This window comes from Lagenorhynchus albirostris, chromosome 12 (assembly GCF_949774975.1).
Source record: "Lagenorhynchus albirostris chromosome 12, mLagAlb1.1, whole genome shotgun sequence".
In the NCBI taxonomy this organism is placed as follows: domain Eukaryota; kingdom Metazoa; phylum Chordata; class Mammalia; order Artiodactyla; family Delphinidae; genus Lagenorhynchus; species Lagenorhynchus albirostris.
In genome coordinates, this window is record NC_083106.1 from 41,686,791 (window position 1) to 42,241,508 (window position 554,718).

A 554,718-nucleotide genomic window follows, 5' to 3' on the forward strand; every position below is an offset into this window, starting at 1 on the left:
GCCACAACAGTCAGAAGCCCGCGTACCGCAAAAAAAAAAGTTAAGTTCACATCTATCCTATTACCCAACAATTCTTCCCCTAGGTATTTATCCAAGAAAAATGAACACTTATGTCCACTTAAATCCTTGTATAGGAATGTTCTTAGCAGCTTTATTTATAATAGACAAAACCTGGAAACAGCCCAGATGTCCTCCCAGAGAAAAATGGATAAGCAAATAGTGGTGCATTCATGCCATGGAATACAGCTTAGCAATAAAAAGAGATGAACTACTCTTACAGGCAAAAACATAGACAGATCCCCCCCAGTATTATGCTGAGTAAAAGAGAAAATATTATGTTGTGTTGTGCATGCTGCATGCACAGAAAGAGTGCAGAGGTCCATTTAAATGAAATTCTAGGCAAAATGAACTCATGATAATAAGAATCAGATCAGCAGTTGTTTGTGGTGGGAGTGAGAGGTGACCGGGAAAGGGCACAGAGGAACTCTCTAGGGTGCTAGAAATGTTCTGTGTCTCCATATGGATTAGTTAAAACTGTTTCAGTGGTACACTTAAGATCTGAGCGTTTCAGATCTTATAGCATTTCAGATTTATATAAATAAAAAGAAAATGTGGATTTAAAGATTACAGGGATATTACTCCCAGGTATTGCTCAAAATTGGCTTTCTCTTTCCCTTTGTTTTTCAGTTTCTATGACTTACCTTCAAGCTCACTGATTCTTTGCTCAGTTATTTCCACTCTATTGATGAGCCCATAGAAGGCATTTTTCATTTTTGTTACATCAGGTTTCTTTTTTTTTTCCTTGTGGCAAAATATAACATAAAATTTACCATTTTAACCATTTTTAAGTGTGCATTACAGTGGCATTAGTATATTCATAATGTTGTACAACCATCACTACTATACATTTCCAGAATTTTTCATTTTTGGAACGGAAACTTTGTACCCATTAAATAATAATTCTTCATACCCCCTCCTCCCCAGCCCCTGGTAAACTCTGACCAATTTTCTATCTCTATGAATTTGCCTATTCCAGGTTCCTCATGTAAGTAGAATCATCCAATTTTTGTCCTTTTGTGCCTGAGTAACTTTGGATTCCGTCCTGGGTATTGTGAATGTCATATTGTGCAGACTCTGAATTCTATCATAGTCTTCTAAAGAATGTTAACAATTTTGTTTTAACTGCTAATTAAGTGTATTGGCCTTAAACTTCAAACTCTGACTGTTGGCTGCCACTCAAATCTCCATTCAGTCCTTTTATCTTTAGCTGGTTTGCTTGCAGGCTGTCCTACCCATGCGTCCTGGTTCAGGGAGATTTGGACAAAAGTTTGTACACAGAATTTGTGGCTCTTCCCCTCTGGGTCTCTACTTTCTATCATTATCTCCCTTCACATTTTAGTGGCAGTGATTGCCCTGAACTCTGTCCTCTGAACAGTGGTCCCCAGCCCCCAGGATCTAATGCCTAATGACCTGAGGTGGAGCTGATGTAATAATAATAGAAATAAAATGCACAATAAATGTAATGCGTTGGAATTATCCCAAACCATCCCTCTACCCGCCCTGGTCCATGGAAAAATTGTCTTCCACGAAACTGGTCCCCGCTGCCAAAAATGTTGGGGACTGCTCCCTTCGAGGTCAAGAAAGGCCTCATTTAGTCTGAGACCTGAAGGATTAACAAGTATCTAAGGACTCCAGAGAACAGCATTCCTGGAGGTAGGATCAGCATATACATGAGTCCTGAGGAAGGAATAAGCTTGATGTATTCAAGGAACTAAACGGAGGCCAGTGTGGATCTAGTATAATGAGTAAAAATGAGAAAGGCATAAAGCTGAGCGAGAGCCAGACTGGAGGTCTGCATCTATAGGCCATTTAGTGGGTGTTTGTTACACATGAGATTATCAATTTTAGGTGTGTTAAAAAATTGTCACAAGTGTTTTAAGAATTTTACATTAATAATTTTTGCAATGGGTGACATAGTATACTGACTTTCATCTAAGATTTCTGTATCTAGCTCGGTGAGAGATTGTCTAAGCTGGGGTTTCCATATATAGCTAGTTTCTTTTCTTATACTCAATTTTTGCTTAATTAAAAAATCTCAGCTTGTCATCAGGAATGGCAGCAAGGGTTTGATGGCTCAGATAGATGCTTTTGGATATTCCAGTGGAACATAGGCAGAGAGATTATAGGATGATTGCCCAATAAAGATCACTTTTAAAATTCCATTAGACTAAGTCAAACCTTTCAAGGCTTTAGGGCTTTGTCTATATCCAATGCTATTCTGACAACTGGCCTTTCTTTCTTGTTGCAGATAATTCCCAGTTGTTAATAAGCAACTATTCAAAGTTCAGATTTTGTTACGTCTACTGTTCAAATTTACACAGATATACACCAGGCAGAAACTTTCACAACTTTTACTTTGCAAGCTGCCTGCAATGCTTATAAAGACATGGAGTGTAGAATACCCAGAGACAGTGCCCCTGGGCACCAGCCATCCATTCCTTTGGCACAAGTGGGGCTCACCAGCCACGTCTGGGCCTCAGCAGGCATTCACCTCCCCTTCCACTTCTTCTTACACAGATAGTTCCTGAATTCCACAGGAGGTGTCTCACTTTTGCTCCAGCAGCTGACTCTTGTGGCTGCCTCACATTACCCTTGATTTTTCTTCTCTCACGCTGGAGTCTAGCTTATTATTGTTGAGTCTATTTAAAAAAAAAAAAATTTCCTGAGTAAATAGTATTAGTACTAAAATTATTTCGTTAAAGGGAGTGAATTTGATTTGAAGATTCAAATCAAATTGCTGAATTTCTTTAACAAAGTTTTTGCGAATTTTCACTCACTGAAGGTATATAAATCTCTGTTTCATTCATTAACAAATATTTTGCCAATTTAACAGAAGAAAATGGCATTCATTTTGCTATATTAATTTTCCGTTCTTTATGTTTTAGTAAGGTTAATCTTTTTTCGTATATTTTTATACATGTATATATTTTTTCTTGTCCTTTGCCAATTTTCTCTTCAGTTATTGCTTGATTTATCAGAACTATTTCTGCTGAAAATATCAATGAGCCATCACATGAGTTACGAATGTTTTCTTTTTTTGCTATTGTATTTAATATTTGTTTATGGCATTTTGGGTGTTTAAAAACATTTATATAGTAAACTGTATTACTCCTTTCCCTTATGGCTATTTGTTTTTGTTTATAAAGGAAAATTCCGCTTTTTCCCCCTAATTTTTAATGTCATATTTGTCTTTAAATTTTTTCATGTAGGGAATAGATTTGTTTTATAGTGAAATGTTTTATAGTTCTTTTCATACAGGACCTGTACATGTATAATTAAGGTGCATTTCTAGTATTTTTTAGTTACAGTTATTGTGAATGGAGTCTTTTTTCCATGTATATATATAATATTTCATTTTTACCATTATAAAGGAAAGCTATTTTTTTATATTTAGCTGTTTTACTGAACTCTTTACTTAGTTGAAATAGTTGAATAGCCTAAGATAAATTAATCAAAACAACTATGTTTTATCATATTTCACTTATTGAAATAATATATTAATACATTTCTTAAACACTTATCCTTTCTGGGATAAAGACTACTTGATTTTAGATTGTTATCCCTTGAATATATATTTGAACTTGTTTTCCTAGTGGTTTGTTAAAAAAGTTTTTACACCTAGTTTAAAAATGTGAAGGATCATACACTAAAAAAGAAAACTCTACATCAATCCCAGGTTTTAATATTCAGGATATGCTAGTTTTATAATATGTTCTCGGTAGGTTTTCATCATTTTGTTTACCCTCTACAGATACAGCATGGGAGTTGATGACTCTGAAAGTTTGAAAGAAGTTGCCTGTAAACTGTGCTCCACAGCACGGAGCCTTTGAGGAGAAATTCCTTGAGTGCCTTTTCTCTCTTTCTTTGTCATTGGCCAGTTCAAGTTTCCTATTTACTGAATCAATATTGGGTAACTTATATTTTCCATGAAATACTCTGTTTCATCAAAATATTAAAACGTTTAGCATTAGATCGTGCATAGGGTGTACCTATAATTGCAAAATACCCACACTTGTTGTTGCACTGTCATTAACCTTCTTAATTTTGTTCATGTGCTTTCTCTTTTGTAAGCCAAAGGGTTCACTGTATACCTCTCTATCTTGTTACTTAAAATTCAAGTCATATTTATATATCAACTATATTATTTCTGATTTTACTCTTTATCGATATATGCTATTATCTTTATCTTTCTACCCTAGCAGAATTAGTGTCCCACCTCCTCCCCCCTCCCCAGGCCATAACTCTTCATTTTAGAAATTTCCTAGGATATTCTGGCCTGTGAAATTTCCTTTTCTGGTTAAAAAAAATCCTGGTAGTATTTTCACTGTTATCACTTTAAATATGTGGATGCCAAGAGCAGGGCATGATTTTCATTTGCCCAAGCCTTCCTTTGGGTTTTTCAGGAGTGTTTTAAATTTTCCTTCTTAAAGATTTTATACATAACCTTTAAATTTATTCCTTTTAGCTTTAAAAAAAATTCCCATTATCTCTTTTGTTGCTACTGTAAATGAAGGTTTTTTTCCCTGTGATAGCTCCTAATCAGTTTTCTTGTGTATGTCAAAACCGTTGATTTATTAGTCTTCTATCTGGTCATATTAGTGCATTCCCTTGTTAATAGCAAGTTGATACTTCTCTTGGGTTTTTTGGAGATATAATCACATCATCAGCAAATGCTGATTCCACTTTTTATATCTATCTTTCATCTATCTATCCATCCATCCATCTACCTATCCATCTATCTATCTATCATCTATATTTTTACCTGATTCCATTAGACCTCAACTTCCAAAACAGTGTCAAGTAGCAGTGGTGACAGTAGAGTTAATTTCCTCATTCTTTTTTTTTTTTTTTTTTTTTGCGGTACTCGGGCCTCTCACTGTTGTGGCCTCTCCCGTTGCGGAGCACAGGCTCCGGACGCGTAGGCTCAGCAGCCATGGCTCACGGGCCCAGCCGCTCCGCGGCGTGTGGGATCTTCCTGGACCGGGGCACGAACCCGTGTCCCCTGAATCGGCAGGCGGACTCTCAACCACTGCACCACCAGGGAAGCCCAATTTCCTCATTCTTGATGATAATGCAAATACTTCTAGTGTTTTCCTATTTAGCTTAATGACGGCTTGTGGGTTGAGGAAGCTATATTTTAATTCATGGGCATTTTCATGGGATGGTGGGAGGTGATTCAGTTATACTTCATTCACTGCTAGTTTAATCCAGAAACCTGATGAATTTAAATGTATACAAGGACTTTTTCCTTGATTTATAGACCTGCCTGATTTCTGAGCACAATTTTGAAAACCATGTTTTTCAGAGGAAATAAAAAGGACATAAATGAAGCAGATGTTCATGAAATACAAAGTACTAGGCAGAGGAAGAAGCTTTTTGTTTTACCTGGTGTAAAGAATGTCTCATCGAATGTAGCCAGGTGAATAATGACTCAGGCTAATGGAGAAGTTAAATAACTTCTGTTTTAAGCTGCTTATTTAACAGCCGTGTACAAACCACATCGACTGATCCATTTGGGGCAGGCTATTAGGAAAATGATTGTTAATGACACGTGTGTTATTTGAATTCAGAATTCATGCTGTAATCATAAATCAATTCAAACCCAGCAGATACCTTGCTATATTTATCCTAATGAAGTTTGATCTTGTTATGGACCAAGTGTTCTTCAAGAAACGTAAAGCAGAAAGTATACTTTAGAGTGTTGTGGATACACATGTCATATTTCAACTGACCATTGCCTTTTGAATAGTCCTTCTATATTTGGAGACATTCCACTTGAGTCCTGCTTCCGTAACAGAGGAATCAGAATGCTGTTTCTCTGCCTTTCTTGAACTAGGGCAGTGGTGTGTGACCCAGCCTCTGCCAACGAACCTACCATACAAGCCTTCCTTTTAGAGCAGCTGACGTGTGGAATTGCTTCCCCTCAAGGCTGGCTGAGTGGGATGAATAAGCAGCAGCTTTTAGGGGCATCAGTGGCAGTGATTCTAACAGTGAGGTCCTTCACCCAGGACTGTGCCTGCAATCCATCCACAGTTCCCGGAGTTCTTTAGGAATTCTGGAACGTTACCTGATATCCTCTAAGAAATTGCTTCTCTGCTCAAGCTAGCTAAGGTGGACTCTGTGCTTTGTAGCCAAGAACCCTTGTCAGCAGCAGCTGGCCCAGAAGGGAAAAGACCACTGAGATTACAGTCCATCAAAAGCATAGTGGGGGGCTTCCCTGGTGGCGCAGTGGTTGAGAGTCCGCCTGCCGATGCAGGGGACACGGGTTCGTGCCCCGGTCTGGGAAGATCCCACATGCCGCGGAGCAGCTAGCCCCGTGAGCCATGGCCACTGAGCCTGAGCGTCCGGAGCCTGTGCTCTGCAATGGGAGAGGCCACAACAGTGAGAGGCCCGCATAATGCAAGAAAAAAATAAAAAAGCATAGTGGGAAGCTGAATTTCAAACCCTGAATATTTTTGCTCGTTAGGTAGAAACTCTAGGAGCATGTCTGAACAAGTTAAAAAAAGGAAACCTAAGTTGGCCAGCTCTACCTTTGTCGGAACATGGTCTATGTATAATTTTGTATGATGTCAAACAGTAAGTTTAGTTGATTTGTTTACGGTCATTAAATCTGCCCTTTGTTTGGTACCCAGGCAATAAGCTTGTAACTTAGAGCACACTGTAGATTCCTAATTCATTTTGAATCAGGGCCAGAATAAATTTATAAATGCAGATAAACAAAACTCATGTACTTATAACTTGCCAAGTAAATATGCTAGTCTGCCGGTTCTTGAAATTTAGTGTCTGGGATGTGCCTTTTATGCTTCTTCATCTTGGATGGTGACTGGAGAGAAACACGTGACCACATTTCTGATACAGCGTATAGTTTCCAAATGTAACCCTCTCAGCATCTCCCTGTGGTTAGACTTCTTCCTTTACTTCCTTACATTAAACAGGATACACCCATGGCTTTTCCAACTTACTTAGTGACATTTTGACATGAGAACAGAGAGCAGATCAACTAGGATTAGAATTCCTAAAGGCCTCCTACTTTGTTGGAAAAGAAAAATCTTCTCTGTGGTAGAATTTGTTACATAAAATGCTGTCTGTAAAGTGGAAGATATAACTAACCAAACTGCCTCTAACCTGAAAGAGGGTAGCATGCATATCACTCGGGTGGGGTGGGCTTGTAGGGGAAAGGGATCAGGCCTTTTTCCAATAAGCAAGTATTGGCTCTGTTTGGACCAGATCAAGAGTAGTTCCATTGAAGCTTAGTGAGATTGAGGAATATGGCCAAGCTGACAGCCTAGCAGGTGGCAGAAGCAGGTGTCAAACCTAAGTCTGGCTGACTGCAGAGCCTGTGCTCTTTTCTGAGCACCCTCTCTCCCCCCTCCACCTCTCCCCCCAAACCTCCACCCCTAGGTCTCTGCCTCGTGCTGGCCTGGACGTGGCACTGCCTTTGCAAGGCCATTGTCTATTCATTCTACCCGTGGCATGCTGGCTGGGGGCAGATACAGCTCTCTGTCCGCTGAATAGGAACTTGACTCTTAACACCTTTAAGGTTTTCTCTGAATTTCCAGGAAACAGATTTCTGTAGGATGGAGGCGTTCCCAGGACAAGCTTCTTAGAGAAATACATCCTCCGGGTTTTGAATAACCACAAATGACAAATTAAATTCTCTAATTCAACTTCTTTCTCAAATTTCTACTGCAAACCACTCCCTCATAATTTTCTGAACGTTAGGGAAATGAAAAGGTGGCAATTCCAGCATCAAGGAAGGCAAGCTCTAAAGACACAGCAAACTTCTTTTTTTTTCCTTTTTAGTTAAATGCATTCTTTCCAGTTTTTTATTTTAACCTCCACAGTTATAAACAGGCAGAGATGTTGTAAAATTTTGACAAGAAACAGTTTCAAACGCATTGGCCTCTGAAGGCTAAAGGACTCCAAATTAAATCAACTACCTTTTAAATTACTTAATCAAATCATAGCTTAACGAGAACATGGCTATTAACCAGAACGGGGTCTGTGTATCTGGGTGAATCAGAGCCATTTTATCTTTTTTTTCCCACAAGCTTTTGAGTTAGGGGTTGAGCTGTGCAACCTTTCCTTCCACGAGGATTTTCACCCCCAGTAGATTTCAGGAGAAGCTGCCACCCCCTCTGAGGTCACCCAGGACCTGTCTGTAGCCCTGACGACAGGATGTCACTCTAAGTCTTCACAGCTTTAGACAGAGGCCGTTTCCACTGGCATTTCCATCTAACTCTGCCCTTTGATGTCTGTGCCTTGCTGTTTACCGTCTGCTTCCCTGGATAGCCTGCGCCCCTTGTCTCAGAAGTTTCAGTCAGCACACCCCCCAGACGCAAACAGGCCCAGCTCCTGTCAATTCTGCCTTCACATCTGTCACCTCCTCTGCTCCTCTGTCACCACCTTGGTTCAGGCCTTTGTCACTTCCCGCCTGGATGATCTCAAGAGTCTTGAAATGGTCTACCTCCTTCCTCTCTCACCCCTGTTCCTCACGGCTGCCAGGATGCTCCTTCAGTCCAGACCCCTGCTGACATGCCTTTCACCGCTTTTTATAACTTTCAGGATGAGGTGCAAACTCCTTACCATGCCCCCCCACCCCCGGAAAAAAATTTAAAAGCTCTTTCCTTGTTCTGGCGCCTGTGTTCTCATCCGAGCGCCATCCCTCGCACCTTCCTCACCCTGACTCCCCCTCCAGCCCTGTCCTCAATTTCCCTCTCATTTCCAGCCCCTCCTCTCTCTCCTCCACCCGGCCAACACATAGGCTTCAGCATCAGGCTTGGGAAGCCTTCCCGAGCTGCATCGCTCTGCACCCGGTGCCCCTCCCACGTGCCTCGCTCCGCTCAGACGCCGTCACTGGGTTTGGCGTCACACACTTATCTACTGCTTTGCCGGACTATGAAGAACCAGGGGCCAGTGTCTTACTCACCCTTGAATCCCAGAGGATGCCGAAGGCCTAGCACAGAGCAGGTATTGAATACATGCTTGGATGCTTGCTGACCAAGCGTCTCGCACCTCCTATTGCTCCGAGGATTCCTCCCATTTTGGACTCTGCTCCCCGGCTCTTCAGTCCATACATCCAGCACCCTGGCAAAGGCCTTTACTCCCTGCTCTCACGGACAAGTATAAAGCGAGGACTTAAATCTCCCCCCTCGAGGCCTTTTCCTTTCCCCTTGCTTTGGTCCCTGGTGACACTCCATTTTTCAGACATTTCTAGCCTGTTGTCTATTTAGGAGACTTTTCCGTACTTATCTTTGAATCTCCAGGATCTGGCCCAGGACTGCCTTGTAGAAGATGCTTGATCAGAAGGTAAAACACATCTTCACATCCAACATGAAGAGCCTAAGGTCAGGGAGGTTACTGACTCACCACCGTCACATAGCTGCTATCTAATGCAGCTGGTGTGAATTATATATATTCTGACTCCAGTCCCCTGCTCTGTGCCCTAGAACACCCTGTGATATTGGCGTGTGTGTTCTATTTCATACTAATAATACTAACTTCTGAGAGAAGATTTGGGAATTTGCCGTGGTTGACGTGAGCCGGCTTTACAATATATGAGGTCAGCCTCTTTGTCCTCCTTCATTTCCTCTCATTGCTCCTGAAATTCCATTCTCCCTATTAATACTTTCCCAGAAAGTTAGCATATGTATTTTAAATGTGCTTGCTTTAGTGCTACACTAGTTTGTAAGGTCTTTATTTTAACTCAGTTTGTAGGCTCCCTGTGTATTAGTCAGGATAAGCTGAAGTGCTATGAAAATAGACCCAACAAGTAATGCGTGAAACACAATAGAAGCGTCTTTTTCACTCATGTAAAGTCCACGGTAGATGTTTCAGATCAGTGGGGTGACAGTCAGATGGCTTCCTCTCCTTGTCATTATTCAGGCTGACATTTGGCTCTGCTGTCTTTAAATCATAGCTTCCAAGCTTGCTGTGTTTGTGATATCCCTTTATCCGAGAAACTGGAAGGAGAAGAAACACGGGAGAGGTGTGCAAGAGGTTTTATGGTCTAGGTCAGGACGTAAGGTGATGAACTTGACCTGATTTTCCCTGAGCTGTACTGGTTTTAAAACAGAAAGCTTCATATCCAGGGAAACCCCTCAGTCCTAGGACAGCAAGGACAGCTGGTCACCCTCCATGGAAGTGGTACACTAACCTCTACTCAGATCCCATTGGCTAGAGCTCGTCCGATGGTCACACCAGGCTGCAGAGGATGCTGGAAATGTAGTCCACCCATGTGTCCAGGAAGCAGTCTTATAAATATTTCTGCATAGACAGTTGGGGAGTATTTCTAATAGCTATAAGCACTGAAACAAGGAGCCTAAAAAGTGGCTTATAAGAAGAAATAGACACAGAGGGGTGGGAAAAGGACCCAAAATCTAGCTCAGGAGGGGATGGTTGAATAAAGCCTTTGTTGGTGATTATTCAACACATGGGGACCAGTTCCTGCATTTTCTACCATGCCCTTAGCCAGGGTTTGTTTAGAGTGGAGGTTTTCATAATTAAGATGAAATACAATCTTGTTTCAAAATCTTACCTCTTTTCACGCACTTGTAGGTTATCAAGGATTCATTTGTGATGGTAGACCAGAACGACCTTCACTGGTCTTCATCTACATGCAGCTTTCAGGAATACATCTGCTACTTTTGTTCTTGGAGAACCTTGCTTGATCATTGTCTTATAGCAGACATGATTTGACCCATTGGTATTTAAATCCATCCTCTATTAATCATAGCGTCCTTTGTTGTAAGCTTTCTATATGCCAGCAATCTTGCCAAATGCTTCACTTACATTATTTCATTTTGTTCTCTCAACAACACTTAGGTACTTTAATTTTCCCTCTATTATAGATAAAGAAACTGAGGCTGATAGACGTTAAGTGACTGGTGCGTCACTACACACCTCTATGCTGCGGAATGAGAACTTAACTGCTTCCTGCCTCACTCCAACGCCTGATTGCATGTACTGCACTAGAGAGACTCCTAAGGGGATTATGTTGTTCATTTGGGGATAAACTAAAATCTGCTCCAAGGATATTATATTTCTCTAGGATGGGATGCAAGGACAGATAAGAAATGCATGCTCCAATAATATGCTCGTTAGGTACGTCCTGTGTTACAATATATTATCTTATTTCTAGGAACACACTCATATTATCAAAACGTGTGTGTATGGTCAAGGCCAGAATCAGTCTGCAAATATTTATCATAAATATCATTTATGTACTCAAGCATGTATATATATATAGGGGACACAGAGTTGTGATATCCTGACACTCCTCCCTACCGCCCCTTCCAAGAACTCAGGTATTAGTCCCCCCAGGTTCTGGGAATGTTGGCAGCTGACAGCTCTTTGCTTAGCTCCTCTCTGGGACTTTCCTCAGGTAGAGAGAGACAGCTTGCTCAAGGTCTTGCCCCCTTCCCGAGGGTAGCCCATACCCAATATGACTAGTTGATGCAAGAGTACAAATGCCCTGTGTCCTTCGCCCAGTTTAGGACAACTTTGAAGACCATCTGTGATGGTTAATTCTGTGTTAACTTGACTGGGCCAAAGGATGCCCAGATAGCTGGTTAAACTTTATTTTTGGGTCTGCCTGTGGGTGTTTCCGGAAAAGATTAACATTTGAATTGGTGGACTGAGGAAAACAGATGGCCCTCCCCAATGTGGGTGGGCATCATTCAATCTGCTGAAGATCTGAATAGAACAAAAAGGCAGAGGAGGGGAGAATTTGCAATATATATATATATGTAATTGGTTCTTTCTCTTTGGAGAACCCTGACTTATACACAATGCAAGCTCCAGACTTCTGTGTAGGACTGGCTGAGGCCCCTGTTGCTATTGCACTGCAGATCAGCTTCTCCCTGTGACCCACTATGCTGCCTACATGCCTCGACAGGTGATGACTCAGAGCAATCCCCCCAAATAAACTTTCCTGTGCGCCAGTCTCCATCTCAGAGTTGGCTTCTTGGGAAACCTCATTTGCATTTTATGCCATGTGCAGTCTCCGTAATCTATATAATCTTTATGATAAAGACTAGAACACAGATCCTTTCACACACCCCCACACACAAATATGTCCCTTAAATAAGCATAGATTATTCACAAATAAATTATTTGCTGCTCACCACTCCCTCTGCAGTGGGACTACGGAGAGGGCAATTCTGGGTCTGCAGTGCGTCTCTGTGAGAGTGTGTGAATCTGCATAAAAGTGTTCATTTTGAGTTTTCTTTTTTTATATTTGCTATATCTCTTCCCTCCTGCCTCCTCTAACATTTATTATTAGACTGTGAAAATAAAACCAGGAATAGCAGTAGGGACAGGGTCAAAAAAGGCCAGCAAACACGTGGTTGGGTAAGAGCATGGATGTACTTTAGCAGAGACAGCATCCTGTAGATTTCACCTTCTGAAAAGTTCCTGATTTTGTCTACTTCCCGCCTTCTTCATTGTTTTCTCTTGGCTGCTTTATTCCACCAGACTTACCTAGATTACTACAGCACATCCCTGGCTTATTTCCTGTTTGCTGTCTTATTCCCTCCAAACAAATGTCCATACTGTTTGGATGATATGGACAAATATGTCCAATACATCCAGTGATCTGCACTGTCAATCTAACTTGTTATCCTGCTTGTTTAAATCTCTGAGTGGCTCTGTGGCACAGAGTGCTAGCTGTGCTCCAAGGTTTATGCTCCCTTCCTCAGGATGAAGTTATAATTAGGAAACGGTGGGTACGTTTGACAGGCTCCTTTGTTTCTTGGTGTGACTACGTGATTAGCTCTTGCCAATGGAATGTTAGCAAACATGGTGCCAGTCACCTCTAGGCCACGGATTTTAAGAAATAAACGTGGTTTGCCATGTTCTCTTCTCATCTCTTCTGGCTGGAAGCAGATAAGACCCTAGGGAGCCACAAGATGGAAGGAGTCTTAGTTTCCGAATCACCATGTGGAACAGAGCTGCCCACTGACCAGACTCTTCTGCTTCAAACTATTACATGAGCAAGAAATCATTTTCTGTTGAGTTTGAGCCAAAATGCATATTGACATCTACCGGTTACAGCAGCTAACCCACCCAAACTAATAGACTGCTTGTTACTCTTGTGAGCTATTTAAGCCCTGTAGTGTGGCTCACAAGCTCCTGCAGATGCAGCTCCTTCTTGCCTCTTCAACCTCAGTGGGTAAGGCCTCAGGCTCTGGAGCTGGTCCACATGGGGTCCATGTTTTAGCTCCCTCATCGGCTTTGTGACCTTGGATAAAGTACTTGAGTTCTTTCTGTTTCCCCTCCAGAAGAAGATAACATTTGTCAAGAACTCTGAGAACTTACCCTGCTCCAGGGCTAGCTTGCCTTGCTTTCATGGATGCTGGCAGAAGACGCGAGACTCCTAGGTCAGAGGAAAAGGGCTTTATCATTCACAGCACGGCGGGTGACATGAACTTCATGTTTGTATTGGTTCCCCTCGTCCTCCAAGATCCCCAGTGCGATCCGATGCAACGCCAGGTCGATGCTGCACACGCAGTGCGTTCGCATCACAGCTAAAAACCCTGAGCTTAGGAATCCCAACTCTTTTTAAATGGCTGTGAGCAAATCTTCCTGAACTTTGCTCCAGCAGGAAACATTATCCTTATTATAATAGACAAATACAATAAACAAACCTGCTTCTGCTCTGGAGGAGATAAAATCTCTATCTGCCCAGGGAGCAGTGTCTCCCAACAATATTGCCTTCTCTTTGGATTATTACAAGGACTAAATCAGTTAGCACCTAGAGCTGTTTAGAATCATGCCTGGTGCATAATAAACCTTCAATAATCGAGCTGTTGTTATCATGTCTCTCTATTCCACCTGCTTTTTTTCTTTTTAATTTATTTTTTATTGCGGTAACATTGGTTTATAACATTATGTAAGATTCATGTGTACTTTATATTTCTACTTCTATATACACTACACCATGCTCACCACCAAAAACTTAGTTTCCATTTGTTACCGTACAGTGGATTCCCTTTACCCTTCCCCTGTGGTAACCACTAATCTCTGTATGTGTGTTTCTGTTTTGGTTTAAAAATAATGGTTAGATGCCATGAAGTAGGTGGCAATGCTTTGACCGTATGCGTGTTGTCAGGTCCAAGGGCCACTTCCATCCTTGTCCCTGGGTCAACGGGAGTGCTAACCTGCTCTCCTTTCATACAACACTCCACCTACTTCTCTACGTGAACCAATCTGAGCTGCTTTTACTCACTCAAACATGCCGCACTTTCTTTTGCCTCTGGGCCTTCAAACTGATTCCTGTGTCTGGAGTATTCAACCCCGCCACTCACCCCATTCCTGCTTTTTCCTCACTTCTGTCCCCACCCATGAGCTTAGATGCCCCTGCTCTGTGCTCACACCTCCGCTTACTCTCTTTCCCTCTCCTAGAACACTTGGCAACCCTCAGTGTTGATGTTGTTTACATTTCTTAAACTCCCCTGGAATGTAAGCTCTGGGAGGCTAGAGAAAATATGAAGCAGCAGAAAGGGCTCTGGCTAGCTTAAGGAAAAGGGAGAATTTATTGCAAGTTTTCTGAGTTAGCTCATGCAATCAGAGCTGGAGTTGAACAACCAAGAACATGGGAAGGGAAGGGCCAGGTGATCTCCAACAACCTCAGCAGGGGCTGTCCGCAGATCCATTTACTTAACTCAGCTTTGATGATTCCCAGAGTTGAGGTGTATCTTTTCCAAATTTCAAACATTAGAAACAGAATCTGAATTCAGCTTGTGTTAGGTGATCACCCTGGATAAGTCAGCTATGGTCAGTGGATGGAGTTACATAATACTGATGTGGCCATTGGAGACCGTTCCCAATGTAAACACATTAAACTGGACCAGTCACTCCCAAGGATTGTCTACCACTGGGAATATGCCCAACATGCCCTTTATTCCTGACGCCAGGCTTGCTGCCTCCAATTGTTTCCCGCATTGCAGTAGGACTATTCTGGTATTAAGTTATTCTCTCTCAGCTTTAAACCCACTCTCTTTACTCTCTCTTTAGTGACACTGGGGCTGGGTCTCTGCAAACCACATTTCTGCCCTGCTAGATGGATCCCTGCCAGGCTCCGGCAATGGGCGCATGAGAAGCAGCCTGCAAGGCTGGAGGTGGGAGAAGGGACTTGCTCCTTCCTGGCGGCTTCCTGTTTTTGTTGGTGTGACTCACCCATCTTGCTTCTTCACCCAGCTGTGCCAGTTCGTTCCAGCAGCAGCACTTGAATCCAGTTTGCACTCTTCACAATACTCACAGAATTACTCTAATCAGCCTACTGATACCAGCACCGGCCAAGCAACGCCCCCTCCGAGTGTGGGAGCCACACAGGTCCTCTCCTCTGTGTGCGGAGACACCGACACCAGCTGAGCAGCACGCTTCCTCAATGTTTGGTGATCTCCCAAAGCTCAGAACCTGCCCCCCCGACACCCAGAGCTCAAAGATACCAATACCAGCTGAATAGGACTCTCTCCTCAAGGGCCTGAGTTTCAGCTCCAAGGGGCTCTTTCTCCAGGCTTCTGCATCTTGGCAACCTCTTCTCCCTGTATCCCCAACCCTAGGGATAGCAGCTGCTTTCTGTAGTTCCCACCCTGTGATACTGTTTTCATTTATCTGGCTAATAACTCTTTACATGAAACTCTATTAAAATAACTGGTATGATTTTTTCCTGGCTGGACCCTGACTGATATATGGGATGATTTTTCTAAAATAGAAATCTGATCTGATTTCCATTTTGCTTAAAATGCTTCAGTGATTACACCAGTGTTCATATCGGCACTATTCATAATAGCCAAAAGATAGAGACAACCCAAATGTCCATTGACAGACAAATTGCATAAACGAAATGTGGTATATCCGTCCATACCGGGATGTTGTTTAGCCTTAAAAGGAATGAAATTCTGATACAAGCTGCACCTTGGATAAACTTGGAAAACATGATGTACGTGAAATAAGCCAGACACAAAATGACACATATTGTATGAGTCCACCTGTATGAGATACTTAGACGAGGCAAATCCACAGAGACAAAGTAAAACGGAGGTTACCAGGGGCTGGGGGACTGGGGGAAGGGGCGTTGTTGTCTATCAGGTACAGAGTTTCTGTTTGGGATGTCATGGAAGATATTCTGGAAATGGATAGTGGTGATGGTTGCACAACATTGTGAATGTACTTCACGCCACTGAATTGTACACTTAAAAATGGTTAAAATAGTAAATCTTATGTTAGGTATTTTGCTACCATGAAACAATGACCCAAAGCGAAACCCGAATAACTCTTTAGTGGCTCTCATTGATGAAATTGGTTTGGGGAGGAAAAGGATGTGAAGGTGCGCTTCGGGCTTTTCCTGAGTGATAGCGGGCCGTGGTGCTGCCCTGACTTATGCACCTGCCGTCGTAATCGGCGGGATCCCCCCTTCCATCCCAATAGAGCCTAACATAGTCGGATGGGATCTACTACCACCATATGCAGCATTCTCGGCAGGGCTGCTTTTCTCTTTCCGTTTAAGCAGTGCTTTTAGGACCTTCTAAAATCATCTGCGCTTAATGCCTTCCGACCAGGCAGTGTATTTACTGGAATTGTTTCTCTCTTGGCCTCAACTGGACTTTCGCACGGACATTCTTATCAACTCACTTTTTTTTTTTTTCTATTTTTTGGCTGCGCCTCGAGGCACACAGGATCTTACTTCCCCGATCAGGGATTGAATCTGTACCCCCAGTAGTGGAAGCGTGGTTTCTTAACCACTGGACAGTCAGGGAAGTCCCTCACTCTTTGATTCAAGATGACCACCCATTTAGTGTTTCTCTTTTTGTCACAGTGTTGAAATTCTAAGTTTCAATGGTCAGAAAACTCCTCACCATTATATGAAGAAGCAGGAAGCACAAGAACCATGTAAGTGAAGTATCTCTGACCTAGTGCTTTGTTTGCCTTATAAGAGTTCATTTTATCCTAGAAGATTTGGGACCATAGATTGTCCTAACATCCTCAAGGATGGAAGATAATGGGATGATATTAGACAGTTTCAGGCCCAGAAGGTTTTTGTTTTCCCCGTTATCAATTCTCTTCTTAACGTCCTGTTTCAGCGAAGGAAGTTTCAGTGGTACTAATAAGATTTCCTCTCTCTCTTTCTCTGTCAAGGAATGAGTACAATTTAGATATTTTGCCTGAGCAAAATAATATCCACAAATGTGAAACCAGCCTGATACTTTCATTTTCTTGCGGAGGCATATCAAGGTCTGCGAGCTAGCTGTCAGAGACTATGAGTCTAAGTAATCTTCCTCGAAGCTCTGTCTAATCTCTCTCTCCCCAGCTCGTCGAAGGCCCATTTCCCCTGCTAAATTCAATGTTAGGTTAATTGGATTGGTTGTGTAATATGCAACTGAGATTATCTCCATAAAATGTATTTATAAGTTTTATTGCCTACATAGTGACAGAGTGAGATAATACGGTTTTTAGATGACTACCGTAGTTAATATTCCCTAAAGAAGAAAATGTGTTTCGGGTATTTGGATTTATTAAGGAAAGGAAAATAGAGTCACAAGACAGAAAAAGAAAAGAGAGAGACAGATAGAGGGAGGGAGAGGCAACACCATTTAACTCCTAAAACAAGGGTTGGATTTTGGACGACCTCTGAGGAGACTATTTCCTGGACCTTTTTGCCACAGTGCTTCAAGGCATGCTGAGTGACATGAATGATACAGAGAAGGGACGAAGTGCATTTTCAACATCATATCTGCGGCCATTGTCCAGACTCCCCTTACGTTCTGTTACCCATGCAGTGGATGCTCGCAGAAGGCAATCAGAGGGATGTGTGAGTCTAGGGGAGGAGTGGTACATTCTTCTCCAGCCCTGGGACACAGGGGCGGACACCGCGGGACAGGTCTGATGTGGCAGGGGGTTGCGCGACTCCCCAGTAGGCCAGTGGCAATGCCTGGTGGCCATGGACTGCAGCTCTTCCGTTCACTCGCTGTAAGAGCTCTGACAAGTCACAGGGTCTTTGTGTGTCTCTGTTTTCCTCTCTGTACAGTGGGGATGAAAAATACCTGCCTCGTAATGCTATTTTGCGAATTCAAGGAGATAATACACAAAGATCTTAGACCAATGCCTAGCACATACTAAACATTTAATCATTGTTAACTACTCTTATTAGCCCTCTTCTCTCAAACTCAGAGCCTCAGGGAACTGGTGCTGAAGATGGCCACAAATAGCTGCATGAGAAAGGAACAGAGAGGGACTGTCGGGGCCTTGGAGAGAAGGAGGAAAGCACCACAGTCCTGCCTCGGGATGGGCCTGGTACCAGTCGTTCAACCTGCACAGAGCGCAGCTCATCTGCAGACTCTTACTTTCTAAGTCCTCAAGGCAATGGAGTCTAATGTCAAAAATGTGGTTAGAGCTGGTGTAGCTGGGCAAGAAGAGGCATCATTTTCACCCAGCCTGTGTAGTTGTGGAGATGGCAGAGGGTAGGGGGTAACAGAACGGAGTTTGGAACCAAAGTGTGTAGGTTTCTATCCAGCACCACCAGCTACTAGCTGAGTTCATTGGCGAGTTGCTTAACATCTCTTCTGAAAAAATGGGGATAATGATACTATCTACCTTGTACAGTTGTTATGAGGATTAAATGAGTTAATAATTGAAAACCATTGAAGGTATTTCCTGGAACACAGTAAGTGCCATGTAAACATCTATAGCTGGAGAAGTTTATAGTACTTGTCACTTCCACGTGAGTTCAATGCTATTATGTATCTGCAGCCTCAGCTCTTGCATGGAATTTAGGGTGGAAACATTCACCAGTGCAACCATGTTTCTGATCACCTGGGATGCGGTTTTCAGATTCTGTAAACATGGTGAATCAAGCACACAGAGTGTACATGGTTCACTGGTAAACATTTAAGGTGTTTCCCAAACATGGCAACAGAAAGAAAAGGGCGAAGGGACAACACTGCCTAGTGATAATGAACCAGATGGTTATAAAAAGCATAGAGTGCCTTCAGGGGGCAGAAAAGGAGAAAGCACAGAGGAGGCTCAATGAGAGGGAAGGTAGTCACTGTAGCCGGGAGAAGGAGTTGTTGGGCAAAATGGCTTAAACCTCTTTTCGACGCGGCAAGACGGAGTAGCTCTAATGAGATGGTTGCATACACAGCGAGGCGTACGCTTGCCCCCTTTCCCTTCTTCTCCCTCCCACGATGCCTTTATATTTTTAGCCTGTGGGGTTGGAAGGATGAATGCCCGAGTGGAAATAGTGTTGGAAGGAGATTTTTCTTGGCAAAATGGCCGCAAGGGCTGCCAAGTATTTTCTAAGATGTAAACAAATCATCCACCTTCATCAGGGAAAGCTTAACACTGTTCCCGAGTTACTGTAGGCTTTTCACCTGCTGTCGTTTGCAATGCGAATTCCCCACCATCATCATAAAGTTTACAACCATGAAGCAATCCATGACTCAGAGAAATCGTTGGTGTCCCAGCTGCTAGAATCAAATAATTGGGCAGAAAATAGTAAATAAAAACCACCTACTATGAACAGTGGAAGGCTACCATGGAAGTGGCACTGGTTTGTGGGTTTGTATTTTCTCTTGGTTATGCCACCCACTGCCCTCGGTATATCTCTGTTTTCACAGTTATAAGAGAAAGGTGTGGGATTAAATGATGCTTGAGATTCCTTCTTGCTCTGAATCCTACAATCTGGTGTAAAGTGTGATTCTAGGCTACTTTGGCCAGAAAGCAGCTCTGTCTTTATATTTATGATAAAAACCTTCCAGAATTTCTGCACCTTTTGGAGGGTCCCTTTCCACCCGAGTCACACAGTTATTGCCCTTACCATGCCTCACAGCTTTCTCCTACAGTGTGTGGATTCTCCCTCTCCACAGACTTCACAGGCTTGCTATGCTCTGGAATGTATCCTGTTTGACATACTATCTCCATTTCTCTTAACTTCAGCTCAACCTAAACTCACCTGTCTTGCAGCTTCCTTCCCCGGAGCCATACTCTCAGCTAGATAGCTTTAAAAATTATGTATTCCGGGCTTCCCTGATGGCGCAGTGGTTGAGAGTCCGCCTGCCGATGCAGGGGACATGGGTTCCTGCCCCAGTCCGGGAAGATCCCACATGCGGCAGAGCGGCTGGGCCCGTGAGCCATGGCCGCTGAGCCTGTGCGTCCGGAGCCTGTGCTCCGCAACGGGAGAGGCCACAACAGTGAGAGGCCTGCATACAGCCAAAAAAAAAAAAAAAAAAAATTTAAAAAATTATGTATTCCATCTAAAAAAAATGGTTCTGAAGAACCAAAGTGCAGGACAGGAATAAAGACACAGACGTAGAAAATGGACTTGAGGACACAGGGAGGGGAAAGGTAAGCTAGGACAAAGTGAGAGAGTGGCATGGACATATATACACTACCAAATGTAAAATAGATAGCTAGTGGGAAGCAGCCGCATAGCACAGGGAGATCAGCTCCGTGCTTTATGACCACCTAGAGAGGGGGGATAGGGAGGGTGGGAGGGAGGCTCAAGAGGAAGGGGATATGGGGACATATGTGTATGTATAGCTGATTCACTTTGTTATAAAGCAGAAACTAACACAGCAATGTAAAGCAATTATACTCCAATAAAGATGTTAAAAAATATATGTATTCCAAAACATATTCCTCTTTTAGCAGAAGATATCTGCCTTTCCATATGGACTTAATCCAAAGGAATGGTAGGAATTTCAGTGACCACAAATGATGGGCAGATACTTACACCCAGAAACTTTGGGAGTCCCAACTCACACTCATAGCCAACTGCCTACATGTAAAGTCTACTTATATCTTCAGGAAATTCAATTCAAGGACCATATATCAGTCACCAGATATTTACATTTTATTGTTCTAGGCTCTGGTGCAGTGAAAGGTATATCACTAAGGTAAATAGGACAGTTCCTTCTTATAAGAAGCTTAAGCCTTTGTAGAGCTACAGAATTTTTTTTTTATCTTAAAGGATAGCTTTACAAATTTTTTATTGTGGAAAAATATACATAATATTCACAACATAAAATTTATTGTTTTACCCATTTTTAAGTGCACAATTCAGTAGCACTAGGTACAGTCACGTTGTTGTGATAATAGTTTTATCCACAATAACTTATTTATTTATTGGGAGCCATAAGTTTGAGTGTATAAAACTGAGTAAGTTATAGTTCACACCTTGTAGGTGTGACTTAGCTGAACAAATAAATGTGATATAAACTGGTCTAGAATTTTGTCAGTCTGCCTGCCTTCCTACTCTCCTTCCTTCCTTTCTTCTCTCTCTTCCTTCCATTCCCACTCTGTTCCTAAAATGGTCTAAAGTGGATTACAAAGCTACATACAATATAACAGGGTGAAATAAACGGAAATCTGTAGGGGAACATAAGGGTGGGAAAGTGAGATGGAGCCATGTGTGAGGTGAGTTCAGAAGACACATGACTTGGAGTCCTATAAACACATTATATACAGGCTTCAAATTTTATTCTATCCCTCCCAGAGCCAGTTTAGCAGAGAAATTTGATCCATTACAAGATTCACCGTATCCTGACCGGGACATCAAACAAAAACAGGTGCTCAAGAGCACACAGCTTTTCTTGATACCGAGATCAGAGGAAAGTTCTCCTGTGGGTTGTACTTGAGAGGATGTGTGTGGTATGATGAACCACATCCATCCGTCACTCTATACAGCAATGAATCACTATGGACTGTCTCTTATTAACAACCTCCAATGCAGCCTAATGGCATTGCCCAAATGGTCAGTTCAGTAAAAAAGTGTTCCAGTGCTCAGGTCTTTACTGGGCTGGCCTAATCCAGGGGTGGATTTTAGAGGGTCTATGGTGGACTCGGTATGCACAGTCTTTAAGGTGGTCTCAGCTGGGGCACCTGGGCACATCCCCAGGTTGAATGCCTGTACTTCAACAACCTCCTCTATTTACCTCAGTGTGCCTTGCCAATGTTATCATTGTCTGTGTGTCTGACATGAGAAGAGTGGGGAAGTATCATTTGGGGCTACTCTAGTTTGTGATGAGGAAGTCCCATCACCTACACTTAAGAGACTGCTGAGCTCTGAATATGTAAGTGGGAAGGTCTGGTGGTGTGACCTGCTGTTCCCAAAGTGGTATTAAACATATGCTAAAGGGAGGAGAACCAGATCACAGGGCTTTTTAGCTAAAAGGATTAATCTATTTCTTCTCAACTTGAGTCTCAATATAATTGCCATCGTGGTTTCAGTTCTAGTCAGACAGAAATGCCCAGGTTCTCCATAGAACCCATGAAGATTAGCCCAGTTGTCATGATTTTGGGCTGTTGAGCATTTCTAGTGTGGGGAAGTCCCTCACTGGAAGAGTCTTGGTGATGATGGGAACCACTGGAGAAACCACAAGCTGGGGGGCCCCCAACTCTTTCTTGCACATGACTTGGCCAAGTATACATTCAAACGTTAAATCTTAAGTGGTACAGAGATGAAGAGACTGTGAGATTTGTTTTTCAGTAGTTGTGGTGGTGGTTTAGCAGCATTGTCTACAACTGGTGACAGTGTCCAGTGGCGGCTGAGTCAAGTGGCCATAGAGGTATTCAGCAGTGACAGCAGTAGTTCCTATCTGACGAAGTCTTTACCTTGGGTTTACCCGTTTTGTGAGCCTAGTTCTCCAGCCTTCTTATTGGGCTTCTGAGTTGCCCAATATTTTTTCCAATAACTCCTTTATTGCTTAAGGTAGTCAGGTTGTAATAAAGACTCTTGATGATGTAGCCAACTGATTCCTTCTCATGCAACTAAAAGCTAAAGAAAAGGTGACTTTAGTCTGGATCAGTGTCTCCAGAAAGTGACACAGATGTCAGCCATGATCCAGGAGTTAGTACCAACTGACCCATGCCTGCCGTACCTACCCATAACACACAGGCCAGAGAAACCTAACCTTGTAATAGGGCAGGAAACATTGGAAATAGAACATTTGGTTAGCCCAATAGGTTTTTAATTTATGGACTTTAAAAAATGAGATCCTTCTACTCTGGATTTAACTTGAGAGGCCCACATCTATAGAGTTGATAAAGGCAAAACAAATAATCAAAATCAGGGTCCCACATTGACAGTGGTCTTTGAACACCTCTAGGGGGCTGAAACTCATCCTCCAGAAGATTACAGTCAGCCTGAGCTTACTAATCAAGTGGAAAATCCTGGCCCGGAGAACAAGCATCCTAAGAATCTGATGGCATTCAAGACATGCTACCCCCAAAATACAGCACCTTGGCGTGTTGAATGTTTCAAGTTGGAGGAATTTGAGAAACGGCAGGTGCAGGAAGGTCTTTCTGATCTTCTCCTGAAGCGGGTCATAAAAGCTTCCTGTGAGAGCTGCCCTTCACTCTTCAGCAAACCCAGCGTAGAAACACTCAGGTTGAGCCATTCTTTTGGGTCATCATTTCCTTACAAAGTCACCCGTGTCATGTAAAATTTACATTAAGTGAATTCGTCTATTTTTCTCTTTTTAATCTGTTTCTTGTAATAGGGGTCCCTGTAGAGAACTTAGAAGCGTAGAGCAAAAAGATATTTTTCTGCCCCTACAAATTATAACATCCAGATATTGGCTGTAATTTGGGAAGCTGGAAGAGCAATTCTCCCATATGTGAACTTAGGTCTGAACTTCTAGGAATTTTCCTACCATATTTATAAGTACGGCTGTGGCTGCATAACTCCAATCAATGGCTCCCTTTTCCCATGGTCTTCTCCTTTGTGTGTCTCTCTGTCTTCTCTTCTGACTCTTATAAGGACATTTGTCATTGAATTAAGGGCCTCCCCAGGTAATCCGAGATGATTTCCTCTCAAGATCTTTAATTACATCTGCAAAGACCTGTTTTCCAAATCAGGTCACTTTCACAGGTTCTGGGTGGATGTATCTTTTGGATGGACCACCATTTAACCCACTACAGCACCATTCCGTCCCCCAGACCTAGGCTTCCACGTAAATGCCAGGCAGTGTCTGTTGGTGCCTAAGATGACCTCTGAGCTGACTGGGGCTGGTGTGGCTGTTTGGGTTCAATGGCAGCTCCCAGGGGCTGTGCTGCCTTTCCCCGCAGTCCCCACCTCCTGGAAGAACCAGTGAGGTGAAGCTTGGGAGCAGCATAGCTCATCCTGTCTTCATGCCCAACAGAGGTTTTTCATGCTCAACTCCCCGCACTGCAAAATAGAAAGGAAAACTCGTTATGCCCCTATTTTCTAAAAACACTCATTCCTGCTTTTATTTACAGCCTTGAAAATTTCTCATTAGTTCTTATTTCTGTGGTTGTTTCTTTTAGAGGTTTTCCATGTTTATGCATGGGAAGAAATTCATTCGGTATCTCAGGCATTTTAGAATTTAATTCCAACCTGCCACTATTATTTTGTTTCACATTGTTTATGAGCCCAATCTCTTTTTGACTTTTAAGCACGATGATGATACCTGGCTGTCCTTCTCCTCCATGCCTGGGTCATATATATGTTTTTTATCTTGAAAGTAACTCCTGAAAAATGAGATTGACTGTAATTTGCACCCACATTCCTTTTTTTTCAGAGGAAGTTGCAATATCTGATGTCTTAATATGCAATATCAAGCGTTCCTTAAATTATTCTCTCAAGAGGTAGAAGAGGATGTGGAAATTATAGTCAGCTCTCGACTGCAGACTGTCCGCGTTTTCCTGTTCCCTAGAAACTGTCAGGGGTAGCTTGAAGAAGGGAGAGGAATCAAAACTCACATCAGCCAACTTTGCTACTTGTGAAGCTCTCTGGAAAAATATCTTTGGAGAAAAACCTGGAGTTATAGAGCAACATGAGGTGTGTAGTGTGTTCTATGAATTTCACTCTTCCTGAACCGTTCAGACCCATACATCAGATGACAGCAAGTCAGGCATCATTTTGATAATCTAATTTTGAAAATTCCTAATAGACTCTAAAGTCAGAATGTGGGGACATTATGAAGGACATTAGAAATTATGAAACGTTTGCCCATTATTTATTTCCACTCATTCCTGGTTCACATGAGATTTGTTACTTTTCTTTCTGGAAGATGATTATCTCCTAGCATGATGTCAGAGTGTCTGGGGCTAACATCGAGGAATCACAAAAGTAATGAAAATGCTTTATTAAGATTCACATTTTAGAATTCTTATTGAATTTTTTCAGAACCTTGTTTTTCAATTTGAGGGTGCATTTATTTCATAATGAAAGTCAAGCAGTCCAGCTCTCAACTGCTTTTCCTTAATACTGCTAAAAGGTAATCAAATTCAGTTCCTATAACTAGAAAATCTTTCTTCTTTGAGCTTTTTCCCCAGACTTGGTCACTTAGGGAAAAGATTCAATCCCAGTCTATTAGATCTCAGACTGCCTATGGCAGGACTGTAATCATTGGTTTTTAGCATGAAAGAACATGCATGTTTCAGACATTATTGTTTCCGGAAGGTACACTGTACTGTATCAGGAGAATCTGGAAAGATCTATTCCATAAGGACATTTCATATTGTGGTCAGGAAAAACCCTAATTATTTCAGTTAATTTTTACATTCCTTTTATTCAAAAATAAGTTGCAAGTTTGTTATTGACTAGGGTCAGAACATGCTACCCCAGAACACGACATGTTGATATATTGCATATTTTAAGCTGAAAGAGTTTGATAAAATGTCAGGAAGCAGGAAGGTCTGTGTGATCTTCCCCTGTGCTTCTCCATCATTGAGAAGTGTCCTCCTCACACCCTGGGAAAAGGGACATGCTCATCTCTAAGATAGAGAGAGGAGAGTCCAAATCAACAGGCCTAAGTTTCCCCAGTTTATTACAATTAGCTCATACTTTCTTCTTTTTAAGTCACAAACACTTTTTTTCTTTTACTTCTTATTTTTAAATAATTATGTATTCACCAGAAGTTGATGAGAAGTCCCATATACCCTTAACCTAGTTCTCTCCAATGGTTACATATTTAAAAAAATTTTTTTTCTTTAAATTTTATTTTTTTATTGAAGTATAGTTGATTTATAATGTGTTAGTTTCAGGAGTATAGCAAAGTGATTCAGTAATCACAGCAAAGTGATTCAGTGTATACATATGTATATATATTACTGAATCACTTTGCTGTATATATACATATACATATTCTATATATTTCTTTTTCAGATTCTTTTCCCTTATAGGTTATTACAAAATATTGATTAGAGTTCCCTATGCTATAGAGTAGGTCATTGTTGGTTATCTATTTTATATATAGTACTGTGTTGGTTATCTATTGTACATATAGTAGTGTGTATATGTTAATCCCAAACTCCTAATTTAGCCCTCAATCCCCCCCCCCACTTTCCCTTTGGTGACCATAAGTTTGTTTTCTATGTCTCTGGGTCTATTTCTGTTTTGTAGATAAGTTCATTTGTATCATAATTTTAGATTCCACATATAAGCCCTATCGTATGATATTTGTCTTTCTCTGTCTGGCTTGCTTCACTTGGTATAGCTCATGCCTCCTTTGTCTCATCATATTTCTCCACAGATATCCACTCTTCATCTGACCTAGCATGAAAACACTCAGGTTTTAACCACTTCTTCATTTCTTGAGGAAGGCTCCCGTGTCATGTAAAACATGTTAAATAAACTTGTATTCTTTTCTCCTGTTACTATGCCTTTGTCATGTTAACTTTCAGACCCAGCCAGTGACCCTAAGAGAGTCAAGGAAAACTTTTTCCTCCCCTACAACATCAAAGGTTAGTTCATGTTTTATTAAACAAGTGTTCAAGTCCATTGCCACCAGGCCCAAGATAAATGATTTTCTGGTTTTCCTTTTTTTGGAGTTAATGTTCTAGCTCAGTCATTTCTTTGAGAGACAGTGTTCATCGTCACTGTTGTCTAACTTCATATTTTCATCCAGGAATTTTTACCACTTCCCTAAAGATAGTTCTCTTTTTGCCCAGACTTAGATAAATAGCCATGGATCTATAGTCCAAAGTCACTCATTCACTTCCCTATATATTAATACTTGTGAAGGGGTTGCATATTTTTAACAGCTGTATTTCTGGCTTAATAAAAATGCTTCCTACTGATTGTGAGACAGGTTTTGTTTATTAGAGATGTCTAAGGTCATACCAGGAGCATAAATGCTATTAAAATCCTACCTCAGAGAGTCAGAATGTTCCCAGTGAATTTCTTCCTCCTTAATCTGCTCAGAGCCAGTTTATGTTGCTTCAAACAAAACAAGTACCTAATATTTTTTCTAGGCTTACAGAGTTTATACTCTAGTGGAGAATATAGTAATAAACACAACAAGATGTTATTTTAAATAGCAGGAGGTATTATGAAGAAACTAAGCCAGGGTAATTGAAAAGAGTGAGACTGGGGTTAGGGTGATCAAAGCAGGCCCTTTGGGGAGGCAGCACATGAGCTGCAACCTTAACGTGAAGCACCAGAACTGCAGTGAAGGGGGAGCATATCCTACGCAGAGGACGTGAGGGCCTCGCGGTAAGAACAGGCTTGGTCTGTTGGAGAAAGAGACACAGGTGTGGTGAGTGAGTGATGGGAGAGTAGAAACACATGCACTTGTAAAGCTTCTAGGCAGGATCCAGGTCTGGTGGGTCCTGAGAACCAGGCAAGGCGTTTGAATATTATTCTAAGAGCTATTGGGAGAGACTGGAGGGGTTCATACAGGGAAATAACAGGATGTAATTTACATTTTAAAAAGATCTCTCTAAGTAGAGTTGCAGGGGTAGAGAGGCGAGGGCACTTAGCTGGCAGTTTCCACAGCTCAGGACAGAGAGGAAGGAGGCTTGGACTGGGGCGGCAGAAGCAGCTGTGCTGAGTAATCATCTTCAGGGCATGAGCAATAGGATTTAACAAGACTTCCTGATGGATTGGATGCGAATGCTGATGAAAAGAACAACATCGAGGATGAATCTGAGGTGCTTGGCTCTAGTGACCAGGGAGATGATGGTGCTATTAAGTTAGATGGGGAAAACTGGAGGAGAAACAGATCTGGGGAGAATCACAAGTTCTGTTTTGGACCGGTTAGGTTGGAGAGTGTCGCCCAAGAAATGCAGAGGTCTGCAAATGAGAAAAAGAGCTTGTTTGCCATCTTAAGAATTGCAACGCAGGAGGCACCGGCTTGAGCAGCAACTCAAATGTGCTCTGAGGAAAGTAGAAAACGGCGGGTTCGTAAAGACAACTGACAAAGACGTTCCAGAGACATTCCGTAGGTTATTTTTACAGAACTACGATCGGGGCAGGCATTCGGTCACTTGGCAGCAATCGGTTGCTTAGCTGCGATTTCTAAAGGGTAAATAAAGAAAACAAGTTCTGGTGGTCTCAGGAAGCTGGCCAGGTCAGAAGTTTCTACTGCATCCGGTGTGGATGTAATTTCCACTTCCTTAATGGCCTACTGGCTTCATTTTAGAGCCTTTGACATAAGTGACCCCATGTTGCTGTTCATACTCCTCAGGAGGCCCAACGGACATCCACGTGGACACGTGGAACAGGCAGGGAACGGTCTGGGCTGGGGATGCAAAAGTGAGTCGTCAGCATGAAGCTGGTGTTTAAAGCAGTGCGAGTGAGTGCAGATAAAAAGGAGAAGCAAACTGAAGGCGGAGCTGTGGGAAGCTCCAACGTTCAGCGTTGTGCGTGAGTAGGAGGGGCCAGTAAGGGACACCAGGAAGGAGTGGCCTACGTGGACTGTGAGGTGCAGGGACGCCAGGCGAGCATGGTCCACAAACTTCAACGGAAAGAAGTGCTTCAAGAAGGAGGCTGCGCCAGTGCTACTGAAAGGTGGTACAGATAAGATGTCTCCCTGGGGGAGGGGGTGGGAGGGACCTGCTGCCTCGGCAGGCGGGATGGGGCCTTTGGAGGAGTCAAGAACTTCCCCGACTACGTCTTTCTACCTCCAGAGCAAGTTAGTACTTCTTCCGTTTTTGTTTTGTTTTTCTTTTCCTCAGACCAGTGTTACTGTTGGGACTACACAGGGGGAATCTGTCTGTCACGCATTTCCCGTACCAAAGGAGAGCCTTGAATGTGGTTAGCGTTGGTTTTCTAAGCTAGCTGACTTACTCGTTACAATGTAACCCATTCTATACTTGGATGCAGAGTCACTTCATTCCTCTCCCACATGCTTCTTTGCACTGGATTCTTGCAGGTGCCTCCTCAAAGGTTTGGTGAATTTGAACCGTTTTCTGAGATATCATAAGACATCTTGTTGATAGTGTATCTTCCGTCTTTGGAGTCAGGCACACCTGGGTTTGCAGCCTGGCCTCATCACTTGCTAATTGGGTAAACTTGGTGATATATCACCCATCCGTGCCTCTATTAACTAACTCATCAAAACAAGAAAAAAACTGGGATACACTTTACAACCCACCCATAGGGTTGTTTTGAGGACTCAATGGGACAATCGCTACAATGCCCATTGTCTAGCACACAGTAGAATAAATTATATCAGTTATAGCTTCAGCTACATAGAAATCTGTAACAGATTCAAAGAAAATGGCTCCCCTAAAACCTTGAGCCAGGATGCTCCAAGATTGGCAACGGGCAAAGGTCTCCTTAAAGGGAGAGCCCTTGAGATCTGACGCTTTTCACTGAGCTGCATCTTCCCCTTGAAGATCTGGTACTACTTACTGTAGCTCCACATTATCCCCCAAGTGATGGGAGAGTCTCTATCCGTTGTCAGTATCAGAGGACCAGGGCTTGATTTTATAAAGGGAGCAACTTGTTTCCATTATAGACGCAAATGGAAAACCTGGGTTTGGCCTGTTTGGGGGCTTTCATTTCTCTAACTTAAAAAGGCATTCATTGAAATCATATCCTAAGCACAGGTCTAGTTGCATCCAGGAAGGAGGAATGTAGTCTAATTGCTTTGTTCTCAAACATTATCTTGTTCTGAACCACATGTGGTATGGGATGCGGCAAAATTGATGTCTTTGGTCTTATTATTAGCTGCCCTTGAGCTTCTCAGAGAAATCTTGGAGGCCTGAGTTCACAGCTCTGCTGGAGATTGACAGCTGGAATAAGATGTTCAGATGAGGAACACATCCCATTAAGGTAAAAGTAGACACAGCTGCTAGGTCGAGCTGCAAAGGAATAGAGGAGGAAGGATTTTCAAATTTCCTTTCCTGGAGAAAACCATCATCTTGTGTTCATAATAGGACATAATCTTTAAGCAAGTGGCTGAAAGGTGGTCTCAAGTTCCACGTAGAGGTAGGTTTTGGAATCCCCTCTGGTGGGTCGAAATAATAGCATTATCTGGAGCAACTCTGGGCTAATAGAAGGAGACCTAGATCATTTCAGTTAACTTGGATTCCCTTACCGTGTCTTTTTTTTTTTTTAAACATCTTTATTGGAGTATAATTGCTTTACAATGGTGTGTTATCTGCTTTATAACAAAGTGAATCAGCTATACATATACATATATCCCCATATCTCCTCCCTCTTGCGTCTCTCTCCCATCCTCCGTATCCCACCCCTCTAGGTGGTCACAAAGCACCGAGCCGATATCCCTGTGCCATGCGGCTGCTTCCCACTAGCTAGCTACCTTACGTTTGTTAGTGTATATATGTCCATGCCTCTCTCTCGCCCTGTCACAGCTCACCCTTCCCCCTCCCCATATCCTCAAGTCCGTTCTCCAGTACGTCTGTGTCTTTATTCCTGTCTTACCTCTAGGTTCTTCATGACATTTTTTTCCCCTTAAATTCCATATATATGTGTTAGCATACGGTATTTGTCTTTCTCTTTCTGACTCACTTCACTCTGTAGGACAGACTCTAGGCCTCTCCACCTCATTACAAATAGCTCAATTTCATTTCTTTTTATGGCTGAGTAATATTCCATTGTATATATGTGCCACATCTTCTTTATCCATTTATCCGATGATGGGCACTTAGGTTGTTTCCATCTCCGGGCTATTGTAAATAGAGCTGCAATGAACATTTTGGTACATGACTCTTTTTGAATTATGGTATTCTCAGGGTATATGCCCAGTAGTGGGATTTCTGGGTCATATGGTAGTTCTATTTGTAGTTTTTTAAGGAACCTCCATACTGTTCTCCATAGTGGCTGAACCAATTCACATTCCCACCAGCAGTGCAAGAGTGTTCCCTTTTCTCCACACCCTCTCCAGCATTTATTGTTTCCAAATTTTTTGATGATGGCCATTCTGACTGGTGTGAAATGATATCTCATTGTAGTTTTGATTTGCATTTCTCTAATGATTAATGATGTTGAGCATTCTTTCATGTGTTTGTTGGCAGTCTGAATATCTTCTTTGGAGAAATGTTTATTTAGGTCTTCTGCCCACTTTTGGATTGGGTTGTTTGTTTTTTTGTTATTGAGCTGCATGAGCTGCTTGTAAATTTTGGAAATTAATCCATTGTCAGTTGCTTCATTTGCAAATATTTTCTCCCATTCTGAGGGTTGTCTTTTCGTCTTGTTTATGGTTTCCTTTGCTATGCAAAAGCTTTGAAGTTTCATTAGGTCCCATTTGTTTATTTTTGTTTTTATTTCCATTTCTCTAGGAAGTGGGTCAAAAAGGATCTTGCTGTGATGTATGTTATAGAGTGTTCTGCCTATATTTTCCTCTAAGAGTTTGATAGTTTCTGGCCTTACATTTAGGTCTTTAATCCATTTTGAGCTTATTTTTGTGTATGGTGTTAGGGAGTGATCTAATCTCATACTTTTACATGTACCTGTCCAGTTTTCCCAGCACCACTTATTGAAGAGGCTGTCCTTTCTCCACTGTATATTCCTGCCTCCTTTATCAAAGATAAGGTGACCATATGTGCGTGGGTTTATCTCTGGGCTTTCTATCCTGTTCCATTGATCTATCTTTCTGTTTTTGTGCCAGTACCATACTGTTTGATTACTGTAGCTTTGTAGTATAGTCTGAAGTCAGGGAGCCTGATTCCTCCAGATCCGTCTTTCATTCTCAAGATTGCTTTGGCTATTCGGGGTCTTTTGTGTTTCTATACAAGTTGTGAAATTTTTTGTTCTATTTCTGTGAAAAATGCCAGTGGTAGTTTGATAGGGATTGCACTGAATCTATAGATTGCTTTGGGTAGTAGAGTCATTTTCACAATGTTGATTCTTCCAATCCAAGAACATGGTATATCTCTCCATCTATTTGTATCATCTTTAATTTCTTTCATCAGTGTCTTATAATTTTCTGAATACACGTCTTGTCTCCTTAGGTAGGTTTATTTCGAGATATTTTATTCTTTTTGTTGCAATGGTAAATGGGAGTGTTTTCTTGATTTCACTTTCAGATTTTTCATCATTAGTGTATAGGAATGCCAGAGATTTCTGTGCATTAATTTTGTATCCTGCTACTTTACCAGATTCATTGATTAGCTCTAGTAGTTTTCTGGTAGCATCTTTAGGATTCTCTATGTACAGTATCATGTCATCTGCAAACAGTGACCGCTTTACTTCTTCTTTTCCGATTTGGGTTCCTTTTATTTCCTTTTCTTCTCTGATTGCTGTGACTAAAACTTCCAAAACTATGTTGAATAATAGTGGTGAGAGTGGGCAACCTTGTCTTGTTCCTGATCTTAGTGGAAATGGTTTCAGTTTTTCACCATTGAGGATGATGTTGGCTGTGGGCTTGTCATATATGGCCTTTATTATGTTGAGGAAAGTTCCCTCTATGCCTCCTTTCTGGAGGGTTTTTATCACAAATGGGTGTTGAATTTTGTCAAAAGCTTTCTCTGCATCTATTGAGATGATCATATGGTTTTTCTCCTTCAATTTGTTAATATGGTTTATCACATTGATAGATTTGCGTATATTGAAGAATCCTTGCATTCCTGGAATAAACCCCACTTGATCATGGTGTATGATCCTTTTAATGTGCTGTTGGATTCTGTTTGCTAGTATTTTGTTGAGGATTTTTGCATCTATGTTCATCAGTGATATTGGCCTGTAGTTTTCTTTCTTTGTGACATCCTTGTCTGGTTTTGGTATCAAGATGATGGTGGCTTCATAGAAGGAATTTGGGAGTGTTCCTCCCTCTGCTATATTTTGGAAGAGTTTGAGAAGGATGTGTGTTAGCTCTTCTCTAAATGTTTGATAGAATTCACCTGTGAAGCCATCTGGTCCTGGGCTTCTGTTTGTTGGAAGATTTTTAATCACAGTTTCAATTTCAGTGCTTGTGATTGGTCTGTTCATATTTTCTATTTCTTCCTGATTCAGTCTTGGCAGGTTGTGCATTTCTAAGAATTTGTCCATTTCTTCCTGGTTGTCCATTTTGTTGGCATAGAGTTGCTTGTCCTAATCTCTCATGATCTTTTATATTTCTGCAGTGTCAGTTGTTACTTCTCCTTTTCCTTTCTAATTCTATTGATTTGAGTCTTCTCCCTTTTTTTCTTGATGAGTCTGGCTAATGGTTTATCTATTTTGTTTATCTTCTCAAAGAACCAGCTTTTAGTTTTATTGATCTTTGCTATTGTTTCCTTCATTTCTTTTTTTATTTATTTCTGATCTGATTTTTATGATTTCTTTCCTTCTGCTAACTTTGGGGTGTTTTTGTTCTTCTTTCTCTAATTGCTTTAGATGTAAGGTTAGGTTGCTTATTCGAGATGTTTACTGCTTCTTCAGGTGGGCTTGTGTTGCTATAAACTTCCCTCTTAGAACTGCTATTGCTGCATCCCATAGGTTTTGGGTCGTTGTGTCTCCATTGTCATTTGTTTCTAGGTATTTTTTTATTTCCTCTTTGATTTCTTCAGTGATCACTTCGTTATTAAGTAGTGTACTGTTTAGCCTCCATGTGTTTGTATTTTTTACAGATGTTTTCCTGTAATTGATATCTAGTCTCATGGCGTTGTAGTCGGAAAAGATACTTGATACAATTTCAATTTTCTTAAATTTATCAAGGCTTGATTTTTGACCCAAAGTATGATCTATCCTGGAGAATGTTCCATGAGCACTTGAGAAAAATGTGTATTCTGTTGTTTTTGGATGGAGTGTCATATAAATATCAATTAAGTCCATCTTGTTTAACGTATCATTTAAAGCTTGTTTTTCTTTATTTTTTTTGTTTTGGATGATCTGTCCATTGGTGAAAGTGGGGTGTTAAAGTCCCCTACTATGAATGTGTTACTGTCAATTTCCCCTTTCATGGCTGTTAGTATTTGCATTATGTATTGAGGTGCTCCTATGATGGGTGCATAAATATTTACAATTTTTATATCTTCTTCTTGGATAGATTCCTTGATCATTATGTAGTGTCCTTCTTTGTCTCTTCTAATAGTCTTTGTTTTAAAGTCTATTTTGTCTGATATGAGAATTGCTACTCCAGCTTTCTTTTGGTTTCCATTTGCATGGAATATCTTTCTCCATCCCCTTACTTTCAGTCTGTATGTGTTTCTAGGTCTGAAGTGGGCCTCTTGTAGACAGCATATATATATGGGTCTTGTTTTTGTATCCATTCAGCCAATCTGATTCTTTTGGTGGGAGCATTTAATCCATTTACATTTAAGGTAATTATCATTATGTATGTTCTTATTCCCATTTTCAAAATTGTTTTGCATTCATTTTTATATGTCTTTTCCTTCTCTTGTGTTTCTTGCCTAGAGAAGTTCCTTTAGCATTTGTTGTAAAGCTGGTTTGGTGGTGCTGAACTCTCTCAGCTTTTGCTTGTCTGTAAAGGTTTTAATTTCTCCATCAAATCTGAATGAGATCCTTGCTGGGTAGAGTAATCTTGGTTGCTGGTTTTTCTCCTTCATCACTTTCAGTATGTCCTGCCACTCCCTTCTGGCTTGCAGAGTTTCTGCTGAAAGATCAGCTGTTAACCTTATGGGGATTCCCTTGTGTGTTATTTGTTGTTTTTCCCTTGCTGCTTTTAATATGCTTTCTTGGTATTTAATTTTTGACAGTTTGATTAATATGTGTTTTGGCGTATTTCTCCTTGTATTTATCCTGTATGGGACTCTCTGTGCTTCCTGGACTTGATTAACTATTTCCTTTCCCATATTAGGGAAGTTTTCAACTATAATCTCTTCAAATATTTTCTCAGTTCCTTACTTTTTCTCTTGTTCTTCTGGAACCCCTATAATTCGAATGTTGGTGCATGTAATGTTGTCCCAGAGGTCTCTGAGACTGTCCTCAGTTCTTTTCATTCTTTTTTCTTTATTCTGCTCTGCAGTAGTTATTTCCACTATTTTATCTTCCAGGTCACTTATCCATTCTTCTGCCTCAGCTATTCTGCTATTGATCCCATCTAGAGTCTTTTTCATTTCATTTATTGTGTTGTTCATCATTGTTTGTTTCATCTTTAGTTCTTCTAGGTCCTTGTTAAATATTTCTTGCATTTTGTCCATTCTATTTCCAAGATTTTGGATCATCTTTACTATCATTATTCTGAATTCTTTTTCAGGTAGACTGCCTATTTCCTCTTCATTTGTTAGGTCTGGTGCATTTTTATCTTGCTCCTTCATCTGTTGTGTGTTTTTCTGTCTTCTCATTTTGCTTATCTTACTGTGTTTTACGTCTCCTTTTTGCAGACTGCAGGTTCATACTTCCCGTTGTTTCTGATGTCTGTCCCCAGTGGCTAAGGTTGGTTCAGTGGGTTGTGTAGGCTTCCTGGTGGAGGGTCCTAATGCCTTTGTTCTGGTGGATGAGGCTGGATCTTGTCTCTCTAGTGGGCAGGTCCACATCTGGTGGTGTGCTTTGGGGTCTCTGTGGACTTATTATGATTTTAGGCAGCCTCTCTGCTAATGGGTGGGGTTGTGTTCCTGTTTTGCTAGTTGCTTGGCATAGGTTTTCCAGCACTGTAGCTTGCTGGTCGTTGAGTGAAACTGGGTGCTGGTGTTGAGATGGAGATCTCTGGGAGATTTTCACCGTTTGATATTACGTGGAGCTGGGAGGTCTCTTGTTGACCAGTGTCCTGAAGTTGGCTCTCCCACCTCAGAGGCACAGCACTGACTCCTGGCTGCAGCACCAAGAGCCTTTCATCCACACGGCTTTTCTTCTCATAACAGCTGCTAGGCGTCTGTGATTCTAACAGAGGATTAAAATGCTGGTGACTTCCTTTTAAAACACATCGTGACTTGGAGCCTGCTAGGAAAGAGATTTCTTTCTAGAAGAAACCCACTTGACTCTTCTTGAATTATGGTTTTCTCAGGGTATATGCCCAGTAGTGGGACTGCTGTATGGTAGTTCTATTTTTAGTTTTTTAAGGAACCTCCACACTGTTCTCCATAGTGGCTGCATCAATTTACATTCCCACCAACAGTGCAAGAGGTTTCCCTTTTCTTCACACCCTCTCCAGCATTTATTGTTTGTAGATTTTTTGATGATGCACATTCTGACTAGTGTGAGGTGATATCTCATTGTAGTTTTGATTTGCATTTCTCTAATGATTAGTGATGTTGAGCATTCTTTCATGTGTTTGTTGGCTGTCTGTATATCTTATTTGGAGAAATGTCTATTTAGGTCTTCTGCCCATTTTTTGGATTGGGTTGTTTGCTTTTTGATATTGAGTTGCATGAGCTGCTTGTAAATATTGGAGATTAGTCCTTTGTCAGTTGCTTCATTTGCAAATATTTTCTCCCATTCTGAGGGTTGTCTTTTGGTCTTGTTTATGGTTTCCTTTGATGTGCAAAAGCTTTTAAGTTTCATTAGGTCCCATTTGTTTATTTTTGTTTTTATTGCCATTTCTCTAGGAAGTGGGTCAAAAAGGATCTTGCTCTAATTTATATCATAGAGTGTTCTGCCTATGTTTTCCTCTAAGGGTTTTATAGTGTCTGGCCTTACATTTAGGTCTTTAATCTATTTTGAGTTTATTTTTGTGTATGGTATTAGGGAGTGTTCTAATTTCATTCTTTTACATGTAGCTGCCCAGTTTTCCCAGCACTGCTTATTGAAGAGGCTGTCTTTTCTCCATTGTATATTCTTGCCTCCTTTATCAAAAATAAGGTGAGCATATGTGCATGGGTTTATCTCTGGGCTTTCTATCCTGTTCCATTGATCTATATTTCTGTTTCTGTGCCAGTACCATACTGCCTTGATTACCATAGCTTTGTAGTATACTCTGAAGTTTGGGAGCCTGATTCCTCCAGCTCCGTTTTTCTTTCTCAATATTGCTTTGGCTATTTTGGGTCTTTTGTGTTTCCATACAAATTGTGAAATTTTTCGTTCCAGTTCTGTCAAAAATGCCATTGGTAGTTTGATAGGGGTTGCCTTGAATCTGTAGATTGCTTTGGGTAGTAGAGTCATTTTCACAATGTTGATTCTTCCAATCCAAGAACATGGTATATCTCTCTATCTGTTTGTATCATCTTTAATTTCTTTCATCAGTGGCTTATAGTTTTCTGCATATAGGTCTTTTGTCTCCTTAGGTAGGTTTATTCCTAGATATTTTATTCTTTTTGTTGCAATGGTAAATGGGAGTGTTTCCTAATTTCTCTTTCAGATTTTTCATCTTTGGGATATAGGAATGCAAGAGATTTCTGTGCATTAATTTTGTATCCTGCTACTTTACCAAATTCACTGATTAGCTCTAATAGTTTTCTGGTAGCGTTTTTAGGATTCTCTATATATAGTATCATGTCACCTGCAAACAGTGACAGCTTTACTTCTTCTTTTCCTATCTGGTTTCCTTTTATTTCTTTTTCATCTCTGATTGCTGTGGTTAAAACTTCCAAAACTATGTTGAATAATAGTGGTGAGAGTGGGCAACCTTGTCTTGTTCCTGATCTTAGAGGAAATGGTTTCAATTTTTCACCATTGAGAACAATGTTGGCTGTGGGTTTGTCACATAAGGCCTTTATTATGTTGATCTTACTGTGTCTTGACTTGGCCTCTTTGTAGGCACAAAGTTTTGCCGGCACCCGTTTTTTCTACCTTGGCTGAACATGTGAGATGAGCTAGGTCTGTCAGGAGTCCTGTTTACATCTGTCCATTTGCTGCAAATGGGCCAATTAAAGGCAGAACCTGGATTGGAGCAAAACATCTGACTTTCACCAAAACTTTTATTTAGTTTGATTTTGGGGGACCTACATTTATTGCCTTATTTTTTAGATTTTCAACTCCAGTATTAATACTTATTACTCTGTTCTTCTAAGGATAAAGTGTATAAGACAAGAAAACCTTTTAGTTCTTTGTCATAAGGATAACACTGAATTATTTGCTATATATTATTATCTCCACATTATCTTCTTGGTCACAACTTCCACTCAAGAACGTTTCATTGGATGAATAAAAGAATAGTGTAAAAAAAATTTTTTTTAAGTGTTGGAAGTGAAAATGCAAGAGAAAGAGAAATTGAGGAAAATAAGTTCATTCTGCAGGATGGATGGCATAAACCAACTCCACCAGCAGTAAAACATTTCACAGCGTTTTGCTAATATGGGAATATTGATGTATGGTGTTGACAGGTAAGGACATTAGAAAAATAATAATTTTAAATTAAAAATATGCAATTTTTAAATCATTGTAATTTAGGACCTAGACTATTTTCATTTAATGAACATGCAGTGTGATGTTAAAAAATCTAATTCTATTCTAATTTTTGAAGCAAATGTGCATATAGCCTAGGCACAGTATCTGAGATACAATCATTCATGCTCTGTAGAGTTTTGTCCTTTTCTTAAATGATTTTAAAGACAAAAGATCAAATACAGTTGAGTTCTAAAGTAAAGAAAACCATTTTCCTGAAATTCTCAAAGAAGCAGTGAGCAAGAATGAATTAATGAAGTAGAAAGACCAAGCTAAGAAGATGGCAGCAGACGTGGATGCTGCCGTGAAGCTAGGTCAGTCACTTCAGGAGGAGTAGACAGAAGTAGTGTGATGCCAAAACTCGGATGCTGGTACAGTCACATTAGAAACAGATGGGAATTACGTTGTACCCTAAAGAAGACTTTCTACTTTATCATGATAATGTAAATAATCAAAATTACATTAGTACATAAAAATCTATTCCTTTACAATGTCAAGAATCAAGGAAAGGAGATTGTATTATGAACAGAAGCAATCCATTCGACCAACCACAGGAGAAATAGTAAAAGGGTGTTTTCACCCCATTAACCCAGGAGTAGGGGGTGGTGATCCCACAGAGCCCTGAGGGCTCTAAAGAGACTCTGGTGCCTCCGGGCAGACAGGGGCAAATTTTGCTTAAAAAAATTGAAAGCTTCAGTTAACATGATCTCTTGTTCAATGACTTTTATTTCCCCCCATCCTTGCATTCTAGGGGCCACTGGACTGAGTGGTTTCTGTTGTGCCAATAAGGAGGAAAATAGAAGCTTCTTCACCTTTGAGTGCAGTCGGGTCTTCATTCAATGGCAGGTAACTTGTTTCCCAAGGGTGGTGGCCTCACTAGTGATGCTGACCTGCCAGGTCATTGGAGAATATAGGAGTGAGGGCTAGTGGGTGTCTGGGAGCTGGAAATCCCCCCAGGGATTTGGGAGTATCACAGGCAAAGCCAGTCCCAAGGACCCCTCTTACACTTGCATGTTGAATAGGAGTAGCAGAGGGAGAATTTCCCGTCTGTGTATTCGGCTGGATGGATTCAATCCAAAGGGCAAAGGCAGTCTAGCTTGGGCATGTACTGGGTGCTTTTCCTTTCTTTTCTTTTTGGGATTCCACTTCCGGAGTTGGTTGGAAATAGGGATCCTCCTAAGGACCATTTATCCAAGCTGCCTAACAAGCTGCCCCGCCCCTTAACGGGAAGCATCTGCATTAGCTCTCTGACACTGGTTTCTGGTGATCACAGAGCAGCCTCTTTTACAGAAGTACCACACACTATATTGTTATCTACCAAATTTTGCCAGTGATGAACAAGGCTATAGCTTCTCCAGGCTAAACATCTTTTCTTCAGCTAAACCGTCTCCACCCTTAGATGCCATGACATGACTTGAGATTTTGAACGGAATGGTCGCCAGTGTTCCCGCTAGCTCTCAAATTCTGTGTCTAAGCTTGTGACTGAAATGAAGATGAACTTCACAGTTGTTTGGAGGTCATAATTATGAATTGAAAACTGAATGTCAAGTGAAGTCTCAGTCTTCAACTACGACACCAAACTCCTCACATTAAGTTGTCCTCTATCCCTGACAACTTTCCTTTTAATTAAAATGCGGCCTGATAGGCAGAATCATGGGGCCCATAAAGCAGTTATGTGATTCACTCAACCATTTATGCATGAGTGACCTATTTAGCTTTTAAAATCCTATTTAATGCCCAAAACTGTATTAGAGAATTCAAACAAAAGCTCACAGGGAGTCCCATAATGAGACTGTTTTTTTTTTTTAAAATCTTTATTGGAGTATAAGTGCTTTACAATGGTGTGTTAGTTTCTGCTTTATAACAAAGTGAATCAGTTATACATACACATATATCCCCATATCCCCTCCCTCTTGAGCCTCTCTCCCACCCTCCCTATCCCACCCCTCTAGGTGGTCACAAAGCACCGAGCTGATCTCCCTGTGCTATGCGGCTGCTTCCCACTAACTATCTATTTTACATTTGGTAGTGTATATATGTCCATGTCACTGTCTCACTTTGTCCCAGCTTACCCTTCCCCTTTCCCGTGTCCTCAAGTCCATTCAATGAGACTGTTTTGATTATTCCAGTGATTAGCCCATTTCCTCCCTCTTTAATAATTTCATTTAGAAAAGTAGTCATTTTAAGAACAAGCAGATTTTCTTAACTGCTTTTCTAGTTTAGTGTGAAATTGGCAAGTGGCCAACCATCTGTGAAACTGCAATTATTACTACTACTTAAAATTTATCAAACCTCTTCAGGTACTATGGAAGTAATCCTCCTCACCTACCTACAAAGACAAGGGCAAGAAAGGCAGGAATAAGACCCAACATTGCACAAAAGTAGGTATCACCCCATGTTTCAACCTTTTAGCCCCAAATCCCAGAAATGGCATTTGTGGACACTGTTGGGGGAAATGTCAGGTGCAGAAGGCTTTTGACCCACCGCCATGAGGCATGTGCTCTTCAGCACCTGGGGATCTGCTTCTTCCTCCCATGAGGAATTCATGCATGCACACATTTATCTGTTACTCAGCATTTCTTGAAATGGATGGGTGTGCTGCCCTCGAGTGTAATTTACTTCTGAATAATTCCAGCAATACTGCTTCCTTTAGCCTCACATTTCTCTCTTGCTTTTACTTTTTTACACATTTAGCAATGACACAGTGGTGAAGATATTCGAGATGTTACCACTGGAACTTCTCTCACTTCACCACCCCTGACCTCAGACGTTTGGGAGGAGGAAGCCTGAACAGTAAGATGAGAACCTAGACCGGGGCTGCCCCCCAGGAGTGGAGAATCCAATAACAGCCTCACCACTGCAGGCAGGTGGTCATCCTGGTGTTTTAACCTCAGACAGCGACATCTAGCAGCCCAAAGACATAGCTATCCACAGTGCTGCCAAGTTCCCAGGGTCGGGGATGTACTGGTGTAATGCCTCTTAAAGCCAGTGTGACCACACAGCCAGGTTCGCCTGCAACAGACTGAGTCTATGGACCTGTTGTCCAGGCATAATTACTGAGTGCCTGCTTGACGGATTGGATAATGAATTACACAGCCTATTTACTGCCTGACTGCAGCATTCTCATCTATTTGGTGACATAACACATTCTCAGCCAGTGCGATCACTGTGGGGTAATGAGTTCAGGAAGATTACTCCCTGTGTGTAAAAAGTAATATTTATCTTTATCCATCCTGAAATTATCCTTCAAGCATTATGGGATGGTTCCCAGCTCTAACGCTGAGGCCTGGTGAACAAGCTCATTTGCATGCTTTTATAGATTTAGTCATATTACACCAGGCCTTTGTCTATCCAGATGGAAGCCCCTAATTTTAGTCTATTCCCAGGGACCTCCCCACTCTGATCATTAGTTTTCCCTGTTAATCAGGTTGTAGTGTCGTTTGGAGGCGACTTGCCTGGCTGTCTAAAAAGTGACACACAATGCCGTGTCCTTTCAGGCACTAATGAAAGGCCATCTGGTAGGTGTGGGGCTTTCCAGCTGTATTATAATTTTTTTTGAATTAAACATTTTTGACCACATAGAGAATAAAGGACAGAGACTGAGTAGGTGGCCCAGAATGAGTCCTCTGTTTATGTTCACAGAAGGAAAAAAGAAAAAGAAATTTTAAAAATCGAAGAAAAAAGGAAGAGAAGAAAGAAGAAAGAAAGATCAGTGTACATAATTAAGAAGCAATGTTATGCATTCAAAAACACCATTTGTAAGTGAAAAAAGAACTTCACTTTGTTGTTTTTTATCCCAGGGTCAACCTGAAGGAGTAGACTAACATTTTAAGGGTTTGTTAAAAAATTCAAGGGTGGTTTAATTGGACCTCGTGATGCCTTTCTTTCCAAGAACAGGAATTTTACAGAAAAAAGTACTTAGTTGTAGAAGGAAAAGGGGAATATTCTGTAATAGAATATCTTAGCCTTGTACTTTGTATTTCTGATTTAGAAGTTAGATTCCATTAAAAAAAAAAAGACGTGGGAGCCTTCTATGAGCAAGGTGTTTCGTGGGGCCTGAAAATAGATCAGCTGGATTTGATTTCAGTCCCTATTACTGCAGATATTCAATTTGTTTTCCTATGGAACATCAAGACAATACAGTACTTACAGCCCACTTGCTGAATTTTACCTGTTTCTCTTTTTCTTCATGCTAATAATCACAAAAACCATTCAAGTACTGCCTTAGCTTCCCTTTGCAAGAACTTCCAAGCATTTAGGAAACCCAATTCTTTCTCTTAAGAAAATGATAATTCACTGGGAAGGCAGGCTAAACAGGACATATATGTTTATTAGGTATACTATGTGGACCCCAATAATTTAGAATTGTTGGACACTTAGACACAGACTGAGTTGAAGTTCAACTGTATTTCATCTATGATCAAAGAGTTTACTAAAGAAAAATAAACAATACTTTAGAGAAAGAGTTACATTTCTCAAGGAAAAACTTTTTTAAAACTGAATCACGCTGTTTAAACAAATTATGTGACGTGCAGTACTGTTCTACTTATAAAAGCAGATCACAATGGATCTCTACTTAAGAGCCCTGTATAAAGGCTGTGTGCCACTCCTTGCTCCTTTTTTCCCTTGAAAAATGACTGTTTTTCTTTTAAGATTTTAAATATATAACTCGGACACCCAGTCTTTTCAGCTCATTTAATTTTTGAGGTCTGATTATGAACATAAATGACAAGAACATGTAAATTTATATACAATCGTTTCTCGGTACTTAAAATTACTGGGTGACTGCAGTTAGTGGAGAAGTGCCATGACAAGATGCTGTGTAAGTTCAGCGCAGAAACACAAACAGTCCTGCTTTATAAATGTTAATGCTCTTTCTTTGTGTCTGGCATTGTGCTGAGGGCAGCTTACACAAAACTTTCTTCTTTATGAGAAATTGTTTCTTGGGGGTAAATTTATAATTGTCCTACATGTGTTTTAAATGTGGGCTTGGAGATTGTAGCCCCAGAGCCTTCTTAAGTAAGTACCTAGATAAATAATTAATTTTGCAAATTACAAATGTGTTTAATTTGGCTTTTCGAAGCTACAGCTCTGAGACCAACTGTGCCCTTCCTAATTTGGAAATATTTTCTTTCTGGTTTTTATTTTGACATGTACCCTGCTATCTACTTTCGTTGCTATTTCTAGCATCCCACAGGAGCTGCTTCCCTGGTTGTCATAGTGCAGACAAACACTCAAGAAAACCAAGAACTCTGTGCTTTCATAAAGCATTTATTTTTATTTGAAAACATTATACAGGCATTACATTGCCACAGCCAGTCCATAGGGGAGCATGCAAATATCAAAAATGGAGAGTTTGTTCAACTTATCGGTGTCAATTTCCTTTTTGGTTCATATTTTCCATTTGCAGTGTCTGGATTAGTGTGCTTTGTTACGTGGCTTGACAGTAGAATCCTACCCATGGGGTAAAATCTGTATTGGTAGCTAGCTGGGGACTCCTAAATGGTTACAAATCAAAAACAAACCCCAAACAAACAATACTACACTGCTTGTCAAAAGGTTAATAGCACAAGTTAGCAATACCTAAACTAAACATTGAAACATTTTCATGGGACACAGTGGTGTAAATTTTTCCATTGCTTGTTCTACCTGGTTGTGTATTTCAGAGTTCGGAGCTGTGGGAAAGTGTGACCAAGGCGAGCAGTATCCCCAGTGCAAGTTGTCATTGAGTAAGTGAGGACCACCGCTTAGGAGAGCTAAGGTTTGCTTACCCAACCAAATTCTAGACAAATTGCTAAAGTCTCATTTGTGGAGGAGAGAGTGGTTGGTGGTGGATTGAAAAGCTGAAATTTTTGCTGGTGTCTACTGAGGTTATGAAATTTCAGAAACTCAAACAGCTAGAGTTTATGATGTCCTACCCCCATTTCCCACCCCACTCCCAAAGGATCGATGTTTTTACACGGAAAAAAAGTTTGTTTCTTGCTATTCTCTTTTTTCCCCGAAGGGTCAATCTGGAACTCCTGATCTCAGACAATTCAGTACGTTATCAGCCTTTCTAAATGGAGAAGAACCAACACAGTGAGCTACCCCAGTGACATGAAAATCTTGTGTACAAGGACATTGGATGGTAAAAGGTATACAGTGAATTCACCTTAACATTCACACTTGGTTTCCATACAGTGGAGTCAATTAAAATATCCTAGAAAATAATTCAGATGGCAACTTGTGGCCATCCACTGATTTGCAAACCCTTTTGAAATTTAAACTTGAAAAAAATTCCCAGTCCACCGAGTCGACTTGGAAATACTTTCATCCACTTATTTCTCATAAGACTTTACTAAGCGTCTACAAATTAGTGTCATAAAAATGAATAAAAAAGACTAAAACATTTGGCTTAAAATAAATACTAAGAATGCAATAAATCAAGCAAATTATGCAAACCAAAGGAATGTAAACACAAAAATAAAACCACAGTCTTTAAAGGTCTTCAGATCTGAATGGACAAAATATCAGAGAAAGGTATTTAATTGGTTTAAAAGGTAGCAGAGAGCAAACATTGGCAAAGCTCTTTTAACTTGATATAGCTTTAATGGTGATTTTTTTTTCACTGAAAATAAAACGTGTTTCTAAGGGGATTGAACAGAGATGAGCATAAAATCTGCATGTCAGAAAAGATAGTTTGTCTGCTCCAACTCCAAGGGCAGGACTACCTGTCCTGGGGTAGAGGGCAGGCAGAAGTGTCACATGGGTGCTGGCGGACAGCATGGGATGCTTCTGCCAGCCGTATTTAGGCCTTGTTCAGGCTACTACGGAAATCCTGACTAAGCTGCGATCTGTTCTCTACCTTACAGAGACCCCTCTGATGTTTTGCTTTGCTTGCTTAAGATGTATTGATTTGAATTGCCCCAAACATTTATTTTCCCTTTACAAACCCTGTAACTCTATCGAGGATCTTTTCGAATCGTATTGAAGCCAGCCAAAGGTAAAGACTATTGCACATACTGACATGTAGAATCTATTGTAAATCATAGAGGTTTGTGGTGTTTCTTGATTTTCTGTGTTTGAAGAAAGGGGTATTTTAAGGGCAACAAAATTAGACCGGTGACACACCCCTCAAAGCCTTATCAGGACCCTGTAATATTCTCTGTATCCGTAAGAATGTTGTGTGATATATTCCGCTATTGAATGGATGCCAAATATGACCACAGTGCCAGACTTTTTCATTGGTGGCATTTTTACCACTACAGAATGGCCAGTTCAATCAAACGATCATCAGAGACTGTTCCACACCAGCACCCCGACTTTGTTGGGAGGCCAAACAACCAATGACACTCCACAGTAAAGGTAATTTCCCATGCTGATGTATTTCAAAAAGGGTGTCATGCAAGAGGGCAGAGGACCATGGCTTTTTCCAATGCCTTGATTGATTTCCATATTATCACTAAAGGAATCTAGGGGGAAAAAGGAAAACCAATATCGTTTTTGAAGAGGGAACATAGGGAGGAACAGAAAGATTTAAAAAAATGTATTGCCCTAAGCACAAATAATATTATTTCTGGGGTTTCCCATAAGCCGCAGAAACGGAACTTTCCTTATCCTGTTATTACAGGGACTTGATTAGCAGAATCATGTGGCACAACAGAAAGGCAATGGCCTGGAGTAATCAGAGATTGAAATATAAAAAGGCTAAAATGTTTGTTTTATATCTATTCCTAGAATAGAGAATTATATGGTCTGTTGCCACTCCCCACAAGGGTCACAGCACAAAATACATATTGAGCAGGCAATCCAACAGGTAACAGAGGAAACCGCGAGCCCCCAGGTCCCAGGATAAGGAAGCGTCATAGGGTGGAGCTCCTGTGGCATGCAGCACTCAGAGACTGTGCACAAAAATAAAGTGTGATTCTTAAAAAGTGACTTGCCATAGAAAAGTGGGATTGATGTTAACTACATGTGAGTGGGTCTGGTGAGAGTTCCCATCAGGAGTACAAAAGCTCCTCCTGGAAGTCGGTGTAGTAACAGTAACCGTAATAATACAAACAATAATACTTGCTTTTGATTCAAACATTTTCACAGTAATTAATGCAGGGGGGTGGTGACCCGGATACACACTAGCTAGGCATCTCCCCAGGTCAGGTGGATCAGAGCCTGTGTCTCCAGGGATGTTTAGCTTATGCCTTTTACAGGCTTTCAGATTCGCTACCTTGCAGTCCACCTGTGTAAACCGCACCTAATAAATACCTTTCTCTATGTACAAAACAGAGATGACGGGCGGACACACGGCCGCGGAGGTGTCCTCAGTGGGCTGGGAGGGTGTCATCCTAGGCCACACGAACGTGGGGCTCGTCTTCAGTCTCCTGGCCCAGGCTGGTATAGGTGACTGAAGGCTCCACCTGAGCTGTGGCTGGTAAGTCCACGACGGGTCCTGAAGGATTGCGGAACTGCTTGTAAACGCGGGGGTCCTGGGCTATGTATGTGGAGGTGGAGGAGTAGAGCACCAGGCCGAGGAGGATGGTGAAGAAAGACAGGAGATAAAGTCCTGAAAACTAAACACAACAGCCAAGTCACTTAGCAGCCAGAGCAGAAGCACTTACCCATGAATGAGGCACAGAGACGGGAGCGGAGCCGTGACAGGCAGCTTGATGAGTCAGCCAAGGATCTTGATGGAAGGTGAATGTTCTCTTCTACCCTGTCTTGGTCTTACTGACTCTCCTTATCTTTTTTCTTGACTCTGTGGCTAACACAGAGGAACACTCAGCTAATTGTCCCTAAAGCACCCATCTGAGTACCTGATGTGAGAGAGAGTTAGTTAATCACGAATTAAAATACAAGTTAAAAGCAAATACTCTTCAATATCACTCAACAAAGAGTTGGTTGTTTGTGACTTCATTAAACACGGAAGAAATAAGAGATATTCCACTTAAGGTTGTAATGAAGCCATAAACACTGAGTCCCTCACTGACACAGCTGCATCAGGCACTTTTGTTTCACCTTAATCCAATTCAGACACTATTTGTCTTCTGAGTAGGAATTGTTATTGACTTTGGTAACTGTCTTTGCAAGATTAGATTATCCTTGGATAGAAAGAAATAGTATAACATTTCATTCTTGCTCCATTAATCTAAAAACAAAACCAAATAGGGATGGATATATAGTGTTCTGTTCCTAAACTACTGCTCGACAACTCATAGAGTTTTGTGGTGAAAAAATAGAAAATATTGGTGTATACAACTTCCCCGAGAATTTACATATGTTTTTGGAAAAAACTACACCTTCTGGGCCTTCTTGAGTAGTTATTCTGGAATTACTTGAGTAGTTAGTGGGGGAGAGGGAGTTAACAGTATGAGTGTTTCCATTTCTGTTTCATACATTCATTCACTCCTTCATTCAACCAATAGTTTTCTTCTATGTCTTCTCTGTATTAAACTTTGAACTATGTGCTGGGGAAAGAGAAATGAAAACATATGGTCCTTACCATCAAGGACTTAATAGTCTCAGTGGAGAAACAGAGGTACAGATAGATTAAAACAATGCAATGCACTTATGGCCTACCAACTCCCATTGTAGTTGACAGCTGTTGTCCCAGTCTTGACTACATCTTGCATCCATTGGGAAAAAAGGATCAATTTGATTTTCCTATTTTATTTTTTATGCTCATACTGTCAAAGAACTAAAAACTGGTAAAAAAAAAAAAAAAGACAAAAATTAATTGGAAGCTGGAAGAAAGGAAAACAGGAAAAGGATCCAGAGAGTCTATAAAGTTAAGTTGCAGTGTTATAATAAAGAGTTAAAAGGTGGCTATGATGCTCAATAATAGGAAAGGCGGTTTTGAAAATGGCACTTAGAAAAAATATTCCTGTGGTTAAAAGTTCCTGCTATGATGTTTTGTTTTGTTTTGTTTTTTACCTCTGTCTGTCTCTTTAGCAGTAGCAAGGTAGTTAAGACTAAAGATCACTTTCTGATTTTCTACAGCACTCCTCACCCTGTCCTATAAGTCCTTTATCCTTCACACTCATATGATAATACTTTCTCAGATGGATTTGTATACTAGACTCAGCTTTAACAGCTTCACTTAATTAGCTTGATTAATTCAGTTTTTCCCAGTGAAAATAATTTTTTTCTTTATGAATTTGTTTGTCAAACAAAATGGTAGCAAAAGAAAACCACTAACTCAGGACTGCTGTATATGATCTCAGAAAACTTGTTTACCCCCAAATTTGCTTCCTGAAGTTCTACATTCAAGAGCTTCATCCTTTACCTGGAACTTTGGCAAATGAAATGAGTTTGTTCCTAACATAAGCAACATTTCAAATATTTTGTTAATGACTCTCATTTTCAAAAATCCTCTCATGCACCTCCAGTTTCCAGTGAGAACTTTTCAGGTCTTGGGTGTGAGGCCGCCCCTGTTGCAGCAGATGAAGGTCGAGAGATTAAGAATGGGGCTCTGAGGTTAGAACTGCATTATAACCACAAACAGGTATTCAAATCTAGCCCCACTCCTCTCTGGCTGTCATTGTGGACAACTTTTCTCAAGGTCCAAGTTTCCTTATCAGTACAGTGGGGATAATAATTGTACCTACTCTATAGAGTTGTTATAAAGATAAAATTAGGTAAAGCACGTGAAGCACTCATCCTACCGCCTACCTTGCAGTGAGTGTTCAACCTACATTGGCTCCATTGTTATTATTATTACAGCACTATCTTATCATCAATGACCTTACATATAAGACTGTTACAATACTCTTATATGATCATTGATGAAATTGCCTTTCTCCTATAGTCCCTTGACTATGGGACTCTGTCTTTCTTGACCAGTGTCAAGTGCAGAGCCTGGCATAGTGTAGGCATCTACTAAGTGTTATTTGCTCTTTGTTTACATTTTGAATGAATTAATGAATTTAATTAAAGTTTCATACTAAAGAAAGAAACCATAAAAACATCAGCCTGTACCAATAGTGTATTTCAAATGTTTTAGCTTTCAACTCAATCCAACGTCATCTCTCATACATAAAATGCTAAACAAAGACTCCTTGAAAGGGAAGTCATAGCACTGATCCTTAATCATTGACTCCAAAAGTCATCTTCAAACCTGTGATCAGTTAGAGGAGAGTGATGATGAATTGGGAGGAGCAATGTAGAAGGCAAGAGTCTGGGTAGAAGAGTGTAGGCTGCTGACCAGAGGACTGGCAGAGGAAGTTTCATAAACTTGGGGTGGACAGATTTGGCAACTGAAATAATGTAGAGACAGGAAAGGATCGGATACAGGGTATGAGAAGGATTTGAATTCCTCTCAATTTCTAATTTTGGCTCCTATATTCTGACTTGATCAATATGACAAAGATTTTAATAGCCATTTTTTTGTAAAGCTAATGCCTTTGTCAGTGTAAAAAATAATACCTGAATCAATCATTTTTGGGGCATGGAACTATCAAGTTGAGTGATAAAACCACTACAAACTGTTTTCCTGGGACACAGCTTTAGAATGACAACACATACCTTACTTACAATGCATTTCCATTTAATCATACAGAATTCACTCTAAAATTGTTCAAAATACAGACAGAATGGAATTTTATGTGACAGAGGCATCTTGGAAGTCACCCAAGGGGTTTTATTAATAGTCGGTAGAGAAAGTTTTCATCTAACACACAAACCTAAAATGGGAGCAGTAACGCAAGCATTAGATTAATCTGAAGAAATACTGAATGTTGAAAATAATTACAGAAAGGCTTTGTATTTTAAAAAGTAAGAAAAAGTTTCATTTTTCTCCTCTTTATAGATTGACAAGAAAAAAGAAAATTTAACAGGGGTAACTAATTGGATGACCCTCAGCTCTGGAAGCTGCACTTATCCTGACAGGGCAATTATTTAAAAACATCAATCAATCAAACAAAAATTCTGTATATTCTAGGCTGCTTAATTTGTTTACTGCAAAGAAATACTCATGCCTAGTTCCTGGAAAGCCATCTCCCGGTGACAGATAAGGTGAGTCTCAGGTAGAGGTTTGCTGCCTCCCTTTAAGAATACGGGCTGCCCAGGACCAGATGGCTTCACAGGCAAATTCTATCAAACATTTAGAGAAGAGCTAACACCTATCCTTCTCAAACTCTTCCAAAATATAGCAGAGGGAGGAACACTCCCAAACTCCTTCTACGAGGCCACCATCACCTTGATACCAAAACCATCACCTTGGTACTCAGACAAGGATGTCACAAAGAAAGAAAACTACAGGCCAATATCACTGATGAACATAGATGCAAAAATCCTCAACAAAATACTAGCAAACAGAATCCAACAGCACATTAAAAGGATCATACACCATGATCAAGTGGGGTTTATTCCAGGAATGCAAGGATTCTTCAATATACGCAAATCTATCAATGTGATAAACCATATTAACAAATTGAAGGAGAAAAACCATATGATCATCTCAATAGATGCAGAGAAAGCTTTTGACAAAATTCAACACCCATTTATGATAAAAACCCTCCAGAAAGTAGGCATAGAGGGAACTTTCCTCAACATAATAAAGGCCATATATGACAAGCCCACAGCCAACATCATCCTCAATGGTGAAAAACTGAAAGCATTTCCACTAAGATCAGGAACAAGACAAGGTTGCCCACTCTCACCACTCTTATTCAACATAGTTTTGGAAGTTTTAGTCACAGCAATCAGAGAAGAAAAGGAAATAAAAGGAATCCAAATTGGAAAAGAAGAAGTAAAGCTGTCACTGTTTGCAGATGACATGATCCTATACATAGAGAACCCTAAAGATGCTACCAGAAAACTACTAGAGCTAATCAATGAATTTGGTAAAGTGGCAGGATACAAAATTAATGCACAGAAATCTCTGGCATTCCTATATACTAATGATGAAAAATCTGAAAGTGAAATCAAGAAAACACTCCCATTTACCATTGCAACAAAAAGAATAAAATACCTAGGAATAAACCTACCTAAGGAGACAAAAGACGTGTATTCAGAAAATCATAAGACACTGATGAAAGAAATTAAAGATGATACAAATAGATGGAGAGATATACCATGTTCTTGGATTGGAAGAATCAACATTGTGAAAATGACTCTACTACCCAAAGCAATCTATAGATTCAATGCAATCCCTATCAAACTACCACTGGCATTTTTCACAGAACTAGAACAAAAAATTTCGCAATTTGTATGGAAACACAAAAGACCCCGAATAGCCAAAGCAATCTTGAGAACGAAAGAAGGAACTGGAGGAATCAGGCTCCCTGACTTCAGACTACACTACAAAGCTACAGTTATCAAGACGGTATGGTACTGGCACAAAAACAGAAAGATAGATCAATGGAACAGGATAGAAAGCCCAGAGATAAACCCATGCACATATGGACACCTTATTTTGATAAAGGTGGCAGGAATGTACACTGGAGAAAGGACAGCCTATTCAATAAGTGGTGTTGGGAAAACTGGACAGCTACATGTAAAAGTATGAGATTAGATCACTCCCTAACACCATATACAAAAATAAGCTCAAAATGGATTAAAGACCTAAATGTAAGGCCAGAAACTATCAAACTCTTACAGGAAAACATAGGCAGAACACTCTATGACATAAATCACAGCAAGATCCTTTCTGACCCACCTCCTAGAGTAATGGAAATAAAAACAAAAATAAACAAATGGGACCTAATGAAACTTCAAAGCTTTTGCACAGCAAAGGAAACCATAAACAAGACCAAACGACAACCCTCAGAATGGGAGAAAATATTTGCAAATGAAGCAACCGACAAAGGATTAATCTCCAAAATTTACGAGCAGCTCATGCAGCTCAATAACAAGAAAACAAACAACCCAATCCAAAAATGGGCAGAAGACCTAAATAGACATTTCTCCAAAGAAGATATACAGACTGGCAACAAACACATGAAAGAATGCTCAACATCATTCATCATTAGAGAAATGCAAATCAAAACTACAATGAGATATCATCTCACACCAGTCAGAATGGCCATCATCAAAAAATCTAGAAACAATAAATGCTGGAGAGGGTGTGGAGAAAAGGGAACACTCTTGCACTGCTGGTGGGAATGTGAATTGGTTCAGCCACTATGGAGAACAGTATGGAGGTTCCTTAATAAACTACAAATAGAGCTACCATATGACCCAGCAATCCCACTACTGGGCATATACCCTGAGAAAACCAAAATTCAAAAAGAGTCATGTACCAAAATGTTCATTGCAGCTCTATTTACAATAGCCCGGAGATGGAAACAACCTAAGTGCCCATCATCGGATGAATGGATAAAGAAGATGTGGCACATATATACAATGGAATATTACTCAGCCATAAAAAGAAACGAAATTGAGCTATTTGTAATGAGGTGGATAGACCTAGAGTCTGTCATACAGAGTGAAGTAAGTCAGAAAGAAAAAGACAGATACCGTATGCTAACACATATATATGGAATTTAAGAAAAAAAATGTCATGAAGAACCTAGGGGTAAAGCAGGAATAAAGACGCAGACCTCCTAGAGAACGGACTTGAGGTTATGGGGAGGGGGAAGGGTGAGCTGTGACAGGGCGAGAGAGAGTCATGGGCATATACACACTAACAAACGTAGTAAGGTAGATAGCTAGTGGGAAGCAGCCGCATGGCACAGGGATATTGGCTCGGTGCTTTGTGACAGCCTGGAGGGGTGGGATAGGGAGGGTGGGAGGGAGGGAGATGCAAGAGGGAAGACATATGGGAACATATGTTTATGTATGACTGATTCACTTTGTTATAGAGCAGAAGCTAACACACCATTGTAAAGCAATTATACCCCAATAAAGATGTTAAAAAAAAAAAAAGAATACGGGCTGCTGTCTGAAGTGTACTCCGTGGTCCTCACCGCAGTCAACTGTAGCCCATCAGAAGATGCTGTGTGTTTGGTGCTGCACTTTTGCCTGCATTTTATCTGACTTGTAACTTTGAGAAGCTGAAAAAGGATGCACCCTTTCTCACTACCCCACTGTACACACTACTGACTTTTCTCCTGCCTTTTTCCATCTTGACGGGTCTCACTGCTAGCAAGGATCAGAAAGCAGTTGCTGTACAGAAGGAGAATGTCTGCGTGTTGCTTAAAGCAATCTGACTGGGACACGAGCCATCATTCAGAATGGGGTGGCTTGGAAGACTGATGATAAATCTGCACCAAGCTCTTTAACCTCCAACCAGGGATGAAACCTAGCTCTTAGCCAGCTGGCAGCTCAATATAATTACTAGTTAGCGAATGGGACATTCAGCACATCAGTTAGGGACAGACCAAATTTTCATTTTAGTTTTGGTATTAAACATCTAAGTCGAGTTTTAATAAACGAATGACTTGAATGGGCCTAAATCTATACAAGTAGAAAACCACATGGTTTGAAAGCCATTTCAAAGTATATTTATAAATATATCAACTATACTATGTGGGGAAGAGGGCAGTTTTTAAGGGAGGTATTCTTTTTTGGGTTGACTAAAAGATGGCAGGGGTAAGCAGAGGAGAACGTGGGCAACCGCAGAGAGGCGTGAGGTAGGGCATGAAGTGACTGTGGGTTAAAGCTCTACTTTCACTGAATGTGTGTACCAACTGCCTCTACATGGAGGGCCTGGTTTTTCCTTCTTTCCCGGACAGCACGTTAAAAGAGGCCTTTTATGGTGTGTGCCTCTGTGTAACATGGCTTTTACAAGGTTCCTGATGTTAGACCGGCTGCTTCTGCTCAGTGACTCCACTTGGGCCTATTAATGACCAGAACTAATTTTGATTTAATAGGTAATGAAAAGTTAAAAGATTCTCTTAGTTCTTAAAGAGAGATGTATGGCAGTTCTGTCACCAAAAAAACAAAGGTTCGTTGGAATCAGAAATGATGTCGCTTGTGAGAGGTGGAAGAAAGACATGGAAAAGAGCAGTTGGTGGGTTTGCTAGGAAAGTGGGGTTCAGGGGAATGAGACTTGGGTAAAGCTCCTGAAGTTATCTGAGAAGAAGGGCAGATTTAGATTTAAATCCAATTTAGGTCTAACTTGGAGAGCTAAGGAAGCTCAGAGAAAATACAATTGGAAGGAGGGAGAAAATAAGGTCAAATCAGAAAGAAGATACAGGCAAAGAAAATTTCTCAATAGCTAGGAGGAAACAGGACCGAAAAACTTGGAGAGCCCCTTTCTCCCATATAATTCTTTTCTAAATTTACCCAGCACGTATTTTTCTCTCTTTGTCTCTCTCTTTTAGTGTATACACACACACACACGCGCGCGCGTCTATGAGCCACTACTGCTGACCTGATAGGATCCGCCTTCTGAACTTTTCTTGAGAGAAGCTGCGTAGCCTGAAAGAACGCCACCCCTGAAGGCTTCTCATATATAGCAGGTGAGCAAAGGAGTTGAAACTGGTCTCTCAACTGCATAAGGAAGCTTCTCAGAAATGAATTCAAGGATATTTCTAATTTGCCTTAGACATGGCTTTTGACGTGGAAGGATTTCACGTATACAAAGGACATGTGGCCACAATAATGATTTCCTTTCTAGTTCTTATTCAAGTTTATTCTTTTAAACAGACACGGATGTAATCAAACCTTTCCACATTTTAAACTCTTTAGCAGAAAACATCCGAGAAGGTAGAGTCTGGGAGTCTACAAATGTAGCAGTTGCTTCAGAAGTCAATGCAATCATGGGTAAGAAGAACCATGAAAGCAGTGACTGGTCATTCCCAAGGTTATATGCACAGGCTGGTAAAGGTGAGGTTCAAGAGCCGCTGGGAAGAATTTCCATGTAGAGAGACTGGCCTGGCAATTTCAGCAGCAAGTTATGCCTGGGAAAAATTAGACTTTTAATTAAATTTGGGAAACTGTCCTGAATACTCTGCAGTGTAAAACAAAGTGTCTTCTCCCCTGTACTACCACACTCCATGATATAAAATGCACATATAAAGCCAAATCAACTGGTACATCTAACCAAGATTCCTAGACTAAAAGGAATAAATAAGCCCAATTCTGTTTCAGACAGAATCAGATTACACAGCTTGGAGATCTTAGGTACCAGGGTAATTTAAAGACACATCAGTGACAAAGTTAAGCAAAATACCAATTAAGAGAATGAATCATGGGACGTCCCTGGTGGCGCAGTGGTTAAGAATCCACCTGCCAATGCAGGCGACACGGGTTCAAGCCCTGGTCCAGGAAGATCCCACATGCCGCGGAGCAGCTAAGCCCGGGTGCCACAACTACTGAGCCTGAGCTCTAGAGCCCACATGCCACAAGTACTGAGCCCAGGAGCCACAACTACTGAAGTCCACATGCCTACAGCCCATGCTCCGCAACAAGAGAAGCCACAGCAATGAGAAGCCCTAGCACCGCAATGAAAAGTATCCCCTGCTCACCGCAACTGGAGAAAGCCCACGCGCAGCAATGAAGACCCAACACAGCCAAAAATAAATAAACTAATTAAAAAAAAGAATCAATCCATTAATTCTTCAAAAAAAAAGAATGAATCATAATTAAAGATAATGCTGCCATCGTGGAGTTTTTAAGTCCAAATATTATGGGTAGGTAAAATTGGATTTTGTAACTAAAAGGGGAGCCCAAGGTCTCTTGGGTCCCCACTTGATATGTGGGTTGAAAGGTGGACCCTGTGGATCACAGCCAGTCTGCTGAGTGTCCTGGGCCGGGAGGGAGAGGACAGCTCACCAATGAAAACACGTCTCTCAGAAGCCGTTTGAGTATAAGAGGGCTGTGGACCACACCTTGAACCTGGGAATGGAATGGTGGGGAGAAGAAGACCAGAGGAAGAAGACCAGAGGAAGCTGGTCCTTGCTGGGCAGGCTGTAAGCTATGGCCTGGGTGGGATCCTGTGACAAAAGGCTCTGCCTGGTCCTGATCTATTGCTGCTGAATCTGAGTCAATTGCTATTCAGGGCAAGGAAACGAGACAGACCTGACTCCACAGAAACATCAACATAAACAAGTTGGTACTTGACCTCCTAATTTTGGCTCTGCACTAACCTAACAAGACCATTTTTATCATTATTAAGGGCATTAAAAATGCAAAAGTTCTGCTTCTGAGTTTTCTGAACTGGAAATAAATTCCCCTCAGAGGCCCAAGCTTTTTCAAATTCTTTGGACCTGCCTCATTATTGCTTTGTCTCCTAGTCTTATCTCCTCTTATTTCTCTTCCTCCTCTTTTTTCTTCATTCTTTTTTGTTTTTAAGAAAATAAAAAGGGGCTAAATTTCTCTGGCTAAATATTGCAATATTTCTTTTTTCTAAGTCATAGCATGGAAAATACCAAATGTGGGCATGGCACACAATCTATCGACAGACACTGAAACTGGTTGTTTTTAGGGACTAAGAATACTGACCTCCACGCCTCCTTCCACATTCTTTCTCCAATTAGGAGAGAGGAAATAATCCCAAATTCATGCTAATCTAATTGAGACAGAAAATAAATCAATGAGTACCTTAGTCCAAATGCCAAATGGTCTCTCAATCCATATCAGAAAACCAAGATATCACTAAGATTTAAAAACTTGGGAAACAACTTATCCTCCAAATATCATATTGTTAAGGAGAGAAGCAGCAACCAGGGCCTTTGCCTCTCCGTGGCCTGACACTGTCACTCGGGGCAAGGCTACGTCCCCCTCGCCATCTGAGTTCAGTCTATGAGGCCTTCTGTTTGGTTTGCAAAACCAATTCCTCTGGCAGTGTATTCTGTGCAGCCAATCACATCTAAGGCCAATAAGGGTTCTTTTACAGGCAAGTATCTTCCCCTGTGGGTAATTTCACACATGAGTACAGCAACAAGGAGCTAAAAATGGATTCCTGCCACTATCTTTTATATGACAAACAGACCTTTTCACTTGTTTTGATGAATTGTTAGAAATCCTCGTTCATGCAGATTTCTATTCTCTGCCGTCCAGCAAAAGACCTTCATAGCCAAGCCGGAAGTGGAATAAAAGGGGGCTGATCTGTGGGAACGTTTAATTATAGGCTCACTTACAACAAAGGCCGTTCGATGGCTCATATATGTCTCCTTCCCACGACTGGTTCTTATTATCACTAGTCAAGGAAGGATAACATTTGTGTGTGAGGTACACCGAGCAGTGGCCTTCACTCTCATGTTTGGACTCTTGCATCACACGAGATCTATTTTCTCTCTACACAACACAGGGGTGCACACTGGGCTGGAGTGATTTTGCAAGGGACTGAATTTTAAAGCAGGTGAAGGATCTTAATTTATGGAAGTGATAGTATTGCAGCTCAGTACACCTCAAAGAACATCTGTTCCATTACAGTGGAATCAAGAGATGGAAACGGGAGTGGCACCATTCACTTTTTCCTAGTGATCCATTGGTAAAATTTTGCTTCCTGTCACTGCAACCTTATGCTCTGCTGATCTAAAAGTCTTAGTTCCAAAGGGAGGAACATTTTCACCAGGAGACACACAATGATTCCACTGAACTGAAGTTAAGATTGGCACCCAGCTACTTCGGGCTCTTCGTGCTTCTCAATGAACAAAGAAGGGAGCTCTTGTCACCGTGCTGGGGTGGTCAGCCTCGGTTACCAAGGGGAAATTGGCCTGCTACTTCATGATGGAGGTAAGAGTACATCTGGATTACAGATCTCCTAGGCATCTCTTTGTATTACTATGGCCTGTGACTGAAGTCAATGGAAACCTTCAACAACCCAATCCAGGCAGGACTACTAATGGCTCGGACTCTTTAGGAATGAAGGCTGGGTCACCCCACCAGGTAAAGAACCACGTGGTTGGCTGAGGTACTCGCTGACGACAAGTGGAGTAGAGAACGGGTACTGGAAGAAGGTAGTTATAAGTACCAGCTACAGCAGCATGACCCGTTACAGAAATGAGGACTGTAATTGTCACGAGTATTTACTCCTTACTTTGTTATTAATATGGTTGTCAGTGTGTGTGTATAAAATATCTTTGTTTTCTCCCTTCTCTTATCCCCTTATCAGATAAGATGTATTGATTTTACACCATAGTATTTAAGTTACAGGACATCAAGGAGAAGAGTGAACATCCCCCAAGATGTTTGCATCCTTTTCTAGGGAAAAGGTTGGTGTGTTTTCAGTTGTGTGCAGGCTGGTTGTATCATGTTGGGCAAAAGTACCATCTTGTTATTGTCTTTATTTTGAGATTAAGTATGATTTAAAGAGATGTGTGTATGGGTGCTGGGTTGAGAAGACGTAGACCTGTGACAGTTAATTTTATGTCTCAGCTTGGCTAAGTCATAGTGCCTAGGTATTTGGTCAGACATCAGTCTGGAGGTTGCTGTGAAGATATATTTTAGAGGAAATGAACATTTAACTCAGTGGACTCTGAGTAAAGCAGATTACCCTGCATAATGTGGATGGGCTTCATTCAATCAGTTGATGGTCTTAAGAGAAAAAGACTGAGGTCCCCGAGGAAGAAGGAATTCTGCCTTTGGACTCAAGCTGCAACACCAATTCTTCCCTGGGACTCCAGCCTGCCAGGCTGCCCTCCAGATTTCAAGCTTGCCAGCCTCTACAATCACATGTGACACTTCCTTAAAATAAATCCATCTCTCTAGCTCTAGATTGGAAGATGGATAGATAGGACTATGTAGTGATAGAGATAAAGATAGATAAACACACACACACACACACACACACACACACACACACACACACACACACACACACACACACACACACACACACACACACACACACACACACACACACACCCTATTGGTTCTATTTCTCTGGATAACCCTGACTATTAACAACACAAAAATCTGTTATATTAAAGGGCTAGATGCTGATATAAACTTTCATAACAATTTCTCTCCATGGCAAGTTTTAGAAATGGAGTGTTTAATGATATTTTCCAGGCAATATCAAGTGGTGGTTCACAGTACAAGCTCTAGAGTCAGAATGCTGGGGTTTGCATACCTGTTTGCCACCTCCTTGCTATGGTCTTGGACAAGTTCCTTACTTCTCTATACCTCTGGTCATGCATCAGTTAACAAAGGATAATAATAGTACCTGCCATATGGGACTTTTGTGAGCATTAAATGAAATGCATGTATAAAACTTTTGGTGCAGTTCTTGGCACATAGTAAATGTTCAATAAATGTCAGCTATATTGTTATCTTTATATCACAAGAAGTAAATGCTAAAGCAAAGATAGATATAAAAAACCTTCCTCAATAGCCCTCTCTGAAAACTTCAGCATAAATCAAGTTGAACTGAAAATGCATTTATAGAATTGGCAACTTAAGAGACAATCAATCCATCTGGAGAGGAAGGCTTTTTTGGCAATGCAAATAATAACCCCCTGGCTTATAGGCTCAGTGTCTGGACATATTTATCTTGAGTTTTCTTACAATGATAATTATATAAGTCCTCATAAATTCCTATTCTGCTTTACCTTGTTTATTAATTTTGAGCAACTGCTCCCCATTGACACAAATCACGTTTGAGCAGCCCTGAGTATATGTAAGTTTAGCAATTAATTTTGCTTCCTCATTGTGCTAAGCTTTAAAGTGGACCCCAAAGTACATTCACATCCTAATCCCTGGAACCTGTGAATGTTGGTTACCCTATTTGGAAAAAGGGTATTTGCAGATGTGATTAAGGAGTTTGAGATGACAGATTATCCTGGGTGCTATGGACTGAATTGTGTACCCCTCCCCAACAAATTTGTATATTGAAGCCATGACCCCCAATGTATCTGTATTTAGAGATGGGGCCTCCATTAAGGTAATTAAAGTTAAATGAGGTCATAAAGGTGGACTAGTGTCCTTATGAAAAGAGATCAGAGAGCTCTCTCTCCCACTGCCCTGCGCTCCCCCTCATGTGTACACACGGAGGAAAGGCCGTGTGAAGATGTGAGAAGGCAGTTGTCTGCAAGCCAGGAAGAGAGCCCTCACCAGAAACTGAACCCTGCTGGACTCTGATCTGGGACTTCCAGCCTTCAAATGTGTGACAAGTTTCTGTTGTCCAAGCCACCCAGCTTATGGTATTTTGTTATGGTGGCCAGAGCAGACTAATACATCTGGGTTATTCAGGTGGGCCTGAAATGCAGTCACATGTATCTTACAAGAGGGAGCAGAGGAAGGTTTTAGACTCACAGAGAAGAAGAGGATGTGAAGACAGAGAAGAGAGATTTGAAGATGCTGGCCTTAAAGACTGGAGCGATAGAGCCACAGGCCAAGGAATGCTGGCAGCAACAAAAGCTGGAAGAAAGAACAGATTCTCTAGAGCCTAGAGCCTCGAGTTGGAACATGGCTCTGCTGAACCTTAGCCTTGGCCCAGTGAAACTGATTTCGAACTTCTGACCCCAGAACTGTGAGAGAACAAATGTCTGTTTGTTTCAAGCCACCAAAGTTTGTGGTAATCTGTTACAGCAGCCCTATGAAACTAATAGACTCAGTAACTATTAGTAATAGACGCAGTAACTAATAGCTCAGTAATTATTCATTTAATAACTGAGCTTAACCATGATCTGAGACCCTATATATCACCCTAAATATCATATTCATCCCTTCAAGAAATGCTTACCGAGTTCCTATTATGCATCATGTGCTGGGGGTACGGTGACAAATAAAATGGATATAACTCTGTTCCCAGTTTCCAGTCTATCGTGGGAGACAGACTAAAACTAACTTGAAGAACTTAATCTGTAATATGACTTTGGGAAAGACTGCTGTGGTTGCAAAAACTCCTATATCTCCTATATCCCCCCTTCCTCTTTGGAACAGTTTTCTCAGCATTTATCTGAGATGCTGTCTCCCAGGCTTTAAGTCCTAAGAATGTCGAATAAAATATAACTCTCAACTTTTAGGGTGCATTTTTTCAGTCAATGAGCCATAGGACACAGGCACTCAGGAAAGTTGTCAGGCCCTTAGAGGTCAGCAGGGCATCTAAATTTTGCTCAAAATGCAGTGAGAAAGAAGTTAGTAAGGGTATTCAGAAGAAGAGAACATAATCTGATTGGTGTTTTAAAAGGATCACCCCGGCTGCTGGTGGGTGATTAACTGTAGAGACTGTCAACTAAAAAAAACCAAAACACACCACCTAAAAGTTGAGAATTATGTTTCTTTGGCGGACAAAACTGAGCACTTAAACCCAGGATGCAGCCTCTCAGACAGCTCTGAGGGACTGCTCTGAAGAGCTAAGGGAAGAGCCAGGATATATAGGAGTTTTTGCAACAAAGACCAGGTAGTTGGAACATCAAAAGATTACTATTAATTACAGAAAACAGACATCTCAAGTTAAGGAATTTAGCACTTTTCTGTGTATGGAAAGATGCAAGAGTCTGGGCTCACTGAAATCATTCCTTTGATATGCACCCCAGCTGTCTGGGGCCAGTGTCCTGTACTTTCTCACCCTGGGTCTCCTCAGAGTGCACCGTGGGGGGTGGCTGCAGTGGCTGACTTCTAGGTGCATCCTGTTTCTATCCTGAGTCCCGTGGCTGTAATGTGATGACTGTGATGTGATGCAACGTCCTTTGTTTTCGGATAGGGCAGGTAACATTGTTTCATTGACAAGAGGAATTAGTGGAAGCAGAAAGACCAAGAGACTATTGAAATGGTCTAAGTGAGAGATGGTTGTATTCTGAACCAAGAGGATGGCAGTAGAAACAGAAGGGGATCTATTTTGTCGGAGGATGGATAGAATTTGCTGATGGAGTACACGTGGGGAGTGAAGAAGAGAGAAATTAAGAATCTCAATTACTGAAGCTGACTGTTCTGAGAGTATGTGATTCTCTCCTAAGCATTTCTCATGGTGCGTTTATTGTCCTATTGTCACATATCATCTTTTTAATGGAGAGGATTTACTCTTAACACCTTCTATAGCACTAGCATACACCGCGTGGTGTCGTAGGTATAATTCCTGCCAATTGGTCTCCTTTCTCGCAACCTGAGAAGTGTTCTAAGATGAGAACCATATTTAGGAAGGTACATTTCATAACAATTCTAAATTAAGATTGATAATCTTAGATAGCAAACAAAGCTGTGGTCTACTTCCTCCAAAGTATTTTCACGTGTATCATCTCATTTCATTTTCAGAAAACCAGTCCCTCAGAGAAGTACAAAGCGCCGCGATGAACGACTTGGAATTGAGGACATGGGAGGTGTGGGCAGGTCTAACAGAGAACTTAGGGCTTGTCTTGTAGTGACAGCTGACACAGCACCCAGAGGTTCCACCCAATTCTCTTCCCGTCTCCTAAATGCTTGGTTAACTGCATTGCAGCGTAACTCTTTTTGTTTCTTCCATTCCCTATATTCAAGTTTCTAGGGCAATCCATATCTCTTATTGTACAGGGGTGGGTGGGGCTCAACTTTATTTAATTCCACATATCTTGGAACAACTTTAATGGATTGTTGATGAATTTGGAAGCTGTTCTTTCTCAATTCATAGAAATGCACAATCATCAAGAAATATTATCCCGGCTGCAGGAGGGGGAAACCCCTTGACAAAATGAAAAATGAACTCTCCTGCAACCATACTGGAATTCCTCATTTCCTTCTCTCACATGCACCTGCTGGTGGCAAGAGAGACAGAAAAATGAAATAAACGGATGAGTAATTTATTGTGAAGAATATCTTGATGTGGCAGCTGTCAAGGAAGCAATCATATTATGGTTGCAATGGCTAATAAATTTTTTTTCTAAATAAGAAGTCTGGTCCGTAGACTGAAAAAAAATGCACTACCTAAAAGTTAAGAATTATGTTTTATTTGGAGAATTTCCTGAGGACTTAAGCCCAGGAGACAAGTTCTCAGACAGCTATAAAAGGGAGTATTCCTAAGAGGTAAGGGAGGAGCCAGGATATATAGGAGTTTTGCAAAAACAAACTAGGTAGTTAAACATCAAAAGATTTCTGCTAATTAAAGAAAAACAAACATCTCAAGTTAATGAATTTAGTGCTTTTCTCTGTAGATGCGAGAATCTGGACTCATGGAAACCATTCCTTTGATATGCACCTTAACTATCTAGGGTCAGTATCCTGTTTTTCTCCATCCTGAATCCCCTCAGGGTGCACAGTCTGGGCTGAAGTGGCTGATGGCCTGATGGCTGCTACATCCTTTGTTTACTGGTAAGGCCAGCGACACTCTTGATCCACAGAACGCGATAAGTAGCTGCCACCTTCTTAAATAGTCCTCGACACTCACTTTTTAATTCCAGAATATCACTGAGAAGTATCGGCAGGAGGCCCAGAATATTTGGTTAGTCCATCATAAAATCTTACATCATTATTATTACTTTTTCCCAGAATTGTATAATACTTGAAATCCATGAAGTGCTATAAAAAATGTGACAGACATTCAACACTGTTCATTTCTTTTTCTTTGTACCTATTATTAAAAATTAAATTATCTAATGTCTTAGGAGTTGCAAAAAATGTGAATTTTGGGTTATGTTACTATTATACAAACACATTTTTTTAAAATAAAAATCTAGAGGTTTCCCCTAAATTTGACATCCATGAATTGATATACCCATCTATATGTCTCTATATGTCTCTCTCAGTATATTGTTTTGAGGGAGATGGTGAGAAGTCACTTAAGCTGTAAGGACATATGTCACTTGGAAACGACCTTCTTTATTGTCAAATTAACCTGTGCATATATACAATGGTTTTCTCCGGACACGTGATTCTGGGAAAGTTAATTGGATAATATTATTGTTATTATCTGATATTGTTGTTTCTCCTGGGGCACACAGTATGCAGAAAGTCAGTTTAGGATGTGCTCCCTGTCTCCAGATGGCTTTGCTTCCTCCTTCTCTGTAAGCTATGGCTTTAATATCCATCTTAGCTCAGGACTGTTGTTTTGCATTGGCACCCTACGCATTCCTTTACGTAAAACGAAAACAATTTAACCAATAAACTGAAGACGTTTCACTGTATTGTATGCATGCCACAGATATCCTTATAACAAAACTAACAGATGCGGCCTTAGATGCCACCAAGAACTCAAATAGGAGGCGGATACTCCACTTATTCTAAAGCTGCGTAGAAATGATTACAATTAGCTTTGAAAACAAGTCCACACACTTGAAGTGCAAAAAAATCTGTAGCATTCTGTGTAGAGCTTTGTTGATGCTGGAAGGCTGTAGCGTTCCAGCAGCTTTGTTAATGATACACTCTGCAGAGGAAATGGTTGTTTCCTGGTGCTGAAGATTAGGGAAAAGTTTGCAAGGACAATTACAGTCCACATCAGGGGTCAGTAAACTAACAAATCTGGCAGCTGCCTGGTTTTGTAAATAAAGTTTTATTGGAAGACAGCCATGTCCATGGCAGAGTTGAGTGGCTGTAAAGACTGTCTGGCCTGCAAAGCCTGAAATATCTCTAGTCTGAACTTTTACAGAACTGTTTGTGGACCCCTGTGGATGTAGACACATCAACAAATACAGATATAGATACAGAAATACAGTATATGATAACGACATTTCACAATTTTACCGTGGGATGACTTATGAACAATAAATCTGAATATTAGATATGATTTTTTCTGTAAATAGAATAAATGTCTTAGCCAATTTTCAACCTTGACGTGAGTTCCATGCTTCCTGTCTCCCACGACAATGTATACAGTTATTATGGCATTGAACTGGTTTCTAATACCCATGTTCCCTTGAGATGTTCCCTAAGCAATCCATCAATGCAAAGAGTGAATCAAAACAGTGACTTACTATTGTGGGATCTAAATTTTGAACTTTTCAGCAGGTTTCGTCAACTTGAGATGTAAAGAGTCCGTATCAATCAAAAGCTTTCTGCATCCTATGTGAAAATTTCTAGATAACATTCAGCTTAGAAAACTGAAGTTTAACCTTTAATGTTTCTTGTAGAAATAGGCCTTTCATTGAATAAATAATTGATGAACAACTACCATGCCAGGCCCTGTACCAGATATCAGGGATCCAGCAGAGAGGGAGACATGCATGGCCCCTGTCGTCTTGAGCTTAGAACTTACTTCTTACATAAGGTCTGTCCTTTCATTTAAAGCTGTGACTGGGTAGTGCACAAAGGCAACATCAACATAATCCCTAACTGCTGAGACTTCCAGAGCAACGGGAAATAGCTCCACTCCTGCACGAAAATGCCTGGTTCAATGGAGCATCAAGAAGGAACCAGATGTAATACTGGTAGCCAAAATTTACGTTCAAGTTGCATTGAGTGAGATTGCTAAATGTGAGGCCCCACAGAATGGTTTACAGTGTATTTATTTAAAAAATAGAACCACATCCCAAAATATATTTAAATGAGGAAGAAACTAAGCATATGACTAAGTTGGTGCTTAGCAATGCAATGAGTGAAGAGTTTTAGTTATGTAAAAAGAATGAGGAAAACAAACACAGAGAAACCCTTTAATTTTTTGTCCATGTTTGTCAATTAAAACCAAGAATAAACCACTTAGAAACTTCTAATCAGAGTCTCATTGCAATTTTGTCCCATTTTTCAATGGCAGAGATTCGTATTTAGATTTCCTTTTTATTTGAGGGGACTGCTAGCCTTATGTATTTCTGAACTGAAAATAAATTTTTTTATGATTATAAAAATAACAAATGTTCAGATAGTGTTTCAGCAATACATAATTTAGCCAATACTTTTAAGTGAAGAACATGAAATACAAGCACTCAAAATTCTACCATCCTTGATAATGGCGCTATTTATTGAGTGTTCACTGCGCCAGCTACAGTAGGTGATCTACACACACTATTTCATTACTATAAGGACCCCTAATGCCACCAGTTATACGGTATCCACTATTGTGACCCCCATTTTGCTGATGGGGAAACTAAGGTTGAGAGAAATTAAGTAACTTTGGCCCCTGGTAGCATCAGGGGTTCTTGTATAGAATTCAGAGGGTCTTCAAACCTGGACAAGAAACCCGGATTTTTAATTTCGTTGACCTCTAGCTGACGTTTAACATGTCTTTGTCATAAATGTAAGCAATGAGCTACATTAGTATTGTTGTACCATAGACTCTTTCGCAATAGAAATCACATGTATTTTTATATCACACTACAATTGCTGCACAGATGTCTCCAAATATTGCTTACACTCGTCACTGCTTTGAAATGATAATAGTTATTAGAGGTGCTTCCAGATCTTGTGGTTTGTATATTACTATAACATCACATTTAAAAATATTTTGATAACTTTATTTTAATACAACCAGCCTGCTTTGTAATGCTACGTATTTTATTTTAGACATTTAGAAACATTGAAAAAGGGGTCTTCAGGCTTCACCAAAGGGACTGCCAAAGGGACACATGGCACAGAAAAGGTAGGGGCCCCTTGGTAGGGAGTGAGCTGAAATGCACACAGGTGCTCTGACTCCAGAGCTTGGGCTCAGGCTTGTGACAACTCTGTCATTCTGCGTGCCCTTGGACGCGGGTTCACATTTTGGTGAAGATAGTTTCAGCTCTCTCTCCAATTTGGAGAGAATTGATTAAGTGGTGATTAGGCAAACTCAGGGAAAAGTCAACGAAACATTCTTAGGAAAAAAAACCTTTCCCTTCTTCCTCTTATTCTCAAGGAGGCAGGGGAATTGGGGCTTGCCATTATCTGGGCCTCTGGGGTGAACTGGGGGAGCAGTTTCAAGGCCACCAAGGAACTGTACCCCTGGGAGTGGGACAGGTCATAGACCAAGTTGACTTACAAGTGTAAAGACATCAGAGACATTCTCAACCAGAAGAAAACCCAGAGATACCACACTTGTGAACTCTTGGGGAAAAAATAAAACCAAATTCCTTAATGACAAAATCCAGTCACTCAAAAGATTGGAAAGGGGACTGGGTGCGGTGCCCAATTTTTAAAACAAAAAACCTCTCAATAGCTATAAAGCTCTGAGAAAAAGTGTTACCTAAAAAAAGTTCTCCTCTGAATACAAACATAAGACATATTTTCAAGGAAGCAAAGAATACTTCCTGACAGACCCACCACTAGCCCAGTGGCACTTTTGCAGTGACTATAAAGTCTCCCCTCTTCAAGGCACTTGACCATCTGCTGGAACATATTCCTTATAAATGGACAAACTGCACTGTGGACAGCCTGGACAACCATGCATGGCAGCCCTGCTTCCTGACGATACCAATAGTGATGAAATCCAGCCAAATAAGAGAAAAATCAAGATAAGGAATTCAGAAAAGAGCCTGGATTTCAGAGACTGGTGGTATAGCAAATGTAGTAAGTATGGAAATACAGGCTTTAAAACCATAGGGATTATATTGATAGAAATTAACTATTAAAATAATAGACAATATAAAAACAGTACAACACAACTGACAAAGGATTAATCTCCAAAATTTATAAGCAGCTCATGCAGCTCAATAACAAAAAAACAAACAACCCAATCCAAAAATGGGCAGAAGACCTAAATAGACATTTCTCCAAAGAAGATATACAGACTGCCAACAAACACATGAAAGAATGCTCAACATCATTCATCATTAGAGAAATGCAAATCAAAACTACAATGAGATATCATCTCACACCAGTCAGAATGGCCATCATCAAAAAATCTAGAAACAATAAATGCTGGAGAGGGTGTGGAGAAAAGGGAACACTCTTGCACTGCTGGTGGGAATGTGAATTGGTTCAGCCACTATGGAGAACAGTACGGAGGTTCCTTAATAAACTACAAATAGAACTACCATATGACCCAGCAATCCCACTACTGGGCATATACCCTGAGAAAACCAAAATTCAAAAAGAGTCATGTACCAAAATGTTCATTGCAGCTCTATTTACAATAGCCCGGAGATGGGAACAACCTAAGTGCCCATCATTGGATGAATGGATAAAGAAGATGTGGCACATATATACAATGGAATATTACTCAGCCATAAAAAGAAATGAAATTGAGCTATTTGTAATGAGGTGGATAGACCTAGAGTCTGTCATACAGAGTGAAGTAAGTCAGAAAGAAAAAGACAGATACCGTATGCTAACACATATATATGGAATTTAAGAAAAAAAAATGTCATGAAGAACCTAGGGGTAAGGCAGGAATAAAGACGCAGACCTCCTAGAGAACGGACTTGAGGTTATGGGGAGGGGGAAGGGTGAGCTGTGACAGGGCGAGAGAGAGTCATGGGCATATACACACTAACAAACGTAGTAAGGTAGATAGCTAGTGGGAAGCAGCCGCATGGCACAGGGATATTGGCTCGGTGCTTTGTGACAGCCTGGAGGGGTGGGATAGGGAGGATGGGAGGGAGGGAGACGCAAGAGGGAAGACATATGGGAACATATGTTTATGTATGACTGATTCACTTTGTTATAAAGCAGAAACTAACACACCATTGTAAAGCAATTATACCCCAATAAAGATGTTAAAAAAAAAAAAAATAAAATAAAAACAGTACAACAGAAGTCAGGAAATGAAGAAGGGATAATATCAATCATCTCTCATGGAAGGAAATAGATAAAAACTCTCAAAACTTTAAGTATAGAGTTTAAAAGAAATCTTCCATCTATAGTAGCCCCTGGAGATGTATAGAGTGATGTCTCAGCTTTAGGCAAGACAATGTTTGAGCTGATCTTTGTTCTTTATCTCAGCAAACTGATGCTCTGATTTCCGTGTGCTTGGGTCATCCATGGGAGATGGATCCATACAGGTCTGCTGACAAAATTAGGTGTCTGACTGTGCAGGAGGGGGCCAGGCTATGCACCCTGATGACAAACACATCCCACGCATTCTCCTGGAAGACAGCTAGCTGTTTTTTCCTGGCTGTGTTCCAGTCCAACCACAAGCCTTTCCATATGAAACTTCTGCAACACTTCTAGCTCATTCCATTTTTCCTTACAGCTTGTCCTGATGATATGAGTTCAAAATATCTGTTTGTGATGTGGAATTTATGAATAGATTCATGTAGAAGTAATTTTGACTTCCAGCTATAAGTCTGGACCTGCCGCACAATTTATCCCCAACTTCTCTAATCCTTTCAATATTTCTGGTAAATGGAAATTGCTAATATGGCAGATACTGGCTACTCATTCACTAAACAAACCTGTTTCCTTTTCTTCCCGCACAAACGGCTTGACTACATTTCCCAGCCTCCCTTGCAATAGAATGTGGCCTTGTGACTGAGTTCTGGCCAATAGAGTGAGGAGGAGGTTATATACATCACTCCAGACACAGCCATAGAAGTCTCTAGGCTGTCTTACAGCGAGCCCTGAAGAGGACTCCAAGAGCCTAGCCCAGGAGCAGGCAAACTTTTTCTTAAGGGGCTAGATAGTAAATATTTCTGGCTTGTAGGTCACACAGTCTCTGTCACAACTACTCAGTGCTGCTGTTGTAGGGCAAAAGCAGCCATGAATAACATACAAAGAAACGGATGTTGCTGTACTCTGAGAAAATTATATTTACCAAACCAGGAGGCTGGCTCACAGTTCATAGTTTGTTGATCCCTGCACCAGAGGATGGCAGAGCCACAAGATGGAAGGAGCCTGGGTTCCTGAATGGCTGCCTGGGAAGCACTCCCTTCCACCCACGAAAGCACTTACTCTAATTCTGCAAGATGGAAACTTCAAAAGACACTGTACTGAGTTTCCAGGCAGGGGGAAACCAAGTCTAAACATTCATTGCTCTCACACCTGGGTATTTCATGTGAAATGCTTTGGGGCCTCAGTGATGCTAGTTTCTCCAATTCTCTACTCACCAGTGACAGTTTAAAAAATATGAAGAGTCATAAAAGCTGTGTCAGTTTTAAAATCTCCCATTAATAATTGCATTAGGGAGTATTATACTTAAAATTCACAGCCTTTTAAGATGCTGTTCTTACAAAAAGAAATATAACTGGTTACTTATGCAGGTATTTTTGTAAATAAGATGTGAAGTATTGCTTTCTGGTCATCAGCCGCCACAGGCTGGAGCTGCCTGCCTTGGCTTTTCAAGTGCAGTTCCATTACTGAAATTGCTCACTGTCGCCAAGGATCAACAGGGTTGCTTGGCTGCAGATTCATATCTGTGGCTAATGAAAGATTCCGCTGTTGATGCAATCTCTACAAACTCTGGCATTGAAACTCAGATGTTAGGGATGCTTGAGATTGCTGGCCTATTCAAGTTTCAGTGGTTTGGAAGCTCATCCTTTGCATTAATCCGCCTGGTGATTTTTGCTGTTCTTGTCACCTTTATTTATAAATAGTGAAGAACCAAAACAGTGCTTGGAGCATAGCAGGCACAGAATACATAAACATTTGCTGAATGAAGTTCTTTTAAATTTAGTACACAACAACATATTATTAAATTAGCCCCACATCCAGAGTTATTAAACTTTTCTTGCCAAGTCTCCTGTAACAACAATAACAACAAAACTAGTACGAGAAACTGGCGCATGTTCGGAGGTAATTTTTAGTGGCTGACAGAGAGGGTCAGGGTGGATCATAGGATGTTATCTGGATTGCCTGAATAGGCAGTTGATGATGTAAGAAACTTTTCTGATTACTTGTTGAAAATAACTTGCAGCAATTATAAATATCTATCTGGTATAAAAATGCGACTAAAACATACAGATGAAGTTCTCAAAAATTCACGTGAATCACATTACCCAGAATACAGTGGCATTCTTAGACAAATGATTTTGAAATCTCTCTCTACCTTTTTTTTTAGTAGTGAATATTTGGATGGTAAAAACATCTTCCTGATGTAAGTGTGTAAGTTTTATGGTGCCCTTACCTTCCTGAAATATTACTCTTTCACTAGGATCACCTGTGGTTTCAGGCTGTTGGATATGGGGGGCCAGGTAAGCCAATGGCCTAAGTGGAGTGTTTAAAGGGGACTTGGAGAGAACTTACGTTGTTCATTTCTTTCTCTATCAATTTTTTATTTATTTTGATAAGGCTACAAAAATAATCACTTCTTATGAAATTACGCTCAACTTTATTACAGCAATTCTGTGGCAATATTAAGCCTTGAAAAGGTAATAGCAAAGTATGTGAAGTAAGCCATTTTCTATTTTAAATGTCAGGCAAAAGGGAATACCCTGCATATTCAACACTGGCAGCTTTTTTCCTGAAGAATGTTCAGCACATGATGGCATATCTTGAAAGAATGATTGATATTTTATTTTAACAACACTTGAAATTTTAAAATTTATGGCTATCACCTAAAAATTCTATCGTAAGCAATCTAATAATCAAGGAATTCAGCTAAAAATGACTGATACAATATTTTCTAAATTTTTATGCATGAAACCCCAGTTTTGCCTTTTCAAATAAGGAATAAAAGAAATCTCTAACAAAACTGTTAAAAGCTACACATCCAGTTACAAAATCTGAAAATAAGAGTAACATCTTAAAAATTGAATGAGATAGGGATTACTAATCCTGAACCATACATTCAATCAGAGAAATGCATCACCATTGGTCACCTTTCAAAAATTACATAATCCCTTGAAAAACTCCCTAAGGCAAGTCTAATCACCTTGAAGTTGGACGAGAATAAATAGCTGGTTCAAAGCCCTTAAACAGTAAACAGAAGCCACAAACTCAATCTAGGCTCCTTTGACTTTGCAGAACATGCTCTTTTTGCCACAGCAGACTGCTGAATTCATGCTTCACACAGCAGACACTGAAGTAGTCTTCTCACCCCAATTCATCTTCTCACCACCTGACTTAGTGTTTTCTTTGTTAAAGTGACAGATTAGCAGGTAACATAACTACTTTAAAAAGCAATTGGGAAATTCAACAGATCCCAGTGTGTGTAAGTGGAGAGTACCTTCATTGCCCAGATTTGGCTTCTGAAGAGCACATCCACATGTCCCAGTTGGTCCGGCTTGGAGACATTGTACCCTTATTTGTGTTGGTGTAAATTATTAATGGGTCTCCTGTAGTTGGCAGAATGATGGCCTCCTCAAAATGTTCACACCCTAATCCCTGGAAGCTGTGAATATGTTACCTTACATGGTAAGAGGAACTCTGCAGATGTGATTAAGTTACGCATTTTGAGATGGTGAGATTATCCTGGGTTATCTGGGTGGGCCCAATGTAATCACATGAGTCCTTACAAGGGAAGCAGGAATGGCAGTCAGATTTAAAGATGCTCTACTGCTGGCTTTGAAGATGGAAGAAGGGGCCACAAGCCAAGGAAGCAAGCAGCCTCCAGAAGCTGGAAAGGGCAAGGAAACAGTTTCTCCCCTAGAGCCTCCAGAAGCCACCCAGCTCTGCTAACACTTGATTTTAACCAAGTGAGACTTCTGATCTCCAATACCCTAAGGTAATAAATCTGTGTTGTTTTTAACTATTAAGTACATGGTAATTTGTTACAGTAGCCACAGGAAACCCATACCCTTTCAATTTCAGAAGTGTCCTTTTGTTCAATAAACAAGGGGATAGAGTTCATAACTGGTCAAGCTTTGACCCTGAAAAGCCAACACACCATCAACTTGAAAACTTCCTATGTGAATCTCTTCCTGGACTTGGTTTTAAGGGGTCTCTGAGGCCCAGTAAAGCTCATCTCCTGTAATTTCCATGGATTGCTATAGATTTACTGTTCTGGATTCAATAGTGTTGTTAGGTACTAAAGAACAGAAATATATGACCACTTCTCAAAAGTCTTGTAAAACTAGAGTTTGCAAGAGCACTATACCACGTAGATAGTCCACTTCAGAATTAGGTCTTTTGCTTCCCTGGGATGTGGGGCTTTATTGCTCAGTCAGCACAAGAGGTAGAGAAGCTGCAGACAGTGGACTGATGGGTGGGGAAAGGAATGGATTTTTTCCAAGGACGGAAGGTGAGAAAAAGCAAATAATCAATGTTGGGCAGGAGAGCTTCATTTAATCATTTAGTTCTGCCTGAGTAAGCAACATCTGTGAGCAAACAGCCCTTCTCTCTCAACTTGTAGATATTTATAACCAGACCAGAAGGTTGTTTAAAGACATCATGATTAGGTGAAAGGTAAACTCTGACTGCAGACTGTACTAAAACCAAATAAGATCAGGTCACGGGTTAATCGTCAGTACTGAAGTGTGAGTCCCCTCCCCATTATCCCTCTCACATTCTTGCCCAGCTTCCTCCAGTGAGGGGGACCCCCAAGACAGTCTAGTCCACTTTCGGATGACTAATTGCTAACAAGGTTTCTTTCTATTTCACTATAATCTTATAATCTTCACCCTTTGGTCCTAGTGCCACCTGCTTGCAGCCACATAAATTGTCTGAACCAATGACTCAATTCTGGCTGCACACTAGGGTCAACTGGGGAGTCTTTAAAAATCTAATGCCCAGGGCTTCCCTGGTGGTGCAGTGGTTGAGAGTCCACCTGCCGATGCAGGGGACACGGGTTTGTGCCCCGGTCCGGGAAGATCCCACATGCCGCGGAGTGGCTGGGCCCGTGAGCTATGGCCGCTGAGCCTGCGCGTCCGGAGCCTGTGCTCCGCAAAGACAAGGAAATATATACATGCTAAGTTTATTTATTTATTAATTTTTTAAAGATTTTTTTTTGATGTGGACCATTTTTAAAGTCTTCATTAAATTTGTTACAATATTGCTTCTGTTTTATGTTTTGGTTTTTCGGCTGTGAGGCATGTGGGATCTTAGCTTCCTGACCAGGGATCGAACCCACACCCCCTTCATTGGAAGGCGAAGTCTTAACCACTGGACAGCCAGGGAAGTCCCTACATGCTAAGTTTAAATAAAGCATGTAACAAAGCAGTATGCATGGTGTAATTAAATTTTAAAATACATATGAACTGCAAATATGTGTACTACAAAAGTAATATGCCCTGTAAATGGTACCAATGTATAACAATACTTATCTGTATTTTCTGACTTTCTCACAACTGATATGTATTTCTTTGTAACAAAAGATAACAGGTCACTCAAGAAAACATTTTGGAAGTTTCTTATAAAACTAAACATGCTACAACCATAAGCCCAGCAATTGTACTCTTGGTTGTTTGTTTCAGAGAAATGAAAAATCTGTTCACACAAGAACGTGTACACGAATGCTCATGACAGTTTTACATGTAATAGGCTCAAACAGAAACAACCCAGAGTCCTTCACTGAGTGCGTGGTTAAATAAATCGTGGTACATCCACACTGTGGAATAGTACTCAGCAATAAAAAAGGAGCTACTAATATATAAAACAATATGGATGAATCTCCAGAGGATTATGCTGAGAAGCTATGCTGTGAAAAATGTCGATCCCAAAAGGTTACATACTGTATAATTCCATTTACATGGAAGTGACAAATTTAGAGAAATGGACAATAAATTAGTGGTTTCAAGGGGTTAAGGAGGTGGGTGAGAGACAAGTAAGCATGGCTATAAAAAGGCAACAAGAACAACCCTTGTACGGATGGAAATATTCTGCATGTTAACTGTGTCGATGTTAATATCCTGATATTATACCACAGGTTTGCAAGACGTCACCAATGGGGAAAACTAGGTAAAGGGTAAATGGGAACTCTGTATATTTCTTAAAACTGCATATGTATCTACAATTATCTTGAAAGTTTGATTTAAAGAAAGACAATAGGAATCAATTTTAACTAGAGAAAACACCTATTGTGTTTTCTTACCTTAAGGAACAGTGAAATGTATAGTGAAAAGCATTGCTTTAAGAATTAAAAAACATCTATGACACCTCCAAATAGGTGAGTACAGGAATGTAATTTTCGGATAACACAGGTTCCCTTCTGATGGCACGATGACAGGGTACTACACGGTTTCCTCCTCCCCAAAGTTACTTATCCTAAGTTAGCAGTAACATACAAATGATGAGAGAAGAAGATGAATTTGGGAGAATTAGAATTTACCTGGTCATCAGCCTTCCCAGTTTCTGATGCTTGTTTATGTAGAGAGCCCCAGGTCTAACCAAAAGTCAGTGGAAGTATGAGGAGTGACAGACTCAAATACGAACAAGCACTGCTCAGGGACCCCTTTTCAGGTATTTGTTCTCAAATTCAGAGAACATCAGCCTCACGGAGGAGCAGACTCCCCCAGGTGCATCCCCAGATGCTGATTCTGTGGCTCAGGGGTGTGGCCCGGGAATCTGCATTTTTAGCAAGTACCCCTGGTGAAAGCAGACTTTCCAGAACACTGCTATGGAGGATGCCGAGAGCCGAACTGGATCCGGACTGCCCAAGAAGTGACCGTAGTCCTTCATCAAAACAATAGGTTTCAGTCATCTTTCCTCAAGGACGATTAAAGGGATTCTTCTAGTTGGACCTTATAAAGACAATTACAGGAGGAAGTGCTGAGAACAGAACCCATCCACAACAGATGCGGATGCTTAGCTGTAGAGGAGAGACAGAAAAATGCAGCTACTGTGCTATACGGATGGGACCCCGGCTGAGCAGTCCCCAGGGCTCTGGAAAAGAATCGGGTGTGTTTGGAGGGGGATTCTGAGGGAAGGTGGTCCTCCTAACACTGGTGGGGAGCAATGGGGGGAACATGCTGAGACTTTACTTTTCACCCTTATGAGGACCAGGGTGCACTCAGGAAACAGACTGTACCAACCAGACAAAACAAATTACCAACAATGTACACCTGCTGTCCAGCAATAGACCATTTCTTTCAGCTGCCATTTTGCCACCACACTTGGCAGAAGTTTCCACGTAAAACAGGGACTCAGCATTTTACCCTATCTGCTGCCACGGTTGCTTTCGTCACCTCTCATCTCCCAGGTCTGTTTCTGGTCCTCCCAGCTGCCAACCTCGTTGGCGACCTCTTTTCCGCCCGTGTCTGCTCTTCTCGGTCTGTTTCTTGGCTATGATTCTGGCTTAGCACAGTAATATTTCTGACCATTCACTTCTGCCGCTTGGCCTCTGCTCATCATCTCAAGTACTTACTCCCTCCAGCTCAGCAATTCTCCGGGAACCTCCAAACCCAGTGTGACCTGGTGGAACACGCCCTGCCCACCAAGATGCCCTACCAACTGGCCACATCCGTGAGATGATGACATTACCTGTAATACTGCTGGTGAAGCACTTGGCTAGAAGTGGCCCAGAGCAGCGTCTCTGTTCTTCTGTCTCTTCTTCTTTGGCCTGTCCTAATTCGGTCTTATCTGTTTGGGTATCCCTTACTTGTCCTTTTTCACACTGACCTTTTTCATAGTCCCCACTGACCCTTATCTTATAGGACTAGTTAAGGAATGGCAAGCGGGTCTCTTCTCACATAACAACTCTAGTCAATTGTTAATGAATCAGTGAGTGCAGTGTTTAAAAAATAGCCTCTCATAGCACACCTCAGTGGGCCATAACCAACGTCATGCCTGCCTTGGGTGAGGATGTGGGTAGAGTCTTACACTTGAAGAGATTGCCATCTTTGTACTGAATAGTTTCTTCTTTAGGGCTGATATAATAAAAACTATTTTGAATACATTAGCATTTTCCATTCACATTTGCTATAAAAATCCATGCAAAACAGAAACTGCAGGAACTGTGTCTTTTCTCCAATGAGAATACACTCTTCTGGTGCCTTTGGCAGAAACCATTCGGCAGTTATAGCTTGAGAATTGTACAAGTCTCCCTAGCTTTAGGCTGGAAAAAGAGTAGCTTCTGGGGTGAATGATGTCAGAAAAACTGTCCCCCATTATTTGAAAGCCTTTCCCTCTAGAGCTGTTTCTTATCTTTCACTATCAAATGTCTGCAGTGACTAGTCTCTTATGACAAAATGTTGCTTCAGTCTTCTAGTTGGAATGTGAATACCCAGGTCATGGGGGTTAGCACACAGAGGTACATTCCTGCTTCTCAATGCAAAATCACAAAATTGGGACAATTCCACAGCAGAGTATTCCTACCTATATGCATTCCTTCCTACAAAGTATCATCTTCAGAAAGGAGCGCTGACTCCACTTACCTTGTAGTGGAAGAGAAACAATCCACAGAACAAGCTGTATAGATCTGCGGTGAGCAGGGAGAGGTTGACCGAAGTGGCGCTGGTTTTCTTTATGACCACTGGCATGAAGCTGTAGAGACCAAACATGCAGGCACTAAAGCCAACGTACAGCAGTCCTGATGGGGAGAGGAAAGAGAGGCGACGTCACAGCCTCCTCCAGGGCCTCTGTGGATCCACAGTGGGTGAAGGAAGGGGAATGGTGCCCTTGACTTATCTTTCACTCTATTAACGGATGTTTATTATTGGGTAATACATAGCTAAAACATAAAATAAAAAGTGAAAATCTGCACGTGGAACAAAAACCACATGCTTCTCACACATATATGATGTTTTGCTTCTTCCGGGAAGGAGTACCTCTTAGTGGCTACAGTCAGAACATAGGGTCAGGTTTTCTAAATTCTATTTCTGGTTGTGCTGTAAGTAGTTTCTAGTACCCATGTCTTTTAAAACTTCTTTCATTTCTTTTTTATTTGCAACATAGGAACAAAACTACTTGGTGTCATGTATTGCTCACAACGGTGAATAACTACACAGTCCTTAAAATGGAAGGGCTTACATGACAAAGAGATGTGCACTAAGTCCGAGTACTGCACTGAAGTCCTAACTGTGTGACCTTGGGCAAATCACTTCATTGCTTTGACACAAGGTGATCTGTCAGTTTCTTCCAGATTTGTGAATCCTGCTCAGCCCTACCGCCAACACCAGAGTCCTATTCCACCATCACTCCTCCTAGCATACTGTGGGCTCTCACATGCAGGCTCTGCTGTTTTAGAAATAGATAGGTAAATGCTTTGTAGACCATCAAAGAACGAAGTTTTGCAAAACAGAAAGATAAAAAAGAAGAAAAAAATGCCCTTAAAATGCTATGTGATCAGTACCTCATCCTCTGAAATTCTCTCTCTCTCTCTCATTATAACGAGATACACAATTGTTAATACTAATTCCATAAGTACATAATTTTGTTGAGTCCCAAACAGAAGATTATGGCTAAATCTAGAGTTTGGTTCATCACTTCCTAGATGTTGATGCAACACAAATGTAGAAAAATTATGCTCATTTCTCTACCTTGAAAGAATAAGGCATAGAATAAGCATAAGTAACACGATTCAGTGGATCTCTGGGCATTTTTTTTTTTTTTTTTTTTTTTTGCGGTACGCGGGCCTCTCACTGTTGTGGCCTCTCCCGTTGCGGAGCACAGGCTCCAGACGCAGAGGCTCAGCGGCCATGGCTCACGGGCCCAGCCGCTCCGCGGCATGTGGGATCTTCCCGGACAGGGGCACGAACCTGTGTCCCCTGCATCGGCAGGCGGACTCTCAACCACTGCGCCACCAGGGAAGCCCTGGGCATTTTTATATAATAAAATATCCAACATTTCCAAAGGAACCTTGATTACATGTGTCTGCTTTAGGCTGTGGGCAGATTACTTCTCTTGAGTCCTATGAATTTTGGAGGATTTGGTAGGTACTAGACATCCAATCCCTGTGACTGAGAAGAATAGGGATCCCTCCATAGAGAAATTTGGTTTTTCCATATGAAAAGCATTTCAGGGCATGAATCATTATTCTATATGTTTCTGATATTTAAGGAAAGTTTAAGGAAAGCCATGCCAAGTCTATATAAGAATTTTATTTTGAACACTAAGTAAGCAAACTCAGTACAACAGCCCCCTCTAGTGTGGTGGAAATGCCCTAAGAGGAAACTGGAATAATCACTTTTCTCGTTCAGTAAATTATACAAGTCCTCTCGTGGATATTCTATCATAGTAATGTCAGATGGCTTTTGGCTCTCCATCAAAGTTTTAATTCTCTAAAAATGTTCAATTTTCCTGTACTTGGGTTTCATGCTACTTATAATTCATTTTCCTTTTAACCAAGTTACTAAAAATGCAATATTAAATAACCTATGATTAATACATGAAAAGACATAAAAATTCATTCAGTATTCCTGTACGGAATCTGAGATGAACAGACTAGGGATAAAATATATCCTAAATTAATCCACTAAAAGTAATCAAACTTGACCAGAACATAGTCCAGGAACCAGAGCCTTAAATTTTTTTTTTTTTTCAATTATACGTGACTGGGCTAGGAAGTTCCACAATCCTACCCTCCCATCACCTTACCTAGCACACTATGGACTCTCACATGTGAGAGCTGATGTTTTATATTCACTCAATTATTCACCCATGTATTCACTGAGCACCTACTATGCTCTAGGGACTCTGCTATGGGTTAGCAATACAATGGAAAACAGGACAGACAGGAAGCTTAGAGTTGGTATCAGTACTATGAAGGAAGAAAAGGGTTGCTATGAGGAATGACGGGGGGCTTGCTCTAGGGGGGGTGGAGGTGGCACTCACCTTGAATGCTGAAGGACTAAAGGAGGTTGCCAGGGGAAAAATAATTTAGGCAGGAGGACCTACAAAGGAAAAGACCCTGATGGGTTCCAGGAGCTGCCAGAGGCCAGAATTATCTGAGCAGGATGAACAGAGTGAGGCAGTGATAAGAGAGGAGGTTGGAAAATTAGGCAGGGGCTGGATTACATGGGGCTTTGTAGGTCTTAGAAAGAAATCGATCTTATTCTAGTTGTAATGGGAAGCCACTGAGGAGTTTATAGCAGGTGGCTACCGTCTGATCTACATTTCTAAAAGATGACTTTGGTTACTGTGAAGGAGAAAAGCACGGAGGAGACCAGTGAGGAGTGCAGGGTCTCAGTCCAGGCAAGAGATGCTGGTGGCTTTGCTGGGAGTGGCAGTGGAGATGAAGGGAAGTGGCTGGTCTGTGAAGACTCAACACGCCCTGCTGGTAGACTGGATGTGGGTAGTGAGGAAAAGGACAGCGTCAAAGACACCTATGGGTTCACATGGGCTCTGGCTAATTTAGAAACTGGGTGAATCAAGATGCCATTTACTGGGCTTCTTTGGTGGTGCAGTGACTGAGAGTCCGCCTGCCGATGCAGGGGACGCGGAAAAGCTCTATTTTGAACACGTTAGGTGTTAGATGCTTACGCATCATCCAAAAGAATCTGTCCAGTAGCGAGTGGATATACAACTGGCAGCTCAGAGAAGAGGTGTGACTTTACAAGCAAATTGGTGAGCCAAGGGGTGTAAGAAAATAGATACGCAGCAGAGTTTCACTCTACTCATCAGGCTACCTTGAGATGCTCCAAGTTTAACCACTCTAGACCTGTTCTTAAAAACTGCAGAAATTAAATTTAGAGGGATAGGAGTGAAATATATACACCATCATAGTTAATCACTTTGCTGGGTCAACCAATGTTCTGTGTGTGAATATCCTGTTTTGTGAGCAAAGCATGGTCAGCCAAATGAACACATGATGAAGTGGAGAGTGGGAATGCAGTATTGCTGCAATTTACTGATTTGTCGTTCTTAGATGGACATTAGCTAGTTAATGGACGTAAGTGATGCATCTGAAGGCCCAACTTGCTGTGCATGTGGGGTTTTCAAACAATCGACTAACATGATCAAACAAACGGACTGAACTACTTTTTGACTGACAACCACATGACGGGTGCAATAACTACATTTACAAAGTATATGTATAACCATTTCTTCTTTGAAATGATTTCCCTCTCACTAAAGACAGAATTTGGTAGCTCTTGTCCTCACGCACTAAAGAGATTTAAGCTAAAGAAATTGGAAAGAATACTACCAGCTAATACTGATGGAGCACTTGCTACGTGTCATGTACTTTATGTACATGAATTAATCTCCGTAACAGTGTAATGCCATTGCTGCCATTGCTATCCTCTTTACACACGTGAGGAAACAGGCTTATGGAGTGTATCAGTCAAAAAACACAGTCCATACTATGTTCAAAAGAGGAAATATAATATGGGGCACAAGTTCAAAAGGTGTTTGAACGGGTGATGGGGAAACAGGGATGGTGAGGCAACCCAGACATTAGCAATAGCGGTAAATTATTCACACCCCTGGAGCCAGAGGGATCCAGGGAGGAGGCCATGTTACCAGAGGTCAGAAGTCAGGGAAGCCCAGCAGAGGAATAATCAGAGGACACTCAGTCATTTCTAGAGACCTGACCTAAAAGAAGGAGACACACCGTGGTTTCTTTCTTCCTTCCACCCTCCAGTCCCCTTCTACTGCTTCCCATTGGCCAAATCTAACTGAAAGCCAGTTACCAAAGCAGCTGGGAAGCATTGTTTATTTTGCATGAGTCAGCTGTCAGCCTCTGCAATGCACAGCAGAGTAACGGTAAGAAACAGATCTGTGAGCAAACAGGCAGAAGACAAGCTTATAGAGGTTGAGTAGCTTGCCCTCAGATCACTCAGGCTGCCTGAATTTAAATTCTGAGCACATACTACTAACCTATGTTGTCTAATTATTATGAAGAGAAATGGGGCTTGGATGAGGCATCCTATTTGACGGTAATGAGCATCTCATGTTATATATGATATATACACAACACATCATATATACATGATACATCATGTGATATGTGCTATTTATGCTTATATATGATGGATGTATATAGTACATGTCTGTGTATGCTGCATATATTCTATCTCATCACTTTCTTTGGGATCCCACTGGTGTCACTGGTGGTCTTTTACTTCCCTTTGACTAGACTAGATTTTTAAAACATTATTTTTAATTCTTAAAAATAAAGGCAAGGTAAGATGGTTTCTCAGGACATATGCACTAAGGTACCAGGATGGGGGGATGACTCAGAGTGCAAACTAGTCCCACCGCAGGCAGCCGTGAGCCCAGAGAAGCAGCCTCCGTTCCCCAGGCCTCCAGTTCGGCATCGGTAAAAAGAAAGGCTGTATTCGTAATGATCTTTAAGGTCTTTCCTGCTCTGTGGTCTCATTACTGCATCTTCAGGGAAAGGTCAAATCTCTTGTTTTGGCCTCTAGGACAAAACCAAAATCAAAACCAAGGAAAGCATCACCCACGGCAAGAAAAGTGAAGCCCCAGCACACCACGGACTGGCGTTGGCTGACCCCACGCACACTTTTCCTTCCTCTGACACTGGACTTGCACGTCAGCTAACACTTGTTCACATGTCCTTCAACACAATACGGCAAAATTGGATAAAGGGAACGCTTAAGCTAGTTATTAGATTTCTGTCTGATCTGTCCACCTGCTCCACAGGAGGACATTTTAGCTCTGTCAGGTCCTACATTTCACTTGAGTGTCATGATTACATAACCAGACCCAGTCGTTCTGTTCAGTAGAGTAAAACAAAGATATAAAAACAAACAGCATCAATAAATGAATGTTATCTTCTTGCTTTTAACTACTCTTTGCATCTTGCAATTGGCCATTATTAGAAAATAACAGAATCTGTTAAAAAATGCTTTCCAAATCCAGAAAATATGAAACACGTTTATTACCCCACTTGCTCCATTGAAAAAAAATCTTTTTACTTTGATAAAATGGCAACCATAGGAGCTGTCCAAGAGACTATATGATGGGGATTACTGATGTGGAGAGAGGGAAGGGAGAGAAACGCATCGACAGATACTGGGAGATATAGTCTTGGATTTTGGTCTCTTAACTAAGACGCTGGGAGCGCTCCACCAGGACACAGTGATCAGAGCTTGGGTGATTTCCCATGGAGCATGAGGAGGCCTTGATGGGAGGCTGATCCCCTTGATGTCTCCTTGCCTCTAGGGTCCATGAGTTCCAGTAGCTGCTATACCATCTCCTGGTTTCCCAGAAAGAAAGGGCAATGCCAAGCCTAAGCCTCCTGCCCTGTCTCCACCGCTTCCCTTTTGTCTATATTTTTGTAAGATGAGAAAGGGCAGGATAGCCCGTCTCCTTTGCTTGTCATTCATCTGCTCACTTAATAAACATTTATTCACTGAATTTTATGTGCCTAGAACTGAACCAAGCAGTAGAACATTGTAGTAGGTCAGGATGAGGTAGGAGGACAAAGATGGCCATGGTGTAAAAACACTCAACCCGTACCCGTGCTTCAGAAAGAAAAGATGAAGATTTGGTTCCTTTTCTAGACCATCTGAGCCTCATTTCCAGTCAGAAATTAAACGAATGGTTTTATGATGCGTTCCCTTCATCATCTTGGACCACAGGAGATTGACATTTTAATGGCAATACGAGGGCTCAGAATAAAACTACCTTTTGATGACATATTCAACTAACGCTGAATTATAACAGAACCTTGGTGGACATGCACGTGACATCCACATAATTAGAGGACAAATTATTTTTTATTAGTGCTACTACTATTAATATAAAATTAATTTATACTCATGGACCACTGCATGTGAAGTGTTACCAAGCACAGGTAACATCCTGGCTCTGAGAATCACAAAGGCCAATGCAGTTGTAACCTGCAGCTGGCTTCCTTTCCCAGCCGCCTTCCTCTCCTCCCTACAATCCCTTCTTTCTATTGATTTCCATTTAATTGTATCAACTCGGGAGAAATTAAACGGCAGGACTCTGTGACAGACACAAGGGCTGGGGAGCCCTTGAAGTCACTAGAGATAACCCCAGGGGCAGTTGTGCATAATTCTGTAGCACCCGGTGTGCCTTCAGGGGCAATTCTGTCAGCAGCAAGTCAACCCTGGATGCTTCAGGGTCAAGGGTAGGTAAAGTGGTGCAGGGAGCTTTATGTCACTGTTGTCCTTGTTCGGAGAAGCAGAATTTGACTGAAGCTGTCAGTTCCATGAAAGCTCATATAAGCTGGAGATGGCCCAAACGGCCAGCTTCAGAGTGGGGAATCACCTGTATCTTCACCCGGGCACACACTTCCCAAGCATACCCATAAGCCAGGCTCTGTGCTCACTGCTGGGACCCAGGCATCTTGGTATAGACACTGAGGGGATTTCAGGGCTGAGGGTAGGTCAGTCCCATCTAGGGCCGGCTGAGTGATCATTATTAGAGCATCACCTGGGATCTTAAATCCTTGTCCTACATTTTTTTTTTTACAGAAAAGTGACTTTAGAAACAGGTGGCATCTAGATGCCCTGGCTGGCTATTAAGTAGCTCAAAGTCTGTCTGGTATTTTCCACCAAGTCCAGATCAATTAACCACGTCTTTTGTACAAACTGCTCCCTTCTGAAAAGGTTTTTATGGGTTCAGAATGCCCATTACCTTGTTTTCTTTTGTGCCTTTTTGTTAAGTTCAGTTTTTTTCCTTTACTAAAGTGCCACTTTTTAATGATCACGTCAGTTTGGTGTTTCTCAGCTGGAGCAAATTGCTGTCATTTGTGTCCCACCACTGCCTCGGGGCATTTTTTCTTTCCAGTTGGTCTTTAACTTAATAACATACTTCTGTGTCTACCCTAATGGCATCTTGGTGATGATAATGGGCAGAGGCTTAATTAAGAAACATTATGAATCATACAGTTCAGTCTCTTCTAGTGTGTACGAATCCCTAAAGTGACAAGGGGGTTTCCTTTTCTTTTGTCCCTTGCAGTCTAAGTCCTTCCCTTGTTTGTGCCTCACCGCCACCAACGTCACTCTCCATACGTTATTTCTCAGGTTTACTAAAAACAGCATCTTAGGTGAGCAAAGCCCTTACCTATTTGCCAATCCCAGGGCACCTTCAACAGCTCCTTGTGCTCCATTATAGCTCTGCGAATTGAAAGAAAGCACACCTGATAAGCAACGCGTCCTACTTCTTTTTTCACTTACCAGATTTATACAACTCATGAAGCAATCAATTGAATTTCAAAAATTACTCTGGATCATGCAGAGGCAAGTCTCATTAGGCAGCCCAGCCCAAGGTTTATCCCTGCAGGATCTTGTTTGGTGAGTGAGCCAGTGGGCATGGTGGAGCACAGACCCTCCGCAGTCCTTCTCACCCAGTCTGCCTCTAGCCTTTGCTGCTTCTTGTTTAGGTGCTTTCTCAAAAGTATATGGCGAGGTTGCAGGTTTAATCAGTTTTCTGATTGAGCACTCTTCAGGGCAGTGGTTCTTAAACTTAAATGTATAAAACCGCCACCTGGAGAGCACGTTAAAACAGTTTCCTGGTCTCCCCAGGTGGCGCAGTGGTTGAGAGTCCGCCTGCTGATGAAGGGGACGCGGGTTCGTGCCCCGGTCCGGGAAGATCCCACATGCCGCGGAGCGGCTGGGCCCGTGAGCCATGGCCGCTGAGCCTGCGCGTCCGGAGCCTGTGCTCCGCAACGGGAGAGGCCACAGCGGTGAGAGGCCTGCGTACCGCAAAAAAAAAAACCCCAAAAAACAAACAGTTTCCTGGGCCCCATCCCTTGAAAGTCTGATTCAGTAGATCTGGGTGGGGCTCACGGATGTGTGTTTCTGACAAGTTTTCATGCGGTGCCAGCGCTGTTGGTCAGAGAACTACACTCTGAGAACCCAGGAGGGGAGGGGGCACGGCTCCACCGGTGTCCCTCTGGTTTCAGTGTGCCCTCAATGTATCCCGTTGGCTAAACACACTCATATGCCACTTCCACTATTTTGGCAGCAGTGTTTCTGAAGGGCTCTGTCAGCTCTAATGGCCTACAGCTGAAGCGGATGAGTGCTAGATCTCTGAAGATAGTTTTTTGGATCCAAGAATAATAATCCATAAAATGAGCCATCCATCTACAAAACGCTGGTTAGGAACAGTTGAACTAGGCTATTTCTTTTCCTCTTACAAGCTGACGCACCAAACTTAGGAACTTTAAAATGCCAGCGTGCTTTCAAAATGAACCAAAAATAAATCTTTCTTAGAGAGTCTTCCCATGTCCTTGCCTTGTTTGCTACAGAGTTTTTCACCTGTATCTCAGGATACCGAAGTTTGGAGGATTCTTGGAAACAGCCTATTTGCAAAACCAGTTTAAAGTGATACCAAAATAGCTTCCATAAATAATTTCAGACACTGCCCCAGGACAAAGAACTTACTTTGTAGAAAGTGATTTGGTGAAATCAGAATTACTTGCTTTGCAGAGAGGGATTTGCTGAAATTAGACTGGAGGTTATACTATCCTTCTTTATCTCTTACGTGAAACTAAAATCCACGGCCTTTATTGATGGAAAATTATGCTTTGTTTGACATTTATTCTTGCAACAACTTCTGAGGCCTAGTCAGTGATGACTTATATGTTCCAATGCCAGAATTATTGCAAAATTGTTGTTTCTGACTTTTTGATGCTTAGTGAATGCCTGTGTTATATCTTCACTCATTTAAGGAAAATGGAAACACTAAATTTCTAAGAGATGAATTTGGTTTTTGTTTTTCGTTTTTGTTTGTTTTTTTTTTGGCCGTGTGCACTGCTTGTGGGATCTTAGTTCTCCTATCAGGGATTGAACCCGAGCCATGGCAGTGAAAGTGCTGAGTCCTAACCACTGGGATGCCAGGGAATTCCCTAAGAGATGAATTTGAAATATGGTTCACTTGTGCAAATCCATGGGCAATAAAAGAAAAAGATTTATAAAAGGAAAATTTAACCTATGAGTTTTCTAGTGGTGGTTACTAGTAAGACTAGTTTACTGGTTGTCAGTAGTAAACAGAATGCCCCTTTTTGGAAGTGCATCAAATCATGGCATTTACACTTAGTTTGTCTGTTTCTCTAAGTAAAACCTCCTTGGCTGGTTTGGGAGAATCAATGTACTTCTCGTGTATTCTTGTAAATTATCTTCAAAGTCCATTAAATACATCCATTAAAAATTCATTTAGTTTGGAAGAAATTTACTCATAAAGATATTGAGTTTTTCAGATGTCATGTGGGAGGTTGGTGACAGGTTTCTACCTTTGATTTCTGTAAAATAAAGCAAACAACCATACCCCAAATGAAAAAAAAAATTGTAAGAATAAGCTCTAAGAGTATCGACTGCCTGAATTTCTAATTTTTACTCACAACTGAATTCCACTGAAAAATGCCCCGAAGAGTCCAATCATTCCCAGGAATTCCACTCGGCTCAGGGTTCGGATGATGTATTCTTCCCAGACGTTAGAGATACCGTAGAGTGTGGCTCCCCCTAAGACCAGAAGGTCCCCTACCAGCTTATTTTCCCCTAGGAACCAAAAAAAAAAAAAAAAAAAAAGAGGAAGCTTTATTAAAATTTTCCTAACAAGAATTTGGCATCGGCAAAATCAGCTTCCTATGCCTATTCTTTTCTGACATTTTTATAGACGTTCTGTATTTTGCCAACTGAGATTTAGTAAAGTCCATTTGTGTGTGTTCCAGTTACGTTGTGATATAAAAAGGTTGCCTATGTCCGCAACAAGAAGTCTTCCCTAGCTAAGAAAGGGACCAGTTTCTTCTAGATTGTAACTTCTCCATGAAGCCCCATGTCTTCTGTCTGAGCGAAAGGGATTATGGGTTGAAAATTTCAACTCCCCTAAAGTAAGTAACATAAGGGTGAAAATATATGTAATTCATTATCACATTAGTAGTTTTCTTCTTTCATAAAAATATCTATTTGTTCTAAATTCAATTTTGGTTTCTGTCCAATCTCATAAATTCTGTACCTAGCTATTTCCTATACTTAGGCCAACTCTTTCCACTCCAGGAAGTGTGAAGCTAGGGAAGGACAGTGGGAATCAGCAGCCGGTGGCCTCACGGTGGGCTTGTACCCAAGGAGCCTCCAGCTGTGTCCTGTGTAGTTGGCTCATGGGAACTCAGCAGACATGCAGCTCTGGGGCGGAAGAAGGCGGGATTGGGAGGGCTCTCTCTCCAGCGTGATTCTAAGGAAGAGACCCACCTTAGAGTAGCCTTGGATTTCCAGATTAGCTGGAACAACCTAAAACTGCAGAGCCAGATGTTCACTGTACAGTTGGGAGCACTGCACATTCTCTAGGAAGAGGTTTCACATAAAAGAATCTGGGCTGGGCTTGGGGAGAGACCTCTTCACTCACGTCTTTGTGGTCGCCCCTGGAGACACATTTACTCTAATTAGTGTCACTTTTTCTAAGACAGCTTCCCACTGCTGGTAAGAATCAGAAAGAGAAAAGATACCCTGAAAGGCAGGAGAGCTTGCTGGAGTTCAAGGGAATGGAGCTGAGAGTCTGGAACTGCGAGGTCTGGGAACCCTCCCGGGGCTCATGGGGAGCGGGTGGCCCAAGAACATGAGGAGGCTCTGATAAGGAACCAGACCTCATGGCTGTGTCCCTGGGTGTGTCTTCCAGGGAAATGAAGGTTGCTGTTACACAGCAACCTGATGAATCTTTTTTTATGTGTCAGCTAGAAAATCATGACAAAGCTTCTAATTTTAAGGAGTTCATTTGTGGAATAACCCATAAAGTAAAAAGTATCCATTACTAAGACTATAAAATTAGAATGAACATGATTCAGTCACTTTTCAATAAGGACCCATTTCAGAATCTTGTGATGGCACGGGGTCATTATGATGAATATCAATTATTGTTGTATTAGTTAAGTGTGGAAGTGCTGCTCGATAGAATTCTTGGTTACATGAAATTAATTTTATATGAATGGATTCAGGAAAGTTAAATTACAATAAACTATTTTAATAGAACTTAGGGAAACATCAGTCCATCTTTTAAAAGTCCTAAGAGGCCACACTGTTTCAATGAATAGTCTCAACAATATTTTTCAAACTCCGCATTTATATCATTATGGTCTATTCTGTTAAGCCTTTGACTATATTTAATCTACTCCCGAGTACTTTGAATTTTCACCAATGCAGTGATGATTATTGTTAATAATGATACAATTTTGTGTAACTGCAAGTTTAGAAGTATTTCCTAAGTTATCGGTAACAAAGTGATTAAATATTACTTATTAAAGTTTTACTAGTAAGTGTATTTATCAGTTTTTAAATCATTTGAAAGTAGGTACCTATACATATAGCATGTATGAAATCTTAGATGATTAAATATAGTTAAATTAACTAGGACACGATTTTATCCAACCATATTGTATAATGCAGTGTTCGATATAATATTTTGTACCTACAATTTGTATCTAGTTGACTGGAAATTACAACATATTACTCTATGTTTCGTGCCCTATTAATGCTATAGATATCTGACATGGTAGAGTCAATTTCTCTGAAAGTTCACGGGGAAAATTATATCTAGCAAGTGTGTCATTTACATATGATTGAAACCACAGTGAGTGATAATGATTTGCAAATTTGGGGCAAATGTACACATTTGAAGTTATAAGAAGTTCATTCAACCCAGTGCCTTCTTTCCCTCCTCTGAATTTCACACCATTGTCACTGCGTATGGCCCCCACTGCACTTTGCTCCACGTCTATTATTTGTTAACTTGCCTGTCTTCCCCTTCCTGTTTTCTTATACAGTAGGGTTGAAGGGCCTACTGTGACTTACTTCGCTTTATATTCTCTGCGGTCCCTAGCACAGATCCTGGCACATTATAAGTTCTCAATAAGTGTTTAAATGAGTTGAGCCAATGGAACAGGTCTTAATACATCTCATGGTAAAGATTTTGAATGGTGACATCTTTCAATTTAGGTAGATATGGGTTCTAATCACATCTCTGTCACTTATTAGTTGTTAAACATTGGGCAAGCTATAGAGTCTTTCTGACTTGTGTTTTCTTAATTTAAAATGAGGTTATGGCGAGGATACCGTAAAATAGTGTTAATAGGATTTAAAAATGCAAAATAATGTAAAATGCTTAACATAGCATCTGGCACTTATTAAGTGTTCAGGAAATGGTGGTTAAAAAAGAGTGAATCAATCGTTCCCTTTGAATCACCACCTGTCTGTTTGGGTTGGCCATTTCTCATTTTGGATTGCTTCTTAGTTCTAAACAACCCAGTCATGACTGCTTTGCAAGAATTGGTTTTCCTTATTAGATTTTTGATGAAGTACTAGAAACACCATGTTTGGAGGGATACTTCTGTCTGTGTGGTTGTGGGAGGAGAAGAGGGAATATTATTTCAAATCATTACTTACCACTATTTCAAGAATAAATGGTGAATTATAGTATTCTAGAGTGTTGAAAGGCTGCTAATGCAATTTATGAAAATGAACCCAACTCACTGAATATTTTTGAGTTTTAAATACGACCAACTGCTTTGTTTTCCTGGGACTCTCTTGGTTTTAGCACAGAAAGTCCCACTTCTGGGGAAACCCTTCCATTCTGGCCTATCTGGGACAGTCATTCATCCTAATTTACTGCAATTGAACAATGGTACCTTTCTTACATGAGTCACAATTATGGAAGAATAAGTATTAAGTGGCGTAGCAGAAAGATTTCACATCTAGGCCACACCATTTAGTACTGGTGTGTACTTGCACATGTTTCTTATCTTCCCTGAGCCTTGATTTCTTCAGCTGTAACAATGAGAAAATACTTTCTTTGCATAATTAGGAGGATTAAATGAGATGATGTACAGGAATGTGCCTGGCACCAATAAGATTGTCACTTTTAAAAATTATGTTTAATTATCTAATTCTGTGAAAATGTTTTCTCTCTTTTGAAATAAATATAAAATTATGTCTGGTAGTAAAGAAAATGTCATTATGGTTATCTTATATCTTTGATAAGTGAACTATAAGATGCAATAAATGTATTATGGTAGAAAGAAGATACTTTGAAGAGCAAGAAATACATTTTATGATAAGGATCTATTTTAATTGAGTTTTATCTTAATCTTATTATTTTCTTATCTCCCCTTTTATATCTGTAAGTTTTCCAAGGAAAGTAGAAATGTCATGGAGAAATCTCGTTGGTCTTACTAAGTCATTTTTACACCCTCCAACCTCTATCATATTCTCAGGAGCCACTTTATTGCACGCCTTTCCCCCATGCATCAATAAATGCAGAGATGGTCTCTCAGAGGAGACTTATAATGCTGGAGGAAGGTGGCAAAGAGGGAATGCACATATTAGTCCCACCAATTTTCACTGAAAAACTTGGAAAAAGACATCTCCTTTCAGCTGAGCTCAAAGGCATGGGAGCGCCTATAGTGGATGATTCGTTGTTCCTGAGACAAGCATAGAATTGGAATGTAAGTGTTTTTGTGTCTGTCCCACTTTGTAGACCATTCCACAGGCTCCAAGGCAGAGTCTCCACGGCTGATATCAAAAGTGCTTGAGGACAGAATTTTCAAAATCCTAAGCTAAGGAGAACTGTGGACTAAGCAATATAAAAGGGACTAAGTCGGTCATCTTTTCCTGTTACAGTGATGACGATTTAAATCGGGCTGAATGCCTGATTAAAGTTCTGGTGAGTGCCTGAAGGATTTTAGAAAAGTTCCGTCCCTAGCGAATTAATGCAATTGAACCAACTCTACGGTAAGAGTGGTAACAAACGGAACATTTTTGATAGGGATGCACACAAAGATTATATTGTCCTCAAAATCAGTGTGTTATTTTCTTTTTTCAGGACATTTTATAAGATAGCTTAAATTGCTGCCTAATTTAATATTTTTGTAGATGTAAAGCAAGCCCAGTCATTATTTTGTAAAATGAACCCTTGGATCCTAAATCTGGGCTGCTGTCAGAGCATTATGCCGTGTAGTTAGGCACCATCAGATGAGCATGGAAGGTACTCAACAGTGATAAAACTGAATTCTGTTAACACTGGTACTTCATATGTTACAACAGGAAAGATGCTGCGGGCCTTAAACAGATTCACACGGACAGATAAAACACCACTCCAGCTTGTTTCAGCTGCCCTGCACTCTTTTTAAAAATGACCACTTTTGAAAGACTCCCAAATGGACTTACTTTCTTTTTCTTAAATAGTACTAGTACCCCTTTCCTGACATTTCAATTGAAATCAAAAAAACATTTTTTACAGGATTAGTGAATACAACCTAGTGAAATAAATTCAAATTTGTTTAACATTTTGGGTGTAAATATTTAGATTTATAATGACAATTGTCTTCCTTGACTATGGATACAAAATGATGGCCAGGGTGAATGGCTAGAGTTCAGCAAAGCAAAATTTTCATAAATAAGGGTACATGTTGCTTAGTCTGTATTTACACAGTTCAAGCAAAGCTGAGAAAGTGTAATTAAATTATGACTTTATAACAACTGGGCATGTGGTATCAGACAAAAATATTGTCTGATTGGTCCAAAGAGATGATCTATATTGGGATCATGATGGGTATAGAGCAAAAACTAGCCTTTTCATGTAATATATATCAATATCCCATGGAACGACTATTTCATAGAACAGGATTTGGGAAAAGCTGGCATAGGTATTTTTAGTCCATCTGTTGTGGTGGGGACTGATTACGTTGTGTAGGCAGCACATGGAGAGGACAGAGGCTGTCTCTCTTTTGCTGTGTTGTATCTTCAGCTCCCAGCAATGTGGGAGAGGGAAGGAAGCCTGCCCAGGAGGTCAGGAGACTTGGGTTCTAGTCTCAGCTCTGTGACCTTGGGCAGCTCACTTGGCTTCCCTGTGTCTTGGAGTTTCTGTGTGTCAAATACAAAGGAGCCGAACAAGGTCCCTTTCAGTCATAAAGTTCTGTGGTGCAACTTAAAAATATAAATAACTTTCATTTCAGGTATTTCTTATGACCTAGTCTCAAAGAGAAATGCCCCAATTTTAACTTTTTATCTCTAATTCCCCAGAAGAAAAGGCAATTCCAAAACTAAAGAAGAGTGGGTACTTTCTATCCTATTCCTGATGTTAACAAAGAACGTCATTTTTTTCTTGCCCCGAAACCTCTGTAACTCAAGGATTTTTGGTACATTTTAAAGAATTACAATGCTTTAAATGTGGTCCTCTGGAAAGCATTCTGGATTAGGGCTCCTCAGAAGATTCATAGCAATTTGATGAGTAAACCTTGAAGATTTGTAGGTCTACAAGATAATGACCTGTGACTGTTACCTAAAACTTCCCCACAAATACACCAACAAAAAACATGCATGAGGAGAACTGCACTTAGCTCTCCCTCATAAAATTATCGAGAATTCCTAATCCAGGCTCCAAAGTTTAAATATCCACTCTTAAGCCTGTATACCCTCTTCACCCAGTAGTCTGAAAGCTCAGTCTTTCTCTGACGCGGGAGAGAAGGCGTTGGCGGGTGGGGTGTGGGGAAGGTCCCTGTGGCTCGGGAGTGGCCTGACCCACTGACACCGTCTCTAACCAGCTGGTCTGGATCAGGCAGCTTTGACCCCCAACACATCCTCCAAGTGGGTCCTGACTCTCAGCTTTAAACACCATCTGAATGTTTCTGAGTTCCTGTAGAATGGGCATGAAAGCTGTATTTTGCTTCCTTTGTTCACTAAAGAAACATGTATGAACACCTCCTATGTGCCACTGTCCTAGGTGTAGGGGAACAAACACGAGTTAAGACACAGACAGTAGGAAGCCCAGGTTCCTTGTTTCCACCATGAACCGTGAACATTCCACGTCTTGCCTTGGTCTCACCCACAGAGACAAGTAACCCGGTGAACACGGAGACTCACCTGCTCCCTGATGCCTTCCCACAAGCACATCTGCGCCCGCCATGCATCCCATTCCCAGGATGCAGACGATGATGCCGAGGAAATGCACAGCCTTGTACCGGATCAGCAGGAAGAACCAGGAGAGCAAAATCACAACCGGGATCACAAAACAGTCCAGGAGCTACAGGGAGGGAAGGAGGGAAGCAACAATAGGGAGTTCAGAGGGAAACTTTCCATATAATGGAAACTGTCAGAAAAATAAGTTTGCTCTGTAGAAAGGGCATTTCCCCTGGATCTGTGTTTTTGGGTCAACCCAGAATTGATGCAATTAACGACTCTGAAACAAATGCACATGAACTTTACTTAAACATCCCCCAGCTGTGAAGAGAAGGGGAGAAGGCGAATCAATAAGACAGGCTGGTGGTGAAGCTTCTCCTGCCCCTGTGGTGTCAGGGCAGCTTGGCATCCACCTTCCTCAGCACCCTGGCCGACTCCACAGGGACACTCAGATGTGGGGAGAATAGACGGAGCCATTTTAGATGGTCCCAGCACTCTGGGAGTAGATCTGGGAATGGGAGGTGAGGGGGCAGAGGTCTTCTAATAGTTTATAAATTATTAGAATCTAGGCAAAAGTTGCACTTAATTTCTCCCAGAACTTTCTCCCCCCTACCAATAAAAGTTACTTTAATCTCTCTTTGAAATTTCACTCTTTATAGGAAAAAAACTGGTCTAAATGTAAATGCAAATATTAATCTCAAAAGTTTACAAATACTTTAAAAATACTGTATAAAAAAAGTTAAAAAAAAAGGAGGGAGAAAAAAGAATGAACAGAGTATTTAAAAAATCTTTGACTTCATTTCCTATATATTTTGTGCAAATAGTGAGATTCCACCTGAAATGGAAGCCCCAAGAGATGGTGGAAAGTTTGTCCCGGTCATGCAGCGAGACAACATAATGAAATGGGAAGACCTTGTGTGAGGAGCCAGGAGATCTGAATGTGAGTACTAGATCCTTACTTAGAGCAGTGTGACCTTGGGCAACCCACAAACTCAGGAAGCCTCAATTTCCTGTTAGTATAATGAAGATAATAATTCCTACTGACTTTTTCTAAAGATCATTGTGAAGCTCGAAGATAACACATGTGGAAGCATTTTGTAAATTACGAGGACCTCAAGGCCAGTCTAGACCCTGCTTCCAAACACATGCTCTGGACTCCACAGAACTGGTTGTTTCTACCACACCTAGGTAAGATGCAGTGACTTGTGGTTACTCCATGTGAAGCAGCGTCTCCACTAGACACACGGGTGGCCCCCAGGACTCCAGACTCCATGTACCAAATGAGAAACTGGTGATCTGGTCCTACTGCACAGTACAGCCCCTCTGCTAGAATCCTAAACAGGTGGCCCTACCAGCCAGTAGCCAGATGCAGGGCAGTGATCCCTAACACTCCTTCACTCTTACTGTCTATATCCTATGGGTCACTAAATCCTGCCAGTTCACCTTCTAAACACTTCTTAAATCTACTCACGCCACTTCCGCCACCTAGACAGAACTGGCATCATCTCCTACCTGGAGCAAGCCCTTCCTTCCTGCCTCGGGTCTTCATGCATCCCCCTCCTTCTGGAATGCTCCATCTAATTCTTGAAGTCCTGCCTCCTTCAGGCTCGCACCTATATTCTGCCTCCTTAAGAAAGCCTCTAGGGTCCCTAGGCTAGGTCAGGTCCTCTTCGATGATTTCCTTGTATCCTATACCTCTCCTTTATAGTGTCAATTATAATAATTCTCAATTAATATGGAATTATTGGCATAATGTCTGACTTCCCACTTGTCTGGAGTTCCATGAGAGCAGGACTATATTCCCAGCACCTAGAGTCCTGCTGGGCTTATGAGAAGTATCCAAGAATAGTTATTGAACAAATACATACAAGGATTTTTAATAATCAGTAACAGCAAAATAGAGTCACCAACATTCACTAAAGGCTGAAAAATGTTTGTATATTTGCAAAGCGTCCTGACCATCAGAATGGCTTTTGGTACTGTAAACAGCACTTAGGATCCTCACCATCCCAAAAGCTGTTGGTGACCTGGACAGACCCTCATGCTTCTCCGTGCCTCGGTCTTCCCTTTTGCAGAATGGAGCAAGCAATCAGAAGAGTAAGCTGTCCCCGAGGTTACTGGGAAATGATAACGCTGATAACACCGTTAACCCTAACACGGTGATGGGCTGGGGGCTAAGCCCACGTGTCACCGTGCTCCGGGAGGGGCTGAGCTCGGGGGTGACAGCTGGTAGGACTGCACTACAGCATATGTTCACTCACTGCACAGTTAATTAGCAAGTTAATGATCCTACTTGATGTGGTAAAACGCTCTAAAGCAGGTTTTACAGCTGGCCTCAAATGCCATTTAAGTATATTAGGAAATTGGTGTTTGCCAGTGAAAACTCTTCACTGGGCATAAGACAGTTGGTGTTTTGCTTTAAAAATTAGAAATGATTGAATCAACAGTTAGAATATTTACCTACATGCTCCACAATTGGGATTTCATTATCTGGCTGGAAGCCCTCGGTCAGTGAAGCTGAAGGCCTCTATGCCTGAATTACTGAAGGCAAACCAGGCCTTCATCCAATCTTTGAGGAGGGCTCAAGTGAGCTTTTGTGGTTCTCAGTGTCATTAGAAACCCCAGCACTTGATGAGTCCTGGGATCTGTTCTCTTAATAGATTGAGCTGAAAAATCCTTATTTGTGAGTGCCAGTTGGCCCTTTGGGTAGGGAGGGCTTTTAGAAAGAAAAGAAGGAGAAAGAAGGCTACGGTACAAACCAGGGTTTCTGGGACATTTCAGCTGGGAAGCGTGGCACCCAGCATACAGTAGGGAATCAACGATGGGTGACTAAATGAATCAAAGAATGGAGGGGCGCTTGGTATCACTGACTGTCAGAAGGGAAATTAGAGGTAATCTAGGCTGCTTCCGGCATTTGGTCTGGGATGATTCTTCATTTTGCAGGACTGCCCCAGGCTCTCTGCAGGGCACGTAGCACCACTGGGCCCTGACCACTAAAAAAAAAAAATGCTCCTACACATTTACAAGTGCCCCTCTGGGGCAGTATCTCCCCAATTTAGAATCACAGAGCCCTTTATTTAAAAACTGAGGATTCAGAAGTTTCAAGAGGTGAAGTGATGTGCTCCCCAACAGTTTGATGTCACTCAAACTGTTGCTATCAGCCACAGTCCTGTCCTGAATTTTTTTTTTTTTTTTTTGCGGTACGCGGGCCTCTCCCGTTGTGGAGCCCAGGCTCCGGACGCGCAGGCTCAGCGGCCATGGCTCACGGGCCCAGCCGCTCCGCGGCATGCGGTATCCTTCCGCACCAGGGCACGAACCCGTGTCCCCTGCATTGGCAGGCAGACTCTCAACCACTGCTCCACCAGGGAAGCCCCCTGATTTTTTAAAAATCATATTTTAATGAAGGTCAGTAACAGGAATTGCTACAGGTGAAGGTCTCACCACGATTTTTGTAATGAGAGACAAAAAAACTCAAAAAACAAAAAACATTTGGGAGTTGCTGTTAGTAAACAGGCTATTATTTTTTAGTGATTTTTGGCCCCAGCTTTTCCCCTGCAGTCATATAGTATAAAACATACTGACAAAATAATTTTCCAATAATTTTCTGGTAGCTTAACCCCTTAGCAAAGAGGCTGTTAGAGTAATAAAAGAGAGCAGCATTATAATAGATGCCCACGACTGGGGCTGTGAAAACAGAAAATGAACTGAAAAACCTTCGGGTTCTGTCATTAACTTTTAAGATATATTTACCTTTCTTTGCATACATTTCTATATCCAAAAGGAAATTATAAAATATCAATACCCAAAAACTAAACAAATGAATATTATTTCATAATCATCTTATACTCTGAAAAATCTCCAAGAACATGAAGAACATCAGTAAGTAAAGTTCATTACATCTTAGATTTACCTGGCATCATTCCCCTCTAAAGATATAAGCTAATTTTAGTCTTCTATATCATTCATCCTTAAGTAACACCTGCCAGTGAGGTCTACGACCCCAGGTTATCTGATGTGATTGATGGAGGTCCTGAGGCACACCGTGCTCAAAGACTGGGGGCAAAGCCTCTGAAGTCATCATGATAACACCAGGATAATGACCTGAACTTGGTAGTTTTAAATATTTCCTCAGGATAGATTCTTGGCCTGAAATTACAGAGTTAAACTCTTGAGGCATATTGCCATTTTTTCCAGGAAGTTAGTGGCTCTTTACTGGTCCACCATTAGCGGGCAAATACGAACTAAGATGAGAGAATTGCTTTGCAAATTAAAAATAGGTATTTCAGGTAAGGAACCTTCCAAGACAGTGGAGGAGTAAGATGTGGAGATCAACCTCCTCCCCATAAATACATCAGAAATACATGTGCCACATATATACAATGGAATATTACTCAGCCATAAAAAGAAACGAAATTGAGCTATTTGTAATGAGGTGGATAGACCTAGAGTCTGTCATACAGAGTGAAGTAAGTCAGAAAGAGAAAGACAAATACCGTATGCTAACACATATATATGGAACTTAAGAAAAATAAAAATGTCATGAAGAACCTAGGGGTAAGACAGGAATAAAGACACAAACCTACTAGAGAATGGACTTGAGGATATGGGGAGGGGGAAGGGTAAGCTGTGACAAAGTGAGAGAGAGGCATGGACATGCATACACTACCAAATGTAAGGTAGATAGCTAGTGGGAAGTAGCTGCATAGCACAGGGAGATAAGCTCCGTGCTTTGTGACCGCCTGGAGGGGTGGGATAAGGAGGGTGGGAGCGAGGGAGATGCAAGACGGAAGAGATATGGGAACATATGTATATGCATAACTGATTCACTTTGTTATAAAGCAGAAACTAACACACCATTGTAAAGCAATTATACTCCAATAAAGATGTTAAAAAAAAAAATCTACATTTGGAACAACTCCTACAGAACACCTACTGAACGCTGGCAAAAGACCTCAGACTTCCCAAAAGGCAAGAAACTCCCCACGTACCTGGGTAGGGCAAAAGAAAAAAGAAAAAACACAGACAAAAGAATAGGGACGGGACCTGCACCAGTGGGAGGGAGCTGTGAAGGAGGAAAGGTTTCCACACACTAGGAAGCCCCTTCACTGGCAGAGACGGGCGGGGGGGTGGCAGGGAGGAAGCTTCAGAGCCACGGAGGACAGCGCAGCAACAGGGGTGCGGAGGGCAAAGCAGAGAGATTCCTGCACAGAGGATCGGTGCCGACCAGCACTCACCAGCCTGAGAGGCTTGTCTGCTCACCCGCCGGGGCGAGCGGGTCTGGGAGCTGAGGCTTGGGCTTCGCAGGTCTGATGCCAGGGAGAGGACTGGGGTTGGCTGCGTGAACACAGCCTGAAGGGGACTAGTGCACCACAGCTAGCCGGGAGGGAGTCCGGGAAAAAGTCTTGAACTGCCTAAGAGGCAAGAGACCATTGTTATGGGGTGCATGAGGGGAGGGAATTCAGAGCACTGCCTAAATGAGCTCCAGAGACGGGCGTGAGTCATGGCTATCCGTGCGGACACCAGAAACAGGCATGAGACGCTAAGGCTGCTGCTGCCGCCACCAAGAAGCCTGTGTGCAAGCACAGGACACTGTCCACACCTCCCCCCCCAGGAGGCTGTGCAGCCCGCCACTGCCAGGATCCTGTGATCCAGGAACAACTTCCCTGGGAGAACACATGGCGCGCCTCAGGCTGTTGCATGTCATGCTGGCCTCTGCCACCGCAGGCTCGCCCCGCACTCCGTACCCCTCCCTCCCACTGGCCTGAGTGACGCAGAGCCCCCTAATCAGCCGCTGCTTTAACTCCGTCCTGTCTGGGCGAAGAACAGACGCCAGAGGGCGACCTACACGCAGAGGCGGGGCCAAATCCAAAGCTGAACCCCGGGAGCTGTGTGAACACAGAAGAGAAAGGGAAATCTCTCCCACCAGCCTCAGGAGCAGCGGATTAAATCTCCACAATGAACTTGATGTACCCTGCATCTGAGGAATACCTGAATGGACAATGAATCATCCCAAAATTGAGGAAGTAGATTTTGGGGGCAATTGTAGACTTGTGGTTGTCTGTGACTGACTAGTCTCTGATTTATATGTTTATCTTAGTTTAGTTTTCAGCGCTTGTTATCATTGGTGGATTGGTTTATTGGTTTGATTGCTCTCTTCTTTTCTTTTATTAGTTTTTCGAAAAATAATATATTAAATTTTTTTAAAAATTTAATAACTTTATTTATTTTTCATTCTTTCTTTTCTCCCTTTTCTTCTGAGCTGTGTGGCTGACAGGGTCCTGGTGCTCCGGCTGGGTGTCAGGCCTGTGCCTCTGAGGTGGGAGAGCCAAGTTCAGGACATTGGACCACCAGAGACCTCTTGGCCCCACATAATATCAATTGGCGAGAGCTCTCCCAGAGACCTCCGTCTCAACACTAAGACCCAACTCCACTAAATGACCAGCAAGCTCCAGTGCTGGACACCCCATGACAAACAGCTAGCAAGACAGGAAAACAAACCCACCCTTTAGCAGAGAGGCTGCCTAAAATCATACTAAGTTCACAGAGACCCCAAAACACACCACCAGACACAGTCCTGCACACCAGAAAGACAACATCCAGCTCCATCCACCAGAACACAGGCACCGTCCCCTCCACCAGGAAGCCTACAAAACCCATTGAACCAACCTTACCCACTGGGGGTAACACCCAAAACAATGGGAACTACAGCCTGTGAAAAGGAGACCCCAAACACAGTAAGGTAAGCAAAATGAGAAGACAGAGAAATACCCAGCAGATGAAGGAGCAAGGTAAAAATCCACCAGACCAAACAAATGAAGAGGAAATAGGCAGTTCACCTGAAAAAGAATTCAGAGTAATGATAGTAAAGATGATCCAAAATCTTGGAAATAGAATGGAGAAAATATAAGTAACATTTAACAAGGACCTAGAAGAACTAAACAGCAAACCAACAATGATGAACAACACAATAAATGAAATTAAAAATTCTCTAGAGCAGAATAATGAAAAAAGAATGAAAAGAATTGAACACAGTCTCAGAGACCTCTGGGACAACATTAAACGCACCAACATTCAAATTATAGGGATCCCAGAAGACGAATAGAAAAAGAAAGGGTCTGAGAAAATATTTGAAGAGATTACAGTCGAAAACTTCCCTAATATGGGAAAGGAAATAGTCAATCAAGTCCACGAAGCACAGAAAGTACCAAACAGGAAAAATCCAAGGAGAAACAGGCCAAGACACATATTAATCAAACTATCAAAAATTAAATACAAAGAAAACATATTAAAAGCAGCAAGGGAAAAACAACAAATAACATACAAGGGAATTCCCATAAGGTTAACAGCTGATCTTTCAGCAGAAACTCTGGAAGGCAGTACAGAGTAGCAGAACATATTTAAAGTGATGAAAGGGAAAAATCTACAACCAAGATTACTCTACTCAGCAAGGATCTCATTCAGATTTGATGGAGAAATTAAAACCTTTACTGACAAGCAAAAGCTAAGAGAATTCAGCTCCACCAAACCAGCTTTACAACAAATGCTAAAGGAACTTCTCTAGGCAGGAAACACAAGAGAAGGAAAAGACCTACAATAACATACCCAAATCAATTAAGAAAATGATAATAGGAACATACATAATGATAATTACCTTAAATGTAAATGGATTAAATGCTCCAACCAAAAGACATAGACTGGCTGAATGGATACAAAAACAAGATCTGTATATATGCTGTCTACAAGACACCCACTTCAGATCTAGGGACACCTACAGACTGAAAGTGAGGGGATAGAAAAAGATATTCCATGCAAATGGAAATCAAAAGAAAGCTGGAGTAGCAATTCTCGTATCAGACAAGATAGACTTTAAGATAAAGAGTATTGCAAGAGACAAAGAAGAACACTATAATGATCAAGGGTTCAATCCAAGAAGAAGATATAACAATTGTAAATATTTATGCACCCAACATAGGAACACCTCAATACATAAGGCAAATGCTAACAGCCATAAAAGGGAAAATCAACAGTAACACAATAATAGTAGGGGACTTTAACACCTCACTTTCACCAATGAACAGATCAACCACAATGCAAATAAATAAGGAAACACAAGCTTTAAATGACACATTAAACAAGATAGACTTAACTGATATTTATAGGACATTCCATCCAAAAACAACAGAATACACATTCTTCTCAAGTGCTCATGGAATATTCTCCAGGATAGATCATATCTTGGGTTACATAATCAAGCCTTGGTAAATTTAAGAAAATTGAAATCGTATCAGGTATCTTTTCTGACCACAACACTATGAGACTAGATATCAATTACAGGAAAAAAAACTGTAAAAAATACTAACACATGGAGGCTAAACACTACATTACGAACTAACCAAGAGATCGCTGAAGAAATCAAAGAGGAAATCAAAAAATACCTAGAAACTAATGACAACGAAAACATGATGGCCCAATACCTATGGGATGCAGCAAAAGCAGTTCTAAGAGGGAAGTTTACAGCAATACAATCCTACCTCAAGAAACAAGAAAATTCTCAAATAAACAACCTAACCTTAAACCTAAAGCAATTAGAGAAAGAAGAACCAAAAACCCCCAAAATTAGCAGAAGGAAAGAAATCATAAAGATCAGATCAGAAATAAATGAAAAAGAAGAGGGAAATGATAGCAAAGATCAATAAAACTAAAAGCTGGTTCTTTGAGAAGATAAGCAAAATTGATCAACCACTAGCCAGACTCATCAAGAAAAAAAGGGAGAAGACTCGAAACAACAGAATTAGAAATGAAAAAGGAGAAGTAACAACTGACACTCAGAAATACAAAGGATCATGAGAGATTATTACAAGCAACTATATGCCAATAAAATGGACACTCTGGAAGAAATGGAAAAATTCTTAGAAAAGCAAAACCTTCCAAGACTGAACAAGGAAAATAGAAAATATAAACAGACTAATCATAAGCATTGAAATTGAAACTGTGATTAAAAATCTTCCAAAAAACAAAAGCCCAGGACCAGATGGATTCACAGATGAATTCTATCAAACATTTAGAGAAGAGCTAACACCTATCCTTCTCAAACTCTTCCAAAATATAGCAGAGGGAGGAACATTCCCAAACTCATTCTACGAGGCCACCAACACCTTGATACCAAAACCAGACAAAGATGTCACAAAAAAAGAAAACTATAGGCCAATATCACTGATGAACATAGATGCAAAAATCCTCAACAAAATACTAGCAAACAGAATCCAGCACCACATTAAAAGGATCATACACCATAATCAAGTGGGGTTTATCCCAGGAATGCAAGGATTCTTCAATATCGCAAATCAATCAATGTGATACACCATATTAACAAATTAAAGGAGAAAAACCATATGATCAACTCAATAGCTGCAGAAAAATCTTTCAAGAGAATTCAACACCCATTTATGATAAAAACCCTCCAGAAAGTAGGCACAGAGGGAACTTACCTCAACATAATAAAGGCCATATATGACAAACCCACAGCCAACATCATTCTCAATGGTGGAAAACTGAAACCATTTCCACTAAGATCAGGAAGAAGATAAAGTTGCCCACTCTCACCACTATTATTCAATATAGTTTTGGAGGTTTTAGCCACAGCAATCAGAGAAGAAAAAGAAATAAAAGGAATCCAAATCACAAAAGGAGAAGTAAAACTGTCACTGTTTGCAGATGACATGATACTATACATAGAGAATCCTAAAGATGCTATCAGAAAACTACTAGAGCTAATCACTGAATTTGGTAAAGTAGCAGGATACAAAATTAATGCACAGAAATCTCTGGAATTCCTATACACTAATGATGAAAAATCTGAAAGGGAAATTAAGGAAACACTCCCATTTACCACTGCAGCAAAAAAAATAAAATACCTAGGAATAAACCTGCCTACGGAGACAAAAGACCTGTATGCAGAAAACTATAAGCCACTGATGAAAGAAATTAAAGATGATACAAACAGATGGAGAGATATACCATATTCTTGGATTGGAAGACTCAACATTGTGAAAATGATTATACTACCCAAAGCAATCTATAGATTCAACGCAATACCTATCAAACTACCACTGACATTTTTCACAGAACTAGAACTAAAAATTTCACAATTTTTATGGAAACACAAAAGATCCCGAAACGTTTCCAGTACTCCAGAAGGCTCCCTCATGTCACCCACTATACAATATCCCCCTGCCTCCCCCCCCCAAAAGATCCCGAATAGCCAAAGCAATCTTGAGAAAGAAAATGGAGCTGGAGGAATCAGGCTCCCTGACTTCAGACTATACTACAAAGCTATGGTAATCAAGGCAGTATGGTACTGGCACAAAAACAGAAATACAGATCAATGGAATAGGATAGAAAGCCCAGAGACAAACCCACACACATATGGTCACCTTATCTTTGACAAAGAAGGCAAGAATATACAATGGAGAAAAGACAGCCTCTTCAATAAGTGGTACTGTGAAAACTGGAGAGCTACATGTAAAAGAATGAAATCAGAACACTCCCTAATACCATACATAAAAATAAATTCAATATGAATTAAAGACCTAAATGTAAGGCCAGACATTATAAAACTCTTAGGGAAACATAGGCAGAACACTCTATGACATCAATCACAGCAAGATCCTTTTTGACCCACCCCCAGAGAAATAGAAATAAAAACAAAAATAAACAAATGTGACCTAATGAAACAAAGCTTTAGCACAGCAAAGGAAACCATAAACAAGACCAAAAGACAACCCTCAGAATGGGAGAAAATATTTGCAAATGAAGCAACTGACAAAGGATTAATCTGCAAAATTTACAAACAGCTCATGCAGCTCAATATCAGAAAAACAAACAACCCAATCCAAAAATGGGCAGAAGACGTAAACAGACATTTCTCCAAAGAAGATATACAGTTTGCCAACAAATACATGAAAGAATGCTCAACATCACTAATCATTAGAGAAATGCAAATCAAAACTACAATGAGATATCACCTCACACTGGTCAGAATGGCCATCATCAAAAAATCTATAACAATAAATGCTGGAGAGGATGTGGAGAAAAGGGAACCCTCTTGCACGGTTGGTGGGAATGTAAATTGATACAGCCACTATGGAGAACAGTATGGAGGTTCCTTAAAAAACTAAAAATTGAATTACCATATGACCCAGCAGTCCCACTCCTGGGCATATACCATGAGAAAACCATAATTCAAAAAGAGTCATGTACCACCATGTTCATTGCAGCACTATTTACAATAGCCAGGACATGGAAGCAACCTAAGTGTCCATCGACAGATGAATGGATAAAGAAGATATGGCACATATATACAATGAAATATTACTCAGCCATTAAAAGAAATGAAATTGAGTTATTTGTAGTGAGGTGGAGGTACTTGGTATCTGTCATACACTGTGAAGTAAGTCAGAAAGAGAAAAACAAATACCGTAAGCAAGCACATATATATGCAATCTAAAAAAAAAGGGAAAAAATGTTCTGAAGAACCTAGGGGTAGGACAGGAATACAGACGCAGACGTAGAGAATGGACTTGAGGACATGCGGAGGGGGAAGTGTAAGCTGGGATGAAGTGAGAGAGTGGCATGGACATATACACACTACCAAATGTAAAATAGATAGCTAGTGGGAAGCAGCTGCATAGCACAGGGAGATCAGCTCGGTGCTTTGTGACCACCTAGAGGGGTGGGATAGGGAGTGTGGGAGGGAGGGAGACGCAAGAGGGAGGGGATATGGGGATATATGTATATGTATAGCTGATTCACTTTGTTATACAGCAGCAACTAACACAACAATGTAAAGCAGTTATACTCCAATAAAGATGTTAAAAAAATTAAAATTAAAAGAAATAGAAATAACAATAGGTATTTCAGGAAATGTCCATGGTATTCCCATTTTGTACTTATAGACTTAAAAACCCAACATGTCTTATCCTTTATCTTCAAATTATGACCCTTAAATACCTTCAGAAAAGCTGAAAATAGCATTATGTTTTCACTCTGATAAAATGTCTAGATTTAGAGGCTGTCCTTTGGGTCTAAATTGCTACATGTACTGTTTCCTTCTTTAATGTTGGATGCTTGTGGTTACGTCTCCTCTCCTCTGGATTCTATCTGGCAGAAAATAATAGCTTGAGCCATTTGGAATGGCCATTTTTGTAGGTCAATTATGACAATTTCAATGTTGACAATTTCACATAGTTCACCTAACAGACCCAGGGAACCAAATGGAGATCCGACCCCCACTGTATTAACTTTAGACTTGGATTCCAGAAGCAGTGTTGCCTCCTATCTAGACTTGGATTCCAGAAGCAGTGTTGCCTCCTAACTCCCACTCTAATTTTAACTTAGCCTAAACTTTCTTAGGCAGATATACTGGGGTAAATGGTCCTCAAACCTTGGATCCTGTCTCAGGGATCCTTCCAGCAAGGAACAGTTCTTACCAGTCCATAAGGCAGAGAGAAATGAAACACTCTGAACACATCTTGTTTCCTCCTTTTCGTTTATTTTTAAGGCGTAACAACCCCACTGAGTGGTAAAGTCCCCTACTGGATACTTAATTAGATATTTCCCCTTTGGGTTGGAGCAAGAAGGAATGGAGAGAGAGGAAGAGTTTTCTTCCACTCTCCCAGTGTCAGAAGGGAATGGATGTCTCCCCTGCCCTGGGTGGTATCATGGGGAGAACAGAAAAGTCCCTTGACATTCCTTCCCTACCATAACTGGTTTGGATGACACGTATCTTCACGTGAAGGTTCATTTCTTCATTGAGAATCTACCTATCATAGTATTAGGCATAAATATCTCCGGAAGGAGAAAATCAGAATTTATAAAAATAAAATGTTAATAATGGTTATCTTTGAACGGGTTCACTGAGTCTTCACAACCCCACTCCCCAAATTCTCTGTGGTTTCCAAATTTCCTCTCTTGAGCATATACTACTTTCAAAATATATAAAACAACACCTGTTATGAGAGTGTAAAAAATCTGCAAGAGTCAGATCAGTCTTTCTCTAGGGAAGCGAACAGTTTGTAAAAAAAAAAGTAAAACACAACAAAAAACCTGCTACCCAACTGCTTCCATTCCAGGAGAGCATAATGAGGAGGTGACCTCATCCCTCTTTCTAATTCTCTGCCCAAAAGAGACTCCTCCGCCAGCCTTCAGCTCCTCATTAACGCTCCCCTCCGGCTATTCACAGGGCTCCGCTCCCCTCACGCAGCTCAGCTGTCAGAGGCTAAACCTGAGGCAACTGGTAGGTGATTCCAGGAAAGAGAACATTTCCCCCTCCATCCTTCCTCTGCTTCTAATTGGCAATTCTCCCGTGTTTCTAAAAGTGATATATATTACAAATTCATCTCCCGTGAGTAAAACTGAATCGTTAACAGGGAAGGATCTTAAAAAAGACAAACTTCACTAACACAGAGACAACAAAAGTCCTCTTTTAGCTGACAGTCCATATAATTTAGGAAAGGTACCTTCACATGCAATCATGAACCATTTAATGGAGTGGCCTCGACAAGCAGCCATCCCAGAGGCATTTGAAAACCCAACCAGGAGTATAATTTCAGGAGCAGTGTCTTTCACTTGGAACAGACTTTTCTGGTAGACACCCTGACCCCCTCCACCCCTCCAGATTTTTTCTTCTCAGGGCTACTGTATTCATAACACCTAGACCCCCACTAACCCCATATCTTAGGACTTAATGTGTAGGTTTTACTTTCTTAAAATGTTCATATTGGATGAAGCCATGTTTCCATCATGTTGCCCAGGAGATCCGAACTACTAAAATGTGTCATTATGATGACTATATGACAGCCATTTTCCAGAAAATGTCCTATGTTCAGAATTTAGAAAAAGATTTTCACCAGACAATCTTTCTTGTTTCTACTGATAAGGATTTAAATGTGTGAATTTTATATGTTCCCTCGTGCCAGTTCATCAGAACTTCCTAGTTGTTAAAGTATCTTCTCTTACTTTTTTGGCTTCAACTCTTAAAGACAGAAAGAAAGAAACAAAGACACCACCATGCACTAAAAATCTGGGACAAGCACCTAGAAATCTAGGTGACCGCCGGAAGATACAGGTAATTAGGAACACACACACTCTCTAGCTCTGCTGCAGGGAAATCTGCTTTGGGTGAGAGCAGAGCTGTCCCAGGGGACAAATCCCTACTGGGTGAGCATCAGTGGAGCTCTAATCACATTTAAAAACAAGCTCTGATTGTCAGCAAACTAGACTCAAAAAGTAGAAAGCAAGGAATTAACATTTACTGAGTGTCTACCATACACCAGGTGCAATGCCTGGTTCTTATTTTTCCCATTTTACAGATGAGTGCTAAAGATAACAGGGAATTTACTTGAAGTCACATAGTAGAGTCAGAGCCAGGATGTGGTCCCAGGCCTGCCATCCTCCTCACATAAGGTGAGCTTAAGCAGTCAAGGTCCAGGTGCAGTAGAAAGTGTAAGAATCCAGTTATAATAACAGTGGTCTAGGCAGGGTCAGCCTTAACTCAATCTAGCGGGATCGTGCACTCTCTTTTACATTGAGAGCACTCTTAGAGAGAGGCAGACTCTGAGAGAATTGAAAAAATAATTACTGGTTGTCTGCATTTTTCATATGAAAGAAGGTGAAAGGTAGAAAAAAAGTGTGTGAGAATTACAATTGTTTCTTTTTAGTGATGGGTCTCTGATACTGTGTAGCTATCTTGAATGCTTTTGGAGAAGTACTTGCCTTAAGTCATCCCAAGCACTACGAACTTGTATTTCTTATTTATAGAATTCATGAACATAATAAGAACATTAACAATAACATTAAAGAAAGTACATGTTTCAAAGCACATATTGAAGGAAATGAACATTTTCTGATAAAATATTAATTTTACATTAATTTTGCATTACTTGTGATTCCTCCCAACATTAAAACTGCAAGGAGAAACAATTTCAAAAGCTAGAGGAAAACATCATGTACCTTTTGGGGTCTATCTCTAGGTCTAATTCAACTATCCAGGTTTTATTAAAAAAGGTAAAGTCGGATTTTCATCACCTTATACTTGTTTATTTCTTCAGTCGCAGATGTTTACTGAATGCCTACTGCATGCTCAGCATTGCTACAGGCGCTGAGCATGACCCAAACACTCTACATCTAGGTTCAAGTGGACAGTTGTCAATGAACACACGTCTTTCCTCCAGTTCACAGCCAGTGTCTTCTCCTAAGGACTTGCCTGGCACTGAAGGAGATTCTGCCCTCTGTTCTTTGGGACCCTCTCCTCCTGCTCCCCGAGGGACCTTGCTCCAGCAGCCATCCTGTGTCCCTCCCGGATCTTCACCCCTCCCTCTTTGCTGGCTGTTTTCCTTCATCATGTAGACACGCCCTGATCTCACCCTTGATGCCCAATTGCTCTGTAGCTATTTATCTTTCCCTCTTCACAGCCAGGCTTCCTGAAAAATTCATCTACAGTCTGCTTCTCGTATCTTGGCCCCATTCACCCCTCAAGCTGCATTGATACTGACAGCTCCCTTTGCCATGATGACCAACGCTACATTGCACGGCCACTTTTGACTAAAGCTTTCTGCAGCATTTGGCATGATTAACCACTGTGTCCTTACATTCCCTTTCTTGTCTGTCTCTTTTTCCTCATACCTCTCTGGCACTCCCTTCTGTCTTTTCATGGGCTCATTTTGTTCTTTCTGTCCCTCACAGTTGGTGTGTTTGAGGTTCAGTCCTTAGCTCTCCCATTTCCACACTCGACATATGCACCCTTTGGTTCTCACCCAACTCTTACTTCCTTTCCTGCCAAACTTCTTGGGAAGAGTTGCATTCAGCCCCGCTCTCCATCTCTTCAACATCTGTTCACCCCTCAACTCAGTGCAATCTGGGTTCTGTTCTCCAAACACCATCAAAATCGCTCAAAAACACATCCCACTTCTGAACCGAGCAGAGCCACTGCAGTCCTTTCCTTAGCACAGCATCTGACATTCTCTCCTCCCATTGGCTCTTTCCTGCCAGGCCTGCCTCAGCCCCGCATTTCATCTCTCATGCCTCCTTCACAGACTGCTTTCTGGGTTCCTGGTCTGAGGGCCCCTAGATCTACTCTCATCTCCCAAACGCTGCGCTCTCAGGACTCTGCCACAGTGTCTCTTCTCAACTCTCCTCATTTACTCTGGAAGATTTCACCTACTGTTCTGGCTTGAAAAGTCATCTCTGTACTGGTGACTCCCAAATCTGCATCTCCAATCTGGATTCAGCTCTACACTCCAGAGCCACGCAGATCAGCCCCCTTCTGATCTGGCGTGGAGGTACCAAAAATGTCTACAGTTCAGCGTGGATCAATGTCCGCAGTTGCGCTCCCTCATGAAATTCTTCCCTCAGTGAATGGGACCACTAGTAACTTAGTTGCTCATGTCTGAACCCTGTGTGTCTGGCATCTAGGGGTCACTCCTTCTCTCTTGAAACAATTTCTTGACTTGCTTCCAGATTCTCCTCTTACCACATTGGCCCCTTCTCAGCCTACTTTCCTCCATTTATACTCTCCACTGGTGATTTCATTTGACCATGACTTTCAGCACCTTCTATAGGAAATGACTTCAGATTCACAATTCTAATCCCACCACTCTCCTGAACCAGAGACATATACCCAGGCGCCTTGACTGAGCTCTGCCTGGATGGCTCACAGGAAGCTTAGACCTACACAGCCAGACAGAACGCTTGATTTTCTGCTTCACATCTGCTCTTCCCCAGTTCTCCTCATCTCACCACATGACACAATCCAGCGGCTAAGGCCAATAACTAAGGAATCATTCTCGACTCTTCTTTTTCTCTCAAACTTCCTCAACCACCCCCATTCAAACACTCAGAAAATCCTGTTGGTTTCATCCTATAAATGTACCCAACCACCCCTAAACACCTCCACAGTTGGCACTTGGCTTCAAGTCCCCATCACCCTTTTTTTTCTTTTGGCCACACCATGTGACATGTGGGATCTTAGTTCCCCAACCAGGGATGGAACCCATGCCTCCTGCAGTGGAAGCTCGGAGTCCTAACCACTGGACCACCAGGGAAGTCCCCCCATCAGCTTTCAGCTGTGGCCTCCTGACTGTCTAAGCATGTCCACTCTTCCTCCTATGTAATCAATCCTCCATGAGCGGCCATAGCCACAGGGATCTCAAAATACAAACTAGGTCGCATCAATCCCCTGCTCTGAACATTCTAATGATTTTCCTCAGAACAAAGTCAAACTCCTTTCCTTGACTTACATAGTCTTCTAGCATCTGGCCCCTCCCTCCTTCTCAATGTCATCTCTAACTACTAGTGACTGCATTCACTTTTTCCATTTCTTAAACATGCATGCTCAGGGCTGTCCCCCTTGCACTGTTCCCTTTGCTTAGAACTCTCTTCCCCATATCTTTGCATCTCTCACTCCCTTGTGCCCTAGTGGGAGAGACAGAGAACAAAAACCAAGTGTCACTTGGAAGGGAGGCTTCATGAGGGCAAGAGCGCTATCTTCTTCATGCTATATGTCTAACACCATGGAAAAGTATATAAAATATAGGCTCAATAAACATTTGCAGAGCACGTGAGTGACTAAAACACAGATTGATCCTTCTTCTTCACTCGTCCATCAAATAAGTCACCAAGTCCTGTCTGTCTAGCCCCCTAAATATCTTTAGAATCTCTTCACTTGCCCCATCCTGTCTGTCCCGTCTTCATTAGATCACGTGACTCTTTCTAAACTGCAAATCTCATCATGGCATTCCTACACTAGCGACTCTCAGGATTAAACCCAAATTCACTAACGCGGCTTATAAGTCCCTTGGTGATCTGTCACCAGCTACCCCTTCATTCTCTTCTTTGACCATGTCCTTCTTCAAACTCCATGCTGAAGCATTTTTAGTTCCTTAATGTGCTATGGTCTTTCTTGGCTTTCTTTATGCATGCTGTTCCCCTGCCTGGAGTTCTCATGTCCATCTCTCCTTAGCCCACTCAGTCTTATCTTTCAGAGCTCAGTTTTGGACAATACTTCCTCCAGGAAGCCCTCTCTGATTTCCTAAGTAGGGATTAGGTGCCCTCCTCAGGGTCTCCCACTGGTCTCTGTATTATCGAACTGTACTTACCATGCTAAAACACAATACCTTCCATAAGGAGAGGACCTTTCCTCTCTTGCACTCAGTGTTACCTCCTGCCACTGGGATGGTGCTTGGTACACACCAGGGACCCTTAAGTATCTTGTTAATTCCTTCCAAAATATTTATGGGGCATCTACCAGATGCCAGCTACTATCCTAGGAAATAAAAAATCTAGGTAATAAAAAAAATTCCCCCCTTATGGGGGTTTGTAATCATGTGTAAGAAGAGACAGACAACGAATATATATAGTATGCCAAAGATAATAAGGACTATGTAGAAAAGGAAATCAGAGGAGAGGGTAGGGAGTGTTGACTGGGGTAGGAGATTGTGATTTTAAACTGAGTGGTCAGGGAAGAACTCACTGACACCTGAGCAAAGTCCAGAGGTGCTTATCTCACTTGAGACAGCAAATGTTGAATGAATGAATAAGTTGAATGAATAATTTTGAGTTCTCTGAGCCATTTGGGGGAGATTTGTTGTCTCTGAGGTAACTGGTACTGTCTAAAGCTGCGATTTGAGATGATTTCAGTCAAGAGGAGCTGAAGCTGAGTGTCCTGTGCAGTTGCTAGTTCCTGTCATCATTCTCTGGCTCAGATGGTGTCACAACTCCTAATCTGATCACGGAGCCTCTAACTTGATGGCCCCAGAAAATGCACAGGCACACTCTGTCTCCCGGTACAAGGGCTTTTGAATTGGAAATGGCCCCAACCCAGAAGATACAAACAAGAGGGAGGACATAAAGAAGAGGGACAAAAATAACTCCTGCTTTTTTCTCATATGTTGGTTTTTTTTTAATGAACTCTCATTATCTGAGTCTTAAAATGTCTCACAGCTTTAAGACTGTACTCTTCAGTCTGAAAGCAGCTCACATGCTTTTATTGACTAATGATTTACAAACAAACACATCTCTTCAAATGCACTGCCAAGGGAAGCAGGCTATGCATGCTTTTTCTTTAAGTGCAAGGTCACCCTCTCACTTTAACCATTTATTACAGGTAAATTTTGTACACTGATTGAGTCAAAATGAGCACTTCTCTAAAAGCAACCAGTCACAGCATGGGAATGCTTTCACGTGCATCTATCCATGGCAGACAGCACCAAAGTGCTCTTCCAAGGAGCCCATCTAGTTGGCATTGAGAGGATCCTTTTCTCAAAGAATGAAAACACCAACACAGCTGGGAAAAAGAAACCTGCTCTGGCATCCAAGCTTCTGGTTCTTTTGGGAGAAAGCCCTCCAAAGGTCAGTACCTTCAAATCCGCTTGGGAGTGGGAGTGGGGGGGGGGGAGAATTAAATATTGTCTCCAACTGTATTTGTTTCTTATTGTTGCTGGAACAAATGACCACAAACTTAGTGGCTTAAAACAATACAAATTCATTATCTTACAGTTTTGGAGGTCAAAAATCTTAAAATGAAGGTAATGCCTGCCCTGTGTTCCCTCTGGAGGGAAGGGAAGAATTCCTCTCCTTGCCTTTATTTGGCTTCTAGGAGCTGCCTGCAATCTGTGGTTTCTGGCTCCTTCCTCCACCTCTGACCCTTACCGTGCTTTTCAAAGGAATTTTGTGATTACACTGGGGCACCCAGATAACCTGTAATAATCACATCAATTCAATTTCATAATTTAATCACATCTGTAGAGTCCCTTTTGCCTTAAAACAATATGACAGAAGCAGAAGAACGGATAAGTGACCTGGAAGATAAAATAGTGGAAATAACTACTGCAGAGGAGAATAAAGAAAAAAGAATGAAGAGAACTGAGGACAGTCTCAGAGACCTCTGGGACAACATTACATGCACCAACATTCGAATTATAGGGGTTCCAGAAGAAGAAGAGAAAAAGTAAGGGACTGAGAAAATATTTGAAGAGATTATAGTTGAAAACTTCCCTAATATGGGAAAGAAAATAGGTAATCAAGTCCAGGAAGCACACAGAGTCCCATATAGGATAAATCCAAGGAGAAACAGGCAAAGACACATATTAATCAAACTATCAAAAATTAAATACAAAGAACAAATATTAAAAGCAGCAAGGGGATTTCCCTGGTGGCGCAGTGGTTGAGAGTCCACCTGCCGATGCAGGGGACATGGGATCGTGCCCCGGTCAGGGAAGATCCCACATGCTGTGGAGTGGCTGGGCCCGTGAGCCATGGCTGCTGAGCCTGTGCATCCGGAGCCTGTGCTCCACAACAGGAGAGGCCAAAACAGTGAGAGGCCCGTGTACCACAAAAAAAAAAAAAAAAAAAGCAGCAAGGGAAAAACAACAAGTAACACATAAGGGATTCCCCATAAGGTTAACAGCTGATCTTTCAGCAGAAACTCTGCAAGCCAAAAGGGAGTGGCAGGATATATTTGAAGTGATAAAGGAGAAAAACCTACAACCAAGATTATTCTACCCAGCAAGGATCTCACTCAGATGTGACAGAGAAATTAAAAGTTTTACAGACAAGCATAAGCTAAGAGAATTCAGCACCACCAAAACAACTTTACAACAAATGCTAAAGGAACTTTTCTAGGCAGGAAACACAAGAGAAGGAAAAGACCTACAATAACAAACCCAAAACAATTACGAAAATAGTAATAGGAACATACATAATGATAATTACCTTAAATGTAAATGGATTAAATGCTCCAACCAAAAGACATAGACTGGCTGAAGGGATACAAAAACAAGACCTGTATATACACTGTCTACAAGAGACCCACTTCAGACCTAGGGACACATACAGACTGAAAGGGAGAGTATGGAAAAAGATATTCCATGCAAATGGAAACCAAAAGAAAGCTGGAGTAGCAATTCTCATATCAGACAAAAGACACATTAAAACAAAGACCATTACCAGAGACAAAGAAGGACACTACATAGTGCTCAAGGGATCAATCCAGGAAGAAGATATAACAGTTGTAAATATTTATGCACCCAACATAGGAGCACCTCAATACATAAGGCAAATACTAACAGCCATAAAAGGGGAAATCGACAGTAACACAATCATAGTAGGGGACTTTAAACACCCCACTTTCACCAATGGACAGATAATCCAAAAGGAAAATAAATAAGGAAACACAAGCTTTAAAAGATACATTAAACAAGATGGACTTAATTGATATTTATAGGACATACCATCCAAAAACAACAGAAAACACATTCTTCTCAAGTGCTCATGGAACATTCTCCAGGATAGATCATATATTGGGTCACAAATCAAGCCTTGGTAAATTTAAGAAAACTGAAATCGTATAAAGTATCTTTTCCGTTATCTTCCACAACGCTATGAGACTAGATATCAATTACAGGAAAAAATCTGTAAGAAATACAAACACATGGAGGCTAAACAACACACTACTTAATAACCAAGAGATCACTGAATAAATCAAAGAGGAAATCAAGAAATACCTAGAGACAAATGACAATGAAAACACATTGACCCAAAACGTATGGGATGCAGCAAAAACAGTTCTAAGAGGGAAGTTTATAGCTATACAAGCCTACCTTAAGAAACATCTCAAATAAAAAACCTAACCTTACACCTAAAGCAATTAGAAAGAAAAACAAAAAAAAACCTCAGTTAGCAGAAGGAAAGAAATCATAAAGATCAGATCAGAAATAAATGAAAAAGAAATGAAGGAAATGATAGCAAAGATCAATAAAACTAAAAGCTGGTTCTTTGAGAAGATAAACAAAATTGATAAAACATTAGCCAGACTCATCAAGAAAAAAAGGGAAAAGACTCAAATCAACAGAATTAGAAATGAAAAGGAGAAGTAACAACTGACACTGCAGAAATACAAAGGATCATGAGAGATTACTACAAGCAACTCTATGCCAATAAAATGGACAATCTGGAAGAAATGGACAAATTTTTAGAAATGCACAACCTCTTGAGACTGAACCAGGAAGAAAGAGAAAATATAAACAGACCAATCACAAGCACTGAAATTGAAACTGTGATTAAAAATCTTCCAGAAAACAAAAGCCCAGGACCAGATGGCTTCACAGGTGAATTCTATCAAACATTTAGAGAACAGCTAACACCTATCGTTCTCAAACTCTTCCAAAATACAGCAGAGGGAGGAACACTCCCAAGCTCATTCTACAAGGCCACCATCACCTTGATACCAAAACCAGACAAAGATGTCACGAAGAAAGAAAACTACAGGCCAATATCACTGATGAACATAGATGCAAAAATCCTCAACAAAATACTAGCAAAAACAATCAAACAGCACATTAAAAGGATCATACATTATGACCAAGTGGGGTTTATCCCAGGAATGCAAAGATTCTTCAATATACGCAAATAAATCAATGTGATACACTATATTAACAAATTAAAGGAGAAAAACCATATGATCATCTCAATAGATGCAGAGAAAGCTTTCAACAAAATTCAACACCCATTTATAATAAAAACCATCCAGAAAGTAGGCACAGAGCAAACTTTCCTCAATATAGTAAAGGCCATATATGACAAACCCACAGCCAACATCGTCCTCAATGGTGAAAAACTGAAACCATTTCCACTAAGATCAGGAAGACAAGGTTGCCCACTCTCACCACTATTATTCAACATAGTTTTGGAAGTTTTAGCCACAGCAATCAGAGAAGAAAAAGATATAAAAGGAATCCAAATTGGAAAAGAAGAAGTAAAGCTGTCACTGTTTGCAGATGACATGGTACTATACATAGAGAATCCTAAAGATGCTACCAGAAAACTACTAGAGCTAATCAATGAATATGGTGAAGTAGCAGGATACAAAATTAATGCACAGAAATCTTGCATTCCTATACACTAATGATGAAAAATCTGAAAGTGAAATTAAGAAAACACTCCCATTTACCACTGCAACAAAAAGAATAAAATATCTAGGAATAAACCTACCTAAGGAGACAAAAGACCTGTATGCAGAAAATTATAAGACACTGAGGAAAGAAATTAAAGATGATACAAATAGATGGAGAGATATACCAAGCTCTTGGAGTGGAAGAATCAACATTGTGAAAATTACTACCCAAAACAATCTACAGATTCAATGCAATCCCTATCAAACTACCACTGGCATTTTTCACAGAGCTAAAGCAAAATATTTCCCAATTTGTATGGAAATGCAAAAGACCCCGAATAGCCAAAGCAATCTTGAGAAAGAAAAATGGAGCTGGAGGAATCAGGCTCCCTGACTTCAGACTATACTACAAAGCTACAGAAATCCAGACAATATGGTACTGGCACAAAAACAGAAAGATAGATCAATGGAACAGGACAGAAAGCCCAGAGATAAACCCACGCACGTATGGTCACCTTATGTTTGATAATGGAGGCAAGAATATACAATGGAGAAAAGACAGCCTCTTCAATAAGTGGTGCTGGGAAAACTGGATGGGTACATGTAAAAGTATGAGATTAGAACACTCCCTAACACCATACACAAAAATAAACTCAAAATGGATTAAAGACCTAAATGTAATGCCAGACACTATCAAACTCTTAGAGGAAAACATAGGCAGAAGACTCTATGACATAAATCACAGCAAGATCCTTTTTGACCCACCTCCTAGAGAAATGGAAATAAAAACAAAAATAAACAAATGGGACCTAATGAAACTTCAAAGCTTTTGCATAGCAAAGGAAACCATAAACAAGAAGAAAAGACAAGCCTCAGAATGGGAGAAAATATTTGCAAATGAAGCAACTGACAAAGGATTAATCTCCAAAATTTACAAGCAGCTCATGCAGCTCAATATCAAAAAAACAAACAACCCAATCCAAAAATGGGCAGAAGACCTAAATAGACATTTCTCCACAGAAGATATATAGGTTGCCAACAAACACATGAAAGAATGCTCATCATCATTAATCATTAGAGAAATGCAAATCAAAACTACAATGAGATATCATCTCACACCAGTCAGAATGGCCATCATCAAAAAATGTAGAAACAATAAATGCTGGAGAGGGTGTGGAGGAAAAGGAACCCTCTTGCATTGGTGGTGGGAATGTAAATTGATACAGCCACTATGGAGAACAGTATGGAGGTTCCTTAAGAAACTACAAATAGAACTACCATACCACCCAGCAATCCCACTACTGGGCATATACCCTGAGAAAACCATAACTCCAAAAGAGTCATGTACCACAATGTTCACTGCAGCACTATTTACAACAGCCAGGACATGGAAGCTACCTAAGCCATAAAGAAGATGTGGCACATATATACAATGGAATGTTACTCAGCCATAAAAATAAACAAAATTGAGTTATTTGTGGTGAGGTGGATCAACCTAGAGTCTGTCATACAGAGTGAAGTCAGAAAGAGAAAAACAAATATCGTATGCTAACACATATATATGGAATCTAAGAAAAAGAAAAACAAAGGTCATGAAGAACCTAGGGGCAAGATGGGAATAAAGACACAGACCTACTAGAGAATGGACTTGAGGATAGGGGTAGGGGGCAGGGTAAGCTGTGACAAAGTGAGAGAGTGGCATGGATATATATACACTACCAAACGTAAAATACATAGCTAGTGGGAAGCAGCCGCATAGCGCAGGGAGATTAGCTTGTTGCTTTGTGACCACCTAGAGGTGTGGGATAGGGAGCGTGGGAGCGAGGGAGACGCAAGAGAGAAGAGATATGGGAACATATGTATATGTATAATTGATTCACTTTGTTATAAAGCAGAAGCTAACACACCATTGTAACGCAATTATACTCCAATAAAGATGTTAAAAAAAAAAAGTAAGAAAATAAAAGGGGGGCTTCCCTGGTGGCGCAGTGGTTGAGAGTCCGCCTGCCGATGCAGGGGACACGGGTTTGTGCCCCGGTCCGGGAAGATCCCACATGCCGCGGAGTGGCTGGGCCCGTGAGCCATGGCCGCTGAGCCTGTGCATCTGGAGCCTGTGCTGCGCAACGGGAGAGGCCACAACAGTGAGAGGCCTGTGTACCACATAAAAATAAAATAAAATAAAATAAAAAATAAAATAAAATAAAAGGGAGCAAAAGGAAACAAAACAAAACAGAAAAAAAATAAAAATGGGCAGAAGACCTAAATAGACATTTCTCCACAGAAGATATACAGATTTCCAACAAACACATGAAAGAATGCTCAACATCATTAATGATTAGAGAAATGCAAATTGAAACTACAATGAGATATCATCTCACACTGGTCAGAATGGCCATCATCAAAAAATCTAGAAACAATAAATGCTAGAGAGGGTGTGGAGGAAAGGGAACCCTCTTGCACTGGTGGTGGGAATGTAAATTGATACAGCCACTATGGAGAACAGTATGGAGGTTCCTTAATAAACTACAAATAGAACTACCATACCACCCAGCAATCCCACTGCTGGGCATATACCCTGAGAAAACTATAATTCAAAAAGAGTCATATACCAAAATGTTCATTTCAGCTCTATTTACAATAGCCAGGACATGGAAGCAAGCTAAGTGTCCATCAAGAGATGAATGGATAAAGAAGATGTGGCACATATACACAATGGAATATTACTCAGCCATAAAAAGGAACGAACCTGAGTTATTTGTAGTGAGGTGGATGGACTTAGAGACTGTCATACAGAGTGAAGTAAGCAGAAAGATATAAATAAATACTGCATGCTAACACGTATATATGGAATCTAAAAAAAAGAAAAAAAATAGGAAATGGTCAGAAGAACTTAGGGGCAAGATGGGAATAAAGATGCAGACCTACTAGAGAATGGAGTTGAGGATACAGGGAGGGGGAAGGGTAAGCTGGGACAAAGTGAGAGAGAGGCATGGACACATATACACTACCAAATGTAAAATAGATAGCTAGTGGGAAGAAGCCGCATAGCTCAGGGAGATCAGCTCTGTGCTTTGTGACCACCTAGAGGGGTGGGATAGGGAGGTTGGGAGTGAGGGAAATGCAAGAAGGAAGAGATATCGGGACATATGTATATGTATAACTGATTCACTTTGTTATAAAGCAGAAACTGACAGACCATTGTAAAGCAATTATACTCTAATAAAGATGTTAAAAAGACCATAACAACAACAAAAGAATCCCAACAACAACAACAAAAACAATATGACATATTGTAAAATAAAGTAACAAATTTATGTACTACAGGGATTAGAACGTTGACATCTTTGTGGGGCCATTATTCTGCCACTGTAGCAGCTATGTTCATGCATAATGAAAAGTGTGCCTTGAAAATTTTTTTTAAGGGGAAAAAAATTGTTGCTTATTGAGCAGGGTGTGCAGGTGTTTACATACCTAGTCTTCTTTAACAAACTGGAATTCATTCATCTGAACATGGTTGTTTTTCAGTGTAGTCACTCTGAAGGTCATGGGCATACTTTAATGAAACTCTCATTGCTCAAGAACAGTTTGAACTCTGAAATTGTCTTCGGAGCACTCATTAGAATATCCTTAATGGAAGCAAATGCTCATTCTTTGAGAGTAAGATTTATTTTTTGGAAAGAAGCAAAATGCTGGATTAAGCTAGATAATACTTTCTGGATCCAAAAGAAGGATAAATTATAAAGAAACTTTCATGACTTAAAATTGGCTCTGAAGATTTAGAGAAATTCTAACAGATTTTGAACAATGATAGTCACGTCAGAATAAGTGTATAATAATAAAAGATAAGCACTTTGAATATTGATTTGAATGTATAAAGTTTGCTATTTATTTTACTAAGCTACTTTGTTTACATCATATATAGTAAAACATCATTATTACTTCAAGGATATTTTTATTTGTAAAGTAAAGAGAATTCTTATATAAAAAGATGTTTCTAATGAAACTATTTGCTTACTCTTAATTCTCATGTTATGTTGCCTAATTATGGAAGCGATTTGTTACAAACTAGCTCTTTTCAAGTCCATTATCTTTCATATTGTGTCCTCTAACTAAATCCTTTATAAGATGTAGTATTGTTTTTTAAAATGAGCCAAAACTAGATCATTGGTTTAAAAAAAATCCTCAAGTCCTGTATCCAACCCAGAAAATCATTGACTTTCTCTTTCATTTTATTAATGATCTTTAAAGTTTCAGGAACCAAGTAGTAATTATCTGGAGAAAACTATGAGAAATTTTCAGTGATGCTATTTATAGAATTTTGCTTCAAGAAAGTCAGGAAGGATGACTTGAAATAAAAACATGATTCTAAATTTCTATGAAAAAAGTTCTTATCTATAAAAATCACTTAAAAGGCCAAATGAACACTTTCAGCCAATGAGCATACCCTAATTGGCAAGATCGTAAAGCATGACTAATTGGAACACTCTGACTTTAGAAAATTTAAAATTAGTTTGTATCAAGGCTTATGTCATAAGTTTCTGAAGAAAAATTTGAGTTTTAAAATTTTATTTACTTTGCCATTAGAAAACTTTTGTTTTCAATGCTGTGCTTTCTTTCCTTCTGTCTCTGTCTTGGTTTCTCTTTGTCTCTCTCTCTCTTACACACACACACACACACACACACACACACACACACACACACACACACACACAGATTCCTTACCATTGACTAAAACTGTCCATTTGTACAATCATCTGCCCACAATTCCACTAACTGTATGCTGTAGAGACTGTTCATGTTCAGAAGGTCTAACACAGTCAATGGTTAACAGATTAATCTGAGTGAGCATAAAGTTTTCTTGGGGATAGCCAAGGCTGGGCTTCTTGTGTGTTCCCATCTGCCCTATTCACCCTTATCCACCAAAGATGCCAGGCGAGGCAATTTGGCCACTAACTCTGAAAAATATGAATCTTTGTGTGTGGTGTAATATTGGACTATAGGAGTGTTTCACTTTTCACAAACTCTGTATATGGAAAGAATACCTAAGGAAACAAATGTGAGTTATTATTCATAGTACAAAATGATTTTTCAATTTACAAGAAATACTCTGCGCATTTCCCAGTATTTTAAAAATATAAATTATTTATAAAAATTTGTTTGGAAGTATTATTTCAGGAACATGTTCACTGCAAAAAAGGTGGTACAGTTGTACCATAGGAGAAATTTTTCTTGATTTTACATGTCAAGCAACAGCATTCCAGGGCTTTAAGGTTTGTTTAGCCTCTGGTACTGTGAAAATATTCCAAATAGGATATTACCATATTTTCTTGTACAATTTCCCTTGATATTTTCACTCTCAAACAGAGTGGGTGGGAGAATTTTGTTCATACCTAGCAGCAATCTCATTAATTTTTATGAGATTTCACCTCTATTGACTGGCAAATGGTCCTACCTGAGGTAACACAGTAATCCATCAGTGGCAAAGCTAATTGGAATGTGGGTTTCCATAACCTTCTCCTTGTGTCTCAAGCAGATTCTTTCACCTAGATCGCTTTGCATGCAATTGTGAATTTTTTCAACACTCTTCTTAAATTTGCTGTTCAAGAGTGAGAGTGTATGAGAGGATGAAGTGGTTTAGGCAACATGTCTATTTTTAGGTTTTCTTCCCCTTAAATTGGATCAATGGAAAGAATATGTGAAGTGGAAAATATGTGAGTAAAAGGAGCTGGCATTTAATGAGCAGCTACTACATTAAGGAGACGTTGCTAAAGCAGTGTGCATCACAGGTTGGCTGACTGGTTGCCACGTGGATCTCAGACAAATCTGAGAATGTCAGAAGACCAGAGACAGGTCTGTTTGTAGGAAGAACAGAGGAACTTCACTGAGGAAGGTGCTAAAGTCTGCAATAGGAGATGGTGGCAGGATCAGAACAACATAAGGTGTTATTGTTTGCTGCATTATTTTTGCCTTAGACCTGGTGGAGGAACATGGACCATTGGATGCAGTGTTATATTTGCATATCCACAACCACAGCAGGAGGCAGGTTTTTATATTCTTACTTATAAGAGGGGAAACTGATGCTCACAGAGAGAGAAAACAAACACATAAAGCCATCTCACTTTTTCAGAACTTGTCTACATGAGCCAGTGGAGCTGATGATCACCAGGGAACCAAGCTGGCTAGTTTTACTGTCAGATTCATGTTGTCAGTATCCTCGAGAATCTTCCCTGTCATGGGTGGATCTGGTCACTCCACTTCTGTAATCCCATAGTATTTTGTGTATGGATACATTTCACTGCCTTTCATGCTGCACTGTAATTTGTTTACAGATCTTCCTTCCAGGAAAATAGGATAAAATTCTTGGAAATTTAATTTTCCCCCTTAAATCACATGCCATCCAGCCTTCTACCCATAAAACTGAGCCATGAGGAAAACAAGAGCAGGTTCTTTATAGAACAGAGAGGTCATTGATGAGCTTTCAAACATAAAGCTGAGTTTCCTGACTTCTTTTTAAGGAAGGGTCTAGAGGGTCATGTTTGTGGAAAGAGAAGAGATTCAAAGTTCTGTAATCTCCCTCCAACATATCAAGAATCGATATTGCCAACTCCAGCAGAATTTCCTCCAGAATGTGGAAGATTGCCTTTTCCTCCCTTAGGGCCAAGCCAGGAGGACTGGTGTCCCAAAAGGAGGATTTGAGATGAGGAAGTCCATGCTAGAGAGGATGAGGGAGGGAGCACTTTTCCCCCCCACTGTGGACATGGCCAGAGGGAAGGAAATTGACAGAGGAGAAAACCAGCTGTTGAATCATATGTGCCCAGAGGGGCCCTCTCCGAACTGAAGTCCCAAGGGGAGAAAGAAAGCTAGACAGTTTGAAAGGAAACTGAAAGCAAAGCATCTTTCCTTTTGGACAGCACCACACCAACCCGAGGAGGTCACATCAGACAACAAGCAGAGGTGAAGTGTTGTTAGTTAGAACACTCTCATTCCCCAGCATCCTTCTTAGCTCCTGTTTTGCCAGAAGTCAGGGTGCTCTGCAAAGGGGTGCAGGCTGGCTGACCTGGGGCAGGACAGGGGGTTCTATGTGCCACAGCCAGATACCTGGAGGTCCACATCATCAATGAGGATCGGGGGGCTCAGCAAGGGGGGAGGAGCAGCAGAGGCCAGCAGAGTGCCAGGCACAGAACTGAGCCACAGATCCACACCCAACCCAGTGAGTGCACGCTCAACAGCTGGCCGACTGCCCAATGGTGGACAGCAGCCAAAGGACCAACGTGAGGCCAAAGGTCATGCTAGAGACCCACGTGCCTTCTCGGAAACGCGTATGGGAGAGAGGAATTCAGAGAGGCTGGGCCTTTGTCCAAAAGCAACTGAACGATCCAAAGAAAGTTTTTAAACCAGAAGAAATTGGTAAGTTTTACATCTAACCAGACTTTTCCCTCCAGCCACTGCTATTTAGCTACCTTGGGGATATTTGGAGGAGGTTCACTATGAAGATTAGATCAATTGTAGGATATAAAGAAGGTACAATCGCTTTGGACATCTAAGCATAGCATGAGTGAATCTGCATCCAGGCTTTGCCTGCAACACTTGAGAGCTAGGACAATTTTTTCATCATCTTTATATCCCCAGAGCATAGTAGACTACTTAAAGGTGTTTAGAGTTCCATACTTGGGTCCTGCAGGAATAAATGCACTTACTGATGATAAAACTATTAAAGATCATTTGTGTTGCCTTGCCCAATAACTGGCCCTTAGAAATTCATCCTTTCATTCATTAACTTTTTTATTCAAATATTTCATATATGTTTGACATCTATATGTACCTGATCTTGTGAAGGAGACAAAGATGAATTGTTTCCACATTTATTCAAACATCAGACATTTTTTCGGTGCTTATTGTGTATCAGGTACACAGGTCTCACCTCAAAGACCTTACAGACTTAAAGGAGAGAGGAAATATGTAAACAGCTATCATATAAAGTAGAAAGTGACAGTTACAGCAAGGAAGGTGAAGAGGAAGAAACAGAGTCAAGACACGATCAAATGCATGTTTTCCTGGCTGCTGTGGAGTGTAGTGGGAGGAATGGAGAGAGACACTCCTCTTACTTTCCAATGGAATTACCTGATGGCATCAGGGCACCAGCCCGCAGGACCAGAGTCAATGGAGGTAGAGTATGAAAGCTCCCTTTTGTAGAAGGCAGTTTGACAGAACACATTTAAAAACAGGTTTAGGGATGGGCATCATCTGGAACTAAAGAAAGACTGAAGATAGTTTTAGTGTGTCCTTCGATGATATGCAAGGGTCTCTCCCCTACATCAGGACAAAAGGCTGACCAAAAACTGTGCTGCATCCAATCAAATATTTGGATTTAGACTGCTACACATTTAAGTTATTTTCACAATCATGAGAATAGGAAGTCCAGGTGTGAGAAATCTGAGAGTCAGAATATCATGTTCCCTTTAGGGGTAAGAACATTGCTTTTGAATACGTTGCCTTTAAATGCACTTTAAAATAGCTCTTGAATAGTCATTAAACTGCCACAGTCCTATACCAGGGACAGGTAAAAACAGTGAGGATAAAGAAGGAAATACAGTCTTAAAAGCTGAGCTCATAATCGTAAACTCAAGCCCACGGGACACGTTTCTAATGTGCACAGGTGTCCTTTTCTCTGCTCATCCATGGAGGTGGAAATTCAGGTTGGCTACAAATAAAAAGTCTGCTTAGTGACTTTCTCTCCTGTGTCACAACTGCTTGACTATAGGACCTCTGTTACATAAATCTTCAGGGTGAGAAGTACCTCTTCCCATGTCTCCACTGAGCTGAATGCATATTTTTCCCACACTGCCACACTGTATTCTAATTGTTAGGGTAGCTGTCTATCATCCCATGGTATGGCTCTGGTCTGATCAGTAGCTGTGTCTCCATGATCTAGCCACAGTGTTGGCATTTTTTAATCAATAAAGGAATCTGGATGCCAAGTCTATTCATATGACTTAAACTTTAGACTCCAGAGAGACATAAGAAGGTACAAATTACCCAGCCTTTCTCTGTATCTTATACAACTTAATTCCTAGCCTACTGAAAATTCAGAAAGAGTGGACGTAGAAAGTACTGAGAGTTACAAAAAGCCATCACTTTGGTAAAAAACTGTTGCATGTGTATGTTACACATGTACGTCGCATGTGTGTACCTTGTAGAATTAGTCTGTATGTCGCATGTGTGTACCTTGTAGAATTAGTCTCAGGGTCAGATATCACACTGCATATTAGGGAGGCTGGCTTTCATTCTGTATTAACCTCTGCTAACATACCCAAGGAGAGGAGTGGGCTGAAGGAAAACAATCAGGGCTAGGGGGTTTTCTTTCTCGTTCTTTGCTCCTGGGAAACTGCTTAGAAAATGGGAAGAGCTCGGACACATGCACTGTGTGAAGGAGGGGATGTGTTAAAGGTACAGTCTCCTCAGTATGGTTAGCAAGAGAACTGGAAATTGTTTCCCATGTGAGTTCATTTTAGTTACCAAACTATACTGTTTGAAGAGATCTGCTTTTTTCTTATTTCACAGATGTACTAGTTTCGCCTGTTTGCATTTTAGTACTACATGGCTGAAGAAAGATGAATAAACTTTGGGGGAGAAGTTGTGAAGCTGGTATTTCTACTGATATGGTTCATATAGCAGTTATAAAAATAGCACAACTTTTAGAATTTATCCAAATGTCATTGCTAATCTGTCTCAAAGTCACAGACACAATCTATTCATTCTCTACAAGTCAAGAGATACAAACCCACAAATGTGCCTATAAAATAAAATCCTTATAAATCCAACATGATGGTGTTACAATCTCTCCTTTGACTTTCTAATAAAAAAAACAGCTGGGTTTTTTCACTTCCATGTCTGTCTTTCATCATCTTTTTCCTGAATAAATGTTATCTTTTGCCTTTGTTAACTTTCTTTAGCTCCCTACTATAAAGGCAAAGTTAAAATTTTTTTTCCAAAAGATGTTTGACATTGTTAGCCATTAAGCAATTGCAAATTAAACCCACAATGAATTATCACTGCACACCTTTTAGAATGGCTAACATAAAAAATAGTGATAACACCAAATGCTGGTGAGGGCAGGGAGAACGGGACCTCTCATACATTGCTGGTGGGAATGTAAAGTTGTACAACCACTCTGGACAGTTGTTTGACTGTTTCTGAAATCAAATAGTCATTTTCCACATGATCCAGAAACTGTAGTTTTGAGCATTTATCTCAGAGAGATGAGGTCTTACGTTAATATAAAACCTCCACATGAATGTCATAGCAGTTTTGTTTTTTTTTTAATTTTTGAATTTAATTTATTTTTTTATACAGCAGGTTCTTTTTAGTCATCAATTTTATACACATCAGTGTATACATGTAAATCCCAACTGCCCAATTCATCACACCACCACCCCCATCCCCCCATGGCTTTCCCCACTTGGGGTCCATACATTTGTTGTTTACATCTGTGTCTCAATTTCTGCCCTGCAAACCAGTTCATCTGTACCATTTTTCTAGGTTCCACATATATGCGTTAATATACGATATTTGTCTTTCTCTTTCTGACTTACTTCACTCTGTATGACAGTCTCTAGATCCATCTACCTCTCTACAAATGACCCAATTTCGTTCCTTTTTATGGCTGAGTAATATTCCATTGTATATATGTACCACATCTTCTTTATCCATCTGTCTGTTGATAGGCATTTAGGTTGCTTCCATAACCTGGCTATTGTGAACAGTGCTGCAATGAACATTGGGGTGCATGTGTCTTTTTGAATTATGGTTTTCTCTGGGTATATGCCCAGTAGTGGGATTGCTGGATCATGTGGTAATTCTATTTTTAGTATTTTAAGGAAACTCCATACTGTTCTCCATAGTGGCTATATCAATTTACATTCCCACCAACAGAGCAAGAGGGTTCCCTCTTCTCCACACCCTCTCCAGCATTTGTTGCTTGTAGATTTTCTGATGATGCCCATTCTAACTGGTGTGAGGTGATACCTCATTGTAGTTTTGATTTGCATTTCTCTAAGAATTAGTGATGTTGAGCATCCTTGCATGTGTTTGTTGTCAATCTGTCTATCTTCTTTGGAGAAATGTCTATTTAGGTCTTCTGCCCATTTTTGGATTGGGTTGTTTGTTTTTTTGTTATTAAGCTGCATGAGCTGCTTATAAATTTTGGAGATCAATCCTTTGTCAGTTGCTTCATTTGCAAATATTTTCTCCCATTCTGAGGGTTGTCTATTGGTCTTCTTTATGGTTTCCTTTGCTATGCAAAAGCTTTGAAGTTTCATTAGGTCCCATCTGTTTATTTTTGTTTTTATTTCCATTTCTCTAGGAGATGGATCAAAAAAGATCTTGCTGTAATTTATGTCAAAGAGTGTTCTTCCTATGTTTTCCTCTAAGAGTTTTATAGTGTCCGGTCTTACATTTAGGTCTCAAATTCATTTTGAGTTTATTTTTGTGTATGGCGTTAGGGAGTGTTCTAATTTCATTCTTTTACATGTGGCTGTCCAGTTTTCCCAGCACCACTTATTGAAGGGACTGTCTTTTCTACATTGTATATCCTTGCCTCCTTTGTCATAGATTAGTTGACCATAGGTGCATGGGTTTATCTCTGGGCTTTCTATCTTGTTCCATTGATCTGTGTTTCTGTTTCTGTGCCAGTAACATACTGTCTTGATTACTGTAGCTTTGTAGTATAGTCTGAAGTCAGGGAGTCTGATTCCTCCAGCTCTGTTTTTTTCCCTCAAGACTGCTTTGGCTATTTGGGGTCTTTTGTGTCTCCATACAAATTTTAAGACTTTTTGCTCTAGTTCCGTAAAAATTCCATTGGAAACTTGATAGGAATTGCATTGAATCTGTAGATTGCTTTGGGTAGTATAGTCATTTCCACAGTATTAATTCTTCCAATCCAAGAACATGGTATATCTCTCCATCTGTTGGTATCATCTTTAATTTCTTTCAACAGTATCTTATAGTTTTCTGCATACAGGTCTTTTGTCTCCTTAGGTAGGTTTATTCCTAGGTATTCTGTTCTTTTAATTGCAATGGTAAATGGGAGTGTTTTCTTGATTTCATTTTCAGATTTTTCATCATTAGTGTATAGGAATGCCAGAGATTTCTGTGCATTAATTTTGTATCCTTCAACTTTACCAAATTCATTGATTAGCTCTAGTAGTTTTCTGCTGGCATCTTTAGGATGCTCTATGTATAGTATCATGTCATCTGCAAACAGTGACAGTTTTACTTCTTCTTTTCCAATTTGTATTCCTTTTATTTCTTTTTCTTCTCTGATTGCTGTGGCTAGGCCTTCCAAAAGTATGTTGAATAATAGTGGTGAGAGTGGACATCCTTATCTTGTTCCTGATCTTAGAGGAAATGCTTTCAGTTTTTCACCATTGAGAATGATGTTTGCTGTGGGTTTGTCGTATATGGCCTTTATTATGTTGAGGTAGGCTCCCTCTATGCCCACTTTCTGGAGAGTTTTTAACATAAATTGGTGTTGAACTTTTTCAAAAGCTTTTTCTGCATCTATTGAGATGATCATATGGTTTTTATTCTTCAATTTGTTAATATGGTTTATCACATTGATTGACTTGTATATACTGAAGAATCCTTGCATCCCTTAGATAAATCCCACTTGATCATGGTGTATGACCCTTTTAATGTGTTGTTGGATTCTGTTTGCTAGTATTTTGTTGAGGATTTTTGCATCTATATTCATCAGTGATATTGGTCCGTAATTTTCTTTTTTTGTAGTATCTTTGTCTGGTTTTGGCATCAGGGTGATGGTGGCCTCATAGAATGATTTTGGGAGTGTTCCTTCCTCTGCAATTTTTTGGAAGAGTTTGAGAAGGATGGTTGTTAGCTCTTCTCTAAATGTTTGATAGAATTCACCTGTGAAGCCATCTGGTCCTGGACTTTTGTTTGTTGGAAGATTTTTAATCACAGTTTCAATTTCATTACTTGTGATTGGTCTGTTCATATTCTCTATTTCTTCCTGGTTCAGTCTTGGAAGGTTATACCTTTCTAAAATTTGTCCACTTCTTCCAGGTTGTCCATTTTATTGGCATAGAGTTGCTTGTAGTAGTCTCTTAGGATGCTTTGTATTTCTGCGGTGTCTGTTGTAACTTCTCCTTTTTCATTTCTAATTTTATTGATGTGAGTCCTCTCCCTCTTTTTCTTGATGAGTCTGGCTAATGGTTTATCAATTTTGTTTATCTTCTCAAAGAACCAGCTTTTAGTTTTATTGATCTTTGCTACTGTTTTCTTTGTTTCTATTTCATTTATTTCTTCTCTGATCTTTATGATTTCTTTCCTTCTGCTAACTTTGGGTTTTGTTTGTTCTTCTTTCTCTAGTTCTTTTCAGTGTAAGGTTAGATTTTTTATTTGAGATTCTTCTTGTTTCTTGAGGTAGGCTTGTATAGCTATAAACTTCCCTCTTAGAACTGCTTTTGCTGCATCCCATAGGTTTTGGATCGTCGTGATTTCATTGTCTTTTGTCTCTACGTATTTTTTGATTTCCTCTTTGATTTCTTCAGTGATCTCTTGGTTATTTAGTAACGTATTGTTTAGCCTCCATGTGTTTATGTTTTTGACATTTTTTTCCCTGTAATTCATTTCTAATCTCATAGCGTTGTGGTCAGAAAAGACGCTTGATATGATTTCAATTTTCTTATATTTACTGTGGCTTGATTTATGACCCAAGATGTGATCTATCCTGGAAAATGTTCTGTGCACACCTGACAAGAAAGTGTAATCTGCTGTTTATGGATGGAATGTCCTATAAATATCAATTAAGTCTATCTGGTCTATTGTGTCATTTAAAGTTTCTGCTTCCTTATTTATTTTCATTATGGATGATCTGTCCATTGGTGTAAGTGACGTGTTAATGTCCCCTACTATTATTGTGTTAGTGTCAATTTCCTCTTTTATAGCTGTTAGCAGTTGCCTTATGTATTGAGGTGCTCCTATGTTGGGTGCATATATATTTATAATTGTTATATCTTCTTCTTGGATTGATCCCTTGATCATTATGTAGTGTCCTTCCTTGTCTCTTGTAACATTCTTTATTTTAAAGTCTATTTTATCTAATATGAGTATTCCTACTCCAGCTTGCTTTTGACTTCCATTTGCTTGGAATATATTTTTCCATCCCCTCACTTTCAGTCTGTATGTGTCCCTAGGTCTGAAGTAGACAGCATATAGATGGGTCTTGTTTTTGTATCCATTCAGCAAACCTGTGTCTTTTGGTTGGAATATTTAATCCATTCATGTTTAAGGTAATTTTCGATATGTATGTTCCTATGACCATTTTCTTAATTGCTTTGGGTTTGTTTTTGTAGGTCCTTTTCTTCTCTTGTGTTTCCCACTTAGAGAAGTTCCTTTAGCATTTGTTGTAGAGCTGGTTTGGTGGTGCTGAATTCTCTCAGCTTTTGCTTGTCTCTAAAGCTTTTGATTTCTCCAACGAATCTGAATGAGTTCCTTGCCGGGTAGAGTAATCTTGGCTGTAGGTTCTTCCCTTTCATCACTTTAAGTATATCATGCCACTGCCTTCTGGCTTGTAGAGTTTCTGCTGAGAAATCAGCTGTTAACCTTATTAGAGTTCCCTTGTATGTTATTTGTCCCTTGCTGCTCTCAATAATTTTTCTTTGTCTTTAATTTTTGCCAGTTTGATTATGTGTCTCGGCATGTTTCTCTTTGGGTTTATCCTGTATGGGACTCTCTGAGCTTCCTGGAGTTGGGTGGCTATTTCCTTTCCCATGTTAGGGAAGTTTTTGAGTATAATCTCTTCAAATATTTTCTCGGGTCCTTTCTCTCTCTCTTCTCCTTCTGGGACCCCCATAATGCAAATGTTGTTGCATGTAATGTTGTCCCAGAGGTCTCAGGTTGTCTTCATTTCTTTTCATTCTTTTTTCTTTATTCTGTTCTGCAGCAGTGAATTCCACCAATCTGTCTTCCAGGTCACTTATCCGTTCTTCTGCCTCAGTTATTCTGCTATTGATTCCTTCTAGTGTAGTTTTCATTTCAGTTATTGTATTGTTCATCTCTGTTTGTTTGTTCTTTAATTCTTCTAGGTCTTTGTTAAACATTTCTTGCATCTTCTCAATCTTTGCCTCCATTCTTTTGCCAAGGTCCTGGATCATCTTTGCTATCATTATTCTGAATTCTTTTTCTGGAACGTTGCCTATCTCCACTTCTTTAATTCTTTTGTGGGGGTTTATCTTGTTCCTTCATCTGGTACATAGCCCTCTGCCTTTTCCTCTTGTCTTTCTGTGAATGTGGTTTTTGTTCCACATGCTGCAGGATTGTAGTTCTTCTTGCTTCTGCTGTCTGCCCTCTGGTGGATGAGGCTATCTAAGAGGCTTGTGCAAGTTTCCTGATGGGAGGGACTGGTGGTGGGTAGAGCCGCCTGTTGCTCTGGTGGGCAGAGCTCAGTAAAACTTTAATCCGCTTGACTGCTGATGGGTGGGGCTGGGTTCCCTCCCTGTTGGTTGTTTGGCCTGAGGCAACCCAACACTGGAGCCTACCTGGGCTCTTTGGTGGGGCTAAATAGGGACTCTGGGAGGGCTCACACCAAGGAGTACTTCCCAGAACCTCTGCTGCCAGTGTCCTTGTCTCCACGGTGAGCCACAGCCACCCCCCCTCTCTGCAGGAGACCCTCCAACACTAGCAGGTAGGTCTGGTTCAGTCTCCCCCGGGGTCACTGCTCCTTCCCCTGGGTCCCGATGTGCACACTACTTTGTGTGTGCCTTCCAAGAGTGGAGTCTCTGTTTCCCCTACTCCTGTCTAAGTCCTGCAATCAAATCGCACTCACCCTCAATGTCTGATTCTCTAGGAATTCCTCCTCCCGTTGCCGGACCCCCAGGTTGGGAAGCTGACATGGGGCTAAGAATCTTCACTCCAGTGGGTGGACTTCTGTGGTATAAGTGTTCTCCAGTCTGTGAGTCACCCACCCAGCAGTTGTGGGATTTGATTTTACTGTGATTTCGCCCCTCCCACCGTCTCATTGTGGCTTCTCCTTTGTCTTTGGATGTGCCATATCATATTTGGTGAGTTCCAGTGTCTTCCTGTGGATGACTATCCAGCAGCTAGTTGTGATTCTGGTGTTCTTGCAAGAGGGAGTGAGAGCACATCCTTCTACTCTGCCATCTTGGTTCTTCTCAGAAGATCTCTCAGACAATCAACGAGATTGATTTCAAGTCTGTCTCATCTACATGGATGTTAGAGCTGATATAATTCTGTGGTCAGAACATCAAAAGAATAGACTCCTTTTCCACCTTCTACAGGCTACACACATACCTTGGCTTGTGGCCTCTTCCTCTTTCAAAGATAGCAATGATGGGTTGAGTCCTTACATCACAAAGACAATGACCTTCTCCTGTAGTCACACCTCCCTCTAACTCCTCATAGCAGTTTTATTTGTAAAAAACCAAAGCTGGAAATAATCCAAATGTCCTTTAGCAGGTGATGGCTAAACAAACCCTGATATGTTTATACTATGGAATACTACTCAGCAATAAAAAGACCAAACTATTGATACACGCAACAATTTGGGTGGACTTAAGGGTATTATGCTTAGTGAAAAAAGCCAATCTCAAAAGGTTAAACACTGTGTGATTCCATTTTATATAGCATTCTCCAGCTGACAAAATCATAGAGATGGAGAATAGAGTAGTCGTTGCTAGGGATAGGAATGAGGGTGGTGGAATGGGTGTGACTTCATAGGGGTTGTATGAGGGAGTTTCTTTGTGGTGATAGTATAGTTCTGTATCCTGACTGTGGTCATAATTACACAAACCTATACATGGATCAAATTGTGTAGAGCTACACACACACACCGACAAACGAGTGAAGGAAAAGGGATGAAAACTGAATCAGGTCTGTGGCTTAGTTAACAGTATTGTACCAATGTCAATATCCTAGTCATATAAAATGTCACCATTGGGGAAAAGCTGTGTGGACAGTTCATAGAATCCTATATAGTTTTGCAATTCCTTGTGAGTCTATAATCATTCCAGAAATATATATTTTCCTCTCACGCTTCATGCATTAATTGTTTGTGACATTTAACCATGAGTTTAAGGAATTAACTGAAAGGGCAAGAGGATAAAGCACAGAGAGCCTCTTCATGTCTTTTTGTTCTATATCACTGTTCTTAAGAGAATCAGAAGACAAAAGTACTTGGTCCTTTGCCAACTAGTAATGAGGACTGTCTTGTTAAAACAGAAGTGCCTTTGCAAAAGGGCTGTTGGGCTACATCCTATCATTCCTTTCCTCAGAAACCATCACAGCTCTCTTTTATTTACAAAATTAAGCCACACTTTTCATCCTGACCTTGAAGACCTCCTACGACATGACCCCAGCTTAACTTTTTGGCTCTATCTTACTTTATTCCATAATGAGCACCCATTGCTTCAATCTGTTCTCTGCACCACAGACTGCCTGCCTTTAAAACTCAAATGTGGCTTCCCACGGCACTTAGCCTAAAGACTCAAACTCTTGACCTGGCTGTCAAGACTTGTTGAGTCTAGCACTTGCCTCCTTCCCCAGCCCATCTTGCACCACTCTTTTCTTCACTCTCCTTGCCTAGTCACAAGCCCTTGCTCACAACCTCATCCTTGCCATGGTCCTTCCCACCACAGAGCCTTGAGCACGCTGTCTTCTTTGCTTGGACCTCTTTCCTTCTCAACTCATCTTCCACTTCTCTTATAGATCTCAGCTCTACCACTAGTCTTTTAGGAAAATCTTCCCCAACTTTCCAGTTTAGGCCAAGTTGTTTTGACAAATGTTCTCGCAGAACTGTGTTGCTTTCTTTTAGAATACTCATCTCTGACTATAATGATACAGCCATTCATTTGGTTATTTGGCTGCCTTTCCCATTTGCCTGGAAGTGCCAAAGAATATAGAAAGTATCTTTTTTTACTGTTTCCTCACTGTTCACTACCTAATACACTGACTTGAACAGAGAAGTATTCAATAGTTATTTTTGAAGTGACTGGATGAATCAAACTGGAATAATTGTTCTCCAATCATATTCCTCAGGTTTTCTGCCCCTAAGCTTTTGCCATGATTTTCTTTCTGGGTTCAAAGCTATACCTAAATTTTATTCAATCTTATAGACTCCTCTGAATGGGTACTTTCTTGCCTCTGCAAATAAACATCATCTCTGGCTCCTGTGAAAACTATAGCACTTTGGCATCCGTTCCCTTGCCGTACATGATGTTACTATCAATAGACTGTGCCTCTTGTCCCCTTTATAAGTTCAGAAGCTCCTGGAGGGTAAGGTTGATTCATTTCCTTCGTTCTTTTCTCTTTTTTAACTCTGTAGAAGCTTTATCATTCTTTTTTTTTTCTGTTAATGTTTTTATTCTTTAATTTTATTTTATTAAAAATTTTTTTATTTTATATTGGAGTATAGTTGATTAACAATGTTGTGTTAGTTTCAAGTGTACAGCAAAGGTTGATTCATTTCTGTTTACATCACTTGCAATAACTAGTACATTTCTTAGATGTAGAATTAGTGTATTTTCCTTATTGATTAATATATGAATAAAAGCTAAACACTTAGCACGTATTATGTTCTCAATTAATATTTATAAAAACAAGGGAAAATCATTATAGGTCCTTGTTAGTTCCACTGATTTGCAATGAGTAAACAGAACTGAATTACAAAACAGCAGTACAGACATGGTTCCCAGAGCAAATGCCTTCTATTCTGACCATTTATTATTATTTAAGAAGTTTATTTTTTGTAGGTAGCAAAATGGTTCTAGAATTGTTTGATTCAACATGCTTTTTTACTTCCCCCCATCCCTTGCTCAGTAAGTTATAATGAAGACAAACTGATATTTCAGTAGAATTACTTTTTGACTTTCGACAGAATTAAAATAAATTTTGCATAGAATGCAGCATTAAATGCAGTGTCAAACAGCTAATTTGAGAGAGGTGGCAGGATGGATTAATGGTGGTGCATAACATGGGTTGAACAAAACACCTGAGGACAAGGGGAAAGTTGTTAAAACCTTGTCACTGGGCTTCCCTGGTGGTGTAGTGGTTGAGAGTCCGCCTGCTGATGCAGGGGACACGGGTTTGTGCCCCGGTCCGGGAAGATTCCACATGCCGCAGAGCAGCTGGGCCTGTGAGCCATGGCTGCTGAGCCTGCGCGTCCTGAGCCTGTGCTCCGCAACGGGAGAGGCCACAACAGTGAGAGGCCCCGTACCGCAAAAAAAAAAAAAAGAAAAAAAAAAAAGAAAAAAAACCTTGCCACTGTCTACAAAAAGAAATTGAAAAACTGAAAAATTTTTTTAATAAATCCCCATAGAACTTAAGCAACCAGTAATTGGTTGTGACTTTTCAATGCTTAACAAAAGAAAACAAAAGTCAAATGGATTTCCAAAGGGGTAAGTTTCCTCTTCATGCTCCCCAGGAGGCCCATTTATAATTTTTGACTCTGCACTAATGGGCCCAGTTCTGCCATGAAGCCAGCATTCCTTTCTTCTCCCACATACCAGTATAGACATTCCAGGGGCCTCTGCATGTGGGTAGAGAACTGCTGGCAATTTCTGTGTCCCCAAATACTGGAAATCAATGCAATTTAATTAACCTCTTTAAACATTTTTGAGTGCCTATTATGTGCTGGGTTTCCTACCAGGTACTAGCGATTCAAAGGTGAACAAGAAATCCTCTTTGCTGTGAAAAGCTTACAGCTTGGTGGAGTAGGTGGAAATATTCAAACACCATTCTTAGGTAAGAGAGACTGTGAAGACAGAGCTATAAAACAAAGTGCCTGGGAGCACAGGAGAGAGAGAGCATGAGAGTGAGAGAGAGAGAGAGAGAGAGAGAGAGAGAAAGACAGAGAGAGAAATTTGTTGTCATTGTGGGGCTTGTGGAAGTGAATAGGAGCTAGGCTGAGTTTGGAGCACTGTGGTTTTTCTCCCAGCATCCATCCACCTCATCTCTCCCTTGATGGGTGACAGATATGTGATTGGGTGAGACTGATCCTGCCCTGACTCCAGGAGTGAGTGCTGATTGGTGAGCCCGTGATTCTCAACTAGAGATAGTACCTGCTAGAGGGCATTTGGAAATCCATGAGGACACTTCTAGTTGTTACAAAGGCTGAAAGACGCTATGGGCATTTGATGGGTGGGGACCAGAAATCTTAAATGACCTATAAAGTAGGAAAATGACTCACATCATGAAAAATTGTCCTACCCAAAATGCCAGTAGTACTCCTACTGAGAAACATTTGTCTAAACAACTCAGAGAAATCTCATCCTGTATTGGTTCAGAGAGTCCAGGTCTACGTCAGTTAGCTCACACTGGTCCCCTGCCATCAGTGTGGTCCAATCAAATAGACCTCTGGACTTTTCTTCAGTGGTTGTAGGGAAGCATCCTTTCTGCCCCTTATTGGGTATGCAGGAGGAAGCATGTAGACCCTACCTGATTCTGATTTAGATAGATTCCCATTCAATCTATATAAGCTGAATTTATTCAAGTGGTTTGTTTGCTTGTTTGTTTCTTCATTTTTGTTATTGTTTCTAAGCAGATTATTGGAATGGCAGCAATGTTGTTGAGGTATCAAATCTAAGTAAAATCTGATATGTGAACAATATTTTGTTTTCATCCTGGAGGCTTGGAATGACTATAAAATTCATAATATTGTCATAAAAAGAGAAATAAAGGTGAAACAAAAATAATCAAGATTATTATTTATGGTTTAATGAGGAATATAAGTGGTGCCTGGTAAAAATCGTGAAAATCTAAGTTAAATTTGCAATGGTGTGTGTGTGCGCGTGCACGCGTGTACACATAATTACATAAAAGAAAAAGAGAGAGAGGGAGGGAGGAAGGAAGGATGCAGTGGCTATCTTCATACCTAACACACTGTAGAAATTTAAATCTTGTCCCTTTAGGAAAAATTCTGTCTCTTCAGCTTACAAAATCTACACATTAAAGAAAGCTAAAAGAAAAGATTATTAAGCACTTTGATTACTTAATCAAAGTCCATTAGCATATTCTAAAACCTTATAAGTTGTGATTAAAATAGATTTATTTTTATGCTTATTAATAATTCTTCTGCTGACATAAGATTAGTATTCTTAGCTACAAATTATTTTCCTACATTGTCAATGGTTCTTGTGGTATACTAAAAACAAAGAAGAGATGTACTATTACATGTGAATTAAGAAAAATTAAAGGAACACAGAAATAAAGTTCCACTTAATTTTTATATAACCGATTTCCCTCTTGTTGCAAAACTTACAAACTAGTAATCAGAACTCCCAAGTGACTAAACTGAAAGTAAACTACATCTGGAAAATGAGGAAGATGAGAAGGGAAGAGAGCCTTGGTACCTGGATACTGGTCAGAGTCGTGTACTGGTAAGCCTTGACCACCAGATAGTTTGCTTCCAAGTCTATCAGTCCCAGGATCATATACTTCCACCATCTTCGTCGTAAAATTGCCAGGAGGTTTTCTTCTCCTGCGTTACAAAGTTAAGAAGAAATGGATTAAGCTCTGAACACGTTGAGAAACTGTATATTTAGAAGGATTCTAAAATATATATTACAGTACTATATTTTTTACCGTACCTTATCAAACGTTTAACTAAACAAATGAATCAATATGTCCAAGAATGACATGCTTGTGCTTAGTTTACTAGACTTCATCGTAGATTTCAGCCCTTCAAATTAGTTCCTATTCCAGAACAAGACTGGACAGGTTTTTAGTTCACTATGCAAAACATTTTCTCACAAACATTTGAACAAAAAATTTTGTCAAGTAAAAATAAAAGGAAAGGTGTTCAGAAAGGCTGTATAAACACGTGAAATCCAAATCATCCTGAACTTCAGGATTGTGGTAAAATAGACAAAAATGGAAAGAGGGTAGTCAAATGGTGCTTAGCCGCAGATCTGCAGTAAGGCTGCAGGGCGCCACCCTGAGGGCTCGCTCGCCTCTGAACCTTACACGCAGGTGGTGTGTGGGTGATGGGAAGAGAGAGGAAGTTGGGGGTCACTCATCGATGGGGAAGAGTGCCACAGGCCTTGGTCTTAATGCTACCAACTTCACCATCTTGCCTCTTACGCTGGTAGCCTCAGAACAGACTCTGAACTGCTTAGTTCTTCATCCTTATTTTTACATATTTCAGGCCTGAAATGTACCTTTTCTCAAAGTGGGGGAACATGATTATTAATAATAACAGCTTTCTGGGGCCAACCTGTGAGGAATCCTTAGAGGATGTGGAACATGCAGAAACCCTGAGTGAACGGTGATTCTTGATACCAAAGAAACAATCCAAACATTTGGCCCAAAGTATGCTTTCTCTTGCTCTTCAATGTGCTGATTCCCCTGCATGGACTATTCTTCCCCCAGCCTTCAAATGAAGGAGCAGCATAGACTCTACCACCAGGAAGCCTTCCTTGATCTCTCACTTTGATCTTCTCAGAATCGGTTGGGTTTCCGTGCTATGGGCTCCTTTAACACCCTTTCTTATTCCGCAGATACAGTACTCATCTCCCTGTGTTATAATGGCCAGTTTTCTTGACTCTGTTACTCATTAGATTATTAACAATTTGAAGAGAGTGGCACTGTCTCGGTCATCACTTTATCTCTAGGGCCCAACAGTGCATGGTGAGTAGTCAATAAGTAATACAGAATCTATGAACACATTTTGTGTTTAATAACCTCAGCAATGTTAAATAACATTGAAATTGAAATATTTAAAATATATCTACTATAAATATTCATGCACCAGACAATGAAAATTGTTTTCTAGTTAGAACATCTGACATAAATTCATTTGGTGACCGTTTTACACATAATACTCTATACATAGGACATAAAAAGGTCAACGGCACACTGAACCGCAAAGCTGAAATTCTAAGGTCACAAGTCATTGTTCCAGTTAATTTACATGATGAACAGAGAATTGCTAAACTTGGAGCACACCAGCCACATTTCAATATGTGACATTGAAAATCTGGATCATGGCGCTGTTTGTTCCGCCAATCAATACATATTCAAAGTTACACAGATTCAAAGGAATGATTTGTTGTCTTGCTGTTTGTTCTGCTGAAGAAGTTTGCAAGCGAAACACTCTAAACAAATACTCCCATATTGTTTCACTTGAGCACCTGAGAACGTACAACACACTTGCTTAGCAAAATTGTCCAGGAAGGCAAGAAAGCTCTCTTTTTTTTTCGGCTGAGCAAAAAATGCAACCTTTAAAAGGACTGCTTAGGGATTTATCTACATGACTCTCATTAACACTGATGTATAATAGGCCATTAAAATTCTAGAATAGTGAAGATGTATTCTTTAGAGCCCTTGTGCCAAAGTGCTTTCTAAACCTCACGAAACCGGGCCATCCATAAAAGCACCAGCACAACTGGTGGTACATTAACGTTTTGAAGCAAAAGAATTTTAAAAAAAATTAACTAAGAGGAGTAATAAAATCTATGGGTGCAAATTTTAGAATTATAATTTGGCATTTAAATTTGTTCTGTTATTATTCTTACTATCAACGTGTTCAAATATAAATAGAAAGCATAGAGAATAATGTGATAAGGTAATCTCCAACCTGATTTAATTAATGTTAAAATTTTGCCACGTTTGCTTCAGATTTTTTTCTGAGAAAGGAAATGTTGCAGATGAAATTGAAGCCCCCTTTCTGCCACTGCCAGATTCCATTCCCTTCCCTCCTTCCTCAAATCACCATCTTGATATTGTTATGTATCCTTCATGTTCATGTCTTTGCTATATGTTTTCTACATATGTATGTATTTAAATGAAAGTTTATTGTATATACTGTACCTGTCATTCTTCTAGGGTTCTTTATACTTAACATTGTTCTAGAAATAGATCCCTATTTTTTAATGTAGAGAATAAATGTAATATACTTTAAATGACATATAATCACATTTTATGAATATGCCACAATTTATCTCATCTCCCACTGACAGACATTTAAGTTGTTTCCAATTTTTCTTTAAAGAACATCCTTGTACATATGTATCTCTATAATTGGTTTAGAGTTTAATTCTGTTTTCATTCTCTTCTTAAAGAACTGTGGAGTATGCCAGTACTCACAAATGTGAAAAACATAATTAAAGAAAGTAACCCTAATTGAAAGTAACATAGCGTTCCAGCAACAATAACTATGGCAATAATTGAGAATAGAGAGGGAAATTATTGACAGTCTTGATCATGTGACTCATATCTCATTTTACTAAGCATCAACAGAACGACCAATCAATGTGTTTTTTCATTTTTGTAACAAATACTTATATGATACTATGTACCAGGCAGTGTCTATGTGCTTTACAAATATTAATTTACTTAATCCTTATAATATCCCTGTATGGAAGGTATTTCTTTTAACCGTATTTACAGATGACAAAACCGGGGCCTGGAGGAGTTAAGTAACTTGCCCAAAAGTTCACAAAGATGAGACAGGATTTGAATTCATGACAATCCAGCACTAGGCTTCATACTCACTGGTACTGCACTATTTTGCCTTATTGGTTTGTAATTACGGCACCGTCCTCAGGAGTCATTCATTTCTCATTAAAGGAGCTATCATGACCTGCTTGTCCCAACTCACATGCAGGGTGTCCCCTCTACCAGACTTCAGGGGGCGCCTGGCACATTGAAGCCGACGTGCACGGCGTCCCCTAGTGTTGCCGGTGCCCAGCTGCGCAGTCGTGTGTCCATTCCTGAATCAGCTTAGGGATGAGCATGTGTCCCATCACCCTCACTTCAGTATCAAAAGTTGATGTCTCCCTGCCTGATCTAAGTGCATGACAGAGTTTCCCTTGTGAAATGTAAAATAAGGCTTTCAATCAAATTTATGGCTTAACAAAGCCTAATGATAAGAATTACTGTTATATGCTGTACTACTAGTTGAAGCCTTGGGCGTAATAACAATGGTCACACATGGGGTGGGGCGAGCGTGGCAGTGGTCAATGAATGTTGAATGAAGGAAGCGGAAACACCTGTGCAAAGACTGAAACATGGTCCACATTCACGGCAGCGACTGGAAACCTGAAGAGCCTTGATTCATGGATAGGACTCTTGTTCACCCCCAGTGGTGGTCTGAGTAGAGAATAAAAGGATTGCGAGACAGCACCAGAGGTGAATTCAGCAAAGGGAACAAGAAGCTGCATTATTCTCGGGACTGCATTTTCATTAAGGGCTCTCATGGGTGGGGTGATCCTTCATGGTGTTTTTCTGCAAGGACAGAACTCAGCATGCATTTGCACAGAGGGTCTGCAGCAAGAGCGAAGCCCCTGCAAAGAGGGCAAGACCCTTGCTTGAATGGACGCCTCCTCGGCTCACAACTTGAAGCCATAATGCTATCCTCCTTTACCAGAACTCCAAGGGAAGAGGTTAAATATTCATCAGTGAATTTGAAGAAAGGTATGACTGAAGATGGAAGTTTTAATTACTCACCCTTAAAAGGTGAAATTTAGTATTAGGATGTAGAATTCAAAACAATTCTTTTGTCAGAAAAGTGAACAAAATAAATGTGCTAATAATAAGGAAATGAAAATGTAAGTGGTTCACAAAAAGAATTGCAATCAATTGCACTTCATAATGTGAATCTGAGGGTAAGGATGAAATATAAAAAGGACAAATAATGAAGATTACACTTTGTTTTGTATGGTTTCATTCACTGTCACTACTGGAGCCAGACAGTGAGATTAAGAAGAGCATAAAAGGCAGTCCTTTAATGTCTTGGCATAGTGGCAACAGACCTGGGTTTGGACACTGATGTACCTTAGTGGTCCTGAGTAACTTGGGTAATGGCTCTGAACCTTGATCCCTCTACTGTAAAATGGGGACTGGAGCAACTATTTCATAGGGCGTTGTAGATTAAAGGCAGTATGAATGTCGTATTTAAGCTAATATCTAATGCCAGGTATGTGCACAAGACATGTCAGCAAGTGGTGGGGTCCTGGAATCCTTGAATCCTGACCAGCCACCCACCACAGACTCGCTCACTGCAAGTGATGGATCCTGCATGGAGGAAGCCCAGGAAAATGAACTCTTTTAATTTCTCATTAGGGTTTAGCTGCACATCCTCTGTCTCTAACTCTTGAGATCGTGGATGGATCACACTGCAGCCAGCATATGACATTTGTCCAGACAGGAGGCAGCCTGAGGGCCGTGTCCTTGACCTTGACACCTCTCCCCTGGGCCAGATCCTTGTCTTGATTCTCCGGATCTCACTACTTGATCTGAGAGGGGAAGCCATGTGAACACACCCCTTCCCCCTAAGGCTTGAACTAGAAATAGCTTCGTTCTCTGGGACTCTAGTCCTACTGGGCCTTTCCAGGGTAGGGGCTTTGAGGAGGTGTTTCCAAGGTTACCACATAGGCTGCATGTGACAGGCAAAACGTAAAAGAGGAAACCACACAAAGGGTTCAAAGAAAGCCAAGAGGAGAAGAGACACGGCCTCAGTTCCCACTTTACACCCTTCACATCCCTCTCGCTCAAGTTCCCACTCACACTGCAAGATCCAGTTACCTGGATGTGAAGCTCCCATGGGAAGCTTTCCCAAAGTCTCTGCTTCCCCTCAGCACTTATTTCTTTTTTACGTATCCTGAACTATGCCTAGCATAGTGATTTAGACAGATAGTTACTCACGTAAATAAGATCCTGTTATCAAGGTAAGATAGCTGAATAACACCGTTAAAATCTACTTGGTCATCTGGCTGTCTTCCAGAGATGCCTAATAAGGGTTTGGAAAAATATCTAAAAGCAACTAAAAATGAATCATAATCATGTAAGTTTCTGGTAGCTGTGACTTTAAGAGAAAATCCATATATGTGTAAAAATGATTGTATATAGGATAGGTTTCTTAACAGTAAGTTTATTTTATTTTTTTCAAAGTTACTTTTTTGGCATTGATAAGTAAAACAAAATATTCTAGCCCTAATGACAAACTCAATCTATTACCTTTCTGACACAAAAACATATATACCTTATGATTCGAAAAATCTTTCAATGTATATTACCTTTTTAAACATGAAACGGATCACTTAAACCTCAGAAACCTTTTTTTTTCTGGATTTTTTAAGCTGTCATCTTTTATGAAGCTAAGATACATGATTTTATGTGGCACGCTTATACTCTACGCCTTTGAAATATGCAAAACTGCTCTTTTTAAAAAAATTTATTTATTTTATTTATTTATTTTTGGCTGCACTGGGTCTTTGTTGCTGTGCACAGGTTTTCTCTAGTTGCAGCAAGTGGGGACTACTCTTCGTTGTGGAGCGTGGGCTCCAGGCGTGCAGGCTTCAGTAGCTGCAGTACATGGGCTCAGTAGTTGTGGCTCGCGGGCTCTAGAGCACAGGCTCAGTAGTTGTGGCCCATGGGCTTAGTTGCTCTGCGGCATGCAGGATCTTCCCGGACCAGGGCTCGAACCCGTGTCCCCTGCATTGGCAGGCGGATTCTTAACCACTGCACCACCAGGGAAGCCCCAAAACCTGTGTTCTTGATGTATCTTAGGAGAGACACAATTGCTAACATTTTTTTCTTCATATTAATAGAAAAATTGATAGTAAGTCTGCCTAGATTTTACCATAAAGGCAATTACAACAAATAAACAAATAAAGAACTTTTCTGAAAGTTCAGGATGTCTAAAACCCCATATATGAAAACTGTGTACGGACTATTAAACTCTGTTGACCAAAATCTATGTGTTACAGGTTCCTCTACCTCTTAATGAAAATAGTGCATGAGAGCCAAACAACTCCCCTAAACAAAGTCCATTCAGAATTTAAAAACTAGATATACATTTAGAGCACCCATTTCATATTCTTGGAAAGAACACCCTATAAAGGGCTTCCCTGGTGGCGCAGTGGTTGAGAGTCTGCCTGCCGATGCAAGGGACACGGGTTCGTGCCCTGGTCTGGGAGGATCCCACATACCACGGAGCGGCTAGTCCCGTGAGCCATGGCCGCTGAGCCTGAGCGTCCGGAGCCTGTGCTCCGCAATGGGAGAGGCCATAACAGTGAGAGGCCCACGTACTGAAAAAAAAAAAAAAAAAAAAGAAGAATACACACGCTTGCATGCTAAACACTGTCACTATTGATCACTGAAAATCTTAAAGATGTTATGTTGTTGCATGATCAAACACAAACCAGTACTATTGTCCCATATTTCTAGCTGTGATAGACATATTTCTTTGTACTGATATATGTCATCCAACAACCAAAATTTAACCGATTAAAATGGAGCACATCTTCCTACTCCAAACTCCTGTCCAGTTTATGCTTTCTGTTGAGCAACCAGCCCTTGGGGCCCATTTTAACTTTGTTAGCTCTTTTGCAGTTATCTGTATGCACAGATCCTTGCCCTGAGAAGTCTCACCAAGAGTTCTTCCCTTTTGATTTAGATGGTGAGTCAGCCAGCCAGGCTGGCCTTTCCTTTCTGGCTCCAGGAGACAGCCTTCTCAGAGAAGACAAGAATGGTGCCCTGCGGAGCTGTGGATGGGGCAGCCACGCCTTCCGTTTGGCAGGGCAACATAGGGAGGGCACTGGAGCCATTCAGCAGCGGGCTCGAACTCAGCCTCTTCTGGGCACTGGGTGTATGATATTGTTACACAACTTAGTCTCTCTAAACCTCAATTTTCCTCATCTATACATCGGAATTACCAGGTGGACCTGCCTCCCTGAGTGTTGGTCAGGATTAAATGAGATATTTATAAAATGCTTAACATGGTGCCTCGAAAGGAGCTCTTATCGTTATCTTGACTTTTATCACAGCTGGTCTTTCCTCTTTCCGACATACGTGCAGTAAAGAATTTAACCTTGCCCCCAAAGAGGTCTGCAATTTGTCCTGGGGTAACGTTATGATTCCGGGCTGAGGATGGCCATGTCAGAAAGACCAACAATGTGATTTGGGGTGAAGGCTTTGGGTCATGCCCAGAGACTATAGAGAATCAATCAGGCTTACATAATGGAGCTTCAGTAAAAACCTGAACACAGAGGCTCTACCGACTTTCCCTGATTGGCAATATTTTGTCCATACTGTCACACACTGGTGCTGGGAAAGTAACATGTCTTGTCTCCTTTGGGAAAGGACAATGGAAGCGCTGGACTTGGTACTTCTTCAGGACTCTGCCCTATGGGCTTATTCCTTTGGTGGATTCTAATCTGTATCTTTTCCCTGTAACAACTCAAACCATGAATATAATAGCTTTCAGTGAGTTCTGTGAGGCTTAGTAGATTTCTGAAACGGACAGTGGTTTGGGGGATCCTCCCCCAACCCTGAACTTGCAACTGGCATCAGGAGAGAGGGTGGTCTTGTGTGGACTCTGAACTTTCCCATTTGGCTTAAACTCTCATAGTGTTATGAGGTAAGGGTAGTGTTGGGACTGTGCCCCTAAACTTTTGCACCTGGTTTTCCTCAAACACAACTAAATTTGTCCCTCTTTTGCTCAAGAACTCAAGTACGTGTTTGGTGCATCTCAGCAAAACCAGACCCCAGAACCCTCGAGGTCTGAATTCAAATTAAAACAAACAACTGGTGTCCTTTCCAGGTGATTTTAAACAATGTATGTGATTATTTGTGGTCTTGAAAGAATATAAAAACTTCGCACTTTAAACCTAAATGTTCCGTCATTATAGAGATACCACTTACCGTGGGAAATACTGTTCACTAGCTCAAAATGGTTAATGATAGGCTGGCTGTGTGTGGGGTGGATGCTTTGATCTGAAATTATTCAAAGCAGTCATAATGAAATGATGGACTCATATAAATCTCTCTACTTTCCTGTGGCGAGCCTGCTGAGAGGAAAATGTATTTGTCCTTTTTAATGACATGACTATTTTCCTTTTCTTCATCCCATTTTGTGAAAAGTGACCCTATTTGCCTTTTGAAGGCTTCCTGTAATTGGCTCTGATGCCCCCCGACGTTAGCAGATGAATCTGTCAGTTTTGTGAATTTTGTTTTGAACAAAGAGCTGTGTAGTAGCTAATGACACACGATGCAAGGGGAAGAGCCCAGAGCAGGCTTGCCTCCGGACTCCTGCCACCTGCTGAGCATATGCAAAAGACAACATGACAGAAGATGCTAGCCTGAACTTTTGAGGGCTGACCTTGAGCTTTGACATGAGAGCATCTGTCATGGTGGACACATAGGTTAGACCCAACATGGGAAATTAGCAAGAGGAGCGTCAATGGGCCAGAAGCCTGGCTAAGCAGAAAGCTGGCTGGCCTCCTCTCCCCTGTTCACGCTCCCATCTCCCACACCAAATGTCAAGTACAGATCTACCAAGGCCATTTCTGTTACCTGACATTTATTTTTCATTGAACACCATTTGTCAGGACAAGGCCAGAGGCAACATATATTTACTTTCACATTTAACTGCCACCCTATACTCTAGGTTAAAAGCGTGACATCAGAGAGACACAGCCACTTAACTGGCTGTGTCACCTTGGGAAAGTTTACTCCTTAACAAAAGGGGGCAAACACTACTTACTTGAAAATGTCGCTATACCAGTTACATGAGAAAATGTATGTAACATCTCTGGCTTCCAATAAATATTTGATAGCTTTGCTATTAACAGCCTTATGAAGAAACTATTTTTCAGATCATGAAATCAGGTTTTGAAGAATTTTAAGTAATCTGTCCAAGGTCTGTCCTGACTTTTTACTGCAAAGCATTCACTACTCTAAGAATGATGCTTTTTGTTTACACGGTACATTTAATAAAACAAATCAGAAATACTTTAATCTTTTTATCAAATCTTTCTGAAATTAAGTTCAGTAGAAACAAGGCAGCATTTTCTGAGCAATGCAATAATAGTATGCAATGTGTACTTCTAGAATACACACACATATATTCTAAAACATATTTCCATCTGAAAATATTGAAAATATATTCATGCAGTTAAAAAGTTTCCACTTTACTAACCTAGTGGTAATGAGCACCATAGCACACAGATTATTATGTTAAAATATCATTTTAAAATTTTCCACAAAAAAAAGATAATAATCTTGGAGAAATGGTTGACTGCAGTTCTGGATCAGGAAATGTAATACAAGTTAAACCTGGAACATTTTGTTATACAAAAGAGCAAGGAAACAATAAAAAAAAACTACTTGGGTTGTGTCAAAAGGACTCAGAGGCCAACTTGAAGTGTCTTTTGTATAAAACTAACACTGGGGCTTCCCTGGTGGCGCAGTGGTTGAGAGTCCGCCTGCTGATGCAGGGGACACAGGTTCGTGCCCTGGTCCGGGAGGATCCCACATGCCACGGAGCGGCTGGGCCCGTGAGCCATGGCCGCTGGGCCTGCGCGTCCGGAGCCTGTGCTCCGCAACGGGAGAGGCCACAGCAGTGAGAGGCCCGCGTACCACAAAAAAAAAAACCCAAAAAACAAAAAAAAAACCCCACTGAAATGGATTGAAATGCATCGGATATGTTTAAATCCATGAGTTCATAAAGAATCTAAAAGCAACAGCAATAAAAACAATCACAACCAAATTTAAAAAACTAATTGGTCACTATTGGATATTAGTAAACCAACTCAATATTTTGAAAATTGGTAAAAAAAGGAAAAGAATCAAATTTTCCCCCCTGGGATTCTCATATGAACTATACCACTAGGTAACTAAATTGTAGATGAGGGGATGTTGATCTTTATGGTAATACTCTAGCTAATAAAGAAGAAATGAGAGAATTAGAATATCCCCATTTTGCATCCCCTAATGAATATAGGCCTAGAAGGTCAAGCTACTAGCATTTCAAAGAAAGAGGCAACCAAGCATTATGTTTTACGTGCTTCCTGATGGATGAACAAAACACTACGTATGGAAAAAAAAAAAGAAAGACACCAAATCTCATCAAGTTTTAGGACTTAACTACACCAATTTAAGAAATACAGAGGTCACAAAAGTATATATTGAATTACTCTAGAAATATTCAATCAGCAAAAATCCAGATTGTGGGATATACTGTAGTCCAGCTACTCAGTTTGGCCTGTTGAATGGCAGTGACAGCAGCAACTGAGAATTTGTCAGAAATGCAGAATCTCAGGCAAACCCCAGACTACTGATTCCAAACCAGCATTTGATCAAGTGCCCAGGTTATTCCTATGCATTACAGTTTGAGAAGCAGTGATTGTATGGACCACCTGATAGATTCTTCAACAAAGAAATTGCAATAAAAATGAAAGAAGGGAGCTTCAAGATGGCAGAAGAGTAAGACTCGGAGATTACCTTCCTCCCCACAGATACATCAGAAACACATCTACACGTGGAACAACTCCTACAGAACACCTACTGAACGCTGGCAGAAGACCTCAGACCTCCCAAAAGGCAAGAAACACCCCACGTTCCTGGGTAGGGCAAAAGAAAAAAGAAAAAACAGAGACAAAAGGATAGGGACGGGACCTGCACCAGTGGGAGGGAGCTGTGAAGGAGGAAAGGTTTCCACACACTAGGAAGCCCCTTCGCTGGTGCAGACTGCGGGTGGCGGAGGGGGGAGCTTCGGTGCAGCGGAGGACAGACCAGCAATAGGGGTGCAGAGGGCAAAGTGGAGAGATACCCACACAGAGGATCGGTGTCGACCAGCACTCACCAGCCTGAGAGGCTTCTCTGCTCACCCGCCGGGGTGGGTGGGGGCTGGGAGCTGAGTGTCGGGCTTCGGAGGTCGGATCCCAGGGAGAGGACTGGGGTTGGCTGCGTGAACACAGCCTGAAGGGGCTAGTGTGACACAGCTAGCTGGGAGGGAGTCTGCGAAAAGTCTGGAGCTGCCGAAGAGGCAAGAGACCATTGTTTTGGGGTGCGTGAGGAGAGGGGATTCAGAGTACCGCTTAAACGAGCTCCGGAGATGGGCGTGAGCTGCGGCTATCAGCGCGGACCCCAGAAACGGGCATGAGATGCTAAGGCTGCTGCTGCCGCCACCAAGAAGCCTGTGTGCGAGCACAGGTCACTATCCACACCTCCCCTCCCGGGAGCCTGTGCAGCCCGCCACTGCCAGGGTCCCGTGATCCAGGGAAAATTTCCCTGGGAGAATGCGCGGCGTGCCTCAGGCTGGTGCAACGTCACGCTGCCTCTGCCGCCGCAGACTCGCACCGCATCCGTACCCCTCCCTCCCCCTGGCGTGAGTGAGCCAGAGCCCCCGAATCAGCGGCTCCTTTAACCCCGTCCTGTCTGAGCGAAGAACAGACGCCCTCAGGCAACCTACACGCAGAGGTGGGGCCAAATCCAAAGCTGAACCCCGGGAGCTGTGCAATCAAAGAAGAGAAAGAGAAATCTCTCCCAGCAGCCTCAGAAGCAGCGGATTAAATCTCCACAATCAGCTTGATGTACCCTGCATCTGTGGAATACCTGAATAGACAACGAATCACCCCAAATTGAGGAGGAGGACTTTGGGAACAAAGATATATTATTTTTTCCCCCTATTTCTCCTTATGTGAATGTGTATGTGTATTCTTCTGTGTGTGATTTTGTCTGTATAGCTTTGCTTTCACCATTTCTCCTAGGGGTCTGTCCATCTGTTATTTATTTATTTATTTTTACTTAAAATTTTTTTTCTTAATAATTATTTTTTATTTTAATAACTTTATTTTAATTTATTTTATCCTTTTTCTTTCTTTCTTTCTTTCTTTCTTTCTTTCTTTCTTTCTTTCTTTCTTTCTTTCTTCCTCCCTCCCTCCCTCCCTTCCTTCCTTTCTTCCTTTCTTTCTATTTTTCTCTCCCTTTTATTCTGAGCCATGTGGATGAAAGGCTCTTGGTGCTGCAGCCAGGAGTCAGTGCTGTGCCTCTGAGGTGGGAGAGCCAGCTTCTGGACACTGGTCCACAAGAGACCTACCAGCTCCACATAATATCAAACAGCGAAAATCTCCCAGAGATCTCCATCTCAACGCCAAGTCCCAGCTTCACTCAATGACCAGCAAGCTACAGTGCTAGACACCCTATGCCAAACAACTAGCAAGACAGGAACACAGCCCCATCCATTAGCAGAGAGGCTGCCTAAAATCATAATAAGGCCACAGACACCCCAAAACACACCACCAGACGTGGACCTGCCCACCAGAAAGACAAGATCCAGCCTCATCCACCAGAACACAGGCACAAGTGCCCTCCACCAGGAAGCCTACACAACCCACTGAACCAACCTTAGCCACTGGGGACAGACAGCAAAAACAACGGAAACTGCAAACCTGAAGCCTGTGAAGAGCAGACCCCAAACACAGTAAGTTAAGCAAAATGAGAAGACAGAAAAACACACAGAAGATGAAGGAGCAAGGTAAACTCCCACCAGACCTAACAAATGAAGAGGAAATAGGCAGTCTACCTGAAAAAGAATTCAGAATAATGATAGTAAAGATGATCCAAAATCTTGGAAATCGAATAGACAAAATACAAGAAACGTTTAACAAGGACCTAGAAGGTCTAAAGAGCAAACAAACAATGATGAACAACACAAGAAATGAAATTAAAAATTCTCTAGAAGGGATAAATAGCAGAATAACTGAGGCAGAAGAACGGATAAGTGACCTGGAAGATGAAATAGTGGAAATAACTACTGCAGAGCAGAATAAAGAAAAAAGAATGAAAAGAACTGAGGACAGTCTCAGAGACCTCTGGGACAACATTAAATGCACCAACATTCGAATTATAGGGGTCCAGAAGAAGAGGAGAAAAAGAAAGGGACTCAGAAAATATTTGAAGAGATTAGAGTTGAAAACTTCCCTAATATGAGAAAGGAAATAATCAAGTCCAGGAAGCACAGAGAGTCCCATACAGGATAAATCCAAGGAGAAACACACCAAGACACATATTAATCAAACTATCAAAATTATATACAAAGAAAAAATATTAAAAGCAGTAAGGGAAAAACAACAAATAACATACAAGGGAATCCCCATAAGGTTAACAGCTGATCTTTCAGCAGAAACACTGCAAGACAGAAGGAAGTGGCAGGACATATTCAAAGTGATGAAAGGGAAGAAAGTACCGCCAAGACTACTCTACCCAGCAAGGATCTCATTGAGATGTGACAGAGAAATTAAAACCTTTACTGACAAGCAAAAGCTAAGAGAATTCAGCACCACCAACCCAGCTTTACAGCAAATGCTAAAGGAACTTCTCCAGGCAGGAAATACAAGAGAAGGAAAAGACCTACAATAACAAACCCAAAACAATTAAGAAAATGGTAATAGGAAGATACATATCAATAACTAACTTAAATGTAAATGGACTAAATGCTCCCACCAAAAGACACAGACTGGCTGAATGGATACAAAAACAAGACCTGTAATATATGTTGTCTACAAGAGACCCACTTCAGACCTAGGGACACATACAGACTGAAAGTGAGGGGATGGAAAAAGATATTCCATGCAAATGGAAGTCAAAAGAAAACTGGACTAGCAATTCTCATATCAGAAAAAATAGACTTTAAAATAAAGATTATTACAGGAGACAAAGAAGGACACTACATAATGATCAAGGGATCAATCCAAGAGGAAGATATAACAATTGTAAATATTTATGCACCCAACATAGGAGCACCTCAGTACATAAGGCAAATACTAACAGCCATAAAAGGGGAAATCAACAGTAACACAATCATAGTAGGGGACTTTAATGCCCCACTTTCACCAATGGACAGATCATCCAAAATGAAAATAAATAAGGAAACACAAGCATTAAATGATACATTAAACAACGTGGACTTAATTGATATTTATAGGACATTCCATCCAAAAACAACAGAACACACATTCTTCTCAAGTGATCATGGAACATTCTCCAGGATAGATCATATCTTGGGTCACAAATCAAGCCTTGGTAAATTTAAGAAAATTGATATCATATCAAGTATCTTTTCTGACCACAATGGTATGAGTCTACATATCAATTACAGGAAAAGATCTGTAAAAAATACAAACACATAGAGGCTAAACAATACACTACTTAATAACGAAGTGATTACTGAAGAGATCAAAGAGGAAATCAAAAAATACCTAGAAACAAATGACAATGGAGACACGATGACCCAAAACCTATGGGATGCAGCAAAAGCAGTTCTAAGAGGGAAGTTTATAGCAATACAATCCTACCTTAAGAAACAGGAAACATCTCAAATAAAAAACCTAACCTTGCAACTAAAGCAATTAGAGAAAGAAGAACAAAAAAACTCCAAAGTTAGCAGAAGGAAAGAAATCATAAAGATCAGATCAGAAATAAATGAAAAAGAAATGAAGGAACCGAGAGCAAAGATCAATAAAACTAAAAGCTGGTTCTTTGGGAAGATAAACAACATTGATAAACCATTAGCCCGACTCATCAAGAAAAAAAGGGAGAAGACTCAAATCAATAGAATTAGAAATGAAAAAGGAGAAGTAACAACTGACAATGCAGAAATACAAAAGATCATGAGAGATTACTACAAACAACTCTATGCCAATAAAATGGACAACCTGGAAGAAGTGGACAAATTCTTAGAAATGCACAACCTCCTGAGACTGAACCAGGAAGAAATAAAAAATATGAACAGACCAAACACAAGCACTGAAGTTGAAACTGTGATTAAAATCCTTCCAACAAACAAAAGCCCAGGACCAGATGGCTTCACAGGCGAATTCTATCAAACATTTAGGGAAGAGCTAACACCTATCCTTCTCAAACTCTTCCAAAATATAGCAGAGGGAGGAACACCCCCAAGCTCATTCTACAAGGCCGCCATCACCCTGATACCAAAACCAGACAAAGACGTCACAAAGATAGGAAACTACAGGCCAATATCACTGATGAACATAGATGCAAAAATCCGCAACAAAATACTAGCAAACAGAATCCAATAGCACATTAAAAGTATCATACACCATGATCAAGTGGGGCTTATTCCAGGAATGCAAGGATTCTTTAATAAATGCAAATCAATCAATGTGATACACAATAGTAACAAACTGAAGGAGAAAAACCATATGATCATCTCAATCTATGTAGAGAAAGCTTTTGACAAAATTCAACACCCATTTATGATAAAAACCCTGCAGAAAGTAGGCATAGAGGGAACTTTCCTCAACATAATAAAGACTATATATGACAAACCCACAGCCAACATCGTCCTCAATGGTGAAAAACTGAAACCATTTCCACGAACATCAGGAACAAGACAAGGTTGCACACTCTCACCACTATTATTCTACTTAGTTTTGGAAATTTTAGCCACAGCAATCAAAGAAGAAAAAGAAATAAAAGGAATCCAAATCGGAAAAGAAGAAGTTAAACTGTCACTGTTTGCAGATGACATGATACTATACATAGAGAATCCTAAAGATGCTACCAGAACTACTACTAGAGCTAATCAATAAATTTGGTAAAGTAGCAGGATACAAAATTACTGCACAGAAATCTCTGGCATTCCTATACACTAATGATGAAAAATACAAAAGTGAAATTAAGAAAACACTCCCATTTACCATTGCAACAAAAAGAATAAAATATCTAGGAATAAACCTACCTAAGGAGACAAAAGACCTGTATGCAGAAAATTATAAGACACTGAGGAAAGATATTAAAGAAGATACAAATAGATGGAGAGATATACCATGTTCTTGGATTGGAAGAATCAACATTGTGAAAATGATTCTACTACCCAAAGCAATCTACAGATTTAATGCAATCCCTATCAAACTACCACTGGCATTTTCCACAGAACTAGAACTAAAAATTTCACAATTTGTATGGAAACACAAAAGACCCCGAATAGCCAAAGCAATCTTGAGAACGAAAAACGGAGCTGGAGGAATCAGGCTCCCTGATTTTAGATTATACTACAAAGCTACAGTAATCAAGACAGTATGGTACTGGCACAAAAACAGAAATATAGATCAATGGAACAGGATAGAAAGTCTGGAGATAAACCCACGCACATATGGTCACCTTATCTTTGATAAAGGAGGCAAGAATATACAATGGAGAAAAGACAGCCTCTTCAATAAGTGGTGCTGGGAAAACTGGACAGCTACATTTAAAAGTATGAAATTAGAACACTCCCTAACACCATACACAAAAATACGCTCAAAATGGATTAAAGACCTAAATGTAAGGCCAGACACTATCAAACTCTTAGAGGTAAACATAGGCAGAACACTCTATGACATAAATCACAGCAAGATCCTTTTTGACCCACCTCCTAGAGAAATGGAAATAAAAACAAAAATAAACACATGGGACCTAATGAAACTTCAAAGCTTTTGCACAGCGAAGGAAAACATAAACAAGACCAAAAGACAACCCTCAGAATGGGAGAAAATATTTGCAAATGAAGCAACTGACAAAGGATTAGTCTCCAAAATTTACAAGCAGCTCATGAAGGTCAATAACAAAAAAACAAACACCCAATCCAAAAATGGGCAGAAGACCTAAATAGACATTTCTCCAAAGAAGATATGCAGATTGCCAACAAACACATGAAAGAATGCTCAACATCGTTAATCACTGGAGAAATGCAAATCAAAACTACAATGAGATATCATCTCACACGGGTCAGAAAGGCCATCATCGAAAAATCTAGAAACAATAAATTGTGGAGAGGGTGTGGAGAAAAGGGAACCCTCTTGCACTGTTGGTGGGAATGTAAATTGATACAGCCACTATGGAGAACAGTATGGAGGTTCCTTAAAAAACTACAAATAGAACTACCATATGACCCAGCAATCCCACTACTGGGCATATACCCTGAGAAAACCAAAATTCAAAAAGAGTCATGTACCAAAATGTTCATTGCAGCTCTATTTACAATAGCCCGGAGATGGAAACAACCTAAGTGCCCATCATCGGATGAATGGATAAAGAAGATGTGGCACATAAATACAATGGAATAATACTCAGCCATAAAAAGAAACGAAATTGAGCTATTTGTAATGAGGTGGATAGACCTAGAGTCTGTCATACAGAGTGAAGTAAGTCAGAAAGAAAAAGACAAATACCGTATGCTGACACATATATATGGAATTTAAGAAAAAAAAAATGTCATGAAGAACCTAGGGGGTAAGGCAGGAATAAAGATGCAGACCTCCTAGAGAACGGACTTGATGTTATGGGGAGGGGGAAGGGTGAGCCGTGACAGGGCGAGAGAGAGTCATGGGCATATACACACTAACAAACGTAGTAAGGTAGATAGCTAGTGGGAAGCAGCCACATGGCACAGGGATATTGGCTCAGTGCTTTGTGACAGCCTGGAGGGGTGGGATAGGGAGGGTGGGAGGGAGGGAGACGCAAGAGGGAAGACATATGGGAGCATATGTTTATGTATGACTGATTCACTTTGTTATAGAGCAGAAGCTAACACACCATTGTAAAGCAATTATACCCCAATAAAGATGTTAAAAAAAAAAGAGTCATGTACGATAATGTTCATTGCAGCTCTATTTACAATAGCCAGGACATGGAAGCAACCTAAGTGTCCATCAACAAATGAATGGATAAAGAAGATGTGGCACATATATACAATGGAATTTTACTCAGCCATAAAAAGAAATGAAACTGAGTTATTTGTAGTGAGGTGGATAGACCTAGAGTCTGTCATACAGGGTGAAGTAAGTCAGAAGGAGAAAAACAAATACCGTATGCTAATACATATATATGGAATCTAAGGGAAAAAAAAAAGTCATGAAGAACCTAGGGGTAGGACGGGAATAAAGACACAGACCTACTAGAGCATGGACTTGAGGATATGGGGAGGGGGAAGGGTAAGCTGTGACAAAGTGAGAGAGTGGCATGGACATATATACACTACCAAAGGTAAAATAGATAGTTAGCGGGAAGCAGCCCCATAGCACAGGGAGATCAGCTAGGTGGTTTGTGACCACCTAGAGGGGTGGGATAGGGAGGATAGGAGGGAGGGAGACACAAAAGGGAGGAGATATGGGAACATATGTATATGTATAACTGATTCACTTTGTTATAAAGCAGAAACTAACACACCATTGTAAAGCAATTATACTCCAATAAAGTTGTAAAAAAAAAATGAAAGAAGAGAAATCTGTGGGTTAAAAGAACAGAAGAAAAATATGAACCACTTGTAATTTGCAGATCTTATTTGCATCCTGACTGAAACAACCTGCAAAAAATACATATCTATGATACCACTGGAAATTTGAACACTGACAGGATATTTGGAATTATTGTTAATTTTAAATGTGATTATGGATTCATGGTTATGCTATTTTTAAGCTCTTATATTTTAGAAATACACACTGCAATTCTTAGAGATGAACTGATATAATAGCTGAGATTTAATTTAAAATAATACAAGCTTGGGGAAGTAGTAAGGGTTAAGGATTAAATAAGCCTGACCATGAGTTGAAATTTGTTGAAGCTGATACATTGTCTTATAGGTGTTCATTATGCTATTCTGTCTACTTTCCTAAATTGAAATGTTTCATAATAAGAAAGTTATAAAGAGAAGAGGTTCCATTGTGTAGAGAAAGTTTAGCTGGTGGAGTAGCACTGGCCGGAACATCTGATTGTCAGTGGTGTCTATGTGTCTGTAGCCCTTTAAAGCATGTTACTGGTGCAGTCACATTCCCCTTACAGTGTCCTTGAGTTGCAGATGGTATTATCTTCTTTAGCAGCCAGAGAATGCAGAAGTTTGAATTCTATTTCTTCCATGTGCTCACTTCAGTCTTGGAGGTCAGGAAGAGCACTTGGGAACTCTTCCAAGCAGAGGTCTTGACAAGCGCTTAATAGCTAAGAACTTCTCTTGTTCATTTCCCTGTGTTCTGTGGTTGTGGCAGTGCCTTGCCCTTGTACTAACGGCCAAGATGTTCCCTCCCCTTGCTGCTTCCTTTACAGACAAAGTCTGTCTAGGTTTGAACCCCAAAAGCCCTCTTAGGGAATCTTTTGTTGGTGCAGTGTAGCATCTGTACCAACTACTGAGGCTTCGTAAAGCTGCTGATGGAGAAATCACGCCTCTCAGTGTTGGTGGCACTGTATTCATGTAGGTAGATATATAAAGGTAGAGCCAGCTGAGCGCAGTAATACCCGACCAATTGTAGGAGATGGTGTGATATGAATCGTGACTAACAAGAACCAGGAAAGGAGAAGATGGGGAAAGATAATCTAATGTCCATCCCAAGCAAAGCCTCCTGTGTCGTGTGGCAAACATATTTGGAGCCACAGATATCGATCAGGTATGGCAGGTCACAGAGCAAGGGAGGTTCCAGAGTATGTCACCAGCCTTAGCCATAGACATAAGCCTAGAATAAGTCATTCAACAAGGCTAAAATACTTGGGAAGCAAGAAAACAATCACTGAGCCAGTGATTCAGTTTTTTATAGATTATACAAATGTCTACTTCTTGATGAAATCAGATTTTTGCCATTTTCCCCCCAGCTTTGTCTAGTCTGGCTCTTCCTAACCTTGAGTGCACAGTAGAATTACTTAGGGAGCTTTTAAAATTGCTAATTTTGGGGCTCTACCTCAGACATTCTCCTCACTCAGCAGGTCTGGGCAGGGGCCCAGGAATCTGCATTTTAAAAAGCTTCCCAGGGACTTCAATGCTGCATGTCACGGATTCCATTACATTTTGGCAATCTTGATCTAAACTAATAAATAAATTGGCTTATCTTTCCGAGGCATTTATGCTCCAGGGCCAGCTACCTGCTTGGCTGGTGACTAGAACCAACTGACAAGGTCGCCCCTGTTGTAGGAATAAATCTGATATCTATTCTAACTCTGTCAGAGCCCAAGGGAGTGGAGGGGCTACTTATGGACAAATGGAGCCTTGTCCCAAATCCTGTCTTCTCAAAGAAACAGCCCCAGTTTGACCCACATTGACTTTTCCTCTGAATTCTTATAGTCCTTATGCATAGTTCTATTGATTTGGGAACTTATATTTTTCCTCACATTTTTAAAATGTTGCAAGTGTGTATTTTTTTCTGTCCTGAAATAGTAGCAAACTTAGGAAAAGCAAAGTCTCTGTTTTATACTCTTTTTCTGTTACGTACATTATTGTCTGCTTGACAAATATTTACTGACTTTCTTTTACAAACCAATCCTGAAACATATGTAGAGAGAGTTATTCCATAGGACCTAAGACCTCTATTTTTATTATCTTCTACTACATTTACATATTACATTTTAGGGTGATTTTAACTTTCCCCAAAAGTTATTCCTTTATTTATTGTGTGTCAGCTATGGCACTAGTGAGTCAGCTTGTGTGCACTGCCGATGTTGACAAAACCTAATAATCCAAGTTAAAATTCATAGACATGTATACCCCTGAGGAAAAGGTCAATTTTACCATATAATAACTTTTTAAAATCCACAACAAATACAAACCCTAATGACCCATACTAATTGTCTTGCTTGAAAAGTGTTTCTGTTCTTGGATCTGTGTCCATCCACTAAATGTAAATCTGAGAATTAAAAGGATAGTGTCTCTGAAGGGTGTCTCTCTATGAGACACAGCAGATGGCCTGTAAGATAACGACACGAGTACTATTGACTAACAGTCCACCAATACATTTCCAGAACTTGGGGTTAGTTACTGATGGGAAGTGAACTCTTAGGAAAGAAAATTGATCAGAATGTGTCCCAGAAATCACGGGCTATATAACAGCGTTTAATAGGGTGTTCCATTTGCCTGTGGATTTCTTAGGACACAGAGAAATAGTAGGAGCTTAAAAGTGAATAAAAGAAAACTCTTCAGATTTCCAATTAGTAGTCAAGATCAGAGGTAAGGAGGCATAGGCTAAAATTAGCATTCCTAATGTCAACCTGGAAGACAATTCAAGTTATTCGCCCAAGTAGCCCCACCAACCGTTTTTGCTCTCTTCACTTGGATCTAATTCAAAGACCAAACTTGGCGTAATCATTGCCCACATCCACCAAATCCGGTTTATTTTTAGATCTGACGTCAACTGAAGCAGAGAGCTCCTTTATAAAGGTTATGGATGAAATCTGAAGGGTGCCTGAAGGTTGTGGATATTCACCTGGCTGAGAAATGAAGATGCTATCACAGCTAACCCCTTAGGAGGTAACTTGACCTTGAAGTTATAGTGTCACTATAGTGACACTATAGGCATAGTGTCAAAGGATATTTAGAGTGTTTCTTCCCACTGGTCTTCTGGGGGCACCATGCCAGTAAGCACACTTCCTCCATTCTCTTTGCTTAACCATTTTCCTGAGAGGCCTCTGTCACTCTCATTTCTTTCTTAATAAGAGAAACTTAGACCCACCAATAGTCTGATATAATTGAACACAAATCCCAAGACTAGCATTCTACTTCAGAATAAAAATTGGGCCATCTGTCCAGTCTGTGAACCTGCTGCCATCCATACCCTGCCATCTGTCCTACAAGGTCCAGCCAGGGCAGGAAAAGCTAGGCTTTTCCCTTGTTGTCTCAGTGCTGCCCCAAGCATGAAGCTGGCCTTAGCAACTAAGCAGATAAATAAATAATGCTTAAAGGAAGCAAGAGAAAGAGAAATTTCCAGGAGAGGAAATGATTAAATTGACCTTGCTGTATCCTACTGGAGTTTAAATTAAGGCACATCGTTATGCCGCTGTTGTATTTTTGAACCTGGAGAGGAAAAAGCAGAAGGGCACAGTTTCAGCAAGGAATAATTCAATTGTTGAGTTAGGAAGAGATAATTTCTTTTTCAGTGATTGTTATTTTTTTCTCTGTGTGGTAAAATATACATAACATAAAGTTTACCATTTTAACTGTTTTAAGAGTAAAGTTCAGTGGCATTAAGTACATTCACATTGCTGTGTGGCCATCACCACTATCTACCTCCAGAACTTTTTCATCATCCCGTTCTGAAACTCTAACCCCATTAAACAGTGATTCCCCATCCCCCTCTTCCCCAGCCGATGGTAATCATTGTTCTATTTCCTGTCTCTATGAATTTGACTACTCTAGGTACATCATATAAGTAGAATCATACATTATTTGTTCTTGTGTGTCTAGCTTATTTCATTTAGCATAACATTTTAAGGTTCATCCATGTTGTAGCATGTATCTGAATTCCATTCCTTTTTAAGGCTGAGTAATATTTCATTATAGGTATATTCCACACTTTGTTTATCCATTCATCTATCAATGGACACTTGGGTTGTCTCCACCTTTCGGCTACTGTGAATAATGCTGCTGTGAACATTGGTTACAAGTATATGTTCAAGTCCCTGCTTTCAATTCTTTTTGCTATATACATAGAAGTGGAATTGTGATAATGATCTTTTATAAATTCTGGGGCTCATTAATAAAGTTATGTAATGAATGAAGCTACTACAGGGAACTCTTTTTTTCTGATTGTTTTGGCCCCTCTTTGTACTCATCCACAATGGCTCTTCCAAATCACTAGATCTTCAGGCCAGTTAGACGGTTTCTCAATTTTAATCACTTTGGAATCAAACTCAATTTAAGAGCAGTCTATGTGAATGAGGATGAGTATGAGAATGGGACTTACACATTATTACGTTCAAGTTCTATGGGAAACCTGGGTAGCTGCTATTTTTGGATTAAACCGAAGTTCATACATAAAACCATTTCACTCTTCATAGAATTTGAAATTTCACAGTCTTGTGACTGTGAACTCATGACTGTAATAAAGTGATACTCTGTGTTATTATTTTGAGCTCTCTTCAAATAAAGACAATAAGGAAATAATTCGTACACAGTAAGTATATTATTGATAATGAATAATCTTCATCAATTCTTATGATATGGACTTTCTTATAAATAAATTACTATAGAAGCCTCTGACTCAATTAATTTCAACCATTTCCTGATTGTTTTTATTCCTTCAACTTAAAATAATTAAAAAGTCCTCTGTTCCCTTTCTTCAACATTTTTTGGGGGTACTTACCTTCTTTACCTACCATACAACTTTTTAGTAGTAAGAATGACAAACTAAGACTACGGGATCTAGAACATGCATACCAAGTATCCAAAATCTTTAGATTCTTGAAATGAACAGTGTTCATAGTCTTATGGAAAAGAAAGAACTATGATATGAAACACCTTTTAACCTCTGTCATCATCTATCAAACACATTTCACTTTTAAGTGACAACCAAATTCCTTTGTTAGGTGAATGATGAATCAAAAGTCCTGTTTCCAATTCAGAATACCCCATATTCACACTGCTAAGATAATCAAGCTTTGCTGCTGCCCCTAACAGCTGTCTAATATACTCTGAAATCCTGCAGCCCCTTCCACTAACAGAGTCATCAGAAGCTGGAAAGTTAGAAAAATCTTCTACTAGAATAAACAGGCCATTCTGCATTACAAATGTTAACTGCATCACACAAAAATTTGGTATATTAGGCAAATAAATTAAGACACCTGACCTCTCTCAGTCTACCACATCTTCATTGCTGCCATCTCCCATTATGGGAGAAACTCGTCAGCCTGGTTTCTATTGTGACAAGAACTCACTAAAATCCTCATGAGTTCCTCTACTCTCCTGGCCCACCATTGTCTTGGTATCTCTGTTGCCTAGCAGCAAGACCATCTTATCTATGCAAGCAAATAACCTTTAATACATATTAGTTGAAAGCACTTCTTGGCCTTTCCTTTATTTTTGTAAACTTTCAAAAATACCCTTTTCTCACATGCATTTTAAATTACATCTTTTTTTTTTTTTTTTGGACATATAAGGCAGCAAGGGAAAATTCACTGTGCAGTTTTCTGATCTCTTCTGTTTCATCTACCTCAATACCTTGCAGTCTGGCCCAATACAGAAATCCCCAAGGAACAGAACACATCTGAATGCCAACGCACACTGTGGTCAACAGCTTTTTCCCCCAGCTTTGCAGTGACTCCTACCTCAAAGTCCACTTTGCTTGAGTAAAGGACACCAGTGACCAGACCCTGGAGGAAGGTTAGGGTTCTCCTTTGCCTCCTGATACCAGGGAAAATAGTATAACCAAGCTCCCTGGGGAAAGATCTTTGGACACATTTTGTTCACCAAAATACTGAGGAAGCACCTTTCACTTACCAGTTTCAAGAAAAGCGAGAGAGAAGGAACAAAAACTAAAGAACAAAAATCACACATTCATAAAAAGGAATAAGGATGTTATTGCTTCTCTGTGTTTCTGCTCCCTTCCCCCTTTATACTTCTGTCCCCTTTCTCTTTCTTTCACACACACACACACACACACACACACACACACACACACACACACACGCAGCCTGCCATTTTTTGTCTCTTTGCAATTGCTTAGGGGTTTTTCCACCACATTGAACCTGGTCGCTCAGGGAAAAGGGAGCACAGACAATGTGCAAGAGCACGTGGAAAGCCATTGTATTAGCTGAGGGAATAAATCTAGAACCATCCTTTAAGGGCAGGGCCCTTGTGAGCCCCGTGCTTCTACCTTTACCCTCAGAGTTATAAGCTGTATATGCTGTGGATTCAAATTCCTTATGATGCCCTAGAGGATCCATGAACCTACGATGTATTCAAAATTCAATTCAAGACCTCAATGAACACACATTGAGTTTCTATTGAAGGTACAGACCTCGCTGGATGGTCTGCCTTATCAGTACTCTTCACATTCCTCTAATCTCACCTACAGCCCATATCAATTCCTTTTGCTTTCACTGATGATTTTTCCCTTTCTAATTAGCTCTGTGAAAAACACACACTGTATTTTGTATTCTGCCCCTTCTTCCAAAACTCATCCACCATCCCCTTTCTAGTCAGGGCAGAGGTGTGATTCTTCGACTTCTGATAGACAGATCTCAGCTTACCATTCTTCACCTTCCTTCCCCCACTGCTGGCATCAGCAATAATTCCATTGTCCTGGTGTGGAATGAAAATCAAAATGGAGTTGGTTTTGCCAAGAGAGCTCTATAAAATAGAGCTGAGAGGCCACAGAGGAAGTGTGACTTACGCACATCTCATCCTGGATGGAATCTGACCTTTTGGTCACTTACTGTCCTAACGAAGGCATCCAAAACATCTGCCAGAAACTAACGATACGTATCAGACCCTTACCCTAAAATAACTTGTGACAGCCTATATATCCATCGGGTCCTTAACCTAAAATAACTCATGACAGTCTATCTACTCATCAGACCCTTATCTTAAAACAATTGTGACCGCCAGGCATTACAGGCAAATATTTCCTTTCTTATGTCAGAGTACAGTCTCACAGCTTTTGCCTTTTTAAGCCCCTGCTTCTTTCTCTTCCCCAGAACATTCTTTCAGTTTTACCCCGATCTATGTCTCCTGAAATACAATTTTCCCCAAATTAACTCCTTCCCTATTTTCAGCCTTGTGTTTCTTGGTTGACACCTGTGATTTCAGCCTAAAGCTCCTGTGGCAGCTGCAATGGAGAGGCACCCCAGACGATGACTGTCCACTGGATATCCGCTTGGAGCACTGATATTATGGAGAGATACTGGGAAAGCAGAAAAAAAAGATGCTGTATGGTCATGCAGAAATGGATAGAAGACATTCTGAGTATAATGAGTAATTTCTGGTTGGCCTTTTCCAGAATATAGTGCAGAGCCGGACATGGAGCTACTACGAAGGTCCCCACCTACATGTCTCCTGCAAGCTTGACTGACTTACTGTGTAGCAGTGAAACACTCTCCAGGTGAAAAGTCTCTGTCCTATACTGGTATTCCTTACTGTACATAATAGATGTGCTGCCCAAAAAAGTCAATGTAAAGGGATTTTTTTGGTAAACACCATCATATTTTGTATGTTCAAGAAAGAGACTTACAGTGAATCTTCTTAAAAAAGGAAAAATTCCTTTTTAAAGTGTCAATCACACCCTAATTTAATCTTTTGTAAGTGGTGATTTTCTTGTTATGTTTTCATAGAGTGAAGCCCACCCACATGTAATTTCATGACAACTGGAATAATTTCATATCACAAGCCTATTGAAAATATTTCCACATTGAGGCATGCCTAAGCCCACATGTACTTTTTCCAATAAGGACTTTTAAGTTCTAAGGCTTCAAGATCCTTTCGAATAGGAATATGCCTTTGTTATTTCCTGTTGTACCAAACATAGTGTCTTATACGTAGCAGGCAAGTAACATATATTTGTTGGAAAATGAAAGAATGAATCAAGCATCTTGTGTCATAGATAGTAGTGGACTTGAGAAGACCTTGAATTTTGACAAATAAAAATAGAGAAAAATAGCTGGTGACACCAACGTATCTATAATAGAGAAATGGTAATTTTTAATATTTTCCAAAATACCTTCAAAACCATTTTTAAGAACAAAGTCAAATAAAAAAGAATTCCATGTAAAGTCGAAGTCTTCCCTTTCCTTCACACCCAATTCTATTTCTCCCATCCTCAGAAGGAACAATAGGGAATTTATGAATTGTCTCCCAAACTATTTTTGTTTTTATACACATGTACATGCATATGTATGCATATCCATAAATATCATGGTTTTGTAAGAGTTTTATAAAATTTAGAATACTGGTATCATGCTCTAGTTACTCTATATATCATTTTGCAACTTGCTCTTTTTCTACTCAACATTGTGTTTGTGAATTAGCCATGTTACATACAAACAAACCTGGCCATTTAAAAAAATGTGCATGCTATATTTTATTTATTCATTCCCCTCATTCCTGGACTCACAGGTTATTTCCAATTTTTGCTATTATAAACAATGCTGCAATAAGCATGTTTCTCTGCCTGTGTCAAACGCTCCGGTCCCCAAACTTACTGGTTTGTGGAATATGTGTATTTTTTACATACCTAGCTACAACAAAATAACTCCCCAAATTGTTTGCACCAGTTTACACTCCACCAGCAGTGTATGAGAATTCCCTCTCTCCCCATCCTTGCTGATAAAAACTGCACACATCCTGCATGCTTATCTCTCAAGTGACAAGGAGGATAAGCTCTCATCAAATTTATGTTTTGTGATCAAGACAAATTCAACAGTCCTTAAATGATGGCTAGTACAGTTCGCATAATTATAACATGCTATTGACTTACTGATTTTAATACACTGGGTCTTTTATTTTTTAAAAAAACAGTGGGTTCTAATTGAGAGGTAAGTGAGAGAAAGTACTGAGAGCTGATAACTTGAGCAGAACTGGAGTGTATCTTTATGCATGGCTGAATTTTAAAAAGATGCCCAGGTGGTGGGGTACCCCACCTCTTAAGTCTTTTCTTCAATAGTATGGTTTTAACTTTTTACAGGTGAGATCTAGTTTAGATATGAATTACTTCTTAATATAAATGGTGTTTGAACATTAGGAGATTTCCCAAAGTCAGTTACAGTATCTGTTTTTATAAGAAAACTAGGTTAATTATTGCTCTAAATGGCTTAGAATACTGCTGATAAAAGAATTTGGATGACGGCAAGCTATATGATTATTTCTGTATAAAGATTTTTACAGTTGAAAGCAACAGACATCAGCTGTGATGGATGATAAGCAGAAAAGAAAATTGTTGGAAGGCTGGGGAACTGAGTTTGAAAAAGTCAGGAACCAGGACTTCTGGGACATCTATAAAGTAAAGACAGATAGTCTTTTTAGGATTCAATGGCTGCAACAAATTAAGACCAATTGTTTTTACAGTTTGCCACACTCCACTCAAGATTTAAAGACCTGTGAGAAAAAGAAACATTGGCTCTTGGTTAGAGGAAAAGTTAAGTTTACCTTAAGTAAAGTTACACAAAGAATGCATACATAGGAAAAAGAGCCTATTTCTCTGAAGAAAATAAGGGACAATCTAGCTAAAACAGAGGAGATTGGCACAAAATAGCAAATAGCTGCCCCACGCGGTGGGTTGAACAAATATACATGTTTAATGTCTACCATATGCCAAGAATGACCAACACAGACAGGGTCACCATGCTCCAGGAGACTCCCACAAAGCCTCTGAGCCTGCAGACCATAGCTTGAGTAGGTCTGTGTGATTCCACCAACTGCAATACCTCCCAACGCAGCCAGCTGCCCCCCAAGTATCCAAAAGGATGTGTTGTAAACAAGTGAATCTATTTCTTCAAAACTGAACTCAATTATGCCATGCTCAGCAATGCTTTCCTACCATTATACTCCCAATTCTTGCTAATGGTGCCAATCAAGTCTCAAACCTCAGAAGCATCTTTGACGTTTCCCTCTTGACATGTACACACTGCTATATTTTAAATGGATAACCAACAGGGAACTCTGCTCAATATTATGTAACAACCTAAATGGGAAAAGAATTTGAAAAAGAATAGATACATGTATATGTATAACTGAATCACTCTGCCGTACACCTGAAACTATCACAACATTGTTAATCAACTATACTCCAATATAAAATAAAAAGTTAAAAGAATTTTGAATCCTTGCCCATTCTCTTCCTGTTTTCTGCAATCACCACCTCTTAACTGTCCTGTTTTGATTCAAGTTAAGTCTTTTACTGCTTCTCACCTAAACTATTGTACTAGTCTCCTGGCAGAGACTCTCCTGGAGTCTCCTAGTCTCCTTAGCTCTCATTCCAAACCAACTGGCTCCACTATATACTAGCGCTAGATTACTTTTCCTGGATACGTTGAGAAAGGAGAAGGACAAATCCAGGTGAGAGGGTGGTTTGATGTTGGGACAGAAAACGTCACGTGTCTACTGTCATTTATCTTTTTAGCTGCTCAACATCCATACATCCTTACATATCCTCTTGGCTTCCTTACACTTACAGAAATGTCAGCGTCCAAATAAAATTCACTCACTCTCCTCTCATTAGAGAAACTACTAATGTCTCATCCAGTTATTAGGTTAAGGTCTTCTTTCAAGTGCTGAAATCACTGTTGCCAGTATTAAACTCAGAATACACATTTAGATCCAGCCAAAAATCCCAGAGTAACAAGCAATCTCTCAGTGAGCTCTTAAAGATCTGGTAACTTTCCTCCTAATGAAAGCTTAACCACCCCTAACGCACTGACTTGTGCAACGAGGGAGGGAGAGAAGAGGAAAACCACACTAGAGCTCTCATTTGAGAAAGTGGAGAACTTTCTGCCTTTGTATAGAAATACTTTTGTTCAGCCAATGTAGTTGACTGCACTTCTGCCCTGGGAGGGGTCTCTTGTCTCTTGCCTTCCATGGTCCTAGGTTCTTCTCTTGGGGAGAATGTTCTTGTCTATTTTGCTCCGTGGCCACATGCGGGATGGACACATTGGGGAGGATTCTTCTGTGGTCTGTGCATTGTGAATTACCCACTTCCTGGGACTGGTGGGTGGCTGGAGAATCAGACTGTCAAGAACCGGGGCAGCATGAAATACTTGCTCTTGTCGTCAGGGCTGCAAATGGAACGTGGCACCTCCACCTCTTCCTGTTCTGTTCTGGGTTGTGTCTTCTCATGACACAGCTCAAGGCCCAAGGTCCCAGGAGACAATGTCCCACTGGCTTCAGTTTGGTCATGCATCCACCCCTCGAGTAAGAACTGGGGCTTCCCGAGAGCCACGTGGCCTGGATAGGGGATGGGGGTAGATCCCCTGACAAAAGTTGGGCTTCTTCGAGAGTGAATGGTTGCTGGCTGGGTAAAAACAACAATATCCACCCCAGAAGGTTTTACTGTATATAGCTCTGATTCCTTTTTTACAATCTGTGGATGCCTCTGTATTACATTTATTGTGGGAAAATCAACAGTTAATATCCTCACCTGAGCAATCCAATTATTTAGGTAATGTATCAATTAAGTTCTCAAACTCCTTTCCACTTAGCTGTGCACAGTTCTGGCTAAGGTCAGACAAGGAAATTTATTATAATAATGACCTGTTAATACCATGTAAGCTCCTAGCCCTGCGGGGATAAGCAACAGGAAACTTAAAATGCTGTAGTCAGCATTACCGGATCTTGACACCACTTCTCCTCGAGGGTCCACATGTTCCAGGTTGCTGTTGATCATACTTTCTTTAAGAACTGACATTTCATAATGATTTATGCCAGTCACCTGCGTATTCATTCAGCAAATATTTATTGAGTGCCTAGTAAGACTGTGCTACACTCACGGTTTATCGTAGGCACACAATGACTATTTGATGAATTAATGACTGCAATGCAGGCAGTGTGAAATGAATTAGACTTAGGTCTTGCAAAAGATCTCACGGTCTGCAAAGAGAGATATGCAACACCAGCACATGCACAGTTGTGAGACAGGTAGAAAGAAGGACCAGAAATTCAGATGAAAAAGGGCTTACCTCTGACTAGGGTGGTGCGGTCGTTTGCTAGGGCTACCATAACAAACTGCGTGGCTTAAACAACAGAAATTTACTGTTGCGCAATTCTAGAGGCTAGAGGTCTGAGATCAAGGTGTCTGGCAGGGTTGTTTTCTTCTGAGGCCTGTCTCCTTGGCTGGTGGATGTTGTCCTGTCCCTGTGTTCTTACATGGTGTTTTCCTCTGGGTCCTAATCTCCTCTTCTTCCAAGGGCACCAGTCAAATTGGATTCGGACCCACCCAGATGACCTCATTTTCCCTTAATTACCTCTTTAAAGATTCTACTTCAAATACAGTCACATTCTGAAGTACTGGGGGTTAGGCCTTCAAAATATGAATCTTGGGAGGGGTATACAATTCATCCCATAACAAGTGGTTACGAGTGGATTCGTGAGGGAGGGAGGCAGCACTTGGGTGGGGACTCCCCTCTGACTCAGTTATGGAATAATCAGCGTGTAACTTTACCTTAGCTAAGATGGTTGAGTTAAGATTGGACACATAATCTAAACAGAGCTAAAGAAACATAATAGGTTACCACAGAGTGACCAGGAGAAAGCTTTGCTCTTCCTCTAAATGTCTGAACCTGAAAGTTTGGAGGCTAGAACTGAGGTAGATTTCTTATAATCACAAGGAGAGAAAAAGCTCATTTGAGAATGGACTGTACCCAGGGAAAGCCAGAGTGAAGACATGTAAAAATGGACAATTAGGTCCTAATGCATAATCTGAGCCCGGTCAAGCTGCATGAAGCCAGCACTACCCTTCAGTTTCTCCAGTCTTTTTGTTGGTGTTGTTTTGTTTTGTTTTGTTTGTATTCAAGCAACTTAGAATTTGATTTTTTTTTTGTCACTAGTTACCACAAGGCTCCCAACTGGTAGGCATTCCAAACAAGACTTTTCCTAGATCAGCTGGTAAAATCTTAACAGGGAAAAATGTCTTTAGAAGGGATTAGAAAATGAGGGACATGAAACATTTTAGTATATCAGGTGGATAATTTTTAATTGTTGAAAATTGTTAGGAGACTAATAGTAGTAATCATAAGTCGGTCTGATTTTAATTATAAGAAGCGTTAATAACTCAGGCAGAAAACTATATACCTGCCAGTTTCTCCCATTTTCAGCCAACCTCCTCAAGGTGGAAAAGCACATATTTGCATAATTGGTTCCTTTTGTTCTTTTATTTGCTCCAACTAAGTGTCTAGAATACCACTGCTATTGTTTCCACAGCTATATAGAATAGAGATAACATACTTTTTACAGGCCACTGAAATTATCATTGCCATTACTTGGTTTATTTAGAAAAGCAAAAGTGCAGATAGAAGCTTTGGAAAAAGTAGAATCAAAAATCACTTTTGTTCCTTTTTGTCATATGGAGCCAGAATACATTTTTTTCCTTTTTGGGGTAACCAAGACATTTCAGAAGTCTTGATAATTTTCAAAAAATACTGACCCCTTTTCAGCAGAGTAATAAAATTACCTGTAATAAATTTATAAACTCTTAAACTCGTACTGTCCCTGGTCCTATGAGAGCCCAGCAATGTCCTAAGGATATGGTAATTCTGGACATCTAAACACTTAATAATCCAACTATAAAGGTAAGATTCACTACATCTACTTGTTAGAATATTTAACAGTTATTTTAAAAAACACTTTTAGAAAGGCTTTGTAAAACAATATACAATGATGAAATATTAAATGTACAATAATCTGGTGTGAAAACTGTAAACCCAGTATGACTTCAATTATGTAAAATAAAAACACAAATACTTAAGTACGGAAAGGCTCTAAAAATGACATCAAAACACTAACAGAGGTGTTTGTGATTGGGTGTTGGCACCCAATTAAGTTCTCAAACTCCTTTCCACTTAGCTGTGCACAGTTCTGGCTAAGGTCAGACAAGGAAATTTATTATAATAATGACCTGTTAATACCATGTAAGCTCCTAGCCCTGCGGGGATAAGCAACAGGAAACTTAAAATGCTGTAGTCAGCATTACCGGATCTTGACACCACTTCTCCTCGAGGGTCCACATGTTTTTTCTATCTGGTTACATGTATTCTCCAATTTTTCTTTAATAAGCATGAATTGCTTTCATAATTAAAAAGCACTTATTAGTCATAAAAAAATCTGTGCACTCCAAATAATAAAAAGGTCATTTTAAAATAAATTCCTCTTTACAAGTTTGAGCTCTGATAATTTTAAAAAGATTTATAAAGAAATCCAAGAATGATTTAATCCACCAAACCATAAATGTCTTGCTCAAAGGAAATTGCAAAGTCATTTGTCATTTTTTTATGAGCATCGTTCACACTCTGTGGTAGGTTTTCATTTCATTACCAGGTGCTTCTGGATTAGAGAGAGAAAATTACTTCCCAGGGTCACGTATGAGTGGAACATAAAGAACTGGAGATCTCATCACAGCCTGGCTAAGTGGAGGGCACAAGCAGGTCATATAGGACGTGCTTTAACGCGCGCATGGGCATGCGTGTGTGTGGTGTGTGCACGGTGCGTATTCCTCTCTTGATGCTTCCATTTTCTTCTAAGGAATCCATTGCCCTTCTCTAGGGGCCCTGGACCTTCTACTCAGGGCAGAAATCATCACCCTGATTCAAAAAAGTAGAGATTTGCTATTATCCTTTAAACTGAATGGATTCCATTCATGCCAGGTGGGTAACTCTATTAAATATTTAAATGCCAATGGTATTTATGTCTAACAATGGGAAAAAGTCTTTATTTTCAATTAAGGGAATTCGAGGTGATGGTGAGCTGGTAGTTTAGACGCAGGGGGTGAGGGAGGCTGTCAGGAGAAATAGTTTCTTTCTTGTCCCTGAAATCAGACTAGGTCTCCAATTTGGAAAAAGAAAGAACAGCTTCAGTCTTCATTAGGTACCTAGGAAGGTATGCTGACGTTGTCTTTCAACTTCCTCCCTCTTATTTTGAACTTCACCTGTCCCTCCCCACGTATAGGCCATCATCCCAACCCAAGTTTCTACCCATATTGATGGCCACCACTTTGTCCTAAGTTGCCTTTGAGTAGAACAGTAAATTTCATGTGTGTAGGAAAACACAGCCTTTGTTTGTGGTTTGTTATACATGTATCTTAGGTGCTTAGAACTCCAGGAAAGTTCTATAAATCATATTCAACAGAAAATACCTCCTAGGTCTTATAATTTATTACATATGAATATTTTAAAAGAAATTACTTCTTAAAATCAATCAACTAACCAATCAATAAAACTTTGGCTCATTTACTGATTTATTTTAAATATGCCTTTTTATTCTAACATATAACTTAGGAATTTTAATTTTGAGTAATTGACCCAATCATTTTTTTCCTACAAAAGGAAGCAAATGTTTCCTAAGGTCCCCTCTGAGGTCTGTGCTTATAGTCCTTGGTCATATATTCTTCCTTCCTTTTACAACATGTTTTTGCCTAGGCTTATCGTTAATATAAACATAGACCCAAGTATTTTTCTTACCTTGACCATTTATTTTACCCAAAGGATACTCTCTCTTACGCCTCTCTCTTCATTTCTCAATTAAGAGATTCTTATTTATAAGTGAAGGTAAGCCTTTGACCAATTGCACATGTCAGAATTTGTTATATTAATCACTTAAAAGTATTTTTAACTTTTTAAAGAAAATAAGACAAATTGTTCAGAATATCAGCTTCTCAGCTGCAACAAGTGATTAAATCCTGAATCTTCTAAATGTTAAGAGCTTTGATAGGGAAAATAAACATTTGTGCACAAGTGCTGAGATCCTGCCAGACACGGTACAGCTAATTCAATTTGCTTCTTGGTCCCCTGAGAAGGATGGAGGATGTCTGGTTTGTTCACCAGACAGCCTCCGTGACACAAAAGGCAGGAATGTCCCACCTCTCAAGTGACCCAACTGCATGATTGATCACAAGATCCTCAAACCTTGCTGGAATTTTTTTCTGTTTTAAAAACATAGAAATACAAGGTTAGAGTAGTCACATCATTCTTTCTTGTGATATAAGAATCCAGAAATGTTTCCTATAGCTTTGCTTAGAATAAAGAGAATTCATAAATTCAAAATTTGATTTCATGTAAAAAGTTTTGTCTGCAGGTGGCTCTACATTAACCCATGTGCTGAGGTGATGCCCTCCCACTGGGATAAGCCACAGGGCGTGGAAGTGAGCTTAGAGAGGGATGGGTATGGTCCCTAAGTACTTTCTCCAAAACTGGCCCCTTACCAAAAATTTTTCTAAAGATAGCATGTTAACATGATGGCTAAGAAGATGACAAAAACAGAGGATATAGTGTGAAAGCCAAGCCATCAGATAGGTAGAGAAAGGAATCAAAGAGTAGTAGCTTTCTTTCTGCTTTTTTATTGTGGTAAAAAAAATATATATATATATATATATATATATATACACACATATAATATTAACAATTTTAACCATTTGTAATTGCACAATTCATTGCATTAAATATATTTACAGTGTTGTATCGCCATCACCATGCTCTATACTCCAAACTTTGTCATTGTCCCCAGCATAAACTCTGTATCCGTTAAACAGTAACTCCCAATTCTCCCCTCCCTCGAGCCCCTGGCAACTTCTGCTTTCTGCCTCTGTGAATTCGTCTATTCTAGGTACCTCATGTAAGTGGAATCATACAATAGGTGGCCTTTTGTGTCTGGTTTGTTTCACTTAGCATAATGTTTTCAAGGTCTATCCATGTTTTAAGATATAGCAGAATTTCCTTTCTTTTTATGACTGAATAATATTCTACTTTTGTTTACCCATTCATTTGTTGATGGACACTTGACTTGTTTCTACTTTTGGTTCTTGTGAATAATGCTACTATGAACATTGGCATACAAATGTCTGCTTGAATCCCCGCTTTCAATTCTCTTGGATATTTACCTTGGAAGTGGAATTACTGAGTCATATGGTAGTTCTATGTTTAACTTCTGCAGGAAGGGCTCAATTGTTTTCCACAGTGGCTGTACTATTTTACATTCCCATTAGCAATGTATGAGGGTTCCAATTTACCCACATCCTTGACAACACTTATTTTCTGCTTATTTTATTATAGTCATCCTAGTGGGTATAATGTGATAACTAATTGAGGTTTCGATTTGCATTTCCCTAACGACCGAGGACATTGATTTTTTTCATGTACTTACTGGCTATTTATTTTCTTTAGAGAAATATCTATTCAAGTTCTTTGCTCATTTTTGAATTGGATTTTGTTGTTGTTGTTGTGAGTGGCTGCTTTTTAAAGTGTTGCTTTACTTCCAACCAACAGCACAGGCACCCTCCTCTACCAGAAGCCGCCCACTATCTTATACCCTATTTTAGAACTGCACACAAGTTTGCAATGTCCTATGACCTTCCTTCCCAGCATTGTCCTGCCTTTATGGAAGATGGGGAGTGCAGGTGCAGCTGCAACAGGAAAGAAAGGGAACATCTTCTGGGGGCCCCCTGGATGTTGCAGGAGCCAAAGAAACTCTGACAAAAGAAGTAGAGGTGAGAGGTGAACCCCTTTTCTGCTCTACTGAGAATCTCCACTGTGGTTTTCTTGCAGCCGGGGTCACCTCACACTACTCATGGGATCCATTGCTTTTTGGGTCTTCTTGCCTTTTTTCCTTGGTTCTCAAGGAGCTTTATGTCTTAATGTACCTAATCAGCTGGTCAGTGGATGATGTAATGAAAAGTTCCTTCTAACTCTGCATTTTGAAAATAGACAAAGGGCTCTGTGGTAGATCTGGTAGAGTGTTACAGTGGTGGCCCCCAGAATCATGCCTTCCTAGCAGCACATCCTTGCACAGTCCCTTCCACATTAGCTCTGGACCAGCCAGGGGATCTGCCTTGGGTCACTAGCAAACATGACACAAGCAGAAGCTTGAACAGCGCTTGTGCATTAGGGTTTGCTCTTTTGGGGCTGTGGTTGGAACCGTGAATTTGCCCTGTGAGCAAGCCTGAGTCGGCCTACTGGAGAAACCATGCAGGAGCTCTAGCCAACTATCAGACATGTGAGTGGGACCAGCTTAGATGGTCCAGCTCTTGTGAAGCCTTCAGGTATATGCGGACACGTGATCAAGCACAGGTGAACCCAGCCCAAGTCACAAACCCACAGAATCACAAGCAACAGCAGAATCACTGTTTTAAGCCACTAAGTTTTGAGGTAGTTTCTTATTCAGGAATATGTACCTGACACAGTCTTGCACCCACTATATTTAAAGAACTACAAATCAATAAGGAATGGACAAAACCCAACAGAAAAATGGACAAAAGGCTTGAACAGGCATTTCACAAAAGAAGATAAACATAAATATACAAACAACCAATAAACATATGAAAACGTGCTCATCTTCATATGCATCAGGGAAATGCAAATTAAAATGATACGGAGAGGGGGCTTCCCTGGTGGCGCAGTGGTTGAGAGTCCACCTGCCGATGCAGGGGACACAGGTTCATGCCCCAGTCCGGGAAGTTCCCACATGCCGTGGAGCGGCTGGGCCCGTGAGCCATGGCCGCTGAGCCTGAACGTCTGGAGCCTGTGCTCCGCAACGGGAGAGGCCACAACAGTGAGAGGCCCGCGTACCGCAAAAAATATAAAAAAATAAAATGATACGGAGATCTTCAGCAGAATGGCTAAAGTTAAAAAGACAGAAGTTATTAAGTGTTGGTGAAGATATGGAGCTATAGGAATTCTCTTAGATTGCTGGTCTCCTGTGGGAGTGTAAGTTGGTACAATCACTTGGGAAAACTGTCTGTCTGTATCCACTAAAGATGAATGTATACATAGCTAAGGCTCTGGAATTTCTCCTGAGTACCCAGAGGTATACTAATATATGTTGAACAACTATCCTGCTGCGAACAACAACAAAAAAACCACAAGAAATAAAAGCCCTGATTTGTAGCATTTGTTGATTTCTGTGGTATAAATACTCCCACTATGTGACTTTAAGCTACAACCTGATATCACTGAGCACAAAGCGGGAACGAATGTAAACAACTGGCTTTGTGAGTTGGTACAAGCTCGTTCCGGCATACCAGTGTATATACTCAACAGAATTGTATATACACACCAAGCAATAGGTACAACAATGCCCATAGCAGCACTATTCGTAATAGCCCCAGACTGGAAAATACCCAAATGCCTATAGACAGTGGAATAAATCGTAGTGAACCCACACATTGGCACACCATTTAGCATTAAGAATGAATGAACTACAACTATATGCAATAAATATGGATGTATTTTATAAACATAACGTTGACTAAAAGCAGTCAGACAAAAGAGTATACAAATGTTAAGGATTCCATTTACACGAAGTTAAAAAACAGGTTAAGGCTAATTTATGTTGTTAGAAGTTAGGATCGTGGTTAACTTTGGGAAAAGGATGGAGACTAAAAGCAGTTATGACGGGGGGACTTCTGCTCTGGGGAGTGGGTAATAATACTCTGTTTCTTCATCTGGACTCTGGCTACAGAGGTAATTCACTCTGGAAACTTCTTATAATTTACTGACTATTCTCTATGTATGTTATACTTCAACGAAGGCTCGGAAGAGAAAAAAAGAGAGAGGAAAAAAAACTGCCCACTCAACAGATTCAGTAGCTTTGTGATATGTCTATTTAGTAAGTAAGTCACCTCTGAGAGCACACCTAGACTCAAACCTAAAAGCTCTTAAATAGTTTAGAAAATGAAAATAGGAATTTCCTAGTGGTCAAGAATCAAGAGAAGATGCTTTATTTGTCCAACCATTATTATAAGGCAGAGTAACATTTTTAAAAGGCAAATTTGATCATCTCTGTTTCTAGTGTAAAAAGCTTCCATGATGTCCCAGCGCAGTGACAGCAAAGACTGCACTCTTTACCCTCACCCAGGAGGCCTCACGGGATCTGGCACCTGCCTGCCTCTACATCTGCATCTTGTCCTGCTGATTCCCTGACTTTCGATACTGCAGTAACACAGGTCTCCCCTCTGTTCCTCAAGTCCACCTGCCCCTCTCCCTCCTCACGTTTGTGTCCACTGCTCCCTCTGCTGGGCTGTTCTTCCCTGCCTGTCCACATGACTTGCTTTCTCTCTCTCTCTCTCTTTCTCTCTCCCCCACACCCCCCCCCCCGTTGGGTCCCATCTCAAGCCGTACCTCCTCAACATCTTTTTAAACCGTCTTGTATAAAATAGGCCCTCCATCATTATTGTATTACTTTCTATATCATCTCCTACTTTATTTCTTTTATGGCATATGTTATTATTAGCAATTATCTTGCTGGCTGGTCTTCCTCACTAGCATATTATCCTCCATGAAGATAGAGACTTTGTCAATCTCGCTTGCTGCTATATGTCCTGAATGCTCGCACAGTTCAAAGCACGTAGTCTTGCAGAAATGCCTATTTGCTACATAAGTAAATGAAGCCATGAATGGTTCTAAATTAATTAGAAAGAAACCAGGTCAAAGTGGAACACAGCAAACATCATGTTCTCCTGTGGTATGGTTTCCAAAGGACAATTCAGATTAGATGGGTACTCAGCTAGGAGTAAGAGAGTTTGCAGTTATTTCTCCTCTAACGTCTCTCTGTGGACAGGCTTGCCTACAAGTCTTGGCAGGAAACAGACATATCCCTCCCAAAGGCATGGTTCCCTCCCCTTCACAGAGCAAGGTTTCCCTCCAATGGCCTTGGATGCTTGTCTAATACACACAGAGCCCACAGAGGGAGATGTATAGAGGGGCCCTCCTGAAAGGTGGGAAAATGGGATAAAGAAAAGAGACTATAGGGCAAGGCACTTACAGAAGAGGCTGTGAGAATCCTCAGTCTGTAAGCTCCTGCCTTGACTTCTGGAGAGGCAGCCCTGAGCACCGGCATCTCTCTTGCATTTGGGGTTCATTCATACAGATGACCTTTGATAGCAGAGTGCTGTCACAGGAGGACACTGCTGCTCAAAGGGGCTGTGCTTCACTTAAGGGAACCGCTGTCCTCAGAGTCCTGTGAATCTCGGGTGAGGGTTGAGATTCTGCGTAAATAGGGTGGAAGAGTGCATGGAGACATGGCCCAGCTTAGGAGTGAACAGCAGGAGTGAACATGAAATCTCCCAACGCTGCCATGAAATCTTGGCCACTGTGTGAGAGCAGCTGGGCTGACTTGTGTTGAACGCAGTTTGCCAGAAATCAATTAGCCACAGGTAGCAACGATGGCTTCCTCTCTTTCTTCAAGGAAGCTGGTTTGTTGGGTTGTCATGCTCAGTTTGTAATAAAAATGTAAATTGTTGGTGCCTCTCCACTAGTATTTTCTCTGCTCAGCACACTCCTCACCTATGCTTTTTTCATGGCTAAAATTTATCATTCAGGTCTCAGCTCAAATGTCCTCTCCTCACTGAGGACTTCCCTGATGACCCAACCTAAAGGAGCGTTTTTAGTCTCACATAAGCCGCTCTGTCACACAAGCCGATATAATGGCCTTTGTAACATTTGTTACTACATGAAATCCATCTATCTGATTTGTTTATGTGGTTGTTTGTCCCCCTCCACCAGGTTGTAAGTTCCACGAGAGCAGGAACTTTGGCACCATCATAACTTCAGTATTCAGACTATCCTAAGTTCTTGATACATTAATTTACTGAAGTACTGGAGATTTTAAAAGTCATTCAATAATGTAGAATGGTGCAGTCACTTTGGAAAAGTCTGACAGTTCTTTAAAAGATTACACACAGAGCTACCATATGACCCAGAAATTCCACTCCTAGGTATATACCAAAGAGAAAGGAAAAACTTGTATATAAACGTTTTTAGTGTAATTATTCATAACATACAGAAAGTAGAAACAATCCAAGCTTTTATCATCTGATGAATAGATAAATAATAGATAGATAAATAAAATATGATATAGCCATACAGTGGAATATCATTTGGCAATAAAAAGCCATACAGTGGAATATCATTTGGCAATAAAAAGGAATACATACATACTGATACATACTACAAAATGGATGAAACTTTAAAATATTATGATAAATGAAGAAGTCATTCACAAAGAACACATATTACATGGCTCCATTTCTATAAAGTGTCCAGAATAAGCACGTCTATAGAGACAGACACTAAATTAGCATGTGCCTAGGCCTGGAAAAGTTGGCTGGAAATGGGGAGCTACTGCCAATGGGTACAGGATTTCTTTTGGGGGTGATGAAAATGTTCTAAAATTGATTATGGTGATGGTTGTACAACTCTGAGTATATACTAAAAACTACTGAATTGTATACTTTAAGTGAGTGAATTAGATGATATATCAATTTTTATCTCAAAAAAGCTAGTATTAGAAGTCTGTTTAAGAACAAACTATTTAATAATAAAAAACTATCACAAAATCATTCAACGATGCACGATGCATGATACCTGAAATTATTCATTCATTCAGTCTTTCAACATGTATTCATCAGCTGCTTTGCAATAGGCTCATTGCTAAATGAGGGGGATACACAGATCAACAACTACAGTCTCTACCTTGAAGAACAAATAATCTACTGAAATGTTTGTAGTCTCTGCGCCAACTCCTCGCCTTATTTCTCATTCTGCAGGAAAAATCTGATTACAAGAAATGATGTGTGGTGGAGACCGCTATTTGTTGAGTAAAATCCTCATCCTCTTGGTCTTCTCAAGCACACAACTAGATCACATCTCCTAGCCTCACTTGCAGTTGGGTGGCCTTGTAACTGAGTGTTAGCTAACAGTTTGTGAGGGGAAGTAATATATCTTCCAAGTCTGGCACATAAAATCTTTCACTTGCTCCTCCTTGCATTTCCTCCCTTCCTCCAATGGAATGAAAATAAGCACGCTGATCTTGGAAGCCACGTGTTGAAAATGGCAAAGTTTTCATCAACTTGAGTCCCTGAATGACACTGTGGAGGCAAACTTCCCAAGTTGACCCCTAATTGCACTGTTATACTAGGAAGAAATACCCCACTAATACTAAAGCAAAACTTAGTGTTACCCTAACAAACACACTGGGGTATAATAAAAAGACAGAAATATTGTTGGCTGAGATTCCCCTTTCAACCCCTTAAAAATCTAGGCTTATAGGTGCTGTTTTCCTTTCCATACAAAGTGGTAATTTTATCAAGCTTTGATTAGACATGCGTTATTGCCTTTATTACTTAAACCTGGTTTGGTTTCTTCTATGCCTTGAAACTGCTGCTACTGCAGCAACCAGGTATCTGGAGTGATACTGGCAGGGGAAAGAGTAGTTGTGGTTAAATACAGTGGTCCAGGCAGGTGATGCTAAAATGTAAAAACAAACAAAACACCATGGTGTTCACATGTAAATTATCAAGAAAATATTGGGGTGATCCCCTAGCAGAAGTGTTGCCCCATCTAGCCTCCTCCATTTCCCTTCTTGATTTATTTTCCTATGCCTTTCATTTTTAACTGCTTTCTGACTAACCTTGATAGTAATTTAAACCCGATTCCATTCATTTTATCACATTAGATGGTGAAGGACACTCTTTGGGATGGATTCTAACTCAGGGATTGCAAACAAACTGAGATATTTGTTCAAATAAGCCCACTTTAGGAAGGCCAAGTTGCCATGAAGATATCATCAAACTTTTGAGAAAATAAGCAAACAAGGAAATGAACAAACAAAAACAACTGTCCTGCTGTCTATTCATTTGTGGGAAAAATTAAGTATCACTTCCTGTCATAATTCTTGCACTTACTGCCAAGCCCCAAATTCTTCCACCTGCACAGAAATAAGAGATTGTAAACTTAAGTAAAGAAGGGAAATTCTGTTACCCTTCCACAGGCCACCAGGTGTTTAGCTCTGTGTCCTAACCATCAGGGGCGAAGGGAAGAGGAGGAAGAACCTGGGAGAGAAAAGTATTTCCAAGGCAACTGGCACCAAGCTTCTAGCTATGGACAGAGTGACCAGAGTCCTTGTGCTTGAGACTTCCCCCAAATAGCTAAAGATTAAAAGGAGCAGCCAGGGACTGCTTTAAACTAACACCAAAGAAGATGCCCAGAAAACCATGGGGAGAAACTAAAATTGGTGCAGAAAATAGAGAGGATCATATCTAACACGCTCAAGGGCTTTGCTGCCACTCTATAGTTCTTACTGTCTGAGGGACTTTCAAAACAGAAGGCTGTCAAAGGTACAGTTCCAGAGTGCTCTGAAAGAGACATTAGATGAGAAAGAAAAAGGAATTTGAAGGGACGTGTTTTATGAGGTTTTCAAAAGCCATAGTTGCCATCACAAATTGAAGCAGTTTATAAACATGTAATAAGTTTTGGTGTGATTTCAGGGACCTAGCACTCTCAACTACACTGCTGGTGGAAGTACGAATGGTACAACAATCTTTCTAGAGGGCAATTTGGCACTGTGTACCAAAAGTCTTAAAATACTATTAATTAATTCTCCATCCCTCCAGTCACAAACTATGTGCTCTTTGATGGAGTTATTGCATTTCTAGCAACTTATCCTAAGTTTAAAAATCAAAGGAAACAAGGTGTCCATTGTCAGGATTTTTCACAGTACAATTTATTATTTGGAAAATTTGACACGGCGATGCGATTGTAAGGAAAAATTTGGAAAATTTTTGAAAGATTTTGAAATTTACTAGGTGTCCTGTCTAGCTGCCTCCATCATTATTTGTGTTTGTGTGCTATTTTACAACTCTGTAGAGAAGTTCACTTGTAGAAAACGAACAGTAATGCAAATAATTCCTGTCTGTAAGAATAAAAATTGTGTCTGGTAGAAAGCAATTGATTATGTCCCTGTGGATATTGACACGTTTTCAATCAGTTTTGCATCTATTTGTAAACTTATTTCAGTATTCTTTTTTTTAATTAATTAATTTGGTCGCACCAGGACTGAGTTGCGGCAGGCGGGCTCCTTAGCTGTGGCACGCGAACTCTTAGTTGCAGCATGCACGTGGGATCTAGTTCCCTGACAAGGGACCGAACCTGGGCCCCCTGCATTGGGAACTTGGAGTCTTATCCACTGCGCCACCAAGGAAGTCCCTATTTCAGCGTTCTCTATTTGACTCTAAACATCTGAGATAATTAGAGGTCTTTTAAAGCTGGTCGTAATATCTTACTAGCTCCTCATTAATTAATGAGATAAAATCTACGTTATATGTTTATTTTAAATTTGTATGGGAGTTATGATTTTATCCTCTTTAAAATTTACCCTTTAATATGGAGATTGGTTAAATAAATTATGGTACATTCATATAACAGGATGAATGCCTTAAAAGTTATTGCTGCAGGGCTTCCCTGGTGGCGCAGTTGTTGAGAGTCCGCCTGCCGATGCAGGGGACACGGGTTCCTGCCCCGGTCCGGGAAGATCCCACATGCCGCGGAGCGGCTGGGCCCGTGAGCCATGGCCGCTGAGCCTGCGCGTCCGGAGCCTGTGCTCCGCAACGGGAGAGGCCACAACAGTGAGAGGCCCGTGTACCGCAAAAAAAAAAGTCGTTGCTGCAGAAGAACATTTGACATAGAACAAGGCAAGCTGCAGAACGGTACGCACAGTATGAGTTCCTCTTGTATAAAAATGTAAATATAAATATGTGTGTGTGTGTGTGTGGCTCAGGACACTCTATCCCAAAATATGGCACCTTGGCATATTATGTACTTTAAGCTGACGGAGCTGAGAAAACAGCAGAAGCGAAAGATCTTTCTCAGCTTCCCCTGCCCTTCTCCCCAGAAGGAGGTCACAAGACCCGCCTGTGAGAGGTGCCCTAACACTACCCAGAGAAAAGGAGCATCCTTAGTTCAAAGATGGAAGGACACTGAGAAGACTATGAATAAACAGACCTTGCTAAATCTCCCCTACTTCACTACACTTAGCTCCTATTTTTGCCCTATTATATTTCTGCATGACCTTCCACTCTTCAACAAACCTAGCATAAAACCACTCAGTTTAGCTGTTTCTTCAGGTCTTTCTTCATTTCTTTATGAAGGCTCATGTAAAACTCATAATTAAATAAATTTGTATGCTTTTCTTCTGTTAATCTGTCTTTGTCAATTTAATTTCCAGACCCAACCAGGGACCCTAAGAGGACTGAGGAAGTTTTCCTCTCTTACTAAATATGTGTGTGTGTGTGTGTGTCTGTGTGTGTGTGTGCCTGTGTGTGTGTCTGTGTAAACATAAATGTGATATATATGCATATATTTCAGTTCTGGGATAATATACAGCAAGGTAATAATAAGGATTATCTCTGGAGATGAAAGTATAAGTATTTAATTCTTCTATATGCTTAAATGTATTTTCTTGCTTTTCTAAAATAAATTACACTTACACTAAAAACGTGCGTTTAAAAAATGCAGTGGGATGGGCAAGAACATTTTTATCTTGCAGTGATTTATTTTCAGATTTAAAAACTCAATCCCTCATGCATAAATTTGCTCAGGACAGTCCTGGTTTCTGCCTGATGTCCCCACATGAATAATAAATCTCTCTTTCATTCTTTAAACCGTCCCAGTTTGAAAGAAAAAAAATTATGGTCATTTTACTTCTGTGATATAAGATCACAAGATTTGAAACATGTCATGCCTGACTGCATGAAGTAAGCAGTATAAAGAGAAACTAGAATATCTGTGAGCAATTTCATAATTTACCAGTTCAAAATCTGAATTTTATCTAATCCAGAAAAATATTCTTGCAAAAACGTAGGATGCTTGCCTTCACAGATTGCACAATTGAATTCCAAGCTGATTTAATTGTCTGAATAAATGGGGGAAATGATCACAGCATTTCCTGCCATTTACATTTCCTAACATTTACACTGAAGCTGAGTCCTCAAGTCAGTTGAATATTTTAGTGAGAAAAGTGTTCCAGAAGGAAAGTATCTATGATATAAGAACTGCTCTTAATAAAAGAAAAATTTTTTCCTCTGTTTTACATAACTGCAAACAACTTACAGATTTTAGGACAGAGAAAAGTCTTCAGCTGTAAAGCAGCACTTATCTTGTCTGCAAGCTGATTAGAGCGATGCCTTTACAAATCCACCACCAGCCCCATCCAAGGCTCTCCCAGCGGGGAACCAGCCGTTTCAGAAAGTGAGCTTTTCAAATGTAAAGTAGGTTTTTTTTCTCCTGCCTTCTTCCCTCTGAAAGCAGACAACTTAAAAGTCTTAAAAATTCAACCCCGAATTGTTCCAAGGGCATTTGTAAGCGCGGAGTACAGTTTGTGCCTTAGGCTATGGTCTTCATTCTGGCCAAAGCCCCATGAGGCAGGAGATCAATTTCTATAAGCTCAGAGTTCTATATTTTCCTGAATCCTCTTTCAGCATATTAATATTATACTGGAATTAGATAGGGAAACTTATACTAATCCTAGAGGTAGTGGAGTTAGTCTGATCCTCTGTACTTTCTAAGCTAGATGTGGGAAAATAACTTCATAATAAAGTAATACCTCTTTATTCATGTATTTTGCTATAAAGGCAGCACAAAGATTCACCGAATTTTTAAAAAGAGAAATATTCTAACATTACTAATTTTTCACGTCATTCAGTTTCTAGACACTTGGAGACTCAAAGATACATCTTAGGTTATCTAACGAAAAAAAAAAGGAAGGAAGGAAGGAAGGAAAGCAAAGAGGGAAGGGAAAAAAAGGTTTAAAAAGGAAAAGATAAAAGAAAACAAGAAAGGGGCAAATAGCTGATTCAATTACTAAGCCAAATAACTAAGGCACGCTGAGAACTTTTGTTTACACGTCACTGAGTTACCGATGCTCCAATAAGCTTAAGGGATTTCAACCAGAAGTATAGTTTTTCTTGCACTGTGATTTTCTTTGGCTGGACTTCAGTGAATGAAGACAGCTCAAAAAACAGTGGAAGCGTAACCAATATAAAAGGAATTTTCTGCAAATCAGAAGTGCCATCTCCAAATAAAAGGAATCCAAATCGGAAAAGAAGAAGTAAAGCTGTCACTGTTTGCAGATGACATGATACTATACATAGAGCATCCTAGTGATGCTACTAGAAAACTACTAGACCTAATCAATGAATTTGGTAGAGTAGCAGGATACAAAATTAATGCACATAAATCTCTGGCATTCCTATACACTAATGATGAAAAATCTGAAAATGAAATCAAGAAAACACTCCCATTTACCACGGCAACAGAAAGAATAAAATATCTAGGAATAAACCTACCTAAGGAGACAAAAGACCTGTATGCAGAAAATTATAAGACACTGATGAAAGATATTAAAGATAATACAAATAGATGGAGAGATATACCATGTTCTTGGACTGGAAGAATCAACATTGTGAAAATGACTCTACTACCCAAAGCAATCTACAGATTCATTGCAATCCCTATCACTACCACTGGCATTTTTCACAGAACTAGAACAAAACATTTCACTATTTGTATGGAAACACAAAAGACCCCAAATAGCCAAAGCAATTTTGAGAACGAGAAATGGAGCTGGAGGAATCAGGCTCCCTAACTTTAGACTATACTACAAAGCTACAGTAATCAAGACAGTATGGCACTGGCACAAAAACAGAAAGATAGATCAATGGAACAGGATAGAAAGCCCATAGATAAACCCATGCACATATGGTCACCTTATCTTTGATAAAGGAGGCAGGAATATACAGTGGAGAAAGGACAGCCTCTTCAATAAGTGGTGCTGGGAAAACTGGACAGCTACATTTAAAAGTATGAAATTAGATCACTCCCTAACACCATACACAAAACTAAACTCAAAATGGATTAAAGACCTAAATGTAAGGCGAGAAACTATCAAACTCTTAGAGGAAAATAAAGGCAGAACACTCTATGACATAAATCACAGCAAGATCCTTTTTGACCCACCTCCTAGAGAAATGGAAATAAAAACAAAAATAAACAAATGGGACCTAATGAAACTTCAAAGCTTTTGCATAGCAAAGGCAACCATAAAGAAGACCAAAGGACAACCCTCAGAATGGGAGAAAATATTTGCAAATGAAGCAACTGACAAAGGATTAATCTCCAAAATTTATAAGCTGCTCATGCAGCTCAATAACAAAAAAACAAACACCCAATCCAAAAATGGGCAGAAGACCTAAATAGACATTTCTCCAAAGAAGATATACAGACTGCCAACAAACACATGAAAGAATGCTCAACATCATTAGTCATTAGAGAAATGCAAATCAAAACTACAATGAGATATCATCTCACACCAGTCAGAATGGCCATCATCAAAAAATCTAGAAACAATAAATGCTGGAGAGGGTGTGGAGAAAAGGGAACACTCTTGCACTGTTGATGGGAATGTAAATTGATACAGCCACTATGGCGAACAGTAGGGAGATTCCTTAAAAAACTACAAATAGAACTACCATATGACCCAGCAATTCCACTACTGGGCATATACCCTGAGAAAACCATAATTCAAAAAGAGTCATGTACCAAAATGTTCATTGCAACTCTATTTACAATAGCTTGGAGATGGAAACAACCTAAGTGTCCATCATCGGATGAATGGATAAAGAAGATGTGGCACATATATACAATGGAATTTTACTCAGCCATAAAAAGAAATGAAATTGGGCTATTTGCAATGAGGTGGATGGACCTAGAGTCTGTCATACAGAGTGAAGTAAGTCAGAAAGAGAAAGACAAATACTGTATGCTAACACATATATATGGAATTTAAGAAAAATAAAAATGTCATGAAGAACCTAGGGGTAAGACAGGAATAAAGACACAGACCTACTAGAGAATGAACTTGAGGATATGGGGAGGGGGAAGGGTAAGCTGTGACAAAGCGAGAGAATGTAATGGACATATATACGCTACCAAACGTAAAATAGATAGCTAGTGGGAAGCAGCCGCATAGCACAGGGAGATCAGCTCGGTACTTTGTGATCACCTAGAGGGGTGGGATAGGGAGAATGGGAGGGAGGGAGACGCAAGAGGAAAGAGATATGGGAACATATGTATATGTATAACTGATTCACTTTGTTATAAAGCAGAAACTAACACACCATTGTAAAGCAATTATACTCCAATAAAGAATTAAAAAAAAAAAAAGAAGTGCTATCTCCAGGAGAGATTTAATCATTTTGTGGACAGCCCAGCTGGTGTCCACAGCAGCAGATCTATCTCCCCTGAATCTGTGAGCCTGGGTCAAGTTCTAAGTGATACTGTAGCATCATGGCTTAAGTTAAGGACAGTTACACATAATGAAGCAACCCGCTACAGTATTAAATTCTTTGGTAAGAGCTGACCGCTCAGAGACTTGACAATATGAGTTAAATACACTATGTTGTGGTCTCAGAGGCGCTGGACAATAGGAATTTACGCCATTATTCTTGAAACAACTCTGTCTCCAGCAGAGGCCAGAGACAGTGGCCTGTGTCAGCGTCTTCCCCCCAATGTGGAGCTAGCGAATGATTTATATGCCATGAGGGAGAAGAGTTTCTCCCTTGCCTTTAACAAAGACTATTTTTAACTCTCTCATTGGAGAAAATTCTGTTTTCTGGCTCAGGCACCTTTAGATTAATAATGCTTCCTAAAATTGCAATGACTCATTAGGATCTGTGCTTGGAATGGGCTGCAAGCTTGGTTTGCACATCTCTCTCCGAAAGAGCTGTTTCATCTCACAGCCTCTGGAGAAGTCCCTCCAGCCACCTACACACAGACGACCAGGGGAAACCTGATTAAGGGGCTGTCAGGGAGAAAACCCCAAACAGAGCAAAGTGTAAACTCCTTTACGATTAAAGAAAGGCTTTCATGACCAAAAGGTGAAATAGCGCAGAAAAAATTCAATTTCTTTTTGTTGTTGTCTCTTTTCCACTTTACATGCTCAGAGAACTGCTTTCATGAGTTGGTTACAGGTCTTAGGCCTCTTTTTTTCCCCTTACATTTCCTTACATTTTGGTATTAATTGGAACACTCGTCAGTCTCAGCAAAGGTGGTAAAGAGAGAAAGACGTGGAAACAAAAACAGGCTCTCAGAATGTGAGTGCTCCATCTGACAGAAAAGCAATTTCAGCCTTGGCTCTTCAGGGATGAAGCGAGAAGAGAGGTAACATTCACGTGTCTGCCTTGTGCAGGGTGTTGGCACATAAATTATCTCACTTAAGAGATGTGACTCAGTGACAGAGAGCAGGGGCAGTGAAAAATCCCACCTTGTGCACATCAGGGGAAAATGAGATCTTTCCAAAAGGCAGCTGGTTGAGATAGAAAGAGAGAGACAGCCGGGCACAAATAATGGGACTGATATGAGAAAAAGGAGGGAATGTCGGGAGGGATATGGGAGTCTGGAGAAAATATCTCCCACGCCATGCCCAACTTTAGAAGGTAGCCCAAAGACCCGGGAACCTGGCTTTGGTTCAAGTCGTCTAGGAAACTCATCGTAAGTCCTTAGCGGTTCACCAGACAGCAAAAGTTGTACCTTTATTTGGGGTGTGGGGAGAACTCCTTGAGCTCACCATTTCTCTGGGGAAGGATCCCTGTGGCCTCATTTAGAGAATGTGGGCTGCCTGCCTCATTCACCTTTCTAGCCCTAGCACCTAGCTGGGCACCTAGCAAATAAGAGTAGCTCAATAAATGCTTACCGAATTAGTGCCAAGAACAGTTCAATGAAATCCTCATCTCTCATTTGAAAATTGGGCAAACTCTTTCACAGTAAATTTAGTCAATAGGAAGAGTTAGGAATAGTTACAAAAAGAGAAAACTGGAGACGGGGAAGAGGGAAAAAAGGCACAGTGACTTAGATGGTATGCTAGGAATAAATGTGTTTGCAAAGTAGTTTTTGTGCATTGGGTAAGATAAAGAAGGCTGAAGAAAGGTATATTTGGATGCCCTGGAATTGTGCTCCCGGGAACCATCCTGGATTTAAATAAGAGGAGCTGTTGGCCTTTTATTTCCATTCACAGGTATGGGGTGCCCTTTTCTGTGTTGGGCTTGGGGCTACAGTGGGAAAAGAACTCTTCTTTCTCTTCTCCTGGTGCTCACATTCTGGATGGGATGACTGACAAGAAACACGCATCAGAGGTAACTCCATATATAGCCAGGATATAAGGTGGTGATGGTGGTGTGTGTGATGTGTATGCGTGTTAGAGAAGGGAACTCTAGCTCTAGACAGGGTGGCTCGGAGAGGCCAAGGAGGCCATGTGACTACGTCCTCTGTTACAGTCCCCTCGAATGAGACCACTGAGAATAAAACTCACGCTCTTGATTTTGTACATGGCAGATAAATGGCAGAATAAAATTGTCATGTAAACACATCAAATCTTTTTTGGGGGAAAGAGAACAAAGCAGAGTTGAATAAAAATTAAAAAATTTTTTTCAGCTGGGAGAGGGATTTGAATCTATATATTTTAGACATATTGATATATGTCGAATCCTAATATACACCAGACACTGTGTCTGTTGTAATGAACAAGAGACCCTCCTTGACATCACAGAACTTAAAATGTACAAACTTAGACCAGGGCTCACAAACTCGAGTCCCTGCCGGCTAAGTAAAGGATGAGCTCGTGGCCACCTGGAGGGTGCCCGTCTTGTCAGGTGCAGCAGGTGAGCCACAGCTCACTTCCTGGGATTGCTGCTGTCAGCCATGCAGAACAACTGTTGCCAGTTTGTTACTTCTGTGTTAGACAATTTTAGTAAATCATTATGACAAAAAGAATAATCAGGGTACCACCTGAAACCCTAAAGGGGGTCCCTACACTAGTCAGAGAATGCTTCCCTGAAGCATCTACATCGAAGTTACCATATGAGGAAAGAACTGCTTACATTACTTGATTTTCTTTTCATATTGACTTTTGTGGCTAGAATCCGTTTTGTTTTCTCCCTTCCTCCCCGCTATTCCTTCCACTTATTCAAACTGATAGTCGAGTTTCTGTTTCATTGCCTCAGAGAAAATGTGGCAGGGCCAATGTAGGATTAGCTTGCAAACCTTTCTGGCTTTTATTTTCCCAAAGCTTAATACCTTAGGAGTAATTTGCAGATGAGGTAAAAGAAGAAAAGATTTTCCAGTATATGCAGAGTCTTGGATATCCAAAGGACAAAATACTACTTATTTCCTTCCCCAAGCAAGAAAGAAACTCCTCCCAGACTGGGAAGAGGTAGAGGAAGGAAAGAAGAAACAATAATGGGCTTCAGAGCAACAAGGATCCCAGCCTGGCCTCTTACTAATGCCACCGCTGGTGCGTCTAGACAGAGGGGTCTGTAAGCAGCTTAAAGCATATAGCTGTATCCCAAGCATGGCATCAGGAGCTTCTGGGCAAGAAGAGGCCATGCAGACAGGACGACAGGTAATTCAGTGGAGACTACATCTCCTGGTTACCCATGACCATGACCACAAAACCTCTGCACCATCCCTGACCGTGGAAAAGATCTTGTAACCATGGCGCAGCCCTAATGGGAGGGGAGAGCCCCAAATGCAACAGAGGTGAGGTTTTCTTCCTCCTCATCAGTGGTAGCTAAGGTAAAAATAGAGTGAGTCACAGAAAATATGAAGATGTTTTATGTCCTCCACATTTGGGGATGTGGCTTGAAATTCAAACCCACTATAATTTTTAGTTATAGGCATCACACACTAAAGTGTGCATGTTTTCATATTAAGTCCTTTGGAACCTTCTTTTTTTAAAATACTGATATGGCACAAATTTTTCTTTTTAGCCACTAATTCTATGTCCTGACCTTGAAAGACTGCAAAGACAGTTCCTGCTGCTCCCTCCCTAGAAATTCAGGTGCCGGGTACTCTTGTCCTTGGAGGGACTAATAGGCAGGAAGAGTGGAGTTGGGGTATGTGTTGTCTACTCAGAGCATAGTCTTTGGGTGCTGGTGAGAGAAGCTTTCGCATTGTATATTATTCACCTTTAACATAGTAGTTGAGAGTGATTCCATGCTGTGGTGAAGCTTGGAAACCCTTCGGATTGCATTTCCAGAAAACCTGATCCATGTGTGGTGGGGCCAGGTACCCCATCATCTAGAAACCCTTTTGAGAGTTGTGCTCTTAATAAGTATTCCAGGACACGGGCACAAAGGTACTGCCATAGGCGAACCAGGATACACAGTCATCTTACCCTCATGCGTGGAGACACTTTCATGGTATATGGTGTATGGTGTGTTGTGATTTGTTCTTTGTCAGGAACACATCACATCCTCAAAAATTACAAGCAGTTTGTCTTTTCTAAATCACCCAGTGGAATTTGAACCAATAATGAAGGTGAACTGTGTGCTGGTCCGCTAGCAATTCCACAAAGGTCTTTGCTAGGAGATCCACTGTTCCAAGATAGGTGGAGAGAGAAGCAAATGTTTCTCTGCTTCCTGATACTGAAAGATTAGGGAAAGGAATGAAAGCCAGAAGCATAGAGAATATTTTTACCTCTTGCTTATATGAAAAAATTCAAATAAATGATTTAAAAAATCACACAAGAGAAAAGAAACAGTAAAAGATCATGGTAGGAAGAAAGATGGATTCACAGTAATTTGCAAAATGCTTCTATTAATTTTCAATTAATTGCAGAGTAAGTTGTAGACCTTAGGCCTACTGAGCCCTATTCCAGGAAGGCATCTCTAGAAAGTCTGGCTCTTCTTGAATTAACTAGATTGGGATTTAGGTAACAAGAACTTATTGGGAAGCACATGCTTTGATTTCTAGGGACATACGTTGAAATGGGTGTTTTTTGATGGCCACAGTTGAGTACTGATCTCTACTCTTACTGTTGTCAGTTCACAGGATCCATCCAATTTTTCTCTGAAAAGCAATTTCCTCTTCCATGCCTGTCTTAGCACTAAGAAAAATTTTGCTCTGACACCTTCAACCTCTGTCATCAATAATGGCTCTCAACAATCCAGGTGGAATTCACCTCTAACCTTAACTTCAGAGAGTGAAATTTTAACTTAAATTGTGAACACAAAATACACAAACACATGCCATCCAATCATTTGCTATCTGTCACTATCTGTCATGGGCTTTAAAGCCACCTAATAAGCTTCAGAAAATAAGTCTTCACTGCTGGAGGTATTTCAAGACATCTGGTTATCATGATTAATTGTAGCAGCCTGAGCCATATAATTTCTCTTACTTTGAAACAGATTTTGAGAGAGGTGTTTAAAGTTTTAGAGTCAGACCAAAGAGAAATCCTTCCAGGGAAAGCGTTTCCAAAAAGCAGTAATATGCTTTAGGTCATTCATTTGAACAGAATAATCACAAGGATCACCTAAGTTTTAGGGTAAATGGTCTTTAAGGATTAAATTTGGTCATGAAAAAGCACCAATCAGGTTATTTCATATTATAGGGCTTTGATAAGTCTATAAAAGTATAATTTTGTTACAAATGTTTTTGTGCATGTATATATATATATACATATACATATATATGAAAACAACAATGTCATTTCATAATGATGAATAATATAGAATACCTACATCCATTTACCGCTTAATTGTTTTCAAATTGCTTTTTTATGCTAGGGTTTATTAATGCCTTGTGTTTATTCTGTACTCTATTGAGTTTCTTAATCTCAAAGAAAAAATAAGAAAGGAGATAGTAAAGTGTAAGTGGAGAAAATAATGAAATAGAAAACAAAGACATAGAAAGTATCATCCAAGTCAAAAGTTGTTTCTAAAAAAATTAGCAAACATACTTTACAATATTTCTTGATCTATCAGTTATTGGAAGTCACCTTAAAAATCTCCCACTTTGATGAATCAGTTTTTACTTTATCTATTTTGAATCTATTCCGTAAGATGTTACAGAAAAACCCAAACGGACATTTTGGCCAACCCAGTGTATTACTAGGTACTTACAAGCTTAAGATTGTTTAACATATTGATTAACTAAACCTTTAATCAATAGGTAGTGAGCCTTCTCATCACTAAATAATATTTTTGTCTTAAAGATTTTATCAAATATATCTACAGTAACTCTCAGTGTTTTTCCAGTTATTTTTTCCCATTCTTTTACTTTCAATATATTTTTTTTAAATCATTCCAGTTTTAGGTGTATTTTTTGTAATCATACAGCTAGAATTTTTTAAAAATTATCCTGATTTTTTTTTAAGTGGGAAGTTTTGGGCATTTACATTGATTGTAATTTCTCATATATTTCTACTCATTTTTGCCAAATTTTTGGACTTTTTATTTGTCTCAAGTATTGTTTCTTCTCCCTGCTGCACTTCTTCCCTTCTCTTGGATTTACTGAATTTTGCTCCCTCATTTCATTGTCTTCCTCTGTTAGATTTTAAGTTTTGTGTCCTAATTTTATTCTTGTAGTGATTACTTAAAAATGTAATATTCCAATGTTTAAAGTTAACTTCACCCTCCTCCAAATCAATACAGGAACTTGGAACGTTTTAATCCCAACCATTACTTCCTGACTTAAATGTTATTGTTGTTCATGATTCAAATAAACATTACCGTCATGTTTTACACAATTAAGGTTTGTATAGATGTGCCTTAATATCTATTATTTTCTTTATTTACCATTTCTTCTTTCACCTTACACCTTACTACAATCTTATTTATTTTCCTGAAGAACATCTTTCCCTTACTGAAGGTCTGTTAGTAGTAAACCTATTTTCACTTGTGAGAAAATAATCTTTAGTACACCCTCTTTTTTAAAGGATACTTTTATTATATGTAGGTTTTTTTCTCTGCACAGTTGAAAGGCATCATTACTATTTTCTAGATGTCATTGTTCATCTAATTGTTACTCTTTTTTTTGAAAAAAAATTTTTTAACATCTTTATTGGAGTATAATTGCTTTACAGTGGTGTGCTAATTTCTGCTGTATAACAAAGTGAATCAGATATACATACTCCTCTTTTGTTGTGTTTAAGATCTCTTTTCTTTGGTGTTCTGTAGTTTAATTATGGTGTCTCTAGATGTGGTTTTATTTTAATTACTTTGCTTGATATTCACTAAATTTTCAGAATTTAGGGGACTCGGGTTTTTAGTTAATTCTGGAAAAGTTGTTACCATTATCTCTTTAGTGCTGCTCTCTTTTTCTTACCATAATCTCCTTCCAGAGTCCGAGTTCACGTTGCATCTTCTCAGCACTCTCCATGTCAATTAATATCTGTTTCATGTCTTATTTTTATTTGTGCTGCATCCTGAATAAATTTTTAAGAACTTTCAGTGCACTAATTATCTCTTAATTGGAATTGATTCTGTTTAACCTCTACATTGAGTTTCTGATTTCAATTATTATGTTTTTCATTTCTAGAAATCCTATTTGGTTCTATTTTTTAGATCTACCTGATCAATTTCTGATAGTCTCTTTCTTTGTCATATTATAAAGTCTTCCTCTATTTCTTTAAGCATATTTACTTTAAATTTTTAATCTGGTAATTCCAATAGTTGTAATGGGGCAGGTCTGTTTCTGTATTGTTATGCTGGTTCTTATTCATGATGGTTTGTTTTCTTAATTTGTTTAACATTAAAAAAATGATTAGCTCATATTCCTTAGAACTTTATCTATGGAGATTTTTGAGATCATATTTTAAAGTTCATTCCTCCAGAGGATCTGTAATTGTTTATGTCTGGCACCTAGAGCAACTACTAATCTGAGACTACTTAAATTTTAGCCTCAGTGTTTTTTAATTCATAAAGATAATATGATTTCAGATATGCATGCATGTGGCCTTGTGGTCAGAAATTTGCTGGGGAGAATTTTTTTTTTTAGTTTAAATTGTTGAGGAAATTTATTGAATTAAGTCTGTAATCAGAGTTCAAATATTTATGAAAACTTGTTCTCTAAATGTGGTTTATTAAAATTGTGTTGTGTTTAATAAAGGCTGCATTCATTTCCATACAAGTGGTAGGAATTGTTCCTCTCTAATCATAAAAGCCCTTCTTCTTCTTTTTTTTTTTAAACTGTATTTAACATTTACTGCTTAAAAATTATTTCCTATATGGCATTGCTTGATTTGTGGCTTTGCACATTCTTTAGTTCTGGGAGCTTTCGGAGAAACGAAGTATTAATATAATGCAAAAACTCAGCTGAGAGCTGGTAATATTTGTTTTCTGCCCTGTGTTTTCTTTTCTTTTTTATTTTATTTATTTATTTTAACATCTTTATTGGAGTATAATTGCTTTACAATGGTGTGTTAGTTTCTGCCTTACAACAAAATGAATCAGTTATACATACACATATGTTTCCGTATCTCTTCCCTCTTGCATCTCCCTCCCTCCCACCCGCCCTATCCCACCCCTCTAGGCAGCCACAAAGCATTGAGCTGATCTCCCTGTGCTATGCGGCTGCTTCCCACTAGCTATCTACCTTACATTTGGTAGTGTATATATGTCCATGCCACTCTCTCACTTTGTCACAGCTTACCCTTCCCCCTCCCCATATCCTCAAGTCCATTCTCTAGTAGGTCTGTGTCTTTATTCTGCAGGGGAGAATTTATTTCTATTGATTCTGCTCTAATCAGATCAAAGCTCAGAGAGACACATATCCCTACTTCTTCTTTTTATGAGACAGAGTTCATCCACTGAGAGGCTTTCCCTTTGCTGGTCCTGAATTTATTCTAGGTCTCTGGTCCTACAGTCCATACTTATTGGGTTCTAGGCTTTTACTTTTGAATGCCATACAGGTGACCCATTAAAACCAGTACTCTGAAATCAGCCTCTGAACCATCCGGATTGAGGGTACATGGAGGTAACCCAGCACCAGTGTATGTCCATCCAGATGACCTTCTGGCTGACAGCCGTGTCTGGCTTCTACAAATTCCCATAAGTTTCCTGTAAGATCAATTATACTTTAAAAAAAAAAACTTAAAAAAAATTTTATCCCATAATCTTAGGGGTGCTGTACTGCCAAAAAAAAAAAAAAAAAAAGAAATCCTAATATGGTCATTCTAAAAAGTACTCATTGTCTGAATTCCAATAACATAAAATATACTGGAGGCCCACCTTGGCAAAATATGCTAAATAAAAAATAGAAGATAGAAGACTAGTTTATTTATAGGATATAGAATTCTTGAGGTTAACCCATTCAGCTATATCAGTAGTAAAACTACCTCCTCAACCCCCAAAAAGGCTAGAAGGAGAGGCTCTGGTTAGGGTTCTGAATGCTAGGTATCTATTTAGAGGGGAAGTAGAGAGGTGCCCTTGTCCTGAAAAGCTCTGAGATAAGCCTGGCTCCTGTCTGTTTTTCCTTAGTCCCCAGGTATGGAAGGGTATACATGAATTTAACAACAAAAAAAAATTAGGTTAATCTCTGTCTAGGAAAGAGATGAATCCATTGAGTCACATATATTCTGCACTAAAAAGTCTTCATTAAAATTTCTAGTAATGTGGACATTGTTTATTTATGGCTCCTCATAAAAATATTCTTAAGGGTTATGTTCAAAACTAGTTTGCTATTTACCTGAGCTTAGTTTTAAGACACTGAGTTGCAGAACTACCACGGGCAAATCTGATTCTGTGTCAGTCACAGACCTGGATTTTTAGAGCACCAATCTACTCACAGAGGTACTGAAAAATCCTAGGAACAAGACAAGAGAGTTATCTTTGGGATAAATCTTACATCTGTCTTGTGATTTTCTGGGTTTCTTTATGAGTCCTGTCAGTCTCTTCTAGTTGACCGAGGTTAGGATAGAGTCCTCAATGAGGCTCAGTGCAGGGAATTTTCTCCATTTCCCGGCATAGTGGACTAAAAAAGGCATCTGGTTTTACGTCATATGATTCTCCTTAAACTACTTGTGATCCTTCTTTTGTAAGCAAATGTTAGGTAATAGGTATCATGAGAAAAAATATGCCAAAATTCACTTTTAATGTTAAAAAATAATACTAAAAATAAATTCTTATAAATAAGATGGTCAGCTGAATTGAATACAAACAAAAGGACATGAAAACTTTTTTTAAAAGTAGCTGTAGAAACACAGGGTCCAAAGATATCCTTCCACACACAGGTGAGTGGCTGAGCCCTAAAACAGGATGCTCTGACAAGAGAGGTGTGGAGAAGGACATGAGGCAGAACATTCTAGGTGGAGAATGAGGGAAGGTATGAGGACAGAAGAGCTGGCATCCTCCAGAGAAGCGTCAAAAATCCAAATCACCAAGTCCTAGGAGGTGTTGTTGATATTCAGTGGTGAAGATATCCTAGGGGTCTGAACAGAATCGACAGGTAAGAGTGATGGGGATCTGAATTGCTGTGGTTTTCAGGTTTAGGGGGTTACTTGAGTTGCAACATTGGGAAAGTTACTGTCGTAGGAAGAGTAGTATCCACACCTTACAAAAGTGAGCATGAGAGAAGTCAACATCCACCCAACCCAGGACTGCAACAAAAGGAGGTTTAACAGTGTGACCTCAGGAAGAGGTCAAATAAGTAAAGAGGAATAGGGAATGGCTTGATAGGCAGCTCTTAACCAAGAAATTTTCTTCCTGCCAAAGGCCAGTGTGGTCTATGTACCCACTGCCCCTCACACTCATGCAATGTAAAACCATTCCTAAGCAGGCAGAGACCATTTTTTTCAGGGTTCATGGTAGATGCCAAAGGGACTTGGAAACTATAGTACCAAATTAAAGAGATCATTCTGTAGAACAATGGAACTATAAATGAGGAAGAAACTACTTAAAGTATGAATACTGATTATTAAAAAAAGACTAAGAAGTATCTGCAATTTGTAACCAATTTGTCATAGATCAGTGAGGAGCTTAGAGGACAATAAAAAGCAGAGACTGGAAGGGATCAGAACGGAGATCATTCCCTGACCAAGGTTCTGGCATTTTCCCTTTTAAACTCAAGAGGAAAATTCTTAAAGAATTTTAATCCATCCTTTTCATTCTGAGTTTTCACAATGAACCATACAACTATCCCATGCTCCATCTATAAGGGACACAGGAAGGCTTACCTCCTTTACTTTCTTAACCATTCCAGTAAGTTTTGATTTAATGGAAGAAATACAATGAAATAAAATTTGTCTAAGATAGTACAAGGATAGGGAGGCTTACTTAGAAAAGAGAAACTTCTGTCAGTTATATTTAACAGTATCTGATGTATAGCTTCCCATTTTTAGGGACCATGGAGAGATCAAAGAGAGTTTGAAGGTGTGCACTGAAAGCTATGATAAGCATAGAAAAAAGGACCTATGAAGACAGCTCTAAAAAGTGTGCAGTAGTCCTTAATCAAAGATGGAAAGGTTTGGTGATTTAATATGACTTAAGGTGACTTTGAGGGATACAAAAGATAATTAGAAAGAAGTGGGTTTATAAGACAGTGGCAGAAATTCTGGTCAGGTATCAGAAAAAATAACTTTTTAACAAGTTAAAAGTTATGGAAGTAGCTGCTTGGGAAAATTCTTTCCTACAATAAGGATATAGGAATATGTAAGAAAATAAATCACTTTTTCATTTGGCATTATGTAGGTGCTGTGAGCTTTGAGTGCAAAAAAAAAAAAGATCAACTTCAGATTAAAATTTTATAAAAAATGTGATACTTAGAAAGAGGGAAGTGATCACTCTCTTTCCACTCTGAACAGCAGAGCAGTGGGTTTTTCTCTCGCAAAGGGAAAAGGAATAAACGGAAGGTGCTAAGAAATCAGTATGGAGAGGGTCTGGAGAGGAGAAAAATGTACATGAGGTGTGTTTCAAATATTTCAGTGAGAAGAATTTAATATTCCATGGGGCCTCCCAAAATAGATTTAGGATACTGGCTATCAGTGAAAAAGGAAACAGGTTTTGAGTCATTGTGAGGAAGAAATTTAATGGTCAGAGTTGACCAAAGATGGGATGCATTTCCCTGGAATATAATGAGTTCAAAATAAGTATACTCTGAGTCCCTGGTTTGGATATTGTAGAGGTAGAGATTATAGAGTTGGAGTAGGTGACTCTTAAAGTCTCCATCGGTGCTTTTTTGTTCTTTAAACAGTCTCACTATAAACAACAAAAAATTATTTTCCTTATTTGACTCTGTCTAAAATCAGATTAGCCAACTATGAACAATGTAGTGACTACAGCTACTTTCTCAAGTTTGTTACAAAACAAGCCTTTTCTCCTACCCTTCAGGTATGACTTCTCACTTTCTGCCCCCAAATGCGGGTGTGAATACATTCTGAAAAATGTCAATTTTTAAAACTGCTGGCCGTATTAGTTGGTAATATACATGTGTATGACAAAGACAATGGTGATGTTTGTGAAGGTGAGGCTGCTTCATGTCACAAAACTGCAAAACATCTGAGTGATGACACGTGGAGTTACCAGAGTATCCTTGGCAGGAGGAAACCACATAAAACTTTTTGCTTTCTTTTATAACCCAAATAATTAGCTTAATGTCATTGTGTTAACTGATTGGAAAATTTTGCTCTTTCTGACGGTTTTCTTCAAGTTAGAAAGAAATAGATTATTCCAAATTTGCATATTTAAAGTATTGAATTTCTTATATTTATTGCCAGTGAGGATTTGCCTTAACAGAGAAGGGTTGACAAGGATTCTTGTTATGACTTTTCACATCTCAAGTCTAAGAAAGAGATCAAGGAAAGTGGGCCATGTTGAGCTACTCAGTGGAGCTTGTCTCTCATTTCTAATTTGTCAATTTGAGTCTATAGGAAGTAAAAAATGAGAACTTTTTTTCTGGCCATGCCACACAGCATGCATGTTCTTAGTTCCCCCACTAGGGGATTGAAGGATTGAACCCAGGTCCCAGCAGTGAAAGCACTGAGTCCTAACCACTGGACCTCCAGGGAATTCTCAACAGTCATTATTTTTATAATAAAAACAAACTGTAAAAATTAAACACTTAAAGCTGGCATTGCCCATATCATATCCCAAAACACCACAAACACAATGAGGTAAGGGCAGAGCTGACTGTGATGGGAAGCAGAATTCCCATTTATAGGGTTCTGGTTCAGTCTTGGCTCTGCTTCTTATTAGGTATATGCCTTTTATTTGCCTTCACTTAAAAAGATACTTTCATTATATATAGACTTGTAGGATGACAGGTTGTTGTTTTTTCCAGCACCTTAAAAAAGTTGTTCCATAGCCTTCCTGGCCCTATTGTTTCTAGCAAGTGGTGTTTCTCCCTCTTTGTAGTGTATCTTCTTTCTTTTGCTGCTTTCAAGATTTTCTCTTTGTCTTTAGTCTTTAGCAGTTTGACTATGATATAACCGGGTGTAGCCTTCTTTGCATTTATACTGCTTGGGATTTCCTGAGCTTCTTGGATCTATTTGATGTCCTTCAACAAATTTGAAAAGTTCTTAGCTAAGATTTCTTCAAATATTTATTCTTCCCCATTGTCTCTCTCTTCTTCTGGAGTCCAATCACATGCATAATGGATCATTTCATTTTGTCCCAGTTAGTCTATTGTTTTTCTTTTTGTTTTTCACTCATTTTTTTCCTGTTCCAACTGGATATTTTGTACTCACCTATCTTCAAGTGTACAGATTCTTTCCTCTGCTGAATCCTACATTCTTCATTTCTGATATTGTGTTTTTTATCTCTAGAATTCCTACTTGACTATTTTAAAAATAGTTTCCTGGGCTTCCCTGGTGGCACAGTGGTTGAGAGTCTGCCTGCCGACGCAGGGGACACGGGTTCGTGCCCCAGTCCGGGAAGATCCCACGTGCCGCGGAGCGGCTAGGTCCATGAGCCATGGCCGCTGAGCCTGCGCATCCGGAGCCTGTGCTCCGCAATGGGAGAGGCCACAACAGTGAGAGGGCCATGTACAGAAAAAAAAAAAAAAGTTTCCTGGTCTCTGATGAAATTCCCCATATCTTCAACCTCTTCCACTAGAACTTATGATTTTTATCATAGTTATTATTAAGTTCTTGTCTGATAATTCCAATATCTATGACATCACTGGGTCTGTTTCTATTGATTATTTTCTCTCTTGACCACGTGTCACATTTCTTGCTTCTTCACATGTCTAGTAATTTTTTATTGTATCTGGACATTTTGTATAAAATAACAGTAGAGGCTGAACTAAATAATATTTACTTTCCAAAAGAGGATGCCCTTTTTGTGTCAGTCTGCTTGGTTTTGGGGACTGAGTCAATCTGATCAGTGGGGCTGCACTTTCTTGTACCTTTAGTTTGACTTAGTTCACTGCTGACTTCAAATATTTGCAAGCAGGATCCGCACTACCTTTTTTCAAGACTTGAGGTTTGAGCACTGTTGAGGTTTTAGAGCTCTCTTTGCACTTTGCAACAAAGCAACCAACTGTCTGAACCACTAAAAAATATATCTTTGCATTGTAGCTCAGCTGACTACTGTTTGGGTTGCTGGGGAATTCTCTTTGCTCTCCAGTCATGTGACAGGCTTTCTGCACCATAGAAATCTCTCTCTGTCTGGAATGTCTCTGAAAGATTTCCCTCAGCAATCCTGCCACGCCTCCAACCCTTGGAAGGTTAAAGTCTATCGTGCCTCAAGTTCATTTCTCTCAGATCTCCTGCACTGTTCCCTCCACCTTCAAAGGAAGACTGGGGAGGCTCCACACAACTCAGGTGGAACCTCTTTTAGCTCTCCTGCTCCACACCTCAGGCTTTGGTATACTACACGCCCAGCACTAGACACAGATCCATGAAATATAGTTTGCAGGTATACGTAGACCTGCTCTGTGGCTGGGGTCCTTTAGAATTAAAATCTGCCATATCAGCTCACGTGGGGCCAGTAAAACCTAAAGTTCTGGCTGCCTTTTTTTTTTTTTTAACCTCTCTGTAGATTCCTTCTCTTGTCACTCTGCCATGAATGAGAGAAGCTGTGAATCTTTTCTGTCTCACAAAGGGAATTTTCTGTAGTTTTATACACTTAGGTCTCTTTCCTTCCTTAGCTTTCTGGTAGGTTCATAAAAACAATGATTTTATATGTTTTTTGTTGGTAGAGTGAGACTGATGGTCTTTTGTGATTTACTATATGCTAAATAGAAGCGGCTCTACACTTTCTGATAAGTCAGTATCTCAAAGCTTCAGTTTCCATATCCATAAAATGACCTAAATGACGGTTATAAGGCTTATAGATGATGTAGTTGTGTTGTACATTCTCACTTCCTTTCTCTTTCTCCTTTGGGGGGTACTTGAAATGGTGCATAGCGTGGTCATAAAATCAAACAAGCTCACTATGCACTATTTCTTTCTCTCTCCCTCATTTAAGTATGTTCTTCTCTGTCAATAATTATCCAAGTTGAATGGACTGGCTTTTCACCTGTTGCTTCAGAAAAATCTTACTCATCCTGGAATATACTACTTTTATTCAGAGCCAGAAGTAAATTAAAGGCCAACCCTAGAAAAGTCACATACAATTGAATACTGTCTCTCAAATATCAACTAGATTGGCATTTTAATGAAACCACATTGGAGCACATAAAATGATCAATATATATTAGTAAACAACTTTTATTTAATAGTCATCCTCATTTTTTTAGGGAGGAAATTTGAGTCACAGAGATATTAAGTTGACCCGCTTAAGGAAGGAACGTGACCATGGCAGAAACCATCCTTGAATGTAATTTGACTGTTCTGAATCCCACAGCAGTCATCTAAACCATGCTGCTAATTTAGACCGATTTGGGAATTCCTGGAACCTACTTCCATGCCACTTCCATTATTTTTTACAGAAGAGATAAAAAAACATATATACTAAACCGACTTCATTCTTTTTGTATTAAACGTTAATAAAAATGCCACAAGAGTGAAGAAAACCATATGTAAATGACACTGAGCTATAGAAAAAGACAGGATCTATTTGGCTGATGGGCATATTCCTGCACTGATATTGGCTAAAATGATCTCTATTTCCCTCTCCGATCCATTCTTCTCAGACATATTAACACCGGTAAACCTCCCCTGGAATCCAAAATCCAAATGCTGGAAAATGCCCCTGGGTTCCCCCTCATATTCTGCTTTCTAAGCAAAAATAATCTTTTTTTTTTGAATGGATAATTCTGGTTATACCACAGCTAAACTGACTCAAGTACTTTAGTTTACACGATGCCCTAAAGGATTATTACTGATGTCATTTATGTGATCACAAGCTGTGTTTACAGCATAAAGAAAGCTAGGCTTGGGTAGTATTAATAGCCCTACTAATTACACTACTATAAAAGGTTTATGGATGATATAAATTTCCACATTATTACTCCAATGTTTTGGCGGTGGCGTTCTTCCAGAGGAAGGTATCACAGGGCCCATTTGTTTTCCCTTCTTTGCACTAATTCATGAGGAGATGAAAACAAGAGACTGAGTTAAAGAAAGAAGGAAAGGCGTCCGCTGGGACTTATTCTTACACTGCAGAGGAATCATTATCATTTCATGTTTTTATTTTAGGGTTTAAAAGTTATTTCATCTTGCCCATAAACATGTGAAAGGATGCTCATTTCACTGGTAATTAAGGAAATGAAATTTAAAACAAGTATTTTTCACCTTTCAGATTGAAAAAAAGTTACTGATAATATCAAATGTCAATAAGTAAGTGGGAAAACAGATACTCTCAAATATTGTTAGTATGCTTTTGAACTGGTAATACCTTTGGAAAGAACAGATTCGGTGATATTTATCAATATTTAAAATGCCTCTTGACTCAGCATTTAAATTTTTAGAAATCTAAACTATGAGATACTCTCATGTATTTAAGGATATATCTACAAGGTTGTTTCTCGTAAATGGATGGAAATGCAAAATGGCAACAATCTGTATGACCAGTAATTGTGAGTTTATCAATACTATCGTAGCAATTAAAAATAATTAGGTAAATATACATGTACTGAGATAGAAAAATTTCCAGTATATATTAAGTGGAAAAAGCAAGTTTCAGAACAATATGTATAGCTCCTAGCATTTACATGAAAAACACATTATAACCATGTACATGATGCATATGCATAAAAAAATTCTGTGAATGGTGAATAACAAAATTTTAACAAAGATTTCCTTTGAAGAAGAGAGTGGCATTTATGCCATAGGTGAGAAGCACTATCTCTTTTTTTTTTTTGCGGTACGCGGGCCTCTCACTGTTGCGGTCTCTCCCGTTGCGGAGCACAGGCTCCGGATGCGCAGGCTCAGCGGCCATGGCTCACGGGCCCAGCCGCTCCGCGGCATGTGGGATCTTCCCGGACCGGGGCACGAACCCATGTCCCCTGCATCGGCAGGCGGACTCTCAACCACTGTGCCACCAGGGAAGCCCCAAAGTGAACTGATTTTAATTGGAAGTTCTATATTAAGAGATGAACTGATTTTTTTTTCTTCTTTTTTTTCTGCGCCACATGGCTTGCGGGATCTGGGCTCTTAGTTCCCAGCCAGGGATAGAACCCGGTCCACAGCAGTGAAAGTGCCAAGTCCTAACCACTGGACCGCCAGGGAATTCCAGAACTGAATTCTTTGAGTTTAGCGATAATGCTGTGTACAGAGCACAGTATGAACCAAAGTTACATCTTCTGAAACTAGTACCTAAAATATTAAGTTTATTTTTTTACATTAGGATCAACGTCTCCTGCTCTAAAACCCAAGGCAACTTGGCTTGCACTTCAGAAGACACTCTACTCAGAAAACAAAAATTAGTTATTATATCTCTGGTCTCCTTTCCTAAAGTAGATGGGCACATTAGAAAGCAGAAATAGCAACATTCTAGTATCTTGATTTTGAGTCTCTTTGAATCCTTGTTAAAAGACCATATTTCGGTTTACAAAATGAAGCTGGAAAGTAGATGTTGATTTAATTGACATGGAAAATAGTCACCTTTTATTAACCAATTCCTCTCCCAACTGTTTTTAAAAATCCTGGTTTCAATAAAAGTCACAAATAAACAAGGATTTACATGATCATCCAAAGCCTGGTTGACTGCTGCACTTCAGCTTAACATAAATAAAGTTTTAAAAGAGGGATTACAGTGATGAAGATGTGGCAGATGTCAGAGACAGAGAGCTGTTCAGGGGTGGTAGCAGCGGTCCAGGTGAGGAGGAATGCTAGGCAGTGCTAGGGTTGATGGGGATGGAGACAGGGCATCTGAAGGGGTCTCATCAGGTGCTGGTACCCAGTGGGCTCAATAAATATTTGTGAAATTTAACTGAAGACAACTTTGTACCATCAATATATTCCACAATCAAATGAAACTTCAACCCCAGAGATGATGGGACTTTTCTAAGTTAGTTGCTGGCTGTGTTTAAACTTTAACCTTGGAAGCTGTATCAATACACAGGGGATACCTGTGGCTAGAGATACGCTTGCTAAGGGGAGATACTCTTTTCTGGTTTTCAGGTGAAGCCATGAATAAATAGATTTAGATCAGGGATTTTGGTACAAGATTAAGAGGATGCAATAATGGTTTCTTCAAGGGAATTATAGTCATTGCTGTACTTAGTTGGATATTTATCTGTGCTACTTTCTAGAAATGAATTGGAACTACTGGAAATTGTACCTATTGTAACCCTAGTTTACTCCTCTAGAATACTACGAAATGGAAACCTAACACCTTGAAAGAGATGTGATGAATACGTGCTGAATGGAACATGCTGCACGCTAAGAAAATAAGATGAGCTAGTTGGTTGAAAGCAAGCGGTTGCTATTTTGTCCTTCCTTCCCATCCCTCCACATACGCTAAAGGTCCCAGTGAGTGGCTGGCAGCCTTTTCCCTTTGTCAGGTACTAGAATAAAGGCTGTGAACTCTGATATCCTCCACTGTATTATTACTTTTCATTTTATAACATTAAATTATTGTGGTTTCTAGTTTATCGTTGTTAGAAACTTGGGAAGAGCTTAAATTCATGTAACAGTAAGTGCTAAAGGTACATTCCTAAATCACCAGAAAGGTAAAGACTTCTTAAAAGGATAAAGCCAGAAAAGTAAAGGCTATTTTCCACTACGTAAAGGGGTCACTTAAGTCAGGCAAAAAGACCTAAATCTGTGATCCATATATAAACTGCTTGTAAGAGGAGAAGAGACTTTTGAGGGTCTTGGGAGCCACTAATAATCATGAAAATACCAACTGCTCTAGCTCATAGACGCCTAGCAGCCAAGAAGTTGCCACAGTCAAGTCTAAATAAAGGAGGTGGGTGATGTCAGTGCTGTGTTCTCCCAGGAGACAGCAATGGGGGTGGTGGTGCAGGGACTGGGGGAAGAGCTGCCACTCTTCTGAATGCAAAGTCAGGGTCCTGGAGCAAGGGGTGTGCACCGTCAAAGAAAGGCCAAGAGGAAGGCTGTGAAACAGCAATGGATTGATTCTACCTGCTTGGACTGAATCCTTCTGTTGTGAATAATTGGGAAAGGGTGGCTGAATGGAGCAAAGACTGTTCAAATGGATAGCAGAGAAGTAAATTCTTTTGCAATGGAGATTTGGTGGAGATAAGGGAAAGCTGGTGGGGGCGGGGCTCAGATCTGTACTCCTGCAATGACAGGGACTGTTTACTCTCCTCCTCTTGTCTGTGAGCTTAGAAGGGGTGTCAGAAGGGAGATGATCTTCACTCAGGTATCCTTCACACCTGGTAGTACACTGCCTAACAGAACAAGGCCCTCAAGAAGTGTCTGCCGACTTAATGAATGAAATAATGTATGAAAGAACACATAAAGAAGGAATGAGCAACTGAGGAAAGTAAGATAAATTTAGATAAGAGAAAGCTGAATAGATGTAATCAGGTCAGAGTGTTCTAGAAGGTTCTGTATGAAGTAATCATGGGCAGACCTAAAACTATAAACCTCTGTAGGCTAGGGAGAATTTGAATCCTTGGCTTGTACACCAGGTTGATTCCTTCAGTTAAGAGACACTGAGTATAGGAACACACTTATCAATGACTTTCCTGTCAGATATCTAAATTAGTCAACGTAACTGATGCCAATACAAGAGAAATCAGGGATTGAGATCTATTACGTTTCCATATAGTAAACAATTTACAATTTTTAACAGGGCAGAGACTTCATTTATGCCACTTACATAAGCTCTGCCCACACATTGCTCTGTGAAAAAGAAGTTACCAAGTTCCTTAACTTTATTTATAGAAGTTGAGTTCTTTGCTTGCTCCTGAGTGATCTTAGTTTCTTTTAGTCTGACAAAAGTGTAAAATCAATAGCTTGCTTAAAGCTGTGCTATAATGGTCCTGAGTTTAACACAGCACAGCTGGAAATTTCGACCTCCGCGAATGACATTCACTAAGCCAAAAGTTGAATTGTGCTTGTAGGCATAGAACCAGCTGCTTTGAACTTGGTGAGCCCTAGTAGTCCATTGAGTTTGTCTACAGTGTGTTCTTCTTGCTGAAAGATGGCTGAACGATGGCTCCGCGATCTGTGACAGCCTCTCCCCTTCTTAGCTAGAGAATGACGCACTGGCTGCCTACACTTCCCTGGCTGTGTAGCCCCCAGTGCTTTGTGCTCTCTCTGGGTATTTCGCAGCTCTTTTTCATCTTGGACCAGTTTTATTTTTTCCTATTGTCACCCTGATTTTATTTTTCAACTTTAAAATAGACATAATATTCTTACCCTGTCAAAAAATGGGAGCGAGATTCCCTCCTTCCCCTTCTGATTTCTTGTAGTTTGGACCATTTGAGTGAAGTTATGCTTGAAAGTTGAAGGGGGGGCTCTGGCTCCTTCTGAACAGATTCTGGGTGCCCATGGTCTCCCACCACGTAGCTTCCTCAGGCAGGAGGGAGCCCCACTCTACATGCTGCGGGGGAAGGACTTGGGCTCAGGCATTTCAGAATTAGTCCTGCTCTAGTATAATAATTATATCAATGAATTCCCTCATTCACAATGGACACCGTAGGTAAGAAAGCATCTAAAATGTCTCTCCTTTTGCTCCCTCTGTAAATCAGACCAGTGCCTACTCTGACATCCAGTGACAAGTTAAGGAGAACATAAGTGCTGGGATATGGCTAACGAATTTCAGGGTCCGCATGATAGAATTGATTCAAATTAAGGGGTACATGTGTAAAATCCAACTTTCTGGGGAGGAAAATCAATCATTTATGAAGCAAATCTAATTCCAATGACGGCAGATTATATTCATTGAATGCTTTTTATATGTCTGACACTGTGCTAGGAGTTTTCCACATATATTACCTCACTTGGTCCACGTGAAAGCTGTAAGGCAGTTACTATTATTACTCTGACTTGTGAAATGAAGAAATACAGCACAGGCAAGTTAACCCAGGATGACTCAATGGCTCTTGAATTTCTATTGAACTGAGAAACAGAAAATGTCTAGATCCTAATTGCTTAATTTAGTGAACATAAGTAATAATTCCCAAATATGATTTTTAAGGGTAGACATTTTCTTAGACATGACTAATTAGGCAGTTAAAGGTAAAATAAAGTAATATTCATGTTCTTTCAAAGACATATCAAATAGTAAAAAATTGTCACAAATTTTGATCATATTTTCTTTTATCTGGAAGTAATTTCTTTTATATTTTTTCCTCATATAGGTCACTGAAGGGGCCCAGTCACTCCAACTTGTAGTCAGAACCCACCATTTGCAGGAATCACATTTAAATTTGGTGAGTTACACATTCTTCTTCCTGGTCCTCAAGAACTCAGAAATAGAAACGAATGAAACCAGACAGTCAAAAAAATGCATGGACAGGGAACTCTGATCTAAAGATAATCACAATGCAATTCTAATCCTGTGAAGAAAAAATAACTTTGCTTCATTGTTTTATTCCCCCCCTTCCCGCCCTGCAAATCTCATGCAGCAGACTGCAATAGTGTCTGCAAGATGGCTAACTGCTGAGTCTTTGATTTAATGAAAACTTAGGGAAAGCAATTCAATTCACTGCAGGGACTGCTTTGTTCTTCCATTATGATTCTTTTTTAATGAGAAAGATGATTGTAAGGATAAACTCTATTCCTCTGAATTTTTACACTAATTACATACAAAGCACTATTTTGGCAGAAGGGGACTTATCTCCTTCAGGCAATATAGTTATCATCTTGTAACCACCCTTCAATCTCCCACAAGAATGCTGGAGCTTCGTGCCAAGAATGAGTATTGCTCTATGCCAGCTCTCAGCATGGATAGATGAATGCTTAAAGATTTCCAGAATTAACAGTCAACATAGACTCCAGATAAAACAGGAAGACAATCCCTCCCTCCATGCTTATATGCTGTTTGGAATAGAAGAATCAGAAGGGCATCCATTAATCAAGTATTTGGCATGGGGAATGAGGGAGGGCCTGATGTATAGTGTGTGTGTGTGTGTGTGTGTGTGTGTGTGTGTGTGTGTGTAAGTTTATGTAAGGATTCATTAAAAGAAAATGGTGTTGCATATTCACGTCATTTTCCTTCAGTCTAAAAGTCATTTATTGTGCTAAGTGATATTGAAAGTTCTGCCTAAGGAATCACTCTATTTGAGATTCAGTCACTTTAGCACAAACAGTATATGCACTGTTAGGTACTGTAAATTTGGTTAAGACTGTGGGAGACTTGACTTGGGGCAGATTCACCCTGTAAGCACTGCATATGTATGAAATTTATGTACTTTTACATTATTTAATAGATTGTGAGCTTGATAAATAATAATTCACGTCCCAGGAGCAAGTTCTTTAGAGTAGGTACATTTTCTGGGGTTGGAGGAAACTATACTCATTCTTGCAGCCTGAAGGCATGCCACAATGAAGTAGGAAGTTTTAATGGCATTTCCTAATACCCATAAGTGACTGAGGGAATAGCTATACCTTGGAAACTCTGAGCCCAGTGATAACGTTATTTCATCATGGCAGCCATGGAGTGAGAGTAGACAGTTCTCTTTCTTTTTTTTTCCCTTTGGTCAAGTGTACTAAAGTATAATTTATATCTAATAAAAGGCACCCCTTTTAAGTGTACAGTTTGAAGAATTTTGACAAACGTATATAGTCATGTAACCTCTACAGCAACCAAGGTATACAGAACATTTCCATTACCCCAAAAGTTCCCTTGTGTCCCTTTGCAGTCAACACCCCACTCCCCACTCTAGCAACCACTGATCTATTTCCTGACCTTATAGTTTTGCCTTTTCCAGAACATCGCATTACTATGCATTATGTAAGTATACAGTGTATAAGCTTTCGTGTCCGGCTTCTTGCACATAGCATAATGCTTTCGAGATTAATCCATATCATTGCATGTATCAGTAGCGTTTTCCTTCTATGGCTGAGTCATACTCCATTGTGCGCATTTACCACAACTGTTTTTCTCCTTTCACAAACTGATGAGCTTTTGGGTTGGTTACAGTTTGGGCTTATGAATGTGAATAAAACTGCAATGGACACTTGCGTATAGTTCTTTGCGTGGATATGATGTTTTCATTTCTCTTCGAAGAATGGGATTGATGGGTTACACGGTAAGTGGATGTTTAACTTTATAAGAAACTGCCAAGCCGTCTTCCAAAGTGTCCGCATCGCTTTGCATTCCCAGCAGCAGTATATGAGCGTTCCAGTTGCTCCACATACTGGCAGGCAGTTTTGCTAGAAATGGATTTTAATTTTCCCCTTTGATCTTCTCTAACAATTTCCCAGCATGGTCTGTGTAAAAATCCCTTCACCCCCACCCGCTGCCCCACCTTCTCTTCTCCCTTCCCCAACATAAGCATAATTCCCATGGAGTGTCCACCAAGGTTCATTTCAGAAATCACTGAGGTACAGCCTTTCTATACTATGGGGGATAAAACTCTCCAATCATACATATGAAGTAAAAATAAATGCAACATGACAAGGAATAGGAATGGAGGTTTGCCAAGTAATTTCCCATAAGGGAGATGTTTTAATAGGCTCCAGTGACTATTACCTCACCAGACGTAGGTAAGTGACAGTAATATCTCCCCCACGACTCTCAAGGGAGTTACAATTCAGTATTTACATTTGTCAAGTCCTTCCCTATCCAACCATCTAAGAATCCCTTCTCATTTAGTCAAGGTTATCCAGAGAACTGGAAACTGAACTAGCTGTGTATGAGCAGAACTCAGGCTTCAACATACAAGATGGCCAAAAAGCACATGAAAAGATGCTCAACATCACTAATTATTAGAGAAGTGCAAATCAAAACTACAATGAGGTATCACCGCACACCGGTCAGAATGGCCATGATCAAAAAACATACAAACAATAAATGCTGGAGAGGGTGTGGAGAAAAGGGAACACTCCTACACTGTTGGTGGGAATGTAAATTGGTACAGCCACTATGGAGAATAGTATGCAGGTTCTTTAAAAAACGAAAAATAGATCTACCATATCATCTGGCAATCCCACTCCTGGGCATATACTTGCAGAAAACCGTAATTCGAAAAGATACATGCACCTTAACGTTCATTGCAGCACTATTTACAATAGCCAAGACACAGAAGCAACCAAAATGCCCATCGACGGATGAATGGATAAAGACGATGTTGTACGTATATACAACATCACTGAAATAATGGAATATGGAATATTACTCAACCATAAAAAAGAATGAAATCATGCCATTTGCAGCAACATGGATGGACTTAGAGATGATCATATGAAGTGAAGTAAGTCAGACAGAGAAAGACAAATATCATATGATATCACTTACATGTGGAATCTAAAAAAGAATGATACAAATGAACTTATTTACAAAACAGAAACAGACTCACAGACTTTGAAAACAAACTTATGGTTACCAAAATGGAAACATTGGGGGGAGAGATAAATTAGGAGTTTGGGATTAACAAATACACACTATTATATATGAAATAGATAATCAACAAGGACCTACTGTATAGCACAGGAAACTCTACTCAATATTCTGTAATAACCTATATGCGAAAAGATTCTGAAAAAGAATGGATACGTGTATATGTATAAATGAATCACTTTGCTGTACACCTGAAACTAACACAAAATTGTAAATCAACTGTACTCTAATATAAATTAAAAAACAAAACAAAACTGAGGCGTCTGCTCTGAGAAAATCCTGGATCCTGCGTGAACTCTTTTTACTGCTCTGGCCTGTGTTTTTGACTTCCTATGGCAAGCACCAAAGAAAATTCCAACAAAGGCAAGGGGCAAAGATTCACAGAGGCAGAGCCATACAAACAGAACTGGGGAGGTGAGATCTTCAGGGGATTCTAGGGTCTGACGTACTGTGAAATGCCAGATACCTAAGTTTCCCAGACCTTGTGGTTTTCTGAGAGGTCTATATTATTTCGTATGAAGTCCTATGTTTCTTCTAATTACACAGATATTTTAAATCTTGCAGCATTGGTAATTGAGAATTTAGCCTATGTCATTGTAAGAAGTGTAAGAAGTATAGTGTTTCTGCAGAGAACAAATATGAAGCCTGCCTTACATTGGAAGAGGCAACAATTATCTTCTGATTAATGTCTCCCCAGCCACCACCAAAAGGAGCAATACTTTTTTGGTACAAATTCTGAGAAGAACATCTTGTGGGGACTAGACTACTGGGCCATGAGTTGCATCCAGCTATTGTGTGTAGACAAGGCTGTCATCTTTATATATTTCTCTCACCAATCCTGCCCTATTTGAGTGCTCTGGGTGAAAAAAGAAGATAGTGGGTAAAAGGGATCAGGAGAGGGTGAGTGCTTGATATTCCTGAGCTGACTTAATGCCTTCAGCCTCTCCACTGAGAACTGAAATTTGAACCTAGACCTCTAGGATTTCTGTCTTCTGGAATTTAATGTTCAAACCGAGAATATTTCTCTTGAACAGTAAGGCATGAATTTACTTTTCAGTATTCTCTTTGGAAAAAATCAAAGGGATTACACATGATGATATATTTGAGTGTTCTGTTAGTACTATTAGTAACTTGTTTCATTTTCACACTCACCCAAAGAAATATATAAAAGATTCAACAAATATTTTAAAGTGTATGTAAGAATTTGCTGGAATTCATGCAATACTCATCAAATTTTTAGCTGCAAGCTTGTCTTTTATTCAAAATTGGAAGAGCTTATAAAAATATCTTTCAGTGAAAAAGCAAAACTTGTAGAACTAGTCATCAGGAATATCTCTAATGATGCTCAACAGTGGCAACCTTTGCTTCTCTTTCTAGGGTCTGTATACAAAAAGAAGCAGGCACTTCTGATTCTATCCATGCGTTCATTACTGATACCCATTCTTTCCCCGCCATCATGACTTGAGGAAGAAAACAAGGAACGAAAGTGTTTTCTTTTCACTCTTAGCATCCTGGTTTTGCTCCACAATCTTTACCTTCCCCATCATTGAGCAACTTGTTGATAAGGAAAACAAAAAGAAATTGGAGAGGCAAGAACTGAGAAAAACTGGCAGGAGAAAAGGAAGAAGAAATTATTGACTATTTAAAAATTGTGTGGTTTATATATATTCAGAAGTTAAAAACTGCCAAAAAAAGAACCACGGATATCTATTATTTAAGAACTGCTGAAAGTAGTTCTGGGAAGCAGCAGAATTCTTGTAATAATTGATAAAAGAAGCTTATGGGCAAAAAGTTTGATGACATAATTTTTCTGGATAAGAAATATATCCTATTTCACCTTTGTTTTAAAAGCCTGTCACATTTCTTGCTTCTACGTCCAAATGCAAGAACTGAGTGGTCTTTAGTTGTTCACAGTCTTTGCTTTTTGTGTTTCTCTGCTTCCTGATTTCAGCTAGTATTACATGGAATTTTAAGAAAACAGTAGGCATGAGGAAGAGGCTTCCCAGGCAAATCCGTAAGTTTTGGGAAGCTTCACTATACTTTCTTAGTCATATACCTGTGAGATAATAGAAATATATATGTATCGTTCTCTGCCCCCAGTTCCTGGCTCAGAGCTCCTAAAACACTTGTAATTTCCTAAGTGAGAAGAATGCTAGGAGCATATTTGGTTCTAATATTTGGTCTTTGACCCTAGTTCCTGACACAGAGCTCCTAAATCCCTTACAATTTCCAGAGAGATAGGAATTTCTTTTGTTTCTAATGAGGTGACTCTTGGTGCGCTCCTGGATGGGGCTGGTCACCAGAAACACCAAGCTATGATTAGAAGCCTTCCCATTTTCCAGAGAGAGGAGAGGGGCTGGAAATGAAGCTAATGATCATGTCTACCTAATGAAGCCTCCGAAAAAATTCCAAAAGCATGAGGGTTAGAGAGCTCTAGGGTTGGTGAACACGTGACATGGAGATGCTAAGAGCTGTGCCCAGAGAGGGCCTGGGGGCTCCACGACCCTTTCCACACACCTTGCCCTACTCACCTCTTCCATCTGAGCATACATCTATATCCTTTATCACATCCTTTTGTAATAAACTGGTAAACAGTAAGTAAACTGCTTTCCTGAGTCCTGTGAGACGCTCGAGCAAATTAACCAAACCCAAGGAGGGTTCGTGGGAACCTCTGATCTATAGCAGGTATGTCAGAAGCACAGGTAATACCTTCTATCCATCTCCAGATAGAACTGTCAGAACTGAGTTATACTGTAAGACACCCAGCTGTCACAGAATTGCATGGTGTGGGAAAAGCCCCACACATCTGGTGTCAGAAGTATTGTGGTGTGGTGGTAGAGCAAGAGTAAAGGAGAAACACAAGAGGAGGACTACGTTTTTCTTTACAATTCCTGAAATCCTACTTTGTACATATAGCGTGAGTTTGGATTTCAGGCATTATTTCAATGGGGGTGTGTGTGTGTGTGTGTGTGTGTGTGTGTGTGTGTGTATTTTTTTTTTCTTTTTCCCTCCCTGGCTGTGTTGGGTCTTCGTTGCTGCACGCGGGCTTTCTCTAGTTGCAGCAAGTGGGGGCTACTCTTCGTTGTGGTGTGTCGGCTTCTCCTTGCGATGGCTTCTCTTGTTGCAGAGCATGAGTTCTAGGCACGCAGGCTTCAGTAGTTGTGGCACGCGGGCTCAGTAGTTGTGGTGCATGGGCTCTAGAGCGCAGGCTCAGTATTTGTGGCACACGGGCTTAGTTGCTCCACGGCATGTGGGATATTCCTGGACCAGGGTTCAAACCCGTGTCTCCTGCATTGGCAGGCGGATTCTTAACCACTTCACCACATTGTCTGAGTAATTTCCCCGAAGTGGTTACAACTAACCAAGTAACAGCTATCTAAATTTTATCTGAATTCTCAAATGTGATACATTGTCATTGGAACTACTTTTTTTTTTTTTTGGAACTACTTTTTTGAAGTACATTTTTTTTCTACAGAGTTGTATTAAAGAAGCTCTTTAGGAGAAACAGCAAGATTTTAAAAAATTTTAGAACCATCTGGAATAAAAAAACCTAGCTCCAATCACGAAGGGCTAGCCTTAAAACTCGTTCTACAGTATACTTTTTTTTTTTAAGGAGGATGATCTTTGTAGGAATCAATTTTTGGTTTTCTACAAATTTTTGTAGGAACCAATTAATAATCAGGGACAAATTCAAAACTCCAGTTTGAACTGGCGTTACACTGAAACTTATACTGCATTCTGTTGCTTCAGAGTCTTTGATCATTGGTTCACTGCAAATTTGGTGAGGAGAATTCACTTTAACTCTGAAGTCAAATTTCCACAAGGCTTGTGTAATAACATCACCCTTAATGCTCTTGAAAGGCTTCTTGCAGTTATCACAATATGTTTACATGTGACAATCATACATTTTATAATTAAAACGATAAAGAAAGATTGTTATTCCTGAGTCTAACTTATTGCTATTGTGTGGCCTAAGGTGGTATCAAATGAATATGGTGGCCTTGTGGGGCCAGTGACATCTGTGCTGGAAGAATTGGGAAGGCTGGCATCTTGCTCAATCCTGACCTGCAGCACTCCCGGCAGAGTACTTAGCAGAGTACTTAGGAAGTACCTGGAAGGGAGGAGAAAATGTGGCCATGACAGCACTTTCCTCACACACATCACACTTTCCATCCTCTCCTCTTTGCTCTGTTCATTCCCTCTCAGATCTTGAGGTGCATGAGGAAGGAGATTATTATGTCTCTAGAACACGGCACGGAATCAGCCTATACAAAATTAATGTAATTACTATGTTGATTTCCAGATGTTAGCTTAATGCCAGCCTATTAAAACTTCTAAAGATGAAGCTTAAAACAAACAAACATTCTGAGTAAACACCCAAATAAAGACACGCCAGCATATTTAGTGATAATCTGAGGCAATGCAGAAATCTCTGGATAGGGCATTTTAGAAACTGGTTCTCTCCAGCACCAACTGCAATGACAGTCGGAATTTTCTGAGGTCCTCTTCAGTCTTTTACTTCCAAAGAGCCTCTGAATTCCTTGCTGCTTCTGGTCCTTGGCCTCTTTCCAGTCATGCCTCTGCCCTGCCCACCCTCGCCATCCTCTCCCAGCACCGTTTACAGTCACATCCTCCTGACATCAGTGCTGTGCCTCACTAGACTTTGCCCCCAGGGCTGGTTTCTTATCCAGGGTTTTGAAATTCAAGGGGAAGAATCCTCCTTTGGCTCCAACCTGTCTCCCTTCCCTCTTCCTTCCTCCCCGGACCGCACATGGGTGGGCACAGTGGGCCAATGAAGGCACCCAGCCCTGGCCTGGGAGGGGCCCCTACTCTCCCTAGTTCTGTAGCCTGGAGCAGGTTCCTGATGCTGGGGGAGCCTCCGATCTCTCACTTATAAAATTTTGGATAATAATTCTTATTTCCTTGGATTGAAGGAATAAAAGAGGTAATTCACATAGGGAGTAGCTGGCACATTATAAAGCCTCAACAGAAGGTATTATCAGTAACTTTGGGTCTTTTTCTACATTTAGTTTTTTAAGCTTTTCTGTCTCTACCTGTAACTGTGAAATTATTCTCTGTTTCTTAGAATGGCTTGATTTTATTTTTTTCCCTGATGAGAGTTTTTGCTAAATCTCTGGGCTCCTGGAAAGTAAGACTGACAAGAACCCAAAGACTAGTTGTAGTTCACCATCTTGTAGTCGAGACTGTTTGGTTCTAAAAATCTCTACAGAACGTAAATTCACCGCTTCCGTGTGCTGTTTTTGGTTATATTAGAGTGTTGCAAAATTGCTCTTCATTTAATCTTACTATCCTTAATTATAATCCTTGTTCTGGGCTAAAACCATTCTATTCTCTAATAATTCTAAACTATTATCCAAGCTTTCATCAAGTGATTTTTAAGTCAAACTGCATAGCTCTCTCTTCTTGAACGACCAAACTATACATTCCTCATGTTAACAGTCTCTCATAAGTAAATTTCTAATTATATGCCTCCCCAATTTCCTCATTTTCTGGAGTTCTTTCCTGGATTGAGGCACCAATGGTGAAATTGTGGGTATAACTGTTTAGATAATGCATTTGTAGCATTCAAAATCATTAGCTTCCAAATCCTACTGAGGAAATATAGCTGAGACTCAATGTCTATAACTTCTGTAGCCTGAGGTTTTATTTGAAATGTTACTCTTAAATTAATTATGCCTACCGATGTTAAATTTTAATAAACAAACACCAATAACACCAATATTTGAGAAGTAAATGAAATTAGCTTTTCCAATACTTTAAACAAATCCCAAGTTAAACTAGAATTCAGTCCTAACTTGTTCATTTTTACTCTCCCTCTAAGATGAAATCTAGTCCTGCCCAAATCATTTTAATTAAGCAATACGACTCTGAAGGACAATCCAAATAAAGAAATATACAAATTCAATGCTGATATACGATTATTAGCAAAGTTTCTAAAGAGTATGACTCTTAGGATTGATGTATACGGCTATACACATATCTTTATTCATTATTATGGTATATAATTGTCTTCAAACCTATTAATGGCTACTTTTCAGTGCATATTTTACAGTCGACAGCTGATACTGGGGGATTATTATTGGCTATTTCTGGGCCATAGGTATAATCATAAGTCTCTGAAGTATATCCTCCAGAGATATACCCCAAGGATTTCAACTGCAATTGCCCTTCAATAAGTTTTCCTTGCACTGACTCTTGGAGGACTTGTTTCATTTTTTTGGCTCTTTTAAGTTTAGACAGAACATCTCACATGGCCATTTGTGGTAGCTTTCTTTTCTTTCTTTCCCCCTTTGTTATTACTAGAGTTGTTTGTGTTTACTATTTTTATCTTTCTCGTGACACTTTTCCAAGAACATATATTTGTCTGTAATCCCCTTGGATTTCTAAGGGTTAGCATTTATTAAGACAGCTTCATCAGGCCTGTTCCAGGTTCCAGCGAAGCAGTCTATTTAGATTTACTGAGGGGTACAAGGAATGCTAACAGGAATTCAAATATAAGCAATTGTACATTTCTGCCTATACATGCATTTCCTACTTCCTGCTGAATTCACACAATTTATGCTTCTTTGTGGTTTACTCACTCATTTTGTTTGCTGTATTACTGCAAAATAGAAAAGTGACATTTGCGGTTTTGAATTGTCTTATGACGCTGTAAGTGAAAAAAGTTAATCTGGTCATCGCTCATCACTCTTGCAGATGTTGCTAAAAGAGAAACGAAGCTATAGTCTCAGGATTTTGCATGCTTACCTTGTCTGACAGCTAGTGTGGTGGTATAGACCAAGAAGAGGAGGATGTAATTGAGGAAACTCTGGAAGACTGGTGTATTGGCATGGAAATCTTCTGACAGGTACTTGCTGGTCAAGCTAATTCCACAAATAAGGAGGGATAACACCTGTCCTAGAGCCACAGAGATTAACATCTCCCTGAGAAATAAAGAGAAACATAGCAAAGATCAGCATTAAGTCCATTAGAACAATCACTTAAAATTTACTGAGCACTTGTGCCATTCACTAGGCTAAGTGCAATAAACAGTATTTCTTTTAATCCATCATAGCAATGCTACCTTACTGGGGTTTTGCAGAGGAAGAAACCAAAGTTTAGAGGGGTTAAGGAATTTTCTTACAGTCGCATAACTAGGAAGTGGCAAAGCTGAGATTTGAGACCAAATCTCTCCTAGTGATCCTGGCTTCTACCTACTGAGCCCTGGAGCTCTGGGGGGGAATTAACATCATCCTGATGCCACCATGGCATGAACAAATGTTCAGAAACCTGAGAGAGAACCTGAACACTGACGAAGCAGGACCATATTCCAACCTTGTCCTCAGGTTCTTGTACCAAAAAACAGAGACTTTTTTCTTCACAGACCAAAATCTTGGCTCTAGGAACACTTAGGTAAAGAGGCCATACAAACCCCTGATAATCTAAAAGGACTATCTCCTCTCCATTCCCAGATATTGAACAGTTGGCTCTAACAAGCACTAATAAGCACTAGTCTCTGCTCTCCTCTGCTCAAGTCGCAGTTGCTGACACATTAAAACTCTCATTCACGAAGGAAATTTGTGACTGAGGGGGTACAATAAGACATTTCAAATTCTGTGAATATTTTCTATGGCTTTTTTTTATAGGCACTGACCCTACAGACCACTGTAGTGGAGATTACAGGCAAGAGTCAAACGGTTCACTTTGCATAGAAATAAAACGCCCATGTGGGCTTTATGGTCACATCCACCTGTATGCTCTGACACAGGACAAGCCCCTGGCTTCTGCAAAGCAGACTTCTGCTCTCCCCAGGAGTCTCATCTGACTTTCCTGATTTATTTATTTAAAGAAAAATGAACATAAAATAAGCAAAGAGTAGTATTTCTAAACAGAAAAGCATTAGGCAGAGCTTCTGCAGCATTGCATATTCCCTCCCCCATGGCAGATGTGAATCCATCTTTCTGGAAGGGGCACTGGACCCCTGGGCAGGGTTCTGGGTGGACACCTTGGTGGTATCCTTCTTTTTAAAAAAGGCATCCATCACTCATTCCATTTGCTTCCACGAGGAGGACAAATTGTGGCAATGCATGGGGACCTATGAAAAAGACTCTGCAGAGGTTAGCCTGTAACATACTGGCAGAGGCTGCCTTGGTAGATGGGTAGATTGCTCTGTTTCCAGGCACTGGCCCTGACCCTTCAATTCAATCTTCATAAAGGTGTCAAAGGAGTCAAAGCGATATTTTTAAACATGTAAGTTTAAAATGTCAGTCTGTTGCTTAAAATCCTACCCTATAGATGATACCCTATAGATGGTACCCTACAGAATGCAGTGATCTATAAGGCCTATGTTACACCATCTACAAAGATGTCTGCCAACATTTCCTCACATCCCTCTATATTCATGCTGCTTCTCCCAAAGGGAGGTGGGGTCTATTTTCCTTTTCCAGAAGCTGAGCTGGTCTTGTGACTTGCTTTGACCAATAGAAGGTAGGGGGAGAGATGTCATGTGACTTCTGGTCCTAAACCTTAAGAAGCTCTGCGGCTTCCATTTTCTGCCCTCTTAGGATACAGCTTCCATGTAAAGAACCAGAGCTAGACTACCGAATACTGAGAGGCTGTGTGAAAAGAAGAAGAGAGACCCAGCCAACCACTGCCACCTCAGCTGAAGTACCAGACATGTGAGTGAGGATTGTGGATCCTCTCGCCCCAGTGGAGCAGCGCCAACCTGAGTCATGTGGAGCAGAGATGAACCGTCCCCAGTGATTGCTGCCCAGTTGGAGAACTGTGAGAAATAATCATTGGTTGTGTTGTTTTAGGGCATGAAGTTTGGGGTGGTTTGTTATGCAGTAGCAGATACTGAAACAAGGCCCTCAATACCCTCCCTCCACTCCTACTACCGCAAAGCTCTGCCTCCTGCTTCCCCACTTTATTCCCCCATGAAGCCAGAGCTCCAGACCTATAGAGCTACTTGCACTTCAACAATGAGTCGTGGTCTTCTTTGTTGGCGTTCCTTTTCACATGTTATTATTTCCAGAATGTTCATCCTGACATGTCAGTCTGACTCTTATTCATCTTTCAAGATTTGGCTCACACGTTATGTTACCCCCTTTAAAAAGTCTTCTCTGCCCTCTTTTCCCTGGGATATATCTCCTTTACTTCTATATCATTATACTATAATTATTGTTTTTACTGTGATGCTGGTATAATGTTCTTCACTATATTTACAGCTGGGCAGTACCATTCAGAGGAAGTAGAAAATGGAGAGCTTCAAGACAGTGCAGAGGTAGACCTAGGCAACACTGAACAGTTTTGTTGAAATGAAAGGATGATTTCAAAAAAAAGAAGAAAGAAAAGCAGAAGTAAAGAGAAGTACCAGATTTAACTCAAAGGTTTTTAAGCCAGCCTAAGAGAAGTGTGATACGCACTAACAAAAACCACGATAAGGAGTTGGTTTTAGTGTAAAGATAACAAACATTTTTGGTATATTGAATTTGAGCTGCCAAATGAACTTCCAAATGATCCAGCAGTATTAGATCATGGGATCAGAGTTGGATAGGGAGGTCAACAAGGAGAAAAATATGCGGAACTTTTACATATAAGAGTGGTGGCTAAAGTACTGGAAATGGATGCTAACAACATGGAAGGAAGAAGAGGAAATAAAATAAGAAGGCCTAGGAAGTCTTTGGAGAATCCCCAGACTGGGGTTAGGGACGAACGAAGAGGCACATCATTGGAGTCAGAAGTGGTACATCATTGGAGTCAGAAGTGGTTTGAAGGCTAAGGGGAAGACCAAGATAGTTCTTTATGTCAAGGAAACCAAGGGAACAGAGACTTTCGTGGAGGGAACAGTTGTAATATTGAATGTTGCTTAGAGAGCATGAAGAATGAGGACTGACAAAAGATGATTTGTAGTCACTGCCAGCCTTTGAAAGACCACTTTGGGTGGTCAGTACCAGAGCAACACTTGGTATCATGGAAACAAAGGCAACAGAGAATTTCACAGAAGGGATAGTTAGTGGTGACTAATTGGACAGAAGTGGTGAGAAATAAAGGTGCTGATTTTGAAGAATTTTAAAGAATTCCAAGAATCCTTTGAAGAAGTTTGATCTAGTCATACATAACATAAAAATAACAAAAATAGTTAAAATAATAATGTTTAAAATGATTAAAAATAATTTAGAGTGGATTCATGATTATCCTCTCATTGGGTCACTCTTACTTGCATAATAACTTACATCCTTAAGTGGAAGAGAAGTGGGGAGAGTTACAGCTCATATACCAGAGAGTGGGTCCTGGTGCTGAGTATGTCCACTGGAGATGCTGTGTATGGAGTGTGTCTCCTTGGGAAAGGAAAGTCGACGACTACTGCTAGGACATGGTAATTCCTACAACTGTTTAAGTTACAACCATGGTATTTGAAACCTTGGCGATATCCTGAACAAAATCAAGCCACAAAAAAATGACAAGAGTGCTTACATAAGAGAAAAAAAATTTTAGTACTTCTGATGTATATGTGCCAATATGTTGAATACTATAAAACAGCCTTCACATGCCAGGCACTATGTATGCAAAGATGAATAAGACATAGTCTTTGTCACTGGGGAACTACTAAACCAAGATTTTGGAGCTTAGTTCCCAAGTAACTTACTACAAAATGGACCCAGGTAAGATGAAACAGTAATAATAATTCATATTTATTAAGTTCTTTCTATGTGCCGAGTCCTAGGCTTAGATTTATACATTCTGTCTTCTTTAATCCTCATAATAACTTTACAAGGCAGATATTGTTATGGTTCCATTTGCTAGATAAGTAAACTGATGCTTAGAGAGGTAAGCAGCCAGCCCAAGGTCACAGAGCCAGCAGGGGGAAGATTTGGATAGAAACTAAGTCATATGATTCCAAATCCCAACTTCCTAATTACTATGCTACACCATCATTATGCTGCCAGAAAAATACTCTTTTCCCTCACAGAGGGCACAGAACACAGTGCTAAACCTAAGTGGCTGGTTTCCAGAAATATTCTGGGGAAGGTGAAGACAAAACAATTCGTCCCAACTGACTGATGAAAACTCTTCCACCAAGACATCTGTAATGTGTGCCTTTCAACAGAGGTCAACACAAGCTTATTCTTGTTTCTTCATCCAAACAAAACAGCAAATCTGCTGTATTCAATTTCTGCTTTTAATTAGTGGCCGTGTCATTCAGCTGCTGCTGGCATGATCTGATAGAAAACGCACATTATGGTTTTGTCCATCACGCTAATAAACATGACTTGTAAAACAGGAAGGAATGGAAGGGACCTTTTATCAGATTAGTTCACCAGTCCTTTCCCAAGTGAAGGGAGCTAGTACTGGAGCTGTTGCAAGTCTGCACATCTGAGCTAAGTTACTAGGATCACCAAAGCAAAATAAATAAAAATATAAATAAACCTAGATGTTGACACTCAGCTGATTCCACCTCCCACTCCTCTCCACTGCCCCACCATCTTCCTCTCATCAGATTCTCCTTTGTTCTTTTTTAGCACAGAGCAAATCCTTTGGTGATCTGTGCCTCAGAATGTCTTCCTACCACTGTCTCTGCCTATGCATCTTTTCAGTTCATTTACTGTCACCTTACCCCTCCTAACAATTTTTTCCCACACTAACCACTACAGCAGATCTGTGGTCCCTTCACTTAATTCTTCATGAACTTAAGGTACCACCTTCTCCAGGAAGCCTCCCCTTGGCCGCCCCTTGCTCGCTAAGGCTGAGTTAAGTGTCCTTCTCTGTATGTTCCTATCTCTACTTGTGCTCACCATACTGTATGACTCATGAGTTCCTGAAAAGAAGGGAAGGTATTCTAGTCATTTCTATATTCCTGGTGCCTTGAGGACTCCTGAATGGGAAGGAAATAAATGCTCAATAAATACAGAATGAATGAATGAACGAACAAATTTACAAGTGAAAAAATATCTACAAATGAAAAAGATCAGAAGGTTTGAAAGACGGCTGCTTATCTTATCTTGAAAAACTACTAGCTCTGAAAGACAAAAAATCTCATTTGCACTGTATTCCTTCTGCCAGTTAGACACTGAGATTAATAAACTCTTTTCTGGTGCATTTCTGAACAAGCCTGGTAAGGTGCTATCTTGCAAAAATGATGCTAAATACGGTGCCGGGTGGAATTTTATACTGGGAGCTGTTGGCTATTCATGTAGTTTATAGAATAGCACACCAGATGCATTCTAACATAGGATACAGAGTTCCTATAATTTTAGCAGCAGAAATGGAGAAGAGACTATGATACACATTTTCATCTTTGTTTATGTGTTTAAAAGGACATCCTATCCACTTTAAATTCAGAATGACTAGACAATGAAAAATGTATGAGTCTCAGGAAAAAGTGCTGCTGGAAGCTGAATACCTGTTATAATAGAGCTTGTATTCATAAAGACCGACATAAACCATTACCACAAAAGCGCCGTTCTGTTAAAGAAATAGACGTTAGAATCTTGTAAATAAACTTGTGTTTTACAAAGTAGATATTCAAAATAATAAGATTTAATATAAAACATAAGTTGAATCTCATTTTCTTCCTTTAGTTATAAGAATACATTCTTTTAAAGAGGTATGAAAAATTTCAGCATAGAGTTACATTATCATATTGCTTTGTAATTCTTTGGTATGAGAGTGAAACAATTACATCATCATCTTGAAGGAGAGCACATCAAACTTTCTGCAGAAACATCTTCATTCTGTTAACTATTCTCAGGCAAATCATGTCAGATCTGAATCAGCATATGAATTCAGATGTACGTACATAAATAACACGTATACTGCCTTGACTAAACACAGTACCACTTGAATATGGGAAGAATGTGTTCTACTATGTTCTTTGACGAGATTGCTGTTTTCAGAAGTTAGGACACTGGCTTCTTGAAGATCTTTGCTGAAAGGCTTTATTCCATTTAAGTATTAATTAGACTTCTATGTAAGGAGATTATTAGGCAAGAAGCAAATACACATCTCCAGAGGTTTTACATTAATTGGAGTTTCTTTGCCTCAGATTCTGTATTCATGGAATTTAACCTGTTCTCTGGTTCTGTGGTATCAGTTTCTTTTCTTTGTTTTTTAGAGGAAACCAAGTAAGTCACAAGGAAGCCCTCGTAAACAATATTCCACTCAGTCCATGAGGTAGTAAGTGTAGGAGACATTTGAAACTCTAGTGTGAGAGGATGAGTCACAGATGTGCATGTATATTAGATGTTGTTTGTCTAGAGAAGTGGGACAGAACAATGGAAAGCACCAATAGGGAGTTAGAAGCCCCTGGCTCTTGAGTTCCGTTGATTAAGCTCCATGATCCTGCACATCTCCAACTTTGGGCTCGGATTCCTTCGTGTAAAGTAAGGATAGTTTAATTGACGAGTGTGTAAGATACTTATGCTCCCCTTCAAATCTTCTTGGTCTCACTGTCTCCAAGGTATCCTAGCTCCAGTGGTGGCTGCCATGACAGACTGTGAATAGACTGCAATCAAAACTGTGTGGGCCCCGCCCAGTGGCCCCGGGCCTCACGCCCATTCTGTGTGCCTTGTGCCTTCTACCCGGGAGATTCCAGGTTGATGCTGAAGGCCAGACCTTGTGGGGACCTAGTTGGTGCCCACTCATCAGCAACTGGGAGGTGCTGGGGAATTATTGCACTTGAGCAATAGAAAACTAAAGCAGACAGATAGATTCTTCTTCTTCCTCTCCCCCTGGCCCTCCGCCTGCTTCTGTCCCGAGAAGCAGTCACTTCTGCAGGTTCTCCAAAGATGGTCCTGCCTCACAAGGTTCTCTGTTGGGTACTCAGTGCCCCAGAACTGTCCCTCCCTCCTTCCCTTCCTCACTCCTACTCCCTGGGGTTACAGTCCTAACTAAAGTAGCGGCACTTAAGCCTGTGCTTTCTGGGGAACTCAAGCTAAGATAATGAGCTCTACATTTCCTTCTACTCTGTAATTCTCACTTACTTTTAGAAGACACTGATGTGTAATCATTAACTCTTGAGATTGGTGTCTTCGATCTTAAAGTCTATTCCTTCTGTGTATTTGATTAAACTCTTTGGTAGCTGAGGTAGCAGCAATGTTTACTCATTTATTATGCACACACTCTGCAGGTTTGGGGATTAGCTGCAGAGAAAGAGATCACTCAGTAGCATTTGCCAAGGCCTGCTGGGTACAGGTTACGAGGAAGGGCTGCTTGGTCCCTGCCTCCAAGAAGCGTGGAGGGGCATGGAACTTAAATAAGTGAAGCTACTGTACCTGCATAGAGAACATAAAAATACCCATGTACTCCAGTAAGTCTATATAAAATTGCTAGAAGTTATCAGAGATAATTTCAGTCTTTAAAACTAGGCAAAGAATATGTCAGTCCCAATCTGACATATACACACTACTATGTATAAAATAGATAACTAATAAGGACCTACTGTACAGCACAAGGAACTCTACTCAATACTCTGTAATGACTGATATGGGAACAGAATCTAAAAAAAGAGTGGATACATGTATATGTATAATTGATTCGTTTTGCTGTACAGCAGAAACTAACACAACGCTGTGAATCAACTATACTCAATAAATTTATTTTTTAAATTGGGCAAAGCAAATATGGAAAGGTTTCATGGAGAATAGAGTTTTGAGTCAGTTTTGCTTGTTTTAAATAATGGAAGAGAGTTAATTTGGTATTTTGAAGGTGGCATATTATTCCAGGAAAAAAGAATGCTGTGCTGTCTCAGAAGCAGAGACTGACACGCAGAATCACTGGGCTGGCCAGTGAGAATCATAATAATAGCAGAGATGGGTAAAGAGAGGTAAGAAGCAGAAGACCCTAAAGTGTAGGGTAGTGTTTTAATTCAGTAAGAATTGTTCTTTGCAATTTCTGAGCAAGGGAAATAAAGTAAGCTTCTGCCACAACATCCCCAAATTTCTCTGCTCATTCCATTAGTCAGATCCAAATCCTGCTTGTATTATGGGGGAAAAGTTTCAATAAGGAGCAAGAGGGAAGAACCAGATGTCTCTGTGCAAGTTTGGCATCCCTGAAACTCCACTAGCTTCATGGTAAATCCACCTCTGACGGAGGCATGCTAGATACATCTGTACTTTCATCTCAGCATTGCAAAGCTGCAGGCTTTTAATACTTGCTTCTTCAAATCTTCAGCATAGCTTTTTATGCATCTTTCACTATTATTTGCAGAATGTTGCCATCTTGTCTTTCTTGTGTAATATAGCCGTGTTTACAGTGATAAGAAGAGGAATTTCTCCAGTAGTATTGATATAAGGATTTTGATCATTTCTTAATAAATAAGAAATACCAGTTGAGGCAAAACAATGATTATTATATTTAACGGAATTTTTTTAAAAGTGATGGGTTGTATGACATTAAACATAACTCCCTTCCCTCCCCCCACAAATTGCATAAGTTATTTTTATGTTATGGTTGCTTAGTTTTTTAACTGCTTGCTAACAATATGTCAGGTTATATCTTAAGGCACACTGTATACTTAGAGCAAAGTCCACCCTTAATAAAAGTAGAAGTAAATGCATATTTTGTCTTATAAATTGTCTTATTGACAATTACAAATTGTAGCTAATATTTTGTCACATGTGATTAGATTTCACTGTGTTTGTTTTACTTTGCCACATGGCTGATGGAGAAAGGTCAGATTAAGAATAAGAGAAGTTTCAGTTGAGCACTTTTTTTGGTTAATTTATTTATGGTACATTGTGGTATTACCTCTGACTCAGCTTTTGTGTAGAAATCATTTCTAAGGCAACAATCCTCTTTGTGAAGCTTAGTTACTGAGATGATACAATTGCTAAATCCTTTAACCAGACACTCACATAAACTGGCTACTATGAACCCCCTCTGACAGCAGGACAGCCACTCCTCTGCCAAAGAATCTCATACACCTTAAAGGAGTCAATCATCCAAAGAAACCAGTGACAAAAGACCACAGTTTACATGATTCCATTTATATGACATGTCCAGAACTGGCAAATCTACAGAGACAGAAAGTAGATAGCTTGTTGCTGAGGGCTAGGGGGATGGGATCAGGAGGTGATAATTAAAGGGTAGGGGGTTTCTTTTCGAGGTGATGAAATGTTCTAAAATGACTGTGGTGTTAGTTGCACATATCTGTAATACTAAATACTAATATTCTAAAAAGCATTGAATTTTACACTTTAAATAGATGAATTGTATGGTATGTGAATTACATAATATCTCAGTAAAGCTGTTACCAAAATGAAAGAAAGAGAAAGAAGGGAGGTAGGAATAAAACAGGTAAGGAAAAAAGATAAAGAAAAGAAAAAATTACACAGCAGTTAAAAAATAAAGTTGCAACCATCTGATCTACAAATTAAGAAATTGCACCAGGGTCAATTTATATGTTAAAAATTAGTCAAGCTTAATTATTTTCATTTTTCCCCCACATATAAACTAATGATAATATTTTCTTCCTGGATCCCAGGGGATCAACTTGTATTTTCCCCTGAGATGTGTACTCTCACTTTGGAGACAACTGACTTAAAAGGTATGTTTTTTTGGGGGGTGGGAGGGGTTTGCGGTACGCGGGCCTCTCACTGTTGTGGCCTCTCCCGTTGCGGAGCACAGGCTCCGGACGCACAGACTCAGCCGCCATGGCTCACGGGCCCAGCCGCTCCGCGGCATGTGGGATCTTCCCGGACCGGGGCACGAACCCGTGTCCCCTGCATCAGCAGGCGGACTCTCAACCACTGCGCCCCCAGGGAAGCCCCTAAAAGGTATGTTTTTAATTCTTAGCTTGTAAGGTTAAAACTTTTGTCATCTTCCTCCAGAGATCCACCATGGTGTCATAAAATAAGAATATGGTTTTTGTGTGTTGTTTTTTTTTTTAAATCTTTATTGGAGTATAATTGCTTTACAATGGTGTGTTAGTTTCTGCTTTATAACAAAGTGAATCAGTTATACATATACATATCTTCCCATATCTCTTCCCTCTTGTGTCTCCCTCCCTCCCACCCATCCCTCCAGGCGGTCACAAAGCATTGAGCTGATCTCCCTGTGCTATGCGGCTGCTTCCCACTAGCTATCTATCTTACATTTGGTAGTGTATATATGTCCATGCCACTCTCTCGCTTTGTCACAGCTTCCCCTTCCCCCTCCCCATATCCTCAAGTTCATTCTCTAGTAGGTCTGTGTCTTTATTCCTGTCTTACACCTAGGTTCTTCATGACATTTTTTTTCTTAAATTCCATATATATGTGTTAGCATTTGACCCACCTCCTAGAGAAATGGAAATAAAAACAAAAATAAACAAATGGGTCCTAATAAAACTTCAAAGCTTTTGCACAGCAAAGGAAACCATAATAAACAAGACCAAAAGACAGCCCTCAGAATGGGAGAAAATATTTGCAAATGAAGCAACTGACAAAGGATTAATCTCCAAAATTTATAAGCAGCTCATGCAGCTCAATAACAAGAAAACAAACAACCCAATCCAAAAATGGGCAGAAGACCTAAAAAGACATTTCTCCAAAGAAGATATACAGACTGCCAACAAACACATGAAAGAATGCTCAACATCACTAATCATTAGAGAAATGCAAATCAAAACTACAATGAGATATCATCTCACACCAGTCAGAATGGCCATCATCAAGAAATCTAGAAACAATAAATGCTGCAGAGGGTGTGGAGACAAGGGAACCCTCTTGCACTGTTGGTGGGAATGTAAATTGATACAGCCACTGTGGAGAACAGTATGGAGGTTCCTTAAAAAACTACAAATAGAACTACCATATGATCCAACAATCCCACTACTGGGCATATACCCTGAGAAAACCAGAATTCAAAAAGAGTCATGTACCGAAATGTTCATTTCAGCTCTATTTACAATAGCCCGGAGACGGAAACAACCTGAGTGTCCATCATCGGATGAATGGATAAAGAAGATGTGACACATATATACAATGGAATACTACTCAGCCATAGAAAGAAATGAAATTGAGCTATTTGTTATGAGGTGGATAGACCTAGAATCTGTCATACAGAGTGAAGTAAGTCAGAAAGAGAAAGAATATGTTTTGAAATGGATAGATCTGGGTTTGGATCTTGACTCTGCCACTAAGTAGCTGAGACTCATCTATTTTCTTCAACTATAAAATAGGGATAAAAATACATATCTCTCAGGGCTGTCATGAGGACTAAATGAGACAGTTGATATAAACTTCCTACTACAGTATCTGGTTCATGATAAATACTCAGAATAATAGCTCTTATTACATTTTAGCACACTTCATAAGTACCAAATACCCTTATTGATTACTTAAATATATCTGTATGATTGCATTGATACGTTGAGAAAATATTGCTAACATGCATCCCAGATTTATTTCCTCAAGTTCTGACTAATTAATTTATTCCTAAATATGGAAAGTTTAAAGGATTCCTGCTCTTCATAAGTTGGGGGGAAGGAAAGCAAAAAAAAAGCAAATGAGGAATTTTTAAGGAGTCTTACCTGACATGACTATTATGAAACTAACAGATCTTACTTTTAAATAGGAATTTCTGACTTGAATTCTCACACTTGCTAATATCTTCCTGGAGATTAGGAAAGAGATGACTACATTTTAGGCCAGCTGTGTTGCTGTCTTCTTTCTTGATGCATTTTTAAATGACTTTGACATTTTTCATTACAAAGTGTTTTTAACTTTGCATTTTGAATTATGTTAGTGAACCCTAAGGCCAAATGGCAAACATTTAACTTTCAAATCTATTGAATAAATAAAAACAAAGAAACTACAAGTGGACTGGTGACTCACTTTCTTTAAAAATAAAGACCCATGTCAAATTCCATTATTTTATCCCACATTTACCAAATTTGTATGCATGAAATGTAGTGTATTTGAAGGAGAGCAAATTGGGAAAATTAGATTCCACTAAGTGCTGAACTTCTCCACACACAATTAAAACCTGCTTGAAAAATGTATAATCAACTGAGATCATCAATTATGCCTTTTACTTGGAAGAACTTAACAGGGAACTCAGGATAAATAAATAGGGAAGCCATGCCTCATTTTAGAAGACAAATATATCTGCCTTTAGTTTCAAGTCATAAGAAGATTCTCTGAGTGGAGACTAGCTGACATTTTCCACCTCATTCTTTGCATCAAAAGATGATTCCAACTGCCCCATCACAAGGATCTGAGAGTAAAGGAGTATTTTTATCTCAGTACTTCTGACACACTGCCTTGAAAAACAACTCAAAATTACATCAAAATCCAATTTTTGCAAGATGGGCTAGAAAACATTTATTCTAGAGGAAAAGGTCTTCTGAAAGAGTGAACATTGGCTATTTACCATAATTAAATGTTACATATTTAAGAGATTTGACCTGTTGAAATTTCTATTGTAGGGATGATTCTAATATAAAAAAATCTATTATTGCCACTCCTGCTTCAGGGTTAAAAGAGGAAAAGGCAATTAGAAGATCAGAAGGAAGGGACTGTCCTTAAATGGGAAATACCAAAAGGTTCTCAGCTGCCTTTAAGATGGAAGAGGACAGAATTGGGGGTGAGGGGTAGTGGGAGGACCTCCTGAGGCCAGGCAATCGAAGGAGGATTTTTAAATGTTTAAGACTCAAGGCAAGAGTGGGGGCTGGTGGAAAAAGAAAAAATAACAATATTAAATCGAAGAATTTGTTCAAAGACAACTCAGGTTGGTTCATAAGGTACACAATGTTCCAACTTTTTAAAAGGTGCTAAGACTAAGCATTATGGTAAACACAGCAGGCCCCCCCAAAATATCAGGCAGATTACAAACCAACGGTGCCACAGTGATTTTTTTTCTGAAAGTGAGCCTTCTCATTAAATTCGTGCTCTATAAAAAAGAGATTAGCCTATTCTTATAAGTAAAGTAGCTGCCGAGGCTATGACTGAAAACCAGCCTCAGGCGCTCAAGTCGTGTTCTTTAAGAACAAGGAAGAAAAGACAAATGAAGGGTCACTTATGTAAACATAAATCGCACACTCACGTTCTCCTCCTTGAGCTCATTGTGAAATGCTGTTGAAGGTACCAGCTGTGCTCTGAGACCCTGGCTTTGGTGAAATCCAGTCCCCAGGGTGGGAAGGGACAAGGCGAGGTGCCTTCCTAACCTTCAACACGGCTTCAGTCGGGTTGGCCTTCTTACAGCAGACACTGCTGGGGAAAGCAGTCACTTACTGTCTCCAACAGAAACCATTTACAAACCACCTTTCCTTCCTTTTCAAGATCTGGGGAAATCCAAGCAGTTTCAGATCTTTGACACATTTCACCTAGCTCACCTGTGTCACTTAGTAAAGGCTGCAGCAATGTTTCCAAATTGTCCAAGGCACAGAGGTCATCCAATGAGTATGTGGCAAAATATGAAAGAAGACAATGTTAATATTTTGATGTTAAGGTTTTGTCTTTAAAATTTAAAAAAAAAGGGAATGGCCTCATTCAATTTTTTAAAGTTCGACTAACAGGGAAATTAGGTAAAACTTCAAGAGCTAAAAACAAACACTCTAATTTTAATTCTAACAAATTTTTTTTTTTTTTTTTGCTAAAGGCATATTTCCTATCTCTCCACCTCTCCTCCAGCCTAACTTCTTGAAACCACCTATCCTTAGATGAAACAGCTGCAGTGATGCATTGCAGCCTGGTGGCTGGGAGCAATGCTGAGGCATTACCACAGCTCCAGCGCACTGGTAAACCAAGAGGGCTCACCGCCTGCTTGAGATGCCTCACCTACAAGCAATTTGGGATCAAGGAAATATAGGAAAAGGACACTTGTTATCCCCCTTTGTTTTTAAATTACAGAAGCTTATAGCCTTGGAGGATTTCTGCTATATTATCCTGGCCCCAAAAAACCCAACATACAGCACTATGGCTCTCTTCCTGGAAAATGAGTTAAGTCGGCATCCTTCCAGTGTTGCTTATATGGGACCCACGTGGGCCCAGGCCCTTTAACATTGTGTTAGTAACTCAGTATGGCATGTCTACTCAACAGAAAAACAATTTCCCGACACTTTAGTATTTTGAACCACAGCACCCCTAAACAAGAGAGTTTCAGACGCCATCCCTGGTTCTCCTGAAAATCTAACAGTTTGTTTTTGCTTTTCCCCCCAGTTTTACTGATGTATGATTGACAAGTAAAAATTGTATATATTTTGGTTGTACGATGTGATTTTTTAAAGGTGTATAACTTGATGATTTAACCTATGTATACACTGTGAAATGACTACCACTATCAAGTTAATTAAACACATCCACCATCCCACAGTTACCCTTTTTGTGTGTGTAATGAGAACACTTAAGATCTACTCTCTTAGCAAGTTTCAAGTACAAGTACAGTATTAACTATAATCACCATGCTGTACATTAGATCCCCAGAACTTATGCATCTTATAAGTGAGAGTTTCTACCCTTTGCCCAACATCTCCCCATTTCCCCCACCCTCCAGTCCCTGGCAACCACTATTCTACTCTCTGGTTTTATGACTTCAGCTTTTTAAAATTTCACATATCAGTGAAGTCGTACAGTATCTGTCTTTCTCTGTCTGGCTTTTTTCACTTAGCGTAATGTCCTCCACGTTCATCTGTGTTGTCACAAATGGCAAGATTTCCTTCTTTTTCTATGGCTCAACAACATCCCATTATATATAAATATAAAATATATATATAATATATATTATGTATATAGTGTGGCTATTGTGAATAATGCTGCAATGAACATGGGAGTGCAGATATATCTTTGAGATACTGATTTCGTTTCCTTTGGATATATACCCAAAAGTGGGATTACTGAGTCATATGGGAGTTCTATTTTTAATTTCTTAAGGAACCTCAATATTGTCATATTGTTTTCCACAATGAAGGTACCAAGTTACATTCCTATCAACAGTGTACAAGGGTTCCCTTTTCTCTACATCCTTGCCAAAACTTGTGATCTCTTATCTTGTTGGTAACAGACATCCAAACAGGTGTGAGGTGATATCTCACTGTGCTTGGATTTGCATTTCCTCCACGATTAATAATGTTGAGCACCTTTTCATATACCTCTTGACCAGTTGTCTGTCTTCTTTGAAAAAATGTCTATTCAGGTTCTTTGCTCATTTTTTAAAAATTGGGTTTTTTTTTTTTTTTTTACTGCTGAGTTGTATGAGTTCCTTATATATCGATATTTGGGATATCGATATACGATTTGCAAATATTTTCTCCTGTTCTGTAGATTGCCCTCATTTTGTTGACTGTTTCCTTTGCTTTGCAAAAGCTTTTTAGTGTGATGTAGTCCCGCTTGTTTATTTTTGCTTTTGTTGCTTGTGCTTTTGGATTGACACCTTAAAGTTTTAATAGTGACTGTGAAGGTGATTTGAATAGAGTCTGAATATCATTTCTTTTCTCTTATTGATCTATTTACGTGTGTGTGTGTCAGATGGAAAACAAGGGAGGGGCTAAAAAGGTGTCGGTTTTGGAAGTGTAAGTGAACTGATACCTGAAGTACCTGTCTCCCCAGCACACAGTCTGCCAAAGAGATTAAATTCAAGTGAGTTGTGTGTGGCATGCATAATGATGGACACATTTTGTTTCCCTTAGTGCTCCTGAGGACTAGTTAGTTTATGTATGAAATGGATTACTTTAGATAGACTACTGCAGGGCTAAATAACTTCACTACATCTTTAAAGTAAAAATAGCAAATAAAATGAATCAAGGTGCAACATCTAAAATGATGTATGCATTCTACTGAATTTAATTGAATTCTCATTAAATTACTTAGAGCAAGATAAATTAGATTATTTTTCAAGCACATTTTAGATAAACCTAATGAAGTTCTATGAGTAAGACAGGCAGAATGGGCTTTGTTTAATGACTCAGTTACTGATATATTCCCTAAGAGGGAATAAGAGGTCAGATTGACCTTGGGTCATTTCTTCCTTGGGTGAGACGGATATTACATTAACTTCAGAAAGAGTGGCTAAAAAGAGACTAGGATTTACTTTACGTTGATAGTGAAATAACTTATTGAGACATTTAGTTATGTGGGTTTCCCCCGATATTTGTTTCCTCTCAGGCTTTGAGTTCCCTGGCATAAGCACACTTTCTATTGGGAAGGAAAACAGAGGACTAAAAACAGAGGGCTAAATTTGTGTCTTGAATCCCATGGAGCAGATTGTGTTAGGTGTAAGGAAGGCAGAGAGCTAAAGAGAGGAGGGCACAGAAGTATCAAGCTGGAGGAAGAGTCAAGACTAGGGCAGGTTCTACAAGTGAAATGGACCCAGAACCACCTCCTCATGCCACTCTAGGGAGGGGAAAGGCACATCTTGCATTGGCTTGGCAAACCATTTAGGGAAGCTATATCCCAGGAACCAGGGCTCCTAGCCTGAATAGATTTCTGTGCCCATGGGTGGCATAAAACTCACAAAGCCCCTGGATTCCAATGGACAGTGCAGTCTCAGAAAACATGCATACTGGTAGTCCAGTGTGTTTTGATACGCATGACAGCCTGAGTCATCTTGTGTGGCCCTAAGGGAATGGATGGGATTGGCAACAGTGGGATGCCAGGATTTGGGGTGAATTGGGAAGAAAGGGTACCCTTCCCCCAAATGGCTGAGACAGAATTTCCTCTGAGTCCAAAGCCAAGAAACTTGGAGTCAGATTTAATTTGTTTTGTGGAAATCTGGGGAACAGAAGGTCTCAATTTCTTCTACTCTTGGAAAACCTTACTTCCATTTTGGTTAGCTAAGAAGTCATTCATCAGTAAAGCATCTTGCTTCCCTAAAATACCCGCTTTTCCTCTTCCTTTGGAAATGTTTGGAATTTTACTATGGGGACGGACTATAGTTTCTTTGACTTTGGGAGAGAGTGACAAGTTAAGTCTGAGAGGAGGGGGAAGGGGCAGAAAAGAAAGGTTCACAAAACTAAAAGACACTTAAATTATGTGCTAAAGGATGAATGAAGTGTAGACAGGATGATGTGTAATAATACCTAGAAAAATAGAGCTATTCATATGACAATTATTCATTTTTTAAAACTATGACATATAAAATCAAAGGAGAATGGCTTAAGAACCTGCAAACATTACATAGCCATGAATGAATGGACATTGCTAATCTACATTCAGGTGAGAAATGAGGCCCTTTGAAGAACAGAACATGATAGCTGCTGTGATGCATATTTCATAAAATGTTTTCTTACAGAGTGTTCTCTTCAGTGCATTCCCAATGCTGTCTGAGCTGGATCAGTGAGAGAGATGAAAGGCGCCGGTTTTCTCACTAAACTTACCCTTTCATGTTTGGCACACAAACTTTTGGTTCAGTTGACAATCCCAGAACACATCTGCAAACATTTTCCCGTTTGGTATTTATGGAAATATTTATTGAAACTATATGAGTGGAAATAGAGCAAAACTACTGAACTACTTTGGGAGTCTCTAAGAACAAAAAGGGGAGGGATGAAAGTAGAAGGATTAGTGAGAGAAACAAGGCTCCATCCTCGACTGGCACAAAAATTCCTTCAAGATATAAATACTGTGATTCAACTATAATAAACTTAGAAACTGGAAGAAAAAATGTTTTATTCCCATCAAGGCAAACATGTTAGCATAGAGACCTAAAAGCCTCAAATAGAGACACTCAAATAGACCAGAGGGTATTTTTTAATGAGCTTTGTTAAATGTTCCAGCACCATGGGGACAATTCTATATCTACTTCTCTTCAAAGATGAAACAAATACAGACATAGAACAGTGTGTTTAATGGGTTAGTAACTATAGATTACACACAAGACAAGGGTAGGGAGACATCTGAATTCTTCACAAGTATTCGGAGGTAAATGTAGACCATTGCTAACACCAGGAGAATTATAAAAAAAAAATAACGCTAACTTATAGTACAGCATAGCCAGCTAAGGGCAGGCAGTGGGGAGGAGATACTACACGCTCACAGTAGGGCATCATGGGGAAGGCACTGTAAGAGAGACAGTCTGTCAATGTCATTTCCTGCAGTCGACACGATGGCAATGACTTAAGGGTTTCTGATCCTCTGTGTCCTGGTCTTCCCTAAAGCCCAGTGCATAGAGTGGGAACCCAGGAAGCCCAGCCTTTCACAGGATCGCTGGCAGAAGTGAGTATCTGGCTTCCGGACCTACGAGGAAGATCTAATTCAAGATCCCCCATCTCCCAACTATGTGAGACAGGTGGTCTACACCTGATGCTATTTCCCCTCTACAGAAATATGTGGAAGAGAATTGGTGAGGGAATTGTGCTGGAGAGAATGTGAATTTTGTACAGTGTATTTAGTTGTAGTGTCAGAAATTGCCCAAATGTGCTGTCCAAGCTCCAACTTCCCTTCACTCCATGAGCAGCAAAGGTCTTCAGCAAAGAGGGTTTAGAAGCCAGCAGGTGTTTAATTTGTGCATGCAGGGACAGATGCTGAAATTCAACTGGACCGTGAAGCAAGTGGGAAGTTCAGCTGGCCTGCAGGGCAGCCACGCCAAATGAAGGGCCCGGGCAGGTCCTACACAACAACCAGCACAGATGGCTGGTACCGAACACCCAAATACTTCCAAAGGTGGAGATTTCATAATCCTCAATCCTCCCCTTTATTTCATATGCATCTTTTTTGTTAAAAAACATAAACACTATTTCTGCTGTAGAAACATAACAGTTCGAGTAGCTTTGACATCTCTTGAATAGCATTTTTGAGAGAATGCTACGATTGACAAAGAGTTTATAACCTGGAGAATCATTTTGAAGGACAGAAGGGTTATTAACTTCTCAGTTTATTCGCATGCTACTAATTAAGAGCCGTACTTGAAATGTGGCTGTGTTGAGTTTTAATGGCTCTCTGGTAAACTTGTATCCTGAGCACGCTTATACACTAAAGGTGGGGTATGGGGCAGGATGCCTCTAAAAGTGCCCACCATGGTCCAGAGCTACTTTAGAAATATACATCATAGTAAAGGGGCATTGTTTACTCAGAAGCTCACAGAGGGGTGACCTACTTGACCTTCTCCATCTACTGATTTAGCCTTTGTATATATAAAACCTCTGTTAACAAGTAAGCTTTCCAAATTCATCCCTCACTTTGAGTAACAGAACAGGAAGTCAAGATTCAAATTTTAATCCCTGGTTTGACAACATGAGAGGCAAAACTTAAAGAGAAAGGAAGACAAGGAGGAAGAGAAGGAAGAGCAGGAGGAGGAACAGGGGGAGGAAGTGGAGGAAGAGGAAGGAAGAGGAGAAAGTAGTAGATTCTGATGTTTACTTCTGCTGCTTTATGGAGGGAAGCAATGGCAGGTCTCTAAAACCGCAGTTCTGAGCCACTCTCCAGGTGTGTACACCTTGAAGGGCTTTTCTTTCATATGTCATTAGATTTTTCTAGTCCCTGGCTGCACATCCCAGGAGAGGCCTGCCTCATACGGTCATACTCAGAAAGCAGAGACAAACAGAACGTTGCTGCCTACATCAAGTCACCTTGGTCTAGGCCACTGCTTCCAATTCACCTTGGGATTGTATTTATTAAACTCAGCATCATGTGTCCTCATTCTGGGGCTCAGCACTATTTACTCACCAGCCTTCATCAACAGCGTGCTGCTGTGAGCAGCTCATTTGTGGGCGAACACATTTCATAAAGCAAGTGTCCCAAAGGCCGGGAGGAGAAGTTCATAGTAAGTAATGAGATAAAAGAATATAAAATGCAGCCAAACTACTTTTCTCTATGAAGAAGACCTTAATCTTGTCCACCAATGTATTCTTCTTTAAGGCCCAACACCCACCTTAAGCAGTTCACCTTTGGACATGGTACCAAGGGCTGTCCTGCACAGGCACTCTCTTCTTTTTCTGTGATGTGGTAATCTGTTCCTCTTACTGATATATCTTTATTAACTTCAGATTTTATAAAGATTTGAACTTTCAGGAGTGGGTTGTGTTCCATCATCTATAGAAAGGAGATAGATAGATGGACATCCTCAAACACATGACACATTAAGGCTGCCTTGATGGTCTCAGAGACACTTAGGAAAGAGAGATATCAAGACATGGGGAAGGGATGGACAGATGTTAACCAAGAAGGCTCTCCATGGACAGAAAGGTCAATGCTTCCAAGACACAGAGCACTAGATCATTCAACTGGACAATGCCATGCAGCCCTGGGCAACCAGTGAGCACAACAGCGACACGGTCCTAGTTACAGAGACTGTGATAAGGAAGGTCAGAGCAGATGTGTGTGATCACCTCTAGGAGTTTAGTGGTCTATCAGTAAATCAAAGAGTCCATTACTTTTGACATTTAAAAAAGTCTGGAAGTAGCAACAACAACAACAATAACAAAACAGTGTCCTGGAGCTCTGTGTTACAAGAAGGAAAAGAGAAAAATAAATCAAAACTCTTTTTCCTTGAGAGTTGAAGGCTATTTTCTGTAAATTTAACTCCAAAATGGAAATCAAGAGAAAACATTCTTCTCTCTGGTAATTCTGCACACTGAAATGTTTCTTTGCAGTAAAAATTGGCCTATTTTATTCTATCGATATGATTAACCTTTTTATAAACTTGTTCTAGGTGGAAATTCATTTTTTCCTAGCCAGATATGTTGCCATTTATGCATCTAAAAGCTAGTTTTACTGGAAAGAAATGACATTTTTTAAGAACCTAAAAATACTATTACTCTTATAATAGCATTACTATATACAGTATTATATAAAGGATTATGTATCTGACACTTAGAGAGTTTATAGAGTTTTTGTGACAAAAGACTTAACCATATTTATGTGGTGTTACTTATTCCTAGAAAAGCCTGTGTAAGAAAAGAAGATCATTGGTCTTAGCATGAAGATGAAATAATTCATCGGTACGGTGATACACATTATTTATATCAGTATATATTTATATATTTATATGTATGTAGTGTGTGAATATTATAATATGTATAGAATATTAATATAGTATAATATAATATGGCATATATTCAGCTGTTGTTGATTGCCAGAATGCAAAATTTAGAGTTATTGCATCAATATGCAAACTTATTAAGTAGAAAAGGTGAGAGCTCCCGTGTTTAAAAAATGGGGCAAGGGCTTCCCTGGTGGCGCAGTGGTTGAGAGTCCGCCTGCCGATGCAGGGGACATGGGTTCGTGCCCCGGTCCGGGAAGATCCCACATGCCGCGGAGCGGCTGGGCCCGTGAGCCATGGCCGCTGAGCCTGTGCATCCAGAGCCTGTGCTCCGCAACGGGAGAGGCCACAACAGTGAGAGGCCCATGTACCGCAAACAACAACAACAACAACAACAAAAAAATAGGGCAAAACATCTCCTGCATTACTGACAGTGGTATATACTGAGATAAAACCATGTTCATATCCTTTGCTGCTTCCAGTAATCTCCTATCTGAGAATGTATTATAAGGAAGTCATCCAGAATTTGGAAAAACTAGACTTGCATCACGATTATTATTCATAATGACAAAAAATTGGAAATGACCTAAATGTTATTATAATAATGGTTCATTAAGTTACACTGCATCACGGAGGACCTTCAAGATGGCGGAGGAGTAAGACGTGCAGATCACCTTCCTCGCCACAAATACATCAGAAATACATCTACATGTGGAACAACTCCTACAGAACACCTACTGAATGCTGGCAGAAGACCTCAGATGCCCAAAAGGCAAGAAAGTCCCCACGTACCTGGGTAGGGCAAAAGAAAAAAGAAAAAACAGAGACAAAAGAATAGGGACAGGACCTGCATCTCAGGGAGGGAGAGGTGAAGGAGGAAAAGTTTCCACACACTAGGAAGCCCCTTCACTGGCGGAGATGGGGGGTGGTGGGGAGGGGGAAGATTCACAGCCACGGAGGACAGCGCAGCAACAGGGATGCAGAGGGCAAAGTGAAGAGATTTCTGCACAGAGGATCCATGCTGACCAGCACTCACCAGCCTGAGAGCAGCTTGTCTGCTCACCCGCTGGGGTGGATGGGGGCTGGGAGCTGAGGCTCGGGCTTCAGAGGTCAGATCCCAGGGAGAGGACTGGGGTTGGCTGCGTGAACACGGCCTGAAGGGTGCTAGTGCGCCACAGCTAGCCAGGAGGGAGTCCGGGAAAAACTCTGGAACTGCCTAAGAGTCAAGAGACCATTGTTTCGGGGTGCATGAGGAGAGGGGATTCAGACCACCGCCTAAACAAGCTTCAGAGACGGGCATGAGCCGCAGTTATCAGCGCAGACACCACAGACGGGCATGAAACACTAAGACTGCTGCTGCCGCCACCAAGAAACCTGTGTGCAAGCACAACTCACTATCCACACCGCCCCTCCCGGGAGCCTGTGCACCCTGCCACGGCCAGGGTCCCGGGATGCAGGGACAACTTCCCTGGGAGAACACATGGCAGGCTTCAGGCTGTTGCAACGTCACACTGGCCTCTGCCACTGCAGGCTCGCCCTGCATTCCGTGCCCTGTCCTCCCCCTGGCCTGAGTGAGCCAGAGCCCCCTAATCAGCCACTCTGTTAATCCGCTCCTGTCTGGACGAAGAACAGATGCCAGAGGGCGACCTACATGCAGAGCCAGGGCCAAATCCAAAGCTGAACCCCAGGAGCTGTGTGAACAAAAAAGAGAAAGGGAAATTTCTACAGGCAGCCTCAGGAGCAGCGGATTAAATCTACACAATCAACTTGATGTACCTTGCATCTGTGGAATACCTGAATAGACAATGAATTCCCAAAATTGAGGCAGTGGACTTTCGGAGCAACAGTAGACTTGGGGTTTGCTGTATTCGACTGACTAGTTTCTGATTTATATATTTATCTTAATTTAGTTTTTAGTGCTTGTTATCATTGGTGGATTTGTTTATTGGTTTAGTTCTATTCTTTTATTTTGCTATTACTTTTTAAAATAACTTTATTTTATTTTATTTTTCTCTTTCTTTCAGCTTTTTCTCCCTTACTTCTGAGCCATGTGGCTGATAGGGTCTCGGTGCTCCGGCCAGGTGTCAGGCCTGAGCCTCTGAGGTGGGAGAGCCAAGTTCAGGACATTGGACCACCAGAGACCTCCTGGACCGATGTTATATCAATCGGCGAGAGCTCTCCCAGAGATCTCCGTCTCAATGCTGAAACCCAGCTGCACTCAAAAACCAGCAAGCTCCAGTGCTGGACACCCTATGCCAAACAACTAGCAAGACAGGAACACAACCCCACTCATTAGCAGAGAGGCTGCCTAAAATCCTAATAAGTTCACAGACGCCCCAAAAAACACCACCAGACATGGTCCTGCCCATCAGAAAGACAAGATCCAGCCTCATCTACCAGAACACAGGCACCAGTCCCCTCCACCAGGAAGCCTGCACAACACACTGAACCAACCTTACCCACTAGGGGCAGACACCAAAAACAATGGGAACTACGAACCTGCAGCCTGCGAAAAGGAGACCCCAAACACAGTAAGGTAAGCAAAATGAGAAGACAGAGAAATACCCAGCAGATGAAGGAGCAAAGTAAAAACCCACCAGACCAAACAAATGAAGAGGAAATAGGCAGTCTACCTGAAAAAGATTTCAGAGTAATGATAGTAAAGATGATCCAAAATCTTGGAAACAAAATAGAGAAAATATAAGAAACGTTTACCAAGGACTAGAAGAACTAAAGAGCAAACAAACAATGATGAACAACACAATAAATGAAATTTAAAATTCTTTAGAAGGGATCAATAGCAGAATAACTGAGGCAGAAGAACGGATAAGTGACCTGGAAGATAAAATAGTGGAAATAACTACCACAGAGCAGAATAAAGAAAAAAGAATGAAAAGAATTGAGGACAGTCGCAGAGACCTCTGGGACAACATTAAATGTACCAACATTTGAATTATAGCGGTCCCAGAAGAAGAACAGAAAAGAAAGAGACTGAGAAAATATTTGAAAAGATTATAGTTAAAAAATACCCTAATATGGGAAAGGAAACAATCAATCAAGTCCAGGAAGTGCACAGAGTCCCATAAAGGATAAATCCAAGGAGAAATATGCCAAGACACATATTAATCAAACTATCCAAAATTAAATACAAAGAAAAAATATTAAAAGCAGCAAGGGAAAAGCAACAAATAATATACAAGGGTATTCCCATAAGGTTAACAGCTGATCTTTCAGCAGAAACTCTGCAAGCCAGTAGGGAGTGGCAGGACATATTTAAAGTGATGAAAGGAAAAATAACCTACAAAGAACATTACCCAGCAAGGATCTCATTCAGAATCTGAATTTCTCATTCAGATTCAGAGAAATTAAAACCTTTACAGACAAGCAAAAGCTAACAGAATTCAGCACTACCAAAACAGCATTACAACAAATGCTAAAGGAACTTCTCTAGGCAGATAATACAAGAGAAGGAAAAGACCTACAATAACAAACCCAAAACAATTAAGAAAATGGTAATAGGAACATACATATGGAAAATTACCTTAAATGTAAATGGATTAAATGTTCAAACCAAATGACACAGACTGGCTGAATGGTTAGAAAACAACACTCATATATATGTGTCTACAAGAGACCCACATCAGACCTAGGGACACACACAGACTGAAAGTAAGGGGATGGAAAAAGATATTCCATACAAATGGAAATCAAAAGAGAGCTGGAGTAGCAATTCTCATATCATACAAAAGAGACCTTAAAATAAAGACTATTATAAGAGACAAAGAAGGACACTACGTAATGATCAAGGGATCAATCCAAGAAAAAGATAAAGTGATTGTAAATATTTATGCATCCAACAGAGGAGCATCTCAATACATAAGGCAAATGCTAACAGCCATAAAAGGGGAAATCGACAGTAACACAATCATAGTAGGGGACTTTAACACCCCACTTTCACTAATGGACAGATCATCCAAAATGAAAATAAACAAGGAAACACAAGCTTTAAATGATACATTAAACAAGATGGACTTAACTGATACTTATAGGACATTCCACCCAAAAACAACAGAATACACTTCCTTCTCAAGTACTCATGGATCATTCTCCAGGGTACATCATATCTTGGGTCACAAATCAGGCCTTGGTAAATTTACAAAAATTGAAATCATATCAAGTATCTTTTCCAACAACTATGCTATGAGACTAGATATCAATTACAGGAAAAAAACTGTAAAAAATACAAACACATGGAGGCTAAACAATATGCTACTAAATAACCAAGAGGTCACTGAAGAAATCAAAGAGGAAATCAGAAAATACCTAGAAACAAATGACAATGAAAACACTATGGCCCAAACCTATGGGATGCAGCAAAAGCAGTTCTAAGAGGGAAGTTTATAGCAATACAATCCTACCTCAAGAAACAAGAAAATTCTCAAATAAACAACCTAACCTCACACCTAAAGCAATTAGAGGAAGAACAAACAACACCCAAAGTTAGCAGAAGGAAAGAAATCATAAAAATCAGATCAGAAATAAATGAAAAAGAAATGAAGGAAACAATAGCAAAGATCAATAAAACTAAAAGCTGATTCTTTGAGAAGATAAACAAAATTGATCAACCGTTAGCCAGACTCATCAAGAAAAAAAGGGAGAAGACTCAGATCAATAGAATTAGAAATGAAAAAGGAGAAGTAACAACTGACACTGTAGAAATACAAAGGATCATGAGAGATTACTACAAGCAACTATAAGCCGATAAAATGGGCAACTTGGAAGAAATGGACAAATTCTTAGAAAAGCACAACCTTTGAGACTGAATCAGGTAGAAATAGAAAATATAAACAGACCAATCACAAGCACTGAAATTGAAGCTGTGATTAAAAATCATCCAACAAACAAAAGCCCAGGACCAGATGGATTCACAAGAGAATTCTATCAAACGGGTAGAAAAGAGCTAACACCTATCCTTCTCACTCTTCCAAAACATAGCAGAGGGAGGAACACTCCCAAACTCATTCTACAAGGCCACCATCATCCTGATACCAAAACCAGACAAAGATGTCACAAAAAAAGAAAACTACAGGCCAATATCACTAATGAACATAGATACAAAAATCCTATACAAACTACTAGCAAACAGAATCCAGCAGCACATTAAAAGGATCATACACCATGATCAAGTGGGGTTTATACCAGGAATGCAAGGATTTTTCAATATATGCAAATCAATCAATGTGATACACCATATTAACAAACTGAAGGATAAATACCATATGATAATCTCAATAGATGCAGAAAAATCTTTTGGCAAAATTCAACACCCATTTATGATAAAAACTCTCCAGAAAGTAGGCATAGAGGGAACTTACCTCAACATAATAAAGGCCATATATGACAAACCCACAGCCAACATCGTTCTCAATGGTGAAAAGCTGAAACCGTTTCCACTAAGATCAGGAACAAGATAAGGTTGCCCACTCTCACCACTACTATTCAACATAGTTTTGGAAGTTTTAGCCACAGCAATCAGAGATGAAAAAGAAATAAAAGGAATCCAAATCAGAAAAGAAGTAAAACTGTCACTCTTTGCAGATGACATGATACTATGCATAGAGGATCCTAAATATGCTACCAGAAAACTACTAGAGCTAATCAATGAATTTGGTAAAGTAGCATGATAAAAAATTAATGCACAGAAACCTCTTGCATTCCTATACACTAATGATGAAAAATCTGAAGGAGAAATTAAGGAAACACTCCCATTTACCACTGCAACAAGAAGAATAAAATACCTAGGAATAAACCCACCTAAGGAGACAAAAGACCTGGATGTAGAAAAATATAAGACACTAATGAAAGAAATTAAAAATGATACAAGCATATGGAGAGATATACCATGTTCTTGGATTGGAAGAATCAACATTGTGAAAATGACTACACTACCCAAAGCAATGTACAGATTCAGTGCAATCCCTATCAAACTACCAATGGCATTTATCACAGAACTAGAACAAAAAATTTCACAATTTGTATGGAAATACGAAAGACCCCAAATAGCCAAAGCAATCTTGAGAAAGAAAAACAGAGCTGGAGGAATTAGGCTCCCTGACTTTAGACTACACTACACAGCTACAGAAATCAAGACAGTGTGGTATGGGCACAAAAACAGAAGTATAGATTATTGGAACAGGATAGAAAGCCCAGAGATAAACCCACACACATATGGTCATCTTATCTTTGATAAAGGAGGCAAAAATATACAATGGAGAAAAGACAGCCTCTTCAATAAGTGGTGCTGGGAAACTGGACAGCTACATGTAAAGGAATGAAATTAGAACACTCCCTAATACCATACAGAAAAATAAACTCAAAATGGATTAAAGACCTAAATGTAAGGCCAGACACTATAAAACTCTTAGAGGAAAACATAGGCAGAACACTCTATGACATAAATCACAGCAAGATCCTTTTTGACCCACCTCCTAGAAAAAGGGAAATAAAAACAAAAATGGGGCTTCCCTGGTGGCACAGTGGTTGAGAGTCCGCCTGCCGATGCAGGAGACACGGGTTCATGCCCCGGTCCAGGAAGATCCCACGTGCCGCGGAGCAGCTGGGCCCGTGAGCCATGGCCGCTGGGCCTGCGCGTCCGGAGCCTGCGCTCCGCAACGGGAGAGGCCACAACAGTGAGAGGCCCGCGTACCGCAAAAAAAAAAAAAAAATGAACAAACAGGACCTAATGAAACTTAAAAGCTTTTGCACAGCAGTGGAAACCGTAAACAAGACGAAAAGACAACCCTCAGAATGGGAGAAAATATTTGCAAATGAAGCAACTGACAAAGCATCAATCTCCAAAATATACAAACACCTCATGGAGCTCAATATCAAAAAAACAAACAATGCAACCCAAAAACTGGCAGAGGACCTAAATAGACATTTTTCCAAAGAAGATATACAGATTGCCAACAAACACATGAAAGGATGCTCAACATCACTTATCATTAGCGAAATGCAAAATAAAACTACAATGAGGTATCACCTCACAGTGGTCAGAATGGCCATCATCAAAAAATCTACAAGCCATAAATGCTGGAGAGGGTGTGGAGTAAAGGGAACCCTCTTGGGCTGTTGGTGGGAATGTAAATTGATACAGCCACTATGGAGAACATTATGGAGGTTCCTTAAAAAACTAAAAATTGAATTACCATATGACCCAGCAATCCCACTCCTGGGCATATACTGTGAGAAAACCATAATTCAAAAAGAGTCATGTACCACAATGTTCATTGCAGCACTATTTACAATAGCCAGGACATGGAAGCAACCTAAGTGTCCATCGACAGATGAATGGATAAAGAAGATGTGACACATATATACAATGGAATATTACTCAGCCATAAAAAGAAATGAAATTGAGTTATTTGTAGTGGATGGATGAACCTAGAGTCTGTCATACAGAGTGAAGTAAGTCAGAAAGAGAAGAACAAATACCGTATGCTAACACATATATATGGAATCTAAAAAAAAAAAATAAAGGTTCTTATGAACCTAGGGGCAGGACAGGAATAAAGATGCAAATGTAGCGAATGGACTTGAGGACACGGGTAGGGGGAAGGGTAAGCTGAGACGAAGCGAGAGAGTGGCATTGACATATATACACTACCAAATGTGAAATAGTTAGCTAGTGGGAAACAGCTGCATAGCACAGGGAGATCAACTCAGTGCTTTGTGACCACCTAGAGGGAGGGGATAGGGAGGATGGGAGGAAGACTCCAGAGGGAGGGGATATGGGGATATACGTATACATATATCTGACTCACTTTGTTATGCAGCAGCAACTAACACAACAATGTAAAGCAATTATACTCTAATAAAGATGTTAAAAAAAAAAAGTTACAGTGCATCAACCTGATTGACTAGTAGGCCGCAATTTCATATCATTGCCAAAAGATTGTAGAGATATAAAAATGCTTTAAAAATAGTGCTGAGTGAAAAACACTATAATAAAAATTGTTTAAAACTGCATAAAATTATTTTATCTATATTGATAGAGATATTTACCTCTTTTTCGCTTTCCTTGTATTTTATAACTTTGATAGATGAATTTAAAAAGTCTTACTTTTGAATCTAGTCTCCTCTATTAAGTTAATTGCAAAGTAACTTGGAATTGCAGAAACAAATAATATTGTTAAAAAAAAAATTGTGTGTGTTTGGGGAAAGGATCATATTGGAACAATCAGCACATAGGCCGACTATGCCTAACCTTTGACTTCAGCAAGACAGTGACATTTCACACTCTTCGTGTGAGGGCAATGTTTGCTACCTTTCCATGACACACATTTTATGAAGGTTAAAAAGAGGATCGTAATCTGAATTAATTGCATGAAAAAAAATTCCTATTTATAGAAAACATAAAATATTTATAGAATCTCTATATACTTTTCCCCTTCCTTTATTGGCTTTGGTTCTGTTATTTTTATTTAAATGATTTATGATCTCTGAGCCCCTTATTGTAATCCACCTCAAATCCTTTCTGAATGTAGCGCAGTATAAATAGGTAAGAAATAATAATAGTGCTTCACGCATACAAAGTAGTGGCCATTCTCTGCATATAAAACTGCACATAAAATTTTTAAAAAAAGTTACTGCCTTATGGGTAGGTTTTTCCACACTTCTGAACATTTGGTATCATGTAATGTGATTGGCCAAATGTGCATTTGGTGTGATCTACCCAAAAAACTAGTACTAATACCTTGTTCTTAAATTACAGCTTCCTTAGGAAGACACAGCATTCTATAATAAACCATTTTGCAGATGAAGAAACTGAAGCACACATATACTAAGAAGCCTGTCTAGACTAATAATAAGAGCTAAAATTTACTGAAATCATACTGTGTGACAGGCACTGCACAGCACTTCACAGGTACTGAGTCGTTTAATCTTCACAATAACCCACTGAGGAAGGTAGTACTGTTAAAGTTCAGTTTGCAGATGAAGAAGCCACTAAAGAGAGGTTAATATTTGCCCCAGGTTCAAGGCAGGAAGATAAATAGCTCAAATTGTTCATAACATAACACTTAAAAAGTTCTAGGATCATAAAGTGTTTTGTAAATATCATGTAGTTTAGATACCATAACCTACAGTATATGTAAGGGGATGGAGAGTTTGGAAAATTAATGGTGATACATCAGAGGCAACAGGCAACCTGACAAGGAGAAATATGTATGAAACTTACCCAATGTCCTTATACTCAGTAAAGAAATTTCCAAAACATCATACAGCTCTTCTAGCTATTAGATTGTGTTCCATATCATGAAGTATAGGATTCTATATTTACCTGTATTATATGTAAATTGTCTCTTAAATATGTAAAGATTGTTCCTTTGGCAGCATTGACTTAATATTCATCATATTTATCATCAAAATTAAGGTAGGGACTTCTATTTTATGTCCTTAATTCTTCCCTATCTCTAATATCCCAGGCCCAATCCATCTGCGGCAAATTCTGTTGATTTCCAAAACATCTCTCAAGTCCACCCCTTATCCCCATCACAACTGCCAACACCCGGGTCCAAGCCACCATCCTTTCTCACCTAGACTTCTGGGAATGCCCCGGTCTCCCTGCTCCCAACCATTCTCACCCAATCCCCTTCAATCCACTCTCCATAATACAGCTAGAGGAATCTTTAGAAAATGCAAATCATGTATGTTAACTCCTATGCTTAAAAAGCCCTGGATGCTCTGACTCCTCCGTCTTTCTCACTCTGCTCCAGCCACACTTGTCCCCGATAATGCCTCTGCACCTAGACCTTTATGACTTCCTCCTGCTCCCACTGCTCAGAACACTCCCTCCCCAGCTCTTTCCAGCCTTCATAAACCATCCCAAGTAGTACCTCCTCAGAGAAACCACTTCTCATCTCTTCCATCTAACTTGAGACCCTGATCTTATTATACTTTACCACCACTCTCATTGCTTTCCTCTACAGCACTAATCAAAATCCGTAATTATTTGACTTATCCGTTTGCTTACTTATTTATCACGTGTCTTCCCAACTAGACCCTCGGCCCCATGAGGAAAGAGACTGGGCGTCCGTTATGCACATTGTATTTTGCCCAGCACCTTGCTCTTCACATGGGAGACCCTTAATAAATAGTCGATGAATGGATCAATAACAATCTGGTGAAATATTAGAAAGGGAGCAGTGAGTGTGTTGAGCAGGTATTGCTTCATCATTTATTTTCATGAAATACCTAAAGTTAAAACAATGACATTCAAAGATTAAAAAAAAAAAGTAACCTAATGCAGCAATTATTATGTGGCAGGCTCTTGTCTAAGTGTTTTATATGGATTAATTCATCTAATCGTAACGACAGGCCTCTAAGGAGAGTACTATTTGTATCTTTCTTTCCCAGATGAGACACCAGGCCCAGAAAAGACAACAGTTGCTCATTAGTTAGTAAGGGGAACAAGGGGGCTATCAATTTTAAAGGCTCAAGGACTAACTATTCTACCTCTCAAGGTAAAACTCCGACTGTATACGTTCTGAATTCATTTTCGTAAAATGTCCTGATCCCATATTATTTCTAACTCAGGCAGTGTTTCCATGGCCAAATGCTAGCAAAAAATGCCTCTCGCCCTAGGAACTAAGCCAAACATGCTGAAAAAAAAAGAACAGAGATTATCCATGGGCAGTAACCCAAAAGCCGCTCCAGGCCATGGACCTGCCAGCCTACTTCCTTCACTGGGGCAACTAGCTGAGAGTAGAGGTAATGATATTAACAAGGTCAAATATTCAATATGCCTTTTCTCCAAAATCTCATCAAAATTACAGATGTCACCTGGCTTGGTTTGCTCCATCTCTGGCGCATTGGCAAACCCCTCGTCTTAGAAACATGGAAAAGTAGAACCAGCTTGGGGTTCTAGTTATGAGGCTGCTTGAGGAGAGGAGTTCTGTATTCAGGGGAGCTCTGTACTCAGGGGAGTTCTGTATTCTGTATTCAGGGGAGTTCTCATATTTTATGAAAGCTAACTAAAGGGAAGAACTCTGGAGGAACAAGCCTATGAGGCTTAACTCATGTTGCCCAAGGAAGTCCATGAACGCTCAGGATGTGCTCACATATAAACAGGGTCAATCAGAGTCTAGTTTTTGCTCAACACAAAACTTTCTCAAGGACAAAATCATTTGCTCATCTTCACCTTTTAGAAAAATGCCAATGAATAACTCTGTATCATATGTAAATATACTAACATCTATAGTATATGACAAACATAAATGAGTTTTTTAAAGTATTCAAATTATATATATGTAAATGTATATGTGTACACACACACACACACACACACACACGCACAATATCTTTTCCCAAATAATTGTGTAAAGTTCAGATAGCATGGAGGGAAAAGTGACACATTCCCTACAAGAGATTTTAGCTAGTAGCTTTATATCAGTAACCAGAAACAAAACCCGAGTGCTTAATTCTGAAAATACCATTTTCTTCTTTTTTTCTATAAATAAATGTGCTCTTGATTTTACTTTTAACACACACACATGCACGCACACACACACACGCCTGCAAGCATCTACTTACATATCTGTATATCTGAAGACACAGAAATTTGTGCAAATACTTGCTTATGCTGTCAAGATTCTGTATTGTGGGAATAAATATGAGAAGTTGAGCTGCAAGATACCCTTCCAGCATTTCTTTTGTCCACGGTTCCTGGTTGATCAAGTTTTGCTTCATTATAATTTACTGTTCATTCATTCTGTTGCCGTCTATTTTGCACATTGTGAAGAATATTGAGTTGCAGAAAGAAAGAGGCCAGGTACCTTACAGAATAGCATTTATAATTGTAACTGTCAGTCATTTTTATAGTTTAGGTTTTTAGTGACACCTTGAGAATATATGGAATTTCTTTCTGTGTTCCTGAGACTAGATTTGAATAAATGCACTTGGGTGCTACCCAACAGAAAGTGAGGAAAAGGCTTGTAAATATGGATTTGGGTCTTTCATTAGGTTTAGAATCATCAAGTGGTCTGACAGGTGTCCTTGGGATGTCACCTGAAGCAGATCAAGTTAGCCTGGACTTGGGCTCAGTCACAACACAGAGACCTGAGCCCTCAGACAAGGGGAAGACAGTGGAGGATTTTCTCCTTCCTTCCAGTGTGGGTATAGCTATTAGTATTTTATTTCTCTCCTCTCTAAGGAGAGATAGGGATATGTAGGTCTAATACCATAGAGGGGACTCTTGGACTGGAGAGCACAGTTCAGAGAAAGAGAATGATTACCCCAGAACTTCCACGATTTTATCTTTTAAACCAAATCCAACAGATTTAACCAGTCCCTGCCTTTGAGACCAAAGAGTAATTATACACTAATTTAAGATAGTGAGATTTCAAGAGATTGGGTGAGCTTAAGAAATATATAGTGCACCTCTTTCATTTTAGAGTTGAGGAAAATAAAACTCAGAGGCTAAGTGAATAATTCAAGGTCACAACTTGCTAGTGGCAAAGCCAATCCTGGAGCCCAGATCCCCTGATTCTTAACTCAGATGTCATTCTTTTATGTTTCCCAGAGTTCTTGGTCCTTGAGAAAACCAGAAATACCCTAAGACTACAAATCCCTCAAGAGACAAATCCCACTCAAAATGCAGCTCTCTTCAGGTCTGTAATTTGGATTTCTGCTCAAGATGCATATACAGAGGCCAATTTGCTGTATATAGGACTGATCACTTACAACTACGCCACCTCCCAAAAGCCGGCAGCAGGTCTGGCCAACAATGCTTAACCTGAGCTTACTAAACAGGCCCCCAAAGGTCCGATTACAAAGGGTTCCTTAGTCCATCGAAAAGTGAACGCTTCCAAGAATCATCATTTTGACCCAGAGTTTCTAGAAACTCTCAACAAGGGGACAAAAGTGTACTTTCAGTTCAAGCCAGTTGTTCCAGAGAATGGTGGGATGTTTTGACAATGATAGGAGCTCACTGCAGGCTGCAAGATGTCAATTCAGAAATGTTTTCCATTTTAAGCCTGGGAGTCTGTCATTCTATTCATGGAAGACCAAGGGTTGCAGAGATCCCCTGATTCCAAAATTGGCATTTTCTAAAGCTTTAGCATGCAGAACAGCAAGGCACAGAAGGGAGTCTCTTATTCATAGTGCACACAGGCAATTTCTTTCCTTGCCATTTATTAAATATCTTATCTGTTTGTGTAGAACCCATCTCCATGGTAACTGTAAAAAAAAAATCTGTCATTTGGTGTTGAATTTCTAAGAATGGTCTTATAACACCTACTAAATATTTTACCTTTGATCGCCAATCCTACCCAACAATAGTTAAGCGCTGAAGTTAAAGTCTAAGCTTTGCTTTGAATTTGCCTGTTAATTCAGGCAAAAATGAGATTGTTTTCCTTTAAATCTTCTGAGTAATTGCCTTAACCCTTCATTTTAATTGAACCTGGAGACATAGCCAGAAAATGTTTCTCTCAGGGTTCTATCTTTAGTTTGTAGATAGGTATTTATTACACAGCATAAATGGAACATAAAACAAGCAAAAGAAAAGGCCTATTGAGAATAAATCCTATTCAAACTAACAATTACCCACCATCTCATCACTGAAACTGAAAGCTGATCTTTTTTCCAGCTAGTAGATGAGTTTGCCGATGCCAGCTAGCTGTCTAATTTCCTCTCTCCTATTGGGGTCTCTGTTTCCATTTAACTTCCTGCTTTTAGCCCATAGTCTTGGACTCCCCAGTAGTTAACAAATGTTCCAAAATTTTCAATGCTCTTCCCTGCGCCCTATTCATTGCTGAGCCTCTATTAAGTGTTGGGTATTTTTTTGAAGCCAGCTCTTAATTATTTGGACACCAATTAGCCAGGGTCTGAATTAACTTGACTCTGCTCTTTCTCCATTTCTTTTCTGCTGCCTGCCTTTTGGACACAGCACGGCTTGTTAGTTCTCTCATGAGGGAATAAGGGGCAGGAGTGGGGTAGGGATAAAAGCCTGGAGATTCAAATAAGCTCATTTTGTTATTTGTTGGCAGCTCTGGTTAAAAGTTTGGCAAGGTAATGTATTAAAAGCACACAATGAAAGTAAACTTTATCACGTACATCTCATTTACTCAGGCTCTCCCAGATTCCCAGTGCTGGGGTTAAATTGTAAGCTGGCAGAACTGCAATTGGTACCTTATATTATGGCAGCGAAAATAAAGTTTTTCGGACTTGGCAAAAGCTTGTTTAATGAGCAGCTTTACTTGGTACTGAATCCTTGCAGATTACCAAGCACAGGGCAATCAGCCACTGGAAACCAAGCTACCATGCACATTGTCACAAGCTCCCCACAGCTGAGCTGCAATGGTACTAGCTGACAATGGGGTTTATGTTATTGTATTTAATTTTTTTTTCTGAATTAAGAAAAGAAAAGAAAAAGGGAGATGAAGGAACTGGAGTAAAGATGCTCTTATATTGGACATGTAAAAATGTCATATTAAATTCTTCAGTTAGAATAAATCATTATATCATTATCTTGCCTCATTTGAGATACAAAAATAAAATTTCACTGGGCCATGAATTACATTCTAAAAATAAAGGTAGAGTTCATTTTTATCAGTTTCCTACTTTCTAAGGACAACTTCAATTTTAAAGAAAATATAACTTTGAAATGGAAAAAACTGTTTTTGAAGGTTTAAAGGGCAACATTGGATTCTGAAAGACTAGAAGAGCTATTCAAACACAGGGTGTAAGAGGAACTTATTCTGAAATCCCCAACTGTGCTGTTAGTAAATCACCTAGTAATTTTTATTTTATTGATATCTAAAGATCCGAGAATTGTATTTCCCCTTATGTCTCCCACAGTGTGTCAATGTGTCTGAGAGCCTTCCCCTTGACTGATGAGGAAAAGACAAAAGGGAAAGAACGTGGGAGATCATATAAAAGATAAATCTAGGCACAAAGAGAGATTTCATACCTTTGAGGGGACTGTTAAGCATAAAATGCATCTCTAAGGGAATGGTAGGGCTGTCTTTGAAGACAAAATAATTTCTCATTTACATGGATAAATTAAATGTGATTCTGTGTGATGAGAGAGTGGTTGGATGAAATGGTCCTTAAAGAGGTGGTACCTATACAGTGGAGAAGAATCTGGCCAGACAGTGCTGGGTTCAAACCCTTATTCTGCAACTTACTAGGGATGTCACCTTGAGCAACACACATAACACTCATGGGCTTCAATTCTCTCAGCTATAAAATGAGAATCACAATGGTTTTGTGAATACTAAATCAGATCAGTATAATAATTCCTTGCCATGGTGTCTATGTCATCATGTATTTTCGGGAGGTAATAGTTAATTTTATTAAGGTCCCTTTCAACTTTCTAAAAATAGAGTGATGCCACAGATCCTAATTTATACCTCTGAATCACTTCTCCAAAAGCATAATAAAATGAAGTAGTGAACATCTCCATACTAATGCTTACCACTGTAAATCAGGGGATAGACACAAGAAACAGATGCTAAAGCAAATCAATTTTTGCCCAATTCTTGCTTTTTCATAGCTCGTAACATTAAACCTCTTTTCATTGTTATTATTTTTATCTATTTTTAATTGGTGCCCTGTCTACTTTCAAAAAAGCTTTGAGATCACTTAAAATCAATATATATATTATATTTCTGATGTAACTGTTACATTTTTTTTAAACTGCTGTCCTTTAAACAGAGGCTTTAAAGGACAGCAGTTTAAAAGAAAAGGAAAAAAAAGATCATTATGCTAGGAACTAGAGAGAATCATTGAGTTACTACAGCTAAGACTTGAGTTTAAGATTGAGAGTTTTTGGGCTTCCCTGGTGGCGCAGTGGTTGAGAGTCCGTCCGCCGATGCAGGGGACGCGAGTTCGTGCCCTGGTCCGGGAAAATCCTACATGCCGCGGAGCGGCTGGGCCCGTGAGCCATAGACGCTGAGCCTGTGCATCCAGAGCCTGTGCTCCGCAACCGGAGAGGCCACAACAGTGAGAGGCCCGCGTACCGCAAAAAAAAAAAAAAAAAAAAAAAAAAAAAAAAAAAAAAAAAGAGAGTCTTGCAGCCAAAGCAAAGGGCTCCTTTCATTATTAAATTCTTAGGACCTTAATGGAATTAATTCTGTCTATGTCACTTCAGCTTGGAATCTTGTGAGGGGTTGCTGCTCCTTTCATGAGGCTTCAAATCACACATCACTGTCCATCATCAACTTTTCTCCATTCAGGTCTTCACTCTTAAAGTACAATGAATCAAGGGTTTGGGTTTGTTCATTATTTTGAATTATCTTGAGAAAAGATGAAAATTACTTTTAAGCAGAAAACCCAACCCAACAAACTCATGTCCATAAGGTCTGGACTATGCAGAAAAAGGGTTGGTAAACCGTAAGGATAATATGGCCAAATCTTCCCCTCCTACATTTACATCTATAGATATAAAGGGAGTTCCCTACTTCTGAGAGTATTTTAATGTTCCCTACTTCTGAGAGTATTTTAACCATCAGCATGTATCTGTGAGGAAACTGTGGAGCTACTTTGAATACAAAGTAAGTTCTCAATTAAATTTGATTCTGCATGATGAGGAGGTAGTTGGGTAAGGCGACGCTTAAAGAGGTGGTATTTGTACAAAAGTGAGCAGATTTTCAGGAACGATCCAGATAGTTCAGGCTTCATAAGTCTGGTCTCAGCTAACTCTATTTGTAGCATCAATGCTTGTCACCAGACAGGAAAGATTTTTAAAAATTCTTTTGCTCTGGATACAATTCTTTGGATTCTTGAGAATTTCCAAGTAGCTCATCAAATTGTACCAACGGCCTATTCCATGCCAGGCACTGTGCACTGTGGGAAACCATCTGTATGTTTATCACTGGTGTCAAGTTAGCCCAGAAGAAAAGAGGAGATGCTCTGAAATTCAGGGCTCATTTGATCCAACCTGAACCTAGAGGCTTGAGTAGTCCTTTGAGCTGTGGCCAAAAGCTGCTACTGTTTTTTATGCCACTTGTGTTTTCTGGTTTCCATTTCAAAGATTATCCTTTTCAATATGTAACCTTAGTATTTTCACAAAGACTACCATCATGTTTGACCCCCTAATTTGTTTTATCTTTTCTTTCTCCATCTGTTATATACTCAATTTATTATGCTCAGTAGTGCAAAATCTTAAGTTATTTATGTAATTTGAATTGGATACCTACAAAAGATAAGCTACAGTGACCTGAATGTCCCTCAAGGAATGTGTGCCTACTATTTTATCCTGAATAAAATGAGCACAATATTGTATGTTTCCTGCACATTTTTGGTAAACTGCCAGGACTATTGAGATTATGTTGGGTAATTCTCATGGGTGCATCACAATATACACAATGGTGCTGAATAAATATTATGTGGTAATGACTCCTTAGTACAAAATTATTGTGTCTTAGATAGCATTATTATATTTTAGCCAATTAAGTATAAATCTTTAAATAATCTCTAAAATAAGAAAATACTGTTCTCACTAAATTATTTTACATCACCTTGTATATAATCATCCTATTCTAAATCTTTAAAAAAGAATATCTGTGCTACATTCCTTTTCTCAAACATAAGATTTAATGGCCATTTTAAACTCTCTGTGCTTTGAGATCTATCACCACATAGCTTTATCAATATCTCTCACGCTAATATGTCTGAAAATTACCTTATGTTATTTGTTATTTTGGAGGAGCTTCTGTCAGAAAAAGAATAGTTTATTATCTCTTAGCTCAAGAAGAATCCATATCTGGACCATGGAGCAAAAACAAACAAACAAAAAAACCAAAGCATATCTATCCCTTGAAGCTGCCATATTCATCACAGGGTCTTTCATTCACACCTTCCTATGGGTATCAATAACTCACTGGCGTGCAGTACACACCATTCAGTGCAGTACATACCACTCAGTTCAGCCATACTGGGAAAGGAGGCTCATTAGCTCCCAGCTCTGTTCTTTCCTGAAATGAATTCTGCTCTGGTTACTTATCAGACTTGTTACTTCCTACACATAAGAAGGCATTCATGAGAACTCAGAGACTCCTGAATTATTTTTTAAAAATCTGTTTGAAGACAAATAACTCAATTTAAAAATGGGCAAAAAGTTTGAACAGACATGTCACAAGATATATGAATGGCTAAGAAGCATATAAAAAGATGCTCTACAACACTACTCATCAGAGAAATGCAAATTAAAAGCACAATGAAATCCCACTACACTTCCACTAGAGCGGCTAAAGTTATAATGGCAGATGACACCAAGTGTTGGTGAGGATTCACAGCAACTGAAATTCTCATAGGTTGCTGATGCGAATGCAAAACAGATAGTATAGCCACCTTGGAAAATCTCATAAAGTTAAACATACATCTCCCTGAGTGAAGCAGCAATTTGCATTTCTAGATATTTATCCAATAGAAATGAAAACATGTTGCACAAAAATGTATATGAGAGACAATTGGGAAGCTCAGTGATCTCATAAAAGCACAATAAAGACATCGTTTTCAATCCGCCTGCCGGGGCCTGAACCAAGATGGCAGAGTAGAAGGATGTGCTCTTACTCCCTCTTGTGAGAACACCAGAATCACAACTAGCTGCTGGACAATCATCGACAGGAAGACACTGGAACTCACCAAAAAAGATACCCCACATCCAAAGACAAAGGAGAAGCCAAAATGAGACAGTAGGAGGGGTGCAATCACAGTAAAATCAAATCCCACAACTGCTGGGTGGGTGACTCACAGACTGGAGAACACTTATACCACAGAAGTCCACCCACTGGAGTGAAGGTTCTGAGCCCCACGTCAGGCTTCCCAACCTGGGGGTCTGGTAACGGGAGGAGGAATTCCTAGAGAATCAGACTTTGAAGGCTAGTGAGATTTGATTGCAGGACTTCGACAGGAGTGGGGGAAACAGAGACTCCACTCTTGGAGGGCACACACAAAGTAGTGTGCGCATCGGGACCCAGGGGAAGGAGCAGTGACCCTAGGGGAGATTGAACTAGACCTCTCTGCTAGTATCGGAGGGTCTCCTGCAGAGGTGGTGAGTGGCTATGGCTCACTATGGGGACAAGGACACTGGCAGCAGAAGTGCTGGGAAGTGCTCCTTGGCGTGAGCCCTCCCAGAGTGTGCCATTAGGCCCACAAAAGAGCCCAGGTAGACTCCAGTGTTGGGCTGCCTCAGGCCAAAAAACCAACAGGGAAGGAACCCAGCCCCACCCATCCGCAGTCAAGCAGATTAAAGTTTTACTGAGCTCTGCCCACCAGAGCAACAGGCAGCTCTACCCACCACCAGTTCCTCCCATCAGGACACTTGAACAAGCCTCTTAGATAGCCTCATCCACCAGAGGGCAGACAGCAGAAACAAGAAGAACTACAATCCTGCAGCCTGTGGAACAAAAACCACATTCACAGAAAGACAGGCAAGAGGAAAAGGCAGAGGGCTATGTACCAGATGAAGGAACAAGATAAAACCCAAAAAACACAACTAAATGAAGTGGACATAGGCAACCTTCCAGAAAAAGAACTCAGAGTAATGACAGTGAAGATGATCCAGGACCTCGGAAAAACAATGGAGGCAAAGATCGAGAAGATGCAAGAAATGTTTAACAAAGACCTAGAAAAATTACAGAACAAACAAACAGAGATGAACAATATAATAACGGAAATGAAAACTACATTAGAAGGAATCAATAGCAGAATAACTGAGGCAGAAGAACGGATAAGTGACCTGGAAGACAGAATGGTGGAATTCACTGCTGCGGAACAGAATAAAGAAAAAAGAATGAAAAGAAATGAAGACAGCCTAAGAGACCTCTGGGACAACATTAAACGCAACAACATTCGCATTACAGGGGTCCCAGAAGGAGAAGAGAGACAGAAAGCACCAGAGAAAATATTTGAAGAGATTATAGTTGAAAACTTCCATAACATGGGAAAGGAAATAGCCACCCAAGTCCAGGAAGCGCAGTGAGTCCCATACAGGATAAACCCAAGGAGAACATGCTGAGACACATAGTAATCAAATTGGCAAAAATTAAACACAAAGAAAAATTATTGAAAGCAGCAAGGGAAAAATGACAAATAACATATAAGGGAACTCCCATAAGGTTAACAGCTGATTTCTCAGCAGAAACTCTACAAGCCAGAAGGCACTGGCATGATATACTTAAAGTGATGAAAGGGAAGAACCTACAACCAAGATTACTCTACCCTGCAAGGATCTCATTCAGATTTGATGGAGAAATCAAAACCATTAGAGACAAGCAAAACAAAGAGAATTCAGCACCACCAAATCAGCTCTACAACAAATGCTAAAGGAACTTCTCAAAGTGGGAAACACAAGAGAAGAAAGGGACCTACAAAAACAAACCAAAACAATTAAGAAAATGGTCATAGGAACATACATATCGATAATTACCTTAAATGTGAATGGATTAAATGCTCCAACCAAAAGACACGGGCTTGCTGAATGGATAAAAAACAAGACCCATGTATATGTTGTCTATAAGAGAACAACTTCAGACCTAGGGACACATACAGACTGAAAGTGAGGGGATGGAAAAAGATATTCCATGCAAAAGGAAATCAAAAGAAAGCTGGAGCAGCAAATACTCCTTTCAGGTAATATAGACTTTAAAATAAAGAATGTTACAAGAGACAAGGAAGGACACTACATAATGATCAAGGGATCAATCCAAGAAGACGATATAACAATTATAAATACATATGCACCCAACATTGGAGCACCTCAATACATAAGGCAACTACTAACAGCTATAAAAGAGGAAATCGACAGTAACACAATAATAGTGAGAGACTTTAACACCTCACTTACACCAATGGACAGATCATCCAAAATGAAAATAAATAAGGAAACAGAAGCTTTAAATGACACAATAGACCAGATAGATTTAATCGATATTTATAGGACATTCCATCCAAAAACAGCAGATTACACTTTCTTCTCAAGTGCGCACAGAACATTCTCCAGGATAGATCACATCGTGGGTCACAAATCAAGCCTCAGTAAGTTTAAGAAAACTGAAATCATATCAAGCATCTTTTCTGACCACAGCGTTATGAGATTAGAAATGAATTACAGGGAAAAAAACGTAAAAAAAAAAAAAAAACCACGTTGAGGCTAAACAATACATTACTAAGTAACCAAGAGATCACTGAAGAAGTCAAAGAGGAAATCACAAAATACCTAGAGACAAATGACAATGGAAACATGACGATCAAAAACCTATAGGGTACAGCAAAAGCAATTCTAAGAGGGAAGTCTATAGCTATACAAGCCTACCTCAAGAAACAAGAAAAATATCAAATAAACAATCTAACCTCACACATAAAGGAACCAGAGAAAGAAGAACAAACAAAACCCAAAGTTCGCTGAAGGAAAGAAATCATAAAGATCAGAGCAGAAATGAATGAAATAGAAACAAAGAAAACAATAGCAAAGATCAATAAAACTAAAAGCTGGTTCTTTGAGAAGATAAACAAAATTGATAAACCATTAGCCAGACTCATCAAGAAAAAGAGGGAGAGGACTCAAATCAATAAAATTAGAAATGAAAAAGGAGAAGTTACAACAGACACCACAGAAATACAAAGCCTCCTAAGAGACTACTACAAGCAACTCTATGCCAACAAAATGGACAACCTGGAAGAAATGGACAAATTCTTAGAAAGGTATAGCCTTCCAAGACTGAACCAGGAAGAAACAGAAAATATGAACAGAACAATCACAAATAATGAAATTGAAACTGATTAAAAATCCTCCAACAAACAGAAGTCCAGGACTAGATGGAATCACAGGTGAATTCTATCAAACATTTAGAGAAGAGCTAACACCCATCCTTCTCAAAGTCTTCAAAAGACTGCAGAGAAAGGAACTCCCAAACACATTCTACGAGGCCACCATCACCCTGATATCAAAACCAGACAAAGATACTACAAAAAAAGAAAATTACAGACCAATGTCACTGATGAATATAGATGCAAAAATCCTCAACATAATACTAGCAAACAGAATCCCACAACACATTAAAAGGATCATACACGATGATCAAGTGGGATTTATCTAAGGGATGCAAGAATTCTTCAGTATACGCAAATCAATCACTGTGATACACCATATTAACAAACTGAAGAAGAAAAACCACATGATCATCTCAATAGATGCAGAAAAAGCTTTTGAGAGAATTCAACACCCATTTATGATAAAAAACTCTCCAGAAAGTGGGTATAGAGGGAACCTACCTCAGCATACTAAAGGCCATATACGACAAACCACAGCAAACATCATTCTCAATGGCGAAAAACTGAAAGCATTCCCTCTAAGGTCAGAAACAAGACAAGGATGTCCACTTTCACCATTATTATTCAACATACTTTTGGAAGTCCTAGCCAGAGCAGTCAGAGAAGAAAAAGAAATAAAAGGAATACAAATTGGAAAAGAAGAAGTAAAACTGTCACTGTTTGCAGATGACATGATACTATACATAGAGAATCCTAAAGATGCCAGCAGAAAACTACTAGAGCTAATCAATGAATTTGGTAAAGTTACAGGATACAAAATTAATGTACAGAAATCCCTTGCATTCCTATATACTAATGATGAAAATTCTGAAAGAGAAAATAAGGAAACACTCCCACTTATCATTGCAAGAAAAAGAGTAAAATACCTAGGAATAAAGCTACCTAAGGAGACAAAAGACCTGTATGCAGAAAACTGTAAGACACTGATGAAAGAAATTAAAAATGATACCAACAGATGTAGAGATATACCATGTTCTTGGATTGGAAGAATCAATATTGTGAAAATGACTATACTACCCAAAGCAATCTACAGATTCAATGCAATCCCTATCAAATTACCAATGGCATTTTTTACGGAGCCAGAACAAAAAATCTTAAAATTTGTATGGAGACACAAAAGACCCCGAAGAGCCAAAGCAGTCTTGCGGGAAAAAAAACGGAGCTGGAGGAATCAGACTCCCTGACTTCAGACCATACTACAAAGCTACAGTAATCAAGACAGTATGGTACTGGCACAAAAACAGAAATGTAGATCAATGGAACAAGATAGAAAGCCCAGAGATAAACCCACGCACCTATGGTCAACTAATCTATGACAAAGGAGGCAAGGATATACAATGGAGAAAAGACAGTCTCTTCAATACATGGTGCTGGGAAAACTGGGCAGCTACATGTAAAAGAATGAAATTAGAACACTCCCTAACACCATACACAAAAATAAACTCAAAATGGATTAGAGAACTAAATGTAAGACTGGACACTATAAAACTCTTAGAGGAAAACATAGGAAGAACACTCTTTGACATCAATCACAGCAAGATCCTTTTTGACCCACCTCCTAGAGTAATGGAAACAAAATAAACAAATGGGACCTAATGAAACTTCAAAGCTTTTGCACAGCAAAGGGAACCATAAAGAGGACAAAAAGACAACCCTCAGAATGGGAGAAAATATTTGCAAACGAATCAACGGGCAAAGGATTAATCGTCAAAATATATAAACAGCTCATGCAGCTCAATATTAAAAAAACAAACAACCCAATCCAAAAATGGGCAGAAAACCTAAATAGACATTTCTCCAAAGAAGACATACAGATGGTCAAGAAGCACATGAAAAGCTGCTCAACATCACTAATTATTAGAGAAATGCAAATCAAAACTACAATGAGGTATCACCTCACACCAGTTAAAATGGGTATCATCAGAAAATCTACAAACAACAAATGCTGGAGAGGGTGTGGAGAAAAGGGAACCCTCTTGCACTGTTGGTGGGAATGTAAATTGATACAGCCACTATGGAGAACAGTATGGAGGGTCCTTAAAAAACTACAAATAGAACTACCATATGACCCAGCAATTCCACTACTGGGCATATACCCTGAGAAAACCATAATTCAGAAAGAGTCATATACCAAAAAGTTCATTGCAGCTCTATTTACAATAGCCAGGAGATGGAAACAACCTAAGTGTCCATCATCAGATAAATGGATAAAGAAGATGTGGCACATATATACAATGGAATACTACTCAGCCATAAAAAGAAACGAAATTGAGCTATTTGTAATGAGGTGGATAGACCTAGAGTCTGTCATACAGAATGAAGTAAGTCAGAAAGAGTAAGACAAATACCATATGCTAACACATATATATGGAATTTAAGAAAAAAAAAAGTCATGAAGAACCTAGGCATAAGACAGGAATAAAGACACAGACCTACTAGAGAATGGACTTGAGGATATGGGGAGGGGGAAGGGTAAGCTGTGACAAAACGAGAGAGAGGCATGGACATATATACACCACCAAACGTAAGGTAGATAGCTAGTGGGAAGCAGCCACATAGCACAGGGAGATCAGCTCAGTACTTTGTGACTGCCTGGAGGGGTGGGATAGGGAGGGAGATGCAAGAGGGAAGAGATATGGGAACATATGTATATGTATAACTGATTCACTTTGTTATAAAGCAGAAACTAACACACCATTGTAAAGCAATTATACTCCAATAAAGATGTAAAAAAAAAAAAAACTAAAAATAGAATTACCATATGACCCATAACTCCACTACTGGACATATACCCAGAGAAAACCATAATTCAAAAAGACACATGCACCACAATGTTCATTGCAGCACTATTTACAATAGCCAGGTCACGGAAGCAACCTAAATGCCCATTTACAGACGGGTGGGCAAAGAAGATGTGGTACATATATACAATGGAATATTACTCAGTCATATAAAGGAAAGAAATTGGGTCATTTTTTGAGACGTGGATGGATCCAGAGACTGTCATACACAGTGAAGTAAGTCAGAAAGAGAAAAACAAATTTCGTATATTAACACATGGATGTGGAACCTAGAAAAATGGTACAGATGAACAGGTTTGCAGGACAGAAGTTGAGACACAAATGTAGAGAACAAACGTATGGACACCAAGCAGGGAAAGCTGCGGGGGGGGGGGGGGGGTTGGTGGTGTGATGAATTGGGCAATTGGGATTTACATGTATACACTGATGTGTATAAAATTGATGACTAATAAGAACCTGCTGTATAAAAAAATAAATAAAATTAAATTTAAAAATTTTTTTAAATTAAAATATAGACATCTCTTTCCCAGAACCCCCTGAGGTTAGAGTGTCCTAGAACCGATTAAAAGCTGTTTCACTGAGAAAAAAAATATATACATATATATGAGAATGTTCATAGAAGCATTATTTATAATAACAGAAGAAAGAAAACAACTTTAATCTCCCTCAAGTGGTAAGTAAATAAACAAGTTGTTCTATATCTATACCACAAAACAGTACTCAGCAATAAAGAAGTATGAGATATTAGTACGTGCAACAACGTGGATGAATGTCAAAAACATTATGCTGGGGGAAAAAATGAGACACAAGTTAAGAATTTACTGCGTGACTCCATTTATATGAAATTCTAGAAAAGGCAAAACTATAGTGACAGAGGGCAGATCAATGGCTGCTTCAGTTTGGAGGATTTGAAGAGGGGATTTTCTGCAAAGGGCACAAAGAATCTTTAGGGTGATGGAAACATTCTGTATCTTGATTCTGGCAATATTTTCATGATTATATACAATTACCAACAATTATCAAAATGTACATTAATACTGATGAATTTATTGTATGTGAAAAATAATTTAATTAAAAGTTTTTTTCTGGACTGCAGTTTTTGACTCATTCTATTTATTATAAAGTGATAAAACTGACTCCAAGTTACTGATCCTTGTTACCAAGAAAATCAACTCTGATCATCTCAGAAGCCCTCTCATTTCAGGACTGTTCCGTTGACATGTGCCGTTCCCTTTCTTTCTACTTCTGTTTTCAGAATGCAGTTGCTGCAAATGTCCATGTGTTCGATTTTTCTCTCTTTGTTCTATGTCATAAGCAACAAGCACAGTGTCCTTGGACAAGTAATATTCCACAAAAATGTGTATCCCCAACTCAGGAAAATGTAGTAAGAATTCTTTATAAGACTCTGTTTTGAAAATGTTTGTATTGATAGAGGCTATGATATTTAGAATTAAATATATGCAAATAGGGTTGTTGGTACAGCAAGGTATAAACTACTAATCTCTCACTTATCTGCTGCAGGTCTGAGAATGATCATCTCTTTTCAGTTAAAAGGAAAAGGGAGACCTATGTGAGGCCTCAGATAACAGGACGAGGGTCATTTGTGGAAGTTACAGGGTTTGTATTTATGCAAAGATAAACCTTCTCAAACCTACAACCATTTGGAACTAAAATGGGCTGCTGGTGAAATAGCCTTCCGAGGCAGAGCTAACGAAGCAGAGGTTGAATAAACATTTGTGCAGATGTCACAGATGTTATCCCAACATCAGCTAAGAGGTGAGACTGCGTGATCGCTATGGTGTCATTCAATGCTGTGCTTCTATTATTTGATTAAATCATCAATGACCTTCTCATCTGCATTTTCACCAAAATCATGGGTCAAAAATCTAGATTGCACAGGAAATGAGCTAGTGGTCACAGACCATTTGCTAGAAGTTGGCCACAAAGAGCAGAAAGAAAGTAAGAAAACCGTGGTATATGTCACAGTGTCTCCACAGGGTCAAATGAGTTCCCTCCATCCCTTAAAGAACATTATTTGCCAAGAAAACAGGAAGCAAGCAAGTTGAAAAGAGAAAACTGAAGTGACAGAGAGAAAGAAAATGAGAGGATATAGCGTAGGTCCCTGTACATGAAATAAAGTCCCTGGATGGTTTCTACCCTTTCAGTAAAATGGGAGGCAGGCTTTTGAAAAAGAGGGGAAGAAGATGTGACTGAGAGTTAAAGGAAACATAGTGTGGAGAACAGATGAATGACAGGATGTTTGAACAGACACAAGTGTCAACATAAAATTAAACATCATGGAAGGGTTATTCACATGTTCTGTGTCTCCCCTGGCAGCTCCCATACAAAGAAAGCAAACAGCAGGTGATCTAGGGTTGAGAGTAAGGTTTAGTCCAGTCTCAGCTAAAGATCAAGGGAGAAAAGAGAATTCCAGCTGTGGAAAAGAACAGCATTAATGGAGTACATGCTGAAGACCCAGTGAAGCTAGAAAGGTTTAATGATGTGGGTAAAGCAGATGCTTAGAGGGTTTGATAAAGAAGGAGAATGGGAAAAATCTCAGCGATAACCCACACCTGATGGTGTTTTACCAATGGTTTTTATAGACATGATTTTATTTAATTGCTGCAACAACTCTGCCAGGCATTATCTTTTAATTTTTAGATTAGGAAACTGAGGCTCTTCATTAGGCTCCTAATTAGGATTACAGACCCTCATTCTACCTAGGCCCCCTAGGTCACGCGGCTCATATGGTGAGAGGGTTGTGAACCAGGTCTTCTAAACCAAACAATCCTTTTCTTTCTTTGAACTCTACTGTCCTTTCTGTGTGCAGAGCGCAGTGTAAGGAACAGAGTGGGAGAGAAAAGCTGCAAGCATCCCGTGACAGATTGTCATGTTCCTCGCCGCGTCCTCAGCACCCAGCAGTATTAACCAGCACACAGCAGGGACTCAATGAATATAAGTGAACTGAATCCTTTACAAGGAGAACTGTTCTGTAAAGCATCTTGAAAACCACAGAAATATAAATGAATTAACCACCTCAAGTCGCTGTTCCCTTATAACACGTAAAGCATCACACTCAGGTTTTTTTACCACCACGTTCTGCATTCTTTTTATGTGTTGCATTTTTTAGTTGCACTGCTCGACACACCTTAAAATTTCTCTTTTTGTTTTAAAAATAATTAGTCTTCAGAACTATTAAAGTAACAATTTAGAAAAGATTAATATAATAATATATTTATCTTTTTCATTTAGCATGAGTTAGAAGCTAAAACACTATTTAAATACTATAAATTGTCAAGTCACTTTCATTTGGGTGTGTATTGTTTATTCTATGCATCTTAGATGGTAGTAAACATGGCTCAAATCATATTACAGTTATAGGCATTATATTCAATCAATACATATACAATGCCTCCGGAAGAAAGATTTTATTTCTATAAATGTCTTCAAGATTTTCATTAACTGCAAAGTTGCAAAATGTTGACCACACTTGTGTTCATTTTATAATCCAATGGTCATCAAACTGGGCAATGTGTCCCCACAGAAACTTTACAAAGCTTTGCAAGTATGGCTGGTTTTAAGGCAATCAATTTGTAGAGCATCAGCTTCCCTGTGCATGTTTCCTCAGTGATCTGCCTGAGACCCAAGGTTGAATGTCAAGCCAGAGCTCCTTTCTCATTTCTTTGGTAACCTCCTTTCTCCCAGTTTACAAAAGAAATGAATACCTCTCACCCATCCTGTATTTCAGTATGGCCAAGGGAGACTTGAGGTATAAAGAGAACCTGGGGAGACTACACAAAGGGACAGTTTGAAACGTGGTGTCTGCCTAGTCTTCTTTCATCAAGGCACCAGGTCTGTCTCTCAGCTGCATATTTGAATTATTTCCAGGAGGAAGAGAAAATTTCCATGTTTGCCTTCAACACTTCAACATTAAATTTTCAAATAAAAAAACATATGGAAGGTAAGTTGATGCTTTACATTTGTTTTTTACTCAGACTTGAATAAGAAACCTTTTACTTTTCAGCATTTTTCATGTTAACACTTTTATTAGCCTCAGCCAACTATTCCCTGGATATGATAAATCCAGATTAACTTTATACTTGGGTACAAGTCAGCTTGCTGTCATTTTGTCAACCAATTCTCTGATCATTTATTCCTTCTTATTATTTATATTAAGCTAACAGAGTTATATTGTGGTTGACGGAAAATGTGAGAAGAAAATTTCAGAGGTAAAATAAAGAACTACCTGGACTGTCTCAGGTTCAGACACCTAGCATGGTGCAAACAGTGCACCTTACTGGCCAGTTTCAGCATCTGTAGAATGCACCATCCACCTTAAGGACTGGTGGTGAAGCCCCAAAGAAACAACTGGTGTTAAATGTTGTGTGGACTGTAAAATATTAGGAATACAAGTATTTACATTCTAGAATAAACAGAAGAGAATTGGATGTAATCATTAAAGCCACTGCTTTGTCCTTGGTTCCTCTATCACCTCACCTTTTTTCCTTATTGGTACTATTAATTTTCCTTCCACTTCCATTTGTCAACCAACATGTGCCAATTGTACACCTGCTATCTGGTCAGTGCACCTTCTTCCTCTCTAGCAGCTTTAGGACCTTCTCCTCTTCTACAAATTTTCTCTTTATCTCCCGTCCTGCAGGTAGGTGATGGCCAGCTTTGACACCCCAAGCATAAATCATTTTTCCTGGAGCACTGTGACAAACTCAACAGTGCGGAATAATGGATATAGTTGCACCTGAGAGGATCAGCTGGATGGGCCACAAGGTCTGAAACAAAGCTGTGTCTCTGAACACACTAAATAATGACCTTGATGAAGATGCTTAAGGTCAAGGCTAGCCTCTTTAATTGCACATAAACTGTAATCTTATTTCACAAAAGCAATGATATCCTAGATGGTGCTTCTCTGAACAGCCATTTTACTCTTTTGTGGTTAAAAATGTAATTCCTTACAATGGCACCAACCGTGTGCTGCAATCATATGGAAATGCATTTCTCGTTATGACCCATCCCTTGATTAGAAGACAGCAAAGCACCTGCCGGAAAGAGTAGCACATCGTAAATACTATTAGCTCCTGTTTTATGTCAGTGCAGAACTGTGCTGGCAATAAAATGAGCTGATTGATGCTCAGCATTATCTGAGGCAAGAGCCTGAGAGAGTTCCTCAAAGGGAACCGTGAATTTAAAAGTCAGCTCATAACTCAGTGCATCTACTTGGGAAGAATATCTGGATACCAAATTAGAAGTATCTAAAATAAGCACTTTCTGTGCCAAGTGGCTTTTACATACACCTGGTATTAGATTTGCATGGCTATTAAATGCAGCAAATTATGTGTCTCTTAAGCTACTCTACTTTTTAAAATATTTAATTATTTTTTATATTTAATGAAGACACTGGATATTTTAAAGAAACTGTCCCCTCCACCCCACTGCACGTGATTCCATGTGCGATGATATAACAGGATGGCCCTTTTCAAAACCTGAATCGTGTGAGATGTGGAATTGTAATGAACAGCTATGAGGGAAAGACTTCAGCTGTTGGTGTGGTAGAAGCTTGAATCACTGGAAGAAAATTAGGAGGCCAAACATCTTTGTGGTAAAGCTGAAGAACACAACTACAGTTAAAATATAAGAACTATGAGAAACCAGGGGAAAATCAACACAATTCACTTGTGGGCTAAAATACTCCAGGAACATGGACTAAATGCAGGAAGCAAAACTGAAACATTATTGCGATGATAATTTAGCATTTATAAAGGAGAAGGCAAGGTGTAGTGGTTAAGTATTAGGCTCTGGAGTCCAACACAGCCAAGTTCAAGCCCCAACTGTGCCACTTAGCAGGCTTGGCTAAGCTCTGGGGCAGCCTCTCTGAGATTTGGTTTTCCCATCAGTATAACAGGGATGAAACTAGTACCTACTTCTTATGAAAACTAAATGATAAAAGCTATATAAAGCAGCTTGATTTAAGTTAGCTAATAGTATTTTTGCTTCGTTATTTGTAGTATTAGGTACTACACTATACTGAGTAAAGACAAGTAAACAAGTCATTGAACACTGGCAAACACATCACTTAACAGATAACACTAAAACTACAAAATATTTACAGCTATAGCATAGACAACTATGGATGCAATGATATCCTAGACGGATAGGATCCATCTTTAAATAAGTAAAATTACACAGTATTATTAAACACTGTAAGTATTGGGCAACTAATTTAATTCTGGACTCTAAAATACAGAGAATTTGGGGAGGAAAATCAGAAAAATAGTTAATTGTTGGTAAAGGCAATCTAAAAAGCACAGTCCTTTAACCAACCTCCACTGGGCCACATAAGAATGAGCCTTGGGCCTAGAACACTTCCTTACCAAGAGATAAAGAACCCACAGAACCTGTGCAGGACTTATCACCTCGTGTGGGAATTTTTTTTTTTTTTTTTTTTTTTTTGCGGTACGCGGGCCTCTCACTGTAGTGGCCTCTCCCGTTGCGGAGCACAGGCTCCAGACGCGCAGGCTCAGCGGCCATGGCTCACGGGCCCAGATGCTCCACGGCATGTGGGATCTTCGTGGACCAAGGCACGAACCCGTGTCCCCTGCATCGGCAGGCGGACTCTCAACCACTGCGCCACCAGGGAAGCCTGGGAATATTTTTACTTATTTCAGGCTCACTGAATATCCTTTTGTCACTGCTTAAAGTTTGCGCTTCATATGGCACCTGGCTAACCCTACTGTTACATCTGTCCTCCAAGGGGAGGGTACAGGGTATCTTCCACCATGGCACAAGATGGGCGTGTGTAGTCCAACTGCTCTGCATTGGCCACAGGGAGAGACCTGCTGGCCATGGGGGCCTGGTACCCACTGCTGAAGCTGATCTTGCTCTGTACCTTCTCTATGAAAGTAAAGCACTGTTCCATCCAATACCTGACTGTGTTATTTTCCTTGGTGACTCTGATACCAAGATGCAATGGGAAGTGTTGAGAGTCCTCTCCTGAAATTGGTAACCAGGGCATAGTACTCTACTCCCTTGGGACTGATAAATTGTACATGGTACTCTGGTCTACACTAGCAGACTTAAACTGAACCTAGGAAGAAAAGTTAAATAACATCATATTGACATCATAGCTAGAAAAGATATTGAGGTGTTAACTATAACTTTCCTTGCTCTGAAGTCAGCTCTGTCTGAAATTAATGCAGCTACTCCAGCTTTCTTTGGATTAGTATTAGCTTGGTGTATCTTTCTCCATTACTTTACTTTTAATCTATCTGTGTCTTTATATTTAAAGTGGGTTTCTTGTAGAAAAGATACAGTTGTATCTTATTTTTTTTATTCACTCTGACAGTCTCTGTCTTTTAATTGGTGTATTTAGAACATTCACATTTAAGGTGATTACTGATATAGGTGGATTAATATTATCATATTTGTAACTGTTTTCCATTTGTTGTTTTGTTCTTTGTTTCCTTTTTGTCTTCCTCTCTTTTTTCCCCTTCTCTGGCTCTAATTGGGCATTTTATGATTCTATTTTCTCTCGTTTTAGGATATCGGTTATATTTCTTTAACACATTTTTTAATGGTTCTTCTATGGTTTGCAATACACATGTATAGCTAATTCAAGTTCACTGTCAAATAGCACTGTACTGTTTCATAGGTAGTTCAGGTACCTTATAACAGAGTATTCTCAATTCCTCCCTCCTCTACCTAATAACACTGTTGTTATTCATTTCACTTATTCATAAGCTCTAAGCACCAAATACATTGCTGCTATTATTGTTTTGAGCAAACTATTATATTAGATCAATTAAGAATAAGAAAAATAAAAGATGTTATTTTACTTTCATGTATTCCTCCTCTAATGCTCTTCCTTTCTTTATGTGTATCTAAGTTTCTGAGCTATATCATTTTCCTTCTCTTTGAAGACTTCTTTTAACTGTTCATGTAAGGCAGGTCTACTGGCAACAAATTCCCTGTTTTTGCTTGAGAAAGTCTTTATTTTCCCTCCACCTTTGAAGGACAATTTTACTGAATATAAATTCTAGTTTGGCAGAGTTTGTTTATTCTTTCGACACTTGAAAATATTTCACTCCACTCTCTCCTTGCTAGCATAGTTTCTGAAGAGAAATCCAATGTGATTCTTATCATTTCTCCTCTACAGGTCAGGTGTCTTCCCTCCTCCACTGGGTCCTCTAGATTTTCTCTTTGTTTTTGATTTTCTGCAGCTTGAATATGCCTAGGTATAGATGTTTTTTGTTGTTAATTTCACTGCTTGGTGTTCTTTGAACGTCCTTGATCTGTGGTGTAGTGTCTGTCATTAACTGTGGAAAATTATTAGCCATTATTACTTCAAATATTTATTCTGTTTCTCTTCCTGTTTCTTTTCCTCGTGGTAGTCCCATTACATGTATTGATATGTTATACATTTTGTAATTGTCCTGCAGTTCTTGGTATTCTTTTCCATCTTTTTCACTCTTTTTCCTTTTTACATTTCAGTTTTGGAAGTTTCTAATGACACATCTTCAAGCTCACTAATTCTCTCCTTGGCCATGTCCAGACTACTGATGAGCCCATCAATGGCATTTTTCATGTCTACTATAGGACTTTTGATTTCTAGTACTTCCTTGTGATCCTTTCTTAGAGTTTCCACTTCTCTGTTTACATTACCCGTCTTTTTTGCATGTGGTCCACTTTTTCCATTAGACCCCTTAGTATATTATTCATAGTCATTTAAAATTCCTAGTCTGATCATTCCAATATCTCTGCCTTATCTGCATCTGCTCATGATGCTTGCTTTGTTTCTTCAAACACTGAGTTTTTTGCCTTTTTGCATGTCCTGTAATTTTTGTTGAAAGCTGAACAGCATGTATCAGATAAAAGGAACAGAGGTAGAGAAGCCTTTAGTATGAGGTTTTATTTTTATCTGGCTAGGAGTTAGGCTGGGTTTACCGTTTGCAGTAGCTGTCATGTCAGAGGCTAAAATTTCCTTCAGCGTCCTTGTTTTTATGCCCCTTTGTTGTCTTTGGGGTGTCCCTAGAGACTCTGTAAATAGGATCTGAGGCTTGCAGTTATCTTAGCTTTAGTCCCCTGTTATTATGCAGGAACCCTAGTAATCTACTCTCCAGCACATCCCCAATGCCTAACATAGTCCCTAACAGACAGAAGGCCCTTGATAGTTATGTGCTGAATGAAGGGCTGAAGAAAGGTAAATGTTAGATATAAAGAAGGGTTTTCTTAAGGCTGTTAATAACCTGGACTGGGTCACTAAGCCAGGTTGTGAAATCTCCCTTCCCATATATCTTTAAAACTAGCCCGCCTCTGGTGTGTCTGGTATGGTTTCTGAGTTCTCTCCTGTCAGAAAGTGAGAGGATGGATCTAACAGTCTCTCAATGTTCCTCACAGGTTCTTTTCCTGTTTTTTGTGCATTTGTCTCCTTAAGGACATCCTGACTATCAGTGCATTTCATCATATGGATTAAGAAAGGTTTATATTGTTATGTCTCAACAGAGGGTTAGTTTTTTATGCCTCAGAATTACTGTCTTCAGTCATTCAATAAGTAATTTGCTGAATATCTCCTATGTGTGGATTATTGAAGTATTCTGTTTGCTAATATGCTATTGCTCTTTCTACCTTGTATGATTTATTCCTACTATAAGACAAGGTAACTTAGAATAATTCCTCTTTCTAACACACACTCCTCTCCAAATATTTAGGTCAACTTTAGTTTTTGGCTTTTCTCCCAAGGAAAGGTTTGTATGTTCTCCAAGTTCCTACTTTCTAAATGCTAGATGTTGAAACCCTAGTAAGAATTTCATATCCAACTGAAGCTTGATCCTGAGCATTGTTTACTTAGAACACGGTACTTTCTTTCTTAGGAAGTGAGTAGAGAAAGTTCATGCATGAGCCTTGAACACAATGCTGTCATACCACTGGCATTGGAAAGAATAAAGACAAGGGTTGTTAAGGAAAGATTCCTAGATGTATGAGTCGATGCTTTTGGAATTCTAGGAGCTCGTGTTCCCACAATCACTCACTCCTGGCCACCTGGATCGTGGCCAATGGCCTGGCACAATCACCAACTTTTGGCCATCCAAATTTGTCCATATGCTCCACATCTGTTTATATCACCCATTTCTAATCTGTGCAGGTGACCCTCTAAAATCCAATTACTTCAAATATTCAGATTTTACCATAAGGCTTTGTCTTACTTTTTCTTATCTGAATCTCATCTTTCCTCTGGAATCTCTGAGCCTCATCTTTTCTCTACTATGATTCTCTAATAATGAGGAAGTTGTTCCTACATGTGAAGTTCCATTTTAAATTAATCTGTTCCTTTGACATTCTTCTTCACTAACTTTCACTATGTTTTCTCAGTTTCTTTGACTTGAAACTCTTATAATATACCCAGCAGAAATGTGTTCAAAGAAGCACAGGCATAAAGGACTTGAGAATGAGTCAAGACAAAGAAAAGTAATAAGCATTGCAGTTTAATCTTATGAGAAGTTTAATTTTCCCAGTGTGAGAAAATGATATACCCATAAAATGTCACCGTAACGTAAGAAGCTCAACCCATTTCTCCATCTACAGCTTGATAAAAAAAATTTAATAGATAGTAGCTGATTGATAGCTTGCAGCATGGGGAAAACACAGCAAGAATGAGTTCCAAAACAATTCCCCAACCCACGCTCTCGTAAAAACATGGTGCGAAAACAGACAAGGTATTTTAGGGAGACAACTGCTCTTGAGAAAAGATTTTCAAGTAATTCCCTTTGCTTTAATCATACATCCAAGGTGTTTTTTTAAAAGTATCTGCAAGCAAAGACTCCTAGCACGTTTAGCATTTTTGAGGTTCTTACACTTCTTAATGAGCTTTCTGGCTTCTCCCACAAGAGAAGAGACTACGGATATTCAGGCAGATTATCTCAGGGCCTAAGACAGTGATAAATCACCATTTAAAAATCCACAGTAATTCCTTAAGATTCTTAATAAAATTTACCTGGAAGTAGCTTAGGCACTGGCATTAGTATGATGACTGTGACAAACAAGTCTTGACCATGATGAAAGCTCCCTTCACACTTTAATTACAGAAGAACTCTGAAAGTAGTAAACTGGTATGTTAAACATCAGGTTCCAAAGAGGTACTGGACCAGCCCGGAAAAAGAAGGAATTCTTTGTTATTTGGGAGCAGCAGAGTCTTTTTGTGAATCAAATATTTACCCTATATAGAATTACATCGCACACCAGACGCAGACTACCAATCTCCAACTAATTATGGGTGTCATACAGGAGAATTTTGCATGGCTCATTCTTTCTGGGATGATTCAGGAAGCACTAAAGCAGTTCAAGCCATTGCAGCACCTCCGGGTAGGATCTAAAGTTCTCTGTGCCAGAAGCATGCGGGAACTGGAGCTAATAAAGGTCTCCTCTTGATAAAACTCCAGGCAAGGTAAAATTTGCTGGAATTTGAAGGAATGTTTAGAGATTTGTTTGATCCTGAAAATGTCTCATCTTTCCCTCATCCCATTGGCCAATATTGACAATTCTGATCACACACAGACACACACACACACACACACAGACACACACACATACACACAATCCTTGCCCATGTGTGTAGGTATGTATGTCTAACTTACACAAGGATCCTAAAGTGGCAAAGATTATTTTGAAAGCTTTTTATTACATGCATAAAAATTAGGTCTAATATCTATTCCATTCCTCTTAGATCTAGGATGCATCTAAAATACTGCCTCAGGGAAAAACGCAGAATCCAACACTGACAGGCTATGTGTTCACTTTTCTATCTTTGTTAGGCAATGAAGAGAATCTTTTCTGATATATGGGATATTATAAAATCTGTCAGCATTCCATTTGAGGGGCAAATGGGTGAGGAAAAAAATATTTACATGTGCTCCCCAATTCTCTCCCACGATGATATTGAGTATATATATAATATATATGTACACACACACACACACACACACACACACACACATATTATATATATATGCAGCCCAAATGGTAATAGGAGAAGAGGGTTTGGGGGTTGAATGTCAGGATGTAAGAAGGGGAAGAGAAATTAGAGCAGAAACTGATAGGAATGGCTGGAAAGAGAGCTGTGAGGGGTTTTTGCTTGTTTGCTTTTGTTTTGTTTTTCCTTTGAGAAGACACAGACTTAAACAGATTTAAATATTTATAGAAAGGATCCAGGGTTTTTTGTTCATCCATTCCTTCATTTAACAAACATTTCTTAACCATCTACTATGTATCAGACATTGTTCTAAGCACTAGACAATAGCAACAAACAAGACAGGCTAGATCTCATCCTAACTGAGCTTGCCATCTATTAGGGGCAAACAAGAATAAACAATAAGCAAATAACATTAATTTTATTTAGCGATGAATGCCATGAAGAAAATGATGTAAAGTGATATTGGGGGTGGAGTGTTATTTGTGTAGAGTGGTTAGAAAAGGCCTCTGGGAGGAGGTGACATTTCAGCGGAGGCTGAAATGAAGAGAAGGACTTTGTGCAGCAGAGGGAACACACAGCCTGGTGTGTCCAAAGGGCTGAAAGGTAGCCAGTGAGTGTAGAAAATGAGGGGAAATGGTAGAAAATAAAATCTGAGAGGGAGGTATAGTCCCTCAGCCATAGAAAGGACTTTGAGTTTTATTCTAATCGCAATAGGAATGTATTACAGAGTCTTCAACAGGGGAAGTGAAATGATCTTCTTTAAACTTGAAAACAATTAGTCTCCCTGTTGTGTGGAGGTGCATTATAAGAGATCAAAAGAAACAAACAGTGAGACCAGTTAGATAGCTACTACTCTAGTACATGGAAGAGAGCTGTAGCAGCGAAATGGTGAGCAGTGATCAGACTTAGCTTAACAGTGGATATAAAGCCAACAAGACTTGCTGATGGATGGCATGGCTGAGAAAGGGAACAAGGATGTATGAGGACTTTGCCATGAGCAACTGGGTAGATGGCGGTGCCATTAGGAAAATGAGAAAAATGAGAATACATCATTGGGTTGATGTGGGAAGAAGAATCAAGATTTCTGTTGAGGTTTAAGTTCCTGTTGAAAGAAACACACTGACTTTAATGAGAGAGTGAGAATTGATAGTTTAAGGCTCTAGAGAAAGCAGAGGGATAGCTTATAAAGCTTGGGTGGAGGGGTCATTATTAGTTTTACAAAGGGTCTGCTCTCCTATCCTACAGGAGGTGAGGAAGAGAGGATGGGTACTGAGCCATAGTTTTCCAGACTTAATAACATAATAACATTAGTATTAGCAACACTTAGTTGCAGGCTGATGGCTACTAATTTGTCCTTAAAGTACAAACAGGCAGAGACAGAAGGGCGACTGAGATTTGAGAAGATTGGAGACAATTTGAAATATTTACTGTGGCATTTGGGAGAAAGATCTGAATAGAAAAATGGAGGAGGTTTGCCAGGTGGTGTTGAGGGTCTTTTTGAGGTTAGTGACCATGAATAGGTAGTCATATCATCTACTTTGATGTGTGATTTTTCTTTATCAGCACTCCACTGGTCAGGCATGGGCTTAAACTAAGCATTAAAGTGTGTTCCTCTAGCGTTCAATATTTTATCTAATGGGTGTAATGAAAATACAGAGAAGGAAGGAAGTTAAGGGTATCAGCTAGAGTCCTATTAGAAAATAGAACTTTGAATCTAATAAGATAGTTAAGGATGCTATTAAAAGATGCCTGGGCAATGAGTAAAGAGGTCAATGCATTAGAAGGAATGACGAAGTGGAAAGAATGTCAGAGAATGGTCATAGTGGGAGTAGTGGAGCAAGCAAAGTAGAACAGGAGAAGGTTTCAGACAGAATGTAGAATGCCAGAGTTATTTATTTTCAGGATGGTGATGCAAGGTCCAGGGGTAGACATGGGGTGGGTTTCTAAGATGGAGTATAGAAGGTCAAGGAAGAGGAGATAAAGAGGAGAAAACTCTGAGGTCCATGTTGCTAAATGGGTCACTCATGTGGATGCTGAAATCGCCCACTGAGGCCTTACGGGAAATGGAGATGGAGACTGTGAAGGAATTATCCAAGTCTTCCATGAATGAGCGGGATTGGGGAGTAGACAACAGCAAGAGGGACGGGGAGAGGGATCAGTGAATGGCTTGGTCACAAGAGAAGGGGTTGTTGGCTTATAGTTGGATGCAACAAAGCAAACAGAGCAGCAGATCTGCCGCCTTACCCTGAGGAACAACAGATGCAAAATAATACTCAGCTACTCTTGGAGAAGACTGTAAGAAAAGTGGTGTCCTTAAGAGAAAGCCAGGTAGAGTGGAGGGAAGGCTTTGAGAACAAGCTGTGGAAATAAGACAGTGAAGGAGCAGCTCTGGAGGGCACAACAGAAGTGTCAAGAAGGGGAGGAGCAAGGAGGTCCATAGCTAGGACAAGGATACTTAAAACACCATGGTCATGTAGACACTAAAAAGGCTGGGTCCAGAGGGGAGGAGTCATTCTATGGGCTTAATACAGAGAAGACAGAACAGGTAGATTCAGTCTCAAGGATCTTTTCACCTTGAAAGGGAACTAGGCAAATGGCTGAAGATCACTGGGGTTTGGGTTACATTGGTCCAAATATATGCTCTCAGGAGCTATACTGAGAATTTTCAGAATGATATATTCTCTTTATCTTCAGTTTTCTTTAATCATTGAAAAAAATCACATTAGGGCTACATGATTTCTCCCTTTCTACTGGTACATCTGTAGTGACTGAACTTGAGAAATGAATCACAAATGACAAAAATAATATTACTAAAACTGACAAAATTGTCCATAAGTAAAGGAAGAAAGTAGCTAACGTGTACTGAGCCTTTATCGTGTGTCTGGCACCGTGCTTCATGTGTTACCTGAAACTCATGAGAATCCTATGCGCCCAACATTATTATTTACATTTCATGGATGCTGTAACTAAGAATCAGGGAGATTAACTAATTTGCCCAAGATCTTAGAGCCAATAAATGGTGAAGCCAAGATTTGACCCCGGTCAGTCTTATTCTAGAGCACTATGCTATACAGCCTCTGAACCATTCTAGACACACAATCTGATCTCTAAATATATACCACTGGAGTATTTAAATACAAGTACTTTAAAAATGTGGGTAAAAAAAAAGAAAAAGAAAGAAGAAAGGGAAGGAGGGAGGGAGGAAGGGAGGAAGGAAGGAAGAAAAGAAAGAAAAAGAAATGGAAGAAAAGAAGTGATGGGGTTCAGGACCCACTACTTCAAAATATGGCCCCTTTACATATTTAATGTTTTAAGCCGAAGAAGTTTGAGGAAACAGCAGAGGCAAGAAGGTCACTAATCTCCCCCTTTCCCTTCTCCCCTGAAACAGGTCATAAGACCCTCCTGTGAGAGGTATCCTCCTTGTAACCAAAGGAAAGGCACAGCCTTGTCTCTGAAGACAAAGCGACCCCAGGAAGAATCCTAACAGGCCTTGCTAAGTTTCCCCAGTTTACTCCACTTACCTCGTACCCTTTGACATATCATATTGTACACTCTTCATCAATCCTAGCATAAGAAAACTCAGGTCTGTTTCTTCATTTCCTTATGAGGGCTCCCATGTCAGGTGGAACTTATATTAAATAAATGTGATGCTTTTCTCCTGTTAATTTGAATTTGGAAAGGAAAAGACTCTTACCACCTTTGCTTGACTGGTACTCAAAGAAGAAAGAAAGGAGAAAAGCCTGACATGATTCTGAACTGGCATACGTGGTGTTTAAAACGCTATCTGGCTAGGATGGAATATGCAGTACTTCGGTGTGTTTACATTTTTAATGTAAGTTCACTAGGAGGCATCTGCTGACAAAATGTAGTCATCTACTTCAAACTCTGAGGCTTTTTTAGGTGGCATTATTGGCTAAAAATAACTCTGGCAGAACTAAATGATGGAAAACGAAAATGTTCAGTGTAAAATCCATTTCAAGGCTGCTGAACAATCATCTGAGTTTGGACAAGTTGCACTAGTAAACAAAGCAAGCCGAGACCCGTTTGGGACACGACCCATCTCCTCAAAGATCCACTCTCTCCGGCAAAGGGACAGGAAAGGGTAGAGAGGCACCACTCACAGCTCCAGACAAGCTGCCTCTGCTGCTAGAGACAGCGGGAGTTTCCATAGATCACACACACACACACACACACACACACACACACACACACACACACACACACACACACACACACACACACACACACACACACACACACACACACACACACACGCTCATTCAGCACCATGTGGCGACTCCCCTGCCATTTCTGGGGCAGCATGTTTGGCAAGTGGGTTGAATGTGCTCCCTCAGGCTTCCCAGGCCTGGGCACGGGTGGGGGGACAGTGATTTGGGTGGGCACAATCTCGGGGTGTGGCTGCTCTATCCACTCCACGTGCAGACAGAGTCGGCCTTCTGCTTAGGCAGACAGCAGGACAGGAGAGCCAAGTGGCACTGTGCATACTAAGAGATGAATGTTCTCAGATGGACCTTACAACCCCTGAAACAGTAGGTCACTAAGGTGACTGCTCATAAATTAGGCATTGTGATAATGTGATTTATAATAAGAAATATATCTTTGGTCTCCATCCTTGGTTCTCAGCACAGCTCCTAAATCCTTTGTAATTCCCTGAGTGGTAAGAACTACAGGGGCATCTTTTGTTCCTGGCTTCTGAAATAGCTCCAGAGCAATAAAGGTGAAATGAGGGATTTTTGTTATTCATAACTAGCCCCTTTCAACCACATCTGAGTTTATGTTAATGAGGCGACTTTTGGAAAGCCCCTAAGGATGGGGGCTGGCTGCCAGGTTGCCAGGGGAGCTAACCATGTGACTAGAGGGTTGGAACTTTCAGTCCCACCCCTGACCTCTGGGGAGGGGAGAAAGGCTGGAGACCGAGTTCAATCACCAATTGGCAATGACTCAATTGATCAAGCCTCTATAAAAAGTCCTAAAGAATGGGGTTTGGAGAGCTTCAGGGTTGCTGAACACATGGAAGTGCTGGGAGGATGGTGCACACACAAAGAAGGCAGGGACGCTCCGAGTCCCTCACACCTTGACCTATACATCTCTTCCACCTAGATGTTCATCTGTTGCCTTTATCACATCCTTTTATAGTAAACTGGTAAAGGTAAGTGTTTCCCTGAGTTCTGTAAGCCTTTCTAGCAAATTATCAAACCCAAAAAGAGGGTTGTGGGAATCCAGATTTACAGCTGATTGGTAAGAAGTATAGGGGACAACTTGGAACTTGCAATTGGCATCTGAAGTGGGGGCCCTGCTGTAGGACAGAGGTCTTAATGAAATCGAGTCCCCCTAAAACCGAATTCCTTTGCCAAGTTTATGATTAACCTTTCTATCCAAAACTTCATTCCCTTTCTTGTCTTGCCCCTGTTTCCCTCAGAATTGAGGAGTATCAAAGAAAAGAGGGGATGGAAATGGAGCAGGACCCTGTGGGGCCCTCCCACTTACAAAAACCCCTCCGAGTCCCCCATTTCTTGTTTGTAGAAAAAAGCTTTAGTCTCCTAGGCCTTCCATGAGTTCCATTGAACAGTTACTAATTAGAGAAGTGAGGGAATGCAGAAACAAAGGAAATGCAGTTAAGCAAGAAAAGTAATGCTAGATTAAACAATAGTCAGCGATAAAATAGAGTCCTAGTTCCTCCTCAAGGAATATACGTAACAATGTGATGCATATCTTTGAGTTCTTTTGCAGAAACTAAGACCTCTGCCCAGTCAGGATGGTGACTGCATGCGGACCACACGCACTCCGACCCCAGACTGGTTGAAACCAGAAGGTGAACGACTAAGATTCCTGAAACACTACCCTGTTACCTCACCACCAGCCAACCAGAAGAAAGTCTACGATCTGCAACCCTCACCCTAAATGCCTTTAAAAACCCTCCCCTGAAAGCCATCTGGGAGTTCAGGTCTTTTGAGCACAAGCTGACTGTTCTCCTTGCTTGGAGCCCTGCACATAAATTCTGTACTTTCCTTTACCACAACCAGGTGTCAGTAAATTGGCTCTACTGTGTGACAGGCAAGCAGACCCAAGTTCAGTTCGATAACATTAACTTATGGATCTGATGTGAACTCCGGGCAGATAGTGTCAGAACTGAGTTGAACCGTGAGAAACGGATTATTTCCTGCCATATCAGTAAACAAAGGATGTCACAGTCATCGGAGCTTGCAGCCCTCCAATGTGAGCTGCTGAGCCCTGAGGGAACTCAGGAAGGAAAGAATACCTTCCATCTAGAAGCCATCAGACAACAGCCACTCCCTACAGTGAGCCCTGAGGAAACTCAGGGTGTGACAATACAGGATACTGGCCCCAGATAGCTGAGGTCATATCAAAGGAATGAGTTCAGTGAGCCCAGACTCTTGCATCTTCCCATCCATAGAAAAGCGCTCAATTCCTTAACTTGAGATATCTGGTTTTCTTTAATAATAACAATAATCCTTTGATGTTCCAACTACCCACCCTTTGTTGTAAAACTTCTATATAACCTGGCTCCCCGCCTCGCCTTGGAGCAGTTTCTCAGGGTCACTTGAGACGCTGCCTCCCGTGCTTGAAGTCCTAAAAATAAGCATAACTCCGAATAAAACATAACTCTCAACTTTCAGGTGGTGAATAATTTTCTAAGTTGCCAGTGGAAAACCTCTTCAGACATCAGGTGTCGGAGTGTGGTAGCAATGTTTGAGTAAAGGAAAATACAGGAGTGCTTTTCCAAGACAGGCATCAACTTTTAAAGTCAATGATAATTATTTGCTTGCTTCAATTCTGCATTAGAAATGCCTTTACTTGATATTCAACACATTCTTCTTGGGAGGGGGGCATCTACTGTGTTTCAGGAACCAGACACATGTTCACTTATTTAATTCTAAAAACGGGACTTCCCTGGTGGCGCAGTGGTTAAGAATCTGCCTGCTCGATGCAGGGGACACAGGTTCAATCCCTGGCCCGGGAAGATCCCACATACCACAGAGCCACTAAGCCCGTGCACCACAACTACTGAGCCTGCGCTCTAGAGCCCATGCTCTGCAACAAGAGAAGCCATGACAATGAGAAGCCCGCACATCACAACGAAGAGTAGCTCCCGCTAGCTGCAACTAGAGAAAGCCTGCCCGCAGCAGCGAAGACCCAACACAGCCAAAAATAAATAGATAAATAAAATTATTTTTATTAAAAAATCCTGAAAACAACCTTGGGAGATAGACCTAAAGATCACCTCAGTTTTACAGATGGGCAAATGGAGGCTCAGATGGGTGGAATAAAGTGCCCCAGACTATTGAGCAGGGGTACAAATCTAGGTCTAGGCAGATACAAAAGTCCATTTTCTTTTCAGTTCCCTGGCATCATATCCAGCTGTGTTAACTGGGAGCTTCCTTTACAGCTTTCCTTTTTCAACAGGGTTGAAACCTGTTCCTTTCAGGGAAACACCTCCTTTCCTGCCAAGCACTGGTCTTACCTCTGGCAGTTGGGGACAGACCTAGGAAAGGCGAATTCAAAGAGGACAGAAGGCATTAAGCCTCAAAGCCCATTCATGAGTTCTTGAGGCACAGTAGCGGTTGCTTTCTCTAGATGTGAAGCAACTGATTTCAGAGCAAAGGCTGCTTGTGCCATGACCATAAAAGTGTCACTCAGCATCCACGGACATTTTTAATTCCTCATCACCCAGGGCTGTCACATCACAAGCATAAGCTGCTTGTTGCAACTGAATATTAACCCATTCTTTTTTTCTTTAAAAAAATGGAAAAAGGAAAAAATCCTTGCTACCCATTGTTATTGGGTACCCGTTTACGTTGCTTAAACCAGCAGCACTGGACCTAAAGGGAGGGGTTTCACAGTTTAAAAGCTGCCATAGTGATCACAAAACCCCATCTGTCTCAGGCGTCTAGTTAGTGAGTGAAGAATAAAGACAACGTGCCAGTGAGAAGGCAAAACCAGTCAGTCTTGCAAATGTCCAGGATATCCAGAGGCACGCAGTCAGGCCAAATTAAGCATTCCTTTACCTCTTCCTCCATCCTACTGGAAATCCTGAGTTTACTCATCAGATTTGAGGGGCTTCAGTTTCCGAGAAAAGAGAAAAGAGGGCTTGAACATAATAGGAAATCCCATATTTTGAGTGAGCTATAAACACAAGTGTGTAATGTGCATATTTGTTATAACAGCCAGCCCTTTAAAATAAAAGGCTTCATCCATGCATAACACGCTTCCCTTCAGAGCTCACCCCAGCCCTTATTTATACCTCCTTGCTATTTTCTCATTTGCTCGCTCTTACTTGGAGAGACAGACATTAATGGCACACAGGCAGACTTTCATGGAAGATTGCTTCTTCTGATGTTTTGCCCTGCCCTCCCCCATCCCTCCCTCATTATTTTTCATTCTAGATGTCCCTTGGAATTAGAACAGCTCTCTCTCTCTCCCCCTATTATTTGCAAGTACCTCAGTACAGTCTTTAGTTCCTAGATATCCATTCTTTTCAAAGGCGGACTTGCTTAACTCCGGCATTTTCTCATTTACATGTGAACCAACCCGATTCACAAGCACTGTAATTTACATGTGGGGTGTATAAAAGCTTTACAACTGCAGAGTTCTGTGGCCCTCAATTCACACAGCATATACTCACTCCCTCGCTAAGGAGTTCGTTTGGTTTGTCTGCAAGTGAGTTCATTGCAAATTGCTGCTGCACTGTGGCACCGGCAGTTGCTGCCACTTAGAGCTCTCTGGCTTCCTCCTAATTTAGATGCTCTCTCCAGTGTTACTTTTTCTGACTTAGTCTTATTTGCAGAAATTGCAGGAGAAAATTCTTCCCTTCTATGGCAGTGGGACTACCGCCTGGCCCAGAATAGTGCTGCTGACCTAAAAGATATCCTAAAAGTCACATCTGAGCAGGCATCCCTGTTCCACCACCTTGCTGTGCCCTGCTTCTGTGTAATAAAGAATCTAGCTGGCCTCTGTCCCCAGTCCTGGGAGGCAACCTCTAAACCCTAGGAATTTCCCAGGTAAATGGACTGTCTTTGTTATTCACGGTGGGTCCCTGGACCCCACCTGAGAGTTTATGCTGATGATGTGATTCAAGCTTGGAGGCTGGCCACACCAGAAAGACCAATCATGTGATAGAGGGTCCAGGCTTTGAGCCACTGATATCAGCCCTAACTCCAGGGAGGGGAGAGGGGCTGGAGACTGGGTTCAACCACGCGGTCTGTGATTCAATCTGTCATGCCTACATCAAGAAATATCAATTAAAAATTCAGTCAGCTATCACGGTTGGTAGAACTCAGTACTTTTACACTTTGACATGGGGAGGGAAACACATCCCTAAAGACGATGGAAGCTTTGCGTCTGAAACCCTCCTAGGCTTCTACCTACATGCCTCTTCTTCTGACTCGTTCTAATGGGTATGCATTTGCCATAATAAAAGTGTAATCATGGGCTTCCCTGGTGGCGCAGTGGTTGACAGTCCGCCTGCTGATGCAAGGAACACGGGTTTGTGCCCCGGTCTGGGAAGATCCCATGTGCCGCGGAGCGGCTGGGCCCGTGAGCCATGGCCGCTGAGCCTGCGCGTCCGGAGCCTGTGCTCCGCAACGGGAGGGGCCACAACAGTGAGAGGCCCACATACTGGAAAAAGAAAAAAAAAAAACTGTAATCATTAAGTAGAGCACTTTCTTGAGTTCTGTGAATCATTCCAGCAAATTATCAAACCTGAGGGAGTTCATAGGGACCCCCAAATTTGGAGTCAGTCTGAAGTGAAGGTGGCTGTGGGGACCCCCCCTAACTGGTCCAGACTGGTGTCTGAAGTGAGAGCAGTCTTGTGGAATGCTGTGCCCTTGACCTTGAGTTTGACTAATTCTGGAGAGCTTCCTCAGTGGTCTATTTGGTTCAAAACTTAGGAACCGTTTTGTTAAGGTGCATGAAAAGCCCCTGCTCAGGTGATAAGCACAAAACAGTCTGATATAATAGTTTTTAAAAAGTCCAGACTTTGGCACCTGGCTGCTTTGGTACAAATCCTGCCTCTGTTACATATAGCTTGTGTGACCTCGGGTGAGTTATCTCAACCCTCTGTGCTCAGATTCTTCATTTATAAAGAGTATAGTAATAACAACCCCTACCTTATTGGATAGTCGTGAGGATGAATGTGTTATGCATGCAAAGTGCACAATGTTACTCATCAAGTCAAACTAATGCATTGTTTTTTCTATTAAAAATAACAAAGAAGCAAAAATATACCAATGTCTTTTTTCTCTTATTTACTATAGTATCAAATCATAGTTTTTAGACATTTAACCAAAGGCTGTTTCCATTGCCGTTTTTAGAGCACCAGAGGAATAAGGATGAATACCTCTCTAATCCACCCAGGTATGACTGGGAACCCTAGCCGCCCCCAATGTGGGCTGTACAAGATGGGAATCCGCAGGTGCAGGTGGCACTGACAGTCTAAGTTCACGGCTGACCTCAGATGTGCCCTTGGCCACTAGGCCATTTCAGCCTAGGGTCGTTCCCTTCAGCTCCCTTGGCAATCAACTCCATCTATATGGGAGATTGAATTGCAGCATTGCAGGCTCCGAGAGTCAGTACTCAGCACTGAGTAAAGGGATTCTGGTGGGGAGTGAAGAAGAGAGAGAGAGAGAAAGGGGTATGCTGTCTTCTTGGTTATACATCTTGCCTATTTGACAGCTGTAGCATTTAAATCAGTAGTTCTCAAAGCAGAGTCCCCCAACTAGCAGCATCAGACCTCCTGTATCAGAAACCCAGGGAGTGGAGACCAAAACCCCTTTTAACAAGGCTTCCAAGTTATTCTGCTGCTCAAGTTTAAGTATCACTGCTCTAAATGATTTTGTCAGAACTGCTCTAAATGATTTTGCCCTCAGATCAGAAAATCTTGGCCTGTCTTTGTGGCACTGCCACCTTCATCAACATCTTGCTGAAATCTCTTCTCTAACCTCTAGGGGATACAGTTCTGCCCTTCACACCATGAGCATAATTTCCTCTGACCTCTCCATCATCTAACTTCTCTAGGAGCGGTACATTTCCTGATGCTGTTTTCTCCACGGCCCATGTCACGCCATCATTCATCATTCACAGATAGTCCTAGAGGCTGCACAAAGCAGGAACCCTAGAGAAGAAGCCAAAGCCCGTGGTGAGAAAATAAAGGGAACTGTGGGAGACACATTGAAAGGGGATGAAGAACTGCCCCCTCCTTCTACTCTTCATATGTGTTATTAATAAAATACAAGAATATATTAAGTCTTATTTTATTTCTCCTTTCCCCTGATTAGTAAAATTAAATTCCACCTCTAGTTGTCATTTTACCTAAGGACATATTATTAGATACACTGGTTTAGTCATCAAATACAGGCAATGGGACCTCCGTCCTTGAATGGAAAGCCCTTCAAAGATGCTATCTAAATACAAAGAGGGAAAAACACACAACATGGGAGTCAGAAAGAAGCAAAAAGTCATCAGAGGTAGAAAGAAAGGGAAGCTGATAAAAAAAAAACAGTAGGTCTCCTTTTGCTGGGGTGCTTTAGCTATCTTCACTCCCAGTGCACAGTGCGTGAGGCTTACTGGCTGCAGGAACTGGATTGTCACTGGAAAAATAGGATAATGAAAAACGCACTGGCTCTAGCATCAGGAGACCTTGATTCTGATCCTAGATCTACTGCTTACTGGGTAGTGTTCCTGTTTAAATCATCAAGACAATCTGAGCTTAGGTTTTCTTAATTTAGGAGGAAGGTTATAGCCTTATCTACCTCATAAGGTTATTGTGAAGATCAAAAGTAGACATGTATATGAAAATGCTTGACTTCTATACAATTGTGAAGTAATAACATAAGCCCCAGGAGCAGGGAGATTTTTGACTGATTCGTTTGTTGTATCCTCAGCACCTAGAACTGTGTTGGCACGTAAGAGATAATCAATATTTATGGAATGAACTGAAGTATTCTTGGTATTAATTAAGGGTATTGGTGTCGGTGTGAATTTTCCATTCACACTGTGTCAGAGCACAGCTCACAGGGGACATATAGCCATAGTAATCTTATTTTTAGAAAGGAGACACATGGTACTTGGAAATAAACCTATTTATAAATAGATGTGAGAACACCAAGGACTACCTAAACCACACCTACTCAATTAGCAAGACTGAAAGTTTCACTCTGGAATAATTACTAGGTAACTGGTGATTGTTGGATGATTATTACAGATTTAAGCTCAATGCTGTTTATAATGGATTAGTGTTCTTTGTTTAATCCGTACAAAGAATGACCACTGGGACATTATCAGCTGTTTCGACTGGTGTTGGCAACAAGATAATTCTCTAAATGAGATTTGTGATTTGAATACACTCTCCTGTATAAAGAGATCTTCACAGAAAAATATTGCTCTGTCAGACTCAGCTCTGATTGTGCACTCAACTGCCCCACTCGTGATGGCTGACATTTAGAACAAAACAGCTTCCATCGCCCTCCGGGTCCAACAGGAAAAGAGACAGAGATAAATGCACACCCCCAAGACATAACTGAGTGGAAACCTCCTAAAAATGAAGGAAAAAACAAGGTCTTCAATGCTCTGGCTCAGGACAACTGAAAATGGGAATGAGATGTTTTAAAAGGAAGGGAAAACTCTACCTGCCTGGGACCTCCTTTCTCCTCTTAGAAGCCCACCTTCCTTCCTCTCTCCCTCCCTCTCCTCCTTCATTTTGCCGTCCTGCTTTCCTTCCTTCCTTCCTTCCTTCTTTCCTTCCCTCCCTCCCTCTTTCTTCCTTCCTCCCTCCCTCCTTCCCTCCCTCCCTTCTTTCCTTCTTTCCTTCCCTCCCTCCCTCTTTCTTCCTTCCTTTCCTTCCTTCCTCCCTCCCTCCTTCCCTCCCTCCCTTCCTTCCTTCCTTCTTCCCTCCTTCCCTCCCTCTGTTCCTTCTTTTCTTCCTTCTTTCCTTCCTTCCTTCCACCTTCCTGCCTGCCCTCCTTCCTTCCACGACATGTATGAAGCTGTGCTGAATGTGGCACAGTGTGGTCTGGGCATAGGATTAAAGGAAAGTGGGAGGTATGAGGACAGAAAGGGATGTGGGGGGTCCAATGAGGGAGGACAGTACGAGTCAGCTTCAGAGTGTGGCCTTATCCTGGGGCAACTGGAAGCAGTTGTATGAATTTTAAGAGAAGTGATAGCTTTGACTTTTAGAAAGAGCATCTGGCCTACAATGAAGAATACCGGAAGAAGAGTAAAGAGAGGAAAAGAGGCCAGTTAAGAACCAAGTGAGAGATTTCTGAGATCCTGAACTGAGAGAAGATGAAGACATCCAGCAACTGCAAAAGAGGTAGAACTGATAGGATTTCATGACCAATTCTGTGTAGAATAAAAGAGAGAGGAATATTCTGCTTGAGCCAAGCCAGGGAACACAGACATAGTAGAAAAAGAAGCAGATTAGGGGTAGGAGAGAATGAAACCATGAACAACAGAATATGGTTCCCATCACGGTTCTGCATTTTCCAGTAATGTTACCACATGTCTACAGTTAGACCCTGAATGAATAAATGGTCAAAAAGTGACGAGTGATGTATCTTCCTTAGTTCCTTGAAAGTTTCTCAGTAGGCAAGTCCTAGAATGAAGAGAACTAGAGATGAAGCGTGATCCCTGACAGTCAACCCTTGGGATTTTGAAAAACAGTGAAGGCACGTCTATTGTGCATTCGAAGAAGATTTACAACAATGCCTGAGTGATCAGGGGCTGCCCAGAGTACAGCCAGTCAAAGCTGAAAGTCCAATCACTTTGGAAACTCAGCCGAGATAACTATGATTACTTATTTATAGCCTAGCCTTTTCCAAAAAAGACCTGTGGTAGTTAAAAGAGGCAGTATATCTACAAAGATTTGTTTCACGAGTGTTTTTATCACTTACGACTTGTATTCACTGCCTTCTGCTATATCTTAACTAAAGAAACCTCATAGATTCAGCTATAGGGTGCAAATTTTTAGGGCAAAATTTTAGGCTGACCTAAAAATATCTATGTTCATAGTCTTCACATGTATTAGCATTTCATTCTTTTTATTTATTCAGTATTTGCCAACTGCAAATTCAGTCCTGAATCAGCAGCTTGCTTGACTGAAGAAAGAGGTTGAGATTGGGACAGAGAAAGTTCAGAGAAATAGGTTTTAGCAGCAATGTTCCAATTTCATTGATTCAATTCCTTCCTTTCCCCACTCCTGAGACAGTACAGTCGACCATGCCTCTCCCATGGCCCACATTCTCACATTACTTCTTCTGTCAAAGTAAAACCAGTAAACTAGAGATCCAGGTCTAGGGTTTGGCACTGAATTGGTAATAATGAAGATCAGCTATGGAACCATCTCAGTCCTAAACAGAAACACTGAACTGTGTATCTGTGACCTTCATCTGGTCCACAACTCCATCCCACACTCCTGGCCGTTCTACCTCTTCCCTTCCACTTTCTCCTTTCCTTCCTGGTTGCTTCTTTCTAACTCTATCTCCACCTGCACCCCATCTCAGCCCTCTATCAGCTCGGCTTCTTCTTGAGCCCCTGGGAACCTTATTGGTCATGTCCAGTTTGGTCAGAGACCCCCCCCGCCCCATGATGTTCCTTTCCCACATGCCTCAGAGTTTCAGGGCTCACTCTAGGCCACATATGAAACCTGCACAAAACTTATTAATCACCAATCCCCATAGCTGTTTACCCAATAACAAAGGGGCTGAAGAAGACTAATGGCAAGTTTTTTAAAGCAAAACACTCATCAAATATGTTGTCTACTTTGATATGTACAATTACCCCGTTGGGCAGAAACTACCACCTCCATTTTACAGATAAAGAACATGAGACTTTGCAAATGTTATGATGTGCCCCAGTTTACGCCACTCACCTCTAACTCCCTGCCCTCCTCGTCCTTTGCCCAACACCACACTCTTTTCACTAAGACATTCAGTGAACAGAACAAAGAGCATAAACTCAGATTAATGACAGATCTCTTGAGGGCATTAAGTGTTACCAAGTAACCTTACCCTATTTCCCTGAAAAATTTGCTTTCTCTCTCTCCTTAAACTTTCAACATCACTTCCTCTACCTTCCTCACTCCCAGTTGGTGATCTTTGCTTCACATTTCACTGAAAAAATGAAAGCAATTTTGTGAGATCTACACTATTTACTTATCACCTACTTTACACATCTATTTTATCTGGTCCTATATACTCAGTCTTCCCTAATGTTTCAATGGAAGGACATTCCCTGCTCTAAGCAGTGGCCAACTTTCATATGTGCCCTGGACACCATCTTCTCTCACTTACTAAAGGATTTTGCTCTTGAAAATATCCCTACTTTCTTTTCTTGCATCTTGATTTTCTCTCTTGATCATTCTCAACAGCGCAGAATCATGCTATAACTGCCACCTTAAAAACGACTGTGACAAAAGACCATCCCTTCCAAGCTATCACCTGACTTCCCTCAAGTCCTCTAGAGGAAAACTTCAAAGACTCATCTACTCTATATGCATCCACTGCAGGCATTTGTCCCTACCTCTCCACTGAAAGTGCTATTGTCAAGTACAGCCATGGCCTTTGTCTTGTCAAATATAACAGTTACCAGTCCTCTTCTGACTCATCTTCTCAGTACTTCTATCCCCAGGCTTCCAGGATGCCACATTCTCCTGGTTTTCTCCTACTTTACTGGATGCTCTTCTTGTGCACTCACTAAAGGTTAATGGGCCTTAGGATTTGTTTTTTAGACTTCTCCTGTGTCTATTTCACTCCTTTGGTAACTCATGCAGCGAGCCTTAATGACCCACTAGACATCGCCACTTAGATGTCTAATAGGCACCTCACATTAACCAGTTCAAGATTAAATTCTGAATTCCTCCTTCACCTCCATCTAAACCCGTCACTCATTTCAGTTAAAGACCCATTTCTTTCATCCACACAGCAGTTAAGAGATGTTTTTAGAAACGAATTCGATCAATCCTATTCTTATTTAAAACTCTGTTTCAAACCCTTCACTGTTTTTCCATAAAATTAAACCCAATTCCTTATGATCTAGAAGGCAACACTTGACCTGGATTCTGCCAACCTTTCTTATTTCCCACTACTTTTCTCCTCACTCTCCAGACTCCAGCCCCACCTGCCTTCTCACTGTTCTTCAGCTATGCCAAGCTCATTCTCACCTCAAGGCTTCACATACGCTGTTCCCTGTTGGCCATGCAGAATTTCCCCCCTGGTATTTATTTACATTGTTGGCTCTTTCCTTCTCATCACTGAAGCCTCTGCTAAATTGTCACCTCTTTGGAGAGGCTTTTCCTGATATTTCAATTTAAAGTAGCATCTCACCACTTCAGCTTTATTTCCAGCACAGCTCTTATTGCTATGTGAATTTATATATATTCTTTATTTAATAAGTTATTGTCTGTTTCTTTCCACCACGACATAAGCTCAACAAGGGCCGGAACTCTGTCTCATTACCACTGCATCCCCATGATGGATACATTGTAGGCACTCAAAACCCATTTGCTATGAGCAAATGACAATACTGTACTAGGAGATTTGACTTGGAGCATTCTGGCCAATTAAACAAGGGTCACCATGAGTTTTCATAATGCCAAATGTTTCCATAATTTATACACCACTTTGGGGTTAAAAGATGCTAGGAGTTGTCCTAGAGAGATGCAATCCCTGCCAGGATTTTAATAATTATCTTGATATCTTTGACTTCTAAACACCCACTCTCAGTTCCACATCAGAGTTAGTTCATACTGCTCAAAGGCATGCAGAATTTAAACAGATTTTAAAGTGTTCCAACTGATCAATCTGTTTCTAAGACATTACCAACTGCTGTTTTAATCATTTATGGGACCATTACAGCTTTTCGGCTTCAAGTCAAGAATTGAGGCATTGTTTTTTGTTTTGTGGAACTGGCTTATGGAAGAAGAACTTGCCTTCCAATTTTGCAAAGTCAAATTGCAGGCTGATGATTACCTTGGAGAGAGCTGTTAACAGAACACTCTGTAATCTACAGATGCCCCCAGGATCTAAACCCATGGTAGGAGAGTGGTCTTTCACTGGCAACACAGGCATGAAAACAGGTCCACGAGTCTTCCAAGTGTCTATCTTTGAGCCAGTACTGTTGCAAAAATATGTCAGGGAGCAGCTTGTGACCTCTTCTGCGTGTTGTTGATTTTGTCTTTTAGCTTGGAGAATCAGTTTACTATTAGTTGTTAATGCCACCCTCTTTTCCTGAGTGTGCATCCTACACAGAGAATATCACAAAATTGAGCAAAAGGATATAGAAATTAATGGTAGTGTTTTTCAGCAAGAAAGGACCTTGGAAGTATTGAGTACCTAATTCCTTCGGCAAATGGGCCCCGAGATATTGGATAACTTGTCTAAACTCTCAGCCCAAGCTCTTTTGTTTCTTTTAGGCTTTGGACACACAGAAGAACGAGCCTTCTCACGGCTGTTTCTTTTTGGGACTCCAAAGATGTATAAAGTAGAAAATCCTCAAGCAGCACCTACAGTGAGACTCCTTACAACAGAACTATTAAATTTCTCTGTCATTCTGGCTTTCACCTCCAGTTTTCCCCATCTTAGTAAATGGCAACCATGATCACTGAATTCTCAGGCCAGTGTTCCAGGGTCCCCTCATTCTACCCTTTCTTTCCCATGCCCCGTATCTAATCCTTCAGCAGGTCCATCAGTTCTATCTCCTTGTCCTAAGCACCATCATTTCTTTCCTGGGTTTCTGCAAGAGCTTGTCAACTGATTTCTCTGCTTCCACTCTGGCCCCCCAACTATGCAATATCTGGTAGATCCAGCTCTCTCTAATCCCCAGGGATGCTACTAGTCCATAAGGTATCTCTGTATAAGTTACCAAAAAAGGTGCCCCCTCTGGGTAGATGCAAACCCTACAGATGCAGAGTCTGATAAATGCACAGTACCTTTATGCTAATTAGGGAAAAAAGCCATCCTTTCTCTGGGTTAACACATCTGTATGCCAGGGTGCATGACTTGATGAGGCCTAATCAGACTGGTTTCAGCTCCATCTTCCCTTTGGCTGGATGCCCTTGCTCAGTGTACAACCTGCACAACCAAACATAGTAGCTTTGTCCCCACCACCACCACCAACACTATTTCCCTTTCATGACATTCTATTTATTTACAGGATAAAACTTATTACAAATGGTGCTCATTAAATATTTCAATATGAAAAAGTGAACGGATGAAACAGTGGGGAAAAGAGGCTGAGAGATAAACTAAAAGGAAAGCTGCCCAGTTGCTGGACTCAACAGTTCTTTCAAATGGGTTCTTTCCGAGACAGTACTTTTGTGGCCATAGTCAGATGGCAACTGGCACAGCTGATGAGACTAACCCTCTGTGGCCTGCCTTGCATTATCTATTGTTTATTACACAGGTGTCAGGGATGGAAACATTTACAAGCCATTGCTCCTGTTCATCAATGGACTACATTTTAATATAAGGGACTGGAAAAAATGGAGAAAAGGGTACTCCACCATAAATAATAAATGTGAAGTTTGTGCTAGGAACAAACAGTGCTTTGGGAGTTCAGAAGGCAAGATCACCATAAAAAACTTATGAAGAGACATATATTTTAATTAGGCTAAATATTGATACTTCATTAAAGTAGCCATTAAAAGTAACTATTAAAATAATCCAATGATTATTTTCTCCCTATCAATGATTTGTCATATAGTTCTGTTAAGAATATCAGAAACTGGGCTTCCCTCTCATCATGGTGGTTAAGAATCTGCCTGCCAATGCAGGGGACATGGGTTCGAGCCCTGGTCAGGGAAGATCCCACATGCCACAGAGCATCTAAGCCCGTGCGTGCGCCACAATTACTGAGCCTGCACTCTAGAGCCCGCGAGCCACAACCACTGAGGCCCGCGCGCCTAGAGTCCATGCTCCGCCACAAGAGAAGCCTGCACACTACAATGAAGAGTAGCCCCCGCTCGCCTCAACTAGAGAAAGCCCATGCACAGCAATGAAGATCCAACGCAGCCAAAAATAAATTAATTAATTAAAAAAAGAATATGAGTAACTATAAAATGCAATTTTAATGTTTATTGTTTTGAATGCCGCTCTAAATCTATGACAAGATTCAAACCAATGTAATATTTGTTGGGTGGTTGCTGGGTACAAACCATGTGCTTGGTGCTTTGGGGTGAATAAAGATGAACATGACATCATAATGTTTCCACAAGATGCTCATCATCCTACATGGACAAGAAGAGCTAGCTGCAAATAACACTAATACAATAGAAAGAATAAGTAACTATAAATGTAACCGTACAGACAGAAGACTATGGCAGTAGAGCCCAGGAAAACAGTGGGTGGTATCTGAGTTGAGCTTGATAGATGGGAGGATTTTGATAGAAGGAATTAGGACAAAGGCACAGAAGGCATGTATTCAGGCTGCTTTCTAGAAAGGTAGCAAGAGGAGAGTTAAATGAATTCAGTTCTGGAATACTGAACCTAGCCAAGAGCAGATCAGCAAAGATGAACTTGACATTTTTCTGACATTGCATCTCTAAAACGTAAAGAGAAAGGCAAAAGCACAGCAACAACCCACAGACTAGTACTGTGGACCTAATTCTGATCTGTTGTTACCAGCTGCTAAAGTGAAAAGGGGCTTGTTATGGGCCGAATTGTGTCTCCCCCCAAATTAATATGTTTACGTTGCTAACCCCTAATACCTCAGGATGTGACCGAATTTGGAGACAGGGTCTTTAAAGAGGTAATTAAATTAAAATGAGGTCATTAGGGTGAGGGCAAATCCAATCTAACACTTACATGATGCTCATAAAAGAAGAGAAAATCTGGACAGAGACGGTGACAGAGGGAAAGCCATGTGGAGACACAGAGAGAAGATGGCCCTCTACAAGCCAAGGAGAGAGGCCTCAGAAGAAACCAACCCTACAAACACCTTGCTTTCAAACTTCTAGCCTCCAGAACTGTGAGAAAATAAACCTCCGTTGTTTAAGCACCTTTTGGTCTGTGGTACCTTGTTATAGCAGCTCTAGCAAACTAATACAGGGCCCCAGCATCTCAGAGTCCCTGAGGCGTGGGAAGAAGGGAGAACGTTGTCAGACAGGCAGACCAGGTGTTACAAAGAGGCTTTTACATATAGCAGAAAGTTCAGAGTAGAGGCAGGCGTGATACTCTTTCCAAGACTATACAATTCTGTGAGCCTGATGAGGAAGAAAGGAAGGATCAGCAAAGAAGTTCCATGGGCAACTCCCCCATGAGCTTGTATTTTAAAAGACATGTACAAGATATGGAGAGAAGGACATAAATCAAGAAGTATCTGACAGACACAAACCAGAAACCTCAGAAAGATGAAAGACCATGGGGAACCGAGGCATCTAAAAATAGAGCAGGTCAACAACAAGAGCTTCCTAAATTAGAGCTGATGCCCCAAAACCAAGGGAGGCTGGAGCCTGGGCTGGGCAGATGTTCTAATGTGTCCAAACAATAGCTGTAAGTAGAATTTTCCATTTCTCTTCTGCTTTGGTCTTTGTCAGCGAGAAGGAGATTCCAACGAAGACACTGGAATGATCCTTGGGAAGAGGAAATTGACATGCAAGGGAGGTGAAGGATGATGAAAGAGCACATGGCTGCTCTAAGAGAGTTCAAGTATAAATCAGATCTCGAGGTGACTGCAGAACTTGCAAATGAACTGCCAACACTGACTTCTGAGAAAGCACAGAAAATGGAAGAGGTAAACAAGACAGAAGATGGGCATACGCTGGCCTGATTTTCCCCAAAACAGAAGAAAGAGCAGTCTACAAACCATAAAATGGACAGTTTAACACCAATCTCAGGAAAAATTTCTCAACTGGGTGAATTATGAGCATTTAAGAAGGGGAAATTTGATTATTAGGATAGCATAGAAAAAATGATGAATTGTAGAATTTCAGGATTGGAAAGGTTCCTCAGGGTGACTTAGCCCCCAAGGCTATCAAATGCTTAAATTTCCACAAGTTTGTGACCCAGCTCACATTTGAACACCTCCAGTGATTAGAAACTCATTACCTTTCAAGGCAGCTCATTCACACAATCATATTGGACATAATCATACAAATTCATCCAGGGAAGTTGTCAGGTCAGTGTATTAGTATTCAGCATGACATATTTTGAAGATGAAATAGAAAACTATAGGCTGGAGGACTGCTTACTTAGCTAAATTTGCAACTAGCTGAAATAGTCTTTACACAAAGAACATTAACTCATGGATTTGTGAGAAGGATGTTTATATTTTAATTTGCATCAGGAAGAGCCTAAGGAATTTGGTCCAAACTGGAACAGGCAGGCCTTAAATCCGTCAGAACCAAATGGCAGCCCTGAAAGTGAACCACGTTAGCAACAGCCTTATTGAAGAAGCTCCTAGATGAGAGGAGGCCTCCTCTAAGGGGGAACATATTCTATGGGACCTCTTGGATGTGGACCCGAACTCCAGGGAAGTCTGGTGGCTCCTGAGTAGGAAATTCGGGGTGTGGAGGTATCAATGGCAGTGAGGATCTGGGTCCCCACGTTCTGACTGCTTGCCCAGTCTCTCATACATGGAGCCCATCTCTTGGGCTGTCTACAATTGGAAGAAGGGCTAATTAAACCAGTCCAAGAATAAAGATGCTTAGTCAGTGGCTCCCCATTTACGTGATATTGGCTGAGGGCAGAGAAAGGCATAAACCTCTCAAGGCTGTTCGTTGTTTTCCTGGCACTGCAGTTCCGACTTACAGATATATTTTTATGACTATTCTTATTACCTCTGTTTCACATACCACCAGGTTGGGGTGTGCTCCACGAAATGCTATGAGAAAAGAGACACAGGATGGAAAAATTAGGCAAAGACACCATAAAATCAGAGACTAAGGTGATGAGACATTGAAGCCCCCAAAAGACAGGCTGCTAAGTTCCCTGGGTCGGTGGAATCATCTCAACGTAAACAGTGGCATCTGGGGGAAGGAGCAAGTCACCCCATTTACCCGCAACATGCTGTCCACCTCTGACTTCTGCCCTAAATCTGTTTTTAACAATCTGCCAATCCTTTTTTTTTTTATTTTCATTTTTTGGCCGCCCTTCGCGGCATGCGGGATCTTAGTTCTCCATCCAGGGTTCGAACCCGTGCCCCCTGCAGTGGAAGCGCAGAGTCTTAACCACTGGACCGCCAGGGAAGTCCCTGACAATCCTTTAAATGAATTCTTCATTTGGGCTTCCTCACCACCCAAACCAGAAGCAGGGTCACCTACCCTAGAAGCCCTTATTTTTGCATGGGCACTACTACTTTAGTGTCACTTGAAGCATGCCACATACTGTACTTTTTAGTAGTTATGTTTGTACCCACCTCATCTCCCCCAATAGAAGTTGTTATGGATTGATTGCGTTCCTCCAAAATTCTTATGTTGAAGCTCTAATGTCAATGAGATGGTGTTAGGAGGTGGGGCCTTTGGAAGGTAACTGATTTAGATGAAGTCATGAGGGTGGAGCTTCCAAGGTGGAATTAACTGCCTTGTAAGAAGAGGCGAGCTCTCCCTCCACCATGTGAGGATAGAGCAAGAAGGCAGCTGCCTGCAAGCCAAGAAGAGGGCTTTCACCAGAACTCAACCATGCTGGCACCATGATCTTGGACTTTCTAGGCTTGAGAACTATGAGAAGATACATTTCTGTTGTTTAAGCCACCCAGTTTACGGTATTTTGTTACGACAGCCCAAGCTGACCAATACCGAATGTAAAGCACTCGCAAGCAAATATTGTGTTTAAATTATTCTGTATCTCTTTTGACACATTAGCAAACAAAGTAGGGATGCGAGAAATTCAGAGAACAGCCTTGTACTGTTTAGAACCTTTTAGAAATGTCTGTGAATCTGTATGTGTAAAACTGCAGCTAAAAGAAGAACCAACATCTATTACGTCTTTTAAAGTCTTTATTATAGCTAAATATGGAAAACAATTAGATTGGGGGACTATACATGATTTGTATTGCTGGAGTCCTTCACTTAATTTAAGAACTTTAAATTTCTTCTTTTTTCTTTCCTTTCATAAAGTCAGGGGTGAGGGACAGAGGAGGAGAGGAAAGGGCCTGGCATCAAGAATTTGGGCTTTGAAGCGAGACAGAACTGGGCTGGAATCCTGGTGCCGGAATTTATTAGCTGTGTGACCCTGGGCATGTTACTTAAATTCTTTACGACTCAGCTTCTTCAGACACAAAATGGGAAAATCAAAGCATCTACTGTTATAAGAATCTGGCTATTTTGAGAATTAAATAAAATACATATATAAAAGGCACCTATTAACACAGCTAGTGCTCAAAAAATGTTATCATTATGCGGCCATGTGTGAAGAGACAGCAAATGGCCAGGGCTCAAAATTCCATACAAATAGCCTCAGTGTAATTGGTGAAATCTTAAAAACAGCGAAGAGGTTTGCATTTGTGAAGCTGAGAAAGGTGCCTTTCGTAACTTGAAGTGTTAATAATAACTGCCCTTAAATGATGCTAATTAATGATAGCTAAATTGCAAATTATTGTTTCTAGCCAGAAGCCAAACATATATCACCAAGAACCAATCAAGATCAACCGCAGAACATTTTTAAAGGGCACATCATACAACAGAGAACCAAATACTAAATTATTTTTTTGACCTTGACTTCTTAACAGTGACATGAAAGCATCACTGGATTTTGTAAAAAGGATTCCCTTAATTTGCTTTTAATATCGGGAGGGGAGTACTTCAGGGATGATTTTAATGATTTTTGAATTGCATATTTTTTACCTTAACATTTCCTCATTTCTTTTCTTATAAGCATCACTAAACAGGTTTTGGAAAGCTGTGGGTGGCTCAAGTTCAAGGTCATATTCTCAACACAGGAACACATTTGCATACAAATATATTGCAATAGCAAAATCTTTACTGCTTTACCACTTAGGTCAGCCCATTTATCTTGGAAAGGTTTATAAAATGCCTTTTTGGGTATCTGTCTACACATTTGTTTACCTCATCAATTCAGTCTGATAATATTAAATGTAGAAAAATTTGGTTTCCATTTCAGTCACACATCCTTCCCAATGGACCGTTAAATACACGTAGCCAGAAAAGAAACTTATTCTCCTCGCCCCAGAAGTGTCTGATGTGTGACTCCCCACAGATTACAAAGTTTAATGAATACTAGAATTTGGGGCAGACAAAGCAAAGTCATTCAATTTGTTTTTTAGAGGACAGCTGTTGCTTTTTCCTGCGCAGTAATTCTTTCCCCTTGCCCTCTTTGGGGAGTCACTCTACTCTACCTTCAGTGGTCCTGGGGTATATGCTGGTATCCCCAACTCCAAAGGGGGATGTGTCACCCAGGCTGCCATTTGGAGTCCTCCTTCCCCAGGCCATTGGGACAAATTCAGGGATGGGCAGATGATTCAGGCAAGACCAGTCAGTGCCCTCCCTGAGATCTGGACTATGGATAACGCAAGAGAGAGAGACACTCTTTTCTTTTGGATTACTTAATGGAATAAGTTTGAGACTGTCAGAGGTCATCTTTTTTCCTTGCCATTTGGAAAGTGCTTGCTTGAGAATGAAGCTAACACAGAGAGGAAAACAGAGCTGAAGCACAAATACAGCTCCACTATTTTTTGAGTTTCTGGACTCAGCTGTATGTGAAGTCCTAATTTTTGGTCTCCCCTATATGTAAAAACAAACAAACAAACAAAACACCTCTTTTTTGCTTTTTAGAGTTGAGTTTCTGTTACTTGCAACCAAAAGAGACCTGATCATAATTGTTTAAGGAAAAGACAGACTTTAGAGTTTTATCTTAATATTCAGAGCTTCTTTGATTTGCTAAATTCTTCTCTTCTATCAGGGATAAACTCCACACCCTGACTGTACCTATTGCTTTCTAAAATTATTCCCCAAGCCCTTCAGATTTCAGTAACTTCTATCACTAGTTACTGGCACCTTATAATAAAGACCTACGTATAGTTAAATCAAGACATCTCCTTTAGGCATCTTTAAAACTAGGCTTTGTTCTTATCTGTACAGAATGGTTTAAATCAGTGAGTCTCACCTAGGATTGGCACATGAACCAGAATCACCTATTCTGTTTTTAAGAAAATTACAATTGCCTGGGATAAGCTGTCTCTAAAGCTCAGAGGTTGAGGCCCTGAAATGTATTTTTAAAAGCTTTGTGTTTCATATATGTATCCCTGGTTTAAGAATCACCTGTAACTATTTTAGGCAGGTATCTTCCTTAAAGAAGAAAAATGGACTAAGTTAATGGGTCCTAAATCCAGTTAATCATCAGAATCATGTGCTCTTTAAAAAAAATAAATTCTTAAGGCAAATTCATGGAGCTTTCGATCCAATGGATCTTTTAGAAACTTTAATGGCTCCCTCGGTGATTCTGATGACCATTCAGGTGTAAGAACTACTGGATTAAATGATAGAACTACTGGTTCAACCTTCATGAATCTATGTTCACGGTCATTTTGCAGACACAGAGCAAAGAGACTTTAAAGGGAAAAACACAGGCTGAGACTTCCTGAAATTTGGAAGGCTTGGGACTGACCAGCGTTTACCTGTACAATGACGGGTGTTGAGCATGGACAAGCCAGGCTGAAAGATCGGGCCTGGTCATACCATCCTCAAAACAAAAACAGATCTGGTGTCTTAAAGGAAGCATAAGCTGAAAGCCAGTAGAAGTTCACAACTGCAGGTTTCATCATTCTGGTCTTTTCTCTATATGCATTCTTGTGTGGTCACAAGTGTCACTGTAACATCTCTACAAGGTGTGTCCTAAATATAAAATGCTACTTAGGTGAGAAATTTGACTTTCTATAACTGAAAACTTCAGAGGGTACTTCCTGGACCAAATGGAAGTAAATGAGAGTAAAAGAGAGGATAAAGAGGAGATTCTACCTGAATCTCTGACTTGTGAAATTAGCCATGATGAAACCGTGGAGCAGAAGGCCTCGGCTTACCAACATCTCGTATACAATGAACGGGTAAAAGGGGCTGGAAATTACTATTCCCAGGCAGACACTGGCACAATAAGTAGAATGGCACCGATGTGCTATTAAGAACACTGCTGATTTCTTCATTAGCTTTTTCTCTCCTCACTGACTGTTAACAGCTTTTTCTGCCTTACTCTCCAGGTTGAAGACAGTGGAAATGCTGCCCGGGACAGCGCACTGTTTCCTTGTGAGGTGATGCATATTAGCTCTGCAGCCACTAGGAACCCAAGCACATCAGTAAAGACTCCCACCGTCTTCCCAATCACTATTTCAATCAATCTAGAAGAGTTCCTGCATATGCTACAAGCACTTTCACTTTATTTCAAACCTGGCTTAGCCTCTAATAGCTCAATTAAGTCACAGCAAAGCCATCAGAAATCAATAATCACACAGAACAGTAGTCTGAACTTCTGCAGTTATTTTTACTATGTAGCCAATTTATTTTTCTTTACCGCTGTCATATTGTTTTAAGATATATGTATTAAAGCTTTAGCAAGGCTGTGTTCTGATCTGAGAGTACTCACCATGTCTAAACACAGACCCTACACGCATGTGCTAATAAGACATTTAAAGCCTCCCTCCAGAACTTAATAAGCCAAAAGTGATCCCACTGGCCCCACACAGCCGTGTGGCTTCACCAAGTCGGAAGTGAGGTTGTAGGACACAGGAACACAGCAAAGAAGAGAAGCTGACCAGAAATTAGCCAAGCAAATGGTGTTGCTAATGTAATGGTGATGGTAGGTTTGATAGATTTCACTGATTTTTTTTTTCCTACCCTGCCATTCCCCCCATTTATTGAATTGACGGCACTTACTACTTCAGAATTTGGTGGATACCACCTAGGAGGAAAGATGTTAGAGCTCAGCTTTAAGTTTCAAGCTAAATGTTTTAAATGTTCAGAGTGACATAGCAGATTTGAAAGCCTGGCTTTGTTGAAAATAAGAGCCTTTCTAAATTCCAAAGGAGCTGCTTTACATATTAAAAGCAAAGTTTGGAGATGCACTTGCTTTACTATGTCTTAACAAAGAAGGCCAGAGGATGTGGTGCAGGGAAAATTCTTGACAACAAGAAGGAAAAATAGAAAGTCCTCTGGCACTTATGCACAAGACAAAGAAGAGAGAAGGTGAAGATCAAGCGATGAGTGTGAGTGCCCAGGCTCACCCTCTCTCAGGGCCAAAACCTCAAATGAGAGAGGTTGGAAGGAATCACAGAGCATGGAAGCTGTTCCTTTGTCCAGGGAATAGCCCAGCAACATTTAAGTCCCAAATTCAGCCAGCACCAGGGCAGCACCAGAGGAAAACAGCCAGGCCAACAGACTTGAGGACAGCCTCACAATGTCCTGCCTACCTCAGTGAAGTTCGGAGGAAGCAGCCAAAAGTTCTCAGATCTCCAAAATTTGGGGGTACCAAAACATTGCTAAGATAAAAAGTGGACCCCCTCCAGCAGTTCCACTCTTAGGTATATCTAAAATAATTGAAAGCAGGGACTTAAACAGATACTTCTACACCCCTGTTCATAGCAGCATTATTCACAATAGCTAAAAGGCAGAAACAATCCAAATGTCTATCAAGAGATGTATGAATAAATAAATGTGTTATATATAAGCAATGGAATAATATTTAGTCATAAAAAGGGATGAAATTCTGACACATGCTACAACTTGGATGAACCTTGGAGACATCATGCTAAGTGAAATAAGCCAGACACAGAAGGACAAACGTTATATGATCTCACTTATATGAGGTACCTGGAATAAGCAAATGCATAGAGACAGAAAGTAGAATAGAAGTTACTAGGATCTGGTGGGGAGGAGAAAATGGGGATTAATTGTTTAATAGGTACAGAATTTATGTTTGGGATGATGCAAAAATTCTGGAAATGAATAGTGGTGATGGTTACACAACACTGCAAGTGTACTTAATGCCACTGAATTGTATACTTAAAAATGGTTAAAATGGTAAATTTTACGTTACGTATATTTCACCACAATAAAAAAAATTTTTAAGTGGACCCTTAGTGGCTTGGCCAAAAGACTAGGAGGCTACACAGTGTTCATGTCCACAGCAGGGACAATGGACTTCAGCGGTGAATGCCCATACGCCACGCCAGAAAACCAGCCCCAAACAACTGTGGCTCGGGTTGCTCAGTGCTCAGGCTGGCCGAGAGGCGTTTCCACAGAGGGCAGTGAAGACTCAGAAGACAGCACCAGGGTCAAAGGGCCATCAGATGTCTCCCCATCCAGCTGCACCAACACTGAAAGGATACACAGGCTTCCTCCTACACCTTTATGCCACCCTGGGTTGGAGTAGTGGTTAGAGGAAAGAAAAAAGTGATAGAGAAAAGGGAAAAAAGAGTCCTGACAGCGCTACTAAACTCTGAATTGATTGATTATCACCAAGTGACAAAGTTTTAACTGAGATTGTATTCACTGCAAAAATCAAAGTATAATTCATCACCATAGGAATAAAGCTTCAAGGGGCAGGATAAGATCAGTCGTATAAATTTATCTATCTATCTATCTATCTATCTATCTATCTATCTATCTATCTATCTATCTATGTGAGCTCCAGTCTCCTACAGAACCTGGTGCATGAGGCCTTTGGTCCTCAGCCTGACATATCAACAGAGTATATATTGCTATTCTTTTCCTCATAGTTTCCAATGCATTTTTTTAAAGATTTTTCACAATATTAAACAACAAAAACAAAATTTGTGAATTTGCTCCTGTTTCATGAATTGCTGCCCCCAAATTCTACCCATTCCTCTTTTTATTAGTGGTCTCCAAGGTGTTCCACCTCTTTGTTCTTTCACAGTGTTTAACTTGGGCTGTCATTTTTTGCCTTACACTCTTTCTATTAACTTTGGATAGAAATACAGAAAGAATAAGCATTGGATATTTCTCTCATTCATGAATTTTAAAAATAATTTTTAAAATACTCCACCAAATATGCCAGGCCTTTGAGGTGACATCACTGAAATGAGAAGCCATTTAAAAAAGAAGAAGAAAAGAAAAACAGGTTCCATTGCTTTAGTCTTTGCAGGACATCAATTAAAGAGAGACACTTGCCTTCTGACATTTTTTTTTTAAATCCCAAGATGCAGAACTTAAATTGACTACCATTGGCAAGCTTAACCCTCTACTGAGAAAAAGTTAGTGAGCTAGAAAATTAAAACACAGCCAGACTAGGTGAAAAATGGGGTAAGTAACACATTTACGGTTGAATGTGAAGATCTTTAGACTGTAATTTCTTGCTGTTTCAGAGTTTTCTGGGAATTCTCTCCCTCTACTACTGAATGTAGTTAATGTATTTCCCAGTCTGCTGATTCTGCCTGTCATAGGAATCTCCAGGGGCAGTTGTATGCTCTACATTGCCTTCGATATGCTGACAAAGGTTCAAAATAAAACTATCTTAAATCCTCAATCTGTTGTCCAGCATTTAGATTATACATTGCTTTGTTGAAGTTGAACGCTTGTTACCACGTTCCACATTTATTATGAGTGAACTAAGATTCCCAAAAGTCTTATCAATTAGACAAAAATGTGTCTTAAAAAAAAAACACTTGATAGAGTTCTACCCATTTCATTTCCAGCAGTGACTCTATAAACTACTGACTTAAATTCTCAAAAGTCTCTCTTATAGACTAGTCAAACAGTTATGTCTATTTTTGTACTTGGCAAAGTGATATATTGGAAAACTGTGACATGAAAACAGAGTTCAAGAGTTCCACACAGGGCTTCCCTGGTGGCGCAGTGGTTGAGAATCTGCCTGATAATGCAGGGGACATGGGTTCGAGCCCTGGTCTGGGAGGATCCCATATGCCGCAGAGCAACTAGGCCAGTGAGTCACAACTACTGAGCCTGTGCATCTGGAGTCTGTGCTCCGCAACAAGAGAGGCCGTGATAGTGAGAGGCCCGCGCACCGCGATGAAGAGTGGCCCCCGCTTGCCACAACTAGAGAAAGCCCTCGCACAGAAACGAAGACCCAACGCAGCAAAAAATAAATTAATTAATTAATAAACTCCTACCTACAACACCTTAAAAAAAGAGTTCCACACAGATCCTCTACTGCTCTTGTGTGTTCCCATCCACCCGTAAACCTTGACCCACACATAGTCTCCCTGTACAGCCTTCCTGGGGCATCCCTGACTGGGCTCTCCTGGCTCTGCACACATTGCACTGAATGCTTTTGAGTGTTTACATTGTTGATTCCGTTGTCTGCTTGCAATGAGGAACACGTTAACACTTTATTTACAAACATTCCAAACTGTAAGATGTCAGTCCTCCAAAGATTAATCCATTAGCTCAATAAAATTTCAATTTTAATTAAAAAACATATAGAATTTGGAAACCGTAATGTAGGTGGAGGCGGGAAAGGGGGCTTGAAAAATCATTCTAAAGTAAACAAAAAATAATTGCACGAAAATAGGCAAGAAGATTTCAAGAAAGAGAAAAGAAAAGCTGGTCCTATATATAATAAATATGGTAAAGCTTGTAAGCCTATAATAACTAAAACAGTTTAATGGGGGTGAAAGAATCAATCAATTCTATATAATCAATCAATATATAGAATCCATTGTATATTATGTATATATAATTGTACATAATAACAGTACATAATAAGATATTATTTTAAATTCATGGTGAGAATATGAATTATTTAGCAAACAATGTTGGAAACAATTGGCTAAATGAAGTTCTCATCTCACACCTTAGATTAAAGGTAAGTTCTTAATGCATTAAATATTTCAATGTAAAAGCAAAGCATACCACAAGGAAATACAGAAAACTACTTATATAATTTGGGGGTGGGAAAAGTTTTCTAAGCATAACACAAAAAGCCAAATCTATAAAGCAGAAATCATAAACTCAAATAAGTACAGGAGCCAAACAGATAACATAAATGGGCAATTATCAGACTAGATAAAATAATTCTGTTTTTTAAAATTTTATATTCTCTTGCACATAAAAGTCATAAGCACACATGTATAAATATATATTTTTAAGTCTATATACATTTAAGAACCACAATCAACTCCAAATAGCAACCAGGTTGTTTCCAAAAGTAAAGTGATAATAGATCAAAAATATTGCATTTGTATCACTCAAAGACTAATGTGCAAACAAAAATACAAATGCAGTTTTAAATATTATATTAGCCAGGGCTTTAGATGTTTGTGCATCTAATTATAATATTTGTCATTTTAATCTCTGCATTAGGCTCCCAGTGCATCTTGGTTTGCAGTTTTGAAATGTTTCTAGAAAAAAAGTGTACGTGTGACCACAAAATCTGATGAACTATTTTGTAATGCTAAAAAGATGCCAATATAAAATTAATTACAGGTTTTCTTTTGGAAATAACACTCGTTTCCATTTATCATGTAGATTTAAGCTGTTACTGGATTGCTATTAATATACTGTGACAATTAATGCAAAACCACTGAAGAAACTAAAAATCCACTGAAGGATAATTATAAGTGAGAAATGTTCCGAGGCCCAGGGTTTTATTTTCTGACCATTTATATTCTGACCAACATAAATAAGATCCTGACTGTAGGTTCAAGAATTCAATTGACTCATTTAACCAAACTCTTTTGAAGATCCAACATTCTCACTAAACAAGTACCATGTTGTGAAACAGAACATGCTTCATCATCATTCATTCAGAAGGCACACAGAGAGAAAGGGCTGCATGAACTCTGCAGTGGAAAGTAAAGCTTTGGCACTTAGGTAGCAAGGTTGAAGCCCAGCCCCCTCCCCCCACCCCTAGATATCTACCTTCTTAAGTCTCAAAGTAACTGGATAATTAACAAGTCACGCCTCTGTACTGTTGAACCACCAGAACCTCAAACTTGGTTTCAATCCTGAAGAAGATCTGAACTGAGAAAAACAGACTGCTGGACAACAAATGGTATCAGGTAAGTCAAGCTGATGATACACTTTTGAGGAGGTCATGCACAGGCACAGAGGCTTTTACAGAGCAGATACGACAGTCAGGCTGAACAAGAGAAATTCAGTCAACTCTCCATGCTGGGAACATGGCCGTATTGAATTACACAACCCACATTACCCCAATTCTTTCCTACAGGTAGGAATGGTATCTGCGCAAGTTTAAGACAATTGTAGTGAATTTGAAAGAAGCATGACTGTCTTGCATTTACATTAAGGCTGTACACATTTCAGGGAACAGAAAGGATATACTTATAGTCTGCAGTAGAAGTAGGACTAGACCCAAGTTTCCCAATTTATGGTACAATGCTCCTTCTTACTGCAGGGCATAATTATAAAAACATGCCACAATAAATGAAAAAAAACCATAGTCTATGGGGAAAAGCTAAAGTAAATGGATTTATACGATCAGCAGGAAACATTTTTCAGTTTTGACAAGCAGCTCTTCCCTGGATTTGCTGACATCAGAACAATAAAATAATGGGCCATATTTCTTTCCTTAAATTTTAATATGATAAATGATTTTTGTGTCATTTATACTGTAAATCAATTTAAAATGTGTGGGCCAATTTAACAACAAAAGACTAATCTGTCTTTTGTTAGATAAATCTTTAGGCTGTAAATAGTGTTCTTAAAATACAACATAAGCCTGCAAGTAAAAATATACCTTGGTCATTATTTAAATAATAATGGCAGGGAATTCTTTTCTAATATGACATTGAAAGTAATACTAACACATGTCTGTTCAATTATGTGACATAAATTTAGTTTCATGCCTAAACCTCATTTTGATTTTAGGTTATATAACTAAATATATTGGATTTTATAACTGATTTACTCATGTTATATCTAAAACTTATGGATAGCATTTATTTGTTCCTTCCAATTCCATGGTAAGGGGAAGAGCTACTTTAATAATAACTAATAACAGCGAATAATTATTAAGTGCTTACTATGTGCCAAGCACAACACTCAGCTCTTTGCAAGCATTACCTTATTTAATCACGATTACCATCCTATGAGGTGGTTGTTATAAGTACACCCAGTTTAAAGATGAGCAACTGAACTTTGGTGAGTTTCAACAACTTCTGAGGGTCATTCAGTCAGTAACATCAGAACCAGAACTCAAATCTAAGCTGTCTGACTCCAAAGCCAGAATTCTTAAACTCTAGGGTACATTTTAGTCTTTTCCTTAGAGAATAAAAACTCAAGGTGCAATTAAGTGCTTCTATTTTGTGTCTCCCTCTTCTCTGAGCCAGTGTCTATCAATGTGCTCTCCTCACCTTAGGTCAATGGTTCACAGATGTTAGTGTGCAAAAATCCTCCTGAGAACCTTATTAAAATCAGAGCCCAAGACTTGGCGTTAAATATGAAAGCTTGACCAAGTGCAGCAGAGACCAGAGAGAAGCAGCCCTGATTGGGGCTGAAAGATGGTGGGATCCAGAAAAGGAAAAAGGACTCCTTATAGAATGTCTAATATGATGAAGCCTTTGTGAAAAAAATAAAGATGCCATAATGGGAAAACAGGGCAAGAAATAAAGAAGAGTAATTAGAAACTCCAGGAAAGCAAAAGGCTATACAGGAAGGAAATGTTATCATAGTATACTACTGTGTGGGCAATATTTACAAATACTGCTATTGTGACCAACAGCCATAGTGTCAGCAGTAATTATCAATTTTTTAAAGAGAGTAACATCACTATAGCAGGAGGTTGGGAGATGAAAGATGGGTTAGCATAAAAAAATCTAGGGCTTCCCTGGTGGCGCAGTGGTTGAGAGTCCGCCTGCTGATGCAGGGGACACGGGTTCATGCCCCGGTCCAGGAAGATCCCACATTCTGCGGAGCGGCTGGGCCCGTGAGCCATGGCTGCTGGGCCTGCGTGTCCGGAGCCTGTGCTCCGCAAGGGGAGAGGCCACAACAGAGAGAGGCCCGCGTACCACACACACACAAAAAAAAATCTAGTCTTCATTTACCATAACAAGAAGTTAGTAGATGATGTTTAAAATCTTCTTAAAAGGAAATAGAAAACAAGAAAGCCATATTATTTAGAGAAATTGAAGTAGCTATAACAGTTTAAAAGAAATTACTTGGGAAGCAGGATGGATGGTGATGGAGTGGAATATGGTGCGATAGGACAGAACTATTAAAATTTGATACTAGCCAGTTTTTAAAATATGTACATGCGTGTGTGTAGATAGGTAAGTGCATGTGCCTCCTTCTTCTCATGGGACTTGAATAGTTGCTGTGTTTAACTCCTGTGCAAGAGTGTAGAACTGACTGTCATTGTTTAAAGTAGACTCCAGCTTCTTGATGCAAGATTTATGTTCTCATACCTATTGTGCCACGGAAGAAACATAAGTGCAAGCTAGAAATAAAACTCACTTGACAAGATTTAGTGTAGGTCGCTGTTTCTCTGAAATACAAGTCCTTACCTCTCTCTGAAGAGAGAAGACAGAAGTAGTTTGCTTAGATTTCCTTAGCTTTCACTGCATAATTTATAATGCATCAATTAAGTTATCCTAAATTAAATGAACGTCCTTGTACAAATGATCTCATTATGAGTAAGCAGCTGAATCTGGGGAATCTCTGTTCTTTCAGGCACAGAAGGGACAGAATTCGTTTTTAAGTGCTTTACATTGAGTAAACTGTACTTTCTCAATAGTTCAGAACTGGTAAATAAGTATAATTATTCCTGATGCAAAGAACAGTTTAATAGCTAGATATTAGCTAGAGAAGCCTACAGTGAGATTGGCTAATCACTGCTATGACAATCTTCTGCTTTATTTTTATGTGTCTTATAAAACTGTCAAAGTTGAGTGACAAGCTGGAGCTTTGAGAAAATAACTTTTACTAGCCCAGGAGATTTTAGTAGAAAGGGAATGTTAATAGAAAACATCTTATCTCTTTGGACCTGATACTAGATACATTCCAAGGGGAAGGAGACTGGTAGAAGACAGTACATAAGGGATTTGATCCCCACTCACCTCTCTCTCTCTCTCTCTCTCTTTTTCTCTCTCTCTCTCTCTCACCTTCTCCAAGGAAATACTGGTCTTCAGATGAAGAAAGATAAAAACTTCTCTGATGTCCTTGGTCATCCTCAAGACGGACTCTGAGGATGATGTGAATACTGTGTTTGATCTGTCCTACAATGCGATTTTAATGTCACCTTGACATAATGGGGAAATTATCAAAAATAAAATGAGTGGGATCAAAGGAAGAGTTGTATATGATGCAAGTGAGATGGCTAATTAATATCCACAAGTATTAAATGGCCTCAAGTATATAAGATAAATGACAAAGAGTAAATATAAGTGCTTTACGTTCATGTACTTGAAATCTTGACTAACAACCTTGTTAAAGGGAAACCTTTTTATATCATCTTTTACTCTCTTAACTATCTCAGTTTGACACAGGGAGTCAAAATTGTTTCTTGAATACTTATCAAACTTTAGTCATTCCAGTAATTTCTGACTTTTGCCACATAATATAGGTCTATTGTTAACTGAATATTTTTCTTTTAATTGATTTACTTTTAAACTTGAGGCTTTGTTCCAAGAGCAAAATAATGGAATTGGTTTTCTATTTAGTATATTTGTATCATTCCTTTGTAAAAGCTACAGTAATGAGAAAGAATAACCTTCCCAATTAAGGCCAAACCAACCTGAGTTTAAACTCCAGACCTGAAACTTACCAACAAGTTAACATAACTCAAGTTAATCTCTCTGAGCCTCAGTTTCATGACATGTACAGAAAGAATAGAGATGTTTTCCTCCCAACATGGTTACAAGGTCTGAATAAGATAATATTGATATATGGAGAACACCTAAGATATGACAGGTGTTTAGTAACTAAAGACCATTTTCAATGGTGTACTTTCCCTTTGGAGATGGCTTTTGCCAATCATCTTGAAGGAGATAAAAAGAAAAGTTTCCCTGAATAAATCCCATCTCCCTCACCTTTCCTTTTTCTGAGAAGTGACAAATGCACTGCCAGCAGCAGCTTTTCCAGAGGCAAAGATCAGACTCTTTTTGCCAAGCTGGAAAAGGACTAAAATGAAGAGGCATGTGCCTTCCTCCAGCTGGGGTGGGTAGGGCAAGCAGGACTGATTCAGACCCCCATCCCCACCCACATGCCTCTTAGTCTCTTCCTCTTATTCCTCTTCCACTTTCCCTGAGAAGGAGGAGGAGGAATTGGATTCCTTTTAAACTTGTATAACCTTAATAGACACTGGCCTGTGCTGCTGCCCTATTTCTATTTCCCTAAATAAAAATTAAAAAGCCAGAACCCCCAAATCTAAAATTATTTTTAAAAAAGAAAATCACAATAACCATCTTCTTCCCAGTTTAATTCTTCAATCCTCGTTTTCATGTTCTCCCCTCTCTCCCTCTGTCTCAAGCTGATGTACTCTAAAGCTCACAGTGTCACTCAAAGCCATCTTCCACTTCTGAACTTTGGAGCATCCAATCCTTAAGTTCCACATTGGGTTCTACCATTCTAAAGTATACTTATATGTGTATGCATATGGATGTGTGGTCTTTTATAACAAAGATGGGCTGCTTCTAATTCTTCCACGGTCTGGCATCCACTTGTTGATTATGCCAGCAGTGATGGTTGGCACTGGTCAGTTCATCCCTTTCTTGGTCTCTCCTGTGATATATGCTGGGACCTAAGTATTTGGATCAAAGTTGGAGTCTATGACAATGGACTAGATTTTCCTTCAGGGAATCTCTAACTTCCTTTAAGGGTATAAAACTGAAACCTTGTCCTCACTGGTACCACATTAGAGAAAGTAAGTGAACTGAGACAGATGCTGCTAGCTGCCCTTCCAGCCTCCCACTGACCCTTCTCGCTAAGAGAAACCTGTTTTTCTTCAAACACTGGGCAGCCATGTGCTTCTGGCCCCTCTCCAACCCCAGTGGTCTCAAAATGTGGTCTCCTCAACAGCAGCACCAGGGAACTTGTGAGAAATGCAAATCATTGCCCCCCTCCCACCTAGTGAATCAGAAACTCTGAGGGTAGGCTTCAGAAATCTGTGCTTTAACATGGCTTGAGAACCCTAGTAATCCAATAATTCTCAATCCTGGCTGTACATTAGAATCACCTGAAGAGCTTTAAAAAATGCCAATGGTGGGGCTTCCCTGGTGGCGCAGTGGTTGAGAGTCCGCCTGCTGATGCAGGGGACACGGGTTCGTGCCCCGGTCCGGGAAGATCCCACATGCCGCGCAGAGCGGCTGTCCGGAGCCTGTGCTCCGCAACGGGAGGGGCCACAACAGTGCGAGGCCCGCGTACCGCAAAAAAAAAAAAAAAAAAAAAAAAAAATCCAATGCTTAAGGACCCCTCCCCCAAATTCTGATTTAATTGTTCTGGGATGGTGCCTAGGCACTGATTTTTTTAAAAAAGCAAAGCCAAGGGTGGGAATCACTGGTCTAACCCAACACATGCTGATTCCATCCTTGCTAGGGAAGGGTTTCAGCATGGACTTGGGATGTAACCCTGGCCAAGATATAAGGAGATGTGGCAGGGCAGGGGGATGTAGGAGGTTCCAGAGGGATTCTGCTGAAAAAAATTCCTTCATCTTGAAAAGGATCTTAAGATAGTGAATTCCTCCTTCTGTTCTTGGCTAATGCTTGCAACTCAGGGGAAAGTCAGAACCAGGGCCCTTCTGTCATGACCTACTGAATCCAACCCTGAAACTGATTCCCTCAACCTTTCTTTTGTGATGTAAATTGTTCTTATAGCTTACACCATTTTAGCTGGGCATATTTGTGGATAAAAGCATCCTGACAGGTACACTAACTGATCTGGACCTAATAATGCATTGTGTTTAATTTTGTGTTTCAGATGAATAAAAAGGTGATCAGCAATATTCCCAGGATTCCAAAATGCAAGAGTTTTAAAAAGAACACATTGGAAATGAAGCTTCTCTTTGCATTGAAAAACATTCTAATAGTCACATTTCAGTAACGTTTTTTAAAGAGTAAGTATAAAATAATGTTATATGTTAGTGGTGAAAAACCAGTGCTATTAGGTTAATCTACAAGCCTATATTTTCTAGAATTTTCCAGAATTCTATAATTCTAAAATAATCTTAGAAAATGAAAAATCAGTTACTGTGCTCTTCAGGTCTTGAATCTCATGCAAAGCCTACTTACAGGACTTCGGGCACCTATTTTGCCATTTTGTGTCATTACACTTTAATGATTGATTTTCTGAAATGTAAACACACCCCGTGAAATGTGGTTGCTCAAACCCAAAGCTACCAACAGTAGCTTTGAAGTAGCAACTGAAGTAACATTCAGCGGCAAGTAGGGTACATGCTGTTCAAGTAAAGTTGGTATTTCCCTTGCTGTTTTGTTTTGTTTTCGGTCTCTTTGTTTTGCTTTTGCAAATTCTCCCCGAGAAATTGGAAGACCGTCTAGACAGGTGGAAGAAATCGGCCCTTCTTTAAGTATCTTTCCCATATCTCACAAGAACAAGCACCCTTGCTTGAAGATGCCCAGCTCTCCACCTGTGCACATATTTTTGTCTGGGTTTCTTCTGCCCCTAGCCTTTTCTCCTTTTTACCAGCATCTCCCCCTCCCTCCCACGAACATCCAAGTCTTCCCATCCCCCTTAAATGTTCCCTCGCCGAGTTCTCTCTCGAGTTACTATACTCTGAATACCCACTCACTGCTAAACTGGAAAGAAATATCTATCTCGGTGGCAGGCAAAGCATGGGCCCACACCAGCAGCAGCAGCATCAACTAGTTTGGCAGACAGAATAACAACCTTCAAAGATGTCAACGTCCTAATTCCAGGACTCTGTGACTATGTTACATTACATAGCAAAAGGGTCTTTGCAAACATAATTAAGGTTAAGGACCTTGAGATTGGGGAGATTATCTGGATTATCCAGGTGGGCACACACTAATCATACGAATCCTTAAAATCAGAGGACCTTTCCCAGAGTGGGAAGAGGGGAGATGCGACAAAGAAAGAATGATCAAAGAGACGCAACAATGCTGGCTTTAGAGATGGAGGAAGGAGGGCCATGTGGCAAGGAATGTGAAAGACCCCTAGGAGCTGGAAAAGACAAGGAAATAGATTCACCCACAAGGTCTCCAGAACTGTTAGGTACTAATTTTGTGTTGTTCGAAAACACTAAGTTTGTAATCATTTGTTGCACCGTCAACAGAAAGCACATATACCTGGTAACTTGTTAGAAATGAAAATTCTTGGGCCCTACCCTAGACGTACTGAATCAAAAACTCTAGGAGGGGGCCCAGCAGTCTGTGTCTTAACAAGGCCTCTAGATGATCATGAAGCTTGGACAACACCTTCCTGCCTCCACTTCCTCACCTCCCATCTGTCATCCCACTGAAATCTGATTTAACCCCCACCCACTGTACCTGGTCTTGAATCACCTAGTTGCCTACAGGAATCATTTGTCTTTAGTCTTTGTTTCATCTGAGCTTTAACTGTCATTGAGACTAGTTGCCATCCCCTTTCTGAATTCACTGTCTCCCGGCTTCCAAGACATCACTGCTACATGTCTCCTTTCATTGCATGTCACTTCTTCACCTTCACTTCTTTTCTATGGCTCCTCCTTTACCCACCCCTTGTGTATGGGCTTTGCTTGCACTGTATCTGCATCCTCTTCTCTTTTCCCTCTGGTTCCCTCTCCCTGGGCAATCTCAGCCACTCTCAGGGGATCCTTCAACCGAGCCCTAATGACTCCAGTCCCCATCTCCAGCATCAGTCTCTCCCGTGCTCCAATCCTGAATTTCAAATTGCCTTCTACATCTCTACCTGTATGCCTGTAGGGGCTTCAAATTCAATATATCCTCCTTCCCCACCCAACTTTACTCCCACAAACCTGCTCCTTCTCTTGCACCTCTCGTATTATGCCGATATCAGCCCTTCCATTGTCCGATCATCCATGACTCTCTTTTACCCTTACCTTTCACAACAATGGTTCAAAAATCATTTCAATTCTATTTTTTTAAATATCTTTGAACCTTATCCCTTCTCCTCTGTGTCACTGGGCAACAGCCCTACTTCAGTGTTTCTCAAAGAGCAATTTCAAATGGTGCACCAGAATCACATACGGAACTTGTCAAAATTCCTAGAATCCAGGGCTTCCCTGGTGGCGCAGTGGTTGAAAGTCCGCCTGCAGATGCAGGGGACACGGGTTCGTGCCCCGGTTCAGGAAGATCCCACATGCCGTGGAGCGGCTGGGCCCGTGAGCCATGGCCACTGAGCCTGTGTGTCCGGAGTCTGTGCTCCACAACGGGAGAGGCCACAACAGTGAGAGGCCAGGGTACCAAAAAAAAAAAAAAAAAAAAAAATTCCTAGAATCCAACCTAGACTCACCTGAATCAGACCTTCAGGGGGCCATGGGCCTGGAAATCTGCGTTTTAGTAAATAACCAAATTGTTTTTTATGCTACAAATTTTAAGAGCCACTGCCTTAGATCAGCTTTAAACTGCTGACCTGAACTCTGTTCCTTGGGCTTTGCATTCATTCATCTTTCTCTTCCTGCAAAACAAATTACCACCACTTTAGTGGCTTAAACACACACACATATATTATCTCACGGTTTCTGTGGTGCAAGAGCCCAGACGCGGCTTAGCCGATTCTCTACTCAGGGTCTCTCCAGACTGCAGTTAAGGTATTGGCTGAGCTGCATTCTCATCTGGAGGCTAAACTAGGAAGAAACTATTTCCAAGCTCATTTAGGTTGTGAGCAGAATTCATTTTCTTGAGATGTATGACTGAGGACACTGGCTTCTTACTAACTACCAGCTGCAGCTTGCCTTCAGGTTCTAGAAGCCACCTGCAGTTCCCTGCCACTTGCAGTTCAAGCAGTAATAAAAGAGGAAATTTTGTCTTTCTCACTTAGATGTTCTGTTGACATCAAATAATGGAGATTTTCTTTTTGAAGATGCTGTGTCTCTATATTTCAACTGAGTTGCCTAGTCGTTAAATGATTTAAATATTAGAAATAAGCCAAATCCCAATATTATAAAAATATTACTTTCAGGGCTTCCCTGGTGGCGCAGTGGTTAAGAGTCCGCCTGCAAATGCAGGGGACACGGGTTCGTGCCCCGGTCCGGGAAGATCCCACATGCGTCAGAGCGGCTGGGCCCGTGAGCCATGGCCGCCGAGCCTGCGCATCCGGAGCCTGTGCTCCGCAGCGGGAGAGGCCACAACAGTGAGAGGCCCGCAAACCGCAAAAAAAAATTACTTTCAAAGTCTGTAACACTTTGTATAAGACTCTCCAGGGGTGTTTGTTAAAAGTGCACTTTCTGGAACTCCACTCCACTCCACCCCTCTAGATTTCTTATTCAGTAAGTCATTTTTAACAAGCACAACAGCTGAATCCAATTCAGATGATCTAAGGATCATGCTTTGGTAACCACTACTCTATAAAATATAATGAAAAAAAACACATGTAGGTTTAGATGTCTTTTTTTTTTTTTTTTTTTTGTTTTTTGCGGTTCGCGGGCCTCTCACTGTTGTGGCCTCTCCCACTGCGGAGCACAGGCTCCGGACGCTCAGGCTCAGCGGCCGTGGCTCACGGACCCTGCCGCTCCGCGGCATGTGGGATCTTCCCGGACCGGGGCACGAACCCGTGTCCCCTGCATCGGCAGGCGGACTCTCAACCACTGCGCCACCAGGGAAGCCCCATGTCTTATTTTTGATTACAAACAAAATCTTCTAACAGAGTTATAAAATTACATGCAGGAGAAAAAAATCCTTCAGTTACACTAGTGATGATTTATCTACTTCCAAAATTATGCAAAAATGAATAGCTCAAATCAACAACATAATTTAACAAATCTAAGATAATCTATGATAAATCACTACCTAATATTTATTAAATTAATCTGAATTGTAACAATAAAATTCCACTAAATTTAATTAGCTGAAAAAATTTCCACCAGTTTTCTGTAAATCTTCCAATAAGGAATCAGTTCAATCTTTTCTTTGCTCAATAACAATACTTTTATTTTTACAGCTTTCTATTTATTATTCAGAACACCTTTTTGTTGTGAGCAGGGCCTAACTGAGGCAACACAATGCAGTATAAATCTATCAATCACCAAACAGCAGAGGGAAAAAAAGCCTATAAAATCATGTTTTAAATTAATCCAGCCCTTTTTATCTTTGAATATCTCTTAGTTTTTGTAGAAGACAGATTATGGATTATTGGAAAATAAATTCATGTTTAGTTTACTATCCTGCATTAAAATATCCAAAAGCAGGATTTTTTTCCTGCTCTGCCTACCTGGGAATTTCTCTGTGATACATTTAGTGAATACAGCACTAACCTAGGCGCAGCTTCTATCATCTCTTTGTATTCCATTATCAGTCTCTAGTGAAGGATCATGCAGTAATTTAGGATTCTTCCCCACAGTAAATCCAACTAATTCAGGCAATATGGTAACTTTCCTCACCACTTGCATCCCAAATTATCTAAATTAGCTGTGTGACTGTTCCCTAATACACCAATCTGTGGTGGAACCTTTCATTTGGTTTCCTGTGCTTTGGGTAATTCAATTCAGCACATCTAGATCAAGTAGCCAATAAGTACTAGACACTGAGGGGGATGAAAATATATATAAGACAGCAGCCCTTAGTAGCCAGGAAGAGAAAAAAGGCATGACAACAGATAACCAATATGCATGTGGTATAATGTAAAAAGTGGTAAATTCCTCAGAGCTGTTACAAAGTTCAGAATACAAGTTCAGAATTTGGCTTCGTTATTTATTATTCAGACCTAGGGTGCCAAGATCTGAAATTTCTAGTACCCTAGGTGTCTGACAGAATCCACCGAGACCTGAGACTTGCTAACAGAAGCATCCACTATGCACTCACTGGGACAACCGACGCCCAGCTTGGGTCACTCACATTTGCTTCTCACTTGTCCTCCTGTCACCTGCACAATAGACTAGTGCTGTTCGACAGCCAGCTGCCAAATATATGGGGGCCCTGGACAACTCTAAGGAGTATTTCGAGGTGCGATGGCCATGGTAGGTGTACTGTGGCTTTGAACTTATCAGCTACTATCTATATCAGGCTATGATGCAAAACCAATCCCCAATTCTGCAAAAGCCATTAAATTAAAATGATCAAAAGCTGTCAAGGAGCTAATGAGTTTGCTTTCTCCAGTCTTGCCAGACATTTTCTTTACATGATTTAATCATGTCACTCCTGTGTGTTATTACACCTTCAGTTCAATTTTTAGAAAAAGAAGTTGATACTAAGTTTCCAAGAAAATTATTCCAAAATCATCCCAAGTTTCTCTTCAGGTCTTTGTTAAAAACATCATCTGATTTCAGAGTGTTATCAAAGATCCTGGAAGCACGAGACCACCGTTCCCTCTCCTGGATGAAATATTAAAAGATGAATGTTATGCGCAGCAGTTCCTTACAATAGTCAATTCTCAGTGATTATTTTGAGGAGAAGGAAGAGTGACTTCGCCGAGTGAGAATGCTGCAGCCAGCAGTCTACAAAGCTTGGATATGGGAGGTAGGGGTGGGCGTGGGTGTGGTGAAGGAATTTTGGAACAATCAGTCTTTTATACAGTGAATAACTGAAAAGTATGTCAATAAAAATACAGAGAAAATGCATACATATTACACAGTCTCCTTTCGGGACATTCTGCCTATTTGTCTGGCTCTGGGTCCTTAACTTTAGAGCAGCCCCAGAGAGGAGCCTTGAGAGGCAGTGAACCGGGCTGAGGACAGTAGCATACAGAGAAAGGAAAGAGATGAAGTTTTTTGCTAATTAAAATGTTCTCTCCTCTGTTTTCAAATTTTTCTATAATGGAGTAATAAACCTTACTCCATTGAAAACTTACAGTGGAAAAAATTTAGAATATTTCTGTGCACATCTGATGACAAATTAAATATGAAAATGTATGGGGAAGTATAAGATAAATAAGGAAATTTATGGAAAGTTTCACCCAAAGTAGATTGTTTCCTCCTCTTCTGATTATAGACTGTAGCTCTCCAATCTTTGGTGACTACACAACATGACATTAAAAGTTAGCTGCTTTTTTCTATAATATAAGCATGAGAAACAGAAGAATTATATGACATATCATACCCCCAAAGTCCATGCATTAGGAGATAAATAAAATGTCTTTAATAAAATACCCTACATCCCCTAAAAATAATTATATCTTGCTCTAATTTTTTTAATTAATGAAATTATCAAATAATATTGATGTAGTGAAACTTCAGGAGTTGGTGGTTTTTCTTTTTCACTTGTTAATTATTTGACACGATGAGCAATCAACCTCTCCGTTAATTAAAATCACATCTTTTATGTGATCTTTTTTATGAAATGAGGTTTTTCTTTTAGTGTCATATTTTTAGAACTACGGTGTTTTGTTTAAAAAATCAGATATTTTCATGTTTAAAATATATACATATATTTTCAGACTATTTTTCATTTTCAAAAATCTTTCTGATTTTCCTATTAGAAAAATTAAAAAGATATTCCTTAAGAGTTCAAGGGCTCTATGATGGTGGCCTCCAGCCTCTCTGGGGAGTAGATAGTCCATTCTGCTCCTTTTAATGTTCTTCTTAGCATGGGAAGGCAGTTGGGCTTACTAATGCCTGTCCATTCTGTGACCCTCACTTGGCCTGAACTTGTCAATAAGTTTATCAAGAGGATTTGCAGTACATTTGGAATTCTGAAATGCAAATGATTTTACGAGAGAGAGAGAGAGAGAGAGAGAGAGAGAGAGAGAGAGAGAGAGAGAGAGAGAGAGAGAGAGAGAGAGAGTGAATGAATGAAGGAGTGGCAGAACTATGGTGCCTGAGCTTTGGCTTGAGGACTACACTGCATGATTTCAACCCTGGCTCAACCTCTTATTCTCTGTTCAACCATGGACAAGCTACTTAATTTAGTGTCCATGTCTGTAAAATGTGGAAGAGAGTAGCACATGTCTTCTTGTTGCGCGGATTAAATGAGTTAATGCATGTTAGCTGTTTTCTCTGTTTTAATAAAAATCCTCAATTCAAGCTGGCAGAATTAAACAGAATTATGTCCTATTTCACAAAAGTTTAGTTTTTGTGATTCATTCATTCGTTCATTCATCTGTTTCATTTTGTCTCATTTAGGCCTCTTTTGCTTATGAAAGTGACAAAATCTTATCAAGTGGGCCAAATGCTTGAGGTTTCTAAATGTTTTAGGGTAAATCTAGATGATAAATAACACTAGCCATTGCAAAATAACCAGCACAATAGGAATATGGGTATCTTTTGTGTTGTGGTAGAAGGACAATTTTAAAAATCACTTAAAAATACATTATCATTGAAATACATTTATCTTTTAAAAGGAAATAATGACATCAGATGTAGACTTGGATTTATATTCACCAGGAATAGAAAACATCACATTTGATTAAACTCATCTATTAAGAGCCTATCTACATGTATGCTGTGTTGAAGCAAAATACTTTGTATGTTAAAGTGTTCTACTAATAACCATTGATCAAGTGCCTACTATGTGGCAGGCGCTTTATATCTGCCATTTTATTAATCCTCACGATAACACAGTGGTACAGATATTATTCCCTGTTTACAGAAACAGAGAGGTTAAATCATACAGTTACTAAGAAGGAGGGAACATGTGCGAGCTCAACTCTGAAGTACAGGTTTTTCCCTGTTTGTTATGTTATGTGGCTTTTATCCTTATAATTTAAGATATTTCTCTCTAACCAGATATCATTATCTAGTCTCATATAATTATATCCTTACCTCCCCTTTCAAAATGTAAGGTGTTTGAGGATATAAACAATGTTTTTAATATGCAGCCCTAATGCGTAGTTTATAAGACTTACGGGTACACAATACAATGTTTTCTTCTCCCATCTCTCTAAACTTGGTATCTTTAGACTGGTAGAACATCTTTCAATCAGTGGCCCCTTTGATTACCATTAGGGATGTTTACATATGCCAGGTCTCTTGCTCTGGTACGGGGGTAGAATTTTGTAATCCTCTGCTTGCTGGAAAGTGGTGTGTCCGTAAGTAGAAATGATGATTTTAGAACCAGCACATGACTCCATGTTCTTTTTTCCCTGCCTCAGCACTTGTGAAATCATGGGTGGAGATGGCACCTTCCCGCACCTGGGTTTCTGAGTAACTATGGTGCCGACTTGCAATGAACATATTGAGTGAGCAAGATCCAAACATGGTTACTGTGAGCCACTGAGAGTTTGGAGTTGGTTCTTAACACAGCATAACCTGGTTTGCACTGATACAGCATCTTAGAATCTGATCAATAAGGCATTTACCTTAAGAGTCCAATTTAACATAGAAGAGAATAAAGGAAAGAAAGTTTACTATAGCCTTTTATAACAATTTACAAGGTGACAGTCCACAGAATTAGCCTTCGTCTTCCTTAAGTTGTATTCTTTAGCCTTTTTCCCCTTTGTGCTACTGAGGCATGAGTATGAGGGTGAGATTGGGAAGACGCTGTTGACATTATACAGAAGTCATTCTCCTAAGTGACTCAGTGTACTAAACAACATGATCTGATATTTATTTTTTGTTGTAAGTGAATACAAGGTTGACAGAAGTCCCAGCTAAGGTACATTCTCTGCTCTGTCGCAGTGAATATGAGAGGTACCTCAAACGTGTGGAATACATTTTTACTGGACTCAGGGATTAAATATTGTGCTGTATGCCTTCTCACATCCTGAATAACTAATTAAATTATTCTTATAACTATGAATTGCAATAAATCATCTCACTGAGTTTAACTTTGTGACATCTTTCATTATCAGAAGAATATTTTTAAATCCCCAGAAATTTCAGTGAGAAATGAAATATTTTGTTATATCTTGAAAAGGTTATGAATAGCTTTTGGTACTGACAGCAAAATTCTCCAGATTCTATGTTCTGAAGTTGAAATGTTCATTATATTTTCATTGCGCTGAAACTAAATGAAAGCTGATCTTATTATAGAAAAATAATTGCGTTCTATTTTAAGAACTATTCTCGTAATTCCAATTTATTGTAATATCAGAGGCCAACAGAAAAACAGCAAAGTAAAGATTTATTAGAAAGAAAAATATGATTATCAAGACAAATAGCACTTTTCATAAGTTGGCTATTTCGAGCTACTTAAAGATCTCACAATAGAAATATTCACTTAACAACTGTGAAGATGCTTTGGAAAGTCCTAATAGCTCGATGAATAATGTATTCTCTAAGTACTTTCAACTTTATTTATATATGCCCCACCTTGTTTCATAAAAATCTCAAGGTGGTCTGCAGGAATGCATACAGAGCAATGGGATTAAAAGAAGAAATGAGGAAATGGGGTCTATGAAACACAAATGTCTGGAAATAAGACAGGGATCAGACTAGTCCATAAGGTAAAACAGTAATTTACAAGATGCACATGCCCTATGTAATAAGTCACTCCTCATATGTATATGTATAACTGATTCACTTTGTTATAAAGCAGAAACTAACACACCATTGTAAAGCAATTATACCCCAATAAAGATGTTAAAAATAATAATAATAAGCACTCTTCATATGTAATAAAATGAGCCACCTGCTTCTAAACAGCAGAAATTCACACCTCAAATGTCTCTTCCTCCTGTGGTACACAGTTGTCTCCACTGCTCAGACTTTCCTACGAAGAATCATTAACTTGTTTTACCAACACAACGTACTGGACACGACCACCAGAACTCTTCCACTGGATTTTTCCCAGAACCTTTGGAATCGAAATTTTTCCAGTCTTTTACTTCTACCACGGCAACTTCTCACTGCTTTTTGAAACCTCATTTAACAAAACATAGAGATTAAGGCAATAGCTTTTTGGCAGGTTAATCGCATTTCAAATTAGGAAGAGGAATTTCTTCTTTTCACTATATTTTCTTAGATGGTTAATTTACATTACAAAATTACATCTTCATCTTTCTGCCTTACAACTCATCTGCAAGAATCCCATAGTGTTCAACGTTCTCCTGAAATTCCACAGCATCCCCTCCTCCTGCTCAGGGCCATCAAGGTCACTACTGCCATCAGAAGGATGCTCTAGGATTGGCACAAGTGTGACTCTATCCAGGTAGGATCTCATGCCTGTGCAGTACCACCTCCATCTAATATTACTATCAGAGCCTGTATTAAAGCATTTGAATTGCAACTTATAAACATCTCTAGCATGACACTGGTACAACAGTACTGTAAACACTAATCAAACTAATTCAGTGCCTAATTTTATTTGCTCCTGCTAAATGGTTCATATGATATGGCAACCTTAAAGGCGGCCTTCTCATACACTTTACACGGGGAGTAAAGTGTACCAGAAGTCGAAATTTACACGGGGCAGAGGTAATCACTCCCAAAGGCAATTATCTCATTATCACCAAATTTATATGTGGAGAACTCGATTAGGACCAGCACACTTTCCATCTTTAATTTCTTGCTGTCCTTATTTGCTTGTTCTTTTTAAACAGCTATTACTGACAAAGTAAAAAGATTAACGCTTTCCTGCTCGTCAGTGCTGCCAAACAACAAGGTCTAGTAAACAAAACAAGGACAAGCTCCTATTATTTTTGTTTTCAGTTTTCCCAAATGCAAAACTGGTACAATATAAAGAGCAATTCTCTACTACCCTGGGGCATTAATTATCAAGACAGTGATCATCAAGCTCACGGAAATTCCCATAAAAGTCTCTGTATAAATACAAACCATTTTTCTCATCCACACTTGAACACACACACTCTTCTTAGGTTCACTGAACTAGAATACAAGGTATCAACTTCACCATTTACTATGATAGAGTTGCCTGTGGTTATTCTGTCTGCCTGAGAGTGCAACCAGATTTGAGTTGCAAAACTGCCCTCTAACAAGCCTTTATAGATTGATTTAGTGTTGGCTGAATATTCATAGACGCAAAGCGCTATCCCGAATATGAAAGAGGACCGTCTTCCTCTGGGAATTTGTGATCAACTGAGCTAAATACCAAAATGACTTCTTTTATGTTTCCTTAATCCAAAATATTAAATAGATGCTATGAGACTAGCATTGCTTTTCAGATGTATATCAATCTATCCATACTGAGTCAGGATTTATTTCTTAAAAGAAACAGTACTAATTTTTAATGAAAGCAGAAGGATGTTATAGTTAAAAGGATATAAAATGAACAAAATATTTTATAACAATGCCACAAAAAATAAAATCATATATTTAAACTGTATTTTAAGCAAAAGGCATTTTAATAACAAAAAAACAAAAATAATTTTATATGTTAGAGATAAAAGGTATAACATCAGTACTACCTAACATTGTCTGAATTGACTGAAAAGCCTTAATATCTTGCTGCCCAACAAGAGGTCAACCCCAGGCACCCTCTTGAAAGCGTCCTTAAGTCAGCACCTTAGGAATTCCTCCAGACTCCACCTGCATTGGATGTTCCAGGTAATCTTGTCCTGTTCTGGTGAAAATCACACATCTGAGATTTCTCCTCAATGCCACCTTCCCACCCAGCTTCCATCCTTCAGAGCGACACTTCAGTTCTGCCTGGTAGGTTTTTGGTGGGCTTTACCCTGGACTAGTTTCCTGATCTCCCCTACCTCCTTACTTTGCAGATTTCATGAAAAAAAGGCAACCTATGCCTTGCCCCTAAGCTCCTTCGCATTTGGAAGAGACTCCAGACAGAAATGAAAAGGCCTTGAATAAGTAGGGACACACTCAGAAGCTCAGGGCACATTTTGAGATCTTTAGTATCAAAGATCTTGGGATTTTATCAACCCAAGACAAGCCTGATGAGGAGGAGCTAAGTCATTCCAGAGAAAAAGCCACAAGGATTCTTCTTTTCCTGGAAGCCACAGAAGTGGTTCCTAATCGGTGTGTCTCTGGCCCTGACTTCTGACTATGAACCAAAGTCCAGCCTGTCATGGATGCAAAGGCAAACTTGACACTTGACCTTTGCTTGGGACCATCCCTCAGCCCCCCTGGTTTGGTCATGGGTGTTGGTCAATGACCAAGGAACTGCTCCCTCCAGAGGCCTTCTTGTCCAAACACATTTTTTTGCTCAAGCCTTGTCCATGACTTGCCACTAACTTTGCCTCACAATCTGCAGCCCTGGCTCAGGCATCTGACGATCTGATGCTTTATCACCCAGACTAAAGGCAACATTTCCAAGAATAACTTATTGGATTGAAGATGTCTCCCAGCATTTTTACAAGATAACTAAGCATTTTTATGATTCATGCTGTTATTGCCAAATCTATTTGAAAAAAATCAAAATGCTTAGTAACTTTAGAAATAGGTCTCTTCCTAAAATGAAAGTTCCTCTTTCTTAGAGTACACATGAGAGGCCAACAACAATGACTTTCAGAGACATCCAATATCAAGGAGGCTTTTCTTCCAAATGTTCACTATACTATCAAAGCCAGTTTCCTTAAATCAAAATCTGGTTAAATAAAAAAAAAGTCACCAAGAATAAAAAACAATGCCTGTAGTATAAACATTTAATCAATGACACCATTGATAAACCAACCAGAACTACATTAAGATGCTTCATGACTCATTGTTTAAACACAACATCCTCAAGAATACTCCTACCCATTCAAACTTTAAAGTAGAATCTAATAACAAATAAATCTTCTAACACTGATAAAGTAACATCTACTAATATTACAAACTAGATGTTAATATCCAAACACTCTTTAAATACCCAGACATATTCATCAATTGGTTGAAAAGAATGGAAGATTAACTCACGCAGTTAACCCAGCAGCGGGCTTCTCTCGTACCGTTAGGAAAATGGAGCACGCCAGCATGTCAAACCTGCTACTCATCCAGTTCTAACAGATTAAGATGAATCAGTGTCAGAGAGGGAATGAGGTGACAGGTAATGTGAAATAGAGGTACATGGGTAAACAATTCCCACAAAGATCCACATCATCTTTGATGCCAAAATGCCACGTAGAGATGCAAGACTGAAAAATGACCTCCTCTCTCTAATCTCGGGTTTTTATTGCGCCAGTATATTCCAAGATGGAAAACAACCTTTATATGTTATCCCTAAATAAAACACTTCAATCACATAGTCAAAAACATTCTTTAAAGGATTCTGAAACTGTAGTATATGTGACTAAAGCAGTATCCTTTTTATTTCCTTTCACACAATGGACAGACATTTATTGGAGAGAACTCTATTACCAGGCTGTCTTACCCCAGCCAAATAAATTCTGTTCCCAGGGTTCCCTCTTTCTGAATGCCACATTGTCTAGAAAGTGCTTTTTCTGCCCCCAAAACCTTGCTTATTACTAACCAATTGCAAAAACTTACGATGACCACAAGAAAGAAATCAAGACTCCAAAAGAGAAATCAATGACTAGAAGCCAAGTCTCCAAAGATAAGGAAGGAGAAATGTTCAACAAACACATGGAGTAATTTTCAGTCTTACTAATTATCAAAGAAATGGACATCAAAATAACAATAGAGTACCATTCAGCATACATTAAATTAGAAAAAAAAGGAAAATTCTCAGTGCTATCAATGTGGCATAACACAGAAATATACTGCTGTGAAAATAATGATGTATTTCTAGATTTTACTATGTTGGAATGTTATATGGTATTGTATATCCAGAATCATAAAAGTGTCCTTACACTTTGATGCAGTAATTAGAGAACTTATCTTAAAAAAAACTCTCAGGCATAAAAATAATACATGCATGAAGATATTTATTACACATTTATCCATTCTTCTCTTGAGTTCAGTGAGCTTTTATGACCATTACTTTGAACTCTTTATCAGGAAGATTGCTTCTCTCCATTTTGTTCCTTTTCTGAGGTTTTTATCTCGACTGGAACATATTCCTCCATCTCCTCGATTTGCCTGATTTTCTGTTTATTTCTATATATTAGCTATATCAGCTCTCTCTCCCAGTCTTGAAGAAATGGCCTTATTTAGGAGATGTCCCATAGGGCTCTAAAAGCACAGTCCTGCCTGGCCACCAGAGCCAAAGGCTGTCCCTTCTGTGGGCTGTGTGCACCCTGCTCTTGTGGCAGGACTGCAGCTGCCGTGGCGCACTGGTGGGCAAAGCTGGCCCCTGGAATGGCTGCAGGCCCAGAGGCAGCTGCCATGGGGTAGTGGTGGGCAGTGCTTAGCCTGACTGGCTGTGAGGCCCAGCCGAGGCACAGGGACAGGTGAGGCTCTCAGCAGGCTGTGCCCGCTCGCCCTAACAGGTTAGATGGAGAATTCCAAACTGGTGCCCACCAGCACCTGTATTAGCAAGGTAGCCTGAGATGACATGATTGGCTCCTGCCGGTGTCTCAGCCCCCAGGGAGCATCTCAACTGGTTCCTGCGTCTCTGGCAGATGTTTCAAGATTAGTACGTGGGCCCCCCTTCACCTATGGTCTGCACACTTCTCAATCTGGTGTTTTTGCACTGGTTTGGGGCTTGAGTTAGTCTGTGCGTGAGCCCTTCAAGAATGGGTTTTCTGTTCTCTGAAGTTCTATAGTTTTCCTGCTCGTATGTCCTATTTCAAAGGCAGGTGTTTTGGGGGCTCGTCTTTCCTGTTCAGGATCTAGGTGTTGGGATGCCTGATGTGCAACTCAAATCCCTTGTCCCTCGGCGAGGCCGTATTTCTGCCTCTCCTACCTGTCTTGATGCTGTCCTTTTAGGCTTTATTGTGCAGGCTATGTTTATCTAGTTTTCAGGGAGAATTATTCCATGTGTGGTTGTAGACTTGTGTATGGGAACAGGAGAGTGCAGCATCTTCCTATGCTGCCATCTGAACCCTCTCTCTGATGGTAATTATTTTTATGCACCGTTGATTTAGACAAGGTGCTTTGAGAAAAGGACAAACATTCTTTGAACATAACTGAGAGATTATGGAAAAGACTACCTCATTTAAAAGCTCTCCTCATTGCAAATATATAATAGGAAAGGAATTTCTACATTTTCTGAAAAAGATGTTAACTGATATTCTGTGATAGCCCAGGATTAACTATTAACTTATACAATTCTAATTCTTGTGCCTGCCTCATATAACAAAAATAACACTAATATTTAAATCCTTGGTTTTTTTTCACACCTAGTTTTTCTCTTAAATAAGAAACAAAATGTATAGTAATAATATATAGGAATTAATATATTTAATTGATAACAAACCTTGTCCTTAAACTTTATTTTTGCTTTTCTTACTAGTCAGATATGAAAGTGATTTGAAAAGGGGATAATATCTGATAATGCTAGCTAATAACTCACATTAAATTCTCTACTGGTTTTCACTTATTTGGAAACATATTTTTAAGGCTTCTTTTAAATTTGCTCCTCAAGTACTTCCCATCTATAACTTGCTTTGTCTTGGAGCATTCCTGTGCAATAGCAACTAGGTATTGAATTTATTAATACAGCAGAAAGTGAGGTAGAGTCTTAGGGGTAGTAAAAGTCCAGACTTGGAGACTTTGATTCTTTTAAGTTAAATTCTAGTTTTATTCTTTTCAATTTTTAATTCTGTTTTAATTATCTTAATAGTTTGAGATTGTGTGTGAACAGCATCTGGGGGAGATAAAGTTGCCTTCTGTGCAACGGGTGGTTTACAGGTAGTGTTTATTACCAAATGGCTTTAATGTTTACCAAATGGTGACAGACAGAGGAAGGTAGTTGCGAGTTGTCTTTCTAACCAACATATCTAGATTAGGGAGGGCATTCTCTACTAGACAAATAGCCTAAGGAGATGTTGTGAAATGAGAGGAAGCAGGATTGATCTCCTGGAGTTATGAAGTATGACAGACTGGAGACAAGGAGTGTCTGGGATCTTGATAAGATCCCAGTGATGGGATCTTGGTAAGACTAGGAGTGATGGGATCTTGATAAGACTAGGAAGGCGGTTTGCAACCAAATCATGGCAAAGCAAAACGTTAGGGCTTGGTCCTGTACAAGAAGTGTACTGAGACCACATAGTTCCTGATCATCTCCTCTCTGTTCTCCTTGGCACCGTGATAAGCATCAAGATTATTTTCACACATAAAACCTTCCCCGGCAAGACAAGCCATTAACATCCCAAAATCAGCTTGCAAGCCAGGCTCCAGCATCCCTCCTGTACACTTACTGGATTATTCTACCTCTTACTGAGATCCGCCTTCTTTACATCCCTTTTGAACTCTGTTGTTTCAACCATAACTCTGAGCTCTTAATAATATTTGCTGTATATTATTCCTCATTTTTTTCATAGGTAATCTAGTTCCTCACCAGTATGGTGAATTGCAAGGGACTAAGTATAACGTATTTTGTATTTTTGTAATGCCCCCTTCCAGACTTGCACAGTAATAGCTGTATGATTGGTAAATGACAAATTTGTACTTATTATTAATTAATTTTCCTTCTAACTACAACAGTTGGAAAATTCTCTTATTTATCTTTCTTTTTAAAACACACACAAGCATCACACTCAATACAATGTATAATTAGAAAAATTACTCAGTTATTCAGTGAGGTACTGAGCAAAGCTGTCAACACGGCTGGTTCCACAATGGGTCCTTGGTAAGACTCAACGCATATTAAACAGAGAAACAAAAGGAAATATACTTGAAGCTTCTTTTTTGGAAAATTAAATAATATGTTTCTAAGAGAAACAGATTTATAATGATAATTAAATGGGTACAGTTCTTAAAGAGGCAATGCTTTATAAATATTAAGAAGTCGACAAACCAGACCACTAGGAAACTTAGAGTACATTTTTAACCTAGATTGCACAAATTCTTAACATAAGTCTTTTAAGGAAACATGTACATATTTTTCTATAACTTTATTTGATAGTAGAAGGGAAAACTCTTCTAGATGTCAATGTACTCATCTTTAAAGTTAGTTATATGCTGAGGGATACCCATTTCACAAAGTTTTCATCAGCTCAAGATGTGTTCTTTACTCTCCAGCTGCCAGGAGCTCCCTATTCATTGTTCTCTTTCCATGTCTCTCCAGCCAAGATCAACAGGAAATGACAAAAAATCATACTCTGTCTACAGAATCCTCACTTTAATGCCTACTCAGTCTTCTTAGGATGAAGGCCAAGCTCCAGAAACATGGTCCACAGTAACACCTGGCCTGGTCTGGCCCCACCTTCTTCTTCAGCTTCTGTTCCCCGAGCCCCTGGTCCATCTAGGGTTCAACAGGGAATTTCTTTCAGTTCCTCAAGTCTTATGCTTCCTTTTCTCCAGTCCTTTAAATGCATTGCTCCCTCTGACTAAAACACTCTTTCTCTCCTTTCTTCCTTTGCCTGGGTAATTTCTGTTCTTCCTTAGCGTCAAGAATTCTTCACTGGTCTTAATCGGGTCATTTATAGAGACGTGGATGGATCTAGAGACTGTCATACAGAGTGAAGTAAGTCAGAAAGAGAAAAACAAATATCGTATATTAACGCATATATGTGGAATCTAGAAAAATGGTACAGATGAACCTGTTTGCAGGGCAGAAATTGAGACACAGATGTAGAGAACAAACATATGGACACCAAGGGGGGAAAGTGGCGGGGGGTGGTGGTAGTGGGATGAATTGGGAGATTGGGATTGACATATGTACAATAACGTGTATAAAATAGATAACTAATAAGAAAAAAGAAAAGATAAGGTGATAGAAGGTAAAGCCTGGAGCTTTTGTAGGAGGAGGAGGACGAGTTGTTGCCCTACCCTCTGTGTCTAAACAAAACACTAATCAAATACAGCAGAAACAAACACAATTTTGGCTTATGTTATAAAATAATGATTCAATCTTTAATGGTCTAGGAGATGATCATAGAGTTTTCGTATCCACACTCCCTTCCCTATGTTTGTCAACTGCGTCATATAATAGTTTCTATATAAGAGAAATTTCTAGGAAGGAAGAACTCCAATGACACACTAGTTGACAGGTCTTATAACGGCAAAACACCAAACTTACAATTTTAATTCTTTGGGGTTGAGATCATTCAATGTTAAAGATCAACATTCATTACATAAAGACCCTAAAACAGTGCCTGACATATATTAAATGGCAATAAATATTAACTATTACAGTTACAAAAAAAAAAAAAAGAATTCTTCTCTGGTCTTGTGCCTTCCTCTCACTGTCAAGGTTAGCTACCCTCCTCTGTAAGGCCCTTAGTGCCTCTGGACTTCTATCACTGCACTGTTGCACTGTAATACAATTGTTAGTTTTTTTGTTTTCCTCTGTTTTTTTGTCTTTATCCCCCCAATACATAGTGAATTCCTTGAAAACAGGTTCCATCTTGTTTATTGCTATTTTTTCCAGTGCTGGTTGTAAATCTTGATTATCAGAATTACCCACAGATAAGGCTGCTGAAATAGGTAAGCTTGCATCATTGCAAAGATGGATGCCGTAGTGGAAGACACCATGTGTATTTGCTAATAAAGTCCAGGAAAAAAAGAAACATTTGCCTTCAGAGAGACACTGCTCATTCTTTGAAGAAATGCTTTATGAAGTTTGTCAGCCAACTTTATTTTTCATCTAAGATGTAAAAAGCCAACTACAAAAAGTTCATATCTACCAAAAATGGCTCAAATGCTTCAAATAAAACCTAATACCCTAGACACACTTAGTAATTGCAGCCATCCCTCAAGGGCTCAAAGCCAATACAGAGAGCACCAAATTTGTGAGATGAATGCACAGATTTTATGTCTACAAACATAATTCCCTTTTGAATTGGAGAAGATGTTATAAATTCTCTGTACCTAACGTCAGTAAAGATAAGAACAAAAGAAGAAAAATAGCCACAGCCCACCTTGACATGTTTACAACAGAACTACCCATCAGTCTGAATTGATGGGATAGCAAAACAGTAGAGTTTCAGTAACTAAAATAGAACATTTCTGGGCAAAGCTTCTTGTCTTCCTGTGTTCAGCTGAAAAAACAATATGTGTGTAATAATTATTGGAATTTCTGAGAATACATCTTTCCCTGGATTTTTCCAAAGCTTACTTAGGAAAATACATTCAAGTCTCCAGACTTAGTTTAATAAATGGCTTTTCTTCTAGGTCCCAGTTGCTGTCACATGAATGAAATACCTTGAAAGTAAAATTGGTGTCAGAGAAAATGTGTTTTTCAGTGTCTAAACTTTCAGTTTGGAAACCATTTCATCACAGGATTAGAAATTTAAGTGATCTAAAAGCTTCAGTTCAGTTTTAAGTAGGACAAAGTCAGCTGCTGGTGGGATTTGGTTTTGTCCCTCCCCATAAACTTTAGGTCTGGGTGCAATCAGTGAACCCCAGGGCAATGAGCTGCAGTGGCTCAGCCAACTTGATTTATATCCTGGGTCCAACAATTAACAGCTACTGGGCCTCAGATAAGCCACAAACTCTGTGTGACTCAGTTTTCTCATATCTAAAATGTGGATCATGATGGCAGCCATCTCCTTTTCATTCCTTTGAGAACTAAATAATAACTAAATAATATAATGCTTGGAAAACACTTGGCATCATATCCCACCCAGATGATCAGTGGGCAAATATGGCCCACAAACATCTTTTATTTGATGTTTTCAGATTTATAAAACAGGCTTAGTGGCCAATTTAAAAATCAAGAAAGTTCCCATAAAAAGTGAGATTTCTGGCTCCTTGAAAAAGCAAAAGGTCAGGTAGCAGATACTGTTAGTTGGTGACCACCCATAACCCACTGCATCCCCTATGGCTTAGAAGGTAACCTCAATCAGTCTCCCTGCCTACAGTTATCATCACCAGCCTCGCAGACCCTCAGAAGCATGATTATGGGACGTGCTGTAACCAGTCTCTCAGGAGGTTCTCAAGAGGGATTAAACCTCTGTTGCCCACATGCATTAATACACCTAAAGAAAACAGACTATTTTTTACAGCGGTTTTAGGTTCACAGCAAAATTGAGCAGAAACTGCAGCAAGTTCCCTTATAACTCTGCCCCCAAACGTGCATAGCCTCCTCCACTACCAACATCCCCCTTCTGAGTGGTACATTTGTTACAATCGGTGAACTTACACTGACACATTATTATCACCCAAAGTCCATAGCTTACACTAGGGTTCACCCTCCTTGGTGGGCATTCTATGGGTTTGGACAAGCATATATGTACCCACGTACTCTGTATCATTAGAGGACCATACAGAGTAGTCTTACTGCTCTAAAAATCTTCTGTGTTAATGCATCATTTATTAGCCCAGTCTCACTTCCCCTTTTCCTCACCACGCTTCCAGGGACCCATTCCCAAATAAATAAATTGCCATTACCCAAATTCTAACCTTAGGCTCTGCTTTTGGACAGATCATTACCCTCTCTTCCAGAGCAGCAGTGCCTGGAGCTAAGCAGATGCAGCCCCCCAATTCCCCACGGACCCCACCACTCACACCATGTCTGCACAAGCCCTTTGCCTTGGCCCACTGTGTCCACACAAATGACCTGCCTGCCTGTGGATTTCTGAGCTTGAGACCCAAGAGCCAGACCAACCCCTTAATTTTATGAAGGAAGCCACTGAGCACAAACTGGAGCAATGACCTGCACAATTAGACAGAAGATAGAAGCTAGAACCCAAAACTTATGGCTCTGAGTCCCACGCTCTCAGATGCCCCATCTTCCCCAAGGTAGATGCCACTCATCAGCAGCCTAAGGAAATCCTATATTCTTGTCTTCATCCATACCAATGCCCTCCTCTTCACTTGGATTTCAAGTGGATGAAGCTTGGGATTCCAGGGGAGAGACTATCCCTAGTAAAGACCCAGGCAGGAGGGGCTTCTCTATTCAGCACACACAGTCACCTCCCCACCCCTTGCAGTCCTGGAGGGGACGCTGCTGATTAGGAGCAGAAGAAGAGAGGGCCAGCTGGCAGCCCCAGAGACAGGGCAGTGAGAGATCAGATGAAGCTGAAGGAGGAAAATGGGTAGAATTTCTTTCCAATGAGATTAGAAAACCAAACTTGACTTCTTTCCTGTCTCAAAAATCCATCTGTAATTGAAAAATGTGGATAAAATCAATCTTGATATATCTTAAAATTGGAAATTTGAGTCAGAAAACCTAGTCGGAGGCCCACTTTCACTCTCTAAATTGCTGTGTAACCTTTGGCAAGTAGTGTAAACTCTCTGGGACTTTGTTTCCTCATCTGACACATGGGTGTAACAGTAATCCCTGCCAACTGGCCTTACTAACTTCAATCATATGTAAAGTACTTACAGTATTCTAGGCACTACACTAGGAGGTTTACATATATTTTCTGGTTTAATTCTCAACTTTGAGATTGGTTGCTATGACCCCCATTTTTCAGATAAGGAAACTGAGGCTAGGGGGGCTTAGCCACACACCCACAGTCACACAGCTGTGAAGGCTGTACCTGAAATTCAAACGTAAGCTGTTCAACTTCACAACCTGTGCCCAAATCTCCACGCTACTCTCTGAAAAGGCACGTTGTAATGAGTACTAACATTATGAACCTCATATTTAAAGCATCATTCATTCATTTGAGAACAGACAGGAATACAAAGGAGCCTCACTAATAGAACTGGTATTAGCTTCATGATACCGTGAAATTTTGGCCACTATCACAGCCTTATTGGTGATATGCCACAGTCGTTACTAAATTTTGAGTAGAGTCAGATCTGAGAAAAGTCAAATTTTACTTTGTAATGAACAGCGTATGAAAAGGCATTAGGTTAGTCACAGTGTTAAAGGTATCAGATTCCAAAAGGACATGTGTCTGTAGATCCCTGCATTACTGCAGGAAAATGTTCACAGGTTCCTTTAAATGCCTGTGCATTTTAATTATTTGGCTTCAAGTAATTCAAGTACTTTATAATATAGCAGGTGTACTACTATCTTGTTGAGTCATAACGCCGTGAAAAAGATATTCTGTCTGACCACCTACTTTTCTCATCTGATAACTGACCTCAGTGTCAAGCCCAGAGGTAACCCGTATCTGGAAAACTGAGCAAATGATGACAACGTCAAGAGAAGGAGAAAAATGAATCAGGCTACGTAAGAACACTATAGCATCCTTCTCCCATTCCCCCAACATAAGTCTCACTAGAGTAAAATCAGCAGCAGCACCTCAAAGCAGGTGTCCAGGCTGCTGAGGGGGGCGGGGGGGGCCATGCACTGAGACACTGCCCCTTCCTCCTCCTTTTAGACGATCACAAGCTTACACACTCACAGGCAGAAAATACCTGTAAATCCCAAAGACATGGGAGTCAAGTGTGAGGGCTTTTTGTGCGAATGTGATTGGGAAGAAAAGGAGGAATGTGAGAGGCGACTTCAGAAATTAAGACAAATGGCTGTGGGCGGTAAATGTGCAAAAGTAAATTTCTGGACTTAAGAGTTTCTATATCAGTTCCGTTCACTAAACATCCATCAAGAGCTTCCTATAAGCCAGGTTCTATGCTGTGCCCTTGCGAACCCCCTAGCCATCAACAGCATCTATCTAGTGAACTCAGTCTTAGACCTTCTTAACTCAGACCACTGACAAATTGTTATGTGTATAGTTAGCAGCCTAGGAACGCTTGCTTTCTTATATGTTTTTCCTTCCTGCTGGCAAATCATATCTTATTTCAAACTCTCTCCACCACGAGCAATGCAAACTTTGATGGAAGGCACAATCCCAGAATGTGAAATTTCACCAATTCTAATATCACAAAGCTAATCATTTAAGAGTAAGTGTGTCAGACCAGGAGTTAGTTCCCTGAAAATTCATATTTTGCCTTTGAAAGAAATGGCATAACAATCTGAAATTGTTTTCTTGAAAAATTCTCTTCCTATCCACTAGTATATGCAAGACTTCATCTTGAAGTATTTACTTAAAAAACTTAAAAAAATCTTAAACTTAAAAAAAAAAAGATTTTTGTACTTTATAATAGTACAAAATTTGTCACATAAAGGATGCTCACAAGCTTCCTTTCTCCCATAGCTCCTAATTCCCTCTCTTCCTTGCAAACTTAGAAGGAGAACATCTTGTGGAGAGAAAGGTTGATTCTGCTTCATGATAAAGTGCTAAGAAAGAAAAAGGGGATATTGAGAAGTAAGAGTCTAATTGGATGGGGGAAGACAGCAGCTGGGGGTGTGAGGAGGGTAGACAGGAGGAGAAAGAGGATTCTGTAAGTGCAGCTGTGGGCTCTGCTTTTTTTTTTCCTTTCCAAAAGCCTAATTCTCAAATATTTGGGCTACTAATCGTTAATTATTTTGGCTGTTTAACTGTGCATCTGACCACACTGCCACTCTGAGGCTGAACCAGGTGTGCCTGAAAGAGAAACAAATGCTTGGGTCGGCGCCTCTCAGCTGTTGGTGACTCAGAAAACACCTTCCCTGACCCCAAAGGAAAAGCCCTGGAGAAGGATTTCAGGCCACCATAACAAATGTAAAGAGTTCAGAGAAATAGAGAGAAATGGAGGGAAAGGAAAGAGTTGTTTAAACGCAAGAAGAAAGACAGGGAGACCAAGTGGGAGGGAAGGTCATAAAGGGTTGCAAAGATGAGTCCCGGGCTGCAGCTCTAGTGTGGAGCAGAGGTTCATCACACATGGGTAGGCAGCCCATCGTGGCTACGGGTGACAGGCACAATGGGAACCCACGTGAGCCATCTGTGCGTGAAGGATCACGACCAAACTGAAGGGGACCTTGCTTTGTGGCTGCCTAAGTGCTTTCCCTTCACATCCTGGCAGGCGCCGGTCTACACCCCTCAGGGGGCATCCTGGCAGCCCACAGCTCGCGGCCGGTTTGCCGCATTCAGGTCAATCAAGAGATCCACTGACAGTCCTCTTTGCCCTCCTCTGTCAGTAATCACCACGGACTTGTCAAGCCTGTACAGACAATGGAGAAAATCAGATTCCCCCTAAAGGCCTGATGTAAAGGCAATTCTGAAAGCAATGACAGAGGGAAAAACCATTTTTTTCTGTCAACCTCAACAAAGGACATTAGGACATTTCTTCACATCGCCTATCTGGGAAAGTTGACAAAGGTCAGAAAGTTAAATTTTCTAAAAGTTCCATAGATGTACAATACATTTGAAGAATTTTCAGAACAAAAGAAGAATTGAGGGTGAGGGAATATGTCTAACACCCTTGATCCCAGATTTGTATAGAAATACCAATAAAACATGAAAACCTCTATATTCATTCACTCATCTGTTAAAGATTTATGGACGTTTACAGCTCTAGATACCAGGTTAACAGTTCAAAATAAGATAGACACAGCCCCTCCCTCTTTTTTACCTGAAACCTTGAAGAGGTACCACTTACATGCCGCAAAATGCCATCACCTTCTCCTATACAAACCGCAAAAAGAATCCACCTAAGGAAAATATAAAGGCCCATTCAAAGTCCTCCTCTGTGACAGAGCTGCTGCTAAGACTCACCGACTCCTTCTAATTCAAGGGTGAAGGTAGACACAAGTAGAAGCCCAGGCTGGCACTCAACCAATGAGCTTAGTTAATGTTCTGTTAGTGCTTAAAGGCTCCAAATAATAGGTAAGCAACTTGTAAAAAAGAGTCATCAATGTTACAATTCTATTTATTTACTCTTTAAAATATATATTTGTTGAGCACCTGTTAGGAACAGGTCATGTGTATACTGCTAAGGAACATGTGGGAAAGTGAAATGCATGGCTCTGTTCTCTTATGGCCATCACTCTACCTAGTGAGACAAGTCATCCTTATCCACAGAATACTAACCACGCAGGATACACCACAGCGTCTGCCAAGTAACAACTGAGCTGCAAACACAATAAGCGAGATCAGTGTCTTGGGTATACTGCAGGAACTCTCAACATAACCTGTCCAAAATGGAACTAATTATCTCTCCTTGAACCATGCTCCTCCTCCTCCGTTTTCTATTTCAGTTAATGAAACTGGTTTAGGACCTCCCTGGAGGTCCAGTGGTTAAGACTTCATGCTTCCACTGCAGGGGGAACAGGTTAGATCCCTCATCGGGGAAATGAGATCCTGCATGCCACGTGGTGCAGCCCCAGAAAAAAATAAAATAAAATTTAAATAAATAAATAAATAGGTTTAGATTCCCTCTTTCATATAATTTTGTCAAAATTTCAGATTTGGGGGTTAAGGAAAGGCAACAACATCCACATTCAGGACACAGGCTGTGACTTCACCACATGTACTCAGGTGGACATGTATACCATCTATGACAACTGTGTGGTTAATCTAGAACTGGACGGGGGACATATGTATATGCATAACTGATTCACTTTGTTATACAGCAGAAACTAACACACCATTGTAAAGCAATTATACTCCAATAAAGATGTTAATAAATAAATAAAAATAAAAGTGGACTGAGTTAATTTAGACCACAAATTTCACTTTGGGGCATAATATGTAAAATGATGAGGTTAGATTAATTACCTTTAATGTCCTTCCAGCCCCAAATTTCTAAGATTCTATCCTGTCCAGATGTCTAGAATAATCAATCTGACTATGTAAACATTGTCTCCTGTAATGATAAAAGATATTTAAATACTTCTAGAACTATGTTTGGTACTCATGCTACCCTATCACTGTTTGTTCTTCACAGAAGTAACTTTTTTCTTTATTAATAAAAGAGTACTAGAAACTTCCAGTTCTGCCATGGAAATGTAATTTATCTACAATCCATCCCTCCACACTGATTATGCTTATAAACTCTGGAAAAGCAACAACCCAACCCAAGGATTCTAAAAAGTAAACAAGAGCCGGAAGTACTAGGGAGGGCAGCCAAAATTTGGAGGAACAATCAACATGGAGATTTCTCAGTAATATTTTTCTTCTGCAACTTTAAGTGGTTTCCCCACTTCAATTCTTTTAAATGGTCTAACTGCTTTAAGTAAAAACTGTAACATTTTCCAGTGGGCTTTCAATTGTGTAGGTTTAATACATATGACAACCGTAATATTAAAAAAAATAGGAAAAAGGCATGGTAATGGGATCTATATGACTGCAAGATTTCTATATTTTACCTGAAGTGGTACAATATTAACTCTAAGTAAACTGAAAAAAAAATTTCAAAGTGATATAGCCAAAATCCAAAACACAATTTAAACTCAAATACTGAAAGTAAACTGAAAAAAAAATTCAAAGTGATATAGCCAAAAGCCAAAGATAATTTAAAATCAAATACCAAAACATATACAAATAATCCAAAAGAAGGCAGGAAAGGGAAACAAAAGAATAAAAAGCAAAGTGAATAAACAAAAAAAAGATAAAATGGTAAAGAAATATCCAAAAATGTCTAAGATTATGCTGATGGTCTAAAGTCTCCAGTTAAAAGGCAGAGATTGACAGAATGGATAAAAAGCAAGACCCAACTAGATATCCTAAAAAAGACACACTTTAAATATTAAAACACAAAAAGGTTGAAAGAAAATGGATGGGAAAAGTATAATATGCAAAAATTAATTATATGAAGGCTGTAGTTGGTATATTAATATCAGATAAAATAGACTTCAAAACAAAATGTATTACCAGACATAAAGAAAAATGCTTCATAACGATAAAAAAATTCATCAGGAAACAACAATTATAAATGTGTATGTGCTTGATGATAGAGCTACAAAATACATGAAACAAAAATTAACAGAATTAACGTGAGAATCAGACCACTTCAAAATCACACTTAACATCCCTCTCTCAGCAACTAATAGATGTCCCCCCTTCAAAAAATCAGTGAAGACAAAATATCTGAGCAACACTATCAAAAAACTTGACCTTACTGATACTTGTAGAACACAGCATCCTACAATTGCAGAGTATGCCCTTTTTTCTTTCTTTTTTTGAATTTTCGAATTTTATTTATTTTTTTATACAGCAGGTTCTTATTAGTTATCCATTTTATACATATTAGTGTATATATGTCAACCCAGCCTCCCAGTTCCTATACCCTTTTTTCGAGTGCACATATGCATTTAACAAGATAGACCATAAACTAGGATTTAAAACAAGTCCTAAGAAATTTAAAATAAATATCATACAAATATGTTCTCTGACCACAACTGAATTGAATTAGAAATTGACAGTAGTAAGACATCTAAGAAAACCTCAACTATCTGGTAATTAAACCACATTTCTAAATAATATATGGATCAAGATCACAGAGGAGAGCATAAATTACTTTTAACTGAATGACAATAAAAACCACAACATATCAAACTTTGTGGGATATAGCTAAAGCAGTGCTTTTAGGGAAACATAAATGTTTGGAAACATATTAGAAAAGAAGAAAAAATTAATAACCTAAGGTTCTACCTTAAGAAGCTAGAAAAATAAAGGCAAAGTAAACCCAAAGGAGAATAAAGGCAATAGCAAAAGTAAAAGCAGAAATAAATGGAACAGAAAACAGGGAAACTGTAGAGAAAATGAATAAGGCTAGAAGTTAGTTCTTTGAAAAGATCAACAAAATTGGCAAATCTCCAACTACACAGATTAAGGAAAAGGAGAGAGAACAGGAAGCACTAATAGGAAGGACTTATCAACACAGATCTTACAGACATTAAAAGCTAATAAGAGAATACTAAGAACAATTTTATGTCAACCAATTTGACAACTTAGATGAAATGGACAAATTTCTTGAAAAGTTACAATTCAGGGAAGCAGACACAAGAAGAAATGGAAACTGAATAGCCTTGTTTCTATTATAGAAACTGAATTCCTTATCAAAAATTGTTCCCGGGGCTTCCCTGGTGGCGCAGTGGTTGAGAATCCGCCTACCGAGCAAGGGACACGGGTTCGTGCCCCGGTCCGGGAAGATCCCGCGTGCCGCGGAGCGGCTGGGCCCGTGAGCCATGGCCGCTGGAGCCTGCGCTCCGCAACGGGAGAGGCCACAACAGTGAGAAGCCCACGTACCGCAAAAAAAAAAAAAGTTCCCCAACGAGAACTCCAGGCCCAAGTGGTTTTACCAGTAAATTCTAAGAAACATTCAAGGAAAAAATAATACCAATCTTAGACAAACTTTTTCAGAAAATAGGGGCATGAGACACTGCTCAACTCGTTTTACAAGTCAGTATAACCCAATACCAAAGTCTGTGTAAGAAGATTATAAATTATATCTTAATGAAGTTGTAAAATTTTTCTAAAAAGTGTAGTCCTATTGCCTTTATAATTCTGTATCAGTCTCGGACTACACACAAATGACTTTCGTTACTGAAAGGCCTCGCAGGACCCGATTATAATACAGCCTCAGGTGAAACATATAGTATAACATGTACTCTCTGAATAATTTTCTAATGATTTTGTTCTAAAGCAGAGAAACTACAACCCGCAGGTCAAATTCAGCTCAGGCCCATATTTTTTGTAATGCCTGCAGGCTAAGAATGAGTTTTACATTTTAAAAGTTGTTAAAAAAAAGAAGTGACAGCAACTACATGTGGTCTGCAAAGCCTTAAGATATTTACTCTTTGACCTTTACACAAAGAGTTTGCTACCCTTGTTAGAGTAACAAGTTTATGACCATAAGTAATTTTATTATTCTACTATCAGGAGGAGTGGGTACCCAACATGCTTAGAAACCGGGACACCTGCCAGCCTTCCTGTCCTCTTCCCTCCACTTAGCTTCTGCTCCTTATTGATTCATTCATTCATTCAATAACTATGTAGCCCAGTCCTATTATATATCTGTCACTACACCATTATATCTGCAATATAATGATGTACCAGATAGGCACCCCAGCCCTCAATGAGTCCACAGCTTCCACAGAAGAGGTCTCAATGTTTATTCAATGAATGACTCAATCATTCCAGCCCGCTCTTACCAGGGCCATGCAGGCAACAATGATCAGGTAAGCCTAGCACACCTTCCCCATCCTGTTGCTGCTGGGGCTTACTTTACACTCTTCACTGGATCTCATGCTTCTCTAGACCTCACATTTCTCATCATTATAATTTAAAGGTAATAATACATTTCAAGACAAAAGATAAAAAATTAATGTGAATGTATACAGATGCAAATATAAGATATGATTGTAGCCTTATCTTCCTCAATTGAGGGTCTCAAAATCGTCAATCCTCCCAAATGGAAGCTCCTTCTTAAATCTCACATTTAAAATAAAACTAACACAGTTGAACATTAGGGAAAGATAATGCTGAGGAGGTTTTGTTAATGCATCCAAAAAACACTCCCTATTTTAAAGTTAATGTAAAAATCTCCAAATCCAAAGGATATGCATCTTAATGTATTAAAAAGCATTAGCTAACATTTACTTAGCCACTGACAATTATTTGGGTTCTAAATCCAGAAGGTGTAAGAAAGATTGTCAAAAGGAGTCAAGGGCGGCATTAATATGGATAGAAAATAAAATATTCAACAAAATGTAACTGAGGATATTTTTCTGGATAAAGTGGTTGGAATCAATTATTTATTTCATGAAATAGAAAAATTTGGTGAAGGGAAGAGCCACCAGAGGGAACACATATATGAGAGTGCCAAATAAGATAGTCGTGTTTGTAACGCAACATGGTGACCAAAATAATCAGAAGGACTTGGAATTGGAGAAAAGATGTCGCCAAAGAGAAAAGAGAAACAAGATTAATGGCACATCACCTGCAAACCTCAGTTCCCAGTGGACAAATTCAAAAAAGGTGAGAAAAGCCAAATAGGAATGATTATAAGACTCAAGAACTTAATTGAAGGGAAGGGATTTTAAACTACGTAAAATACAGATGGAAGGAGTCAAGGTTAAGAAACTAGGGCGCTCATGAAAGGTATTTAATAAGTAAAGTCCTTTAAAGCCAATAGCTTTTCTATGTTATAGGAAAGCATGATGACAAATCACAGCCTAGGGAAAAGAAGTTGACAGAGTTTTTTTAAATAAAGAGTTTTTTAAAATACCAACCATAATGTTCTTAACAATCATTTTTATTACACTGGAGTCACTTGTAACAGTTAAGTCAGGCTGGGAGAGAAACAACCTACACTGTATATAAATTGCTTAAGGTCTGATACCTGTTATTTACAGCCAAAGAGGGGAAGAGAAAAGGCAGAGGGAGGGATGGAAAGAGTAGGAGAGAGATGTTTGAAGCTGAGGCATCTATTTGTACTCCACTTCACTGAGGCCAGAGATTGTGACACCCTCATGTGTCCAGCCCCCAGCACAGTGTCTGACATACATAAATGACTGTTTATCACAAGGGATCTGCACATATGTACCTCAACAATTCTCTCCTTTTTGAGGACATCCTTAGCCAAACTGAGATATGCTCTACTTGACATCTACTTGTTTCTCCAAAGTGGCACAATCATGCCCTGCTCTCCTAGAATGGATCAGAGCAGAAGGCATTCTGGCCAAGGTTCCTCCTGTAGCCATGAGTCACTGGCCAAAATGAGAAGGAACAAGGAAAGATACTGACCTGCTGACACTGATGGGAAACACAGGACGAGAAACCCACTCTAGACTGTCCCACGTCATTGTCCCAGGCCCAGGAATTGCACACTGTCAAAGCACTGCCTAAAACAATTTCAGACATACATCTCTGACCACAACTCCGACTACTCTCCCCTTCTAGCTTTACTGTCCTCCTTGTCGTTCTGCAAACGTATTAGGCTGCCCTAGCCTCTGCAGTGTTGCACTTGGAATGTGACTCTCCCAGAGGGAAGCATGGTTTTCTTCCTCACCTCCTTCTAATTTTTTTTTTTTTTTTTAATGCGGTACGCGGGCCTCTCTCTCACTGTTGTGGCCTCTCCCGGTGCGGAGCACAGGCTCCGGACGCGCAGGCTCAGCGGCCATGGCTTACGGGCCCAGCCGCTCCGCGGCATGTGGGATCTTCCCAGTCCCCTGCATCGGCAGGCAGACTCTCAACCACTGCGCCACCAGGGAAGCCCTCCTCCTTCTAATTTTTAATGTCATCTTTCCCCGACCACCCATAAAACTGACCTCTTCAACACATGTATCCCCTTTCTTTACTTTACTTTTATCCAAAATACTTATCACATCACACTAAATGTACACAATAAGTTTATTGACTTATTTGTTTACTTTCTCTCTTCCCTCACTGGAAGGAAAGAGAGGCAGAGGGATGCAAAGCCCAGTAAGTAGGAAAAGCTGCATATTATAGTTCCCTTCTTTAGAGTTCAGTAATTCACATTGAAGCATGTTGAAGGCTGCCAAGTATTGCTAAAAAAAATTAACCCTTTTCAGTAAAGAAATATTCTTAACTTTGTTAAACTTTTGTAAACAGCATATTTAATCTTGTAGCAGATTAGAACACACAAGCTGGGAAACACAGCTAAGACATAGCGTCCCTGTTTCCGTTCTTTTTCCTTCAAGGAAAAATGACCAAAGCCATTCTTCTAAATGAATATAATTGTCTTTTGTAGATCCTTATTCCGCTTGATCGCTACCCTATATATCTAAGCACTTCCTGAAGCATCTCCGTCTGTTTACCTACTACCTGTTCTGTTCCCTCTGCTAGTTCTCTGAACATTCTTTCTCTGTTTTCCTCAGTTGTTTCGTATCTGCTCTTTAATTTTTAACTAGATGCACGTCAAAAGTTAAATCCTTGTCTTATTTTTCTTCTTTCACTTTTCCTGTCCTTGGATAGACTGATCTTATATTTTCAACTTTCACTTCTGTAATGATCCTCATGACTCTAACCTAAACTCCAGATTATATTTCCAAAGACCAACTTAGACAGGGTCAATTGCTATCTTTTGCAAAAGAGCATAGTTTAAAAAAACCAGTAACTTTATTGTCTTAAACTGGATCTTCATCCCATCCACCCCCTGTTTCTGCCTCTAGACACACCATTTTCCCTGTCTAAAAAACTCTGAATGTTGCAATTTATCTTTACTATTTTCTCTTGTTTCTCTACGTCCTCTCCCACCCCCACTATTTAGTGTTCTCATTCTTTGCTCACTCTCTCAGATGGTTACTTTGTTCTTTGGGTCCCTCCCCATCCCTATCCTGCTTTTCTCCCACCGCGGAATATAAATACAACACTACCAACCCCTGCCTCAGTGTGGTAGCTCTGCTACCATTCACTCATCCTTCCTAATTAGTCCTGCGTATCCAAGCCAGACTCCCTGAAGTATAAGCTTCTTTCCCTCACCTAAATACTAACTCCTCTGTGTTAATCATCTCTATTTCTCTTAGTATTCCATAGAGCCCCAACTATCACTCCATCTACTTATTTTCACTGATCTCACTAGACTCTTTCCAGAGCCTTCCAGTTTTTTGAAAAAGACTAAGATGAAAAATAGAAACAATATTACAAAGAAAGTCTCATTGACATTGACTACAGTGGGGAACAAGAAAAAAGAATATGGGAGACGGGAAATAGAGACATTTACCTCTTAAGGAGTGGTGTCTGCCAGTCATTATATTACAGTCAAACTCTATTATATGCATTAACAGAATGGAGCCAGCCATAGTATACAAGAAAATTTAAAAGTCAGGTATATATTTCGGACTTTGCATTTAAATATGCAATCTGGGAATTCAAAAGAGTATTTTAAACATAAAACCATAACTTTGCAACATATTAGACAAAACTGAGCCAAAATGGACACAAAACCAAGTGTAAACCCTAAACCTAAAAGTAAAACTTCTAGAACAAAATATAGGAGAACATCTTTGTGATATCCTTGAGTTGGGCATAGAACTATTAGAAAAGACATAAAAAGTGTGAACCATAAAAGAAAATATATAAATTTGACTTTACCAAATCAAAAACTTTTGCTCTTGGAAAGATATCGTCATGAGAATAAAAAGACAAGCTACAGACTGGGAAGAAAAAATTGCAAAACACATATGTGATAAAGAGCTTAAACCTAGATTACATGAAGAACTCTTACAATCCAATCAATAAGATTTTTTTTAAAGGTGGGGCAGGGGACAAAAGATTTGACAGTCATTTTGCCATAAAGGAGAAATACGTGGTCAATAAGCAAATGAGAAGATATTTAATATTATTAACTTATTAGGGAAATGAGATACCACTGCACACCTATAAGAAGGGCGAAAATTAAAAAGACTCACCATACCAAGTACTGGTGAGAACATGGAGGAAATAGAACTCTCATGCATTGCTGCTGAGACTACAAAAGGCTACTACCACTGTGCAACACAGTTTGACAGTTTCTTACCAAGTTAAACAAATATTTATCATATGACATGGCAATCCCACTCTGAGGTATTTACCACACATGAGAAAAAAAGTACATCCATGCAAAAGCCTGCTCATGAATGTTTATAGCAGCTTTTATACAACTGCCAAAAGCTGGAAACAATACAAAGGTTGATCAACTGGTGAATGGATAAACAAATAAAATGGAATACTTCTGTGATAAAAAGGAATAAACTGTTGACATATGCATCAACAAGAACGAATCTCAAAGTGTTATTCTAAGTAAGAGAAGCCAGACACAAAAGGTTACATACTGTATGATTTTATACATATTCTGTTTATTTCATGCTGGAAAAAGCAAAGACAGAAATCTAATCAGTGGTTGCCAGGGGCTGGCAGTGGGGTTGACTACAGTAGGGCACCAGAAAGTTTTTGAAGTGATTGAATGTACCATCTCTATCAACTGTGGTGATGGTTACACAACTGAATACATTGGTCAAAACTCAATGAACTTCATACCTAAAAAGGGTGAATTTTACTGTATATAAGTTATACCACAATAAACCTAACTTTAAAAAAATCAAGACTTGTTTTAAAAACCAGAAAAGAGGGCTTCCCTGGTGGTGCAGTGGTTGAGCGTCTCTCTGCCGATGCAGGGGACGCAGGTTCGTGCCCTGGTCCGGGAGGATCCCACATGCCGCAGAGCGGCTGGGCCCGTGAGCCATGGCCGCTGAGCCTGCGCGTCCGGAGCCTGTGCTCCACAACGGGAGAGGCCACAGCAGTGAGAGGCCCACGTACTGTAAAAAAAAAAAAAACAGAAAAGAGAAGGCAAATATTCTATTTTTCTTATCCCACCCTCCTTGTTAACTTGTGTCCCCAACCATCTTCATACTGAAAATATTTCTCAGTATCAGCTTAATGACACACCTTTAAATCTTCTGAAGAGCAAAAACAAGGTTCAGACTGGGTCTAAAAGTTTCCTGTGGCAAACAAAATAGTAGTAAAAATTTACACTGTAAAATTTCAACAACTCTGGGATTCACAAAGAGTAAAGAGTTTTTGTCTCTGAAACAGAAATTGTGCCGCAGAAGATATGACTCACTGGGACCAGCATACCTAACTCAATTTTGATCCCAAAATTTGTTACATGCATTGGTGGTTCAGTGGTAGAATTCTCGCCTCCCAAAATTGGTTTCTTGTTCCCCGAGAATAGTCTTCAATAAGCTAGAGAGTAGCCTCTCTTTCCTCAGCACAAAGAAGCCAGCATTCAGGTAGATTTGAAGAGAAGGAAAAGGATGAAGAGGAAAGCTTCATATGTTCATAAGAAAACAAGAGTACTTTGGGAAAACTGTGCTTAAGATGATACCCTCAATATTAATATTGCTTGAGAACTCACCAGGGCTGTCACAGAGCAGACACTGTGATATAGGACTTGAGGCCAGAGAGATCAGCTTTTCCATTTAAATAGGCAGAGGTGAATTGGGAGGGTCAGCCCCAAAATATATCATGCCACAAAATTCCTTCCATGCCCACAATTTCCTTAGCATCCATCACATTTATGACCTTAGTTAGTTATATGTTTGACAAAAAAGGAGAGGAAGGAAAAAGATGTTCAAAGAAAAATATCCAAATTTTCACAGCGACTGTGTTCTCCTCAGTCTCTAGATAGTTTCCCCATTGCCGGGCCAGCATCCTGAGCACGTGACATGCAGTCACACAGGGCTGCACACTCAGCAGGGCCCCCGGGTTGGCTCAATGCTTTCTCGCCACCATCTTGAACTTCATAATTTTTGAAGAAGGGGCTCCACGTTTTCATTTTGCATTGTGTCCAAAAATATGTAGCTGGTCCTGACCATTGCCTTTTAAAATACCTTATTTTGATCTTCAGAAATCTCTACCTACACTTCTTTTCCTTACATTGAGCAAAGACATTTTACCGAATACCTACTGAATGTCAGGGCTGAGCCATGGAATTCTCTATGGCTATACAGGTTTCCCCCACTGTCCAAAAGTAGAAGATTCCCATGAAAACCTTCGTAAGCCAAAACGGCATAAAGCGAACACGCAATTACCTTAGGACACACCTTGCTAATGGATGCACAAAATTAATCGAGGTAAAGCCCAGATGCTCACAGACACAGTTCAGAGCTATGGCGCCTGGATGCTGAGATGCTGAGCGTAGTTCCCGGGGAAGGAGCTTGGTGGTGACACCCTCCCTGCTCGGGGTATGCGCTGCCTCTATAACAGCTTGCTGCCAAACAAACGCTGAACGCAACTTTTGCTTTTTTGCCTTTTTTCTTAAATCCTCTCAGATTTCTTTCAGTTAGCGAAAACAGGTACTAACGTAGGTCTTTCGTGATAGCAAAGTGGCATAAAGTGAACTTTTGAAAAGCAGAGCATACCTGTGTACATTATGGCTTAACATTACTAGAAAAAATTGCCTAAGTCACCCACATTCATGGTTCCCGTTCTCTGCCCAACATTGTCCATAACCCCGTATTTCCCAGTCTTCTGTTCCCTCCATTCTCAGCCACTACTATTTTACCAGTTTCCTTAAAACCCTATCAACTCTCTCATTCTCGGGTGAGAGCTTTTCCTTTTTCTTCATGGATGTCCTATAAACCTCTCAGAGGCAACCTTACCCAAACAGCAGCCTCCACCTTCCCATCTAAGCCTGCTCCTGTTTCAGTGACTGTCATGGCTTTCCTCTCCATTTTCCAAACAAGAACCTTGGTAGTCATTCTTGACTCGTCTCCACATCACAATCATTTCCAAGTTTTGCCATCTTAATATTTTTTTAATCTGTTCACATTTGTCTATCCCTTTTTCCATTGCTTTAATTAATACACCCATAACTATGCTCCTGGTTAACCATAACATCCAGTCTAAATTTTCTTCCTGGTCACTAAATGCATTTTCATGCTATAGTCTTAAAGATTTTATAATAAAAATGTGATCCTATTCTGTGATACACTGAAAAAAACGGCCACAAATTCTTCCCATTCCTGTCTGCATACCTTTTGGCAATGCAGTTTTGACAATCCCTCTTCTCAAAAGTAGAATCTATCTCTTTTCCCCCTGGATTCTGGGCCAGCCTTGTGACTTGCTTTGACCAACAGAATGTGGAAGAAGTGTGATATTGTGGGAGTTCTGAACTCAGGCCTCCAGAGACCAGAGGGGTATGCAGGTTCCTGATGTCACTCAGAATGCTCTGTACTGGTTGCTGGAGAAATTTCCCCTGCACAACTGTAGTGCTAGATGAAAAGTTTTACTTGTTCACCAATTCCTAAAATAGTTCTCCCTTTTCACTAACCCATATACAGTATCCTAGACTAGGATCTTAGGAGTTATCTTTAACCCTTTTCTCCACTTTACCCTCTATAGTCAATTTCTCTAAAATCTCATCACTGCTTGTTTCAAAAGGTCCCCGATTTGTCCTTTCACCTCAGTCCCCAGTGTCATGCCCTCCCCTGAGTCTAGATCCTTAACTGAATTACAGAGCAATTCCTTGGCTATTCTCCACGCTCTAGTCTTGTGCCTTCCAAGCATTTTAAGTACAGCAACCAGACTGATTTTCTTAACAAGCTTCCTTTGATTTCTCACACACACAAAAGTCCATAATAATTCCCTATTTCCCATTTCATCAAGTCAATACATTTTATGTCACTTTCAAGGGCTCTCCCTAATTCCTCCCCCCAAGTTTATCCAAATTTATTTCCTCATAAGTATTCCTTTGTGTGTATCCTCTTCATCATACAGTTCAATTTTCTCAGCTACATAGAACGTGCTCAGTAGTACCCCCCTGCCCTTAGACAGTCATAGATACTCATTCATCTATGCTTTGCTCTCTATTAATCCGTTCTTCTGGAACCAACTCAAGTTCTACCTCCTTCAACTCCCTGGACCCTAAATCAAAGACACGATGCTAATCCTTGCTCTGCCCAAAGTAGTTGTTTGAAGCCAGATGAACGACTTCTGTTTCCACATCTGTAGTCTTAGGGGACTGAACCTTCCAGCTGGAACATTTGAAATTCACTAATTCTTCCAAGACTCTAATCCAGATCCAGCCCATTCTCCCTGGGCCTGCCCTCCTCCACCCTGGTCAAACACTCGTGTTCTAAATGCTTCCTTTGCAATCATTTTCCTTCACTTTCCAATCATCTAGTACACTTCTGACGGCTGAACACCATGTCATATCCTGATCAGGCAACCCTGTGACACTTTGCACATAATTCGCAGTCAGACTAGAAGCTATGAGCTGATACCACACAGACTTTGCAGCCTATAGGAGGTGACTGGTGTTCAGTTTTAGTTCAGTATAATAGTGCAGCATAATAAGTCCTAATAATGATGTCTCTGAGAAAGAGAGCAGAAATAGAGGCACCATGAAGGACTCATTATGGCTAGTTTAAAAGAGGAAAAAATATCGTATCTGTTTTCATTGAATCTTCAGATGTGCCAGAGGCCAGCCTCTGATATTGTTTCAGATGCTGTGACATTTGTCTAACACTTTTAAAAACACTCCTCACTGAAAAAAAATTACGGTGAATTAGATCCATCATGATAAAGAGTACAACACAAAATGAACACGTGTTTTGTTAAAATGACTCTTCACCGAAGACTAGCGACTGAATCAAACAGTATCACCACTGTCTAACTATTACATAAAACTAGACCTATATTTTTCCCACTAGTGTTGCCCAAGGGGTTTAATCCGTAGTAAGGGAGTTAAAATGGATGAGATTAGAGTCACTGAGGATAAGATATTATTCTATGCATTACATAATATGAAACAAGGACTGTGGAGGTATTGGAAAGATGTATATATGTAAGGGTAATTTGTGCCTGAAAACTAAAAAACAGTATTACATTGTTAGAAGTTTCTCTCTCTTCTCCGTCTTCTCCAATCCATAATATATCCACAAAAATGTTTCATCACATAGTAGGTGTTAATTATCTTCTGATAATTTAATTGAATACAACTATCCAGGGTAAAAAGAAATCTTTTAACTAGCTTCAACTATCAATGTCTATATTAATATTTTATTAATCTTTATTTACCTTTATACAGAAGATGCATTCAAATGATCACACCACAAACATGTTCATTATCTGTCACTGAAAATATCACATAAAGATTTATTTCTTTATCATATAAAATATGTATGTACATATGGATAAAATGATGTATTGACAATGTAAAATACCAAATAAAACATATGTTTCAATATATTTCTTCTAATATCAAAGCTATATGTGTTCAAATCCAGTCCCAGGGAATACTAAAGCTTGGTCAATTTTACATTATGGAAAACATGTTACAAATTTATACAGGCAGAACATTAAAACCATTGTCTTTCAGGATAAAAGAAAAGTTATGTGGGCGCTTCCCTGGTGGTGCGGTGGCTGAGAGTCCGCCTGCCGATGCAGGGGACACGGGTTCATGCCCCGGTCCGGGAAAATCCCACATGCCGCGGAGCAGCTGGGCCCGTGAGCCACGGCCGCTGAGCCTGCGCGTCCCGGAGCCTGTGCTCCGCAACAGGAGAGGCCACAACAATGAGAGGCCCACGTACAGCAAAAAAAAAAAAAAAAAGAAAAAGAAAAAAGAAAAGTTATGGGGAAGCAGCAACTCCATTGGTCTTGTGTGACCCAATGCATTCAACTTAAAGACCTGAAATCGTTTCAAATGATTTTGTCTACTGTGACAGTCCTCATCAAGTGCTACTGTCACAAAGCAAGTTGGAATTCTCTGCATGACATGTGAATTGGAATGTCCTCAAAACTGCCCAAGTTAAGAAAGAGTCAGTAAAGGTCAGTCAAACTAGGATGTGTGTAGCATGGCCTAACAATATAAATTTGGACACCATGCAGCTTCGACCAGTCCCATTAGCCACACATCACCAGCTAGATCCATGGGGTCAACAGCAGAGCATGCGATTTTTCAGATGAGATTTTTCTACACAATATCGCTCATTATCGTTATTCTTAAGAGAAATATTCAAAGGTTCCTGTAAAGCCTTGTGTCCAAATCCCAAACATAAAACCCTTCGCTTACATAGAAAGGCATATTTAAAATACCCTGTTTTAAAGCAGTTTGGTATTAACAACAATAATAACAACAACAACAAAGACATGTATAACTTGTGAATCTACAAAGTGCTTTGGACTTTGTATAAAGGAATCACACATATAAAGGAATCATTTACTCTCATAATAACCCCGTAAGGTAAAAATTATTATGCCCAGTTGCAAATGATAAAGGGATGCTCAGAGAAATTGAGGGATTTACGTAGCTGCTAAGTGACAAAGTTCATCCTTTGATTACAAGTCTAATACTCCTTCCACTTAAAGAATCCAGATTCCGATAATGACTGCTTAGGAGACACTGTATAAACTGTTACTGTGACACTTTGGGCTAGAGCTGGAGAACTTTAAAAAGCAAAGTGTAAAGTAATGATAAGGCCCCTTGACTTCTTTGTGCGTCTTAAAAAATTGATCTTATATCAAGACTCCATTAACTATTCTACAAAAAGGGCTCACTACAGTGCGGTCCCTCACTTATTACGATGATCTTAGAAAACAAAATTAAAAGGGAACTTAACTTCGAGCACTTTATTTAATGAGCAGAGCTTACATAAGTGTGCAGAAATAATACCCTGGAGCTACTTTATACAAGAGCCACAGAAGATCTACCACAGATGAGAGACAGAAACATAATTAGTACAAGTTCATGCAGTTGCCAAGTTGCTATTACTTAGAAGAGCCCTCTCTACGAGTTGAGCTTTTGCTACCAGTCACTGGAAAGTGAAGAATGGCAGCCCAAGAACAGAGGATCCTGCTGTGAATTCTGGGGGAGCATGGCTAAGAGGTCTCTAAAGAGAAGCAACATTCCTATACTGGCTTGCCTATGACTCCTGCAGTGTGACCAAAAAAAAAGAAAAGACAAAGAAGTAGAGTTGTTTCTTTCTTGGGAAATTTAACACCAATGCAAAGACACCCAGTCTAGTAGGGACTGGCTAGCCCCGTTTGTCCATACTCTAGATCGCATCCTGCCTGCAGTTTTGCTCCAGGCTCAGGGAGGGAGGGCCCCAGGGGTTCATCCTGTGGTACCCACTGGATGTGGCCTGTGTCCACGTGAGACAACATTCAGACACCACCAGTTTATGTCAGTTCTAGAGGGAGCCAAACTAAGCAAAGACATTAAGTCTATTTTCCCTCTCCTAGACCAGATCTCACAGCTACTTAAATTTTCCAGAAATAGTCCAAGGAGTAAAAGACAGGGAGATTCCACAGATCCTATTCTGCAGGCAAGCCTATGTGCCTCTGGGTTTAGCATAGGGGTGAGGAGACCCAGTCGGCCACAATTCCCTCAATACCTTGAGCCAGCTTCACATTAAAGAAAAACGACCTTGCAATTTCACTGCAAGAGTAGTCTGGAGCTTAGGATGGTTTTTATTGGTTGTTAACAATAGTGGTGGTAGAAATTTTGAAGGGGGATTGTGGGGAAGGGGTGGGACGGCTTGGAGCCGTCCCTTTAGAAAATATTCATTAGAAGGCATGCCTTTTAACCTTGAAAGCAGCATGTGAGTCTAAAAAAATCTCTTGGATGAGAAGAACCCAGGACACCAGCAAAGAATCCAGTGCTGATTAATTCAAGCATTAAGCAAATATTAACTACCCGACATGGTGCAGACACTGATTCCACTGAATCATTTTCACACAATAGCTTGGAACTTCTATAAAAATACAAGTTCTTGAACAAAGAATGTTTGCAGTTTAACCCTAAAATGTTGATTTAAGAAATGAATTCTATTCAATTTAAAAGGAATAGGACATAAATCATTCCACTTTCCCTCCCACATCTGCTGATGAACAAGGCTGGACAAAATAATGTTTTTAAATATATAAAAAGCTTACAGAATTCAGATTTCTTAGCCTTTCTTTAAATTAATATTTCTGTGGGAAACAATATTACATAATGAATGTTTTTTTTCCTATATTCAGCATGAAATAGTAAATATTAGGCATGCCGTTTACCCCAAGGATTGAAATGACACAAAAGCAGCATGAGTGGTGATGGTTGTAGCTGTAAAAACACTCAAAACCCAGGGGACTGGATGTCTGATCCTTGAGGCTGACTTAGAAACATTCCCCAGGGGAAAACTTAATGTTGGGGTTACAGAAGGACTCCTACAAAATACAGCAAACTGATTCTAAGATTAAGGTATGGGAAAGAACAAGGGAAGAACTGAATTCTTGAGCAGCAGAACTCACTGACTATAAAACTGGGCAATGGGGGACTTCCCTGGTGGTGCAGTGGTTAGGAATCCACCTGCCAATGCAGGGAACACGGGTTCGATCCCTGGGCCAGGAAGATCCCACATGCCGTGGAGCAACTAAGCCCGTGCGCCACAACTACTGAGCCTGCGCTCTAGAGCCATGCGCAGCAACTACTGAAGCCCGCAAGCTCCAGGGCCTGCCTGCTGCAACTACTGAAGCCTGCACGCCTACAGCCCGTGCTCTGCAACGAGATGCCACCGCAGTGAGAAGCCCATGTACTGCAACGAAGAGTAGCCCCCGCTCAACCCAAGTAGAAAAACGCCCACGCACAGCAACGAAGACAACGCAGCCAAAAAAAAAAAAAAACTGGACAATGGGTGTATGTTTTGGAAGTCAGTACACCTCAACAAGCAGGTGTGATCATTCATAGGTGGTAAAGTTTCCTTGAGAAAAGTATCCTCAGGGAATTAGATTAATTTAGTAAATCATCTTCCAAGAGAAAATGTACAGGTTTATTTAGCAAATAACTGGTTTTCTTAGCTGTTCAGGGCTCTCCGAGAGGCATAGGCTATATCTGGAAAATGGTGCTACATACAAAGATGTACTAATACATCCTTTGCCCTTAAGGAGTTTTTAGTCTAAAGAGAGAAGTGTGGGGCTTCCCTGGTGGCGCGGTGGTTGAGGGTCCGCCTGCCGATGCAGGGGACACGGGTTCGTGCCCCGGTCCGGGAGGATCCCACATGCCGTGGAGCGGCTGGGCCCGTGAGCCATGGCCGCTGAGTCTGCGTGTCCGGAGCCTGTTCAAACGGGAGAGGCCACAACAGTGAGAGGCCCACGTATCGCAAAAAAAAAAAAACTAAAGAGAGAAGTGGGGGGGGAAGGTGGGGAGAGGTGTGATGTGGATATTTCCTGTTGAAAAAACGGACTTTTCATTTAAGCTGGTCCTTGGGAATTGAGGTTGGATATAAAGAAAAAACCTTGAATTTAGGAAACTATGTGTAAAAAGAACATTGAGACCACAAGCCCCGCTAGGGTGGATGGGTGAAAAGTAAGGAGAATTAAAAGTGGAAAGTCAGCCCGTGGATCAACCAGGACATGGAAAATTCCCGTTTTTGAGCAGGAATTCCTATGCGGTCTAAGCCAGTCGGATCTACCTAATTATCATACACCTGCCAACTGATACAGGTGAGCCTCAGAGGACGGCTGGTGCTTAAGGCACTTAAGATGCCCTCTTGCTTGTTCTTGGTCCCTTTTTATTGTGTCTGTGACTCTGAATACTTGTGCTGTGACATGTTATCTACATCTCCACTTCCGTTTCCTTCAAATTCGGCATCTCTATGACTCTCCCTGAGAGGGAGACAGCGGCTCTCTCCTTCAGCTTTTGGGTTACCTCTGACTTCTGCTCCCAACGCCCTCTGCAGCCTCAGCCCCAGGAGAAAGCCAACACTGCTATCTGTTTTGACCGCACCCACCCCAAGATATCCAATCACAACTGGGTTTTAAGGAGACTACATAAGTGAAAAGTGTGAGTCTGGGTGTCAAAACCTGCATATTACAATTATACAATATATAGTTTCAGTGTTTACCAATTCTCCTTTTCAAAATGTTACCATGGTTAATGCATCCTGGCACCTTTTGTGGCTTTCTTGTATATTTAGGGCCCATGATTTTCTCACAAGCCATTAAGAGCTCAAATTAAGATGAACTTCCACGAATTCCTCCTAGACTACTCCAACCCACAAAGAGTACATCCTTCCCTGAAACCTGAGAGCCCTCTAACCGTAGCGCATGTTTTGGAGTCTTCAAATAGTGGGTAACATTTACTGAGCGTCCACTCTGTGCTAGTGTGTTGTATACAACGCCTTATTTTATCCTCGTTATGTACCTACAATGTTAGTAGTATTACAACCATTCACAAGTGAAGAAAATGAAACTCAGAGCTCAACTAACTTACCTAAGATATCTTAGCTAATAAACATTGATTCAAAGGCTGTCACTTTTCTACTAAATAGCAACAGCAGTCTCATTCTGTAGTAATTTTTCTGTCTTATAAGTCTAGACTGTAAATGGCTCTTGTTCTGAATTCATGTAACACCCAACACAGTGTTGGTGTACTATGGGTGCCTAATTAACTATCTGTACACACAATATATAGTGTGGCTGGAAAATCTCTACATAAGAGGAAAAAAACTAATACGATTACATTTCACTTTGACCTACAAACAGCTGGGTGGATCTGCATACAGCCAATATAATAAACTATGACTACCAGATGATGAAACAATAGAATCAGTCGATTCAATGAGAAAAAACAGCAAAGGGGTTCTAAGACATCACATGAATCAAAGACTGATCCTGTTTTGTAATGTTTGTTCATTTGTTTTGGTTTTTAGATTCTACATGTAAATGAAAACACAGTATTTGTCCGTCTCTGTCTTATTTCACTTAGTATAATACCTTCCAGGTTCATCCATGTTGTTGCAAACAGCAAGATTTCATTGTTTTATGGCTAAGATTCCATTGTGTGTGTATATGTACCACATCTTCTTTATCCATTCATCCGTTGATGAACAGTTAGGTTGCTTCCATATCTTAGCTACTGTAAATAATGCTGCTATGAACACTGGGGTGCATGCATCTCTTTGAATTAGTGTTCTCACTTTCTTCACATATATACCCAGGAGTGGAATTGCTAGATTGTATGGTACTTCTACTTTTAGTCTTTTGAGGAACCTCCATTCTGTTTTCCATAGTGGCCGCACCAATTTACATTGCCACCAACAGTGCACAAGGGTTCCCTTTTCTCCGCATCCTTGTCAACGCTTGTTATTTCTTATCTTTTCAACGATAGTCATTTTGACAGGTGTGAGGTGATATCTCATTGCAGTTTGATTTGCATTTCCCTGATGATTAGTGATGTTGAGAATCTTTTCATGTGTCTCTTGGCCATCTGTATGTCTTCTTTGGAAAAATCCCTATCCAGGTGCTCTGCCCATTTTTCAACTGGATTATCTGTTGTTGTTGCTGTTGTTTTGTTTTGCTTTTGCCATTGGGTTGTACATAACAGAAGCAGACTCACGGATATAGAGAACAAACTAGCTGCCAGAGGGGAGGGAGGTGAAGGGGATTAAGAGGTACACACTTCCAATTATAAAATAAATAAGTCATTGGGATGTAATGCACAGAACAGAGAATATAAGTCAATAATATTTTAATAACTTTGTATAGTGTATAATCTATAAAAATATCAGATCACTATGTTGTACACCTGAAACTAATATAATATTATAGGTCAACTATACTTCAGTTCAAAAAAAAAAAATGATTCTGTAAGATTTTCTCATCTCAGCTGCCTGCACTGAACCTGGTTTCATTCAGGAGAAATTGCATTTCTCCTGAGCATTAGCATAGCCTCACAGAAGGTATGGTAGGTAGTGAAAAGGAGAAACACACTTTCTTATTTACAGACATATCCACCCCAGAAAATAATCACACAAATTTACTTTTAAAACGCCTTTATTGATTTCGCTGACTTGAAAATATTAAGCTTTTCCTTTACTCAGGGTAAAGGAGATATGCCTCCTCTGGGGGAAATTCAGGCTAAATAGAAATTATGACATCTCACCCCAGCTGACCTTGTAATTCATACACTGCAGATCAATATTTAAAGGCCTGCTGCCCAGTGTCCAAAGCTCCCCCAGAATGTCATACACACAGAAAGCTGGCACCTGGATAAGCTTCAAAGTCCCCACATGGGAACTGGGGTGAGCTCATCACATCGGGCTAAAAACCAGCCTTTGTTCACTGTGTCACATCTTGCCTTAGTAGGAGATGGCTTCCTCACAATCACGTCCATTCATGAGGGGAGAGCACTGGGGTCCACGCAGAACAACTCTTCATTGAGCTGCAGAAAACAAGGAAATAGCTGCCGTGTTTTCCCAGTGATGTTATTAATATTTAAGTGCTGTTCTCCAGGGGACTGGGGGGAACGCATAAGAGCCCAACTCTAAGAAGGCTCTGACCTATTTTCATGATTACTGCTGCACTAATGAACTAACTGCTCAAAGAGGGGGAAAAATCACAACCATCCAAATTTCAAGTAACCACCAGAGAAGGTTAGTTTTGGCAAAAGATGTTGCTTGCAAAACTTCCAGCAACTACTGAGGATAACATAAAAGATTTTAGATCTTAGCAGAGTGCTTAATGGCTTGTAGTAGTAGCATTCGCTTCCATTTGGGCAGTTGAACATGTTGTTAATGAAGAAAGATGTTAAGTGATAACACCTGTAAAATAGCACAGGTCTCTGGATTGAGACCTCTTGCTGTATCTCCCCATTCTCACTGAATTACAGAAAGCAAATAAAAGTGAAGCATAATCTCACGTCAGGGAGATTAAGTGATTTGCCAGGAACTGCTTAGCAAGTTGGCAAGTAAAAATAAGGACAGAAGCAGCAGGATCCTTCAATACCGCAGAGTTCACACACCAAGCTTGGTGTCTCAGCCCAGGTTTCCCAATCTGGACTAAACTGGCAACGGTTTGCTAATCCTTCCTGTGCCTTCACCAGGAACTCTTATAGTCATGTATCCAAAGGGTCTTGTTCTTCCATTTGGTTTACTTTGTTTTCTTTCAGTCATTTATTGTCCCCACATACTGTCTCCTGTGAAAGCTCCAAGTTCAGAGGAAGATCAACAAAATGCCAGTTGCAAAGCTTATTAAAAAGCAAAAAGTATCACAAGTCTCATTAAATAAATCGGCACACGTTTCCCTTTTTCCTCTCCTTTTCTTTTGCCTCCTGCTTCTTCCTCTTCATCTTGGTCACTAATGTTACAAGTAATAGAATATCATTTTTGACAATACTGACATTAAAAAAAGATGTTTTAATCCTTTCCTTCCGAATTTCTCAAAAGTCTATGCATGCCATTAACCGTGTTGTTAACAACGTTAAAAATATTATCTTTTTTTTAAAGCATTATGATATGTATAAGGTTTTCATGCTGAAAATTCAAGTACTTTTTTTTTCTCTTTCTGATGGGCCTATAAGAAGCAGGGGCAAATAAAGATGTCTGATATCTCTTGTCCCTCCACCCAGTGCTTTTGCCTCTATAAAGAGTTTCTCAACCACAGCACTACTGACATTTGGGGCCAGATAATTCTGTGTTGTACAGGCCGTCCCGTGCATTGTAGGACGTTTTGTATCATCCCTGGCTACTACCCACTAGGTGCCAACAGCAACCCCTACCCCCCAGGTTGTAACAACCAAAAATGTCTCCAGTGCCTCGTGCCCCCTGGGGGGCGGAATCAACCTCAGTGGAGAAGCACTTGTCTAGATGATACTGCCTGGTTGTCTGTGTGTTTGTATGAGTTGGAGAGGGAAGGAGGTTATTTTGAGTTTTGTGCGTGTCACAGGTATGGATGTATGAAGCTGGAGATCGGTAAGGTGAGAGATTATATTTTTAATAATGTCTACTCACCTCACATTGGTCTTGAGAGAATTGCTGTGAACACCACAAGATTGGTTACAGAATTTTGAGTTTCTTGGAGGAAAAATAAAATAATAAAAGCACTGAGGAGTAACATAGGTTCTACCCAAGTCCATCTTATGAGTGGACTGAGTCTAACAGAACCATATGCATCCTCTACCTTTTGTATGTGTTAATAAGCCAACATTTTTTGGCATCTACTTATTGATATGGCCTAATAAAATGGTGAAAAAAAACTGAGAATGAGTACATTCTTGAAATATCATAAGCCATTTTATTTTCCTTTATCTTTATCACAAGGCTGTATTCGTCAGCTCTGGAAATATATTCAAGAACATTTTGTAAACACCTAATTAATCCTTGCAGTACGTTAACATTGAAGGAATCAGTGTCATCTCTTACTGAGGAGGCAGATGTGAAAACAAGTGGCATTACTGTTCTGAAACGATACAAACTAATAAGAGGCTCTTGAATAGATTTGTGTCAAGACATCAGTAAATCCTGGATTCATATTTAGGTATGTCATGTCAGACTCTGGAATTTTAGCACACTGAATACTAAACTTCCTCTATGTGCTATCAAAATTAAATTTAGTTAGGGAGGATTTTTTTTAGTCAATTCCCACCTTTAAAACTGTATCTTTTTTTTTTTTTTCTGCGGTACGCGGGCCTCTCACAGTTGCGGCCTGTCCCGTTGCGGAGCACAGGCTCCGGACGCGCAGGCTCAGCGGCCATGGCTCACGGGCCAGCCGCTCCGTGGCATGTGGGATCTTCCCGGACCGGGGCACAAACCCGCGTCCCCTGCATCGGCAGGCGGACTCTCAACCACTGCGCCACCAGGGAAGCCCTGTATCTTATTTTTAAAAGAATCTCAAGTGACAATATAAGCATCACATACGCATGTGGTTTCTCTCTTCAGGGGTCAACTGTAAAACAGGCAGTCAATAAATTTCCAGGTGGTAAACTTTCCTAGCATATGCAAATTTCCTTCTAAGTAAAACAACAAAATTCCTTTGTCTGGAAGCCAGATGCCTGAGACTAGGAAGATTTACTCTTATGGAGGCATAGGAGGAATATAAATCTAAGAGAAAATATGGTTGGAGAGATCTGGACAAAAAAATCTTTAAAGAAAATGAGAATACAATTTATACTGAGGAACTGAGGTTGTCATTTTGAAAGCAGTTTTACTGAATGAATAATTATAAGCACACAAGAATACAGCAACAAAGGACCAAAGAGTAGAGGGTGTTAAAGTATTTTATGGAGCTGTAGTCAAAAGATGATTGGACTTGGAAGATTCAAATCGCTGTCTCGCCTGTAATTAGCTCTGTGACCCTGGGCAAAATTGCCCAATTGCATTAGTGTGGGGCACAGAAACGGGAAGAAGAGCAGACAAGTTATTCTGAGTTTCTTCATGCCTATTTTATTTTTTCAAAACAGTTCCACTTAGTTTTCTTTAGATTTAAACAGAGGGAGATGTGCGACAAGGCTGGACCAGTCGGCACTCTGGAATTTCATTACTAACGCAACTCTGCCCATAGCCTGACCTCAGGTATCTTTTATTCCTTGATGTGCTATCATTTCACTGTCCGTAAAATAAACATAAGGTCTAATTTTAGAAAACAAAAGAACAAAATGATCTTTAGGACCTCTTCAGCCTGTCTAATCCCTCAATCCCCTACCCTTGAGGGCAGGAGCCGGTCTGTCCTGTTCTCTGCTGTATTCTGAGCATAAGCACAGTGCCTGGAACACAACAGGCACTCAGAAAACATTTGTAGAATAAATGAGTAATTCTATGCTTCAGATCCAACACAATATATCTTTCTCTTGATTCGTTAGTTGGTAAGTGACTATACCTATAAGAAATGATAAATGGCACTCCAGGGCAGCACGTAAGAGGCATGACAGCACATATTCTTAAGGGCTATCAGTATTTTAAGTTTTCCAATGTGCCATGTTCAACAGTTATCATAGTGCCATCTGAAATTCTTCATACAGGTCTTTGGCTCCTACTAACAGAAATGAAAACATGAGCAGAAGAGCCAGATTCTGAGGAAAAGTAGAAAGAAACCAACTCCAGAGAGAATTTGGACAGTGGAAGCAAAATATTAAAGATTGTTATTCCTCGCAGCAATGGGCAGACTTTTTAAACTTAGGCTGTTGTAGTTGTTACTGGCCATCTGCTTAGGTCTAATCTGGTCCATCACTAGCATTAAATACGTTTAAATTCTGCTCCTCTTAAGTAAATTCCAGAAAAGGTTCTCTTATCCTTTTCTGAATTGTGAGCTAAATTTTTATCCTTGCACTATTTCAGCAAGAACGTTAAAATGCTCCCGTATGGTCGAGGTGGTGGCCCATCTAGCCCAACCTCCTGTGAACGCCAAGTAAGGATAACAGTCACACCCTCTACCACGTGTAGTGAACCACTTCATGGTCCAGCCTCTGCTTTGTTTTTACATGTCTAACTTGTAACCAAATTAAATATTGACCCTAACGTATCAATGTCATGCATGGGTGTTGCAGGCAAAATATTAAAACACCACCCAAATACCAGCTCCCTAGCATGTACACCCTGTATAATCCTCTTCCCACGAGTGCAGGTAACTATGATGCGACAGTCGCTCCCTTACTAGGTTAAGGTTATGTGTCTGTTGTAGCAGAACAGAAGGGATTAGAAGTCAGAGAGATGCACTCCAGCTGTCTTAGAAGAAAGCAAATACCCGTGCTGTGAAAAGGCCTATGGAGACCATAGGAACTGGAGTCTGCCTCTAGCTGCTGCAAGTGGCCCCTGGTCAGCAGCTATCAATAATCAAGGACATCAATCCTGTCCTGCTAGGACTGAATTCTCCAATATACACTGAGAAAAGGACTCTGTAGATGAGAACTGCAGCCTGACCTAGTGAAACCTTGAGCAGAGGACCCAGTGAACCCATACCTGGACTCCTGACCCACAGAAATGTGAGCTAACAGACAGGTGCTGTTCGTGGGTCATGTGCTATATACCAAGAGCAATCTAATACAATGGGCAGAGAATCCTGAGCACGTTATAAAGTCATGAGAATGGGTGAAGTGATGGGGGAGTTAAATTCACTGTACATTATGAGAGAGGATGGGCTCCAGTTTACAATGGTTGAAGTGGCCTTTAATGCAAGCCATCCAGTAATGGACGGTGCTACCCTAACGTCACTATAACCATGGGGGTCATAGCTGGGTGGCCAGCCTAGCACAAGGTCCAGCCCATAGTAGGTGGTCAATGAACATGTGTGGTTGAATTAATAAATGTTGAAGAAATAACTTTATTAATGAACAAAATGTCTGAAGAATTAAGAGAATAGTGAACATATCTCTTTGATGACTCAGTATATACTTCATAAATCTGCAGTGTCTTAAAGTTATTACCATTTTACCATACATGTAACAGAGTGGTTAAAGAGCCACTCATCTCAGGAGTTACTTCTGGGGATGAATTCAGAGGGGTGGGTATGGAAGAACATTTACTTTTTATTGTGTGTACTTCACATCCTTGGAAGTTTTTGCAATAAGTGTCGAATTTTTAATAATAAAAGATATACTTCAACAATAAAAAAGTTCTGGGGGCTTCCCTGGTGGCACAGTGGTTGAGAATCTGCCTGCCAATGCAGGGGACACAGGTTCGAGCCCTGTCTGGGAAGATCCCACATGCTGCGGAGCAACTGGGCCCATGAGCCACAACTACTGAGCCTGCGCGTCTGGAGCCTGTGCTCCGCAACAAGAGAGGCCGCAATAGTGAGAGGCCCGCGCACCGCGATGAAGAGTGGCCCCCACTTGCCACAGCTAGAGAAAGCCCTCGCACAGAAACAAAGACCCAACACAGCCAAAAATAAATTAATTAATTAATTAAATTTTTAAAAAAAGTTCTATCTAAGAGCACGCCTGGAATCAAACACTCTTTAAGATTTAAAATTGCAAGAAGCAAACCTTTTCATTGTAACTCTCAACATTGGGCCAGACACCTATAGTGGTGATGAGCCAGCCGCCCCGTCTAGATGGCGCACCCTTTCGTGGCCCTCTTTTACTATCGATACATGCTCTAGGGCTGCAGAGAAGCCATATCCTAAAAACAAACCACAAAAATGATAATAACACCAACAATCATAATTGGTTGGGCCTACTATGTGCTACGCATTGTGCTGAACGCTTGATGGATTCTCTCACACATTTTCCCCTCAAGGAGCTTGAAATCTGAAGAAATCAAATACAATTGTAAAATAAATGAATCACTAACACTTCTAGGCAGCAGATATGGGTCAAGGTGGGCCAGGCATGTGTATAGCAGAAGCAGCAAGTGAAATTGAGAGGAAGAAGTAACCCCTACAGAGGGGACACGGGAGGCTTGGCGGCAGAGCTGGGAGGAACACAGGGGCCAACCTGGCTGGGTGAGAGGGTGGGTGCGGGCAGAAGGGGAGACAGGGGTGCTGCATCACGGGCTTGGGGAGCCCAAGGAGGAGGTTTTTAGTTCATTCCAACCCAAGTCAAGATTTCTTTATCGTGTTTGGCAGAATACCATGAGTCCCAGAAGCTGCTAAAGCTTTCAGAAGCCAAAGTGTTTGAAGTAGATGAACTTGTCAAGGTTAAGATACTGAACAGGCTGGAGGCGAGGGGAGGCAGGGAGGGCGTTCAGCGGGACCCCATAGTGGACCCCACACAGGGAAGATGAGCCTAAAATAGGGCAAAACAGCGAGTCTACAGAATGTCTAGAGACACCATGAAGGACAGACTAAAGGGAGAATTAGCGAACAGTTTGGAGAACCGCAGAGAGAAAAAGTAAAGAACTTGACACCATGGCTTTAATCTATATGACTAGGAGAAAAATGGTTTCACTGACAAGAACAGCGAAAACACCTTTCAGTGGCTCCCACGATTTCTAGAAGATCACTCAAGCTCCTAAGTGTCACACTGAAGGCTTCCCTGGGGCCTGGCTCCTGCTCTGGCTCCGCTCCACAACCCGGCATGTGGGCAGACACACGCACCAGGACCACGCTACAGGCAGGCCTCTGAACACCACAGGCTGTTCCACTCCTCTGTGCCTTTCCTCCCCTTCTCTGTCTCACTATCTTCTAGTCACACTTTACATCCATCATCTCTCTGTGTCACCTCCTCTGGAAATTCCACCATCCTAATACAGATGACGCTTTTCTTGCCGTGCGCTGACCCCATGAATAAACACCTCTGTCCTGATGTCCATCAAGTTGCTTAATTGTCCCATGTGTGTCTGTTTCACCACCCTAGACTGTAAGCTCCCAGTGAGCAAGGGCTGTATCTTATTTGATTCCGTATGCCCAGCAACTAGAACTAGCAGAAACTCATATTTGTTGAATGAGTTTTGAATTGAGTTTCCTTGAATTTCAGGTGATGGGAGGACAGAGCTAGTACAACTAGAACTTTGTTTTCCAAATGAAAGGTTAGCATATTTTATAAGGATTTACGTTTCAGACAATAAGCAAAATACCCACAATTTGATAAGTACCTTCAACTAAAACTCTCTGCGATAAAATAGAAACTCTGGATGCTAGATAGAACCCCAAAAGTTTCTGCTGATATTATCTCCACAAGAACATCTAGAAGGATTACTCAATTTCATGATTTGAAATGAACGACAATAAAAACCTCAAAAGAGTACTCTCTAGACACCTGTGCAAGCACCATCTTTCAAGAAGAAATAAATGCTTAGCAAAACTACAATGAATTAAAGGTGACCCGGTGCACATTTAACCAGACTGCTTACTGTATTTGCAAACTACAAAGATTTGCAAACTACAAAGACTTGCATACAAAGACAGCTTAATAATAATATAATATTATTATTATATTATTATTATAATATTATGATGATGATGATGATGATGATAATAACTTTACTTTCACAGGCATTCTTCATCTGAGCCTCACACCATCCCTGTGAGGTGGCCAAGACATCACCCTCCCCATTTTATGAATGAAGATGCTGAGGCTGAACAAGTCCTGAGCCTCTCCTCCTACCACAGCTCCCATATGGGAGCAGTGACTTTGCTCTTCTCACTCCTGTCTGCCAGGCAGGGCAGATCCAGGTTCTGTGGCATCTGAAGGTTTATACAACTTGGAATGCCTTCTTTAAGGAAAAGAATGCAAAATCATTAATATAAAGTTAGGTGTGAATAGTAACGTTAGGGTTTTACATGTCTGAACTCATTTAACCTTCATAGCAACGCCGTGTAATAGGCCCTATGATTATCTCCATTTTACAGATGAGAAAACTGAGTTATGATTTAGGTTTTCTCTCTCTGATTCTCTCTCAACATCTGGACAGTATGCCCTTAGCTTATATCCAGAATAAAGGGGCCTACAAGTGCCAGGACCTCTAACCAGAGCAGCACTGCATGAAGCACAACCCGCCTGGCTCCCCCAGCTTCCTGGATGAGACCCATCCAGAGACCATAGGCTCTAGGAGGTTGCCCAGAGCCTGTGGTCAGCCCAAAAGCACCCAAAACCTCCTGTACCTGGGCCACTGCATTCCGTGATGTTATCGTGATGACTATCAGGTTTACTATGTCTATAGTGATAGAATCTCAGAAATAATCCTCTTTTCATTATTCTTTGGGTTTTTCATCATTCTGGGTTTGCAGGAAGAGGTATCTTAACCTCTTCAGACAGGCCTAAATCTACACACACACAGGGACTCAGTTATCCCACAGCGAAGGAAATTCTGGTGTGGCAGAGCCTCGAAAGATCATCCTAAACTATTTTACACTGAGTTTCAACTGAGAGAACTTAACCTCTCTGGATGTATTTAAGACGGTCTCACTGCAGTTCACACGTGGTTCTGTGTCCTTCTAAATGAATTAGTGTGCTGTATGTATGCTGGTTGATTTACTGGAAAGAATCTAGATATTGTATGCAGAGGTGTCAGCATTGTGTAAGTCTGGCTTCAGAGCCATGGGGAAGTGTAAAGAGATGAAGCAATGTTGAGAAATCACAAATAACTGGAATAATAGAAAACGGATTTAATAATAGCATCTTTGAAGTTATAGGAACGGCTGCCAAATCTTAAGTTCTCAAAAATAATTTTGAGTTTCTTCTTTCTGATGTCACTTTTTTCTTATCTCTTATGACTTTTCTTCCACACAGTTTTGAAATTCTCACGTCATGAAAAAGGTTATATTTTCACATATGTCTCTTACAGCAAATAGTCACCTGAGATAAGGTCTAATAAGATCTTGGAAAACTATTATTTAAACTGGAAAGAAAGAAATTCTTATATAGCACAACTGTGCAAGTTTTTGCATTTACACTAATCTAACACCCTTGCACTGTAAAAATTTCTGCTATAATCACTGCAGATTCAACACTGAAATGTTACCTTTGAAGTTTTCATTAAAAAATATAAACATGAAGTTTTCATATTCTTATCTTAAATGTGAGGATTTCAGAAAACAATCTTGTTGAATAGACAATTACATACACACTAAAAATATAAAGAAAAAGATGTGCATGATCTGTAGTCTTTGTATGGTGTTTGGATAGTCTTTGTATACTCTCTCAGCCATGGAGAATTCTTGTTTCTCCAAAATGGGAAACGGCATTGATGAAATCCCCCACAGTGATGTTTTATTTCATTTAAAATTTATTTAATGGTAATTTGTCTCCTTCTGTGGAAAATAAAAAAATATGTACTCTCTTTTCTATACAATAAAATCTATCCAATCCATCAAGATGTCCAAATAAAATGTATTTGGCCATTTCTAAAACAGAACTTAAATATGTTTCCTTTGGTGTATGTGAAAAATGTAAATTCATCATCCATCTATTGTTTCATTCATTCAATAAATATTTATTTAGCACTAACCATGCGTCAGGTCCTAGGCGCTCAGTGTACAAGACGACTTGCCTTCACAGAACTTAAATTTGAGTGGAATTCTCAAAGGCCTTCACTGTACTTAGCAAAACATTTGGATATGTCTGCCCAGTTTTCCTTCCTAATGGGAAAATACATTTGGAATTTCTCCTAAACTTTAGAATAAATATCAGTGGTAGAAAATGGCAGAACCAAGATTTTTATTTAATGAAAGAGAAAATACATATTAAAGCTATTCTTTAGTAGTAGTAAAAGTAATTACCTTGCAAAATAGTAAACTCTGTGACACTGTTAGTATTCCAGTAGTGAGAAAAAAACTCAAGCTGGATGAGGCTGGAGGGTCATAAAATTGCACAACAGATGCCTATATTAGGTGAGACGTCAGGACAGATGACCCCTAAGATGTATTCTAATGCAGCGTCCTGATGTTATCAAATTTGACTTACAGACTAGAATATCTACTGAAATGCCAAATATACCAATGACGAGCCCTTGGTATTCATTTCTTAATAAAGTTTTAAGTTGTATTTATTGGTCTGCCTGAAAATTGAAAGAAAACAAGGAATGTACATTTCTGGTGCAGAAATTATTCGAGGAGAGGCACATGTGCTCTCAATCATCTTAGTTTTTCAGAGAGCCTCAAACATTCTAATGAAGTTTAACTTTACCAAATTATTTAATGATGTCAATGGACAGGTATCCAGTCAGTCAACAATATTTTATACTACTTTTTTTTTCCCACAGGTGAAACACAGTAGCTTTGGAGACAGAGTTCAAATTCCAATGCCAGTATTATTAGCTGCAAGTCTTTGAGCAAGTACCCTACCCTCTCCGAGCTTCAGTTTCCCCACCTATAAAATTGGGCTACACAGTATGCATCTCACAGGTTTGTGGCAAGGATCTGAAGAGTCAGAAAGAGCTCTTGTGAGGAGGTCCTTGAAAGCAGATGGAACCAAAACGGCTACACAAATATGTCAATATCCTAAATGCTGGAACCTTGAAAATGTTATGTCACATAGCAAAAAGTCTTCACAAATGGAATTAAGTTTAAGATCTTAAAATTGACAGATTATCCTGCATTATCCAGGTGGACCCAATCTAACCACATGATCCCTTAAGAGAAATTCCTCTGACCTGAGTCAGACAGAGACGTGGCAGAAGGGAAAGTCAGAGAGATTCAAAGTAAAAAGTTCCAAGAGATGTGCTGATATTGCTGGTTTGAAGATAAAGGAAGCAACATGACCAGGAATTCAGGTAGCCTTTGAGAGCTGGGAGAGGCTCCTAGCTGACAACCAGAAAAGAAACAGGTATCTCAGTCCTGCAACCACAAGGAACCGAATTCTGCCAACAACCTGAATGAACTTAGAGCCTCCAGACAAGAGGCCAGGGCAGCTGACACCTTGATTCTGCCTCATGAGACTCAGTGCAGAGAAACTAGCTAAGTCCCTTTAGACTTCAGTCCTACAAAACTGTGAGATAATACATTTGTGTTGCCTTAAGCCACTAAGTTTGTGGTATTTTGTTATGGCAGCAATAGAAAACTAGTTCACTTGCATTTGGACTCATCCTAGGACTGGGACTACCTACATATTTATCACCATTATTTTAGCAAACATGGATCGAGGAATGCATTATAGGTAAACATAAAACACATACCAGTTAAGGTAACAAGAAAGGTATTTAAAGTTGAACAAAGTGAGGACAGCTGTCAAAAATGAGGCTGCCAAGATTTCTAGGTTTTTCTTCAGACTCTGATCTAAATTATAATTATGAACAAATGAAAGCTGAATTGTTCTCTGGAAAAATAATAAAGAAAAGTTCTCAGCAGATTAGTCCAAAGTCATTTGTTGCACTTGAATTAAGCTGAAGGATATAAAATGACTTCTTCCTCGTTCACTAATATATCCATATTACCTGGCACACAGTAGCTGTGCAATAAAAATCTATTAATTGGACCAATGAAAGCATATTTTAAAATGACTGAAAATAGAGAAATATTTTTATGTTTTTCATCGAACTAGTACTTCTGTAACAATGTCCGATGAAGGAATTACTCTGATTTCAAAAAATTTAAATTTGCTTTGGCTAAAGCTTATGCAGAACACTTGATTAAGGGCAAAGATTACCATGGGGAGCCATATGTCCAAGCAGTGTTTTGGGGATGGAGGAATAAGGAACGAAGATGATGCTGATGGGCTCCAGAAGAACTAAATGCATGTTGGCTGCGCCCCAGCTCGGGCCAGGCATGTGGGAGAGCAGAGAGCATGTTTCTATGGATTGTCTCATCAGGCTAATGGGATGTTGGCACTTCTCTCCCAGGACAGTTGAAACTCCTGAGGCAGACTGAGCAGGAAGAGAGAGCTCACAGATGCCTTGTGATAAACAGGGTCCTAGGCTTTTTTTGCATGAATGGCTGCTTTATGTGCAGATGTTCAGTGCACTTTCACAAGCTTTTATGGGTGAGTAAGTGGCATCATTATGATGTGATCTGACCAGAAATGAAGGAAGGCCCAATGCCATCTGCAAAAATCCTATCACTCGCATACAGATTGTAGAGGGATGAAGCTAACGAAACTAACATAGTCTTCAGAAATACTGATGACTCCTGGAAAGACTATCGATTAATCTCAAAGTAAGAAATTGAATTTCTCTCTGTACCATGCTAGCTTTAAAAATCTTTCACTTCTGCCATTCTGAGGGTTGTCTTTTCATCTTGTTTATGGTTGCCTTTGCTGCGCAAAGCTTTTTAGTTTCATTAAATCCCAAACGAAGCAAATGACAAAGGATTAATCTCCAAAATATACAAGTAGCTCATGCAGCTCAATATCAAAAAAACAAACAACCCAATCCAAAAATAGGCAGAAGACCTAAATAGACATTTCTCCAAAGAAGATATACAGATTGCCAACAAACACGTGAAAGGATGCTCAACATCACTAATCATTAGAGAAATGCAAATCAAAACCACAATGAGGTATCACCTCACACCGGTCAGAATGGCCGTCATTAAAAAAATCTACAAACAATAAATGCTGGAGGGGGTGTGGAGAAAAGGGAACCCTCTTGCACTGTTGGTAGGAATGTAAATTGATACAGCCACTATGGAGAACAGTATGGAGGGTCCTTAAAAAACTAAAACTAGAACTACCACATGACCCAGCAATCCCACTATTGGGCATATACCCTGAGAAAACCATAATTCAAAAAGAGTCATGTAACACAATATTCATTGCAGCTCTATTTACAGTAGTCAGGACATGGAAGCAACCTAAGTGTCCATCAACAGATGAATGGATAAAGAAGATATATATACACACATATACACATATGTGGCACATAAATACAATGGAATATTACTCAGCCATAAAAAAATTGAGTTATTTGTAGTGAGGTGGATGGACCTAGAGTCTGTCATACAGAGTGAAGCAAGTCAGAAAGAGAAAAACAAATACCGTATGCTAACACATATATATGGAATCTAGAAAAGAAAATGGTTCTGATGAACCTAGGGGCAGGACAAGAATAAAGACGCACATATAGAGAATGGACCTGAGGACGTGGGGAGGGGGAAGGGTAAGCTGGGATGAAGTGAGAGAGTGGCACTGACATATATACACTACCAAATGTAAAACAGATAGCTAGTGGCAAGCAGCTGCATAGCACAAGGAGATCGGCTTGTTGCTTTGTGACCACCTAGAGGGGTGGGATAGGGAGGGTGGGAGGGAAATGCAAGAGGGAGGGGATATGGGGATATATGTATATGTATAGCTGATTTAGTTTGTTATACAGCAGTAACTAACACAACAATGTAAAGCAATTATACTCTAATAAAGATGTTAAAAAAAATAAAATAATACCTTACATATATGAAGAGAAAAAAAATCTTTCACTTCTGACTATCTCTTCATTGCATTCAAAAAACAACCTTGTGCCATTCCATTAAAAAATTGCTCTCACAGGGCTTCCCTGGTGGTGCAGTGGTTGAGAGTCCGCCTGCCGATGCAGGGGACACAGGTTCGTGCCCCGGTCTGGGAAGATCCCACATGCCGCGGAGCGGCTTGGCCCGTGAGCCATGGCCGCTGAGCCTGCGCGTCCAGAGCCTGTACTCCGCAACGTGAGAAGCCACAACAGTAAAAGGCCCGTGTACCGCAAAAAAAAAAAAAAAAAAAAAAAAAAAAAAAATTGCTCTCACAGAAAAATACATGGAGCTGAATAGGAAATATTTCTAATATCTACAAAAGTCAGAAATTTCTATCAGCCAGAAAGGCATATTATGTGCAAAGTAATCAAATTTCCCAATTTGACTTCTCTGTGACCAGGGTCTTCATACCTGCCTGGCTGAGAAGACAAAAGACAGATTTTGTATTTTTCGAATGATAATTAGGGAAAGATGAGAGATAAATAGGAACATAGATGCAAAGAAAGGGAAAAGAAAGAGGAAATGTTATGAGGAGTAGATGGAAAGTTCACACCTGTTCTAATGTACAGGAGACAATGTCAGAAGATCAAAAAGAGAACGTGAAAAGATGATCCTTTTAGTTGACTTCTTAGGTCACCAAGAACTGAACACTTCAAATACAATTATATCAAATAACTGGTAAGTGGAAATAAACAATAACTTGTGTGAAAGAGAAAACATTAGTCAGAGGAGGTACAAGAAGTTAAAAAAGGAAAAAAAGGAAAAGGGAAAACAATTTATTTATGCCTAGAAGAAAACCTACTTGGATTTCAGATCTCAGGATGGGAAGGACTCTCTAAGTAATGAATAAATTCAGAAATATATATTGATAAAATTAGCTATATTAACTTAAATCTTTCTATATCAAATATGCCATAAACTAAAAGGCAAGAAAAACAGAGATAAATTATTTCTGACAAATATGAAAAAAGGTTTGACATCCTTAATATAGAGACAGCACTTAAAAAATTCTGATAATCATGAGAGAAAATTTTTCAATGGACATAGGCTGAAGTGAAAAATTGGCCAATAAATATATGCAAAAACGTATTCCACTACTAATCAAATAAGTGTAAAATAAAACAAGATACTCTTTTTTCAAGTGACAAAAGTCGTTTATTATTCCTTTTTAAAATACTACTACTCTGGATTGTCAAAGGTACCAAGAGACAGACTTGCCGGCAGGCATATAAACCAGATCTAGGTTGAACACAAATAAAAATCTGAAATGGGTTAAATGACATATACAGCAGGCCGTTCATTGAACCTTACTTAAGCCACCTTATAAAACCGGAAACAATCAGAGGCTGCTTAAATATAGCCATGACTCAGACACTGAAACTGTCTTCAAAGATTTCTTAATGGCATGAAAATATCTTCATGATATGGTGAGCGAAAAAATCAAGATTAAAAAACTACATGTTCAGTATCCCAATTTAATTATAAAATTTGCTTTTATCTGTATAAGAAAACTCTAGAAGAATATACACCAAAAGAGGAAGAATGATTGTCTCTGGGTTGTAGGAGAGACAGGTAGCACTGGGTCACACAGCAGGTGGCTAAGACACCTGCAGAGCAGAAGTAATAAAAAAGGTTTTTTTCTGAAAGAACTTCATGATTAGATAAGAAAAAGCAGTGCATTAGTAATCATGCAAAAAGTCATAACATAGTTGGACTTCTTTACATTTATTGTACAGTTTAGTATTGTTTTTATTTTGAAATACAAATGTGGGTTAAGGGTGCTGTATTTTTCTATTCTTTGCTTAATGCCTTTAAATGTCTTGACCTGGTCCTAGCTACAAATGATTTTTATTTTCTTCTTTATATTTTCTGACATTTTCAAGAATTTCAGCAATTAGAATGTCCACTCAATTTTCTAATCAGAAAAAAATTAAGAGTCACCAAACCATTCACTTTATAAATTTATACCCTATTTTTGATATTTGGGAGACAATATCATTAATCCCCACAAAATGGCCAAATCTCACCAAGTCCTGGTTTTTTATGAAGACATACAGCAGAACCAGCAGCAGACTGGGTGGATGGGACCACACCTCAACTGCAGCTAATACAGAGACACCAGCTACCCGAGCCTGATCTGGGCCTCCTCCTACCCCTCCATGCAACTGCTCTTCTATTAATAGCACAGATTTCTAACACTTCATGAAAATCAAGAACAGATGTTAAAAGCACAAAAGTCATCTCTTCATCTTCTTTTATATGCCTAGCAGGGCTCAGCACACAGTAGGCACTTGCAAACAAGGTCATTTTAAGAACCAGTAAGCTGGTGTGCATGCAGTCACTCCGCAAACTGCAAACTGCAGATGTGAACGCAACTAATAATTGATGAGTTCCTTGAGTTGCACTATTTCATACAACGTAATGCCCTGTTTCTTTTGCAAAATTGAAAATTACTGAGCTAATATATTTCTTATCTAACAGTTATCTAGTGACTTTTTTAAGGCACCATTCCTTTATTACGCTACTGGGTTGAATAGTTTCCCATTTAGAGTGTTCATTGCAGAATATGAACATAAGGAATTCATTTTTTCTATATTACATAATTTCCTTTGAAATGTGGTTAAAATTGTATGGCTGTTCGCATAACTGATGCCATCTTGGGCCCCTACAGTTCCTCTGTCCTTTGGCTGACCCTACCCAGGACTGTACTGTGTGGTAAATCACTTCTCTGTCATCAGGGGCTTTGTAGTTAATAGATATTTTTAATACTTATCAGGACCAGGTGGCTTCTATGCTCTGTTAGTCCCAAAACAATGAAGAAGACAGTATTCACAGCACCCACAGACTAGGTACCCATTCATAAATCTTGACTTAGGAATGCACATCCTGTTTCTTAGCACAAACCCCTACATCCTGGGTTAACTATAAAATTGTCCCAGTGGCCCCTCAGCGGTGCAGAGTGCAGCCGCGAATACTTCTGCATGGTTATCCACCAGATCCCAACCCCACCCTGTGAGTAAATCACCCTATAATAAATTGATCCACTGATTATATGCAGCTGCCTGCCTCATTTTTCGATCTCAAGATACCTTCTCAGTTAGGTGGGCACTTTTCATTCCCTCCATCCTCCAACAAAAATGAATACCTTTCTTAAATTATTTTAAATTATCTTTTCACATAGATGTAATTTCTGATTCTGGGCATAGCTACATCACAGAATAAGTAACAGTTTTCTCAACAGAGACAAATCTAATGAAAACTAAAGAATTTAGGAAAAAATAATTACACTAATATAAAGTAAATTATCATAATGTTCGAAATTAAACACTGACATCTATACATCATTTTCTTAAAAATCTCTGAGATGCTTATTTAAAATGCAGGCTTCTAGACCTTGTCGAGGACCCCTGAATCAGAATGTTCTAGGGTACTTTTCTTTTTTAATTTTTTAAAAAAAATATTTGTTTCATATTGGAGTATAGTTGATTTACAATGTTGTGTTAGTTTCAGGTATATGGCAAAGTGATTCAGTTGTACATATACATATATCTATTCTTTCTCAGATTCTTTTCCCACATAGATTATTACAGAATATTAAGTAAAGTTCCCTGTGCTACACAGTAAGTCCTTATTGATTATCTATTTTATATATAGTAGTGTATATTTGTTAATCCCAAACTCCTAATTTATCCCTCCCCTCTACCTTTCCCCTTTGGTAACCATAAGTCTACTTTCTAAGTCTGCCAGTCTGTTCCTGTTTTGTAAATAAGTTCATTTGTATCATTTTTTTTAGATTCCACATATAAGTGATATCATATGATACTTGTCTTTCTCTGACTTACATCACTCAGTAGATAACCCCTAGGTCCATCCATGTTGCTGCAAATGGCACTATTTCATTCTTTTTAATGGCTGAGTAATACTCCATTGCATATATGTACCACATCTTCTTTATTCAATCATCTGTTGATGGACATTTAGGTTGCTTCCATGTTGTGGCTATTGTAAACAGTGCTTGCAATGAATGTTGGGGTATCTTATCGAATTATGGTTTTCTCCAGATATGTGCCCAGGAGTGGGACTGCTGGATAATATGGTAGCTCTATTTTTAGTTTTTTAAGAAACCTCCATACTGTCCTCCATAGTAGCTGTACCAATTTACATTCCCACCAACAGTGTAGGAGGGTTCCTTTTCTCCACACCCTCTCCAGCATTTATTATTTGTAGACTTTTTGATGATGCCCATTCTGACCAGTGTGAGGTGCTTCCTCATTGTAGTTTTGATTTGCATTTCTCTGACAATTAGTGATGTTGAGCATCTTTTCATGTGCTTTTCGGTCATCTGTATATCTTCTTTGGTGAAATGTCTACTTAGATCTTCTGCCCATTTTTGATTGGGTTGTTTTTGTTTTTGTTTTTTGATATTGAGCTGCATGAGCTGTTTTTATATTTTGGAGAGTAATCCCCTGTCGGTTGCATAATTTGCAAATATTTTCTCCCATTCTGTGGTTCTCTTTTTGTTTATGGTTTCCACTCTTGCCACATTTATTCAACATAGTTTTGGAAGTGCTACCCATGGCAATCAGAGAAGAAAAAGAAATAAAAGGAATCCAAATTGGAAAAGAAGTAAAACTGTCACTATTTGCAGATGACATGATACTATACATAGAAAATCATCAAGATGCTACCAGAAAACTACCAGAGCTCATCAATGAATTTGTAAAGTTGCAGGATACAAAATTAACACACAGAAATCTGTTGCATTTCTATACAATAACAATGAAAGATCAGAAAAAGAAACTAAAGAAATAATCCCATTTACCATAGCATCAAAAAGAATAAAATACCTAGGAGTAAACCTACCCAAGGAGACAAAAGGTCTGTACTCTGAAAACTATAAGATGCTGATGAAAGAAATCGAAGATGACAGACACAAACAGATGGAAAGATATACCATGTTCTTGGATTGGAAGAATCAATATTGTCAAAATGACTATACTATCCAAGGCAACCTACAGATTCAATGCAATCCCTATCAAATTACCAGTGGCATTCTTCATAGGACTAGAACAAAAAAAGTTTAATTTGTATAGAAACACAAAAGACCCCGAACAGCCAAAGCAATCTTGAGAAAGAAAAACAGAGCTGGAGGAATCAGGTTCCCTGACTTCAGACAATACTCAAAGCTACAGTAATCAAAACAGTATGGTACTGGCCCAAAAACAGAAACATAGATCAATGGAACAGGATAGAAAGCCCAGAAACGAACCCACACACCTATGGTCACCTGATCTATGACAAAGGAGGCAAGAATATACAATGAAGAAAAGACAGTCTGTTCCATAAATGTAGCTGGGAAAACTGGACAGCTCCATGTAAAAGAATGAAATTAGAACACTCTCTAACACCATACACAAAAGTAAACTCAAAATGGATTAAAGACCTAAATGTAAGACCAGGTATTATAAAACTCTTAGAGGAAAACATAGGCAGAACACACTTTGACATAAATCACAGCAAGATCTTTTTGGATCCACCTCTTAGAGTAATGAAAATAAAAACAAAAATAAACAAATGGGACCTAATTAAACTTAAAAGCTTTTGCACAGCAAAGGAAACTATCTAGTGTCTTCTACTGGAAATTTACCACTGGTTAAACCGGAGAAGACACTCCATCTGGAGGAGAGAAGGAGAAGCATATGGCATAAACAGCATATGTGAGACTGTCTTCTAAGGCTACTCACACTTCCCACTGGCCTCCAGAACAAGACAGAAGTTCCTTAGTATCTATATCTAGTTAATTTCTTTAGACTCCAAAGCTCAGGATTCAGAATTCTGCACTGAAAATCATAGAAGTACAATGGGATGAAGAATCTCACCTGCTGGCTTTTTTTTTTTTTTTTAATAATTCAAGTGCCCTTGAAATGGAAGCTATTCACTTAACCACTTTTAACCAAAGGAAATGAGAAATGCCAACTGCCAGTCTGAATCAGATATTCAGGCAGAAAGTACATTCTGAATTTAAGTGCTTTGCTGTCACGATCATAGGCTAAATTGGACTCAACTCTGCTACCAAAACCAAAACAAAAAAACAAATGAAAAACAAGTTAAACAAAACAGCTTGCAAAATAGAAAAACCATTGTTGTTTGTCAGTCCAAATGAAGTTAATGTTTCTACGAATGCTTTGCAAGAAAATCAAGTTAGAGGCTTTGTTCTAGTAATCTTCACTGCTTTTTCCTTTTCATGAAGCAAAGCTCTATTAGTGCTGTTAATATTTATCACTTTACTTCATTCTACCTATGAACCAGCACTACAAATCTGTATCCGTATACACTGAAGAAATGAAATAAAGCCAACACTAGTTTAGTGATTGGTCCCGATTTTAGTATACTTAACTTTAAGAACCATACTTATAGGTTTAAATTTTTTTAATTAATAAAAAATAAATTATTTATATGGTCCAAAATTACAATCCAAGTTCCATTTTTCAAACTTCTTCAGTAAATCAAAAGGGCTTCAGAATGTCCCACAATTAAATACCTGAGATAAAATATCCTCAAAATAAAAACTGCAAGTGAAAATCAGACCAAAATTTACTTTTAGTGGGAGGCCTTTTTCTCCTAGACATGCTACTTTATATGCAGAAGAATTCCAAACAATCTGACAGACTACAAGTGGGAAGCATGTCCCCTACTACTGACAGTCTTTCAGAAAGCACAGTGCACAATCTGAGAGTAAGAGAAAGTCTCCCATTTGGGGGCAGAAAAAGGAATAAAATGTGTTCAGCTAAAAATGGTACAAGGATGCAGTTCCTGTAACTGTTGGGTCCTAGAGACAGAGACCTGTTATGTACCACAGTGCAATGCTGGAGGTACTGGGGTTGGGGAGTGGGTGGAGGGTGAGGGTCCCTGAGTTCAATAACCCTTACAGAGATGACCTATAAGGGGTCACTGGCCATGAATCATCTGGAACTTGAGTCCATGTCGGCTCCCGGGGTATGAAGAACTTCCTCTCTACCCATTTTCCCATTTTGCTGTAGAGATTTCTAAGTACAGTGACATTAAGTACACTCACAATATTGTGCAACCGTCACCACTATCTGAACTTTTTCATCATCCCAAAGCGAAACTCTACCCATTAAATAATAACTCCCCATTTCCTCCTCCTCTCAGCCCTAAGTCAGACATTGATAATACATATTAAGAAACCAACATTATGAAGCTATAACATTTATCTTCTTCAAGGGAAACCTTTTGTGTTGGCACATTACTCAGTATCATAAAAGAAGTCAAACAGAGTTTATGGGGAGGTTGGTCAATATTAATAATAGGCACATCTATCTCTGATATTCAAATATTATCACTGAAACAACTTTCACACTGCGGGCTTCTCTCCAAAGAAGCATCATCTCGGTTGAGGCGTTGGGGCTTGGGACTCAGTTTGTTTAACTCTGCACAGACACAAATAGAGCTGGGAGATTTGAGAGTTTCACTATATTCTATAGGTTTCCCTTTGGTCTTCTCTTAAGACAGGTCTTCTATGGCTCAGAGAAATCCTTAAATTTCTGATTTGAACTAAAGTAAGAAATACAGAGAGGATTATTAGATTTATCATTCTAGATGGGCTTGCTGCTCTAGGATAGATGTGAACTGACTATGAACAAAAAATTCACCATCTTGCCTCCCACCTGGGGATAAAATAATATTGTAGCACTGAGGGATTCACACACGAGATATTCACTGTCCTACACTGTGTTCATTCACTTAAAAAACACTGCTGGGGTACCTGCTGTGCCTTACACCTTGTTAGAGTCTGGGAACTAAGCAGTGATCAAGCCCACGTGATCCCTGGCTTCATGGAGCTGTCGGAGAGTGATGTGTGTCCTCCCAACTGTCCTGAATGGAGGGATGGAGCCTCGCAGGGCTCTCCCCTCTGTGGAGCTGGAAATCATGTTCATTCCTTTCTGAATGTCCTACCACTGGTGGGTTCTAACTCTGTACACCCCAAGCTTCAAGCTTCCTGAAAGAAAAGCTATTTTTTCAGCTTGAGAAAGAGCACTGCCTGGACTGAAAAAGTTATAATTTTGTATTGCCAATGAAAATTGTCAGTCATTTAAAAGGCGTAAAATAATGTGTTTTGGAGAAATGCCCTGGCATAAAATGAGTCACAAGCTTAATCTATACGTCTGGGAGAGGACAGCACTTTACCCTCCAAGGACCTTCTATCTGCAGGCACAATAATTACTGAAGTATTCATTTGTCTTTGCTCTTCCTAGATTCATTTCCTCTCTCTTCTACCCTACTCCTACCCCATTTCTAAGCAAGCTTTGTGATGCCTTGCTGGGAGACTGGAAAGTGGAACAAGCTCAAATTCAAATGCTGTGGTAAAACCCTAAATCCATGCAGAGATTGGGCTGGAAGAGAGAGAACATCTCCTGAACATCTCCTGCTTATGCAGAAAATTCAAAAGAATCTACTCAGAAACAGAATTAACAAGTGAATGTATCAAAGTCACTACGGGTACACAGTAATGCAAAATAATGAGTTTTGTTTCTATACTGGTAGCAGACAAAAAGTAAAGTTTAACAAAAATACTGTTTATAATAATATTAAAACCCGTTAAATACCCTAGAATAAATCTAATGAAAGATGTCTAAGACCTTACTGCTGAAAACTATATACCTTTATTGAAAGCCTTTTTAAAAGATCTAAATACCTTGTTCACGGATTGGAAGACTCAATGTTATAAAGACATCAGTTCTTACAAAATTGAATTACAGATTCAAAGCAATCCCAATCAAAATCCCACTAGAATTCTTGGTAGAAACAGAAAGGCTGATTCTAAAATTGATATGCAAATGAAGAGCCAAGGCAATCTTGATGATGCAGGAGGAGGGGGAAGGCGGGAAGGGGGAGGAGAAGGGGGATGAGGAAGATGAAGGCTGGAAGACTTACATTACTTGATTGCATATTTGTTATAAAATTACAATCTTAAAACAGGATGGAATTGACACAAGCACAGACAGATGAATGGACAGGACCCAGAACCAGATTCGCACATATATAGTTCTCGGATTTTTGACAGTGGTGCTCCCACAGGACAGGGGAAAGTAAAACTGAGAAAGCAGTTAGGTGCGAGGCACAGGCTTGCTCTTTTAACATGACTTTTGTAAGGAGCATCACTTCCTTCCCAGCAGTTCATCTGAATGACCTTCCTCTGCGCTCCTTAGTATTCTGTGCATTTTAAAATCAATATACCTATCTAACTGTGGGAATCAATTCTTTATGGTCTGTATCTCCAGCACCCAACATGTTGCCTGGCACATAATAGGTAAGAAACTGAACTCAGCATAAAAGGTCCAATACAAGCTGCTGGAAATCATCTCCAATAGTAGGAGCTGCCGTTCCTGTCAAGAACAAAAGCTCTTTAGAGCTGCTGGAAAGAAATGGCACCTCAGAAATATCTGACCCTTTCTGTCATCTATAACAAATGGGGTAAACATGGAGATGCTTTACCTTGCAAAAGTCTCCAGGGTGAAGGGATAGACTAAAGATTTCCAACTGGTGAAGGTGGAAAATCAAACATGCTATGCAGAGTGGGGTCAGCCATGCAGAGGTAAATTGCCCTCAGAAGCCAGTGGCAGATGTGATCAGGAACGGAGCTTGGACCTAGGCCAATGGGTGAGCTTTCCCAACATTCAGCCACAAGCACCCCAATAACCCCAAGGGACACAAGCACGTGTAGAAAAAAACAGAACATACAAAAACATATATACACATAGTCTCAGCAAGTTTTCCTGAGTTAAGCAAGAAAAAGTAAAGCTAATAAATAAGTAGTCCATTCATTTTTGGTCTGACATGGGCGATGAGGATAGGTAGTAGATACATTTCTGAGACTCTGCCCACCCTGCCACTTTGTTTTCCTGAAATTTTTCCTTAACCCAAGGCACTAATGGCCACGTTTAAACTATGGGACCTATATCCCTGGCCACAGCTAATTGGCCTCAAATCCAAGGTAAGCCAAACAGACTGTCTCCCAGAAATTGGGAACTGAGACATTGATTAGTCTCTAGTGAGTTGTGAGAAGGTCATGTTCCAAAATGTAAATGGAGAAGCACAAAAGACTGGTCTGCAGGAAGAAAAGCCTAAAGCAGACACTAGGAAGAATCAGAATCAAGAGACCATATGGCCTGACCCAGTGAGAAAGAGACTGAAACATAGCTGCTTACCTTTGAACCCTGACTAGTTCTCTGTGATGCCCCATCACACCAACTGCCTTTGGATTCCATGAGATACCCCTAGATCACTTCTATGTTTATAATTTCCCCCTTTCACTCAAGCTAATGATACTGTCTGCAACTACTCCGCACAAACAAAGGAGGCCTAACTTTATGTCAGATACCCAATTTAAGTGCAGGCATATTTACTTTAGTTTTTCTACAAATGTACCTTAAGAGAAAAAAATTGAAGTAGTTTTATGAACCATTTTCATTCTTCACTAATTGAAAGGCTTGAAAGTCGAAAGGAAATGAGTAAATGGATAGAGGTACTACTCGGTTTCTTTGAAGATATTTCAACAATAGACAGCGCATATGGCTTAAAAGTATGTATACAGAGATATTTATACCACTCAACTATAGTTATTCAACGGCCTCAGATGCTCCTTTGTGCTGTCTAATGAACATCTTGAGATATTCCAATTTGAAATATCTAACATAACAACTTTTTAACTGTTGCATTTTACAGCAACTACTCACCTCTGCTGTGGTAGCACAAAAGCAGCCTTAGACAATATGTAAATAAATGGGCATGGCTGTCCTCCAAGACTTTATCTCTGGACACAAAAATTTGAATTTCATGTAATTTTCACATGTCAGGAAATATTATTATTTCGATTTTTTCAACCACTTAAAAATGCAAAAACGAGTCTTAGCTTGTATTCAAGAATAGGCAGCAAGCCTGCCCCACAGCCAACGCTGAAAAATATTATGATTACTGCCAATAACAATAACTGCAAATAGGATTGTGTTACTGTCAGATAGATAAAGAGGTATTTTTTGAGTAAATGTGTTACTTTCTCCTACAGTTTAAACTGCAATTGGAGGGCAGACTATATCAGGAATTTCTGGATGGATGCCCAGGAGATGATAGAATATATCCCTCACAGAGTTCAAGAAGGAGCAGAGAAGCCCAATCTTCCCACTAGAACTTCCAATTTGCTCTAATTTTATATGGCAACCTAGACATGGCACTTAAATGACCCTACATAGCTAATATTCAAAAATATCAGACCAGTCACAACAGAAACAAGGTATCAATGTGGATTTTTAATTAAATTAAATAGAAATGACCAATTCGGTTTCACTTTCTCATTTATACAATAAGTGGGTTTTACTACTTTATCTTTAAAGACCTTTCTAGCTCACCAGTGGGGTCAGAATGAGGAAAGTTTTGTAGGCCAGACAGAAGTTGCTTGTCTAAAAGCACAGCATGGATTCATAACTGCTTCTGAATTTTCCAGGGCAGGTGAACCCAGTAACCCATTGGGACTTGAGGGAATCCACTTTAAAAAGATCTTTCCCAGGTTGGGTGAGAATAAGCAATTAAGAACAGACAGTTCTTCATCCATAAAAGAGTTCACCAGCCATCTGCACAAAGACATGTGCTTGGGGTTGGTTTTCAAGTCCTTAAGCTCATCTACTACCACTCCATTGCTGACTCTCCTTTGAGAAAATACAAGTTTGCTGACAGAAGTGCAATAAGGAGCAAATTCACATTTTTCTCTTCTTCTAAACTAAGTGTCCCAGTCCAAGTCTCTCCAGTTTAACGAATGGAATCAAGAAGGGCAGATAGATGGAGAAGCATGCAAAATTTAAATGTCACCACCTCGATAAGGTATTAGGGGGTAAGACTGGCTAATTAAAATCATATAGTTGAGAACCTGAAGATATAGAAAAGTTAGTGAATGTATTTGTAGAGTGTCTCCCAGGTAATACCTCAAAGTCAGAAAGGCTACTTTGCTGATTTTTTTTTAAAGGAGTGATGATATATAGAAAACTTGAAGGAAAAAAAAATACATCAGTTTTTGTTTCAGTTCCATGTTCATTCTATTTGAACAGAAGTACCCCAAGCACTAGACCATGTCTTGATCGCTTTCCCTTCTGAGAAGTTCTTGTTGATAATGTTCATACAGTTCTGCCAGCTGGAAGCGCCTTCCAGTCAGGGAGGAACCTATTCTGAAGTCAGCTCCTCAGAGGTTCCCTTTGCCCATCCGTACATGAATTCCGTTCCAATTAAATGTCAATTCATCATTCCACATTATTCAGCACAGCTAATGTTTTGGCTGCCGTTGTCAGGGAAGATTGAAATCGTTTCTGCCCTTCTGATTTTCATAATGTTGTATGTGTAAGGAAATGGAGTGAGGGCCATAAGGAAAGAACCTGCTGTTCTCTTGAAATCATAGGTGGTTTTATTTCTTGAAGATGAAGGTTTCACTGCTAATCCAGATCCTCATTAAGTATTGACTTCTTGGTCTCCTCTCCTATATTTTGCATTTCAGTAGCTTTCAAAGATACTCGCTGCCATCTCAGAAGGGAAAGCTAACAAGAAATACACGTCAGACACATACAGAGTCAAGTTAGAGTGAAAATAACTTCCTTCCCTATAACTGATTTTTAAGAGACAGAGCACAACATTGTGAAAAGAAGTCAGAAAAGGCTAATTCATTTAGAAAGAAAAACAGAAATCTTAAATAAATATATATTTAAATATAAGTTTGATAAAATAGAGTTAGGGATTGTAATAGAGCACAGGTTAAGTATGATATTTTGTTATATCCTTAAAAGAATAAGCACAGAGCTGCGATCCTGAAAAGTGCAGATAATTCAGCGCATAGCTTGTCAGACGCACATCAGTATCCTTTACACCCATCAGGTCACAGAGTTACCAAAGCTCTCCCTACCCTAAAATGATCTCTTCGCAAAAAAGACGAAACAAAAAGAGCAAAGTAAAAACAATACTGACAACTACTCTACACGTTGGAGCTGTAAGAGAATAGTGTAGGTAGTGGTGTGAATATACAAACATTTATTCAACCACTGTGATATTCTTTAGCAGAGGTTAGAAAATTTAGAGCTTAAAGTAGACTATAAAAACAAACACAGGGGCTTCCCTGGTGGCACAGTGGTTGAGGGTCCGCCTGCCGATGCAGGGGACGCGGGTTCGTGCCCTGGTCCGGGAAGATCCCACATGCCGCGGAGCGGCTGTGCCCGTGAGCCATGGCCGCTGAGCCTGCGCGTCCGGAGCCTGTGCTCCGCAACGGGAGAGGCCACAACAGTGAGAGGCCCGCGTACCGCAAAAAAAACAAAAAAAAACACAACCATTTACATTAATCCACTTCATGTGGCCTATTTTCCTTTTCATCACTGCTAAGTAAAGCCAGTAGTCCACACAGTTCAGCACCCATATATACACCTAGAAGCCCTCTGGTGACACCTGGGAATAGACAAGCTAGAGGCATCTAAATGTTTAATGCTAATGTTCCAATAAGAACAATGAGGCTGATGAGTTTCCTCCTGACTTTTGACTCTAGCTGTCAACTCTCAGCCCTCCCTCATGTTCCTCTTCATGCTCCATCACCATCCCAGACGGAAGCCCCTTCAGTCAGCCTCCCTGTAGTCTTTCTCTTACTCCCCCACCTTAAATGTTCAAAAGATTCTGCTCTCGGGTTTACACATTTCATTTTCCGTGGCTCTTCCAGGAGCACAGTTTTAACTGGCACCTATGTTTGTGTAATGACCACATCTGTGTCTGTACCACCATCTCTCTCCTGCACTGCAGGTGGGTATTTCTAATATCTTTATCTAGATTTTCCACCTCTAACCCAATGCAGCCAAAATATAATTAATACACTTCTTGCCCCCTCTCCCAAACCTCCTTCTCAACCTTGGTTTCCTATATTACTTAACAGCAACTCAAAACACCTGGTTACATTGGAAGAGGGGCCCTTCTTCTGCTCCTCTACAACGAAAGCTGTCTTGAACTCACCTCTTCCTCTCCTTTTCCACTGCCTCCGCCTCTACTGCATGCTTTTATCATAGCCATAACTGGTCTTCTTACTTTCTGAGCTTTCTTTCTAAAATTCAGACTTGATGATATCACTTTATTGCTTAAAATCATCCAGGCTTCCCTGTTGCTGCAGGATAACTCAACACCTCTCCCATCCCTGTGTCTTCATCATATCCCTCCCATTACCTAAATGGACTCTAGGACAACTGTTGAACTCCTCCATTTCTCTCAGGTTTTCTCCTGGTCTCTAAGCATCATTGATTGATTTCTCTTACAGAGACTGTCCAGATACTCTGTAAGTATGTCTAGCCAGCCCTCACTACAAGATACTCTTATTACACTTTCTATGTGTATCTCTTTTTAAACCTTGAGCTCCCTAAACCTGGAGGGACACCCACCAACACAGTGCTTTGCAGCCGGGGTCCTTAACAATTGTCTGATAAGTAAATGAATGAAAATGGAAACTCCTTTCTGTTCCACTTTTGTTTTTTCCTAAATCTCATTTGTGATATTTCTAGAAAATGTTAACATCCTCCAGTGAGATGTATAACTGTTGAATTGGACACCTCAACAAATACAACATTAGAACCGGATGTTCAACCTAATTCTTGTAATTCTAAAATGTCATTAAGGTCTCATGAAATGGGAATAATTAGGTTCTTCCCAAGGGTGTTCAAAGGTGTCGGGAGTACCTGCCATCCCCATATTTCTTTCATGATGTACCTCCAAGAATCCCAGACTTTGTAGGGGGCTTGAAAGTCACCTAGCCCATCTGATCATTTGCACCTTGGTGGAGAGGTTTAGTCATGTAGGTTTCTGAAGCTTCCCTAACACGTTGTTTCACAATCAACGGAGATGCCGAGAGTGCATGGTAAACAGACACTGCCTTGCCGCCGCAATCACATAGCTGAGGCTTCAGACAACCGCGCAGGGCAACTGGCCCTGCAGCTGTCTCACACACGCACAAGGGAAACCCATCCGGGGAGTGCGAAAGAATCTGAAGCCCCAATCTCAGCACAGGGGTAGAAGGAATTTCATAACGGTGCTAACAGCAACTCGTTACCACTGTAAAGGGAAAAGACATCCTGATAAGTAATTTTTACTGGCAGAGCTAAGAGAAACATACATCAAACATTTCTGCCGAGATGTACGAAAAGCCCCGTGTGCCATCACGCTGGGAAACAAAAGGCTCCAGTGTTGGAAACTGCATCAGCTGGATCTATTGGACACAAGTTAAAGGACCGCAATAATGATGATCACGCAGCGCATCCTAGAGGAAAAAAAACTGGATTTTCTTCGGTTCTCTTACCACACAACCTCTTACACGACCTTGGGCTAAGAGCCTAAGAGAAGAAAAGAAATAATAATAGAATGTTAATGCCTCTGCGCTTCAAAAAGAGTGATTTAAGCAAGAGTTTCTCCTTTTGATGTAAAGGCAGGGCACAGCAGGATTGGGAACACACCAGTGTGCTGATTGCTAGAGAACAAGCTGCGTTAGTGAAAGAAAAAGAACTATTAATACTTTCCAGATGCGAGTAAGGAGAAATGAAAGCATCTGAAATCTACTTCTGTTAGAAAACGGGAAAACACTGTGAGGCAAATCCAGTTCTTAAGCTCAAAAATTATTATTATAAACAATTATTTTTAAAAGAATTACTTTTTAAAAAGAATTATTATAAAAAAGAATAATTTTGGAGTATTAGTAAGTCTCAAATATTGCATGGGACATATTTATACAGAAAATTATTCTTTTTTTATTTGAAATTCAAATTTAACAGGGCATCTTGTATTTTTATTTGCTAAATCTGGCAACCCTAAATGAGGGAAATGAGGCCTTAATGGGAAATGGGGCCTTAAATGAGAGAATGAGAATTGACAACCTGATTCATAACACCCTAATGAAGTGGGTTTCTTAGCACAGAGAACAGTATTAAGCTGTCATAGGAGAGGAACTCTGCTAAAGGTATGGAATCTGGCAGGAGAGAACCACGGGTTTTAGCTAAGGAAAGATGACCTAGGACTGAACCAATCTGGGAGCCAGAGGAAGGGGCCTGGAAACAAAATACTGGGTAAGGAAAAGAAGTAAGATTTTTGCCGTAAGCAAGTATGTCCCGTAGATAAAAGACACGAAGGCTACACAGATCGTTGTTCACTGTGATAATGATGGAGGGAGACAATGAACCCAGCCTGAAGAGAAAGGCTGAGTGACAAGGTAAGGCAGACCTGGACTTGTGGCAGACCCCACAGCATCTGGTCATCTGGCAAGAGTGATTATCTTGGCAAACTGGAGCAAGAGAGAGACAGAGAGAAAGAAAGAGACTCTTTTTCCACAGGAACATTCTCTGGAAGTGGAACCAAAGAGGAAATAGGCCCGTACTTCTGCTATCTGGTATTTCTAAAGCATAAAAAAAATGAGGTGCCTCTTTAGTGCTTTGGAGAAGATGGGTCCAATAGAATAGGAAATCAAGTTCAGTCTAGATAAACATAGATAAAATAAAAATTCTAAGTCATTCAGTTACTCACTCACTCAACAAACACCTCTGAGCACTTACTATGTTCCAGGCACTGTGCATCAGAAAACAAACAAAAACAGCTTATAGTCAAGTAACTCACTAGAGCTACTGGTGACTCAGGCATCTTTAGAAAACATAACCAACACTTCACAAGTAAGTTGTGAAATTTAAAAGTGCCTTGAGGTGCAATCATCCTCATATAATTCTAGGGAAATAGAAAAGACTGTAATAAATGCTTGTATTAGCCTACCAGAAGGAGCTTTGATGCAATATGGAGCAAAATCTTCCTAAAATCCAAGCAAAATTCTAATCTACTCCCAAATTAACATAATGATAAATTAGGGCTTTTTTCCCCTCAATATTTATTATATCAAATGAAAATGAATTTATACTCCAGGAAACAGAATAAACTCCTGAAAATCTTTTACTAAATGAAGCTAAAATTTAAGCCACAACCTCTGAAAACCTTTTCCTATCATAAAAATATTTCAATAAAGAATTATCTAAATATTCTATGCATTAAAAGAAAAATCAATGACAGAAACTACACAGGTACGCAGTAGATTTAAACACATAAAAACTGAAAACTGTTCGAATATTTTTCTTAAAATCACAAGCAATTAAATGGTGAAGTACAAACTGGGGAATACTCCAAATATAGCAGATGAATATATATTACCCTTACACTATTAAGAGCTCATTTGAAAAGATAAGAAAATCGTCCACACCAGGTAGAAAAATGGACAAAAGCCATGAAAAGATAATTCACAGAAAAAAACAAAAATGGCTAATGAATATAGAAAATAGTTAACTTCTCTAGCAATCAAGTAAGTCCAAGTTATATCAATCATTAATTAACACTTTCACCTATCAAATTAGCTATTTTTTCAATTAAAATATGCAATATTAATGAGGGTATTAAGAGAGCATCAGGCACGCTCCTGTTGTATAAACTGGTAAAAACTTTTCTAGAAAGTAATTTAGCAGATACGTCAAAAGCCTTAAAAATGATCATATTCTTCCATGTAAGAATTCCACTTCTAGGAATCTGTGTTAAGAAAGCCATCAGACGTTTTGTCAAAGATTTATGACCAAAAATATCACACTATTATTTACAGTAGATAAAAGGAAAGCATATAAATGTTCATTACTAAAAGAATAATTAAAATGGAATATTGAACAGTCATTAAAATTGCATTTAAAAGTCTAAATGACCCTTGAAAAAAACTGATATAACATTAAGTTTTTCCAAGTAGCATACAAAACTATACTTTTATATCTAAATATAGCATAATCACAACTATATATGAAAAGCGTGGAAGAAAATATACCAATATGTCAACTGTGATTAATCAAGTTGTGGGATTATGAGTAATTATTGTTTTTAACATTTTTTTAATATTTTGGGGGGTTTCTACAATAAATGTGTACTTCTCAGGCAAACGGGAAAAATAACAACTAGCTTTACCTAAAAAGCTTTGATTTATAATAACAAGGGAAACATAAATACGGATTAACCTAAGAATATGCACAAGGCTTAGACTCATATATCTTGGTATTTAAATACTTGGCATTTATAGATTTATATTTATAGATGTCCTCATGTCCTACAACTCTTTATTATCATCTCAACAGTACAATAAAAATGAACAAGAATTAAATCGAACAAAAAAACAAATAAAACCTTTATTTCCCAAATTAATTTTCCCCTCAAAACTGAGTTTTTCACATATCTGACAAGTATGTAATATGTTCTGTTTTTTTACAACCTAAGGTTTGTAAAATTTGAGATTATTCGCTAAAAGAAAAAGAAGCCAAGTCTTAGTTTTCTTGTGGCCAAGGTGTCTCCAGTTTGAGTAAATTTATTCTTTTGCCACTTCTGGCCTGAATATGAATCAGCGCCCTCTTGTGAGCAAGGGACGAAATTTTTACAAACTATTTAGAGCTGAAAGAGACTGTTGTGTCTTACCCACCATGGGAGAAAACACACAACTGTGCTCACTAGACAGAGACCATTCTCCTTGAAGCACAATCATCCCAGAATTCCTGATTATTTAGGTTTGCAACATACAGTGCATTTGTATAGGAAAGTGCCTGACATTAAATAGAGAGTTAGCTTGTCTTAAAATTCGTGAGAGGCAACTTAAATGTTCTCTTGTACTATCACCACTGCTTGTTAGGGTTATCACAGTGGAGGGGGTGTGAACCTCCTCTGGGGCAAATACTCTCTACTGTGCTCACATGTAAGGGTCAGAATGTCCCAAAATGGAGTCAAGCTTTTCTGACATGAGAGAAGATGAGATAGTCACTTTTGTAAATTCTTAACGTAAAGAGGCATAAATCATTACTTTAGAAATAAACATGGGGCTTCCCTGGTGGCGCAGTGGTTGAGAGTCCACCTGCGATGCAGGGGACGTGGGTTCGTGTCCCGGTCCGGGAAGATCCCACATGTCGCGGAGCAGCTGGGCCCGTGAGCCATGGCCGCTGAGCCTGCACATCCGGAGCCTGTGCTCCGCAACGGGAGGGGCCACAACAGTGAGAGGCCCGCGTACCGCAAAAAAAATAATAATAAATAAATAAACATGATAAAAACAACTGAGTAGGCTGAGAATAAAATCAAATTAAGAGATCATTTAGAATAGAGGCTACGACATCTTCAGCACAGTACAGAGCATGTGTAGGACAGAATAAGTTTCCCTTTACATTGAAATGTTACCATCAACCAAAAAAAGAGAATCACATTTCCCATCCCTCTAATCTAGGGATTATTTATTGCACCTTGCTATGATACTATCACATCTGACCAACAGGCTGAGATATGCAATTAATCCTAACACACCGAAGTGGGAAGCTCATACTAAAATGAAAAGAATTTCTCAAGACTCTAGATCCTAAGTCTGTAATTCAACAACACTGGGAGACTTTTCCTGGGATGCTGCCTGCCACTCCCAGGTCAAAGCTTAATTGGCATTTGCAGTTAGAGGACTTTAAATTTGAGAAAGGCATTTATAATGCAGTTGACTCTAATCAAATTTTCTTTTTGTCTCAAGTAACCTTATCAAAAATATTTTTCTAGCTATTTAATGTTCTTATTTATTTTGAGGATGGACATTATCACTGAAGGGTGTGTGAATGACATCGGAAAATCATTTTCGTCAACTTTCTTCTATACATCAATGGAAGGAAGGAAATATTTCCAAGTGTTGAGCTCATTACTGCTGATAGAGAACTGCAAACTCTGAGGCTGTGGATTCCTAAAGGACTTGGTTTGGCTCACTGGCCCTCAAAGTATGGTCTGAGGGCTTCAGGAGTCCCTGTGATCCCTTACAGGAGGTCCACACAGTCAAAACTATTTTGATAATCACACTAAAATGTTATTTGCCTTTTTCATTCTCATGCTCTTACAAATTTTGTAACAGATGATGCAGAAGCAGATGTGATTCCACCTGTCTTCTATGAAGTCAGACATTAAAGAGATTTGCAAAAATGTAAAACAATGCCGCTCTATTCACTGAATTTTTTTTTTTTTTTTGCTTTGGAAAATTAGTTATTTTCCATAAAAATATGTTATTTATGCTAACCCACAATAGGTTTATTTTTGTTATTTTGGACAATACATAAATATTTTTAAATTTCTCGGTTTTAACTTCTACTATGGTAAATATGAATTGATATAATCTACAAAAGCAAAAGCCCTTTGGGCCCTCAATAATGTTAAAGCGTGTAAATGGGTCCTAGACCAAAATTCCTAAGAACAGCTGTCAGAGACTTCTATTTTGCCTCAGCACTTAAAAGTTATATTAATGTTGAACTCCGAGCCTCCAGAAGATCCTTCCGGATTTTCACAATCAAAGCAACCTTCTGCTTGGCCTCAGAGTTTGACTTTATACTACTCAGAATCCAAATTAAATTCCACTTCAGTACAGAACTAACTAGTAAGGAATTTTCAAATACCACTCGTGTACCCATTCAGTAAAACTTTACTGAGTACCTATCAAATATAAATACAACTACGCTTGATAAACTGCTAGTTTGGGAAAATAAAATGGTATCTCAGCCTGAACAAAAAAATCTGTCGCTGCCTCTAAACAATAAGACCTAACATTTATTAAATACATACTATGGGCTAGATACCATTCTAAGTGCTTATTGGCATAACTAATTTACCCCTAGAAAGAATTCTACGTATTATTATTATTCCTTTTTTATAGATCAGGAAGCTGAGACACAGAATGATTAAGCAATTTGTCCCAAGTTAAAAGTCTGGTAAGTGGCATACCCAGGATTTAAACTAGCAGAATCTCTGCACATAACCTCCACAGTGTACCTGGCACCATCCAATAGAGTCTTGGAGCTGGATATTGGGACTAAGCTGCACATGACTTAGAGCGAAGTCCAAAGCAGCATTCAGATTTGCTGGAGTTAGTTTATCTTGGCAGAGCTGGAAGAAACCATCACTTCAAGTTTACCACTTATTCCTGGATTCTTTAGATTAGACGAAGAAATTAGACTGACTGGAACTTTTGGTCATCCTTAACTTTTTCACAGCCATAAAAGTTGTGAAGAAATGGCCCTAATATACCAATAATCCTAAACTGTAGTTTCTATAAAGCAGTCTTGACCTTGAAATGGGGAGTGAGGGCCAGAAAGTATACTGTCAGCAAACCAGCTCCCAGTAAAATAATCTGTACACATTCAGTGACATCCATTTTCCGATAAATAAATAAGTAAATCAATCAATCTAATAAGATGTTAGGGACTGAATTTTTTCCCCCTGAAAATTTCATAAGTTGACGTCCAAACCCTCAGGACACCTCAGAATGTGACTGTATTTGAAGACAGGGCTGTTAAAGAGCTAAGGATAAATGAGATCACAGGGGTGGGCCCTAATCCAACGTGACCTGATAAGAAGAAAGACACCACGGATGTTCACACACAGAGGAAAGACCATGTGAGGACACAGAGAGAAGGCAGCCTTCTGCAAGACAAGTAGACAGGCCTCAGAAGATACCAAACCTGTCAACATCTTGATCTTGGATTTCCAGCCTCTAGAACTATGAGAAAATAAATTTCTGTTGTTTAAGCCACCCAGCCTGTAGTATTTTGCTATGGTAGCCCTAGCAGACTAATACGTCAGTCTATCTCTCTCAACCTACTGCATTTTCAAAAATTCCACAGTTTTAACATCCATCATAACATCTGTTAATTCAGTAAAATGGGACCTCTCCCTGATTCCACACTAGAGATCTAAGTGTAGTGGCTCTGCAGTGGGCCTCAGGCAGAATTGCAGGCTGTAGTCAACTTCTCTTGCCCTCAAGGAGCTGACAAGGAAAAACTGGAGGAAAAAAGACTAACCTACAGAACAGTACCGAAAAAGCTTATATATAAATTCAAGGTCATGCATGATTGTTACATTCTAGAATGTCATAAGAGGGTGGTATCGTGAGCTAAGGTACTTTATGAATGGTTGTGAAAGATGATGAGGCCATACCTGGCAGCTCAAGGAGCTGCCCTGTGCTAGGCCATTGGGAGTAGTTTTGACCATCTTTACCATCAGGAGAGAGAGTCCCTTAGAGACAGGACATGATAGGTCCACTCAGCAAACCATGTGCTCAACTTCAGACATTCCAACTAGCAGAATCACCAGCAGGATAGAAGACATTGTCCAATACACTGACCTGTTCAATCCACTGATTACAATAACTTCAACATCAAACAGTAAAGCAGAAGTCACAAAGTTCAGACAAAAATCACTAAAGATTTATGAACTTCCTATTAATGAAAAATGTTGTCCTTACAAGTTAAAAAAAAAGAAACCAATCTGAACCAGTGAAGTCTGACTATCCACTGAACTGTTAGAAAACCAATTAGCTCAACTTCTCTAGGAAGCAGATTTAGCAACATGTATCAAAACCCCTAAAAATGTCTCTTTTTGCAGGAGTTATGCTTCTAGGAACTTATCCGGAGAAATGACCAGGAATGCCTAGAGACTGACATACACAATATTAACAATAGTTACATTGTTATATTTTGGAAAGGAAAAAAAAATACACCAAAAACTTAAAAAATGTTTTTCTATGAGTTTTGAAATTGAACATGGTTTTATTTTTATATTTTTTGTTACATTTCAAAAGTTCATCAATAGCCATATTACTTTTATGAATCAGCAAATTAAAGAAAAAAATTAATATTTTCATTTTTACAAGATTAACCATGTCACTTGGAGTGCTGATCACAAACTCTCTAGGGCAAAATCTCTAGAGTATCTTCATGTCTCAGTTTGTCCTTTTGGAAAATAAGGACGCAAATAAAGAATATATTTTTGTTTAAACACACAAAGTTGTTTCAGCCTACAGGAGGTAATATTGAACTACATTACAGAGAAATTTATTGTGAAAATGTGGACGTGTTAAAAATAAAAGTACCCGTTTCTCATTTCAGAAAGGGCCATCTCTCTGTTTGTTTCTGTCAGCTGAAATACATCCATCTGAGACTGAGCTATATGAGAAAGATATTCTTGTGCCGAAACTACAAAATCACTTAAAAGAAAATAAACAAAAAATATTTCCTGATCTATGTAAGCTACCCATAAAAAAATCCCATCATTAATCCTTCTCCAGAGCAAAACAGATAGTTAGTGAACTTATACAACAGAGAGGAGGAAAAAAAAAATAGGTTAAGAGACAAGCAGGGATCAGTGCTGACAGAATAAATTGTCTATGAGCAATTATTTCCCTACACAGTAGTTCTCAAACTTCTATGTGCGTCAGAACTATCTGGAGAGTCCTCCACAAATTCAGGTCTTTGGACGTCACCATATGGAATCAGAATCTCAGGGGACCAGGAAAAATAGGTTTAGCAAGTAACCGAGATGTTTCTGATGCAGATAGACTGTGGGCCATATTGTTCAAATGCCTTTAAAATATGCAAAGGGTTGAGGATTAGATTTCTAGGTATACCATGTCAACCCAAATCTCACTAGATTTATAAAAATAAACAAAATGTATTTCATTAGTTATTTCAACCTGCAATTTTCATTAAAAAATAGTTGAAATGAAATATTGGTAGAGATTTCGCATTCCTCAAATTTTCTTTCAAGGAAGTTTTCACCTCTCTCCAATTTCTTTTCTATCCCTCATTACTGCTCCCCACCATCCAAAAGAGATCTTAATGATGAAACTTCTTTCACTTGAATTTGCCTAAAATGTTATGATTCCTGATTGTAGCAAATAATGTAACTTTTTTCCAAATGAAGAATGGACAAAAAACACTGTTAGTGAAGCCCTAATATGGAAAGCTGTTTTCTATGAGAAAGTCAACATCAGCTAATTTGGTGAGACTTACTTTTTTTTTTTTTTTTTTGCGGTACGCGGGCCTCTCACTGCCGTGGCCTCTCCCGTTGCGGAGCACAGGCTCCGGACGCGCAGGCTCAGCGGCCATGGCTCACGGGCCCAGCCGCTCTGCGGCATGTGGGATCTTCCCGGACCGGGGCACGAACCCGTGTCCCCTGCATCAGCAGGCGGACTCCCAACCACCGCGCGCCACCAGGGAAGCCCGAGACTTACTATTTTTACAAATTAAAATCAGGTTCTCATTTTCCTTAGGAAAATAGTGATATGATTCAACAGAGAGATAAAAGAGTGAATGGGTCCCATCTGAAGAACACTCAGGAATGCACTCCTGTAATACTCTAAAGAAACAAGAGAGGTCCACTAGGGTGGGGAACCCAAATACAATTCATATAAACACATGATGTTGGAATAATTGCCAGAATTTATGCTAATCTCTCAGTTATTTCAGAAAAGAGAAGAAAACAGGATTCTGGGAAAGTAGTTAACATTTTCATTCTTTACAACATTTCATGATTTCTCTCTCACACATAAGCACACATTCATCTGTCTTTCACTAAACTAAGAATTCAAAGAACTAAAAACAAAAGATTTTTTGAAAGAAAGACAAATATTTGTTTCTTTATTTTGTTCACATTGAATTGAAAGGGCTCCCCTATACTACTCTTAGCTCTTTTCTTTTCATGGGCTTAAGGCAACTAACCTTTTGATACCAGCATCCACCAAGGAGCAGATTTATTGAGCTAACTTTCATTAACTCATTCATCACCAAAGATCACTTGGCTGATCTTTCTGCTCTCAATGGCTTGTTTATTTAAATGAACATGAGTAGTTCTTAGCACTCAGAAATTGCTGAAAAGCCAACAATTCGTTTTGGAGACAAGAGTAAGCAGTAGCACAACGTGCAGATTTGTCAAGCTGAACAAACATTCTCTTGAGGTGTTAAGAGCCTGCCGTAAAAGCCAAAGCAACAGTTAAGTAAATCAAAAAGGGGATGAGAACATAAATGTCAATAGGAATAATCTACTAACTTTCATGTTACTGATAAACAATAACAGTAACATTTACAGTGATTACTTAAATTCATAAAACATTCTCTTCGGTGAAGTTTTCTGATTGCAGCCTCCTGTTTCTTCCCATAGAACATTCTATAGAAATATAGTGTAGGTTTTCTTCTATGGTCTCAAAATGGATTTTTGATATTTTCAATTTTTCCTCTGATATCGTCCATCCCTTCTTCCAGTTGTTCCCTACGCTTCATAGTTAATTTTTCCTTTCAGGTCCTTCTGCCATGTACTCTAGTCATTTCTTATTTTGTACATTTCATGCTTTCAACTATTTGGATGAGGTAGGCAAAGTACAGTTCTCAAAAATATCGAGCAATAGCTATTTATAGTTCTAGTGAATAGAATTTTGAGTGGGTTTTTTCCTGTCATCTCAGAAGTAGGAGGTAAGGCCCAAAGCTGAAACAAACCAAAAAGATCAAATTTTCTAAAGCATCAGTGATACCTGGGGCTGCAGAAACAACCCTACCTTACTGTTATGGGTTGCATGTGTCCCCCCAGAATCCATACATTGAAGTCCTAAGTCTTAGTACCTGGGAATGTAACTGTGTTTGGAGACAGGGTCTTTAAAGAGGTAATTAATTTAAAATGAGTCATTAGGGTGAGCCCTAATCCAGTATGACTGGTGTCCCCATAAGAAGAGGAAATTTGGACACAGATGTATACAGAGGGAAGATGATGGAAAGTCTCAGGGAGAAGACGGCCATCAACAAGCCAAAGAGAGAGGCTTCAGAAGAAACCAACCCTGCTGACATCTTGATCTCAGACTTCCAGCCTCCAGAATCGTGAGAGAAATTTTTGTTGTTCAAGCCACCTAACCTGTGGTACTTTGTTATGACAGCCACCGCAAACAAATAAACCCATCCACAATCTACCACCCCAGTGGGAAAGGAATAATAGGGGTCCTGGGCTCTGTGGGGAAAGCAGTGCTCATGGTAGAGGGCCCCACAGGGGAGGGAGGGAGGAGACCTCTCTCCCCCTAATACAAAAGTGAGGGCCTCCAGGAGATTCATGCAAAACGACTGGGGTACATGCAGGAGGGGGAACCAAATACTGGTTTTCTGCAGTTGGACTTCTGCTTCGGTAGCAGCCTTGCCTGTTCCTGCCTATCTGGGCAGAGTTCATGAGAACTGAGGAGAGACGGTAGGACTGAGAACAGGCTTGCCAACGGCTTAACGTTCGCTCCTACCACTTGGCATAACAAGGCCTTATGAACAGTCCAGGGTTGCGTGTACTTCATTGGAGGCTGCCGGCCTTGCAACATATTGCTGGCGCCCAACCACAGAGTCTGTGGGGTGAGCAGCTGGTGACAAGCTGAGTAGGGACAAGCTGGTCAAGCCAACGTCTAAACCTCCACACTAGGGAAAGGTGGGGAGAACGGCCAACCGTGGTCACTAGCAGCCAACCAGGCAAAGAAATGGCAAAAGCAGAGACCTGGGCCTCCCTCGGTTACTTGATGAAACATTACCTCTCTCCCCATGCCCCTCCTGCGCTCTACACTGGAGAAGCACACCTAGAATAGAGAAGGACATGTGTGTAAACAGAAGATTAGGATCCACCCCTTCCCACCTCCAAGCCCCTTAGGTCACATGTACAGATAGCACTGGAGGAGGGAGGAAGTTCTGAATCAGACACGAGAGAGTAAAGCTCTAAACTGACTTGTTAAATTAGTACTGAGTCAAAGCGACCAGTACTGTATAGCACAGGGAACTACTTTCAGCATCTTGTAATAACCTATAATGGAAAAGAATCTGAAAAAGAGACTTTTATATATAAAACACTGAATCACTTTGCTGTACACTTGAAAGTAACACAACATTGTAAATCTACTATACTTCAATTAAAATAATAAAAAATAAAAAGAATTGAAAAAGCAACCAGAAAGGTTTGGGATGTCCCATGATGTCACGAAAGGACGGCTGGGCAAGGAGGAGGTGAGAGAGCACAGCTGAATGTGGTAAACAAAACAAAAACAAGTGTTATTTAGACCCAACCAAGGTGAGGCTCCTCCCTGCAGCCTCCTTAGTGAGGCTCCCTGATTAAAACGGAGCCCAGGATCCATCATTTAAAAACACAGAAAATAACTCAAGCCTTGGCAAAAGAACCCCAAGAACTGAAAAAAGGATTGCTTAGAAAGACTTCAGGAGTTTAAAAAGCATCAATGAACAGTTTCTTTGGTAATGTACACTTTTACGTTTTTTTAATATCCCTCTTTTCCCTCTAAAATGTTGTGTCGTACACATGATTAGTTTAAGAATTAAAATAAGTTAAGATTAATTTTATGCTTAAAATGTGTGTATTAAATCTTAGCATTTTTTGTGATACTCTGAACCCAGGATTAGAATTACCAGCACAAAGACTTCCTAAAAGTGCAGCCAAAAACACAAAACAGTTACTATTCATTAAGTATTGACTGTATTCCAGAATTTGTGGTGCTAAGAGCTTTGCATACACTGTCTCATTAATCCTGACCACAACCCTATGAGGTAAACTCTATTATGCCCATTTTACAGACTGGCCATGATATGGTTGTGCCGGCTACTGAGCCTACTGTTAAATATTCAGGAGTTTCGCAACCCTTGATAGCTTGAAATCGCCATAGTGGAAGTAGTGGAAATTGGCAAACGCTACAAATCAGAGCTCCTCCCCTTCCCCCTACCCATGCCCCTGAGCCGGTTTACCAACACAGCACTATGTGAGACACTGAGGTGCAGAGATTTAAGATATTTGCCTAGATCACAGAGCCAGGAAGTGGTGGAGCCAGACTTTGAGCCCAGGTGTCCGGAGTACCCCGGCACAGGTTCCCACATGCTGTGCTGTCCATGCATACATCAGGGCTTTCCCATGTTATGAAAAGTGGGCAAGAGCAGCCTATCACAATTAAAGAGTGCCCTGGCTCGTCTAGAGTCCCATATCTCTGCATTTTTCAATATTTCTTCTCCAGCACATTATACTCTGAAGACACTTTCTCCTTTGATCACTCAGGAAGGCCCCGTGAGGAGCAATTGACATGAGCTGGCAAGCCATCCGGGAAAGTCCAGCGCCCTTCGGTGGGAGAGGAGTGGTGGGCATGAACATCTTCCCTGCATTGTTGCCTTTTTCATCCAAGCTTTGTTTGCTTAGAAAGAGAGCAGCATCTGCTCCCTGGGTGAGCAGATGATTATACAAGACCCCGTGCTTTTACATCACAGAAGAGTGAATCTTAAAACCTTTTGTGTGCTTGTGTGTGTGATGGTGTTCAAGGTCCCGCATTTCCAAAAAGCAAGGAGGGGGAGTCATTTCAAAATGTAAACATGCTGAAAGAGCTACAGAAACGATGGGAATTTTTAATAAGTGAAGGAAAAAATAAATCATCTCACTGTCTTATAAAACACTATACCTGGATTTTGGTTTTTCTGTATTAAAATCTTGGGGGAATATTTCATGAGCTATGTGGTCTCCTCACCCATATACAGTAGTGAAAATGGAGATTCGTAGACTGGATGGGAAAGCAAACCTGCCTGTCTCGCCTCTTGTATGTGGTTACATCTTGGCGTGGCAATGGATTGGTCCTAAATTCTAAAGAAATGTGACATACCAAGGACCCCAAACCTCCAAATGGAAACAGGGATTCACTTCGTAATACAAGAGTTAGTAAATGTCCAAAATGTTCGAAACATAACTACAACATCCTCAATAGTATCATCAGGCACAGGTCCTCACACAGGAATAACAGTCACTACAGGCATTTATTCCATTTGCAAATGTTCTGCCATCACTGCTTTATCTTATGCTGGACGAGACTTTTCTTCACATACCTTTATCTGTAATCGGTAAGACTAGGCATTATAGGAGAAACAGAAATGTAAAGAAGGGCTATTGATTTAGTTGTGTCAAATTAGAACTACAGAAAATGGAAGATGTCACACAGTAGTACGTTCAATACTGGAAAGAAATCTCTCATTTTACAGTAGAATACTGGGAAAGATTAAATTTGTAGATGTTGGGTTGCATACCTAACTTGAGACTTCAGACTAGTATTTAAAGAAGCCAACACTGGAATCAAGAAAAATGACAGCCACGTCCCTCAGGAAACTCTGCATATCTGTGCCTTCTGTGAACTGAGCACAAAGGGCAGCGAGAGGAGGAGAAGCGGAGAAGGAAGAGGCCGGACACAGACATGGGATTCAGAAGCACTGGAAATCACTGCCCTTCTAGACCTGACCGGACAATGCTGGAGCTTGATGCCGGGCTCTCTTCTATTAATCAGCCCTTTGTCCAGGCAGCCTGAGTGTCAGCTGGGAAGGAAGAGATCACAAGGTTTCCATTTGGTTTTATTAAATGTTCTCATCCTGTGGAGATGACCAGAGTCTTGGTGTCCTGCCTGCAATTGTTCTGGTTTTCTGAATAGTCTCAGTGATAAAGCGGAGGAGAAATGTTGTCAGAAGAATTGAATCTGCTAGAGATGCTTTCCTTATCCATTCACTGAGATTGTGTTGTCTCATTTCCAAGAGTTTCATGGAGTTCCTTATAGGATTTCCCATTATAAATGAGCAGCCGCTCATCAGGAAAAAAAAAAAAGAAAACACGCTAAGCCTACAGGAAATTTGCAATTCACAGTTCCTGAGAGAAATGTAACACAGTCTGATCCTCCTTTTGATTCCCTTTCCATTATGTATGTGAAGACCTGAAGCAGATGTAATGCTCTGTTAGGTGACGCCAAGTTAGGCAAAGATGAGTGACCGGACACAAGGTGTCATAGGGCGCACGTCTTTCTCTTCCTGAGCTCCTAAGTGAAACTAAAAAGCAAATCCTAAGTGCAAAGAGTTTGCTAAATGAAGGAATGCAAGTTTCATATAGCTATGAAGAAATAAGAACCAAATGATGCAAATTTTCCTAAATAACCTCTAAATCATGCCATCGAGCCTCATTTTCCCTCTGCCTCTCTGGGCACCTGACATTTGTCCTCTCTCGTGCCTGTACTAATGATTCGTTCCTTCTTCATCAAGCATCAGTTGTCACACAACTTTTCTTTCCTGCAAAGATACTTCATCTATACCGCATCCACTTTCTTTGGAAATATACCAGAAGGATTGCTTTCCTGCTCCTCCTTGCCATTTCTATGTGAGCTCCACGGTATCAGGACAAATCTACTTCAGCTTTACTTGCGTCATGTAGGCAGTCAGAAAGCTGATAGAATCAGATGTCTTAGTTTAACATGAAATACATTGTAAGTTGCTAATTTATAATTCTCCCGCCGATCCTTCAAAGTAACGAAATTGATGATGAGCCTATGTTGTGCATAATCTAGTCTGTAAAATACCATGTCAGGTGGCAATGGTAGGTAATGGGGGTAAGAATTTAAGATGTACACATTTTGGCACAAATAAGGACATTTAAAAATATTATCTTCCAGAGAACAAACGTCTAAACTGTCCTCAAGGCAGTGGCAGTGTCTAGTCAAGGCAGACATCTAGGAATGCATAAGAGAAAGAGAGAAGCAAATATATACATAGCTGCTAAGAGTTGTCATCCCATCTAGACTGTCAGTTTCCTGAAGGCAGGGAGCATGCCTGTCTGGTTTGCCTTGGATCCCCAGTACTTCCTCGGTGCCTTGCACACAATAGGAGCTTCTACTGTTAGTTTTCCACCAGACGGAACTATCAGGCTGGATAAAAAGTGCATTCAGAAAAAAAAAAAAAGTTCATTCGGTATTCGGTAACATCTGACCCAAACGAACTTTTTGGCCAGCCCAATAAATTATCCTTGAAAGACAATAAGATTACGGTGGAAAGTGTGTGGATTCGGAGTCAGAAATTCCCGGATTGGAATGCTGCTGTCAATTCTTAGCTATATATAACCTCAAATAAATCTCTCACAACTCTAGTTTTACTTTCTAAAAATGAAGTTGATAGCATGTAACTAATAATCTGTGGAGAACACTGAGGAAGCGTGTGGAAGGAGCATACAGTAGGTGATCAAAAAGAACTGTTTCAATTTATAATGATTATTTATTAAATATGTCCAGTATTATATGTACTTTAAATCTATCCTAATAATGTCTCTGAAAAACCTCTTGGTTCTTCAACCTATTGTTTCAACTGCACATAGAAGAGGAATTTCAAATGTTGTCATGCTTTCTGTTCTTATTCCATGCATTATTTAGCCAAAAAGTTGGTTTATTGAATCCTATTTTTATGGCTACGTATTTATGTAAGAATATATTTTCCTTATTTTTCCTATATCTCAGGTATGGCAAGATACATCTATTTCCAGGTGCTAGAATTGTTTTCCCCTCTTCAGATACGGCACACGGGAACCTAAATGTTAAACTCTTTGTTGCAGAACGATCCTGAGCACTGAAGAACTTTGCCTCAGGCCCCACAGACAGAGATTTAGTTACTGAGATGTCAAAAGGCCCTTGTTATACGGAAGTCTCACTTACAAGTCCTGGATGCAGAAGACAGCATTTGATACGGTTTGCTTAAAGGAGCAGGGTACTCAGCTCCCAAACACAGCCCTGATAAAAGCGCTGTGAGGCTGCCTCAGTCTCCTCTGCTAGCAATTCCCATCCTGCTCAGAGCGCATTACTGTACCCATATCCGTGACCTAGAATGCTAGGAAAGAGTGAACATTCAGAGTGGTTACCATGTGTCACACTGTTCTACGTGCATTATTTAGATCAGCTGGATAAGCCTCAGAACAACCCTATGAATATCCCCATTTTATGGATGAAGAAATGAATGCACAGAGAGGTTAAGTGATTTACCCAGGGTCATGCAACAAGCAAGTAGAGAAGTCAAGATCTGAACCAAGTCATCTGCCTCTGAAGTCCAGGCTCTAATTCCACTAAACTACCTCTCCAGGGTACGAATGACAAGTTAGTCAGCGATCAGAAATTCTCGAAATGTAGAGGTCTACCAAAGGAATGCATACTTTACCACGGTCTTTCACTGAAGCACTCTTTGTTGCCAAGAACTATCCATAAAATGAGAGAAAAACTGTTAATTTTTAAAACAGTAAAGAGAGAGACATTTTAACAGCCAATACCAAAAATTCACAACCCTATATAAATCTTTTAAATTTCTCAGTATATATTCTAAAGGAATAATGGATTATACAATGAAACTATTTTTCAGATGCTTCTATCAAAGCTCGCCTCTAAAATTCAAGCTTTTTTGGAGGATTGGTAGAACCTATTTTGAAAATTCTAATACATACTAAGTGCCACTACAATGCTTTCCAACTCGATGCTCTCTTTTTTCTTTACTTCTTGTGGCTTTCTCCAAAGCAGAGTCCCAGTATCATATAGTTCTAGAATCACTAACCTCTGAAAATTGAATGTGACGAAGGTATTTCTATAAGGGGTGTAGAACGGTCAAAAAAGAAGTTAGAGTCAAGAAATACTAAAATATTCACATGGGCAATTGGGGTCATTCTTTCTTTTGATAAATGTTTGTTTTACCTAGAAATATGCTGGAGAAGATGGAAGAAAAAAAGATGACACACTGGATGCTGAGGCAGAATCATAAATCATTCAGGGTACCTGAGTCACGAGGAGAGACGCTCACCAAGCATGTCTCTGAAGAAAAACCTCCCAACCAAGGCCAAGAAGGAAGTTATTACTGCAGGCTTAGAATATTGCCCCAGGGACAAAACGGGGGAAATGCACGTCCCTCTTCATCTTGTTTCCTCTTTCAGCTTCCACTCTGATGCTAAGAGTTATGACAAATGCCTGGCTTTAAAGGTAGATATTTGCTTAAAGAAAATACTGAAAATATGTCCACTAAGAAGGATGGGGTTTCCTGGCCTCCTCAATATCTGTTGAAACCGTAACCAATCAACAGGGGCCTCGGTGACATCTGGCAAGTCCCAAAATTTTCCAGTGAGAAATTAAAAGCTTCACTTGTAGGCGCTTTCAAATGGCCTCTGCAATGCCTCCGATTACTCAGCGGCTGGATCAGATGGCAGAGTTGGGCAGTAGCCTGTTAATGAGGCCTGGATGCACTTACACAAAGGAATAGTCATGCTTTCAACCTCGAATTTTATCAATGAACTGACGAGATTCCAGGCACTGTCCCCCCGTTGCCTAGTAAGGAAGCGCTCATTGAAGGTTTAATCACAGTTTCCCATCCACAATGGAGGGGCCAGCATCCTTCACTGCGCAAGGCAACCCAACAGCACATCAAAAGACAGCACAATCGCTCTGCACTGTTCCATACATGTTCTCTCTGGCTGGGCAAGGCAAAAGGACCCGGGCTTGCCCATCTTCTGGAAAAGCCTGATAACCACAGTACCCCAACTCTCTCCTGTCCAGAGGGGCAGTGCACTCACACCAGTCACCAACTGGAGACAAAGCTTGAGGTGCTCCATTCTGTCTTCTGGGAAGACACCCTGCTTATGAATTGAAGAACAGGCATCCATGAACTACCCGGAGGCATGGAACACAGATGCAGAAAAGACACGTAAGAGTGGGCCTGGAAGCAGAGACAGCATTCAGCTTGGCTGGAGGCGCCTGACACTCCTGTAAAGCAACTCACGCATACCTCCCAAATGGCACGACACTGCTCTCTCCACAAGCCAGAGCAAAGCCAGCGTGGTTGCATTAGCAGATGAAATTCCAGAGTTGTAAAATGTTTTTCAGTCCTTATTCTAGCCTACTGTTTCTGCTTTTTATTATCTTAGACCATCCTCAAGCAGGGCACTTGAGTTCAGGTAGGAAACTTTGAGTTGAGCAAGGCAACAAAGGCAGTAATTCACCACAGGCATGAATGAGAGCAAGCGGGTAATCCTGGAGCAGGGTTCCACTGAGCTGAGGCCTCACACAGCCCCACTCTCATCCTCTCTAGTTCCTGATTACTCTAACCTCTTTCCTTTACCTTGGGTCTCTGGGGAAGTGGTGAGGTGGGGAAAATTCCTGGACCACCTTTGGGAGCTTGGAAGTCTTGTCCATAATTGTCGACTCTGGAGCATCAAGACTCCCCTCAAGATCCAAAAAAAGCAATAAAAAACTTCAAGCCAGGGATAATATAATCCCACACTCGAGAAAGTTTCACAGAGCTCTACCGTGTGCAAAGCTCCTACCCTATGTCGGCTGCTTCATGTACGGTAACCATAGGCTGGGAGAGTCCCGATTCCAAAATGCAGTCCATTTCTCAGACTACTTGTCACACTATGCTTTGGACAATCGGTTCCAAGTATAGCTTTGAAAATAAGGTCTCTAGTTTTGGGAGGGAATAAATATTACGAAATGCAGTTCAAGTATTAATTTTGCTTACAATTCCTAAACAGTGCTCCTTCTGGCAACAGCAATTTAAAAATCACTTAAAAATCAGGAGGTATGAGTCCTGAGATATAAAATAGCACAGGGATTCTACAGTAGATTAAGTGGCATAAATATCATGTTCAGATGTTAGTCAACTTAATGCTAAAAAGTGTACTAGCTATAAGAAAGAATCTTCTCGTGATAAACTATAAAAATGAAGTATGAGGGGCTTCCCTGGTGGTACAGTGGTTAAGAGTCCACCTGCCAATGCAGGGGACACGGGTTTGAGCCCTGGTCTGGGAAGATCCCATATGCCACAGAAAACTAAGCCCGTGTGCCACAACTACTGAGCCTGCGCTCTAGAGCCTGTGCGCCACAACTACTGAGCCCGTGTGCCACAACTACTGAAGACTGAGCACCTAGAGCCCGTGCTCCACAACAAGAAAAGCCACCGCAACGAGAAGCCTGTGCACAGCCACGAAGAGTAGCCTGCGCTCTACGCAACTAGAGAAAGCCTGTGTGCAGCAACGAAGACCCAACACAGCCAAAAATAAATAAATAAAATAAATTAATTCTTTAAAAAATTAAGTATTAGCCCCTAGGTATTTGAAATAGTCTAGGACTGGATTGTGAAGCTTAATTTAATATTAAGGCTAATGGAAAGTTCAAAATAAATTATAGATGAGTTAATATTTTCAAAGAGGTACAATACAATAAAATATGCTTAACATTCCGAATTTTATCCTGAGTATAATACTAATACTCAGTGAGTAAGAAAACCATGGGGTCATCACTATATTTCCTGCAGATTTAACCATTTGCATAGATGAGAAAACTGAGGCACAGAAAGACAGTCTGTGGCAAGGCACCCCCAGACCATATGAACGCAAAGTCTGGGTGAGGAGCAATCAGATGAAAGTTTGGATCTACATATCCCTATATATTCAGATGTTGAGATACAGCAGAGCATACATCCAGTCGAGAGAACGATTCTTACCTGCCATCTCCACACCATATCTCCATCGTTACCTCTTCACTTGCAGTCTTTTAATTCTGCAGATCTAGCTTGAGCAACATAATCTTACTGACTCCCTAAAAAAAAACCTTGTCTTCTTGGTCACCATGTTCATCACTGATGGTTGCTCAACTGGCTTTCTCACTGCACCACTTTCATAATCCATGACCAAGTTAAAGCCACTATAACCTATGAAGACTATTATAAAATATCAAGCTGATTTAACAACATTCAGATAACTTTTGTCTTCTTGAGTTATCGAGATCTTCTTCATAAATGCTCAAGGCTATACTATGAAATCTGTGGGGCTGAAGATCCTCTTGAACCACAGCGGCCAAAGAGATATCACGAAGTACTAGTACGGAGACCACATACCCCAGCTGATATAGCATTCCATTCAATTAGTGCTGCCTTTCAGAACGATCCCAGTTTTTACAAAAAATTATCTGCTTTATGCCCACCATGAGAACGGCAGGTTACCCACTCACTCAGACACCTTCATATAGGGCCTAATTGGAGATGTGCATCTCTATCCCCCTAGACTGGCTGGGGTCCCAGGACCACACATGGACTCTGAAACATTCACATATAAAACAGATTCAGATGTGACTATAAATGCCTGCCCCCTTAGTCTGCTCTTTTAGCCCCTGGCTGACCCTTAAGTGGAAAACAGCAACAACTTATATATTTGATGAGACTTTCTTGATGTCTCTATAAAAAGGATTTTCTTAGGGTTTGGTAAGTGGATTGTATAAAGGAATTTCAGGGATGCTCTATGTTGCTATCTACCAGTGGAGATATGTGTATTCTCAAAATGAACTATGCAAGAATTACACAAAATGTAGTTTACATATGTGCATGTATATAAATAAATACATATATAGGTATGTATGTTTATAAATAAATCCATACATAGAAAGATAAATTCAATAAAAATTAAAGCACAGTTCTTACAGTAATAAAATACCTAATGGTAAGGCTATCATGTGACCACTATGTAAGAAAATTTTCACAGAAAAATAAAAGTAAAAACATTTCCATTTGCCTTTGAATTTTAGAATGGAAGGGATTTTCAGTTCCCATTTATCCCATCCTCTACCTATGTAGCCCAAATTGATGAGTGGAAGAGATCCCAGTGAAAGTTATAAAAATCACATTACTGCAAACAGTTAAAAGGCAGAATAACAATAAAAATACAAAAATAATAACAACTACTCTCTACAATGGTTTAGCAGAATTCTACCCCCAAACAAATACCCTCTATAAGTAGCTTCACAAACTCTGTCCAACAGATCCCTGTACACGCAGACCACTGTGACGTAAGATTGAGCCTCTATCCTGCCCACTTCTCTCCATTTCAACAAGAGCAGCTACGTGTCTGGTTTACATGTAAAGGTTCTGAGTAAGATTTTACTTGAAATAATTTTTTTCTTGAAAACCAGAAACTAGGCGATCTCAGTGAGTCCAATAACCCAATTCTTCAAAATCATCTTCAAAAGTTTTCCCCCAGATTTTCTCCTTCAGTTCTGTTAGGCTAATGATTATAACCACAGGACCATTATTGACAAGCAAAATAGGATTTTCTCTTTTTCTAAGGACAATTAAACCAAAGACCAAATCAATCGTCTCCTGGTAAAGTTTTTGATTTGCCTGTTGGGGTGTTTCTCTCCTTTGTAATTAAGAAGAACCAGCCTGTAGTCTGATGAACATCACAGGGAAAAAAGCGATACTGATGAGGGTTACAGAGCTTTCCTCCAGGGAACTGCATCAAGGGCAGCCCAGTGCATTTACAGACACCCGCCAAGGCAAGAGGAACAGAGGAGATTAATCAACCCAAGTTAATGTCAGGTGATTTTTTTTAAAAAGGAAAAAAATCCGCTTAAATATTTTATTCCATAGGACTGTTCTTCACTAGCATTTCTGGAAAGAATGACTCCATCCTTCAGTGTTTAGGGGAAAAGAAAAACAAGCTGCGGAGAGGAAATGTAGAGGTACGAGCAGCAGCCCAATTGTACGGGACTCCAAAGGAAGAGGTGATGGAGCATTCCAACTAAAAATCAACCTCACGCATTAACCTTCCCGACAACATCCACCATCTCCCACCGGAGAAGACTCAGACACACACCATCTCTCTCCCCTCACCCGCGCCCCCTCACACACACCCACACACAAGCACACAGGAGTGCCAGCAAAGGATTCAATCCATCCATCGGAATGCAGCTCACACCACAGAAGCTATTGTTCTGTCAAAAAAAAAAAAAAAAAACCCAAGAGAGATTCATTCATTAAAGCTGCAGCAGATGGCTGCTCGGCAGAAGGGCACAGCATGAGGCAGGCCACCGGCTGGCATCCACAGCACAGGCAATGTTCACTCCCAGCTGCACTAAAGGTTCCTTTCAAAAGCTCTGCATTCCACCGGCAGACACTTTGCAGGGAATCCCTTGGACTTACTGGACAACTTTAGGCACAGTCCATTGGCAATCCAGACGGAATCCCTCTCCACCTCCTTTGGCCTTGTCCTCCACCCACCCTCCTGCACCACTGTCATTCTTTGGGAAGGGTTAGGCTGCTGGCAAAAAGAGCATTAGTGTGGGGTCTTTGAACATTGGCCTCAGTTTGAACAGGGGTCTTTTCCCAGTCTCTTATCTCTAGCATATTCTTTGACCTACACAGCACAAAGAAGCAAGTCTGTTAACTATTCTTTCAAAGAAGCCAGAAATTTAGAAGAAATATTAGATCATGCTTTCAACTTGCAGAAGTGTTTTCTTTGACTTTTTCCTTCTGTCATTTTTTGTGTTTCCTTTGTTATTTGGAAACAAAGGAAATACTCTGTATCTTATACATACTCCCGATTTTTGCTAGATCATTCAATTCCACTGAATTTCATTTTGCTCATTTTTTCTTTGTAAAATAAAATCACATTGCTAAATTTCTAGTAAATGAGGGTTTTTTCCATCTCTAGAACGGTTTTATGTCCAGATTGTTATCAAGATATAACTAAGACTTTTAATCTCAAACCTAGCAAAAAACTCTTTACTCCTTCTAATATGACTTTCTTTTCTTGTTGCTGTTTTTTTTTTTCTCCTGAGAAAGAGCAGATTAATTAAGCCCTTCCTTCTGGGCACTGAATTTGATCCCTAAATCTTAGGCTTTTCCAGCCTTGCTCCAAAGCTCCCTCAGTTCATTCTGGAAAGATTCTGGACTCTGCACAAATCCTACAAAATATCGTCTTTTTCATAGATCACATTCATGCGATTGAAATAAATTCCTTATGAAGAGAAATGTTCCCGTTCAGGACTAAGAATAGAACATCCAGACAGAAGTGAATAAGAAAGTAATTCATTCAGTTGTGCATGTCTGTGATTTTTATTTTAGTTTAGACATATTTAAGAATGAATTCTTTGACTATATTTTTTAATTTATTTATTTAATTTATTTATTTTTGGCTGCACTGGGTCTTCATTGCTGCTCACGGGCTTTCTCAAGTTGCAGCGAGCGGGGGCGACTCTTCACTGTGGTGCACGGGCTTCTCATTGCGGTGGCTTCTCTGGTTGTGGAGCACGGGCTCTAGGCGTGCTTCAGTAGTTGTAGCACGCGGGCTCAGTAGTTGCAGCTCATGGGCTCCAGAGCACAGGCTCAGCAGCTGTGGCTCACAGGCCCAGCTGCTCCACGGCATGTGGGATCTTCCCAGACTAGGGCTTGGACCAACGTCCCCTGCATTGGCAGGTGGGCTCTCAATCACTGCACCACCAGGGAAGCCCTATATGTTAAAGAATTTGAAAAAATTCTTTCCATTTCTTAGAAATATCTTAGACTATTTAGAAGTCCCTTATTTATCAACATTGATGTTGTTTCAACACCTGCTTCCTTCTCTGCCTCGACTGTAATTTAGGGCATTATAATTCCAACACTGCACATTTTCAAATTAAACGCTCTGAGCATGTTTATTACTACCTGCTTCCTTCTCTGCCTCGACTGTAATTTAGGGCATTATAATTCCAACACTGCACATTTTCAAATTAAACGCTCTGAGCATGTTTATTACTAATGTTTAATGTTCACCTAAATTTTAAAAATTATATCAGATGACTTCCCTATATCCACCATCTTAGTTTTATAACGGAAATCCTCTATTTTATTTGAATGTATGGCTACATGTGCCAGGAATGTTTGAAATAAGTCAATGACCAGAGTCATGTACATTGGTCTTTGAGTCACTCTGCTGGAGAATGAGTCACCTTGAAAGGAGAGACCTTTGTATGCCAAGGATCTTAGATGGCATCTGGCACAGGGTATTCAATCAATGCTGCTCTATAAGTGTTTCTTAAACAAAACTAGCAAAGCCAATAGTCCTTAATGTTAAGAATTGGAGCAGCAGCAGAACACTGTAGCCAGGAGCTCTGCCTTCAGGGTCCAGTTGACAAAGGCTCAAGTCTCTTGAGATGGCAGTACGTGCTCCGGGATATTACATAACCTCACCAAGTATCCAAAACCTAGAAGTTAGTAAAGTCTAGAAGAAATGCCAGTTCAGCCATGCCCCTAGTAGATGTGTGGCCCCCAATTACTGCAGTGCAGGCTAGGATCAAACTCCTTGCTAGAGAAAAATGTGAAAGAGCTTGAGGAACACCTCTCTACTAGCTCATTAAAGAAGATGAATAATCCCTGGGCAGAAACAACACTCAGAAGAAAAAGAAGAAAATGGGTAGCACAGAATGAAGACCTAGTTGAAGGGCTGCAAATGGGAGACTGTAATATACAGAAGAAAAAGCTACGCTGAGAGTTATTCAAAACATGTGAGACTCTGCCCAAGGAGGAAAACACCAGACCTGCAAATGAGGAAGCATTTCATACCACAGAACAGTAAAGAAGATGCATTATCAAGTTCAAGGACCCCAATTATCCCCCAGAGAGAGACGTATGTTACTAAAGGTGAACTGTGTGAATCTATGGCTAACCAGGTGGTGCACCACTTCCTGGACCCAGGCCGCTCACACTACCGTTCACAGCTCCTTCCGTAGCAACCTACAGTGATAGGTTAGGACACCGAAAGCCCCGGCGACACAAGTGAACAGATACTATTTTCAAATCTTGTCCAACCTGAAGGTGATAATTACATGAGGGAAATGAGCACATGTGAGAACAGTAGGTTCCATGGATAGTGCTAAAGGATGGGAGTTTTTCTGAGCCATGGTTCACAATGTCAGGATCAAGGGCTCCTGGAAGGGGTCAGATGGCATCTCACATAAACTGAGCCTCGGCAGGAGACTTGCCAACCTAATAAAGAGACTTTAAATTCAAATTTGTGGAAAGAGAAGAAAAAAATCATCAAAAAAAATTAAGGCCTTTGTCAAATATGATATGAGGGAGGATAGCAGGTGTGTCATGGAGAGTAAACGATAAGCCAGAATGAAGGAGGTTCCTAATAATTCCAAGAAGAAAACAACGAGGAAAAGCGTTAGGACTAACCAACTTACACTTTTAGCATAAGATGCACATATTATAACTGTACTATGGCTTTGAGAAATCACTCAATCTCTCTCTGCCTTAGGACACACATCAGCAAAAATGGATTTAATGGATTTACTATATCACCCCAGAGGGTTGTTGTGAGAATTCAGTGTGTAAATACACAAAGGACATTAAGAACAGTGCCCAGCCCAGGCCATAAAATGGCCTATATAATCCAGCTCCTACTAAGCATTCTGTCTTTTCCCCCACATGCCTTCTAAACTCTGCACTTCTGCCTTCATGCTATTTTGCCCAGACATATATTGCATCCCTGCTTAGAATACCCTTTGCCCTCTTGTCCCCTGGAAAACTCTTATTGATTGTTCAAGACTAAGCTTGAGTATTACCTCTTCCGAGAAGCACTCTTCAATTCTTGCCAGAAAGTTGGTTGCTCTCTCCCTGGAGTTTCTTTAACAAATCTCCCCTCAACACTCATGTCCACTACAGCACACATCACACTCCATTATAATTGCTCATGCACACTAGAGTGAGAACTCTTTCAGGAAAGGGAGTTAACTTGTTGGATACTTGTAAACCCAACACTAACTGCAAAGCTTGATATGTAATAGATTCTGAAAAACGTTTGTTAAATAAATAAAGGCCATGAAGACAAGTCCAGACCCTCCACCAGAACCAAGGATGCTCTTATCCTCAAGCATCAAAAGAAATGTAATTGAGAATCAAATCAGAGAGAAAACTTAACCAACCCCCGCCCCAGTATACGAAAACAATTTAGAGGGCAATGGACCTAACTTCCAAGTAAAGGAGTAGGTGCTGTTTACCAAGTATCCAGGATATAAAAGCCTAAATTATCTTTCAATACCAAGTCAAATCCAAAGTAATTAAAATTGATACATTTTCAAGAGCAAAGGCTGGAGAGGAAAATGAGTGTAACTGCTTCTTCATCCCCGACCTCCATGCAGACTTAGTTCTGCCATAGAACAGTTAGGATTTGTCTTAGTTAACGCCCTGTCACTTATGAACATTTTCCTGGTTTTCCCCTACACCACTGGCCACTTTTCCTCAGTTTCTTTTACTGCCATTTGCTTCATAACAAGAAGAAATACTGAAACGAATTAATCTACTAATACAAAAAATGTTTATTTATACCTCATGGATAACTGCTTCTTAGTCTCTTTTGCTGGTTCCCCCTTCCCCTTAGCTCATAATGTAGGAGTGACCCAGGGCTCAGTCCTTGGTCCTCTTTTCTCCTTCGTCTATATCCCTTCCTTGGAGATTTCACCCAGTACCATGGTTTTAAATAGCAACTATATGATAACTCCCAGACGTGTACGCCCAGCCAGACCCTTCCCCTGCTCCAGACTCAAATGCCTCCTCAACAATCGAAGTGAATACTTAACACACATTCCAAACTCAACACTGAACTGCTGATCTTTCCCTCACCCTGCTCACTCACTACACCCTCCCTATCATAGGTGGCTGCAATTCTATCTTTCCAGTTTCTCAGGCCAAAAGCCCTGATGTCATCTTTAACTCCCTTCCTTCTTCCACACCCCACAGCCAATCAGCCCAGAAATCCTGATGGCTCTCCCTTCACAATACATCCAGAATCCTGGGCTTCCCTGGTGGCGCAGTGGTTAAGAATCCGCTTGCCAATGCAGTGGACACGGGTTCGAGCCCTGGTCCGGGAAGATCCCACATGCCACGGAGCAACTAAGCCCGTGTGCCACAACTACTGAGCCTGCGCTCTAGAGAGCCCGCGAGCCACAACTACTAAGCCTGCATGCCACAACTAATGAAGGCCATATGCCTAGAGCCCGTGCTCCACAACAAGAGAAGCCACCACAATGAGGAGCCCACGCACCGCAATGAAGAGTAGACCCCGCTCGCAGCAACCAGAGAAAGCCTGCGCACAGCAATGAAGACGCAGCGCAGCCAAAAATAAATTAATTAATTTAAATATATATATATCCAGAATCCTACCACTTCTTATCATGTACACAGCTGCCATCAACTTGAACCTGGATTAGTGCTGTCATCTTCTAAGTGATCTCTCTCATTCTATTCTTGCCCACCTATGACTGTCTCTTCTCAACACAGCAGCCAGAGTGATCTTTTATTAGAGAGCTCTTATAAATCAGATCCCATCTTCCCTTTGCTAAAAAAATCTCTCATTTCACTCAGAGAAAAGCCAAAGTCCTTACAATGGCCTGCAGTGCCCTTCTCCAAGGATCAGTCCTGCTTTCATCTCTAGAACTTCTTTTCCCACTTTCCTCCCAACCGTCTCCAGCCTCCTTGGCCTCCTGCTAGTTCTTGAATATCCTAGGCACCTCTAGCATCAGCATTTGCACTGATCATTCCCTCTGTCTGGAAAGCTCTTCCCCAGATATCCCAATAGCTTGTTCCCTCATGTCCTTCAGGTCTTTACTCAAAAGTCATCTTCTCAGTCAGGCTTTCCCTAGCCCCTTATTTCAATTTCATTACCCTTTCCATACTTCTTATCACCCCTCCACTTTAAGTTTTCCTTTATAGCCATTACCCTTATCCAACATACCATATATTTTATATATTTATCTTATTGTTGTCTGCCTTCCTCCACAGGGACGTAAACTCCATGACAGCAGAGCTTTCTGTCTACTTTGATCACTGATGTTTTCCCAAAACCGAAATATGTGCTTGGCACAGAGTAGGCACTCAAATAAGTACCTGTTAAATGGATGAGTGAGCCAGGTAAATAAACAGCTACCCTGCCTTCCAGACCTGGTTTTTGAAAATTAAAACAAACAATACTACTTTATAACTGCTAAAAATGTCTGCAACGGTTGAAATTCAGTATCGGGTAACCTAAGTACCCTTAGTGTCCAAGAAAGTCCATAATTTTTAAGGACATTGGTCCCTACTTCTCTGGTAACGTCACAAAGCACATTTCCATTTAGCCACTAACGGTTTTCCTCTAAGTCAAATCACTTAGAAGAATTTACACAAAGGTTATTAACAAGGACCATGATGTAGTCACCTTTAAGAAGGAAGTATTATATGCTCTTTCATACTTATGACAGAAAACTCAGCTTAAAATGGGAAAGCCATGGTGAACTGAAGAAGATTGGACTGAATGTCATGCAGCCTGAGTTCTTATCCAAGCCCCACCCCTCCAGCACTTTGTAAGGAGAGGCATCAATCTCTCAAAACCTCAACTTACTCAGATTTGAATTAAGAAACACAATCTCAGCCCTTCTGTCACCTTAGACTGGATGTGAGAGTTATATTTGAATGGCACTTTGCAGGCTGCTTTTACATCATTTTATTTGTGGTTATGTCATTGTTATTGAGAGAATAAATTTTAAATCCACATTTTTGGATTAGGTGCAAACCCATTTAGACTCTCTTCTTCTCCTATTCCACTCTCAACCTTTTCCAAAAAGTCTGGAAATGAGTCACGACTTGGAAGTTAGTTGTGAGGAGAATGGAGGGAAATGGGTGTTACTGAGGAAACCATCCAGTTCATTTCCTTTAATTCTTGAACCAAAGTCTGGTCAGAATAATGAGACACAAGGAAAGAGTCAGAGTTTGGGTTCCTTGATTCTAAACTAACACCACTAACTGTAATTCCTTTCAAAACTTTTTACAAGTCATGGAAAATGCTCATCATTTTAACAACTATCATCTTCTCTTAGGACTGTGGTCTCTCTCCTTGTGATGTTTCTGTCTTCAGCTCTTCCGAGATCCATCTCTAAAAGTTCATTTCTGAGGAACCATTATACTGAGCAACTTATACTTTTTCCAAAATTAAAAATATCTCTACAATGCGAAAGGAAAAGCTTGTTACTATCCAGAAGAGAAGCGTTTCCCATTACAATCCCTCTGTGAAGACAGGATTGTAATGGGAAACGTTTAACTCGAGTTAAGCATAGCACTGATGGTGAAAAGACAGGGGAGAGTCTCCTTAAGCCTGCGTCACTGGAAACATGTCTTTACTTGGAGGTTTAAAGACTAGAGAAGGGGGAAAAGGATGCTGCTTCTATGTGTTAAGAAGTGATCATGAAAAACACTTGCGGGGGCTTCCCTGGTGGCGCAGTGGTTGAGAATCTGCCTGCCAATGCAGGGGACACGGGTTCGAGCCCTGGTCTGGGAAGATCCCACATGCCACGAAGCAACTAGGCCTGTGAGCCACAACTACTGAGCCTGCACGTCTGGAGCCTGTGCTCCGCAACGGGAGAGGCCGCGACAGTGAAAGGCCTGCGTACCGCAAAAAAAAAAAAAAAAAGAGTGGCCCCCGCTCGCCACAACTAGAGAAAGCCCTCGCACAGAAACGAAGACCCAACACAGCCAAAAATAAATAAATAAATAAATCTATTAAAAAAAAAAAAACACTTGCAACGCTCTCTAAAATAATCATCATGAGCAGTTAGCTTTTATTTTTCATAAAAGCTGTGAAGAATATATTATCTCTATATAAACATATATAATATGAGTTACTCTCCCTAAAGAACTGTCTCCTCAAGTGTAAAACGGGGTAATAAATACTGCCTACCTTGCAGGATGTTATAACTGACATAATGTATGTAGCAAGTACTAAAGAAATAGTAGTAAATTTGTGACTGTATGTGAAAAAAAAATTCAAACAAGGAGAAACACACCCTCTATTGTAGTACATCTTTCCAAACAGGGCCAACCCCATCTATGCATGACTTAAGGAGAGTCGCTTTTATACCCTGACTGAGACTGGGCAGCGTTAAGGGGTGACTGGGCAAGTGCCAGATGACCCGTGGATGGGAACAGCGCTGGCCCTCGGAGCCCCGGCAGCTTGCCCACACGCTCTGCCAAGAGAGATTTATCAGCTCTGCCTTCCAGCCCGCAAACCTGCTGTACCTCTTCAGACAGTTCTAGCTACCCTTATGCAAGGATCCAGACCATTCAGAAGTATAGTAAAAACACTCAGATTAGACAGCGTAATTGAAATGAAGAGTAAGAACGGCTTCATACAGAAATAAGAATCACATCTCAAAAACTGCTTACAAATTACTCTTTAAAACTGGAATCCTGTAAGTTTAGTTAAATTTGCCTTGTTTGTATGCAGGCATTCTCTCTCTAGAACAGATGCATCCATAAAGATGGCAGTAAAGTAGGTCAAAACAAATCAACAAATACTTATCATGTGCTTACACTTAGAATATATTCTCACTGTGTGGGTGTGTTGATGTGTCTGTGTGCTAGGAGAGGCGGATCTCAAAAAACAAAGTTGAAAACTTTTTTCAGGAAATAACACAAAAATAATAACTAGTTTGTCAGGATGTTAAATTTACTCAGTCTTTTTCTTCACTACATTTTGAACTTTTCAGCTATTCAGAGCATTTTCCACTTGCAGCATGGCTCTGAGCCCAACAACAGAATTTATGCTACATTTGACAAGGAAGTAGGATATCTAATCTCATAACTTTGTCCTCAGAGATGATTTGCTCCTTCCCTCACCTAGATCCTTTATTTTTTCCTTACTAATGGCCTTTGAATCGCCAATAATGTATACAGACAGCACACAGTAAGCAAAGTGATAACAAACAGGAAAACTGGACTAAGTTCAATTATAGAAAAAATTCTCTATAATTGTTCATGTTTTGTTTCTGAATAGGAAGCACAAATATAGAAAAACAAGACTATGGAATATAATTGCAGAAAATTGTCTTGTGATGGCCACTTATTTTCAAAAATAAATAATGATGAAACCATCCATTTTTAGTGCATTTCTCACACCTGCAAAGCTAGACTTCACATCTCCACGAAGAGACTGGATCTGTGGATGCTGAAGGAACATTCTCACTGAGGTGTTGTTGCCAGAGTTTGTGCTTCCATGACCAATGCTTATAAAGTTGGAAATACCATCTTTATTTCAGATTTATGTGTATCAGACCACATGAGAGGGAGGCAAAAAGGGGGACAACTAAAGGCAGATGTGATGACAAAAAGTGAAGCTAAAGGAACTTCTTCCATACCAGCAAAACCAGTGCTATGACTGATACAAACTGAGGTTTAACAACGTTTCCAGACCTACACACATGGAAAGCTTTTATTTGGTTTGAGTCTGGTCAGTGGTCTTCAGGTTCACTGCAACAATCAAATGAAAAGATTTCTCCTTGATAGAACATTCAAAATAGAGCCAACTTTTTTGGCAAGGATTTCGGTAATTTCCATTACAAGATGATTTCAGTGATCTCTGATCTACCACTGATGTACGCTTAAACCCAAAAAGGACATTACACAAAATTTCACACTGACATCAATGTCCATAGTCTTAACAAGTGGCATTAATTCAATCTGTTCAATTTTCCATGACATTAAATTTTTCAGGTTTTTTTTTAATCTGGTAAAAGTTGGAGCTGAGAATGTTAACAGCGCATCTAATAACAACATGTATTTTGTTCATGCAGAGGAGATAACTGCATCACTTGCCTAAATTCCAATTTATAAGTTAGGACTTCATTGGAGACCTTAGCAAATTAATATATTAGAAAAACTACAACCACTTTTAAATTGGTTCAGAAAAATGTGGTTTTGGCTGCTTCCCCAGATCTGGTCCCAAGATGAAATATCAATCAGCTGTTATGATCTACCAAATAATTTGGTTAGAGATACACATAGCACATTCAAATGGAATTTGAAGTAAAGCATCCTGTATTTTAGAAATCCATTAACAGGATCTGCAAGACTCAATCCAAAAATGGATCAATAACAAGATCTGTACATTTGACAGGAAAAGTTGTCTCAGAGGTACTTGACTATTGATTGTGTTAAAATTGAAAGAATTTGAGACTGGCATGATATTTTGACAAAGGGTAATTTGTGATAAGATAAGCCGATCATAATTTTCTCATGGACTAGCTAAGAAAGAAATAAAAACCATCAGGTTTTTCTTCATTTCTAAATGAATACATTACTGGTAAGAATAAGTGACCTAAAACAAAATTTCAATGGCTAAAACCACACGTGTCATCTTGCTACTGACAATGATCTGGGGAAACTGGATTTAGCAGAAATAACCAGCATGAAACTGGCAATGGCTAACCATTGATAGAAGAATTAAACCTTCCTAGTAAAACTTCAATCACGACAATATTTGACCAAGAAACTTGGACTTCCACTTCAATGACAGATGCTATAATCATTAACATTTTAATATATGCCAGAAAGCTGAATATATTAAATCATTGTTTTAAAAATTATACAGAACAAGTGACCCCATGACATTATTTTCAGTAAAATAAAGATAGACTAAAAAATGAAATGAGCTGTTCTGAGTAGAACACAGGTTGCTTCTAGAAAAAATGAAAATTAATTGGCATTAGTTATTAAAAATTGAAATTCACAAACATGAAGTCATGAACATCCTCAGAGTCAAAACATTCTGTATCAAACTGGCTTTGATCTCTTGACTACACACACAAAAAATTGTTCTTCCTTTTTCCTGGATATTTAAAATATCTGAGCTCATAATATTTACACAATTCATAACAACAGTGCAATTAGGTCCAAATCCCATAATGAGTGCAAGGGCTTTGTTGTCAGTGAAACTTCAAGTTTCAAGTTCAAGTCCTTACCGTACACTCTCTGGCTGTGTAACCTTAAACAAGTGACCAGGCTCTGTTGGCAAGTACCAATGTCAGTAAAAGGATGATACTTCAAAGTGTTGTTGAGAAGATTAAATGATAATTTGTATAAAATACGCCTGCAGTGGCTTTTCCACTACTTTTTTCTTCTCCTTGATAATGTTTATGATCTTATGAAAGAGGTGTGCTAGGCACACAGTAGGAATTCAAATACAAGGTAACTATTATGCAAATGATGATAAGATGACGATGAAGAAGAAAATCTGCTTAGCTAACTCCTAAAGTATCAACAATAACTACTGAGGCATGTTTATTTTATGAGTGTTTTCCAGATATGGATGGGAATTCCAGATGAAAAAAAGAAGTCTCTTTTCATTCAGAAAAGCCTCAAGCAAACAAGAAATAGGGTTAAATATATATATGGCTGTTTAAATATAGGCTCAAATCTTCAGTGGTACTTGAACAATTCATTCCATGGAATGAATTTGTTTCTGAATCGAAAGCTAATCTGTTGCATTATTGGCAATCAAACCAATAATTTCCAAAGGCAAACAGAATATTGCACGAAAGAAAGAAAGTCACTGGTTTAAAGATGTAGTCATTTCACAACCAGATGAGCTGCCCTTGACATCCCTATGGTTCTTGGTTTACTTGAAGGGTCATTATTGTAGTAGGTGTTATTGGCTTTGCTATTGCTATTCACTGGTTTTGACTTTAGGGTCTCATCAAGGATGTTACCCCTATTCTGTGAACCTTCTTGCCTTGATTATAGAAATAGAAGAGGAATGAAAACAGTTATAGCTTTACCTTGAATGTAAACAATGTGGTGAGACTAATTTGCTTCTAAACGTTTTAAAACAGCAAAAAGTCTTTCCAATACATTTTCAGCATGAAAGCCTAAAAATAATTGATCTAAATACAGATTTTCTCTCAAGAGGTACTGGAGCTTTCGTTTTGCTTTAGAAAATACCTTCTTTAATATGGAATTTATAAATCAGAAAGATATGTCTAGATTCTTTTTTATTTTTATTTTTTTTGGCAGTACGCGGGCCTCTCACTGCTGTGGCCTCTCCCGTTGCGGAGCACAGGCTCCGGACACGCAGGCTCAGCGGCCACGGCTCACGGGCCCAGCCACTCCACAGCATGTGGGATCCTCCCGGACCGGGGCACGAACCCGTGTCCCCTGAATCGGCAGGCGGACTCTCAACAACTGCGCCACCAGGGAAGCCCTAGATTCTTAAAACCAAATAGTAACAGCATAGCCGACCTGTGACCACCAGGTCTTTTTTTTTTTCCCATTTTTTTCCAATTATTTATTTGTATTTATATTTTCAATTTCTCTTCTGAAGTATAACATATATATATATAACATATATAAAGAACATTGTATTCTCATTTTTAATATAGAGCTCAGTAAATATGTACATTTTATTCTTGTATAACCCCACCCATATTATAACAGTATGAAGGTACCTTATAACATGTAATATATAATATATAAAATATAGCTATATAACATATAATGATACAGTATGACATTAATGGGTTTATTATTATTTTAAAATAAATGAATACCACCAGGTCTTAAAACACTGAAGGAGAGAAACTGGGACAAGGGAGCGAATCTGAATTTCAGGTCAGTGAGCACCATATGGGTATAAATGCAAGTTGCCGTTATTGTATTTCTTGGAAAAGTTTCAGATGCTGAGACGTAATCTAAAAAAAATCAGGAAGGCAATAAATAGAGACCACCTTAGAATAGATGAAATGTCCCAGATGATCCTCAGAGATAAAACTCCATCTTCCACAACACTTCAGCAGAAAGTGCCTAGTGCCTTCCGACGGTTGAAGCCTCTGCTGCATCCTTTTTTTGTCCCTCTGGGTATTCAGCAAATCGATTTATAAGAGATCAAAAGCAATGAGCCTAGGAAAGAGCTATTGACCCTTATGTATTTCTCTCCTCACCACACTCATTTTGAAACGAAAAATGATTTCCTTGCATACTTCCTCCATGCCATTGCCCATTGGTTAAACTGCCATGGCTAATTGCTAGAAGGGCTCTTCAATCAGCAGATACAGGGAAAAGACTGACTTAAAGGAGCACCCTGGCCTGGTCTGGGCTGAAGGCACAGGCTCACTCCTCTTTACTAATTCACCCTTTCATGCTGGGCTGCACCATGGGCTGTGGGACCATGTGTCAGGTCCCTCTGCTCCTTTGCTCCACCAAGACAACACTGATACAGTGACTTGTATCCGCACAGATTGCTTGGGCCTGCCTCTCTGAGCTGATTTAAAAGGAGAATTCTCCTCATTTAAAAGTAGAAAAGGAAAATAATGTGAACATAGGGTAACGTTTCAGTCACTTAAAAACTCACCTCCTCCCTACTTCTTTTCCTCTTCCATAAACTTCATAGTAAGGTCTCTGTTATTTTTCCAGGTTTATACACTATGGCACAGCTCAGGAACCTTACTGGGATGCAGGTCCTTTGTATTCCAGTTTTTGAAATTTTTGAGTAACTTTCAATGAATGTCAGAAAATTTCAAAGATGAATTGGGCACTGTGGAAAATCCAGGTCCAGAACACCCACATAATCTCAGTATGCCGTAACTTGCTGGGGAAAAGAAACAAATGCAAAAATACTTGCAGTACGTGACTAGGCTAATGTGAGACTCAGATCTGTCTGAGAAGTAGAGCTGAGGGATACTTGTTCTTAGAAGTACCTATCTGCATCCACTGATTTACATTAGGGCTAAGAGGCCTTCGTGGGGCACGGGCGGAAACACACTTGAATCATGTCTCCATTTAGAGTTCAGGCATGTATAGGCACATCTGGCAGAACTCTGAAAGTAAAAGGAACGGACGCCAGGGTGCAGGAAGGACAGTGGAGACTGCCTGCAAAAGAAAATTCATTTTAAGGGCAAAAGCTGTCTAACATGGTAGGCCAAAGGCCCTGAGGGTGGAGAGGAGAGGCAAGTATGAGCACAGTATTCAGTAAGTTGGTACTTAAATCCATTTAGGCAAAGCTACCTGGTGATATGGACAAATCTCTGGCAGGAAAAGAACTCCGTGTGACCTGGCAAAGCCATCGCACTCAACTCTGCCACATTTTTGGCCCAAGCACCCGTGTCTTGGGACCTTCTTAGCTGAGTATTACCATGAGGTGGAAACATCCTCATTCCCACTTCCCATGAGTTGGCCAAGCTGTCGGAGCAGGTTGAACTTGTCAGAAGCCTTATTGACTTGGCAGGAACCTGCTCCTTCAGCTGGGTGCGAATGCCAGTCAGGGCAGGCCGAGGGCGAGGGGCTCCATGCAGAGTGGACTAGGAGGCTGGGAGCAGGGGAGTCCTGACTGCGAGGCATGCGAGGCAACTCCCGAAAGTTTACCAGAAGAGGGCTTCCCTGGTGGCGCAGTGGTTGAGAGTCCACCTGCCGATGCAGGGGACACAGGTTCATGCCCCGGTCCGGGAAGATCCCACATGCCGCGGAGCAGCTGGGCCCGTGAGCCATGGCCACTGGGCCTGCGCGTCCGGAGCCTGTGCTCCGCAACGGGAGAGGCCACAGCAGTGAGAGGCCAGCGTACCGCAAAAAAAAAAAAAAGTTTACCAGAAGAGATTGGAGCTTCTGTCAGAACAAGCTGAGATTTCTAACAGTGAGATTTAGTTATTAATGTCAACATGTTCTAGTGTGGTATTATTAATTAAAATCATGAGAATTGACTTTTTTTTTTCTGGTCCTGTAAAACAAACATCCAACTTAATGTCAGTGAGATTTATTTCTATATAATGTTTCTCAGATGATGCAGAATAACAGATTAGCAACTAGTATTTGGCAGAGATAAGAACCTTTGGATTTCAAGTCACCTGCTCCCCTCCCCCCACCAAAAAAAAAAAACAAAACAAAAGTTAAAGAGACAGGAAAGTTATGGAATATTTTTTGAGGCCTGATGCCCAAGGCCTGATGTCCACAGACTTATACTTAATTTTTATGTCATGGATAACCGGACTCGTCTCTAAAATGGGACCCACAGACAGGAAATTATGTCTTCAAAGTATGTGTGTAAGATCTAACTCTTCCAATCAGCTCCATCAGAAACTGGAGGGTGGGGACAGTAGAGGCTGTAACATGAGCCCATATTCAGGGCATGTTCTCAGGAAATTTCTCCTAAATTTGAGTTCATTCTGAGTTTAAACAGCTCAAAGTGGAGAAGTTAGAAATTGGGATCTTCTTACTTTTATCTAATGTACTCAATAGCTCTAGAGATTAAAGCAGTAGTATTTTTCTGACTTAAATCCAATCATTAAGTAACTCCTTTATGTTTTTGCAATATAGATGTTGGGAGCATTTTTGAGCTGTTCCAAGCTAGAGGCCTGCTGTGTGCAGTATTTCTGATTTATTATCTGTTTATTCAAATGAAAAACCCTGGAGAGAGTAGAATTATTTTCCTTAAATACATTTTTGATTCCTATGCCTTAAATCAGAATGGAATTTTTTTAATGGTTGATAATGACACTAAATTGATCATTAATTTGTTTTTAGAAGGATGAACTTTTAAACAGTTATTCGTTCTAACATGAAGAAGAATCCAGTAACAGGAGGCTGTAGCATATGCCTAAATGTTTACCACACAGTTCCTCCAACGTAGATGCAATTTCTCATAATTGTCCTATCATCCTCATTTTTTTGTGCCTGAGCACATGTGCGGAGACCTAATAATCAGCATCGTAGAACCAGCGCCAATCTTCTATTAAGAGCGTGATATACGGATGAACTTGGAGCCAGAGAGCTGACAGGTCAGATCCAGCACCTGTACTTATTTGCACTGGAAAGTTAAAGTCACTGAACCTGTTTCCTTATCCTCCAAGTGAAAACGACAACCACTACATTATAGGATCTCTGTAAGCATTAAATGTGATAATGAACCATAAGGCACCTGGCATCACTGCTTTGTTACAAATGTGTTAAGAGCACAGAAGGTACTCATATAAAAATATAATTAATAAAGTATATTTGAATATTTATGAAGATAAAGATAATCCATACAGTAATAAACACAACCATAACAATAATAAATCGGAATCTACTAATGTGTCCTTACAGATGTCTACATAAGCCATCAATAAAGAATTCCATACAAATCCTGCCTTGAAATCCAGAATTGAGACATTTTTGTCTGAACATTTGAAAAATACGAAGTTTTTTTTTAAAAAGAACTGTATTTTTTCCTAATTAAAATATTATGGAATTAGATCAAAATGACAGACTAAGGCTTTATGCCTATGTACTCCCACCTCAAATTCCTAAAAATACCAGAAAATCTGTCTTTAAAAGAAATAAATTCACAGCAGTGCTTGAAAACAAGAATGGGTGGAGTTGATGGACAGAAATTTTGAGGACTTCCAGAAGTAAGGAAGAGTGGCAGAATCATACTGATGGGGAAAACCACCACCCGGATCACATGGAGGAATAGTCAGTCGCAAAGGTGAGAGCAACTCTGGGACACTCAGAACCCCGAGATGACAGACGAGGCAGCAGGAAGGAGTCCGGAGGAAAGCATCGCAGGAAGTAGCTGGTAAGTGGTTCAGGATACCCTGCTCTCCCCCCCCAGCACCACCACCAGCAGGATGAGCTGCACCCACCCCTCGGCCTAGGCACCACGTGAGGACAGTGCACCGGAGAGGGACTTGGATTGTCATCGCCAGAAAGAACAGGAAGTCCCCACACGCAGAAGAGGAGCACATGACCACCACGCCTTGGTAGCACATCCCAGCTCCCCCACCTCCAGCAGAGAAGACAGATTCTTGTAACAGAAACAGTGTTCACAGAGAAGCAAAGAAGCTCAAATATAAAAATGAGCACACACGAGAATTACGAAATATTTCAAGAAAACAAACCCCGTGAGAGACGGCACCAAATTCAGCAGAGAAAACCACAAACATCTAAAGAATCAGACTTTAACAGCACAAACGGAAGGTGACTTTGAACGAAGTTGAGTTGATCTTCATTATTTGTGGATTCCATACCTGTGAATTCGTCTGCTTGATAAAATGAATCTGTAACCCCAAATCAATACTCGTCGTGCTTTCAAGGTCAATCAGAGACATGTACAGAGCAGGGAAATTTTTGAGATGCCTGATGTGCACATTCAAACAAGTGAAAAACAAGGCAACGCTCTGCCTTCTTGTCTCAGCTCTCATACAAGTGTCTTTTCTGTGGCGTATGTAGGCCATGGTTTTCACACTTTTTATTTTTATTGGTGATTTCACTGTTTAAAATGGCCCCCAAGCGTGGCCCTGAGGTACTGTTTAGCGTTCCTAAGTACAAGAAGGCTGTGATGTGCTTTACAGAGAACATATGTGTGTCCCGTAAGCTTCGTTCAGGCATGGCTTATGGTGCTGTTGGCTGTAAGCTAAATGTTTATAAATCAACAATACAGAGTTGCCCCTTGGTATCCATGGAGGATTGGTTCCAGGACCCCCCAGGATACCAAAATTCAAGATGCTCAAGTCCCTTCGATAAAAGGACTTAGTACAGTCGGCCCTCTGTATCCTCCAGTTCTGCATCTGCTGATACAGAGAGCCAACTGTATATTAAATAAGGTGTCTTCAACAAAAACAGACATTAAAAAAGGTCATGTGTTGATCAGTTGAAGAAAATGTTATGACCAGAAACTCACAGGCATCACCTAATGCTTTATTTCCTGTAGGAGCAATGGTTCAATATTCACTAATCCAGTATTTGCTAATTCACTAATTCACAGCAACTTTATAGAGCATAACTACTGTGAACAATGAAAACTGACTGTACAGTTAATACCCTCACATGAATAAGAAAGGCGACTGCATCTAAGAATAATATTAGACTGTATGAAAAAATAATTTGAGATTCCTGGGAGATAAATATGATTGTAGAAATTGTAAAATCAGTAGATATAATGAATAGCAAAATGGACACTAGTTTTAGAATAAATTAGGAAGTTAGATCAAGCCAGAATTCTCCCAAAGATACTGCAAAGTAGGTGAGAGAAGTTTAGAATTAGAAGTATAAAAGTTCTAACATCTAGGGCTTCCCTGGTGGCGCAGTGGTTGAGAGTCCGCCTGCCGATGCAGGGGACATGGGTTCGTGCCCCGATCCGGGAAGATCCCACATGCTGCCGAGCGGCTGGGCCCGTGAGCCATGGCCGCTGAGCCTGCGCGTCTGGAGTCTGTGCTCCGCAACAGGAGAGGCCACAACAGTGAGAGGCCCGCCTACCACACACACCCACACACCCACACACACACACACACACACACACACCCACACCCACACACACACACACACACACACACACACACAAAGTTCTAACATCTAGCTAGTAAGAGTTTCAGAACCAAAGATAGAGAAAAGAAACATTTCTCAAAATCAAAGAAAGACACGTTTTCAGATTGCGAAAGCTTACCAAGTGCTCAGCAGAATGAATTTTAGAGTCCACATGTAGACACACTGTGGCAAAACTTTCAACACTAAGAATAAAGAGAGGATCTTAAAAACTTTCAAAGATAAAACTAGGTTTCCTGCAAAGGAAGAAGACTCATTTTAACCTCAGAATTCTCAAGGACAACACTAGATGCTAAAAGAAAATAGCACAACATCTTCAAAGTTCTTACGGTAAATACATTTGAGCACAAAACCCAGGCTCAACCAAACTAGCATCCAAGGGGAAAAAAAGGTTTTTGTTTTTAATGCAAGGACTTTGCAAGTTTATCACTCATAAATCCACTCCAAAAGAATCATTAATGTACTTCAGCAAAACAAAAAGTAAACTCGTTAGGAAGAGGCGGGACACAACTTGATCATTATTGAGTAAATACTATTTTTCCAAATAGTTATTCAGACATACATCTACATTTTACAGACTTCTTTGATGACCACTTATATTTTTTTAAGTAATGACTGCAAAAGTATTACAAGCCCATGAGGGGTCGGGGGAGATAAACGTTGGGAAACAGAAAAAGATGAAAGGAAAACAAGTCATTGAATCCTGTAGTAGGATATTTCATGGACTCTACTGGCCAGTGTCACCTCTGGGAAATAAACATTGTCCTCTTCTGGGAAAAGAATGCTTTGAAATCCCAAAGCTTAACAGGTTCAAGAAGAAGGCTGGGAAGGAAAAAAAGAGCAAAAGAGAATTTAAAGAGGGAAACTGAAGTCACAATCCTAAAGAAGCCATTTTTCTGAAATCAGAGCAGCAATTAGGAATGCTGTTTAAAATTCCTGACTGCCAATATTATGCTCAACCCACCTCACCTCTCTAAATTAACTTTAATGTAACTAACACTGAAACAGTTATGATCCTGTCCCGAACTAAATAAGACAGCGAATACACTTCACTGAAGGACTGGCATGGTGCAAAAATAGGTCAAGTTGAGAAAGGAGACACAAAAAGTAAAATCATTCACCAGACGGAAAAACACATTAGGAGTTAAATTGATACACTCTATGGAGCCTCATTTCCCCAGTGCTGTGTACGTTTAGATTAGGTCACAGAAGCCACTATTTTCATTTGAGATTTGTCAAAAAGCTCTGCTACCTTATTGCACATTTCCCTAATTTATTAGCCTGTTTTAAGACCATTTAAGAATCATGTGATTTTTCCAAAAGTCGCGGAGTCTCCCAGCCTCTCAGATCTAGCACTGTTCTAGACAGGGGCTGGCAGCCTGCCCAGGCATTGGTTTCACACTGGGTCCTCCCAGAACACTAAGGCTCTGATGTGATGCTCAGGGCTTCCACCAACAATGATGTGCTTTCCCCAAATAATGAAGACAATGTATCTGAGTGACTTGGTCATTGTTTCTAATGGTTAGATACAATGATGTTCCTGATACAATTTCATATAAGGCAAAACAAAAAGTAACTTTACTGTCTAAAACACTTGAAAATTATTGGTCAGAGAAGGAACAGCCTTTGTAATAAAAAAGATCTTGGTTTGAATATCAACTACAGTATTGTCCACATAACCTCACATAACCCTGAACAACTTATGTAACTTCTCTGAACCCCAGTTTCCTCGTCTGTTGAAATGAAGTTGATAATGACCACCCATTTGGTAACTGATCATTTTACACAAGGCTGTTATATAGAGTATATGAAATGCACAGTACCCAGCACTTAGTAGATGCAGATAAAGTGTTGATTCCTGTAACTCAATGGCATTATACCTGCTAATGACATGGTTAATGGGAAATTTTGAGGATTGAGGGAGATGGCTTAGCTAACTTTGCAGTGCTATCCATTCAAACTGTCTGTTTGGATATTAACAAGCTGAGGAGGTAACTCCTTTCCATAAGAGATCAGTATTCATATAAGCGAAACAAAATCTAATTCTGTTGGCTTCAATCTGAAACACTACAATTATTATAACTAATCTTGAATTTCTCTCCCTTTCTATGGCTCCAATTTTGCTACTCTATCTTGCCATATCTCATGGTTAGAAATTCTAGTATTAACTAAAATACTAAAAAAATAAGAAATCTCTTATTTATTCAGATTTGTTTAATGCAAGGGGTATTTGCTAGAGAGCAAAATCCATCCAATGGAACAAACTGGTAAGTTTTCTTGGTGTAGAATTTGTGCATAAATTATTTGAAAGTGACTAAGTGAGTCTTCATGCCAGAGGCATCTATAGGGTTACACTGTGACGCTGAACTCTGTATCTCATTCTTGAGTCAAACATGAAAAATTTCATACCTTTAAACTTTTTTATACAACAATATCAGAAAAGAATCATTTTTATTTAAATGAAACCACCAAACAGCTCATACAGCTCAATATCAAAAAACAAACAACCCAATCAAAACACAGGCAGAAGATCTAAATTGACATTTCTCCAAAGAAGACATACAGATGGCTAAAAAGCACATGAAATGATGCTCAACATCGCTAATTAGAGAAATGCAAATCAAAACTACAATGAGGTAGTACCTCACACCAGTCAGAATGGCCATCATCAAAAAGTCTGCAAACAATAAACGCTGGAGAGGGTGTGGAGAAAAGGGAACCCTCCTACACTGTTGGTGGGAATGTAAATTGGTGCAGCCACTATGGAAAACAGTATGGAGGTTACTTAAAATGCTAAAAATAGAGCTACCGTATGATCCAGCAATCCCACTCCTGGGCATATATCCAGAGAAAACCATAATCGAAAAGATATATGCACCTCAATGTTCACTGCAGCACTATTTACAATAGCCAGGACATGGAAGCAACCTAAATGTCCATCAACAGAGGAATAGATAATGAAGATGTGGTACATATATAAAGTGGAATATTACTCAGCCATAAAAAAGAATAAAATAATGTCATTTGCAGCAACATGGATGAACCTAGAGACTGTCATACTGAGTGAAGTAAGTCAGACAGAGAAAGACAAATATCATATGACATCACTTATATGTGGAATCTTAAAAAAGGGTACAAATGAAAGAAATTTGGTACAAATGTAAGAAATAGACTTACAGATGTGGAAAACAAACTTATGGTTACCAGGGGAGAAAGGGGGGGGAGGGATAAATTGGGAGATTGGGATTGACACAAACACACTACTATATACGAAACAGACAACTAATAAGAACCTGCTATATAGCACAGGGAACTCTACTCAGTACCCTGTAATGGCCTATATGGGAAAAGAATCTAAAAATGAGTAGATATATGTATATGTATAACTGATTCACTTTGCTGTACACCTGAAGCTAACACAACATTGTAAATCAACTATACTCCAATAAAATTTAAATAAATAAATGAAACCATCAAATATAATAATTTATTTAACTCTTGTGTTTGATATTTATATCTTAATCAAATATTGCCCCAAAATAATAAATTATAATTTTTATAACTGGGAAATGAATTTTTTTCCAAACCAAAAGCAACTTTACATTTTATTGAGGCCAGAATTCACTTTATAAGTGACTTTTTAAGCTATCATCTATAAAGTGACATGAACCTGCACATGAATCATTGAGGCTTCTCTTTGTGACTGTTAACTCTATTTAAAAATACATCCTTGGGCTTCCCTGGTGGCGCAGTGGTTGAGGGTCCACCTGCCGATGCAGGAGACACGGGTTCGTGCCCCTGTCCGGGAAGATCCCACATGCCGCGGAGCGGCTGGGCCCGTGAGCCATGGCCGCTGAGCCTGCGCATCCGGAGCCTGTGCTCCGCAACGGGAGAGGCCACAACAGTGAGAGGCCCGTGTACCGAAAAAAAAAAAAAATATATATATATATATATATACACACATATCCTTAATAATTATCAGATATCCCCTTATCAAAATTTATCCCCAATACTGTCACAGACTATCTTCTAAATATGATTCCTTGAATTGTCCTAGTTTAAAACACCTCCAATATATTAACCTGTTTCCATTAACCTTTCTATAAGAAATCCTTTCAATCAGGAATGGCTCTGGGTGCCAGCCACACCGGAATGCATCACACTTCGGAAGGACAGACTGTCTTTAAAAGGATTGGAAGCTACAAGTCTTGACCCACAAGGAGCTGGCAAAAAGGCAAACCCTATTCTAGGTGCCAGATGGCACTGCTCAACATAGTTTAAATTTTGGAAATCATCCTTGAGCTGCTCATTCCCTTTTGAGCCCTTTTTTTCTGTAGTTCATGAATTTCCCTTCACAATGCTTTGCTCTGTCTCAGCAGACCCCTGCTCAGCAGTCAACCTTCAAAATAATTTCCACTTTTGTTATTTCTATTGAATAGAAATCAGTGGTAAATTCCAGTTCAATTCGAAAGACCTAGGTCAGGACACACAGAAGAGCGTCTGCCAAAGCAGCGAGGCGCTGAGCTCCGAGTTCTCGCGGGGTCCTGGAAAGTGCACAGGCGATTCAGAATCGGAATGCAGAATATTCATAAAGCGATGGGCCCCGCCATTCCCAAGTGTATTTTGCAATTAGTTATCACAAGAGCCTTCTCTGTCAGCTGGAGTGACTGCTTCCCTGCCCTGCAACCTTCTGGCACTAGCCAGTGGGAAGGGAGAAAGCCGCGCAATCAGAGCACAAAAGCAGCTTTCTCCATCCCTCTTTCCGTGAAAGAGAAAAGGAGAAAAACAACCTTTTTTTTCCCCCTGAAATTCCTCATAAACGAAGGTACGGTGTGGGGGTGGGGGGCAGTTCTAATTTATATTCTCCACTATTCTTTTTGGGAGGTGATTAATTTCTATGGCAACCATTACATCACAAGACATATATGCTTACTCAGAATACTGTGAGTTCAGTACACCTTCTTTAAAAAAAAATACATGCTTAAAAGAAATTGGGAATTCCTTAAGTGTGATGTTGTTTTAAAGACAATTGGCTTCTCCAAAACAATACAATCTGGAGTGTTTTGGGGGCTTGCTTTTGTTGGAAGGAGGAAAACAAGAGGAAGAGGAGTCTCAATACTGAATATGGTATGCACTAAGAAATGATTCAAGGTATATATATATATACACATACACACACATACACAAGGTTTATAGTGCCTAACAATGTACGCATGTCCAAGAGGTATTACAAGCCGTGAAAGGGGGAAGAAAGGAACTGGTTATCATGAAGAAATAAGTGCTGCATCCCCCTGTGTGACATATTTCAACATGCATCAGATTCATTTCACAAGCATTAGTAGACGTCTCTGTGCTATTCCTAGTTATGAAGCACAAAAAAAAAAAAAAGCAGAAGCCAAACAAGTTCTGAGCTTCCTTGGAGCTTTAGTGAAACCAACATAAGAAATGGATTTTGTTACCACTAGTTCTCTGAGCATCACCTTCTGAGAAAGCCCAGCAGGGAGGCCAGGGATGTCGAAGTGTAGCGGATGGGCCATGGACAAACTGCTGGCTTGTCCAGCCCTGGAATCCCAGTCAAGTAGGTGTCCCGTCTCTTGGATCAGAAGAGCCTCCAAAGTTAACATTTTCTGACACCTCCAAAGGAAAGCTTGGATCGACCTCAGTAACTCCAAGTTCTAGAAGTCCCATGTGGTTTTCTCATTTCCCCAAAACGTCACATCATCCTTGAAACGTTACACCACAAAGAAAGTTTTTAGAAATGAATGGCTTTGAATGTATTGGTTTTTGCCAGAAGAAAAGCCTCAATTTGTCTGAGATTTGGTTCATCTAGCATTTTCCATCTTGGATTTGGGTACAGAAAGTTAATTTATCTGGACAGAGACCACAGGAGGCTTTAAAAAGGTGTCCTTTTTTGCCATCCTTCTAGGTACAGTGTGATGGTTAAGATAACAGACTCTATAGTCAAACTGAACTCACATCTCAGCTTGGCTACTTGCTCTGTTATCTTAAACTTTTTACAGCTTGGTTTCCTTCTCTGTGAAACAAATATAATCATAATTGAAAATGTATTAGGCAACAATAGTGAAAAGCAATAAGGATGCTTCCCACCTCATCTGGAGGTACCTCTTTATCCACAGTTTCTCAGAATCCAACAGCAACAATCAGGCAGAAAACTGCCTCAAGAGTTCCTTTGTCTGCACCATCCATAGCAAAGCTAAAGACCTCTACAGGCAATTCTCATCCTCCCCACTGTGGAAATGCAGAGAGAATTCCAGAGACGCCTGGGCAAACTCCACTCTCCCTTCCCCTCCTCCTCACAATTAATTACATCTATCTGCAAAGTGAAAAATCCCCCCGGGTGACTTGGGCTCATTTGGGATGTAAAGATTATTAAATAATGTGCCAGGAAGTGACTGAACCATATGAGAATGAACATGGGAGGGTTTAAGTCATTGGTCAACCATTAGCTTAGAGAGAAATGGGCCACATTCACCATGAAAGCAGATCTTTTGACCTGAAGAAGAACACCTTTGAGGATCATCAAGATGAGCCAGCTGCAGCTTTATCACGCTGAATTCCTGAGACTGGGATCTTTAGAGAACAACCACCTGTACACTAGTACTGTTTTCTGTTTGTTTGTCTTTGTAACAGCTTTATGAGATACTTACTAGTATTGTTTGAATAAAAGGGAAAAGAACAAACTTTTTTGAAAGATATTTCTTTACTTTTGCAATGCAACTAAGAATACACTTAAGTTGTGAAATGCAATAGAGGCACAATAATGAGCATAATTAAATCAAATGCTTGCCAGGTTCAAACAGGGCCTGGTAACCTAGCAATCAACTAACAGCAGTACAGTTGGAACCTTGAACAACACAGTTTGAACTGCACAGGTCCACTTATACACAGATATTTTCAATAGCAAATACTACGGTACTACACAACCCACTGTTGGTTGAATCTGAGAATGTGAAACCACAAATATGGAGGAACCGAGCCTAAAAGGGGCTGGCTGTACATGGATCTTCCACTGCACGGAGGGCTGGTACCCCAGCCCCCATGTTCTTCAAGGGTTAACTGTAATTACAATAGCTAATGTTTACTGAATACTAACCATGGGCCAGGAGCTTAGATCTATCCTCATAAGATCTCTATGGGATAGATACTGTTATAATCTCCATTTGACAGATGAGGGTATGAAGTTTTAGAAAGTGTCAGGGTAAAAGACTCAAACCAGGCAGTCTGACCCAGACCACTGCCCTTAGCCCTCTTCTATGCTCTGCCCCTTTAAAAATTTACCCTGGAGAACTCTCTGAGTGCAGCACACAATGGATTATTTTACTCTGTAATGACTCAGATTCATTCACTTGCTAGAAAGCACTTACTGAGTGCCCACTGCCACAGAAATCTGTGCTAGAACTGTAGGGAGTTACTAAAAGAAGATTGGGCCCTGCCTCCTAATAGCTCACAGTCGAAAGGAAGATAAGATTGCAGGAAGGTAAGGTAGGAATGCAAACAATCATATTTCAGGGTAGTCTGCGATTTGCAGTTAGGATGAGGTGATATGAGCATTCAGTTGTGTCATCTCCTTTCCTAAGACAGCCTTTGATGTTTAGGTACCTGCTGGGAAGCTAATTTAGCATTAAAGCTTGAAAAGACGTTTGCCTAGGTCCTTTGCTTTGAATCAGAGGAAAGAAATTTTAATTCCACATTTAAATTCTAAAGAGTTTAGGGCCGGCTTTCCTTTCAAACAGGCCAAGGAACTAAAAAGAGTGCTCCCACAAATGCCTTCAAGGTACTTCTGCCACTAGGGAAACAGAAAACTGTCACACCCAGTCCAGTCCTAGGAGGTATCCACTGGGGAGTTTCCTTCCCAAGGAGGTGTCCACAGGGAACTGTAGATGGTGGGAGACCTGAGTGCAGCAGTGCCCTCTCACACTTCACCTGTTCTAGTTCGGCTTTCCAGCATCATGCCCTGCTCCCGGACCCCCAAGCCCACCAGCCCAGAATTAGACCTGAGAGCGAGGTGGTAGCAACCACAGAGCTGCATGTTTGGGACCTAGGAATTAGACCAGGAACAGGCACATGATCCAAGCAAGGCCAAAGTTATTTCCTGGAATTGTTCCACGGCTACGGAAGAGCAAAGCCCCTTTCTACTGTGCTTGCTGAGGATGAGTCCAACCTTCCGCATAGAGAGAGCCTGTCAACAGAATAAAGCTAAGAGGAAATAAGTAGAGACAAGAGATGGAGCAAAAGGCAGAGTCCTGACAACATCCCTTCAGCTCCTGGGGCCAGTTGTGCCTAAAGCCAGTCACCTTAGACTTCCCAAGGGCAAGAGACAAACATTGCATCCACGAGTTAGGCTTCTGTTACCAGGACAAAACAAAAAGGTATCGATTAATATTTGCAGTATAGCTGATCCTTTAACCCCGTCCTGTCTGAGCGAAGAACAGACGCCCTCCGGTGAGCTACACGCACAGGTGGGGCCAAATCCAAAGCTGAGCCCTGGGTGCTGTGCAAACACAGAAGAGAAAGGGAAATCTCTCCCAGCAGCCTCAGGAGCAGCGGATTAAAGCTCCACAATCAGCTTGATGTACCCTGCATCTGTGGAATACCTGAATAGACAACGAATCATCCCAAATTGAGGAGGTGGACTTTGAGAACAAGATTTATGATGTTTTCCCCTTTTCCTCTTTTTGTGAGTGTGTATGTGTATGCTTCTGTGTGAGATTTTGTCTGTATATCTTTGCTTCCACCATTTGTCCTAGGGTTCTATCCGTCCATTTTGTTTTTCTTTACTTTAAAAACAATTTTTTTCTTAATACTTATTTTTTATTTTAATAACTTTATTTTATCTTACTTTATTTTCTTTTATCCTCTTTCTTTCTTTCTTTCTTTCTACTTTTTCTCCCTTTTATTCTGAGCCGCATGGATGAAAGGCTCTTGGTGCTGCAGCCAGGAGTCAGTGCTGTGCCCCTGAGGTAGGAGAGCCAACTTCAGGACACTGGTCAACAAGAGACCTCCCAGCTCCACATAATATCAAATGGCGAAAATCTCCCAGAGATCTCCATCTCAACACCAGCACCCAGCTTCACTAAACGACCAGCAAGCTACAGTGCTGGACACCCTATGCCAAACAACTAGCAAGACAGGAACACAATCCCACCCATTAGCAGAGAGGCTGCCTAAAATCATAATAAGTCCACAGACACCCCAAAACACACCACCAGACATGGACCTGCCCACCAGAAAGACAAGATCCAGCCTCATCCACCAGAACACAGGCACTAGTCCTCTCCACCAGGAAGTCTACACAACCCACTGAACCAACTTTAGTCACTGGCGACAGACACCAAAAACAACAGGAACTACGAACCTGCAGACTGCAAAAAGGAGACTCCAAACACAGTAAGATAAGCAAAATGAGAAGACAGAAAAACACACAGCACATGAAGGAGCAAGATAAAAACCCACTAGACCTGACAAATGAAGAGGAAATAGGCAGTCTACCTGAAAAAGTTTTCAGAATAATGATAGTAAAGATGATCCAAAATCTTGGAAACAGAACAGAGAAAATGCAAGAAACATTTAACAAGGACCTAGAAGAACTAAAGATGAAACAAGCAATGATAAATAAACAACACAATAAATGAAACTAAAAATACTCTAGAAGGGATCAATAGCAGAATAACTGAAGCAGAGGAACGGATAAGTGACCTCGAAGATAAAATAGTGTAAATAACTACTGCAGAGCAGAATAAAGAAAAAAGAACGAAAAGAACTGAGGACAGTCTCAGAGACCTCTGGGACAACATTAAACGCACCAACATTCGAATTATAGGGGTTCCAGAAGAAGCAGAGAAAAAGAAAGGGACTGAGAAAATATTTGAAGAGATTGTAGTTGAAAACTTCCCTAATATGGGAAAGGAAATAGTTAATCAAGTCCAGGAAGCACAGAGAGTCCCATACAGGATAAATCCAAGGAGAGGGTTTCCTTGGTTGCGCAGTGGTTGAGAGTCCACCTGCCAATGCAGGGGACGCAGGTTCGTGCCCTGGTCCGGGAGGATCCCCCATGCCGAGGAGCAGCTAGGCCCGTGAGCCATGGCCGCTGAGCCTGCGCGTCCGGAGCCTGTGCTCCGCAACAGGAGAGGCCACAACAGTGAGAGGCCCGCATACCGCAAACAAATAAATAATTTGATTTAAAAAAAAAATCCAAGGAGAAACATGCCAAGACACATACTAATCAAACTGTCAAAAATTAAATACAAACAAAACATATTAAAAGCAGCAAGGGAAAAATAACAAATAACACACAAGGGAATTCCCATAAGGTTAACAGCTGATCTTTCAGCAGAAACTCTGCAAGCCAGAAGGGACTGGCAGGACATATTTAAAGTGATGAAGGAGAAAAACCTACAACCAAGATTACTCTACCCAGCAAGGATCTCATTCAGATTTGATGGAGAAATTAAAACCTTTACAGACAAGCAAAAGCTGAGAGTTCAGCACTACCAAACCAGCTTTACAACAAATGCTAAAGGATCTTCTCTAGGCAAGAAACACAAGAGAAAGAAAATACCTACAATAACAAACCCAAAACAATTAAGAAAATGGGAATACGAACATACATATTGATAATTACCTTAAATGTAAATGGATTAAATGCTCCCACCAAAAGACACAGACTGACTGAATGGATACAAAAACAAGACCCATATATATGCTGTCTACAAGAGACCCACTTCAGACCTAGAGACACATACAGACTGAAAGTGAGGGGATGGAAAAAGATATTCCATGCAAATGGAAACCAAAAGAAAGCTGGAGGGCTTCCCTGGTGGCGCAGTGGTTGAGAGTCCGCCTGTCGATGCAGGGTACACGGGTTTGTGCCCCAGTCTGGGAAGATCCCACATGCCGCGGAGCAGCTGGGCCCGTGAGCCATGGCCACTGAGCCTGCGCGTCCGGAGCCTGTGCTCCGCAACGGGAGAGGCCACAACAGTGAGAGGCCCGCGTACAAAAAAAAAAAGAATGCTGGAGTAGCAATTCTCATATCAGACAAAATAGACTTTAAAATAAAGACTATTAGAAGAGACAAAGAAGAACACTACATAATAATAAAGGGATCGATCCAAGAAAAAGATATAACAATTGTAAATATTTATGCACCCAACATAGGAGCACCTCAATACATAAGGCAAATACTAACAGTCATAAAAGGGGAAATCAACAGTAACACATTCATAGTAGGGGACTTTAACACCCCATTTTCACCAATGGACAGATCATCCAAAATGAAAATAAATAAGGAAAAACAAGCATTAAATGATACATTAAACAAGATGGACTTAATTGATATTTATAGGACACTCCATCCAAAAACAACAGAATACACATTTTTATCAAGTGATCATGGAACATTCTCCAGGATAGATCATACCTTGGGTCACAAATAAAGCCTTGGGAAATTTAAGAAAACTGAAATTGTATCAAGTATCTTTTCCGACCACAACGCTATGAAGCTAGGTATCAATTACAGGAAAAGATCTGTAAAAAATACAAACACATGGAGGCTAAACAATACACTACTTAGTAACGAAGTGATCACTGAAGAAATCAAAGAGGAAATAAAAAAATACCTAGAAACAAATGACAATGGAGACACGACAACCCAAAACCTATGGGATGCAGGAAAAGCACTTCTAAGAGGGAAGTTTATAGCAATACAATCCTACCTTAAGGAACAGGAAACATCTCGAATAACAACCTAACCTTGCGCCTAAAGCAATTAGAGAAAAAAGAACAAAAAACCCCCAAAGTTAGCAGAAGGAAAGAAATCATAAAGATCAGACCAGAAATAAATGAAAAAGAAATGAAGGAAATGATAGCAAAGATCAATGAAACTAAAAGCTGGTTCTTTGAGAAGATAAACAAAATTGTAAACCATTAGCCAGACTCATCAAGAAAAAAAGGGAGAAGACTCAAATCAATAGAATTAGAAATGAAAAAGGAGAAGTAACAACTGACACTGCAGAAATACAAAAGATCATGAGAGATTACTACAAGCAACTCTATGCCAATGAAATGGACAACCTGGAAGAAATGGACAAATTTTTAGAAATGCACGACCTGCCAAGACTGAATCAGGAAGAAATAGAAAATATGAACAGACCAATCACAAGCATTGAAATTGAAACTGTGATTAAAAATCTTGCAACAAACAAAAGCCCAGGACCAGATGGCTTCACAGGCGAATTCTATCAAACATTTGGAGAAGAGCTAACACCTATCCTTCTCAAACTCTTCCAAAATATAGCAGAGGGAGGAACACTCCCAAACTCATTCTACAAGGCCACCATCACCCTGATACCAAAGCCAGACAAGGATGTCACAAGGAAAGAAAACTACAGGCCAATATCACTGATGAATATAGATGCAAAAATCTTCAACAAAATACTAGGAAACAGAATCCAACAGCACATTAAAAGGATCATGCACCATGATCAAGTGGGGTTTCTTCCAGGAGTGCAAGGATTCTTCAGTATACGCAAAACAATCAACGTGATACACCATATTAACAAATTGAAGGAGAAAAACCATATGATCATCTCAATAGATGCAGAGAGGGCTTCCCTGGTGGCGCAGTGGTTGAGAGTCCACCTGCCGATGCAGGGGACACGCGTTCGTGCCCCGGTCCGGGAAGATCCCTCATGCCGCGGAGCAGTTAGGCCCATGAGCCGTGGCAGCTGAGCCTGCACATCCGGAGCCTGTGCACCGCAATGGGATAGGCCACAACAGTGAGAGACGCGCATACCGCAAAAAAAAAAAATAGATGCAGATAAAGCTTTCGACAAAATTCAACACCCATTTATGATAAAAACCCTCCAGAAAGTAGGCATAGAGGGAACTTTCCTCAACATAATAAAGGCCATATATGACAAACCCACAGCCAACATCCTCCTCAATGGTGAAAAACTGAAAGCATTTCCACTAAGATCAGGAACAAGACAAGGTTGCCCACTCTCACCACTCTTATTCAATATAGTTTTGGAAGTTTTAGCCACAGCAATCACAGAAGAAAAGGAAATAAAAGGAATCCAAATTGGAAAAGAAGAAGTAAAGCTGTCACTGTTTGATGTTACATGATACTATACATAGAGAATCCTAAAGATGCTACCAGAAAACTACTAGAGCTAATCAATGAATTTAGTAAAGTATCAGGATACAAAATTAATGCACAGAAACCTCTGGCATTCCTACATAGTAATGATGAAAAATCTGAAAGTGAAATCAAGAAAACACTCCCACTTACCATTGCAACAAAAAGAATAAAATATCTAGGAATAAACCTACCTAAGGAGACAAAAGACCTGTATGCAGAAAATTATAAGACACTGATGAAAGATATTAAAGATGATACAAATAGGTGGAGAGATATACCATGTTCTTCGATTGGAAGAATCAACATTGTGAAAATGACTCTACTACCCAAAGCAATCTACAGATTCAATGCAATCCCTATCAAACTACCACTGGCATTTTTCCCAGAACTAGAACAAAAAATTCCACAATTTGTATGGAAACACAAAAGACCCCAAATAGCCAAAGCAATCTTGAGAACCAAAAACGGAGCTGGAGGAATCAGGCTCCCTGACTTCAGACTATACTACAAAGCTACAGTAATCAAGACAGTATGGTACTGGCACAGAAACAGAAACATAGATCAATGGAACAGGACAGAAAGCCCAGAGATAAACCCACGCACATATGGTCACCTTAACTTTGATAAAGGAGGCAGGAATGTACAGTGGAGAAAGGACAGCCTCTTCAATAAGTGGTGCTGGGAAAACTAGACAGGTACATGTAAAAGTATGAGATTAGAACACTCCCTAACACCATACACAAAAATAAGCTCAAAATGGATTAAAGACCTAAATGTAAGGCCAGACACTATCAAACTCTTTAGAGGAAAACATAGGCAGAACACTCTATGACATAAATCACAGCAAGATCCTTTTTGACCCACCACCTAGAGAAATGGAAATAAAAACAAAAATAAACAAATGGGACCTAATGAAACTTCAAAGCTTTTGCACAGCAAAGGAAACCATAAATAAGATCAAAAGACAATCCTCAGAATGGGAGAAAATATTTGCAAATGAAGCAACTGACAAAGGATTAGTGTCCAAAATTTACAAGCAGCTCATGCAGCTCAATAACAAAAAAACAAACAACCCAATCCAAAAATAGGCAGAAGACCTAAATAGACATTTCCCCAAAGAAGATATACAGACTGCCAACAAACACATGAAAGAATGCTCAACATCATTAATCATTAGAGAAATGCAAATCAGAACTACAATGAGATATCAACTCACATAGGTCAGAATGGCCATCATCAAAAATTCTAGAAACAATAAATGCTGGAGAGGATGTGGAGAAAATGGAACACTGTTTCACTGCTGGTGGGAATGTGAATTGGTACAGCCACTATGGAGAACAGTATGGAGGTTCCTTAAAAAACCACAAATAGAACTACCATATGACCCAGCAATCCCACTACTGGGCATATACCCTGAGAAAACCAGAATTCAAAAAGAGTCATGTACCAAAATGTTCATTGCAGCTCTATTTACAATAGGCAGGAGATGGAAACAGCCTAAGTGCCCATCATCGGATGAATGGATAAAGAAGATGTGGCACATATATACAATGGAATATTACTCAGTCTTAAAAAGAAACGAAATTGAGTTATTTGTAGTGAGGTGGATGGACCTAGAGTCTGTCATACAGAGTGAAGTAAGTCAGGAAGAGAAAGACAAATACTGTATGCTAACACATATATATGGAATCTAAGAAAAAAAAATGTCATGAAGAACCTAGGGGTAAGACAGGAATAAAGACACAGACCTACTAGAGAATGGACTTGAGGATATGGGGAGGGGGAAGGGTAAGCTATGACAAAGTGAGAGAGTGGCATGGACATATATACGCTACCAAACGTAAAATAGATAGCTAGTGGGAAGCAGCCACATAGCACAGGGAGATCAGCTTGGTGCTTTGTGACCACCTAGAGGGGTGGGATAGGGAGGGTGGGAGGGAGGGAGATGCAAGAGGGAAGAGATATGGGAACATATGTATATGTATAACTGATTCACTTTGTTATAAAGGAGAAACTAATACACCATTGTAAAGCAATTATACTCCAACAAAGATGTAAAACAAAAAAAAAATCAGCCACTGAAAATCATATTTTGAAGGGTATTTAGTGACAAGGAAAATGCTTATAATAATTAGAAAGTGAAAACAGCATAATTTAAAACTATGCATATAGCTATTCACATACCCATATATAAAAGTGAAGGGCATGTATTGGGATTTAACAGTCATTATCTCCAGATAATGACATAATAAATAATTTTTACTAGCTTCTAAAAAAAAAAAAATTGCTGTATAAAATGCTACATTATAGCATGGGCTTTAGAACTAAGCCCTAGCAACCCACAAAGTCTCTGTGTGACTCTGGGCGGTTTAACAACCTCTCTGACTCAATAACTTCCTCTTTAAAATGGAGATGAAGGTTTAAGAAGATTAAACAGAATAATGCACGTAAAGCACTGATACATGGTGTGTATGATACATGGTGATTCTAGGACATCTGAGGGCTACAAACAACACAGTCCCCATCGTCATCACCACCAGTGTGACAGTTAACTGTATGTGTCAGCTTGGTTAGGTTATGGTGCCCAGTTATTTGGTCAAACACTAGTCCAGGTGCTGCTATGAGGGTATTTACAGATGTGATTGACATGTATAATCAGTTGACTTTAAGTAAAGCAGATTACCCTTAGTAAGGAGGGTGGGTCTCATTATTATCCAATCAAGGGAAAGCCTTAAGAGCAAAAACTGAAGTCTCCTGGAGAAAGAGTTTTGCCTCAAGACTGTAACAGAAGTCCTGCCTGAGTTTCCAGCCTGCTGGCCTGCCCTACAGATTTTGGACTTGCCTGCCCTCATAGCTGTGTGAGTGGATTCCTTTAAACAAGCATCTCTCTCTCCCTCTCTCTCAGTATACATAAATCAATATTTATTTATTTATAAAATAGATAAAAATCTATTTAATATATATGTATCTCCTATTGGTTCTGTTTCCCTGGAGAGCCCTGACTGTCACAGTCATCACAACTTGCCTAGCTGTTCCCCACCCCTTTGCGGTACCAGTCGGAACACGATTCATAACCAAGACGATGTACAGTCAGCTGAAAGCAAGCTGCTAGTGTATTTAATTGACTTCCACAACTGTCCTCCAAGCAGCAAGACATTTCCAGGCTTGTCCTCCTCAAAGACCTAAGTGTGGCATCTCACTGTGGAACATATGAACATAGAACAAGCTAATATCCGTGGCTTCCACTTTACCCATCTCTGGCATAAATCTAATGTATGACTGGAAATTTATCCCAGGAAATAACTGTTCCGGAGGCCCAGTTCTCATCTCAGAACTATGTGGCATACGGTTTTCTAGGGACCCATTTTTCAAAGCATTAAGTCATTGTGTTTTCACCAATTGATCTGGAGGGGATCTATTTGTTTTTAAGCAATGCACAGAGAATACTGATTGGCCCTTCCCTAACTAATATGTACTGACATCGTAAATTCTAAGCCAAGGCTCTTGGTACAGGGATTGATTCAGACTGAGGGAGCTGGAAGCAGCGCAATATCTCCAGTGATGCAGAGAAACTCCCTCCATGTACAGCAGGGAGCAGTGCCCACCTGCCATCTCCTTCCTCCGCCCACCCTCTGCAAAGGGCATTTCCGTCTTCTCCCTTACCGACTGCGCATTCACTGTAGGGCCAGGTTCTATGCTAAGCACTTTGTATATTTTTTTCTTGATTATTCTTTCCCACAATCCCCTTTTCTACTCAGAAAACACTCACAAAGCACCATGCTTCTGGAATGGAAGGGATGAAAGTTACATATTTTGGATAAAATCGAAGTAGATGGGAACCCTGCCAAATGCTTCTTAAAAGCTGCAACACCTGCACACTAAAAATAGCAGCTCACGCAGCCCAAGGAAAGAAGCCGTTCTTTTCTTTCAAACTCTGGCTTCAGAAACCTATCTCCATGAATAAGTTTATCAGCCATTGATTAGCTTCTCTAATTAGCTTCTCTAATGACTGTAAGAAAATACAAGGCACTTTGTAGGTGGCAAATGGAGGGAACTCAATCCGGCATGTGCCTAGACCTCAGGCAGAAATTCTGAGCCCAGAATTTCGAAGTCTGGTAAAAGCACATCCATCTCTTCATTCATTCATTCAACAAACACTTGTTGACCACAGTAACTACTATATAGCAGCTGTTCTACATGGTTAAAAACAAAAAAAGTGGACAAAAGCTCCCGCCCTAAAGAAATACACCTGCTTTCACCTAAACTTCCAGCTGTGTATATGCAGAGTATTGTCACTACAGAGAAACCACAGGTTCTTCTGGAAGCCCTTGCCCTCAGCATCTCCCAAGACCAAAGTAACTTCTCTCTCCACCCTGTGAATTCAACAGCCCTTCTCTCCTCTTCTCCTTAGACAAAAATAAGCACACCTTCTATTTATCTTTTTCTGTCTTGATTTCTATTCCTTCTCCTTCCAAGAGCAAGGATTATTAGAAATTTTTTGCCTACACAATAAATATAAATCCTTCTCCCAAAGAAAACATGACAGCACCATAGTTATACTTGCTTTGTGATTTTCATGTGACTCTCAACCCCCAGACTACAAAGGAACTCAGATAGAAAGCTCTGCCACTGCCACTGTTCTTCTGCCTCTTCCTTACACATTTATTCATTATTATAATGACTAATGTTTCAGGCATGGCGCCCAGAGCTATCAATATATTATCTTATTTAATCCTCTTCAATGGCCCTACGAGGTAGGTGTTCTTATCATAATTTCACAGATAATGAAACAAAAACTCAGAGTTTAGGTAACTTGCCTGACAAAAAAGTCAAACACACCTACCACCAAACCCGATTCACCCTCTCTTATGTGCTAATTACAATCAAAACCTATGGTTTTAGAAAGGAAAGGTTAAGGGTACATTATAACTCCACATTTCGCCTCTGCAAGCATCTCCTGGCTGGGCTCCTTGAAACCAATCTTGCTATCCTCAAATGTATTGTTTATACTGCAGGCAGCCAGAGCTTATGAAAGTGTACATCGGTCGTGTTATTCTTCTGCTTAGAGTCTCCAATACTGCTCAGTGCTCTTAAGACAAAGCACACATAACTTAATAAACTTCCAAAGTTCTGCCTGATCTGCAGCCTACCTGCCGCTCCAGCCTCTAACACCTCGCTACCTTTCACACACAGCTTCAGCCTTTGGAACTGATTTCATTTCCCGCAATGGTTCCACTCACAGTTTCATGATATGTTGTTTCCTCTGCCTAAAACATCATTGTTTATAAACCCTCGCCACACACACACACACACACACACACACACACACACACACACACACACACTCCTCTCTTTATTCTAGCTAAGTCCTCCTCGTTCTCCAGTTGTCGGCTTAACTGTCATACGCTCAGATGCCTTCCCCAGTCCCTAGTATCAGGCGCCCCATGGTTCTCCCATATACTCTGTGAGATCTTTCACGTACACAGTGCCTGGCACCAGCTTGGCACAACAGGCTAGGAGCAGATGCTTATCAAACAAGTGATAAATGGATGCTGTGGTGGGGGGAGCCTAGCATCCAGCACTTCAAGCTCCTCAATATTTGTCTAATCCAGACAAGCTCGGGATTATCAAAGGTGCCACAGACTGGTATGGATAATCCAACACAGAGCCCACTCCTCTACCCCCTGTGCAACCACATCCTGGGAAAACCAACCCTTTACACCACAGACTGGAGCAAACCTGCCTCTTCTCTTTCTTGGCAGGTGTGCCCACACTGGAAAAGATGAAATGGCCCTGGCTGGCATTCACATTAGATCATCAGTTTCAAGGCAAAGAGAGAGAGATGTGTCTATCAGTTAAGGAAGTGCTCAGCTACAGGTCAAACAAATCCCAACTCAACCCGGCCAAAACAGTTAGGATATCTATAACCTCACATGGTGAAAGTCCAGCGATAGAGCAAGCTCCAAGCATGTACCACGGCAGTCAGTTGCTCAATATTACCTTCAAGGACTCAGGTACTCTCCCTCTTTCCACTCTGCTGTCCTCACCATCAGTGACATCCTAAGGCTGGTTTCCTTCCTGATCATAAGGTAGTTGACAGTAATATCCAATAGCAAGATGGCTGTTTCTGTGGTCAAATCCAGCAGAAAGAGAGGAACCTCTTCCCTCACTATCAAATGTTAAGTCTTTCCCTTCTATCTGATTCGGCCAACCTGGGACCTGTGCCCACCCCAAGACCAACAACAATCTGCGGAAAAATGCCAAGAACTCATTGGCATATACAAACCATCTGGGGTAAGATGGATGGACTAATGAGGAAACCAACAGAGACTCTGGAGAACAAAATCTCCAATGCCAAGGACAGAAAAGAAGGAGTATACTCCTTCCCATCTAATGCAATTACTATATTTTTCTATTTGCAGTGGCTCCTGAAGATGTCACATGGAAATACACCCTATTCCTTTTGATTGTGTGGTTGTATTTCTCCTTGCTGACGTTAGCTTCTCTTGAAGTTAATCATCTTCTTCTGCAGACATGCTTATGTTGAGTCAGCATTTAATATTTAGAGGATTACTGCTTACAGCAGCTATAGAAACTGCCCCACTCAACCCTGCACAGAGGCAATACAAATGATATCAAGAATGTAAGCCAGATGACTTCATCACTCTTTTTGATGTAGGCAGATCTTTGGTAATATCACAAAGCAGAAGTTTCCATCACTCCACATTGGAAGAAACATCACCCCTTAGTGGTGCAACATAGGCTGGAGAGGGGAAAAGAAAGGCGTCACAGTTACCAACCCTCTAGTACTGTCCTGCTCCCCAGAGGGTCACATTTGGGTGTTCTGGAACAGGAGTTTAAAAGCCAACTTATTTTTAGAAAAAAATAGGTATGCCAATGTCCGTTCTATTCCAGTGCAGATAAATTGTCAAGTTATCCTGGGTCCATCTTTGCAGGGTTTATCTAAATACACTGAGGTACCTAATAATTCCCTGGTTGGAACCCTAATCCGGCACACAGGATCTTTAACTTTTAAACTCTCTGCATGGGCTATTGGCCTCCAGGACACAAGCACATGGAACCAGCGCTGAAACGGCTGAGCTTTATTTACTTTTATTCTGAGGGACCAGCACACGAAGAAGAAGGACTAGAGATATGCTTTAAAAATAAACATCACTTGATTTCTCAGAAGGTCTTTGCGTTTTATTGTCATGTATACCGTAAGAACATACCATAAGAACTGGACAGGGATGTAGTGACTGTATATTTCAAATGACTTGTCAAAATTCTCACAGCTGTCACATAGATATATTCTCAAAGTTATTGACCAGTATACCCCTGAAAGTCTTTGGGTGAAGTGGTGGCTGACCCCACTGGTGGAGAGTTCTGGACACACTTCAAAGACAACCAGGTTGATCTCTGGTGGTCTCCCTCACTTGTGCGTTCTTCTCTAGCCCAATATGCTTATAGCTGTCTAGTGGTACAATTTCCCCCTCTATAAAAATATGCCCAGTGTCCCATGTTCCAAAGCCACCTTCAAGCAATGCTCCATCCTTCCTTGTGACTAACTTCACCTCCTAAGAGGAAAGCAATCTAATTGATTGACTGAAATAATAACTGATCAACTAGATTAAAACATACTTGCAAGCAGAGACCTAACTTTGTAAGTTTGCATCTCTTAACCACACCTACGACTGCTTTCCTTGAAGCAGACATACAACGGATATAAACCTAATCTTGTTTAATTTTCCCAAGGTGATGTACTTAAAGAAGAAATTTAACTCTAGTTTCTAACTGGTATAAATTGTTTAGGAAAATATTTATGAACAGGAATAAGATATGTTCTCCTTTCTCCTCACTTACTTTGAGCTAGGACCTTACCATATGACTCTCTTACCTTTCCTTCCCCAAACCACCATAAGTACACACCATTAATTCATTACACAAGTATTATCAACATTATAATGCCCAAGGGCTATGCTGGGCACTGGGCAAAAAGCACTAACCAAACCAGACATGGGCCCTACTTTCACATACTTTTCTTGGCAATTAGTTTTCTTCTTCCCTATGTTTTCCTGGGCTTTTTACCTGCCAGTGATGATGATGATGATGACGATACTAATACTAATGCTAATAATAATAATAAAATTTTGAGTAGGACTTTCTATATGTCAGATGCTAAGTGCCAGATTATATGTGTGTGTGTGTGTGTGTGTGTGTGTGTGTACATATATACACAGTCTTTTAGTCCTCACAACAACGTGGAAAAAGATAAGAAATTGAGGTCCCCAAGATTAGAGCACTCAGATGCTAAAGTAGGCAGTCTAGCCCTGTTCTTAACCACTGTTGCTTATAATGAGCTTAAAATGACTTCTATTTTTATTTCTACAACTGATTATCCCACAGGAAATTTCTTGGTAGAGAGAATTTAAAACTTTTGGGAAACAGAATTGATAGAAACGTGTGTTGAGTTTTAAAGTATGAGTAGGGCTTATGTATCACACCTAGTGTTTCCCCATCTCTGGCACCATTCAAATCATCCTTCTATACTTTTTCTACATCCCCTACCTTTACATAGATCGATTTAAAAAAAACTGAAACTAAAATTTATTGCGTACCAACTCTGTCCCAGGCTCTATGACACACATTATTTGAGAAAAGAAAATCAGAGAACGTCAATTTGCTGAAAATAATCTCTTTTTTGAAGGGGCCTCTAGCAGATCATTCGCCCCGTCACTCAGCAAATATTTATTGAGCACTTACTTCATGCTGGGTTCTATGTAAGATGTTGGGTAGAGAACACCCTTGTGGACTTACAACCCATTAGGAGAGTTCAGACAAGAAAATAATGTAGGGTGTGAAATGACAGGCAATAGCCAGCACATGGAATGGGGCATCTAACCCAGACTTTGGGGGTTGAGGGTCAGATTTCAAGGTTTTCAGATGCATTGGTGCCTTTGTGTTTTGGTTGAAGAGTTATAATGTCGCATACACTGAGCTTCTATATCAGTATATCTTTAGACTGTACTCTGAAGCACTCATAGCACCGCCTAGCAGCACCTGAAAATTGAGGGTCAGGGTTTTATAGTGTCATTCACTGCTTTACTTTATTCATTTCTGAAGTTCAAAACATTTCCACAGAGAACATTAATAGTTCTCCAAAGTGGGAATTTTGCCATGGAATGAAGGTGCCTTTGATTCACTCACACGTCACATGGTGTCTGGGACTTTTTTTTCTTTGTTTGTTCACTTGTTTCCCTAAGAACGGACAGGAATCAACCTTTTAAGCCTTATGGAGCGAATTACTTTAATGGTTAAAATAGCAGAGAATATTAGAAATCCAAGGCTAGCTCTCTGCAGGGCTCCTCCACCCTGACCCAAGCATTCCATTTCCTTCTGCCTTTCACTTTGAAATGCCTTTGCTTCTTGTGTATGTCTTAACCTCCCCCAACACCAAGAGTATGGGGTAAATGATATCAGACTGTAGAAATTTCTTTTTTAGAAAAAGTGTGCACTACAGACTCTGGCTTCTTTACCTCCTACTCCAGGAACCACTAAAAAGGAAGAGAATCGTCAGGTTCCTAAATCCAATGAACTGCTTTCTAGCTGTGACAAGGGAAAACAGGGAGAGCACATTTTTGTTATTGTATCTCAATTCACCAACCTACAGCCCAACCAACTGCAGTCGTGGTCCTGCAGGCCATCCACACACATTCCCACCCACATATTTTTCATTTCTTCAACAAACTAATATCCAAAAGGAGCAGTCTGATATCCATTGCTATAAATGCTTTGGACCGTGCTTTCCTTCCATCATCTTCGTAGGCATACTCTCAGGTTGCAATGAACTTTGGGGCTAAGGAGGTAATAATTATGGTCTCATCACATTGGATGCAGATGAGTCCACTTATCAGCACTAGCATTGCATATGATCAATTTTCTAAAACCAGTGCAAACAAGCACCTTATTGCTTACACTTCTTTAGGCTTACACTGGGGAAGGTCAATCCAAAATGCAGGGACCCCATTAGCAGCAGGAAATAAATAGGAAGCATTACGAAAAAGAACTAAAAAAAAATAAAGAAAGAAGTATTTTGCCTGAAAAGCACTAAAATCACACAAACTGTTAGAACAGGTAAAAAAAGATACATTTTAAAAATATTTTTATTGCATATATACAATATGTACAATATTTATACTATATATTTTATATTGTATATATATAACAAAATTTACCATTTTAACCATTTTTATGTGTAGAGTTCTGTGGCATTAATTAAGTACATTCACAATGTTGTGCAATCATTACCTCCATATATTTCCAGAAATTTTTCATCATCCAAAAAGAAGCTCTATAAAAAAGGATACATTTTTAAGTCAAGTCACTGGACTCGTTACCACTTGGAACTGAAGGGTTGTAATGAAACCATATATGGCTCAAGGAAAGGGAGGGGGTGGGGGGAGGCGGAATCTTTATGTGGGGCTTGTTCTACAGTTGTATTCACACATGCAGATATAGCTAGCTCACAGGTAATTTCACACTGAATATTTTTGTTTTCTTAAGTGATTCCAATTCAATGTGGTTCTTAAGTAAAACTTAAACACATTAAACATAAAGCATTCTCCTTGAACCAACTCTGAGCCAAAAAAAGCATGGTAAGGAAAGTTGAGGGCTATCTTCAAAGAAGGAAAACAAACTATTCCAAATGGAAAAACTATTCTCTATCAATGTGCGTGTGTGTGAGAGTGTGTGTGTGTGTGTGTGTGTGTGTCAGAGAGAAACAGAGCAAGGTAGAAAGAGACAGATGGATCAATAGACAAAAATTCATTACAAATAATACCTAATATACACTATTTGAGAAATAATGTATATAATAGATATTATATTTAAATGTTTATATAGCCCCCAAAAGGTACAGAAATGAAAAGCAGGAGATAAAGAAAAGGTCAAGGTACCATGGATTGATGTCTTCATTGGTCTGTCTTATCTGGGAACTCATATTTCCAGAGACAGTAACAATCCTAGGGGTGTGCTGGTTACCCAATCTCTCCATCAGTAGAAGTTAAACACACAACCTTTGTAAACACTGTGTTCTCCTATGCAAATTCAGGTTCAAGACAAGTTCCCTGACCCTGCTTCCAACCACAGGGGTGCTCCTAACCCCTCCCAGCTAGCAATGCTGGAGTAATCACTTACTGGAGTAACCAGAATGTGAAATTCATTCCAGCACTCACTGGGTGATGGTAGTTTTTGTTTGGTTGGTTTTGGTGGTGTTTCAGACTTACCCTGTAACTAGCTAAAAACTGACCTGTGCTATTTTCAAGGACAGCTCACCTCCTTTTGGACTGAAGGCCACTCATCAAGCTTGGCAGCACTGGAGGGACAAGTTAGTTTTGTGAAGCTGTAGAAGTCCTTCCTAGCTCTCTGACTCCACACACCCTACCGAACAGCTCTCCGCCTTCCCATCCTCCGTCCTCCCCACGTACACCTCTCGCACCTCCCAGCCTCCCTGCTTCCAAGCAGTCACCCCACCCTGGGACTTTTCACAGCCCCTCACCTCCCAGCAGCATTGGGAGCGGTGTGTAGGGCTATCCGTGGAGGCAAGGGCTCCTCTGTGAGGGCGCAGTGTTTCTCCTGCCTGCGGCACGATCCAGATAAGGACAGAGGCTCCAGCCATCCCCGCGTCACAAAGAGCTCCTCTGATCCCCCTGGCATCTGGGCTTCCCCTCATTAGCACATAAAAGCTGCTCTGTGCCTTCCCTCTGAGCCGCTCTGTCTGTCCCACTGCCGGGCTCTATGGAGCCTTTTAGGCCCAAGCTCATTTTGAAACGTCCCCAGTTCAAGAGGCGCTAACCCTTTCCCGAAACCTGTTAAACTCTCCTTTACAAACCGCAGGTACCGCGGAAGCAACCATCACTCTGAGAGGCGCAATAAGACTGCAGGGCAGATGCCTTCTGCCAAATTAGTCTTCCCAAGAAGAGGCGTTCTTAAAACTAAGCCAAAAATGTTTAAATATATCTAGCTTTCCAAAAACGCAATACATTGAAGTAAAACAGACTCGTGCCTTGTTCGTAGGTGGGTGGGTTCCACTTCAGACTCTGACCCGCACGGCTCAGGAGGAAAACCACCGAGCAGAGCAGCTCCTGCATCCAAGTCCTCGGCGCGCTGAGGGCGCTCTTTAGCGCTTATCCCGGGCCTAGGACGGCACAAAGCCACGAGAAACCGGGCTCCCACTTCAATTTTGTGATCAGGATAACAAATGCAGAGTGCTTGGCAGCTTTCCAAGCCCTCTCCCAGATGTTATGTCATTTAAAAATCCCCAAAATGCAATGGGAAATGAAGGGCTAGGATTATTTTAACCAGTTTACAAATGAGAATATTGAGGTCCCCGAAAAACGGAAGTCAGTTCCCTGTGACAGAACATCTCACATTTCACATTCTGAAAGGGACATCATCATCCCAGGGGCTTCAGATACAAAATCTCCAAGGGACGTTTAATTCCCCCTTCTCTCTCACACACCCCACTCCCAAGTATAATCAGGACCAAAATCCTCCTGAGCTCTCCTAGATACGCCCTGCACTAATACCCTGACTTCTTCACAGCTGAATCTACTGATGGTTCCTGCATGCCTTGTCACCAGGGCCCAGATCTGTTTCTGAGCTAACCCTTTCCAAGACAGACTCTAAACAGCAGTAGCTTCTTTCTGCCCATCACACTCCTCACCTCCTCCTCCTCACAAATGTCAAAAAAGCGCACAGGGCTTCCCTGGTGGCGCAGTGATTGGGAGTCCGCCTGCCGATGCAGGGGACGCGGGTTCGTGCCCCGGTCCGGGAGGATCCCACATGCCGCGGAGCGGCTGGGCCCGTGAGCCATGGCCGCTGAGCCTCTGCGTCCGGAGCCTGTGCTCCGCAACGGCAGAGGCCACAGCAGTGAGAGGCCCGCGTACCGCAAAAAAAAAAAAAGCGCATAGCTCTGCCCTTAAATCCTACGATACTTCTCTTGTATGTCTCCTTTCTGACTCTTCAAAATGACTATTTCCACTTCTCTCTGTACAAATGTCCTACACCCCTCCCCCACTACCTAGCACCTCATTCTTAATTGATAGGATGTCCTCATAGTTCACAGAAAAAGAAAAGCCACCAGACAGGAATCACCTTTTATTCTCACCACCAAATCTACCAAATTACCTTCATTTACACCCACGCTTTCTCCCCGCCACTCCTGGACCATGGAGAGTGTCCTGGCTCCTCTCGAAGGTCAACCCCTCCCCCTGCACCTGGGATCCTACCACCTCAGCCTTTGCAAGGCCTTCCTCCTTCCTTTATCCCATTCCTTCCTGCATATGCAATTTTCCCCTCTCCACTGTATCTTTCCCATCAGCATACAGACCTTTTGTATTATGTCCTCTCTTAACAGACTCTCCCTTTACTCTGCTCCTGGTTAGAGGAAAACTTTTCAAAAGTTATGTTTTGAAACCCCCAGCTCACAGTCGCTCTCCAAACCGTTCCATCCAGGCTTCCACCGGCACCCACCACCTGAGCCTGTGCCTATCTGTGGCCAGAGACACTGATCATTTCTCCACCCTTCCCTCAGTTGATTACTCTCAGCACCCGCACTGTTTATTTCCTCCCTCTCAAAACACTTACTTCTCTAGGCTTCGGAACACTGTACTCTCCAGTTTTCCCTCCTGCTTCAGACCTCTCCTTCTCCAACTCCTTTGCTGGGTCCTCCTCCTCTGTTTGACTCGGAAGTTGATGTGCTCCCCAGAGTGACCCTGGGACCCCTTTTCTCCTCTATCGAAAGACTGTCCCCAGATGATCTTATCCAGGACCACACCAATGACACCCAAATCCAAATCCCCAGCCCCTGATTTTTCCCTAAATCCCATACTCCAGCTATCATGTGACATTTCCACTGAACATCTCTAACTTAACTTGCCAGAAGTAAACTCTTGACTTTTTATCCACAAACATGCTCCTCTCCCTGTCTTTCCCATCTTGGACAAGGGCACCATCACTCACCCAGTTTCTCATGCACCCCAAACTGGAGTTTTTCTTTATTCACTTCCCTCAGCAGCTTCACCAAACCACTCATCCAATCCCATGGACTCCATCTCCCAAGATGAATCACTCCAGAACGCAATCATTTCTCTCCACCGCATTGCTACCCTCCAGTCCAAGCCTGCAACGTCTCCTTCCTCCTGGAGCCACTTACCTCTCCCGCAGTCCATTCTCCAACAGCAGCCAGGGTGGGCTTTTCCAAACATTATCCACATTACTCCTCTGCTTAAAACCTTTCAGTTGCTCCCCCATCCCACTGAGGATAAAACACAAGTTCTTCTCCCGGCCTATGGGGCCCGAAAAGACCTCACGCCTGCCTCCCCCCACCCCACCCCAGCCCGTGATCTCCCCCCTCCCATGCTCCCCTCCTTCTTGCACTCCCTCACTTTCAGTCACGCTGCTGCTTGTTTCATCTCAGCATCCCCACCTGGAATGCACTGCCTCCTGACCCTCAAGTAGCCGGTTCCTTTTAGTCGTTCCAATCTTAGCTTCAATGTTACCGGACGGGGAGAGGCCTCTTCTGACCACTCAAGTTAAAGTACCACCCGTTACCTCTGTCACATCGCCCCACTTTAATTCTCTGGAGAGTACTTAGCACAATGAGATATCTGTCTTATGTATGCATTTATTGCCTGCCCCCAACTAGAACATAGTCTCCAGGAGAGTGGAGGCCCTTTATGTCCTGTTCCCTGCAGTTTCCCCAATATCTAGATGGTGCCTCTTACCTGGCTCAGTAATTATGGTGCTGAATGGCTGAAGAGTCCCTACTCTATGCTCCGCAGAGCTTGAAGTAGAGCCATGCCAGTGGTCCTGCTGCTCATGCTGAGCCCCCCCTGTAACCCTGACCCTCCTTTCTGCACTCAGACCTAGAATCTACTCTCTTTAACTTTAAGATCCTTGAAAAATAGCACTCTCCACTTATACCCCATTCCACAGAACTGCGATGCTGCGCTGTACCCCTTCTCATCGCTAAAGAGCTTCCCCGCCTAACATTCCAGGGGATCCCTTTAAGGTAGGCTGCGCTGTACCCCTTCTCATCGCTAAAGAGCTTCCCCGCCTAACATTCCAGGGGATCCCTTTAAGGTGGGAGCCCCAACCTAGCCTGTTGGGTTGAGTCCTTGATACTTAATGTAGCTATTGTCAGGTCTAACCTGCTGCCTCCACATTGCCAGCTGGGATGTACAGATTTCCAGGGCCATGACTAGCACCAGCCGAATGCTGCCACCGTGAGGACCCCCTACCTACCCCATGATTAGATGCACTTCCAGAATCCAGACTCGCTGTTGCTCCCTCTTGGATACTGGACTGGGACCAGCGCTTCTCAAACTATCTGTTATAAGATATTGGTTCTTTTTTTTCAACTCACTGAAGACAATTCTTTTGTAAAATACAATTCAAAAAATCAACTACTAGAAAAATAAAATGGCAAAAAAACAAAAATTAAAATACATGACCCAATATTTTAATATTAGAAAAAAAAACATAAAAGTACTCTGTCAAGTTGCTATAGCTATTTCTAATGCTTACTCTTGATCTCTGTTCTTCTCACAGGCTGGTTACACAATCTGTGAATCAGCACAGGTCCACAGACAACTGAGTAGCTGGCTAAGGTCCTCCAGCTGCCTGTCTAGTTCAGGTAACACCCTAGGTCTCTTCTGCCCTAGCGAGCAGATCCCTTCCTTGTAGCAAGTTTATAACCTTTCAGCAAACAAGTATTAACCACCCACTATGTTGCAGACACTATTGAGTACTTTCTCAAAAATAATCTAATCTTCCTCTCTCTGACCCTAGTCCACACTCTGTTCAAATTACAGCACTTCCCTCTCCAACCTGGCCGCCTCCATCCCATTTAGACTCCTGTCTCAACTCCCCTATACGGCTACAGTAGCCACCTAACTGACCCCTAAACCCTAGTCCATCCTCTGTCCATCTCTCCTACAGACTTTGTCCAAAATATAATGTTCGGGCAGATCTCTGATCAAGTCCTTTCTCTACTCAATAACCTGCAAAAATAATAACCCACAGTCTAACTCATATTAGAGTGTCTAAGGCTTTCCATTATCTGACTCCATCCTGCAATTCTAGCCTTACTTCACTCTACTGCCTTTTTACCTACATATAATATTGTCAAACTGGTCATTTAATCCTCCTCCAGTCTCTTACTCTATATTTGGTTCATCCTTTCTGTCATCTCCCTTCTTGCACGTGTTCCTATCCTACCCATCTGCTACAGATCACATGTTAATGTCCCCGCCAAAATTCATGTGTTAAAGCCTAACTCCCCAGTGTAATAGTATTTGGAGGTGGAACCTTTGGAGGTGTTAGATTTAGATGAGGTCATGAGGGTGACGTCCTCATTATGAAATTAGTATCCTTACAAGATGGGAAAGGAGATCTCTCTCTCCCTTTCACTCTCTTTCACTCTCACTCTCTCCCTCCACCATGTGTGGGTACAAGACAGCTGTCTGCAAGTCAAGAAGGCCCTCACCAGACATGCAATCTGCCAGAGCTCTGATCTCAGACTTTCCAGCCTGCAGAACTGTAAGAAATAAATGTCTGTTGTTTAAGCTGCCCAGTCTATGATATTTTGTTATAGCAGCCCAACCTAAGACCCCATCTTCCAATGCCAAGGACAAATGCCATCCCTAAACCCTCATGCCCTGTCTCCAGCCTAGTCTCTCCTTCCTCTGTAGTCTTATAAAAGCACTTAGCTGTGTTACCATAAAAATTGGTTTCCATGGGACTTCCCTGGTGGTCCAGTGGTTAAGACTCCACACTCCCAATGCAGGGAGCTGGGGTTCGATCCCTGGTCAAGGAACTAGATCCCGCATGTCACAAGTAAAAAGATCCCACATGCTGCAACAAAGACCCGGTAAAGCCAAATAAAGAAACACTAAAAAAAAAAAAAATTGGTTTCCACATCTATAAAAAGATTATTATGAGAATAACATATGATGTAAAATTTTATAATATAAAATGTATGCTTTATAATATAACATTTAAGAATTTGAGCTACTGTCTAAATGCTCATTTTAATTCAAACACTCATAGGTTGTATCAAATTACATAGTAAAGCAATCAAGTCCTTCCAAATCACCCTCAATCTCTCTTACCTGCAGTGCACAAACATGTCCCCAAGCTCCCTCAAAGTTGTGTATGCACTGTCAGAATGTTGATATTTTCAGGAAACTCTATTCTCTTGGGTTATATGGCAATGACCTTGATAGGCTCGCCCTGAAATGGCACTTTTTCTTCTAACACTCTGAAAGTAGATGAACATTAATGGCTATTCCTCCTTTGTTTAAAGGCCTAAGTGAAACAAATTGTATTTTATTCCTCAAGAAAGATCTGCCTCTTACCTATGTGTAAACTCCAAGTAATTTTATTATGGGTTCAGTCTTCCTCTTGAGTAGTTTTCTTACAGGTGAAACAGCTAAATTATGGGGCTTTTTTCTGCATCTCTGTTAGATCAGCTTGAAAATCTAATCATTTTGATGTATGTTATCTTTATTTCTACTTTACTTAAATTGTCCCCTTGATAGATTATATTGAAAGGGTAATAACAGTTAGAAACTCCGCCAATGGCACTCAAGGGTCCACGTCAGCCCCATGACTGTCTGGTTCACCACTATGATCCAGCAGTGTCCAACATATAGTAAACACTTAATAAATACTCATTGAATAAATGACTGACTGATTGAATGAATGAGTGGACGAGGAAAAGAGAAACCAGTGAAGTATTTGTCTTACACAATGGATCAGTACCTTGTACTATCTCCAAGCCAGGAATGATTAGGAACTGTAGCCCTGTCACTCTAAATCTGGACATAATTAGCATGTTTTCGTTTTTAGCCTCCTTTTTTTTCTTACATCTTTATTGGAGTATAATTGCTTTACAATGGTGTGTTAGTTTCTGCTTTATAACAAAGTGAGTCAGCTATATGTATACATATATCCTCATACTCCCTCCCTCTTGCATCTCCCTCCCACCCTCCCTATGCCACCCCTCTAGGTGGTCACAAAGCACCGAGCTGATCTCCCTGTGCCATGCAGCTGCTTCCCACTAGTTATCTATTTTACATTTGGTAGTGTATATATGTCAATGCTCTCTCTCACTTCGTCCCAGCTTACCCTCCCCCCCACCCCCATGTCCTCAAGTCCATTCTCTGAGCCTGCGTCTTTATTCTTGTCCTGCCCCTAGGTTCATCAGAACCATTTTTTTTTAGAGTCCATGTATATGTGTTAGCATATGGTGTTTGTTTTTCTCTTTCTGACTTACTTCACTCTGTGTGACAGTCTCTAGGTCCATCCACCCCACTACAAATAACTCGATTTCGTTTCTTTTTATGTTTAGCCTTCTTTAAATGTGTATTCAGTTGTACTAGCTTTCCCTAATTAATTTGTTAAAAGGGCAGGAATTGATGGTTCATAATATCAGAACTTGTAAAATGGTATGTAAGGTATTTTTTAACATCACAGTCACATAGGTAAATTTTCTTGAGAGTTGAAAATTTAAATCTAGCAGAAAACAATATTTTAAAAAGTTTAATAATAATATACTTAAACAAAACACAGGACAACTTATTTATATGATTCTAGCATCTAGATATTTAGAAGCATACAATTAAGCATTATGCATAAAAATTCAGATTACAGATTATAATCATTCACTCTCAATAGCAGTACATATGCCAAGCTACCCAGTTAGATTTTGAGGTCCTTCAAGCAAGAATAATGTTTTGCTATGTATGTGTCCTCCAGAAGAGGACTCAGCACACAGAAAGTGATTAGGAACAAATGAATATAGAAACAATCAACAGAGTGAAAAAACAACCACTGGAATGGAAGAAAATGCTTGCAAATCATATATCTGATAAGGGGTTAATATCCAGAATTTATAAAGAAGTCCTACCACTCAACAACAACAACAAAACCAAACAATCCAATTGTAAAATGAGCAAAGGATTTGAATAGACATTTCTTCAAAGAAGATATACAAATGGCCAACGAGTATATGAAAAGATGCTCAAAATCAGTGATTATTAGGGAAATGCAAATCAAAACCACAATGAGATATCACTTCACACCCATTAGGATGGCTGCTATCAAAAACAAACACAGTGTTAGCAGGATGTAGAGATACTGGAACCCTTGTGCACTGTTGGTGAAAACGCAAAATGGTACCACTGCTATGAAAAATGGTATGGAGGTTCCTCAAAAAATTAAAAATAGAACATATGATTCAGCAATCCCAATTCTGGTTATATAGCCTAAAAAAACTGAAAACAGGATCTTGAGGAGACATTTGCACATTCATTTTCATTGCAGCTTTATTCACAAGACCCAAGAGATGGAAGTAACCTAAATGTCCATCAATAAGTGAATGGATAAAGAAAATGTGGTATTACTTACACACACACACACACACACACACATAATGGAATATTATTTAGCCTTAGGAAATTCTGCCACTTGTGACAATGTGAATGAACCTTGAGGACATTATGCTAAATAAAACAAGCCAATTACAAAAAGACAAACACTGCAAAAAAAAAAAAAAAAAAAGACAAACACTGCATGATTCCATTTATATGCGGTATCTACGATAATCAAACTCTTAGAAACAGAAGGTAGAATGGTGGTTGCCAGGGTCAGTGGGGAAGGGAAAAGAGGAGTTATTGTTCAATGGACACAGAGTTTCAGTTTTGCAAGATTAAAAAAATTCTAGAGGTCTGCTGCATAACGACGTGCATACAGTTAGCACTACTATACTGTACACTTAAAATGCTTAAGATGGTAAAGTTTATGTTATGTGGTTTCAGACCTTACATATATACACTAATATGTATAAAATGGATAACTAATAAGAACCTGCTGTATAAAAAAATAAATAAAATAAAATTCAAAAGTTTAAAGTAAAAAAAAAGAATAAATGAATGTATACATGTAGATGTTCATGTCACAGTCAAGAAATATGCCAAACAGTATGCGGTATTTTTCCATGTATCTATTGGCATTTGACTTCCTCTAAGTATACTTTTCTAGAAACATAATCAAGAAATAATGTGTTTGAACAAGGTTCAGTGAATGCTCATTGGCCTGAACTCGAATGAGAAAGCTAAACTAAAACCTGGTGGTGGTACTTTCACATGCTGTATTCTATTCTTATGAGAAACAGCAATTAAATAATAAATCAGCTCTTGCATTAAGTAACTTTAGAACTATATGGGCAGCCAACTCAATTTGCCATATTGTCTACATCTATAGCAGTGTACAGTAAAAACAGACATCTTTTATTATGGTCCTGAGGCACTGAAGGACCTTGAGAGAGTAAAAGGTCAAAGAAAAATTACGTGAAGATAGGTCCATTTTCTTACACGTTACTTCCTTGGAAATGCACCACTTTATCCAAGGTAAACCAAATATTCCTTTAATATGAACGTTCAGTTTTCCAAGCTCCATGCAAAAAAATATACTGGATGATCTTCCAGTTTTATAATTTTGTCCTTTAGTTAAAAATAAATGTGTCCTTCAGACATCTTTTGTTTACTACTAATCTTAGAAATGTCTGTTTTCAATCACACCATGCTGCTCCATTTGGAATATTCTGTATCAATTATCCTCATTACTGGTTGGTCTTCCCCTTTCATTCTGACATCTGTTAGAAGGAGCAGCTTGAGGAAGAGCCTCACTATCAATTTTTTAACAAAAGTCGTCCCATTTGATAAAAAAGGATCACCTAAATGATAACAGATGTCTTCATCAACTGTACCTAATAGTACAAGCATAACTCTGTTCCTGGCAGCCCTTCTGTTGGTTCACCATGTTCTCTCTGCCTTACTTAATAACTCAGAAAAGCTATATATACATACTGTCCCATCACATATGGTAACTTCCCACATGGATATCGATTTTATGTAGGCTTGCTACCAACTCTCCTATGTATCTTCCTTAATGCTTTTTAGTTTTCAATTCAAAAAAGTTTCATAAATTTGAAAATTAATGAAATAAATCAAAATGTAAGTTAGAAATCAGCTAGTTTCAAATCAAATGGATGGATGACCCAGAGTCACACTCGTGGTTCCATTCCAATGATTAAACATCCCCACCACAAGACAGAAAAAGGCAGAAATGCCTTTATAACTTGAAACAACCCAATGCATCTCTTATTGGGAAGAAACTGGGTCAAAACTTGAAATTCATGGTTATTTTTATTAAGATCTGAAACTAATATTCAAGTGGGAAAAGATAAATAAAATCGCACACATGCAAAACATAAAACAAGCTATCACTCGTTTTTCACAAACATTTCATAATGAAATCATTTTAGAGCAGAAAATCTTCACATACTACATAGATTAGTATCTACTCCTATATGTTTCTAAGAAATCTACTAGTATCAGCAGTTTCTGTGAGAGGGTCATCAACTGTTGCCCTTGAAGTATTTTCTTTTTTGTCATATCTTGCTTGCCTGTGGCAGGGTAATAAATACTATCTCACACTCAAGAAATAAGGGAAGAGGAGTTTGCCATAATTTTTTCCTTCTTTGAACCAAGACATTATTCTAAATCTTTGGGAATTAAAGAAGTAGCAATTATCCCAGCATCTAAATCATCTTGTACTTCTTGCATCACACTGCCAAAACAATTTTGAACAGGACAGGGGAGAAGAATGTGACACATCCTATTAACTGGTAAACATAATTATCTAGCACCTCCTCTTTCACCAAAATCATGGATACTATTATATTCTACTCTAATTGTTCTACAGGGAGCAGTCAATCAGTGAGATGCCCTATTTGTCATACAAAAAATGCAACCATCCAACTCAATAAGCCTTTAAAGAAAGGGGAAAGGATATGGAGATATACTGAGGAAATAAAATGATGCAGGACAATGTAAGGCAGATTGCATTAAGGTAACACTGCATTTTCATTCTAAGCTTCTTGAAAGACAGTACGTTTAATTATTAATCAGTACTTCTCCCTTTACCTATCCCTCGGTAGGCAGGATACAGACAGCATATGTGCTGGCATTTCTTCCTCTGGGTTGGCAGGTAGCTACTGTTACAGGCTGTGACCAGTGGCAGGCAGTTCACCAGGCTTGCGGTGCTCACAGTCTGACACTCCTCGTCCCAGGGCACCATCCTCAGTCTCTCAGCACCGCCCCTCTGGCCCAGTGGGATGCTCAGAGTAACTAACAGTGGTGCAATGCCCCACTCAGTCACTGAAGAGACTCTACTGGCCAGCTCACAGCACTAGAACGCTGCCAACAGTATATCTGCACGCCAAAAGTTAGAGGGATATTTTTCATATTGGCTCCAAACTTCCAGATTTCCAACCTCACTTTCTGCTAGCAGCTAAGTTGCTGCATGCCAGAGGTAGATGAAAGGAAAATTGTCCAGAAGACAGTTAGTTGATAGGGCAACGTAGGTGAAGCAAATAGAAGTATTAAGGAAAGAGGAAGAGGAAAAGAAGACAAAGAAGCAAAAAGGGATCTTTAGCTTTTAGAAAATGAACAAAGATGCTTATGATATGGCAGCCAATGGGCCAGCCTTAAAGCCATTACTGCCTAGTCCAAGATACCTGGAGGGTTCAGACCAGAGGGGAGCCACACCTAAGTGCTGGCACAGGAACTCGAAAATGCCACTCCCGCCCCCCACCTCTTGCTTTTATACAGAGCCCAACCATTCAACAGCCACAGCTAGTGCTGTCTCCTGTTGACAAAATCATGGAGCAAAAGCCAAGCCCATCAGCATGCTAACGAAATTACTCCACCAGGATTTTTACACTTATTCTGATTTTTTTCAGTCTCCTTACCAAAGGCGCTCCTGCTCCAAAGAAATATTTTCTTCTTATCCTTTAAGGCTAAGGAAAGATCATCTACTTAATACAAAATATTACACTGAAAATTCTGAAGGTCTTTGAAAGACAACCAAATGTTTCAGTTGAAATCTAAAGGCTATAACCCTAGGGTTCCATTCACAGATGTATCTGCCAGGAAATGTCATGGACCCAACCTTTCAGTCTAAGTTCCTCCTCTATAACACTCATGTCACAGATCACTGAAGGCTAGTAAAATACAACATTCTCCCCATGATGTACCATGACTTCAATTAACTTGTGTACGATATTCCCACTGCCCTCCCTTAGACAACAGAATTCGGTTGAATAATGAATTCGTGTAAAGCTTTATACTTTCCCAAGTCTATTTCTCGAAACCATGATAAGAGAGGTAAGACAAGTACAAAACACATTTTACAAATGAAGAAACCAAGAGCCATGGAGATGAACAGCTCTGCCCCAAGCCACGTGGCAAGTCAGCGGCAGAGGAATGATGACAGACCAAGCCCCTCAGCTCCCACCTCAGTGCTCTTGTTATTCTGGACTCTAAGATCCACGAAACATCAAGAAATAACCTGCACAGAGTCAATAATAACTTACAATCAAGCAAAGATAAATGAACAATAGCACCAGTTTTTTCTCAGCTTGATGAGGGAAATTAATAATTAACATATTCTGCATAAAAATTTAAACAGCCAATGCCAAGTCATTTACAATTCAAAAACATCACAGGTATTCAGAAAGGATAGGAAGCCCACAGAATAGGTACTGAGCCAGCATCTTCTTGATTTATTCTGCTCATTATCTTTTTTAGATGTAATATGTAATATTTTGGAAGGTGTTATTCTAAGCTACAAATCAAAGGGAAGTAAAGGGCTTGAGTTTCTATTACCAACTCCTGTCTCACTTCAGAGTGAATTTCTTCTCGTTTGATAATAAATGGAAACACATGGAAGTACCCACAAGTAAGCTAATATACGTTAAATCTTCACAGGTGAAGACTCCTGAATGGTTTGGGATTTCATATGACTAAATTAAACCATACTCCGAAAATAAGGAGCTTTTCAAGCTTCTATTTCTGTACGTATTTTGTGCTCCCACTAGAGCTTTCAGCCCCAAAGAGCTCGAGGTGAATCCCTGGGGGGAATCTCGGCTACCCCAAAAGAGTGCCACACAGAAACCTGTACGCACAGAGCAACCTTAAGAGTTACCCCCAACAGATGCATCGAGAGGCACACACGCACCCAAATAAAAACACACACAACCAGTTCTCTATTTGATTTTTAAGTGTCAGCTCTTCAACCATTTCAAGTTACTTTAGTAGAAAAAGTCCCTTTCGCATCACGGCCGACTCAGGGGCGCCAGGGGGGCCCCATCTCACATCAACCCGGGTTCTCATCCTAAACGCCTCGTCCTTGATCCATCCACTGCGCAGATTCCAGCACTGGAGGCGCCGGCCACCAGCGTTCGCCTCCTCTGGCTTCGACACAGCCAGGAGCCTCCTCCTCATACCCTTCCCGCAACATTTCTGCACTTTGCCTGGGTCTGACCCAGGCCTGTAGCCTTCCCATCCCCGCTCCCAGCCAGAAAGAGTCGGAGCCGCAACTGGAGCGCAGGGCGGGAGAAGTGGGTCCCCGCGCCGCCCGCCGGGTCTGTCTCCATTACCCCATCTCCCGGCGAGGGGCTGGGATACCTCCGGGCGGAGCGCGAGGCCGGCGACTTCCACGCCATCCCCGCAGCTCTGCGCCTTCCCGCCTCCTCCCCGGCCACCCCCAGGTCCGCTCTGGCCCCCGAGCGCAAAGCTGGAGCCCGAGTGGGAGAGGGACGCGAGGCGACACGCGTGTGCGAGGGTGTGAGCGCGGACACACAGCAGCCAGGCTAGCAGAAGCCCGCCTCTCCCCGAACTCCCGCCTCGGACCAGCCGGCGCCCGGGCGCTCCGGGGCTCCACGGGGCTCCCCGCTCCGGGACAAAGCTGCCGCGGCCTCTCCGCCAGCGCGGGGCGCGTCGTCGCCCGCTCTCCTCAGTCTCCCCGGACGCGACTCCGTCCGTCCCAAAGGGCCTCCGGGCCGCCCGGGGGATGGAGGGGTCCCCGGGCCGGGCGCCCGCAGCCGCAGCCCCGTGCCCCCGCCGCCGCTCACCTGTTCAGCACTTTGCGGATCCTCTGGCGCACGCCGGCCCGGGAGGAGGCGGACAGGCTTCCGCCGCCGCCGCTGCCCTCGGCCGGCAGGTTCTCGATGGTGGTCACCACATGGTTCGGCGGGGCCGGCGGCGGCGGCTGCAGCTGCTGCTGCTGCTGCGGCTCGGGGGGAATCATCGCGGCGGAGGCGGCGGCGCGGCGGCGCTCAGAACGCTGCTGGGCGCATCGTGCGCCGGCTCCGGGCCCGGGAACGCGCGGAGGACTCTGCCGGGCGGCCGCGGCCCGGGGAGGCGGTGCTGCCTGCCAAGCGGCGAGGCGGGGAGGCACCCGCGGCTACGGCCGCCGCCGCCGCCGCCCAGCCCGCCACTCACACCTCTCCAGTCCCAGTGTGCGCACCCTCGCTCCGCCGCCGCCGTCTCCTGCCCCAGCTCTTCCCGAGCCGCGTCCTCAAGTCCCGGCACGCCCCGCGAAGTGGCCGTGAAGGGTGTCGCGCGGGGGCGCCGAGCGGCCGGTCGGCTTAGGAGACCCCAGAGGAGAGAGGGGATGGGGCTCCGGGCCTTGGCTTCTCTCCCGGTGCCCAGGTCTTCTCGGGGCGAGCGGCGGCAGTGGCGCTGGCGTCGCCTCAGCCGTTCCCCCGCTCGCTCGGAAAGCTGCCGTCTGTGTCTCACGGAGTGAGAGACCGAGAGTGAACCCAAAGAGCCTGGCGGGGGCGCAGCGCCGGCGGCGAAGGGGGGCCGGGCGGGGGACGCGCGCTCTGTTCTCGCCAGAGGGCGCTCCCGAGGTGCCTCGATGCCGCGACCCTCCCGTCCCCAGTCCACCAGAGGCCCACGGTCTGGGTTGCTGTGATTGTTTTCTTTGGGGGTTGTTGTTTGTCTGTTTGTGGGTTCCCCCCCCGCTCGTGAGGTTGAAAATAGATCCTCCCTCTTTAGTTAGAGGGAACTCCCCTCTGCTGCCGAGATGCTGCGGAAGCTAGCACCACTTTCCCGGGACAACGACAGGATGCTGAGAATGGGCGCCGGCCCTGGATTACAAAGCCAAACTCGAGTATCCTAAATATTACACCTACAGTCACTATAACGGGCCTGGAAGAAACTGGAGGAAAAACAACTTCTCACAAATAATTCATTCTGGGGACTGGAAAAAGCATATCAGACCAACTCAACGTCTCGGTTTCATAACACTGTGAAGGGAATGTAGGCAGATTTGAGTTCCAATCGTGCCTCTAAAACTTATTAGCAGAGACTCCCTAAACAATTTACTTGAATTCTCCTTTGTGCAGCGGGACTACTGTCTCTCTCCCCGCGGTGCTGTAAGAGTTAAATGAGGGAAACCACCCAGCAGGGGGCCCTGACAGCTTCTTCAGTGGCGCTACTACCACAGATCTCCACTCTCAAAAGGGAAAACCCCTGTGTATCTGGCTCAGAAATCTTAGACCTGAACACGATATTGCCACCAAAGGAAACTGATTCTCTGTCCCAGGCATCTCTCAGACCTATTGATCTAGATCCCAGTTAATAGTTGACTCCTAAGAGAGAGGTTTTTCACATTTTTCTTTATCTAGACTGCCTGGATAGAGATCCTATAGTGAAAAATGATACACATTTAACATTTTTTTCCATTTCAGTGCAGTATGTGGAATTATTTGCCCTGTATATGTTTAATAGGTAAGTATATCTACAGAAAAGCAAGCTGATACCACCACTGAATGCAAATGCACTGGAAACCAGCAAATAAAAAATACTAGTGAGGGCTTCCCTGGTGGCGCAGTGGTTGAGAGTCCGCCTGCCGATGCAGGGGACACAGGTTCATGCCCGGTCCGGGAAGATCCCACATGCCGTGGAGCAGCTGGGCCCGTGAGCCATGGCCGCTGAGCCTGCGCGTCCGGAGCCTGTGCTCCGCAACGGCAGAGGCCACAGCAGTGAGAGGCCCGCGTAACGCAAAAAAAAAAAAAAAAAAAAATACTGGTGATAGGATGTGCCACAGAGAAGGGGGTTGAGGAGAAAGCAACACTGAAAAAAGGGATGGGCTGTCTGATTAACAGAGGGGGAAAAGGGAGACGGGAGGATAAAAAGAAGATGAGATTCATTTTTTTGGTTAAGAAGTAAGTTACCATTCCTTTAACAAGATTGGGAGCACTTTTTTTTTTTTTTAATCATTGAACATGTGAGGAAACAGCTATCCAAAAACACTCTCCAATCTATGTTTCAATTTATTAAAACCCAGTTACCACCTGAAATATCCCTGAAGTCTTTTTCTACCAAAATTAATTCAAATTAGAACATTTTCCCCTTTATAATTCACACACTGTCCCATTCTTTCTCAGCAATCATTCTCATATTTTTCCACCTCAGATTTGTACAGGATGCTCTGAAGAATTGTTACGAATAGGATCAAGGTTTGTAACCTCATGGGCATTAAGATTCTAATAGTTCATAATGAGTTTGCCCTTGGAGGACCCACCAAATGTAGGAGATGAATGAAATGCACTTCAGCTGAACCTGACAACAAATCATGGTTGGAGTCTCTCTATTAAAACAACATTTATAGTAATTTCAGGTGTCTGCCTTGAACGTTTGCTTCAGTGCCCTCTTCCTTCACATTTGGCTTGCTTCCACTTGAATGTTTTTGGCACGTCACAAGTGCTGTGTCTGCACTTCAATGTCAGCATTTGTACATGGTCATTCCTCTAGAGGGACCACTGAATGCAAATGATCTAAATCTCCGCTGAATCAGGAAGGGAGAAAACCAAGATGGGAGAGAACAGGATGAGAGATGTAGAATTTCAATCTCGCTGTTAAGAAAAGACCCAAAAGCAGTCTCAAGCACCATGTTTTTATTATTCATTATGGTAAAGGAGATACAACAGCAGTTCCCTACTTATCCTCCAATTCTGTGTTTCATGAGCATCTCCTAAAAAGGAGCTGAATTGCGTTTGAGAGACAGAGAAACAGGTATTAAAAGCGCAAAGGTCAAGTGGTGTGTCAGAATGGAATTAAACAGAAAAGATGAGGGGAAGGCCTATTTCCCTTTTTCCCCCCAGCTGCCTCTTTGGCCTCAAGGGATGAAGGCTGTCGGCTGGAGTTTTTAATAGTGGCATGTGGATGCCAGGGTCATACTTGACTGCTCAGTTTACCTCTCTGACCAGTTGTGGTTATGGGCACATCACTACTGCAAAATTTCCATTCCACTCTTCCCCTTACATCATCCAAACCTCACTTAAGACACACAGTAGCACTGTTGAATTCCTTTAGGAAGCAGAAGTTGAATCTCAGCAACACTTTCTCTAATGTTGCTGATTTTGAAGACACTTCCACTCGTGTAAGGAAGAGTAGACTTTGGTCTGTGATTCAGACCTCAGTCACCAGGCATTATGACCAATCTGTTTAGCATAGACCACACCTGTGTGTTTATCCAATTAAAGCTTCAAAGTTATGCTTCAGAAGTGATGGATGATTCTCTCCAAATTGCTCAACAGTTGTCTGGAATTGCTTGTACTACTGCAAATACCCAGTGCCCATGTACTTTCCCCGTGCCATTCTCTCACTCTTTTTCTTTCTCTCCTAAGTCTGGTTGAATCTACACAACAGACACTACTAAACGCATGGCATCTAGAATGATAGAGCTTCAGAGTTTCATTCACTTAATTGAATTCATGCAGGAGAGAAGAAAACAAAGCTGGTGGGAAATTTGTGGAGAGGGGAAAGGGAAAAAGAGTAGAATGGGTAGGTCTTAACAACAAGTGAAAAAGAAAATTTCAAAAAATGGTACTTATGAACTCCAGTGATAACTGAGAGCTGTTCAGGCCTGAGGGGAAAAGTAATCACAGTTCACTAATTGTCTAAACTCCAAATTGTGTTTGCTGAGCCATAACAATGCAGACACTGCATCTTGATCAATAAGAGAATCAGCTAAGACAGTGGAAAGTGATTGCTTGTGGTGAAGGGGAAAATGGTGGAGAGGTGGGGAGAGGCACCACTGTTTTGCTTAACAAAGCTGTAGGATCGACTCTTTAAACCATGTACAGATATAAATTTGACAAAAATAAACATTTTTTCTAAAGAAAGGGAAAATACAGAAGTATAACTCTGACATTTTTTTTCTCCATTGAATTCTTGGTGTTGTCAAGGCACCTTCCTAAGCAGATTGCAGCTAAGGGGGAAAAGACGGGGTTGCCATCAAGAGCTGCAACAATTTCTTAGTTAAGCTAACAAATAATTGTCACAATAAATCTACAGACAGATTCATTAATTTGCTAATTGTGCTTCCATTCTCTGGAGATGCCTATCCTTTCCTCATTGATAAACCTTCAGTTTCCCAACAGAGAGATTCAGCTACAATTCAACAAGCAATTTCTTGTCTTTTGGGTTGACATAAAATCATAGAATATAATAAATGGTGAGACATCATTTTCTAGTTAACATCTTCTGGCAGCAAAGTGGGGAAGGTAGGAAGATGGTAAACAATTTTTTTTCACTTTACAAATCAAAAATTAAACACGGTTGAGTTTATTCATTCACTTGGATATAGTAGATTTTTTTTCCCCTTAGGTTTGTAAACATCGGTGAGTTGTTAAAGTCAATGGGAATAAGTTATCTCATACTGGGTATCTTTCAACATTACTTGGTCAAATAGTGAGAAGGCAAATAGTCTACCTCTAACCCAATAACAATTTCTCTTTTATTTATAAATTCTTTTTATTTTTAAAGCATTTCTACTTAATCTTCCCAAAAAAATACATGAAAATATATTTGTGATATTTTTGTTTACTCAGAAACCCAAGTGAACTCCTAATTTTGTACCTAACTCCAGTTTCTTATTTTGTGACTCAGACTTCAACATGCCATATTCTCTATTTGGTAATAAATTTTAAAGAGGCCAAAAACCTTACTGAAGGCCAATTTTTCTCAGGGCTAATTTAGTTAGAGCTGACTTTGCAAGATCATTAGACCCTGTGAGCACTAGTTACTTGTGTATTGATTCAGTCCTAAAATAATGTCTCTGTCACCCAGCACTGAGGTGTATACAATTCAAAAACAACAACAAACAGCCACAATGTTCTATGTGGAACCAGCATAAGGGCCACAGATTTCTGGTGAGATCTCAAAATAATGAGTATTATCCAGCCTTAGAAGCCAGCTAGCATTCTTGTGTCAGTTCTGTCTTGAGAGCAACTAATCCTACTGCATTAGTTAGGACATATCCAACTGCTAGTAGCTGAAACCCCTGGCTCAAATTGGCTCACACAATAGGAAATATATTGTATCGTAGAATGAGAAATCCAGGGGTTGGGCAGGATCCAGAATTAGTTAATACAGTGTCTCAGGAATATTACCAAAGACCTAGAGTCTTTCCATCTTTCTCTACCAACCTCAATGAGTTGGTTGTGCCATCAGCTTGGTTACTTCAGGGTTGCCAGAAGATTGCAGTTCTATGTGTCTGATCCAAGTACACCAACATCCAGAAAAGAAAGGAGCCATGTCTTCCAGAAACCCATGGACAGACCTCTCTTACATGTCATTGGCCATGATTGGGCCACACACCTGTCCTACACTATGGAGGCAAAGAGGATGACAATACCATGATTGGCTAAGACTAAACATCTGGGATGAAAGGTGGTTTAGGAATCAAACACAAAAGCTACTAACTTTACCTCTGAGACTACTTCTTCTGTAATTTTACTCTTTGACCTCCAAACCAACCTTTTTTGGTGTGTTCTCTAAGAAGAAATGCAATTCTATCATTCCTTCTCAGTTTCTTGGAAATTTTACTCATATTATCAATGGTCTCTTCTCCCTCCTATATATAAAACATCTCCCTTGTCCTGTAGATATTCAAACATACTCAAGTCTCTCCAATCTTCAAAAAAAGATACCTTCTCTAGATCCCACATCACCCTCCCATTTCTCATCATCCTCTCAAAGCCAAACTGTTGAACTTGCCAATTCATTATCCCAGTTTTCTCACTTTTCCTTCACTCCTCAATCAGTCTGGCTTCTGTCCAGTAACTTCACATAAAACTCGTGCTGAGATTATCAGTGATTTCCATGTTATAAAAGTCAACGGGGTTTTTAGTCCTCACCTTAGCCTTTGACAATATTAACTAATCCTTTCTGTATAAAACAAATTTTCCCAGTGTATCCCATCATGACCCACACGTTTCTAGTCTTATTCTAACCTGATGGCTCCTTCTTAGTCTTCTCTATAAGCTCATCTTCCTACACCCAGCCATCAAATGTCATAATTCCTCAAGTCTCAGTCTCTAGACCCCTTCCTTGTCACTCTACACCCCCTAGACAAGCTCATCATACCCATGATTTAATTATCATCTATATGCCAATGGCTGCCTAAAAGAGAGGGCCTTTCTTATTCCTTAGCAACAAGCAACCATCAGCTGCAAGCAAAGACAGGTCCCCAGTGGCTCCTTGTCTTTGTTGACGACTACAACTTCACCTGTGAGACTGATCCGCTCATGCCTCATATCTCTGATTGTTACTTTCAAAATCCCAAGCTTTCTAAGTTATCAACCATCACCCACAGGATGATAGCCATATATCCCTAAACTGACTTGATCTCCCACTTTCCCACACCCTTAACTTTTTTCTATGCCTTCTAGGACTCATGATATGTTATCAGAAAACTACTCTTTTCATCTTCAGCATCTTCACCTTTCTTTGCCGTAATTGAAATCTGAATGTCCCTTACGACTCCACTCCCTTGGAAGCCCTTTCAGGTGGGTGCTGCTTTTTCTCTTACACTCTACTTAGCTTTGGTCCCAGAACTAGGATAGGAAGCCTCTTGCTTCTTGTTTCTTCTTTCACAACATTTCTCCTTACACTTCTTTAAAATCTACATCTCCTTTGAAATTCACGACATCACACTTGACAACTTACCACCCCTCCTTATTGCTGTCACCTATTGACCTGCTGCCAATACCACTCATTAACTGATCATCTTAGCCCCTGACTCACTTTCTCATTCTACCTGTTCCTACGACGACTTTTGTTTCAACATTCAAATAAATGACCTACTAAATGCCTTGATTCCTCTATTCCTTAATTCCAATGATCTTTTCATCAGCTCTTCCTTCACTCCCGTGGTCCTTATCATCACAAAAAACTGAGTGCTTTCTAAAATACGTATATCGAAATATCCTATGCTCCATCACCTCCCCCATCTCCACCACCTCTTCTTTCGCCCTCATCAGTTACTGGCCTCCTACTTCACAGAGAAAATAGAGGCTGTTGAGAACTCCCTCAGCTTCCCACAATCAAGCCTACAAATTTACCTCTTTTGTTCCCTCTCAGCTTTCACGATGGAAGAGGCATCCCTCACCTTTCCTAAGGCTACTCGCATCACCTGTGCTCTGGAGCCTATGTTCTCTCACTTTCTCAAGGAATTTGATCAAGCAAGTACACCTGCCTCTCCTGCAATTTTAAACTCTCCCCTCTACTGTCTCCTTACAGTAAGCATTTGGACCTGTTCAAATCTCTCCCTTCCAAAACAACAGCAACAACAATAACATTACCTCTGAGTTTGTCAGAGGAATGCCTTCTAGTTAAAGGCATTTTATCTCCTTTACTGGGAAACTTCTTGACCATGTTGTCTACATTTGCTCTCTCCTTTTTCGAACCTCACACTCACTTATCACTCTTATGCAGCCGGGTTTCTACCCAACTGCTCCCATTCACCACTCCACAGAAACTGATTTTTCCCAAGTTACTGAGGACCTCCTAGTTGCTAAATCCTGTAGACACTTTTCAGTCTCTATTTTGTTGACTCTTGTATAACGTATAAACCATGTAACACAGGTGACCCTCCTGAAACTTTCTTCCTTTGGTTTCTGTACTCTTGGTTTTCTTTCTCTGACTGATTCTTCTCTGTTTCTCTTGCAGGAGTCTTTTTCTCTGTATGTCCTTTAAATGTGTTCTTTGAGTCTCTGCCCTAAATTCCTTTTACTCCACAACCTCTCCTTAGGCAATCTCGTATATTTCTATGGCTTAAATTATCATCTAAATGCAAATGACTTTCAAATCATTTTGAAATGATTTGTCAGGACAAAGTGGTTCTCCAGAGCTTCTGACTAGTATAGATTACTGCCTACTGCACATCTTCACTTTTTTATCCCACAAACATCTAGAACCCAAAACACTAAACCGAACTCAGTATCTTTCTCCTGAAATAACCTCTTCACAAATTCAGTGAATGGCTGAGATATTGTGATTTATAAGAAATACATTTCTCATATATTTGGTCTTTGGCCATGGTTCCTGGCTCACAGCTCCTAAAACCCTTGGAATTTCCTAAGTGTTATTATTGTTCTCTGTACTATGACCATGTAATCACTTATGAGCCTGAATTTTTCTGTCAGTGAAAAATGTAATAATTATGTCCGCAGTAAAGTGTAAATTAAATGAGAGAGCAGATGGGAAATACTGGCTACAAACACAGAAAATGCCAATAAATACATGTAATACATATGGAAAGTCCTTCCCCATTCATAGCATGGTTTTCTAATGACTTGTAGAGCTGAGATTCAGTTTCCCAATCTGGGAGCCTGCCACTTGACACGTGACAACCTCCACCGTCATGGTAATCAATAAACCAACAGCCATCAAGTGTCTCCTCTGCACAGGACACCAGAATGTGTATGTGGTCTGTAGGCTTCTTACAAAAATATAGGGCATGCCTGCCACATTCAAAGAGCTTAAATCTAAATGAATATATTGGGTTTTTCATAACAGCTTATGATGAAACCCGAACGAACTTTTTGGCCAACCCAGTAGAAACACTCAAAGAGCAGTCGTCAGCGAGGAAAGTGAAAGTTGTGGCTGCCATCAGTAAGGCTCCAGACAAACTCTGAAAGTCATGCCGAGGCCAACAGCATCATTGGAAATAATGGCCCAACAGTGAACAGAGAGCCTCAAGGCAGCAGGTGTATTTTGACAACTTACCACTGAAACTTCTAACACCTTCTTGAGGACTAGAAGGATTTGTAACGGAGCTAAGGGTACCAGAGTTCCAACACTGACAACAGTCAACACTCAGACCTCGAGACTATGTCTCCAACTTAGAGAATCACAGTATTAAAATCCGAAATGTATGAATGCAAGTACTAGTTTGACTCATACGTGAGCGTATATGTCATATTTGGACAAAGGCCCTTAGAAAAACATTTGAAATATAATTTGTATATGAATAATCCTTGGACCTTTTAGTTTCAGCTCTAACTTGATCTCCCCAAATTTCCACTAAAATATTTGTAAAGAACCATACAGGGATGTATACATTTCTGAGGTTGCAACCGAAAAATGATACTCAGCTGATGCTCAGAATTTGAGAGGCATTTCCTCTAAGAGTACAACAGATAAAACTAACTACACAGAGAAGCTGTATGATACCCACATGATAATAGGGAGCGAGACAACTTTATTAGTCCCCACTGTTTAATCACTGAGTCAGAAAAACATCAGTCAGAAGACTGGGCAACTTGCCATCTGCCCCGGGAGGGATGCTTCCGGGAAAGTCAGAGTCCCTTCTCCTCCCTCCCCTCCCTCAGAATCGCTTTCTAGTGTCACACAGAGATGGTTACTTCCAGAAGACAACCAGGCACAAAGAGGGAAGGGATATAAAGATCAAAGGGGATAGATGTGGAGGACCAGTCTTCATAAAGTTTTAAGGTAGGGCTGTCAGGAATTGCTGATGACAGCGCGCATGAGGATTGAAGTTCTTGCGTATGCAATTTACAGAGTGTTAGAAAGTCGGAAAGCAGGGTTAGGAGAAGACCGCATGTCAGTTCAACAGAACTGCAATGGAAGAAAGCCTGCTAAACGTCTGAAATGAGGTTGGAATGAAGTATTACCCAGCTGTGTAAGAAGGGCGTTTAACTAGAGCTCAAGAGCAGAGTTGAGCCAGAGAAAACTAACAAACTCTGTGGTTGGCAAATAATGGATTTGGGTTGAATTCTTCTTCTCAAAAGATAAGGTTTCTTAAAAATAACCATCCAATTCTCAGTCAGGATTATTAACTTCAAGCAAGAGAAACCAAATCTAACTATCTTAAGCAAAAATAGAGGATTTACTTCAAGAATAGACGGGAGGGGATCTGTTTCATTCATTCATTTATTCATTCATTCAATGAGCCTTGATTAAACTTCTAGTATATGTCATACACACAGACACACATATATGTACTTAGAATAGTATATGTAGTATAGCATATGCTGTATACATTGTATATACTATATATATTAGATATACAACATGTACTACACAACACTGTCACTGTTCTACACTATAGACATATATATGTGTATATATGTATGTGTATATATGTAAGTATGTATATGTGTGTGTGTGTGTGTTTGTGTATGTATGTAAAATTCTAGATAGGCTTACCCAGACTTCAGAAAACATGCTGCTGAGGAAGGTGACGGATCCTGAAGCAAGATAATTCCATGGGTAGAGCACAAATTTTCTGAAAAATGGATTCACATGGCAGAGATTAAGAGGGTGTTCTAATGGAGCATCTCAGACTTAAGAATGGGTTAGCAAGATCACTAACTCCATCCCTTTTTTTCCCCTTATACTATGGATAAAGTCATACTTAGTATAAAGTTTTAAACATTTTCCTATTCACAATGTCTTTTCCTTTGGTTATGCCAAAACCCCAGTGGAATCAGATAAAAACTTGGTGGAATTGCGGAGCAGAGAGGCACTGTGGAGTCGGTCCTCACACTGGTTCCAGGGAGAGGGAGTAACATTCTTTGACAGGGACTGTGTCCAGGAATGTCAGAAAGTGACTAGAAGCAAGGTAACTAGTGGCCCATGGTGCAACTGGGACTAACAGGGGCTTCATATGACACAGGGAGCAACTGTCAGATGGGAAACTCGGGAACGACTTAGGACGTTCTTCCTTTCTCAGTATACACTAGACCCAGGGTTTTTCTCCAGGGACACTTGTAACATCTAGATGGGACAGTTCTTCCTTTTGTAAGACTGTCCCACATTCTGCAGGGTGTTTAGCAACCCTGCTACAGTCCACTAAATACCATAACTGAGCATCAATCTATCTAAAGATCTCACTCCCAGCCACCGCTTACTTCACAAAAGATAAAATATGCTTTCTCCCCTGTGGGGCTTCACCAGTATCAAAGAGTGTGATCATCTTGTCAAAGTGTCAAGCTCCTTCCTAGGTCACCATTGTTTACTTGCCAAGAAAGCCTAGAAAACATAGATAAGCCAGAGATCAGTTGCCTAACTAAGCGACAGTGGGAGGACCACCTCATTAGAGCAGTCCAATCAAGTGCAGACAAAGCGCTGTTCCTGTAGAGAAGACAGGAGGGATTCCATTGGGGGAGGACAATTGTAATTGCTAATGTGCCATCATTTTAAAGATAATTGGGGTATTTTTTAAGAGGGAAAAGTCAAATCTTTTCAAACGGATTTCTTTCAAGTACAAAATGCCTGCCGGTTGACAAAAGAGCTTAACCAGGTGTTGGCTCTGCTGCCTAATGAGATGGTTATGGAAATGCACTTGGAGTGTTCAGCACAGTTGGTTGGCCTGGACATGTTTAGGGAAAGGGGAGTGGGGAGGATGAAAAGAGGTTTAATTTTTCTCCAATTATTTAACTGTTTCATTTTATTTATTTAACACACACACACACACACACACACACACACACACCCCACATCGTTTTCTCCCTACCAGGAGTAGAAATTCTGCTTTCAGAATTTCCAGAAAGAAATGGGTAAAAGAGATGCGTAGACCTTTAATGCTATAGAAACACCACTCTATTATGTTGTTATGTTAGTTTTCTTTTTCTTCAGAAATAGTAATGAAAAATGTTCCCACTGTCCTCTTGAAAAGGCTTTTTGTTCAGTGAAGCCCAGTTGGGACTTACGGGATTAATCAAAGCATCAAATGGCTACCTCTTTTCTTAGAGAAAATACACGTATGTGGGAGAACCAAAAGAAGGCAAAGAGTAAAACAGAACAATGGAAATACTTTGCCCCTTTATTTTGAAGGACATTACATTTTGTGTCTGCAAAATAACACTAAAGCAGGTCCCTGTGCGAGGCTCTGGGTAGTGTGTACAGTCTGCCCTGTGCGCCAAGATGCTGTCGGTTCAGCATCACCTCAGGTACCACATGTGGACCCACTAGAGAGGAAAACGCCCAGGGAAAGTGACCTGTTCACAATGGTGGCTGCTGTGGCCATGGATGCTATTTTCTAATAAACTGCTGTAAACATTTCTGAAAGCAGGTAAGAGGGAATCAAAATGGAAAAGAGTGTACGTTAGAACAGAGAGTGATTGTACAGCATATGGGTTTGCTCTTTCCAGAAAAGATGTGAACGTAAAGAACCGATAAATCGCTGCAGGTATGAAATCAGAAAAGAAGGCTCTCTCTTCTCAATAGTAGACCCATGGACCTAAGCCGCCTCAGTCTCAAAGTAAAGGAAATAATCTGAACCACTGGAATTCCATGACGCTCCAGAGAGATAATTTAATATATTAATTTACCAAATACAGTTCTTGGGCCTCCAAATTATTTCTCAGAGATTATTGGATAAGTATCTTTGGAACAACTAACATAAATTAATACTTCATTTAACTTATATCTCTTTTTTCATAGAAAAGACAAAAAAAACTTATAGTCAATGACAGCCAAGAATCTTGCACTTGAGGTCTCTCTCTTCCATAATTAGGTGAGTTTTTCCTAGAAAGAGAACAACTATATCAGGTCCAATAGCAATTTTCATTAATATTTGCCAGACTATGTAGATGAGTTAAAATGTTCAGATTCAGGCTTCCCTGGTGGCGCAGTGGTTGAGAGTCCGTCTGCCGATGCAGGGGACACGGGTTCGTGCCCCGGTCCGGGAAGATCCCACATGCCGCGGAGTGGCTGGGCCCGTGAGCCATGGCCGCTGAGCCTGCGCGTCCGGAGCCTGTGCTCCGCAACGGGAGAGGCCACAACAGTGAGAAGCCCGCGTACCGCAAAAAAAAAAAAAAAAAAAAAAGTTTAGATTCTACAAATATTGACACGCAATGAATTCTTTTATCTCCAGCTAACATTAATCAGACTGTGATGTTTAGGCATAACAAATGACCATGAATAAAAAATCTCCTGGCTGTACACCGCACTTTGATTCTTAGAATAAATCAATTGAAATATAGTTCCAGTGACTGTATTATAATACATATTTGTAAAGGGTTTAATAATTTCCCACAAACTACACAGGTATGTTTCTAATTTAAGATATTTACTTTTGAGCAGTCCACAAGTAGATACCAAAGCTCCATTACACGTAATATTTACTACAAAAATTTGGAGAATTTGGGCTTAAAAAGTAACTTTTGTGGTTTACCCAACTATAACTGATCCTTGAATTTTAATCAACATTAGACACCATTAATGTAGATGTCAGAGTTAAGGAAAGAATCTAGTTAAGTGATTCTCACATCTCAGTGGTGAATTATTTAGGATGCATTTTTGATAGAGTCATTTCTTTTGCTTAAAAATAATATGAGCAATGTAGTATCAGCCACATTTTATATCTAAAATTCATCTGGCTTCAATGGAAAAGTGTGGTTACAATGCAGAAGGGGGCTGTTGTGCTTGTGTTTGTCTTTACTAGTTTCTCAGAAAAAATTAGAATTAAACTTACAATGTTAACTTATTTTATATGATTCATTCTGTCAGTAAAGAGCTTTAATTTTGAGAATATTCTGTTAGGTAAACAATTTCTCAGGATTATTACTTTTTTTTTTAAGTCTTATTACTTTTTAAGGGTAATGAAACAACCACAAATAGGCAACCAACTGTTACAAAGACTATGCAAGAATGAAGAATAGACAAGGCATAATGGAATGAGAGCATTTTGATAATTTTCTTCTTCCAAACTCTGAGCCATAAAACAAACATTTACTCCCATTTTGATATGTCCAACCTCTCTTCCTTAGCAAGAGGAAGTCCAGAATTTGACCTACATCTTTAAATCTAGATATTTTAATCTAATCATTTTGAATATTCCTTACATGAGAGGCTGAGCTATAAATACTGTCTTTGTAAATTCCAACAAACTGATGAGTGTGTATATGGCTAATATTTGAATTAATATTCTGAAGTTTAGAGGTATTTGTGGATGCCAAGGACTATTCTCTTCCAGAATTAGGCTGGTAAATTAAATACACTTCAGATTGCCGGAAATGAAGGGGAATCCGTTCTAAGTCTATTGTGATCTTCTGTTCTCCTCTATCAGTTCTACGGCAAAATTTCAAGGGCAGTTGATCACAGTGTAGAACTCTGGAAGTTTTTAGAGCTGAATTCGTTTTTGAAAAGGAAAAGTCATATATGATAAGGCTTAAACTTTCTGAAACAATTGCAGTTACCACAAGAGCAGGAAAGTAAAGTGGAAATACCAGAAAAGGGCATGCACACAGTTTTCTTACCAACTCATTCTGTAACCTTGGGTCACGCAAACTTTTTGGTGTTTGTTTCCTTAGCTGTGAATAGACAGAATTTCTGTTCAATACAGTGGATGAAGGTAATGTGTAGATACACACACATAAACACAAATACATAAAAATGCTAGATAAAATAAATCAAATATTTTTCTTATAGTTACTAGAGTTCCAAAGTAAGCAAAAGATGCCCACAGATACCAGAAACTATGAAGAAATTTAAAATTGAAGGGGTGACAAAAGCTAAATAGTCCTGAAGAGTGTCAGGAGACGTGAGGTAAGGGGGTAGGATCTGGTGCCTGAGAGAGGCGTATGGCTGAGGCTGCAAACCTTGTGTTTAGTGGGGACCGAGCTCCCTGCCTAAAGATAAAAGCCAGAAAGAAGAGCTCAGTCCATCCATGGAACAGTGAAAGAAAAACTCTGCTCACTGGCTTTTTTTTTTTTACTGTTGTGGCCTCTCCCGTTGTGGAGCACAGGCTCCGGACGCACAGGCTCAGCGGCCATGGCTCACGGGCCCAGCCGCTCCGCGGCATGTGGGATCTTTCCGGACTGAGGCACGAGCCCGTGTCCCCTGCATCCGCAGGCGGACTCTCAACCACTGCGCCACCAGGGAAGCCCAGCTCACTGGCTTTTATCATGGAAAGCAGGCTGGCAGCACTGAGTAATGAAGAGTAGATTTGTCCTCAAGAAACTAAAACCAAAATCTGTGCCTGGATATTGGGTACAATTTCTCATCACCCGCATGAAGTTAGAACCACAAATATAGAAATTAAAGAACAGTATAGACATTATATATATATATATATATATATATATATATATATGCTTTCTACCTCTGTTTACTGAGAGGGCCTAGAATACCTCAATAACAGTGAGCACACGTAGCACCCAGTCTTGCTTTCTAAATACCATTCTCCATTAAAGAGAACCAGGGACCCTTGAAGAAATGGCTGCTTCTAGGGCTGGAGCAGGGAAAATATAAGATGGGCTTGAAGCATCTTGAAGTACCAGAAAGTAAGGAAGTAGTCATACAGAAATCTTTTAAAATCTTGTTATACACAATTTACAAAAGACAAGCCTCACCTACAACTTTTTGACCTATAAATTAGAATTATTTGCCACAATAACAAATTAAAGAAGAAAATGTTTGGTGATACTAATTGATGCAAAAAAGTACTTGATAAAATTCAATATGTTTATGATTTAAATAAAAATTAAGAACAGAACGATTATTAATCCAGTAAAAGATCTCTACCACAGAGTAAATCTTACACTTAATAGTGAATCTTTAAAAGGATTCATTTTAAATTCAAAAACAAAACAAGAAATCCCACTGTCAACAGTGAAATTCAATATTATAGTAAGGGTCCCAGACAGGATGGTAAGAGAAGAAAAAGGATAAAGTATCAAGAAATGAATTTAACAAACGATATACAAGGTCATTATGGGAAAGTTGTAAAATTTTATTTAAAGACATAAAATAAGATCTGAATAAATGGAAATATATAGCATGTTTGTGGAGGGAAAAATCAGTAGTTAAAAGATTTTAGTATGCCAGATTCTACTTTATATTAAATTCAATTACAGTCAAAGTTCAAAAAGTTTGTCAGAACTCTGTAAACATTTTCCAAGGATAGCCAAAATAATTTTGAACAAGTACAAGAAAAGACTAATTGCTTTGCTGGATAGTCGAGATTTAATATGAAGTACTGCATAGTATCAGCACAGGTAGGCTCAAATAGTTCAGTGGAACAGAATTGAGAGCCAGAAGCATACCCATGCATATGTGAGATCTTATTATCTGATAGACATTCACGAGTTCTCAAGGAAAAGACAGGCTTATATCCAAAGCAAGAGATGTTTGGATGAAGGCTATCCAAAAAAGTACTTTAGATCCCCTCCTCGTACCACTTAGAAAAATAAAATTCAGATGAATTAAAAATCTAAATGAGAATAAAACTTAAAACATTGTAGAAAAAATAAAGGGAAAATATCTTTATGACCTTATAACAGAGAAGGATTTCTTAGAAAAGCGCTAAAGTCACAAATCATAAAACTGATGTGTATTTTAGATGAAAAATAAATGATTCCTATTGATAAATGACTAACTATTTTCAGTTGACCAATACCCAAGATACTTCAAGAATGAGGTTTAGAATAAATTTGCCAGAAAATTCTTTAATCCTCCTTCTTAGCTTTGGCTCTGAGCTCCTGATATCAATGTATACCATTCTCATCATCACCACAGGTAAAGTTTTAATTGTTTTTATCCATTTTCCTTAATGTAATGCTCAACAAAACATCATCATTTCACCATGGACATATACATATTTGAAACCACACTTTTTGTTTCCTCTCAACTAAACAGAGTTAGTAATACCTCTTTCTTATTTTACAGAGATCAGTTATGTTAGTATCTGTTCCTTTCTTCATAGAGGTGTGAGAATTAATTTTGAGAAACAAATCTATATTTTATACTTTGACTGTCTTTGGAATCAGGTGCTACTTAAGAATCTACCATCCTGCTTAGATTTTAAATCTTCAATCTTTTATCTCGAATGTGTACAAGGAATAGATTACTCATTTAAAAGGATAAGCCCAACTTTATTTTCAGTGTGATAGTTTGGGAACTTAAAACATCCCCAAACAATAAACTCTATTCAAGACCCAGCTGACTGGTTACTTTCCCTGATGAGTGGCAAAGGGATACTCAGTCCATAAACAGGTTTAAGTAGTAGCTTTACAAGTTTAACTTTGGGAAGCACCTGTACTTTTTCATCAGGATAATAACAAAGATGAACTCACTCTATACCTCTCAGCCTGAAGAAAAGGGCTGGTCATATTTTTGGTGCCGTAGAAGCCAGCCTTCCAGCCAAACACTGTGTCATGGTTGCTTTCCAATACGGTAAAACTGAACACAACCTATCTCTGAGCTACGATATTCTTCACACTCAGCAGAATTTAAAGAATCTTCAGCAGAGGTGTAGCATTTACCTAAATCCAAGAGGCTCTGGGGGTGGTTAAGGATTTAACTCAACCAACTTACCCACCTGTTAAGCCTTGCAAGTGCTGAGACACTGGATACTCCTGTGCCCCTCCCCTCCAACCCCCCCCACCCCCAACCCCACCTCCACCCCCACCCCCCAGCATCTGCTCTTCTAGAACACAGCAGGGGCACTTAGTGCCCATAAGGGAGAAAAAATAAGTACTGTTAAGTCCAGGGGCCACAGCTTTTCTCGGATTAGCCTCCAAATGCTTAATAATGTACCATGCACAGAGTGACCATATAGTTTATCGTCCACACCAGGACATGTGTGAGAGTGAACGTGAACTCTAACAGTCAGGGTCATGAGAACAATGCGTGTTTGTGCAAACCAGTACTGTCCAAACACACCAGAATGCGTGGTGTGTGGTCCAACTGGCATGCACACGGGGGTTGCTGATAGTAATGATATGATGATAATAATGTGCTTAGAGGAAAATGTGTCCCATGCATTTCTGCATTGGGCATTTGTTACCAATTGCCGTGTCTGTGAAGCTGCTGTTTCTATTCAACCCGTCTCACACTCCTTAAGTTTAGCCTTAGTTAAGGAAAGTTTTCTGCCTGATGTAGCAAAATGCCATACTCAATCACAGACCCAAGGGACTGTTTCTGTTACTTATTTATTTTCTGGTGAATGCTTTGTCACCAGCTTTCAATTTCATTTGCTAGAGCAACTTGTAAATATAACACCATCTGAGAATGTCAAGCCTTTTCTGTTTCTGTTTTCTGAAATTCATCTATTTCTAGAAATCTATCTATAACCACCAGCTTCTCAGTCTATTTTTTAGCCATCTTTTGCATTGATGTTGATGTGGAATTCATGATGAGCTGTGACTTTGTATGAGCATGACTGCTATCTGCCAGCATCTGGGAACTAAGCATCTGAGTCTTTGCTCAGTCTCTGTGCTACCTCCCAAAAGAAACATTCTCCATCTTCAATATTTCTGTTTGGCAAGAAACTTTTCTCAGGTAGTCTTTGCAGTTAAAATAAATAAAATGTTATATCAGAATAATGTGGTTACATTCCTATCTAGCAGCATAATGATTTTTTAAACATCTTAACATAATAATTTCGCATATTCAGCACAGGTCTTTATGTTTAAACTTGGGCTATAGATTCATGAACACATATTCAGCCAGGACTTGCATTTTCATTAACCAGGACTTGCATTTTCATTATGACATCTTTATCATTTCACCACAATGTCTCAGCTTCCTATTTTGTAACATGAAACTTCAACTATATTGTTATTCTCTAATTTTAATAAAGCTGAGCACTGAGACCATCATTCAGGGGGAAATTCTGACCAAGGAAACCCATTGAAATTTCCACTACCATAAACATAGAAATGCAGCTCAAAACCCAAAATGCATTTCTACCATAAACTACCATAAACATAGAAATGCAGCTCAAACCCCAAAATGCATTTCTTTTAACTTCCTGGAATTTCCAAAAGATTCGCTCAACTCTTCCGTTCCTCTATTACCTTGGAGAAGGGTTCTCAGGTCACCTGCAGCAAACAAAAAGCTGGGTGAAAGTTTAGTGGCCCATCCCAGAGCTTAACAGTTGTAAGCCTATTATTGTTCACTGGCTTTGTAATTTCCTTCAACGTGGAACAAAGAGCATGCGAATAAAGTTGGCAAAAAGTTCTAATGCGAAGGCACTGTTGGCATCACAGGGAGGAATAACCATATTCAAATTCCACAGAAAACTCAGCTCACATTTATTCAAAGTGTATTATAGGCCCAGTACTCTGCTAAGGACTTTATATATGTTGTGTCTGCTTAAAATTGCAACAATATTATGAATTAGGCATTTTCATTATCCCTATTATAAAGATTAAGGAACTGAGGTGTGGAAAGGTTAAGTAAGTTGCTCAAGGATACACTGTTCGTAAAGAGTAAAGCCAGCACTAGACTGAGAAGCAATTTACTCCGGGGTCCTAGTATCACCCTTCGTACTCTTATGTATTACCCACAGTGCTAAACTCCTACAACGGGAACAAGTGTCAGCAATGTGCTTTGGAAGAAATGGTGAATACCATTACTATGCTGAGATAAGACTTTAAGTAACATTCTAATCAGGAAGAAAAATGATCTAGGCAGCATTGAGAAAATAAGATTTGGTTTGCCTTCAGGATATGATGAGGAAAATGGCTCCAGAGATTTTTGAAACATTATGCTAGGAAAGGGTGTAAGAAAAGTTTTTCATTTATTTATTTATTCAGTCAGCAAATTTTCTGAGTGTCTGCTAGGTATCGAGGACTGTCTTACGTGCTGAAGATACAGGGTGAAAAGAGACCAAGAACTTAAATGCTAGAGAAGGAGACACATAATATATACAAGTAGGCAAATAAAAATACAATTTCAGGTAGTAATGATCAAGAACTGTGAATGGTCTGAGGTTGTACCCTACTTGCAAGCTAGCAAGTTAGCCTGCCACAGTTTCACGGATGCTGGCAGAAGACCTAACGTTTTACACTGGCAAAGATTTTTTTTAAATGAAGACAAAATAAACAAATTTTCATAGGAACAAAAAAGGAAAAAAATTATCAGCAAAGAGACCAACACTAAAGGAAAAACCAAAGGGATTCTTGAGGCATAAGAAAATATGACTCCAGTCCTATGATTCTGGGGCCATGAAAATGCCAGAAGAAACAAAGACCAATTTTTTTAAAAATAAGATTTTGGGTAAATAAATGCAAACGAATATTGACTATAAAAAACAATAATGTCGGGCTTCCCTGGTGGCACAGTGGTTGAGAGTCTGCCTGCCGATGCAGGGGACACGGGCTCGTGCCCCGGTCCAGGAAGATCCCACATGCCGCGGAGCAGCTGGGCCCGTGAGCCATGGCTGCTGAGCCTGCGCGTCCGAAGCCTGTGCTCCGCAACGGGAGAGGCCACAACAGTGAGAGGCCCGCGTACCGCAAAAAAACAAAAACAAAAGCAAAAACAATAATGTCTTATGGGATTTTAAACATATGTGCGAACAATATTGTAAATCAACTATACTTCAATTAAAAAAAAAACATATGTGCAAGTAAATACATTGCAACGATAGCACAAAAAGCAGTAGGGGGTAAGTGGGTTTGTGTTAGTCCGGGTTCTCTAAAAGCAGATGCCCAGACTGGAGTAGCCATGTAGGAGATGCATTAGGTCAAGGCCTGTGAGGGGACATAGCGAGGGAGCTGGGGAAGGACAAGAGAGCTGTCAGGTCAAACCGTACATTCCATGTGCTTCTCACATGCAGGTGACACATTTACCAAGATTGACTACATGTTGGGGCATAAAATATGTCAAATAACGGAAATGAATCATAATATGTTTCCTGGACACTGTAATTAAACTAGAAATCAATAACAAAAAAAAATCTCCCAAATGCTTGGAAATTAAGCAACGCACTTCTGAAAAATCCATGTTCAAAAAATCATATTGGAAATAAAATGTTTGTAATCAAAAGATCATGAAATATTACATACCAAAATTTGTGGATACCAACTAGAGCTTCAAAGAAAATTTATAGCTTCAATGCATTTATTAGATACAAAGTTAAAGTTAAAAAAAATCAATGATTAAAATGTTTTCCCAAGAAGGTAGAAAAACAACAGCAAATTAAACCCAAAGAGAATAGAAAAAAGGAAGTAATAGCAATAGAAACAGAAATTAATGTTAAAATATGCACAGGTTAACATATTACAAACAAGTTTGTGTTTAAACGAGAATTGCAATTTATGACGAAATTGACATATACATGAACTAGCTCTTCTTTGACAGTTGAAAATTGTGCATAATCTCTTTTCCTCTTTGAACTTGTATTTTAATCCCACATTCTCCACAAAACTTTATACTAAAATAAAATATTTCATGCTTCATAGTATTTTATTCATCATCCTACCTTACTTCTCAACACGACACACACACATATATATGCATCTATATTTAATTGTTTCATTTTTATATAACCATTAGGCTCTAAGTAAGGGGTTAGCAAACATTTTCTGTAAAGGGACCAGATAGGAAATTTTAGGCTTGAGGGCCATTTGGTCTTTGTCATAACTACTCAACTGTGTGTTTGGAGCTTGAAAGCAGCCAGAGATAATATGTAAACCACAGAGATGGCTGTGTTCCAGTAAAACTTTATTTATAAAAACAGGTGATGGGCCAGATTTGGCCCATGTGCTATAATCTGCTGACCCTTGCTCTAAATGATCAAAATATAGAAATATTTTTTTGCTAGAATGAGACATTTAGAATGAAATTTGCTGTCATTTTTCATTTCCATGGATGTTAGCACTGATTAAGTTGTTTGTATAAATAAGTATATGAGAATGAAAACCATTTTACTAAAGCAACGTCACCCAATTTTATGGTGGTTAAAATATTAAAATACTTATCCCAAGAAGTTAGAAAAACAACAGCATATTAAACCCAACGAAAAGAGAAGAGAAATAATAGAGAGAAGAGTGGAAATTAATTAAACAGAGAAAGAAATACACAATAGAGAAAATTATTGGGACCAATCATTAAAAATGTAAGGATTTATCAGCTAACAAGGTAAGTCTTCTTTCAATTTGATTGAAAGCAAACCATGAAAAGAACAAAGGAATTGTTATCCAGTTATTAAAGTCATTTACTTTCTTAACCCCAACGCTAATATTATGAAATATCCCTGTGTTTGGCCCTGTGGAGGGTGTATGAGAGAACTGGAAGTAAACATTTCTTTTGTGAAACGAGGAATGGAGGTTATGAAGGAGGAGATGGTGGAGACTCAGCCTCCATCACAGCGGCTTTCTGACTTGTACTTTCTCAGGCAGTTACATTTTAGCACATAATATACAAGGAAATCAAGAAACACAAATATATGTCCTTAGAGCTTTCCATGCCCCACGTACCCCCTGGATTTGTCTACTCCCAGGGACACGCATACCCCCGTTTGTCCTAAGTGAATTGATTTTTTATTTTTCAGGATCTGAATCCCTTTGAGAACCTGATGGACGCTCTTGTCCATCTCCCACAGAATACTGCACATACACGTATACTCAAATATAGTGTATGAGTATGTGCGGTGTTAGGGAATTCTCAGACCCGCCCTGAATCTCATGCATGGATCTCAGTTAAGATTCCTTGGCCAGATCCAACAACCTAATTAGAAGGTGAAGGACTCAGAGAGAGAGGAATTTTAAGTGACTAGAAATAGCATAATAAGGTATTTGGAAAAATATTGGAGCCCAGGGACTCATTTTTTACAAAGTTCTTTTCTCTCCCTCTTCTCAAAATCACAGGCTTAGTTTGTTTCAGAAGTAGAATGAAAATTTGGATCTCTTGAATTTCTATTAAATAACAGGTATTTTTAAAAGTAAGGTAGTTTCTTTAATTTACCTAAATAAGCCAAATGTCTATGTTTGTAATCACATCTTTAGTTTGTCACTCTGGAATAATATTTTAAAAACCTCTCTCTGTGGGTCCTAAATATTGAAACTTTCATTCCAACAGGAAGTTGTGCTTCAAAAAAATGTTTGTTGGGTCAGAAAAAGGTTTTATTTTGACAAGGCATTTCAAGATTAAATATTATTTCTGGGGTCTGAAAACTTCTCCAGCAACCCTGAAGCTCTCCCAGACAAAGATCAAAGAAGGTATAAACAAACAATGGTGCCAATACAGCCCGAGGGCTACCCCACTTGGTAATACAGCCGTGGTTTGAGAATGAAACTCAGTAAACAGTCATTTTTCTTTTCAGCTGCTGGGAAAAGAAGAAAATAATTTTTCGTTCCACCCCCCAGGACTAGATTCCAACTGTTTAAGACTATCCTCAGGGATTAAAATAAAAACACCATAGGCTCAAAAATGAATCACAGGTAATTGCTAGGTGCTTCTAGTCGTTTTTTTTGTTTTTTTGTTTTTTTGTTTTTTGTATATATACATGCCTGGCTTTTTTGTCTTTATTCAGTTGACAACTTGCTCATTTGGATCTGATGTGAAAACCAAATTTACATAATGAGTTCAATAGAGTGAAAAGGGGGGAAGATGCATCTATTTCCTTACAGGTGCTTGATATGGTTGTCTGTGGTGCATATTTCATGCACCATAAGTGTTGTCTATGGTGCCTATTTCATGCATTAAGATGTTTTTCAAGATCTTGAAAAACGATTGTTAAACACTTCATTAGAAGTTGCTTCCATGTTTTGTGTGTTTGTGTAACACAGTGGCTCTTATTGGGGTAGGTGGGGGGTGACCTTGGCCCCCAGGTCATCACAGCTTGGGAAGGCTTATACTCTCGGCATCTAGTGTGTAGAGGCCAGGGATGCTGCTAACATCATACAATGCACAGGACAAGCCCCCACAACAAAGAGTTACCAAACTCAAAATGCCATCGATGCTGAGGCTGAGACAGCCAGGTGTAAGCTCACATGTGTAAATTCTGTTTATTTTTGTTACAATTACATATTCCCATTTATATCTATGTCTCCCAAAATAAACAGAAATGTTTGAAAAATCAACATTTGCTTGTATAGAAACATTTAACCATATCAAAAAGATCACTGAAAGTAAATGCATTATTTCCAATATTTTCATGCTTATCAGTGTTCTGTGTGGGATAAAACTTTATTCAAGAGTATAGGAAAGGGCATATAGAAAAAAGAAACAATAATTAAAACAAAGTTTGACCTTTATGCTTTATGGATATAGAAAAGAACTACCATAACATACATTTGAAACATGAATCATTCTCACTTCTTGATGCTTTAATCAGTCCTTTTGTCACGTCACTTTTTTGCTAGTAAGAACTATTTAAGGTAGACAAAAATCAAAGATATGTTTATAAAATGTACCTATTTATGAAGTTTCCCTGCCTCTATCCTTAATCAAAAATAAGTTTCCACGTTTTAACTAAAGAGCCATAAAAATGGCACTCGAGCAAGTGAGCTGCTCACATAGTTGATCAAATCTCTGGTCATTTCTGAAAATAATCACGGGCAACAGAGTCTCCCCCAGCGGGTTTGTGAACAGAAAGGTACTCTAGAAATATTATGGAGTCTACAGAATATCTTGCAGTGTCCACGTGTCAGGTTTAAATAACACACAGCCAGGGACAGAGCAAACAAAGAAAAGCTGAAAGACAGCACTGGATCGACACAGTGAAACGTAGCTGCTGTGCCCCCCCAGTCTAATCCCGTGAACCCCAAGTCAGACACTTCACAACAGCTGACCCAGGGAAGCTGGGCACCTCTGCCATCCGCCTTGCCGGGAGAGGCAGTGTACACAGCCATCACCCCGTGCTCACGGCTCCCTCCGAATCAAGTGTAGGCGGGCTACCGTGGTGAAAGCTAGGCTGCTTGCAGGACCCTGGCTGCTAGGGAGTGTGCAAATGTAGCTTTTAGCTTTACAGTCTTTATAGTCACGTTAAAGGGATTGCCATAGGAGCCCAGTGAGCCAAATTATAGTATCTGCCACAGTCACCAAATTATTTTAAGATACATCAGCATTTCTAAATATAGTTATTGTATAGCAGTCTAATTGGGTTCCAAAGCTATTCATAATCCTGGTTTTTTGTTTGTTTGTCACCACCCTTCATGTTTATGTTCTTTCTACAAATGTGCTCTTTTCTAAAATATTAAGCTTAATTGCATATCATTTATCTATTCTATCAAAAAGTATTGAATTCCTACTATGGAACTATTATTCCATCCTGTGGGCACAAGCAGTGATTTTGAAAAGAGAATCTCTGACCTCATGAAGTTCACATTCCAGTGGAAACTCAATAAATCAATTAGGATTAGGGTCAGCTACCTACAACAAAAATGAAATGAAAGGAAACTAAACTACAGAAGCTTCAACAAGACAGAAGTTTGTCTCTTGCATAAAAAAGAAAGTCTGAAAGGTGAAAGATTGCAGAAGTAGCCCCTATTCTCCACTCTTTCCTCTATCATCCCCTTTGCTGTGTAACTTGCAGTTCCTCTCACTAAAGAGGTGGAATCCGCTTCCTTGAATCTGGGCTGGTCTTTTGACTTGCTTTGGCTGACAGAATGAGGCAGAAGTGCTGGTGTTCTAGTTCCAAGTTTAAACCTTCAAGGACCTCGCATGTTTCCACTGGCTCTCTTGAGCCTCTATCATTACACTACAAGGATGTGCTCCAGGTGCTCTGCTGGAGGATGAAAGGCAGATGGAGCAAAGCTGAGTCATAAATTGCCCCACCTGAAACCAATCTAGATCAGCCAATCCTCCACTGACTCCCAGAAGGGAGTCCAGCGTCAGATCAGCTGAATCCCACATATGTGTAAGAAATAGGTATTGCCGTACGCCGTTGAAGTTTTGTGAACGTTTCTTACTCAGTATTACTGTAGCGATGGAGAGGTGATACAGGAACAAAGCGGTCTGGGCAAGGGTGAAAGCTCAGAAGTGTTAGAGACCCACACGCCTTTAATTTGCTGCTCTGCCTCTTCAATTTGTGGCTTCTATTTCATGATCCAATATTGCTGCTTGGCCATCGCGTCCAAATTCTGGCCAGTGGGGAAAAAAGAAGAGGTAAAGAAGGGGACAAATGCTCCTTTTAAGGAAACTTCTTGGAAGTTTTTATACAGGAACTTATTTATTATCCTATCCAGCTACAAGGGGTGAGAACCGGAAACTGCAGTCTTTATTCCTATTGCCTGGGCCTAGATAAAAACTGGGGACTCTGTCACTAAGGAAGAAAGGGAGGATCGATACTGGGGAACAATTGGACGCCGCATGTGCCAATAAAATGCACTGACAGGAAAAAAGTTATCTATTTCTCCACTTTTGTTCACATTTAAGGCTCTTATCAAATGAAAGCAGTTTTCTAAACTTACCAAACATTTCTTTCTGGATAGATAGTGAAATTGCAATACTTTATAATTAAAGAAATATGAATTCATAAATCCAAAATAGAATTTTTTCCTATGGCATTTTACTTCTTATGCAATTTAGCTTTTTCCCAAAGGGACAGGACTTTTTTGGGTTAATAATTCCAACAGTGTCCAACTGTCTAAATAATTCAGCCAGTGTTATCAAGTGTTAGGACAAAGAAGCATTCACTTTTGTCTTAAGTGGTCATCAAGCATAACAACAGATTCCATCTGGAGTGAAAGGCTAGCTTTTAAAAAACTGGGGGTGGAAAAAAAAAAAACTGGGGGTGGGCAGGTAATGATGAAAGGTCTAGAAGCAGAAAAGGAATCGCTTCAGCACATTCAGGGCCAAGGTTCAGGCCTGCACTGTAGAATTTGCCTGACAATATGTATTCAACTATATTTTTGACTAAGGGATTCAAATTTAGTAAGAGAATGAATGTACACCAGTAACTTAAATTATGATAATTTAAACTATGAATTAATAATTCAAACAGTAATTTAAAATACGATTTCCTTCTTCTTGGGTTCTTAATTCCAAAATCAAATTCTAAATGCACTTGAGCAGAGCTATATGGTATTTTTAAGGATGTTTGATGAAATGTACAGATTAACTTTAGATGTTTTATACACACACACACACACACACACACACACAGAGCTAGAAATTGAAATCATTTCCTCCCCAAATCCACACCCCCTTACAGAAGCTGCTCACATCTGCTTCTCGGAGAGCTGGTCTTCACAATCCCTGCAAAGTGAGCAGTGGGGCAACTTACTGGCTGTAAATAACTGAAACAGTGGTAGACCCCTAACCTCAGATGGGAAAATTGTGTAGTTCTCTCTTCCAGAAGTTTGTAATTGAGACTCAGCAACTCTAAGCTCTTAAGTTGATGACCTGAGAGAACTGTGGCAGAGCCATTTCCTATCATATCCCTACTTAAGTACTGGATATCAGACTTCAAAGAGAATGGAGAATGAAGCAAACAGGAAGAGTTACGAGAAATCATGAAGCCCAAGAATCAGAGAGAGAGAGAGGAATTAGCTGCCTGTTTCTGATGACTTTCCTGGCTTGAGTCCCTTATGAAGCCAAATCAACCAACCTACTTGCATCTGGGCCAAGTTATTGTCTTCTTTCCTGTTACAAGCTCCTATGTGTACAAGCTACCGTCTAAGCCAGCCACTCCACTTGTGAACTCGGTCACATCCTCTTATCTCCTAATCAAGGACATCATTCCAGATATTATCCTTAATTTCTCCTGCAAAATCAATTCTTTTCCTCAACACTAGATCACTCCCCCAGTGACAAAGTAGTGGCTGGAACATAGTAGAAGCTAAACAAGTATTTGTTGAATGGACTCACCAAAGGGGGAAAAGCACAGTCAATAGAGATCAGAGTTTCAGGGAAATAAATTGGCAATACTGCAGCGAGAAAAGCGAGTAGGAAGCGGGGGTGGGGGGTGGGTGGGATGGGGGGATTATATCACTGAGAAATATTTGGGAAGGTCACAGCCCAGTAAAAGACTGAGATTTAGTCACAGGATTATAGAATGCTATTTCACTTCCACGCTTTATCACAACACCAACAGGGCTCCAGTTTAATATCAGTGGACTGACTGCAGCTGAAAGAACTGCAAGACACAGACTGTCTCTGAAGGTGAGGACTTAGGGAAGCCTCGAGTCAGGAAGGAAGACAAAAACAAGGGCACTAAAGAAATGTTAAGGCTCTGACACCTGTAGCAACGGCAAACAAGAACACAGCCCAACTTCTAGCCCAATTAATATAAATCCACCCACTGAGGGCTCATTCATCTTAGTTCCTATTACCTGAAACAAATGTCCAATAGTAGCCTAAGGAGACAGGATGATTACATATAATGCAGTATCCTGAATTAGATTCTGGAATAAAATAAGGACATCAGGGAAAATTAAGGAATTCTGAATAAAGTATGTATTTACTTTAGCTGATAATAATATATAAACATTGGTTCATTAATAGTGACAAACGTACTACACTAATGTGAGATGTTAATGGCAGGGGGAACTGGGTGAGAATTATATGGGAACTCTGCACTACCTGTGTAATTTTCTGTAAATCTACACCTATTTAAAAAGTTTGTTTAAAAATTATAAAAAAGCTGAAAATCATTGCTAAGTAATTGTCACTCAGCACCATAATGCTTGCTTCTCTGTTCATTAAAAATATCCCTTCTGAGATCTGGAGATCATAAAGTATCAACACGGTTTTCACACAAAATAAGACATCTTAGAGGCAAATGTTCAAATAACAGAACATACTTGGTCTGTTATTTTTGATTTTCCTTTTCCACATCAACAAGACAAACAATAAGGCTGATAGTGTCACGTAGAAGGGAAAACCTTCTCTCCACTGCTATCCTAAAGCCTATTTAAGTTAGGCTTACAGGGGAAAAAAAAAAATCAAGAAAAGTCATTAACATATATGGCTGTTGGTTTTGACAGTTCTTGGCATATTGTTATTTCACAAAGAATGCACTCCTTGGGGTGGAAGGTAGACGTAAGCATTTGTGTTGGATATCTGCGGCCCAGGGCAACACGAGTGAATGTTCACGCAGACTTGTTTGGTGCCAGGAAGCAATGTGTGTTCTCTGGCCTTCCATGGGTTCATGGACCATAGCGACACCTGAACCTTCACTGTCCAATTTACTTCTGTCTTTGTAGCTCAACAAACATGTATTAAGTAGCTAAATATAAGGTTATAACTAAGGATGATTAAAATTCTGGCTTTAAAAAAGTTTCTAACCAAAGAGATTAAGTCATGTGCCCAATAGCTATAACAAAATATGTAAAATTCGGTACCATATAGTGGTGGATGGGGAAGTAAATAAAGGAATTAGAAAGTATGATTCCTAAAATGTCAGTTTCCATATTACTTAGAAAAACAGAGCACAGGGGCTTCCCTGCTGGCGCAGTGGTTAAGAATCCACCTGCCAATGCAGGGGACACAGGTTCGATCCCTGGTCCGGGAAGATCCCACATGCCGCGGAGCAACTAAGCCCATGCGCCACAACTACTGAAGCCCGCGCGCCTAGAGCCCGTGCTCCACAACACAAGAAGCCACCGCGACGAGAAGCCCACGCACCACAAAGAAGAGTTGCCCCCGGTCGCTGCGACTGGAGAAAGCCTGCGCGCAGCAACGAAGACCCAACTCAGCCAAAAATAAATAAATAAATTTACAAATTAAAAAAAAAAAAAGAGCACAGAGGCAACTATTTGAAAAGAATTTAAAATCACATTCACGTATTAGAAAAGGGTAGCTCTAATGATCACAACTCAGGTATTATAGAAATGCATTTTCTGAAGTACAAACTCTTTCTTGTCATTCTCTTCCTCCAACATTGCCCCCTTCTGATTGATAGCAAGCAGAATTGACCCTAATAGCATTCCCATAAGTAGAAAAAAATTGCTGAAGTCCAGATGTGTCAAAAATAACTTTTCCCTATAGTTCATTTTGAAAACTTGAGGCCAGTTAATTCTCTTCACACCACTCTGCCCGGTCATCCAAAATGCATGCCATTGGGATCATCCATCCTTTACCCTACCCTCATTTCTACCTACCTGGCTGTCCCTGTTCCTGTCTCCTCACCTCTGAATGTCCCTTTATCTATTCCTTTGTGCCCCTTGAACTCCCAAATCCTCTGTAAATAAACTCTTTTCTTTCCAGAGTGTTTGCTGCGCTCCCTTTACCAAGAAATCTTCCCTATTGACTCTTAAGCACTTTCTCTTCTGTGCTCCCAAGTCTACTTCCTAAATTTACTCTAGAGCTTGTCACTCTGTAATAATTCTGTTTCCTATTCATTTTTGCATTCCTAGGACCGAGGAAAGGCCTTACTAAACATTCAGTAAATGATTAAAGCAACACTTAGTAAATGCAGATTTATATGGTGAAAATGTGCATGTGTATGGTTTAGAGGAAGGGTTGATTGTATTTAGATTAGAGTTAATCAAGCAAGGCTGCAGCTCTCAGTGAAGTGAACTGGAGGATTCATCTATGAAAATACAACTCAGATCATTTAAAATGAAAAAGAAAAGGTGATTAAAATTTCCTTTTTTTCCCTCCAATCCTCCTAAGTACCTAAAGAAATGTAAGAGTATCATCAGATTGACAGCTTCTCTCTATGAACCTTCTACACTTACACATGCGCAAGGGCAGATGTGGCTGAGGTAGAGGAAACAGCAGCCTCCGCAGCCCAATAAGAGGCAATTCACACGTTGGGAGATGTGGTCCTGACCGTGACTGCATTCTGAGAACTGCACTGCTAAGAAGAGAATAAAGAACCAAAATGTGAGTGGATGGCAGAGCTTCCTCAATTTCACTGACAAATGAAGAAATCAACAAATATAAAAGCAAAAACATCGTATTCTTTTCCTCATCAGAATTTACATTTTGAACAGTGAATGTCCAGTGATAACCCAAAGAATTAAATAATGCAATTCATGTTAGTGGACATTAACATTTCATAAACTTTTCTGTATAAATATTATATAATAATTTTTTTAAGTGCGATAAATCTCCATGGCTTAATATTATGGAACAAGGAAAATTCATTTATAAAAAAGCCACAAGTTAAATTTACCATTAATAACTATATTATATATATAGTAAAGGTCAAAGAGGAATTCAATATCAATAATTGAACTCTCAACAATTTCTTGACTTTTCATTTCAACACTACTTTTATTCAAATGGCATTACTAGGAAATAAAATAAGTCAGTAATCATATTGACAATTGGGTTATGAGAATAATTCTATGTTTCTTAGACCTCCTCTAAAGTAGAGATATTTTAAAAGACACTTGTCATAATCAGTACATGAATTCAATAACTTACACCAGTCTCTCCCACCCAAATGGCTTTCTGAGCCATTTGAGAAATAATACAAAACAGTAAGGTGCAAATGTAAAACAGATAGCTAGTGGGAAGCAGCCACATAGCACAGGGAGATCAGCTCTGTGCTTTGTGACCACCTAGAGGGGTGGAGTAGGGACGGTGGGAGGGAGAGGCAAGAGGGAGGGGATATGGGGATATAAGTATATGTAGAGCTGATTCACTTTGTTATAAAGCAGAAACTAACACAACATTGTAAAGCAGTTATACTCCAGTAAAGATGTTAAAAAAAAAGAGTAAGGTGCATTAGGGTTAAAATATCACCTTTATTGGTCTTTAAGTTGATATGAAAGAATGTGGCTTAAATGTGCAGCAACAATGTGTTTCTAATACTGTACCACAGAATGAGATAGACCCATCCACCTGGTCTCAAGCAGGGCTGAAATTCACAGGACTTCCCAGAGGGCAGCATGGAGGAGCAGACAAGAGCATATACTTCTAGTGGGCAGGAACTCCCAAAGAGAAAGGAAGTGGCAGGAGTGGGGCTATATGTGTCTGGGTCCTGCTCCCAAACTCACTAGTCAGGTAAGATTGAATGGGGAAGGGTAGAGAGCAGGAGTGATGATAAACAAAAGTGACAACCAGAGACTGGAATACAAACTGAAAGATGCTGGAGTTACACAAATTCATGTCCCCCAACAAAGATGGAAACATCAGGAGTTGGAAGGCAGTGTTCCCCCCACTCCCCAAAGCTGCTTTGTTCTTTGCTGGTCTCTGACATACGCTTCCCATTTTGAAAACCTCCTTCTCCACCCTCTGTTGTAATGGGTATTATCTATTTTCCCAGCTGGACTATAAGTTTCATGAGGGCAAGGAATAATGCATCTGTATTTTTAACTGTATTCTCAGCGTCTAATACAGAGCCTGGCATAGAGTAGATGCTCAAGTATTTTTCAGTGATTGAATGAATGAGTGAGTGAATATGAATAATATCCAGGCATGACTCAGCAAAGTCTCAAAGGTAGCGCAGGGGAGCCACCACTACTGCAACAGAAAAACAGATTGCTGCCTTTGTGTGTGAGCTTGTTAAACTTGGCTCTGGTTGGATCTAATTGTTCTCCCTTACGTCCCCTCACACACACACACACACACACGCATGCAAACATGCACACAGTGGAATATTTATGATGGAAGAACAGAGTCCACTATTGAACATAGCTGTCTCATGACTGGGCAGCCAGGAAGATTTCCAGGCTAAGGGACAGCAGGGGACAAGCTGAAGAATGGCGGGTCTGTCTGAGGTAATAGTATACGGGGGTGTAGAAGATACGGAGGAAAATTAAGCAAATGAAGAGAAAAAAATTAGCCAGGCAACAGCTTTTTCCATTTGTTTTCCTTTTATGTAAATACATTATTTTTCAAATTGTAACACTTTGGGAGCATGGCAGGGAGCAGCTATAAGTATTTAACATTACAATGTATTTGTGACATCAAACAAGGCAAGACAACACAGTTTTTGACAATTGACTTTGCAGTCACACAGATCTGAACTCTGACCTCTCACAAGTTACATGATCTTAGTTAAGTTGCTTCATCTCTCAGCATTCAGTTTCTCATCTGGAAAATGGGAAAAACAATGGCTACCTCACAGAGTTGCGGTACGAGTTAAACCAACCAAGTAGATGTGATGCATTTAAGAAAGTGCCTAAAACACAGTGAATAAATGGTAGCCATTGTTATTCTAAATGTTCAAACGCTTTGTGTACTGTAAATCACTGAGTAACTGTAAGAGATTATTATCATTATTATTATTGTAGGATATTTCACTGCTGTTTCACAAAAAGGCAACAGCTAAATAGAGGCTGTTTTGTTCCATACCTATCTATTACACAGAAGCCAACAGCTGTGCATTAATGGCTGCCTCATTCCCCAGTCGGATGTGAGCCGTATTATAATAGAGAAAGTTACATCCTCATTAGGCATATAAGGTGTGTTGTGGAGCAGAAAGGCACATGTCAAACGTGCTCAACTGTCCTCTATCACGTGTCATCTTGTCACATTTAAGTCAAGAAATACATATAAATTCATAACAATTTAGGTGCTGTGATATTTTAATTGCTTTAAAAAAATTCTTTTAAAACATTTTTATTTGATATCTCTGAGGTTAAATGTTTAATGCAGGACATTGTCATTGCCATGTACTTCAATATATAACCTGTAATTAAGATTTCAAGTGACTCTCATTCTGAAGCGCATTGCCTCTGTTTTGCATAATGCACAATATATTCATTGTTGTGGCTTCCTTTGCATAAATCAGTCTTATTAATATCTAATTCATCTTCTTGCTTTCCAGAGTCTAGAATCAAACTAATTCTCTGAAGGAGGAAGTGTCAGGACTCAGGGAGCTAGGGAGAGCTGCATAATTCTAGTTCGTTTTTCAATAAAATTTGTACTACAGATGGTCACATGATTTATTAGCAATTTTTAACTCTGCTGCCTCTTTGTTCCACTAGGAAACAAGAACAAAGATTTATATCTACATGTGATGTGCAGAGAATTGGAGTAGAAGGGTTAAAAGAAAACAGTGGGCATCTAAGCTGTGACAGTGACTCACAGTGGACTCCCCTAATAGATATTCTAGAAGGATTCCCAGTTTGAAAACAAGAGAAGTGAATGCTTTGTCATTATGGAAACTTGAAGCAATGAATATTTTATTCCGTTAGCATAAAGCTGAGGTGTCACCATGCTATTCAAAGTGGCAGAACTTCCACTGAGGAATAAGCTTGATGCTGGCCGCTCCCACCCTAGTGGGTGACACAGAATGGACCTGCAGGACCCAGGTGCAGAAGGATTCCTCCAGCTGATTTTGTTTAGACCCAGCTGGGACTGGTGTGAAACCACACAAAAAAAATCCCTCAGAAAGCAAGGTGAAAATTGCTAAAAAGGAGAGAGGGTTGCCCTCTTTATATAGCTTCTTGGAAAGCTGATGATGACATCTCCAATCAAACAAGATATGAGTCTCTTGACAAGACACCCTTTCTTATTCCCCCAGAAAGTTGTGTGTATTTCTTCTGATCTCAACAACATGGTTGTTTCTTCCTAGGCAAGTCTACTATAGATGTCAATTTTCTTTCCACCAAGAAAGTAATTTGCATTGTGTCAATGTTCCTCAATCTCCTCTAGACAGTTTACCAATAAAACAGTTCTGGATACAGAAACATTTCCATTTGCATGAAGTACAAGCTAACTAAAATTAGAAAAAAAAAGTTCCATATTAACATTTAGTACCTTCTACTCCTATCTTCCACATTTATAGTGGACCAATAATGGAGAGTTTGAGGGTAGATTTTCTTTGAAATCTTAGAAATTTATCCAACAAACGTATATTAAGCTCCAATTGTGCCAGGCTTTATACTGAACACTAGGAAGGCAAAGTCAAATTCATTCATTTATGCATAAAAATGTTTTGAGTATTGGATTTCCACTTTGGGCCATGATGGAGTAAGTGGTATTGGAATTATTCTCTCACCAAAAACAACTATAAACCTGGGCAAAGAATAAGTGGAAAAAGTTGTTTCAGGTATTGGACAATAGCACTCATTTGATGCTTGAAGGCCAGGAAACACAAAGTGAGCTACACATTCACTGCAGTTTTCTTCCTTGGGGCACATTCCTGACCACCCAGAAATGTGGAACCCGGGAGGAGAATAATGATCTCAGTGATCTGAGGAGACAGAGTACTTTGAGGCTGTTAAGGTGGCTGGAATGCACATACCATGGTAGAGCTAAGAGAAATCAGTACAGAGGGGTTCCCAGTTATCTTTGTGGTGAGTACCCCGGGGTACTTGCCTGAGTGCTGGACAGACCATAAGCAACATGAGACTCCAAGGGTGTAGCACAGAGCAAGTACTGGGTGGCAGAGGGCTGAATGGAGATACTACCAAGCTGTTCTGGGAGGGGTTGGAGTCCAGCCACGCCAGAGTTGAGAGACCTTGCTGAGCACTGGACATTCAAGTACGGACCCAGAAAGGCCATGCCTTAGGAGTAAGTAACACTCCCGAGAATAACAGTCATAACCTAGGACAAAGGACAAAAGCAAAATATATCTGGCTCAATAAAGCCTAAAACCAATCCAGACAGGGTCAAGAGGATTCACCAGTAACTTGACCTGCTTGCCAGAATAAAACTTAATATGATTCTGACTCCTCACAATTTATTACCCAAAATATCCAGCACATAATACAAATCACTAGACATGTAAAAAGAAAGGGGGGCAGGAAAAGGTGACTCACATTCACAAAAAAAGCTGGCAATAGCTACAGACCTCAAAATGATCCAGATGTTGGATTTAGCAGATAAAGAGTCTTAAAAGCTATTGTAAATTTGTTCAAGAAAAGATGGACAATGAATGAATAAATGGATGGAGAATCTCAGCAGAGAAACTGAAAATATAAAAAATAACTAAGTGGAAATCCTAAACCTAAAAAAGACAATATCTGAAATTAAAAATTTGCAGGATTAAAGTCAGATTTTACTTGGCAGAAAAGTCGGTGAAGCTGAAAACAGATGAATGGAAGTTATCCAAATTTAAGAGCAGAAAGAAAAAATATTGAAAAAAAATGAACAGAGCTTCATTTCCTTGGATGACTGGAGTCCAGGGAAAGGAGAGAAAGAATGAGGCAGAAAAAAATATTTTAAGAAGTAATGGAAGAAATGTATCCAAATTTGATGAAAAACTTAATTCATACATCCAAGAAGTTCAGATAAACCCCAAACAGGATAAATACAAAAACAACTACACTGAGCCCCATAAGTTCAAACTACTGAAAATCAAAGATTAAAATAAAATCTTAAAAGCATCCAGAGGAAAAAAAAAGAAACATTACAGGGAAATAATTATAAGAATAACAACTAGCTGCTCATTAGAAAAGATTTGGAAACCAGAAGGGAACAAAATCCTTAAAGTGATGAGACGTGTATTAGTTTGCTATGGCTGCCATAACAAAGTATCATAGACTGGATAACTTAAACTATAGAAATTTATTGTCTCACAGTTCTAGAAGCTAGAAGTTCAAAATCAGGAGTTGGTTGATTCCTTCACAGGGTTGGTTCCTTCTGATGACTGTGAGGGGAGGTCTATTCCAGGTCTCTATTTTTGGCTTGCAGATGACTGTCTTTCCCCTATGCCTCCTCACATTATCTTCTCTCTACGCATGTCTCTGTATCCACACTTCTTCTTTTTCTAAGGATGCCAATCATATTGGATTAGGCTTCCCTAATGACTGAATTTAACTTGATAACCTCTGTAAAGACCCTATCTCCAAATAAGGTCACATTCTAAGGTGCTGAGGATTAGGACTTCAACAAAGACATTTGGGGGAGGGGAGGGATGGAGAGGCACACAAATCAACACATAGCAAAAGAAAATTTTAAAAACCTGTCAAACTATAATTCTATATCCGGTGAAAATATGCTTCAAAAATGAGAATAAAATAAAGGTTTTTTTTTCAGATAAAACAAAACTCAGGGAACTTTTTTGCAACCAGACACTTATTTTAAGAAACGCTAAAGGAAGTTCTTTAGATTGAAGGGAAAAGCTACATAAAAAGTCAAATCCACAAGAAGAAGTGAAGAACTCCAGAAATGTTAAGTCCATAGGTAAATATGGGTCTACTTTCTTTTTTTCCTAGTTTCTTTAAAGGATAATGTTTATAACATATACAGAAGAAAAATATATGACAAGAGCACAAAAGAATTATACTGTTACAAGCCTCTTAAGTGTTAAAGTGGTACAATGTTGATTCTAAGTGGGCTGTGATAAAATAAGGATGCAAAACATAATCCCTGGAGCAACCACAACAAGAATACAAAGATTCAGAGCTTAAAAAGGAGGAAAAGTGGAACTGTAAAAAATAAGCCAAAAGAAGGCAAGAAAGGTTGGGCGGAGTGGGGAGGAATAGAACATTAAAAACAGACGGGACAAATGGAAAACTAACAGAAGACCGAGGGCTTAAACCTAACTGTAGCAGACTGTGCTTTCCATATATTGCCACAATAAATAATATTTCCCATCTTCTGCATGGGTCTGTATTCATTTTCCAAGCCTACTATAGCGAATACCACAGACCAGTTGGCTTATACAATGGAAACTTACTCCCTCATGGTTCTGGTGGCTAGAAGTCCAAGATCACCATGCCAGCGGGGTTTCTTTCTGATGCCTCTTTCCTTGGCTTGTAGAGGCTGTCTTCTCCCAGTGTCTTCACGTGGTCTTTTTCCTCTGTGTGTGTCCCTGTCCTAACCTCTTCTTATAAGGGTACTGCTTATATAGCCTTAGGATGCACCTGCAAGATCGCATTTTACCTTAATCACCTCTTTAAAGGTCCTATCTCCATAGAGTCACATTCTGAGGTATTGGGGGTTTGGACTTTAACATATGAATTTGAAGGGACCCAGTTTGGTCCATAACAGGGCCTTTGCCACTCAGGTCAAAAGTCATGGTTGGCAGCGGCAGTACAAAGCGCGTGCTCGGGTCCAGTCCTGAAGAGTAGAAGGCTGCGGTGGGAGAGGGGAAGAAACGGCTGCTGAAAATAAGCCAGAGGAGCGTTTCCCAAAGTGTATTCTGCGGAAATAGCACCTACTGTGTTCTCAACGCCTTGCCACCTATAGAAGATGATCATGGGAACAGTGATGGTAGTCACGTAAAAATCTTTTTACTGAAAAAGCTGCTTGAATGCCGAAATGTTCAAGTTTACCCAAAGAGAAGCACCTTTGGAACACTAATGAGAGATCATGATGCAGCTGGGCTTTTGGATTTCTTTTTAATAACGTGTGACCCTTCACCTTTGATCCCCTAACCTGCATTACCTTGGTAACCATTTCATTTTTTAATTTCATTTCATTTTTTAATTTCATTTCATTTTTTGATTTTGGGGCACAAGCTGTAACATTTCATCTCTCAAAGTGTAACATGCTGATTTCCTCGAATAGAGATAACCCTTTGAGCGATACATTTGCAAAATGCTGTGTTCATTTTCTGTATTATAATTAATTTCAATTTTAAAAATTAAAAAAAAAAAACGGACGCAGAGTTGTTTCTCCATCCCTTTGAATCTGGATAGGTTCTGTTAAGGCTTTGACCAATGAATTATGACAGAAGTGATATTCCTGTCAGTTCTGGGCATGGCTCTGATCTGACCTGGCTGTGTGCTTACAATGCAACACTTCTATGCAATAAAAGGGATTGAACTACTGGTAGACTCAACTCAGATGAAACTCAAAACAAGTGTGTTGAAAGAAGCCAGACACAAAAGAATGAATACTTTATGATTCCATTTATATGAAGCTCAAGAACAGGCTAAAATAATTTAATGTGATAGAAATTAGAACAGTGATTCCCTCTGTTTGGGGGAGAATGGTTTGACTAGAACAAGCCAATGAGGGAAATTTCTTGGCGATGGAAATATCCATAACTTGGTTGGTTGAATGAATGAAGATATTTGTTAGGACTTGTCAATCTATATGCTTAAGACATGTACATTTCACTGTTTGTATTAGTTTCCTTTCACTGCTGCAACACATTACTACAAGCTTAGTGGCTTAAAACAAGACAAATTTATTATTTTCTAATTCTGGACATCAGAAGTCCAAAATAGGTATCACTGTGTTAAAATCAAGGTGTCAGCAGAGCTGGTTCCTTCTGGAGGCTCTAAGGGAGAATCCATTTTCTTGCCCCCTCCAGCTGCTAGAAGCTGCCCACATTCCTTGGGTTGTGCTTTCCTTTCATCTTCAAAGACAGCTATAGCCATTCAAGCCTTTCTCACACAGACTTGCTCTGAGGCTGCCTCCCTCTTCTGCATCTGAAGGACCATTGTGATTACTTTGGGTGCATTCAGATGATCCAGGATAATTTCCTTACCCTAAAGTCAGTTTATTAGCAATCTTAAGCCCATCTACAACCTTACTTCCCCTTGTCAAGTAACATTCATAGGTTCCAGAGATTAGAGCATGGGCATTTGCAGGGAGAAATCATGCTACCTACCACACTTTATATAAATTTTATTATACATCAATAAAAACCATTTTTGTAAAAGCTGCTGAATGCCTATTATATGTTAGTCATTCTTCTAGGTACTTAGATATGTATCTAGTTACATATTTATTTATTTTTGTCTGTCTCCCCTACCAGAATCTAAGCTTCTTGAGGTCAAGGAGGCTTTTCTGGTTTATTGTGATTACAACAGTATCTAGCACATAGTAGAAATTCAATAAAAATTTACTGAGTGAATGAATGTGAACTCAATGAGATTCGCCTATCTTTGCTGATTTTATTGATATTGTTGATTGAATTGATTTGTTGGCAGAACATTATGTAGACAAAAATCACCGAAATTAAGAGTTTGCAAACCTCATTAAAAGTGTTTATCTTTCACTCATTAAATGTCAGTATAATGAGTACCACCATCACCTTACAGGACTGCCTATTCCTAGTGACAGGAAACAGGGACAGAGCCGCTCATTGAAGGAGTCAGTCTCTATTTTAGAAAATAGAATTTTCTCAGAAAGTAATTTGGTTCAGGAGAGATACTTGAGGATTTACTTTCTAATATATATGCTGGTTATTTATGTTGTTATTCCTTATGAAGCTGAAATACATTATTTCAAACTAAAACATATGCTTTTAGGAATATCACCAAAGAGAATATATTTCCCTTTTATTTATTATTTTTCTAAAAGTTTGTGAAATCAACACCAGAAAACATTAAGTTTTGCACCATCATTTCTAATATTTTTAAACAATGGAAGGATCAGTTTTCTTCATAACCTCATATCTTCGAGTATGAATACATGAAGTCTTTGAAGAAAACAAAAACGTTCCATTTGACTATGCATGGAGGAGAATAAAAGGGTTTCTTCTTTCTGTTTCCCCGCCAAGTTATTAGTGTTTCCTTAGGAAATAAACACAGCAACTATATGTAAATTCACCAACAGCCTCTGATCTCCCTTTTACTCTGGTTTGTGTTTCAAATATTATAGCTAAAACTCTGTGAGTCTTTATAACTGTGTCCATCAGAGAATAAATAATTTATTTCATCACACAGACAGAACAATTTTGATTACATCTATGTTACAGAGTGATCCTAATAGAATTAGCACACAGACATACACTGCAATTATCTCTTTACTTGCAAAGATCTACTGATCAAATATGTCTTATTTTTATTTTATTTATTTAATTTTTAACATTGAAGTATAGTTGATTTAGAATATTATATTATTTTCAGGTGTACAGCATAGTGATTCAGCATTTTTGCAGATTATACTCCATTGTAAGTTATTACAAGATAACAGGTATAAATCCCTGTGCTGTATAATGTATCCTTGTTGCTTATCTATTTTATATGTAGTAGTTTGTATCTCTTAATCCCATACCCCTAATTTGTCCCTCCACCCTTCTCCCTTCCCTTTCGTAACCACAAGTTTGTTTTCTATATCTGTGAGCCTGTTTCTGTTTTGCTTACACATTGTGTTATTTTTTAGATTTCACATATAAGTGATATACAGTATTTGTCCTTCTCTGACTTATTTCACTAAGCACAGTATTATCTAGGTCCATCCATACTGTTGGAAATGGCAGAATTTCATTCTTTTTTATGGCTGAGATATATATGTGTACCGCATCTTCTTTATCCATTCATCTGTTGTTGAGCACCTGGGTTGCTTCCATGTCTTGGCTATTGTAAATAATGCTGCTACGAACTTGGGGTGCATGGATCTTTTCAAATTAGTGTTTTTGTTTTTTCCGTATATGTACCCAGGAGTGGAATTGCTGGCTTATATGGTAGTTCTATTTTCAGTTTTTTTGAGGAAACTCCATACTGTTTTCCATAGTGGCTGCAACAATTTACATTCCCACCAACAGTGTACAAGGGTTCCCTTTTCTCCACATCCTCTCCTACATTTGTTATTTGTAGACTTTTTGATAGTAGCCATTCTGACAGGTGGGAGGTGACAGCTCATTGTTGTTCTGGTTTGCATTTCTCTAATAATTAGCAATGGTGAGCAAAAGACATCAGTTTTAAATCATTTTCTATCTTAAAAATTTATATGGCATATGATATTTCCCAATATTAATGATCATCATAATTAGATTGTTTTTCTTTATATATTTTTCTTTTTTAAAAAAGTATGTGTGTGTGTGTATTCCTAAAGCTTTCTATGGAAAGAAACAAGGGCTTTGAAATAATGGGCATCTGTGATGGACTGAATGTTTCTATCCACCTAAAATTCATATGTTGAAGCCCTATATCCTCACATTGCATCCTCAATGTGATGGTATTTGGAGGTGGAACGTTTAGGAGATAATTAGGTTTAGATGAGGTCATAAAGGTGGAGTCCCCAGGCTGGGAGTAATGCCCTCAGAAGAAGGAGAAGAGACCAGAGCCTCCTCTGTGCCATGTGAGGGTACAGCAAGAAGGCAGCTATCTGCAAACCAGGAAGAGGTCCTCACCAGACACTGAATCGGCCAGCACCTTGATCTTAGATTTCCCAGCCTCCAGAACTGTGAGAAATAAATGTCTGTTGTTTAAGCCGCCTTGTCTGTGGTATTCTGTTATAGCAGCCCAAGCTGACAAAGACAGCGTCTTGGAGCCTTTAAGAAATGAAGACAGCCAATGGAATTTGGTAGAGTCAAGAATTCTAAAGGAAGGACACAGATACATTAAAAAAAAAAGGGCGGGGCGTACTAATAATGGATTGTATGCAAGAAAAAAACAGAAATGTTGTAGAAATAACTTGCTGGACAACTAAGGAACTACAGACTCTGTGGGTGGTTCTGTACATCACAAAATTAACCTTGAACTGGAAAATACAACTGATCTGAAAAAGCTACGTGACATTGAAGAAGAAGTAATAATAGGTCAGGTAATAATAACAGAATTTTTAAGAGACTGAAAGGCAAAGTTAGTAGGCAAGAAGCCTGGAGATAACCTAATACAACTTCCCAAAGTCCTGGAATAAATATGGACCAAGGGACAAAATAACCAGACCTGGGAGTTGGGGTGGGGTCGGGGTGGAGGAGCATCATAGAGAAGAAAGTATCTTTTTAAAATGGAAAGATGGGTAAAGAGAGGAGAAGAAGCAAATTCTAACTAGAAATTAAGGCACAAACCAGAAATTATGCAGAAACCAAAAGAAGGAATTCAAGGACAACCTTGCAAAGAATGAAAATGCATGTGTAAAATTTCAAAGAAAAGAAATTCTGAGAGAATATTTCCTAATTAGAGAGCAAAGGATGCAATCAGGAGATTTAAAAGCAAAAAGCAATATGTCTTTGGTTGTTTAGAGTAGATTGTTGTTTAGCACAGTGCCTTGAACATGAGGAGCACTTGATTTTAAAATATGTGCCCATTTGATAGGCTTTTTGGTCTTCACTTTGGAAAAAGTTAGGAAGATTTCTACTTCCAATTGCCTTTTGAAGGAGATAGATCAAAGATATTACATCAAATAACAATAACAAACACCAATATTCTACACCTAATCAGGAGACATTAGGAAACAAAGTAAAGATAAAAAATAACCTGTGCTAAGCTTTTGAAGAAACTCGAGAGTTTAAACATAGAGTCCTTGGCAATGAAACTTATATTCCATAAGACCTCGTTCATGGTTGGGGTCTGATGAATTGCCCTCAAAATTCATCCACAAAGGGCTTCCCTGGTGGCACAGTGGTTGAGAGTCTGCCTGCCGATGCAGGGGACGCGGGTTCGTGCCCCGGTCCAGGAAGATCCCACATGCTGTGGAGCAGCTGGGCCCGTGAGCCATGGCCACTGAGCCTGCACGTCTGGAGCCTGTGCTCCACAATGGGAGAGGCCACAGCAGTGAGAGGCCCGTGTACCGCAAAAAAAAAAAAAAAAAAAAAAAATTCATCCCCATGAAAGACTCCAGAGGACACTTTGGGTTCTAAAGTCGGTGGGCCTCATTTCCATACTGATGAATAGGGTCTCTGGACATATGAGTAAACATCCAGTGTGGAAAATGGAACCTGTTTTTTTGTTAGGCAAAATCCTGCCTGGCTGATCAAATGCCTCAGGGCAGTTTAAGATATTCTTTTCAAACACTGATCAAATGAAAATGTACAACGTTCTTTTTTTTAAATTTATTGAAGTATAGTTGATTTACAATGTTGTGTTACTTTCTGCTGTACAGCAAAGTGATTCAGGCATACATATATATATATATATATATATTCTTTTCCGTTATGGTTTATCACAGGATTTTCAATATAGTTCCCTGTGCTGTACAGTAGGACCTTGTTGTTTAAGAATGTACAAAGTTCTTACCTGCACACGTTACTAAACTCAGTTCCACATATACAGTGATTTTAAAAGACAAGGCTCTTAATCTAGCATAAGCAAGGCCCTAAGGCATATCAGAGTAATTCATCACCAATCTGTGCCTTGAAACTCCTATTTATTTGTTCCTTCCTTCACGTTTTGAATTTCTACTTCAAACTCCACATTCCAAGTACCTCATCCCTGAGTCAATAGTATCAACAAGGTATCTGAAATTGTTCTAAAAAACCACATTGTCACCCCTGCAAAGAGATTCAAAATGGTCACACTTTTAAAATCACAAGCCTGGAAATAAGACCTACAGAGTGTCTCAATAAATAAGAAAGATAAGATAAAGATAAATTTCAAATAATTCGTTTTCTATGGGCACAGCAGTACTTACACTAAAGAATGTCTTTCTGACTTCCAGACCAGGAATGTGAAAATTCAATAGACTTCTACGGTTCATCCCTGGAAGAATCTGAGTCACTGATAATTAAATAATCAACTGATTGTCCCCATTCCTTCTGCACATCACTGAGGACAGTTTTCAATGCCTGACAACTCTCTGTTTTGGTTATCTTGAACCATCCCTGTGGTTCAGGACTCACAGTAATAAAGAATGATTGTACGGGGGGAGGGTTGGATTGGGAGTTTGGGACTAGCAGATGCAAACAATTATATATAAAATGGATAAACAACAAGGTTCTATTGTATAGCACAGAGAACTATATTCAATATCCTGTAACAAACTATAATGGAAAAGAATACGAAAAAGAATATATATGTACATATATATATGTGTGTATATATATATGAATCACTTTGCTGTACACCAGAAACTAGCACAACATTGTAAATCAACTATACTTCAATAATTTTTAAAAAAAGAATGATTGCTTTGCATGAAGAAATATCTCAACGCCATGTTTGAGGCTCTTTACGTGCACAGTTCATTAATTTGATTTCACATATTTACATGGTTTGAGTTTGTTGATGGAAAAAAATATAATCCAGTTGAGAAGGACTGCTTTTCCAGTTTGAAAGGTTAATGAAAGATACAGAACGGAGTTGTTACATCAGAGCAGGGCCCTCCAAGGTTGACAGCAACAATTGGAGAACTGAGAACTATACATTTCCTCCCCACCACGTGGCTGCCAGACTGTATGTTAAATGAAAACAAGTCAGACTAAATTGTGCCACACATACCAACATCGTTTTACAAGCCGGTACGGAAACAGTCATACAACCTGTTCTTTTAAGCTTAGCAAACTCTTGTCTCAAAGTAACCCCGTTATGGACTGAATGTTTGTGTCCCCCCTCAGATTCATAGTTGAAGCCCTTACCCTCAACAGGATGGTATTTGGAGGTGGGGTCTGGGAGGTAATTAGGTTTAAATGATCCACAGGTGGATCCCCATGACAGGATTAGTACCCGCATAAGAAGAGAAAGACACCAGAGCTTTCCTTCTCTCTCTTTACATCTTATGAGGATAGAGCAAGAAGGCAGCCATCAAGTCGAGAACACGGTTCTCACCAGTACCCAACCATGCGGCCACCCTGACCTCAGCCTTCCTGGCTTCCAGAACTGTGAGAAATAAATGTCTGCTGTTTGAATCACCCAGTCTGTGGTGTTTTGTTATAACAGCCCCAGCTAACACAACTTAGTCTTCCATTACAGGAGTCACAAATGACCAAACGGAGTTCTAGAGCTAAAGCGTCACACAAACATTTTATGCAGCTGCATTTGCAGGATGTTTGCTGGGTCCTTGATTTCTTTGTTTGTTTTTTCATAAAAGGATAAAGATGCCTGTACAATCTTTCTAGCCAACCATACATCTTAAACATTACTCATTTCTTCAGTGAATAATTATTTATAACATCCCTTTGGCTAAATAACAAAACACACTGGTGCAGATTTAGATAACAATATTTAACTAGCTACCTCTGGGGTATGGACTCCTAATTAGCATTTTTAAATGCTAATTAACCACTTTTAAGTAGATTGTAAATTATATTATATATATATATATATATATATATATAAAACAGAGGCCAAGTTACTTTCATCTTTTTACAAGGCTACCATTATACTGAAAATATGAAATTATAAATTTCTGTATATTTTCAATATTTTCATTTAATAAATAAGTCCTTTGATATAAAATACAATAGAACATATACAATAGAACATTAATTCATAGCCTACCACAGCCAATGTAGTCTAGGAACAGGACACAAGTGGAAGTTGGTAATAAATGGCTTCTCCTCCCAATGCAGCGGCAGTATCGCTGTGACAGTTGGACAGCCTGATTTGGAAATGACATCAAAATCTGAAATAGAAGACCTTCATATGAAGAAAATTAGGCCTGTGCAAAACAGCACGACCTGTACCACCTCTGCAACTCAAACTCAGACCCTAATTCATAAAATCCCAATGGCTCGGGCGTTTTCCCCAAGGGGTCTGCCTAGATCAAGGTCACTATGCTTTCAATCACATTGTCCTACCTCTCACGTGAGGCCACTCACAGCATTGCTCTAGACTCGACTGTCAGGCACCTGCCTAGCCACACATGTAGTCTGACCCAGGATGGTACTTCTGATGTACATAAATGTAGTCCTCTTTTTACCATGTATACAGCTCTTTTCACCACTTGTTAACTGGATAAATGTTACCACCACTGCACGCGGGGTCAATCTGAAGAAATCAGGTAATAATGAAAAATTCACCGAAATTGGATGAGTATTTTTCACTTAATTCACAACTGGAATGAGGTGGACATATTTTGATCACTGACCCTTTTTAATATCTTAAGTGGGTTGTTAATGCGTTGCCAATAACTACTCTCAAGTGAAGAAAACTCTTTAGGAGCTGCTATAACTAAGATGAAAGTAAACCACATTAAAGTGTTAAGGAATAAATCTTTCTCACTTTTATAATTACCTCTACACATATGCCATCACTCAGAATTTTTGCTGTTTTGTTGTCTGTTAGTAATTACACTAAAATGCTAGAGAATCCTCTAAAAATGCTAAGTAAATCCTCAGCAATGACCTGGGACTCTACTTAAAATAATATCGGACATCAAATGGTATGGCAACCGTAGTATCATGGGGTCTATTACCACAACTGTTCATTGCACTGTACCTATCCATAGGAGACAGGAAATGAATGAGAAGAAGGGGGAAAGAGAAGATGAAACGAAGAAATAACACAAGTGAATTTTCAGTTATGCTCCGAAGTAAAGAGAATCTTCCTTGTTCTCTAAACCTGCTTCTACCCTCTTGCCCTTAATGGGTCATTATGAAGCTCTTGGTTTGGTCTCCCTAGGCTTTGTGAAGCATTTCCCAGACAATAATGGAAAAGTAGTGTATTCCTACTCCACAGGGCCTTGGGTTTCTTCTACTATCTCTGGCCTCTTGTAGATGTACAATCTAATTCAGAAGTTTAATTGGACTGACTTAAATCCTACCCAGCCTTACAGAGCAAATTTCCTCCAGTCACCTCCTGGCTGAGGGTTCAACTCTTGGGGCTAGCAACAGTCCTATGTGACTTAACTCCCCCTTAAGAGGTGCATTAGAACCCTCAGCAACTGACTCACCAATTAGCTCCATTCCTGGTCAAGACGTGTCCAGAAAGTTTATAGAGACCTATTACCAAAAACAGGCTAAATGTACCATATTTTATGCCAGGTAGGTCTGCTACTTAGTTCAGCTACAGTTATGATATGTTAAATTGCATGAGACCAATGGTGGTTTCTTATGAAATCAGTAGCTTGCTTGGGGTCTCTTTACTACCTAGACTATGGATGATGGGTAAGAGCTTTGCTCATGGATTTTAATATTCAATGTGTATAAGACATTTGGAGTTTTAGAAAACATTTTTCCTTGAGTTCACATTAAAGGAAACACATATTCTCATGTTTTCCCTTTGTGTGTAGGAGTCCACTGCATTTTATGAAATTAATACTATAGAGGCATTGAATGCTCAGTCACCACTATATTGCAAGCACTCTCTTGCCACATCCAGAACTGTGGACAAGTTGCTCCTTCCAATAGGTGCATGGGAATGTGAAAGAAACTGCCAGAAAATTAACCCTGTAGGGTGGCCCAGTCATTCCAGATGAAAGTTGGCTGAAGCACTCTTTCAGACATAAACCTATCCGGGCAAAAACCTCCTTCAGAGATTCCCAGTGAAGTAACAGCAATCTTGGGAAAACAGAACTAACGAAAGTCACTCAATCTGGGTCTTTGTTTCAAAGGTCAGTATGAGGAACCAAATGAACAAGTCATTAACTTCAGTTAGATTTGTTTTTAACTCAAATTTGTCACAGAGATAAAGATACATAAGACGCCCAAACTGCACACCTCCAGTTAATTTATGTGTGTATCTGCATGTCCCACGTTGGCAAGGTAATATCTGCTCTGTATTTATAATAATTTTTTTTTTTTTTTTTTTTTTTGTGGTACGCGGTCCTCTCGCTGTTGTGGCCTCTCCCGTTGCGGACCACAGGCTCCAGACGCGCAGGCTCAGCGGCCATGGCTCACGGGCCCAGCCGCTCCGCGGCATGTGGGATCTTCTCGGACCGGGGCACGAACCCGTGTCCCCTGCATGGGCAGGCGGACTCTCAACCACTGCGCCACCAGGGAAGCCCTGTATTTATAATTTAATCATATGTCATCATAGTGAAATCTCAGTCATTTTCCTAGTACTGAAAAATCATGTTTCAGATTGTTTATATGATGAGAGAAGAAGTAAATACAAAATAGAGACAAGCAAACTAGGAACACAGAATGAAAAAAAAATACATCCTTGATCTTCTTGTTCATATGTGGCTATTATTTAACTCAATTGCATGCGGTGCAGATGGATGTTGATTTTAAATGCTAAGTGTGTAGGTCATAGTTAAGAACAAGTGACATGACTCATAGAAATTAAATGTCAAATCTCTTTAAATTTCCTGTTTTAAATTCTGCTTTGAGTACTTGGAAACCACTAGACAGATTCCAAACCTCAGACATCTCATTTCCAAGAGACGAGAAAAAAAATCTAAGTTTCCACTCCCTCTTCATTTGAAAACATATAGATTGAAGTCATGGGCAAGGAAGCGAAAAAGATTTCCTATTAGCTGACATTGGAATTCACAGACTATGAGAATCAACAAAACAGACCAGAAATCTTATTCAAGGGATGCTAAACATTCACTTTGGAGCACAGTGTCCTGAATGCTGAATGGCACATGCCAGCTCTACTAGGTTTCCTCAGGGACAGCACCTCCTGCTGATGAGCAGATGAAGTAAAAATTTAGCCCTGGTGCAAGCGGAGCATAAAACTTAAAGGAGTTATGCCGGTGTCTACACCCCTAGCCGTGCATAGATACGTCACATGTTTTCCTAGAGAGAAAGGAAATCTTCAGAACTATCAGTAGAATGATAATAAGCTTGCCTGTTATGGACAACAGGGTACAGACCAACCTTTCCTAGTCCAACAGGGAAGGAAGTTCACTTACTTTTTGGCTTACTGGAATGGTCATCCTTGGGACCCTCATACACGTTTATATAACAGGTAACCTGAGCGCTAGACCCACAATAGCCAATATGTATAAAGCACTTATCACGGTGTCTGGTACCGTTCTATGCGTTTGTTATGTCTCAACAAATTTAATTCTCATAATAACTTTATGGGGTAGGTTCTACTATTATTAAGTACTATTAAGTGTAGGTTGCAAACTCAGGGGGTCTGGCTCCACAGTCTCTACTTTTAACCACTACCCTGTGGATTCATACAGCAACTTTTCCTTTCTCAGTCCTGCTTCTGCAAATCTGTTGTCAGCTCCCTTCTATGCATAACCCGTGCCCCACCCCCTCCCTGAAGTGAAATCCTGGGCAGGTGTCACGGCCTTTCTCCTAGAGAAGAAAAGCCTTCCAGTAACTTCAAGGCATAAGAACAATCACCATTAAGCAAATAATAGATGAGCTACAATGTAATATTAGCCTTTAATGCTCCCAACAAGCCTCTCCTAGCATCTAGCACCTTCCAGCTAGTGGCTGTCTCAGGCATCGCGCTGGGTAGGAGAGGGGCCTTGGAGGGCTGCTCAGACCTTCTAGCTAGCTCTGGTTATTTGGAAGAGAAAGGAAGGTAGGTAAGGGGGAGGGGACCCTTCCCTCCTACAATGAGCGCGCATTAGCTCCCCAGGCCATACTGATGTTTAAAACCAACTTGGTCTCAGGAACAGACCTCTCTGAGCTCTGGGGGAGCCCCCGTCACCCAGGTGGCACCCGCAGTCCCCTGTGTGGGATGTGCCTTCTGACTAGCTTCTTAAAACTCCCCTTTGGCTCTCTCAGTAATCCACCTGCACAATTCTTCTGTTTTGATCTCCCCTCCAGGCAGCCCTCTTGTGCCAAGTCCTGTTTGAGGATCCAGGTCGGCTGTCTCTCAAGCCCACCATGGAAAATGTCCCCCTTTGTCCCATCACTGGTGGGATTGTTGTTATTTCCTAAACCACAGCCTTCTGCTCTGCGGCCCCAGGCTGATTTCCAGCCTCCCTTTGGCAGGAGATGCGACCCGGCCCTTGGGGTGGTCTCTGGAAGCCACTGTCACTTTACTTGAAGGGAGGGGTAACCCCCCTCATTGTATCAGTCTCTCAAGACAACGGCCCAATTTCCAACTTCAGCGTCTTAGTGAGAGCTGGTTACCTGTGGTCAGCCTCACCATTTGTGACTTGCTCAGAGGTCTGACACCGTATTTTAGAATGCAGGAGTAGTTTACTCTTATACCCTTTGAGCCTCAGTTGAAAATGAGACCAAAAAAAAAAAAAAAATTATCATTTTAAGCTTACATGAGAGAGGCAGCTGGACCTCACAGGTAAACTACTGGGAAAAGCTCAGGGGGCCTAAGTTCCAGTCCTGATTCTGCCAAGAATAATTCTGTAGCCTTTGGGAGTTACTTTGTCTATTTGGGACTCAATTTCTACATATGTCTCCATCAAAGCTTCCCAAAGGGCTATCAAAAGAACACTAGTGCTGTGGACTGCTAATGGTTGTTTCATGGGGATAAAAGCATTCTAAAATCAAATAAATTTGGATAATTGTCATTAAGCTAAAGTTAAATTATGTTCTTTACAATAGGAGTTCTCATTAATGTGCATTACAAATTTCCAAGGAGAAATTTAGTATGCTGTAGTTCCCAAATGTTTGCACCATGGGACCTCTGTCACAAGGAGTGCTAATATCTTCCTTAGAAGACAATTTTAGAAAATCTGGACTCTATGAACTCAAAGGACCCACATGTTCAGTTTTCAGTGTCACAGGAATCCACAATTTTATGGCCCTTCCAGGTGCTCTACCCCTTTTCCCACCTGGGCTTCCACTCTTGAAGAGCTGTGCTTAGCATATGCAGTTGACTAGCAGGAAGGAACTTTGCTTTGTGTTGCAGGTTGCATTGTCCAAAAGCAGATGCTGAGACAGAGTTTGGCATACAGGGAATTATTAAGGAGCAACATCTGTGGAAGGGAGAGGAAAGAAGCCCTGTCCACTGGAGGGAACTGGCTGTGACGCAGGCATGATGAAGCCTCAGCCAACTCGATGGGGACCTCAGGAGCAAATATTGCCCATCAGAGTTGAACCACATCAGGGAGTAAATATTGCCCATTAGAGTTGAACCACATCAGGCCAAACTCTCCAGGCCTTTATACCACCATTTGACCAGTGGAGCCCTTGAAAGAGGCCACTCCCGGAGTGGAGGCAAACCCTGAAGGAGCAGCTGGAGGCTCTCAGCAGACGGCTGGACAATGAGTCCTCCACTGCAGGTTAACTGGGAGGTGCTTCTCCGTGTGCAGCACACCCTTGCTTAATTAAGGTGAACACACTCCTGTTCTGTCTGCTCCAGTTATACTGGAGTGGAATGTGGAACGCAGGAATCTGTTTTCCTTTTTATCCTGAAAGGCATTGAATGTGCTCAATTGGTTCTAAGAGGATCAGTAAACTTTGCAACATAGAGGGGTTTCTGTACAGTCAGGTATCCATTTCCAGAAACCATGGAGGACAAAGAGAATCCACCCAAACTGCCATGAAGCATTAAGCTATTTCCTATCATAGTGAATTGCTAGCACCATCACAAGTGGCACACCTCCATCCATATGCCTCTTCCTCTTCCCTCCAGTACTACAGAGAAACTCTCAAATCTCATATGCTATTTGAATGGAAGTGGGTGAAGAAAATATCACCAATAGGGGAGGCCAATTGCAAAATACAGAATACACTGTGTTATCAGAATAGTTTTTATCCTATTTCAATACTGTGTTTATAGAAATTGGCTTAATGATAGACCCAAATTATTTATCACCTATACTTAACTGAAGACAGATCGACACAGGTGCCTAAGTAAAAGATCTAGGCAGCTCTGAGAGTGACTTATGAGAGAGCTGGTTTTTTAAGCATATCCAGAGAAAAGAAAAAAGATCATGCCAGGGCAACATCAAAGCCAGCTAGAGCTCTGACTCAATACAAGTCCAGCTCCAAACCTGAGAGCCAGATGGGGATCAAGGAGGGTACTAAGAAAACAGCCTCAGGTACCCACTTCCCTGGCTCAAGAAGAGTCGTAAGCTCTACTTTTCCATATGTTCAGCTGAGAACCCAAGCTGTGAGTATGGAAACAAGTAAAGTGTCAACTCTTCATTCTGAGCTATTTATGGAAAACTGAAGGGGTAGCTGATGCTGAGTGAGCAGGTGGATTTTAGTAAAATATTTCCACGGCTGCTTCAACTTACGCAAAATCCAAACTGAAGAAAGCAACATAATGCTAATTAAAGCTGTAGCTCAGGGCTTCCCTGGTGGCGCTGTGGTTGAGAGTCCGCCTGCCGATGCAGGGGACACGGGTTCGTGCCCCGGTCCAGGAAGATCCCACATGCCACGGAGCGGCTAGGCCTGTGAGCCATGGCCACTGGGCCTGCGCATCCGGAGCCTGTGGTCCGCAACGGGAGAGGCCACAACAGTGAGAGGCCCGTGCACCGCAAAAAAAAAAAAAAAAAAAAAAAAAAGCTGTAGCTCAGTTTGCCAAAGCTGCTGGCTTTGATGAATGAGCCTTTCAAAGCCTCCCAGGCTCACAGACGATCTACCAGTCAGCATGCACCTCATTCAAAGACTCCCTAATCAAAGAGCCTTATTAAGTCACTAAGGGATAAATTCTAAATTATTTAAAAAGAATAACAACAATTACTATTTAACATCTACTTTTTAAGACCCAAAATATTCTAGACACTTGTACAAAACCTTAAAAAAATGTAGAACCACTCCAGACTTTCTCATTGAGTCAAATCCTAGTAACCTGTGGGAAGAAAATCCTAGTAACCTCTGCTCCCATCTGGTGATTCTGTGAAATGAACAGCTGTTCTTTATAAAGGTATTCAAGGCATTTGATCTAATTCTTGAAGATCCAGTGATTCAGGGGTCCAGGTAAACTGAATTATTGAGGATTTACAGATCAAGAGGGGAAACAAAGGACAATATGAGGTTATTTATTCAGAAGCTAAGTGTGCTCTGTCTACATTTAGTCCACAGGCCAAGTGTGGAGGACATCACTAGCGTTCACCACAAGCAAGCCTCCCCCAGTTCCTCTGAAGATGGGTGGGGCCACATGACTAGTTCTAGCCAATGAAATGTGAACAGAAACCACCTGTCATTTCTGGGCTGAGGTGGTAGAAAGCCCATCAGGGCTTCTCCCGTCTTGTTTGTCTGCTTCTGCAGCAACAGAGGAGCTGTATGTTCCAGATGATGCAACCACGATATGACTGAGTTCCCATCAGCCTGGGTCCTTTATTCCCCTGACTCCGGATGCCCCTCTCTCACCTTCATGTAACCATTATCTTGATGTTGGTAAGGTTCCCCATACCTGTTTTTATACTTTTGCCACATTTATATTTGTCATAAACACATCATATTGTTTTGCATGTACTTGAACTTTAAACAAATGGTATCTTATTGTGTGTATCAGTCTGTTGTTGCTTTTCAGTTCATATTATATGGTTGACATTTATCCATGCTGTTACCTCTAATTCTCTCAAGATCGAATGAACACATCCAATTTACTTATCTATTTTCCTCCTACTCGTTCGGGTAGTCTTACTTTTTGCTGTAATAAGCAATACTGCAATAAAATTAACATATAGGCCCCCTGAGCACATGTACGAGAGTTTCTCAAGAATTTGCACTTCAAAATGCAATCATCGGATTGAAGTGTATGGACAGCTTTAGTTTTACTATATATTAACAAATGAAAATGCCTAATACCTGTATAGTATTAACCCTGTGAGAAGGAACTATTTAAAGTTTTTCATTTAATCCTCACACAAACTCAGTGAGGTCCCTTAGAACAGGGCCTGGTTTGAAATAAGTAAGCTCTCTCTACATCTGGCTGTTCCGGTCACGTGTGGCTCACAGATGAAGCAGCTGAGGCACGGGTATTTGAAGTATGCTGACCATGTCACACAGCCAGCAACGGAGGAGGGCTGCCTCCAGAGTCCACCCTCTTAAACACTAAGCTCTTCTCCTGCTGGGCTGCAAAGGTCATGGAAGAGAGTGCTTATTTCTCCAAAGACTTGCAGAATTTGCTATTATCAAGCATTTCCATTTTTTGCCAGCCTTAACATGTTTAAGGTGTTATTTCAGGATTGTTTTCATTTCCAATTCCCACACTAGAAATTGAATGTTTTTTCATATGTTCACTGGCCATTCAGGTGTTCTCTTTTGCTGTGATGGGCTATTCATACATTTCTTTTGCCCATTTTTATACTGGGCTGTATGCCTTTTGCCTGTTGATTCATAGGTGTTTTCTATATATCCTAGAACGAATTCTTTGCCAATTATATTTCTTTCAAAGGTATTTCCCAGTCTGTAGGTTGTAAATAAGCCCTCTAAATACCTTTTGTAATGAAAAACCTTCTCAATGCTAATATAATTAAATTTATCAACCTTTTTGTTTGTGCTTTCCATGTCTTTATATTTAAGAAATCCTTCCCTATACAGAGATTATAAAGATATTCATCTATATTCTCTTCTAACAGTTGTAAAATTCTGTCCTTCATATTTAATTGTCTAATCTTCCTGGAATTTATCTTTGAATTTATCTAATGCTATTACACTGTACTGACATTATTTGATAAGGCCCATCCTTTCTCTACTGATTTATGGTGGTATCCCTGTCATGTATCAAGTGCTCCTATGAGTGCGGGCTTTTGCTGAGCTCTACTTTGTACCAATCTGTTCCATTAATCTTTTTGTTTATCTCAGGAAAAAAGCACCACCTTGTGTTACCCTAGCTTTATAAATTGTCTTCATATCCGAAGGGTAAGCCTCTCCTCTTTCCCTTCTTCAATATTATTTTAGCTTCTCTTGGCCCTTTATACAAAAGGCCTCTTGGCCTTTTTCATATGAATTTCAGGATCAATTTGTCAAGTTCCATGAAAAACTCTATTGGGATTTTATTGGAATAAATTATTGAGTTTGTAAGCTTTTTCAGGGAAAAAACTAACAAACTATGATATCCAGTCTTTCCATCTATAAACACAGTATATACTTCTATCTATTCAGTTTTTTTCCTTAGGTCCTTCAGTCATGTATTGTAATATTCTCCATGGATAACTTGCACATATTCCTTCCTAGGTTACCTTTGGTTTTTTTGTTGCTCTTGGAATGACATCTCTTTTCCTGTTTCTATTCTTATTTGCTTATTGCTGATATGGCAATACAAATTATTTTGTATGTTAATCTTTTATATAGCAAATTTGCCAAACTATTTTATGACATCTAATAATTTGTCTGTAAAGTCATTTGGATTTTCAAATTTATAATAGAGTATAATCTATATAGAAAATATTGTCTTTTTCTCGTGCTTATACTCCACGTCTTTTATGTCTTATGACATTGGCTGGGACTTCCAATAAAGTCTTGGGCTCACAAAGAGGGAGGGACATCCTCAAAGTTACCAGTTAGATAATGCCAGCTAACCCAATGTTTAATACCCAAATCATGTCTCTTTGTCACTCTATAAACATTTTTCTCTGAAGGAGATTTCCCCCTTGGTCTTCTGTTAGATTGTTAGATCAGTTTTAGACGACTGTACAAAAATTTTAATTAGGTAAGAGGGAAAGATGCAATCACACAAACATTAAAAGTAGATTGATTATGAAGCAGTAAACTTAAGATAGTACTTTTTTACATTTAAGTAGTCATGGGGAAGCTTCATTACATGCTTCAAGTTACCTTGCTTAGCAACAGTTCTTCAGAAGTTTCAGTTATCAGTATGATCACTAAAAAGAGAATAAGCTACAAAATTAACCTACAAAAGCTAGATACATTTGCAGCTAGAAATAAATGAGTAAATATCTAACTGTGTTTCAAATATGGCATGGTCCTTTCCATAACTATCATTTTTGAGGTACTGTCAGGCTAAATCTTCCCAGCATCAGTCTTTTGTTTTAATTTTCTCCTTTCATATACAGCACCATATATGCAGACAGTGGCTTTAGCATTTTGGTCCTCATTTTCCAAATTTGGGGGACAGACCCCTTTCCCTCGAACTGAAAAATAGACATATGACCCGGGGTGTCTAGTGCTTCCCTTCTGGGTAGCTGCCTCTGGAATAATGCTGGCATACCATTAGCATTCAAAACTGGGCTGAAGAAAGCAAAACTGAATGTCCTACTATTATGCAGATCCAGCCTGGGCTGCATTTTAGAAGAGAGCGGAAAAAGAAAGCCAAATGGCTTTGCCTTTGCTACCATTTTAATGACTACTTTCAAGGAGCGTCATGTTTGGTTCCAAGGTACAAAGATGAACAAGAATTCTCCCTGCCTTCCATGAGTTACAGGTTTAATGAAGGAATCAGTTCCTGAAACACCCACTACTGAGTGAAGAAGTGTTCTAGTGGATACACATCCAAAGTGCCACAGAAACAAAGAGGAGGCACCCCGTAATCAACGTGTTTTCTCCAAGAAGACTGGAGCTATGTGAGTAACTAACCCTCAGTAAATTGGATAAAGAATCCTTCGATAAGCAAGTAACTTCTATAAATACAAACCACTGATGCCCTTACTATATAAAAGCTCTTACAGGTAAAAGATTAATCCTCCTATTGACAACAGGCAAAGGATATGCTCAAGCAGTTAACAAAGTATGAAATACAAGTGGCCAATAAGCCAATGAAAAGATGTTCAGCCTCACTAGTCATTAGTTAAATACAGAACAAAACATCAGTGATGTCATCTTTCAGATTGACAAGTATTCAAATGATTGTTACTTGGCAATTGCAAGGATATTGGGAAGGGGGGTCCCCTCATTCATTGTGTACAAGCGTGCAAATTGATATAAATTTTCTAGAGAAATCTGCTGATGTGTATTAAAATTTTAAAGCACTATCATTTAATACAGTCATTCCATTTCGTAGAATATATCCTCAGAAACATAATCAGACAAGTACACAAGGATGTAGGTACATAGAATGTCCCCTATAGATTTGTTTAAAACAGTTTAAAAAAAGTTTTAAAATTTTTACTTATTTGGTTAAATAAAATATGGTATATCCACCCATTGGACTGTTATGCATCTGTTTTAAAAAATTAAGTATATAACTTTTGACTTGGAAAGATGTTCAAGATATATATTTTAAGTGACAAAAGCAGTTTATAAACAGTATGTTGAGTGTGATCCCATTTATACAGATATATTATGTATGCATAAGAAATGGGAAGTCTGTGCACTAAATAGTAGCTGTAGTTGTCTGTGGGAGGATGAGCTTATAGGGAACTTCCACACTGTACATTTGAACATTTGAATGTGTAGTTTGAATTTTTGTCATGGAGCATATGTTACTTTTATACTCAAAACAAAACCAAGATAGCTCTTAAAAAGGGGGAAGACTCCTTTACCAGTTTACAGGATGTTATTGAAATGGTATTTTTGTGTAAATATTATATTTTACGGAATATTGTTGGTTTATAATAACTTTTTATAAAACTTCTTATTAAAAATGTACATCCAGTCAGGTTATTTGGGCAAAAATTCCAGCAGCTTCACAGCCCATTCTTGACTCTAAAATATGCCAAGGCTATAAACATATAAAAAGGTCTTTAGAATGGTTAAAAAGAGGTATCTAAGGTCTTCCTACAGGAAGCCTGCTTCCTCTTCTCCCCAAATATATGGTTTAAGCTTCTTTGTGAATTTATGTAATTCTATGAAATATTTTCACTGAAGACGTGTGGCTCCATGTGTGCGTGGTAACTTGTAAGCTTATGCTGTTAATCAGTCTGTATTTGAGATTTTTTTCCCACTTCAAGTAATTAGCTGTTAGGACAAGCAAAACACAGTTTTTGTGTCAAGCATGTAGCAGATTTCAAGAATAAAAAAAAAAAACAAAAAAACAGGATGGCAAAGAAACATTGTAAAGAGCCAATATAAAGACAAAAATAATAATCATCAGGAAGATATCATTTGGATTTTTTTGTGAGGTTTTTTGGTTTGGGGTGTTTTTTCGTTGTTGTTTTGGTAAAACCAATTATTGAGGTTATGGCAGCAAGCATGACGCTGTCTACAAGCAACTATGGTACGGATAACATAACTGAAGACTCTCAGTATGGAAATCTCTGTTGTCCCAATACAATTGTGTGAATAAACTTGTTAACCGGAGACACACCAGGCTCAAAAGCAGCCACACTCTGCTCAGTCTTCTCCTGTACTAGCTGATTAGGAGACAGAAGATATGGAGTCAAACTCCTTTGCCATATATTATAAAGCACAGTCCAGTACAGAGAGTAAAATTAGGAAAATTTGAGATCAACACTTAACCAGAAATTACCAACTAGATCTTGTACTAAATCATATTCTCAAACTCTAACTAAGACATCAAACTGCACCAGACTGAATCAGGATCAAAGCAGCCTAACAAATGAGCCCCTTCATTATAATCCCACTTAGCAAAAAGTCTGAAGGTAGGCACTTTCAGGGTGGGGTCAGTGGATCAGTGATGTAAGAGCTCTACATGTTCATGTCTGGGATTCTCATGACCTTATGGTTGCAACATGGCTGCAACATCTCCAAGCATCACAACTGTACATGAAAAGTTCCAAAGCAGGAAGGATGGGGTGACTCTCCTGCAGCAGAAGCCCCCTAGAAATCCCCACCTGACTTATGTCACTGGCTAGACCCCCTAAACCAATCACTGGCAAAGGGGAACAGGATTGCTGTAATTGACTTAGTTCATTCATGCTTCATCACAAACTGCAGTCCAAATAAAACCGAATTCTGTTAGAAAGGAGGAGGGGGAACAACCATTGAGTAGGCCATCAGCAGCGTGTTACAGAGAAAACAAGGTTCCCACATAACGGGCCAGGCAGCCACTTTGACCACCCTGGTGTTCAAATTCTTCTCTACAGAATCCCTCCTAAGAATGATTCCTGGGAGTCATATCCCCAGAAACAACAAACTAGTTTCAGGGAGACTTTCCTAGAAAACTGTACCCAAAGTCAAAACTTGCACTCTGTTGAAAAAGAGGAACATACTCATCAGCAAGCTTTCACAGTCTTCTGTAATCACATTTGCCTTCTGGGAAAAATCTATGGATGAAACCAGCCCAGAGTACACTTAGGCTCCTTCTAATGTGCTCCTTCATGCTCTTTCCTGAACAACCAATCATCACTGTGGCTGGCAGGAGTTAAGTGGGCGTTTTGTCGTCTAGTCCTGAAAGCAGACTTCTGGGTTTGTATCTCAGGAGGTGACACAGACTGGCCCCGGCCCAGGCAGTCTCATCAAAGTTCGGTGGACTTGGTTAAATTACTAATTTACACCTCCATGTTCTTAAAAGTATACCTACAAGCAAAACCATGTTGCAAAGTTAGGAACAAAATAGCTATTTTTAAAAAACTGAATATTTCCTATATGCCAGTCACCAAGCCAAATGCTTTATATGTATACATAGGTTATCTCACTTAATCCTGTACAAGAATCTTCCAAAGTTGTTGCTGACATTTTACTCCTATTCCAATAAGAAAACTGAGAACTCCAAGCCACACGTGGAGGAGCTGGATTCACTCAGATCTGTCTGACCAAAACTTGTGTGCCTATCTGCCACACATTCTTTTACTGTCAACGTGTGCAAAATAAAGAACCCACCTCCAAATGACCCCCTTGAAACTGATCATTGTGATCACAAATACCCAACAAAGTGAAGCCCATAAACCCTCTTGACCCGTCTGCCCTGTGTCCTCACCAGCAGTCAGCAGCCACTCTTAGATTTTGGATCTCTGGTCACCAGAAGGTATGTGTGACTTGCTAGCCACAGCGCCATGCTGGGCCAGAGAGATGGGTGTACAGATGCTTTAGAGACATAGTATTAGAAAGATGACCAAGCCTTTGGATCCCAGAATCTTGTTGTTTCAGTCAGGGTTGGTTTAGTTGCAGAGAATGGGCATCACTGTGGCTAATCTAAGCAGAAAGGGTTTTAGTGTCGGAAATTTGGTATTTCCTGAAAAATTGAGAAGAAGGGCTGAAGGAGAGTCTTTAGATGGAGGCTTCATAAATGTCTCCTAGAACAGCTCTGCCAAGCTGCCTGCCAGGGGGCAGCATTCTCTGCCACAGCTGGAAGTAAGGTGTACCAGTCAGGCTCAATCAGGGAAGAAAAGAAAACAAACAAACAAACAAACAAAACTTCTCTTGACATTTCAAACAGAGAAAATTTAATACAGGCATTGGTTGCAAGGGTGTTAGAATGGCTGGAAAGACGAAAGAAGATAATAAGTTTCCCCAAAGATCCGTAAGTGCAGGAAACCATGGCTGCCCATAGCTGGAGGAGCAGAAGGGGAGACAGCATGACCCACAGCCCAGGATCCCTGTGCTGTTGAGGTCCCTGCTGGAGCCGAGGCACCTGTACAGGAGCCAGAGCCCGCCTTCCGCCCACTGCTGCCGCTAGAGCAGCCTCAGCCACTGCCGACACCACCATTTCGCCTCCAGACGCTGGAAGACAGATGGAGCTCACTTATTCCCGATCCCTGCCTTGCCAGTCGTCTGACACTGTCAGTGTTAAAAACAAGACAACAGGCCCCAAATGAAGTCACTTAGCATATGCTAAGCCCCAAGGCACCAAACTGAGACTTAAGACTTAGTTACAGTTTTGGCTCTTCCAGCAATGGAATCATAAACCCAGTCAATCAGGAATCACCTGATCAGCACTAGTGAGGTCATCTCCCTGATAGACCCCGCCTTCCCCTAAAAGAAAGGGACCTTGTCACAGCCAATCCACTTTTTACTAGTGTCACTGCCTTGTTCTCACTCCATTCTACCTATGCAAGTCTTTGATTTTGTACAGCTCCCCAGAGTTCTTTTCTTTCTGCTAGATGGGATGCTGCCTGATTCATGAATAGTTGACTACAACCACTAAGATCTTTAAAACTTCCTCAGTTGAATTTTGTTTTTTAACACCATCCCTTGGCTAAAGCTAATTAGGCACCAGTTGGAGAGGGAATCTCCAAGTGCAGTTTTTGCCGTCTCCATGCCCCCGACGACAGAGAGCACAAAAGGCTGAGGTAGACTGGGAGCAAACAGGCAAATGGCCAACACTTCAGGGAATCAGAGCACAGCTGCTGCAGCTGTCGGCTCCAGGAACCTCCTACCGTAGTGAATCAATGCTCCTGTCTGGCTCCGTTCTTGTATTCGTTTCCTAGGACTGCTGTAACAAATTATCACAAATTGGGTGGCTTAAAACAACAGAAATGTATCCTCTCAAAGTCCTAGAGGCCAGAAATCTGAAATCAAGGTGTTGTTTCAAGGGGCAGTTCCTTCTGGAAGCTCTGAGGGACAATCTGCTCCACGATTGTCTCCAAGCTTCTGGTGGCTACAGACAACCCTCGGCATTCCCTGGCGTAAGGCTTAAACTCCAATTTCTGCCGCCATCTCCCCATGGCCTTCTTCTCTCTGTATCTCTCCTTTTCTGTCTCTTATAGAGACACTCATTGGATTTAGGGCCCAACCTCATCTGGATGACCTGATCTAAAGATTCTTACATTAAGTCTAAATTCTAAATAAAGTCACATTCTGAGGTTCTGGGAGGACATATCCTTTGGGAGCCACCATTCAACTCTACCACCCTGATCTCACAGCTTCTCTTAGTCTTGGGACTTCCCAGCCTATGGTGGGAACAAGGATGAGGCACCAGCCTCCAATACTCTGATTCCCCTAGATCATTCTGGGAGTTTCTGCTGCCCCTGCACGCCTCTCAAGATTGATCCCAAGAGGGATGGGGAAGGGACCTCCTCCTCTGAGGACAGGTTCAAAACCAATTAAACCATAGGCTCAAAAGTACCTAAAAACAACTGATATTCCAAGTAAGCACTCAATACACGGTCCTCACCATGACAACATTAATAATTATTGTCATGATTATAATTATCATGTAAAATGAAAACCCATTATTGAAATTATCTTAAATCATCATACATCAAAAATAACCTCTCTCAGATCATTAACAAATGTAGTATTTCCAGCTCATATAAAAACACTGTTGGTACTTGCTTGTGATCATTATGATTGAAATCAGAGTGAAGGAGAGACAGTATATGAAATGCATAAGCTCGTTTTTTATAAAAACAAATATCACAGTGGAAGCCTGCCACTGAATCTGCTTACTGTCTGCTGAACTTAGGACCCTAACAGTTAAATGTGAATGAAAGGAAGGCTTCACAAAGATGACAGTGTTCTGTCGTTGGTAATTTTTATTTTAAGACCCAGGAGCTAACATAGTCTCCCAGGAAATAGATTCAGTGACATTTAGCTTTTTGACCTTTAAAAGGAAAGGACGAAATCCCCAATAGAAGGCTCTCTCAACCTGGTCCTCTGCTCTTGATGATGTGAAGTTATTTCCCACAGCCACCACTGACAGACAGAAATCTCTGTCTCTCACCCACAGACTGCTCATTTGTTCACATATTCATACGTAGTCACTGAGCACCTACCATGTGCTGGGCACTGGGGACCCCTGGTGAACCGGACAGGCTTGGCCTCACGGAGCTCACAGCACAGCAGGAAAGACAGGCAAGCAAATGAGGGACTCAGGATGAATCTTCGTCCTTATACTCAGTGGTGAAAAATATACACATTTCTTAATTTATAACTTAACCTACTTTCTGTTTCCAGCTCCCAATCCCCCAGCGTAGCAGAAACGTCATCTCAGCCCATTTGAGGCCTCCTCTTTCCACAGGCTGCATATAGTTTTGGAGGTGGGTCTTACAAAGTGTTGAAGAGTTGCTAGGGAGGGGTTGGGAAGGGGAACACTGTGCCTTGAGGCCACCTGCAGTTACCTGCCCATCTGCATCTGCTGAAACATCCAGCATTCCCTCTGACACTTGGTATCGGCCTCCGCAGTCACCACTGAGAAGTGGCCCCTGGCCCATCGTGGCCTCCGTGTCCTGCAGTTGTCTGTCGTGTGCCTGACCCGGGCTGCATGGTGTTTGGGGAACATACATGTTCCTTTCGTAGAGTTCTCCTACCAACCTGGTCTCCACATTCGTTTTCAGGTTTCACAACCCTGTCTGTATCAGGGTTTTCTGTCCCCCACCTCCATCCTCCATCCCCTCATTAAATAGTTCACTGGAATTAGGCAGCAGGAAACCTCCCATATGGTGATTCATGGACCTATTCTCCTTCCCTTCCGTGGCTCCACTGTCCTCTAGGTCCTTAGTGGCTCTCCATGTAGCCAGCAGAGGAAGAGAGATGGAGAGTGGAAAATTGCTTGGGAGGTTTCTATGGGCCAGGTATGGAAGAAGCACAGATCACTTTCATCAATATTCCATAAGTCAGACTTAGTTATGGTCTCATCTGACTACAGGTGAGTCTAAAAAATATCATTTAGCTGTTATGCCCAAGAGAAAAAAGAAACAGGTTTTGGTGAGCACAACAGCAAATTTTGCTACGGGGGAAACGCTTCTACCTCCAAAATGTTGAAGAAGCCTTTTGCTTTCTGCTCTCCACATGGCTCCTCTGAAGCAATGGCACATAATAGCCTCCCAGGGAGGCTATGATATATTATCCAGCCATGTGCATAATTTAAATTGTTGTAAGTGCTTTGCTAGCAGAACTATGGGATGCTCTGGGAACACACAGAGGCCTTAAAGAATTTCAGCAAGTGAAAATGGAGAAAAGGCTGTGATTGGGTTGGGTGGCACAAAGCAGGTGTTAGGAGGCCAAAGCATTGGCTTTGTTTAGGACAGAAGAACAATAAGGCTAAAAAGATCTTTGAGTAACTTGAGACCCTGCTTACGATTTACATCACATCATCTAACTAACTTGGCACTAATAATGCCAAAGTATTCCTGGTATTAAGGAGACTTGCTTCACTGAAGACTCCTAATCTACATGTGCCTGGCAGAAGGCAGGCCTCTCACTCCACTCACTGGGTTGGTCATTTTCAGAGTGCATGATGTGGAAACCCACAACTGGTAAACACACCATTCTGTATAGTCCTTGTATCTGTATAGCCACATAGGCAGCCCTGGCCAACAATCTGGAAATGTTTTTTGAGGGCTCACCATACACCAGCATTGTCCAGCCACCGCAGATGAGTTTGAAAAAGATAAAACCTCGTAATCAAAGTCTTTGCTCTTGTAATTTAGTTGTAGAAATACTGCTAACAATCCCTTAACTTTTATCTGTTTCAACTGTGTAGTCCTGACTAAAAAGAGATCAGAGATTACAGCAGGTAGAGAAAGGTTTCACTGAAAAAAGAGAAGCTGACTCTCAAAAGAGAAGGATGCAGGAGGGGTGGAATCAGCTTCTAGGAACTGGTTTCAGGTGACACCAAGTTGGAGGGGAACACAATGGCAAGTAAAGGAAAATAAGGTGGGAAGGAGATGAGGACCGATAGAGGACAGAAGAATTGGGACCATGTCAACTACTCCAACATTTGTGAAGAGAAGCCATTTGTTGGTACATTTTGATTTTGTAAGATAGAGACTATTTTATAAAACTCTCAAATTGGGAGTCCGCCTGCCGATGCAGGGGACGCGGGTTCGTGCCCCGGTGCGGGAGGATCCCACGTGCCGCGGAGCGGCTGGGCCCATGAGCCATGGCCGCTGAGCCTGTGCGTCCGGAGCTTGTGCTCCGCAACGGGAGAGGCCACAGCAGTGAGAGGCCTGCATACCACAAAAAAAAAAAAAAAAAAAAAAAACTCTCAAATTGGGAACACAGAAAAGAGAAAAATCCTCAGTAGAAAATGCTATTGGTTAAATATTCTAACGTATCAACAAAACTCTCTCATTTCTCATGCATAACCATGTATGTTTATGTGTACATACAGTACCCTCCAAAGCAGTTTACAAGAGACATAGAGAATACACTAGGAACCACGGTTGAAACTTTTAAGAGAAAAAAATCAACAAGAATAAAAAAGAAATTAAATACTGAATTTTGTGATACTCCTTAGTCACGATAGGATGTAGCCTTGTAGAGTAGAATAATAATGGGCTTCCCAAAGCAACCTTGATTGGGTTCAAATCCAGGCTCCCCCCACCCCATTCTGTGGTCTGTTGGTCCAATCAAATTACTTAAGCTTTCTGAACCCCTGTGTACTAATCTATCAGGATGAAAATAATCTCTTCCTCACTAGATTATGGTGGGAACTAAAATGAGATATAGCATATATAAAGCACGTAGCTCTGCTTTAGCTCTGTGTGACCAGTAAGTGCCGATTTCCTTACATTCCTTAATGATAATATGAAATGAATAAACACCAGCCTTGCCATTTACAATACAACACAAGGTCTATTGGTGACCAGCTCTGGAAAGAGAGAACATGAGAATGGTCTGAGACAGATAACAAGTTCAGGAAACCCCAGCAAGGATCACAAGATGGAAAAACAGTTACTTTGCATTTCAATCATAAGCAACATTTAAATTACCACCAACAGTATTTGTAAAACAAAAATAAAATGCTCTAATACAATAAGCTTGAACTTCTATCTTAAGAATTTGAGAAATTCATTTTTTCCATTTGTGAATCTCCCTTGGGCAGGGTGGCGGCAATGGTGAGAAGAGATTAAATAAAAATATTAAGGGCCAGGGGGGAAATGCTTTAACCACAATTTGGACAATAATTTGCATGGTGTCCCTGAAGAAAGAGTCCTTTACTACTGTGGCGGTTAAGCTGCTCCAAATGACTTTGCCTCCTCTGCTGACCTCTCCCTTTGTAACTCACAGATTGTATTTTCCCCACCTGTTTCCCACCACTCCCACGTCACCAGAGACACAGAGGCTTGGGCCTCTAGAAAGTGTAGCATCGCTCTCTAATAGTGTAAATCAAATGGTTACAGGCAATACAGGATCCAGAAAAACAAGCTAAATTATAATTTGTGTCTAGAACATATTTTTGATGTAACAAAATTACAGGGCAACAGAGAAGCATATAAAAATTAATTATTTCATTTTACTGAAATGATTAAAAGAGAAGCAGGATTTGAGAAAGCACTAAAAACATCAAACAAGATGATTAGAGAATATAACTTACAACCATTTTGCTGCAATTCCTACTCCGTGAAAGAAAAATGCAGACAGGAGGACAGTGGCAAATAAAAGTAACTTAAAGCATATGGGCATGTTTTGGCAAAACACAGAGAAAGATGGAGTCAGTCAGTCAAGATTAATTACGCACCCACGGGTACCCAGGGGAAGGCAGCAGGTGTTCACAGAGCCCTTTAATTGATTTTAGATTCTCAGAAATTCCTGAGGGACACTCTGTGTGTCTTGATACTTTCTCCAAACACTGAACAAAGACCAGGCAGTGTTCTCTGCATTGCTAATTTCAAGTCTTTTCAAATGATAAACACCATCCATAGAGTAACAATGAACAGACCCAATGTGTTGGTGTTCATCATTTATAATCTTCCTGCTTGGTGTAATCAGCCCTTCAATCCATAAACTCTTGTTGAGCTTCTACTGAGCGCAAAGCACGAATCCGGACTTCCTTCAAGGACTTCACACTGCAGGGAAGAGTTTGAGAGGTAAATAGAGATACAGGAACTTCTGCTAAGTGAGAAGGAAGAGGCAATCATGAGGAGTGATGAGAGCAGGGGCGGAGTACACTTAACCCAAACTGGATGATGGGGAGCTCAAGACAGTCTTCCTAAAAGAAATGGCATATCTAAGTTTTTAAAGATACGTAGGAGCTATTCTATCAAAGAGGTCATGGTGAGTTGGTGGTGATGACGATGGACCAGGTAGCTGAGAGATGACGTGGAAAGGTACAAGACAAAAATGAACATGACTTTTTGGGGCTGGTATTTGGGGTTCATCTAGCATAGAATGGAGAGAACAAAGGGCTAAGGGTGGTGAGGGAAGCGCTGAGGTCAGGTTAAAGAGGTGGGCAGAGGCCAGAACCTAAAGAGCCTTGTATGCCCTGGGGTTTGAATTTTATCCTAAAAGTAGCAGGAAGCCATTGTAGGATTTTAGCAGGGAAGTTCTCAGCTTAAGACTTGTTTTCTTCTCACTGCAACAAAGGTAGAAAAGGGAGCCAAGATCACAGTGGTAAGACCAATTTGCTTGGGGTAGAGTAGGGTGCCATTCCCTATCAACAGCAGCACAGGGAGTACAGGAGAAGAAACATTTGGAGAAAAGAGGAAAAGAAGAGCACAGTTTTGGAAATCTTGAACTTATGGTGCCTGACATTTGTCCAAGTGAGTGTGTCCACTTTGATTTATGAAAGAGGTTTGGGGTAAGAGGCACAGGCCAGGGGCAAAGGTGACTGTGGACGCCATGGAGTCAGGACTAATGCTCAGCTGGTATGCTGTGGCACAACTAACTCTCATGCTCATGGCCAGTACCTGGTCTGATCTGTCAGTGCCCAACTGCCAGCTGTGAACACTGTGACTCTCACCTCTGTATGAGATGACCCAGGATAACAACAGGAAAGGGTGGAGGACAGATGCCTGAAAAATGTTCATGTGTTTATTGGAGGAAAGAAGGAGAAGAAGAAAGGGGAGGAGGAGGAAGAGAGGTAAGAGATTTACGGCAGGAAATACCAGGGGACTGTTTCAAAGGGAGAGCACAGCGAATAGTGTCTGGGGAAGGGGATCCCATGAAGGAGAGAAGATCCTGAACACATTCATTCATTCATTCATTTTGCGGTACGCGGGCCTCTCACTGTTGTGGCCTCTCCCGCTGCGGAGCACAGGCTCCGGACGGCGCAGGCTCAGTGGCCATGGCTCATAGGCCCAGCCGCTCCGCGGCATGTGGGATCTTCCCGGACCGGGGCACGAACCCGCGTCCCCCGCATTGGCAGGCGGACTCTCAACCACTGTGCCACCAGGGAAGCCCCACATTTATATTTTGAAAGAGAAAGCAAGTAGGTGGAAGACGTGTAAAGCAACGGGAGAGAGCAGAGATGAACAGTGGAATGACAACCCTAAGGAAACAGGAAAAGATGGGGTACAGAATCTTCTACTATAAGAGCAAGTGGATCTGTGTAAGTGGAGAAGGAGTTGGGAAAGGACTGAGAGAGGAGATGTAGCAGAAAGCTAAGGGAGTGACTCTTATGATGCAGATGGCAAGAGCCTCAGCTGGGAGCTTTCAGGGAGGTGACGTGTAGGAATCTCAAGGAGAACGTTATGGGTTGAAATGTAAGGCATGATGGAGGCAGCTCACCAGAGCTAGGCTGGAGACTGTGAACTTACAGATCCTCACTGAAGTGTAACTTCATTTTTCTAATAGCTCTCTGGAGACTGGGCATTGATTTAGCGGTAGGGTTTTGCCAGAAAGATGCAGAGGAAAGACAAGGAAGCAAGAGAACTGTCAAAGAATGTTATTAATAACATCACATCATGAGGTCTATACTTCTTTGAGACACAAGAAAAGAGATGGGGGAGAACAAGGAGGAACTGAAGATCAAGAAACATTGAAGAACAGAGAAATAAGAGGGCTAGAACAATAGAAGAAGGCGGTGTAAAAAATGTAGATTTTTAGGATTTTGCAGAAGGAATGATTCAGATTGCTTGGGTGTAGCCCAAAGCTGAAAGTGACAGGGTGGTGTGAAGGTTGGCGGAGCTGTTGAGATCTGAGAACCATGAACAAAGGGCGTTAGATGAGCTGTCCACATCATAGCAATCCTCACAAGCAAAAATTTATGTATCACTTTCTATGAGTTGGCCATTGTGGTGAGCAATTTACTTGTCCCTGAGCCTTTTTTTTTTTTTTAAGTAAGCACCATTATCGTGTTTTACATGAGAAACTAAGGGTCAGAGATATTATGCAATGTGCCTATGGTCACACTATTGGTAGAGGGCAGAGCTGTGTTTCAAACCCAGTTGTCTGATTCCAACGCTTGTGCTTCTTTCAAGAATGACAGCGGAGCTTGGGATGAAAAGGAAGATATAAGCCACAGCCCACAGTCATTAGTGAGTGTGGAAGAGTGACCAGCTAAGACAGCCGTGAAGAGGAGAAAGGTGGAAGGCCTGAACCTTCAAAGAGAAAGGCTTGCATGTGAGCATGCAGGAGTAATGCTTTACTAGTGGTGCTGGGGGTCAGGAGAGTGCCCTTCGGCCCCCATCCTGAGGCTCTCGGACAGAGGATAAATCATCTGTGGTGATCGGGTTCTAGTGTTGGTAAGAAGTTATTGTGCTGCCTCCAAAGAAACCTGAGTCCAGATTTGAAGGCGGAAATGGGATTGGATGGTTCTATAAGCCGAACTGTACATTGCAAACATCTGGAGTCCCCAGTAAGTAGGAAGATAGAGGAGGACTTAGGCCTCTTTAGAAGCGGCCAGCTGTAGCCTAAATGATCACATTTCTGAGGGAACGGAACAAGAGCTTGAAAAATAAAAATAAAAAACAAACACAAACACAAAAAACTAGGGAAGCTACTGTGCAGGTTCCATAAGGAAAAGTCTTTGACTCCAAGGCAAATCATTCTCACCAGTGAAGACTTTTGAAGGCTTTGCTGATTACCTCAGTCCTCTTGATCTCCATCCTTTTGGTTCCTGCAGTCCCCGGTTTTGTCTTCTATCATGCTGTGTATTACTCACTGTTGTATATTTGTCATTACAGCATGCCCCAATAAATGGCTTATTCATCCTAGCGAAGTACTAAGCACACTGTAGGTGCCTGACAGGCATATCACTGACTATCTAGAGAAAGTGATGAAAGCTTTTAAAGTACCATTTTGTGTTTTTATCATCTCTTAATATGTATTTCTATGGCTTATAAATAGTCATGTTTTTCACCTGAGAACTTGAAGCCTTTTAGGCAGGGAGAACTATATGAGTCAATATAAAATCTCCAGGAAAAGTGACCTAAACTTGGCCTCAATTCTGTCCACCACACAGAGACAGCTGGGAGAAAGAATACCATAGAGAAGGAACTGGGCCCTATGGAATCTGCACAGATTTAGGCTCTCAGACAGGACCCAAAGGTAAGGAGAGTTTAGAGTCCACTTTTATTATTTAACCAAAGAGAAATGGTTTGCTTTGCTAAAATAGAAATTCCTTTTTCCAAGAGCATTGAGAATGATTAATACCTCCATTTTCTCCATCCCATTCAAGCCTGCCCACCTTGATAGTATATTTCTTAATCAAGAAAATGTATCTCCTTTCTAAGGGCATGGCCAGTGGTGGTGGTGGGGGCAGGGGGAGCTTCCAAAGTTGCTGACAGGTAGGATATTTTTGAAAACTAGAAGATGTCTACTCATGAGGACTGGTGAGTTGAAGGAGAGAGAATTTAATAGCAAATAAATTTGCCTTGGACTCACAATCCACTACCCAGAGCCCAAATACCATGACATATCTGGCCCACAGGTATTACTGCTAAATTTCATCACACAGATACATTATCCATCCTTTAACTCTCAGCAAAAATTAGCTGAACAGCCAAACAGGTCATCTTCCCTCACCTCGGAGAGTAATACCAGAGAAGGCTGCATTCATCTGCTTCCCACACGAGGTTCTCGATTATATTCAGTCATTTGACAGAATGAACTAGAAGCTAATACATGAGACAGAACCTGAATGGATGCAGGCAAAAGCTAATAGGAAATGTATCTATTAAAAATAATCAGTATGTATACTTAGACCACCTCGGGGAGATTTCCTTTTTTTTTTAGAACTCATTGGTTCATTTTCCAGTGTGCTTGACCCATCTGAACTAGGCTCTAGAGTTTAGTAAGCCTGAGGAAGGACCAGAACAAAGGGTGGACAGAGTGAGGGGCGAGCGGAGCTGACACTGGAAAGGCTGGCTCGGGAGAGCTAAGGAGTCTCTGCTTTACTCAAAGTTGGATGAGATGTTTTGGGTGGGTCTTGAGGAGGGAGTGGGGTGGTCTGACAACATTTGTGTGTGTGTTTGTTTGTTTTAAAATCGCTCTCCTGCAGTGTAGAGGAGCGGTCTGAGGGCCAGCAGTGGCAGTGGTGGGGAGCTGCTGGGAGGCTCTGGCAGGAGTCCAGCGGAGACCAGGATGGCAGCATCGGAATGCGGGCTGGTTAGGGGGCCCAAGGCAGAGGAAATGAGAGGTCATACTAAATGTCTGAAGTTTTTTTCAAATGAAAGAAGCAACAGAATTAAGAATGAGGCATGGGGTGCATCGGTTTTGTTCATTTTACTGAGATTTTATCTCAAACTTGAAAATGTTTGTAATATTTTTATCTCCTAAATCCAATAAACACCGTATTCTATAACTCAAAATAACAAGTTAAAGGAGCAAACTCTCATTTGTTCTGGTCTTTTCACGGCATTTCATGTATTGGAAAATAATTATGAAAAGGAATACAAAGTCTGGTGGAAGCATCGATAATTGTTCTGGAACTAATTCTACCTAACATGATTTAATAGGCTTTACAGAATTCTACAAACAACCAATTTAAATTAGACACACCAAGATTTAAAACCATAAATGCAGTTAGTTTAAAACATTCGTGTTAGTCCCCTCTCAATCCCACACCTACTCTTAAAATGAAAAAACAAATATCACAAGTGACTATGCCTCTCAGTCCATATATTTACATGTGTATATAAGAAATATCCATTCATTATCTTTAAATCCACTTAAAATCAACCCTGATCCCCCACTCCACTCAAACCTAGGCCTGTAGCTCTCAATAGGTTCCTTGACTTCCAGTTTTTCTCTATTCCTGAGGAAATCTCTCCTGCCCCCTCTTCATCACTTATAAAGCACTCCCTTCTCAGTTCAATAAGGTCAGAGTTTTTGGAAAACAAAAGCTAGAGAGTATAGTTAATAAAGGTGACGTCAGTTTTCACCCCAACATTAATTTCTCCTAAGGGCTAGACTTAGAGACTTCCTTTTAACAAAGAGAATGTCATAAAAGTATTAGGATGCTAAGTCATAAAAGACTGTGACTTCTGTCTTGATTCAGTTACAAAAGAATGTGACTTCCTCCTTGCCGGCACTCTCTGGCCCTCTTGCTGGTTTGCTCTGATAGGAACTAGCTGCCGTGTTCTGAGCTACTGTAGAGAGAGTAGAAAGAAACTGAGATCAGCCTCCAGCCAACAGCCTGTGAGGAACTAAGGCCCTCAGCCCAACAACCGCGAAGGAAGTGAATCCTGCCTACAACCACATGGACGCCTGGAGCAGCAACTTCCCCACTCACGCCTGCAGACGAGACCAGAGCCCTGGCAAACCTCACACAATCCGTGAGAGACTCTGGAGCAAAGGACCCAGATAAGCTGCACCCACATCCTGACTTGCAGAAACCATGAGATATAAATGCTGTTGTTTTAATCCACGAAGACTTGGTGGATTAATTTGTTATATATCAATAACTAATACAAATTGCCAAGCATCTGTGGTGCCCTTGTCATAGTATGAAGTTCAGAGAGCCAGTGAGAGGTTCTTACACTGCTTGCACACTGTACCTATCAAATGTCCTGTTCACTATATGTATCTAAAATATTTATTGACGAACGATTAGGTAAATACAAACAAAACAAAGAGACAGACACATCACACAGAAAGATCCTTAATTGTTTTGTTTTTTTATTTTTGGTGTTTTTGTAATTTTTTGAACTGGTAGAAAATTGAATAACTGGCAGTGTTTTAATAAGGCCTTTGGGATAAATGATGATATGTGGCAATGTATACCAGCATATAAGCAAAATGCCGTATTAAAAAGGGAGTAATTAAATGACCATTTATTATCAATTATCAATAAATAATATTAAGATATTAAAGTTGAGACTAAAAATTACACAAATCATAATAAAAATTTTCCTTTACTTCACAGAGTTCATTATCATGTCCTATGGAAACAAATATAATTAACATTTCAACTGTAAATGGCACTATTAGTTCTTTTGACATCCTGGAAAGGGCATGGCTGCACTTGGAAGAAACACACCAGTGCTGATAAAGAGAAGTTTCTCTAAGTGACAGACAAGCAATGGGAAGGGAATATATTTTTTAGGCCAAATCAGACCTGCCCTGTAGAAATGTGACTCTGGAATCAACCACATTCCTCTTATGGGTTTGAACCTAGAACAAGGTCTGAGCTGCCAATGACAGCTAATGGCCCAGGGAGTAGTTGTCAAATTAAGCAAATAAAAATACAAAATGCCCCATTAAATTTTAAACTTCAGATAAACACAAATAACTTTTAATATAAATATGTTCCCCCAAATTATTATTATTTACTTGGTGGGGAAGGAGGGCAGACTAGTCAACGGGGAGAGCTGGAGGAGGGCTGCTGAGTGAGAGAACAGGAGAGAGAAACAGGATGAGGAAGTATCCATAGAGGACATGCTGAATAACTAAGTGCGGAGGCTTTGGTGTTCCTTTACGAGGCACGAGGTGCTGAGTTATATTAAGTTATAAATGTCTGACCTCTGACTTTGCTGTGCTTTGAGTTGTTTACTTCAAGCCACATCTAAGCAGCACCATTTCTCACGGGAGACCTAATAAATGTAAATGTAAATTGCTCACCACAATTTTCCAGCAGAGGGCAGTAAAATGTCCTTGAGGAAGGAGCAGGTATCAGCCAGGCACCTAATCGGAAATAGTTCAATTCAGATAGCTCAAAAGACTTTAATGAAGGAATACCTCCCCTCCCTCCCCATGTGTGGACAGGGCTAAGGAAACCAAGAAGGGATATTGCACTTGGAAACTAGCAAGAGCAGGAAGCCATCACCACTCCTGGACCTGCAGCAGCAAGGGAAGGAAATGGTGTTCTCAGAAGCCAGTGGAAGTTGGAGTGATGGCGGACGGGCCCCACTCCTGACAGGAGGTGCAGGTGTGGACAGATGCAGCCCCTACCAGAAATGCAGCCCCAAGCAGGGAGGGAGCAGAGATAAATGTCCTATCTCTCCTTCTGCCCTTGCACTCTCCTTCTGGGGTCTCCCATGTGCAGAACTCCAGTCTGTTGGCAAGGGAGCCCAAGGGAGGCAATGAAGAGAGGTCAGCTGCCCAAGGCAGGGACTTGGCAGGGACCAGGGCAGGGAAATGTGGAGAACAGCAAAACCAGCACAGGATCCTTTTTCTAAGATGCGCAGAGGCATTGTTGGGACTACCAGCAGCCTGCCTCTTGTTAAAGATGTGCTTTAACACTCGTAGGAGTTCAATAAATCTGGCCTGTGAAGTCAAGTATAGTGGTATTTTTACTTATTAAGTACTTAACAAGTACAAATCAGTATGGGGCAAGAGAAACTAGTAATGACAATAACTAACATTCATGGTCCTCTCACTATGTTCCAGGCACTGAACTAAGTGCTGTACAGGCATTACTTCATTCATCCTCATGCCAGCCCTATGAGTTAGGCACTCTTATTTTTGACACCTTATAGAAAAATAACTGGGAGTCATAGAGGTTAAGAAACTTGTCTGTATCATGAGTTGCCCAGATGTGAAATTACATTAATCTGACTGCAGACCTTGGTCCCTGGACTCAGGGAATCTAGTCCAGAAGCAAAATCACTGGTTACGGATAAATGGAAAAAAAAAAAAAAGTTACTGATAAATGCTGTGTCTGGAGTAACTGTAGGGAGTTATGAGAGAAGAGAGGTGAGACAACGAACCAAGAACACAGTGGGGACAGTGGCAGGCGGTTAGAAGGAAGCTGTGGGGAATGGAGACCTTATCTTAGTGATGGTATCTTTCTTCTAACAGTTAAATTATATTCTGCTTTGCAGTACAGCTGTTTCGTGCATAACCCATGTGCCTACCTTAGTGGTCCTCAGCCCTTGCTGCACATTAGTATCACATTAAAGCAATGTCCTAAGATAATATTGTACATCAACTATACTTCAATTTTAAAAAAATGGCATAGACCCCACCCCAAACCACTTAAATCAGAGTTCCTGGGACTAGAGTGCTGACATCAGTGTTTTTAAGTCCTGCCCAAGGGATTCCTGTCTGCAGCCAGAGGTGAGAAAAAACATATTACTCTAAAACTTCTTATGAGTAGGAGAAATCTCTTATTTACTTTATAGTTTATAAATCTGCCTTACATATAGTTCAATATTTAATTGACCTAACCTGAATCAAATAGCTAAAGGGGATAATGAATGAATGGGGAAAATTATAAAACCATATTTTGATTACATAACTTGGAAGGATTTAAATGAAAAAAAGGAGAATAGATACCAGAGAAGTCCACCCACCGGAGTGAAGGTTCTGAGCCCCACGTCAGGCTTCACAACCCGCGGGTCCGGCAAGAGGAGGAGGAATTCCTAGAGAATCAGACTTTGAAGGCTAGCGGGATTTGATTGCAGGACTTCAACAGGACTGGGGGAAACAGAGACTCCACTCTTGGAAGGCACACACAAAGTAGTGTGCGCCTCGGGACCCAGGGGAAGGAGCAGTGACCCCAGGGGAGACTGAACCAGACCTACCTACTAGTGTTGGAGGGTCTCCTGCAGAGGCGGGGGGTGGCTGTGTCTCACTGTGAGGACAAGGACACTGGCAACAGAAGTTCTGGGAAGTGCTCCTTGGTGTGAGCCCTCCCAGAGTGTGCCATTAGCCCCACGAAAGAGCCCAGGTAGGCTCCAGTGTTGGGTCGTCTCAGGCCAACCAACCAATAGGGAGGGAACCTAGCCCCACCCATCAGATTAAAGTTTAACTGAGCTCTGCCCACCAGAGCAACAGCCAGCTCTTCCTACAACCAGTCCCTCCCATCAGGAAAATTGCACAAGCCTCTTAAGATAGCCTCATCCACCAGAGGGCAGACAGCAGAAGCAAGAAGAACTACAATTCTGCAGCCTGTGGAACAAAAACCACATTCACAGAAGCCAAACAAGATGAAAAGGCAGAGGGTTATTTACCAAATGAAGGAACAAGATAAAGCCCCAGAAAAACAACTAAATGAAGTGGAAATGGGCAACCTTCCAGAAAAACAATTCAGAATAATGACAGTGAAGGTGATCCAGGACCTCGGGAAAACAATACAGGCAAAGATGGAGAAGATGCAAGAAATGTTTAACAAAGACCTAGAAGAATTAAAGAACAAATAAAGAGAGATGAACAATACAATAACTGAAATGAAAACTACACTAGAAGGAATGAATGGAAGAATAACTGAGGCAGAAGAACGGATAAGTGACCCAGAAGACAGAATGGTGGAATTCACTGCTGCGGAACAGAGTAAAGAGAAAAGAAATGAAGACAGCTTAAGAGACCTCTGGGACAACATTACACGCAACAACATTTGCATTATAGGGGTCCCAGAAGGAGAAGAGAGAGAGAAAGACCTGAGAAAATATTGGAAGAGATTATAGTCGAAATCTTCCCTAACATGGGAAAGGAAATAGCCACCCAAGTCCAGGAAGCACAGAGAGTCCCATACAGGATAAACCCAAGGAGAAACACGCCAAGACACATAGTAATCAAATTGGCAAAAATCAAAGACAAAGAAAAATTATTGAAAGCAGCAAGGGAAAAACGACAAATAACATACAAGGGAACTCCCATAAGGTTAACAGCTGATTTCTCAGCAGAAACTCTATAAGCCATAAGAGAGTGGCATGATATACTTAAAGGGATGAAAGGGAAGAACCTACAACCAAGATTGCTCTACCCAGCAAGGATCTCATTCAGACTCAATGGAGAAATCAAAAGCTTTACAAACAAGCAAAAGCTAAGAGAATTCAGCACCACCAAACCAGCTTTACAACAAATGCTAAAGGAACTTCTCAAAGTCGGAAACACAAGAGAAGAAAAGGACCTACAAAAGCAAACCCAAAACAATTAAGAAAATGGTCATAGGAACATACATATCGATAATTACCTTAAACGTGAATGGATTAAATGCTCCAACCAAAAGACACAGGCTTGCTGAATGGATACAAAAACATGACCCATATATATGCTGTCTACAAGAGACCCACTTCAGACCTAGGGACACATACAGACTGAAAGTGAGGGGATGGAAAAAGATATTCCACGGAGGGCTTCCCTGGTGGCGCAGTGGTTGAGAGTCCGCCTGCCAATGCAGGGGACACGGGTTCATGCCCTGGTCCGGGAAGATCCCATATGCCGCGGAGCGGCTGGGCCCGTGAGCCATGGCCGCTGAGCCTGCGCGTCCGGAGCCTGTGCTCCGCAACGGCAGAGGCCACAACAGTGAGAGGCCCGCGTACCGCTAAAAAAAAAAAAAAAAAAAGATATTCCACGGAAATGAAAAGAAAGCTGGAGTAGCAATACTCATATCAGATAAAATACACTTTAAAATAAAGAATGTTACAAGAGACAAGGAAGGACACTACATAATGATCAAGGGATCAATCCAAGAAGAACATATAACAATTATAAATATATATGTACTCAACATAGGAGCACCTCAATACATAAGGCAACTGCCAACAGCTATAAAAGAGGAAATCGACAGTAACACAATAATAGTGGGGGACTTTAACACCTCACTTACACCAATGGACAGATCATCCAAACAGAAAATTAATAAGGAAACAGAAGCTTTAAATGACACAATAGACCAAATAGATTTAATTGATATTTATAGGATATTCCATCCAAAAACAGCAGATTACACTTTCTTCTCAAGTGCACATGGAACATTCTCCAGGATAGATCACATCTTGGGTCACAAATCAAGCCTCAGTATATTTAAGAAAATTGAAATCACATCAAGCATCTTTTCTGACCACAAGGCTATGAGATTAGAAATGAATTACAGGGAAAAAAGGGTAAAAAACACAAATACGTGGAGGCTAAACAATACGTTACTAAACAACCAAGAGATCACTGAAGAAATCAAAGAGGAAATAAAAAAATACCTAGAGATAAATGACAATGATCCAAAACCTTTGGGATGCAGCAAAAGCAGTTCTAAGAGGGAAGTTTATAGCTATACAAGCCTACCTCAAGAAACAAGAAAAATCTCAAATAAACAATCTAACCTTACACCTAAAGGAGTTAGAGAAAGAAGAACAAAAAAGACCCAAAGTTAGCAGAAGGAAAGAAATCATAAAGATCAGAGCAGAAGTACATGAAATAGAAACAAAGAAAACAACAGCAAAGATCAATAAAACTAAAAGCTGATTCTTTGAGAAAACAAAATTGATAAACTATTAGTCAGACTCATTAAGAAAAAGAGAGGACTCAAATCAATAAAATTAGAAATGAAAGAGGAGAAGTTACAACAGACACCGCAGAAATACAAAGCATCCTAAGAGACTACTACAAGCAACTCTATGCCAATAAAATGGACAACCTGGAAGAAATGGACAAATTCTTAGAAAGGTATAACCTCCCAAGACTGAACCAGGAAGAAATAGAAAATATGAACAGACCAATCACAAGTAATGAAATTGAAACTGTGATTAAAAATTTTCCAACAAACAAAAGTCCAGGACCAGATGGCTTCACAGGTAAATTCTATCAAACATTTAGAGAAGAGCTAACACCCATCCTTCTCCAACTCTCTCAAAAAACTGCAAGGGAAGGAACACTCCCAAACTCATTCTATGAGGCCACCATCACCCCGATACCAAAACCAGACAAAGATTCTACAAAAAAAGAAAATTACAGACCAATATCACTGATGAATATAGATGCAAAAATCCTCAACAAAATACTAGCAAACAGAATCCAATAACACATTAAAAGGATCATACACCATGATCAAGTGGGATTTATCCCAGGGATGCAAGGATTCTTCAATATACGCAAGTCAATCAATGTGATAAACCATATTAACAAACTGAAGAAGAAAAATCATATGATCATCTCAATAGATGCAGAAAAAGCTTTGGAGAAAAATCAACACCCATTATGATAAAAACTCTCCAGAAAGTGGGCATAGAGGGAACCTACCTCAACATAATAAAGGCCATATATGACAAACCCACAGCAAACATCATTCTCAATGGTGAAAAACTGAAAGCATTTCCTATGAGCTCAGCAACAAGACAAGGATGTCCACTCTCACCACTATTATTCAATATAGTTTTGGAAGTCCTAGCCATGGCAATCAGGGAAGAAAAAGAAATAAAAGGAATACAAATTGGAAAAGAATAAATAAAACTGTCACTGTTTGCAGATGACATGATACTATACATGAAGAATCCTAAAGATGCCACCAGAAAACTACTAGAGCTAATCAATGAATTTGGTAAAGTTGCAGGATATAAAATTAACGCACAGAAATCTCTTGCATTCTTATATACTAATGATGAAAAATCTGAAAGAGAAATTAAGGAAACACTCCCATTTACCACTGCAACAAAAAGAATAAAATACCTAGGGAGACAAAAGACCCGTATGCAGAAAACTATAAGACACTGATGAAAGAAATTAAAGATGATACAAACAGACGGAGAGATATACCAGTTCTTGGATTGGAAGAATCAACATTGTGAAAATGACTATACTACCTAAAGCAATCAACAGATTCAATGCAATCCCTATCAAATTACCAATGGCATTTTTTTACAGAACTAGAACAAAAAATCTTAAAATTTGTATGGAGACACAAAAGACCCTGAACAGCCAAAGCAGTCTTGAGGGAAAAAAGCAGAGCTGGAGGAATCAGACTCCCTGACTTCAGACTATACTACAAAGCTACAGTAATCAAGGCAGTACAGTACTGGCACAAAAACAGAAATACAGATCAATGGAACAAGATAGAAAGCTCAGAGGTAAACCCACGCACCTATGGTCAACTAATCTATGACAAAGGAGGCAAGGATATACAATGGAGAAAAGACAGTCTCTTCATTAAGTGCTGCTGGGAAAACCGGACAGCTACATGTAAAAGAATGAAATGAGAACACTCCCTAACACCATACTCAAAAAGGATTCGAGACCTAAATGTAAGACCGGACACTGTAAAACTCTTAGAGGAGAACATAGGAAGAACACTCTTTGACATAAATCACAGCAAGATCTTTTTTTTTTTTTGTGGTATGTGGGCCTCTCACTGTTGTGGCCTCTCCCGTTTGCGGAGCACAGGCTCTGGACGCGCAGGCTCAGTGGCCATGGCTCACGGGCCCAGCCGCTCTGCGGCATGGCATGTGGGATCTTCCCGGACCGGGGCACAAACCCGTGTCCCCTGCATTGGCAGGCGGACTCTCAACCACTGCGCCACCAGGGAAGCCCAGCAAGATCTTTTTTGATCCACCTCCTAGAGAAATGGAAATAAAAACAAAAATAAACAAATAGGACCTAATGAAACTTCAAAGCCTTTGCACAGCAAAGGAAACCATAAACAAGACCAAAAGACAACCCTCAGAATGGGAGAAAATATTTGCAAACGAATCAACGGGCAAAGGATTAATCTCCAAAATATATTAACAGCTCATGCAGCTCAATATTAAAAAAACAAACAACCCAATCCAAAAACGGGCAGAAGACCTGAATAGACATTTCTCCAAAAAAGACATACAGATGGCCAAGAAGCACATGAAAGGCTGCTCAACATCATTAATTATTAGAGAAATGCAAATCAAAACTACAGTGAGGTATCACCTCATACCAGTTAGAATGGGCATCAACAGAAAATCTACAAACAACAAATGCTGGAGAGGGTGTGGAGAAAAGGGAACCCTCTTGCACTGTTGGTGGGAATGTAAATTGATACAGTCACTATGGAGAACAGTATGCAGGTTCCTTAAAAAACTAAAAATAGAATTACCATATGATCCAGAAATCCCACTACTGGGCATATATCCAGAGAAAACCATAATTCAAAAAGACACATGCACCCCAATGTTCACTGCAGCACTATTTACAATAGACAGGTCACGGAAGCAACCTAAATGCCCATCGACAGACGAATGGATAAAGAAGATGTTATACATATATACAATGGAATATTACTCAGCCATTAAAAGGAACGAAATTGGGTCATTTGTAGAGATGCGGATGGATCTAGAGACTGTCATACAGAGTGAAGTAAGTCAGAAAGAGAAAAACAAATATTGTATATTAATGCATATATATGGAACCTAGAAAAATGGTACAGATGAACCGGTTTGCGGGGCAGAAATTGAGACACAGATGTAGAGAAGAAACGAATGGACACCAAGGGAGGAAAGCAGTGTGAGTGGAGGTGGGGGTGTGATGAATTTGGCGATTGGGATTGACATGTATACACTGATGTGTATAAAATGGATGACTAAAAAAAAAAAAAAAAAAAGGATGACTAATAAGAACCTGTGGTATTAAAAAATAAAAAAAAGGAGAATAATTTCCTTAATTAATGTTCTTTTCTTTGAAGCCGTAAAGGGCATAGGACCCCTGTACGTTTCCCAATTATTTGTGCACACTGTTTTTCTCAAGAAGCACATATTCAACCAAGTGTCAGGAAATTAATGGAGTAATTTCCATCTACAACCCATGAATAGCATGTCCATCAGAGGCAAGAAAATCATGGATAGGAAGCCTTCATGAGAGGGTATCACCAGCACGGGTGCACCCTGGCTGTGACCTGACTGACTGTAGAAAAGAGAGCAGTACAAATGTTTGGAGTACCTGGAATGGGAACGCAGCCCTGGGGCTGCAGAGAAACAAAACAGAGGTGGAAATAATAGAGAAAGTCTGGTCACTCCCCTGTGCTCTGTACATTTCCTGGCTTCCTAGGTTGAATAAATCTGTAGCGTGGATCTGGGTTGAGCTAAAAGGATTTCAGGAATTTTTATGAAGTAGTGCATTTGCAAGCCTATGATATTTATTTGCATGAGATGATCTGAATAGGGGAGGGGGTGGGGTGGAGAACATCTGCCAGAGAAGCTTGTGCTCAGGTGCATGGGGAAGGAGAGAGAGCATGTATCTGTCACCAGGTGGACAGAGGTCAGAGCCCAGAGGACAGAAGAAGTGCAAGGGCAAGAGCCAGCAAGACCTGGGTTATCCTTCCTGATGGAGCCTGGGTAACATCCTCACCCCATCCTCAAAACTTTGTGATTTAATATAGGCAAAGGTGAGATCCACTTTTTTAGGACAACCTAAAAATGGATAGTTAAGCTTTTTAAAAACTAAGTAAATTGGACTTAGTGAAAAATAAGTCTAAAAATTATAATGTGAAAGCAGAATTGATACTCATATTCAGTAGAATACCCATTTGGTTCTGAGCACCGTAGTAAACAATGTAAAGGGAGAGACAGGATGTGTTGCGTGAAGATGTACAGTGCCGATAGGAGAAACGTCAACTAGTAACTCAGAAGTACAACAAATTCTTCATTCCAGAAGCCCCGTACCTGAATATTTTCAGGAGACCCAAAAGGAAGCTTTTCACTCCTATGAAGTAGGGGTGTATGTGTCTAATAGATTCCTATATTCTGATGGAAGAATTAGGTTTTTCCTATTTCACGTAATCTATGTAAGAGAAATGTGATTTCTCCACGTAAATTGCCCTTAAATCATGTATCTAGCTATGAAAATGAAACAAGAAAAGTGAATACAATGGATGTGACTCCACCCCTAATGAAATAAATAGGCATTCAGGTGACCCCAGAATTTTGTTTCAGTTGACTGATTTGTCAAATGCCGTTTTGACACAACATCACTGGGAGAAATAAAGAATACATGAATATTCACTGCACAAAGACTAGCATATTCAAAGACTTCTATTCTCAATTTGATAAAGATCACTAGGAAGGGAATCAGCCTTCATGAGCCAAATATGCTTAACAACCACTTCGCTGAAATCTGCTGATGCTGCAACTCTTTTTGAGAAATGGAACTTATAACAACAAGCCATGGATAGCAACAAGATTACTGCATCAAAAAGCGGCCCTTATTTCGTCTAGTTTTAAAATAGTTTGAACTGAAGTCAGCAAGCTGGTGAGATAGGAGTTTCCACCACTGGTCCCCTCACAGAAACATCAATTTGAACAACCAACCACTCACAAAAATACCTTCACAAGAGTGAAGGATTCCAGGTGAGAGATTACAGCACCTGGATGGAGCACGGAAATAAGAAAAGATGCAATGAAGAGGGTAGGAAGGACAGTTTCACATTACACCCTTCACCCCATCCGAAGCGCAGGCAGCATGGCAGAGTGACAGAATGAAGTGAATGTCATGGTGGACCCCAGTACCTGGCCTGCCCTAGTGACCAACAATTTGGCTCCTACAAGAGAGTCACGTTAACTTTAATGACACACATAGGCTGAAAGTGAAGGGATGGAAAAAGATATTCCATGTAAATGATAACCAAAAGAGAGAGAAATGACTATACTTATGTCAGACAAAATAGACTTTAAGTCATAAACTCTCAAAAAAGACAAATAACGGCACTATATAACGACAACAGGGTAAATTCATCAAGGGGATATAACAATTGTAAATATATGTGCACCCCAATATAGGAGAACAAAAATATATATAAAGCAAATATTAATAGGACTGAAGGAATAAATAGACAGCAATACAATAATTGTACCCCTACTTTCAATAACAGATAGATGATCTGGTCAGAAAATCAATAAGGAAACAGTGGACTTGAACAATAATATAAACCAAGTAGGTCTAACATACACAGACAGAACATTCTATCCAACGGCAACAGAAGACAAATTTTTTTCAAGTCCGCATGAAACATTCTCCAGGAGAGATCATATGTTAGGCTACAAGACAAGTCTTAAAAATTTAAGATTGAAATCATAACAAGTATCTTTTCTGACTACAGTTCAAATGGAAGTTGACCTAAATATAAAAGCTAAAACCATAGAATATCTACTAAAAAACATAGGAAAATACCTTTTGTGACCTTGGACCATTAAAATATTTTTAGATAAGACAAAAAGGACTAACTGTAAAATTTTCAAAATTGATAACCTGAATTTAATCACAAGTAAACAGTTTTGCTCATCAAAAGATAACATTAGGAAAATGAATACACAAGCCATAGACTGAGAATAAAAATAATCTTAACACATTGATCTGACAAAGCACTGGTATCAGAATATATAAAGAATTATACAAGTGGGAAAATGTCTTAAAGCCACTTGACAGGAGAAGGTATAGGAATGGCCAATGAGTGCATGAAAATGTGTCCAACATCTTTAGTCATAAGAGAAATGCAAAATAAAACTATGAGACACCATTTCACATCCATTAGAATGCTAAAAAGACTGGCAATACCAAACATTAGTGATGATAGGAAGTGACTAAAACGCTCTTCATTACTACCACTTTTTATTTATTTATTTATTTATGGCCACATTGGGTCTTCATTGCTGCATGGACTTTCTCTAGTTGCAGCGAGTGGGGGCTACTCTTTGCTGCAGTGCACAGGCTTCTCACTGAGGTGGCTTCCCTTGTTGCAGAGCACGGGCTCTAGGCGCACGGGCTTCAGTAGTTGTGGCTCGCGGGCTCTAGAGCACAGGGTCGGTAGTTTTGGCACACGGGCTTAGTTGCTTGGTGGCATGTGGGATCTTCCCAGACCAGGGCTTGAACCCGTGTCCCTTGCATTGGCAGGCGGATTCTTAACAACTGCGCCACCAGGGAATTCCCTACTGCCACTTTAGAGAACCGTTTGGCAATTTATTACAACTTAAATATATATTTACTCTTTGATTCAGCAAGTATGTATGGGGGGAGGGAAAGAGAGGGGGAGAGAGAGAGACACACAAGAGTGTTTATAGCATCCTTATTTATAGTAGCCAAAAACTGGAAGTAACCAAAGTGTCAGTCAATCAACAGGAGCATGGATAAACAAAATGTGGTACATGTGGAATGGAAAACTACTCATTATTTAATAAAGGGAACTACTGATATACTCAACTAAACAGAAGAACTTCAAAAACACCATGGTAAGTAAATAAATCTAGACACAACAGGTTGTATAATCTATACAAATTACAAGAAATTTAAGAACCAGCAAAATGAATCTATGGTAATAGACATCATAACAATAGCTGCTCCTGGAGGTGAGAGAGAACTGACTGGAAAGGGGCATGAGAACACTTTCTCTGGTGACAGAAATGATTTATGTCGTTTTGGGTAGGTGTATAAAATTGTCAAAACTCAGTAAAACAACACTTAAGATCTATGCATTTTATTTATGCTAATTATACCTTAAATTGTATTATATAAATTATACCTTAAGGGCTTCCCTGGTGGCGCAGTGGTTGAGAGTCTGCCTGCCAATGCAGGGGACACGGGTTCGTGCTCCGGTCCGGGAAGATCCCACATGCCGCGGAGCGGCTGGGCCCCTGAGCCATGGCCGCTGAGCCTGCATGTCCGGAGCCTGTGCTCTGCAAGGGGAGAGGCCACAACAGTGAGAGGCCCGCGTACCGCAAAAAAAAAAAACAAAAAACCTTAAGAATGCTGGTTTAAAAAAAAAATCAACCAATAGGATGTACCTATTCTTTTTCTCAGAAAATTATTCTCACTCTGTTCTGATCTGATCTTTATTTTGACAATAAGGCACAATTCTTTGCTTTCTAAATTCTGCATTAACCTCTGACGAAAATTATTACAAATCTGACCTAACACAAAGAAATACTAATAGCATGATAAATATGGGATGTGAGGTACTTATTTTTGCATCTGTGCACAGGTAGTTGAAATAAGGATCTGACGTGATGCAAGGAGAAGGGAGAAAAATCTTTCATCAAACGTCCAGCACGTGCATGCACATAATGGCTGGACACAAACATGGCTGGAATGCTGCCTTTACACCATGTGCTCCACCCTTTCTTTGGTGACTCCCATTCTGTAATCTCCTCCCCCTGAATCTGAGCTGGCCCAGTGACCTGCTTTAACCAATACAATAAGGCAGAAGCCCTGGCAGCTTTTGCTTTTGCACTCTTTGGAGCCCTGAGCTGCCATGTCAGAAGTCTGGCTACTCTACTGGAAACACCATATATAGAGGCAATTTGAAGACACCACGTGGAGAGGGAGAGGTCATGAGATTACACGGAGAAGAGGTGAGGAACCTAGCCAACAGGAAAAACAGGCACTAAACATATAACCCCAGCAGAGTCATTCAGGCCCTCACCATTGGAGACTTCCACTTGGAGGCATGAGATGTGCCACGATAAGAGGTAAAATATCACTGGGACAAAGTATGGAACAAGAAGAGAACAGCCTAAAAAGTCAGCTATTTCTGCCAGCTTGATCATGAAATGTAAGCCATACTAACTTCTTTAAAAGTTATTTTTAGTCTCTACCTCTATATCAAGATTCTCCATATGGTTTTCAGCTAAGTTATGAAGTTGAGATTGCCTTAAGTAATCCCAAATGATTTTCTACATGAGGAAGGTGTTCCTTAAAAAAATTATATTTATATGTTATACAATTATACAATTTTATATATACATATATATCAAATTAAACTATAGATTCATTTGTGCAATTCTGCAGCTGGCTTCAATCTACATCTGCTACGCCAGCTGCTGTGGTGCTGTTTTGAGAGTCACACTTAAGTCACAAATAAAGGATGCATTAAGTCTTGCAGTGACTGGATTGTCTGGACTTCACTGTACTTGACTTACTAGTGACGGTTGAAGCTGTTTAGAGGGTAACAAAACTATCAGCTGCCCCCTCTTTTTTCTTTTGCCAATGTCTCCATTTCCTTATCTAGGAATTTTAATGGCACCTGACTCAAAATATTTTAATGAGGATTAAATAAGATAACGTATAAAACGCATAAAACAATGATTGGCATGAAGCAATCAATAATAAATTTTATAATTTTTTCTATACGTGCCATATAATTAATTAACAAAAAAACTTATCAGTTTTATCTTAAAGTATCGAGCAGAATTCTAATTATCCTGGGGATAATAAGGATGCTAAAACACTAGCTAACTTGTCACAAAGACCTCCTTAGATGTTTTGATTACTTTATACAATTTGGTATGTCTTGAAAAGATAATCAACACTAGTATTTTAAGGCTGTCCAAGGCTCACTTTCACTCTCTCGAGTCAGAAATCCTATTGGATTAATGAAGCCTGAATTCTTAAGAAAATAGTAAGATAGTAAGATAGATACTAAGACATTAAGAAGAGCCAATACATCTGTTAGAAACCTTCAAACTAAAAGTAGCAGAAACTGACACCAGTTCTCTCAAGTAAAAAGGGAAATTAGGGCTTCCCTGGTGGCGCAGTGGTTGAGAGTCCGCTTGCTGATGCAGGGGACACGGGTTCGTGCCCCAGTCCAGGAGGATCCCACATGCCGCGGAGCGGCTGGGCCCGTGAGCCATGGCCGCTGAGCCTGCGCGTTCAGAGCCTGTGCTCTGCAACAGGAGAGGCCACAACAGTGAGAGGCCCACGTACCGCAAAAAAAAAAAAAAAAAAAAGCAAATTACTGGAAGGATATTGGGAATTCACATTATTGGTAGGATGCTGGGGCGGGGGGAAACTTGGACTAGGAGCCAACACCAAGACAGCGCTGAAGTGAGGAAACAGGGCGCTTTTAGCAGAAACAGCTGCCCCTGCTGCTGTGAATCCTGCCTAACTGTCCCTATGCATATGGCAGTCACTGAAGATTCAGGGTCCTGAGTTGGAATGTTTAATTAACTAAGCCCTGGTCATATGACCAAGTCCTGGCTCCAAGAAGAAGAGGAGAGGGACAAATTAACCATTAACTATCATTGGAGGCAGCATCCTGTGTTCCACTGAGACTCATGGTGGATTATCCCAGAAAGGAGGGAAAGTTTGGAAGGTGGACAACCGTAGAAATGCCGACAGTCCACTACACCTTTGAATTGTCAGACACAGCAACATGAGACTGTCGCTTATAACCAGTTGTTCAAAAATTTGGGTTTTACCAGGTGGTTGTCAGCTCAATGATCTTTGAGGGCAAAACATACCTTACTTAGCCAAATTCACATTCCTTCAGCCTTAAATGCACTCTGCCTTTTAAGCAGTTAGCCTTAAAAACTTTTTCTTCCTGGCATAATAGTTTGAGTCAATTCAGAGATTATATAGACAAATAGCAACAGCCAGGCTATCTCCTACAATAGCCATTTTCATACGGCTTTAGTAACTTTTCCATCTATATTAGTTTTCTGTGGCTGTTGTGACATATTATAGACTTGGTGACTTAAAACAACAGAAATTTTTTCTCTCACAGTTCTGGAGGACTGAAGTCTGAATCAAGGTGTCCGCAGGGCCACATTCCCTCTGAAGAATCTAGGGGAGAATGCATGCCTTGCCTCTTCCAGGCTCTGGTGGTTCTAGGCATTCCGTGGCTTGGGAAAGCATCACTCCAATCTCTGCCTCCATGATCACACTGCTTCCTTGATCCGCATGTCCTTTCCTCTGTGTCTGTGCTATCTTCCCTTTGCCTCACCCCTTTAAAGCTACTTTGATGGCATTTAGGGCCCACCCAGATAACCCAGGGCAATCCCCTCTTCCCAAAATTCTTAATTTGATTACATCTGCAAAACCCTCTTTCCAAATTTTAAGGTAACGTTTATAAATTCCAGGGTTTAGGACTTGCTATCTTCGGGTGGCCATTATTCAGCTTAGAACACCATAATAATCTGTCGCTAAATAGTATTGTTTAAACTTCCATTTACTCAACATTTTATATGAATACCAAAGACAAAAGTGCCCAGTAAAATAAGAATGACACATTTGGCTTAAGGGGAAATTGGGTT

The 554,718-nt window shown here is 40.2% G+C and overlaps 1 protein-coding gene, 1 long non-coding RNA gene and 1 pseudogene across 2 annotated transcripts; 1 reads left to right on the forward strand and 2 right to left on the reverse strand.

The window, feature by feature from the left end:
* Nucleotides 1-14,107: 14,107 nt before the first annotated feature.
* Nucleotides 14,108-14,241, reverse strand: LOC132530980 (U6atac minor spliceosomal RNA; annotated as a pseudogene).
* A 13,929-nt stretch (nucleotides 14,242-28,170) lies between these two features.
* On the forward strand, nucleotides 28,171-41,985 carry LOC132530822 (uncharacterized). Its single transcript, XR_009543904.1, has 5 exons — nucleotides 28,171-28,244; nucleotides 39,219-39,313; nucleotides 40,768-40,848; nucleotides 41,162-41,337; nucleotides 41,902-41,985. It is a non-coding gene; the product is annotated as an uncharacterized LOC132530822 (long non-coding RNA).
* Nucleotides 41,986-43,718: 1,733 nt separating this feature from the next.
* SLC35F1 (solute carrier family 35 member F1) lies at nucleotides 43,719-466,371 on the reverse strand. Its single transcript, XM_060167349.1, has 8 exons — nucleotides 466,140-466,371; nucleotides 218,026-218,201; nucleotides 137,980-138,107; nucleotides 93,616-93,775; nucleotides 87,111-87,267; nucleotides 84,833-84,885; nucleotides 77,269-77,423; nucleotides 43,719-47,013 (listed from the first exon to the last, which is right to left on the reverse strand). The coding sequence occupies exons 1-8, from the start codon at nucleotides 466,313-466,315 to the stop codon at nucleotides 46,789-46,791; spliced, it is 1,230 nt and encodes a 409-aa protein (XP_060023332.1). The 5' UTR covers nucleotides 466,316-466,371; the 3' UTR covers nucleotides 43,719-46,788.
* Between the last annotated feature and the right edge of the window lie 88,347 nt (nucleotides 466,372-554,718).

What these genes read in the sequence shown, in the direction of transcription:
- SLC35F1 (XM_060167349.1), bottom strand. Translation starts at nt 466,315, where the DNA reads ATGATTCCCCCCGAGCCGCAGCAGCAGCAGCAGCTGCAGCCGCCGCCG. An exon ending in GCCCTGGGATTGGCAAATAG is followed by an intron (nt 77,424 to 84,832) that starts GTAAGGGCTTTG and finishes TCTCCCCATCAG; the next exon opens with GACTGCTGTACGTTGGCTTT. An exon ending in TGTTTCTCTTCCACTACAAG is followed by an intron (nt 47,014 to 77,268) that starts GTAAGTGGAGTC and finishes TGTTGTGTTTAG; the next exon opens with TTTTCAGGACTTTATCTCCT.